We start from the raw sequence: 521,864 nt of genomic DNA on the forward strand, positions 1-521,864 counted from the left end.
AGAAAGGAATACTTTTTTCTAGAGATGAGCGGGGGTGGTTTTCTGAGGACCAAACCCACCCGAACATAGGAGATCCCAGTTGGATCCGAGTCCGGCTCGCTGTTTCCCGCTTAATTCGGAATCCAAAACGAGGCAAAATGTCATCATCCCACTGTTGGATTCACGGGATTTGGATTGTGTAAAGGTCCCATCGGCGCCATTTTCACTCCTTCTGTGGAGAGTGTACAGAGCAGACATGCTCTGTTCTTCTAGTGCAGTCAGTGTCGTTGTCAGTGACTTGTCACTATTTGTTCAAGGGTGCAGTGTTGTCAGGCTGGGGCTGCAGTACATAAAGTGGGGGATGTGCTGCGGTGTCACTCACTGTAGTCCTGTCAATCAAGGGGCAGGGGCTGCAGTACATAAAGGGCTGCTGCTGTGTTGTCCATAATGGGGCTTGGACTGCAGTTCATAAAGGGGTTCTGTGTCGTCCAGGGGTGCTTTTCCCCAGTGTATAAAAATAAAAGTTAAAATTAAAATCTTATTTTTTTACTCATTTTTTTTCTGTGTGTGCTAGCCAGGTAGTTACTAGTTAGTAACTAGTTACGCTATTATCGTTTGGTGACACTGACAGCCAGACCTCAGTTTATCATCCATGTATTTGTGACTCTGCAGATGGTCTGTCCGCACTCCGCTGCTCCGCAGGGGTGCTTTGTTGTCCATAAAAGGGTGCTGTGTTGATCATCAAGGGGCTGCTGCCTCATCCAGGGGTGCCTTTCCCCAGTGTAAAAAAAATAAGAGTAAAATATAAAATTAGCATTCCTCAAAAAATAAAAAATAAAGATTTCTTTTTTTGTGTGTGTGTGTTAGCAAATTAGCTGTGCTGTTCTTGTTCGGTGACACTGCTGGCTAGACCGCAGTTTATCAGCCACATATTGTGGCACTATAAGTCAAAGCACAGTGTGTTATTCTTATTCATAAAAATCTTGTGACACGGTAAGTGGCAGTGTAATATTCAACTTCATCAATCATGAATAAATTATTAGTCTACACAGCCGACTACAAGACCACAACAAAGTGCTAAATAACATGCGTAACATAGTGACATCACTGAAAGTGGCAGCGCAGTGTGTTATTTTCTTATTCATAAAAAATCTTGTGACACGGTAAGTGGTAGCGCAGTGTAATATTCAACTTTTCACTTCTTTCCTCAATCATGAATAAATTATTAGTCTACACGCTGACCACAAGACCACAACAAAGTGCTAAATAACCTGCGTAACATGTAAAACATAATAACATCACTGAAAGTGGCAGCGCAGTGTGTTATTTTCTTATTCATAAAAAATCTTGTGACATTGTAAGTGGCAGCGCAGTGTGTTATTCTTTTCTTATTCATAAAAAATATGACACTAAGTGGTAGCGCAGTGTTTTACTCTTGAAAAATCTTGTGAAACTGTGAGTGGTAGTGCAGTGTGTTATTCTTTTGTTATTCATAAAATATATTGTGACACTGTAGGTCATTGATACTGCTGTAATATTTAAAATTGGTACAAATTGAAGTGTAAGCTGTAACTCACTTCATTAATGTTGGGCATTTTTGCCATTCAGCAGGTGCATGTAGAAGATTGCAGCACCTGCAAAAAAAATTTAATTTGCCTTGTCACCAGCTGAAGCAAGAGGTAGTTATGAGGTGGAACTCCACCCTTTATATGCTTCAACAGATGGAGGAACAGTAAAACGCCATCCAATGCTATACAACGAAGTATGACATAGGAAGAGGAGGGGGAATATACCTTACTCAAGCTCAGTGGAAAATACTTTCCATTGTGTGCAGAGTGCTGAAACCCTGCAAAGTAGCCACCTGTGAAGTGAGTCTAAACACTGCCAGCTTGAGTCAGGTAATTCCCCTCATTAGACTGTTGGAAAAGCAGCTTGAGAAACTGAAGAAGGAGCTGAAATGAAGCAATTCTGCTAAGTATGTCAGACTTGTAGATCAAGTCCTTTATTCGCTTCGCCAGGATCCAAGTGTTGTCAGGATCTTCCAATCAGAGCAATACATTTTGGCGACTGTGCTGGATCCTAGGTTTAAGTCATTTTAAGGCTACTCTATGTAAACCTCCTAGAACCCAGGCTAGCAAAGCCACTAACAGCCACCCATTGTTCCCTTTGAACTAGGAACGCTCACTGGTATTTAGATGACCGTCTGGTCTTAAATCTTGGGGTAGTAGCAGTTTACAGGAATGCCCAAAGGGAACCAGAGGTAACGTAAGGAATAGGATCAGGAAAAATCAGTGGGACGGCTAGGGAGCTGATGATGTGGCTTGAGCCGGTATACAAGTTTGGAGAATTTGAAGGTTCGGCTTTGAGAGCCGATGGTGCGGCTAGAGAGATGATGGTGCGGCTTTGGTTTGAGAACTGGTGGTGCGTCTTAGAGCCGGTAGTAGAAGTTGGTAAGCTGACGGTGTGGAGTTGTGAGCCGATTATGCAGCTTAGGTGACAATGGTGCAGCTTTGAGCCGGTAGTAGAAGTTGGTGAACTGATGGTGCATCTTAGGTGCTAATTTGGAAGCCAATGGAGTGGCTTGGGAGCTGGTGGCAGTACGGGAACTGCTGGAGTGGCTGGGAAGCCGATGGAATGTCTTCGGAGCTGGTGGAAGCACGGGAACTGCTGGAGCAGCTGGGAAGCCAATGGAATGGCTTGGGAGCTGGTAACCAGTGACAAGATAATTCTGCTGGAGATACAGGAAACAATATCATGAGAGGATACAAATATGGCGACCATGCTGCAGAGCCAAGAGAACCAAAAAGAACTATATATTCGATGAGGCAGCAAAGGGCCAGCATGCAGAAATAGGTTAGGAAAGCTATCAAGCCGTTCTGTGGAAAACATGTGATGTCTGGCGGCATCCAGATAGCCTAGCAACCAATGGAACTAGAACAACAACTCCAGAAGGAGGTAAATTGCTAGAAGTTGTGACTGCAACTTGTAACAGTACCCTCTCCCGACGCAGGATTAAAGAACCCCCAGAACCTGGTATATCATGAAAATCCCGGAAGAAAAGTCTCCTCAGCCTAGGAGCATGTAAGGCAGTCTCAGGGACCCAGGAGCGTTCCTCCGGAACATAGCCCTTCGAATGAACCAAGAAGTGTAAATGACCCCTGGAAATCTTAGAGGCCAAGATTTTCTCAACAATACATTCACGTTGACCATGGATTACAATCGAAGCAGGTCTGGATGGAACTTTGGGCTTGAATTTGACAGAACTGAAGACCGGTTTGAATAAGGATCAGTGGAAGGTGTTGATGCGGAGAGACTTAGGTAATTGAAGTTTCAAAGCTACCGGATTCACCTGAGCAATGATGCAAAACGGTCCAATAAACCTAGGGCCTAATTTCTGAGTAGGTTGGAGAAGCTTAATGTGTTTCGCAGAGAGCCACACCAAATCGCCCTTCTTTTTTTTTTTCTTAATTTTATTTATTTGTGGAAGCAAAAGCACCATACATAAAATTCGTCACATCATCATTACCAATCATATTCGTAACAATTATCATACAGAAAAATATTAATACAATAAATTTTTCTATCACGGCTTATAGCTAAGAAAAAAAAGAAATCAATATTACTATAATCATATTGATTTCAAAATGTTATCAGAATTATAAACACTTGTTCAACAATGAAATAAAATATATTTCACAAATAAAATATTGTCTGACGCTCACCCATTAGGCAACATTATAGGAGGGTCTCCCGAAAGAACCGAGTCTCATACCACTGATTCAATCGCATACTATAATGGATCTGGGATTGTGATGAGACTCTCCCATGTATCGAAAAAAGAGGCAGCTTTCTTTTCTTTATCGAACAGGGGGCCTGATTCAGACCCACAGCTATGTGAGCGGCCAGGAGGCCGCTCCAAAAAGGAGAAGGGACGGCCCTGATTCAGAGCGAGCGCTCTGTCAGAGCGTCCGGCTCTGAATCAGGGCCAGGGTTTCCACCCAATCCATCCGAAAAATACATTTCAACTTTTCCTTATATAAAGGAAAATTAATCGGGGTTGGGTGTATCCATTCTTGCAATATGGCCTTCTTTGCGGCTGCACTTATTGTGAGTAATAATTTCTTACTACCCTGAGTTAGTCTTTGTCCCCTTGGAAATATGCCCATTCAGGGGTAAAAGGCACGTAATTGACTAAACGAGTCTCAGCATCCTGTTTTACTCGTCTCCAAAAACCCTGGACAACTGGACATTCCCAAAGGCAGTGATAGAGGTCCGCCTCCTCACCCGCACATCTAGGGCATATGTGAGAATCTGACAGACCCATTCTATATCGCCTGTGAGGGGACAAACAGGTCCTATGATACACATTCAAAAAGAGTTCATTATATGTACTGGCAGTCAGTAATGATCGTGATCTCGTCAATCCACGTATTAAGTCTGTAATAGTGAGTGATGGGAATTGCGTTAGCCATTGGTGCATTCCCTGACTGACTGAGTTGTGATCTAAATCTTCACTGATAAGTTTATAGTAGATAGATATGGCCTTATGAATAGGTGTTGAACTTAAAAGACAATGGTCTAGCGGGTTTTGCCAATGAGCCATGGAAAACGTCCTTATCACGGAGGCAATATAATGCTATGCTTGGAAATAAGCCAAAGGATAAGCCCGCAGGGTCTCAAATTTGTCGGTTGCCTCGTGGAATGTCAGGGATCGTCTCAATTCTGAACACAATAGATGATTTATAGTGTGAACACCCCCCACTCTCCATATTGTAAAAGGGTAAGCTGCCTCACCCTCTTGAAACTCTAGATTGTGCAACAATGGGAGGTGGATTGATTTATAAGCATTTATTTTGAGCTTATTTCGTAGTATATGCCAAAGGTGTCTAGTAGTCTTTAATAAAGGGTTATCACGAACCTCTGATGGAACCTCCTGGTCGTGAATATGTAAAAATTATTTTAAGGACATTGTGGGAAAGAATTGTGATTCAAGGGTTGTGTTGGCGTAGATCTCCTGATTGTTTAGCCAATCAGCCAAAAACCTCAACAAAGAAGAATGATTGTATACCAGAATATTGAGAAAGTTTATTCCACCATTAGATTTGGGTTGACATCATTTTCGGAGACTAATACGGGCCCTACCACCCTGCCATCAGGGCCAGATTAACAATGGGGCGGATGGAGCTCCAGCTCCAGGCCTCCACATAAAAATAGGCCCATTGTCATGAAAACATGATGTTGACTGGCCATCTGCTCTCCACACGGTCAGCCATAAATCATAAGTAGTAAAATTGTATTTCTATTTACCTCACAAAATGAAGCATTTGTTTTTCTTTTACATATATAGGGAAACATTGGGGCTGAGAGTATAGGGGGGTACACACCCACATGGCACTGGCCACACCCTCACAGCACTGGTCACACCGCCTCTGCTTCTCATAATAGGCCCATGGTCATTTTCAGCTCCAGGCCCATGTGACCCTCAATCCGGCCCTGCCTGCCATATGAATGACCTGAAGAGCTTGTTAATTAATTGAATATCTTTTGTGTTAAGCAGAATGGGTAATGTGTGTAGCATATATAAAAGCAGAGGGAAGGTCATCATTTTGATGAGAGCAGCTCTTCCTAAGTATGAGAGGGTCAGATGTCCCCAACCCCTGAGCTCCTCAGTAATACTCTGAATCAGCCGTGACACATTTTTATCCTATAGTTGAGCAGGGTTTTTAGGCAAAATAATTCCCAGATAATTTAAATGTGAGGAGGCCCAGGAGAAGGAAAAAGCCGAGCCCCACGAGGGAGTAGAAATGGTGGACTGAAGAAACATTGTGCGTGTCTTATCCTCGTTTATTCCCAAACCAGAGACGTCGCCAAACTGCTCAAACTTGCGCATAATCAAAGGCAGAGTGTGTTGAGGGTCTGTGATGTATAGAAGAATATCATCCGCATATACCGTCAATTTAACGCTACGTGTACCAACCCGGACTCCTCGGAATTCAGACCACTGCTGTAGAATGCGAAGGAGAGGATCTATGGCAAGGTTGAAGAGAAGGGGGAAAGAGGGCATCCCTGGCATGTTCCTCGTCCCAGTTCCATAGAAGTACCATGTAACCCGTTAATCAGCAATGACGTAGAGGGGGAGTGATAGAAAAAACTTAATAATTTAATGAAATATGGAGCAAATCCCCTACGGGTCAAAATTTCAAATAAATGCGGCCAGAGAATCGTATCGAACGCCTTGTGTGTGTCAAGACTAAGGACCATATTCTGAACTTGAGAGTCTCCACTAGAAGCGATTATAGCAGCCAATGCGGTGCGAATACCCTTAACCGAGTGCCTACCGGACACAAACCCTAATTGATGGTCAGTTAAAAGTGACGGTAAAATTTGTTGCAGGTGCGTAATCATAATTTTGGCGAGAAGTTTAAAGTCCCAATTCAGTAGCTTTATGGGGCGATATGAACTAAGTAAAATAGGATCTTTCTCTGGCTTGGGTAGAAGGATTGTGTGTGAGGAGTTAAAATAGGGAAGTGAAGGAGATTGGCGATGGATATGTCGAAATAGGTCTAAAAGAAGTGGAGAAATGTCCTCTTGAAGGATTTTATAATAGTCGCCAGAGTAACCATTTGGTCTGGGTGCTTTATGAGCAGGCAAGGCTTTTATAGTATCTCGAAGTTCCTGATCGGTAATATCTGAGTCTAGAATATCACATTGGTCTTGCATAAGTGTAGGAAGACGGGCTTCATCCAGTAGTAGCCTTTGTCGTTCCACGTCGACTGGCTGGGGGTAATATAGGGTGGTGTAATAATTAGTAAAAAAAAAAGTGACAAGATATCTTTTTAGTGAGTAATTGTAGATCTAGTGGTAGGGTGAAGTACTGCTTTGATGTGATTCCTAGGTTTCCGGGATTTGGCTATATTTGCTAAAAGACAACCTGTCTTATTGCCCCAACGGTAATATTTATGTTTAGAGACTTCTAAACTATGTTTCGCCTGTGAAAGAAGGAAGTCCTTTAATAATTGGCGGGCTAATTTGTATTGTTGCAGTTTATCAGTTGATGGGTCTATTGTATAGGCCGTAAAGGTTTGGGTAACCGCGGCACGTAATGAGGAGCAGGTGGCTGACACTTTGCATTTACGCTTCGCCATATAATTAATTATATGGCCTCGTAATACTACCTTTGAGGTTTCCCACATAAGACCAGGATTGTCCCAGTGTTCTAGATTATCGTCGACAAAGTCCGACCATTTTGACTTAAGGAAGGATCGAAAATCAACTGAGGAAGCCAGGTGCGTGGGAAATCGCCATATATTGTTACGATAAGGGTCTGAGGGGAATGTAATTATCATAGTGAGAGGCGCGTGGTCGGAGATAGTGATATCATGCATTCGAATGCTATGGAGACGGGACATTAAAATATCAGATTATAAAAGATAGTCTATGCGCGACAAAGATCCATGTGCTGCCGAGAGATGTGTGTAGGAACGGTCAGTCAGATTTAGGCCCTCATTCAGAGCCGCTCGTTAGCAGCAGTACGCTCATTGCGTTCCAATGTTGAGAAACCGAGCATGCGTCGGTGTAACACTGCGCATGTGCGTACGGCAGTTTGCGAGCTTTTTTTCACTCGTTCGACAAATTGCGAGCAGGAAGTGATATGTGAACTGTGATTGACAGAACAGGCCGTTTTTGGGCGTTGACGGGGGTGGAGATGGGAAAACGCAGGCGTGGCGAGGCGTTTTTGGGGCGTACATAAATTAGCTCATGCGAACGTCAAATGTGTTCGTACCAAGTCATACGTCACTGGCTGATCCTCTTTCCGTTCAAACTCCTCGCACAGCTTGGGGTCTGGATTCCTCGACCACAATGGCGATGGCCTTGTCCTCTGGTCCGGGCCTCCTCGATGTATCACGGCTTGTCAGAAAAACAATCAACTTTGGATTGAAAACCAGCTTGTAATGGGGTTTTTTTTATTTTCTTTGGGATAGCACAAAACGCAGCTGAAAATCTCAGCTGCTAATTTCAGGATTACACAAGCAATTAGCGTTTTTTTGAAGGAATGTTTTTTCCAATTTTGTTATTGTTTTGTTATATTGTAACAATATTGTCATCATGTTTGTGTGTATTGTAACCTTTTGCAGTGGGCTGTAGTTTTTGGGTTTTTTTGAAACAAAGTGTCCCTTAAAGAAACATTTTTTTTTAACCTTTTTTTTTTTTTTTTTTTAAAGCTAAGATTTTGTTTTTTCCTTGTGGTACAGGATTAACTAGAAACCATTTTTCAAATAATGTCACAATACAGTTGAGAACAATTTTTTTATTTTATTGTCAACACACATTTTTGTACAAATCATGTGCATTTTGCCGTAAAAGTTTGGGGTCATTGTTACCCACTAATATTTGGTACATTTGTGTTTTACAAATAATACATTTGTGACCAAAAAAACAACAACAAAAAAAAAATCACAAGAAAGGAGAGGGAAGTTTTGGCCCATAAGGAATATGGGGCAAGCACAGAAGGAGTGTGGGAAAAGTAGCCAGTGCTGTCATCGTTTCTTTCCCCGTTTGGCTGGGGTAGGGTGGGCGCCAGACCGGGTCCGGGATGTCCTCTGGCTGGCCTGTCCAGAGGCAGATGTTGTGGCCTCTGGACTAGGCACAGGGCTAGGCACATTTGGAGGAATGGCTGTTGTTGTGCCAGAGGTGGAGGATCCAGATGTTCCGGCAGGAAGGGAGGTCGGCTCCACCATGTGCTGGCGAATGAGCTGCTCCAGGGCATTGGCGATTCGGATGTTGGCCCTGGTATTTTCAGCCAGGGCCTGACCAATGGTAACGTTGGCCACAGCATTTTGCTCCAGAGCCTCAGCCACCCATAGCAGACTGGCGTCCATCCTCTGCAGAATCTCCGTATGGGAATCCGATTTAAAATTGAGTTCTGTGAGGAGTGCCACTGCCTGCGAGGGGGATTGCCCAGGACTGGCTTCTGCAGGGTCCTCAGCCGGATGTACTGGTTCCTCCCCTGCAGAGCCAGCAGAAATTCTGCGGCCAAGGCTCCCCTCTGGAGCAGACTCATCCGCCTGTGTCTCTGTGAGAAAAAAGAGAAAAGAGGAACATTACAATCTACATATTGTCACAATAACATTTCAGAGTTGGTTACATCACAACATTTACCTGGGACAACATGAGGAGCCGCAAAGTCTGGCATGTCCGTATCCATGTTGGACACGCCAAACACCTCCTCTACCTGCACACACCCCTGTGCCAGCTCTTCCAAATCATTCAACTCCAATGACACAGGGGTGGGACCCCCACCTGTCCCCCTTGCATGCCTAGCCCTGTCAGCCATTTTTTGCTTCAGGCGATATTTGAAGTCTTGCCATCTGTGGGTGAAAAAGTAGGCATTATTCCTGCATTATTTGACCCTTTTTATTTGTGTTGGTCAAGTTTTTACTTACCGCCGTTTGACATCCCGGGCTAAACGGACATAATCACCCACCCTATTGACAGCACTGGCTATCTCCTCCCACATTCTCCACTTCTGGCTTACTCCCATATTCCTGTCTGCCTGTGGCAGGATGTCGACACACTTCTGAACCAAAACCTTTTTCCCAGCTTTTGGCGGAATACTGGGCCCAGCAGCCTCTTCCATGTCATCCTCAACACCTATTTACATTAAATTATTGTTAAGTTTGATGTCAATCTTTCACTATATTCTGCTTCAAAATAAGCCTTGATTTGAAATTTGTGAAATACTTACCAGCCGCCTCTTGGCCATTTTTTTGCTGGTCTGTAGCCATTTTTCGAGCCAAAACAAGAACTACACCAGACCGTTTGTTTTTTGTCGTGACGTATTTATACATGTGTCCTTATTCTTCGGCCGCATCATTGATTGTGCGTTCCTATGATCCGTCCTTAATTTGAGCGGGAAAAGAAACACTATTTATGGCTTTTGGCGACTCGAGTCGAGGTGGCGGGTGTTGTTTGTTGGAGGTTACGTTGGTCGGAGTGGATTGTTGGCGGGAGTTGTATTTGGCGGTGTTTTGGAATTTGTTAGAGGCGGTTTTTTTGGGTATAACTTTACGTTCGCATTTTTTGTTGTGGTTATTTTAGTTGTGGTGTATTTTTTGGGTAAGTTTTTTCCCGTCATCCTTTTGTAAAATATGGCTCTCCTTTTTGTTTGGTTTTGGTCCCAAAATTTTATTTTTATTTTTTTTGCATTTTGAAGGTTTATTTTGGCTCTGCCCCAACGACCTTTTTGTTCTGTGACTTCTATATCGTGTATTGGTAAGTTTGGCTCTTCACTTGTTTGTTAAATGTTCTGGGCTTTTTTTTGGCTTCTTTTGGGGTCATTACTGATTTCTTCTGTGTTTTTGGGGTTCAAAATTTGGAGAACTATTTAGCGCACTTTTGTAGGCTTGATTTCTCTTGTTAAATTGCGAACTATTTAGCGCACTTTTGTAGGCTTGATTTCGCTTGTTAAATTGTGAACTATTTAGCGCACTTTTGTAGGCTTGATTTCTCTTGTTAAATTGCGAACTATTTAGCGCACTTTTGTAGGCTTGATTTCTCTTGTTAAATTGCGAACTATTGAGCGCACTTTTGTAGGCTTGATTTCTCTTGTTAAATTGCGAACTATTTAGCGTTCACAATCTGGGTTGTTTTTTGGGGGCCAAATTGTGGAAGGCGTCGCAATGTCGGTTTGCTCTTTGTAGAAATGTGTGTTTAGCCCCTTTATTTTTGTGCCTTTTCAAAAATCAAGCTTACAAAATGGACACCCCAAATTCTGTCCTTTTTATGGTCTGTTGAATTGTAGGTTTTGGAAATCATGACAATACCCCGGCATGTAAGCATCTTTGGATTGTATCGTAAAGATAAGTATTTTTAAGTTTTTTTGGGGGGCAACATACCTTAACTTCAATTCTTACCATTTCAGGTTGATGTTGGTCGTATCATTGTGGCCATGCTACCGGAAGTCGACCAACCTCAATCTCGTCCCAGGCGTAGGCATCGTAGGCGTGCAAGGCCCCAGATATATAGAACACGTGTCACCCTTATTGGAATGCCCAATGATGAGGTGTTAAGGCGATACCGTCTTCCGCACCAAATCATCATAGACACTCTCTCATTAATAGAGAGTGATCTGGAGCGGCAAATTGACAGTCCTACAGCAATACCACCACTTATGCAATTTATGGCGGTGTTACATTTCTGTGCCTCAGGATCCTTTCAAACCACGGTGGCAATAGTTGCCGGAATCTCCCAATCCTCATGTTCAAGGATCCTGAGGGCAGTGATGGAGGCCCTTTTCAAGCACCTCCATCATTTTATTAAAATGCCTTTGGATATGGGTTCCCTTAGTGTGGCCAAGGCCAATTTTTACCAAATAGCTGGCTTCCCACACATCATAGGGGTTGTGGATGGTACCCACATACCACTTCAGCCTCCAGCAAGGCTGGAGGCCATTTTTAGGAGCCGAAAACACTATCACTCACTGAATGTAATGGTGGTATGTGATGCCTCCCTCCAGATCCTGTCCCTGAATGCAAGATTACCCGGGAGTGCACATGACTCATTCGTCATCCGTCAATCAGGGATTTGGCATAAATTAAACAACCTACAAGCTGGTGATGCGTGGCTTCTGGGTAAGTAGAGACCTTTAGTAGATCCCAATGCAAAGCTTGATCCACAGTGATCCTGATGTTGTCACTTTTTTTTCACAGGAGACAGTGGCTACCCTTGCACGCCCTGGCTGCTCACTCCTTATTTGGCTCCCACACCAGGCCCACAAAGTGAGTTTAATTCCGCACTTACAGCCACCAGGCAAGTGGTGGAGTGCTGTATCGGCCTTTTAAAAGGCCGATTCAGATGCCTCCACCGCTCTGGTGGCGAGCTCATGTATTTGCCGGATATGGTTTCGAAAATTGTGGTCCTGTGTGGGATATTTCACAACATCGCCATAAGGAGTGGTGTCCCAATGCAGCCAGAGGATGTCTTGTCTGAGGATGGCCCCCCCGAGGTTGGTCGGAGGTCAGTATGTGGGGGGGCCATACGCGATGATGTGGTGGCCAGATTCTTTAGGTAATTATTGACACAAAATAAGTTATTTGACACAATGTCAAAAGGTTATTATTGTGAAATCAAATTAATCGGTTTTTATTTTCCCTTTTTTTTTTTTTATATTTTGGAATGAAACGATGACTACTTCCTGCTCCCAACAAATGACTTCATGTGGCCACATTGGATATATCTTCTGGACCCAATTTGGAAACGCCACATTTGTGGAATCATGTTGGCATGCTCATTCGTCAAACAGTTCTTGATTGTTTATTGTTTTTTTATTATGGTGTAGGCTGGATTTTTGAGTTTGTTATCACTGTGTGTATTGATTGTGACCCAACACTTTGTGTTTATTTGTAATAAATTTTTGGTTATTTAAAAAACATAATTTCTTTTCGACATTACAATCAAGTGTAAGCAGGTTCACCCAAGGAAAATTTGCTTAATGGCTAATCCTGTAATGTGTCAATGTGCTCATTATTTTACTATGCTTTGTGGGTTAAAACCAACACCAAAAGGTATTATGTAGAATCAGTATGTTTTAGAATCTCGGCCTAAGCAGGTTTACAACAAAATTTACAAATACCAAAAAAAATGATGGTAACTCTCCAAACCTATTGTTAGTGTTAGGTGTTTCATGTGCCTGCTTAAAAAAATCAGCTTTACACAATCTTAGTTACATTAGTCGAAAATACTTGCTGCAATAGTCTACTTATGTAAGTTTAAACAATCTAAGATTTTCAGACAAGGAATGAGACTGTATTCAAAATTTAAATGTTTATTTTTGAAAAATATTTCTTAAAAAAAAAAAAAAAAAATTAGTGGCGCAGGATCCCTGACATTCTATCCAGGACCACCAGCAGGCCGATCACATGCCCCCTCAACATTTGAACACACCCGGCTAGCTCCGCCAAACGCCTCTGGTCCTCTGTGGGTTATAAAATTGTGGGGCTTACTAAAATGAATCCATAATTTATGAATCTAAAAAACTTCTACAGCAAAATCGACTTAGCAAAAAGTGACAATTGTGTTACAAAATCCCAAAAAACACCAATTCATTTTACAAAACAAAAACTTAAAAAAAAAAACCCCCAAACCCCCCCCCCCCAAAAAAAAAGGATAAAAGGGAAACATACCGTTGAGAATGACGGCTGGACCAGGAACCACACCATCGTCCTCCTTGGAGGTGGGCAAATTTCCTAAGGAGGTCGGCGGGGTGATTACAGACTCTGGAGATGGGGTGGTCAAGAGAGGGGTGGGTTGAGGGGAGGGGGAATTTGGATGGAGGGGAAATCTCCAAGAGGGAGGGGCGACAGGGTCTGGGCAGGCTGGGGTGGAGGGGGAATTTTGGGGAGATGAGGTTTGGCTCGGGGTTGGGGAGAGGGGACGAGGGTGACGTCTGCGCAGGCGATGACGCCATAGTCTTCGCTCGGCCCCTAAATGATGGCAAACAAATTGAGGTTAGTTTAGAACATTGGTTAACAAACAAAAAGGAAAACATGCACACGCAGATATGTGTGAAAAAAAGAAACAGGCCAAACAAGAAAACATGCACACGCAGATATGTGTGCAAAAAAGAAACAGGCCAAACAAGAAAACATGCACATGCAGATATGTGTGAAAAAAAGAAACAGGCCAAACAAGAAAACATGCACACGCAGATATGTGTGAAAAAAAGAAACAGGCCAAACAAGAAAACATGCACACGCAGATATGTGTGCAAAAAAGAAACAGGCCAAACAAGAAAACATGCACACGCAGATATGTGTGAAAAAAAGAAACAGGCCAAGCCAGAAAACATGCACACGCAGATAGGGCCGCAAATATAAACATGAAAACCAAACAAAACATAACTTACTTTCCGCTATACGCTGGCGAAAACATGCCAGCAAGCGGGGCGTCCACCGTTGAAGGTCGGACCACCTGCACTCCAGCTGGCCGATCTGTCGGTGTGAGCCGAAGGAACGCAGGCTGCCGCGAACCTCCGCATAGGCGGCACGCTTCTCCCGATTGCTGATGGGGGGAGGCTGGCTGGTGATACGCCGGTCCATCACCTCTGTCAGAACAATAAGCTCCCGCTTGGTGAATGCAGAGGCTCTCATGATGGCAATGGTGTATTTTTAATAAAACAGTTTTAATAAAGACCCGAAAATAATTTTGATTGGCTAATGTAGTTGGGAAATTAACAGGAACCATTCTATTGGTTAGTGTATGAGTCATGTGTTCTACAGGCCAAAAAATCTAATGTGAGTTATGATAGGCTTGATGCAGTGACATGCGTAAACTAATTTAAATAAATAAATGAAACCAGTAAAATATGCGTGGGTAAAAACACGGAAAACAATTTGATAATTGGATCAAACATGTATTTTGGTTAAAGAAAACCATTGTTTAAACCGTACATATTCTGAGGGTAAACAAAAACACGGACAAGAGTAAAGTTTATTGAAAAACAAAAAAAAAGTTTGGAAAACATGTGAAGAGCAATTAAGCTAATTGATATATTGTTTGGCATGATACGATTGAAGTAGGTAGGCTGAATGAACGAGCAGGTAATCGAAATCTGACAGGCCCACTTCCGGTTTGTACTTGTGCGCGCGTTCCCTGCAAGCCACATTGGGGATGTACGCTCGCTATTTGGCTCGCTCGTTAGCTAGAGGAGGGGTCGGGAGACTTTGGGGAGGAAGTTTAGCTGCGTACGAAATTACGAGCGAGCGCTTAAATTAACATATTTCGGCACGTACGCCGAACGTACGTTCGGCCACTTGCGTCCGGGTCTGACTCAGGGCCTTAGTACCCGCCAGGGATCTGACAGATGTAATGTGGTCAATAAAGATGGGAGTGCCTGCCATATGCTAGAATTTGGTCTGGCTGGTAGGGGAGCTTTGTCAATTTGGGAATCTAACGCTGTGTTGAAGTCTCCCCCTATGATTAAGGGGTAATTATCTCTTTGGTTCAGTAAATTTGGTTAGTTGAGAAAAGAAAGATGAGGAGTCCATGTTTGGGGCATAGATGTTAACTAGTGTGAAACGCGAGTGTAAAATTTCCACATCAAGGACAATAAATATACCATGTTTATCCACAATTTGATTTAGAATAGTAAATTGTAGACCCCGTTTGAACAGAATGGCGACCCCCCTAGATTTTGTGTGGAATGAAGCTGCGATGCATGAATCTAGCCAAGGGGCGTGAAGAGTGGCTTCGTCTCCTACGCGCCAATGAGTCTCCTGCAAAAACATAATATCAGGATGTAGCCTTTTGAGATGAGTAGTCACCCGTCTGCGTTTTATAGGCGAGTTTAGACCCCAGACATTCCACGAGACCAAGTTTTTTTTTAGTTTTTTTTTTTATGTAATCTGTTTTTATTGAAAACGAAAACAGCACAGTACATATATGGCCTACAACGGCCTACAGAAACATCAAATAAGTTCAAATAACAATATGAATTCAATGGACAAATATAATCATAAAGCATGAAATAAAAGAGCAAGAAAGAATAAGTCTCAGATCGCTTAGTTTCGAACGTGCTTTCAAATATTACTAACTAAAATAAAATAAAATATAAAAGCAGAAATCAAAATAACTAATAAAATAAGATACATAAAAATTAAGAAAGAAAATAATATATAAAGATAGCAAAATAATGGGGAAAAGTAAAAGAGGATGTCGCCATATCCTAAGAGGCATTTAAGTATTTATTTTGTACTCAGTAGTCTCTTTAAAATTCAGCCAGCAATGCCAAATGTCTGTAAAATCTAGGGGAGATGATTTAGACAATGAGAGGTCTTCCATACACATATACTGATCTATTCTCTGGAACCATCGAGATATGGGAGGACAAGTCGAAGACCTCCAATAACATGGTACAGTAGCCCTCGCAGCATTCACCAGATGACGCAACACGGATTTTTTATATATGGATATTGGAAGGTCAGATAAATTTAGCAACCAAAATTCAGGTTTATCAGATAAAGGAAGACCAGTGATCAATTCCAATAATTGGCGAACTTTCCTCCAGAAGTCAGCTATCACTGGGCATTGCCATCAAATATGGAAAGGAGTGCCCACCGCCTGTTGACAACGCCAGCATAAATCATATAAATTTGGAAACATCCGGTGGATGTGAACAGGGCACCTATACCACCTAGCCAAAATCTTATATTGGGTTTCTAGAACTTGGAGTGAAGAGGAACTAGCAAAAGTAAAATCAAATATTTGTGACCACTGATACTATGCCAAGCAGAGACATAAGAAGGTAAAGATGGGTTAGAGCACTCAAGACATATTTGATATATGGAAGAAATAAGGTGTCTTGGTGGGTCTACTGCCATACATAAAACTTCAAACTTAGTTGGAGTCCAGCGAGGATCACTAGCCTTAAGAGAATTAACATAGTGTCTTAATTGGAGATATACCCAAAATGAACGAGGTGGGAGATTATATATTTGCTATAGATCTGTAAAACCAGATAAATTAGATGCCATAAGACCTGGGGGAAAATCCGGGTTATCTACCAGCGGAGTAGACAATGAAGCGCATGGGCTAAACGAGGGGGAGTTTCTAAATTCGTTCCAACAGCGGACAGTGGGACCTAGTGTCGGGTGAGATAAAGACGGACATTTAACAATCCAAGGAAGGACATGGGGTGGTTTACCTTCTGTGTGACCTACTACACATGTCCATTGTTTGATTGCAGATAGACGAGACATTTCAACAATCCTAGACAAGTGGACTGCATAGTAATAAGTAAGGAAGTGGGGTAATTGCAAACCACCTTTCAAACAACTTTGCGTTAATACAGCCTGTGATAGTCTGGATCTTCCTGAGCCCAAACAAAATGATCCACTAAGCTTTGTAATTCGCTAAAAAAGGAGACTGGTATGGTAATAGGCAACACTTGCATCAGATATAAGACCTTAGGTATAATAGACATCTTAACCGTATTCATTTTACCCAACCAGGATAGCTTCAGTAGAGACCATCTCTGAAAATCTGTCTTAAATTGTTGAATAAGAGGGGGAAAATTTAGTTGGTACAAATTATTATTTGAAGGGGATAGAAGAACACCCAAATATTTAAGACTAGAAGAAGTCCAAACAAAGGGAAAAGCACCTCTAAGACTTGTCAAAGTGCTGTCAGGGGCTGATACAGTCATGGCAACAGATTTGGAATAATTGATTTTAAAATTAGAGATCCTACTGAATCTATCAAACTCATGCATGAGGGCAGGGAGAGAGGTCACCGGCAAAGAGATGGTAGCAAGGAGATCATCAGCAAATAGTGCCAATTTGTACTCATGGTCTCCAATCTGCACACCTTTAATATCCCCGTTACACCGGGAAGCCCTCGCCAATGCCTCCATGCAAAGTACAAATATAAGAGGAGACAGTGGGCATCCTTGATGTGTACCATTATTGATCGGGAAAGGCTCTGAAGGGCCCCGTTGACCCGTACTCTGGCCGTGGGAAATTTATAAAGGGCTAAAATACGATGAAGACAGTGAGAGCCTAACCCCATATATCGAAGAAGGCCTTCCATGAACTGCCAATCAATCCTGTCGAAGGCCTTCTCTGCATCTGTTGAGAGAAGGATAACAGGGGACTGATTCAGAGACGGACGCAAGTGGACGTTCGCTCGTTCGGCGTACGAGCGAGAAAATGTAAATTCAAGCTCTCGCTCGTAAGTTCGCTCGTAGCTAATCTTCCGCCCAAAGTCTCACAAGCCCTCCTCTAGCTAACGAACGATCAAAATAGCGACCGTCCAAATCCTATTTTGGTTGCAGGGAACGCTCGCCCAAGTCCAAACCGGAAGTGGGCCTGTCATTTATCGTTTGCTTGCTATTTCATTTTGGCCACATACTGGAATCGATTCCTAGCAATCAGTATATTAATTAGCTTAATTGTTATTCACATCTTTGCAATCCGTTTTTTCTTACAATGTCAATAAACTTTATTATTGTTCGTGTGTGTCATTCCTTCCGCAGAATACGTTTGTTTGTACCAAGGGGTTTGTTGTTCAAAATTCAAAGTTGCTTTGAATGCTACTATTGTTTTGCGTAAGTTGATATGCAGATTTTGCATCTTTATTAATAATATTTAAATTAGCTAACGCATGTCACTGCCTCAAGCCTATAATAATTCACATTATATTTGTGAGGGTGTAGGTCACATGTCTCATACAATAACCAATCCAATGCGTTCTGTTATAATTCAAAGTACATTAGCCAATCATATTTTTTCTGGGCCCTTTATTAAAACTATTTTTTTCCAAAAAAATCATTGCCATCATGAGAGCCGCAGCCTTTACAAGATGAGAACTCCTGGTCCTCACAGATGTGATGGACCGGAGGATCACAGTTCTTCCGGCCCCCATCACAAACCAACGCAAGCGGCTCGCCTATGCGGAGGTGATGCGCCGCCTGCGATCTTTGGGCTACCGCCGCAGTATCGGGCAGCTGGAAAGGCGGTGGTCTGATCTCCACCGCAGGTCCCCCCACCTTTTGGCGAATTTGCGTGGGGAAATTCGCGACCGTAAGTTTTATTTGTTTTGGTTTTTAAATGTAAACCTCCCTCCGTGTGCATGTTTTCCATCTATCCCTGTTTGTTTATTTTGTACATCCCTCCGTGTGCATGTTTTCCATCTATCCCTGTTTGTTTATTTTGTACATTCCTGCGTGTGCATGTTTTCCATCTAGCCCTGTTTGTTTATTTTGGACATCCCTGCGTGTGCATGTTTTCCATCTATCCCTGTTTTATTTGGGGGAACATCCCTGCGTGTGCATGTTTTCCATCTATCCCTGTGTTTTTTAGGGGAACATACCTGCGTGGGCATGTTTTTTTTTTTTTGCTATTAAAATTTTGGTCTGTGTCAATTGCTAAAAAAACACAAATTTAAAAAAAACAAACAGTTTTTATCCATCATTTAGGGGCTGAGCGCAGACTACGATGGCGATTCAGACCACGTCACCGCCCTCGTCCCCTATCCCCCACTCCCACCCAATCCTCCTCTCCCCAACCTTCACCAAATTCCCCCTCCACCCCAGACCACCCAGTGCCTGAGGCCCATCCCTGTCCTATTATTCCCATCCCTCCCAATTCACCCTCCCCTCCCCCCCTCTTTTCATCACCCTCCCCTTCCCACCCTCTCTTTTCATCACCCTCCCCTCCCCCCCTCTCTTTTCCTTCCCCTCCACCCAGAGTCAAATCTCCCCTCCTCAATCGGACCACCACTGGCCCACCTCTGAGGAGGATGATGTGGTGCCTACAGGACCCGGCATCAATCTGACCGGTATGTTTGACTTTTTAACTAAGTGTTTTTTTTGGCTTTTTGGTTGATGTTGTCCTTTTGCCTGTGCATTTCCAATTTGTTAAGTTTTTGGAATGTTTTGGATATATATTTTGGCAAAACAATGTCTAGGATGTTTTCCCCTTACACATATCACACATGTCCAAACACTCATACTTGTGTCTATCTATTTTACGGTACTAACAAATGTCTTGTTTTTGCCTACTTTGGCTTTTTAATTTTTGTTTTTTTATGTCTAATTTTTAAAGTTAGTATTTAAATAATCTTTGTGTTTGCCATTCCTTTTTTGGGGGGGACAAATTTAGATGTTTGTTGAAACTATAGTCTGATTTGTAAGTTGTTTGGTAACATATAAATTAAGGTGTCAGTTTAGTAATCCTTTTTTTTTTTTAAAAACCACAGAGGACCAGAGGCGTTTGCAAACAATGCTTGAGGGTTTACAAACCTTGAGGGCCCATCTCGTCGGGATGCTGGTGGTCGTTGATCACATGGTGGCGGTCCTGCGGCACGAATTTGTTTGTTTTTTGGAACCCCCTTAAAATGTTGGGAACAATAAAATATATTTTGTTTTATTAAAGTCTCATTCCTTGTCTGTAAATATTAGATTCTTTAACCTTACATAAGTCGACTATTGGAGCCTGTTTTTTTAAGTAATGTAAATGTGTTTGTCGAAAGGTCAAGTAAGTATGTAAGCTGGAACATTAAACACCTAACAATACCAATAGGTTTGTCGAATTACCAGATTTTTTTTTTTTTTTGGGGTGGGTAATGTAAATTTTCTCTAAAACCTGCTTAGCCCTAGATTAGAAAACATCCTGATTCACCATAATACCTTTGGTGTTTGTTTTTAGCCACAAAGCATGGTAAAATAATTTACAATTTAACACATTACAGGATTAGCCATTAAGCAAGTTTGCCTTTTTTGGACCAGGTTACACGTGTTTGTAATTTACCAAGGAAAAGTCTTTAAAAGGTTATCCAAAAATTTAATCCACACACAAAAAATAAACAAAGTGAATTTTGTCAAGCAATTAACACAGTGAAAACACAATCCAAAACACAACCAACACCAAAAAGAACAAAACAACAACAACAATCAAGAACTGTTTGAAGAAGTAGCAGGCCAACATGAATCCCCAAATGAGGCAAAGAAATAATTGTTCCAGAAGTTAGAGCCAATGTGGACACATGAAGACATTTTTTGGGATCAGGTAGGAGGCATTGTTTGTTCAGGTAATTTAATGGAATAAAAGACACCCAAAAAAAAAATAAAAAAAAAATCCAATTGGTCATTGAAATCTTACATGTCTACATTGTGTAAATTAACTACATTATTAACAGTAATTACCTAAAATATCTGGCCACCACATCATAGTGTATGGCCCCCCCACATACTGACCTCCGACCAACCTCGGGGGGGCCATCCTCAGGCAAGGCATCCTCTGGCTGCATTGGGACACCACTCCTTATGGCAATGTTGTGAAATATCCCACACAGGACCACAATTTTCGAAACCATATCCGGCAAATACATGAGGTCGCCACCAGAGCGGTGGAGGCATCTGAATCGGCCTTTTAAAAGGCCAATACAGCACTCCACCACCTGCCTGGTGGCTGTAAGTGTGGAATTATACTCACTTTGTGGCCTTGGTGTGGGTGCCAAATAAGGAGTGAGCAGCCAGGGCGTGCAAGGGTAACCACTGTCTCCTGTGAAAAAAAAAAAAAACATCAGGACCATTGTGTAACAAGCTTTGCATTGGTTGCCACAGAAGGTGTCAACTTACCCAGAAGCCATGCATCACCAGCTTGTAGGTTGTCTAATTTGTGCCAAATCCCTGATTGCCGGATGACGAAGGAATCATGTGCACTCCCGGGGAATTTGGCATTCAGGGACAGGATCTGGAGGGAGGCATCACATACCACCATTACATTCAGTGAATGAAAGTGTTTTCGGTTCCTAAAAATAGCCTCCAGCCTTGCTGGAGGCTGAAGTGGTATGTAAGTGCCATCCACAACCCCTATGATGTGTGGGAAGCCAGCTATTTGGTAAAAATTGGCCTTCGCCACACTAATGGAACCCATATCCAATGGCATTGTAATAAAATGATGGAGGTGTTTAAAAAGTGTATCCATCACTGCCCTCAGGATCCTTGAAAAGGAGGATTGGGAGATTCCGGCAACTATTCCCACAGTGGTTTGAAAGGATCCTGAGGCACAGAAATGTAACACCGACATTAATTGCGTAAGTGGTGGTATTGCTGTAGGACTGACAATTTGCCATTGAAGATCACTCTCTATTAATGAGAGAGTGTCTAGGATGATTTGTGGAGGAAGACGGTATTGTCTTAAGACCTCATCATCTGGCATTCCAAAAAGGGTGACACGTGTTCTATATATCTGGGGCCTAGCACGCCTACGAGGCCTACGCCTGGGACGAGGTTGAGGTTGGTCGGGTTCTGGAACCAGGGCCAATATAATTCGACCAACATCAACCTGAAATGGTAAGCCAGGTAGTTATTTTTTTAGACAAATGTGTACAGAAAAATCTACTTATCTTTTCTTAGAATTCCAAAGATGCTTACAGGCCTTGGACGGGTCATGTGCTGAACCACCTACATTTAAAAAGTAGAAATTATATTTAAGATTAATTTAATAAACTATGATTGTAAACACATTTCTGGGGTGAAAAATAGAGAAGGGAGGACACATTATTTGCGAAATAGGTGTCGGAAAAAATGTTGAATTGGTGTTTCGGGGTGCAGGCTTAAAAAAATTAGCCTGCACCCCTGGGACTGACATTTAACCCCAAAATGTGTGCCCAAAAGTTTTACAAACCAAAGAGTGACACCCCTCAAAATGTAGGTATATTTTGGCATGAAAACAATAAAAAAGGGACGAAATTATTACACAATATGGAAGTAGGTTCAGGGCTATTCTGCAAGTATGCTTCGAATTATAGCGGCAGGTGCCCAAATGTTGATGTTTACCCCAATTAATTGAGGGACATCAAAATATGCTACTCGCCATTTTTAGTTTCGCCATATTTGATGGGCCCACTTAAAAAATGAGCAAAAATAACCAAAGTGCTCTTCTGCATCACTTCTTCAATGTTGGTAACAAAACACATGCTGTGGCTCTTTTAAACCCCCTCTTTCAAATAAAGGCTAAAACGGGGGTCACCATTGTGTTCAACCATGTTTTTCCAACTTTAGGGCTGCTCTTACCTTTTTAAATTGGACAAACAAGAAACTTGACGCCAATCCCCAATCCATGTTTCCAGTTTGTGTTATTTTTCTAAGCGGGAGGGTGCACCAGACTTAACGCTGATAAATACTCCGATATTAAATGTTAACTTCGACAGTGAAGTTAACATGTCCTACTGGTTTATTTTTCAGCGTTAAGTCTGGTGCACCCTCCCGCTTTTCCCCGTATTCAATTGTAAAATTTCGAAAAGGGAAACTTGGATTTGGGATTGGCGTAAAGTTTCTCGTTTTTCAAATTTAAAATGGTAAGAGCACCCCTAAAGTTGGAAAAACATGGTTGAACACTATGGGTATCCCCGTTTTAGCCTTTATTTGAAAGTGTGGGTTTAAAAGACTAGCAGCATGTGTTTTGTTACCCACATTGAAGAAGTGATGCAGAAGAGCACTTAGGTTATTTTTGAAAATTTTTGAAGAAACTAAAAATGGGGATTACCCTATTTTGATGTCCCTCAATTAATTTGTGTAAACATCAACATTTGGGCACCTGCCGCTATAATTATATTCTAAAAAACACCTGCCGCATACTTGCAGAATAGCCCTGAACCTATTTCCCTATTGTTAAGAAATTGTATTTCAAAAATATTTTTGGATCACCCTTTTTTTAAAATAAATTTAGCCTGTCCATTTTTGCTGAACCAAAAAAAAGAGGGACCCAGTTCTTTTTACACTGACATTCTCAGGGGCGAAGGCTATTTTATAAAAGCCTGCACCCCTAAACCCCAATTCTGCTATTTTTTTGTGCACCTTTTCAATGGAAGCAACTTATCACCGTATTGGATGAAAGACTTGATAAAAATGCGGTGTCTTTGAGATTGAAGAGGGAGTAAAAGTAAAACCTGCGAAAATGATGTCAGAATTCTAAATTAACGCCAAAACTAAGTTAAGGCACCCATATTGAATAGCCATGTTAGTGTTAAGACAAGATTTTACACTACAAAAAAAATATATATATCGCAAAATAGTACGCTCCTTTTACAGTTCAAACAAGACACATTAGTTCGCAAAATAGTACGCTCCTTTTACAGTTCAAACAAGACACATTAGTTCGCAAAATAGTACGCTCCTTTTACAGTTCAAACAAGACACATTAGTTCGCAAAATAGTACGCTCCTTTTACAGTTCAAACAAGACACATTAGTTCGCAAAATAGTACGCTCCTTTTACAGTTCAAACAAGACACATTAGTTCGCAAAATAGTACGCTACTTTTACAGTTCAAACAAGACACATTAGTTCGCAAAATAGTACGCTCCTTTTACAGTTCAAACAAGACACATTAGTTCGCAAAATAGTACGCTCCTTTTACAGTTCAAACAAGACACATTAGTTCGCAAAATAGTATGCTACTTTTATTGGTTACACATGATTGGCCAAAGAAAAAAAACAACATTACTTTGGGAAACAGATGCAAAGATAAACACATCGATTTTGAGAAATAAATAATCAAACACTTTCCAAAAAAAGACAAATTAATAAAAGTACGAAAATGTCACTGGGGCAAGGCCAAATAAACTGTAAAAAAAAATAAAATAAATTAATACACATTTTAAAAACTTAACTACGAATTTTTAAGGGGGGATTTTAAAATACTTACAGAAAAATGCAAAAGCCAAAAAATAGAAACCAAAAACGACCAGAAAAAAAATAAGTAAGCAAAATACCAAAAAATATCACAACCCAAAAATATGCCTTCTACTACCAAACCAGCCAACAAATCACGACAATGCCAAACCTCCAACAATCAACATGCCACCTCGACTGGAGTCACACCAAGCCATAAATAGTCTTTATTTTCCAGCACAAATTAAGGATGGACAATAGGAGCGCACAATCAATGATGCGTCCGAATAAGGAGAATAGGAGCGCACAATCAATGATGCGGACAAATAATGCTGAAGCATGTATAAAAACGTCACTGAAATCCCAAATCGGTCTGCTGTAGTTGAGTCCAAAATGACTACCGAGCAGCAAGGTACTGGCCAAGAGGCGCCAGGTAAGTATGATTGTTTTTCTAATGAAAATGATGGTTTATCAATAATTGAAATAAAAAAAAAAAATATCCCTAAAAATCTCTGTTTTCCAAAAGGTGTGGAGGATGATATGGAAGAGGCTACTGGGCCTAGTAGGCCTACAAAACCTGGGGGGAAAAAAGGCAGCCACAATTCACAAGGAAGGTGATGGAGGTTTTGATACAAATGTGCACTGACACCCTGCCCCAGGCCCCAAGGAATATGGGTGCAAGCCAGAAGTGGAAAATGTGGGACGACATAGCCAGTGCTGTTAATGGGGTGAGTGAGTTGGAACGTGCAACCAGGGATGTTAAACGCCGGTAAGTACAAACTACATTTGATTAAAAAGTGTTTACAGGAAAAAATACTGGAGTAATAATGCCAACTTTTTATACAATAGATGGACCGACTTCAAATATCGTCTGAAACAAAAACTTCCAGATAGGGCTAGGCATGCAAAGGGGACAGGTGGGGGTCCCACCCCTGTGTCACTTGAGCTCACTGATTTGGAGGAGCTGGCACAGGGGTGTGTGCAGGATGAGGAGGTGTTTGGCGTGTCGAACATAGATACCGACATGCCAGACTTTGCGGCTCCTCATGTTGACCCTGGTAAATGTTGGAATGTTACCAACTCTGAAATGTTTCTGGGAACATATCTAGATTCTAATTTGACTCTTTTCTCTATTTTCTCACAGAGACACAGGCGGATGAGTCTGCTCCAGAGGTGAGCGTTGGCCTCATAATTTCTTCTGGCTCTGCAGGGGAGGAAGCAGTAGATCCGGCTGGGGACCCTGTGGAAGACAGTCCAAGGCCTTGCCCCTCGCAGGCAGTAGTCCTCCTCACTGATCTCAATTTCAAAACGGATCAACAGACCGAGATTATGCTGAGAAAGGACGCCAATCTGTTACGGGTGGCGGATGCCCTGGAGGCAAATTCTGCGGCCAACGTGTGAATTGCTAATGCCCTGGAGCAGCTTGTTCGACCACCACATGTTGGAGCCGGCCTCCCTTCCTGCCAGAACATCAGGACCCTCCACCTCTGGCACAACAACAGCCATCCCTCCAAATGTGCCTAGCCCTATGCCTAGTCCAGAGGCCACAACATCTGCCTCTGGACAGGCCAGGCGAAGGACATCCCGGACCCGTACCAGCTCACTCCCCACCCTGCCCAAACGCCCTAAAAGGCGATGACAGCACTGGCTAATTGCCCCACAATCCATTTCTGTGTTTGCCCCATATTCCTTAATGGCCAAAACCTCCCTCTCCTTTCTTGTGAATTGTTTTTAATAATTTTATTGGTTTGTGTATGAAATGCCACTTTGTTTATTTTTGTTGGCAAAAAAATAATTTGTTTTTTTAAATTTTTTACATTATTTCTGTGAGTAAAAATAATTAAAATAAAAATACAAACTGATCAATTCTCTTGTTTATTTCTTTCAAAGCTGATTTAAAGGTAATCCAGACAACAAAATAACAAACAAGACAACGGAAAGAAAAACATTTTTTAAATTCTAAACAATCAAGGGTTTTTTAAAAAAAAAAGAGTTTTAAAAAAACAAAACAAATTACGAAACCAAAAATTGGTTTCTTTGGCCATAAAATATTCGCCTCTCAAAAAAACATGCGTACAATATTGTTGAACTACAAACCCCTACAAAAATAAATAAAACAAACAAAAAAAGTCTGCTAATTGATTGTATTAGGCCGCAATTAGCAGCTGAGTAGTTCACCTGCGTTCGGATTTTAGAAACTAAAATAGGCTATTAACGAAACACGTTACAAGCAGATTAACAATTACAAGATGATTGCTTATGTGGCTGCAAATGATACATCGCCACACCATCGATGAGCCCGGAGAAGGCCCAAGAGACCATCGTCATTGCGGTAGACTATACCAGACCACAAGCTGAGCGAGCAGTCTTACTGAAAATTGGATCAGCCAGTGACGTATGACTTGTTCCGTTCACATTGGCCGCTCGCATCAGATAATTTATGTACGCCCAAAAAACGCCTCGACACGCCTGCGTTTTCCCATGTCCACCCCCGTCACTGCCCCCAAAATGGACAGTTCTGTCAATCACATTTGACATGTCACTTCCTGTTCGCTGTTCGACGAACGACTGAAAAATGATCGCAATCAGCCATACGCACGTGCGCACTGTTACACCGACGCATGCGTGGTTGTACAACATCGGAGCGCTACGAGCGAACGTCCGCTTACGAGCAGCTCTGAATGAGCACCTTAGTACCTTTAACAAAATGGATTATATCAATAATTTTAGAAGTATTGTCCTTAGCCTCTCTTCCTCGAACAAATCCCACTTGGTCTTCGTGTATCAAGCCAGGGAGAAGAGAACTCAACCTATTTGCCAGCATTTTAGCATATAATTTTAAATCATTATTTAATAAAGAAATAGGCCTATAGCTTGCACATTGGGCAGGATCTTTCCCCTCATTAGGGATTATTGAAATATGGGCTTCAAGTGTCTGAGGGGAAAAACCTACCCTATCGGAAACTTCATTACAGGCTTTCAAAAAAAGTGGCAACAGCATAGATCGAAACATCTTATAGTAACTTACAGGAAAACCATCGGGGCCAGGGCTTTTCCCAAGTGGGGTATTTGACAGAGCAAGATCTAGTTCCTCGTAAGTAAAGGGGCGATCGAGAGATGTCAGATCACTCTCATCGAGTTGTGGGAAATCAACCGAGGAGAGGTAATTTCTGATCGCTTCCTGATGCATTAATGAATGGGTAGGTGATTGTTCCTTGCGTAAATTATAAAGTTTCATATAATAATTTTGAAAGGCAGCTGCAATCTGAGGAAAGGTGTGGACAACATTCCCTCCTGAATCCCGAACATTAGAAACATAAGATTTTAGCCTCTGAGTTTTTAGAGCTCTAGCAAGCATTTTGCCAGGCTTGTTTCCCATTGATAAAATTTATGCCTGCATTTCTGTAAATCCAATTTAATTTTATCTTGAAGAAGCTTATTAAGAGCCTGTCTTTCTTCAGTAAGTTCTCTCAATGTAGTTTCATCTAAAGAAGATTTATAGGATGTCTCCAGGGACTTAATACGGGCTAGAAGTTGTTGCCGTTGAGCCATCCTCTCCCTTTTTAATCTAGAACCTAACTGGATACAGTGTCCTCTAATCACACATTTGTGTGCCTCCCACACCATTATCTTAGACACATCTGGAGTGTCATTAATATTGATATATTCAGTAATGGTTTTGAGAAGGTAATTTTTTGTACGAGGGTCACTAAGTAAGATCTCATTAAAGCGCCATGTCCACGGTCTGGGTGTCGAGTTAGGAAAACATATATTTGCAAAGATTGGGGCATGGTCAGACCAAGTAATATGACCTATTTGACTATGGGGAAAATATTGAAGGTTTCTATGATCTACAAGAAAGTAATCAATACGTGAATATACAGAGTGCGGGTTACAGTAAAACGTATAATCTCTAACCGTTGGATGTTGAGTCCTCCATAAATCTATCAATTGGTATTCAGAAAAGAGTTGACGTACTCTACGATGGTCACGCAAGAAGACTCGGGGCGATCCCAAAGAACAGTCTAGCACAGGGTCTAAGGACCAATTAAAGTCCCCACCTATTATTACACACCCCTCTCTCAATGGCTCCAAGAGTTTTAAGACCTTGTTAAAGAATTGCCTCTGTTTCTGATTAGGAGAATAAACATTTACAATAGTGTATACTTGATTATATATCTTACATTTCAATATCTGACATCTGCCTTCCACTTGAATATGATGAGATATATCTGTAACGGCGAGCCTACGAGAAAGGAGTACAGCCACTCCCAGGGACTTACTCTGAGAGTTATTACTGCAAAACACATGAGGATAATAATAATTCCCAAGCTTAGGAGCAACTAGTTGCTTAAAGTGTGTTTCTTGCACAAAAGCCACATCTACTCTCTCTAGGTGAAGTTCTCATAGTAAGGTGGAATGTTTCTCAGGAATATTAAGACCTTTAACATTAAAGGAAAATAATTTTATATTTTCTGGCTTAAGGGGCTGTGGGAAAGGTTAATCATATATAGAGAGTAAGGCATTATATGAATCTTATAAAAGTGTACATGGGCAGTAGAGATATAGTGACTAGAAAGGAAAAAATAAAAACAAAAAAATTAAAATAAAAACAAGAATAATAAAAAAAAAGAAATAAAATAGTAAAAAAAAAAATAAAAAAAAATAATAATCTTATTAGAATAAACAGAAAAATATATCCATGAGAAAAAATTTCTGCTGTTGGAGCAGGCAGGAGACGATAGTCGGCCCATGCTCCAAGGTCAAAAATACGGAACGACCCAACTGGGATAAGGCAGCTATAACCACCCCCCGGGAATAAAGAACTAACATATATCCTGTAAACGCCAATATCAAAAAATCATCTACATAATAAGAATAACAGTACCATCTACATTAGTGTCGTAAAATGTATGAGGCATATCTATATAGCAATTCTAGAAGAATTTCGTAAAAAAAAAAAGGAAAACTTACTAAAACATACACAACCTTACAAAATCTGCTGTGTGGTGAGAACAAAAAGCATAAATAAATTCTTTCCTTTCGTATAAATGACAAATATAAAGCATTAAACTGTTAGGCAAGAGCCAAGACAATTATAAGAATCTATAATCATCAAATGATCAGTGAGCAAACTGACCCCCAACAATATCAAAAGGATACAATTCCGGACATGCATCCTGTCTAAGCTCAACAAAGAAGCAAAAAATCACATTTAAATATCGCAGGTGATCAGGTGCCAGAGGCTGTCCTTTCAACTCGTGGAGAAGTCGAATTATGCCTCTGCCCCCTCACTGTTGTCCAAGGAGCTTTTGCAACAGGTGAGACGGGTGGATCTAGACGTGAGAACAGGTGGAACCAATCTTGGAGAGGAGGTATTGAAATAGAGAGTGCGTCACAAAAATTATCCAGGTCTTCCGGTGTCTGTAAGACGAGTTGGCGACCATCATGCATGACTTGGATACTCAGAGGAAATCCACAATGAAAACGGACACCTTTCTGTTTAAGAATGTCAGTAAGAGGCTTAAGAAGGCGCCTTTGATGGAGTCTATTCCAGGAGAGATCAGGGAAATTTTAACTTTACTGCCGTTAAATTCAATACCATCCAGTTTGCGTGCTTTGCTGAGAATCTCTTCCTTAAGATGATGGTAGTGGAGTCGACAGATAATGTCTCTGGGAGCCTCAGATTGGAGACCCTTTGGTCGTAGGGCTGGTGAGCACGATCAAAAAGAATTGTATTATCTGGTTCTGCATCCGTGAGTTCATTGAACATTTTGGTTAGCGCATCAACGATACCAGGACCTTGGACGTCTTCCGGGATTCCCCGGATACGTAAATTATTGCGGCGACCTCTATTATCGAGATCGTCTAATCTCCGCTGCATCATTCTCATCTCTTGTGCATGCGTAGAGACAATGTCCCGAACTTTTTGTTGAAAAGAACTAACTTCCTCCATGTGTGTCTCCATGTCAGACACCCGGTGGGCAACATGAAAAATTTATTTTTGAAGAGTAGCAATTTCCGCTTTGACTGTGGCCCCAATTTTCTTATCAAGGTCTAGAAAGTCTTGTTTCGTGGGGAGAGAGTGTAAGTGTGCTAGAACCTCAGTCATAGTGGTATCTGATATATCTCCGGAACCAGTATGAATTGGTGACGCCATAAGTCCAGTATTATCAGACGACGTAGATGGGTTAGAATCAGAACGTGCGTTATCTTCAAAAGCACCACCATCAGGGGTAAGATAGCGGAATAGATTGGGTTGCAATGATGTATCCGCAGTCTTCTTTGCACTAGGTGTCCGCACTGTCCTCTTAGTTTTTCCCATCAGAGAGATAGAGACAGGAGAGACAAAAAAGAAAACACACACATGCAGTCAGTAGTCCCAATGACCAAACGTAGGATTATTAGACTCCTGCAGGAGCTTCAGTGGTCAGAGTCAGGGAACATATGCGTAGAGAGGGTGTCACAGAGAACCGTCTCCTATATGGAAGCAGTGCAGTACCTCCCAGGACAGTAGCCTCACCTTCCGGCAATAGGCTGGGGGAGATAGGAAAGGGAGCCAGAGCACCAGTAGCGGGATTGTAAAAGGGCAGCCTCCACCCGGTCACCGCTGAGCCCCGCGGCGTCCCGCGATATAGTTACGGGTTCGGAGCACCCGCTACAAGTGCGCCGCTAGGAACTTCCGGAGCACCGCCTGTCTCCAACCAGGGCGCGGTATGAATCGGTAAGTACTTGGGGTCTTCCAGGGGCTATTAGGTAGAGGGGAGGCTGTACCTCGATGCGTATAACGCAGGCTCCATCGGGCGGCTCACCAACTCCGGGTCCCGGCTTCTTGGCGCGAACCAGGGCTCAAACCATCGGGAGCCCGCAGACTGCTTCCAGGGACAGCAACTACCCCACGGGCAACACAGCAGGGTCCTGAGATCAGGGATAGGTGCCTAATAGATAAATAGAGCCCGATGATACCTCCAGTGAGGGCTTTTAGGGCTGATTTTGCAGGAGCTCTCTGGAGATGCGACTGCTCAGCTCCAAGCACGAGACCAAGTTTAGTCTAATTGGGCTATGGGAGAAGGATGGATTCATTACTGATGTGAGTGTGCTATCCCTCAGTGCCATTTAGAAAATTGTTGAGCCGTAAGCCCACAGGTGAGCGCCAGACACATAACATAACAAATGGTGATATATGAATTAGAAAAAAGAGAAAACAGTAAAATGGTATAGTAACAATAATATATAGTGCTCCGCTTCACAAAACTCCAATTTTCAATTTTCCTTCCAACAAATAAAAAAGGCGGGTGTCACCTGGGATAGGCGGCACATAGCCAAAAAAACAACCAAAAAAACCAATGCAATAACATTTGAATACTCTACGAAATAGGGGTATCGTGATTATAACTAAATATTACAATATAACCCAAATTCTATTACTGAGAGAAAAAACAAACATAACTCTATATTGAGAAAAACTATATGGAGTATGTCCACCCCAACCAACTTAAAATTAAATAAAATAGAAAAAATAAAAAGAATAATTGTGTTAGTAAGGAGTGCTCACTCCAGCGTATATTTAGCTCCCAGATCAAAATAGCTATAAACAAGATCATCCCAGTTTAACTCAGATATAAATAGTCATATTTAAGTTAAATGCTACATTTTATCAATTTGTAAATTGAAACGTAGTTGGAGGGTTCCTGCGTTATTCAAGGTGCTGAGAGTGACCGAGGAGGTGAATGAGGTGGGAGGAGATGGCGTTTCGCCTGTGCAGGGTCATCAAAAAATAGTGGACGACCCTCTTCAAATACTCTTAGTTTTGCCGGGTATAGCAGAGCAAATCTACGATTATGAGAGTGAAGGTAATTACAAATTTCAGAAAAAGCTTTGCGTTTTTGGGCTACCAACACAGAAAAATCAAGGAAAATCAATATTTTGTGGGAGTGTACTATTAAAGAATTGGACTTTATGGTAAGCAATTAAAATTTGTTCCTTAGCCCGATAGTCTAGGAATTTTACTATAACCGGACGCTGTCTGTCATTATCTCCCTGTCGTTCTGGGCTTAGACGATGGGCTCTCTCGATCTGAGGGGTACCCAGTGTATCCGCTATGTCTAAGGCTAGGGGTAAATCCTTGGCCAATAAGTCGAGAAGCTGTGGACCCTTGTAAGACTCTGGGATGCCAATAAACCGCAGATTATTTCTACGGTGACGATTTTCCAAATCGTCTATTTTCTCCTTCAGATATTGAATAGTGGAGGAATGGGAAGATGTATCGTTTTGACTTGTTTGGACTCTGTCTTCTGTGTCACTAACATTAGTCTCCAATGTGGTTACGCGAGCAGCGTGTGCATCAATTCTAGTTAGAGCTGCCTCTATCTTCATTTCAGTGCTCTCCAACCTTTTATCAAACTGGGGCATTAGTACTTTGGAAATGGTCTCAGCCATTTCAAGCATGGGTAAAGAGGAGACAGGAATGGTGCCGGAGTCTGAAGGGTCAGGGGGTCCACAACATCCTGGGGCTCGAGAGAAGATGGGGAAGGAGTATTCTTGTTTGAAGATTTGTTTGATTTTCCCATGGTAACTGTGGGCCTGATTCAGAGCCGGACGCAAGTGGCCGTTCGTTCGGCGTATGAGCGAAAAAATGTAAATTCAAGTGCTCGCTCGTATGTTCGCTCGCAGCTAATCTTCCGCCCCATAGTCTCCCAACCCCTCCTCTAGCTAGCGAACGTTCAAAATAGCGACCGTCTGTCTCCTCTTTGGTTGCAGGGAATGCTCGCACAAGTCAATTCCGGAAGTGGGCCTGTCAGTTTTCGATTGCCTGCTTTCATTCAGCAAACATACTTGAATCAATTAATAGCAATCAGTATATTCAAAAGCTTAATTGTTATTCTCATGTTTGCAATCCGTTTTTTTTTACAATGTCAATAAACTTTATTATTGTTCGTGTGTGTCATTCCTTCCGCAGAATATGTATGTTTGTACCAAGGGGATGGTTTTTCAAATTTAAAAGTTGGTTTGAATGCTACTATTGCTGTGCGTTTTTTTTAATGGCCGATTTTTCCTCTTTTATTAATATTTAAATTAGCTAACGCATGTCACTGTATAAAGCCTAACTCACATTATATTTGTGAGTGTGTAGGTCACATGACTCATACATTAACCAATAGAATGGTTTCTGTTAATTTACAAAGTACATTATCCAATCAAATTTTTTCTAGGACCTTTATTAAAACTGTTTTTTGTTAAAAAAAGCATAGCCCTCATGAGAGCCGCCGCTTTTTGTCGCCGTGAACTTCTGGTCCTCAAAGATGTGATGGACCGGAGAATAACGGACCATCCAGCCCCCATCACTAACCTCCGCAAGCGGCTTGCCTATGTGGAGGTGCAGCGCCGCCTGCGTACGATTGACTACCGCAGGAATATCGGCCAACTCGAGAAAAGGTGGTCCGATCTGTGGCGCCGATCCCCACGTTTGTTGGCGAATTTGCATCAGCAAATCCAAGAAAGTAAGTTTTTTTTGTATTTTATTTCAAGTGTAAGCATACCTGCGTGTGCATGTTTCCCGTATAGCCTTGTTTCTTTCTTTTGGACATACCTGCGTGTGCATGTATCCCGTATAGCCCTGTTTCTTTCTTTTTGACATACCTGCGTGTGCATGTTTCCCGTATAGCCCTGTTTCTTTCTTTTTTACATACCTGCATGTGCATGTTTCCCGTATAGCCCTGTTTCTTTCTTTTTGACATACCTGCGTGTGCATGTTTACCGTATAGCCCTGTTTTTTTTTTTTTGGTTTTTTTTTTGGTGTTTACATTTTGTATTAAATATGTACTAATATAAATTTATCAACATCATTTAGGGGCTGAGCGCAGACTACAGCGTCTACACCATCTCCGATGGCGTGCTTGTCCCCTATCCCCCACTCCCACCCAATCATCCTATCCCCACTCTTCCCCAAATTCCCCCTCCGCCCCAGACCTTGCAGACCGTGAGGCCCCTCCCTCTCCTCACATTCCCATCCCACCAACTTCACCCTCCCCTCCACCCCCCCTCTCTTTTCCTCACCCTCCCCTCCACCCCCCCCTCTCTTTTCCTCACCCTCTACTTCCTCACAAATCACCCCTCCTCCATCTGTGCAGCACTGGCCCACCTCTGAGGAGGACGATTTTGGGGCTCCAGGCCCAGTCATCATTATGCCCGGTATGTTTCCCTTTAAACTATGGTTGCTTTTGCATTATTTTGTTTTTTGTTGATGTTGTCCTTTTGCCTGTGCAGTTCAAATTTGTAAAGTATTTCTAATGTTTTGGATATATATCTTTGTGAAACAATGTCTAGGATGTTTTCCACTTACACATATGACACATGTCCAAACACTCATACTTGTGTCTTTCTTGTTTACGATACCAACTAATGTAGTATTTTGGCGTAGTTGTCCCTATTTTTTGTTGACATTTGATTTCAATTTTTGTTATTTTTTTTTTTCTTCAATCTTAGCGTTTAGCATTACTTTTTTTTTGTATATACTTGTTTTTTTGGATAGTCTGATTTTTAAGTTGTTTGTTAACATATAAATGAAGGTGTCATTTTAGTAATCCCCACATTTTTTAAACCCACAGAGGACCAGAGGCGGAACGCACAAATGTATGCAGGCTTGCAGAGCTTTAGGGGCCATGTAGTAGGCATGCTCGTGGTCTTGGACCATCTGTTGGCACTCCTGCGCCACTAATTTTTTTTTTCCCACCCCAAAAACTGTTTTCAAAAATAAAATATATTTTGATTCATTTAAGTCTCATTCCTTGTCTGTAAATCTTAGATTGTTGATCCTTACATAAGTCGACTATTTTAGCCTGAGTTTTTAAGTAATGTAAATTAGATTGTAGAAAGCTCAAGTAAGTATGTAAGCTGGCACATTTAACACCTAACATTACCAATAGGTTTGTAGAATTATCTGCAAAAATATTTTTGTGTTTTGTGTGGGTAATGTAAAAATTAAAACAAACCTGCTTAGGCCTAAATTGTAAAACAAACTGAATCACCATAATACCTTTGGTGTTTGTTTTTAGCCACAAAGCAGGGTAAAATACTTTACAATTTAACACATTACAGGATTAGCCATTAAGCAAGTTTGCCTTTTTTGGACCAGGTTACACTTGCTTGTAATTTACCAAGGAAATGTTTGTTTAACGTTAAAACAAAATTTCATGCACACAAATAATAAACACAAAGTGAATTGTCACAATCAATTCACACAGTGAAAACACACACAAAAATCCAAACAATACCAAAAAGCCCAAAATAACAACAATCAAGAACTGTTTGAAGAAGTAGCATGCCAACATGAATCCACAAATGAGGCGAAGAAATCATTGTTCCAGAAGTTATATCCAATGTGTCCACATGATGTCATTTTTTGGGATCAGGTAGTATGCATCGTTTTTGAAGGTAATTTTATAGAATAAAAGAAAAAAAAAAGAAAAAAATTGTACATTAAAATATTACATGTCTACATTGTGTCAATGAAATACATTTTTGGAAATAATTACCTAAAAAATCTGGCCACAATGTCATCGCGTATGGCGCCCCCACATACTGACCGCCAACCAACCTCGGGGGGGCCGTCCTCAGGCAAGGCATCCTCTGGCTGCATTGGGACACCACTCCTTATGACGATGTTGTGAAATATCCCACACAGGACCACAATTTTCGAAACCATATCCGGCAAATACATGAGGTCGCCACCAGAGCGGTGGAGGCATCTGAATCGGCCTTTTAAAAGGCCAATACAGCGCTCCACCACCTGCCTGGTGGCTGTAAGTGTGGAATTATACTGACTTTGTGGCCCTGGTGTGGGAACCAAATAAGGAGTGAGCAGCCAGGGCGTGCAAGGGTATCCACTGTCTCCTGTGAAAATATAAAATGTTACATCAGGACCATTGGGTACCAAGCTTTGCATTGTTTTCAACAAAAGGTGTCAACTTACCCAGAAGCCATGCATCACCAGCTTGTAGGTTGTTTAATTTGTGCCAAAGCCCTGATTGCCGGATGACGAAGGAATCATGTGCACTGCCGGGGAATTTGGCATTCAGGGACAGGATCTGGAGGGAGGCATCACATACCACCATTACATTCAGTGAATGAAAGTGCTTTCGGTTCCAACATATTGCCGCCAGACTTGCTGGAGGCTGAAGTGGTATGTGAGTACCATCCACAACCCCTATGATGTGTGGAAAGGCAGCAATTTGATAAAAATTAGCCTTCACCAAACTAAGGGAACCCATATCCAATGGCATTTTAAGAAAATGATGGAGGTGTTTAAAAAGTGTATCCATCACTGCCCTCAGGATCCTTGAAAAGGAGGATTGGGAAATTCCTGCCACTATTCCCACGGTGGTTTCAAAGGATCCTGAGGCACAAAAATGTAACACCGACATTAATTGCGTAATTGGGTGGTATTGCTGTAGGACTGTCAATTTGCCGTTCAAGATCACTCTCTATTAATGAGAGAGTGTCTATGATGATTTGTGGTGGAAGATGGTATCGCCTTAACACCTCATCATCTGGCATTCCAAAAAGGGTGACATGTGTTCTATATATCTGGGGCCTTGCACGCCTACGAGGCCTACGCCTGGGATGAAGTTGAGGTTGGTCGGGTTCTGGAACTATGGCCAATATAATACGCCCAACATCAACCTGAAATGGTAAGCCAGGTAGTTATTGTTTTAGACAAATGTGTAAAGAAAAATATACTTATCTTATCAAAGAAATCCAAAGATGCTTACAGGCCTGGGACGTGTCATGTGCTGAACAACCTACATTTCAAAAGTAGAAAATATATTTAAGATTAATTTATTAAACTATGATTGTAAACAAATTTCTTGGGGGAAAAATAGAGAATGGAGGACACATTAGTTCTGAAAATATTACGCAACATTTAGTGGTAAGACATGATTTTACAATGAGAAATTCAAAACACATTAGTTGGCTAAATAGTACGCTACTTTTACCGTTAAATTAAGACACATTAGTTCGAAAAATAGTACGCTACTTTTACCATTAAATCAAGACACATTCGTTCGCAAAATAGTACGCTACTTTTACCGTTAAATTAAGACACATTAGTTTGAAAAATAGTACGCTACTTTTACAGTTAAATCAAGACACATTAGTTGGCTAAATAGTATGCTACTTTTACAGTTAAATCAAGACACATTAGTTCGCAAAATATTACGCTACTTTTACAGTTAAATCAAGACACATTAGTTGGCTAAATAGTATGCTACTTTTACCGTTAAATAAGGACACATTAGTTGGCTAAATAGTACGCTACTTTTACCGTTAAATCAGGACACATTAGTTCGCAAAATAGTACGCTACTTTTACAGTTAAAAGCACTCAAACATTAGTTCGCAAAATAGTATGCTACATTTAGTGGGAAGACATGATTGTTCCACGAAAATAAACAACAGTACTTTGCGAAACATATGCTAAGACCAACACATCGAATTTGTAAATTCATGAAACTAAAAACACTTACCAAAAACAGACAAATATCCCAATGTTCAAAAATGTCACTGGGGCAATGCCTAAATAACTGTAAAAAAAAAAAAATATATAAAAAAATTGGAAAACTATTTACTATTATTTTTTACGGTGGTTTTTTAAAATACTTACTCAAAAAAACCAAAAAAAAAAAGCCAAACAATAAAAAAAAAAGCAAACGGAAAAGAAAGAAGTAAGAAAAAAAACAAAAAGATCACACCAAAAAATTCCTCCTTCTAATCCACAATCAGCCAACAATCCACTCCAACGCAAAACCTACAACAATCATAACATGCCACCTCGACTCGAGTCACACCAAGCCATAAATAGTCTTTATTTTCCCGCTCAAATTAAGGATGGAGAATAGGAGCGCACAATCAATGATGCGTCCGAATAAGGAGAATAGGAGCGCACAATCAATGATGCGGCCGAATAATGCTGACGCAGGTATAAAAACGTCACAGAAATCCCAAATCGGTCTGCTGTAGTTGAATCAAAAATGACTACAGAGCAGCAAGGTATTGGCCAAGAGGCACCAGGTAAGTATTTTTTTTGTGTTGGAAAATTATTGATTAACAATATTTTTGAATACATTTTACATTATAATTTTTTATTTCATTTTAAAAAAAGGTGTTGAGGATGACATGGAAGAGGCTGCTGGGCCTAGTAGGCCAAGTAAACAAGCCAAAAAAAAAAGGCAGCCACAATTCACAAGGAAGGAGATGGAGGTTTTGGTCCAAATGTGCAATGACACCTTGCCCCAGGCAGCAAGGAATATGGGTGCAAGCCAGAAGTGGAAAATGTGGGACGACATAGCCAGTGCTGTCAATGGGGTGAGTGAGTTGGAACATTCAACCCGAGAGGTCAAACGCCGGTACGTACAAACTACATTTGACTAAAAAGTGTTTACAGGTCAAAATACTGGAGTAATAATGCCAAATTTTTATACAACAGATGGTGCGACTTCAAATATCGCCTGAAACAAAAACTTGCTGATAGGGCTAGGCATGCAAGGGGGACAGGTGAGGGTCCCACCCCTGTGTCACTTGAGCTCACTGATTTGGAGGAGCTGACACAGGGGTGTGTGCAGGATGAGGAGGTGTTTGGCGTGTTGAACATGGATACCGACATGCCAGACTTTGCGGCTCCTCATGTTGACCCAGGTAAATGTTGTAATGTTAACAATTCTGAAATGTTTTTGGGAAAATATCTAGATTCTAATTTGACTCTTTTCTCTTTTTTATCACAGAGACACAGGCGGATGAGTCTGCTCCAGAGGTGAGCGTTGGCCGCAGAATTTCTTCTGGATCTGCAGGGGAGGAAGCAGCAGATCCGGCTGGGGACCCTGTGGAAGACAGTCCAGGGCCTTCCCCCTCGCAGGCAGTGGCCCTCCTCAGTGATCTCAATATTAAAACAGATCAACAGACCGAGATTCTGCTGAGGCTGGACGCCAGTCTGCTACGGGTGGCGGATGCCCTGGAGGCAAATTCTGTGGCCAACGTGCGAATTGCTAATGCCCTGGAGCAGCTCGTTCACCACCACATGTTGGAGCCGGCCTCCCTTCCTGCCGGAACATCAGGACCCTCCACCTCGGGCACAACAACAGCCATCCCTCCAAATGTGCCTAGCCCTATGCCTAGTCCAGAGGCCCCGACATCTGCCTCTGGACAGGCCAGGCGAAGGACATCCCGGACCCGTTGTGGCTCACTCCCAACCCCGCCCAAACGCCCTAAAAGGCGATGACAGCACTGGCTAATTGCCCCACAATCCATTTCTGTGTTTGCCCCATATTCCTTAATGGCCAAAACCTCCCTCTCCTTTCTTGTGAATTGTTTTTAAAATTTAAATTTGTTTGTGTCTGAAATGCCACTTATTTTATGTGTGTGGCCAAACAAGCAATTTATGTTTATTTATGTGTTTTTTATTTTTTGTCTGAAAAAAAAAAAATTAGAATAAAAATCAGTTTAAAATCTGCTCAATTCTATTGTTTATTTCTTACAAAACTGGTTAAAAGGTAATCCATCCAACAAAATTACAAACAATACAACGGAAAGAGAAACATTTTTGAATTTGCAACAAATCAAGGGTTAAAAAAAATAAATAAATTAAAAAACACTGTTAAAAAAAAAAAAAGGTTTCTTTGGCCATAAAATATTCGCACAAAAATAAAACATGCGTACAATATTGTTTAACTACAAAAAAACACTTACAAATATTTCAAAATACACCCCAAAAAAAACAAACATGTCTGCTAATTGATTGTATTAGGCCGAAATTAGCAGCTGAGTAGTTCACCTGCGTTCGGATTTAAACTACTAAAAAAAGGCTATTAGCGAAACACCTTACAAGCAGATTAACAATTAAAAGATGATTGTTTCTGTGGCCTCAATTGATAAATCGACAATCCATCGATGAGCCCAGGGAAGGACGAAGAGACCATCGTCATTGCGGTAGACTATACCAGACCACAAGCTGAGCAAGCAGTCTTACTGAAAATTGGATCAGACTGTGACGTATGACTTTTTCCGTTCACATTGGCCGCTCGCATCAGATAATTTATGTACGCCCAAAAAACACCTCGACACGCCTGCGTTTTTCCATCTCCACCCCCGTCACCGCCCCAAAACGGACAGTTCTGTCAATCACATTTGACATGTCACTTCCTGCTCGCTGTTTGAAGACCGACTGAAAAAATTATCGCAATCAGCCGTACGCACATGCGCACTGTTACACCGACGCATGCGTGGTTGTACAACATCGGATGACTACGAGCGGACGTCCGCTTACGAGCGGCTCTGAATGAGGGCCAGTGTGAGGTGTATTTGAGAATGAAGAGGCTTTGGGAAAATATCTATCCATACCCTGTTGGCCAGATGGCCAACACAGAGAAAAATACTTTGTTAAACTATAAGGTCACCAACTATTCACCAGGTTTAAAAGTATATAGAGTACAAAATATGTGGGTTACAAGTTAAGATTATTACGATACCCCTAATAAAAACAGCATTATATTACATTTTAATCAATCTACTAGCATAAGGCATAATAATTAATTCAAGTGACCTCTGAGTATTACCGATTCAACAACAAACCCAAAAGGATTGCTAATGAGAGTATATTTTCCCTATCAGTTCTCAATAGCAAATTACTCTAGTAAAAAGGTTTCTTTCAGTAACCAATTTTATCCTCAGTATCCACTAGGTGGGAGTGTTGTATAAAAGATGATACAAATTTTACTCTTAAGTGTAAGCGTTCCCTTATTATCAGATGCTCAGGTTATTTTATTATCATTCAAACAAACATCAGAGTAAATTGAAACAGGTATCAGATATATATTGGGCAGAAGACTTGGGGTGGATAAAAGGAGTAGGAGGGTAATGGGTAACACACAAGGAGGGTAAGGGACCAAGCAAGGAAGAGAGAAGAGAGTATTAGGGGGTATTGATAGAAAAAGAAGTTAAGAAAATGCTTTGATACCAGTAAGAATGTCGTGAGACATTAAGCAGCAGGACTCTTCATGAGCAAAGAAAATCAACAGGCATTCAGTCCCGAATATCAAGCGAAGGAGACAGCAGGGGTATTTCTGGGCAGCCGCCTACAGGATTCAGGACCAGTGAGGATATTGGACGGCCACTTTCAAAGCCCCACAATATCAGGAGTATGAAGCACCGTCCAGTATTGTTAGTCCCCAACAATAAGTGTCACAGGAAAGGATTGAGAGGTCTGTCAGGGACACTAAACCGCGTACTTTACCAATCGGTGTCAGAGCCCCTCCAGCACAGCAGAAACAGCAGGTCCACCAGTATTCAGCGCACATGTAGATATCTTTTCCCGTTGTAATAGGCAGCCGGCGTGTTACAGCAGCAGGCTAGATCCAGGATCTAGAGCGCCTGCTTCTGAGCTTCAGAGAAGGAACCGGCCCCCAGCTACAGTATACATGCAGAGTCACACCCAGCAGGATCAGATGAGAGGACCAGTACGTCGGCTGCAGCTTCAGGCGTGGAGCGGACCAGCGGCACCCAAGATCCGGTAGGTAATCAGCAGACTGACCAGGCAGGGCATTCGCAGCAGTTTAATTGGCTGATGTGCTTCTGTTAACCGGAGGTTAGTGTGTGACAGCCTGTGTTATACACCAGAGTTGGCATCAGACAGGACTCCCCCTGATGCAGATCTCTTCAGCGCGCTGACGCACCACAATGACCCGCTTCCTTTGCAAGGGCTGCGCAGGTTGAAAATAAGGCAGACAAAGCGGGCTGGTCAGCGATGGATGCGGGGGTAGTTTTCTACAACCGGAGCTGTACACCGGAGTCAGCAGTAGTCCGGGCCGCCACTGAAACAGGGGTCTCCGATGCGCCGTCGTTCCACAAAGTCTCATCAGCTCTGTAAGGGCTGTGCTGGCCAGAGACAGGACAGTCAAAGCAGGCGAGTTAGTGAGGGGCGTGGGGGTAGTTTTTCACAACCGTAGTTGCACACTGGAGTCAACAGCCGACCGGGTCTCCACTGAAGCGGAAGTCCCCAACGCAGCACCACACCATGAGGCCCTGTCCATGCCGAAGTCACTCAGATACCACCACCCCGAACCGAGGCCAGACGTCCGGATCTGCTGATTAACAACAGGTGAGTGGTTCATCAGGAACAGGTGTGGTAGATAAATACAGGGAAAGCTGTCAGCTGTCAGGATAGTTTCGCGCCCAACAAACTGTCAGGCGGTCATGCAGGCCATCAAATTTCTAATAATCCTGACAGGTCTATATGTTTAAAAGATCTGCAGGATGGCTCAAGATTCACTGCTCGTTGCAAGGAGCTGAGTTAAAAAGCGGCCATACTTGATGCCCCACCCACCGGAAGTCGAAATCGCCCTTCTTAAACCCACATGACCTCCAATGTTTATCTGCAGACTCCTTGGAGGAGAGAGAGACCTTCCGAAGGCTTTGATGAACCTTGCTCCAAATGCGACGGAGCCGAGAGACAGAAGGCGAACCAGGCAAATTGGAGTCAAAAGAATTCACTCTGAGATGCTGACCAGTGACACAAAAGAAAGGAGACACTGAAGATGCGGAATGACACGAATTGTTAAAAGCAAATTCAGCAAGCAGCAGATGAGAAACACAGTCGTTATGACATTTGGAGACATAACAATCTAAATATTGCTCCAGAGACTGGATAACACGCTCAGTTTGCCCATTGGATTGTGGATGGTACCCTGAAGAAAGGCTGAGGCAAATGCCCAAGGAAGCACAGAAAGCTCTCCAGAACTGTGCCACAAACTATGTTCCTCGATCCGAGACAATATCCATTGGTAAACCATGCAGGCGGAAGATATGCTGGAGGAACAAGCCAGAGAGTTTGTTGACAGACGGTAGCTTAGGCAAAGGATTGAAGTGCACCATCTTACTAAATTGGTCCAGCGTAAAGATGGTTCTCGAGCAACTTCTGCAGAACTAAGCGAACATGCTGATGGTGTTGATCCACTGACTAAGAAAATAAGAATGTCGTCTAGGTACACGACTACAAAACTTCCAGGAATTCTCGAAGGACATTGGTAATGAGATCCTGAAAGACCGCCGAACGGCATGACCAAGTACCCATAGTTTCCTGAGTGAGTACTGAAAGCCTTCTTCCATTCATCGCCACTGCTAATTCGGATCAGGTTGTAAGTACCTCGAAGGCCAATCTTGGAAAAGATGTTGGCTTGATGCAGCTGATTGAAAAGGACCGAGATGAGAGGCAGTGGGTAGGAGTTTTTAACGGTGATGTTGTTTAGTACCCTATAGTCGATGCAAGGACGGAGGGATCCGTCCTTCTTCTCAACAAAGAAGAAACCAGCCCCAACCGGAGACTTAGAGGGGCAGATAAATCCTTTCGCCAATGCCTCCTCGATGTATTCCTTCATCGCCTTATCTTCTGGAACAGATAAAGAATACAACTGGCCATTAGGTAGCTTGGCACCAGGAACTAAATTGATAGCACAGTCGTATGTGGTTAGGACAGAGGAAGGATATCTGCCAACTGTTTAGAGAAGACATCAGAGTATTTTTGGTACTGGACTGGAATGACAGGAGAAATTTCGACAACAGCAGGCTGGACTGCCCGAATAGGTACAGCAAGACGAGATTGGCAAGCACGACTCCATTTCATGATTTCCCCAGATGACCAGTCAATGACGGGATTATGATCCCTAAACCAAGGGAGACCAAAAACGATGGGTGCTAAAGGACACTGGAGAAGAAAAAATGAAATAATCTCTGAATGTAAAACTCCAACTGACAAACGAAGAGGAGGTCTTTTTAAATCTAATGCGACCATTGGAAACCAATCCTCCATCCAGTCCGCAGATAGAAATTTCCTGATCCAAAGGAATTGTGGCACACCCAGAGACTCAAAGAAAAGAAATCCATGAAATTGCCAACTGCACCGCTATCCAGAAATGCAGAAGTAGTCAAGGTGGAATTAATGAGATGGATAGCTGCAGGAACCAGTACAGAGTTTTCAGAGGAAATGGGAGCCAGGCATAAATCCAATTCCTCCCTAACACTTAGGCCTTGCCTTTTACTGAGTGGACAATTATTCACGGAATGCCCCTTGTCCCCACAATACATACAGAGTCCCTGGTAAAGTCTCCTGCGTCTCTCTTCAGGCGCTAACCGAAAGGCACCAATCTGCATTGGCTTCTCCGGATCCGAAGACGGAGGAACCCAGACTGGAGACCGAGGTGATTTTGTGGGAAGATTCTGCTCCTGCCTACATTCCCGAAGATGTTGGTCGATTCTGATGGCCTTATGCATGAAGTCACCATCAGCTGATGGTGAGCTGATGGTGCTGCATTGAGAGCCGATGATGCAGCTTAGGTGCCAATGGTGCGGCTTTGAGCCGGTAGTAGAAGTTGGTGAATTGATGGTACGACTTTGGGAGTCGATGGTGCGGCTTTGGGAGCCGATGATGCGGCCTTGAGCCGGTAGAAGAAGTTGGTAAACTTGTGGTGCCGGGAACCGTTGTCAGCGATCGATTTAGGAGGCTACTTCCTCAAAATGTGGAAAAGATGTTGTTCATCAAAGTGCACTACATTCACCACAAGGAAGACTGTTACCGCCAATTACGTCCAAAAATAACAGAGGCACCTGAGGCTGTAATGGTGGATTCCAGCGGCCACAAATGAATATTGTGTGAAGATGATGTACACATTGATGAAGGTGAGGAATCGGATGATGATGCCAACAACAACTTGCCTCTGTAAAACCAGTTTGTGTGCGGAGAGATCATTGCCAGCAATGTCAGCTGCCTGTTGGTAGCTTTTTTTGTGGGTGCCCAAACAAACCAATCACTTCAGCCACAATTGGCAGTCCCTGTTGCTGAAGTGATTGGTTTGTTAAACTGTGCATGTCCTGTTTAATATACAGTATACAACATAAGGGTGGGTGGAAGGGCCCAAGGACAATTCCATCTTGCACCTCTTTTCTTTGCATTATGTGCTGTTTGGGGCATTGCTGCCTTACATTTTTAATTTTATAGTTTATTAAACTGCCATCCTGTCTGCCACTGCAAATGTTTCTTAGATGTCCTATATTTTTTTAAACTTCCGTGCTTTTGCGCCGCTGCTCTTACGCTTACTTTTTTTAAAAGTTTCATACTGTCTACATTTAAACTAAAATAACAAATAGACATACTTGCAAAATATTCTTATGCCTTTTTTTCAACCTTGATTTGTAGATACCAACCTGGCGGGCTTGGCTCTCCTCGATCATAACAGCCATGTTTGGTCAGATGCAGCTCAAACACCATATAGAGAGGCTATTTTGTGATGCTATCTGGAGATGTTCTCCCTCCTCCCCTCCCAACCTTCCCATACATAGTCCCAGAAGCACAATGATAAGAGATGTTTAGTACCAGACTTTAAAATTCATCTGCCCCCTTCCTATTCAGAGCTTCTGTTATGTGTACTACCACATTACTAGTTCACCCACCCATTCAAGAATCGAAATGGACAGGTTCGAAACCGACGTTACTCCCGTCGGTGGGAGTGCCAATGGACAATTTCATCTTGCACCTCTTTTCTTTGCATTAAGCGCTGTTTGGGGCATTGTGAACTGTCTTTTTGTGTGGATGACAAACATTATTGTTATAGTTTATTAAACTGCCATCCTGTCTGCCACTGCAAATGTTTCTTAGATGTCCTATATTTTTTTAAACTTCCGTGCTTTTGCGCCGCTGCTCTTACGCTTACTTTTTTTAAAAGTTTCATACTGTCTACATTTAAACTAAAATAACAAATAGACATACTTGCAAAATATTCTTATGCCTTTTTTTCAACCTTGATTTGTAGATACCAACCTGGCGGGCTTGGCTCTCCTCGATCATAACAGCCATGTTTGGTCAGATGCAGCTCAAACACCATATAGAGAGGCTATTTTGTGATGCTATCTGGAGATGTTCTCCCTCCTCCCCTCCCAACCTTCCCATACATAGTCCCAGAAGCACAATGATAAGAGATGTTTAGTACCAGACTTTAAAATTCATCTGCCCCCTTCCTATTCAGAGCTTCTGTTATGTGTACTACCACATTACTAGTTCACCCACCCATTCAAGAATCGAAATGGACAGGTGCGAAACCGACGTTACTCCCGTCGGTGGGAGTGCCAATGGACAATTTCATCTTGCACCTCTTTTCTTTGCATTAAGCGCTGTTTGGGGCATTGTGAACTGTCTTTTTGTGTGGATGACAAACATTATTGTTATAGTTTATTAAACTGCCATCCTGTCTGCCACTGCAGCGCCATTCTCTATCCTAGATGTGCCATTTTGGTAATTTAAGTGCCACAGCTGCTGAAGTCTTCAACATGTGGTTGCTGAATACCGAAAATGTCCAGAAATTTTTATGCCCACAGTAAGCATTTCCCACATACCCCTTTCATTTAAAAAAAAAAAAAACATGTGAAACCACCAAATGTGTAAGTGTTCTTTGTAAATGCCTCCCCCTCCTCCCTCATAAATTTTTGCTTCGGAATCCAAAACTTAATTTAAATTTACTACGAATCAACCCTTCCTTTTCCTGCCTTCAACTACACACATGCTCCAACTCCCTCAGGCCTCAGTCTTTATTAATAAAAAAACATTTGTTTCCTGATGTGCCATGATAGAAGATGAGCTGCCACATGTTAGTGCTGCCCAGTGCTGATGCTTAGCCAGCCAGTTAGCTCGATGCAGCCTTTTGGCCTAAACTGGATTAAATCAATATTGTTAGCTGTGAGGTGGCCAAAATTGACTGGAAATGACTGGAAATAAATGTTATTGAGGTTATTAATACTGTAGTAACAAATAGAGGCCCAACATATATGATTTCAGCTGTTTTTATGATTTTTTTTAGAAAAAATACAGATCCAAAACATGCAAGGGTGGTTTTGTAAAAGGAATCCGGATCAAAACCTTGAAGGAGATACAGATCCAAAACCAAAACACCTGGGTCGGCAACATCCCTACTTTTTTTTAACATTAGACTGTCCATTCAATTTGGCAATTAACTGCCAGGCAACTGGATCAATCGGGGGCTGCATGTACAAAACTTATGTAGCAGTCTGCACGATTTACAATCTATCTGTTATCAAACAGAAGTGATAAATAATCTCCACCAAATTTACTGTAAAGAACCCCAAAGAGGTTCCAATATTCCCAGCAGTGCCAAAGCAGGGCCGCAATTAGGGGGGGCTAGAGGTGCACGTGCACCGGGTGCCAGATTGCAGAGGGTGAAAAAAGCTGACTCAAGGTGGCTTGGGGGCTGCAGACAGAAAATGGCCATCCAAAAATGGCCACCGCCAAAGTGGAGACAAATGCTAGAGGTCCTTACTGGCCAGGGGGGTTTATTCTCATTGCCAGGGGGTTTATGCCAGCCATCCGCATGGACGAGCAAGGACAAACTTCAGGTACAGGAAGGGAGGGGGCACAAAATTGCTGCCTTGCACCGGGTGACAGATATCCTAGTTTCGGCCCTGGCCAAAGGGATAAACAACACAAACAACAAAATATTTTAGATAGAGGACAGACAAGCACAGCAGGCATGCAAATTCCCAAACATAGATGGGGACACCCCTTTTTTACAGCATAGTATTATGGCACCAAGACAAGCCGCTCTCAGCTAGAGCAGCAATAGCGGCCCACATTCTGCTGTATGAAGTAATCTGGTCATGAATCAGTCAGCTGCATTACTACCAGACACTACAGTCAAAGCTTCTACAACAAATCCAGAGAGACCACTAGGTGGGACCTTCATACAATCTACAGATGTCATCTCAACTTTAACCACTTAACTGACATGATCGTATGGGATGTGAAAGCAGCCAGCTGTGCTTCAACTGACAGAGTGCAACCACACCGCCTCGCTGTGTTTTTGAAGAGGAAATCTGTTGTACACATATGCAGAACTGATCTCTTCTGACTCCCCAGACTCTCCTGCGGACCCGGCAATTGCTAGAAAAATCGTCAGTTAAGTGGTTAATTAAGGTGGGAGCTACTTCAGAAGAATGAGACGTCTTGAAGAGCCACATTTTATTTTTGAAAATTAAATCTGGCTAATAACCACATTTTTCATAGAAAAACAACAATGCATGTATTACATATACATATCACTGTATTAATAAATGCATTGTTGTTTTTCTATGAAAAATTTGGTTTTAGCCAGATTTTAGTATTCAAAAATAAAATGTGGGGAGCTGTCAGCGGGCAGCAGGGGGCTGCTGGATGGTTTGTGCAGGCGGGACAGTGGATAAACAGACCCCGTTTCAAAGTGCCCAACCTATATGTTGGGGCAGTTTAAATGGCCTTGTTTGTAGAATAATTTTATATGGGATTCAGTAACATACATATGTCCTCAGTCATTTCAGAAGCAATTCATAGCAGAAGTAATTAAGGAATGTGCTCTTGTACATAGTATATATACTGTATATGAACCGGATTAGAAAAATATTACACCAAGCAAAAATATGATTTCATAATTTGCACATCACTCTCCTAATGGATACAGCCATTTTGCAGATCAATCAGCTACAATCAAAGTGGCTAAAGTTTCATGAATGTTGGTCCAGCCCACAAAATCGCTGTTTCTGTTTCTAAAAACAACAGGGAAATTAAAAACGTATTTTGGGCCTGATTCAGACCCGGTCGCAAGTGCTGAGCACTCGCAACCGGGTCGATGTTTGCCCATTGGGCATGTGCACGATGGAGCCGGCTCCGCCGTGCGCATGCGCAGGACCTGGCTAGCGACGGGTGCTCCGTCGCTCCGGGTCTCGCACCAAATGGGGCAAGCTGTCGATGGTTATTGACAACTTGCCCCGTTTGGTAGGCGTGTCCGGGGGGTGGCTTCACAAATGGAGGCGTTCCCAAGCGAACGCCTACCGTTTGTGGGCGGCCCCACTGACATCACCAGTGATGTCAGTGGGAGAGCTTCCGGCTCTATCAGAGCCGGAAGCTCTCTGGGGCTTGCGGCCACGAGACCCTACCACAAGAGTCTCGTCGCAAGCCCGATGGTCGCGTCTGTCTCTGAATCAGGCCCTCTGTCCATATCAAATGTGACTGGGGCTGGGGAAAAAATTTATTGTCAAAATGGCAGTCTTTGCCTCTAATAATCCTATCCTATCCAAATGTTACCCTTTTCACTATTTTTGGATAGGTAACTGCTACTGTATTCACTAGTCACCATAGTCATTGGCATGCGCCTTTTGTATAGTGTCGTCCTGAGGAAAAACGAATGGTCATAAAACTTGAAAATACTACAGAAAAAAAAAGATTAAATCGAGTTTCCATGTCCGGCAACACATGTGAAACCCCCTGCATGTAGAGGGCGCTCTTTACATTAGTAACAATGTCAGCTAACTCTGTAATGTTTCAAAGATCTGACTTTTTCACTATTTGAATATCCAATGCCATGTCAGGTTATTGCGGCCTGATGTCAATAAGCCGTAAGTAGATCCTTTCCCCACCGTGCCTTTACCAAGATGCAGGTTTAAAGCCTGTATATATATATATATATATATATATAATATCCAGATATCCCAGGTTTGGCAGAGCAAAGGCATTAGGAATGTGCAATGTCCACTTCAGGTGATGCCTCAATCAGAATCTGGAAGGCAGCTGATTACAGACACCTGTGTGAGGCTGGTTTAAGAACTGCAGAGACACTGGGGAAGCTGAGCCTGATGGTGAGATAGTCGCCCAGCTTATAGGCCTGGGGGTGATTAGTGTTAGGGGTCCTGGACCTGCGAGTCCACAGAAGAAATATTGCTGTTTGGAAGACTGTGTAACATCTTGCCTGTGAAACTGCCATATCCTGTGTACCTGCCTGTGATGAGCAATAAAGCTACTGATGGATTTTACCTGGTCTATGTGATTCTTGTCACAATATATACACAGCTTCTTTTCAGACGGCACTCCCACATATACGAAAATGATCTTGCCTGGTACCTTCCGTAGGTGTCCTCGGGGGATCCCACAATACAAAGATTCTATTCCTGGCTAGAGATCTCACTCTGGGCTTTTCTCTAAAGCTGGCCACACACTAGACCAACTTACATCCAACCAGCCAACTAGTTGCTTGGTTGAAATGAAAATCTGGTAAGGAATGGGAGTAACTGATGATCAGCAATTTGCTCCTAAATGCCAGAAAACAGATGAAAATGGTCGTTCAGACAAGTTTGTTAAATGTTTGATCTAAACTACCGTATATACTCGAGTATATGCCGACCCGAATATAAGCCGAGGTACCTACTTTTACCCCAAAAAACTGGGAAAACTTATTGACTCGAGTATAAGCCTAGTGTGGGAAATGGCAGGAGCTGGTAGTGCCCCCAGTAGTAATTCCCCCTGGTTGTGCCCCCAGTAGTAATCCCTCCTGGTAGTGCCCCCAGTGGTAATCCCCCCTTTCAGTGTCTCCAGTAGTAATCCCCCACTGGTAGTGCCCCCTGTAGTAATCCTCCCCTGGTAGTTCCCCCTGTAGTAATCCCCCCCTGGTAGTTCCCCCAGTGGTAATCCCCCCTTTTAGTGCCCCCTGTAGTAATTCCCCCCTGGTAGTGCCCCCAGTGGTAATACCCCTTTTAGTGCCCCCTGCAGTAATCACCCCCTGGTAGTGCCCCCTGTAGTCCCCACCCCCCAGTAGAGAGAGACGTGACAAGAATAAATAAAAAAAATCACTTACCTGAAACTCCCGCTCCTGGTCCCCCCGCTGTCCGCTCTTCCGGCCGCTTTGCATGGGAGAGACGTCGTCATGATGACGTATCTCCCATCACCCACTGCGGGAGCCGGAAGATGGCTCCCGCAGTGGGAGCAGCAGCAGCCGCTGAGAGTCTGACAGACTCTCAGCGGCTGCTGATTACACCAAACACGCAGCTGCCGGCTCCGGCGGCTGTGTGTTTGGCAGTGTGTAGCGCTGACCGAACTCCGTCCGGTCAGCGCTACACTTGACTCGAGTATAAGCCGAGGGGGTACTTTTTCAGCACATTTTTTGTGCTGAAAAACTCGGCTTATACTCGAGTATATACGGTATTTGTTCAAACAACAGTTTTGGTCCATTTTGCAGCGCTTGGGAGCAAATTGCTGATTGTCATTTGCTTTCATACCTTACCAGATTTTCATTCCAACCAATGAACTAGTTGGCTGGTTGGATGTAAGTTGGTCTAGTGTGTGGCCAGCTTTAGTCTTCTAGTTGTGTCCAAAACAGGACAGTGATTCAGAGACATACAGTATTCACTATGGGTGCAGGTTGTGTAGTGCACATATACCAATGAGTCAGGGGGATCCCACAATGGCCCCTTAACTTATGGACCCTCTGCCACAGTTTAACCATAATGAGTGGAGGGGACATTAATATGGCAGGCCTGGGCTATTAGGTGTATGGCTTTGGTGCCCTTCCTTGTGTCTGACAAGTCACTTGGAACCAGCCAGCTGCTAATAGTGAGGATCTGCCTCATGCCCTAATTAGCCCAGCTTTATTTCTCTCAACCTAGTGCAGAACCAACAAATACAGAGCCAGGTCATTAAATCAGAACACCTCTATTTATTTTGACAGACCAGGGGGGCAAACCTGAATACATAATTAGCTTATTCTTTGAAACAACATGGTTAGTGTTTTTGAAGAGTTTCTGTTTTCCCACCAGAGTCTCCACAGGATCTCATCATGTATTGTGATGTACATCTGAGAGCTTCTTGCTTTCTTCCAAACAACAACCTAATAGCAGGGCGCATAATATCAGCTTGATGGTTCACCAGCTCTTTACATATTGTCTTCCGTAAATTAACCTCTAGTGATTCGTCTCGCTTGCATGGAAGACCTTGTTTGTTCGACGATAACATTTTAAAATGCTGTAGGACCACACCAATATCATGCGTTTCTGATGTAACAGGGTCACATATTTGGTCCTGGCTGGAAATGGTGCTTCCAATGCAGATTGAAGGAGCTGGAGAATGTTCATATTAGGGCTATTTGAAATCTTCAGAGTCTATTTCAATTTTACACAGTTTTTCCACAGTGTTATCCTTCCCTATTGACATAAGAGCGGAAGAGACAGACAATAAATCATAAAAGGTCTTGTTGCAATATGGAGATGCACTTTTCAAAGTGTGGGTTGTCACTGGCCTTGTCCTATAATATGGAACCAAGGCAGCCATTGGTGTCATCCGGTGTTAATGGCTCTACACAATCATAATTGTTTTTAAGGCATTAGTTATTTGTTGCAGATGGTGTGTATAGTATAGGAATTAATAGAGATGTAGTGTAAAGTCAGGTTGACACATGTAATTTATGTTGGAGCCACTAGATGGCAGCAGAAACAAGCCTGTGAACAGCCATATATTGTAAAATGCAGGCACTAGACAGAGGGCATAAATCAGACCTATACGCTTATGTAGCCACTGCTGCATCTCATTATACAGTGGATGTGCAAGAATATGCAAAGGTCGCATAACTCTAGATTTGTATTGCAACGCCCAACAGCGCTACGCAAATCCAAGCATCTGCGTACAAAAGACACAGCATTGGTTGCACATCCTTCGATAATCGGTCATCTGAGTAACGCAGTGGCTGCTCATAATGGTCGCAGGAACTGAGATGCCAAAGCTAATTTCACTGCTTACGGGTTCACAGTCGCAGGCTGTGACTCGCTCCTATAATGGTCACGACATGCCTCTGTCTTTAGAAATAAACCAGCATGAAAATAAAACATCGCTGTTTCTCCTGTTCAGTTTTTTCTTTGTTATAGGAAAATACTTATATCCAAAGGGAGAATATATAAAAAATATACAGGTAAGCAAAATTTATGAAAAACTTTCTATATCCAAGTTAAAGCCAATGGGGTTTGTATCAGGAACCGGCTGTTCTACTAAATACTGGAAAAAAAAACCTGTCATATCCATATAAAAATATACAGAGTTCAATGTAGAAAAAAATGTATGAAAAACCTTCAATATGCAAATCAAAAACAATAGGGTTTATTATATGAAGAACCAACTGTTCTGCTCAATACTGTGACTTATACTCCAAAGACAAACAATCCAAAAAGCCAGATTTGTATTTATTAAAATATCCATAAAAACTTGTCACAGAAAGGTGCATATAGCCTTCATATCGGTCAGTGGTATGTTAGTCAGACAAGATAACTTCAAGGGCTCACCGGACCTCTCAGGAAGCCTGATGTTCCATGCGGTAACATATCAGCCTGTGAGTAGACATTAAGCCGGGACCTTCGTGCAGCTGAAACCATGATCACATACCAGCCCCTAAGTGTATGTTATTCCGGGACCTCCATACGTCTGAGGGCCTTATTCAGAGCCGGACACTCTGACAAGAGCGCTTGCTCTGAATCAGGGCCCTCCTACCTAATATTGGAGCGGCCTCCTGGCCGCTCACATAGCTGTGGGTGGCCACCCACAGCTCATGCAAGCGGCCAAAAAGATGGTCGCGATGGTCAAGACCATCGCGACCATCGGGCTTGCGACGAGACCCTGTGGTAGGGTCTCGCTGCCGCAAGCCCAGGAGTGCTTTTGGCTCTATCAGAGCCAAAAGCACTCCCACTGAAATCACTAGTGATGTCAGTGGGGCCGGCCCCAGACGGTAGGCGTTCCCATGGGTATGCCTCCGTCTGGGCAGCAACGCCCCCGGCACGCTCACCAAAGGGGGCATGCTGTCAATCAACATCGACAGCACGCCCCCTTTGATGCGAGACCCATAGCGACGGCTTGGCCGTCGCTATTCGGGTCTTGCGCATGCGCACGACGGAGCTCCCTCCGTTGTGCGCATGCGCACTAGGGCACCATCGACCCGCTTGCGAGCGCTCAGCACTCACGAGCGGGTCAGAATCAGGCCCTGAGATCGCTGGCCTTCCTATATATTCCGTGGCTCCTGGCGTGTACACACCGCTGACTTGTACCGCTGACTGGTCAGATACGAGCAGTGGCGGTTCTAGGGGTGGGCTAACAGGGCAGTCGCCCGGGGCGCCGGCCCCTAGAGGGCGCCACTGAGTCCCCAGAAGGTAAAGAAAAATAAAAAATCCCATAATAAAAAAAAAACATGGGGGCATTCCAACTTTGGGCACTACTATAGTGGGCATTCCTACTGTGGGCACTACTATAGTGGGCATTATTACTGGGGCACTACTACTGTGGGCATTGTATTAGGGGCACTACTACTCAGTACTGTGGGCCTTGTGTATAAGGGGCACTAATTTGGGCATTGTGTAAAAGGGGCACCACTGTGTGTCCAATTGTAAAGCGCAACGGAATATGATGCGCTATATAAGAAACTGTTAATAAAATAAAAATGAATAAGGGACTAATGTGTGGCGTAATTTGAATTGGGGATACTGTATTATAAAGGGAATTATTGCATGTGGCATAATGTGCTATACAGGGCATTACTGCATGTGGCATAATGTGTTCTACAGGGCATTACAGCATGTGGCATAATGTGTTATAAAAGCCATTACTGCATGTGGCATAATGTGTTATACAGGGCATTACTGCGTGTGCCATAATGTGTTATAAAGGCCATTACTGCGTGTGGCATAATGTGTTATACAGGGCATTACTGCATGTGGCATAATTGTTATACAGGGCATTACTGCATGTGGCATAATGTGTTATAAAGGTCATTACTGCGTGTGGCATAATGTGCTATACAGGACATTACTGTGTGTGGCATAATGTGTTATACAGGGCATTACTGCGTGTGGCATGTGTTTATAAAGGGCATTACTGCGTGTGGCATAATGTGTTATACAGGGCATTACAGAGTGTGGCATAATGTGTTATAAAGGCCATCACTGCATGTGGCATAATGTGTTATACAGGGCATTACTGCATGTAGCACAATTTGTTTATAAAGGGCATTACTGCATGTGACATAATGTATTTATAAAGGGCATTACTGTGTAAGGCGCATTACTGCACATGGCAATTATTCGCCACGAGGGGAGAGCTTGGGGGAAGCCCAGCACCTTCATAAGTGCTGGGCACGCCCCACAGTTTGATGAATTGGGGGTGTTCCGCAAGGACGCGCCCCCTTTCAGGAAGCGCGTGTGCTTTCAGCGCGTGCAGAGGAACGTCATCTACAAAAAGTTTTTTTTTTTGGTGGGGGGGAGGGCGCAAGTGTGAACTTTCGCCCTTAGCTCCACAATGTCTAGAACCGGCCCTGGATACGAGGCACTCCTTCCGATTACTAAAAGACCTGCTGCCGATGTGTTTCAACCCTAATAAGGGTCTTTGTTAAGGCACCTGTGTCTTTGCTGCAATTACCCCATTACCTCCCCCAAACACTCCCACACTGCTAGTAAAAAGTCACTGCAAGCCACTATGTAATGGACCTTGATGTATTTGTAGTGCAGCTCAGACACATGCACAGACTATCGATAATCGGCCAGCTGCGTAGATATCGGCATTGCGTACATCTCTGAATCAGGCCCAAAGTATGTGTATAGTTTGGGGGAACAATATCTCAAATATTGGTTATGTTTGGAAAAATGTATGGGCTAAGCTGAGTGAAAACATATAGATGTAATTGCAGAATATGCTGAATTGTGCACACACAGAGATAAGTCTAATTTCAGAACGTAACTAGGGTTTATGGTGCCCAGAGCAAATTAAAAAAATAGCACCGCCCAAAAATTACTATACAAGCATGATAGTAATGTACATGGCAGACCGGGGGCAGGGCAGGGCAGTGATGTGCAGGTATGGCTTCCCCTTCCACACTCCTAAAAAGGGGGCATGGTCGGCCGGGGACTGGGCGTGTCTTTGTGACAGCAATAGGTGACAGCAGTGGGTGACAGAGAGAGGGTGATGACAGGGAAAGGGTGACAGCAGTGGGTGACGGAGAGAGGGTGACAACAGGGAGAGGGTGACAGCTAGTGGATGACAAAAATTAAGTATTTTCAATTTTCTTACCTGGAACCAGAACTGCAGGGTGGCACCTCCTCCTTGGACTCAACTCCGGTGACGGTCACAAGACTATAAGTCATATAAATCTATGTCTCCTTACCCTTCCTGGATCTGAAAGCTCCATAAACTTATGTCTGGCATTCCCTGCCCTTCTGTGGGACTTGTAGTTCCCCAAGTGCTAGGGAGCCACAGACTGACTAAACCTCAAGACACTGGGATGTGATTTGTTCCAGAGATGAAATAGTATAAACTTTACTTTAGTGCTACATAGGGTAATGTAATGTAAGTGAGGAATATGGAGGCTAGTAAACAGGTAACAGTGACACGCTACAGACTGGTCACACAGCAGCCAACTGTTCACAGATTCAGTCGCATGCAGAACGCGGCAGGACTTATATATGAACCTCATTATGTGCAGGCCAGGGGTGAAAAAGGGCTGATAGTGGAGAGAGGAGGAGAAGAGAGAGAGGCCCTTCCGGCCGCCGGCCTCTGTAGGAACCACCCTTTCCTCTACTGGACTGCCACAGCAACCAGGGCACGTGGCCCACTTGCCACATGCTAAAAATGCCCCTATTTCAGGTGCTCTTGTACAGTACTTGCAAACATATATATAACAGTGCAAAATGAGCGGCGCTCAGACACTTGGTAAAAGAATGACACGGAGAGACCTGGCGGTCTAAGTCAACGTTTCAATTCCCTTAAAGAATTTTCATCAGGACGGGAATTGAAACTTTGACTTAGACCGCCAGGTCTCCGTGTCATTCTTTTGGTTGGTCTAGTGCCGAGTATTTAGACATATATATATGTAACACCCCACAAAGCGTGTTCTATTCTACTAGTGGTGTGTTAGGGTGCTTCCTACCAAATACTCTGTCTCTGGATCACCTTGGGCTCTTCCGGAATGTTACCCAATAGACACAGGCAATAATGGCAATAGGATGTTGTATGTATTCAACAAGATCAAATCAATACAGTGACAACTTCTACATTAGCAATACAAAACAACAATGCACAATGCGATGTATCTCTTATACTTTAAGACAGAAAAGTACACTGGTATCCGAGAATTTTATTATAAATGGAACTCGGGAACCATAGGTCCATCTGCCGAAAGAAGGGTTAAGCAATAGATATGCAAACAGGAAAAATATAAATATGCAAGATCAATAATAGATAAAACATATTCCTCTATTAATTTGTGCACAAAACCAAGAATAGTTTCTCACTACCTCTGCATGCAAGAGAGTGTCTGCTTATTGTAGTGTTTGCAAACGGTGCCCGGGATGTTTTCGGACATCACAATAATATAAATCCTAGCAGTACTGTACTGCAGACTGTATTTAAGTCTATTTTAAAATGAAGAACAAGGGTATTGTACCCTGTTTCCTTATGCTGGCAACTGACAGACGATATCTCTAGCAGATTAACAGAATCTAGTCAGGTAAGTACGTAAAAACAATTCCTCCTTGTTAGTTGTTATCTATCCTGGCTCTCTTGCTTTAGTGTTCTATACTGTCGCCACTTTGTTAAATGAACAGCGTTAACGTGGGAGCGCACGCAGTAGATAAGGAAATTTACTGCTATTTTCACTTTTGTCCTCTGCAGATTTTAGCTCTAACACTGAGTCAGTACGTTCTTTAGCAGTGGTGCACTTGCTGGGATTGTGCTCTTAGCTTCCAAAAGGGCTGTAGAATGGATAAAGTAAATGTGCATTAACTGTCTGGCAACTAATAACAGGGGCTACTGCGAAATGTTTAAGTCCAATAGCACTAGTCTCCTCTCCCTACCAGTCACTAAGCACAGGCACAGGGTAGGAGTGATTCTGTTGTAATGAGATTTTAAGAAGAATCCTCAAACTTATTAGGGAGTTTAGATGCAGGCAGGGGAAGGTGATTGTATGGAAGCTGACTGACAGAGATTGGAACAAGTCTGCGTATCTATCCAGTAATTGACTTCACTGTAACACTCTCAATGGGGATCCCTGCATGACTGAAGCCTTCTTACCACATACCTGTAGAGACAGCCATCAGATTGCACCTTACTACTGCCGAGGAATATGCAATGAATGCTGGCTTTAGTTTTCCTTGTTCCTCCCCCGGTCCACCCTCAGCTCTACCTGGGGAGCCGCGCTTATATATATATTATATTATATATATATAATCCAAACTTAGAGGGCACTCACCATATCAAGGAAGATGGGAGACCTGCGCTTCCGATATGGGTTATATAAAGGGTTTGGTGCTTGCTGCTGACCTCTATATGGGTTCCCAGCCCAATCATAAGCATAAATATTGTTGTAGGAGGTGAGCGCTACACACTTGAAATGATATGCAGAAATGAATGGGGAATAAGTATTTTTATTGGATAAAAGGCACAGGGCCTCTTCTGCCAGTGTACATGCCACAATGTCACCACAACAGTAAAAAAATGTTCTTTATTATTACATACCACCAGTGTAACAGTATAATGTCATTGTCAGACGTTTCGGTCCAATATTAGACCTTTGTCAAGGTAGAAAAATTCCACAAGACGCTCAAGCCAATTTTTGCAACCTGCGCTTACGTAAAAGACGCAGTGCGCATGCGTGAAGCAGTCGTTGCGATTGGGAAGAGAAAGCAGCGAGTACACAAATGACTCAAAAGATTGAGTGACAGAATGTGCCATTTCTAGGTCGATGGAAATGGGGGTGTGGTGGTGCGAATGCGGGAGTGCCAGAGCATCAAAACGCCATTTTGAAGGCGTGCATAATTAAGATGCAGCATCATATTACACTAGTACACATCACATGGCTGTTTAAAACACTGCAGCACTCGCAGTGCTTGCGGTAGGGTATGGTCCACCACAAGCCCTGCGTATGTTCCGATGGTACTCGATGTTAGGGATTGTTGCATATACTTCCGAGAGATGACGTGTTTTATGAAGGAAAAGTGGGCGTCTTAAGACAGGCCGGTGGGTGTCTAAATACACAACGCGATAGGACGCTAAGACATAGTGGGCGTCTAATGTCTTGCCGTGTGATCGCGGAATTTGCATACTTTAGCAGTTGACGGCTGTGTGCGAACCGGGAAGCCCTCAGTTCCTGAAGCTCCCAATAACTATGACATAATGTCCTAGGCCAAACTGTATTTTCCATAAGTTAAGTTTTAATTTTTAAAGTCCTTTTTGAGTGACCTCTTTTCTAAATAATATATATATATATATATATATATATATATAATGTTTATATGTACTGTATGTATAATATATATTAGAGATGTGCGCCGAACCCTGTGTTTTTGGTTTTGGATCTGGATTTGGTTTTGCCAAAACCGCCCTTGCGTGTTTTGGATCTGTATTATTTTTTTTTAATTGATAAAATATGCTAAACTCATATCATTTGATTTTTTTTGATACTACAGTATTACTAACCTTAATAACATTAATTTCCACTCGTTTCCAGTCAAGTTTTTGACCACCTCACAATATTGTTTTCATCCAGTCTAGGCCCAAAATTTACACCAAGCTAGCTGGCTAAGCTAAGCAGTAGCAGTGGGTGGCACAAACATGTGGCAGTTCAACTTCCAACATGGCACATCAGGAAACAAATGTTTTTATTATTCAAGAGGCCTGAGGGATTTGGAGTATGTATGTAGTTGAATGCAGGGTTGATTGGTAGTAAATTTAATTTAATTTTTTATTCTGAAGTATATTTATGAGGGAGAAAGGGAGGCATTTACAAAAAAATATTTTACTCATTCACATCAGTCCTTGCCCCAGAAGAATCTTTGAGCGCTATGCCTGCTGCCACTGGGAGTGGATTTTCATCCCAGAAGGGGACCAGGAATACTACAAATAGTGCTTTCAAAAACAATTGACTGTTAAACAATCCTTTGCAAAGAATCCACTTCACTAGAAAAGCATTTCCCAACCTGTACAGGGACATTAAAAAGCTTAATTAGTGGCCTCCAAAATGCAGTTGTTACCACTGTCCACTTAACCACAGATGTGTGGACAAGCCAAACAGAGCAAATGCAAGATTTAAGGTTTAAGTCTTACGTTGTGTCTTTCTTGAGAATCTTTGAGCGCTATGCCTGCTGCTGCTGCTGGGAGTGGATTTTTATTTCAGAACTGGACTGGGAAGACTACTAGTAGTGCTTTCTAAAACAATTGACTGTTAAACAATCCTTTGCAAAGATTCCACTTCACTAGAAAAGCATTTCCCAACCTGTACAGGGACATTAAAAAAAACGTAATTAGTGGCCTCCAAAATGCCATTGTACTCACTGTCCACTTAATCACAGCTATATGGACAAGCCAAACAGAGCAAATGCAAGATTTAAGATTTAAGGTTTAAGTCTTACATTGTGTCTTTCTTGAGAATCTTTGAGCGCTATGCCTGCTGCTGCTGGGAGTGGATTTTCCTCCCAGAAGGGATGAAGATATTGTTTCTTTCTTCCCAATGCACATAGATCTGAAGAGATGCAAAGAGCTGTTGGTAAGCAAATTGTCAGCTCAAGTGACACGTGAAGCAGCGATGGATTCTCCTTCAGTTTCTCCAGCAAGTGCATCTACCAAGAAAAAACAAAACTTTTCCAAAACACCCACTGGTGATGCAGATGAGTCAACACAACCAAGTTTTGACAAAAAGAATTGCCTACAATTAATGACACCTCTACCGTGACTCCATCTGATACGGTCCCCATTCAAAGAATGGTTGAGGACTATTTAAAATATTTTAATGATAGCATCCAAACAGGCATGTCAGACAGTCTGTTTGACTACTGGCAGGAAAAAAAAGGTAATTTGGAGGCCCTTGCACAATCTGGCTTTGCTTTACTTGAGCTGGCAACAGTTTATATAGTTACTCCAGCCTATACCATCACCCCAGATTATACCAGCACTCAAGCCTATATGTTGTGTATAAATCACAACTGCGCTCCCTGTTAGATTGGGGATTCATTGTTCACTTTAGTGATTGTGAGCTCCATTTTAGTCCATATCACCACACCCCCTACTCATCTTCTATCCTGGGCTACAGAAGGAGCAGCTGTACCCTGGAATATGGTCGAATGGAGTTGCCCCTTTGACTCGCTGAAATTCAGGTAGAGAGGCCATGAGTAGGTAGTAGGGACACTATAGCAGAGAATGCAGTAGGTAATAGGGACACTATATCAGAGAATGTAGTTTAAGCTGCTTTATTCCATTTTTTAAGCCATAGACTCTAATTTCACCTTTTGAGAATGTTATGTGAATCTCAGCTGAGGCTCTTGTGATGTCATTATTTTTAATATATTATGCATGTTATTTAGCACTTTGTTGTGGTCTTGTAGTCGGCGTGTAGACTAATCATCTATTCATGATTGAGGAAAGAAGTGAATAGTTGCATTTTTTTATTGCTAACTTTGTGTTATTGTAAAATTGCGAAGTTTCCACCTACAGTGTCACAAATTAATTTAATACGTGTTGAATATTACACTGTGGTTCCACTTACAGTGTCACAAGATTTTTTTTATGAATAAGAAAAGAATAACGCACTGCGCTACCACTTACAGAGTCAGAAGATTTTTTGTCAATAAGAAAAGAATAACACTGCGCTACCACTTAGGGTCACAATACATGGGCGATAAACTGCGGTCTGGCCGGCAGTGTCGCCATACAATAATAGCACAGCTAAGCTGCTAACGCACACACACAAAAAAAAAGCACTTTTCCCTTTTTTTTACACTGGGGAAGAGCTCCCCTGAATGATGCAGCAGCCCCTTGATGAACAACACAGACAGCACCCCTTCTTGATGGACAACAAAGCACCCCTGTCAAGTGCGGACAGACCACCTGCAGAGTCACCAACACATGGACAATAAACTGCAGTCTGGCCAGCAGTGTCACCAAACAATAATAGCGCAGCTAAGTTGCTAACGCACACACACAAAAAAATATAATTTTTTTTTTTTAGTGGATTGATATTGATATTATTAATTTCACTTTCATTTTTTTCACACTGGGGATTAGCACCCCTGAATGAGGCAGCAGTCCCTTGATGAACAACACAGACAGCACCCCTTTTTGATGGACAACATAGCACCCCTGAAGAGTGCGGACAGAGCACCTGCAGAGTCACCAATACATGGACAATAAACTGCAGTGTGGCCGGCAGTGTCACCAAACAATAATAGCGCAGCTAAGTTGCTAACGCACATAAAAAAAAGCACTTTTATTTATTTTTTGACACTGGGGAAGAGAACCCCTGCCAACACAGCACCCCTTTATGGACTGCAGCCGTACAGGACAACAACAGCAGCCCTTATGTATAATAATACAGCAGCAGTCCCTTGATTGACAGGACAAGTGACAGCAGCTACAGGACACACTGAAGCCCCCCTTTATATACTGTAGCCCCAGCCCCTTTATGGACAACACAGCAGTAGCCTTCAGCCCAGACCCCGACAGGACAAGTTGGTCAACACACTGACACAGACAGTGACAGCAACAAGTCTGTTCAGTTCACCATCCACACTCGGAGTGAAAATGGCGCAGATCACCGGAACCTTTACAGAACCCAAAACCTGGGAGAATCCGACAGCGGGAGGATGACGTTTTGCCTCGTTTTGAGATCAGAGTCATGCAGGAAAATCCAAGTCTATATTATATGCTCATATTCAGTCAAATGCTTCAGAACTCATTGGAGGGCGCTTCACAGTGCAGATGGACAATGACCCGAAGCATACTGCAAAAGCAACCAAAGAGTTTTTTAAGGCTAAAAAGTGGAATGTTATGCAATGGCCAAGTCAATCCCCTGACCTGAATCCGATTGAGCATGCATTTCACTTGATGAAGACAAAACTGAAGGGAAAATGCCCCAAGAACAAGCAGGAACTGAAGACATTTGCAGTAGAGGCCTGGCAGAGCATCACCAGGGATGAAACCCAGCGTCTGGTGATGTCTATGCATTCCAGACTTCAGGCTGTAATTGCCTGCAAAGGATTTGCAACAAAGTATTAAAAAGTGAAAGTTAGATTTAGGATTGTTTAGTTTGTCCCATTACTTTCGGCCCATTAAAAAGTGGGAGGCACATATAGAAACCGTTGTAATTTCTACACCGTTCACCTGATTTGGATGTAATTACCCTCAAATTAAATCTGAAAGTCTGCAGTTAAAGCACATCCTGTTTGTTTAATTTCAAAGCCATTGTGGTGGTGAATAGAGGACAAAATATGAAAATTCTGTCAATGTCCCAATATTTATGCACCTGACTGTATATATATACATTAAAATTAGGAATGAGCGGGTTCTGGTTCCTGGAAACTGAACGGCCGAATTGACCTAATCCAAGTGGCTCGGATCCCATACACTGTTCTCCATTTGCAGGAAGCAACTTTCCACAGCACAACGGTGTTAAACTTAAATACTTAAGGACTTGTTTGTCTGTAGTATAAGACAGTTCAGGTGTTCTCCAAAAAAGTAATTTCTTTTACAATGGATCAGGATCACTTTTGAATATATGTACCCCGGAATATGAACTACTTGTTGTGTTAAAATAAGTGGTATCTTGCTTTGATCAACGCATTTCGTCCCTCCTCTAGGGCCTTTTTCAAGATAAATATGTGGCCCAAGGTAACTGTATTTATAGTGATTCTGATTGTTTAATTAGATAGTCCTGGTTTCAATTAATTCACATGAATTGTTCACATAGGTCTTTCAATCTGTGTCTCTCAGCTCATTAGATTGTAGCAGTTTCAAATAGTGAGATCTCTTTTCATAAACCCAGTGCATATAAATTGTTATTCTCGCTATTTTATAACAACATGAGTCATTTATATATAACAATACAATTGATACGAATAAATTTATAGTGAAAATAAGAATAAAAAAAATAAAAATAAATATGAAAGGCCATTCTCAAAGTATATATATTTTTTTTAAAATGTATCAAGTTCTTTTGAGAAGTCTATGGGCCAAATGTAATAGGGTGAGAGTTTAGAAAATGTGAGTTTAATGTAATAGAGTCCGAGAACAAAGCAACAGAGCATACTCACATGTTTTTCAGACTCAAAAAAACTCTCATGATTTAAAATCTCATCCACGTTTTCCCATTTTGAAGATAAAACTGGACCAATTTGAGAGTTTACTGCTAAATCTCACATTTTCTAAACTCTCACCCTATTACATATGGCCCTATACTATATGATGATTCATTAGCCTTGTAAAATTCATGCTCCAAATAGGTATAATACAGATGTCCAGATAGTCTCTCTTTTTTATTATTTATGATACTATATATAGTTTTTAATCTTCTCCAACTGTCACTGAGGCATCTTCTGCCTCTCATGAAGATGCAAGACCTTTTCATTCTGAGTCTAGAAAAGGTATAAAAAAAATAAAAACCACTAAGGCAGTAGAACAAACTATTCATAAACAGAAATTTCACAAATCCCTGAGGAGAGCCTAAGTGTGTCCACGAGTGCTGTGTGTAAGCCTGACCTTTCTCAACTCATAGAGAAGCCTCCTTCCTCCATTTCTGCACCCTCTGCCAAAGTGGGAATGAGCAGCAGAATCCAAGAAGTTGCTGACCTAGACATTGAGGATGTTACGGTAGTAGTACAACAGGATGAGGGGCAAATTTGTGTAGCTGATGAAGGTTTTAATGAGATTTTGATGATGAAAATGTTGATGAGGTTGTAAGTGAGACACCAGTGGGAGCAGTTCTTGCCCAAAATAAGAAGAAAGCAATTGTCATGCCTGGGTATAAGACAAAAAAAATCCACCTCTTATGTGTGGAATTATTTTTTGGACAACAATTGTCTTGCCATCTGTAGCGTTTGTAAAGCCACAGTAAGTAGAGGTAGGGACTTTAACCATCTAGGAACCTCCTCCCTGTTACATCATTTGCTGCATATGCATGAAAAGGTTTTGGGAAAAAAAGAAACTTTTGCTAAAAAAGTAACAAATAGAACTACAGCTAAAGCTGGCTCCCATCTCTATGCTAGATGCAAGCACCTGCAATCTCCACCACCAACACTTTCATCTTCATCATCAATATCCTCAATCGTGATTGGAAATAGTCCTTTATCCAATTTGATATAGCTAGGTGAATCCTCCCCTATCCAGGATTCCACCGAAGAATCCTTGAATGCTAGGGCTGCTGCTGCTGCTAGGAGTGGATCTTCATCCCAGACGGGGACCAGAAATACTAATACTAGTAGTAGTTTAAAATACAATTGACTGTAAAGCAATGCTTTGATACAGGAAGCAAGTATGAAAGCGGTGACCCAGTTGTACAGCGGATCACTGACGCCATATCAGCTATTCTAGTATTAGATCTGCATCCAATATCCGCCACTAATACCGTGGGTTTTAAATAGTTAATTAAGGTCCTGTGTCCCCACTACCAAATTCCATCTAAATTCCATCTAGAAAAGCAATTCTGTCCTCCAAAATGCCATTGTACCCACTGTCCACTTAACCACAGAAATGTGGCCAAGCGAAACAGGGCAACTAAAGATTACATGACTGTGACAGCCCACTGGTGTATTGCCTTTAGCAGCAGCAGCAGCAGCATCTAACAAACACCAGCTCATTCAGAGGCAGGCTATTCTGTTAAAAGAAAAATTGGATATAAAGGGCACTGATATGGGTACTCTACAAATTAGTATATAGAATCTGCAGGTTTGAACACACAATATTATTGAGGGTATATAGAAAATGTACAATTTAAAAATATAGAATACTTATTAGCAGCCTCTAAAAAAAACAGATAGTCTACTGGCTACTTTCTAGTTTTTCAAGACAATTGTTTATTCCAATATAATTGTGCAGAGATACACTTATAGCGCCAACTTCTGTTATTATTTAGCAAGCTACTCTATGTATCACCGGCTTCACTAATAGTCATACTGGTGTTAACCTCTTAGAAAAACTCAGAGAAGCCATTGCAAAATGGCTTACCACCCTTGGACTTTCCTGAGGATTTGTGAATTCTGATGCAACAAATATTGTGAGAGCATTACAGTTGGATTATTTTGAACACGTCCCATGTTTTTCTCACAAAATTAATTTGGTGGTGCAGAATATTTTTTAAAAGTGAGGAGATGCTATCTGTGGCCCGGAAAATTTTGGATAATTTTTTTTGCATTCAGCAGGTGCATGTAGAAGATTGCAGCACCTGCAAGAACAGTTTAATTTTCACTGCCACCAGTTGAAGCAAGAACAAGTAACACAGTGGAATTTCACCCTTTATATGCTGTAGCGAATGGCGAAACAGCAAAAAGCCATCCAAAGCTACACAACGAGCCATGACATAGGGAAAATGTACTTTACTGCAGCGCAGTGGAGAATACTTTTTGTGTTGTGGAAGGTGCTGAGACCCTTTGAAGTTGTCCTCTGTGAAGTGAGTTCAGACACTGCCACCTTGAGTCAGGTCATCCCCCTAATTAGACTTTTGGAAAAGAAGCTGGAGAAACTGAAGAAGTTGAAACAAAGCGATTCTGCTAAGTATGTCAGACTTGTAGATCAAGTTCTTTATTCGCTTTACCAGGATTCAAGGGTTGTCAGCATCTTAAAATCGGATCAACACATTTTGGCGACCGTGCTTGATCCTAGGTTTAAGTCGTACATCGTGTCTTTCTTTCCAACGGACACAGATCTGAAGAGATGCAAAGAGCTGTTGGCAAGCAAAATTTCAGCTCATGCGGAACATGACATGGCGACGTCTCCTCCTTAAGTTTCTTCGGCAACTGTGACTGCCAGGAAAAACGCAGATTTCCTAAGAGAGCCACTGCTGACACAGGTGAGTCAACAACACAACAGGACTGGAAGTGCTTACTCTGCTGCAAGATGCTGTAAGATATGATAGGAAGCTTCAGTGACCTTGGTCCCTTGGCAGCTGTGAGGTGTCTTCTATAAGGGCACAGATTTTTATTTAGGTGAGGTGATACTCACAGTATGAAGAGGGGTCTCCTGACAGATTCCATCTATTCAGGGGTGGATTATCCACAAGGGCCCATTTGCTTACCACCACAGTATGTAATGACCAGGCTTCTGTAGCCTCATGGGTTAATGGGGCCTGACAGCTACACACAGAGGATCAGGGCACAGTGCAGTGCACTACTGGGTAAAACCCATGAGAAGGGTCAAGGAAGCATGAGCTCTGATTAGAGGAGCCCATCACATGCTCCTCTGACCCATGGAGATCAGCAGCAGCTACATAGGAGTGATTCATTGTGAGGCTGTGTCTGCTGACTGAGGCTTTGGATGCAATTCAATTGTCAGCGAAGGGAGCGAATTGCCATTGCCGCAACGTTTAAATGCCAGCAACTAAAGCCTGTCTCACACCCTTCGCTCAGCCGGCTGAATGCCTGATTCACACAAAAGTGCTCGCTATCCTATGGGGTAGGTAGTGAACACTTTTGTGCGAGATCCCAATGCCTTGAAGTGAGGCGCCTGCCACGCAGATTTGGCCATGTGAATAGATTTGCCCTTAATTAAATTCCCCCCTGTGCCTTCTTGTGAGTACAGTGTATACAACTACAGTCTTCTATTCATGTGTAGGGGTGAATAATACAAAATCCAAATGCGGCGCTTATCAAGACCTTATGGACTGTATCAATGTTCTGCATATAGCCCAATGTCCTAGGATGCCATAATTCCGGAAAACATATAAATGTAAATATAAAAATAAATAAACAATTCCTCACAAATTCCCATTTTGTCTCTCCACACTCAGTCGTGTAGAGTGTCTTTATATCAAATATAGTCTTACAAAAGTCTTTTATGATCTCAGTCCTGAAAAAAAGGAATGGAATTACTGTCATTCAAGTTAAACCAATCTTGCAGTATGTCACAAAGATAGTTCCTTTTGGTATTTGATCACAGGGTCCACCTTAAAATACTCCTCCAGAAATCCACTCCATACACCAGCACCTTTAGTCATAAGGATAAGGACAGTATCACTTGCTTATCAGACACTATGTATGCAAAGCAGTGATTGGAATTTACTCACCAATTAACGCCTTCTCTGCTGGTCTCCTTCTCTGTCCAGTTCTGCTGTAGAGTGAGTGGGAGTGATTGGCCCTTTTATGTGTATGTTACCCTGTTTAGCAATTAGTCCTTACACATGCTGTGTACTTTCATATCGATTTATTGTCAAACTATAAAGGAAACCGTGATATACAAATAAAACAATTAACAAAAGGTATTAGTTACAGGTATTGATACCCAACGCGTTTCATCCCATCTGCAGGACTTTTTCAAGGGTGTGTAGGGGTGACCATCGATGGTTAACAACCATTGATGATTAACCACCGATGGTCAATGGTTTTGCCATCATTGGGGGAGAACCAATAGTTTTCCCCCATAGATGGCACAGATCCCGGCGATGTTTTTTTTGTCCCCAGCACTGGGACACAGAGCATAGCTACACCCCTGATGCAAACTGTTAAGCCCTGCCCCCCACTGTGATTGGTCTGCTGCCCCTTGAGTCCGAGAGCAGGGATGACCATTGAGGGGAAAATAATTGATGGTACCATGTTGATGGTTTCATTCCATCGTGGTTAGCCACAAATGGTACCATTGATGGTTAACCTACTGATGGCCATCCCTATTCATGTGACCACTGATACCAACAACATGTATGATCCTAACTCTCATTCTTCATCCGTCAGAGACATTAACCCCATTTTAAAGCTACACATATGTAAACATGATGTAAACTGTGTTTGTGTAATCTAAAACTTTCAAATTAGTTTTCCAAGAAAAAACTAAATAAATAAAAATTACATCTCTCTAGGATTAAGGCAGAGTACCATAAATTACAGAAGGTGCCAATGTACAGTTGGACACATTGTGCAAAAAATAAACATACTGTAAAATGTTCTAGAAAAAAAATCCCAGTTTGCAAAGCTATATTTTGCCCCACTCCCAAGATGCTTCAGATGCTTTCGGTCTCTCACCAAAGGGTGGAGATGCCATATGCAGGAAAGAACACACTGCCTTCAAAAACCTGCTACCACTTGATGCTGAAAGACCGCTATCTGTTATTGTGTGAGTTCAAGGAGCGCTGATTAGAATCCAGGGACAAGGAAGGAAAAAGTTTGTTTTCCTTCGTTGATAAAGGTTCGCGTTAAAAAGGGAAGTCGCACAATAGCGTACGCATATTTCCTGTATTGCTGCCACGTGTTCAAACGGTCATTGTATATATAGCATGACTGCTTGTTAAACCTCTGAATTATACTGCTATATTAAGGGAAAAAGGGTTTTTTTTTTCTGCGCAGAAAAGGAGTGTATAATTGAAACGTGTGATTGTAAGTGGAGGCTACTGTCTAGTTAAGCCTCGGTGGAGGTTACTGTCTGTTAAACCTCAGCGGAAACTCAGTAGGTGCCTGATGGGGCCGTACAAACTACTGGGCCAGTGTACAAAGCAGGTACATTGTGGTTGTCAAGAAACTAAGGGGTTTCTCGGTCCGGCACCCATTAATCGCAAAGTCCATTGATCAGTTAGGTTCTTTGGGCAATGCATGGTTATATAAACCGTGATTGTGAAGTGGGTTGTTGTGGGAGTGAAACTGCTGGCAAGGTTAGGAGTTATTGGAACTTCTAGATGCTACCAATGGGAGTAAACTTAAAGTAGGAAGCGAATGGTGAAGCTTGGAGTTAATTTCATCACAAGTAAAATAATTTGCTAGGCGGTTATTTTACTCCCCGTTTATGCACACGGACCCTATCGCTTAGCGAGAAAGTGGTGTATAGTGGGAAGGAGCGAGCGGCGGAAGCTTAGTTTAATATCGTCGCAGGTAGAATAATTTACAATAGGTGGTTATTCTGCTCCTCATTGTGCAAGCCGACTGTAATGCCAGGCGTGCCGACTGTGCATAACGGGAGGGAGTGCGTGAACGTAGCTCACTGAAAATCGTTCACCAATCGAGATTCTCTAGAATTGCTAAGTGTTTTCTCTCTGGAAATGGTCGATGATGTGCTGCTGATGGAAGGGGCGGTTGGTTCAGCCAGGTATGTTATGTTTAAAAAAGTATGGTGCGTATGCTACGGCATACTGTGACATATGGGTCAAAATGACCAAGAAATGTAGAACACCTTTTCCTAAGATTGGTAGCTTTGATTCGGAGGTTCTGAATAATGTCAGAGACAGTATATGTTTAGTGAAGTCTCTGCAGAAAAGGGTAAAGCTTAATGATTGCTTAAAGTTGTGGCAGCACGAGGGGAACATGTGGCTTAGTGGTGTGGACGCGATGCAAACTAGAGTCACGTGCACAACGCAAGGGAGCGCAAACGGAAATAGCGTTGTGTGTGCGCCGCAAAGTAGTGCAAATGCACAGCAAGGTAGCGTTGCAGAAGGTAATGTTATTAGCACACTTGCACCACCACCGCCCTATGCGTATGGGGGTGAAGGTACAGTCGATCTCAAAAATCATAAAAATGTGACAAGTAACTTGTACCCTCTCCTAAGTAACTATAAGGAACATGTTTATGATGCAGATGATGAACCTGTTGTGATGTCCTCTCTTTCCCATGTTGCACAAATGTTAAATGTACCACCACAGCAAGCACAGGTAGCTGCCCCACTAGCACCAGAAATGGAGGTAGCCCCACCAGTGCAGGCAGTATTAACACCCGCTGTAACAGTAGCGGAGATTGCTAATATAATAAGTAGTAGCAATAGGCTGAACCCTCAAACAGGTAGTAAGGCCAAAGGTAGCAGTGTGGCAGGCATCCATCCCGTCCAGACAATAACTGATCCTAATGGGAATCCGGATGCACATGGTGTAGTGGCCACAAGGAATGTAGCAATGCATTGTCCATGGACAAGAGCAGAGCTACTTTCCATAATGATAAATTTCCCTGACCCTAGGAAAGAACTAGCAAAGTGCCAGAGATTTGTAAAGGATTTAGGTAATGCTCATGAGCCAACCAATAAAGATTGGCGAGTGGTATTATGGGCTTGTCTTCCACACAATACCGACGTGAAAAAGTTCATCACGTCCTGTGTATTGGATGGAGATAACCCCATGACTGATGAAGGTAATCAGGACAACATAGCCCGCATTGCCACCCAATTGGCGGTATATTTTCCAGTAGTAGTTAACTGGAGTAAGATTTTTACAATCAAACAAAAAGAGAGTGAGTCTGCAGCAGATTATTTTACCAGAGCGCTGCAGACTATTACCCAATACACAGGCATAGAGGATATAAAGGACAACACACATCACAGGGAAATCACAATCACAGTGCTTATGGATGGTCTTAAAGACACTCTAAAGACCAGGGTTCAGACCTCACCTCCTGGTTGGAGAGGAGTTACAGTAGACACACTCAGGAATCTGCAATTGAACATGATAAAAACATCTTTAGGAAGAGAGAAATGCAGAGTGAGAAACTAATGGATGTTAGTATTCAAGCTCTGGAAGGAATGCAAATAACACCGCAGCAGTCTTATCACACACAGCCACACTACACTCATCCCATGCAACTTCCAAACCCTTTTCCCCATACACAACCACAATCTTTTCACACTCCCCAACCCACACAACAACCTTTCAATACACGTCAACCACGTAGTTGTTATAGATGTAACAAGGAGGGCCACATAAGTAGGTTCTGTAAAGCTAGACCGTGGGAAATCCCAAACCAGGGAACACAGAGATACCCACAGAAGGGACTCCCACCACAATCAGGACAATTCCAGCCATCACCTGCTCACGTTGTAGCAGTGAATGCTTTGCTGGAATATAGTCAGCTCTAGGGGTCAGGTCACACCTGTAGTCTACAGCTAGTTAGGTTAACTGGGGGTACTAGGGAAGAACCTGTAATGACGGTTGATGTAGCTGGTACTAAACATTCTTTTCTTGTAGACACAGGGGCGACCAGATCAGTGATAAAATCTCCATCTAATTTACAGATGACCAGCAAGACAGTACCAGCAATGGGTGTAACGGGTAAAGTGCACCATTATCCTTTAACCAAATCTGCAGAGGTTCCTAATGGTCCATTGCATACCAGACATTCCTTTCTCCTGGCAGCAGCGGCCCCTACTAACCTACAGGGAAGGGATTTATGTAAAATGGGATGTCACTTATTGTACACCTGATGGTATATTTTTAGATATCCCAGAGAAAGTTGCGCATGAGGTAAGGGATATACTGGACACTCCCCAAAGGTTAATGTTTCACTCTACCGTTTCAGATAAAAATCCATCTCAAGTAGAACAAATGTTATCTCAGATACCAGGGTCCCTCTGGACCAAAGATGGACAGGACACTGGATTGATGGCAAATGTAGCTCCCGTAATGGTAAATTTAAAAAGTGGCAGGTAAGCTCCAAAAATTCCCCAGTACCTGTTAAAACAGGAGGTAGAGATAGGGGTTTATCCCATAATTGAGCGGTTACTGCAACAGGGAATTTTAGTCCGTACAGCGAGTGTAGCCAACAGTCCCATCTTTCCTGTGAAGAAGAGTGGTGGGAGGGGTTATAGGTTGGTACAGGACCTTAGAGGGGTTAATAAGGTAGTAGAGAGCCAATTTCCCGAAGTGCCGAATCCAGCTGTCATTCTCATGCAGATCCCACCAAATGCAACCCATTTTACTGTCATTGACCTCTGTTCTGCCTTCTTCTCTGTCCCTCTTCATCCTGATGTCAGTACCTATTTGCATTTACATACAGGGGGTACAATACACATGGACTCAATTACCCCAGGGCTTCATAGACAGCCCCAGTATCTTCTCCCAGGCCTTACACCACTGTTTACAATCTTTTCAACCTGCCAATGGATCTGTTCTAATACAATATGTAGATGATTTATTGTTGTGTTCTGATTCATTTATGTCATGTTTAAATGATACTAAACTACTGTTGCTTCATCTCTCACAGACAGGACACAAGGTTGCTAAGGACAAATTACAGCCATGCCAGTCCATGGTTAAATACTTAGGACACTGCCTAAACCAGGGATTACGACATCTGACTACTGACAGAATCCAGGCCATACAGACTATGACACTACCGCAGAACCAACAGCAAATCCGTACCTTCTTGGGAATGTGTGGATACTGCAGAATGTGGATCTCAGGTTTTTCTATTTTGGCTTTACCATTACAGGACTTAGGGCCTTATTCAGATCCGGTCGCAAGCGCTGAGCGCTCACAACCGGGTCGATGTTTGCCCACTGGGCATGCGCACGTCGGAGCCGGCTCCGACGTGCGCATGTGCGAGACCCGGCTAGCGATGGGTGCTCCATCGCTACAGGTCTCGCACCAAAGGGGGCGAGCTGTCGATGGCGATTGACAGCTCGCCCCATTTGGGAGGCGGGCAGGGGGGGCGGCCGGCCAAACGAAAGGCATTCCTGATGGAACGCTTGCCGTTTGGGGGCGGCCCCACTGACATTAGCAATGATGTCAGTGGGGAGCTTCCTGCTCAATCAGAGCAGGAAGCTCCCTGGGGCTTGCGCTTGCTGAGACCCAACCTTAGGGTCTCGTTGCAAGCCCCGATGGTCGTGATGGTCCTGACCATCGCGACCATCAACCTGGTCGCTTGCTAGAGCTGCTACAGCTTAGCTAGCGACCAGGAGGCCGCACTTCACACTACAAGCAGCCGCCCTCATTCAGAGCGACCGCTTGTATCTAGGGATCGACTCTGAATGAGGGCCTTAGTCTCTTCCTCAAAGCCTGATCGTGTCATACACACAGAGGAAACAGAGCAGGCTTTCCTTAACCTTAAGGATAGTCTGACAAGAGCACCTGCATTGGGAATACCAGATTATGAAAAACCTTTTGATTTGTATTGTAGGGTAGCTGAGGGTTGCGCAGCAGGTGTCCTCACACAAAAACATGGTGATGCCAATAGACCCGTAGCATACTACAGTGCACAATTGGATACTGTGGCAAGATCATTCCCAACATGTTTAAGAAGTGTAGCAGCAACTGCTCTATTGGTCAGTAAGAGTGAGGATGTAGTATTAGGCCATGATATGATTGTCTATACATCCCATGCTGTATCTGCTTTGCTGAATTCTGCCCAAACTAGACATGTCTCCTCAGCTAGGTTCACAAAATGGGAACTAGCCCTAATAGCACATGCAAACATCACCATTAAGTGGTGCAGTACATTAATTCCAGCAATGTATTTACCATATGTGCCTCAGGATGCACAAAGGGAGGAGAGAGGTGAGTCACTGGCGTAAGGCGAGTTCTGCAGGTATATTGATGCACATGATTGTATGGAATATTTGAATCAGACCTGTACTGCAAGAGCTGACATACGGGATACACCTTTAGAAAATGTAGATGTGACATTTTACACAGATGGGAGTTGTCATAGACAGACTGACACTGGAGAGTTATGTACAGGTTATGCTGTGGTAAATAACGAAGACATCATAGAAGCCGAACCTCTTGGTCCACCTCACTCGGCCCAAGTGGCGGAGCTGGTGGCACTAAGAAGAGTGTGTGAATTATCAAAAGGTAAATCTGCTAATATCTACACGGACTCTAGGTACGCCTTCGGTGTAGTACATAATTTTGGTGCTCTATGACATCTGAGAAATTTTATGACAGCAGCATGCACACCAGTCGCACTTTCCAAACATATAAAAGGACTATTGACAGCGATCCAACTGCCTAAGGCAGTGGCCATCATTAAGTGTAAAGCCCATACATATGAGGACAATCCAGTGTTACTGGGCAATAACAGGGCATATGAAGCTGCCAAATGGGCAGCAGGGTTAAGAGTGAACATGCCAATTAACCAAATGATGTTTCAAACAATTGATATGCAGAAATTGAGATGCAAAATTTGTGTTCCATTCAGGAAAAGGCAGTCAGGAGGTCCAAGGGATGTGGGCAAGAGTCCTCTGGACTCTGGAGGGATGGACAAGGTAAGCCAGTGGCTCCCAAGGCATATTACCCAAGCCTGGCTGAGGCAGCACACGGTCTGACTCACTTGGGAAAGCAAGGTATGTGAAAGTTGGCGAGAGCGTACTGGTGCGCACTGGGTGTTTCTTCTCAAGCGGAAAAGAGAGCAATGTCCTGTTTGACCTGCTTGAGGAAAAATATTGGGAAAATAATCCCTACAAAGCCATCCCACATTCCCCCGACAGGTAATACAAATTGATTTCATCCAATTACCACCCTGCAGGAATCTCAAGTATGTATTAATGTGCACAGACGTGTTTTCTAATTGGGTTGAGGCATATCCAGCTGCCACTAATACTGCTGCGTTTACTACTAAGAATATTGTTCAGGAGTTTGTATGCAGATACAGTATCCCTAGAATTATTGAAAGTGATAGGGGTACTCATTTCACAGGTGATGTCTTCCAAAACTTGTGTAAGTTGATGGGTATTAATAGTAGACTTCACACCTCTTACCAACCGCAAGCCAGTGCAAAGGTGGAGAGGATGAACGGTACTACTAAAAATAAATTAAGTAAGATCATGGCAGAGACTGGACTGGGGTGGCCAGAGCACTACCACTTGTCCTTCATAGCATCAGGACAACTCCTAGACCCCATCTCAATCTGTCCCCCCTTTGAAATACTGTTTGGTAGACAACCTCATTTGATTATAAGTCTGCAGGAAGATTTGAAAAGTAACAACGAGGTTACTGTAAGGTATCTTATCACAATGAGTAAACAGCTAAAGCAGCAACAGCAGAAACTGAAATTGTTGTCACATAATATGCCAGAAACAAACTGTCATGATGTTGAACCTGGAGAATTTGTTATGATCAGAAATTTCTTGCATTCAGGTTGTTTGCCAGACCGGTGGGAAGGTTCGTTCCAAGTGTTGCTGACGAGTACAACTTCCTTGAAAGTGGCAGAGAGAGATACCTGGGTCCATTCCACTCACTCTAAGAAGGTCAACCAACCGGTGAAGAGACAAGGTGGAGTCGAGGCAGATAATGTACACCTGTCAATTGCGAGCCTGTTCTGGGAGGGTTAAAAGTTGCAGTGAGACACCTGAGCTAAAGAAATTTGTAGATCACTGTTTCTGCAATGGAGTGGTGTGCTGGGGTCATGTTTGTGTCTTCTTCCAGAGTTTTCATCATCCTAGTTTGTTTCAGGATTTCTGGTTTCTTTGACAGAGGACAGATGACGGAGAGGTGAGCTGATGGTGATATCGATGGAGTGGAGTTAGGAGAAGGAGTGCTAAACCAATCGGGGGAGTATCTGATCAAACGCAGTACAGTAATTGCTAAAAGATCTGTTAGCCTGGAAACTCGGAGGCAGTGTGAAGGCTTATCATCTGAGGAATATTGTATTTGTGAGTTTTGTGGGCCCCTAGTTGATGAGAAATGTACCCAACAGTGCCAACCTAAGTATAACCAGTATTGGGGTGGGTATCCTTTAGAAGATTATTATACTATAGTGGGCAAAGTTTTAAACCAAACTGAACTGTTGGCTGTGTTCTCATGTACCTCAGGGACAGCATAATGTAGGGTTAGTGCAATTTCCATTAAATTACTCTGAGGTAACAAGGGAAGACGCTGGATGGAAAATTTCTTATGTCCAAACCACCCCATTTTAAACTCCACCAGTAACAAGTGGATAGATCACTTTTGTGTTTGAACATCACCAACTTCAATAAACCAGGAAGTTGGGAGGTGACTGGGAATAACCAGAAGATGACTTTCTCACTAAGAGCTGATAATGAGCCTATAAATTTTGAACTTTTACGCACAATTAGGTTAAGTGGGAAACACTTCCGGTATCGGTATACACTAAGTGATATCAAAGAAATGGTTGGTAGAATACCAGAAGGGTACTGTGCCAGGGTTATACAACCAGAAACGTGTGTTAGCCAGATGAGAGAACCTGAGATAGGATCATTTGTTAGGAAAATGTGTTGGATGATTATGATGAATTCTATTCCTTATGTACTCCCCGATGATGTATATTTTATATGTGGAAGAAAAGCGTATAAGTGGCTCTCTATGAGTTAAGAAGGTTTGTGTTACCTTGGAAGAGTACTCCCAGAGGTTATGACCCTTACACATGGTGAAATGCTTGGTATTCATAAAAACACACCATCACCATATATTCACACACAGTATGAACACAGAGACAAAAGAAATATTATACCTGGTGATGTACATAAAGCCACACAGTTGATTAATGAAACAACTGGCTTTCAAGTTTTAGTAGCATTGGATCCCACCAGGATTGCTCGGTGTACTCTAAATTTCAGATATATTCAAGATCTTGCTAAATTAATAGATAATATCACCGAGATGTATGATGACACTTTTAGGTACACAGGTAAGGAGTTACAAGCCTACAAGAAAGAACTTGTGCAACACAGATTAGTATTAAATTATTTAACAGTTGTCACTGGAGGGTACTGTGTGACTTTGGCCACCCAATTTGGTGTAAAGTGTTGCACATACATCACAAACGATACTAGTGACCCCAAGGAGGTGATAGACCGAAAGATGGACGAAATTCTGTAGCTAAAATGGGAAGTTCGGAATAACCATAATGCTTCAGTGGCTGAAATAGAGGAAAAGGTAGAATAATGGGTTTCTTGGTTGAACCCAGTGAAATGGTTCTCCGGTCTAGGAGAGTGGGTCCAGGAAATGGTTGTTAGTATAGGTAAACTCCTGATCCTCATATTGGTTGTCATCATAGTAATTGGCTTATGTGTCAAATGTGTTCCTGCTGTGTTGAAATGTGGAAAATTTAAAAATAAGGTAAACCGAAGGAATGAAATTATGATGGTGGTCAGTAGTAACAATATGAATATTGAGGTAAATGAAGAACTGTATTACAACCCTGAACTAGAATGTACCATCAAATGATGTATTGATTTAGTGATGCATGAAATGTATTATTAAATGTTGTTGTAAACATCCTAAATAATGTAAGTCCCTATCCCTTTCAAAACTTCCGTTATATCTTAGATGCATTCCCACATCTTTCCCATGATCTCCCAAGATCCGCGGTGTGCGTATAAGGGTAGTTTTATGTCCCTCTTAGAGACACATTATTGATGGTTTAAGAACCACCTTGTGCCATCCCATAATATAACATTAAATAATATGTCATAGTGTAAGCCTAAATGAACTTTAAGATCAGAGTGTGATAGCGTATTGTTTGCTATCAAAGGGTGGACTGTCAAAGCTGGATAATTGGCTGAGACCTAAATTGTAAAATTAATATCTGCACGACGCCAATATGCATTGTCCACATGACGCTATCTTGAGGCACCTACGATACCTTCGTGTATGGCGCTATACTATGTTATGATTATTAGTGTTGTGCATCTGCCACTGCCCCAGGTTAAAAGTCCTCATTAAATAAATACATACATTTACTAAAACATAATATGAACAACCCCGCAAAGCACGTACCATGGTGTACTCCACAAACACGTAGACGCACAACGCACAGCGTTCAATCTCATTTTGACGGGGTCTGAATCGGACCCTAGGTGCGAAATTGGCTGATTTTATCGCCGATTATAAAATCAGCCGATTTTGCACCTAATTGAATCCAACCCTAATGTGTTTAAACCAAAAAATATTTTCAAAGTTTAGGTACAAAAAATATTAATAAAAATGACACACATTATATATGCAAATAATTTCAGAAAATAAAATGTGGGGCAGCACAGACAGCATAATGGCTAGCATTATTGCCTCACAATATTGAGGTTGTGGGTTTGATTCGGGTTCGAATTTGTATATTCTCCCTGTGTTTACGTGCGTGTGCTCCGATTTAATCTCATAGTCCAATTAACCCTAGTGCAGTGGTTCCCAAACTTTTTTCAATAATGGCACCCTGGAGAATCAGCATGTTTTTCATGGCACCCCTAGGCCAAAATTCTTTAGCAAAAATTATTAAATTAAATAAAATGTTCTTACCTGTCATCCTTAGGTTCAGTTATATGGTGGTGGACAGAGTTGTTCTCTGTTAGTCACATATTTTATGATAGGCAAAAATAGTGCCGGTGGCTTCCAATGACATTTTTGCATATCACATTGATCATAAATAATTTGATTGGTTCTGGACCACCATCCCAAGTGCCCCGAGGCAGCTAAGGGTGCTGCGTACCGAGTTTGGGAACAACTGCCCTAGTGTGTATTTATGTGATAGGGAAGGGAAGAGGGGCATATCTATAATGGGTGCAGGATGTGGAGTGCACACAGGCCCCCAGGTGCATGCGCAGTGAGGAAATCACCGGGAAAATGGCTGCCACGATTTGTGCATGCGCAATAGACTCTGGGCACACTCTAGTGCACAGAGGACCTCATTCATAGCCGCTCACAAAATGCGAGCGCTCGCTCTGAAAGAGGGCGGCCGCTTCCTCTTTAAAATCCAGCCTCCTGGCCGCTCACTAAGCTGTGATAAAGAGATCAGTTTCCAGCACAACCCATTTTTTCTAGTACATTTTTTTCTGCTCCAGAGCTTATATGACAGTGTTGCTGGTACATATACAGTATGTCAGCTCTATGGTACTGTGGGTTCTTGGGCATCCCTAATATTTGTGCTGCTGCAGCCACTAACTAAATCTATATGTGACATATTTTAGTCATGTCTACCCCACCAATGATTTTAAATAGCAATCATAAAAAACCTGCAGACTAACCTCATCCGACCTCATATCTGTTGTGGCATAAACCAGAGTACAAGATCTAGAAATCTCTATGTTGCTAAGACTGTTGGCATATAGTATAAACCAGGTACAGCTTTATAAAAATAATATGTATGATCGTGAGTGTGCAAACTCTTATCGATAGCTGCCCTTGTGACACAAAGAAGCCTTCACCAAACTCCTAAATAACAATAGTGCATAATAAATAGTGTCCCAAAATGGTGCATATATAATCACACCATAAGAATATTGCTTCCAGTGTTCTTACACAGAAAAACTTATTTTTCCTCTCTCCTTGCAGTAGGTTCAAACTCCACTTTAATGTTCATACACTGAATACTGAATATACTTTTATATAAATGTGAGTTCAAAATGTTTAAATAGATCTTTATTGGCTTTAAGACAATATTACACTATTTGTCCTTGTTCTCGTTTCCTTTGAGTTATCATTGGACTCTTTTTCTGGTATTCAGTATATGAAAATTAAAGTGGAGTTTGAACCTACTGCAAGGAGAGAGGAAAAAGAAGTTTTTCTGTGTAAGAATAAGAACACTGGAAGAAATATTCTTATGGGGTGATTATCTATGCACCATTTTAGGTACAGCTGTAGTTGAATAATAAAATAGGCTAAGTAGTGTTCTCACCCCCTCAGGTCTGCACAGGCCATCAATTCCCAGAACTACACAGATACATGATACTTGTATGTAAACTTTCCCTTATAGTATGGTTGTACAAAGTATATAAACAGATAAGCACACAAGAAAACAGGTATTAACAGTACAGAACAATGCAGGACAAGTACATGATTTATAAACATTGCTGCATTAGTGATCATGACACTTACATAAGCAGCAGGGCGTCCACAACCAAATGTTAGGTGTCATTGCTGGGAGTTGGGAGTACATAATAGTATAAGTAAGGGTAGGAGAAGCACATGAGGGATGAGGGCCCTGCTTGTGAGAGCTTACATTCTAAAATACTTACTGTTAGTAAATTATTACTCTAATAGATTTGCCCAAAGTCATTAGGTTATACAATACTATGTTATGCTGTATATTTTCATTTGTTATGATCTTATAATTTAATAGCTGTCCTAAAAGTATTCATATTTTAATATGTTTAAATTACTCAGAATTAAAACCCTATACCATGGCGAGAGATAAAGTGGATACAGAAAAAGTGGTCTATTTACTAAGCCTTACATGGAGATAAAGTGAATGGAAAAAAAGTACCAGCCAATAAGCTCCTGTCACTTTATAGGCTGTAAAGGTCTATTTATTAAGCCTAGGATGGTAATAAAGTCAACAGAGATAATGTACCAGTCAATCAGCTCCTAACTGCCATGTAACAGGCTGTGTTTGAAAAATGACAGTTAGGAGCAGATTGGTTGGTACTCTTTCCACTTTATCTCTCTCTAAGGCTTATGAAGGTTTATAATACATTGGACACAATGCATCTTGTTATGTGCTATTCTACTGAAGTGTAGCTGGAAGGTGCTAGATGTTCCCATTTATCTCATGCAATAATCTCATCCTACAAAATGTAACATTTTCTTTGCATTGCTCCTAAAACCATGATGCAGCTTTGTGTCTACTCCGTACTGTACAAGGAACATCTCTCTCTGGCCAGCTCCCTCTATGGGCCAGTGCTCCTGTTCCTCCACCAATGTGTTCCCTAAACCCATGCACTTCAGTGGAAATAAGTCGCACAGCACATCCAAAGTGGATTTTATCCAGCAACTCAGCTGATTGGTGCTATGTAAATGAGTCCCATTACATTACATTTCTTAATCCACCTATGAAATCGGCCTTGACACAGTAGGAACAATTAGAATGGGAGTTATTGCTAACAAGGAGCATTCCTAATACAATTATTGCTTTTACTTTTCTATAACAACTATTTTTAATTTCAGTGTAAGAAGAATTTCTGAGCGTGTACAATTGTTCTTAAAGTATTTGGGAATATAGCAATGCTGAGACGCAGCATGTCCATGAGTTCCCTGAGGTACTGTATGTAACTATAAGATGGAACTGGAGAGTATTTTTATTTATTAGACCCCTAATTCTTGTTTTTTTTTATTTGCTTTGTTTTTTTACTCCACTATATGGATGATACCTGTATGTACAATTCTATGAATTAAAGGTGGTTTCAACTTTTTTATTTACAAACTTTGCTGTGCGACCAGTTATATAATGTATGAGGACCTGTTGCTTACTTAGAGCCTGGTGTGTTATAGTTTTCTATATGCAGCCTAAAAGTCACTATGTTACATACAGTTGGGCTGATGCAGAGTGAGCACTACACCAGCTCCTCTAGTGTAGCTTATGTGATATGCCCAAAATTATGGGGGAGAGGCATTTACACCTACACAGATGGAGGGACAGGGAAGGGAGGCATTCTAATGTAGGCCAAGCTCAGTAGGGGTTTCCAATTGTGAACACATGCATACCTGGGCAGAAATACATACAGGTCTGAGGAAGCCATGTTATATCGGGTTGGACAGGGGCAGGTGGTTCCCAGCATTAGTGAAGAGCTTATGGTTGGATGGTTACAAATGCATCACTGAAGCTAATAGATGCTTTCTTTGTTGTCCATTCATACATTTAGGTTTTCTGAGTGTATTTTATAGATTATTTTGTACATATGTGTATGAGATGTAGAGTTGTTTCTGCTGTATTAGAGAAGAGTGTAAGTCATACTTGCCTACCCTCCCGATTTGGTCGGGAGCCTCCCGAAAATTGGGTGCCGCTCCCGACCTCCGGGAAGGCAGGCAATCCTCCTATCTGCCACCCACCCCTCCTATTCCCCCGCAATTACCTTTGAAACCCCCGCAGCAAAGGACCAGTGACACGATTCATGCTGAATTGCGTCATTTTGGCCCCACCCCTTGTTTCACAATGTGTGTAGTATTGGCATTGTGTAGCGGGGGCGCCAAAATGATGCGATCACATGGCCCCACCCACAAATAATCATAGTCTGGCCGGCCCCACCTCCTTGTGCTGGCCACGCCCCCTTATCATGCCGATCTGGTTGCTCCTTCCCGGAAGGGGCAGCCAGAAAGTCGGCAAGCCTGGCGTAAGTGTAAGTGATCTATGCCTGGTGCTATGTTACAGGTGCTGCTCCTCATGTGCCTTACAATAGTAGCAGCTGTGAATATATAAATAATTGCAGCTCTTCTACAGATTGTATGTCTGCGATTTGGGATATACTACAGTGTGCTATTTTCTATAATGTATATTTCATTGATTACTAATTGTACTACACAGAGCAATTCCTGCCATTCCTCAAATTAATCTCTCTCTCTCTCTCTCAGTTATGCTAACTCTATTTTCTTTTGTAGCCTTCAGCTTCCGGTTTGGAAACATATTAAGGTAATTGTAATTTAATAATAATTGTAACATAATAAATATAAATTCTGAACTGTGTTGTACATGTTTGTATGTATATAATTGTTTCTCTACTAACATGCTGCTTTGTACTATTACAGGCTGGAGATTCCCTGGAGGCAGGTATGTGTTGGCATTGTAAATAGTCTTTACTACACGACATCCACATTGCATCTCTTTAGCTATTCCCCTTTAAATACCTTTTACCTATCACACCTTTACTCTACCACTGATATTCCTGCCACACTGGTTGGCATCAGGGCCGTAACAGTGCTGTTCTGTGCCCTGTGCTGGCCACTCCCTCTGAGAGCATGATGTCATGCAGAGGGGTGGGGCCAGCAGTCCTAGTAATTACAGCTCTGATGGGAGCATCCTCAGATATCCAGGGTAGGGGGGGCTGTAACAGCTTCAGGATGCTCACATGGCAGTGAAGCAGTGATTCTAGCTGCAGTGTGCCATGCTGCTCACAGTGCTCTGTGTGGTGGCACCGCTCGCACACCCCTAGTTGCAGTACTGGCCTACCCTCCAACATGACCCATTCCATTAGGTACAAAATGCTCTGCTCCTGGACTTCCCAACTAATGTATGATTGCAGTCACCTGTTGTGAGGACATGAGATGTGTGTTACAAATTTACTGGCAGCATCTCAGTCCTTGCAGAGATCAATTTACTTTTTAGTCCTTTTGTGTTCAACTTCCCGTCTCCTAGTGTATGTGTGATCATTCTCAGGACACACATTTTCATTAGCATGTCTATTATGTACTGTAATAATGTAAGTTATTGAAATGTTTAATACTGGATAAGCCTTGATGTTAGCCTGGTCCATATGTCTGTGTTAGAGCAAGGTGACACCTCCCAAAACAAAAGACCCTCTAAGTTAATTCCCACCTCCCCAGGGGACGCTCAGGATTTACTCCTCCTTCCATTTGCCTGTTTTGTGCTTCACGTGAACCTGGTAGACTGAACGGAACCATCCCAGCAGGTGTTCGTCAGGGAAGTAATACCCAGAGGAGGTAGGAGAAAGTGACAGCATAAGGGACGCGCACCAATCAGGAAACGGTGCAACCCCCCCTGGGAGGTCACAATATCGTGGGAAATTGGAAGATTTTAAAACAGGTCACTGAAGGCAACTCCACATGTTAGTCGCTGACTTTGGCTAAGAGGCCTCGCTCTGCCAAGGTGCTAGTGGAACGCATCACCAATTCTGTGGATTTATACTTGGAAATTCTGCAAGGACCTATACGCTATTCATTGCTGTGTGTTCTGTGATTAGCTTCTACTGTATGGGGTCCTGGAAATGCTTGATTGTACCCAGGGACTATCACTGCTGTGTGATCTCTGATAGTTTCTACGTGTGGGGTCCTGGAAGCGATTGAGTGGACATACGCTATGCACTGCTGCGTGATCAGTGATAGTTTCTACTGTGGGGACTGAGGGTCTCTAGCTATTTCGTGGAATTGTTCTGGGACAATATACTCTACTGGGACTGCCTCTGTCTGGACTGCTACCTGTTTATTGCCCGTTCACTGGATTTACTGCTTGTTCTGACATATTATCTATTTCTGTGTGCTGTGGAAAAATAAACCATCACGTTGGTTTCATCTGCTCGGTGTCTGGGTGATTGAGAGAACCCCGTATCCTCACATTTGGCGGCAGCGACAGTGGGATCATTCAGACATCAATCAAGGAGCAGTGAAAGCGTGAAGTCACTCACAATAGAGAAGAGCGGATCAGGCCATATGTAAGGAATTTGCAGTAAAGTGGTCCCAGCAACTGAGTGGTCGTCAGTCCTGTAACAGGTAAAATGGTGCCAAGGAAAGAAAGTCAGTGCCTCAAGTCTCCCAGGGCAGTGAAGCTCGTGGATGGAGGTACGTCGGCAGGCTAGGAAGCCGGATATATTATTTATTATAAGGATGAAGTACATATGGGCGTACTGGAATGATGCTCGGAGGATGATTAGCGGGTGGAGAGTATCCAGCTTAACAGACAAATTGTGTTACCTGGGAGATGCTTTCATGCACTGCAGAAGTGAAGCAGTTGCATGGAATCTGCTGGATGAACCAGAGTTTGAAGAATTCACGGAGGAAGTGAAGGCTACAATGGCCCAAATGATACAAGGAAGCCACTGTACAAATACAGAAGGGCAGGTCCAGGATAAGTTGTCCACCTGGACAGACCCAGAGGAAAGATCCAAGATAGGACTACTGCAACCCGGCCAGACAACCGAGGGGGTTGTCCCAAAATTAACTGTTACCAGTGGAGCAGGGTCGTTGTCAGGGGGGCCCCAAAGCCCTCTGGAAGAACTGTGCATGGAGGAGTTGATAGCAGAATGCCAGCTGCGGGGCATCCCTGGCCAATTCAGCACGCGCAGGGAAATCCTCCAGTGTATACTCCAGGACGAGGGGGACCCCACCAAAGCGTTCACTGATTATCGGACATTTATACTCGATCACAGCCCACCGATGAGTGTGGGGGAACAGCTGGAGTGTCTGGAGTCGTGCTTTGTTGTGGCAGAGGAAGAGGCCTCAAATCGTGGTCTCCTGGATATCCCAGGCTGGCGGGACCAGTGTTGCAGGGTGGATGCGGAAAGGCAGCGCCTGCAACAGCTTCTCCCACTCCCAAAGGACACGGCTGCCCAGTGTACTATACTGGAAGAGGCTAGCGTCCAAGTGAAGGAAGCAGTGCCCATAATACAGGCACCCGAGGTGGAGTCGCATTACACCTTCCCTTTTGCTGAGGTGGAAGATGGAGACCTATTAACCAGCTGCCAGAGGATCTATGAGGACGGTGTCCGAGAGGAGATCACCAAGGTTGGGGGAGTATCATCTCACTTCCCAACCACAAGCATACCAGTCGCAGATGGCATCGTGGTCCAGGCGGTTCAGCATACTCAGCTGGGAGAGGCCCATCATGATGAACTGGCAATGGCAGACTTTTATTTCATCGGGGGAGGCTGAGGAGAAAATGCCCTGTGTATGTCCTGCTATCCTAACTCCCCCTGAAGGATATGAAGGATTGTACCCGATCCCCTATTTGGAAACTGAGGAATTGCAGGCAAAATGTTGGTACGTACCCTGTGATTTAAATGGAACATGGGTAGCAAAGACTGTTAACCTAACATCAGATCATAAATCAGAAGAGGATTTGTTATCACCCTGTAATAACTCGGACAGTGGTGTGGACTGTAACTATGTGCCAGGGGATTTGCCTGCCCTTAGTAAGATTCCAGCAAATACAGACCAGGTGGATGTCAGGAGACAGCGCTTGCAACCCCTTCTCCCACCCCAGGGAGAAGGCACTGCACCACCCGGCCCCCTGCATCTCACAGAACACGAGGCATTTGTGGAGATAATTTTGGAGTGTTCAGCGGTTAAAACCTGGTGTGGTACCCAACCAGTTATCCAGCCGACCGGGCTAGAAGAGAGAGTTACCAAGGAGGAGGACAGTCCAGAAGAAGTTCCAGGTGAGACTCTGGCTTTTGAGGGGGGAGGGCTGGGACAGGACCAGCCTGTCCTGGTGGCTCCCCTGCAGCCACTAACTGCATTGTTCCATATACAAGGTTCATCCTGGGGCCCGAGCCGTGAGGAGCCCACATGTTGCACTGAAAGTTGTCAGCCCCCCAGTTGGTGTTTGGGGGAGGAAGGAATGGACACTGCCACAGAAGTGCCATGTAAAGAGACCCAATATTTGCCTGCCCCTGGGCAACCGTTACTTGTACAAGGTGGTGAGGGGGAAGGTACCCACTGCCCCTGTGTTCCAGAAGTGAGGGTGTTAGGATGCCCGATTAGTATGATTTGGGGAAAGGGGTGTGATAATGTGAAGGGGGAACACCGAACGTCTGACTTGGGGGAATTGCTAAATCCTCTGGTGGAAAAAGGGGACATGTTATATTGTAATTTTGTACTTGCGGATGGTCTAACTAGGCTGCTTCTTACATCCTGGGTCTTATGTTACATTACTCTGTGGGACACTGGTGGCACACTCACCCGCAAGATGCTTTACCCTGCACCCCACCTCGCCCAGTCAGTAGTGGCTCTGGATCCCCCCAGGGAACAAGGCCTAAAAAGTGGAAGAGGAATGTGAGGACATGAGATGTGTGTTACAAATGTACTGGCAGCATCTCAGTCCTTGCAGAGATCAATTTACTTTTTAGTCCTTTTGTGTTCAACTTCCCGTCTCCTAGTGTATGTGTGATCATTCTCAGGACACACATTTTCATTAGCATGTCTATTATGTACTGTAATAATGTAAGTTATTGAAATGTTTAATACTGGATAAGCCTTGATGTTAGCCTGGTCCATATGTCTGTGTTAGAGCAAGGTGACACCTCCCAAAACAAAAGACCCTCTAAGTTAATTCCCACCTCCCCAGGGGACGCTCAGGATTTACTCCTCCTTCCATTTGCCTGTTTTGTGCTTCACGTGAACCTGGTAGACTGAACGGAACCATCCCAGCATGTGTTCGTCAGGGAAGTAATACCCAGAGGAGGTAGGAGAAAGTGACAGCATAAGGGACGCGCACCAATCAGGAAACGGTGCAACCCCCCCCTGGGAGGTCACAATATCGTGGGAAATTGGAAGATGTTAAAACAGGTCACTGAAGGCAACTCCACATGTTAGTCGCTGACTTTGGCTAAGAGGCCTCGCTCTGCCAAGGTGCTAGTGGAACGCATCACCAGTTCTGTGGATTTATACTTGGAAATTCTGCAAGGACCTATACGCTATTCATTGCTGTGTGTTCTGTGATTAGCTTCTACTGTATGGGGTCCTGGAAATGCTTGATTGTACCCAGGGACTATCACTGCTGTGTGATCTCTGATAGTTTCTACGTGTGGGGTCCTGGAAGCGATTGAGTGGACATACGCTATGCACTGCTGCGTGATCAGTGATAGTTTCTACTGTGGGGACTGAGGGTCTCTAGCTATTTCGTGGAATTGTTCTGGGACATTATACTCTACTGGGACTGCCTCTGTCTGGACTGCTACCTGTTTATTGCCCGTTCACTGGATTTACTGCTTGTCCTGACATATTATCTATTTCTGTGTGCTGTGGAAAAATAAACCATCACGTTGGTTTCATCTGCTCGGTGTCTGGGTGATTGAGAGAACCCCATATCCTCACACCTGTGTTGAAAGGTGTTTCTGCACTGGTTGGCATACACTGTTGTACTGTGCTGTATACTATTGTTATGCTACTTTATAACAGCTAACATAACTAATGACATGTATTTTGTTTTTCAGATTCAGATTCTGATCCAGATGATACGTAAATATATTATTCTACTTGTACATTTATCTTTCTCGTGAAAGTCCACCAAATAATCTCATGAAGTTTTTATATACAATTTTTTTCCTTGGAGCATATTTCATTTATTTATTTTATTTTTATGAACTTTTTCAGAAGATCAGTGATAACCATGATACATTACAGTTTATTATACATCTGGCTTAGCTGGATTTGCCTTTGTAGCTCCACATCATATTCCAGAATCAGCAAGAACACTGAACGCCGGTATTAATGGTGGAAACATTGCCGATCAGTTATTGCTTATGGGATTCTCTTTTCTAAATGGAGAATCTACATTTCAGTGCTGGGGGACTGAATAAGGCACAATATGTAAAACTAATATGGACAGGACTTAACCACAAGCTGAACACCCATAATGTTAGTGGTGGATGCCTAAAATATTGGATCAGTTCTGTTTTCAGCTGTCAGTGACACAATGTGACATTACTAGAGGGTTTCTCTGGGTTCTTCCCCCTGTCTATAACTAACTTAAACATACAAGACATTACTATTAAATTCATGTTGACATTTATATAATTATGGCAGGTATTTTAGTTACTAAGATCATATTTTATTTATTTATTTATTATTAACAGTTATTTGTATAATGCACACATATTCCACAACACTTTTCAGAGAATATTTTACCATTCACATCAGTCCCTGCATCAGTGGAGCTTACAATCTATATTCCATACCACATGCACATTCATATATACACTAGGGTTAATTTTTGTTGGGAGCCAATTAACCTACCAGTATATATTTGGATTGTGGAAGCAAACCTGAGTATCCAGAGGACACCCACAAAAGCATGGGAAGAATATATAAACTCCACACAGTTAGCATATGTCCCAGCATTCTATATCCATGAATAGGGACATTGGTGTGGCCATGTCATGATGGGGGGGTGTTACTATATTACAATACCCTAACTCCCTCTGCCCCGAACACTATAGATCAGTGATTCCCAACCTCAGTCCTCAAGGGACACTAACAGTTCTTGTTTTAGTGATATCCATGATTGTGCACAGATGGTTCAATCAAAATAACTGAGGTACTAATTAAGTCACTTGTGCTCAAGTAAGGCTATCCCTAAAACCTGGACTGTTAGCGTGCCTTGAGGATCATGGTTGGGAACCCCTGCTATAGATTAATATGTATTTTGTATTATGCATCACTACTTTATGTATAGGAATACCATACTATAGTTGACCTTGACATTGCCCCTGATTTAAGGGCCATTTGACTAGAGTCAGGTTCACCTGTCCAATAGAAAAATGTATTGCTGAATGTATTTTGCTGGCAAGCATACAATATTAGTCATCTTTTTGTAACTTTTTACATTTCAGATTTACGGAAATAGTGAGAAACCATAAAGTAGAGTTTGGGTATGTATCCATATCACAAACTCACGTTTTTCCTCCAGCTTGATGTAGGTGTAGCCTTGCTTGGTGTGCCAGCTCTTATAATAAGGATCATGCAAAAGTATGGACTAGGGATAGATTTACTAAAGCTTCTAAAAATGAAAAGTGGTGGTGTTACCTATAACTCCCAATCAGATTGTAGCTATCATTTCTCTATTGCATCCTCGAAAATGATAGACAGAATCTGATTGGTTGCTATAGACAAGCACCACTACTTTTCATTTTTAGTAGCTTTAGTAAATCTACCCCTAGGAGTATAAAGTAGACCGTTGGCACATAGTAATTATCTGTACAGTATATTTAATAAATAAACAAGGATGATATATATGTTAGTGGGTTTTGTGTACAACTCTTAGAGCATTAGTGCTAATTGTTCCCTGGAACTCGATGTATATGGAAAGTATAGGTTTATTATGCTTGTCAAGGTGTATGCAACCATTAAAATGTTTAATATTTTTGTCCCAGGACAATGCATGTTGTGATCACATCAAAACTGTGCACCTAAAGGTCTATGCCTTGCTCTTTAGTTGAGCAAATTACCATGATCGCTTTTTTCTTCAAATTGATGTCACTTGTACTAAATGCACCCCTCAAAGTTACCTTAATTATTGTACTACTATGATTAATTTAACTACTTAAATTAAGATTTTGTTTTCTGGCAAAACTGGTCAGAAATTGCTGGGTCCGCAGGAGAGTACGGGGAGTCAGAGGAGATCCGTTCTGCACATGTGTAGAATGGATTTCCTCTTCAAAACACAGCGGGCGTGGTGGTCACACCTTGTCAGCTGAAGCACAGTTGGCTCAGTTTGCATCCCATGCGACCATGTAACTTAAGCGGTTAGTACATAAAAGGTCATACAACAATATTTCATAAGTAATAAAGGAAAATCTTTACTTATTTAATGATATATTTTGCATGTATAGAAGGTAATTGTGACCGGATTACCTCGCTCTGCCAGGCGATCACAGATTTTGATCCCACTTGATCCTGGAGCTGCCCATCTTGTGGAGATGTCAGTCACCGATGGGTCCCTGCATCAAGTGTATGGGTGTACCCACCTTTAGTTTCCTCATTGTCTCTCTCTCTCCTCACAGCTTCATGTGCAGTGAAATACGATTGGGGCCTCACTGCTTATATGCTGGGAACTGAGGGTGGCTTGGAGTAGGTTATGTTGGAGAACATGAGTGACGATGGAAATTTGTCACCTTTGAATAATAATTGGTATTCAGGGCTGGCTCCAGGGGTCAGAGCACCCTGTGCCGGCCCATCATATGGCGCCCTCTCATTGCGCGCGGAATTGGGGGCGTGGCCTAATTACCATAGGCCACACCCCCTATGTGGAACACACTTTAATTTGACATAAAAAGGGATTATATCCTGTTTATTACTCACTTTTGAAATTTAGCTCCCCACCATTTTCTTGAGAATTTCTTTGGTTTTCTGCAAAAAACAAAAAACTATCACTTGGAGAAGAAAGAAGTGAGGAAGAGGAAGGGAGAAAGTTCTGTATATAGACCATGTAGTAAGAAGAGGGTCTGAGGACCCCAGATGTGTGTTATGGATGTAACTCATCCTTAGAGGCCTATACATATATACGTATGGAATGGGTATGATATACCGTCGGCCGCATGGCTGGCGGTTCGATTCCCGTCAGCGGCAGCCCGACAAGAGCAGAGTTAGAAGCAGCGGAAGCCCGACAGCGCTGTAAATCCCGATCGTGGATAGGTGAGTATCTACTAACCTAACCTAACCCCCCTAACCCTCCTTAGGGGTGCCTAACCCTAACTTGCCCCCCAAGTGCCTAACCCTAACCACCCCCTTCCCAGCTGCCTAAACCTAAGTCCCCCGGGGGGGGTGCCTAACCCTAAGTCCCCCCCGGGGGTGCCTAACCCTAACCCTCCCTCCCCCTAGCCTAACCCTAACCCTCCGGGGGGGTTCCTAACCCTAAGTCCCCACCGGAAGCCCTAAACCTAACCCTCCCCCCCGCGGCTGTCCGCTCGCGGCGCCCGGCATCACTACGATCGGGATACCGGGCGCCGGTCTCCCGGCGTCGGGGAAATGCGGGTGTCTACATCTAGACGCCCGGCATTTCACCCTTGCCGGGATATGACAGTCGGGAAGCCGGCTGCCGGTATTTAGGCAGTCGGCTTCCCGATTGCTTCCCTTCAGGTGTATGTCCCATCTCTTTCATGCACTTCATATAGGGGGTCATTCAGACCCACTCGCAAGCGGCAGTACGCTCGCAAGTGGGTCGATGTTCCCCACTGCACATGCGCACGACGGAGGGAGCTCCGTCGTGCGCATGCGCAAGACCCAGACTGCGACAGCCAAGCTGTCGCTCCGGGTCTCGCATCAAAGGGGGCGTGCTGTCGAAGGTGACTGACAGCACGCCCCCTTTGGTGGGCGTGCCGGGGGTGTGCCTGCCAGACGGAGGCGTTCCCATGGGAACGCCTACCATCTGCAGCCGGCCCCACTGACATCACTAGTGATGTCAGTGGGAGTGATTTTGGCTCTGATAGAGCCCAAATCACTCCAGGGCTTGTGGCTGGGAAACCCTACCGCAGGGTTTCCGTCTCAAGTCCGATGGTCGCGATGGTCAAGACCATCGCGACCATCTTTTTGGACGCTCGTATATGCTGTGGGTGGTCCATTTTAATGGAGGAGGGCCCTGATTCAGAGCGAGCGCTCTGGTCAGAGCGTCCGGCTCTGAATCAGGCCCATAGTTCACACATTGCAGAATGGATGTGTTATACCAGCGTGATGCACGTCACTTGCTATTTTAATTGAATTGCACAAGATATTCCTCTTTCTCGAGAAATAACAGTACAAAACTCACAGCTAATTAAACCTGTCTCTATGAATCCCACTGTTTCTTAAGCTGGGTACACACTAGACGACGACGTGTACTCAGCCAGCGGAACAACATATTGTGTAGTCTGTACACACCACACAATCTGGTGTACGACCGCACAATATGCTGATCTCCCGCGGCATAAAATGCATGGGGTCGTCAGTCAGATCTTCAGATTGAGCAGCATGTACGGAAGAGCTGAAGATGCGATGGATGACTTTGCCTGAGCGCGTATAGGACCTGATTCAGAGCTGAACACTGTTCCAATGTTCATGCAGTTGAGCCATTATCAGTGGACTGTGCATGCATCTCAGCCGCATTCCACACGTGCTGCAGATGAATTGCGATTGTGCACGTTGTGAGGATCCACTCGCAATTGATTGACAAGAAGAGACCGTTATGTGAGTAATTATGGGGAGTTCCGTCCAAAACGCAGATGTATCGGGTCCGTTTCCTTGGCGTGTACTAACCAGAGTCTGTGATCGCGCATGCACAGAATGACCCTCCAGCATCTCAATTACCACAGCTATCCTGAGTGACCATAGACTTACTCGAGCTGTCGATGTTTTGAAGATCTGCGTACAATGCTGAGTTTGTGTACACAGTTGCGGGCAACTACGAGGGCTCCAGTGGGCGTCTCATTACAAAATCTGCTGGCTGATGCATTAGCACATTTTAGCTACTGCGATCCGTAAGAGTATGCAGTTGCGTATGCATTACCGTCCACCTCTGAATCAGGCCCATAGTGCGTATACACTGGACGATTTGTCGTTCTGATCCGTCGGAAATCGTCAAATCGTTTAAAAAATCATCTAGTGTGTACCCATATCTACTAGAAGGGATTGGTTGCTATGGGCAACACCACCACTTCTATAAACCCACACTTTAATAAATATATCCCTGGGTCACTGGATTGCATTAGCCCTATATAAAATTCTGACAACATTAACAAAAATAGCTCTGAGTGTAGGGCTCATGGTTTTGACCCATCTGCAAGTTAGAGGAAGGGAGGTACATACTGTAATGTAATTACCAGACTGTTCATCACTGTACACTGCCAACGATACACTCCCTCCTATCTCTCCCACCTGAATACCCCACACAACCAGGTTTATATACCTAAACTCCTCTTAATTGAAGAAAGGGTGTGGTTCTTTCCTGAAGCACAGAAAATGAACCCTTTATTCAAATTTGGGAGATTTCCACCCTGCTACAATGTAACTCAAAATTAAAGCAGGTTGGTATTTCTATTGCAAAGGTGTCCTTTAATGCAGAGGTTCCCAAACTCTGCCATTACAGATCAGGTTTGAAGGATATCCATGCTTGAGCCCAGATGGTTAAATCAAATTGATTGAGGTGCTAATTAAATCACCTGTGCTCAAGCATGAATATCCTTAATTCCCGGACTGTAATGGCACAGTTTGGGAACTTCTGCCTTAATGCATAAGTATTGTGGAGTCCTGGGCTGGGGAAATATCTTGGTTTGCGCTACCTGTGCGTGTCATCCATATACACAATGCCCCTTGTTGATAGGCCAAGCCCTCTATTTCCTCCTGCCCAGAATGAAATGTTGGGAGGTATATAATTGATCTAATTTTTTTCTGCCAGTGACTCAAACTGAATGTTTCTTGGCATAAAAGTGTAAATGTACATTATTATCCATTGCAGATTTGCCAACTCCAACTCCTGCATTAATGGAGGAAAAACATATAATCTATAAAGTAAGTACACAGCCAGGCAGCACCAGATTAAGGCTTGTGGGGGCCCGGGGTAATTAATTTGTGGGTTGCCCATCAATAAAATTGCACAGACTCACACAGTGACTACTACTGTATGTCATACATGCCTACCCTCCCGCTTTTAGCGGGAGCCTCCCGATTTTCACCTCAGGCTCCCGCTGTCCCGCAAACATTGCCACTACTCCCGGTTTTTCTATCGACCCCTTTAAAATTAGCACTGCGCTTGCGCAACGGGCGGAGCCTACAAATGGAGACGTCGCTCACAACGTGTGACGTGAAGGCCGGCCACCGCGGGGTTATGGACAGCGGTGACCGTCTATTTACACAGTACCTCTCTGACGGAGGCTTCAGCAGGAGACGCGACAGTGGTGGCCCCTTCTACCCACATGCAAGGTGGTGCTGGTCCTTTTAGGGTCCTCTTGGTCCTCTTCAGGGGCTGGCCCTTCTTCTGCCTGCGGCTTTCAGGCTGTCCCTCCAGTCTCCTCGGCGGGGCCTTCCTATTTATGGGCGTCAGCAGCAGCATGAAGTCCTCTGCGACGCTGGCTCCTTCCCTCTGGTCCTGGCAGCAGGCTCCTTAGCAGTCTTCTTGTCAGCGGGCACTACTCTGGGCAGCCGGCAGCTGATGGGGTCTTCCTCCGGGTCCTTCTGCTCTCCCAGCAGTTCCCGGCAGCAGCAGCAGCAGGTCAGTCCCTACTCCCTATATCTACTCATGTAAGTGTGTGTGTGTGGTGAGTTCTGGTAATGTGTGTGTGTGTGTGTAGTGAGATCTAGTAATGTGTGTATGTAGTGAGATCTGGTAATTGTGTGTGTGTGTGTGTGTGTGTGTGTGTGTGTGTGTGTGTGTGTGTGTGTGTGTGTGTGTGTGTGTGTGTATGTAGTGAGATCTGGTAATTGTGTGTGTGTATGTAGTGAGATCTGGTAATTGTGTGTGTGTGTGTGTGTAGTGAGATCTGGTAATTGTGTGTGCATGTAGTGAGATCTGGTAGTGTGTGTGTATGTAGTGAGATCTAGTAATGTGTGTGTGTAGTGAGATCTGGTAGTGTGTGTGTATGTAGTGAGATCTAGTAATGTGTGTGTGTGTGTGTGCATGTAATGAGATCTGGTAATGTTTGTGTGTATGTAGTGAGATCTACTAATGTGTGTGTGTGTATGTAGTGAGATCTGGTAGTGTGTGTGTGTGTGTGTGTGTGTGTGTGTGTGTGTGTGTGTGTGTGTGTGTGCGCATGTAATGAGATCTGGTAATGTGTGTGTATGTAGTGAGATCTACTAATGTGTGTGTGTGTGTGTGTGTATATATAGTGAGATCTGGTAGTGTGTGTGTGTGTGTGTGCATGTAATGAGATCTGGTAATGTGTGTGTATGTAGTGAGATCTAGTAATGTGTGTGTGTGTGTGTGTGTGTGTGTGAGACAGATATTAATGTCAGTGGGGGAGCTAGGGTATCAGATTACAGGAAATAGGAAAGTATACACCCATAGGTGGAGTTAGACACGCCCTTTGGGTGGAGCAGACCACGCCCCCAAAACTGCGTGACGTGCTATGCATGTCGCTTTCTACAATCTCCCTCAAAGTGGTTTCCAAAAGTAGGCAAGTATGCTGTATGTCCCTTACCTTGTCTCAGGACTCTCCACTGACCAGCAAGGTTGCAGCATACTACGTCATGTCTGTGACACTGCTGTGAAATAACTCCCAGCAGCATAGCAGACATGATCTAGTGCACTGCCAGGGGCAAACGCAGGATATTGAGTGTGGGGTTATATATATAGAGAGATAGAAGGACAATGATATAGAGAGAGGGAGGAAAAGAGGGAGGAAGAGAGAGAGAAAGAGAGGAAGGGACAGGGAGGGAGAATGAAAGAGGGATTGAGAGAGAGAGGGAGGGAGGAGAGGACTCAGAGAGAGAGAGGGACAGGGGCGGATTGGGATGGATAACCAGCCCGGGAAATTTCTGGAAGCAGCCCTAATGGGGGAGGGGTCTGTTGAGGGGGCGGGGCTTGTCAAGAGGGAGGTCCCCATCAGTCGCACTGTTGACGTAAGTCAATTCATGTCTCTGTACACAACTACTATCAACAACATGCCTGTGTCACTCTAATAACACCCTCACTCACCTACATCTGTATCTGATTAGCCAACCCCCGTAACCACACAGGTACAGTATGCCAAAAGCATTTTTAATACACTTCTTCATGCATGCGCCAGAATCTGTACTGTGACTCTGAGCCTGATACAGAGCCGGACGCTCTGAAAGAGCGCTCGCTGTGAATCAGGGCGTTTTTTTATTTTTTTTGTGCGGCCTCCTGGCCGCTCGCTTAGCTGTGGGTGACCACTCACAGCTATTGCGAGCGGCCAGGTGATGGTCTCGACCATCGGGGCTTGCGACGAGACCCTTGTGGTAGGGTCTCGTGGCTGCAAGCCCCAGTGGACTTCCTGCTCTGATAGAGCAGGAAGTCCACCTACTGACATCTCGAGTGATGTCAGGTGTTCCTTCGGGAACGCCGCCGTTTGTGTAGACACCCCCCCCCCCCGCCCCGACTACAAAACGGGGCGAGCTGTTGATCAACATCGACAGCCGCCCCTTTTGTAGTGAGTCCCGGAGCGAGAGAATTTCTCTATCGCTCCGGGACTCGCGCATGCGCACGCCGGAGTCGGCATGCACAGTGGGGGACCATCGACCCGCTTGCGAGCGCTGTGCGTTCGCGATTTGGTCTGAATCAGGTTCTCTGTACGAACATTATCGGGATGCATGATGGAAAAAAATAAAAAACACATTGGCCCCAATAAGAAAAAACAAACATTGGCCCCCGACAGGAAAAACATAACACATTAGCAATCACAGGAAAAAACAACATACACATTGGCTCCCACATGGGAAAAAAAGCACATTAGCCCCTCAAGAAAAAAAACCCAAATACATTGACCGTCACAAGAAAAAAATAAAACACATTAATACATTTACCCCCAGCACCCAATAAGTTTCCCAGCACCCATTACTACATTCACACATAGCACCTATTATTACATTTACCCACAGCACCCATTCATTTTACCAGCACCCATTACTAAATTCACACATAGCACCTATTATTACATTTACCCACAGCACCCATTCATTCTCCCAGCACCTATTACTAAATAAGCACCCAGCACCTATTACTACATTCACTTTCCTAGCACTAGAGGTGTAACCAGAGTTGATGGCGCCCACACACACACACCTGGTAGTGCCCATACCCCCCCTACACACACACACCTGGTAGTGCCCATACCCCCCCTACACACACACCTGGTAGTGCCCATACCCCCCCTACACACACACCTGGTAGTGCCCATACCCCCCCTACACACACACACCTGGTAGTGCCCATACCCCCCCCTACACACACACCTGGTAGTGCCCATGCCCCCCCCTACACACACACCTGGTAGTGCCCATGCCCCCCCTACACACACCTGGTAGTGCCCATACCCCTCTACACACACACACAGGTAGTGCCCATACTCTGCATTCCCCTCCCCCCACACCCCTACCTACCTGGTGGCAGCCATTTTCTCCTGGGTCTGGAACTCTGATTCTTCATTATTCAGCAACCAGGTCACACCGAGAGCACGCCCCGCCTCCAATACTTGTGGCCACGCCCCCTCCCATGCTGCAGCTGCCCGTACTGTACTGGCTCCGTGCACAGGGGGAGAGGGTCTGATTTTCTTGTGTGTAACAGAAGCCAGGGGTTTGTCAGAGAGCGCATAGGGCAGCTATCAGTACATAATCATGTGCTCCATAGTATTGTTATACTATGAAGCTCATGGTTGTATACTGCCGGCTGCCCTGCCCCCGCCCTATCTGACAAATCCCTAGCTTCTGTTACACACATAATAATGCATCTTACTAGTGCAGCAGTGTGACGGAACACCATGGTGCCCCTCCCCCCGGCTAAGCTACTGACCTGCTGTCATGTTTCTGCTCCTCCCGGCTGCTGCTGCTCTTGCTGTGATGCTGCTGCCTGTTACTACCCGGAGCCTCAGCAGCAACTAACATTCAAAAGTCCGTGCACCCGCCCCAGCGTGATGACAGCTTCCAAGTGCGGCTGCCCGCTGCCGGCACTGGCAATTTATAAAGAGGCCTGGCTGACAGACAGTCTATCATCCACTGTATGTCATTTGGGGTCTGCATAGTATATATATATATGACAATTTTAAGTCATTTAGAATCCCATTTTGAGTCGACATCGATGTTATAGTGCTATCGATTTTTTTACGATGGTTCTGTAAGTTAGATAAATGTATGTGCATCCATAGTATTTGTGCACATTCACATATTTCTTGTGTGGATGTGTATATCTATATTCATACTAGAATTATATTTTATGTAGTTATTCAATTGGTGTTATATCTATGACGTTATCCATTGTAGATAGGGTAGAGGTTAACCAGTACATGTGCACACTTCCTTTAGCGTGTATGTGTATGTATATATTTATTTATGCAAATATACATTTCTACTTCAGGGTCCATAGGGTATCCACAGGATACCTTGGGGTATAGGTGTGACGTCAGTCGCAGGGCACCAAAGAGTTAAGCTTTCAGCCTCCCAGGATGCACTAGGTCCCCCTCCTATACCCCGCCCCCGGGCCAAGGCACCTCAGTTTAGTTTGGTGCCCGGCCGGAGTCGGGTGCACCTGTTGGAGTGGGGGCTAGAAGAGCCCCTGAAGCTTATTCTTCATGCAGCTGTGGCTGCACAACTGGATGTACAGCATGGACAGTCAGTCCTGACGTCCATGCTGTCTTCCCTACACCCCGCCGGTACCAGAACGCCGGTACTGATCCGGGGATGCTGGTGGGCGTCTGGGGTCACAGCTAGCGGTGACCCCAGATGCTCCGGACCATGGCCGGATTCAAGGGGGACAGAGGTAAGCAGCGGGGTCCCGTGGTGGGTCCCCGCTGATCACATGGTCCTAAGTCCCCAGGCAGGGGGCTCCCTGGGGACTGGCTGCAGCGTGGAGCCAGGCGACCAACCTGCGCTTCCACTACCCCCTGGGACAGCGGACCGCAGCAGAGCGGTAGCGCTGCGGCGTCCCAGGGGTTAAATGCATGCCAGGGGAGCGCGCCTTCCCTGTCTCACAGCCGGCGCCTCCCCCGCTGCACACAGCCCTCTCTGCATGCTGCCGACTGGTCCTGTGGCAGCGCTCCTCCCCCAGGCCAGCCTCCTCTCTGCTCCTCGGCGGCCATCTTCTCCAGAACGCATGGTGAACGCTGCTGGAAGCGCTGGACGGAAGCATCGTGGTCTGGGTCCCCCCGCATACCTCTCCTCCGCTGTGGTCAGGTCTGTGTATGCAGCGCTGTGTCCTACCAGGCCCTGTGTCTGTGTAGTTGAGTGATCAGCGCTGTTAGTGCAGGAATTGTTATTTCTCTGCATTGTATGTGACTGTGCTAGCGCTGCTGCCTGTAATCTTTTCTTCATCTAAACTGTCAGCTTTATTACTGTCCCTGTTCTTTCTGCTAAAGCCCTTGCGGTGCGGTGCTGCAGGGTGGTCTCTCGCCTATTTAATACTTAATTGGTGAGAGAGGTCACATACGTGGTGCCATCATGTCTGAAAGTGATTTTCCCCTCCGGCTACAGTGTACCACGTGCAAAGTACCGTTAGCGGAGGGGGAGGGTAGCGCGGAGGGCCTTTGCCGGCAGTGTTTGTCCATGGCGCGGCCTATTACGGTTACAGCACCGGTACAGGAGCCGCCCTGGGCTTGTTTCGCTCAGGCGTTAACAGCTTTAGTGGGCCAGTTAGCTCCGCAGCCCGCATTTACTCTGATGGGTTTGTCCCAGCAGTCTGTGGTGTCGTCACCCATGCAGGGGTTCCCACGACAATTGGTGGTACCCCACAGTCTCCCTATTTCCCCGCTCCCGGGTTCTCAGGAGCCAGCGTGGGTTAACTCCCTGACGAGTTCTGTACAGCACTTGTCGGATGTGTTGCAAGGGGAGTCTGTGATGCGGTCTCATAAAAGGCCGGTGGCGTCTCTGTCCGCTCCTTATGAGGATGACGAAGGGACGTCTGATGATGGGGAGATTCTAGATCCTTACGATCAGGAACCTCTCCATACTAAGGACGCTGATGCTAAGTCCAAAGTATATATTCCTGGGCTTATTCGGGCGGTCCGCACAGCCTTGGTGATTGAGGACGAAGTTCCCCCAGCGGCTAAATCTAAGTATGCCTTTTTCAAAGATGTGAAGGGCGATGCCACAGTCTTTCCTCTTTCGGGTCAGTTGGTGGACCATTTAGAGGAGGCGTGGAAACAACCTGGCAAAAGATACCAGCCGCAGAGACGCCTGGCGGTGGCTTATCCGTTCGCGGATAATTATTTTGCGAAGTGGGAATCCCCTCCACAGGTGGATTCTCACGTGACCCGTCTTGTCCGTAGTGCCACATTGCCGATGCCATCCATGTCCTCCCTTAAGGATGCTACGGACCGCAAGGTAGAAATCTGCCTGAAGTCCGCTTATTCCCTTGCAGGGGGGGCAGCATGGCCGGCTATGGCCATTTGCTGGGTTGCCAGAGCGATGGAGCGCTGGGCGGATTCATTAGAGGCTTCTTTTGAATCCGACTGTCCGGCCGATCAGGCGGAGTTGATTGGCAATCTCCGTGATTCGGCCACCTACATCAACGAGGCGGCTCTAGACATTAGTACTCTGGTGTCTAGAATTTCTTCAGCAGCGGTAGCTGCTCGTCGCACCTTGTGGCTGCGATCCTGGAAGGCGGACGCAGATTCCAAGAAAGGTCTGGAAGCGTTGCCGTTTACCGGAGAAGTTCTCTTCGGTCCGGATCTGGATAAGATTGTGGCCACGCTGGCGGCAGCCAAATCTGCCTGTCTCCCGTCGGCCGCTGCTCCTTCTGGTTCGGGACCATCGTCCTTTCGGTCATCTAGGGCCCAGGGCAGGCCCAAACCACAGTCGTTTCCTCGACAGGCTGGCCCTAAGAAATCGGTCAAGCCCCGGAAGCAGGCATGGAGTACCAGACGTCCGGCCCCCAAGCCAGATGACAAGCATGCGGCCTGACGGTCCGGGCCTCCCTTTGGGGGATCCCAGGGTGGGAGGCCGCCTGCTACAGTTCGCCCAGTGTTGGTCGACCACTACGACAGACACTTGGGTTCTGGAGGTGGTTTCTCACGGATACGCCCTCTCCTTCCGGCACAGACCCCCGGCTCGCTTCTTCACCACGGGTCTCCCATCAGACCGGAACATGGCTACGGAGCTGCGGAAGGTATTGCACACTATGCTCCAGGCTGGAGTTATAGTGGCGGTTCCGTTCTCCCAGAGGGGCCAGGGTTTCTATTCAAATCTATTTTTGGTACAGAAACCCAATGGGTCATATCGTCCGATTCTCAACCTCAAAGCACTCAACAAGTCTTTGCGGGTCCCGAAGTTTCGGATGGAGACCCTACGGTCCATCATTCTGGCGCTGGAACCTGGGGACTACTTGGTGTCATTGGACATACAGGACGCTTACCTGCATGTCCCTATTCTTTGGCGCCATCAACAGTTCCTCAGGTTCGCAATCAGCAGCGACCACTTCCAGTTTCGGGCGTTACCTTTTGGCCTGGCAACAGCACCACGTGTTTTCACCAAGGTGATGGCGGTCATGGCGGCTTCTCTGCGGCTGCAGGGAGTCCGCATGTTGCCGTATTTGGACGACCTGTTATTGGTGGCAGGATCTCCAGAGCTCCTGTTACGCCACTTGGACCTGACCATTGCACTGCTGCAACGGCACGGCTGGCTAATCAACTGGCAGAAGTCCACTCTAATCCCGTCTCGGAGGATTCTGCATCTTGGAGCCTTATTGGACTCGGGACAGCAAAGGATCTTCGTGACGGAGGACAAGACCTCTGCTTTACAGTCAAGGGTGCGCAGTTGTCTGCACAGCCGCCGGGTGTCCTTACACTCGGCGATAAGGTTACTGGGCTCCATGGTGTCGGTGTTCGACATGGTGGAATACGCCCAGTTTCACTCCAGACCTCTGCAGCACCTGATCCTGTCCAAGTGGAACGGGCTGACTCAGTCTCTGAAGTCCCAGACGATTGTGCTCACCCAGGAGGTTCGCCTGTCCCTTACGTGGTGGTTACAGACGACCCACCTCAACAAGGGACGTCCGTTCTGGGTTCCAAATTGGGTCCTGTTGACAACGGACGCCAGTCTTCGGGGCTGGGGAGCAGTTTCGGGTCCACACTTGTTCCAGGGCAGGTGGACGCCGACAGAAGCGGAGCTTCCAATAAATATCTTGGAACTCCGTGCGGTCTTCAATGCTCTCCAGCAGGCACAGCGGTTTCTCCAGGGTCGCCCGGTGCAGGTCCAGTCGGACAACGCTACCACCGTGGCCTACATAAACAGGCAAGGAGGAACTCGCAGTCGGGCGGCTCTCGTAGAGGTCTCTCGGATCCTGGTTTGGGCGGAGCGCAATCTTCCGGCCATATCAGCGGTCTTCATCCCGGGAGTGCTCAATTGGGAGGCGGACTTTCTAAGTCGCCAGGACGTTCATCCGGGGGAATGGTCCCTGCACCCGGACGTTTTTCAACTACTGGTGGACAGGTGGGGTCTTCCAGAAATCGACCTCATGGCGTCCCGGCACAACAACAAGTTGCCGGTGTACGGGTCTCGCACAAGAGACGAAGGGGCGTCTCTGGTGGATGCTCTGTCCGTCCGGTGGACGTTCCGGTTCGCATACCTGTTCCCTCCGGTCTCCCTTCTTCCACGGGTAATCCGGAAATTCAAACAGGAAGGAGGGACGCTCCTGTTGATAGCTCCCGCGTGGCCCAGACGGCACTGGTTCTCAGACCTTCAGGGTCTGTCCGTGGACATTCCTCTGCGGTTGCCGCTACGACCGGACCTTCTGTCTCAGGGTCCTTGCCTTCACCCGGACCTGACTCGGCTGTCTTTGACGGCGTGGCTGTTGAGACGGCCATGCTGAGGTCCCGGGGGTTTTCCAGCTCTGTGGTGCGGACCATGTTACGAGCTCGGAAACCGTCTTCCGCGAGGATATACCATCGCGTGTGGCATACGTTCTTCCAGTGGTGTCGACCGAGAGGTTATGCACCGCGGGAGTTTCGTCTGTCTCGGATTCTCGCCTTCCTGCAAGCGGGACTAGATCATGGGCTTCGCCTTGCTTCTTTGAAGGTACAGGTTTCGGCCCTATCTGTCTGGTTTCACCGTAGGATTGCTACAATCCCGGATGTGCGCACCTTTATGCAGGGTGTTCTCCGCATTCAGCCGCCCTTTGTTCCACCTGTGGCGCCTTGGGATTTGGCTGTGGTCCTGAGGGCTCTCCAAGGACCGCCGTTTGAACCACTGGGCTCAGTGGATCTTAAATGGCTAACAGCTAAGACTGTTTTCCTTCTGGCCATTGCTTCGGCCAGACGTGTTTCTGAGTTAGGGGCTCTTTCTTGTAGACCCCCTTTCTTGGTTTTTTATGGGAACAGGGCAGTGCTCCGCACTCGGCCCGAGTTTCTTCCCAAAGTTGTTTCCCAGTTTCATATTAACGAGGAAATAGTTGTTCCGGCCTTTAACTCACCGGGTCTTTCCGTGGGTGAGGCCTCTTTGGATGTTGTGCGGGCCTTAAGGACTTATGTTGACCGCACTTCTTCGTTTAGGAAGTCGGACGCTTTGTTTGTCCTCTTTGGCTTCCGTAAAAAGGGTTGGCCTGCTTCAAAGCAAACTTTGGCAGCCTGGATCCGTATGGCTATTTCTGAAGCTTATCTTCATGAAGGCCTACCGGTCCCTCCTTCTCTGAAGGCTCATTCCACTAGGTCTGTGGGTCCTTCGTGGGCAGCTCGACGTGGTGCCTCGGCAGTTCAGATCTGCAAGGCTGCTACGTGGTCTTCTGTCCACACCTTCGTGAGGTATTACAGGTTTGACACCTTCGCCTCTCAGGATGCTTCCTTCGGGCGGCGGATTCTCCTTTCTGCACAGGAGCATCCCCACCCTTAAAGGATACTGCTTTGGGACATCCCCAAGGTATCCTGTGGATACCCTATGGACCCTGAAGTAGAAAATGTGAGATATGGTAAGAACTTACCCTTGTTATCTCTATTTCTACGAAGTCCATAGGGTTCCACAGGACTCCCGCCCTGTCGCACCTGTGCTGCAGATGGGCTTTGCTCTGGTCACCGGTTTTCCGTCTCCCTCTGGTGAGAATGTGATTCTTGTATGTGTCCAGATCTTTGTTCTCTCTCTTCCTTCTCCTCCTCCGGCCTATGGCTTGGTAACTAACTGAGGTGCCTTGGCCCGGGGGCGGGGTATAGGAGGGGGACCTAGTGCATCCTGGGAGGCTGAAAGCTTAACTCTTTGGTGCCCTGCGACTGACGTCACACCTATACCCCAAGGTATCCTGTGGAACCCTATGGACTTCGTAGAAATAGAGATAACAAGGGTAAGTTCTTACCATATCTCATATTTTATATATGTTGTTATGTGTATTAACATTTGAGCATCCTGCTTATGAGTTATCCAACCAGAAAATAGAGCGATTTATATTATATTATTATTTTAAAATATTTTTTTTTTTTTCTATTTTATTGATACGTATTTTCTAAGTTTATATATGGGTATAATTTATCATGTTTTATTATTTTTATTATAGGATACTTTTTATCCACTAATATTCTTTAATTGAGTTTTGTGTTTGTTATATATAATATGCTTATGAGCTTTATGAATATTGATCAATGTCTCCATATGTATGAAGGTTTTTAATACCTTATAAATCTTAATTGTAGTCCAACGAGACACAGGTTGATACTAATTAAACTCTAATAGCATGTGTATATATACCGGAGAAACAATCCCCTATTCCATTATGCCTCTGAGGAAACGGCCCCATTGATTGGCTGAGAAACGCGTCAGGTGTTCCCCATCAGGAAGTGTATCATTGAGCAAGGAGACAGGAGACGCTGGGCATCTAATGAATACGAGCACACGTTGACTTACAGTGGTAGCCCAGTGGTAAGCAGACAAGCGGGCCTCTGCAGCAGCGAAACAGCAGACGCCGTCTGTGTCATCACGCCTCGACCAGCTGACTTTGAGGGACCGCGAGTGAGGACGGCTGGACACCCGCAACATAGCCGTGTCCATTCAGGCGGCCACGACCTCCCCAACAGCTTTTCCGGGTAACGGATCCCCATATGCCTAGGCACACGGTCGTGAGCGGCTGGTTCTGATGCTGGTGTCTTTTGGAGTTTCCACTAACATTCTCTCAGCAACAGCAGTAAGGTACCCCAATTGAGGGATTTTATTGGTGAAGCATTGTGTATTAGCTGACCGGGACGCTGGTATCAGCTGATTATAATTACATATTTTTCACCTTAAGAGTATTAATTCTCTAAGCACCCAGGAGTCTGTGGATTGATTCTATGCACTAATAGAGGTGCTTAACATTATATTCTGAGACTACTCGGAGGTTACCATTTTATGCTGCCTGCTACTCTGAACTACTTTATGTTACTAATACCATCTAATCTATACTAACCCATTGCCGGGGTCTGCTATCACACTCACTGGTTACTAACACTTGTGCTAACTATGGAAATTTGCTCATGATCTCTACTTGTCCTATTTTTGTGACCCTAACCATTTTCCATTGGAAGCATGCTATATATTTTTCATTTCATATATATTTTTTAATCATATTGCTGTTTGATCTCATTTAAATATTTATCTGTGTGCACACTAGATTTTTGATGTAGACTCCTTTGAGCTCAATGTCTATCCTGTAGGAGAGATTGTTGTTATTTTCATTTTTGTATTTATATATTGAATATATGTATCTGTTTTAATATTTCTATTTAATAAACATTTGTATCATTGCCGCAGCGCTCCCTGTTTTCCTTGTTTATATAAGTCTATCATCCAGCCCGGCAGAGGAGGGGATGGGACCGGCCCAGCGGGAACTTTCCCGCTGTCCCGGTGGCCCAATCTGCCCCTGGAGAGGGAGAAGGAGTAAGAGAGAGAGGAAGAGAGGAGGGAGAGAGAGGGAGGGAGACAGACGCTGGGTGAATAGAAAAGGAGGGGAGAGAGATAAGGGGGGAGAAATGTAGGGAGAGAGAGAGGGAACAGGTCTGTGATGGGCAGGCACTTGACGGCATTAAATCCCACCCCTACCCATACACCCGCGAATCGAGGCATCATGTCAGCGAGGATTGGGGCTACATCTCTACAGTGGGCCGGGCCACCCACTGTAGAGATGTAGACAAAGCTGTCTCCGTCTCAAAAGTGTCCCGGTTCCAGGCAATGTTTGTGGCAGTGTGGGGACCACCAATGTGTGGGGGTCCCTGGGTGACCTCCCCATCCGCCCCATCTATAATCCAGCCCTTTAAACAGAAACCTCAGAGGTGTGAACAGTTGTCACACTATTAGGTATTTTAATTCCAGCCAGTGGCGTCCCTCCCCACGGTTACACCTGGCGCGGGGAGGGTTGCAGTGTGCGCAGCCTTGCGTGCAGAGGGCATGGCTTCAAAGACAAGGGGCGTTGCCTCACGACCTGAACCCCCATTTTAGTCACTCTGGGGGTCCCGGAGTAGTGGATTGCCCCCGTGGCCCACTCTGTGTGCAGTGCCAGCTCACTCACTGTGTCAAGAGCTGAGGAGGAGTCGGCACTTTGGTGTTACCTCTCGGCGCAGCCTGCACCCCCTGTACCACCTTTGTTACTCCACTGATTCCAGCCCCTTTAAGAATAAGAACTTTAACAACACCAGTGTATGCCAGAGTTAAGCTGGGTAAACACTGGTAGATATATCACCCGTTTCATTGAACGAGCGATATATCTATAGAACATGCCTGGGTGTGTACAGCGGAAATGTCTGTGACTGACGTTGTCCACAGACATATCTGATCTGCTATGCAGCACAGCAGACGGCTGATATATCTGAAAGATATATTGGTCATCTGCTGGTGTATATGGGCGATTCTCCAATTTCCCGTGCACATTCTGCAGGGACCTGGCGGTGATTGATAGTTCAATTGGGCGAACAATTAAAATGCTCACCCAGTTGAGCTGTCAAGCCCGGCACATCGAGCAGACGATTGGTAAGTGTGTATACACTTACCAATCATGAGATAGGTCGGCCGACCCGACGACCTAGAGTGTACCCAGCTTTATACATAACAAAAATATATACACAAATAGTATTTACACATTGTCTATGTTCAACAATAATACTCCCCACCCCTCCCAGATTAGATTTGATTAAAATGTATTTAATAATTATTCTGTTTTGATTTATGCTATCTATATAATAATAACTCCTATATAATAATAACTCCTTTATTTCAGCTAATCACAGATGATGTTGGACTGTGGCCTTCTCCGTACCATCTTGTTGGAGTCTTATAATTTAAGTGTGAATTTATATCATTTTACTACTTAAATTGAATAACATAATTAAAATTGTCTATGAAGTTTTATTTTCTTCTAAGTCACAACTGTATCTGAGTATACAGTAACAAACATTTAAAAGAAATTGATTCCCGCACATGATGTAAGGGTAAGTATTATATTATATTGTGAGCATGGGTTTAATAGCAGAGTTAAAAAAAATTGAGCTAATGCTTCTCAAAATTAATGGCTGGTGATGCTCCTCGTGAGTAAAAGAAATGCAGAATTATATCTTAGAAGCCAAAGTACTCACTTTTTGAGAGCACACTTAGAAATGTTAATTGATTAAAATATAACTTTTATTATTAAGTAACAAAATAAAACAATAATACATTTTCTTATTAATTAACAATAAAAGTAATATTTTAACCAATTAACATTTCTAAATCAAGTGTGCCCTCAATAAGTGAGTACTATGGCACTATTCTATGTAATATAACTGATATGAAGTCAGAATACAAGTTGGTAGAAAGGAATACTATTTTCCCATTAGACTGTCCATTGAATTTGGCATGTGAGTGCCAGGCAACTGGACCAATGGGGGGCTGCATGTACAAAGCTTATGTAGCAGCGCAATTTACATTTCCAAATATATCTGTTATCAAACATAAGTGATAAATAGTCTCCACTAATTTACTGTAAAGTACCCCAAAGAGGTTCAGTATTTTAGATAGAGGACAGACAAGCACAGCAGGCATTCAAATTCCCAAACACAGATGGGGACACCCCTTTTTATAGCATAGTGTTATGGCACCAAGACAAGCCGCTCTCAGCTAGAGCAGCAATAGCGGCCCACATTCCGTTATATTAAGTAATCTGGTCATGAATCAGTCAGCTGCATTACTACCGGACACTACAGCCAAAGCTTCTACTCCAAATCCAGAGAGACCATTAGGTGGGACCTTCATACAATCTACAGTAAAATAGCAGTTTCATACATTATGTTAAGCACCACAAAATATATTGGTCTAGATAGATTGCAATGGAAAAAGGTGCTAAGAGGGACTGTGTGATCAAGTCATACAGCAATGTTGGTCTGGGGGTCAGAGGGTAGTTTCAGTATAGAAGGAGGATAAAAGGTAAATTTGGGTGAATAGTGTAGATGAGTGGTAATAGGGTAGAACAGCCTACGGAGATTAGGAAGAAACTTTCCTAAACAGCCGAGTTTTAAGAGAACGCGTTAAGGTCTGGAGACCAGGGGAAAGTCTTGTCTGATGAAGGAGGGAATTCCATATATTGGTTCTAGCCTGAACACAGTCCTGCAATGGAGGAGGTAATGAGTGCAGATAAGAGATGCAAATATTAGGCAGGGTGGAGCAATGGCGTAACTAGGGCAGGGCGAGCAGGGTGCGTGCCCAGGGCGCCACGGTCCGGCCCGCCCTAGTTAGCCACCAGTGTAGCGCCGACCGCAGTGAGTGCGGTCAGTGCTACACATTTACACAGGACCGGCGCTAGGCTTCCAGCGCCGGTCCTGTGCTGCACACCTGAGCCTGTTCCCTCCCCCTGAGCGCTTGCCCAATAGCACCAGGAGGCGGGCTCAGGCTGTGCATAACACACGCATCGCTGGCGGCGATGCATGTGTTAAACAGCAACCAATGAGAGTCAGATAGACTCTCATTGACTGCTGCAGCACCCACTGCTAGAGCCGGACTTCCTTCCGGCTCCTGCAGTGGGTAATGGGACAGACGTCATGACATCATGACGTCTCTCCCATTATGCTGAGCGCGCCAGCCCGGGAGGACTGGCGGGCGGCGGGAGAGGTGTCGCGGTCCGGAGCAGCAGCGTGGATTCAGGTAAGTATGTTTTTATATATTTTTTTTTTAAAACCTGTCAGCACTACTGGGGGCACAACGGGGGAGGGGGGTGGCTACTACTAGGGGGACCTCTACTGGGGTGGGTGCACAATGGGGGGGGTGGCTACTACTGGGGGCACCATAATTGGGAGGACCTCTACTGGGGGGGGCTATTACTGGGGGCACCATTATTGGGAGGACCTCTACTGGGGGGGGCTATTACAGAGGGCACTTAATCGGGAGGGGGAACCTCAACTGGGGACCACTACTTGGGGGGGGAACTACTACTGGGGGCATTATAAAAGGGGCCTACTACTAGGGGCACTGCACTGGGGGGGACCACAACTGGGGGCAATAACAGGAAGGACCACTACAGGGACCACTGGATAGTGGATGTCACTACTGGGGTCCTGCATCAGGGGGACCACTACTGGGGGCACTGTATGGGAGGGGGGGGGGGGACTACTGCTGGGGGCACTATATAAGGGGCTTACTGCTAGGGGCACTGCGGGGACCACTACAGGGGGCACTAGATAGGGGGGGATCACTACTGGGTGCTTGCATAAGGGGGACCACTACTGGGAAAACTGCATGGGGGGGGGACTACTGCTGGGGGCACTATATAAAGGGCACTGCATAGGTGGGGAGGACTACTACTGGGGGCACTATATAAAGGGCACTGCATAAGGGGATACCACTATTGGGTGCACTGCATTGTGGGGACTGCTACTGGGGGCACTGCATAAGGGGGAACACTACATAGGGCAGTGCATTTGGGGGGACCACTACTGGGGGCACTGAGTAAGGGGAACTAATTGGGGGCTGTATAAGGGGGACCACTACTGGGGATACTGTCTAAGGGGCACTACTATGGGCCTGCATAAGAGGGACCACAACTGCATACTGGGGGTACTGTATAAGGGGTACTACTGGGGTTAAGGTGCATATTGATAGGAATGTTCAGCGTGAAAATAAAGGGGTGTGTCATGTTGACACGCCCCATTTTTAAGTGACCACGCTCATTTTTTTTCACATATCGGGATGTTGGGGGGGGCTCACTTTTCAAATTTGCCCTGGGCTCCAAATACCCTAGTTACGCCACTGGGGTGGAGTGGTCGCATTGGGATATGTTTGGAACAAGTTAAGAGATATATGTTGGGGCAGTTTTTAATTAACTTGTGTTTTCTATTTGATTCAGTAACATACAGTACAGGTTACAAATGGCTAACAGTGTGGATCATCAGTAGGACATCAAGAAAACTATACTACTGCTGTGGGATTGAAAATAGATTGTAGGGGTGGAAATTTGGTTAGTGGAGTACCAGTTAGAAAGTAATAGTCATTGCAATAGTCACAGTGGGAGTTAATGACTGGGAGATAAGAAGTTCATGAGTTAGGTTTTTTTAAGCCGCTGGTACCGATTGCATTCTGCAATGCCACCCATATACTGTACAGTCACCAGCTGGTGACCTGTATACTCTGCTCAAACTCTTCTCCATGCTGACCGTCTGTGTATACACAACTGTGAGTACAGCTGTGCAATGTGCAAATCACATTACTGTTGAATACATCACCCCACTTGTAAAGTACTGTACTGTTCACTGACTCAGGGTACCCACTGGTGTGGGCCACCTTAACGTATGGGCTCACTAGGCACCTGCACAGGGCCCCACGATTCTAGCGGCCTTCGAGCAGGGACGGGATAGGCCAGTGGGCACCTATATGGAGTGTGTGGCTGTTCACTACGTGTATAGAGCAGCGGCTGAGAGGCAGGCAGAGAAAGTTGCTCCCCGGCAGCTCTGATTATGAATTACATGAAATCAGAGTGGTCAGACAGCATTCTCTACCTGACTCCCAGCCTGCAGCCACAGAGCCGAATTATAGGTGGCACAGAAGGCACGTTCCCTGGGATCCCCTCTCTCAGGGGCTCCTATACTTTAATCACAGCTGCAGTGCAGAGGAGGAACTGCACTGCGAGCTGGAGACGAGAAGAAATAGATGGAGTCCATAATCCTCGCTTTACATCATGTTTTTTTAAAACATTGATTTTGTTGAAGGTACCAATAAATCTAAAGGTTTAATTTTCTGTACCATTAGCATTTTTATTCCCGTGAATGGGTAGGTAGGGGCCCCAGTGCATTGCTTTACCCTACAATGCTGTTAAGACAGCCCTGCTGGTATGTACAACTACTCTGCCATACCAGTGCCAACAGTACACACATATTCCAACAGGTTTTTCAGTGTATTGTGTGAGACGCATGCATATTCCTGAAATTATTTTTAGATGTACGTAAAAGCAGGGCCGTAACTAGGGTGGTGCAACCAGTGCCATGCACAGGGCACTGTTCGGGCCTGTCACTTTTATTATCATTCTCACTTGTAGCTTCCTCTTCTTTTATCCCCAGCATCTCTTGGCCTCCCCTATCTCTTCCTGGGCCTTTCCCATGAGGCCATGGCTCTTTTTCAGGTGCACTATCTTATGTCCCTATTTAAAAAATGGGGAGGGGGGGCACCAATGCTCTCTGTGGCACAGGGCACCAAAAAGTCTAGTTACGGCTCTGTGTAAAAGGATTTTAATTCAGATGGCTCTTGGGAAAAAGGGACAGTTTTGGGTCAAAGATGACACTGAGGGTGTTTATGTAATAGCCTGAAAGTTTCTGGCAGCTACAAGATGTCTGTGATTTATCTGCAAGATATAAAGCTGAACCTCTGTAATAGGCAAAATAAGCTGGTTTAAAAAATTGCTGCATTAAATTTAGTGGCTACAGTAAATCCCTGACATCTCGTGGCTGCCAGCAACTCTCAGGCTTATAGACCACCTACTCAGCAAACTTGAGTGGTAGGGTTTATTGACATTTTCAACAGAAATAGCAGCTAAGTAGTTTTGATTACCTGTAGAGATGAACGGTTCGGTTTAACGTAAATCTCAGAACGAGACATCCGTAGTTTTCTCAGAAATGTCAGATCTTGCATGTTCAGGACTGCATATAAGAGTCCCTCCCTCATAAACAGGCGTCATTTCACATAGGAAAGTGTAGGGAGATGGTGTGGGCTGTAGTTGGTCTTAAAAAAAACTCCTTTTAGGACACTATTAGGATGACAGAGAGTTGTAGTAGATAAATGGGGAGTAGGTATAATTGGTGACTGGCTGCAGGTATCTTTGTCACTGTGTATGTGTATACTGTATGTCAGACACACTGGCTAGCAAGCTAACTCATACTTGCCAACTCTCCCTCATTGTCAGGGAGACTCACTGAAACTGTAACAATCTCCCTGTCTCCCTGAAGAGCCTAGCAATCTCCCTGATTCTACCTTACCCCAAATACAGAGATATTTACATTCAAATGGGATCATTAGTATAATTTGCCTGCATTGGTTATAAGGCACAGTGATCCCAATGGCTACATTCATTTTCCGTAATATATACTTAAGTATAAACGCTAAATGGAGCATTGACTTATGGCAGCAGATATCTGAACAGAGACAGTATGCGAAGATAGTATATGCATGCTTAAGAAATAAAATAAAAAGTTATAAAACACAATGCTTACTTGGTAGAGTACAAGAATTTTATATATGGAAACAGTGAAAGTTATCAATAAAATCGGTACGAAATACCAATGGACGGGATGCCGGCTGTCAGTACACTGACAGCAGTATCCCGATGGTTAAAATCCAGACAGGGGAATGGTAAGTAATGTTCCCCTGTCCTATTTACCCCCTAACCCTCCTTTCCTACACCCTTATACTAACCCTCCCTACCCTGCACCCTCCCGGTAAGTGCCTAAACCTAACCATCCCGGTAAGTGCCTAACCCTAATTCTCCCCCCTTAGTGCCTCTAACCGTAACACCCCCCCCCCCCCCCTGGTGGTGTCTGAACCCAACTCCCCCTGCCCGAAGCATAACCCTAGCCTCCCCCCTCCCACATCCTAACGTTAACTCCCCACCGGGCACCTAAACCTAAGTCCCCCCCCCCCCCCGAGGCTGAAACTTACCTGTCCCCATTGTCCTTACGATCGGGATGCCATCTGTCGGGATCCCGAGTCATGTCAGGATTTCGGCGCTGGAGTTGTCTTGGAGATCGGGATTCCGATGCCGGGTTCCAGCAGACGGCATTCCGCTTGTCAGGATTGTAACCGCATCCCTTATCAACATGTAACTTGAAGAGTGCAGACTAAAGAGAAGAGACAAAGGCAATACTGACTTGCATTTAAGTTAAAAATTAGATTAGTTTGCTAATTAGGAGCTGGAGGGCTAGGGCAATGGTGCGACCAATGGGGGTGTCTAAGGAAGCACCGATCGATATTACTGCATGTACGGACACTGCACGTTGGCGTTTCAGGCCTTGCACATTCAGAAACACAGATGTACACTAGGGAAGTAGTTTGCATTTGCATTTGCTTAAAGTCGCAGACAGTCGCCAACAGACGCTTCTGTATCCACCTTTGAACCAGGCCCCGTATCTCTGATGAAAATATTACCATGCAAACCATATGAATGGAAATTGTATCAATTACCAAACGCTCCGAGAATATATTTTATATATTGTATCTATTGTATATAGACCAGTCAAATGCTCTCTATATTGTAAAAAGTCACTAGAATGCTCCCTGTGTTCGCTTCCTGTATTGTTAATTGATCACTAGAATTCTGCTTCTATTATACATTGGTCACTAGAGTGCTTTGTGTATCATATCGAGGTCACTAAAATAGTATCTGCTTTGTCAGATTAGGCTGGTACTGTAAGTATTGTATTTGATTATAGCTCTTTGACATAACAATTTTTAATTTATCACATTTGCTTTATAAATGTCCACATTAAGCAAACCACGCCTGCAGGCTTCTTGTCATGCCTATTTTTCCATTGCCGTCTACGGGTAAAAAGAAACCTGGGTCACTTGCCTTAGTTTACTAACAGGCTAATAGTTGCCAGACAGCCCTTGGGGATATGTCACTTTTCTCTGTTTGAGCATTGTTATTACATGGTTATTTTGTGTATATGAATGAACTGCCTATATCAAATGAGCCATTTCATTGAAAATATTGAATAAATCACTCATTACCAGTACCCCCTAAGCAGCCACTAAAAAGCAGTTACCTACAAGATTGAATAACATATTTCAAAGCATTTCAAATTTTTGCTAAAAAATTGAATACTCTATGAGGGGTGTTCAATATGAAACGTTAACTTCAATGTCGAAGTTAACGTTTCATAATGGAGTTTTTACCTCCGTTAAAGTATCGGGCGCGCTCCCGCTTATACCCGTATTCAATATAAAATTAACAAAAACGGGAAACTCCGAAGTTGGATTTGCGTAAAGTTACGAATTTTTCCTTAAAAAAATTGTAAGACCCCCCCTAAAGTAGTAAAAACATGGGGGAACACTATGGGTACCCCCGTTTTAGCCTTTATTTGAAAGTCGGGGATTTAAATAGCCGCAGCAGGTGTTTTTTTCCGACATTGAAGAAGTGATGCAGAAGAGCACTTAGGTTATTTTTTTCGTTTTTTTAAGTGGTCCCATCAAATTTGGGGTACATGAAAATGGGTACTAGCATATTTTGATGTCCCTAAAGTAAGTTTTTAAAAATTCAGCATTTGTGCATCTGCCGCATACTTGCAGAATAGCCCTGAACCTATTTCCCTATTGTTAAACAATTTTTTCCCATTTTTTTTTTTCACCCCAATTTTTACATTAATTTTTTGGGGTGTCCCTATTTTTTTTTTTAAACGTTTTTTGGCACGGCTCATTTTTAAATGTCATTCCCAGGGGTGCAGGCTATTTTTTTTAAGCCTGCACCCCTAAACCCCAATTCTGCAATTTTTTCGACACCTATTCAATGGTGAAAAGTTATCCCCGTTTTTTATCAAAGACTTTTCAAAACTGCGATAAGTATTTGAAATTGAATATGGTGTAAAAGTCAAACCTGCGATAATGACGTCAAAAGTGCGATATTAACGCAAAAACAATGTTATCGCTCCCATACTGAATACCCCTGTATGTGAAAGAGAGTCATTCTGTCCTATATCTGGTGGGTATGTCCATATTTTAAATATGTATGGAGGGAAATCCCTGCTCTTATCAATAGTATCACTAAAAGTCATATGCCTGCCCTGTTTCCAATACTCCTAATCACACTGGAGCTCATGCGGAGTCTTAATGTCACAGTCCAGGAGCTCCTTTGACATCTATATCAGGTTCCCTGAGTTGCACACTATCCACAGCACAATGATTCATCCTCACGTTGTTTTTCAAAAATGTGCAATTCTTTTCCCTCTCCCAGTACATTGACCACAAGGCCGAGAAGGAAACATGGGATTGTACCATTGTGCCAGTGTGGCACAGTTGGTTTAGCTCACAAGCCCAGCCAGTATAAATGCACAAAACTCTCTAATCATGTATGCTGGAAGCTGCTCCTGCCAGCTGTGACTCTCCAAGTTGCCTCTTTTGCAGAACCCACAGGTAGCTTAGAACAGATAAACCACAGGTGACATCATTTTTGACTGAAAGGGATTAACTGGGGGAGGTTCAGAGGCAGATTTACACTTCATGGGGCCCTAGGCAGGTTACTGGTCTGGGGCCCCACCTCCCACCTGTCTTTAAAAGAAAAAAATAAATAAATAAAAATTCTGCATAAACTAAAAATATTTAGCAAGGAATAAAGCATTTTTAATGAATTTTTATCTACTGAAAGAACAGGTACTGTAGCGATAAAAGTACTGCCAAAAAACCTGTGCTGTTTGGGTTTGGTACAGAATGCCGGCACTCGGAACCTTGGTGGTCAGAAACACGATGCCGGCATCCCGACAGGGTAAGGATACCAACACCTATTGGTCGGTATCATAACCCTCCCCCTCTCCCTACCCCTTCCTCCCCACTGCCTGAACCTAACCTCCTCCCCTAGTGTTTAAATCTAACCTCCCCACACCCTAACCCAACCCCATTAATGCCTAAGGCTGCATACACACCTATAGATATATTTGTCCAATCCGTCTGGTGGGATGAAAAATCTGGGAATGTACGGGAGCAAATAACAATAGAAATTTGCTCCCAAACACTGGAAAATGGACCAGATTTTCCTTCCCACCAGACAGATTGGACAGATATATCTATAGGTGAGTATGCAGCCTTACCCTCCTCCTAGTGCCTAACCCTAATGCCGCATACACACTAGACGGTAAAAGTGAACAATATGAACAATAATGTTCAATGATACGTTATCTTTCATATCGTCCAGTGCACGGTGGAGATCAACGATGCGCGCTCCCAGTCGGCTGTACATGCAGCCCAACCTAGGGATATCGTTAACAAGGCCATGCTGCCGAATGCAGCATGGCCCAGTTCCCTCCTCCCCCACACCGACGATTGCCGCTGATGAGGTTGTTGCGTACACACATCATTAAGTATGTACCTGGCTTAACCCTCCTAACCCCGTTACTTACCTTCAGGATTTCGGTGGTCGGGATGACGTAGCCAGGATTCTGACAGGTTGGGATTCCGGCGTCTGCATTCTGACCGCCGGAATCTCAGCGGTCATTATTTTAACCACATTCTGTGCTGTTTATATTGTGAAGCTTAACTGGTGAATACTGGCATATTGTACTGCCGTAAGGGTTTTCACCAGTGACAGCAGCATTATAGAGAAGAAAAATCATTTAAAAGAGAAGATTGTGCTCACCTGCCATCCTCAGGTTTCTCCTCGCCACTTCTGATCGTCGGCTAGCAGGACTCCATCGCCTTCAGTAGAAAAGGAGGAAAAAGGAAAGTGGTGAAGAAGGGACAAATGAAAGAAGAAGGGGGTGGTGAAATGAGGAACAGGGTAGAGGGGACATGAAGACATATGCTGGCCATACACCTGCGTGACCAGCATAAGATCAGATTTACCATCCGACTCCCCGAAGCACCCTGGCAGTCCTGGCGGCACGATTTGTTATTTTTAATTACGCACGATCTGTAGTACGATCGATCGTGTGCCTCACAGGCTCATCAGGGAAAAGTCACTGAAATTACATGAATGGACGCACGATGCATTGCATGCACAAAATACATGGTGCGATCTGCACACGATACGATGGATCATATGGGCTGCACATGTGATCATACGATCGGTTTTAGGAGCTGCAGGAGCGTGCATCGGATATTATCCTACTCCAAAAATACATGATTCATCGTAAGACTCATAGAAAATCTGGCAATCGGCCCGAAATCGTGCAGGTGTATGGCCAGCAATACACATTGCTGGTCAGGGGAGGGGGATATACACACTGCTGGTGAGGGAGGGGGGAGACATGGAGACATACACACTGCTGGTGGGGGGAGACATGGAGACATACACACTGCTGGTAAGGGGAGACATGGAGACATACACACTGCTGGTGGGGGAGGGGGGAGACATGGAGACATACACACTGCTGGTGGGGGAAGACATGGAGACATACACACTGCTGGTGCCTTACATGGAGACATACACACTGCTGGTGAGGGAGGGGGTAGACATGGAGACATACACACTGCTGGTGGGAGAGGGGGGAGACATGGAGACATACACACTGCTGGTGGGGGAAGACATGGAGACATAAACACTGCTGGTGTGGTACATGGAGACATACACACTGCTGGTGCGGTACATGGAGACATACACACTGTTGGTGGGGGGAGACATGGAGACATACACACTGCTGGTGCGGTACATGGAGACAAACACACTGCTGGTGCGGTACATGGAGACATACACACTGCTGGTGAGGGAGGGGGGAGACATGGAGACATACACACTGCTGGTGAGGGAGAGGGGAGATATGGAGACATACATACTGCTGGTGGGGGGAGACATGGAGACATACACACTGCTGGTGCGGTACATGGAGACATACACACTGCTGGTGAGGGAGGGGGGAGACATGGAGACATACACACTGCTGGTGAGGGAGGGGGGAGATATGGAGACATACACACTGCTGGTGAGGGAGGGGGGAGATATGGAGACATACACACTGCTGATGGGGGGAGACATGGAGACATACACACTGCTGGTGCGGTACATGGAGACATACACACTGCTGGTGGGGGGAGACATGGAGACATACACACTGCTGGTGGAGACAGACAGGCACATAATGGAAGGACAGAGGTGCTGAGACTGACATTAAGCACAGAGGGGAGGAGGGGGAGCACAGGTTACTTACTGTAGTGTGGCCATTTGTAGATGCATGGAGGGGCCCTCATCTATCACTGTCACTCCGTGCTGGGGGAGGGACTAAAGGTGATGGAGTTGGACAGTGACACAATGCATTACTGAACCCACCCCCAACTCACATCAGCACTGGTGGCTCCGCCCAAGCCATGCCCCCGCCTGAAGGCACCAGACTCAAGTGTCAGCTTGGGATTCTTCCCTCTTCTATACAGCAGTGAGTTGGAGGCAGAGCCAGCACCCGGCAGCTGTCAAATCAATGCACTGACAGCCTGCCGGGGCACTCCATTGTACAGCCCTGTTGGCGGGCCCCCTGATACTGGCCTCCGCTGGGCCCTAGGCAACTGCTTGTGTTGCCTAGCGGTAAATCCGCTACTGGGGAGGTTCACTCAAGGAGAAGAATTAGCCCCCTAGGTATCATGATGCATTGGTAACTGTTCTAAAGAGGGATTTCATTAGTTTTACTCTGACACTATATGCACACAGTAGATATGATCCACAGGGGATGCAGTCAGGATGCCAGCGGGTGCTATTCCATTCGCCGATATCCCGACACTGCCAGCCCAACATAGGACTAGAGATAGGCTTCGAAATCGTGATGCCTATCATTAGCCCCACTGTAAAATCCCAACACCCGACATACCAAACGAAGGTAAACCAGGTGTCTTAGCGGGTAGCCGCAGGGGGGAGGGTTAGTTTTAGGGAACCCCAGGGGGACTTAGGGTTAGGCACTGCCCTGGGAGGGTTAGGGTAAGGAATGGGGGATTAGGGTTAGGCACCATTAGAGAGGTTAGGGTTAGGCAACCCACAGGAGGGTTAGGATGCGGGGAGGGGGGTTAGGATTAGGCACTAATGGGGGGAAGTTAGAGTTAGGCAATACTAAGGGAGGGTTAGGTTTAGGGGGGAGAGGGTAGGGTTGTGGTACCCCTAAAGTGTTTAAAGGCTAATTGATGTGTATGCCCTGTTCATTTATTTATATGCCAGTTTATCTATATATGTTAACCCCTCAAAGCAGGGAATTTGAGGTGGTTTGTCCCCATTGGACTGAGAACTTTGGGAGACACGCGGCCAGGGATGGGTCATTGCGGCTGCAGGATGGGGAGGACTGTCCCCATACAAAATTGTGGATAGCCAGGGAGGAGAGGCGGCATGTGCGGCCAGCGGGAAGGAGCCCGCACGCGACCGCTAGCACTTCTTGTTCTGAAGACCCAGATCAGCGTGAGAGCACGCGACCCCGGCGGGAAGGACAGCCAGCTCACGCAAGGGAACCCGGATGGAGGAGTTGGTTGAAGTGGCTCAGCTGACTGGGAGCCAGTCCTGAGACAGCAGAGTAAAGCGCTGGGTGCGCACTCTCACCGGAGAGCCCTGCGGTAGCGGCAACAGGAGACAGACCTGCACTAGGGGCTTACCTGATCTGCTGCTATGTGCTGAATACTCTGGCTGTTGGAGTGGCTGGAGGTCCCGGGACTTCTGCTGCGCATCAGAGGGAGGGACAGTCCGGGAGTGAGGCTGGAGGAGAAGCAGCTGCGGGGACCTGTCTGGCTGAGAGACAAGTTGTGGGTGTCGGCAGTTGATGGAGGCTGGCCAGGAGAGGGAATCGGAGCCATCCCCCACGCAGGTTTCCTGTAGCTGACCCTGCCTCGGAGGCGGAACAGTGAGTACCAAAAACGCCCTCTTCTCTCACAACCCACCCCTCTGATAGAAAGTGCAGACTCCAGTCAGTTTTGAAAGGTCTTACACTGCCCCATTACAGTAGTCAGTGAAGACTCTATATAACTCTGCACCAAGGAGATACAGCTGACCTCTAGTTCAGTCTTAACAGGAAACATTATTCTAATGGTGCGTACACACTGGGCGATTAAAGTGGACGACTGAACGATAACGATATCGTTATCGTTCAGTCGTCCACTTTATCGTCCATTTTTAACACAAAAAAGATGAACGATGACGACGACGCGCGTTCCCGCGGGTCGTTCGTCATCATCGTTCATCGCGCTGACATGCAGGTCAACCTGACGACCTCGTCAGGTTGCTGCATGTCAGGGAATGGGTGAGAGAGCCCGGCGCTGAACGATATTGCTAATAATATCGTTCAGCGGCTGTGCTCAATGTCATGAACGACATTGAGCACAGCCTGCCGGGGACACACTAGACGATATCGCTCAGGGAGCATATCGTCTAGTGTGTATGCACCTTAAGGCAGACTGATCGCTGAGCTTTGCTGTTAACCTACAGTAAAAAGAGAGAGCGATTAAGAAAAGGAACTTCTCCTCAGTCAATTTAGCCAAGCGAGTCCAGAAGTCAGACTTACTCATGCTATAAGACGTTAAATTACAGAGTGCAGGTCCTGTCAATTTGCTTAAGAAAAGGGACAGTGTATTATAACTGCATTCTAGCAATACAATATACTACAGAACTCAGTACTTTATAGTGAAGTCCGGAGTTTAATCAGACACCAGTTTGAGACAAGGATAATAAGCATCAGCCATAGACAATTATAAAAATCCTCAAACCCGGGTTTGCAACATACAACAACAACATTGGCAGATAGTATCCTAATTAGTGAAGTAATATTATCGAGAACATAGTTTTTTCAGTGCTAGGTTACTGTGAGCAACATACTGTACTTAACTTCAAATGTGCACCAGCGAAAGGTTACTGGCCAGAGTTTGAACTGACTTAAGTGTGATAGAAAGACACGAATATTAGTTTAGTTTAATACAAAAACAATAAAGTTGTTGTATTCATTTGCATATATATATGCTAGGAGAAAGTGCTAACCAGCTTCCTTTTCAGCTCAAAGAAAGAAGCGTTCCGGTTTAATAAACCTTCCTTCAGGGACAGAGTGTATTTAATGTATTCCTTGAAATGTTGATGTGAAAATTTCCTTTTACCACATAAAAGAAAATTGTTAAATAAATACTTCTTTTAAGTGGACCCTATTGCCTGTATCTAATACTTGCCATCCGGACTTGTTCAGGACTATTCAGAGCTGGGAAATTGGTAAGAAGATATTATCAACACAACACACTAAGATCAGTATACCCTTAGCGGGGTATGACAGGGTTAGTGTACTTACCAGCCCCAGTTGGGAGAAAGGTCCATCGGGCATCCACTGTCGGTATTTCATCCAGCGGCTATTCAACTGCCAGCAATAAATAACGATTCCCACAGTAACTGTCACTAACAAGCGCTGTTATTAGAGTGGCATGAAGACAGAAATGAGCATTAACATTTGCTCCCACCAGGGGGTGGCACTGCAAGGAGCATAAACTAGCAGAGGACAAAAGGGCAGGACTGAGTATCCATGACTTCTTAAACAATTGTGGAAAAGAGCTGGCAATGTATTTGCAGCTTCTGCCAAATTCAGCTAAATAACCAAAATGTTCACACTTCCAGCAGCAGATATTCACAGAATCCTGCATACATCTTGCTCCATTGGGAGACACCTGTGGTTCGGTGACCTTAGTATACCCATTGGAGTGGGTTGACTGGCAGTCATTCCCAATCACACTGGTAGTGGGCTATTGACCAAGCGGACGGCATCATCAAGATCATACCTTCAAAGACCCTGTATATCCAGCATGATCCAGTAAGGCTTTCTACTCCCAATTGCAAACATTCACGCCCACTTGGCATTAGTAAGAAATGAGAGTTCTACTCACAATATAGTGTGAAGGGGGCATGAGAATGGTCAGGATGTGGAGAATACTTTGGGTGGGACTGACACTGCCTGGCATTGCACTAGTTAAGAAACATAAGGGTTGAGATCTGCATTAGAAAAAAAACAATCTAAGTTGGCCAATCCCAAAAAGTGGTTGGCACTACATACTCAATATGAAATATATTACAGTAGAGTATATTATATAATTATGTGTAAAAGACCAACTTAATAAGATTCAAAGCAATAATGGTTGCTTCCTAATTCTTGGTTGGTGGTGCTCCCCTGAGTTAGAAGGAAGAGAAAAGAAGACTCTTTGTTGGAGGCACTCTTAAAGTAGTATGAATAACTTAAAACAACTTTTATTTTATAAGATTTTAGAATATAAGGGGGAAGAGGTTATTTTTCAACCTCCAATAATATTTAAATACAACCAATAATTACAAACAAACATAGAAATCAATATAGTTCACTGCCAATTTTTGTTAATACAGGCAAAAGGCGATAGTTGTAAGTGGTTAGATTCAACACATTATATTTATCTATTATTGATCATTCAAAAAACATCCCTTGTTATTGAAAAAAATATACCAGAGAAACCTTCCTTCGAACTGTGAAAAAATATCAGATAAACATACAGTCAGGTGCATAAATATTGGGACATTGACAGAATTTTCATATTTTGGCCTCTATTCACCACCACAATGGCTTTGAAATGAAACAAACAAAATGTGCTTTAATTTCAGACTTTCAGATGTAATTTGAGGGTAATTACATCCAAATCAGGTGAACGGTGTAGGAATTGCAACGGTTTCTATATGTGCCTCCCACTTTTTAAGGGGCCAAAAGTAATGGGACTATCAACTCAAAAGCTATTTCATGGACAGGTTTGGGCTATTCCCTCGTTATTTTATTATCAATTAAGCAGGTAAAAGGTCTGGAGTTGATTCTAGGTGTGACATTTGCATTTGGAATCAGTTGCTGTCAACTATCAATATGAGATCCAAAGAGCTGTCATTATCAGTGAAGCAAGCCATCATTAGGCTGAAAAATCAAAACAAACTCATCAGAGAGATAGCAAAAACATTAGGTGTGGCCAAATCAACTGTTTGGAACATTCTTAAAAAGAAAGAACGCACCGTAGAACTCAGCAACACCAAAAGACCCGGAAGACCACGAAAAACAACTGTGGTGGATGACAGAAGAATTATTTCCCTGGTGAAGAAAAACCCCTTCACAACAGTTGGCCAAATCAAGAACACTCTCCAGGAGGTAGGTGTATATGTGTCAAAGTCAACAATCAAGAGAATACTTCACAAGAGTGAATATAGAGGGTTCACCATAAGATGTAAACCATTGGTGAGCTACAAAAACAGGAAGACCAGATTAAAGTTTGCCAAACAACATCTAAAAAAGCCATTACAGTTCTGGAACAACATCCTATGGACAGATGAGACAAAGATCAACTTGTACCAGAGTGATGGGAAGAGAAGAGTATGGAGAAGGAAAGGAACTGCTCATGATCCAAAACATACCACCTCATCAGTGAAGCATGGTGGTGGTAGTGTCATGGTGTGGGAATGTATGGCTGCCAATGGAACTGGTACACTTGTATTTATTGATGATGTGACTGCTGACAAAAGCAGCAGAATGAATTCTGAAGTGTTTCGGGCAATATTATATGCTCATATTCAGTCAAATGCTTCAGAACTCATTGGAGGGCGCTTCACAGTGCAGATGGACAATGACCCGAAGCATACTGCAAAAGCAACCAAAGAGTTTTTAAGGCTAAAAAGTGGAATGTTATGCAATGGCCAAGTCAATCCTCTGACCTGAATCCGATTGAGCATGCATTTCACTTGATGAAGACAAAACTGAAGGGAAAATGCCCCAAGAACAAGCAGGAACTGAAGACATTTGCAGTAGAGGCCTGGCAGAGCATCACCAGGGATGAAACCCAGCATCTGGTGATGTCTATGCATTCCAGACTTCAGGCTGCAATTGCCTGCAAAGGATTTGCAACAAAGTATTAAAAAGTGAAAGTTAGATTTAGGATTGTTTAGCTTATCCCATTACTTTTGGCCCCTTAAAAAGTGGAAGGCACATATAGAAACCATTGTAATTCCTACACCGTTCACCTGATTTGGATATAATTACCCTCAAATTAAATCTGAAAGTCTGCAGTTAAAGCACATCTTGTTTGTTTCATTTCAAAGCCATTGTGGTGGTGAATAGAGGCCAAAATATGAAAATTCTGTCAATGTCCCAATATTTATGCACCTGACTGTATCTACATAAATTCTAGTAAACTTGAAGGAGTATTTTGTCAGATGGTTTATCCTGCATATATACTGTTATAAGATATATCATTGTATCCATTTTGTACCAATATGTTGCAACATGTTGCAGGGCAGTTGCTAGCAGAGAGACATTTAGGGGTAAATTTACTAAAGTGAGAGTTTTTAGAAGTGAGTTTTAAAAGTGATGTTGCCCATTGCAACCAGTTTTACTCGGGACTGCATGAATGATCCTGGGATAAAAACTTATTTCTTGCACAGTAATATTTCTTTATGTCCCTGAACAACTAAAGGGTTCTAATAGCACAAACATATGTGCAAGGAGTATACATTAAGATCTTTATGAGCCAGTTTCTAACTGGCAGGTACAGGGTGAAAAGATCAAATGGTGGACTTACTAATTTCAGACAGCCCCACAGAGTACAATAAATAAATATATTATGCATGGGATATTTCACTATTATAAATACCACATTTATGAGAAGATGTGACAATTTGGAGTCAGACAGGATCATATATATTTAACAATTGAGATATCTTAACCTTTATTACGGAGTCATCATAGACTGGCCAATTTATATAGGCTCCTTATGATAATTTAAAGTGGTTACAATCTGTTATAGTGGTGACTTTTCCCCAATACGTTATTATATGAAAATAAGTTTTGTGAACTTACATCTATTTAATAATATACACTGAGACTAACATCATAAGGTAATTTAAAGCATTAGGTCATAATAATTGACAAAAACACCAGACAAGTCAATAATATTTTTTAATCACTTTATTTCACAAAACGACACACTTTTTTGTTATTTTTACTAATCACAATATTTCGCTGGCTTTCAAATAGATAAAGATTTTTATAAATATCAATAAAAGTAAAATTTTATATTTTTCTAGATGGAGCTCTATATGTTTGGATAAAATTAAGTTACGTATAGTACAATCTATCCAGTGAGTGCTCCTAATGGGAAATCATTTTTCTTCCTTTTTCATGTAGCATTGAAAGTTATAAAGAATAAAAATTCTAATGATCACATTTTATTTAAAACGATTCTTGTCTCTTAGATATTTCAACTGCAATCTGAGGGGTAATTTACTAAAGTGAGAGTTTATAGAAGTGAGCTTTAGAAGTGATGTTGCCCATAGCAACCAATCAGAGTCTACTTAACATTTAACTAGCACCTTCTAGAAGATAATAGCTAGAATCTGATTGGTTGCTAAGGGCAAAATCTCTTCGAAAACTCACTTCTAAAAACTCTCACTTTAGTAAATTTAACCCTGAGAGTCAATATAGGATGTACACAACTTGTGTACATTTAAGAAAACAAAATGACTGCATAAGGCATAGAAATGATCCATACAAACTAAAAATGCATAGAAGCAGAAATAGTAATATCAAATTAATTTAAACTAAATAGATCAGGCCATCACCAGAGAGAAGGTTGCCAGTTTCCCTGCCACAGGACAGATGCCTTGGAACATATTACACAATTGCTCTGTTTTCTTACATTTTTTTTTTAGTTTGCACAGAAGGATTATCTTTGTTAGAAAACTGAACATCTGTAATCTTCACACTACTGCAAAGTGGCCTATTGTTCTCATCTATACATTTGCTCCAATAGTCACCATTTCTCGTCTACTAACTATTGTTATGCCATACATTCCATGGCGTCACTGGGGTTAGTGTCAACCAGTGCACCTATTCTGTCTGACACCCCCGTATGTGTCCTCCATTCTCATCATGCTGGGGGCTTGCCCAATGCTCTGGGAGCTGCTGGGCTGCCCCAAGTTTCTCTGGGGACAGAGGGCCTGATTCAGCATAGATTACAAGTGCTAAGACGCATGCACTCGGACGATTTGCGATCTGCGTATACATATAAGACGCAGTGCATGTGTGTGAACCAGTATCTGCAATCGGCAATATGCAAACCCATCACTCAGTGATTGACAGGAAGTGCCCTTTGTGGGTGGTGACGGGGGGTGGTTGTGAGAATGCAGATGTGTCAGTGCATTAGAACGCCGTTGCAGGGGCGTGCATAAATTAGCCACAGTAAAACCATATGCAGCCTGAGTACTCACTGCGTGCAGGAAGTTTAGTAATTTCCGCGGGAGAGTCAGGTCAACCACAATTCTGCGGTTTGGTCCGATGGTTCTCGATTGTACCGATGTTTTCGCAATCTTGCACATTATTACAAATGTGAGTGAAGGTAAGGGGGCGTCTTTATGAAGTGCTGGGCATCTGCATAATATGGTGTGGTGGCAGTGCGTATGCATTCTTGTGATCCGTGCTGATACCATACAAGGGGGTGACACTAAAATAACATACCGTGTTTCCCCGATAATAAGACCTACTCCGAAAATAAGCCCTACCCTTACTTTTGAAAAACGGTCCAATATAAGCCCTACCCCGAAAATAAGCCCTAACAAAATCCCCATTTTGTCCGGTCCCTGCCTGCGCTACACTAAAATGCCCCCAGCTCCGCCCCCCGCATGAAATGGATGCCGCTGTTAAAGATTTACAGTGGCATCCAATCACAGCTGCAGCGTCTCTCTCACAGTGAGCGCGCGGCAGCTGGCATGCGTGGCAGCGTCATTTACAGCAGCGCTGCTGGGGAGAGGAGTGAAAAAGAGGAAAAAAAATAAAGGTAAGTAAAGAATTGTATTGAATTATTGAAATTGCTGTCAATGTTAATTAAAATAAGCCCTACCCCGAAAATAAGCACTATGGAGTTTTTTGGACCAAAAAGAAAAAAAAAGAAGTCGTCTTATTATCGGGGAAACACAGTAGTTGCTCTGCTATGTTGGTGTCACCCGCTCGGATGGTGTCACCAGGGCCGCAACTAGGGGGGGGCTAGAGGTGCACGTGCACCAGGTGCCGGAATGCGGGGGGTGAAAAAGGACTAACTGCACGGTGACTTGGGGGCTGCAGATTCCATACTGACTAGCCGTCCGCATGGGCTCTGCTGAAAACGGCTATCCAAAAATGGCCGCAGGCAAGGAGGAGGCAGATGCTAGAGGTCCTACTGGACCTCTAGTGTCCGTTAGGCCAGCGCAATGCACATAGCGTTCCCAGAAGTACCGGATTCTTAGCAACTGAGCTATAGGTGAGACTGCCGCTCTCTTTGCAACCTCATCAGTTCTCCTTGTCTTAATAACTGTAATCCCTATATACAGTAAGCAAGTGCTTAGACATTTTATATATGTCTGGATTTATATATGTCTAGATGCAGAAAGCTGCATCTTCTCCCGTGAAACCCCCTGACAATGAGCATAAACCCCCTGGCAATGCGCATAAACCCCCTGGCAATGAGCATGTAACCCCCTAGCAAGGAGCATGAAACCCCCTGGCAATGAGCATGAAACCCCCGATAACAAGCATGGAACCCCTGGTAATGAGCATAAAACCCCTGATAACGAGCAGGTAATTTTAAAGTAACTAGAAGTCTTACTGAGGGGCATAAAATGGTGTCGAAATGAAAAACACACTGTGTTAGAGGAGGCTGTGGTCCTTGGGATTAAAATCAAATACTCTACTAATTCAACCTAATCGGAGGATCCCCCGAGGTCAGTCGCAGGCCATACCAAGTGGTAAATTTCAATGAATCATGGATTCTATGCCTCTGCACTAAGGTCAGAGTATCAATATAGCTCTCCCAGGTTTGGAAATTTTTTTTAGCTCGTTTCTCTTTCTCCAACATAGTCTCAATCCAATCCATATTGAATACATAGAAAAGCTTTTCTTTAAAAAGTCGCAGTGTTGGTGGAGAAGCCACAGCACTAATGATAAGGAGGAGTCGCCCACAACCCCTCGCCACTTGCTGACCCTCCGGAAGTATGCCAAATATAGCCCACACATCAGTAAATGGCACATAATTCACTAGGTGTTCAAGGGCATATTTTCTCACTTTCAACCAAAAGGTTCTCAGAAGGGGACAAGACCAGAAGTAGTGGTACAAATTAGCAATATCAGACTGACAGCGAGGGCAGGAGTCCGAGGAAGACATACCCGCTAAATATTGCCTATGTGGGGAGAAATACGCTTTATGAAAAATATTCATAAACATTTCCTGATATTGGATAGCTGGGAGTACATTACGTGATAAGAGAAGAGATTTTATCAGAATCTCACATGACAAAGAGGGAATCACCTGCGTCCACCTACTCATCCCAGTGTGCACCACCTTATGTTGTATTGGTATTCGTAAAAAGGAATAGTGAATAGATATCGCCTTTTTAGTTGCCGGTTCCGAGAGGAGCAAAGTATTAAATACATTATCCCAATCTAAATCTGAGAAACATCTAATAACTGAAGTCACATAATGTTTAGCCTGCATAAAATTAAGAGGGTGCTTGCGAAAAGTGGGAAATTTTTCCAGTGCCTCCCGATAATTAAGTGTGCATTTTAATGTCAGGTTGAGAAGGGAACCTATAATTTTCAATCCCTCTTTATTCAACCTGGTAAATGGATATGATGCTCTACCCCCCTGAAATTCTGGATTTCCTATAAAAGGTAGAAATACCGACTTATAAGAGTTCATCAGACCACTGTGGTGCAGGATATGCCACACCTTACGAGTGGACCATAAGAGAGGGTTGTCCCGTATATGGTTTGGGATTTCTGCATCCTGCATATGCAAAAAACTTATCAAGTTACTATCTTCCATAAATTGGCCTTCTATTGAGGTATTTGCATAAAGATCTTGGTCATGCATCCAATCTCGAAGATACCTTAAAATTGCTGCATGATTATAGTTTAATATGTGAGGAAAATTGATCCCCCCATTAGCCTTGGTTTGCTGTAGTTTAATTAACCCAATCCTTGGGCGTTTGTGTTTCCAAATAAATTTTCTGAAAAGAGAGTTCAGTAGTCGAAGATCTCTTTGGGTCAATAGAAGGGGGAGAGCTTGGAATAAATAGAGCAGCCTTGGGAAAGTTACCATCTTAATTAGATTGGCTCTACCCATATAGGATAAGCATAAATGCTTCCATCCCTCCAGTTCCCGTGTTATCTGCACGATGGCTTTTGAAAAATTAAGTTTATACAGTTCAGTTGGAAATTTGGGTAGATGAATCCCCAAATAGTCAATGCTATTCTTAGCCCATCTCAACGGTAGATGAGAACCCCAACGTGGAACTTGTATTTTTGGATGAAGATAAAGGCCCACCGATTTCGACAAATTCACCTCATATCCCGATATCTTACTGAAATCTGAAAGTTTAGACAATATCTTCCCCAGGGAAAACTCAGGTTTATCAATATATAATAGCAGGTCATCGGCAAAGGCAGATAGCTTAATTTCTGCCGCCCCCACCCTTATGCCTCGGAATTCTGACCACTTCTGTAGAATGCGAAATAAAGGGTCGATACACAGGTTGAACAACAAGGGGGAAAAGGGGGCATCCCTGGCGGGTTCCCCTATACATTGTAATCGGATCCCCAAGAACCCCGTTAACCAACAGAGTGGTAGTGGGATGAGAATAAAAATTCTGTATTAATTCTATAAATAAATAAAACCTTGTTTTTCTAAAACAGCAAATAAATGCGGCCAGGCCACTGAATCAAAGGCTTTATGCGTGTCAAGGCTGAGCAACATGCCGCTCGTTTTTTTTTACCTGTAGCCGCCAAGACCGCCGCCAAAGCCATACGGATGGCTCTAACAGAATGTTTTCCTTGAACAAATCCTGTTTGGTGTGGGGTTAATAAATTGGGCATCATTGCTTGTAACCTATTGGCCATTATCTTGGCAAGCAGTTTAAAATCTGAATTCAATAGTGATATCAGGCGGTATGATTCCATTAATAATGGGTCTTTGCCTGGTTTTGGAATTAATGTTGTGTACGCATCTGTGAATGAAAGAAAGGCTGGTTTGTCATGTAAAATCTTATTAAATAATTCTACTAATGTGGGTATTAAATTATCTTTCAATATTTTATAATAAGAGCCTGAAAAGCCATCAGGTCCAGGTGATTTGTGTGGGAGAAGTAATGTTATAACGTTTCGCAATTATTCTTCTGAAATGTCCCTAGACAATAGCTCTCGCTGATCCTGACACAATACTGGTAGTTGGGCCTCTGATAATAGCTGTTCCTGTAGTTCCCCCTCCACATCAATCGGCTGGTAGAGATTCGTATAATAAGTGTGAAAATTGGACAAAATCTCTTTGGTTGCCAGGTGTGTAGTATTAGACAAAGGATTTTTGATCGCTGTAATAAAAGACCTCCTTGCCCATGGTTTAGCCATGAGTGCTAGGAGTCTGCCAGGCTTATTGCTTCATTTGTAATACATTTGTTTAGTGTAGTCTAGACGATTCCTAGTCTGTGCAGACAGGAAGGACTCCAACAGTTTTTTATTCTGGAGGTACTCCTCTAGGTTACTTGAGGACTGATGTATTTGATATTGTCGGGACGATGAGGCCACTGTATCATGTAAATATTACATTGTTTTTTGGATTCTCTCCTAATTTTAGACATATACTGGATAACATGGCCTCGCATAACAGCCTTGGAAGCACTCCAAAACAAAACTATATCCTGCCAATGTTCCACATTATCGTCCAAATAATTGGACCATGACATATTAAGGAACCGTCCAAACTCCTCAGATTTAGCCAAATGCTCTGGAAATCGCCATAAGCAATCTTTAGAAGCCAAAGAATCATGCCACAGGTCTAAGGACACCGGGGCATGATCCGAGATTAATATCTCGTGTATCTCTGACCTCCGAGCTCTTGACATTAGAGAGTTCGAGATTAAAAAAAATTCAATCCGAGATAATGATTGATGAGCCCGGGACAGATGAGTGTATGTGCGTTCTGTACCATGGATTAGTCTCCATGGGTCAGAAAGTTGATATATCGTCTTAAGAGACTGTATATAGTGCCATGAGGGTGTGTTCGGTCTATTAACTGATGGAGATTTATCTACACTAGGATCATCTACTGAATTAAAATCGCCCGCAAGTATGAGTTTGTGTACTGTCCTACGTGCCAGTATCTGTGACAATTTAGCCAAAAATTGGTGTGGGGATATGTTTGGAGTGTATAGGTTAACTATCGTGTAATTTCGTCCTTCTACAGACAGGTCCACCAACAGATATCGACCCTCTGGATCTGTTATTTTATTAAGATTTTATACTTTAGGTTTCTATTAAATAATATTGCCACTCCTCTCGATTTGGACGTATATGACGCTGTAATACATTCCCCTATCCACCTAACCCGAAGTGTACCCTCCTCTCCCTGTTTCCAGTGCGTTTCTTGTAATAGTACGATGCCTGGGTGCAGGCGACGCAGGTGAGTCACAACCTTTTTACGTTTGACAGTTGTATTAAGGCCATCCACATTCCAAGATACCAAGTTAAAATGCGGAGATCCCGCCTCTCTATTTAGCTGATCAGACATGGATTAACATCAAAAGGATATATATCCGCAGAGAACTGCTTATACCCAAAACACGCGGGTTGAGCAAAAAAAAGGGAAAAAATGGCAACCTCCCCCGCCTCGTATCCCGTCGCCGCACCCCCCCCGCCCAACGTGGTGCACTCCTGAATATCAGAACATTTTAAACACATTTGAATCCAAATTATAAAACATAAATGTGCAATATACAGTACATTTAAAATTGTGATAAGAGATATCAATTTGACATAAACATTAACATCGTGGTGTTTAACTTTTTTGAAATACCATATGGTGGGTGAAAACCACCAACTTCCACTGAGGATCCCTTCCTAAAGCAGGAGGGATGCTCCGTACTAACATATAACATTGTTTTGAATAATAAAAGGGTTGTGAGCCCTTACAGGTAAAATACAATGAAAGCTAATTGACATAACACAGGTTTACTCATCTATAGGACGTTTCTAAACACCCCAGAGAGATTGAAAAGATATTATCTATCATATGAGCACATAGATTCAGTCATTCGGACGTGGAGGGGATCCAGAAGGATCCCTAGAGAGATGATCTTTAGCCAACTTAGGGTCAGTAAAGAATATAGGGTGTCCATTTTTCATGATCCTCAACTTAGCTGGGTACATCAAAGCGAATCGTTTATTTTGCACACTTCAGAAAATTCTCTCCGCTTCTGTGACACCATTACAGAAAAATCTTGAAAGATCAAGATTTTTGCATTATCAACCATGAGGGGCTGTGTGGTACGATAAGCCGTGAGAAATTTCTCCTTCACCCTGAAATCTAAAAATTTTGCAATGACAGGTCAGGGTCTAGGATCTCTTCCCGTTTGTTCTGGGCCTATTCTATGTGCTCTTTCAATTTGTGGGATTTCAGCCTCGTCAAAAATCCCCAGAGCCTGAGGAATGCGAATGCGGAGGAAGTTCATCAATTGAGGATTTTTCACAGCTTCCGGGACCCCTATAAATCTTAAATTGCTTCTTCTATCCCTATTTTCTACATCATCTAGTTTAGTAGACAAGGACTGGATAGTTTGTGATTGTCGATCTATAGTTGCTTGTAAAGCGTGTACTGTGTCCTCACAATCACTAGTGCGTTGTTCTACTGTTGCAATCCTAGATGTATTCGCATCTATTTTATTGAGAGACACTTCTAATCGTGTATGAAGATCCTCAAATCTTTTATCTAGCAGAGCATTAACATTTTTATTTGTAACTTTTGCATTGTCCTCTGATGATGGGATAGATATGGACTGAATAGAACCTGTTGCTTGGCTCTCTGTCGAACCATCTGTAGAAAACAGTGGGGGTGAAGGGGGAGAAGTAGGTGTAGTGGACTTCTTACGAGTTTTACCCATGGTTGTCTCCACTGAGGAATCTGAATTATGCGGTTGTGGAAGCTTTTCTATGTACCTGTCCATGCCCTGTTCCGGGCAAGCTAAATAAGATAATTTAATTGACTTGCCTGCTAAATACTCCAAGCCAAGTAGAGGAATATATTAAATAAACTTGTCTAGAATGGCTTCACAACCCTATACATAATGGGTGAATTACATTGTCAAGAGCTACGTTGCAATACCGCTGTACCTAGATTGATTGCACCCAAAATCCTATTACCACAATCTTAATACACGTAATATAAGGGTTGCGTTAATAGATTCCAGAGAATAAGTGAAAAAGCAATATGAATTGCAAACATTTTTTTTTAAATATCTCTTTGTATAATAAAATGCTAACCACACAACAATTTCCTGTGAAATATACCTTGGATCCAATTAAGAGATTATAGCAGTCGAGCACTATATCATACAATTATTATTCCACAAATTCTACTTTTGTATTCAGGAATGCAAAACTTTAAGATATCACAGTAATTAAGCCTGTATTACATTAAACATATTAACCTTGTTCAGGAATTACATGTATGAAGCAGGCCATAAATTGTAATGGGCTTGTAATTCGAAAAAAACCCCACTAGATGGGGACAGAACTTCAAAAATATACCCCAATAAGGACTTTATATTCCTTCAGATGAAATATATTAAATTCAATTAAGGAAAGCACAGTTCCGCTGGTGAAAATAGAAGGGGTAGGTGCCCTGTCTTTTCAACTTTTCGTCTTGTATTAAAAGTTCACAGCATTCTTGCAAATCACTAGACAGGGTTGGTTCCGATCACTAATATCCTCCAATGTAATCTTAGGCGTGAAGGTAAATATGGAGGGATTATCAGGGGATACCCTTAAACTAAGAAGGATAAACAAAGAATACAGTGAGGGAAAACATGGAACAGGAGGGGTAGTAGGGATATTAAGGGGGGATAGGGAACACACACTAGGAGGGTAGGTACCAAGTATCAGGGAAAGTAAGGGGATATTATTAAAAGAATATTAGTAAGAAAGGAAATAAAAAAAAAAAAAGACAAAACAACGTTAGTACCTGGGGGATCCGAAAGCCTTCGTCCCCTCCTCTAGGCACGTCTCTCCCCTCTGGATCTTCAATTATCCCAGCGAGGGATCAGAGACAATCAGGACCCGTGAAACAGTTACTCTCAGCACTGGGAAAGCTGAGGGTCAGCAAGGATATCGCGGTTCACCCTTTAAACAAGGGGTACACCACCAGGTACTACCGCAGCCACTTCAAAGGAGTATACCCATAGGAGGAATGGAGGTTAACCGCACCGATCCAACGTGTCTCTGTACTCTAGCAGCCACCACGGAGATGCCCGACAGACAGCTCAGCAGACACCTTAGGATACTCATTCACAGCAGGAGGACAACAACGGGGACATCAGACGTCTAGCAGAGTCAGTGCAGCAACTCTCTCTCCGTCACTGGAGCACTCGTAGATCTCCGGTACAGAAGGGGAAAACAGTCTCCGTCTGCTGTTATCCCCGCGGAGGACAGAAGATCTAGCCCACCTCCACTCTCCCGATCGTGGGCTTCTTACTGCAAGTAGGTGTCGATGGAAGAAGCAAGTTTCCCTCAGCAGCGGTCTCCGCAGCAGACGAAGCGGCACCTCCGACTCTCAGTCACCGAGGCTTGGATCCCGACAGCCCCGACCCAGACGCTATGCAGGTAAGTCCCACCAAGACCGCGTAGGAGCGGCAGTTTATGGATTGGGATAGGTGAGGACAGCTGGCAGCAAGTCCCACTTGTGTCCCAACAGCCGGGACCGAGCTCCCGCAGCAAGACTCCGACAGCACGGAGGTATTTCCGATAGCAAGGCTCCCTTACCTCCTCAGGGGTGCTTTTCCATAAGGAATGGGTTCTCAGCGGGTAAGAGCATAGGAAGGTCAGCCACCAGAAAGGAATCAACCTCACCGGTAGCCTCTGCTCCCCACGCCAAGATTTCGCGCCAGTAATTAGGCGGTCATGCAGGCCAGAAATTCACGTGGCCGGGCTCTGGTGGAAATGAAAAGCCTGCAGAGGCAATATATATTTTAAACTAATCACCCTCACTCACACAATGCGATAAAGTAGATACGGGGATGCCCCGAGTCCACAAAACCGCGGATTATGAGGGATTTTGCGAGCCTTCTGCCGGAGACAAACTAAAAGGCGGCCATGCTGGATGCCCCGCCCACCGGAAGTCTATATTAGGGTTTTAATTGCGTGCTTTAGGTAGAGGACATCTAGAGCCTTTGGAGGGAGGGGCCACTAAATAACAAGATCACAGTGGTATGTACGTTTACATTTCATCTTCTTTAACTTTGCTCTATAAAAAAAACTATATAACAGTCCTCCAGTATCTGTTGGGAATACAAATATTATAAAGAAATACAGTTTAATAAATCTTACATCTCAGGTGTAATTGTAAGATCTGTGTGACTCCTCTATACAGAGGCATTGTGAGTTGTAAGGGGAATCCAGAATCCCCTTGGTGGAACAATGTAAATAAGAAATTAATTATTAGGCACAGAGAAATCTATATTGAACACCAATGTTACTGATATCTCTATCTCTGGCCACAATTCATTCAATGCGATGTTGAATAGCGCCGTGAGGGAGCTCCCTGAGCTGTTCAATTCAGTGCGCTGTTAAGTGGGAGAATGCCAGTTCAGCGGCTTAATCTGGGTGTTTACTCGCGAGAACCAGCATTCTCCGACTAAAGTGCAGGGCGCGTGGCTGTTAGCACCGTGCAAAGCCGGAAAACAGCCGCGCAGCCGGCACTTTTGTTGGATTTCCTCTCGCATCCCCTGGAGGGTGCGATAAGAAATCCTTTAGCCCAACCAAACATCACGTTGAATTGAATGGCTTTGAGAGCTCCCTCCCAAGACTAATCAACATCGTATTGAATTGAATCGCGGCCACGGTGTTAGGACCAATAGTCCAATAGTGGTTGGTCCGACAAAGGTATATATATTGCAAAACTATTTATTCCAAAATGGAGGCATTATGAGCAGGTAACATCCCATAGGCTTATATCAATCTTATTGTAGTTTCCAAAGTATTATGCGTTTCATGGGGCGCTGCCCGCTTCTTCAGATATGGTAACGTGCTGATGAGAAAAGTGACTCATAGCTTGTTGTGTGACAGAATTAGGTAGCCAGCAGTTTTCTATTTGTTGCAGTGAAACAGCAGTTGTTATCTCTGCTCGCAGTTCCATGCGGGTATATCCCATGAAACATGTAATACTGATATTAACAGAAAAGAAAAAAGATGGTGGGCGCTTCAATAATGATCTGATGTCATGGATCTAAAAGCGGCTCACCAGAGCGGGGTGGCTGACCCCTGGGGAACCTGTGCAAAAGTACAAAAAGAACTGGGAGCGCTAAAAATCACTAGTAATGTATTTAATATATCATAGAAAATATACACACACTTGTCTTCCAAGGATACATCTAAAAGAGCATTTTTTTAGTTTCTGAGACATTGAAAAATCATTTTTTATTTCATTGGGACATTGTTAATTTTTTTCCTGTGGCCACAGTGCTTCTTTTTTATATATTGATTTATTATTTTCTGGATATCCCATTCTTATATATTTAGTGTATACCTACTTTTTGTCTTATTTGTATTTACTTCATTTTATTTATGTGTATATTTTCTATGAGATATTAAATACATCACTAGTGATTTTTAGCGCTCCCAGTTCTTTTTGAAACTAACAGAAGCCTGTGAGACGTTATTTGCTCATAATACCTCTATTTTGGTATAAATAAATATTTTTTGGAAGCTATATTCCTTTGTCTGACCATTCACTCTCACTGTTATCACTATTGGTACTGAATATAGATTGATCTAGACAACCTACACCCAAGATTTAATTCCTTTTTTACATCTAAGATGTAATAGTTAGAAACAAAATAACCCAACAATATCAGAAATATGGATATATTTATAGTTATGTATTTGCCTTCCCGTGTACATATCTTCTTTTCCAGAGTGCAGATCACTATTGCGTCACAAGCTCTCCATGTGGGTGTAACATCCTATACATTTAAATATCACCTACTATTTTTCACTATAATACAATAGGACATATCCGTAATTAATACTTGAGTTTTTATATTTATATAGAATACACTTGGCAAAATAATTACCTTCTTTTACTTTCTATCCATCATACAGAGCAAGTCCTTGGCATAGACAAACTAAGCAAATGCCTAGGGGCACCCAAGTCCACCTAGGGTCAGTAGAGCTTTGGGGCAGGCGCGGCCGGATCACCTGCTGCTGGCTGGGCAGAGACTATGACAGCTGCTACTGTCACTGTGCAACGTCCATGATCGGAGCTCAACTGACAGCTCCGTTCGGGCCTGGCAGCAGAAAACAGTGAGCGGGAAGCGGCCGTTTGCGTGGATGGGGCACATGGACTACGGCTAGTGGTTTGTGCGGGTGCTAGGAGAAGAGTGCTGTGCTGGGTGAAGTGTGCTGGGAGTGCAGCACAATGGGGAAAGGGGCCACAGCACAGTGAGATCACATCTCTTTTGTGAGGGCACACGCTTTTTCAGGAACCCATATTGAGGGGGCACCCAAAATCTTGCCTAGGACACTAATTTGGCTAGGGCCAGCTCTGCCATCATAGATCATTAATATTCAAATTAATGAACCAATCAAACTGATAAGATGATTGACAAATAATGGCAAAGAAAACTTTAAAAACAAGTTGAATCATTGTATTGTGTGAAATGTCATGTGCTCTGCTAGAGCCAATCAGGATTCTAAATTGAAAAATGTCAAATTACCTTATATGACTAAGAGGAAAAAAAAAAATGGTCTATTTATTAAGATAATTTCCCTTGACAATCATGTGGAAATTGTGGTTTACGCATGATTTAAGTAACTAGCCTATTTAACAAAGCCTGTTAGAAATATCTCCTGTATTCAGCAAACTAATGCTGAAGACTGTAGTTCCCATTTTTCTTTAATGAGGACTTCGGTTTGGCCCAATTTATCACAAAAAAAAAAAAACCTGTTGCTTTTCTGTGCTTCTTCAGATGCCATTAGCCAGTGTAGCCTATGGGCTACAGTATCACAGGAGAGGGATCTTCAGATTCCTCTCCGGTAGCTGCAGGCACATAGGAAGTGAACTCTTTAGCTGAAAGGCTTTATAATGGGGAAAAAGTGCATAGATAGAACAGTCTCTCTTTGGAAGCGCCTCATTTATCAACGAGTTTTATTATAAGCAACGAGTGATAAAACCCTTTGAGTATAATGGTGCTCAAGCCAATCAGCTTCTGTCATCTGTTTGAAAAATGCCAGTTAGGAGTTGAATGGCTGGAGCACCATTATCATACGTAACAAGATTTATAATTTGCTGTGAGTGATAAAACGCGTTGATAAATGCCAGTCTTAATGTCCCGACTGCAGCCGAAGACATCAGCTGCATTCATAAACACAAAGCTGCTCACACAAGAGGATTTATGCAAGTTTCAATGGTGTATCTGATGGAGCATCTAAAGATGCACCAAGACTGATTTCCATAGGCACACGGCGCTGCAAGTGGGTGCAGTATTGAAGAAACAGGCAGTGGAATTAGCATAAGACGTATATGCGGCTGTGGTGTGCAGCTCAGAATCAGGCCCTTAGGGGTGTCAATGTCAGATACATGCAAACAATATTTTCAGTCTGCGCATGTGTACCGCTGCAGAATGCATTTGACGCAGAGGCACCTTCAGTGGGCTTTTCTGGGTGGTTACATGGGGGTGGCTAGCCAGACGCGTACATGTGGTAATCAGCGACTGCATCTTAAAACAGTTGCACTGACCCTGGCAGCCATGCTTAGATGGAGAAATTGCACCTGTCATAGATACAATCTTCGATGGTGCAGTTTAATTTTGAGTTAGTTTTACTTTCAAAATCTAAAGTTAGTAACTGAAGGGATCCTATATTCTATGGTAAAACATTGATGTTTTTCAGAAATTCAATTTTGAATTAAATTAATTTTTCTGTTTGATTTTGGCTTTAGCAATCTCCTCAAAGAAAATCAAACCAAAAGGCTAATCAAAGTTTCCAAAATCTAACCTTTGTAAATATACCCCATGGACTGTAATGGCAGAGTTTGGATACCTCTACTCAAGTTAGAAAATCCCAAATTTTAAAAAGCTAATGTTAAAATTAAATAGTGTCATATTAATAAAAAATTTTATTTGGTAAATGTTTTGTAATAATGGAATTTATATAAAATACATTTGTTATTAATAATTGATTGACTTTGCATACTGATCTCTCCAGCTTCATTCATTAACATAGCATTTCCCAAACTTGGTCCTCAAGGTGCCCTAACAGTTCAGATTTTAAAGATGCTTCTGCACAGATTGTATAATCAAACTGACTGAGGTACTAAGTAAGTCACTTGTGCTTAAGCTTGGATAAACTTAAGACCTGGACTGTTAAAGTGCCTTAAGGACTGAGTTTGGGAACCACTGCATTATCATGTCTATATATTAAATTGCAGCCATCTATTTAGACTTATTTATATTTTGGCTACAGCAGGGAATAAAATTCCAATTGGATTTTAAAAGTGTAAACATCCAATATAGAAGTGTTTGTATTTCATAACATTTTTATACTGTAGTAAATGCGAGTTTCACATTTAGTAATAGCACTGTCAAGTCACTCTTCTCTCTTGTATATATTAGTTTACAAATTAGATATAGTAGTGCTGTACCTATGTAGCATATATTGTATGTGTTTAGTTGCAGTCATACAACCACAACACATGCAACTAAACCCAGTAAGGTTGGACACCTTTGGTGCAGCAGCTCACAGGCTAATTGTTCTGTAAAGCTGGCCACACATCTAAAGATCTGTCCAACCAGCCAACTAATTGATTGGATGGAATGAAAATTTGGTAACATGGGAGTAACTGATGATCATCAGCAATTTGCTATTACAAGCCAGAAAACAGATGAAACATTTAACAAACTTGTCTGACGACCATTTTCATCTAAACAATTTGTTCAGACAGTTTGTCCATTTTCCAGCGTTTGGGAGCAAATTGCTGATTGTCATTTGCTTTCATACCTTACCAGATTTTAATTCCAACTAAACTAGTTGGCTGGACAGATAATCTTTAGATGTGTGGCCAGCTTTAAGCTATCCACACAGCTAAAGATCATTTTTACAACCATCCAACTAGTTGGCTGGTTAGTTTGAAAATCTGGTAATGTATCGCAGAGAGATCTCTTTAACTACGGGAAAATACTGGCGTTAGCAAATTCATAATCGGCAAAACTTGAGAACCTTTTCACTGGTGAAGATAGGATTCTGGAATTTACCAAGCAGGGTTTCAAAACTCATGAGATGGGCAAAAAAAAATACACCTGCCTGTGATCTGAGTGTTTGGCAGAAACAGACAGATCGCTGTGATCCATGTATGTTTCTGCCTGTAAATATAGAAAATACACTTAATCAGAAAAAAAATTATAGGGTCCCCCTAAAGCTTAGCCAGCCCCAGGCTTGCCAGCCTGTCCTGATTTCTAAGATTACAGGGAACAAAATGTGTAGGTTTCCCATGTAATTTAGAAACCAACACCAGGCTGCAGGGACAGTCCAGATTTTAAATATAGGGGGGGAAATTGTGTAGGGTCCCCCCCTATATTTAAAATAAGGACAGTCTCTGCAGACTGGTGTTTGTTCCGCGTAATCTTAGAAACCAGGACAGGCTGGCAACTGGGGCTGGTTAAGCTTGGGGGGGGGGGGGGGGGCCTATGTAATTTTTTTTTTTCTATAAAAACACTTAACCCATTTCAACAAGTACAACACAAGCAGCTTACACATCTCACCGAGATGTGCAGGCTGCTTGCTTGGGACAGTTTTGCAGAGAGAAGACACTGCAATCTGGAATGAGTCATCTCCTGCAAAACCAGCTGCTCGGGGGAGAAGTCTCCTGCAAACCCTGCTACTTGGCAGAGAAATCTCGTTCTGCTTCATCGGCCATGTCACTCTCAGCTAAACTCCCTTCTTTGTAAATTAGAGTCTCAGGAGCTTCAAATCACCCGAGTTTAGGTGAAGCTAATTGAGTTTATAAAAATGCAAACACTCCCAGACTCTATTCTTAGTAAATTTACCCCTAAATGTTCACAATGCTCACATTTTGGAGAGACTAAAGTTGGCCACACACTAGACCAACTTACATCCAACTAGTTGATTGGTTGGAATGAAAATCTGGTAAGGAATGAAAGCAAATGACAATCAGCAATTTGCTCCCAAATGCTGGAAAATTGACTAAAAACTGTTTGTTAAATGTTTGAACAAAAAATTTGTTCAAACAGTTAACAGACGACCATTTTCATCAGATTTCTGTCATTTAGGAGCAAATTGCTGATCATTTACTCCCATACATTACCCGATTTTCATTCCAATCAACTAGTTGGCTGGTTGGATGAAAGTTGGTCTAGTGTGTGGCCAGCTTAAGAATCTGACACTGCGCATGAGCAGAGTCAGATTCTGGAGCAGGACAGAGGCAATAATTGGGACAGCTGTCTGCAGTGCTAAATTTGCCTATTGCAGGAGTTTTCACAGAAATATTCTGCTTTAGGCTGTTAGTACAAAGTGGGGATAGATAAAGTTATGCTGCAAGTGTAGTTTATAAAAAGTTAAGCTATGGGCCTATTTTTTTTAAACAGAAATTCTGTAGTACATTGAACATGAAATTTCAGTAAAAAAAAAAAAAGTGATGCTTTAGGTAGAAAATATTTTATTAGACGATTTATAATTGCAGGCTGTACAAATTAACCTTTAAAGATCCCAAATTACAATAGGGGGATCCATGCCCACCAGATCTAGGACTTTAAAACAAAGATTAATCTACAGCACCTCTTAAAGTAAAAAAATATCACATCCTCCAGGATAGTAAGATAATTCAGGCAAGGGAACAGATTGGCCTAATTTTATTTCAAGTCAATTATGGTGGCAGTTCCTATAATAGTCTGTATAGTCAAAACAAAGGGAGGCAAGGATGCCAAGCAAGTGGCCATTACAGGCATTTAATACAATTACAGTGGTAATTAGTGTAAGACTAAGAGGGGTCCTCTAGAAATACCATGACAAGACCAGTGTGAAGTAAAACTATTTACAGTTTACACAAAAAAACTTAAGATTCACAGTATGTACAGAACCAGACAGAAAGTGCCAAGTCACATAGAAAAATAGAACAAACATGAGGTGATAAAGTGCTTAGAAATCAAATGTGGTATGAGTGCCACTAGGCACATGGAAGGTGTAGTTCTCTGATGTGGAATCTGGAGCAAGAGACTCCTCCTCTTCCTACAAAAGAAGAAGACACATTAGCATGGCAGAATAGGACACTGCTTTGTCTAATTCAGATAAGAGATTGGTGTCCTGTGTCAGGTTTGGGGCCCAAGTGCCATTAGCTATAGCACACCTTGGGGTAAATTCATAGGGCTGCGTACAAAAATCCACAGGTCTGGTATGAGATCAGGCTGAGGGTTCAGCTGCTGTTACCAGCATTTCCATGACATTGCAATGACAACTCACCCCCTCATTCCCAATTCAATTGACCCTTGTGTCAAACTGCATCTGACTATATAACTAAACTCCAAGTCTGCAGAGACCGGCAACTAGCTCAATTTCTAGTCAGCAACACATTTTTCTGGATAACTGCAAATCCAGTTTACAAGGACTGAACACTTACCCCAGATTTCCTCAAACTCAGTCATCAGTACCCCAAACAGTACATGTTTTCCAGGTCACAAGTGAAATTAGTTCCACTTGTGGAACTTTTAAAATGTGTCAGTGAGTAATGAATACACTTGTGCACCTGCTAGGTGCCCTGGAAAACATGAACTGTGGGTTCCTGAGGACTGAGTTTAAGAACCACTGAATTATCCCAATGTTGCCCCTTTAAAAAGGTTCTGGTACTTCAGTCATTACATGGTGAATGGACCAAGAGTCCGATGTCCCAAATTATGAGTGAGGACTAAATATAAAATGCTGATAGAACCTTATCACTGCAGACAGATTATTTTTCATCACTAACCTCCAGTGAGAAGTATTTCTCAATAAGGGCACCAGAAGTTTTGTAGATCTGCTCATTCTCATGAGATTGCAGTGCCTCTATGCGGTCAAGTCCACCACACTCTTCCACCATCAGGCAGAGTTTCTCAGTTTCACCAAGTTTCTCGGCAGCCTGTGGCGTTATTGTACACGTTAGCATTTAGAGGCACACTGATAGGTAGTTACAAGCAAGATCACAGGATGTCCAGCAAGACCCATGTCAATTAAAGAATGACTTACTGTGAAGATATTTGTGAAGGCATCCAGGATAACCAGAACAGTCTTACTGTCCTTAGCAGAGAGCAGGTTACACAGAGGCTCAATTAATCCTGACTGAACAAGGTAAATTATCTGTTCAATTGTGCCACCACTGGTGTAGTTTGTGACTGCCCACACAGCTTCCTTCTGGGTCTTGTAGTCACCCTATAAATAGGAGGTGTAGATGAATAAAGTATCCTGGTAAACATTTAACTAATTTGAGTTAGTCCTATACATGATCTGCGGCCCACTGGCTATAAAGGACCTGCCCATGTGCTATGAGCCATTTACCTTGATTGAATTAATTTACGCAAGTCTAACATACAGCCACCATATTACTAAAGGTGATCCAGGTATCTATGACTTAGATATTTCAAATACTAATTAAAAAATCTAATAAAAGGTCATTATGCAAGTTCTGATTGTTAAACAATGCACAGAAGATGAGACTTGCTTCAAGATCTATAGGAGACTAGTGGAATTGTTTAGCAGCTGACTAATTTGTGTGCTAAGAGCCCTGTTACACCATCTGATCATACAAGGTACAATGAAACCCTCTGGATCTGAAGGGTATTGATATTAATGCACCCATGTTCTGTACTAGACTAACAGGCTGTGAAAGTTTAATTACTTTTAAGTGATTGACATCAGTATTGAGTCGCTGCAAAAGATTTAGTAGGCATGATACCAATCACATGACCTACCTTTCTCAGGATATCTATGAGGTAAGGCAGAAGCCCATGGTTCACCACCTCCTGGATTTGATCCTGGCGTCCAGCTGTTATATTAGAGAGTGTCCAAGCAGCTTCTTTTTGAATATTATTTTTCGGGTAGGTGAGGAGTTCAGCAAATACAGACAGAGCTCCAGCTTCAAGGACAGCCTGGGTCTGCTCATCTGTGCCAGTCACAATGTTTCCTACTGTTCTAAGGCAAGGGGTCTGCAGAGAAACAAGTCAAACAGGCCATGTAATACAACAGTAGGTATAGAGTGCTCAAATGCAATACTGACCTTCTGCGGTATCACGAAGCAAAGAATTATTTAAAACTCCACATTTCAGTTAACACTTGAATTTGCAGTACATTTTAGAAGGGCTCTGTGTAGTCATTCAGGCAAAATAGTTACCCAAGTAGAGTTTATGCTAAATATACTCCAGAACAGTTGAGATAAGGGCTCATGTCATGAATGCCCGACTAATTATTCAGCCTCTCATACAAACTCACTAAATATAAAGAATACCATTTTAGACTAGTTGGAACATAGAATATGTTGCAGAATTTGTTTTAGTTAGTTTCTTATATAGTACAGCATATTCTGTTGGCTTTACAATTGGAAACATTAATTGAATACTGGGTAGTAACAGAAACTATAAGAGGGCCCTGCTTGCAATCTTACGATCTAAAGACTAAACTCAAGCAACTATAAAACCCAGTTATAGGGTTTTTATTCAATTAAGACCCTCCCTGCGAGAAAATGTGGCTATGTCTCTAGTCATCTGTGCTCCATTCATTGGATCCACTACATCCTCAATGGGCTTGTTACTAGTACTGAACTTACCCCTTTGCCCATTTGAAACAAGGCATGTAATAAGGGTGGAGTGCACTTTTGGACAAATATAATTTATTTATCTTTCATGTAAGTTTCTCTTGACAGTTTTAGTTGAAGCATAATCATGACAGTCTCCAAACAGGGACAGTATTGCAATCAGTTATGGAAACTGATGTTGACCATTTTTCATTCTACCCCACTATGCCAAGTTAAGACAGCATGCATTCACTTAAGAGCAATAATTGTACCAAAGTACATTTTTCAATAATACCCACCACTATGGTCAGCTCTTTACACCCCAGCAGCTGTACAATCCTTGCAACTAGTCCAGTTTGCACAACCATGTCAATACGTTCATTGGGACCATCAGTCAGGTAAGAGACTGCCCAGCAGGTGTCAGCTAGAACCTCCCGGTCATCATGGTGAAGCAGCCTAACCAGTGTGGGCAGGATCTGTTGCACGGCTTCCTTTGGGGGGGCTGGGTTCTTGTTTCGGCAGAGGTTAGACAAGGTCCACGTGACATTACGCAGATAACCAGTCTGGAAGGACAAATGAATGTAAAAAAAAACAAAAACAAATATTTACTTGTTGAGATAGGTGGCAGAATTGAGGATTGCTCAGCCGTGCACCTTAGTTTACTTACAGGGAGTGAAGAAAGCTCAGGAACAGCAAGAAGAGCCAACAGAGGTTCCACAGCACCATGTTTAATAACCAGATCTCTATATGCAGATCCATCACCTAAGAAAAGGCTGGAGGTTAGCAGGGAACATTTCACATTCACTTATAAAAGACAACACTAGTCTTTGAACCATTATAGCCATTATGTAAAAAGTAATCCTGGGAAGACTTAAAGCCCAAATAAAATTGAGGTAGTTCAGTGAGCAAAGCTCTAGACCGTTTCCCCAAACAGTCCTGTTTTGAGCAAGGTGATGTACATTGCAAGTATTTTATCCACTTGTGCTCAAGCATAAATATCCTTAAAACCTGGACTGTGAGGTGCTTGAGAACAATTAATGACCATCTAGGTCTTGTATTAGGTCAGACTGTAAAGCTTTAGTTATAAATAAACTATGACATTATCTATGCCAGTGGTCAGGGGTAAATTACCCCACATGGGGTAAAAATGAAATTCCTGGGGTAATGGACGGACAGCCGGGCATGCATATGAATCATTCTATAATATAGAATGATTCATATGCATGCCCGGCTGTGCCACAGGGAGGCTCTAAACTGGACGCCCACTGAGAAGTTATTAACAGCGAGCGCCCAGCTCCTTCCCTGCAGCGCCATGTTAGCCAGAGGCTGGAGTTCTCTTCTGAACTCCAGCTTCCGGCTCTCTCCATGCACTGTGGGAGAGACGTCATGGCGTCTCTCCCATAGTTCCGAGGAGCAGCCGGGCGGACAGGATGGCGGCGGATGCAGGAGCTGGGATTAAGTGGGATTTTTTTTTGTACAAGCGGCACTACTATATGATTTCCTTCCTTTCAAATCAATGGGGCAACGTCGGCGTATCTAAATATATTTTGAGGTAAAAGGTAAAAAAAAAAAAAAAAAAAAAAAAGTTCCCTGACCCCTGCTCTGCTTTCATTTTCATTCTAAATCAGTTTATTACATTTAGCAGTTACCATGTGCACTAGTTTCAGGGACCAGTAAAGGAAATTAAGAGTTACCTGCAATATTTCCCAAGGCCCAAACAGCCTGCTCACTGATGTGAGGATGGGGAGAAGCCAGCAGGGATATGAAGGCAGGAACAGCACCCCCATCCACTACTGCACGGGTCTGATCAGAGTTACCAGATGCAATGTTTGTGAGAGCCCATGAGGCCTCAAATTGAATGGGACTGCAGTCTGCATGGCTCAAAAAACACACCAGTTTAGGAATCAGGCCAACTTGGATGATACGATCAATGGGAGGCTCCCGCTCTCTTGAAAGAAGCTTTCTGTGTGTACAAGGAGTATGAAGTTACAGCAAACCATGTGTAAAATTGCAATTCAGTTTAAACTTTCACAACTCTGGTTCTCTGAGGGGAGTTCTGCAACTGCATGTCACATTAATGCAAGCAAAGAACACTGATCAGAGGTAGTCACAGGTATCCCTCCCACCAGATTCCACCTTTCCAGTCTTTGAGAGCCCAATCAGAAAGCTCCCAAGATAGAATTGCAGAGCATAGCCAGAGTTGGTTATGTGACAGCATACAGTACTCAGCCAATTGCACCCATTGCTAGGCTAGCAATGGGGTGCTGTAAGCTGACCTCTTTCAATCACATGACTGCAACGCAGGTAATACTCTGCGGGATCTGATTGGTGCAGTCAGTGCAGAGTTGCATGTAGGAGCACCCATGAAATTGATCCTGGAGAGACCACTGCGAATGATTTGAAAGATTGAATGCTTCCCTTACTAAAAGCCATCTACCACAGGAATGTAGTCTTATACCCCTTTTATACCAACCAAAAAACCCAGGATTATTGCCGGGGTCGAGGCCCTGTGTGAACGGCTCCCAGAAAAATAACCCGGGACGATTTACCCGGCAATCTTACTCTGGTTGAGAGCAGGGTTGAAAACTGGTTGTTTCTGGGGGCAGTGTGAACAGGTGCTACCCGGATTATTTGACCCAGCTACATTCAGCTATTTGTTGATTGGAGCTTCTGGGGCGCTGGCAGATGATTTCATTTGTCAGTGCCCTGCAGAGAGATGCACACGCAGCCATCACTTGCCTGCCTAACCTCCTCCATACAGCCTGCCACAAAACACAGGCTGATACATAGCCTGCCAGTCAGAACTGCAGCCTGCACCACAGCCTGACCAGCAGCTACAAATGCAGGCTGATACACAGCCTGACCCACAGCCTGTTCCTACCCCTCCATTTTGTTGCCTTGTGACCTCATCTTTGTCAGCCCAAAAAAAAAAAAAAAAAGACTTTAATGACATCTATAGTCTATAGTGATTACCCAGGTTCAGTGTAAACAGGGCAAACCCAGGAATAACGGGTCGAGTGCAGTGTAAACTGGGTCTGAAGCAAGAGTTCGACCCAGGATTGACCAGTGTTCAAATTCCAGGGTCGGACCTGGGATTTTGGTGTAAAAGAGGTACAAGAGTTACAGCTGTATAGCTTACTCAGGAAGTCTTTAAATGGCTAGGCCAGTGTCCTGAACTCTGCTTTTACAGTATAGGTTTTCAGGCTACCCATGCTTGAGCCCAGATGGTTAAATTGAGGTGCCAATTAAGTCACATGTGCTCAAACATTGATATCCTTAAAACCTGGACTATCAAAGCGGAGTTTGGGAAGGACCGGACTAGGCAGTTAGCAGATTTGCATTAACTGGTAACAATTAGATCAATTGAGGTCTGAAAAGTGGCATAGTTTGCACATCTAACAGAATTGCTTTGCACTGTCAAATTGCTTATAGGATGCACTATAGATACATAGTTTACATGAACCAAGCATACTAGCCATCCATGTAACATTACCAAAATAAAGCCTTTGGAATTAATACAAGTTACTACACTATAATAAAACACCTGCTAGACGGGACAACTTGTCGATGGTGACAGAGCAAGATAATAGCAGACAACTGTCCTAAGAATAAAGGAGGAATTACGGAACGTGAACGACTCCTGACTAGCTGGGTCATTTTAGAATAACAGTACCTACATTCATATCAGTCTTAAGGCTTCATAATAACTGGCATTTCTTTAGGTCATGACCAAATGAGGATAAGCCCAGTTCCATGACATCTGATTTAGCTAGCAACCATCTGGTCCCCTTACCGTGCAGCTTGAGTGGCTTGCAGCTGTATCTCCAGGTTAGTACTAGCCACCCCACGTACGATCTCCTCCACACTCCACTGGGTTGAGGTCTGGAATTAAACAGCCAGTTAGAAACTACTATATTTATGCCAATTTACATGGCCAATCCTATAAATAAGTTAGGTATAGCTCTTCCTAACAAAGTGAATGAAACATTAAGCTTTAGACTTTGAAAGTCACCACTATCTGAAGCGCTCAACATTTACATGGATCCCTTCATTCCTGCAATGATCACTCCATTACCCTCAAATTACAGGTATCTGTATTAAAGTTTAAAATTATTCATTTCCAGACAAGCCATATGTCCAATATTAAGGGATCTTGTTTAAGCTGCCCCAAAGCGGCTTTGATAAATTAAACTAATCGGCACTAGACAAATTAAATGCAGAATTCTCATTTCCTTACACTGGAGTAACCCTTCAAACCCAAATTCAGAACCTGCTTTATTGCATTTGCTAACCCTATGTAAAACAAGTCCTTGAGTGGGTTATTGGCAGTATAGGTGTGACATGGTAGTTGGTCATACAGCATTTGCAATACAAGTTACATTTTATTTTGTATGCAAAAGCAATTTTATTATTACCTGTCCATTCTGGTTCTTTTCCTGTAAAGGAGACGTAGGCTCATCCGGGAAGGAACTGACATTTCTCCTCTTTAATAGCTGGTCATCCTTTTTAGCCTTCCGGAGCTCCACATTCACCTCCACCCTCCTCCTTCTCATCTCCTAGAGAGGCAATAAAAGTTAGGCTTTGCGTGGGAACACTGGTCATAACCCTCCACAGGATAGCTGCTTACACTACCCACCGTGGTATCCTTGCCCTTATTCTTGAAGCGGTTGAGCCGGGCAGAAGCATTCTCGTTGTTAGACATGTTACAGAATGAAATCAGAGAAAGCAGCAAACAGTATCTGCAGGAAGAGAATACCAGATGAGTACCTAGATAAAACATAGCTAAAGCTGGGTACACTGTGCCCACAGTTCTGCCAACAGTAGCCAACCAGGTAAGCTATACAGCTTAGCTATACCACTCAGCTGCTTGATATGTTCCCTTACATCATTTGAATTTGCCCACCCAGTTGAGCTGTCAAGTCAATGGCAGGTCTGACAACTAGTAACTAAGCCAATATCAACTTAATACTTCTGGAAGCCATACTTCTGCTGTATAATGCCTTATCCACCCATCCCTTACAGCTCTCTGGGTGGCTATAAAGCCAGCCCCCATCCTGTTTTGTGCTGCACAGGAATCAAATTTTAAAAATCTTCTAAAAGCTGTAGTAGAAAAGCATGGACACTCGAGGGGACCATCAATGGATAAAATGGAGGGCACCATCAATGGAATAAAACTATACAACGGCGTACCATCAATGGTTGTAGCCATCAAAGATTTGCACATGCACAGAAGGGACTTGGCCAGCACTGATGCAAGGGAACCATTGGGGACAATTCAGATGTTTAAATTAGCTGCACTAATTAATGGATGCCCAATGTAGCAATCCAAGTCATTGTTAGGGTGACCAAGCATGCTTGCTGCACATTTCTGCTTGTCAGCTCAGGAGGCTGAGAGCAGAAATGCCGAATAGAGCAACAATTGAATTTGTTGGGCACCCACTTGTAAGAGCCACTGGCAAAAACTTGAATCTTCACCCTCCATATAAGCAGGGCAAGTTTGGCAGCCACAGCAGGACTCAAGACTTGCAGGTTTCAAGGGTAGTCGTGCCTTAACCAGCACATGTGCATCGACGCTGCAGAACATGGGTGGGCCATTCATCCCAGCACTCACTGCTGAGGCAGGTCTGGACTGCTGAGCTCAGCCAGTGTCAAGACAATGAGATGGATCGGCTCACCCCAATTTGCAGCTCATGTGACATCACACAACACTGGCTGTCTGTTCAACATCTAAACTCAGAGCCAGGCTACAGTCTATAGTTCTATGCTGCAGTGCAAGAGTGAAAAATAAAACCATCAATTGCAGGAAACACTGGACCTCTGCTGTCACTGACAATACCATTTACCATCAATGGTTTCTAGCCATAAATGGTCAATGGCCATCCCTAAGGAACAGTGCAGCAGCCAGCGCACAGAGCTGTCACACCAGAACACCTAGCCTACAGTAGTACAGGTGAGGCCCAACTAGCCCCAAACCCTTATGTACTATAATGTTTGCAGATATCACAGCCATAAACACATCCCACTAACACAAACCTTGACCTGTTAGTAAAGCAGTAGGAACACATCATGAGTTACCATACACAGCAGCCCATTTATTAATGATTGCATTTGCTATGCAATCGAAGCATATTAGCACCCATAAACACATTACAGGATGCAATTTGCGCCAGAATGTAACAAGGGCTCCAAGAAGAGCCCATCTCAGCTGTGATTAGTGTGCTAGAGTAGTGTGACCACCTGCTGCGTCTCCTAAAGATTGGCAGGGTGTGCAGTCAGGTAGCCGGACTGGTGAAATGCAACTGCCAACTTCCCAAATGTGCAATCAGAACAGGGGACTAACGATAGGCGTTGAAATCCTAAAGCCTATTATCCATATGCCGGGAAGCCAACACGAACGAAGGTAAGCCTGGCATGGTAAGCCACGGGGGGGAGGGGGGAACTTAGGCTAAGTCACACCAATGGGAGGGTTAGGCACCCCAAGGGGAGTTTAGGGTGGGTGCGACCCCCCGAGGAGTTAGGTTTAGGCTGCAGGGAAGGGAGGGTTATCCTGTTGGGATCTTCTGTTGCCGGTCTTCCAGTGTCAGGATTTGAACCTGGATTTCATACCGTTCCCGCCAGGGGAGTGTTCCTATGGAGCAATTTTCTGGATAGTATTGCGTTGCCCATAGGGTACAGCAGTTAACACCATCTTGAGATGGCAGTCTGCAGGGACAAAGTCATTCCAGAACTTGGTAAATCTGACAACACTGCATCCCCTATAGAAACCTATGGGGGTTGCAATGCTGGCAGAAATAGAGGTACTGCTGCAATCCCTCTAATACATACACAGGTTCTCATACTCCACCCTCAGGACCCCAAACAGTGCATGTTTTCCAGGTCTCCTCAGAATCACAAGTGAAATAATTATTCCACTTGTGGATCTTTTCAAAGATGTCAGTGAGTAATGAATACACCTGTGCACCTGCTGGGTGACCAGAAAACATGACCTGTCCTGAGGGGTATGCAGTCTAAATGCCAAGCATCAGCATCCCAACCATCTAATCCCGGCAAGGGTCTAATGGACAGGCATCGAAACCCCAACGCCTGTCATTTTGCCTACACCGGGAGCCCAGCATCCCAATCAAAGGTAAGCCAAGCATAGACAGCTGCAGGTAGGGGGGGGAGGTTTAGGGGCTCCCAGGGGTACTTAGGCACCACCCCAGTAGGGTTAGGCTAGGGAAAGGGGGATTAGGCACCCCTAAAAGGAGATTTAAGTTAGTAAAAACTTACCTTAGCTGCTGTTGGGATCTTCACTGGTGTGGATCTTCCGGCGTCGGGTTTTGAACATGCATCCCTCCTGAGGACAGTTTGAGAACCACTGCTCTAATAGATCAGAGAATATTTAATATTTGCAGGTATAAGACGAAGACGGGTGTTTTCGGATAATACGCGGCATATATTAAATGAACCCCAGAGTAATAGTCTGTCAGTATCAGCTGCCGAAGGAGTACCAAGTTTCAGATCATATAGAGGCCGGGCGGCCAGTAACTAGCTATGGTAGTACTAGCCGGGCGTTGCCACCAGGGATCCCCAGGATCAGGACCCCGGTGTGTATATAGCGCCCACACTGACCCACGTCACTACCGCGCGCGAAACCCATGAGTAGCTCTCACCGGTAACAACTGTCACATGGGGCCCCTTGTCAGTTCTGCCGCTGCCCCGACCACACCCGCCCCTAACAGATGTCACAGACCAGGCAGCGGTAATGACGGGTCTACTGCCCGATGACCGCAAACCGGTGATACCCACAGAGAAGCGCCGGTACTAAAGCAGAGGCAGCCACGTGCTACCAGCCCTACGTAACTGCCAGCCCCATGGCAGGAAAGAGCTGCCTTCCACTAATAGCAGCTGGAGAACGTGACCAATCTGTCCAGCATTACTCCCAATCTCTACCCGCACCAACTACAAGACCCCGGGACTATTCCTCACCTCCTTCCTCCAATTCCGAGTCCTCCAGAATGCGGCATGCGCCTGGCAGCTGGGTTTAAATGTCCGGACGAGTTACGCTGTGATTGGCCAGTTCGAGAAATAGCAGAGTCCTCATTGGTTGATTTGAAAGAAGCCGGCTCCAGTCCCGCGAGATTACCGGCGTTATTTTACTTACTCTGTGGCCGGGCACTGGGTGTGGGTGGGGTGTAGCTGCTGGGCAATGGTGGTGGGGGGCAGTGCTGTGCTTACACCGTGTAACAGCTGGTTATATGCTGACGCTATCGCCTGGTTCATCATGTGACAGCCGGTAACCCGGATTGAGTGTATACACTTCACTCACTCCCTTGTATCTTCAGCACACACACATTACACGATATCCCTGTCAGCTCTGGACAGGAGATTTGCATCACTGTATTCCCGACTTGTAGTCTGACCAGTGACAACTATACAATGGCATTGTCAGTGTCTGATCGATATACAAGTAGATTGCCAGCTCCACGGCCAGATCTAATCGCACAGTATTGTCAGGTTCAGTCTTGTAACAGGGTCTGATCACTACGAATAAATGTTCAACTCCTTATGGCCAAGTCTGATCACTGTACAACTAGAATAATTGTAAAAGGTTATGTCTAGACTGTACAGGGCTGATGGCCCTGTGACGTCACACCCACGTGACTCGGCCTGAAAGGGGGAGGGGCGGGGATGGTAACGGGGGACCAAAACTACCCTCGCGGGCTCGCTACGCTCGCCACGCTTCGGGCACGTTGGCTCGCTGCGCTCGCCACAGATATTTATTCCCCCTCTATGCCCTAGTGGATGGTAACGCAGGAGCGGTCCAGCCTCCTGCAGCGGTCACGTGGTGTCTACGTCACAGAGGTCCTTTCTCCAACTTGGAAATAGCAGCGACCAATTGGGTTTAAGGATCTGGCTGCTATATACAGATTGTCAGCTCCTTATGGCTAAGGGGCCCTTTTATCAAGGATCGCTTTTGCGATGTGATCAAGGCATTAGTAACGCCCCTGATCGCATTGCAAAAAGCGATCTCTTCGGCCGGATGTATCATCCGGGACATGCAGAGACACGGGCTCTGAAAGGAGCCCGGCCCTGCGATGTTTCCGGAGAGCTGCCGGCTAGTGTAGGGGGTGGTGCGCATGCGCAGTCCCGAGGACTGCACGTGCACATCCACCATAGCCGGGGAGGGTCCAGCGGATCCCTCTGCCGGTTAATAGTGCGCGGTGTAACCCATAGTGTATCGCATTATGGATGTGATACATCCAGTTACTTCTCTTACTGCATGCATGCTGGCAATAATAACGCAGGTATGCACTACAAATGTGATTAAAATCGCAAAGGACAGCTCTTTAGAAAATGCTGGTTCTTGCGACTAAACACCCAGGTTGTCGCAAGAACCGGAATTCTCCAACTTAATGGTGCGTACACACGGTCAGATAAACTGTCAGATTTTAACGATAACGATCCTATCGTTAAAATCTGACAGTTTCTGGCCCCTGCCACGCGCGGCCACGTATGGTCGTTATCGACCAACTAACGTCTGTGCAAGCAGGCAGACCTGGTCGATATCGACCAGCAGGGCAGCCATCAGAAATTGTGGGGCCCGACTCTGACAAAATAGGCAGGGCCTCCCCCCTGCTATTAAATACACTGTGCACACAGTCTTTTTTTTAATTACCTCAGCCCACACCCGTTATTAAATACCGTATGTGCGCCCCGCCTTTTTTTATCACCTCAACCCCATTATTAAATACAGTATGTGCGCCCCGCCTTTTTTTTACCACCTCAGCCCCCCGTTATTAAATACAGTATGTGCGCCCCGCCTTTTTTTATCACCTCAACCCCCCCGTTATTAAATAGTCTCTGCGCCCAGCCTTTTTTTTTTTAAACACCACAACCCCCCCATTATTAAATCCAGTCTGTGCGCCCAGACTTTTTATTTTTATCACCTCACCTTATTTACGTTGAGAAGGATCCTGCTTCCTCCACGGTCCCCCAGCACTGCAGATGCGGCTGCTCCTCTTCATCCGCGGCTCCGATGTCGACCTCGCCTTCCAGCAGCGCGCCGTGACGTTGTGCGCGCTCACTCCAAAACAAGGAGTCTGACTGCCACCGTAAGCTGGTGGAGAAGCGGGCCCGAGCAGTCCCTGGCTGCCTCCTCCAGCACCCTCCTATGATGATGTTCCATCCAAGTCGGCGGGTGGTAACAGCAGCAGCCGGGCCCCCGTCTCTTCAAGGGGGTAGTTTGAGCTGCAGGCTCTGCAGTGGCGGTAGTAGGCCAGGCCCGGGACGGCAGTCCCCCCCTGATGGCGGCCCTGTCGACCAGGTTAGCCTGCTTACTATAGGGACCCACGTTATAGTCGTTAAGGGGTTACTGCATGTGTTGGATGAACATCCGACACATGCAGGATGATCAGACAACGATCGTCTGATCGTTGCCATCGTACCATGTGTACGCAGCATAACTTGTATTTGTCTGCCTAAACAGAACGCCGAATTGAATCGGCCTTAAGTGTTGTCATAACACTAAACATTTTGCACTTTATGAATCAGATTTTTTCATGCTATTGGATATGCTGGTTCTAATTTTTACATTGCATGCACCTGTATGTACCGTCAGGGCCGGCGCTAGGCTTTGCTGTGCCTAGGGCGGTCCTGTGTTGCCGCCCCTTCCACCTGAAGTTACATAGTAACGATAGCGCCAGGAGGGGGGGTGGGTGTTTCTAGCGCCCGCCGGATACAATGGCTCTCCGGGCGACGGCCCGGCATGCCGGGCCTAGAGCCGCTACTGTGTACCTTGCACTCTTATTTTATATTTCTATGTGTGCAGCCAGTCTCATGCCAGACTATCTATCTATCTTATCTAGATCAGTGGTGTCAAACTTGGGCCCTCCAGCTGCAGTGGAACTACACATCCCAGCATGCAGTGCCACAGTTTTGCTACTAGGGCATGCTAAAACTGTGGCAGGGCATGCTGGGATATTTAGTCCCACAAAAGCTGAAGGGCCCGAGTTTGACACCACTGATCTAGATAAAGACAAATATTTATTTCACAGTACTCTGCACTATGACAAGACATCAGACGTTAAAACACAAAACAGGATTAGTTTTATGACAGAGCATATAACATACACGATTTATACAGCAGGCTGTATAATAGGACAAGATAAGAATTGGGACATGTTGCACGTAAGAAGGAGGGAGCGGAAGATGAGCCGAGGCACAAGATGGAGGCGCCAGCAGTCTCCCGTGTCACTAGCCCTCACTGTGCTACTCCCCCCTACTTCCAGCCTCCTGCACCGAGGATTCTTGTTGCTGAGTGGCTGACAAGTTCCAGACAGGGGCGTGCCTTTCAATCTACACATCGGTTACATCAGACGTAAGAAACGTCTGTAAGGCTGGCAGACATGCGGTGACCCAGTGGCCTAATGGATAAGGCATCAGCCTCCGGAGCTGGGGATTGTGGGTTCGAGTCCCATCTGGGTCGTACCTAAATCACGTTTTGTATCGCAGACTAAATAAATGGAGTGGATTAATATGTACTTTCCATGCGAGTGTGAAGCGTTTGCTAGTTCACTGCAAAACCTGGTTAATCTGTGTTCGCTGCATGCTACCTTCGCTATCGTTTTCCCTTGCTCACATGTCAGTTACACCCCCAATTTATCGTCACAGTGCCCGCCCCCAACATATCGGCAAGACCGTTCACCGGACGGAGTCCTGCTGGGACGTGCCTTAACTCCTTGTTTCCCAGCCGGTATCCGATCCATAACACGCACCAGTACTCTGCAAGATGCAAATGTGCCTTCCAGACAAATCACAGTACAGTTACAGTCCCCTGGTGCTTTGTATAAATAGACTACTGCACCGTACCATTTGTTTTGTAGGATGAATTCAGTTTAGTAACTTTTCGTGTTTTGATTGTTTTAGCACATGTACAGAATAATTTAGATAAAATGTATTGTGGAGGTCAGCAGGATGGTTAGTGTCCAGGCAACATGAATACTACTTAGCCCAATTTCGTACTAAACCAATAATTAGCATCTACATTCCTGTCCCCTGGTTTCTGTCACCCTGATAACTGCAGACTCTTCAATTTTGTGCACTACCACAAACCAATAGGAAGCTGGTAAATTACTGTATACTAAAGCATTGATCGGAATTTAAGAATTGCACAATGTAAATTTGGATTAGTAAATAAGGTCACTGTGTTGGAGATAGTAAGACGGTATGTAGTCAGGAAGACCGATGGCTTCCCGACAATGAAATCCAGGCATGGGACTAATGATAGGCATCTAAATACCAACGCCTATCAGCCCCACGCCAAAATCCCGACGCCCGGCATACCAATCGTAGGTAAGCCAGGCGTCGGGAGCGGATAGCTGCCGGGGTAGAGGGTTAGGTTTAGGGTCTCCTGAGGGGGCTTAGGGTTAGGCACCCCTCTCCAGGAGGGTTAGGGGAAGGGGGGTTTAAGGTCAGGCACAGGGCCGTACGGAGGGTGGTGCGGCCGGTGCCTCCGCACTGGGCGGAAGCCTCCAAGGTCCGGCCGCAGACTGTCCGGCTCTGGAGGTCTGTAAAGAGACCTCCTGCAGTGCTGCTTGGCGCTCGCAGAGCGACACCGAATAAAATCCAGGGGGTGGAGGGGGCTGGGGGGAGTGTGAGGGGCAGCAGTGCAGCACAGGGCGCACTGCCGTCCTGATACGGCGCTGGTGAGGCACCCCCCGGGAGGGTTAGGGGGGGTTAGGCACCCCTGGGGGGAGGTTAAAGTTAGGCACCCCTAAGGGAGGGTTAGGGATAACCTTATACTTTCCCTGCTGGGATCTCCATATGCCAGCTTTCCGGCATCGGTATTTCATCCGCTGGGCTGGCGTCTGGCGGTATAACATACCAATTCCAGTAGGACACATCTACATATAACATACTGCCACCTGTCATGAATTACATGGGCCAGTATTAATATTATCTTGTCATTCCCGGGAAATATTCCAGGCTTTTCATTAACCTTTTTGATTTATTTGTATTGTTTTTATTTTACACTCTACTGCAACCCACTGGAATATTTTCCAGGTGGTGAACTAAGGGAGAGTTAGCTGATTGCACTGCTAGGTGTGCATGAGTCACACCTGCCAGTACAATCTATAGAATCATTCTACAAAGTCTGTCCCAAGACTGACATGCTCTGTAATAGTGATGGTCATCAGCGGCTCTACCATGGATGGTTAATAGTTTTTTTTTACAAACAGCAGTAAACCATAGATGGTTTGAGCTATTGGTGGCTGAATACTGCACATGCAGAGATCTCAGGCATCGGGCCACCGTCACCAACGTTCTTCAACCTCGGGGCACCGCCATAGATAATTTGGCATCACTGGCCCATCATTAATGACAAAACACTTGCCATCATCTATAGACCATCAATGACCTACCCTCCACCATGACCCCTTCCATCAGGTACAAAATGCTCTGTTCCCGGACTTCCCACCTAATTTATGATTGGAATCACCTGTGTTGAGCTAGTTAATTGAAGAGAAAGGTGTTTCACCACAGGTGGCTGCAATGATCAATTAAGAAGGAAGTCCAGGAGCAGAGCATTTTGTACTTAATGGAACGGGTCATGTTGGAGGGTCTGCAATGGTTGCAAATCTATCGTTGGTCGATGGCCAACCCTGCTTAGTAGGTGTCAGAACTATCAGGTAACAATATCACTGACACTGGTGGGAGGGGCCAGAGCTGTAGACCAACTGTCTGTAATGCTGGGTACACACTATACGATGTGTGTACCCAGCGACCGGATGATGCAATGGAGCGATACATTGTGCGTCTGTACACACTGCACAATGCAGTGGAGGACGGCGCAATGTGTCATTCCATGCTACATTTAGCAGCATGGCGTCGATCATTAAATTGTCCCTTCATTTAAAAGGGCAGACTAGATGGGCCAAGTGGTTCTTATCTGCCGTCAAATTCTATCTGCTGTGCAACACTGCAGATGGGATGATGCGATGAACAACCATGGACACACACGATCGGGGGTACACACTATGTGATTCGCACAATATATTGTTCCCATCCGCGTCAGAACGATACATGGTGCAATGGATTGCTTAGTGTGTACCCAGCTTATGTGTAATGTAGCTGTTACTTAGTAACTATAGGTCTGATTCACAGATATACACAAACACGATGGTTTACGTACATCTCCAATGGTGTGAGATCTGCGCATGCACAGATGCCACACTGAGCATTTGCAGATCTTGTTCTGTGAGTTCGCGCATATTGTCCCCAAGCCGCAGCATGACTGACATGCTGTGGCTGTTCGGGGCATTGATGAGGCAGTGATGGCCAGTGTGTCGGCCCTGTTTTTGAGTCGTGCTGAGGCTAGTATCGATGCCTTCAGACGCAGTTTTACTGGCCCCAGCAGCGTGAAAACACTGTCTATACTGAGTAACCTGAGGGTTAAGGCCCCCATACATCTCCAACGGATTGGGGCAATTCCCCGTTCTGCAATATTGAAAGATCTCAACTCACCGATCCTGTCCTGAATCAGAAAAATCTGGGATTTAACTGATTTAATGAGCCATTCGCAGTTTCACTGTACCGGCCGTGTGTAATTACACGTGCATGGCTTAATCTTTGAGACAAGCATATGCTACTGGCAGGATCAACCAGGGAGCTCTCGGTCCACATGCAAATTTGGTTTGTTTTTTAAAAATAAATTTTAATTTCATTACCAGATTTCCAAAGACTGAGACACAATTTGCCCTTCTGCTCCACAGGAGGTTTCCGTCCTCCCTGAGCTCGCCTTAGGACACCTGCGTTACGGTTTGACAGGTGTACCGCCCCAGTCAAACTCCCCACCTGCCACTGTCCCTGGAGCGGGTCCGGCGTCATCCACCATCGCGACCATCGACCACCGATGGTCACAATGGTCGCGATGGTGATCCCATCCTGTCGCAGTGCTGGGATTGCAAATGGGGTGTCATACACCTCCTGCTGCATTTGCATTATTGCAAGAATCGCAATTGCAAAGCTGCCTGCGTGCAGTTTTGCAGTTGCGATCCTTGCTGAATCAGGCCCAGTGTCTGAACTATTGTCATTCCAGATGGTCGCTGTTCTTCGACCACTTCATTGTGGTAATCACCTATTGGCCCGGCAGCAAAAACATCAAAGCTACTGAACTGTACCGGGCATTCAGTTCCGCTGGGAAGGATGAAGTTCGAGAGGATAAGTCTATCCTGAATCTGGCCTGCTTTGTAGCAGTAACCACCAAGGTTAAAATTCCCCCAGGGAAGACATTAGTAGCATCTGAGCTCTATGCAAAGCACATGGTTCGCGCTTCACCGGTCATGTGGGTGTGAAAGGATCCCTGGAACTAATCCTTAGGAAATATTGGTGTACCACAGTCCATCAAGATGTTAAGGACTTGTGGCAGCCTGTTGTACCTGTGCTCAACACAAGGTTCCATCTCACTCTCCCTCGGGTCCCCTGCATCCATTACGAGTGCCTGATCATTGGACCCATATTGCCATGGACTTTGTCACCGATCAGCTGTCTTGTCAAGGCTTCAATATCATCTGGGTGGTAGTGGACAGGTTTTCCAAGGTGGCTCACTTCGTCCAATTTAAAGGCCTACCCACAGCTCCAAAGCTAGCAGGGGCTTTCATAAGGGAGATCTTCAGGCTGCACAGGTTCCCCAAGAACATTGTTTTGTATTGTGGGGTGCAATTTACCTCTAAGTTCTAGAGCACATTTTGTAAGTGCTTTGGAGTTAACCTGAGCTTCTCATCAGCCTCTCATCCTCAGAGTAATGGTCAGACGCAGAGGGTGATCCAAGATTTGGAGAAATTCATCCAAATGTACATGTCGGCCAGTCAAGTTGATTGGGTCTCCTTGCTGCCATGCGCTGAATTTGCTCATAACAATCTGTTCCATGAGACATTAGGCCACTCTCCATTCTTTATCTAGTATGGTCTGCACCCTGTTACCGGAATTGCCATCCCTTAGGTCGATATCACTCCCAGTCGTCAGCGATATGGTTAAGTGGTTCCTCAATACCTGGAGAGAGGTAAAGGAGAAGATGTCCACAAAAAAAATAGTATATACTGCAGCTAATCATTTGACCTGGAGCTTTTTAAAGAGAGGCTTTTTCAAAAAGCTCCATGGTGTGAGCGAAACACGTTAATTGGGATATCTAATGTGCCTTTGCTACCTTGGAATTGATCTATTTGTCCATCACAATCAGTGACCTGTTATTTTCCCCAGCGGCAGTGTAAAGATAAAAACTGACTGTGCATTTGCGGCTCAAGGTGGAGGTGGAAGCGGCAATTGCAGGATTTTTACAGCCAGGACTGAACACATTCTGGGAGATAACAGCTGACCACGGCCTCCTTATTATACAGCAAGCCGGGATATAACGCTGCTGCACTCACAAACAAGGTGAGCTGACCACTACTATTACTTTAGGAGATCACTGCAAGCCGGGTTAATTCCAGCCGGAAATTAACAGCTAATTGGGGCCGCTATAATAAAAAAAGTACTGACCCCTAAAACTGCCGTATTTACATAAAGGGGAATTAACTACTGACTCTACCATACTATCGCTGTCACCCACAGATGTGATAGCAATTTACAGATATGGAGACTTTTGTGAAAGTGCAAAACCGGCGCACTACAGATACAGATAGTTCCTGTCAATATAGTGCTGTATACTTTGTAGTGAGTTTTATTTTACAAAGGTGGACATTAGGAGAAGAATATTTCTGTCAGGATTGTGGTGAACATTAGATATAATATCTGATATTTCAGAATTGCACACTGGACAGAGACATTTGTTACATATTTCTTATTATCTATTAATCTTGGGTGTCTACTGAATATAGTGTCTTATGTTAGAAATATTTATAGGTAGCTATGTGCAAGATACATTATTATTAATTGTATTAGATACATTTTATCCACATTTTATCTATGAATTGTCTATGTGAATAAATTAATGATTCAGAGAATAATATTTTTTGTGATCACTCCAGTATACCATTTAATTGTTGGTTTACAACAGTAGCGCGGTCTATGGGCCTGATTCAGCAAGGATCGCTATTCTGAATATACGCACGCAATGCAGTTGCTAATATCAGCTGTGATATGAAAATATTTGAATTCGCATTGTGATCGCAGCCTAACATAGCCAGAAATTGGACTGTACCTCGAAACTCTGGAGTCCAAAATTTGTTTCACCTCATACTCCTCCTGGAATAGCTGAAGGAGGGTCACAGGGTCACAAACTGATTCAGAACCAGCAGTTTCAGGAGGAAGATGTGGAAGACATACAGTATCCTAAGCATGCCACGAAGTTTCAGGCGATACGCTACCGGATTGATCGCTTGGAGAATATGGCCATATGAACCTGGGAGCAAACTTCATCATGGGCACTTTCAGTCGCAGATGTTTGCTTGACAACCAAACTCTGTCACCAGTACTCCGTAAAGGAAACTTTTTCATTCTCCTGTCCGTAAACACCTTTTACTTGAAGAAGCTCTGCACAAATTCTCCTTTTGCAAATATAAGGCCTGATTCAGCAAGGATCGCAGTTGCTTATATGCACGCAATTGGCCGATTTTTTCGTACTGCACATGCGTATGCATCGCAGTGTGCATGCGCGAACTAGCTATTGGGATGGGGACTGCGATTGCAGAGGCTATACAGACCCATCGCAGAGTGATTGACAGGAAGTGCCATTTGTTGGTGGTTATCGGGTGAACGCAGGCATGCCAGTGTGGTTCAGTGCCTTTGCAGGGGCATGCAGAAATTATCCACTGCGATGGCATACGCAGTCTGAGGTCTCATAGCGTGCGTAGTTGTTAGCAATTTCTGAGTAAGGTCAGAGCTTGTGCAAGTGTGCGTGAGGCTGCGATGGTACTCAATGTTACTGATGTTTTTGGAGTCTTGCCAAACATTACGGATGCGTGGTAAGTAAAGTACTTATGTTATGCTGCGAGGGCATTGCGATTGCAATTGATATGCAACTATCGCAGTTGAACTGCGTGCGTAATCGCAGCTGGGATTGCAATAGCGATCCTTGCTGAATCAGGCCCTATGTACTTCAGTAATATAGACATAGTGAAAAGCAATTTTAAAATAATCTGATATTTTCTTATTACAACATAAATAACCATTATTTCAATTCAATCAATCGCAAATAATAACACATAAAGAAACAAAATTCAGCAGCTGAAAGTACTATCTGAAATAGTGGCCTATTCGTGAGAGCGCTTTCTCTTTGCTTGTCGTTTGTACTTCTCTTCTAGAGCATCTTTTCTCACTGTCCAACAGCAGTCAGCAAGAATAGAAGGTTCCACCTACCCTGATAATCTTCCTTCCATTGCTGAAATGACTTTGTGGCATCACTCTCTGTGCTTGCCACCAGGGCCGTTACTAGGGGTGTGCGAGCGGTGCTGGCGCACAGAGCTCTGTGGGCAGCACTGTCACTCACCCACGGCTCCTGTATCTGGCTAGCAAGGTGCCTGGAACGGTACCCTGCAGCCAGAATCTCTGTAGCAGTGCCGCCTGGACTGTCCTTAGGATGCTTTAGACCTCCTGGAGCATCCTGAGGTTGCTCTGGGCATTGCTGTAATATAAGATGGAGGGGGCGTGGCCTGCACTGGGCACCGCAAGCCAGGGCTCTGCTTAATCACTCACTGCACCACAGTTGTTAGGGAAGAGGTCTAGATTAGAATCAAGAAAGTGGATTTTGAGTGACTTGTTGCAGCCTAATTGATGATACTTTTCTAGAATGTAGTTCACAATGTCAACATGGTTTACAGCTCTTTTGTTACCCAAGAAGCCATGCACAACACCTTTAACCACTTGCCTGGCACAGTCGTATCAGATACCACCACACCAGACTGGGCTTTCCCTGACATGGTCGTATCTAATCCGACCAGTCAGAAGTGCCCACTAGGCGGCTGTGGGAAACTAATTTTCCTGCAGCTGCCTATATCAGATGCACCTGCTGGTCCCTCTGCACCCGTGGCTGCCCCTCCTGTGTGGCCCAATCACTGCTGGCCACAGTGATCGGGCTCCTGGCGGCACCCCCTTCCAGCACGGCTGCAGGCTCCATTGTATCCCGATCACTGTGGCCAGTAGTGATCGGGCAGCCTCCATGACACTTCTCACTTACTGCTGTTCATCTCGGGCTGCCTGCCAGTGCCGCAGTATTCACTCCCGATGCGGGTCCCAGCTTCTGTGCCCCCTGTCCACCCCCTCCACCTGGTGCGGCGGCTGCGTCCCCGGGCCGGCCCACCATTCAAACCTTCCTCCTGGGAAGGCTACACAGCTACTTTGCGCCTGCCCTGAAGCACAAGCCACCTCCCGACAGCTGCTAGTTTTTGCGGGGACCACCTCACAGCGCAGCTCCTCCCGGCGCGGCTTCTCCACCCGGGCCACCTGCTCCCAGCACGGCTTCTCCTCCTGGGCCACCATCTCCCAGCGTGGCTTCTCTCAAGGCTTGTGTGAATACTGCAGCCGGCGGCATCCATAAACCCTCCATCCTATTGACGCTCCGCCTCTGTCCCGATCACTGCTGGTCACAGTGATCGGGTAGTATAGTTTGCAATATGTGTGTGTATGTATATATATATATATATATATATATATATACACACACATAGGCAGCTTTGAAATTTTGTCAATGCAGGTTGGACACAGGTTGGGAACACCATCGGTGGTCAATGGTCGCGATGGTGGTTGGCTTGCGAGGCCGGGAACGTCAGCCACCACACAAAACCGCCACTAAAATGCCTTTGTCTGTCAATCAGGCAGAGGCAAAAAGGGGCTGCGTGCGACTACGCAGAACCCATTCTGCACACTCGCAGGATGGGTCGTGCGCACGCACAGATTCCCGATAATCGGGAATCTGCATTTGCTAAAATCAGTGCCTCAATACAGTGCTTCCGATTAGGGATGGTGGCCCTGATTCAGAGCCAGACGCTCTGACAGAGCGCTCGCTCTGAATCAGGGCCGTCCCTCCTCCTTTTTGGAGCGGCCTCCTGGCCGCTTGCATAACTGTGGGTGACCACCCACAGCTATAGCGAGCGGCCACAATGATGGTCGCGATGGTCAAGACCATCGCAACCATCGGGCTTGCGACGAGACCCTTGCGGTAGGGTCTCGCTGCCGCAAGCCCTGGAGTGCTTTTGGCTCTATCAGAGCCAAAAGCACTGACACTGACATCACCGATGTTAAGGAAACATCAGTGTCTGCAGCCTCAAACAATCGATTGTTCTATCGAGTGTTGAACCCATGGGCTATTGATAGTACAGCTTACAATGGTCAACACTAGAATATACCATAAAAATTGCTATTTGTATTGTATATGTCGGGGGCGTGGCTGCCCAGACGGAGGCGTTCCCATGGGAACGCCTACCGTCTGGGTCCGGCCCCACTGACATCACTAGAGCCAAAAGCACTGATAGAGCCAAAAGCACTCCTGGGCTTGCGGCAGCGAGACCCTACCGCAGGGTCTCGTCGCAAGCCTGATGGTCGCGATGGTCTTGACCATCGCGACCATCTTTTTGGCCGCTCGCATAAGCTGTGGGTGGTCACCCACAGCTATGCGAGCAGCCAGGAGGCCGCTCCATTTTAAGCTAGACCGGCCCTGATTCAGAGCGAGCGCTCTGGTCAGAGCGTCCAGCTCTGAATCAGGCCCAGTGATCATGACCTAAATTGACTACATGGCCTACAATGACTCAGCGTTCCTGTATTCAGGTTTCCCAACCGATTTATTCACTAGACGCCAAATTTCTTTAGTATTTAACAAAATACCCCTACATCATTATAAATGGGCTATATCTCGGAAACGAGGGCTACCTAACAGTTTTACATGTCATATTTGTTCTTTGCATACTGCAATCAATTAGAAGTAACTATATGCACGTCGGAAACATTTTCACTGTTGCGCAGTGTTATTTGCATGCAAACTTTGCTTTTTGGACAGTTTTCCCCAGGCAGTGACGTAAGTGTCTGCATGTCCGCGCCGGGCCACATGCCCACATTCAAAATATGCATACATTTTTGCATACTCGCAATCTGGCAAATGATGGGTCCAAAACACTAGTTAGAAATGAATTCAAGTGCGACAGAGAGCACTACTGGGGAGGAAGATCCATTGTCTGCTTGCTGCTTGAGAACTGAAGAATGTAGACACACACGATGGCGGAGTAGACTGCAGCAGAAGGGGGAGAGCGCACATTGCTGCTTCTATTGGGCATTATTACCACTGAAAATATTTTCTAGTGGCCTAAAACAGCACAATCTATGAATACCTGGAATGGGATTGAAATGCCGGCGGCTCAAATCCCGACAGCAGATGCCCGACAGGATCAAGATCCTGACAGGGGCAGGTAAGTACCCTAACCTCCCCTGTCCCACCCCTATCCCTAAACCTCCCTTAGTGGTGACTAACCCTAACCTCCCCCCTTAGTGCCTAACCAATGCGCGTGGGTGCCTAACCCCCCTTACCGCTCACTAAACCTAACCTCTCCCAGGGGGTGCCTAACCCTAATTCCCCCCCCAAAACCTAACCCTACCTGCGCTAGATTCCCTAATCTTAACCCTTCCCCCCCCCGTGGCTAACGCTAAGGGCGCTCCAGACTTACCTTAATTCGGGATGGCGTCCTCGGCATTCCGGCGTCGGTATTATGATAGGTATAGGTATTTTGATGCCTAGCAGAAATCCCTAGCCGGCATTCCGCTCTCGGGGATTGTATTAAAAGTATTATTGAAAGGTTATGTGTAAAAAATATTTGTAGCCACACCTACTAATTTACATAGCCACAACTACTTAATTATAACACCGATCAACATCTAGACCTTTTCTACACCAGATGTGTTCCTACAAACAAATATGAAGCTACTATAGGTGCTATGAGGCCCCCAGCTTTGGGGTAGGGGAGTCTGCGTTGCATGTTAAAGCCCCCATTTTTACATGTGAGTTTTTCATAATTGAACACAACATTTGGACTTAGCAAAAAAGTTGCTTTGGGGCCCACAAATATTTAACTACACAATGGCCTTGAAACTGTACTAGGACAATTAAGAGCAGATAGGAGTCATCTGTGTTGGTAGGTGCAGGATTTTTCTTCATAGACACATTAATAAAAAGCATTCTATAGAAGTTAGAGGTAGGCCATCGGTTCCCAAACTGGGTGCCGTGGCACCCTGGGGTGCCTCAGAGCACTGCAGGGGTGCCACAGTTTGGTGATCCAGTACCAAATAGAATGATTTTTAGTCAGTGTGATAGGCAAAACCAGTGCTAATGGCTGCCAATCAAAAAATATGTGGACAAAAAGATGCACAGTCCTGTCAACCACCACATAACTGAATCTAAAGGGGCCTATCCATTAGACAAATTTTTGAACGATCTGACCAAGCTGTGATTGGAAAAAGTTTGGGAAAAACTGAGGTAGGCCAAGCCTCCGTCTGGGCAGCCACGCCCCCGACATATACAATAAAAATAGCAATTTTTATGGTATATTCTAGTGTTGACCATTGTAAGCTGTACTATCAATAGCCCATGGGTTCAACACTCGATAGAACAATCGATTGTTTGAGGCTGCAGACACTGATGTTTCCTTAACATCGGTTGGGGCTGCCATCGATGGTGCAGCAACGCTGACCATCAGCAATGACCAAAACCAGGATGTTTTGGACAGATTGTTCAGAAAGTCGTCTAATGGATAGCCAACGCCAACTATCTATGGAACATGATCATCAAGCTGACGACGATCGTCAGGTTGCACATGTTCGCAGATAGGAGGTCGGTCTCCTGCACTGAATGACGTTCAGTGAACGCCGTTCAGTGCGGGCATCGCACCTAGGTAACCTGAAGAACTAAACGCTAGTTGTTCAGTTTTTCAGGTTGCCTAATGTATAGGCCCCTTTAGGATGACAGATGAACACAATTTACTTCATTACATTTTTGCTGAATTTCTCAATAAGGAACTTTAAGCCCAGGGGTGCCATGGAAAAATTGCTGATACGCTAGGGCGCTGTGATTGGAAAAAGTTTGGGAAACACTGAGGTAGGCCAAGCATCTGCCACTAGATGGCGACATAGCTATTTCGAACAATCTAATAACCTTCATGTAGCTCTGTGCCGTTGGATGCTGCGTTTACCAGTTTAACTCAACAACCTTTTTTTTTTTAAATCACATGTATTTTATTGGTTTTCAATAAAACAAAAAACACCAGTCAAAAAAAAAAAAAACTGCAGAAAATGAAGAAAAAGTGGCAGCATGTAACAATACAATAGCAACTACTGGCAGCCTCTCCAAATCAACCAGTGTTAGCCAGTGAGAAGGTGCTACCCCTTTGACCATATGTAGATGTGTACCATGGTGACCATAATTTGTGAAATTTGGGCAAAGTTCCTCTAACTGTATACAGAAATGTCTTATGGTTAACTGTATCATTGAGTAAGGAGACCCAGCTGTGAATAAAAGGAGGATCAACCCCGAGCCATGCCCGTGCTATAATAACCTTGGCCAGGGATAACAACTTAAAAACATACATATAGGTTATGACATTAAACAATTTTTCAAGGGAGAAACCAAAAAGACATATAAGTGGGTCAAGGAGGGGGCTAGATAGAGTAGTATGCACACCTGGTTCCAAAAAAGGTGCACAGCCTGGCACTCCCAAAGTAGGTGCCAGAACGTCACCTCAGTTGACCCACATCTACAACATTTGGAATCTGCCCAACCCAGCAACTGTTTACTGATTTATTAACACAAAATAATCATACAATTCACATTACTTTCAAAGGAACAAGAACACCAATTTCCTTGCAGTCATTTATAATGCGCATTGATATGTGGAGGCAGTCATAATGACATCTGATGTGTGCATTACGGTGATGGGCATAGTCGAGCCAAAGATGCAATGATGATTATGGGGCAAATCCAATTACCCGCTGGGTTTAATTGTCAGCGCTGACCGATTCAATTCGCTGATGATTCCCTGTGAGTTGAGCCCCAGAGGGTGCAGTATCCCTCGCAGCCTCAGGGACTGTGTGGAAAAGTTTGCAATAAGATGCATCCTCTTCATTTAACGTGCAGGTAACCTATAGATTCCAGCATACCACGCACCACCCCAGGGTGTACCACACAGAGCAAAGTACAGGATAATTGAATAGCTCCCGAAGTCAAACCTGGAGCTTTTCCCCGTGCGGTAAACCTTGCGCCTGATTGGATATGCCCCTATAACTGCAATCCTCTTACCCAGCTAAATTGCAACTACAATTTTTATTAATGAAATTATACTGCCTACTTTTCTTCCAGAAGATGAAGTGAGATATGAAAAGAAGGCGTGGGGTATAACCGGTGCTTTTTACTATGGAAAAGATACCAGCACTAACCTAAAGTTACAAATTGATACATGAATTATAGTTGCTTATTTTATTCATTTCAGAAATTATTTCACTGATATATTTATGTTTCTGGAACAAGTTATAAGAATGAAAGGTTACACCAAGAGAAAAGGTACCTGCACTGGGAACTGTTGAGTATCTCCACAATAAAAGAACTAGACATGACCTATTAGACACAGTGGACAACTGTCCCAAATTTCCAGTGACAGATTTTAAAGATTTGTCAATAAATCTGGCCTTGAAAAGTTGCACCCAGCAGCTAGCTTTGTTCCTAACTTGTACCCAGCAGCTAGCTTTGTTCCTAACTTGTACCCAGCAGCTAGCTTTGTTCCTAACTTGTACCCAGCAGCTAGCTTTGTTCCTAACTTGTACCCAGCAGCTAGCTTTGTTCCTAACTTGTACCCAGCAGCTAGCTTTGTTCCTAACTTGTACCCAGCAGCTAGCTTTGGCCCTCATTCAGAGCCGGGCGCTCTGAGCAGAGCGCTCGCTCTGAATGAGGGCCGTCCTCCATAAAAATGGAGCGTCCTCCGTGACGCTCGTATAGCTGTGGGTCACCACCCACAGCACATACGAGCATGCAGGATGATGGTCGCGATGGTCTTGACCATCGCGACCATCGCCAGTGCGACCAGCAGCCTGTGGTCGGGTTTTTCGACCACAAGCCCTGGAGTGATTTTGGCTCTATCAGAGCCAAAATCACTCCCACTGACATCACTAGTGATGTCAGTGGGCCGGCTTCTGATGGTAGGCGTTCCCTTGGGAACGCCCCCGTCTGGGAGGCACGCCCCCGGCACGCCCACCAAAGGGGGCGTGCCGTCAAGCAATATCGACAGCACGCCCCCTTTGATCAGACACAACGAGCGAAGGAAAGTCCTTCGCTCGTCGCGTCTCGCGCATGCGCACGACGGAGCTCCCTCCATCGTGCGCATGCTCAGTGCACACCATCGACCCACTTGCGAGCGGACAGCCGCTCGCGAGTGGGTCTGAATCAGGCCCTTTGTTCCTAACTTGTACCCAGCAGCTAGCTTTGTTCCTAACTTGTACCCAGCAGCTAGCTTTGTTCCTAACTGTAACTCAGATTCTTGGGCTGATTCAGAGTCACAGACTATACCGATATGATCGCGGCTGGCCAATGTTTTAAGCACTGAGCAAGCGTCTGAGTTTCACTGCACACGTGTTCCAATTGTTACTGCATGGAGACGCAGAACAAATTTGGAAGCAGGGAGTGTGGATTTTAGTGGGCGTACTTGGGAGATGATGGGGATAGCTAGGCAGACGCGGGCGTGTTGCTGTACGCACAACCACTCACATAGTACACCAGACTTAGATGGAGAAACTACACCTTCCTTAGGGTTGGTGCAAGGTTTAATGGTGCATTTGATGGTGTGTCTAAAGACAGACTGAGACAGATTCCACAGACACAAGCTGCAAGTGGGCATCTCAGTTGTGAAGAAATCTGCATTAGCATAAAGACGCGTCTGCACAAAAGACACAGCCGTGGCCGTGTCTGCATGCGACTCAGAATTAGACTATCCATCTCTTATTCTCTGAGCCATAAGTTCTTATTTACTGAACAGGAGAATATACAAGTTAAGAAATCACATTATAGTCAGCTTCAATGAACCATAAACAGTTAATTATTTCATAAAAAGCTCAAAAAGTTATTAAAGGAAATAATACAGATATATCTTTATGGGGAAGGAGTGCAATTGCAAAATGAGAAGGGGGGGTGCCGAGTGGGTGGTTTTGTGGGTCATTAAAAGAGGTTAAGAAGAATTGGTGCCCTTGCTACCTCCCCTCTCTTCTCCATTCATGACTCCCCCCATGGATGCCCCTCATTAGCATGAGGCTGGGAAGGACAGCAGACAGGCTCTCTCACAGCTCTCCAGCTCATCTGTACTAGAATGATATCAGGGGCTGTGTGCACCCTCGTTCTCTCCATCGCTGTTGCCAGAATTACTGCTGCAAAAAAAAGTGAGTGCCGGCTGTTTACAAAATGTTATTTTTTTTTACTTTTAATCCATCAATTCCACTGTGTTGGGCAATCAAAGGAGCATTTCTATGAATGCATACAGAAGAACACCAAATGATGGTGTATGAGAGGCTTGTACGACAGGTGTAGTGGAATTAATAGTGGCATCCAGACATCTACTCCAGTGGTTGTCACTCCAGTCCTCAAGTACCCCCAACAGCTCATGTTTTGTGGATGTCATTAATCATATTCAGGTGAGTTGATCTATTTTGGGTCAGTAATTATCTCCCACCTGTTTCCATAGACAGAAATCCAGAAAACATGACCTGTTGGGGCTACTTGAGGGCTGGAGTTGAGAACCACTGCTTTACTTGTTGGGAAACTTCAAGTACCAGAATGCACTACCAATCTGTAAGCTAACCAAATAGTAGCAGATAAAGCAAATTCATTATTCTGCAAAAATCTGATGTTATTAGCACACTAATTACCCAATCTCTCCCTTACATTATCTATACGTATTATGGTAAGTTGGGGGATTTCTTAGAAGTTAAAATGTTATTAGGTAAATAACAAGTAGATCATCAGCATCATATAATTAAAAGATCACAATATATTGCATTAAGGTGGCAAGTAAGGGGGCACCAGGTTTATTAGCTCTAATATGTATTCAGAGGTTGATGTGCCACATAAAGGTTTTAAACAATACTATTCACAGGAGTCTGTACGTATATTAAACTCACTTATGTACTATAAACAAATTGTTCAAATATATGGATTCATATATAGCATTATACCCTCCAGCTATTATACCCTCCAGCTACAGCATTATACCCTCCAGCTACAGCATTATACTCTCCAGCTACAGCATTATACCCTCCAGCTACTACATTATACCCTCCAGCTACAGCATTATACCCTCCAGCTACAGCATTATACCCTCCAGCTATTACATTATACCCTCAAGCTACTACATTATACCCTCCAGCTACTACATTATATCCTCCAGCTACAGCATTATACCCTCAAGCTACAGCATTATACTCTCCAGCTACAGCATTATACCCTCCAGCTACTACATTATACCCTCCAGCTACTACATTATATCCTCCAGCTACAGCATTATACCCTCAAGCTACAGCATTATACCCTCCAGCTACTACATTATACCCTCCAGGTATTATACCCTCCAGCTACTACATTATACCCTCCAGCTATTATACCCTCCAGCTACAGCATTATACCCTCCAGCTACTACATTATACCCTTCAGCTATTATACCCTCCAGCTATTACATTATACCCTCCAGCTATTATACCCTCCAGCTACAGCATTATACCCTCCAGCTACAGCATTATACTCTCCAGCTACAGCATTATACCCTCCAGCTACTACATTATACCCTCCAGCTACAGCATTATACCCTCCAGCTACAGCATTATACCCTCCAGCTATTATATTATACCCTCAAGCTACTACATTATACCCTCCAGCTACTACATTATATCCTCCAGCTACAGCATTATACCCTCAAGCTACAGCATTATACTCTCCAGCTACAGCATTATACCCTCCAGCTACTACATTATACCCTCCAGCTACTACATTATATCCTCCAGCTACAGCATTATACCCTCAAGCTACAGCATTATACCCTCCAGCTACTACATTATACCCTCCAGGTATTATACCCTCCAGCTACTACATTATACCCTCCAGCTATTATACCCTCCAGCTACAGCATTATACCCTCCAGCTACTACATTATACCCTTCAGCTATTATACCCTCCAGCTATTACATTATACCCTCCAGCTATTATACCCTCCAGCTATAGCATTATACCCTCCAGCTACTACATTATACCCTCCAGCTATTATACCCTCCAGCTACAGCATTATACCCTCCAGCTACTACATTATACCCTCCAACTACAGCATTATATCCTCAGCTATTATACCCTCCAGCTACAGCATTATACCCTCCAGCTACAGCATTATACCCTTCAGCTATTATACCCTCCAGCTACAACATTATACCCTCCAGCTACAGCATTATATGCTCCAGCTATTATACTCTCCAGCTACTACATTATACCCTCCAGTTACAACATTATACCCTCCAGCTCCAGCATTAAACCCTCCAGCTACAGCATTATATCCTCCAGCTATTATACCCTCCAGCTACAGTATTATACCCTCCAGCTACAGCATTATATGCTCCAGCTTTTATACTCTCCAGCTACAGCATTATACCCTCCAACTACAACATTATACCCTCCAGCTACAGCATTATACCCTCCAGCTACAGCATTATATCCTCCAGCTATTATACCCTCCAGCTACAGCAGTATACCCTCCAGCTACTACATTATACCCTCCAACTACTACATTATACCCTCCAGCTATTATACCCTCCAGCTACTACATTATACCCTGCAGCTATTATACCCTCCAGCTACAGCATTATATCCTCCAGCTATTATATCCTCCAGCTACAGCATTATACCCTACAGCTATTATACTCTCCAGTTACTACATTATACCCTGCAGCTATTATACTCTCCAGCTACTACATTATACCCTCCAGCTATTATACTCTCCAGCTACTACATTATACCCTCCAGCTATTATACTCTCCAGCTACTACATTATATCCTCCAGCTATTATACTCTCCAGCTATTACATTATACCCTCCAGCTACATTATACCCTCCAGCTACAGCATTATATCCTCCAGCTATTATATCCTCCAGCTACAGCATTATACCCTCCAGCTACTACATTATACCCTCCAGCTACAGCATTATACCCTCCAGCTACTACATTATACCCTCCAGCTACAGCATTATACCTTCCAGCTACTACATTAAACCCTCCAGCTAGTATACCCTCCAGCTACAGCATTATACCCTCCAGCTACTACATTATAATCTCCAGCTATTCTACCCTCCAGCTACTACATTATACCCTCCAGCTATAATACCCTCCAGCTATTATACCCTCCAGCTACTACATTATACCCTCCAGCTACAGCATTATACCCTCCAGCTACTACATTATACCCTCCATCTAGTATACCCTCCAGCTACAGCATTATACCCTCCAGCTACAGCATTATACCCTTCAGCTATTATACCCTCCAGCTACAACATTATACCCTCCATCTATAGCATTATATGCTCCAGCCATTATACTCTCCAGCTACTACATTATACCCTCCAGCTACAGCATTAAACCCTCCAACTACTACATTATACACTCCAGCTATTATACCCTCCAGCTACAGCAGTATACCCTCCAGCTACAGCATTATACCCTCCAGCTACTGCATTATATCCTCCACCTATTATATCCTCCAGCTACAGCATTATACCCTCCAGCTACAGCATTATACTCTCCAGCTACAGCATTATACCCTCCAGCTACTACATTATACCCTCCAGCTACAGCATTATACCCTCCAGCTACAGCATTATACCCTCCAGCTACTACATTATACCCTCAAGCTACTACATTATACCCTCCAGCTACTACATTATATCCTCCAGCTACAGCATTATACCCTCAAACTACAGCATTATACTCTCCAGCTACAGCATTATACCCTCCAGCTACTACATTATGCCCTCCAGCTATTATACCCTCCAGCTACAGCATTATACCCTCCAGCTACTACATTATACCCTCCAGCTATTATACCCTCCAACTACTACATTATATCCTCCAGCTATTATACTCTCCAGCTACAGCATTATACCCTCCAGCTACAGCATTATACCCTCCAGCTACAGCATTATACTCTCCAGCTACAGCATTATACCCTCCAGCTACTACATTATACCCTCCAGCTACAGCATTATACCCTCCAGCTACTACATTATACCCTCAAGCTACTACATTATACCCTCCAGCTACTACATTATATCCTCCAGCTACAGCATTATACCCTCCAGCTACAGCATTATACTCTCCAGCTACTACATTATACCCTCCAGCTACTACATTATATCCTCCAGCTACAGCATTATACCCTCAAGCTACAGCATTATACCCTCCAGCTACTACATTATACCCTCCAGGTATTATACCCTCCAGCTACTACATTATACCCTCCAGCTATTATACCCCCCAGCTACAGCATTATACCCTCCAGCTACTACATTATACCCTCCAGCTATTATACCCTCCAGCTACTACATTATACCCTCCAGCTACAGCATTATATCCTCCAGCTACAGCATTATATCCTCCAGCTATACTACCCTCCAGCTACAGCAGTATACCCTCCAGCTATTACATTATACCCTCCAGCTACTACATTATACCCTGCAGCTATTATACCCTCCAGCTACAGCATTAAACCCTCCAGCTACTACATTATACCCTCCAGCTATTATACCCTCCAGCTACAGCATTATACCCTCCAGCTACAGCATTATACCTTCAGCTATTATACCCTCCAGCTACAACATTATACCCTCCATCTACAGCATTATATGCTCCAGCTATTATACTCTCCAGCTACTACATTATACCCTCCAGCTACAGCATTAAACCCTCCAACTACAACATTATACCCTCCAGCTACAGCATTAAACCTTCCAACTACTACATTATACCCTCCAGCTATTATACCCTCCAGCTACAGCAGTATACCCTCCAGCTTATACCCTCCAGCTACAGCATTATACCCTCCAGCTACAGCTTTATATCCTCCAGCTATTATATCCTCCAGCTACTGCATTATACCCTCCAGCTACTACATTATACCCTCCAGCTATTATACCCTCCAGCTACCGCATTATACCCTCCAGCTACTACATTATACCCTCCAGCTATTATACCCTCCAGCTACAGCATTATACCCTCCAGCTATTATATCCTCCAGCTACTACATTATACCCTCCAGCTATTATACCCTCCAGCTACTACATTATACCCTCCAGCTATTATACTCTCCAGCTACTACATTATACCCTCCAGCTATTATACTCTCCAGCTACTACATTATACCCTCCAGCTATTATACTCTCCAGCTACTACATTATATCCTCCAGCTATTATACTCTCCAGCTACTACATTATACCCTCCAGCTACATTATACCCTCCAGCTACAGCATTATATCCTCCAGCTATTATATCCTCCAGCTACAGCATTATACCCTTCAGCTACTACATTATACCCTCCAGCTACAGCATTATACCCTCCAGCTACTACATTATACCCTCCAGCTACAGCATTATACCTTCCAGCTACTACATTATACCCTCCAGCTAGTATACCCTCCAGCTACAGCATTATACCCTCCAGCTACTACATTATAATCTCCAGCTATTCTACCCTCCAGCTACTACATTATACCCTCCAGCTATTATACCCTCCAGCTACTACATTATACCCTCCAGCTACAGCATTATACCCTCCAGCTACTACATTATACCCTCCATCTAGTATACCCTCCAGCTACAGCATTATACCCTCCAGCTACAGCATTATACCCTTCAGCTATTATACCCTCCAGCTACAACATTATACCCTCCATCTATAGCATTATATGCTCCAGCCATTATACTCTCCAGCTACTACATTATACACTCCAGCTGCAGCATTAAACCCTCCAACTACAACATTATACCCTCCAGCTACAGCATTAAACCCTCCAACTACTACATTATACACTCCAGCTATTATACCCTCCAGCTACAGCAGTATACCCTCCAGCTACAGCATTATACCCTCCAGCTACAGCATTATATCCTCCACCTATTATATCCTCCAGCTACAGCATTATACCCTCCAGCTACAGCATTATACTCTCCAGCTACAGCATTATACCCTCCAGCTACTACATTATACCCTCCAGCTACAGCATTATACCCTCCAGCTACAGCATTATACCCTCCAGCTACTACATTATATCCTCCAGCTACAGCATTATACCCTCAAGCTACAGCATTATACTCTCCAGCTACAGCATTATACCCTCCAGCTACTACATTATGCCCTCCAGCTATTATACCCTCCAGCTACAGCATTATACCCTCCAGCTACTACATTATACCCTCCAGCTATTATACCCTCCAGCTACTACATTATATCCTCCAGCTATTATACTCTCCAGCTACAGCATTATACCCTCCAGCTACAGCATTATACTCTCCAGCTACAGCATTATACCCTCCAGCTACTACATTATACCCTCCAGCTACAGCATTATACCCTCCAGCTACAGCATTATACCCTCCAGCTACAGCATTATACCCTCCAGCTACTACATTATACCCTCAAGCTACTACATTATACCCTCCAGCTACTACATTATATCCTCCAGCTACAGCATTATACCCTCAAGCTACAGCATTATACTCTCCAGCTACAGCATTATACTCTCCAGCTACTACATTATACCCTCCAGCTACTACATTATATCCTCCAGCTACAGCATTATACCCTCAAGCTACAGCATTATACCCTCCAGCTACTACATTATACCCTCCAGGTATTATACCCTCCAGCTACTACATTATACCCTCCAGCTATTATACCCCCCAGCTACAGCATTATACCCTCCAGCTACTACATTATACCCTCCAGCTATTATACCCTCCAGCTACTACATTATACCCTCCAGCTACAGCATTATATCCTCCAGCTACAGCATTATATCCTCCAGCTATACTACCCTCCAGCTACAGCAGTATACCCTCCAGCTATTACATTATACCCTCCAGCTACTACATTATACCCTGCAGCTATTATACCCTCCAGCTACAGCATTAAACCCTCCAGCTACTACATTATACCCTCCAGCTATTATACCCTCCAGCTACAGCATTATACCCTCCAGCTACAGCATTATACCTTCAGCTATTATACCCTCCAGCTACAACATTATACCCTCCATCTACAGCATTATATGCTCCAGCTATTATACTCTCCAGCTACTACATTATACCCTCCAGCTACAGCATTAAACCCTCCAACTACAACATTATACCCTCCAGCTACAGCATTAAACCTTCCAACTACTACATTATACCCTCCAGCTATTATACCCTCCAGCTACAGCAGTATACCCTCCAGCTTATACCCTCCAGCTACAGCATTATACCCTCCAGCTACAGCTTTATATCCTCCAGCTATTATATCCTCCAGCTACTGCATTATACCCTCCAGCTACTACATTATACCCTCCAGCTATTATACCCTCCAGCTACAGCATTATACCCTCCAGCTATTATATCCTCCAGCTACTACATTATACCCTCCAGCTATTATACCCTCCAGCTACAGCATTATACCCTCCAGCTACTACATTATACCCTCCAGCTATTATACCCTCCAGCTACAGCATTATACCCTCCAGCTTTATGTATAGAATTACTTTAGATCATTTTAAAACTTAATGAAAACGATAATAAGAAACCTTATTCTAACTTATCAGGACCAGCGCATAAGGCATTAAAGGAGTTGATAGAGGACAAATCCTTAGTCACAAAGGAGGCGGACAAATGAGGGCGTTGTGGTTGTCCAGAATATTATTGACTACATGGGGGTAGTCATATATCAGCTTTCTGATACCAGATTCTATAATGTTTTAAAGAATGATCCTATATCTATTTATCAAGCTGAACTAATAAAAACTACTACTTCAGGCAGTATCCGATGAAGTTATTTCCAAGTCAGAATTGAATTTTCTTTTTCTGTCACACCCTATCACACTGGAATACTATCACCTCCCCAAAATACACAAAATTCTTCACATGCCACTGGGGACCTATTAATTTGAGTACTGGGGACCTTAATTTATCCACTTACTGTATGTTGATCACTTTTTGCAACCGTATGATGTTTCTCTGAGGTCGCCCATAAAAGACTCCACTCGATTTATACATTTGGTTGAAGGTTTTAGTTGGTAACCCTCTTATCTTTTTGTGACCTGTGACGTGCAGGCTCTATACATTAAAATACCTCATGAGAGTGGTCTTGAGGCAGTCGAATACAAACTTTTACTTGATAATGCGATCTCAAAGAAACAGCTTGGGTTTCTTTTATTCAATTTATTTTAATACACAATTCATTTTCATTTGATCGTGTGTCTGGGTACAGCGATGTTGACTACACCAAGTTTTGCTTACATGTATATGGACCACCTCTGGGATGGGATGCAAATCTGGTCCTCTACGGTCGCTATATTGATGGCCTGTTCTTCATTTGGGATGTGGTTTCTACTTCCGTCACTCAGTTTGTTACTTATTGAAATCACAATACTTCTGAATTGACCTTCACATGCACTCACCACCCATCATATATTCATTTTCTGGATATTTCTTTAGAAGTCATCTATGTTACTATCCACACTTCAACTTATTATAAACTGATTAATACTAATTATTTATACTATTCCAGTAATAACCTTAAATAAAAGGTTGAATAACATCCCATAAGGATAACTAAATCACCTCTGCCGCAACTGTACCTCCCAAGAAAAATTCTGCCAACTTGCTGATGAACTCTTGATTTAGGGAAAAAGACTATCCTCATCTCCTTTTAGATTAAACTCTTTCCTATGCTCAGTCCTTGGACAGAAAATCGTTGTTGGAGAAAAATAATTAAAAAGAGTTCAGAGACAAAAGTTTATTTTATTTATAAACAAATGTTTGAATTAAATTAATAAAATAATTAAAAAAATAACTATTCTCGCTTATTACTTGATCCAATTCTATGCATGCACTTGGAACCTACTCCTTCAATTATTTTGAAAAGGGTGAATAACCTAAAGCATTTTCTTTCACCCAGTTTCTTTTCAATAGGGCCATCAACCCCTATACAGTGCTGGTACTATTACTGGAAAGAAAATGATTGGGCTTCTGTAAAAGTAACCATAAAAAAATGCACTACCTACTCTTTTGTAAAGGACAAAACCAAAAAAGTAATCTCTACCATATCAAAACTGTCTTATATTATTGAAGCCTATATCAATTTTACTAACTAGCTAACCACAAGAGCATCACAAGAGCACTGGACATCTTCTCCAGTGCTCTTGAATTGAGCAAGAGAGCACCTAAGATTCTATTTTTAGAACATAAAAGAAATGTAGTAAACAAGAACTCAGTATACAATATTCATTATTTGGAAAGGCATAATAATGATCAAATGTTTGTCAGTTACTGGAGTGGAACATTTTATAATTACTGCAAGGGGAGGTGATCGCTTCAAAAGCCTATGCAGACAAGAAACTTTTTGGATTTCAAGAATGAAAACTTTATACCCAGATGGCCTCAACGATCATATTGATTTAGAATTGTTATAAATATGATATTTTCACACAGGACACTAATTAAAATGCATTTTAATCTTGGTCATATATTGCTTTATATATTTCTCTTCTCTTACTTTTTAATTAACAGTATTGCATTCTACATATATAGATAAAGGATAGGGCATATTCATCCTATAGCAGGACTAGCAACAGAAATCTCGGGGCCTAGGTCACTAATAATTTTGGGGCCCCCATCCCTCCCTGGAAGGTACAGGACAGTTGCCCATGCAAGACGGTCGCCCATCCGCTCATCCCCCATGTCTCTCTAGACTCATCCCAATGTTTTCAGCATCATCCCCATTGTCTCTCCAGCCTCATCCCACTCTCTCTCTCCAGCCTTATCCCCCTATTTGTGCCACGATGCACCAGCCCCCCACCCACCACCACTGTGTCTCTACAGCACCCCTCCTCACCCCATCGCTAGGGCCGGTTCTACATCTACGCTGGTTACGTAGCCGAATAGGGTGCCACATAGAGAAGGGTGCCCTGGCCCAGCCAGCGATATCCATATTTCCAAATACTTAGTGGCTGTTGGGGCAGCTGTGTCATTTTGACACAGCTGCCTGCGTAGCACCGCAGCATTCTGTGAGGCTGCTGCAGCCTCTCATATGGACCAAATAGCCCCCACAACACCCAATAGAAAATGTCCCAGAGCCAAGTCCACTCTCACCCAGTCACTAGAGGCCCTCCTCCTATAGACAAATCCAGGGCCGCCACCAGGGGGGAACTGGAGTCCCAAGCCCTGACAGATAGGAGGGCCCACTTGCAATCCTGCTGCCAGCCCACTTCCCTGTCCACTCCTTGCTGCCCTCCCGTCACTGTGCAATAAAGTTTTGTTTTTTTTTGAGACCCGGCACATGAAATCATGTCACACCGCGCCGCAGAAAAAGGGAAGCCACACCGCATGGGGAGTAGGACCCGGAGCACCAAGAAGAAGGTAAGTGTGGGTGCTGGCTGTGGCTGGAGACACAGCAGGTTGTCTGGAGGCACAGAATGAGGGCTAGGCTGGAGACATATAAGGGGGACTGGGCTGGAGACACAGGAGGGGGCTGGACTTGAGACACAGGAGGGGGCTGGACTGGAGACACAGAAGGGGGTCTGGGCTGGAGACACAGAAGGGGGGCTGGCTGACACTTCAGTACGTGCAAAAGTATCACAGCTAGAGACAACAAAATATTTGTTTACCAAAAAATTGGGCTCGGGCCGACCCTACCCAACACTGTATCTTTCTGTCATCGGTAAAACACCCGCAAACCATGTCTCTTTGGACTAGCACTAGCACCCCCCCTTACCCCTCCCCCTATTGCTGTGTCTCTACACACACCACACCAGCACACATCTCCACCAGCATTGTTTCTCCAGTTCCAATACAACTCTCGTGTGTCTCTCCAGTCCAGGCACCACATTTATCTTGTCTGTCTTCTGCTTCTCCTCTTCCTATTTGCGGCGTGACGTGACATCATGACGTCACGTCTTCAACGTCAGTTTCTATGTTTTCGCGCATAGTTGAGTCACTTGGTCTTGTTTCCGCGTGGCTTTTTGGCAGCAATTCTTCCATGAAGACCACTTCTGACTTCAGACTTCTCCAAACAGTAGATGGGTATACCTGGTCCCACTGGTGTCTGCCAGTTCGGCACTGCTGGACATCTTCCGATTTCGAAGGCAAGTAAGCATGATGTGTATTTCATCTGATGCACCAAGTTTCCTTGGCCAACCACTACGTCTACGGTATTCAATGTTGGCCATTTCTTTGAGCTCCTTCAAAAGAGCTTGAGCAGTATATCTTGAAACCCCAGTCTGCTTTGAAATCTTTGCCTGGGAGAGACCTTGTTGATGCAGTATAACTACCTCTTGATGCTGTGCTCAGTCCTCCATGGTGTATGACCTGTGACATGAAACTGTCTTGCACAATCTCACCTTTGTAGCAGAGTTTGGCTGTTCCTCACCCAGTTTTAAGCCTCATACACAGCTGTTTGTGTTTAAGTTATGGACTGTGTTTCAACCTACATATGAAAATGACGATCATTATCACCTGTTTGGTAGAACTGGTTAATCATACACCTGACTATAATCCTACAAAATCCCTGACTGTGTGCAAGTGTACCTAGAAGAATTGATGCTGTTTTGAAGGCAAATGGTGATCACACCAAAAATTGATTTGATTTAGATTTCTCTTCTGTTCATACACTTTGCGTTTTGTCAATTGATAAAAAATAAACTATTTACACTTCTATTTTTGAAAGCATTCTTACTTTGCGGCATTTTTTCCACACCTGCCTAAAACTTTTGTACAGTATTGTATATAAAATTGTTTTTTTTTCTAGAGCTCCAACCCCAGGAGCTCCACCCACAGTTCCTGAACCTATTTTTTTGTTTACATACATAAAATTCATCTATGTTTCATATACACCTTGTACACACAGCCTTAAGGTAATTTTATACAATATTTGTAATAATTTGTGCCTTAGACAAAGTTTGTGTACATTGAACCATCAAAAATCAAAGGTTTCATTATCTCAGTCATTCCCAAAAAAAATCCGTATTTTGGAATATTCCGTATTTCTGAATATTTGGATATGGGAGACTCAACCTGTAGTGGTATTCTTGTTATCACTCATTACTAATCTTAAATGGTGCTCCAACCAATCAGCTCCTAACTTTCATGTGTTTGAAAAATGACAGTTAGGAGCTGATTGGTTGGAGCACCAATTGCTCCAACCAGCCACCTGAGTGGCTAGAAAAATGCAGACGTGTTGGGACTGTTTTCTATGAGCCTCTGCGAATTTATACGCAGCTGGAGAGGCCCCGGCATCTTAAGTGAGATGCTCATTCTGAGACAGCATAGGCCTGCTCAGAGGTTCAACGTATGACCGTTGTTTTAAGCTTTTGTACATAATATGCGGATGTGAGACGCCAGATGTGGGTGTCCCTATGCACAAGACGGCGACTGAGTCATTAGCATATTTTAGCAAGTCTGCTGCGTACTAGATCCCAGCAGTGATGGACATTGCATGCATCTCTGAATCAGGCCCAATGTGCTTGAATGTTGTGACTATGAATGGTGCAATTTCCTGTGCAATTGGTCCTGATATAATTGGTAAAAAATGTTTCCAGCAGCACCAGGTAACTGGAGATACTTTAATAATCTCTGATCAATTAATTGTCCCATAAATCCTGAATCAATTAGTGCTGAAACAGATACAGGATAACCAGGGTGCAAGACAAGACAAATATAGCATGGCAGGATTTCATACAATAAGAGGATTTAATTCATACTCCACCTCTTTACCGATTCAAGGCTCTGGAGATTCCCAAATTCCTGGAGCTAGATTTCTATAGTGGACACTGGACCTGATTCAGCTTGGATTGCAATTGCATCTCCGAAACCTGACGGAACGCAGCTGCTGATATATGCAGATGCAGCCACAACCTTATCTGTGCATAGAGACGCCCACTGCTGCCTTCTCTTCTGCGAGCACACACGCAGACCAGCGTACACATCAGTAACATTGGCCACCATTGACCACTTGTGGCTAGTCTGACCTGTCTCTAATTCCGCCAGTCTCTGCACATGCAGAGAGCTCTTGTGCTGCGGAGGTGATGGCACTGGCTAAATGGAAGCCCATTAAATGTGTCCAAACGGTAGGACATACCTGCATTTTTAAGACTACCCGCCGTCACCTCCCCCAAACGCTTGCTGTCATTCATACCTGTGTGTTCGCTGGCTTGTGAGTGCCATTGCAGTGCAATCACACGTATGCGCTATGCTGCATACACGCATGTGCACAGGATAAAAATTGCTTGGCTGCGTTGATGAATCAGACCCACATTGCCAAGACATGAGTGGCATCTCCACTGTAATGGCACCTATTTTCTCGCGCTTTGTTTCTACTGAGCAGACAATTGGCCCCAAACACCTTTAACCTGCATGGGTTCAGTTTCGTCCATTTCAGATTTGTTGTGGCAAACCTGAAGAAACTATACGCTGGCCTCATCTTCTTTCCATTCGAAGCTCAGTTAATAGAGTTGAGTATCAATAGTGATGCAGCAAGCAAACAACTCCCCCAATCCCTGATCAGTATACATCCTGGCTAATTCATCATTGATCTCATCATTTAATTCGCATCTAAATTGATGACTCTAGCGGCTGCACTCCACTCAGGATCATTCATCCAATTTTGAAATTCTCCAGTACAGACTGGTATCCTTGGTGGAGACTGACTAAATAGATATCCTGTAAGGTGATCAAAGTTTGTGATCACCTTACAGGATTAATGTATAATAATCAATATAGGACTTGCAAAATATTGTGTGGTCAATGTTATAACTCCTCCTTTCAATAAAGTGAGAATCAATTCAAACCCCCTTTTATAGAATCAATGGAGAAAGTCCCTAGACCACATTTATAACACCCAACAACACTGTGCAATAAATTATTTATAAAGAGAGTATCCCCAAATCTCTCAGCAGCACACTGACGCAGCGATCAGCGAAACATCCGTCTGCAGTGCCACAGGGAACCACATAGCACCATTTAACTGAGTGGAGCCAGGACATCGCTGTCATACCCAGGCATTTAAGGCTTTATACACCTAATTGAAACATAAACAGGTACACTTTTTCTTTCTCTCAGTGGACTCAGTGTTTTCCAAATAAGTTGAGGTGGGTGAGATCTTTGCATTGTCTGTGGACATCAGAGCCACTACCTTAGGATACGCTCATTTCCACGTTACTATACTATATATATATATATATATATATATATATATATATATATACACTATACTATATTCTAGTGTCACCACCAACATTGCACCGCTCACTCTCCACTAAATGTTATTTAACATAGGGGGAAGCAGCAGCTTGGAATGCTGTGATTAGGTGTACCATTTATTTCTTGTTAAATTGCTTACTATCATAGTTTCTACATTCTTTCCCATACATTTGGGGTACTCTCATTGCACTACATACACTGGAGGTCCTTGCTCTGATTCAACAAGGTCCACCATGTACTAAATGCAACAACAGATGTTCTTTCATGTTTCCACGTCCCAAAGCATACTATGGGGCAGGCTCACTCCCTGTATTAAATGCCTAGCACACAGGCAGCAGCTACACCGGAGTGTGCCAGAAAGGGATCTGTGTTTTCCTATCTTCTACTTCTCTTACACTAATCCTATATCAATTATATGAGTTTCTGTTACACTCATTTACTGCTTGCTAACTATAATTAAAATGCATATCCTTGATTTATGTTGATAGCACACATTGTGGTTTTTGAGCAATGCTGGCTCTATTGTATAAAGTCCCTATATAATGATACTCACCAGATCACAACAGAGATTACTTTGCAGATCAATTAGTACAAAGGATCTGTTATTCCCCATTACATTGAATTTGCATGATCTGTGTGGGCCTATTTACATGTGCTCACTGGGTAAATCTGTGAAATTACATATGTTTTAGATTCTTATTGGGAAACCGTCCACTGTGGTTTGATTTAATACTTGATTTACTGTACAATACTTTTACACAAGAGAAAGTTATATTAGTGTTCAGTAATGTATGACACAGAACGGAAGTATCTGTACTTCTAATATTATGATATATTGCCAATAATACTTGGTTGCTTCTCATTATATCAAATTAAGAGCATCATTTTGCTAAAACACATTGTTGTTGCTTCTTACTAAGCACAAAACAGTGCTTAATTTATATATTTTATTCCTGTATGTCTACATATTGGTATAAATATAAATATATCTTAACTGACATGCTGGGAGGCGGGTTTTTGAAAGCTGAGGTCTGAGGCTGCGGGAGGAGGCAAAGGCGAGGGGCCTGGACGTATGATCTCCGCATCCACAAGTCTTGGTCGTTGGCTAGACCTAGTCAATGGTGCGGAGTCTAATTCACAAGGAGGTGTTCGCCAGTGACCCCTCCAAGCGGGATATGGGCTTGTGCGGCTCCCTGTAAGCAGGTCACGGTCCTTTGACTTGGTGACCAAGGCTTGCAGGGAAAAGAGAATCAAAAACACCCATGGCCCAAGGGTAATGCCTGGAATAGGCACGTTGGGAGTGGGATAGAACTCCTGGCTGGAGAAAGGCACTTGAGGTGCTGGCTAGAGAGGTGTGGAGATTTATTGGTAGGCTGAGGTAACAGCTGGATATCCCACGAAGTATATACCGGATTGCCGGCCGGAGATCATGCACTAGGGTGCAATGAGATGAAGGGTTAACCTGCACACAGGCTGTGATGGTGAAAGCACTGTGATGAGATGAAGGGTTAACTTGCAAACAGGCTGTGATGGTAAAGGCTCTGCGATGAGATGAAGGGTTAACTTGCACACAGGCTGTGATGGTAAAAGCACTGCGGTGAGATGAAGGGTTAACTTGCACACAGGCTGTGATGGTAAAAGCACTGTGGTGAGATGGAGGGTTAACTTGCACACAGGCTGTTGAAAAGTAAACGCACTGTGGTGAGACGGAGGTTAAACTTGCACACAGGCTGTTGATTAGTAAAGGCACTGTGGTGAGATGGAGGTTAAACTTGCACACAGGCTGTTGATAGTAAAGGCACTGTGGAGAGATGGAGATTAGCTTTCACACAGGCTGCTGATAGTAAAGGCACTGTGATGAGATAGCTCAGAAGCTCTGGAAGAAACACACTGGAAGCACGGGAACCTGGAACGAGACTCCTCTAGTTACACTAGCGGCGACAATGATTGTTCAGGCAACTACCTGGAGCACAGGAGCCGGATATATACCCCTGGAAGCCTGCTGATAGGCCCATAGCGTCAGCTGACCAGCCGGCCACTCAGGGAAGGAAGTACTGACATAGGGAAAGTGTCATGGCGGCGCCCATGATGGAAACTGCGATCCCCGCTCACTGGGTCGCCTGACACCACAGCTACAGGGTGAATGCTCAGCTCCTCCCACGTCGCCGCGCCAGCCGCCCGACTGCCCGGGAAGTCAGAGGAAGCCGGCAGGACGGTAAGGGATGGCCGATCCCCGGCTGAACTCTGACAGTACCCCCCCTTTCAGGGTGGACACCGGACACCCACCAGGCTTACCAGGAAATTTGATGTGGAAGGCTCGAATTAATTGAGGTGCATGAACATCTGTGGCTCTGATCCAGGCCCTCTCCTCAGGACCATAACCCTTCCAATCAATGAGGTATTGGAGAATGTTGGATCTGAACCGAGAATCCAGAATCTTCCCAACTTCGAATTCTGTACCTTGAGAAGTTTGTACTTGAGGTAATTTAGGAGAGGTGATTTGGAACCGATTTAACACCAAAGGTCGCAATAGAGAAATATGAAAGGTATTAGATACCTTCAATTGAGGTGGGAGTTCCAATTTATACGCAACAGGGTTGATCACTCTGTGAATGCGGTACGGACCAATGAAGCATGGGGCCAGCTTCATACTGGGAACTTTCAGTCGGATGTTCCTAGTAGATACCCAGACTTTATCTCCAACTCTCAGCAGAGGAACCGCGAACTGTCGTCTGTCAGCGAATCTTTTATAATTCTTGGATGATTGTTTCAACGAGGCATGTGTCTTCTTCCAAATGGCTGAAAAAGATTCTACAACGTCAGTAACTGCAGGGACCTCCACCGAAGGTAAATGTTGGAAATCTGGAATCCGGGGATGTTTACCAAACACAGTATAAAAAGGTGTAGAATTGGAGGAAGTGTGGTACTTGAAGTTATGTGAAAACTCGGCCCAAGGTAGTAAGTCCACCCAATCATCCGGCGAAGAGGACACAAAAAGTCTTATAAAGGTCTCCAGTTCCTGATTAACCCTCTCGGTTTGCCCGTTAGTTTGTGGGTGGTAAGCTGATGAGAATTTTAATTTGGTTCCACAAGCGCTGCATAAGGCCCTCCAAAACCTGGCTACGAATTGGATTCCTTGGTCGGAAACAATCTCTCTAGGAAGACCATGTAACCTAAAAATCTCTTTAACAAAAATTTTTGCCAAATGGGGAGCAGATGGCAGGTCTACTAATGGTATAAAATGCGCCATTTTTGAAAAATGATCCACCACTACCCATATGGTGTTATGTCCTTTGGAGCGTGGAAGCTCAGAGATAAAATCCATGGATATATGGGTCCAAGAAATAGTAGGAACGGGTAACGGGCGTAGAAGACCTGCACTTTTTTTGCGAGAAACTTTATGCTGTGAGCATTTTACACATGACAAAATAAATTCTTGAAAATCTTTTCTCATCGAGGGCCACCAATAAGAACGCTGAAGAAACTTGTATGTTTTGAAAATACCAGAATGCCCAGCAAATAGAGAACTATGAGCCCAGGTTAACAACTTTTTCCGTAATTCAGGAGTCACAAAAATTTTCCCCGGAGGCGGAGTCAATATTTGAGTTGAAGCGAAGACCACAGGATCCAGGATTGGGCAAGATCTTAGATGATCTTCTTCCTGTGTGTCGAGTAGAAAAGACCGGGAGAGAGCATCTCCTTTTTTTTTCAAATTCCTGGGGCGAAATTGAAGCTTAATGTTAAACCTTGAAAAGAACAAGGACCAGCGGGCCTGCCTGGCGTTTAAGCGATGAGCCGTCTGAAGATAAATTAAGTTTTTATGGTCAGTAATAATGGTAACTGGAAACTTGGCCCCTTCCAGAAGATGACGCCACTCCATTAACGCCAGATGCATAGCTAGGAGTTCTTGATCTCCAATCACATAGTTTTTCTCTGCAGAGGAAAATTTACATGGATGATTCTTCCCGTCACTGGAAATTTGGGATAATACCGCCCCTACACCCACCGAAGAGGCATCCACTTCCACAAAAAATGGTTTATCCAGTTGGGGATGGCAAAGGATAGAGGCAGTAGAGAATGCCTCTTTCAATCTCTGGAAGGCCTGTATGGCTGAGTCCGGCCACTGGGCTGGGTTAGCGCCCTTCCGTGTGAGACTAGTAATGGGAGACACCACAGTGGAAAAATTCGGTATGAATCGCCTATAATAGTTTGAAAATCCCCAAAAACGTTGGGTAGCTTTTAAAGATTTTGGTAATGGCCATTCAGAGATCGCTTTCAGTTTCTCTGGATCCATCTGAATGGTTTCCCCAGAAATTATATGTCCTAGGAAAGGAACTGTTCAAAGAGGCACTTGGATAACTTTCCATAAAGGTGGTGTTTTCGAAGGTGAGCTAGAACTTCTCGAACATGTTGGCGGTGAGTTTGGAGATCCTTAGAAAAGATCAGAATATCATCTAAATAGACGATGACAAAGCTGTAGAGAATGTCCCGAAAGATCTCATTTACATAGCCTTGGAATATAGCCGGCGCATTGCAGAGTCCAAAAGGCATCACCAGATATTCAAAATGACCATCTCTGGTATTGAGGGCGGTCTTCCACTCATCCCCAGCTTTGATTCATATCAAATTGTATGCCCCACGAAGATCTAGTTTAGAGAACACTTTAGCTCCACGGACCTTGTCGAAAAGCTCAGGAATTAAAGGTAAAGGATACCGATTTTTTACAGTAATTTGGTTGAGGCCACGGTAGTCTATACAGGGCCGGAGGCCTCCATCCTTCTTGCTCACAAAAGAGAACCCTGCCCCTGCAGGGGAGGTGGAAGGCCGTATGAACCCTTTGGCTAGATTTTCCTTAATGTAAATTGCCATGGTGGCTGTTTCTGGATCTGACAAAGGATAGGTCCAGCCCCGAGGGGGAATCTTCCCCGGGAGAAGTTCTATTCCACAATCCCACGACCGATGAGGAGCGAGTTGATCAGCAGCCTGCTCGCAGAAGACATCGGCAAAATCTTGATATGCTTGTGGTAGACTGGAGACAGAAGGATCTTTTGGCTTGTCGGTTGGGGGGAACTTTGCACCTGTACTGGGGTGCACAGAGTGGGTACGTACAGGAAGTACTTGGGTTAGGCACTGATGGAAACAGTTTGGTCCCCATGATACAATTTGCATATTGGACCAATCAAAGGTAGGATTATGCTTCCTTAACCAAGGTAAACCCAGAACTAGCTCGTAAGCAGAGTTAGGAAGTATGAGGAATTCAATGGTCTCTTGGTGCAGGCAACCAACCCTGAGAGTCACGGGCTGGGATTTCAAGGATATGGATTCACCTAGCACGGTTTTACCATCTACACCGGAGAGCAGTAATTTGTCAGGTAAAGGTACCACCGAAATACCAAGGGACTGGATTAAAGATTTGGAAATAAAATTTCCCGCAGCACCGGAATCTATAAGGGCTTTAACATCCCTTGTCCTGAACTGGTGGGAAAGAGATACAGGCAATAAACTGTCAGTTAATTGGGAGTGCTTAAAAATGACCCCTAATTGAATGCTCCCGACATCAACTAGGGTCTCGCATTTCCCGCCAGCAGGGGACAATTCTTTAACATGTGCTCAGGGGCAGCGCAATAAAGACACAATTTATTTTGAAAGCGCCGATTGCGTTCGGCCGTGGTTAACCTGGTTCTGTTGATCTGCATAGGTTCCTCACCCCTGGAGGTGGGGGAATGGGATTGACTTCCTGAGGCCGGACGATCTCGAGGGCGATCCCCATGACCTCTATTACCCCACCGCTCCCTATGGCGTAAATCAATCCTTATGCAGAGGGAAATAGTCTCAGAAAAAGACGTAGGTAAATCCCTGGATGCTAATTCGTCTTTCATCCTTTCGGACAACCCATGGAGGAAGGCTGCTTTGAGTGCTTCTTCATTCCATCTAAGTTCCGATGCAATGGTCTGAAACTGCACCATGTACTGTCCCACTGAGCGAGTACCTTGGCGGACACGGAGCAAGTCGGAGGAAGCAGAAACCGATCTGCCGGGCTCATCAAAAATCCGTTTGAAGGCTGTCACAAAGTCTTCGTATCTAGAAACTAACGGATCAGCCCGTTCCCAAAGAGGGGAAACCCAGTCCAATGCAGCCCCAGTCAGTAATGAAATTACATAGGCAACCTTGGACCGGGAGGTAGAGAAATTCTGGGGGAGGCACTCAAACTGGATTTCACATTGGTTTATGAAACCACGACAATGTTGTGGAGTACCGTCAAACCTTTCAGGGGTGGCCAAGTGGAGACGAGACTTCTGTGGCGTAGCCCCTTGAGGTAACCCTGGAGAACCAGCAGGAACGACAGGTGGCGAGGCCGTGGACATAGATGCCAGTGTATTTTGTATGGTCATTAACTGTCCGGACAATTCTTGCAGGTACTGAGCCACATGTCGCTGTGCCGTCTCTTGGTTATCCATACGGCTTGTTAACTCTTGAAGAGTCCCAGTACCTTGGGCACCTGTGGCTTCCATTTGGCCTGAACAAAATGTCAAGCTTGGAGGCGAGTTTTAGAAAGCCTAGGTCTTAGGCTGCGGAATGAGGTGAAGGTGAGGGGCCTGGACGTATGATCTCCGCATCCACAAGTCTTGGTCGTTGGCTAGACCTAGTCAATGGTGCGGAGTCTAACTCACAAGGAGGTGTTCGCCAATGACCCCTCCAAGCGGGATATGGGCTTGTGCGGCTCCCTGTAAGCAGGTCGCGGTCCTTTGACTTGGTGACCAAGGCCTGCAGGCAAAAGAGAATCAAAAACACCCGTGGCCCAAGGGTAATGCCTGGAATAGGCATGTTGTGAGTGGGATAGAACTCCTGGCTGGAGAAAGGCACTTGAGGTGCTGACTAGAGAGGTGTGGAGATTTATTGGTAGGCTGAGGTAACAGCTGGATATCCCATGAAGTATATACCAGATTGCCGGCCGGAGATCATGCACTAGGGTGCAATGAGACGAAGGGTTAACCTGCACACAGGCTGTGATGGTGAAAGCACTGCGATGAGATGAAGGGTTAACTTGCAAACAGGCTGTGATGGTAAAGGCTCTCCGATGAGATGAAGGGTTAACTTGCACACAGGCTGTGATGGTAAAAGCACTGCGGTGAGATGAAGGGTTAACTTGCACACAGGCTGTGATGGTAAAAGCACTGTGGTGAGATGGAGGGTTAACTTGCACACAGGCTGTTGATTAGTAAAGGCACTGTGGTGAGACGGAGGTTAAACTTGCACACAACCTGTTGATTAGTAAAGGCACTGTGGTGAGATGGAGGTTAAACTTGCACACAGGCTGTTGATTAGTAAAGGCACTGTGGAGAGATGGAGATTAGCTTTCACACAGGCTGCTGATAGTAAAGGCACTGTGATGAGATAGCTCAGAAGCTCTGGAAGAAACACACTGGAAGCACGGGAACCTGGAACGAGACTCCTCTAGTTACACTAGCGGCGACAATGATTGTTCAGGCAACTACCTGGAGCACAGGAGCCGGATATATACCCCTGGAAGCCTGCTGATAGGCCCACAGCGTCAGCTGACCAGCCGGGCCACTCAGGGAAGGAAGTACTGACATAGGGAAAGTGTCATGGCGGCGCCCATGATGGAAACTGCGATCCCCACTCACCGGGTCGCCTGACACCACAGCTACAGGGTGAATGCTCAGCTCCTCCCACGTCGCCGCGCCAGCCGCCCAACTGCCCGGGAAGTCAGAGGAAGCCGGCGGGACGGTAAGGGACGGCCGATCCCCGGCTGAACTCTGACATTAACAAGTTTATTAAAAGTTAAGATAATATATACAACGAGTGCCCCCAAACAAAGAGAGTCCTTTTCTTCCCCTGTTTCTTGTCATATGTTTTACTCTCAGGGGTGTACGCCCACGAATGTGATTCCTGGTAAGACAATGTATCAGTAGAATTTACTTTAATTAGTGGGCTACAGATTGAATTTTTTATATAATTATTGTGTTATTCATTTTGACTTACCTGTGCTTAGGTTTTCCTCCCCAGTTGCCCCTTTCCCCCTTGTGATTACAGTAACCCCAAAGCTCTCAGGTAATTTACTGAAGGTTCTGGCTCCAGGTGTGGAACACTGGAAGCAGGCACCAGGCAGTGGTTGAACTAAATAAGCAGAAGGAGTAGAACTTAAGCTGGGCATACACGTCCAGATAAAATGCTTGTCAGACCGACAGACATTTTATCTGGTAGCCTGCCAGCCGCAGATGTCCGCGGCATACACTGTGAGATATCTCACAGTGTATTAGCCCAGACATCTGCGCTCTGCCCCCGGGTAGGAGACATTTCCCTGTTCCTTCCATGGGAAATGTCTGTCTGTCGGCCACGGCTGGGTATACACTGCCCAATGCTGCCGACGGTTTACCTCATAAATATCACATCGGACGGGCATGCTGGACAATCCGGCATGCCCAACCGAGCGATATTTAACCCTAGGTCACCCGCACACACACTACGATTACCGGGGTGATCCACGGATATCGGGTGGATTGCCCCGATAATTGTAGAGTGTATGGCCAGCTTAAGGAATATTGTACCTGCATTTCAGTCATTTACACCTGACAGAATAGAACTGCTTGGACTGTGGGCCTGATACACTATGGATCGCCTGTCTGCTTATACGCATGCAACACAGTTGCTAATATCAGCGGTGATATTTAAATGTTTGCATTCACATTGCGATCGCAGCCTGACATAAAGACGCCCACTTCCCCTTACTCACATCTGTATACTTGGCCAACATAGAGAAACAATCAGCAACATTGAACAGTTTCTGAAGCCCAGACTTTACTCAGGAAATGCTTACTTCTGCGCATGCAATGAGGCCTCAGATGGCCTCTGGTATCGCAGTGGCTAATTTATGCACGTCCCTGCAATGCCGTTGAAACGCACTGGCACACCTGCGTTCACCCGACCACCTCTCCGTCACCACCCACAAACGGCACTTCCTGTCAATCACTCTGTCATGGGTCTGCATAGCCTGCGTGCGTATAAGCAACTGCGTTCCTTGCTCAATGAGGCCCTGTGTTTGGTGTATGTGGTCAGTATTCACTATGTCTACATTCATCTTGGCTTGAGAATATTAACATGGTCAACATTTTGACTGTCGACATTTAGCATGTTGACACTGATGAAATGTCAACTTGGTGACTTATCACTTACGGTAACCATAATGCTAATGTTGCCATTTTCACTATGTTGACATATCATATAATTACATTTTCTCCATGTCGAAATCATAACATTCAACATTCTTATGTCAACATTAGGAATATTGACAATCTGACAGCATGAAGCTTGGACTAATGCAGCATTTGCAGACTGAGAACCTGCACAAACAAAATCATTATTTTAAGCTTGGTTATTCTGGGACTTATTCATTATTACGCTAGTTTCCGCATATTTAAGTTACCATCATTATGGCTCTGACTAGAACTACCTGATATTCAGAAAACTTATAATTAAATCTTCAGATGGCGCTTGTTCTCAGAAGCCCAATAGTTCTTGGTATGTGAAAAGGGATCCGAGCGGATCTCTCTGCCGCCTCCCCCCTACCTCGGCGGCGGCTTTGCGCATGCCTGACCTCAGGCCACACATGTGCAGAAACCGGCCACAAGGGGAGGTAAGTAATGCTGCTACTTCTGTAGCAGGGTTACAAATTGCGGGAACAGCTGCTTTTCAAAGCAGCCTCCCCTGCACGGGAGCAATGATGAATTGCTTAGGTGTTTAGTATCCCCAGCGGGGAGGTGGATACTTAAGTATCCCCTGCAGCGAGATGAATACTTACTCATCGGGGGCCATATGCAGGGTCATTTTAAGAGAGGAGGGGGCCTGTGTGCAATCTCCATTAGGGCCTCCTCCTCTCTGTCGGCGGCTCAGCGCGGCACTAAGTGCTGTAGATTCTGGCTTCACGCGTGGGTCTTCGGGAAAATGGTGCCCATACCTACTTTACCAGGGACATCTTTTCTGTGCATTCGCAGATCACTGGGAAAATGGCCGCCGATCCGGCGCTATGGAGCACTGCAGCACTTTGGGAATCTGCGGGGGGTAAGTATAATTACCTATGGGTGCAGGGTGTGCGGTGCGGGCTCCCCTGGACCCAGGGGCCCGTGTGCACCGCACACCTTGCACCCATTATAAAGACGCCTGTGGCCATATAGGCCCCTGAGTCACAATTCAGTCACAATATACCTTTGTCCTTGTGATATGGAAGTAGACGCCGAAGGCTGGCAGTAGGTGGCACTGTTGAGAACCGCAGAGCAGTGATGCCTAAACTGGCGCAGTATTCAAACAGACCAGGGGAGAAGCAGCACAAGTGAAACTGATGTGGGTTATGACACCATCGGGCAGCATAAATAATTGACTGTAACAGCATACCCTTAGCTTCAGCATTAGTAGTGGTTGCACCAAGTGCCCCTTAGATTATTTAATATTGATTCCTGTATACTACATGGCCACAACAATCCACCCATTATTGTGGATCCACCTAGATGGGTTTCCTACAAGTTATAATTAATTGAAAGATGCTTCACCTCAGAGGTTCTTAAGTGATAAATAACAAGATATAAATCAAAACGTAGGATGCAAATAATCTATTATTATAAGGTCAAACTCCATTAAAGGCTGATTGAAGGATGATGTTTAGTGTGTCCATTTGGGTAACTTAGTATCCTCCAAGAGTCTGAGTCATCCAGGGACATGAAATAGGTGTAAGCTCTGTACCTGTAATATGTAAGGCTAGAGCCAACAATGAATGCTTTCTAGTAGTAAGAAAGAGATCAGGGCATCTGCTTAAAGCCGAGAGGCAGGCTCAGAAGGTGATTATGTACTGGAATATTTGTGAAGAATACAATTATGATCAACATTATTGGCACCCTTTAATTTTAAGTACATCATGTACAATACCTGCACAAAAGTTATGTAGTGAAACATCTTTTGTCTATAGAGCAATAGGAGGAAAAACTATGAAAAGATTGTCATGACAATTATTGGCACCCTTTTGAGCAATTCAAATCAGTTTCAAAAATAAAGAGCTAGGTTAGACTGAAGTGTGATAAATTAGAAATTACAGTTACCTGTGATAAGTTGTCAGTGTTCACATGACTTGAATTAACCAATGAATGATTGCTTTAATTATGTACCAACTTCGTTTTATCAGAATATTTTAATAGGACATCTATTCAAGTTATGAATTAAAAAAAATATTTTCAACTTACAGTAAGCTTTTTTTTATTTATAACTTAGATGTCCTATAAAAATATTCTGATAAAACGAAGTTGGTACATAATTCTGAAGAGGTTGTACTTAAAATCTAAGGTTGCCTATATTATTGACTAGAACTGTAGGTCTAGAAAGAATAATACTTTGAACAAGATGAAGGTATACTTTATTCTTCATTAATTTAGGAATGATCAGATGTTGACAAGATGTTGTTCATATCTCAACAATTGACTGCCGGCACCCCGCACATCGGGATACTGAACGTATCCCATTGTAACTGGATGCGGGCATAACTAGAGTTGTTCCTATTTGTGATTATGAGATGTATCCTATTCACAGTTGAGTGTATTATGTACGAGGTGCAAATATCATGTCTTAATGATACTCTCTAGGTTCACAACTTAAGGTGGTTATATTAACCTCTGACATGTACATCTAGAATGGGGCAGCTCTATGAAAATGACATTGAGTCACACATACATTGAGGTACTGCCCCTCTCCTGGTTGAATCATAATAACCATTAGAGCCTACTCTTGTCTTGAGTGTTCAAATGGTCCTGCACACAATCCGTTTGCCACACAGACTTTGTAATAGGTAAACCAGTGGTTCCCAAACTGTGTGCCGTGGTACCCTGGGGTGCCTTGGGACCCTTGCAGGGGTGCCTCAGGATCGTGGTCAAGGATCAAATAAAATAATTTATGGTCAATGTAATGTAAATATGTGGACAAACAAAAGCATACACCTGTCCACCACCACCACATCTCTGGCCCTAAGGATGACAGGTAGCACAATTTACTTCACTTTACTAGTTTACTTTCTTTTTTCTGAATTTCTCAATAACAAACCTTTGGCTTAGGGGTGCCTTGAAAATAATGTTGATACTCTAGGGCGCCGTGGTTCAAAAAAGTTTGGGAACCACTGAGGTAAACAACTCCTTTGCTATCAAAAGTAGTTAATTCTTATATTTTGCATGCCTGCTCTGTTGCTGTGGATGTGAATTCTTGGATGGGTTTGTTTTGTTTGTAGAAGAGAATCCTGCAGTTGCCTCATCTTCTGTACTTATTGAAAACTCGATTTCTTGTCTTGGGGTTATCTATGATTGTAAGGATATATGTAATGAAATGTGATTTTTTTTGACTGGTTTAGGTTTCAGATCTGAGGCTTTTTTTGTAGACCACGGGGTATATTTACTAAAGATCGATTTTCCCACCACATCTGGACAGGCACAGCCAACATTCTCTTTACCCTTAGGAGCCCCTAGACTGCTTACCTCTTGCACAGCTCTAGGATCAGAGCACCATGTCCTAGACTGCATAGGGCCCACAAGGATCATTTGCATGTAATACACCCAATTTTGAATAGGATACATCTCGTAATCACAATTAGGAACCACTCTAGTTATGCCCACATCCATTTAAAACTAGAGATGAGCTGGTCCACCCACCCGAACATAGGGGATCCGAGTCCGGCTCGGATTTTCCTGCCTAACTCGGAATCCAAAATGATGCAAAACGTCATTATCCCGCTGTCAGATTCTCACGGGTTTTGGATCCGCGCCATTTTCACTCCAGGTGTGGAAAGAGTACAGAACAGATGTGCTCTGTCTGTGCACGTGTTCTCAACTTCTCAAGGGTGCAGTGTTGTCAGGCTGGGGCTGCTGTCACTGTAGTCCTGTCAATCAAGGGGCTGGGGCTGCAGCACATAAAGGGGTGCTCTGTCAATCCAGGGGTGCTCTTCCCCAGTGTAAAAAAAATATAAGTTAAAATTAATAATTATCATTCCACAAATAAAATAAAAAGATCTTTTTTTTTCATTTGTCTTTGTTTTGTGTGTGCTAGCTATGCTATTATTGTTCAGTGACACTACCAGCCAGACTGCAGTTCATCATCCACGTATTTGTAACTCTGCAGCTGGTCCGTCCACACTCCACAGGGGTGCTTTGTTGTCTATAAAGGGGTGCTGTGTTGTTCATCAAGGGCCTGCTGCCTCGTCCAGGGGTGCTGTTGCCCAGTGTAAAAAAATAAAAGTTAAATAAAATTAGCATTCCACAAAAAAATAAAAAATAAAGATCTTTTATTCAGCATTTTTTTGTGTGCGCTAGCTAGGCTATTATTGTTCGGTGACACTGCCGGCTCGACCGCAGATTATCATCCATGTATTGTGACACTATAAGTCGTAGCGCAGTGTATTATTCTTATTCATAAAAAATCTTGTGACACTGTAAGTGGTAGTGAAGTGTGTTATTCTTTTCTTATTCATAAAAAATCTTGTGACACTAAGTGGTCGTGCAGCATTTTACTTGAGGACTGGTATGCACATGGCTGGTTGCAACCTTGAGGGCTGCTATGCACTTGGCTGGTTGCAGCCTTGAGGGCTGGTATGCACTTGGCTGGTTGCAGCCTTGAGGGCTGGTATGCACTTGGCTGGTTGCAGCCTTGAGGGCTGGTATGCACTTGGCTGGTTGCAGCCTTGAGGGCTGGTATGCACTTGGCTGATTGCAGCCTTGAGGGCTGGTATGCACTTGGCTGGTTGCAGCCTTGAGAGCTGGTATGCACTGAGATATATCAGATACTGCTGTAAATGTCAATTGCTGCTAGTATACACAGATGTAGAATTGCTACTGAGAGTGATGAGTTGTAAATAGCAGATGGTGTACACAAACATAGAATACTAGTGAAGGCAGCTGAGTGTTAATTAGCTGAGTAACCACACAAGCACAGAGGAGCGACTGAGCCTGCTGAAATTAATAAACAAATAGTTCACACAGTACTGAGGTGCGGCAGACACAGCTAAGATGTACATGCGGGGAATCCACACAGACACGGGGAAATGGCAGCCACTGCTAGAAGTACTTGCAGGGAGTTAGACATTGAGGTATGGCAGGCACTGCTCTTGGTGTTACTTGCTGGGAATCCACACAGACGCTGGGAAGCGGCAGCCACTGCTAGATATTACCTGCAGGGAGTGACACATGCGCTGGACACAAAGACCTGAAGCACACAGGAGGATTACTTCTCACTAGAACCGGAAGCACTTAGGAAAATGCTATAGTGGGCATCAGAACAGAGAACCAGCGGGGGTAATAAAGGAAGGAGATCCAATCAGTGCAGGGAGGCAGAGACAGAACAGTTAGGTAGGAAGCCCTCGTGGAGCAGCAGCCCAGCATTCTTGTCTCCTAGTATTGGGCCCTGAAAAGATCACCCGGAGCACCATTGTCAGACAAGATGCAGCGGCGGCTTGTGACAGGCATAAAACAAAAAAAACACTTCTTATGTGTGGAATCATTTCTACCCAAATTCAGACAACAATTGTCAAGCCATCTCTTCCCATTGTCATGCCAGAGTAAGTAGAGGTAGGGACCCTAACCATCTAGGAACCTACTCCCTGTTACGTCATCTATAGCGTAATCATCAAAAAAAAGTAATAAGCAGTCCAGTGTCAGCTAGCTCCCTTCTCTCTGCTAGATCCAAGCACCCAATATCTTCACCACCAACACCTTCATCAACAATATCCTCAATCATGATCAGAAGTAGTCCTGCATCCAATTTGAAAAGGCTAACTCAATCCTTGAGCCCTTCACCTGCTGCTGGGAGTGGTTCATCCCAGAAGGTGACCAGGAAGACTACTAATAGTAGTGTTTCTAAAAAATTATTGACTGTTAAACAATCCTTTGCAAGGGGGGGGGGAAGTATGACAGCAGTCACCCAGTTGCACAGCGGATCACTGACGCCATAACATCTATGCTGGTATTAGATGTGCATCCGATATCTGCCATTAGTGCAGTGGGTTTCAGACAGTTAATTGAGGTCCTATGTCCCCGCTACCAAATCCCATCTAGGTTCCACTTCACTAGAAAAGCAATTCCCAGCCTGTACAGGGACTTTAAAAAAACTTAATTAGTTTCCTCCAAATGCTGTTGTACCCACTGTCCACTTAACCACAGATATGTGGACAAGTGGAACAGGATAAATGCAAGATTACATCACTGTAACAGCCCACTGGACTGGGTGTATTGCCTTCAGAGGCACCAACAGCAGCAGCATCTAAGAAACTGCAGCTCATTCAAACGCAGGCTACCCTGTGTATCACCGGTTTCACTAAGAGGCATACCGCTGACAACCTCTTAGAAAAACTCAGGGAAGTCACCAATATTGTGAGAGCATTACAGCAAGGTGAATTCCAACATGTCCCATGTTTTGCTCACACAATCAACTTGGTGGTGCAACATTTTTTTAAAAATGACAGGGCCGTGCAGGAGATGCTCTCTAAGGCCCGCAAAATTTCTGGACATTTTTCACCATTCAGCAGGTGCATGTAGAGGATTGCAGCACCTGCAATAAATGTTGAATTTGCCCTGTCACCAGCTGAAGCAAGAGGCAGTTACAAGGTGGAACTCCACCCTTTATATGCTTCAGCGGATGGAGGAATAGCAAAAAGCCATCCAAAGCTACACAATGAACTATGACATAGGAAGAGGTGGGGGAATTTACCTTACTCAAGCTCAGTGGAAAATACTTTCCATGTTGTGCAACTGCTGAAACCCTTCGAAATAGTCACCTGTGAAGTGAGTTCAGACACTGCCAGCTTGAGTCAGGTAATTCCCCTAATTAGACTGTTGGAAAAGCAGCTTCAGAAACTGAAGCAGGAGCTGAAACAAAGCAATTCCGCTAAGCATGTTGGGCTTGTAGATAAAGTCCTTTATTCGCTACACCAGGATCCAAGGGTTGTTAGGATCTTACAATCGGATCAATACATTTTGGCGACCGTGCTGGATCCTAGGTTTAAGTCATATGTTGTGTCTTTCTTCCCAGTGGACACAGATCTGAAGAGATGCAAAGAGCTGTCGTTAAGGAAATTGTCAACCTCAAGTGGCACGTGATGCAGCTATGGCTCCTCCTTCAGTTTCTCCAGCAAAAAACTAAACATTCTCAAAAAAAGACCCACTGGTGATGCAGATGAGTCAACACAACCAAGTTTTGACATCTGGTCGGGTCTAAAAGAATTGCCTACAATTAATGAGACCTCTACCGTGACTCCATCTGATATGGTCACCATTCAAAGATAATGATAGCATCCAAATAGGCATGTCAGACAGTCCGTTTCACTACTGGCAGGAAAAAAGGCAATTTGGAGGCCCTTGCTTAAACTGGCTTTGCTTTACTTGAGCTGCCCACCCTCCCGTGTGTACTCAGAAAAAGTTTTCAGCACAGTCGGGAACCTTGTCAGCGAATGGTGTAGGAGGCTACTTTCTCAAAAAATGAACTACAAATATCATGAGGAAGACCCTTACCACCAATTACATCCAAAAATTACAGAAGCACCTGAGGCTGTAATGGTGGATTCCAGCGGGGACTAATTAATATTGTGTGAAGATGATGTACACACTGATGAGGGTAAGGAATTGGATGATGATGGCGACAACATCTTGCCTCTGTAAAGCCAGTTTGAGCACAGAGAGATCATTGTCAGCTCCCCTTTGGTAGCTTGTTTTGTGGGGGCCCAAACAAACCAATCACTTCAGTCACAATCCATCTTGTGCCCCTTTTCTTTGCATTATGTACTGTTTGGGGCATTGCTGCCTGACATTTTTAATGTTCTAGTTTATTAAACTGCCATCCTCTCTGCCACTGCAGTACCACTCTGTGCCATGTTGAAAGCTGAACTGTCGCTTAGCTTATTCAGCCAGCTAGCTCGATGCAACCTTTTGGCCTAAACTGGATGAAATCAATATTGCGAGTTGTGAGGTGGTCAAAATCGACTGGAAATTACTGGAAATAAATGTTATTGAGGTTAATAATACTGTAGGAACAAAAACAGGCCTTAATTATGTGATTTCAACTGTTTTTATGGTTTTTTTAGAAAAAAAATAGAGATCCAAAATCAAAACACGCAAGCGTGGTTTTAGCAAAACCAAATCCAGATCCAAAACCTTGAAAGAGATACAGATCCAAAACCAAAACCAAAACACGGGGGTTGGCTCACATGCCTAGTTAAAGCACAACTCATGTATAATAAGTACATTGGCAGAAACAAGTTATCTTATGCAATGATAATAACCAGAATTTGTCACTCTACTTCTATTGGTTGAGACTACACAATCATTCATACTGAACATAGAAAACTTTTTTAACAGTCCTAATGGGTTGGGTATGATATGCTGGCGGAAGCCCGATGGAGTGAAATCCCGACAGGGGCGGTAAGTACCCTAACCCTCCCTTGGTGCTGCCTAACCCTAACCTCCCAGGGTGTGCCTAACTGTAACCTTCCCCTGGTGGTGCCTAACCATAACCCCCCTTCCCGCACCCTAAACCTAACCCTCCCTGGGGAGTGCCTAATCCTAACCTCCCCCAGATGGTGCCTGACCCTAACCCCTCCTCCCCGCAGCCTAACCCTAATCTCCCCACAGGGGTACCTAAACCTAACCCACCATCCCCGGGCTAAGTATCATACATAGCCGTCTTCTTACCTTCAGGATGGTGGGGGTCGGAATTCTAAGCATCAGGATGCCGCTGTCGGTGTTTTGACGGCCGGCATACCGACTGTCGGCCTCCCATACCCAACCCTGTGGAAAGCCACCAAATTTAGTATGAATATAATTCAAGGCATGGGGTGAAGGATTATGTGAAAAAAAAAAGTACTTCTAAAATTCGCCGATAGGGGAAAATATGGAGCCGTGCAAGGTAACTGTATTTATTAACAACAAAAATATCAATCAGGTAAGGCAGAGTGAGAGCCATTTTTAGCAGTAAACTTACAGAATACACATTCGATATTTACATTTTGGGCCTGATTCTTAGGTGGATGCAGACGCGACTGGTAATGCTGCGTCCAATTTTTATATAACTGAGTTGCGCACTTGCAGCGTCTTAGAACAGTGGATTTCTGTCACTGTGCATATTTACACCAACTTGGACCAGCTCTATGGCAGGTGTAGTTTCTCCATCTGATTCTGGCCTCCTGTGTGAGCCTGACTCAGATATGGACACAATGCCAACATTTACGCAGATGAACAATTATCGGTAATCTGCGCATGTGTCTGAGTTGCACTGCGCATGTGTCAAATTTCATTATCGCCATTGCTCACAGTGAGGCTTTATTCGCAAAGTGATTGACAGACAGGGACTGTTTGTGTGTTTGTGGGCGGCAATGGGGTGGGGCAGTAACTCAAACGTAGGTGTATCGCAACCAATTTTCGGGGCGTCTCAGGCTGTGACTGCGATCCCGTACGTAGTTAAAATGGTTTCTGCGTCTCAGTTCAGGCGGCCATTTTGCACGATTATAGTTATTCAGAAGTCCAATAATCGGCTGATCTGCGACCAATGCTGCATTTTTGTACGCAATCACTTGGATTTGGGAAGTTGCCAGTGGGCGTCTCAATACAAATCCTGGTGGCTGCGTCATTTACGTTATTTTAGCACAGCCGCTGCATCAGGGGCGTTTTTAGAGAGGAGGGACCCGTGTGCAGTCTCTGTCCGGGGCCCCCTCCTCTCTCTCTGGTGGCTGAATGTACCCTGAGTCTGCAACGCATGCGCAGGTCACCGGGAAAATGGCGCCGTGACCATTTTCCCAGTGTTTTCCCTACTGCGCATGCGCAAAATGCTGGGAAAATGGCATAGGCGGACATTTTCCGGATGATTTTGACAGCGCTGATACCGGTGCCAACGTGGGACTCTGGAGGCGGAGAGGTAAGTATTAAACATACAGGTGCAGGGTTTGCGGTGTGGGCCCAGCACACCCTGCACCCATTATAGATACTCCCCTGCGCTGCGTACAAATTTGCAGCAGTGGCAACATTAATGAACCTCTCTGAATCAGGCACTGTGTGGCTCGGACGTATGAGCAGACTTAAAACATCTTCCATTTCCGTTCAACATCGACACTGCGTCCATCTCTATATCATCTATAGCTCTCTGCTGATGGGAAAAAAGCCAAACTTTACATTTATGCACATTTTCTGCTCTCAAATGGCACGCACACTTTTTTTTAATTTTGGAATTAAAATTTTAGGTTAGTTTAGTTTATTTTTTCAGGAAAAATATAAAAATTTTATTTAGTTTTAGGTTTCTAGTTGTTATTCATCTGTTGGTACCTCTTCATGCATGTTACCATATTTGCAATATTTTCCCTACAGGCAGATTTTTTATCTATTTTTTTTTCGCAGAATCCTTCTCCCCATGCCTTAAATAGCATTTACGAGAGCGCTTCACAACTGACCCAGCTGAAGGTATTTCTCTGCTCAGTGTTAGCAAATCAAAAGTGTACACACCGAACAAAAACGTAATTTACAATGTGTGCCTTCCACGGCGTCTCTATTCACATTGCTGAATGTGACATTTGTTTCCAAGGGCCATTCAAACAGTAATGAAACATCTTAAACACGACCACATAATACCACACACTCAAATATGGAGATTCTTGTATATAGGAAATAATTGCAGTGTTTGCCTGGTAACAGAGAGCGACACATTACCTCTTGAAAGACCGGGCAGAATATTTTGGCTAAATTAATCTGAGTGCTGCTATGCGGTGAAGAGAATATTCAGGGATAAAATGGAATAGTTCTTGTTTATAGAGAGTTCTTTCAGTGCTTGCTAATGTTGCAGTCTTTAGCAAATTCTATATTGTGGCATGAATCAGACAGCCTTCTTCGTCCCCATAGTCCCATTGTTAGTATAAGGAAGTAGAACCACTCCTGTAAACTAGAATTTATTGGGAGTTTAATTCTGGTGACCCTCTGCCCAGATACACACTGCAGTACGCCAGGGGAGGGGTTGTGGCCATCATGTGGGTGCAAGTTGAATTAGAAAATACAATAGAAAAAAAGACATACACTGCGCATGAGCATAGCAAAAACTTTACAAAGAGTGAGGGGAGGAGATAATGCTTACAGGGGAGGGAGATGGCTGATGCCATTTTTAGATGGTGTTCCATATTGGGAAATCCTGGCCTGAGTGGGATCCTCTCCGGCTAGGATTTCCCAATAGGGAATGCCATCTTAACATGGCATCAGCTGTCAGAGATTATTATATAGCCACTTGTCTATTGGCAGATCCTATAGGTGCCAGTGGTGTGTGATGGAGGTCAGTCTACATGATTAATAATTTAACCAGGTTGTGGTTTATTAACCAGGTATTATGAGTTACATGGTTAACACAGTAGGCACACAATACAGCAGAAGCTGAAGATACAGTCATAAGCATGTGGGAGTTAATGCACAAGGTGTGCATATATAGGAGCACACATCGGTATATATACAAGCAGGGATGCCATCAGAAATCGTGGGGCCCGGTACTGACAAAGAAGGCAGGGCCCCCCTGGGCGATGGCGCAGAGTTGGGTAGAGCTGTGTATAATGTGGGTAGAGCTACACAGGGGGTGTTGGACGTCAATTAGTGCATAACCCAGTTTAAAAATTCTCAAAGTTTGGGTTGGGGAAGGCAGGATGGGCATGGGGGGCACAGGACAGGAAAGGCTGGCTGGACTGTGGAAGCACGGGGCAGGGAAGGCTGGCTGGACTAGAGGGTTAGGGCAGGGAAGACTTGCTGCACTAGGTGGAGGGGCACAGGGCAGGGTCTCCTGCCTTGTTTCTTCAGCGGGCCCGGGAGACAGCAGTGCAGATATACAACGGCAGCCGGGGAAACACAGCGACGCCGGCGGTATATGAAATATGACGCTGCTCACGAGCCAATCACAGCTCACAGACCGGCAGCCAATCAGGAGCGGCCGCAATGGCTGCTCCTGATTCGCTGCCGGTCCGCGAGCTGTAATGTCTTGCGACCAGCGCCATATTTCAAATACCGCCGGTGGAGCTGTGTCTCCCTGGCTGCTGATTCATATATTCTGTACTGCTGTCACCCAGGCCCCTGCTCTCTCCGGGCCTGGCAGTCCCCCCTTGATGGCGGCCCTGCATACAAGTAGTGGAGTATTTACCCAGTTACATATTTCGTCATAGTAGCCTATAGGCTTCTATAGGTTAATGCCACCTGGCATCCTATTGGGAACAAACTCCAGAATGCCAAGCATTTCGGAGCTTGGTTAATCTGACATTTTTGCAGCCCCCATAGAAATAGATGGGGCTTCGGCTGCTGTCGGAAATGGAGGGACATAGATAGTACATTCAGGGGATCCTTATTATTTGTGGGCAACTGAAAAACGTTGTTTTCGAGGAATATCCTGTAAATATTACTTGATAAATAGCCACCTGAGTCTTATGTGACTTGTTTTACAGAAAAATTAAATAGACAAAGTTACTAGATCTAAATAAAAATTATCTGCCTTAGTTTATATTTTCCATGATAACTTTTTTGCTTTGTTATCAGCTCTGTATTTTCTACAACATAATTTTGTGTGTTTTTTTCAATCAGTTATAGAATAGTTGGGTCTAGACTGCACCTGCTACTGACTAAATACACCTTCCTTTTGCTGTGTCCAAAATACATCAACATTTATTCAAGCACATTATTTAATCAGATAAATTCAAAAATCTAACTTACTAGATTTTCCTTTAGAGAGGACTATTGTAACTAATTATTATCCATTGGCTTGTCCCTTGAGAACTGAGATATTTGTCTGCCTCTTTAGAGAACCACGCTGGTTATGCATTTCTTAAAACCTGACCATAGAAGACTAAGGAGAGCAAGGACAACATTCTAAATTGCAGAGAAAGTTAAGTAGTAGAGCTGGTACTGCCACTACATTTACCTGGCATCCAAAATGGGATGCGGTCAATATCTTGCAAAGGGGATGCCGGCGCTTAGAATACCGGTGCTGGAAGCCTGACACCTGTCACAATTCCAACTGCTGGCATCCCGAAGGTAAGTGGCAGAGTTAGTGGGAGGGTTAGGGTTAGGCACTAGGTGTCGGTATACTAACCCTGTCAGGATTTTGACTGCCAGGATCCCGAGAGCAGGCATCCCGTACCAAACCCTCTAAAATAACACTAAGTAAAGTACAGTGCCTTACGGTATGGTAATACCATTTGTTGGTATTTTTTTCTTGCAGATGTTTGGGAGAATTCAACATTCAGCTTTCAAATTAGCCCAGCTAGAGGTACATTTAGAGAAGTGGGGGATCTTCCCTGGAGCGTGTTCCTGAACAGAAATCCCAGCCATGGACTCCTGGCCGCAACTCGTCCACTGAAATTGGGTGATGGAAAGACCATGGTGTCGCTGGATAAAAAGATAAAGTCTAAAGTCACATTGGACAATACTTCTGGGCTGAGAAAGACCAATGTCCACCATGGCAATAGACTTCCAACAAATATCCTGGTGGAACACACTTCTACAAATGAATATAGTAACTCGCAAAAGCTTCTTCAGGACAGAAACCATCTTCAATCTGCTTTAGTGTCCTCTCATTTTCATTCTACCAAAACCAGCTCCATACAAGAACATAGAGACACCAAAACCATCATTTATGGCTTATTGGACCATGAGAGTAACAGACCTGGTAAGATCAGCAAACGAAAAAACCTAGATCTTTCACATAACTCAAGCAAAGCAGCCTGGAACATCAACCGGCATCCATCCAGCATCCTCTATCAATTTAATGCCTTCAGGAAAGGTACTTTTATATCATTACCCCTAGTTATATGCTATTTTTTATCTAGTAGCTATTGAAGAAAAGACATCTTGGAAGCATTGATGTAATGTGTTGGATGTATCGGCTCATCTTTCTTTATAGAATCTGATAGCAAAGAGAGGATTTGTTTGTCTGAATGCCACAAAGAAAGGGATGAAAGAGAGGCCTACTGTAACAGTGACTTTGGTGAGTAGTATATTATACATTATGTAGTACCTCAAGCAGTTAGAAACAGGTATTTGTCAAAGAGAAAATGTTACATGTTCGGCTTTAGTAGGACATGCTAAGTAGATATTATACAGACTGGGGATTCTGCATTGGAGGGAGGATAGAAACAAGTGGTATTTTGAAAGAAGAGTTCATATAAAGAGTACACATGTGGAGGAGGGAGATGATGGAGAATGGACATGTGGGGATGAGAGATGATGGAGAGAGGACATGTAGAGGGGAGATATGATAGATAGAAGGGATGCAGAGGGGAGAGATGGCATTCAGAGGACATGTAGAGGGGAAAGATGATGGAGAGATGACATGTAGAGGGGAGAGATGACAGAAAGACTACATGCAGAGGGGAGAGATGACAGAAAGAGGACATGCAGAGGGGAGAGATGATGAAGAGAGGACATTTAAAGGGAAGAGATGTCGAAGAGATGACATGCAGAGGAGAGAGGTTGACGAACAGAGGACATGTAAAGAGTAGAGATGACAAAGAGGACATATAGAGCAGAGAGATGACATGTAGAGGAGAGAGAGGATGATGAGAGGACATGTAGATAGGAGATGGTGAAGAGATGACATGCAGAGGGGAGAGATGACGAAGAGAGCATATGTAGAGGAGAGATAACAAAGAGGACATGTAGAGGGGAGAGAGGACGGAAAGAGGACATATAGAGGAGAGAGATGATGAAGAGATTACATGCAGAGGAGAGGACATGCAGAGGGGAGAGATGACGGAGAGAGGACATGTAGAGGGTAGATATGACATGTAAAGGGGAGAGATGACATGTAGAGTGGAGATGACAAAGAGAGGACATGTAGTGGGAAGAGAGGATATGTAGTGCAGAGAGATGATAAAGAGAGGACATGTAGAGGGAGAGATGATGGAGAGAGGATATGTAGAGAGGGGAGATGACACAGACAGAACATGTAGTGGTGAGAGATGACATGCAGAGTGGAGAGATGAATAGAGGACATGTAGAGAAAAGAGATGTCGAAGAGATGGCATGCAGAGGGAAGAAGTGATGAACAGAGGACATGTAGAGAGGAGAGATGACAACAAGGACATGTAGAGCAGAGAAATGACATGTAGAGGGAGAGATGATGAAGAAAGGACATGTAGAGAGGAGAGATGACAAAGAGGACATGTGGAGGGGAGAGAGGACATATAGAGGAGAGAGGACATGCATAGGGGAGAGATGATGAAGAGACTACATGCAGAGGAGAGGACATGCAGAGGGGAGAGATGAGGAAGAGAGGACATGTAGAGATGACATGTAGAGGTGAGAGCTGATGGAGAGAGGACATGTAGAAGGGAGAAATGAAATGAAGAGGTGAGAGAGGACATGTAGAGAGGAGAGATGACAAAGAGAGGATATGTAGTGGGGAGAAATGATGGAGAGAGGAAATGTAGAGAGGAGAGATGACAAAAAAAAGCTACATGTAGAGGGGAGAGAGGACAGTGAGAGGACATGTAGAGGGGAGAGATGACAGAGAGAGGACATGTAGAGGGAAGAGATGACAGAGAGAATACATGTAGAGGGAAGAGATGACAGAGAGAGGACATGTAGAGGGGAGAGGGTTCCAGACTGTAGATAGACAGTATTTAGTTAGATAATGTCTAGATAGATCCCAGGTGTTAGACAGTCAATAGGTCGACAGGTACAAAAGGTCGACACACTAAAGTTCAAAACGTAAGAAGGCCAACAGGTACAAATGGTCGACATGATCAAAAGGTCGACATGAAAATGGTCGACAATGAATGATCGACACATGATTTTTTATTTTTTGTTAGGGTTAGGCACCAGGAGAGAGGGTTAGGCACTTACTGGAGGGTTAGGCACTAGAAGGGACGGTTAGGGTCAGGCACCAACCCTGATGGTTAGGCACTAGAAGGGACGGTTAGGTTTAGGCACCAGGAGGGAGGGTTAGGCACCAAGGGGAGGGTTAGGGATTAGACATATGGAAGGGAGAGATGATTGACAGTATGTGGATGGGATAGATAGATGAAGAAGGATATGTGAAGTGGAGATATGATTAAGAGAGTAAAATGGAGGGGGAAATGTGAAGGGAGAGACGACAGAGACTATGGTCCTTATTTAATAACCTGTGAGTTGCAGGCATGGGCACGATTCTGGCAAATTACTCATATTTTTATAGTGACCATAATTTAAAAGGCAAATACAAGCTGGTTTTGCCCTTTACATTTTTTTTAATTAAATGTAATTGGACCTGTGCCTGGAACTTGCAGGCTAATAAATAAGGGCTTATATGTGGAGGTGAGAGATGACAGAGAAAGGATATATGGATGGGCAGATGATACAGTGGGCATGTAAAGGGAAGAGATGATAGAGAGCCAACAGTTGGAGGGGATAGATGAAAAAGTCCATGTGGATGGGATGTGTGGAGAGGGAGTAAATATGGAAGTGGACATGTGCAGGGAGGGAGTGATGATAGAGAGTACATATGGATGTGAGAGATGATAAAGTACATGTGACAAAGGGCCTGATTCAGCACGAACTGCTATTGCGATTGCGGCTGCGATTACACACGCAGTCTGCAAAGATATGCTAATCCTCTGCGATCGCTATGCCATCGCAGCCTAACATAAGGATGCCCACCTTACCTTACACACCTCCGTAATACCTTACAATCTGTAAAACCATCTGTAACATAGAAGCCTCATGCACACGTGCACAAGGCCAGACCTTACTCATAAATTGCTAAACTTCTGGTACGCAGTGAGAGCTCAAGCTGCATATGCAATCGCATTGGCTAATTTATGCACGCCCCTGCAACGGTGTTCAAATGCACTGGCACCCCTGCGCTTCGCTGACCACTCCCAAACGGTACTTCCTGTCAATCACTCTGTGATGGGTCTGCGTACTCACTGCGATCACAGTGGAGTATTCGAGCATGCGCACTGCGATGCATACACATGTGCAGAACACATCAATCAGCCGTCTGCATGCGTAACCGCACTTGCGATCCTTGCTGAATCAGGTCCCAAGTGAGAACCTCCATTAAAGCCCAGTTACAGTCATAAGTGTAGATGTGCTGGAAATGCATACGACTCTTCATTATCAGGAGGTTAAAATCACACAAGATACGCACTGCAAGCAGGCATATGTTTAGCTGTGTATCAGGCCCAAAGGTATATTTACTAAAGTGAAAGTTTTTAGAAGTAGAAATGTTGTGAATAGCTACAAATCAGATTTTACTTAACATTTATCTAGCACCTTCTAGAAGATAATAGCTAGAATCTGATTGGTTGCTATGGGCAACAACTTCACTTCTAAAAACTCTCACTTTAGTAAATATACCCCCCAGAGTATTACACCAGTATCCATACAAATTGTATTTCTCTTTCTCATAGCTGTTAATGGGATCATTCATGACGTGGACATGCTCTGTAAAGGCACACAGCTCTTGACTATACTGGTAAATAGCGGTGGCCTATACAAGATGAATCGCCTATATATAACGCCAGATGGCTTTTTCTTCAGAGTGAAGATTTTAGCAGTGGACAATTTAAACTGCCACAAATCCTGCTTGGACTTCAAACTTGGTGAGAAAATATTACATATACCAATTTTGACTATTAATTTCCACGTCACTGTAGTGAGCGATACCCATAGTTGCCGACTTTCTGGCTGCTCCTTCCGGGAGGGAGCAGCCAGACCGGCAGGGCAGGAGGCGTGGCCGGCAAAAGAAGGCATGGCCGGGAGGGTTCCTGATGTTTGTAGGCATGACGGGGGTGCGGTCACACGATCACGTCATTTTTGCCCCGCCCCGCTACACAATGATAATACAGGCAGGGGGCGGGGCCAAAATGACACGATTCAGCGTGAATCGTGTCACTGCCTGCCCCCGCTGTGGGGGTTTAACAGTTAATTGCGGGGGGGGGGGTTTGGAGGTGGAGGCTGACAGGGGGCCAGGTGCTGCACCCGCTCCGGGGACAGTGGCAGGTGGGGAGCTTGACTGGGGCGGTACACCTGTCAAACCGTAACGCAGGTGTCCTAAGGCGAGCTCAGGGAGGACAGAAACCTCCCGTGGAGCAGACAGGCATATCTCTCAATAGTCCATTAAAAGTTCCTACGAGTGCAAACAAATACTCATGTGACCACATTTTATAAAAATATTGGAGGACTTTTAGTTACGTTCCTGCAATGTTAAACAGGTACAAAAACTGCTGCACACATGACATATTTATAACAGAAGTCGTATGGATGACAAGTGCCAGACTTATCTTAATATATAAAAACAAATGTCCTGATTCATCAACGGCCAACCCCAACCCCTGGACCTAGAAGCATGAAATTTTGGGAGTATATTCCTTCCATGACCTAAGCACCCAAGCAAGGATTTTTCAAAATTCAAATCCTAAGGGGCAAAATGACTTCTGGCAGACTATACCAGTAGTACCGAGGGGAACTGGAGCTGGCGAAGTTAAGACATGTCAAAGGCTTTGTATCTGTGGCGCTCTCTCAGGAAGAACATGAGGGTCCACTTGAGGGGCGATATCTCCCCTGGGCAATTTTCCAAACTCCTACTCAAAATAGGGGACAGAGAGTATCCTGAGTCCGAGGGAAAGGTGACCAACCCTGCACTCCTAGGCACAGTAGTGAAGACCCTAGCAGAACTACACTGATATTGCTGACATCCCCCCCCCCCCCCAAAAAAAAAAAAGTCCATGCACTGGCTGTGAGAGCATGCCATTCTGATCCCCAAGAACGACGCAGCTACAATCATGAATTACACTTTGTTTCAGTTGTTCAAAGGGACAGAAATGGAGTAGAGGTCTGTGGACTCGGCAGTGCAAATGGATGACGTGGCCCACTACCTAGTGCAGTTCCTCAACCCTCTTGTCCTCCCAGCCCACAAGCTTCTCAAATATATACTGGAGCGCTGCTAGTAGGTGACAAAAGTTCAGTGGGTGAGGGAGTAAACTGGACTGGGCCAACCAATCAGCAGTAGATTTGACTGAGCCAATGGTCAAGGGCTTTTGGTTCACATGAAGCCCATTTCTCCTTTCTGCTGTGGTTAATCTTCTTGCAGACAGGATTGTTTTCAGTGCAGCGATATTACATATTCATGGTTGACATCACAGTGTAGTTGTAGGCACAGGGAACAAAAGGGTATCCACATTGGATTTAAATACAATTTACAATATTCCGTGGTTCTCAAAATTCTCGATATACCTACGTAGGTTTGGTGTTCCCCTGGAATTATTTCCATTGCTAGCCACTTCTTCCAAATGAAAACTAGCACCTGTCCACCCCCGCAGCACCTAATCACCCTGCTACTTTCACCACCAACACCGAGCCCAGACACACCCCTCCTCATTCACTGCTAACACCGCTGCAGCACTCACCCTCATACACTACCAACTGCCCTGCTGCACTCAGACAATCCCCCTTCATTCAACACCAACCCCAATTACCACACACTACCAATACCTCTGCAGCACCCAGGATGACCCATTTATACACTATTAACACCCCAGCAGCACCCAGACCCCACTCTTTCACGATCAACACCGCAGCAGCACACAGACACCCCATTCATTCACTATCATCTCCGCGTTCAATGTAAGAGCCCCTATGTACCACCCAAAGGTTAAAAAATGTATACAACACAAGTAACTTTGACAAGGCATATATCTCCCCCCCCAAGCTCTGGGCCCCATAGCAGCTGCACCCCTTGCACCTATGGTAGTTACACCCATAGCAGAAGAACCCCAGGGTTAGTTGCCGTGGTAGGGTATATGGAGTAGATGAGGGTATAAGTAATAAAAGGAAAAGCACATGAGGGAAGAGGGCCCTGCTTGTGCGAGCTTACATTCTTTAATATATATTTTAAAGTAATCAATTTAACCATTTTATTTTTGTTTTGTGCAGGGAGCCGATACATTATAATGGGGCAGATTTACCACAAGAGGATGGAATTACCGTTGTCCATGCAGCAAATTATCAGTGGACGTCTAAGAGCTGGAGATGGACTTGTAATAAGTGGCAGCAATTTTGTGAAACGATTTAACCACAAGAAAGAACGCAAGGTGCTTGCAGCCATGCACTCAAAGTGTAAATGATTCTGATTCAAACTTATTGGAGATATTTGCGTCAGATATAAATTTGCATACTGCGCATGCACAATTTTTTTTAAATTTACATATTCATATATATCTAGCTTTGAATGTCCCCCAACATCTGGATAGGTGCAGTGGTGGTGGGCAAGCAATGCAACATAGTTGAATGCAGACAGGTCTACAGATACACCTATTAGGACGTGTAGCTCTTCTGGGTACTGCAACAATATGCAAAAATATGATGAGTAGCAGCTTCTGATTGGCTAATAACTTACTAAGACAATATTTTCTCTTGTGTGATACACTTCATTACATTATTATATTAAAAATAGTGTAATGTGACATTAGCATTTACTACTAATACGTCAATCCACATCTTTACATTATCCTTAGGAGCAGTTATACACTACTTCTAACACGATTACTGTTTATAAGATGGACTCATCATATTACCATAATGAAATGCTTTTTTGGTATACAATCAGGTGCAAATGCACCCAACTGTACATGAGCCCCATAAGGAATACAGGACAGCATAGCGTCTCTTGTGGGCTTTTAAGCTGGGTACACACCTATACAATCGTCAGGCCATTCTTTTGATTCCCAACCCGTTTATGCAATATCTAAAGAGTGTGTACGCACCTTCCATCATGTTTTCTCCGAAGAAAACAGGCTGCATCCAAAGATCAGGTTTCAGGCGCAGTTTAATTTTCATCTGATTGGATGGTACAATATCGGACAAGAGTGTAATGTGTACTGATGCTTCTGCTCATACCCCTCCAGCTGCAGCAGAGTTGTCTCAGCAGATACTCAGACAAGAGTGGTGTGTGCACATGAATTGGCACTTTGAACGGGACTTCCAAAAGTAAATATAACCGAAAGAAAAATCTCATGGAAAGTATGATTGTACAAATGTGTTTAACCAATCAGCATTTATGAAATTAAAAAACAACTCTCCCACACCCCTTTGTTTTTAGGGTTTTCAGGTCGATTAAAAACATGATAATCCAATTGCTCAGAAAAATCATTCATATATTATAAACTAGCTGGGATAGCCGGCGTTGCCCGAGTTGAAGACTGGACCCTGAAGTACACCTGCAGCCTTCATTTATTTACATTGTCCTCACCTATAACCTGGATAACTATGCACATTAGGAGTAAATGACAGTGCAGACAGGTGTATTCTCATACTGTTTGGAATGGGTATATCAGGAGCAGACTGACTTACAGAACAGAAATCAGTATAGCTTCCAAACTCGCTTGTTTCAGAAATCACTGCAGGCAGGGGGGGTGATATATTGCAGCTGCTAACATGCTAGCAGCTACGATAGCTGTACGATGGCAATGCAGCAGCAGGCATCACGCCTCCCGCATGTATTACTGATCCCAGCTGCATCGGATCATCTGCGATCCCTTCGGCCGGCTGAGTGACCCATGGGGGGTCACATAAACAGGCCAGGGATTAAATTTACTAAACTTCTATTTGATATTCAATTTTATGAATCTATAAAATCGAATTTAAATCGAACTGCAAAATCCCTTAACAAATCCCTCATTTATTAATATTTGATTTTTAAATCAAATTCGGGTGAGATTTTGTGTTCAGTTTATCAAATCCCCGTTAAAATCAAATGCAACGTCCTCATTACTTCCTATTGGGCCAAATGTATCACACACACACTAATTAACAGGGGGAAAATTAAACACTTGTGCACACTCAAGAAAAGTGAATTATAATTTCTTCATAAATATAATATGCTCATCCTAAATATATATATATATATATATATATAATGTTTATATGGATATATTTTCTATGTTTTCCTGACTATGTTAGCTGAACCCCATCATGGGGGGGGGGGATGGACCTATGTGCACCTTTGCTATGGGGCCCTCAAAGAGCTAGTTATGCCCCTGATACCGCAGGTGGGTGCACAGCATAGCATAGCCTTGAGCAGCCATTATTCCTACAGCCAGACTGCCCCGCATGCTTTTAACTATTAAAAGGTATCACAATCAATTTCCATCCAAAAGAATGGTGTTTAGAAGCTCAAATCGACTGTCTCTCATTATTTCTATTCATTTGGGGATTTGAAATTCAATTTTGAGTTCCTTTTACGTTCGATTTGCAAATCGAATGTTAGTAAATGAAGGGATCCTATATTTGACTATGAGAAAACATTGATGTTTCCCCATATATTCGATTTTGAGTGAAATTCCGTTTTCTGTTTGATATGACATTCGATTTTGGCTTTAGTAAATCTCCAAATTCAAAATCAAACAAAATCCAAAAACGATCTTTAGTAAATATACCTCCAGGAAATATCTGTCGGCCGACAGAGATCCTGGCTTCTCCACTACTCCCCAGCGGTGGTGCTACACCTCTGTTTTGGGAAATGGAGGCAGACGCTGCCTGCTCCCTGCCCAGAAATGACAGCAGACTGTCAATCACTGTGTGTCAACACCGGCAGAACAATCATCCATCAGTGACAGCTACAATACTTCCCAATGTCTCCACTATTCTTCTTAAGAACTTCATATACTTAACATTTGAGCCCTAGGGAAGACCTGTTGTTGGGGAAGGAGATTGTAAGTACTTACCAGTCCTATTCACTATCATCCTACTAGTGTCTGCCTCATCGCATTGCAGCCTTGTGAATGTCCCTAGCACTGGTCCTCAAGATACATGTTGGCTATCCTCTATGACTCCCATGGTGTAGCCCCCGGACAGAAGTCTAGGTTTTTGCCATAGCTTGTCATTAAGAAGTTGATGGGTACTATACTGCCTAGAATAGATCATTTACCAGTTGTATAGAGTTTTGGTGTTAGTACCTACTTGTCATTCAGAAGATGGGGGTTCAAGGTAAGCATTATGTGGTAGTAAGTGGTCAGACTACCCAAGATCCACACTAGCTGTGGATCTTTTAGCCTGTCACAACTGCATCTGGCCTAACCAATAGAGGGGAGCCTAGAGACCACACCCCCTCCATTCAACCCCCTGAAGTGTGAGGTGAAGGTGATTGTCTAAGTGAAGATTGTCATTTGTGCGAAACAGTGACTGCCACAAAATATGGAGGTCATCTGCAACAACTACAACCTGATCAGACAAAAGTCTCTCCCATGGTCCAAAACAACATGGTGCGCCTCTAGCCTGTTAATTGTGCTATGATACTGTAAATTCACACTTTCACAGTCTCAGAGTTAGATGGACTCCCAGCAAGAAATTACCATAATTATGGTATTTCATGACTGAGTTAATAAACGGGTCAGGAATGTGAACACAATAAATGCATCTCATCAGTTCTTAGTTGGATTTCTTCTCACACCTCAGGAGGGTGCAAGCAGAAATCCTCTAGTCAGCGCAGTCAATTGAATAGCTCCGGGAATTCATCGCACTGAATTGAATTGCCCCTTTTATGTCTAGAGAAACAATATGCCAAAGCAAGTCCTGTGGTGTTACCCGGTGATGTGCCAGTTATTCTAACCTCAGCTGTTACCTGTAAAAGAGTGATTGTACCATAACAAATCTTGGTAGCGTAAAAGAAACAGCTGACCCTCGGTAGAATGTACATAGTGGGCCAAATCTGCTCTATTTCTGGATGGCATGAGGCACAAAGCTGGCAGCAGTCTTTCAGGGATGGAGAGGTGTAGTGTGAATTGGCATAAAGGATTAATGTACAAGCTACTGCAGTAGATAGACCATTTGGAGAAACATTCAACTAGTGACTGAAGATTAATTCCTCTGCATGGACACCAGAGGAGAAACCAAACTGTTCCTTGCACAGTATCAGATGTCTGTAACCCCTGCAAATCCTCTAGAACTCCAATGCTCGCCCTCCCTTCTTGTTCTCAGGGAACCTTTTCAGCAGCTTAAATAGGTACCTTATGAATTCAAGAAAAACGTACATCCACACTGTTATATTATGCCACTTCGTATCAGGTGGCTTTGTCTGCTGTCACTGCAGAAGTAGTAGGATTCCACAGGGATCCAAAATGACCAGAGTACATAATTGACGCGAGAACTGGTTTGATATTTTGTGCCACAGGGAAGCAGCTCAATAGGAATCTGAAGTAAAAGCTATGGGATTTTGTTATTTCAGAAAGGGCTAGAGACACCATCTTCCACAAACCAATATTTGCTTATCTGGAAGACAACTTCTTCTCCATGAAATTACTCTATGGTTGCACATTCTGTGGTATCTAATGACCTCTTTTGAAAGTTTGCCAACAAAGGATATTTTCATGGTCCATGGAGCAAGTAGTGCCCAGCATGAGCTCATGAAATTTGTATAAATTGACCATCCCATATCACAGCCCAAGCAGGAATAGCCAAAGATGCCAATTCTGATGCCCACATATCAGAACAAGGTCCTCGTTACTAGAGCTGTGCCGTACACAGTTTCAAAACACTTTATGCAATTGCTGTGATTTCATAGTCCCTAAACAAATTGAAGGGAAAGGTGATAGTATGTGGCTGTATACATGCAACTTTACAAATCATTTTTCATAGTAAAAATACTAATACTGGTGGAGGATCAGAAGGCCATGGGTGAAGTAGACTGCAACACTCCTCTCAAGTGTGGAAAAAATAAAAGTAGGCATTGTCAAAGGAGTGCACACTAACCTAGCAATGGCAGAACATGGTAGTGTTTTGACACCAGCACTCCAATTCCACAGGCAAGGATTGCTGTGTAGAAGCAAATGATCTTTGGGTAGTGCTGGCTGGAGAACGAAGGCGTACCACTACTGATCCCTGGGCTCCAATATTGGCAAGGACAGTATATGCATGATCTTGAATTAAGTCTCTTGGAGACTAATTTGGCATTGTGGAGTAATGGAGGGCAGTCTATATGGAAAATTTAAAGTTGGAATCCCACACAACAGACTTAAGCGACACCAGAACAAAAAGGTGACAAATACTGTCCTGGTTCTGGCTGTTCATAGAGTAGCCAGGAGACCACCACTACCCACCTCTAATGTCATTGTATAATGTAGGAAAATTATCTATGTTGATCCTCCATATTAGACAGACTGCATAAATGAGGCTTTACACTCCCCCACCGCTCTTCTCCAGCACTGTTTAAATAAGAGTATCTCACATCCCACGTAGTTTTTTGTTAGCGTTATCAAGCAATCATCATCACGAAAATCCTGGCATGTTCCTGGGACCAATAGAGAGAGAACTCTCATTACTCTTCAGACTATTGTGCATTGATCTCAGTCCTGCCTCAGCATACCTGCCCCACAACCAGGGTCACAAACTGTCCAAGCAGTGGCAATAGGTTGCGGACTGACCACAAAAACCCATGCTGCTGCTAAACAATTGGGGTGGTAGAATAAGCCCATCACACCATGCAGTACTTTTATTTTTCCCTTACAAAAAAGGACTTTCCAAACTAAGAGTGTATCACAGCAAAGACGCCTACTGTCTGGATCAGGTGATACCCATTATGGTGTCTCTCAAGAGAACTTATTTAAACTGTGCTGATATATCTTCCATTCAACTTGTCAATGACAGTCTGAGACCACCACAGTTCTAACATTTGGGAGAAGAGGGGATTAAAAGGAATAAACTGTTGCACAAGTTGCCCTTTAAGGTGTTTAAATAAATCACATCTGAGTCTTAAATGAACATTACACTGGAAAACACTTAGATTAAAATGTTTTGTTCAAGAAAAAAGTAGAAAGTACATTTATACATGTTAAGTGTCCAAAAAAACCACACAAAATAACACTTTAAAATGGTCTCACAATGTAACAAAATCCCAAGACAAGTTTTAAATAAGGTGCAGCCCCACAGTTTTAACACTGAGGGCAAATCAGGAAATATAAAAGGTTGTACAGTATTAAACATGGTGCAAAAGATAAAAGAAAATCAAGTATGAGACTAAAGCGGTCCATATACGGTGCGATATGCACTATGTATGACGACGGCCGATCCGATGCCCGACATATCGGGCGGTCCTCACACACGGAGCGAAGTGGTGGCCGACCGACCGATATGCCGGCACCTCCATCCCTCACCCGCATAGCGCAACATGAAGTCGTACATCGCATCCCCTGATCGAGTGAATTTCCGTAAGATCTGGGGATGCGATGTGTGACCCCACGGGACGATATCATGCCCATACACGGTACGATATAGCAGCTGTATCGTGCCAATCCGTCGGATCGGCTACTATATCGCACAGTGTATGGCCGGCTTTAGACAAATGTTTCTCATTTGGTGGAGACGAGAAAACATCCCATCGTTCTTCCTGTTTAAAGAGGTGAGTGGATGAATGTGTTCTGTAACAATCTTCTGAAAAATTACTTTTTTTTAATGGATCAAGGTGTTATGACCTAGGGATCATAGTAACAATGTTATTTTAAATGCTGGTAATATTTAGAATTAATGATAAATTATTTATTTCTTCTAAATTTAACCGAAAACCTTCATCCACTCGCCTCTTCGTTTGTTTTCTAGTTGCAGGTATCTGAGCCAGGTTTATGCTAGATATCAGCACGTGTGTAATGCAGACTTACTGTTACTAGTACAGGGATATCATGACATCAGTTCCAGGAAGCTTTACCTTCTAAATCAGAACATGTCCTGGACGCACCTTGGGCCTGCAGATCCTACAGAGGTAAAAATAATGTACCTGTGTGTAATGTTGTGCACTTAGGAACACTATTTGCTTCAAATCGTTATTTTAGGTCTGTTATTCGCTGGACAGTAAAGTGCCAGCAAAGTATGGAAATTATTTATTGTAGACTAATAGCTAAGGCATTTAAGGGTTTGTATATATAGACAGCAGTTATATAGTATAGAAACTAGAGATGAGCAGTTTGTTTTTCTCTCTGTTCTTTTCGCCAAATTAGCAAGTAAGTTCGTATTTATCTTATTGGCTATCCACAACATTTGAGATCCGGACAAAAACAAGTTAAACCAAACCACTCATCTCTAATGGAAACTAGAAAATACCTGTATGGCAGTGCGTGTACCAAATGTTTCTGTTACCTAGGAGTCAGGATGTTGCTTAGCCACATGGAAGTTCAGGCTCCTATGCACACTCTTCTCTTTACCAATCATATTTCAGAGGCAAGGCCTTACTTGCACTTTAATGAGAACAAACCCTAGCGTTAACACTGTCAGACATTATTAAAGACGACATCAGAGATTGTGGAAGATGTTAAAGCCAATAAGTTTCCAAGTCCCCTTATGGAGAATGTCTGGCTCAGGAAAAAGCAGAAAGCCCCTCAGCTTTCTATAGATTATCCCATACTTTTTCCCTCTGCCTCATAACACTGTAATCAAAGTCTCTCCCATGCATATTTAAAACAGAAAACAGTTGTCTGTATAAAATGTGTCGAGAGGCAGGAAATGAAAACTGCAGTCAGTAGATGTATAAAGTAAACATTTCTGTTATAGTAAACATAATATATTGATCATTTTAAAATTGTGAGTGTACCTTAAAAACGATCAATTACTGGCACATACCTCAAGTCTCTAGAAGAATCTCACCTCCATTTATTATTTCATATACATCCATATTTTGAGTTTTACATACAAAAGAAAAAAAATTCAACCTGACAAATGTTTACAAAGAAGATATCTTGAAAGAGAATCCGGCCTGGCGCCTTCAGCGCAGGGCAGTCTGGTTTCTTCATTCGAAAACAGTCTGTAGTCATCGGCCTTTTTGTTTTGCGATTTCTTTTTCTTCGCAAGAGTTATTTTTTTTCCCCCATCAACATGAACAAAAGATTCAGATCTGAGTGTGCACAAATATACAGGTAGCATCTCCTTTCATAGAAAGAAAAGACTTGTACTTCTTAGTTTCATTTTTTAATTATAGGAATTGTGTTAAAATACAGGACAAATTAAATGGATACGGTCCAATTTGCCTTTTTTTTTCCACTCTTTCATTTTAGAAAATTTTTTTCTTTTTTAATAAGAAAAAATAATTAGTCGACAAATGAAGGTAGCAATAAAAAAGTGTCTCTGAACAATAAATAAATACAGTCAAAAAAGTTATCTGTGTGAACGTTAAACCAGCTTCTTCATTGAAGAACATGCGACCTGACACATGGAGCAGAGTCCACTGCATCGCTTTAGCTACTGCCCCCACTTCAGAACATCTCTTCCTGCTTTGTCGCAAGGATACATTTATTTAATTTGGAGCAAAAAAGGAGATGAGTGCCGCCCGCTTACCCCTTTTTCTTTATCTCCTTTGTCCTTTGGACAAATTAAGCCAAGAATCCTATTTGACTGAAGTGCAGAATATAAAGTTTGTTGAGCTCTGTTGGCTGACATGCCAAGTTCACAAGAGTGAGTGAGCGGGTCCGTTGCTCGTTCCATTTAACAGGCTGACTGCAGCTTGTTGTTATGAGACCTGTACGGTACACAAAACGTCAGGATTTACACAGAGAACAACTGTCTGATCATTCACTTTCAGTGAGCAAAACCAATGTCTATTTCATAAAAGAATGTCGGGGACACTATGGTTGGATGAAACATGTGATGATCTGCAACTGGAGACCTGCCATAATTATCCAACAATTGTAAACAGTCCAACCCAGCCACCCACAAGTCGACATGAGGTGATCAACTAAGATTTGGCGATCAGGTTATTTGGAAAACAGGGAAGGAAACAAACAAGAAACATACATACATGATGAAAATAGTCTACACGTCATCAACTTGAGTGGCTTATGGGATATTCACAAATGATGTCAGAAAAATTATACAATATATGTACAAAATATATACTATGTTACAATGATTGGTGCATGTCTGCAGTCAGGAAACCACAGTGGGTTCATACAATTAAATACAGATCCAGGCACTTTTCCCCATGTCCTCAGCACAGTATACAAAGTTACATGGTAATTGTTGTAAATGAAGTGTCCAGTGGTGCAGTGTTGATGGCAGGGGTAAGACGACGGATTTGTATTGTCTTTCAAACAATAGAGAAAAATAAAAACAAATTGATGGAGACAATATCCAACATCCAGCTGTACTGGCTACAAGAATCACAATCTGCAAGAGAAGAGAGACAGAGCATGCGATGAGATGAGCACACCGACAGTGACTGCTCTACGTACAGGGGACAGTGGCTACACAGCAGGCACTTTTGGAAGCTGCTTATGGACATATGAGGACGAAAATGACAGGTGAAGGGGCTAAGCTTTCATGTCTCCTCTCCAGACTGAAGAACCTTAACTAATGGTACAGACAATATGATTGATAAGAGGGACACCAATGCAGGAGAAAATATGAACATATACCCATTTGATATTTTTAAGGTTACTTCCCCCCCCCCCTCAACTGTGAATAATATAGCGTACGGGCCTGTAGTTACATAAACAAAATCACTTCCACAGTAGTCTCATTTGATAATCTCTTCTATTTACTCAATTATCTTGCCGAAAACTACCTAGTTCAGAGGGTTTTTAATTACAAACCTAAAGTACCCAAATAGGTCATGTATTGAGGATTTCTTTAATCATGCACAGGTGAGTTAATATTAATTGCTGGGTCAGTAATTATTCCACGCGCTTTCATGGACAGAAATAGTGAGAACATGTCCTATAAAAATACCTGAAAATTGGAGATGAAAACCCCTGCACTAGTGTAATGGGGTTGGTATGGGATGCCGACGATCAGAACAGTGACAGCGGCATACCAACAGTCAGAATCCAGATAGATTTCTGTAAGTATTATAACCCTTACCCTAAAGATGGCTACACACTGACAGATATACTGGGTGATCAATTGATCAGCCAATATATCTGGTGCCTGTCGGCCAGTCTGTGCCAGCGATATGTTTATGAACGACGTCGTTCACAGACACATCGCGTCGGCTCTGCTGCACAGCCAATGGCAGATGTATCTGCAGATATATCTGTCCAGCTGCCTGGAAGATGATGGTCGTTCAGTGTATATGAACGACCATCATCTACAGATATATCTGCAGATCACTCAATCTGCAGATATATCTGCTAAGTATGTACCCACCTTAACTCTCCCCCCTAACCCTAATAATTACCTCCGCAATCTGTTGGTATTCTGATAGTCGGGATGCCGCTGTCAGTATTGTGACTGTCGGGTTGCGGACTACATCCCGTGTACGGTCATCACTGTTAGCTAATTAGTGGTTGTATGTCCACCCGGTTTACATGGGTTTTCTTCAGGTGCGTACTGGTGTGAGAGTCTTAAAATAAAGCTTTCAATCTGCATTCTATTTAAGTACTGCATATGTTGGTGCTATATAAATATTTTTTTTTATTTATATTGACACCTGTTGACTTTCTTTGAGCCACTATAAAAGCCTTTTACAGCAGTCAATCTCACCCAATAACATTCTATTTACTTAAATAGTTCTGCTACAGGTGAAAGGTAACACAAATTAAATGCAAATTACCAACATTTATTAATTCTGTTCCCATATAAAGTATCTAATGGAGAAATCTAGTTACAGAAAAGTATACATACAGGCTTTCCTTATGTTGACTGACTGCTACAAAAAGCATTTAAAAGCCTATTTGAAGTTCCACTAATTACAAGTTGTCTTATCAGGAAAGTGTGTTTCCTATCAGCCATTTGTTTGGAAGGAAGAAAGGAGGGAACAGAAAGACCCAAAGGTTACTCCCCCTTTCTACAGCCCCCGCCCCAGACTAATGTAGGTAGAAGTTTAGCCATTTCTTATCAGGGTAATGAGCTAAAGGAATCACTGAGGACAACCATGGCTGCAACAGAAAAATCTTTATTTAAAGATAGAACATAAAAAACCCAGAAAAATTATTTACTTTTAATTTGTACACACGACACATATGGAGAAGATTTCAAGAGCATAGTATATATTTGTATGTACAGCCATGGCCAAAGGTTTTGAGAATGACACAAGTATTGGTTATCACAAAGTTTGCTGCTTCAGTGTTTTTAGACCTTTTTGTCAGATGTTACTATGGTATACTGAGGTAAAATTACAAGCATTTCATAAGTGTCAAAGGCTTTTATTGACAACTACATTAAGTTTATGCAAAGAGTCAATATTTGCAGTGTTGACCCTTCTTTTTCAAGACCTCTATAATTCGCCCTGGCATGCTGTCAATCAACTTCTGGGCCACATACTGACTGATGGCCGCCCATTCTTGCCTAATCAATGCTTGGAGTTTGTCAGAATTTGTGGGTTTTTGTTTGTCCACCCGCCTCTTGAGGATTGACCACAAGTTCTCAATGGGATTAAGGTCTGGGGAGCTTCCTGGCCATGGACTCAAAATTTCAATGTTTTGTTCCCCGAGCCACTTAGTTATTACTTTTGCCTTATGGCAAGGTGCTCCATCATGCTGGAAAAGGCATTGTTCATCACCATACTGTTCTTGGATGGTTGGGAGAAGTTGCTCTTGGAGGATGTTTTGATACTATTCTTTATTCATGGCTGTGTTCTTAGGCAAAATTGTGACTGAGCCCTCTCCCTTGGCTGAGAAGCAACCCCACACATGAATGGTCTCAGGATGCTTTACTGTTGGCATGACACAGGACGAAGACTTTTGGAGGATGGCCTGGTGTCAAGCAGGGCAGCAAAGAAGCCACTTCTCTCCAGGAAAAACATCATCGGGGACAGACTAATATTCTGAAAAAAATACAGGGATTGGACTGCTGAGCACTGGGGTAAAGTTATTTTCTCTGATGAATCCACTTTCAGATTGTTTGGGGCATCTGGAAAAATGCTTGTCCGGAGAAGGAAAGGTGAGCACTACCATCAGTCCTGTGTCATGCCAGCAGTAAAGCATCCGGAGACCATTCATGTGTGGGATTGCTTCTCAGCCAAGGGAGTGGGCTCACTCACAATTTTGCCTAAGAACACAGCTATGAATAAAGAGTGGTACCAAAACATTCTCCAAGAGCAACTTCTCCCAACCATCCAAGAACAGTATGGTGATGAACAATGCCTTTTCCAACATGATGGAGCACCTTGCCATAAAGCAAAAGTGATAACTAAGTGGCTCAGGGAACAAAACATCGAAATTTTGGGTCCATGGCCAGGAAACTCCCCAGACCTTAATCCCATTGAGAACTTGTGGTCAATCCTCAAGAGGCGGGTGGACAAACAAAAACCCACAAATTCTGACAAACTCCAAGCATTGATTAGACAAGAATGGGCGCCCATCAGTCAATATGTGGCCCAGAAGTTGATTGACAGCATGCCAGGGCAAATTGCAGAGGTCTTGAAAAAGAAGGGTTAACACTGCAAATATTGACTCTTTACATAAACTTAATGTAATTGTCAATAAAAGCCTTTGACACTTATGAAATGCTTGTAATTTTACTTCAGTATACCATAGTAACATCTGACAAAAAGGTCTAAAAACACTGAAGCAGCAAATTTTGTGAAAAAAAATACTTGTGTCACTCTCAAAACTTTTGGCCATGGCTGTACTCTAAAATCTTAAATGGACCACACTAAAATTCTGTACAGCAGTGGTTCACAAACTGGATGCTGCGGGGCACTTGCAGTGTTGGTTGTCCAGGAACAAATCAAATTATTTATGGTCCATGAGATAGGCAAAACCAGTGCATGTGGCTGCCAAACATAAAATATGTGGACAAACGGAGTAACAACCCTGTCCAAAACCACATAAATTACAGGTAATAACAATTTACTTAATTTAATAATTTTTGCAGAATTTCTCAAAAAACTTTTGTGCCTAAGGGTGTCGTGAAAAAAAATGCTGATACACTAGGACGCTGTGATTCAAAAAAGTTTGGGAACCACTGCTGTACAAACAGAGAAGTGTATGACTATAAAGTCACAGTTACCAGGAAAGACTGTCACTCACCTGCTGGCCTTGAATGCTTTCAATTTCTGTACAAAAAAGGACTCTAGAACCTCAGCACTCTGATAAAAAGTGGACTCACTGGGATTGTAATAACGACAATTATCAAATATTTTGGTCATGTCAGCAACAAACTCAGTCAGCTTTTTGTAGTATCGGGTGCGTATTCTCTCCTCCATGGTGGACAGGTCTGCGAAAAGGAACAATCATTAACAGCATTAGTATACAGTGCTGTCACATTTCAAAAGTAAATCTGGAGACCCAGCCATGCCACAGAGGGGCTAAGGATTTACCTACTTTGTATCTACAATTGCAGGATCAGTAAAACTAAAAAGCATCTGAAAAATCACCTCTCAATGTGTATCTCATGACAGACAACTAAATGTCCAGTCAGCAGGTGGCCAGCATTAACAGATTACAAAACTGCAGCACAAAGTAATGCAAGCGAACATTTGCAAGGTGACTATACAGAGGTGGATTACAATTATGATGGCAGGAAGAAGATGAGTAAAGAAACATCCTGCAAGCACTAGAGAAATCCATTATGTAGTTAATTTAAGTTTTAAATTGAACAAGTCTATTAACCAACAACAGAGAAACTTGGGAGTAAGTCAGTGCATCTCCCATTATGTTCCCACACTAAGAGAGCAAGGGTCTGGAGTCCAGCAGTCAAGTCTACGTGACAAGGTTAATAAACCCCATAACAAGCCCAACCAAGCAAACTTTAATTGACACTGCTGTTCAGGAGCATTCCAGTCTTGTGTTTGTCCTTCCTGTTAACCCACTGAGGGTCATAAAATGTCAGTGCACAGAGTGAGACCCTGTGATGTGAGCTACTGGACTGTGACAAACTGTCTCCACCTCCATCAGAAAGCCAAGACAGACAACAAACAAACAGTGTCTGAATTTACTGCACTGTAAATGTTTTATTATTACTATTTTCCAAACCTCTGAGAAAAACAGGTTTTTCCGAAACACTCTCCACAAATTGACATCTAAACACAGTACTTGGCTCAAATCCTGCTCTATTCCAACATATTTATAGCATATACTCTACAGTAATACTATTGTATGGAGTAGGCTATGCATGCCCAGAAAAAGGAGTCACCTCAACAAAAAGGAGAGAAGGGCAACCAGTGTCAAGAGGGGACTAAGTGTCAATAACATTGCCCCAATATGTTCAGAGTTCAAAGCAATCATTGAAATGATCAATGGTACCAGTAGTAGTAGTAATAATCATCATCAGAAATGAGGGGCTCAGAGGCAATTATTAAAGTGCTTTCCTCAGACAGGATTCTATTATGTCATACATAAATTGAGCTAGAAAACAGAAAGGTGACATAAAAATGAATTCCTAAAAAGCTATGTAAACATTCTATTGGCTATTCATATACTTTGGAACTGGATAACGTCACATCATGGGAGTTTACTTCTAGATAATCTTATTTACAGACTAACCCATTGGTTCCTTGATAACAATATAATAATCTGGTGCATCTTCCGGATCCACAGCCTCCAGGAATGGCCAGGCCATTTTGTGTGTCTACAGGAAGATAGAAATGAATAAATAACTAACTAAATACTCGATTACATTTTCCCCTTTGTAATTTTAATGGCCTGCAGAATGCAGGCATTGGCAAGTTCCGTGTCAGCGTGCCTGGTGTTTTAAAGTAGCAGTCATTTAAAAGGCAAAATCAACCTGGTTTTGTCTCTTAAATGAATGCTACTTTAATATTTTGGGAAGTCTCATACAGAACTCGCCAATGCCTGCAGTCCGCAGGCTATTATATTTACCCCTAAGCCTTGAAACTCCTCCCTATATAACCGCACTGCTGATAGGAAACCAGTTATTTTGTGTCTCACATAACAAAAGAGAAGGAACAACAAATGGGAAAACTATTTTCCAGATTTCTCTCATGGAGCACTTAGTGTGGCATGTTCTAATTAGATCTTCATGGCCATTCAACATTTTATTGCAAGGTTTACAGCTTTTTTTTGTAGGGGGATGTGTGCTTAGCTGAGGGAACTCCCCTATGAACCGGGCCAAAGGCCTAGCACCAGCACAATCGATGGCAGGACAGTTCCCCTGACAATAGACCCCCTTCCCCACTAGAGCAGGCTATTACAGTGTTGGGGGGTCCTGCACCTATTGCCAATGTGTACTCCCTGGAAAGGAGCTGACCAATTCTTCAGACACCCTTATCTTTCATGCCAGTGGGGAGAGAGCAGTATAGTTACCCTACCCTGCACCTCTGGTGCATGTCCTGTGCTCTTCTCACTCCACCAAGTAGTAAATGGCACCAGATCACTACCTGCAGCAGTAGTGACCGGCTTCCTGGAGAGCATCCCATATAATTAATGACAGAGGCAACTAAAGGGGGTACTGCAAGTACACCTCCTTACTATGCATCAGGCATCTCAGAGCCGCCACCACTGTGCATGTGCAGCTAAACTGCAATGGCAATGAAATGGTTTAAATTTAGAAATTAAAAAATATGCTGTCATAGGAAGCAGTGTGCAAAGAACCACCCACTCCTCTGTTCACTTTAAAAGAATGGCAAAGGTGTAGAGGGAGGAGCGTTTAAAGCCATAAGCTGGGTACACACTGGAGTGGTGTGCACCCGGACAATATGGGGGCCGATATCTCTTATCCGTGGTACACATCAGAACGATGTAATGAAAGATTCCGTCCTTCATTACCTTACATGTCGCCGCATGAGATACTGTCCATTTGGCCGTGCAGTACGGCCGACCAGAAGATATCTCTAACAACCGGAGGAGCGCGCAGATTGGCCGTATGCACTGAACGATCCGGCCGATATAGTGTTCAGATTCGGCCAGAAATTACATATCAGGCCGCTATTGCTCCAGTGTGTACCCAGCTTTCCCTCGTAGCTGATCCTCTGCCTACCATGGTCTCGTCTCCCGTGCCACCAAGTTAGGCAAAATAGAAAAAAAATCTAGTTGTCATGCTTCAACCGAAGGGATTAAGGGACTGGTCTGAAATACGATGAAATAGACTAATTTGAGGACCATCTGTTTTGAGCTTCTCTGGTATTCAAAGAGGCTGTTTCCTCACATTAAAACGGTGTTGTTAGTATAGCCAGTATGAAAGGAAATATTCAAGGGGTGAAACTACCCCTCAACTACAAAGTTTTGTTTAGTTTTCAGGTGGAAATAACTTGCTATGCAACCTGCATAAATGGCTTTTATTCACAAAACATTAGGTAACATTTTACTCACTTATATGCTCCTAGAAAAAAAGGGAAGGTAACATTTTCTAATTCAGGGTTATTTCCACTTAACTTTACATCAAAGTTGAGAAGAACACAGCGCTTTGCCTCCATAGAGGATTATTTCCATTGTGACCAATTAATCCTAATTGTATTATACATGTAAGCATATATAGTAATTCATTGGCAGCATTTTAGCTGATTTAACTATCTTGTTTTCTGTATAACATTTTGTCAGGGACTCTTTGAAGGCTCAATATTCATTTACTCAACCTGTAATGATCTCAGGACCCTCTTCAAACCCTCATAATCTTTGTCGGTCAGAGGGCTGAGCACAGTCATGGCATCTTCTGTGGACTGACATTCTGGACACACATATTCATCTATGTACTCTGCTTCGCTTTGTAAAATTCCAACACAGCGTCCGTGAAACCAGTTCTGACAGCGATCACAGCCAATGTAAAATCTGTGCACACCAACATAAAACACAAGTGTTTAAAATATCAATGGCAGTCGCAATTGAAAAATACTTTAAAAAGAAAATAACTATATAATATAAGCAGTATAAGGACGTGCGCCACACAACCACAACATATAAATCTTAACTTTGTCTAAAGAATTGTTACAGCCAATGCCCCTAAGCAAAGTTGAGTGTATGTGGCCTGTGTTTTCATAGCTGCAGTACACAGTGCCAGACTAGTAGAGTGCAGAAGAGGTTGTCAAATGCTTTAGAACAAAGAAATCCTTTAAAAGCGAATCAAATTCCAGATGAGACAAAAAAGGTATGATGCTCAGCTGTCATTGGTCCAGAAAACATGCATCAAGTATTATGTATGAGAAAGATCGTTCTTGTGAGAAATTCCCTTCCCTTGGGGTCTGCAGGAGAGCAAGTATGTCCCCAATAGCAGCAAGAGGATCAAAGCATGCTCTAGTCAGGTTAAGAAGGGTACTGAGCTAAGGAAAGTGTAAGAGATAAGCATCTGATGTACATATCCAACGAGCGCTGTCTAGTTAGTGCAAAAAAGTTCACCAGAACTCACTGTGAATCATCATAAGGCGTTCTGCAGATACAATACAACTCCTCACTGTTGCCCTCTTGTGACCGTTTACAATCATTACAGATGTACACATCCACTTTCTTTGCTTCTGTCTCTGTGATGCCAACACATTCTCCGTGATACCAGTTAGCACAAAGCTCACAGCCAATATAGAACCTAGAACATATTCACAATACAATGACCCAATGACAATAATGCTATTTCAGAGAAAACATCCAGGATAGCACAGGATTTCAAACATTTGTAGAGTCCGCAGCTTCCTTGGTGGATAGACAGTCACTCAGAGCAATTACTCCATATAGCAAACAGATAGTCAAATCATCTATGCGTTTCTAGCTTTGCAATGAATGGAAGCAAACATTCTATACAGAGGTGATACAACTCCAGTCTGTACTTATGATGTGTATTTCACTAACAACCCAAAATGTGAAAAGCTCAGAAACTCTTAGTTAGCTGTGCCTCCAGCAATACTACAGTTTTGCATTAACACTTAATTTTTTTTTTTATAAGAGCTCCTGCCTGAAATTAAGAATTTCTACTATGTACTTCCCAAAATACATTATCATCATTATCTTTTATGTATTGGAATGGACTAAAAAATTTGTATCTGCCTGAAACTCCTGGGATAGGACAAACCGATCAGATGTTTCATTTTTATATTAGGGCAGCTGTGTTGTGGTATCTTGTCATTCGGGTGGGGGATAACAGAAATGAAGTGGCATAATTTGCACAGCATCGCTTTATACAGGATACTCCATCACTTTATAGATTATCCCTCAGTTAGGGAAACTAATATGCCAATCCCCATGTTGGTAAGAAATGTCCCGCTCCTGACAGTAAAGTGTGGATGCTACCATTCCATACCTATGATATAACATAGTTTAGCTGTGAGAAACTTTGGTGTCCTATGTAGAGTTGTTCCACCTCTGCACAGAAACAGACACCACTAGATGAGGCTGGTAACGTGGGTATAAAGGCACCATCACATGCAGGAAACACAATGACACATATTGAAATATGTTTCAGGGTTCAGCGAAGCCTGGAATTTCCCTCATCTACTCTCCTCTCACACAAGGGGATTAGTGGGCAGACATGTCCAGCACCACCCTAGTAAGCACTGTACACATTGAGAAATTCTGCTAATCCAGGTTTATCTGACACTACTTTATGACACTGCGCTCTTAAACATTAATCGGCTAACATGACATGAGTTTGACCACCTGTGTACATTGGACTCGTCACAGAAATACATCAGCCAAGCAAAATCTGGATAAACTAAGACCAAGGGAGAGCACAAATGGCTCAGGAGTGATAACTGCATTATTTCACAGCACTGTCTCAGGAGGCACCATGCACAACACAAAACACAAATGAACCAAACCACAAGAATGATCATGACACAGGTATTGCAGATGTTATGTAACATATAACATAAGCATGGCATGGTAAGACAGGATGACTGGTGGGCCTGTCCAAATAGGTCTCTATAACTTACCTTTCGCCTGCCCTGAAACTCTTGGCTTTTTTTAATACAATAAGCAGCTGTAGTTATAAGGTTGAGCCAGTGTGTAAAGACATAATTAATGGTAGAGTTGTAAGTATACTAATGAAAATAAAAATACATTCGATCTTGTGCCACCACTTAAGCTAAGTACTAGGTTGGAGACTAGGACACAAATTATCTGGGTAAACTGTGACCGTATAAAAGTACTCATTTAACTATCAGAAGGAATAGCATGAAGTACAAGCCAAAGGTTAGAAGAGCAGGCTGGGACATCCGATCCAACAGAATCAGGACAGCTACAGGTTACCTAAGCCTGATCTAAAGTAACACGGGCTAGATGATATTACCTATGATCAACGAACTTTGCAATTGAAACTTATTTTAAGTGATGACATCTTTGGTCACCAATTATACAGACATTATATATAGTTGTTTATATGGAAAGTAATGTTATTACATTATATGACTTAGACAAGAGGCTATATTAAAGTCATAGTATGTCATTGAATCAGCAACACTGACTTATCTTTTCTGGTGAGTATTTAAAAAAATGTTTTCTAAGAAGAATATAACAACCCCCCCCCCCCAAATGTACAGTTATGTGTGGCAGTCCTCTTTCCGACACAAAGTTCCATTTGAAACATTACCCACTTCCAGAAAACACCAGTTAATTTTACCTGTCTCCCTAACCCCTTCCTCCTATTCCATGTAGCTGGAGTGAGGACTTCATCAGCTCAACTGCAAAGTACTGGACATGTTCACCTTTCCCTGGTAGAATACAGCACTATGGGGCCCTTGTTACAGGTAACATATATACATATTTGTTACATGGTGGGGATGGGCTGGGAGAAGGTTAGGAAAGTTGTGCAAAAGTTGCCAAAAGCGGCTTTATTGATGGTGACAGTTTTATAACTAATTATACTGGTTCAAATATATTAATACATAATTTGTTAGCAATGGACACTGTTTTGCAAGTTTAGCAAACCAAAACAGAAAAATACATTATTCGGGCCCCAAGCTTGGAACACTGGTATGATATCACTTGGTTCCATATTATCCATTATTATACAGTCAGTTTGAAGAATTTTGCACTTTGAATCTGAGATGTCCATGATAAGTGTACATATCTTATGGCAGTAAATAGGCCACCAAAATAACTAAGCTAACTGCAGTAAAGCAATTAACTGAATAACTGCAAAATTGAACACAACTTTAGCTGTGGCGCAACTCTATCCTTACATAGCCATTCTACCAACTAGATAATTGTTTTAAACCATGTGGGCATTTTTCAAATAAGAAACCAACACTAAAAATGGTATAGGCTTATGAAGTGGCATGGATTAAATTATAGGTTTTTGAGGAGTAAATACATATTTGACAATCCACAAAGGAAGCTGGGTCCACACTAGTCAAATAAACTGAACGCATTTGAAAATAAAATTATAAATCAAACCTGACAGATATCTGTAGTATGGCTGACTGGAAAGTATTTCTACAGATGAGAGTGAGTGCTAGGCCCGCAGTAAAGTTATGTATTCACATTTAACATTTTCTTTGGAAATATATATTAGGAATAATGCAGGATACAGCCAACTGTCAACATTAGCCTTGTTCACCTGACTCACATCTCAGCAGTAAAGGTCTATTTAGAACATCTGTAACATGCAGCACTTAAGATAGAAAATAATCTGTAAGAGAAAAGCTGGCAATGACTGGGCATCACACAATATCTACTACAGTAAATATCTATCAAATATTTGTAGCCTAACACCATGACTCTGGGGGACTTCCACACATCGGTCGGTGAAGGATGGTGGGGATGAGCCCAAAGTAGAGTAACAGACTATTACCAAAGTAATGCACCCTATTAATACAAATACTCACTTTGATTCATCATATGGTGTCTTGCAAATGCAGTAGATCTTGTTGTCTTTCTTGGTGTCTTTTGAGGTAGTGGAAATCATTTTCTTCTTTTTTGACTTACAAGGGGCAGACTCTTTGTCTTCCTCTCTCTTCCTTTTGTGGGAAGACACAGTGGAGGAAACAGATGTGGGGGAGGTGGGTGTTGTTCGGTGTACAGCTGGTGGAGTTGGTAAGGGCACAGGTGGTAGGGGTGGTGGTGGCACAGCCGCAGCTGCAAGGGCTCTCTCTTTTTCCTTTTTAATCTTACTCAGGTCTCTTTTCAATTCCTCCTGTAAGCAGTTAGTGGTCAGAGTTGGCTGAGCTGTAATTCCCCAGCCTTTAATACTAATAGCACAATACCATACCTGGACCTCGATCTGCAGCTCTTTGTCTAGAAGCGCCCTCTTCTTTAGAATCTCCGCCTTCAGTTGCTCCTTGTGTTTAAATAGCAGTGCGGACAGCTTGCTGGCGTTCTGTTTGCTCTTCTTCTGTTCCACACTCTCCTCCCTCTTCCGCTTCTTAGCAGCCTGTTTCTCTTCTTTGTCTATCTTATCCAGAATGTACTTCATCACCTGGTTGCAAACAATCATTCTAAAAGGCAATGTGACCAAAATATTAAAGGCTAGTCCAGTAATGTTCATTGAGTAGAGCATTTCAAGCTTTCACCAACGTGTCCTACCTCTGATTTTCCTCTCTTTCCACTGGAGTCATGGTCTTCTTCTGCTTCAAGTGCTCAATGACTGCATTCTGCTTCATCACAATCTGAGGAGAAGACATATTACATGCTGAGCAAGGTGTGGGGAAAAATAAGGAGAAAAAAAAGATGATATTATAGGAGTTTATATATATATATATATATATATATTTTTTTTTTCCATATATACTAATTATTATGATCTAGAAGGAAAGTGTACAAAACCCACACGGTGACAGCTGCCAATCTACTCACAAAAAGGAGGTGAGTAAGGAGGGATACACATGACAATCCAATACATTTCCTGGATCAATCTTCATAGGATTTCCACAGTTTAACCATCCTTACAGTACATGTAATTTATGACCTCATGTGCAATGCATGCACGGTTTTAGGTGCAAAAAGTTCAACAAACATCCAGTGGGAGACATTGTAACAATGGGGGAATAAAGGTGTGTGCAGGAGTTCAGGCATGTAGACCCTCTGGCTGGATCCCCCATGACCTATGTAGCAAGGAAGGCAGCCACAGTGCCTGAGAGGTTAATGTCCCGCATTGCTATGACACATGCAGTTGGAAAGTGGTGTAAAAGTGTAAATGTAGTGTGTTAAAAAAAAAAAAAAAAAATGTGCATGGTACTGCAATGCTGGAAATAGGACTAGCAGCCAAAGTGCTGAAACCATGCTTGGAAATGGGGCATTTAGTCCCAGATTGCAGTAAAATGTGTTTATATATTCCACGGGAACCAGAACGCAGGTGTTATTGAAGAGGGTGTTCCATCATTGATAATCAGGGATGCTATACATTGCGGATTTCCTGAGATCACACCGGTTTTAAGTCTTCCTTCCCGGCATCCCATTAATGGATTACTGGTCTTCGGGATGCATAAATGCCCCGGTTACTGGAGGGCAGAGGAGTCAGAAGCCTGTGGAGGGCACTGGAGGGTGGAAGAGAAGCCGCGCAGAAGCATTGAGTCTAGTTTCCATGGTTACTATAATTATGTTGAGATTGTGGCAGTCACTTAACTTTATTTATACCAGAATTCCGGCAGCTAGGTTACAATGCAGGCACTTGCTATGACCCTTGCGTTTTAGCAACGTCAGCTAGAGCGACTATGTTGCATTTCCGGTTCCAATAAGCAGGAGAAAAAAAGACTTTACATTATCTCACCCACTTCCACTACCTAATTAGTTGAAACACTTTGGAAAAGTGGGTTGAAGGGCTACACTTATCGTGGATATCACTACATCATAGATAGAATTGCATCACAGTTCTATATGAAGGCCATATTCAGCAGCGGACGCAAATCCAATCGCAACTGCAATCGCTTACAGATTGCAGATACTAATGCCTGCCAAAGCACAGATGACAAAGACACCCACTGCGGTCTTCTGATATCCGTCCAATGTCGCACTCCTGCATATAAACATCGGTAACATCGAGGCACATCAAACAGGCACGCATTATCTACGGCAGGTCTGACCAGCCGCAAACACTGCAGCTCTCTTCACGCGCAGAGAGGTCTCATGCAATCGCTATGGCTAATTTATGCACGCGCATGAAATGGCGTTGAAACGGTCAGACACGCTTGCGTTTACTTAAACACTTCCCGTTACCTCCCCCAAACGCTGACCACAACACTTTGTGAATGGATCCTCTGTGCATACGTAATCACAATTAAATTGTGATGCATGCACAGTGCAACTTACACGCATGCGCAATGTTAAATAATCGCTCGGAACATCGGCATTGCTTCCGCTGCTGAATCAGGCCCTGAGTCCAATGTGACTGTCGCGACAGGCACTATTGACATCTCTTGTCCGGTAAGAAGTGAATCCTTCTGAAAAGTTATTTCTTAATTGTACATTTTTAGGTGTTGGACCAACGTTGGTCTACTAATGTTTTTACCTACTACCCTATGTATGAGTTTATTTGTTTTTTAAGAGGATATATATATATCAGGCTTCTGGAAGATCTACAAAGAACCTGCTTTGAGTTTAATGCAAGTGTGTTATCAGTAAGCAGAACATCTAAGTGGCCCCATTTAGTTGTATCTATCTCTTCACCATTGGTACCTCTGAAGAACCAGTTGCAAGCAAGTTTGCATGAAGTAAACAATTCTCCATTTCCATCTTCTACACACCTGCTTTTGGATTCTTTATCACCAGAGGCGGATTTACCTAGAGGTTGCTGGACTGCAGTTCCCCCCAATAAAAATCCACCACTGCGCTGTCCCCAATGAGCTCCAGTACGGCACTTGGCCCTGCCCCGGGCACATGGAGCAGGGGACAGCGATGGCTCTGGAGTGACTTCTGATTGGAAGCTCTTCCTGCTCATCATCTCACACGGGGCTGGCAGTCTCAGAGGGTGAAAACTCCTCCCCCTGTGGGACTGCCAGTCCTAAATGCAATTAGCAATAAGAGCTTCCAGCAGAAAGCCCACACTGTGCTGACTAAATTCGCACAGCGCATATGTCCTACGGTGTGTACACACAAAGGTGCAGTAGCGATTGAGACGCACAGTCTCAGAAATATACTGGACATGTATTAGGTGATGGCTATTCAGATGCACTGTCTTATAGAGGTGTTGCTGTATGCCAGTGTTTCAGGTGATTTAATGTAATTATCTATGGTGGTGTACCATGTGCAACCAGCAGTAGCTAGAAAACTGCAGCCCCCCCTGAAGTCTAAAGGTAGGAACCGCCACTGTTTATCACCGTATTTTTCCAGTGCACCTTGAGGGTGATTGTTATATATACAGGCTACAGTATGTTATTTCTACTTCAGGGTCCATAGGGGGTCCACAGGGTTGACCTTGGGGTATAGGTTGGGAACCAAATCCGGGCACCACGCAGTTAAAGCTTTTAGCTCCCAGGATGCACTGGGTCCACTCTCCCTATAACCCCACCCCCAAGCCAGAGGCACCTCAGTTTAAGTTGGTGCCCGGCCGGAGTCGGGTCACCGTTAGCGCAGGGGGAGCTGATTAGCAGCCCCTAAGCTTATTTTATTTTTATAGGGACAAAGTTTTTTCATGGACTTTGGACTCTTCAGAGCGGCAGCGTCGGACTGTCCATAGGACGTCTAAGCTGCCGCTCCGTCACCCCGCTGGCGCTGAGACGCCAGTACAGATCTGGGGATCTCAGCGGGACCCCAGAGTCTGTACTAGCCGGACTCTGCGGGCGCCCAGGACTGCTGCCGGATCCACGGGGAGCAGGTAAGGTCGCGGATCACCGCTTGCGGTGATCCGCGCATTTCAAATGCAGTCCTGTGCCTCCGGTCTCAGGGGACAGACCGGAGGCGCCGGCAGTGGCGGCGGGCCCCCCATACCCCGTGTGTCCACTAGACCACCAGGGACTTAACGATCGGTGCAGGGAGCCGGCGTCCCGGGAGGTTAATAGCCGGCCAGGGGAGGCAGCCTTCCCTGTTACAGCGGCTCCTCCCCTCAGCTCAGCGCGCCTTTCAGTATCCATAGTCTGGCGTCGCTGAGCTGCTTCCTCCGCGGGCCACGCTTCCTCTGAGGTCTCCAGCGGCCATTTTATCTCTGTGGTGCAGCAGAAATCTCTCAGGATGGCAGTGAGTCCAGTCCCCCTGCTTACCTCACCATCAGGTCAGTGTACACAGCGCTGTAGCCTTCCCAGACACTGAATCTGGGCAGTTGAATGCAGTGTAATAGTGCAGTATATTATATGACATGTTTATGTATATATGTATATATCTGCATTGTATGTGACTTATGCTAGTGCTGACTGTACTTTATTCTCTCACCTGTCAGTGTATATCTATCCCTTTTCTTTATCTGCCCTAATACAGCTGTACTTAGGGTGGTTCTGAGACCTCACATTTATATACTTGTTAATATTTGTGTGGTTTGTCACATACTGTTGCGTGGTGCACGTTGCCATATTTTAGATGGAACTGTGTGTTGCATACGCTGAAAATGGGTCCCTGCAGCTAATTTTTGGCATCAGTCAGGACCAGTATAGTGCTGCTTAATATTTCCGCCAAGATTGGTCAGATATGTCTGACCAGGAGATAGAGCGTTATACTGCACCCATTTTTACTATCCTGCAAGCCATGTGCTGCAGGTGTTAGTGCGGAGGATTTGACTCATAAAGGGTTCTGTATGTGGCGTCATCTGGTGCCGGCCTCTTTCACGACCCCCTTGGGCGGTTTGTTTTCTCGGGATCCTCTCAATTGCGGATCGCCGGGCGGGCCCCATTGTTGTACCTCACTTGGGGTTACTTCACCATACTGCCCTTTTCATCTCAGGGTATCTCGCAGCTTCTTGCACTCTTCCCCTGTTACACAGACTACCGCTCCCTGCAGGGGTTTTTCGCAGTATATGAATTCCCCCTGGTGCCACAATAGTCTGTCATTCCCCTTGCAGGGATTACCACAACAGCCACCCTGGGTGGATGTCGTTTTCTACGAAACGCTAATTGGCGTGGTTGACGCCCTGTGGTTACTTCCCAGTTGGCTCTGCCGTGAACTGGGTACTGTTCGGGGCTCTTTCCCTCTTACACGGGGGGAAGCCTATTTCAGGTATTATTATCCCTGCTTTAGGGCTGGTAGCAGGTCCATTCTGGTTAGAGTGAATGTTGACCTGCACCTGTATCATACACCCTCAGTATTGCGTGCCTTCGGGTTACCTGTTGCTGACTAGCGGGTGGATCGCATAGCGGGACTCTGGCTGTTGCCAGATAGGAGGTGTTACAACAGTGTTTGGCCTCCTGTCCCAAATTCCCTGAGGGTCATCACGAGCCCCTCCTGGGGGGGATGGGCGTGTTACTCGTCTGATTACAGACGTTACTACGCCTCCCATTCCTGCGTGGTCGGATTCTTCGGATCCGTAGGTGGTAACTCTGCCTGAAATCAGTATACTTGCTTTCAGGAGTTGTTACCCATCCTACCATGGCTATAGCATGGTTGGTTAATACTATTGCATATTGGGTTGATGCATTTGTAACGTTTTTTCCCCTCCAACACGTCGGGGGTTCAAATGTATTTGGTCGCTCAGGTAATATATGCAGTTGTCATAGGTGGACATGCCTATATTGGATACCAGTCTCCTAACTTTCAGAGTTCCGGCTGCGACTGTATCCTCCGTAATACCCTATGGCTGCGCTCTGAGAATGCAGAGGTGCAGATACCATCTTTAGGGTTGATATTGTTTGGTCCTGACCTTGACAAGATTGTAGTAACATTGGCAGTATTACTAACGACAAGTTTACCGTTTTCAGCTATGCACACTACAAGGCCTCAGACTAAGTCTGTTAAGTCTTTTTTGTCCTCTGGGTCAGCCTAAAGGTCTGTTTCTTCGTAGACTGTCGGCATCTACAAGGGCCGACATATCCAGTACCGAGCAGGCCTGGACTGCCAGCCGATCCTGCTTCTGAACCTACGGATATCTCTTCAGTCTGACGGGACAGGCCTACAACTGGGAGATACCGATTTTCTCAGTTCGCCCGGTATTAGTGTCAAGTTGCCGCGGCTACGTGGGTAGGAGGGTACGCCCTCTTTACAAGGGCCTTACAGATCCAGAAAGCTATGCAGTTGCGGTAAGCGGAGCTAATTGGGCCATCCCCACTATCTCAGTGAGGGACTGGTTGTTCTGTTTTCTTTCTGGTGCGGTGGCTGAATGGTCCTCTTTGGCCTGTTCTCTGTCTCAATTCCCTGAACCAGTTCCTAAAGCTACCAGGGCTCAGGAGGAAATCCCTATGCTCCATCATACGATGTTTGGAACCTGGGGACTTTAGGGTATCAATGGATATACAGGACGCGTGCCTACGGGTACTTACAGAGACCTTTCCTCAGCATGGGCTGAGGTTTGCTGTATCACAGCAACACTTACAATTTTTCGGGCTCTGCCTGTTGGGACTGTCCTCAGCCCCACAGGGGTTTACCAGCGTTTTGGATTTTCTGTCAGTTCTTCTGTTCAGTATATCCCAATGCTCCTGTACCTGGACGGCCTCCTGCTCTTAGCGGGATCACCGGGGTACTTTACGGCCAGGTCAGGATGACTGTGGCTTCTTCAGGGTGCAGACGTTTAATCAACGGGGAAAAAGTCCTCCCTGCATCCCTCTCTGGGTATTCTTCATCTAGGATCCCTGCTGGATTCTCAGAATCTGAGAATTCTTCTGGCGTAAGACGGAATCTCCTCTCTTCCATTAGGAGTACATGGTTGTCTGCGCAGTCGACAGATGTCTTTACACTCTGGGATGCATGGTGGAATGGGCTCAGTTCCATTCCAGGCCTTTCCATAATTGGCTCATCTCCAGATGGAATGAGTTTTTTCTGTCGGATAACTGTTCAAACGATGATGCTCTCTCCGGAGGCAAGTCGGTCCCTGTCCGGGTGGCTATGGCCATCTCGTCCAGGGTTTTCTTTGCTAGGGACAGTGTCTGGACCGAATCCTTTTCAGTGCAGTTGGACGTCTGTCGATTCCACCCTGTCAATTAACTTACTCTGGCATAACTCTTGTTTCCCGGTGAACCTGAAAAGGTTCAGTCCGACAGGGTCAGGACAGTGGCTTCCTTTTTAGCAACACTGTTCGTTGGGTGGCAATGACAGGTATGTCACATATTCGGACATAGTCCGAGGGTCTCCTCCCGACCATCTCGGCAGCGTTCATTTCAGGAGCTCTCCATTGGGAAGCGGGAGTCCTCAGCCGTCACGACGTGCATCCCGGGGACTAGTCTCTTCCCCAAGAGAGGTTTCATCTCCTGGTGAGCAGGGGGGGCCCCCCTGAGGTGACCCTCATGGCCTTCTGACTTTATCACACTATGGTGTTACAGTTCAGCTCTGGGGATTCTGAAGCAAACTTCAGCGACTCTTTGTCGGTGAAGTGGTCCTTCCACTTTGTGTACCTGTGTTCTCCGGTCTCCCTTCTTCCTCGAGGTCTTTGGAAGTGTTTTCAATCGAGACGGAGATGCTTTCCTGCTGGTGGCTCCTGATTGCCCCAGATGTCAGGGGTACTTGGATCTTCGGAGTCTCTACATCGATACTCCATCCCTGATGCTTCACTGCCCGGACCTGTTGTCTCAGGGTCCTTGGTTTTGCCTTGGACCTGGGTCGTTTGTCTTTGACTGTGTCCTTACAGTGGTCTTACGGCTTCCCTGGCTTTGTCATCGTTGGAATGATTAGAGCACATGGATCAGCTTTTGCTGGGACCTACCACAAACTGTGGCAGCCATAAATCTTATGGTATTGTACCTGTCGATACAATCCTCCGGTGTCCAGGATTTCCAGATATTCTGGCATTCCTTCCGGCTGGCTTGGGTTTCACACTTGGCCTGGTCTTCCTGACAGTGCGGATCTCTACACTGTCAGTATGGTTAAGATATGGAATTGCTTCACTCTGGTATCCAGTTCATCCTTTGGAGTGTTTTCTTGATTATGCCTCCATTTGTCCTCCCTAGGGACTCCTTGGGAGTAAGTAGTGGTTCTTCGTTACCTCCGGGGACAGTCAATGGAACCGCTGGTTGTGATAGCCATTACATGGTCTATTGCTTAGGCTCTCTCTTTCTCTCAGGGTGTTTATATCAACCAGGAGAGTGTCTGAATTGGGAGCGTTCTCATGTGGCTCCCTCTTCTGGAGGGCATCATGTCAGGGTGGGAGTTGCTCTCGCCCTGTATTTCTTCTTAGTGGTTTTCAGGTTCCATATTATTCTGGAACTTATGGTGAGGCCATTCAGTCCCCAGTCCTCTCGGCTGGTGTGGCCTCATTGACTGTGGTCCGGCCTCTGTGGATTTATGTGATCCGTTCAGGTTCCTGACGGAAATCGGACTCCTTATTGGTGGTCTGAAATTTCTGGTTTTAACAGGAAAGGATGGCCGGCCTATAACCAAATGTTGACTTGGATGGCCTCGTAGGTCTTCCTCAGGGGCCTACCCATGGGTAGGCCTTCCTGTTGTTGATGCTTGTTTTTTCTCGGGCCATGTGACCCTCGTGTGCGGCTCGCTGTGGCGCCTCGGCTGTTTTGCCTTACTAGGTGGCCACGTGGTCTTCTGTCCACACCTTTTTAAGGTTCTAGGCATTGGTTTCCTTTGCCTCTCAGGATGCTTCCTTTTTGGCGACGGATTCTCCTCTCAGCACAGGAGCGTCCCCACCCTTGGTTGAACTGCTTTGGGACATCCCCAAGGTCAACCCTGTGGACCCCCTATGGACCCTGAAGTAGAAAACAAGAGATATGGTAAGAACTTACCTTTGTTATCTCTGTTTCTACGAAGTCCATAGGGTCCACAGGGCGCCCGCCCTGACGCACCTGGCTTCATATGGGCTGTGTGGCTGGTCACCGGTTTTCCGTCTCCCATTTCGGTGAGTATGGTTATTGAGTGTTCCAGTTTTCTCTCTCTTTTTCTCTCCTCCTCCGGCCTTTGGCTACTTACAAACTGAGGTGCCTCTGGCTTGGGGGTGGGGTTATAGGGAGAGTGGACCCAGTGCATCCTGGGAGCTAAAAGCTTTAACTGCGTGGTGCCCGGATTTGGTTCCCAACCTATACCCCAAGGTCAACCCTGTGGACCCTATGGACTTCGTAGAAACAGAGATAACAAAGGTAAGTTCTTACCATATCTCTTGTTTTTTCTTTTTTATGCGAACACCGCTACTCCACTGAAAATTTGAAATTGAACAGGAAGAGAGTAAGTCCATTTAATCCATAGCGGAAAATTTGGACATTAGTCAGAAACAATTTGAATAACCTAATCCATCTAGAACACCGCTGAGCGCCCTTTTCTTGTATTTGTTTGTATATTCACCGTTTATTGTGAGGGTTTAGTGGTCCTTAGTGTATAGAAGTGGCTGCTTGGTTATTTGTGCCTTGGGTTTAATCCCATTTACATTTTGTTTTTTAAATTGACAATTAAACTGTGTTATGCTCAATGAGCAGTGTTGTGTTTTCATTTGACCATGGTGGGAGGTCTGACATTATGGTCAATATTAAATCAAAGAAACACAAACTTGCATCTTAGGCTTCTTTAATTTCCAGGAAGATGACCAGTTTTTTTTATACCTGTCAAAGCATTGAATAAGTCTACTGCTCTCAACACAACAATGAAAGCAAGGGGACATCATCAGGACAAACGTTTGTGGGCGGCCCTACTGACAGTACTCGTATTGTCAGTAGTGAGCTTCCTGCTCTATTAGAGCAGGAAGCTCACTGGGGCTTGCGGCAGACAAGACCCTACCACAAGGGTCTCGTCGCAAGCCCGATGGTCGCAACCATCACCTGGCCGCTCGCTAAAGTTGTCGGTGGTCACCCACAGCTTAGCGAGCGGCCAGGAATGAGGTCCTGGGTGCCCACTCCTAACCATCTCATAGTAATACAAAATAAACAATCTTAAAGAGGCTGAAATAGCTACTGATAGAGAGGGAGAGGAGAAGAACCTTCACTTCTTTTTTTACTGCACTGGCAACACCTGCTATTAAATTCACACATTATGCTGGTAGAGAAAAACCTCTAATGGTCTACTAATTTCTTTAAGCACTAATAAGTTCCTCTCCATTTAAAACATTAATCTCTTGAATCCTGATTCCAATTTCTCACATTCCAATCACAAAGGTCTGTCAGAGTTATAAGACGGCCTATCCGAAACTGGACAAGAGTCAAGGATTGGGCTAACCTGGGCTGCAGATATATATGAGTTACAAGTTACAGAATTAATCACTTTAAAATTAGTTTTGGATGGAACATTGGTCGTGAAATATGTACAGAAGAGGTAGCACTCTTTTGTACATATAATAGTTATGTAACTTAATTGTAAAAGAGGTTTTAAACATGAAAGGCCGCTGCTTGTTACTTCCTCACTGGATTCCTAAATCCCAGAAAATATAAACACAGCTTCCGTAATTTGCCCAGATTAATCATTGCATTTTAAAACTAGAGACAAAAACTTTAATTAAAATATCACTGCTATAGGAAAGCCAAACTCAACAAGCTGAAAAGACCATTGCTGGTTCCTCACCTGCTTCTGAATGATCTCACTCTGATTTGTGCCCTGGAGAGCCTGTTCTCGCTTCACTTCTTGTTGTTTCTTTTTCTGTTCCTGCATCTGCTTTACCAGCTGCAGGTGCTCCTGGACACTAGATGCTTGCACTGTAACCACATTCTGGATCTGGTGTGTCTGTGTTGTTCCTGCCGGTTGGATCTGGAATGGTATCTGTAGTTTTATTTGCTGGGGAATGCCACCTTGCTGAATTTGAGCCACAACTTGTGACGGGAGATGAGAAAGGACCTGCACCTGCTGGTGAAGCTGGGGCATCGTGATGACCTGTGCCTGAGTGGCCTGAATCTGGAGTTGGGCACGGGGTGGGGATTGCACCATCACTTGGTTAGCTGGCTGGATGTGGGGCTGAGACTTTGGCTGGGTAGCTGAATGAAGTGGCTGTTGCAATGGTGACTGAATATGGAAGGCAGGCAGTGCCACCTGAAGCGAAGGTTGTGTTTGGCTTGGGGCGGATGACAAGGTTTGAACCTGGGGTCGGCTTATAAGCCGTGGTTGAACTTGTACAGAAGACTGTGATGGCACCTGGACAGTGACTTCGGGTACGTGGGTCTGGACAGTAACTTGAGAAGTCGAAGTCTTTGTATCAGATGACACTAGGGTTTGGACAGGTAATGTCGCTTGACAATGTTGCAGTGTGTCCGGTTTCAGCTGGTCTGTGCTGGACGGTGCCTTTAGATGCTGTTTCTGCTGGCTGTCATCGGATGGCACAGCAGATTGTGACTGAGATGTCTGTAACTGTTGCGGTTGATCATGAGATGCGGATTGAAGCTGATCAGAAGCCTGGGGTGGTAAAGCAGGAGGAGCTGTGACCTGGTCTGTGGACAGAGACTGGGCTGATATCGGCAGCTGAGAAGATGGAGCAAGTGGAGGAGGTGTTGACTGACTATTCTGAACATGACTCTGAGATGCAGACCTCTGATCAGATGCTGCAGACACTGTATGTGTATGGATACAGAATGAGTAATCATTTCAGAAAAAGGAATTTATAAATACAGCATGATTGACCATTTAAAAAAAAAAGTTTTATTCTGTCTCCAAGTAGTGAAGGGGCACACATTCATCTGCACTGAGATAAGCAGGTATAAAGTAAACATACCTGGGGTGGGTGTGGAAGGCGTGGAAGTCACAGCTGAAGCACCTGATGTGGACCCCGGGGGCAGTGGCGTAAACAGGAACCTCTGAATGGTGCCATTTGGCATTGCAGCCTGCATTAATTGCTGGCCAGGACTGGGTATTACAGTCACTCCTTGTGGAATTAGCTGTAACTGCCCAGTGGTCTGACCCTGACCTTGGACCACAACAGTGAGGCTCTGGTTGCCACCCTAGAAGAAAACAAAGACAAAGTTACATGCTTATCCTGAAAGAATCAGTATTGATATTGGGTTACTCTTTGCAGTCTCCATGAGCTGGATGGCTAAGTAGCCTATATCTTACCTGCTGCTGTGTTAGCTGTGTGAGTTGAGCCATAGTTAGTTTAACCTGCCCCTGCTGAGGTGGTCTATTAGCTTGTGCAGTAGTCGCTTGGGGCTGAGCGTGCTGCACCGATGTGCCCATCTTATGCGCTCCACTGGAAACTGTAGTACCAATGGGAATAGTAGTGGTGACAGGCTGACCCCTGATAATCTGAGTTACGACCTGCTGAGGCTGACCTATAAAGGGAAGCAGGAAATTATTGAACTTCACACATCAAATTCTGATGTAGGCAACAAAGTAACAAGGCAAAAACAACATACAGTGCATCCGGAAAGTATTCACAGCGCTTCACTTTTTCCATATTTTGTAATGTTACAGCCTTATTCCAAAATTGAATAAATTCATTTTTGTCCTCAAAATTCTACACACAACACCCCATAATGACAACGTGTAAAACGTTTTTTTGAGATTATTGCAAATTTAATAAAAAAAAAAACCCAAAGAAATCACATGTACATAAGTATTCATCTACCCCATCTGTGTCAAACCTGTTTGTCTTCCCCTCCCTTTTAGAATGTAAGCTCTTACAAGCAGGGCCCTCTACCCTCTTGTGCTTCTCCCTACTTTAGTTTCATCTGCTTCTTACTCACCACTAGGACACCTAACACTTGGTTGCTTTGCTCTGTTAATTATCTGGGTGCTATGGTCACTAATGTAGCAATATATATTATCCATGTCCTGGTCCCGTATTGTATTGTTCTGTAAGTCGCTTTTCTACAATTTGTTTATGTACTTTGTAAGGCGCTGCGGAACACTTGTGGCGTCATATAAATACATAATAATAATAATTCACATCCTTTGCCATGAAGCTCAAAATTGAACTCAGGTGCATCATGTTTCCACTGATCATCCTTGAGATGTTCCTACAGCTTAATTGGAGTCTACCTGTGGTAAATTCAGTTGTTTGGACATGATTTTGAAAGGCATACACCTGTCTATATAATGTCCCACACTTGACTGTGCATATCAGAGCACAAACCAATCATGAAGTCCAAGGAATTGTCTGCAGACCTCCGAGACAGGATTGTCTCGAGGCACAAATCTGGGGAAGGGTACAGAAAAATATCTACTGCTTTGAAGGTCCCAATGAGCACAGTGGCCTCCATCATCCGTAAATGGGGGAAGTTCGGAACCATCAGGACTCTTCCTAGAGTTGGCCGGCCGTCTAAACTGAGCGATCGTGGGAGAAGGGCCAGAGTCAGGGAGGTGACCAAGAACCCGATGGTCACTCTGTCAGAGCTACAGCATTCCTCTGTGGAGAGAGGAGAACCTTCCAGAAGGACAACCATCTCTGCAGCAATCCACCAATCAGGCCTGTATGGTAGAGTGGCCAGACAAAAGCCACTCCTTAGTAAAAAGCACATGGCAGCCCACCTGGAGTTTGCCAAAATTCACCTGAAGGACTCTCAGACCATGAGAAACAAAAGATTGAACTCTTTGGCGTCAATGCCAGGTGTTATGTTTGGAGGAAACCAGACACCGCTCATCACCAGGCCAATACCATCCCTACAGTGAAGCATGGTGGTGGCAGCATCATGCTGTAGGGATATTTTTCAGCGGCAGGAACTGGGAGACTAGTCAGGATAGAGAACAAGATGAATGCAGCAAGATGAATGAGACATCCTGGATGAAAACCTGATCCAGAGCGCTCTTGACCTCAGACTGGGGCGACGGTTCATCTTTCAGCAGGATAACGACCCTAAGCACACAGCCAAAATATCAAAGGAGTGGCTTCAGGACAACTCTGTGAATGTCCATGAGTTGCCTAGCCAGAGCCCAGAATTGAATCCGATTGAACATCTCTGGAGAGATCTGAAAACGGCTGTGAACCGACGCTTCCCATCCAACTTGATGTTGAGAGGTGCTGCACAGAGGAATGGGCGAAACTGCCCAAAGATAGGTGTGCCAAGCTTGTGGTATCATATTCAAAAAGACTTGAGGCTGTAATTGCTACCAAAGGTGCATCAACAAAATATTGAGCAAAGGTTTTGAATACTTATGTACATGTGATTTCTTAGTTGTTTTTTTTTATTAAATTTGCAAAAATCTAAAAAAAAAACACCTTTTTACACATTGTCATTATGGGGTATTGTGTGTAGAATTTTGAGGACAAAAATGAATTTTATTCAATTTTGGAATAAGGCTGTAACATAACAAAATGTGGAAAAAGTGAAGTGCTGTGAATACTTTCCGGATGCACTGTATAAACACAGATAACTGAACCAGAATTTCTGAACACTCAGTTACAAAACTGTACAATGGAGATGGAAATAAAAAATAGCCTATTATAAAGCATAAAATGATTAGAGAAAAGTGAAATAAAAATACCTGACTGGAGAATTCCTTGTTGTACCACAAGTGGGGTCCGCATGATGGGCTTTCCTAGAGGGGACTGCTGGAGGGATGGGGTCCTGATGACAGTCATTCCGGGTCTAATCTGTGCTCCTGCAGTGATTACCTACAGAATGACAAGACTGTGTATGGTTAGTCTGTTAAGAGATACTGCAATCCAACCTCATTTCATGCTGCAAACTAAATCTCACATCAACCCTTTTCTTTCCTATCTTTTTGTTAACTTTTTACTTTTGTCTTTATATGGTAATTAATGAAAATGCAATCTATTTAGCCATGTTCTAAATAAAAGGGTTTAATAGTGTCCTATGGGAAATATTCTTAACAGCTCAGGGGCAACAGGATGAAAAAAAGAAAAATCAATTGTGAAAAGACAGCTATTCAAACAAACATCTGTATTGACATATGGGTGAAACAAAACGTGCACCTGTCATTACATTGGGTACAGGCAGCCATATTGCAGGCTGGACCCAAATTTATTAACACACAGCTTATCAACTCACAAGTAACCCCTGCCAACACTGAGGCACTTCATCATCAGTTAATATAATAGGTACAGTGCTATATGGCTTTTTTATGAATATTGGTTCACTCCACAACATGGCTGCCTCCATTCTGTAGCTGACTGGTTCTCTAACAATAGGCAGTCGCTGGGTATATAACTCACTATAAATTTCTGTATCTTTCTGTGTTTAGTTATAGGGCAGCAGGACATACCTGCTGGGTGGTGCCCGTGGTACCCGTAGTTCCTAGATTGGGCCGGATGGAGACCGTTGCTGTACGAGGCTGGAACGTTGTAAAGGTTTGTTGAACTCCCGTGCTGGATGGGATTATTCCCAGCACTTTCTGCTGCATCTGGACAACACCTTAGTGGACAGAGAAAACGTCTCAGGACAAGACGGACACAAAGAATGGTCAACCACCACTACAGACTCAATCCCTACCTCCCTGTGTTGATGGCACGTTCAGAGTTACTATTTTGCTATTGGCCGGCAGAGGCAGCGTGGTGAGGACTTTCCCTGACACAGACACTGGATTTCCGCTTATCTGGAAGGTTGGACCTGAGGTGCATGAGATATCTGTACTCGAAGCTACAAAACAATGCATCCAATCTAGTTAACTGCCTCATTGTACAATTAGTACATAACAAACCAATACATTCTCCAGCTAAACTGTATTTAAACTAGGGATGTGCAGGCTCGGATAGGTTCGAGTTTGCACGTTGAGTTCGGATTTTTCCCTCCAAAAAAACGGAACTCAGAAAGAGGCAAAACGTCATCTTACATGGACGAACATCATCATTCCTGGACTTTTGTCCAGGAATGATGATGTTCGTCCATGTAAGATGACGTTTTGCCTCTTTCTGAGTTCCGTTTTTTTGGAGGGAAAAATCCGAACTCAACGTGCAAACTCGAACCTATCCGAGCCTGCACATCCCTAATTTAAACTGTTCTCTCAAGCTTTAAATTTTTTGAATTGATAGCAGAACACATAGCTGTTATTAGAGTCCTGATCAGTCTCTCCTTCTGCACTATCATGTGTTATAGTTTCAGCACCAGTCCATTCAGAGCATGAATACCTCGTATCAAATTAATCCCATTTACCTGTTGTAGTTTGTCCTTGCTTCACCCACGTAGCAAAAGTCTGGTGGAAGTTCTTGTTCTGCTGGAATGATACTGTGGCAGGAGAAGCGACCTTTGTTGCAAGAACTACCTTTGCTCCAGAAGTAACCGGGTTGGATAAGGATCCCATCATCACTTTGTGCGGAGTGGAAAGTTGGGTCAAAGTGCTGTTAGTTGGGGCTGTGCTTGCAGTACTGCATATCAATGGCAGTTTTTGCTGTTCCAATCGTTTCTAAGATCACAGATCATTGTAAATTAGATAACAGCTAGGGATTTGTAGGACATAAATACAAACACCACAAATCACATGTATGCATATTTAGAAAATGTCAATATTTTCACATTGTAATGCAGCAACCCCGACCTGGGCACTGGAGTGTGGTAGAGCTGAATATTTTCTCTCCTAGTGGTTTACGGGGAGAGTACAGTGACGTTTTACTAATATGCTTGTGGATCCCAGGTAAAGGTACGAGAACTTGAGTAGCACCTGATGGGCTCTGATAAAACGGGAAGGCACACGGCCTCCTGAAAGCTCCAGAAGGCAAAACGCCACAGCAGTTCAGAGAGCACTATTAGCTAGTGCTGCATTACTACACCAAACCTCCAAATCCCTGACTCTTATTCAGCTTGGATGAGGCAATAGTTGCTGGAGACAAAGCCTTGGACGTCAGAAGGGATTCCCCCGCTCAGACTCAGTGGTACCAGCCCTCTGGAAATGTAAGGGCATGGGGCGAACACATACAGTTGCTACCACAGTCAACTAGAGTAAATAAACAGGCTGATCTCCATTATCTCCATAAGTTGGAGAGATAAAGTAGCAGCCAATCAGCTCTTAACTGCCAAGATACAGGCTGTGTTTGAAAGATGACAGTTAGGAGCTGATTGGTTGGCAGTTTATCGCTCTCTCCACTTTATCACTGTTCAAGGCTTAGTACATCTGCCCCTGAATGAGTTACTTCTTCAAGGCTTAGTACATCTGCCCCTGAATGTGTTACTTAAGATCATAAACTACATTACTAATATGACCCTGCTATGTCCAATTGACAAGCAAGTTCAATTAAAAAGATATTAATACATTCCCCAACAGTCATCAAATGTCCTGTCAGCTACTATACAAAAATAAGCTGTAAGGAGGCATTCAGCCAAAGTAATCAACAATGTGGTGCTACAGTTAACTACACATTTCCCCAAAAAACACCAGTGGAGGAAACTATAACACCCAATGGTGTGCAATTGGAAGATATTAGATTATTATGTTGTTCTCTATAAAAGGGTAAGCTACCAAAATAGCGCTCAACACCCTAAGGATATCATAATAGATCAAGTGAATCGGAATAGATGGAGCACTTCCATGAAACAGAGATGGTCCCACTCACCTAAGAATATGGGGAATCCATGTACAGAGTAGGTTAAACCTATCAAGGTAGTATTAAAAAAATAAAAATAAAAAAAAAAATAAACTTGTGCCACTGTTAAATGTTCATGCCAATTAGCCATCCATTCCCCTGGCACTGTGGTGTCTGCGGGCAGATCAGCTGCAGCAGTAAAAATTCCCTCCTAACCCCAAGCAGCCAGAGTTCACATTACCCATAATGGAGGACATACGTGGAGGCCAACAGGATCCCATACTGGGAGCAGTTGACGGAGATAGCCGGAGCTATCTACCAGGATTGTGCCAGCAATGCACCACAGACGTCAGCGGAAGGAAGCGCAACATTAAAAAGACAAGAGGGAAAAAAATTAACTAGGGTGCAAAGCCCTGATTTCACCTCCTATACAAGGACCTGAAAAAACGAACTGAAGATCAGCACCGGGAGGTTATAGTGGAGAGGAGGTAAACGTTTAATTTCACAGGAAAATACATCACCGACTAACTTCCCCTCCTCCCCCCAAAAAACAATCTAAAAAAATTTAGATTTTAAGTACATATTGTGTGCTGGAAAATTATGACAATTAATGCTTTCACCCACCTGCTGAGCTGTTAGACGCTGCTGCTTCAACTGAGCCTCCACCTGAGACTTCCCATCTTCTCCCTTCTTCAGGTCACTACCCTTAGCATGCTGCTCCCCAGCTTGGACCTTCTCTTTCTCCACCCTAGAAAAAGGAGGAAAGAAAAACAGTGAAACTAGGTGGAATGATGCCAGAAAAGAAGAGAGAAGTCTGGAGGATAGTGAAAAAGAAATGGCAGAACTAGGTCAGTAAATATATCACAGATCAGCAGGACAACATAAGAATAATTTATAGTGAAACAGAACCAATACAAGGTAGGGTTTTTAAAAATAAATAAAATACCTTTCTGAAAAACACTTGATCTCCCACAGATCCAACTCTTCCTCTGCAACCCAGGTCTCAAGAATAATTGGACCAGTCTGTTTGGGGGTTTCTGGTCTTTTGGGACGAAGAGCACTTGATCGAAGACCCTTCCTCTGAGGTGTTGGAGTTTCTACAAGAGGAAAATTTAGCTTGAAAGTAGTTATGCAACAGCAAAGGGTCTAAAACTACACGTTTCATAAATGGGTTGTACAACACTGTTGTCTTACCCTTCGGTGCTTCTGGTACGCCTATAGGGCAAATTATTTTCCTTATACAATACTCTGAGCGGATTCCATATGGGCCAACATCTCTTCTCTTTATTATTTCAGTAGTAGTGATCTCTGTTTCAGAGGATTCTGCCAAATAAAAAGTGTCCACTCATGTTAAAAAAAAAAAAATGAAAAAACAAAAACAGGTCTATAACCTTTTTCATGGTGGAAAAACTACTGTGTTTAAAAATAAAAAAAGGGGGGGGGGGGTGGATTTTTGTCCGTACATACTGAGAATAGGTGGTGAAGTGGAGTCTGGGCAAAAAACAGTTAACTTCTCTTTCCCAGCAGTACAGGCTCCCTCTCCCCTATACCTCTCCCCCAGCACTAGAGGCCACGTTAACTTAACAATCCCAAGAAATGGAGGACACACACCTCAACACACAACTGAGGCGAGAAGAGGAACCGGTAACAATATAGGAAAATCCTGCAAGCAAACCTTGCAAGCCAGGTGCATTCAGGGAGGGTGTCCTGTGTCCCCCATGGAGTCAGAAAAAAGGATTTTACAGGTAAGAACAAAAATCCACTTCTCTCTTTCCTCCATAGGGGACACAGGCATTATACCAGGACATTCCAAATCTGCCCCTCTAAGGGCTGGGGCGCTCCTGTGCTGCGCCAAAAACCCTACTCCCAAAACATGTATCCGCAGAAGTGAAGGTATCAAAACCATTGAACTTAATGAAAGTATGGGCAGAAAACCACTTGGCCGCCTTACAAAGTAGTTCAGCAGAGGCGCCATGCTGAGCTGCCCAAGAAGTACCGACAGCCCTGGTGGAATGTGCACCTTCTGAAGTTGGGGCAGGAAGACCCACCGAAGTGTAAGCCTGGCGGATAGTCAAACAAAGCCAACGAGAAAAAGTCTGTTTGATAGCTGGCCAGCCCTACTTGTTAAGTCATACATGACAAAGGGGGAATCTGTACAATGCAAATCCCTCGTCCCGTTGACATAAATACGGTGGGCCCTCACTATATCTAATGAGGCCTGCTCTGTAGAAGAACCCAGTAGGCGCAAATCAGGAACCACAATTTCCCGCTTGATGTAAAACGACCTATGGAAGGCAGCTACGAAGGACAGCCCAGTCAGAATCAGGAAGGGGGGGGGGGGGGGTTGCAGGACAAAGCACCCAAGTCTGAAACTTGATGGGCCGACGCAATGGCTAGAAAGAAAACTGTCAGCCACGTAAGCAAACAACGATCCACCGCATCAAAGGGCTCAAAAGGAGGGCTGGGAGAATGTCCTGGCGGCTGAGAAAATCTGCTTCCCAATTTTGGACTTCTGGATTGTGTACTGCCGACAGAGCTGGAAGGTAATGGTCTGCCCACGGCAGAATCTGTCGCACCTCCTTCATGGCACATCGACTGCGTGTGCCGCCTAGATTGTCTATGTAGCTGCCGGATTGCACATTGACCGGCCTCATTTCAAGTGACCGCCCCCCACCCCCAAAGACTGGTGCCGGTGGTGAGTTTGACCCAATCCTGAATCCAGAAAGGTCGGTCCTTATCCAAATGAGAGCAGTGGAGCTACTGCATTAAGTAGTGATGTCATTCTCTTGACTGAATTATTGTCTTGAGACTTGAGGTGTACATGGGATTTCTGGACCAGAAACAGGTTGGCATAAAATCCGACACCTCTCTGAGATGGGGGGAACAGGTATAATAACCTGGGAGGCCAGAAGAGAGCTGATGGAGTTCCGTAGTGCTTCTGCATTCTTAGGATCCACCGGAAGACCTGTGGTGAAAAACTGGGCAGGAGGATGTTCCCTGAAGGTTTGGGCATGACCCTGGGATATATGTAGTTGGCATCTCGGTGGTTGTGATGCAGGCGCCGGAATCCCGACACCAGTCAGAATCCCGACCTCTCCCCCCGGGACATTGCCGGGAATCAACCAGGAATTGGAGAAAAGCAAAAGTTGGGTACTCCCAGGTGGAGGCCCGCATTGTCATGTAGCAGGTTTATCTGCTTGCTTGGGAGGGGGACGGCGATTACATCAGGCCTTATTACCTCTAGTCTTAGAGCTCTTTGAGGAAGATCTGTGAGATTTGGCGAAGGACTGACCCTTGGCCTTACCTTGTTGATGAAAGGAACGAAAATTTGAGGGTCGTGACAGGTGTGCCGCAGAGGGAAGGAAAGCAGATATGGAAGCCGCTACCGTAACCACAATCTTGTCGAGCTCTGGCCTAAACAGAACCTCACAGAGCTTTTTTGGAGCCTGCATCAGCTTGCCAATTACGGAGCCAGATAGCTTTTCTGGACGCGAAAGCTGATGCAGATACAGTACCTTAGAAACGAGGATACCTAAGTCAATGACAGCCTCATGTCCAGTGAACCCCAGACCAAAGACCTTCCTTCAAAGAATCAGCCAAGCTCCCCAAGGCCTTGGCGACCCAAGCAAAGGCACAGGCCAGTCGGACAATTGCCCCCGCACTGGAGAAAATAGATTTAAGTAAATCTTCCAGCTTTCTATCTGTAGTATCTTTTAGGGAGGCTGTTATCGGGATGGGAAGGGTAGAGGATCTAACCAACCTTGCCACATATGCATCAGTCGGAGGTGGTGACACCCATTTAGCTCTGTTGGCAGCTGGAAGGGGATAAATGTGGAAATGAGCTTAGAAATCAAGATACGATTACTGGTGTGCGACCACGCCTCCGCCAGGCGGTCCACTTGCTGAGCAAAATAAGGAAACTCAACTGCTGATATCTTTTGGTGCTTAAATACAAGGGCATCTGACTTAGAGGTTTGGTCCGTGATCTTAATTGAAAGTGCGGATTTCACTGCCTTGAATCTGGAATGCTTGCGCTTGGACAGGTGATCTTTGTCTACCATCTGTTGGACAGAAGTAGACACCTGCGTCAGACCCTGAACCGACTGAAAAAACGTTTGAACCCAAGGCGGTTCTGTATCAGCTGGCTGCAAGTTCCCCTGAGCGGGCAGAATATTAGCAACCTGACCCACTCATGTAGCGAGACTAGCAGGGAGTGTAGGCCTAGGGGTTGAAAGTTGGATTACTAGCACAATATCAAGGGGTAGAGCACTGAATGACATTGTACCACAGAAACTAATAAGCGGTGCCATAGAGTCAGTACTAAGGTAGAGTGGACACAATATAAACAAATAAGTGTTCACCAGGATACAGACAAGGTGTTTCAAACAGAAAATACAGTGTAAAAAAAAGCAAAAAGCCAGTATAGAAAATCCCTATAAAGAAATCAATGAAAAAAAGAGAGGGACAGAAGTGTAAGAGAGTTATGTAAATAAAGTAATCCTATACACTTTTTAAACAAACATGCAAAGAGAAAACATTCAATGCATAAGAGAATGGGCAATTGTTGCTCAACAACCAAGCCCCAACAGGGAAGGAAGGAGCTTAATTATAACCTAACTGGCTGAACTGAGGTATACAGGGAGGCAGAAGCCCTGGTGTCCCGTCTCTTTGTAGCAGAGGCAGGCAATGTGTTAAAATGGCCGCCCAGAGTTGTTGGGAGGTAGGAGAGAGGAGGAGGAGAATACACAATACCGGGTATCCTGTATGAGGGGACGCACCAATGGTTGGGGGAGGAGCCAAGAGGGATGGCTATCCTCGCCCCGTCTGGCTTAAACCCCAAGGACATAGCCACCACTAATTAATAGTGTCCCATTGCCAGTATCTGACCTGGTGGCCTAGTGGGGGTGTGGAGACAACCTGGCCCCACACGGACTCACTATCTGCTCTGAAAGTAAAATAATAGCAACCCCTACAAACCGTGCCAACTCCTTGGGCAGCAAACGAGAAACTGGTTCTCTAGTGCTGGGCGCGGGGTATAGAAGAGAGGATGCCTGCATTGCTGGGAAAAAGAAGTTATACCCAGCATGATCCCTGTGTCCACCATGGAGGAAAGAGACATAGAGAATACTTTTTTAAAGTATAAAAATCCGGAGACCAGTGGGGGACACGAATACTGGGGAATATAGATGCTATACTGGAGATTATACTGGAGATTGGGCACTTTAAACAAAATCTCCCTTTAAATTTTAAGCTCATCAGCACTTCTATAACCCCATAAACTGCCAAAGTTTCAGTATTTTTTCAAGAAATCCCCACGGACAGAACGAGAGAGAGAAAAAACAAAACATTACCCAACAATAGGAACGAAAACTGTAGCAAGAAGAACAATAAAGACCAAAGAACAAAATTTAAAGGTGGGCTCCCGGTGTTCCCACTGGAACCAGAGAAAAGGATTTAACAAATATAAAAATCACATTTTCTTTATCATCAATAGAGAGAACTTGATAATATGGGGTATATCATTTGGAGTGCAGTGACTGGAAAATGTGCACTTCAAAATTAACTTTTTTTTTATTGTCAGCCTATGGTTTGTATTACTTTGGATGACATCCCTCAGCCACATAGGCATGCCTGGTACTGGTTGTGAAGGCGGCACGATTAGCAACCTCTTCTGCTGGCAGCCCACTCCCACAAAGCGATTGCCTCCACGGGGGGAACCAGTCACTGATTTATTATTCATAGACTGGAAACGTTGTGCCTTCAAGCCTCCATGGGGGCAGAGACCGATGCTGGACTGTGCACCAGAAGCAAAGCCATAAGCTAAGTTGGCCTTACATCAGATACTGAAGATTGGTGCAGGGTGTCACCAGGTAGTGGCTGCCTGTGGCTGTGCCATTCCTCTATTCCACTCAAGGGAGTCACAATAGGTCATGGGATCTCCAACCAGATCCAGTCCTACCTCAACACCATATAACAACCCTATATGGTCTCAATAGTTCTTTGGGATCTCAACCTGGTGCTTAAAGATTTGCCACATCCTCCTTTTTGGATGGATTTGAAATGTATTTCCTACAAAACTGCTTTCCAGGGGTCTCTGTCTTATAAGCCTGCATTCCTGATGATTCTTAAAACCAAATCTTTCTTTCAACCAAAAGTAATCTCTAGTTTCTATCTGAATCAGGACATGTGATTCTGGCCTAAGACTGGGAGAAGTATTCATAAGAGAACTCTTTGTTCTCTGCACGTTCATTGAGAATCTATGTCCACAGACCCTAGGACCTCAGCAGGACAGATGACCATCTAATTCTTTTGGATTACTTTGTTAATTCACCAGGCTTACCTTTGGGCAGGATCACATGCTCCTGAAAATATGATGCAACATAGATTGATGGGCACAACACAAGGTGTCTGCTGAGCAATTGTGCCAAGCAGCCACCTGGTCTTTAATATGCAAGGTAACAAAATTCTAAATATACTGCAGCGTTCATATATGCCAATTGAAAACGTAAGGTGCAAAGCAACCTCTAAGCTTTGGGATGTTCCTAGTGTTTGATGACCATGCCTAGAAAGCTGAGAGAACTCTTCTTCCAGAAACTTAGAGAATTCTAAAGCTGATAATGCAATGTACTGTTTGAAATGCAACTTAGAGACCACCTTTGGATGAAACGAGGCTTAGTCAGCAGAGAAGCCCAGTCTTCATATAACAGGAGAAATGATTATCTACAATATTTCCAGCTGTGGAGATGGGCAAAAGAAAGTACTGCAGGAAAGGGACTTTGACTACATTAAATGTAGTGGTTAGAATGGAAGTTGCCATTAGGCTGCCAGCACAAGTTGATATTTTTATGCACCAATTGGGGGGGGCACGCAGAATTTGAGAAAGCAAGCTTGCGCTCCTCCCCTGAGGGAAAGAAAAGTAAATGGACCAAATAAAAAGTATAGGGTAAGAAGACCAATCCTAACAGGGTATAATGATGACCCCTGTCATCATTTCTGGCCTGGATCACGTTATCTGGGAAGCCTTTATGTTATGTATTCAAGAGCATTGCTATTAAAATCAAACAAGGTAAATGGTGCTAATAAAAATATTCCTGATGGTCATAGAGGAAAACGTCCCTTTGCTAAGCTAAGAATGTCTGTCTAAAACACTACCTGCCAGGCCAGTGCAGTGCCACTAGACTCCCGTGAACAGATTCATTTTATATTATATTTTAAACCTTTCAAAAACAATTGTTACTGCAAATACAGGTAAAGAAGACAAAGCTCCCAAAGTACTGATCTATCTATCTATCTATCTATCTATCTATCTATCTATCTATCTATCTATCTATCAATGATGCCCTAGGATCTCTTGTCCTGGAGTTAACTCAATCCACTTTGCCATCATGCTGGCATCTGGATAACGCCACCTGTCCACATTGCACTAAAAGACTACCATGTGTTGGGACCAATCTGCCAGTATTAAGTGCCTAGCTGCTTAGAAAGTCTGTTTAGACACTGGTGACAATTGTTACATTTCAAAATAAGTTTGATCTGGACCTCTTAACTAACTGGATAAATTGTACCATCAACTATTATAAATGTAACCCAAGGTCTGGATCAGACCACCTTTATAAGATTAAATAAGAGGACTTATAAAAAAAAAAAAAAAGTCTGCCACTTAAATCGGCAGCCAACTCTGGTGCGCACGTTAGAGAAACTGGTCTTGACATTTTATGGGAGCCTGGAGACTATTGAGCTTTTGGAGCAAAATTTACTAAAGTGCCCCAAATACTGTACCCCAGAGATCCAGTGTACCCAATGGACTAAAGAGAAAATCAACAAAAGTCTCTGAAATATTAATAAAAAGGTAACAGTCAAGATCTATTAAGATAAAGTGACTAAACTGGTCTCCATGCCCTAGCAGCTGCTAAGTCTACTGCTGGGTACACACTAGGTTGATGGTTTGGCTGACCTGCCAACCTGACGAATTGGTATGTGCATAGACACTCACCAAATGCCAAACCGATGTGTAGGGCACGGCATCGCAAATGTACAGGCATTCAAATTTGCCCACCCAGTTGAGCTGTCACTCACTGTCGGGTCATTGCAGCATATGTATGGGTGATTGGCAGGACGCCCGTACACACCTGCAGATGCACAGAAGAATCTGCAAATCGGGACCTATCGGGGGTACACACCTGCTGACACATTCGCGATAATCGGCCAGTGTGTACCCAGCTTATGACCGAGTCCCACTGGAAGCAGACAGATAGACCTCCTCTCTCAATGGTCAAAATTGCTTCTGGCATGTCACATGAATAGTAAAAGACTAAGTATTACCTTTATAACAAACAGAACTTCTTTCACCAGGTATGGGCACCCAGGCTCTTTAGAGAATCTAGACGCCATCCTTTTAACTGCAGACACTCTACCCCCCACAAACTTTAGCCTTACCTCTATTAACCTGACGGCCTCTATTGATCTAATAATAATAGGATTAACTACTATTGCCTTGCACATGCTTCACTCTGCTTTTGGGATCCCGTTCTGTGACCCAACCCCCCTCCCCCATCATTCAACATCTTGCTCATTTGCTTGAATTGTTTTCTCAGGCCTATGTTATCTGGTTTTCTTTCTTTTTCAAAGAAATACGTGGAGCTTATATACACTGTTTTTACCTGCTTTGCATATGACCTATATATTACTTATGTCCTTGCAAATAAAAAGTTTTCAAAAACAAATGTTAACGGATGGAAGGGTACAAGGAACAGCACTGTCCAGTGTAAAAAAACAATGCAGGGTACACACATCTTACAGTAGAATCTCAGATGCACACATACATGAAAACAGAGTCAGGCTCTGTTTGATTGTGAAGCAATATGGAAACCAAGAGTTCATGAATTTAGCCTGATAGTTAGGGGGGTATCCAATTATGTGCAAAAACTGGGATTTTTTTTTTTGCCAATTATCCCCTTTTTCACTAATGTTTTTTTCACCCTATCCTATTATTTCGGATTATTTCTCCCAAACACACATAGGATCCGCGATAATCTCACGGACCTATGCAACGGCGGCTCCAACCCTCTTAGATGAGGGGGGCTGCTGGCGCAGAAAAACACTTACCCGGCTTCTTCTGGCCGGGTCTTAGAGCCTGCGCAACCTATCTGACAGGCGCCAGGACCGGCGCATGTGCACTAGCGGCGGGGCACCGTGCATGCGCATATCACCAGCGTCCAAAGGGCTGCAAAGTCTGCAGCCCCAAAAAGGCAAAGGTGCGCCTTCCTACTGGAAGCCGCTCTCTGCTAATAGCAGCCCGGACTGGCAATCCCAGGGGGAGGAGTCACTGCAAATCACAGTGTAGCCATGGACTGCACTGACTACACTGAGGTGGTGGATTTTACTGGGGGGCAGCCCCTAGGCAAAATCCGCCACTGGGTGAAAAAACGGCACTTATCATGGATTATTTTCGGGACACATCAGGTCCTGAATAAAAGTCTGGTTAAGTGCAGCATCTGGCGGACTTCTGGGCTAATTGGACTGCCCCAGGGGATCCATTAGCGCCCGAACAATGTTCGAGGCTGATTGGATAACCCCCCTTAGAGGTAATACTTGAGACATGCTCAATACCATAAGCAGATACAATTCTATATATTATTGAAGACGGATCGGGGGTTGATACCCTAATTAAAAAAAAAGCAATATGGCATCTGACAATTAGTATGTACTAGATTAGTCTCGGTATATTTTGGTGTGGCTAGTATTGGTCATAACAGGGAATATGAGAGGACAGCATGTGTATGTTCATGACATATAGTACATATTACATATAGTGAAGAGCATTGTTTTAAAATATACCTGTACGTGTTATTCCACCACCAGGAGGAGGCTTCGCTGCCATATCATCCCACCTTAAACTTGCCCATAGAAGGCGCAGCATTAGACTCACGCCAGCTAACGAATTCACTGTTTGAAGCCGATACCTTTAATGACACCATGGATAAAATTTAGTTTGCATAATCCAAATATAGTGATCCTACTTTAGAAAAAAAAATATTAAGAGTTATGTTAAGAACATACCTTTGTTAACTCTCTTTCTTCGAAGTCCATATGGTCCACAGGGAGACCTTCGGGTGTAGGTGATGGATCTGGAATCCGGGCACCACGCAGTTAAAAGCTTTCAGCTCCCAGGATGCACTTGGTCCACTCTCCCTATACCCAGCCCCCAAGCCACCTCAGTTCGCAATAAGCCAAAGGCTGGAGGAGGATAAGAGAGAAGGAAGACTGGTACACTCAAGAATCACATTCTCACAAAGGAGACGGAAAACCGGTGACTAGCAACATAGCCCATATGGAGCCAGGTGCGTCAGCGCGGGTGCCCTGTGGAGCCTATGGACTTCGAAGGGTGGGGACGCTCCTGTGCTGAGAGGAGAACCCGGCACCCAGAGGAAGCATCCTGAGAGGCAAAGGTATCAAAGGCATAGAACTTCAGAAAGGTCTGGACAGAAGACCACGTGGCCGCCTTACACAGCTAAACAGTCGAGGCACCACGGCGAGCTGCCCATGAGGGACCCACAGACCAAGTAGAATGAGCATTAACAGGAAGGCCTGCCTGCGTGGAGGCCTCTGAGATAGTCATACGAAGCCATCCAGCCAATGTTTGTTTATTGGCTGGCCATCCTTTCTTGTGAAATCCATAGAGCACAAATAAGGAGTCCGATTTTCGGAAGGAACTGGTAAGGTCCACATAAATCTTGAGGGCGCGGACCACATCCAAAGCGACCTCGCCTGCCGAGAAGTCCAGTGATTGAAAGGCCGAGACTATAATTTCCTCATTAATATGTAAACTAGAAACAACTTTAGGAAGGAACCCACGGCGAGTCCGAAGCACGGCCCTGTCCTGGTGAAATATCAGAAAAGGGGAGCGATAGGAGAGCGCCCCCAACTCTGGCACTCTCCTGGCGGATGCGATCGCCAGAAGAAAAAGAGTATTAGCTGTTAACCACTTGAGTTCCACCGAATCTAGTGGTTAAAATGGAGGACACTAGAGGGCCCAAAGAACTACTGCCAAATCCCAAGGAGCCACTGTGGGGACAAAGGGTGGTTGAATCCGGAGAACACCCTGGAGGAAGGTGTAGATATCCGGTAGCAGAGCAAATGTACATTGGTCATCATACTGACAGAGCAGAGACATGCACTTTCAATGAGGCCAGTCTGAGACCGAGGTCTAATCCAGCTTGAAGGAAGGCCAGGACTCTGGAAATCCGAAACACCCGAGGGTCGTAATTTCTAGGACGACACCATTGGAAATATGTATACCACACTCTGTGGTAGTTCCTAGCAGAAACTGGCTTACGCGCTCTAAGCATCGTGTTGATGACAGAGCAAGAGAATCCATTGGACCTTAGGTGGGATGTCTCAAGAGCCATGTTGTCAAAGACAGACGCTCCAGGTCCGGGTAAAGGCAAGGACCCTGATACAACAGGTCCGGACGTTGAGTAAACAGGAACAGAGTGTCGATGGACAGACTCCGAAGATCTGAGTACCAATGACGTCTGGGCCAAGCTGGAGCCACCAGCAAGACTGTGCCTCCGTCTTGTTTGAACTTCCGAAGAACTTGAGGAAGAAGGGATCCTGGAGGAAACAGGTACGCAAACTGGAAGGTCCACTTCACTGACAGTGTGTCCACCAAGGTTGCCTCAGCATCTCTTGTTCTGGACCCGTACACTGGTAATTTGTGATTGTGTTGGGAGGCCATGAGGACCACCTCTGGGAGGCCCCATTTGTCCACTTGGAGTTGAAACAACTCTGGGTGAAGAGACCACTCCCTGGGATGCACGTCGTGATGGCAGAGGAAGTCCGCTTCCCAATTGAGAACTCCCGGAATGAACACTGCCGAAATGGCCGGGAGGTGACACTCTGCCCATGTCAGAATGCGTGACACTTCTGTCATTGCTGCCCGAATTTGAGTGCCTCCTTGATGGTTGATGTAAGCCACTGTGGTGGCATTGTCGGACTGAACTTGCACAAGTTTCCGTGAAATATGTGCTTGGCCAACTGGAGGGCCCTGTACACAGCCCGAAGTTCCAATATGTCGATTGGAAGGGTTGCTTCGACCGCTGTACAACGGCCCTGAAAAGAGTGTGGACTGGTCACTGCACCTCAGCCCCAGAGACTGGCGTCCGTTGTTAGAAGTACCCAGTCCAAGATCCAAAAGGTTGGTTAGATGAGAAGTCAGTAGCCACCAAGACAGAGACAGACGTACCTCCGGAGAAAGTACCATTGCCTGAGCTTTGATCCGATGGGGTAATCCGTTCCACCTGGAGAGGATCAGCCACTGCAGAGGCCTGGAATGAAACTGAGCATATTCCACCATGTCGAAGTTGGACACCATGGATCCCAGAACTTGCATCGCTGAGTGGACTGACACCTGGCGACTGTGGAGGCATCTGCGAACTCGTAGCTGTAACGTGGAGATATTTTCTGAAGTCAGAAAGGTTCTCTGCTATTGAGAATCCAGAAGGGCTCCCAGATGAACCATCCTCTGTGAGGGATTCAAGGATGACTTTTTCCGATTGATTAACCACCCGTATACATCCTGAATATCCAGCAATACCATAATATCTCCAGTTTCCGTAGCCAGTATGATGGAGCGTAGGGTTTCCATCCTGAACCTGGGCACCCTGAGGAATTTGAAGTTGAGGAAAGGCCAATGAGATCCGTTCGGCTTCTGAACCAGAAAGAGAGTAGAATAATAACCAGCCCCTCGCTGAGATAGCAGGACTGGCACAATTGCCCTTGCTTGCAGCAAGGACTGTATGGCTTTCTGGATCTGTAAGGCCTTGTTCTTGTCTGAAGGAGGGCCTGTGCAGAAAAACTGGTGGGGAGGTCTCCGAAAGAATGAGAGGGCATACCCGTGAGAGACCACTTCTCTTACCCAAGCATCCGTGGTGGTTTGACACCAGCACTGGGTGAAATGAAGAAGTCGGCCTCCGTCAGGCTGAAGGTTTATCCTCTGGTTTAGAAACAGACCGTCTTGCGCTCAAGGCCTGTTTCCTGGGTTTGCCGGCCTTCTTCGCAGCCGACTCTCTAGGAAAGGATTGTCCTTTGGGCTTTCCTTGAGGACAAAAGGACCTAAAGGAAGAGGTTGGCGATTTAGAAGAAATAGATGCTTAAGGTAAATAAGCAGACTTCAATTTTGCCAATGTATCAACAATATTGTCTAGATCTGGGCAAAACAAGATCTCCCCATTGTAAGGTAAGCATTAAAGGCCATTTTTAGAATGAGCATCCTCCCTCCAAGAGTGCAGCCATAGGGAACGTCGAAAAGACACTGCCGCAGCCTAGACTCTGGAGCTTAGAAGACTGGTATCCAGTGTAGCTTCTCCAATATATGCAGCCACATCTCAAATATAACCAACCAACGACAATCAGTTGTGGGTATCCCCGAGAGGGAATAACAGTCTGCTGTGGTAACCCCATAGGGGGAAAACAGCCGGAACTGATAACCAGCCTGCAATGAAGGCTAGGACCTGAGAAAAGGCAGCCCAAGGTGGTTCCTGTACAGGTGCTGGGGGGTTAGATGTACCTGGTAAAATAAGACATCTAATGCATAAACCATCCTGTAACAAATCCTCCTCACTAAAACCTGCATGATAACAGAATGGGTACAGTTTGCTCATTATCTTTGCCTCTGTCAGCCATAACTGCAGAGCAATGTAACACAATCTGGTACTGGGTATAATGCAACCACTGAGTATATAAGATACCCGTAGATTGTAATATATTGGCCCTGTCTGATGCTTGTTGCAAGCTGCAGGAACAAACAGCCAGATATGGCAGAGAGCACAGCACAACTGTATGTGACCAACCTCACAAATATGAAGTTCTATAGTTATGAGGTACAAGAACACCCTGACTACACCTGTATGTTAGGGTAGAATGAAAAAAAGGGGTACAGATATATGCCGACAGTAGAAAATATAGACCGCGCTAGCATAAGTCACATACAATGCAGAAATTCTACTGCAAATTGGCACTGTACTCAACTACACAGACTCAGTGTCTGGTAGGCTATAGTGCTACATACGCTTGCTCCGGGGAGAGGTATGTAGGGGACTGGACCACGTGCTGTCCTGAAAGCTGCGACTGAACTACTGAAGAAAATGGCCGCCGGAGACCTCAGAGGGGGCATGGCCGATGTAGTAGTAACAGCTCAGAGAAGCCAGACCTCAGAGGAAAGGCACCCTGAGCTGAGGAAAGTAACCGCTTTAATGGGGAAGCAGTCTCCCCTTGTTGTTTTTTTTTAACCCCCAGGATGCTGGTTCCCGCACCAATTGTCCCTGGTGGTCTAGTGGATCGCAGTGGTTAGAGCCTGCGTCCACACTCACCATCTCCTGTCTGTCCACCTTACCTGTCCCCTTTGCGTCTGGGTCCTCCTACGGGGTCTTGGCTAGCACTGACCCCGGGATTCCCCGCCGAGGTCCCCAGCTCTGTACTGGCGTTGCGGCACTGGAGGGGTGACTGATCGGCAGCGCAGACGTCCCGCGGACAGTCTGCTGCTGCGCATTTTAAGCAGAAAAAAAAGAAATAAAAATAAAAATCCTTTAATGGTGACTCTACTCCGGCCGGGGACCAATGAAACTGAGGTGCCTCTGGCTCGGGGAGAGTGGATCAAGTGCAACCTGGGAGCTGAAAGCTTTTAACTGCGTGGTGCCCGAATTCCAGATCCATCACCTACACCCCAAGGTTTCCCTGTGTAGCCTACGAACCCTGAAGAAGAAATTATATTCATAGATATGTAAATACATCCCTTTGCTATATATCCAACAGTGAACTTATCTTATCCTATAATCAATTGTGCGCTGGTATGAGAATATATGTAACTGTATATTCCCCTAGCTAATGTAGATTGGAACGTTAAAACACAACAATAAAAATTATATATGGCAGACCCACTAGTAGTTCTAACAGAACAGTTACACAGGACAAAAAAAAAAATAGTTTAAAGGGCCAGTAAAATAGAGACATATATGAAATATAAAGGCCCATCTTGTAACCATCACAAATTCTTTCAAGGTATTGTATACTTTTACACATTTACCTATAAATACAGGGGATGGAGATGCACAGAAAAAATTCCTCCACAAACAAGTATTATTTGAGGAGAAATTATTTTTTTTTACTTCTGTTATATAATTTTCTATGAACTCAATGGAGCACACTGGAACCATTGGGTATTGAGGATCAGCCAGGAGTTTGGACACATATCTATCCTGCCTGGAATTAGTTATTTTATTAACCAAGCCCCACAGTACAAGAGAAAGACAGACATTCTCTGACAACAATCAACATGAACATAAACCCAATTTTCTCTTTCATCCTCTTGGCAATAACTGAAAACATGGGAATGTCCCAAAGCTTCCTGTAAGCGAAAGTACATTCTGACGTTGTAGTGCACGAAACCTTACATCCAACAGTAGCACTTTTGAATGCAAAAATATTGTATCAATAAAACGTTGTAATAGACAGTGGACCATGTGGCTGACTGCAGGACTGCTCATAAGAATTATGGGCCACCTGACAAATTTTGATCCCCCCAAATGACATACCCCACTGTAGCATTTCACACACACTATAGACTTGATGACCATGTAGCATTATCCCTCCTCACCTTTGTGTTCATAGGTCTCCACTGTAGCCTTACTTCATATCGCCCAAGGTTATATGTTCCCATTGTTGCATTACTCCCCAAACACCCAATGGTAATATACTCCCCAGTGGCATTACTCCCCCAGTATCCATCATTTCCTATTATTGTATAACCCCCCTCTAATGGCAAAAGCTTTCCATCACCTCCAGTTGCATTACCCCCTGTTCATCACAGAGAGAATAGTAGTGCATGTTTTAGAGGGAATGTCTATACTTTGCTCTTTCACATTTAACACATGCGCTCCAGAATGCTGGTTCAGGGACATAAATGGGCATGCAATCACAGAAGACCAAAATGTCATCCCATTTGCAAAATCTTAGAGCCCTGATAGCATCCTTACTTTGCCACCCGTATGAAATAAGGACTATATTCTTACCCTAAGCAAACACACTGACCCCTCCTACACAGACACTGGAACCGCTAATATCTAGGTCTGTTTTTGGATACGCTGTTGCACTTCTGCTTTGGTAACTAGCAAAGAGCTGTTGCACTTCTGCTTTGGTAACTAGCAAAGAGTTAGAGCGTAGACACTAGGTTCAAACTCAGGACAGCCAAGGGACATTAAAGCATTTGCGCTTATCTGATGGTCACAGGATACAATGCAGATGCAGGAGTCGTAAGGTGCATACACACGGGACGATTCGCTCCATGAAGACATCGTCCCATGTGCCCCCGGCAGGGGTGTGCTCAGTGTCGTTAAAGACACTGAGCAAAAACACTGAACGAAATCAATAACAATTTTTTTTCAGTGTCGGCCACCCTCCCTCATCCCCGAACATGTTCAACCTGACAATATCGTAAGGTTGGATGGGAAATTCGGGCGATGAATGATAACTACCAACTACAAACGGGAGCGCGCATTTGTCGTTATAGTTCATCGTTTTGGGGCTGAAACTGAACGATTTTTTGAACGACTGAACGATATAGTCGTCCTAAAAATGTGTGTACGCAGCATTAGAAGCCAGTAGATGTTTTGTAACTCCAATAAAATGTCCTGAAAAGGGCAATACAGAGCATACATACAGATGTTCTCTGTAGATATTCACACATGATGGACGGTCACGTGATGACCTTACTTGTTCCATTTAAATATTAACTTGCTGTAGAACACCTTAAAATGGAACTGTGCAAATTATGCCATCTCAAAGGTTGAATTAATCTCTACTAAAACCCTCATGCAAAACATAACAGACCTATGTCTGGTAGCCAATGAGACTGTTAGTCTCTGTAATGAGAGGATCTTCTCTTCCTGTAGGAATATCCTCTGCTGTCAAAGAGCAGTTCTAGAAAAATCATTAGCTGGGCAGAAATGAGGTTGGAATTTTGATAGTTGATGAACCACCAATGGGAATACAATTTTATTTCTAAAACCTGGTCCTTATGAAGCCATTACAGTGCATGTGTTCCAGATAATGAAGCTGGAGCACTCATGGTGCGAACACAAGGCCGAAAGGTAGCACCTGAAAGGGATAATTATAAGACTGGACTGTATTTATGACCTTCCCAGTTTGGGACATGAAAGTAAACTTCCCCGATTTCCATGGAGACCATGAACTCATTACGTTCCATACAAGAGACTTTATCTTCACCCTTTCCATCCAAAATTATCGGTTTAATAATTTCAAGTTCAAAATGGACCAAGAAGATTAGTATGGCTTTTTGAACAAGAATATATTTCAATGGAATCCCAAACCCTTCTGATCTTTTGGGAATGAAAATGATCAAATGGCCTTCCTCAGGCAAGACCATTAGTGAAATTTATCTTGGCCGACCTCAGGAGATCAATGATGCAACCCTGGATCTATGATTCTTCTTACCAAGCCATCTGATTGGTAATGGATTACCTGCTGCTGAAGAGAAGTATACATGCTCTCACTACAAGTGCTCTTTGGAGGGCAGATTGCCTATTATGCTGAATGTATTACTGTAGGTAAGCCACTTTCTGGTCGTCCACATGATGCCATGGGTTAGATTCTGGAATTAGGTCCTTTAGTTGTTTCTGAGGAAGGCAGAATGCCAAAATGTATAGACTTAAGAACATTAATGGGCAGAAAAAAAATAAATTATGCCCTCATGTAGACTGAAATTTATTAATTTCAGATCTGAACACAATATTACCCACAAGTTAAGGACTACTTAAGCATAAAGAGTCGTTACCACCTAGGCTACAAAACTATCTCCAGTGAGTCCCCCATCAAGAGGTTGCATGCTCAGATAGATACTCTGACGCCTCCAAGATACGGTCAACCAATACCAACAATTCAGACACTGGCTTACGAGACTTCTCACCATCCAAAACAGTACTGCCTATTTTATCGCCTTGTTAACATAAGCCGATGCAATAATGTATTAACAATGGCTCTATTAACACGTACTTTAAAGTGGCTACATATTTCCTATCTGTGCCATCTTGATGCCAGCTGTCGTCTCTGAAGCACACCATGGGGGAAAGCACCTTGAGGGAAACTCACATTTCTCAATATCCTCACTAGGGAGATAATAAATAGTATTCTACATAAGCTGCAATTTATTTTAGGTTTGGCCTCTTCCTCAAAAAGTAAATCGGAGATGAAGAAAAACAAATGCTATTTTTCCTTTTGAACAAAAAGAGAAGTCCTGAGTATCAGACTACTCACTAACCTAAATTAAAAGCCCCTGCCTTATTATTAGCACCAAGCCATCCACACTCTGCCTTCTAGAGGAATCATCGTCTAAAGACGCGGTATCAAAGTCCGAATTATCAGTCACTACACTTTCCTCCGGAAATAAAAAATCAGACAAGCACAAGATTTTGTCCCTCCCAGCACCAGACGACTGTAGGTCTCTGGCACTTGTGAGGCCAAGCTGTAAAAGGTAGATTCTGATATCCTCTAGAATGACAAGAAAACTGATCTGGTCATGCTTTAAGCCCAAGTCATGCTCCTCAATGGAAGCAGGAAGAGGGGAAAAAAGGCCCCTGCCTTTACACCCTCATGTGAAATGGCTCCACACGTGAAGTAGTAATGTGGTTCAAACCGTTTAAATGACTGTTTCTGTAATGCCAAAAAGACCAAGATGAGGTCCATTGGGAAAACTGGCAAGTTGGTTGGATATGTAAAATCCTCTGTAGAAAGGTCTGAAACTCAGGAAACTGAACCAATTTCCTCTAGAGAAACATAAATAGGACTAAAACTTGGACTGCAAGAGAGGCCAATTTCAAGCTACTTCCAAGGCAAACATATGACAAAAGCATTGCGAAAAGAAAGGTGAAATATAGGGCCTGATTCAGACCCACTCGCGAGCGGCTGTCCGCTCGCAAGTGGGTCGATGTTATGCACTGAGCATGCGCACGACGGAGGGAGCTCCGTCGTGCGAATGCGCCAGACGCGACGAGCGAAGGAAAGTCCTTCGCTCGTTGTGTCTGATCAAAGGGGGCGTGCTGTCGATGTTGATTGACAGCACACCCCCTTTGGTGGGCGTGCCGGGGGCGTTCCCACGGGAACGCCTCCCGTCAGAAGCCGGCCCACAGACATCACTAGTGATGTCAGTGGGAGTGATTTTGGCTCTGATAGAGCCAAAATCACTCCGGAGCTTGCGGTTGAAAACCTCAACCGCAGGCTCCGGCTCGCAGTTTCGATGGTCGCGATGGTCACGACCATCGCGGCCATCACAATGCACGCTCGTATAGGCTGTGGGTGGTGACCCACAGCTATACGAGCGTCCAGGAGGACACTCCATTTTCATGGAGGGCGACCCTCATTCAGAGCGTGCGCTCTGCTCAGAGCGTACGGCTCTGAATGAGGGCCATAGTCTGTTCTTTCACACAAATGTAGGTTTTTTTCACCCTACAGTAAAGTGGACTCTGTAGCGAATTGTTTAGCGCCACTCTGAGCTTGAGAAAGTTTCTAGGTAGTTTTAGGGACCAAAGATACAAAGTGAACGGTGAAAATTCTGCAACAGGGCTCCCCAATCCTGCAGACTGGCATCTGTGATGGCAATGATCCAATCCCTATATGAAAAGGGGGTGAAGACACTGAAGAGTTGCCATTGATAGTTTGAAATTCCAACACCAAAATAAGTTTGAACAGCTTTAGTTTTGGTCCGAAACTTGAAGCGGGCAAACTACACCACACCAAACCAGGATACTATTTCTCCCATTAGCTTCCAGCGATGGAAGATTGATAAAAGTCTGCAGGATAAAACAACTTTTCACCTGTTTCTGAAAGGTCAAAATCTACCCTTCTGCAAAACACAATGCTGGACTTTTGGTTACATATGACTCAAACATGAGTTTCCAGTGTTTCGGCTGTCAGCTGCAAATAAGTCAGGAGCAGAGAGGCGGAGTTTGCTTGTGACAGAAGAACATCCAGGTATGGGTAATAATCACCACCTCAAAAGTGCCACCATGACTGAAAATTTGGTGATTCAGATCGAGATGTGGAGATGGGTCTTATGTTTATGGATGCGAAAATGATTTCCAACTCCAGGGCATTGATGGCTGGAAATAAAGATTCCATCTGGAATCTGCCCACCCACAGATGTAAATTCAGGGTTTTCAGATTCAGCATAGGCAGAAATGTCATGTCCAGATTTGAAAAAGGAACAGCTTGGCAAAAAAATAAACTGCTGTTTTCGGACTGGATCACTCAGTGAAATTGGGAAATAAACGGTGAAAGATGGGCTGGTTTACTAGTTTCATCTTTAGTAAGAATGGAAAAAAAGCAGCCATGATGTAGGCCCTAAGAATGTATGATCTGATCCACTGGTCACAAAAAAAAACAACAACCAAAGAAAAACAAACAGGTGAGCTCCTACCACAGCTTAGATTGGGTAAGGAATCTGTCAGACCTAGGCATTTTTCCGGCCCACACTGCTTACCCCTATAACCCTGCGTGAGCAAATTAACAGCCCTTTGAAGGAGTTTGTTTGGTTTGCCCTGAACACGAAAGGACTCAAGTCTCTGTACATTTGGATTTGAAACATTGGGCCAAAGAAGAAAGACCCAAAATAGGTAATATTTCCAGAGCCCTATTGGACTCCATAGGACCTAAACCATAGAGTGCGTTTGACTGCAATTGACAGGGCTGAAATTCCAGACATATTAAGAGCAGTGTCAATTATAGCTTTCCTCAAATACTGTAAAACTTCCTTTGCAGGATCCGCAAAAGGCAAGAATTGAGATCAAGGTGATTCTGAATGTAAGCCCTTGTCAAATGGTTCAGTTAATTTCCCTACATTTTTACTTACCCAAGAGGATTCAAGAATGGAATGGACAGATAGGCTGCAGTAAAAAAGATCCAGTTACCAATCACTTCAAAACAGACCAACATCCCACAGAAACATCAGCTGTTGTGGGTCTCTCAATGTCTGACTGCTTAAGCAGCCTTTCCTTTGTGGAGATAAACCTGCCAAAGGAGAAGACATTCCTCTACAGTCTCAGTATTAACTTGGTTACCAGTCGGGTACAGAATGCCGGCGCTCGGGATCCCAGCAGTCACAATACCGACACCGGCATCCCGACAGGGTCACAATCCGACAGAAGGAGGCAAGTATAATCTCCTTCTCATACCCCTCCCTCCCCACAGCCTACATATAACCCTCCGCCACTAGTGCCTAAACCTACCTCTCCCCATAGTGCCTAACTCTAATACTTACTGTTGGGGTGACGGCGCCGGGATTCTGTCTGGTGTATGGATACCGGCTCCGGCATCCTGACAGCCGGGATAATAACTACATCCCTAAGGAACAGCCACTATGTGCAAAGCCGTAATTGAATGCTGCTATGCCGTACAGCTTCCCACCAGACCTCTTCCAACCACAGGAGGTTCTGTACTACTTTATCTTTGCAAGCACCAGTTGCTGGCTTGTGAATTAAAACTCCTTTCTGGGAGAGTGGAGTCACTTATTCTAGCTGCTCCAATGGTGTAAGGTTCAAATGTCTGAAGTCTGCCTAACAGTAGGGGCAGCACACGGCCTATGTACACAACCAGTGTTGGAAGTGACCGGTTCTCCCTCCTGAAGGGAATACCATTAAGAAGAGGTTCCCAAACTCTGCATTACAGGTTTTAAGGATATCCATGCTTGAGCAGAGATAACTTAATTAGTACATCAGTCAATTTGATTTAACCATTTGGGCTCAAGAATGTATATCCTTAAAACCTGGACTGTAATGGCGAAGTTTGTGAATCTCTGCCATAGAGAATCTTGGTGAGCAGAAGAAAGTGCCTCAGCCAGAGACTTGTAACACACAGCAGCAAACTGTAAGATAGCCATTGCAGAAAAACACAGTTCTTGTAGAAATAATTAACCTATAAAAGAAATTTAGTTCCTAAGCAATAAATTGCCAACATTCCCTGCTCCTATGGTCACTAAGAAAAAAACAGATTCCAGACAGAATAGGTAATATAGAGGGGGAAAAGTTCAAACTTTTTGACATATTTCTTAGAATATCCAAACTCTTGGCTGCGTCCCACCCAATGATTCAAATGTCCTTCGAAAGGATAAAATAAATATATATATATATATATATATATATATATACACATATATACATACATACATACATATATATTCAGTACCAACCAGATACAAATATTTCAGGAATTCACAAGTATGGCAAAAGCAGTCAACCTTGAACAGTTATTATATTACAAATTTCCACATTCATAACTAGGTTATGTTTGCAATTTTGAAAGCAATGCACACATCTTGGAACACCTAGAAAATAGTTTAGTAGGGGGAAAAAATTTAAGGAAAATAAAAATTTCTTTAAAAAAAAAATATATACTTTTTTTGTTACAAGTATCGAAATTGGTACAGCTAGTTTATGGCTTAGGAATCTTCATTTTTTTTAATATCTTCAGTTAAGAAACATTGTTTTCATCCATTTTTGTAGGGCACAGCAATAGAAGTGAGATCAGATAAAGAAACCATTTATCTTGAATTGAAAAGAACTAAAAAAGTAGCAGAAAACTGACATACCTCCACGTTATTCCAAATGTTGGCCTAGGGGATGGGTATGGCCAAATATCATGAGCGGGCTTTGCATTATAATTGAATGCAGGCACTTCTCGTATTCCACCTTTTCTTGAGAGTTTTTTGAGATCATCATTTGGAAGGACAAATATGCTCTTTTTATTGCTCTTCGTAACAAATTTCCTATACGAAGGGAGAGCTGTTCCAGACCTTGACTTCTTTGATTTTGTGAATTTCATCAACCGCACTCTGTCTTTGGTGGAATATTCTTTGCTCACAGTCATTACAGATGAAATCGTCCCAAAAGGGGTTGTCAATGAGTCAGTCACAGTTGTGGTCACCATTGTTTTACATTGCTCTTTTATAGACAAAACACCATCGTTGTTTGGGCATGACATGACTTTTGTCACAGTAGTTCTAGTCGTAGTTGTGACTTCGGTAACGATAGTTTGGATTTTGCTGTTCCCATTCAGCCGGTCCATAGGCAAACCATTTTGCTCAGTGGAATCATTACTTAGACTGGATTCCTCACCAGAGTTTACAGGAGATAAATCTTTACGCGTTGCTTCAGTCTCCATTACATCTTCACCACAAATGGAATTATTCCTCTTGAGTAAGGACTGAGTGACCGTCTCACTAGAACCATCAAGTTTTTTATCAGTGGAGCAAGGCTCATTCACACATTTTGGGGAACTTATCGATTTTTCCATTTCCTTCGTTGTCTCTAAATCTGTAGGCTGACTTGCCGATAAAGTCGTAGAGATGCTTTTTTTTTCTTCTATATCCTCTATGTTGATGTCTCCATTCATGAAGGGTCTCATTGTAGACCTTTCTCCATTTTCAGAGACAATTCTCGAGATGTTGTTTACCTTTGGATTAATTTCTTGGACAGATCGGTTTTCACATAGGTTATGGGGTAAACAACGGCATTTTTTACAAAAAACATCTTTACCATTGACCTGAGGTTTAATGTCTACCTCTGCCGTTTCAGAGAGAATATCTTTATTGCATTTAATTTTGTCACAATCTAAACACTTCGTTACAACACTAGTCCTTTCACCCTGTCCTTCTTGGTCTCCATTAGACACTTGATTTGTACAGTCCATTTGGACATCACATAAGTCACTTTGAACTATTTTTACAGGGATTCGGCTGTTTTCTGCTTCAGGTTCAGACTTTGTTAACTCTTCATTTTTGCTGCCTTGGTTGCGATTAATCTCTGATCCACCAAGGATGGAATTTTTACTTTCTTCAGTCAATTTTGTATTTAGACCATCTTTATCCTGATTTACCACATTTGGATCAGGTATACTGTTTTTATGACCACCCTGGTATTTTGCATGGTCAAAACACAGCATTGTTGCAGGGTGTTCTGTCTGGATATTGGAATAGCTATTCTCATCAAGTTTTTCTTCATTGTTGTGGCTTTCCTCTTTGGTTTCTACAGTCTTGGTGGGCACATCATTGCCCAAAGAAGAAATGCTCTGATCTCTATCTTGTTTTTCACATTCTGCCACAATGCATTTGTTTTGTACACCCTCAGTACCAACTCTCAGTGGATCAAGACACTGTTCAGAACTAGAGTTCGTGGACTTGTCAATGGCCTGGGATTGCAAATTTGGGTTTTTCTCTGTGCAAAGTACTGCAGGTTGTGTAATGCCAGCATCAGCACTGTGCATAATCAGTTTTCCTCCTAGAGGATCGGCAGCAGTGTCTAACTCGTTATCAGTCTTCGGTTTGATTCTGGTGTCCTCAGGTACATTTTTTTTCTGGTCTGGAGCAACAACCCCAATCTGTTTTGCAGCACTGCCCAATTTCAGCTTCTCCAGTCTTTGTTTTTCTTCAAGTGTAAACTGCTTGACCCTTCGTTCTAGCAACCCATCCAACCGAGACGTTTTAACAATTTTCTTATACCAAGTCCTCATTTGAAAACCAAGGCTCACATTAATTAGATCTGCATCAGGAAAAGTTTGCTCTTCTTTTGCACAAAGTGCATTAATTTCCATTGGCTCCTCCTTGACTGGTTCAGACTTTTCATGCTCTGGAAGCACAAAAGCATATTTAGCGAGACTAGAACAATGGACATTTAGAAATCTTATTCATACATGTTGGGGACTAAATATAATATAGAACAGTGTAAACCTATGAATATTGAATTCTATGTTGCAGTAAAAGCAGATTGTCAGTTTGGCTACTTCATAATTAAACATACCTGGAGCTACAAATAGAAATATACAAGAACCTTGTCTCAAATTCTCAAAATCAGATTCCAAAATATTTCCTTAAAGAACTAGTGGACTCATTTATACCTGTCGCCTCTCCACTACTCTGCTCCCTGGCTATTCCGATTCCCCAGTTTGTCTGCAGATGATTTGTTTCGCTCACATGCCTGTACATTGTTTCCCTTACACTGCAATGTTTTTAAATATCCTACACAGAACCCATCTATCTCCACATTGCAGGTTTGTAATAGGTAACTCACTTGATTCTCATTGTTACAAATGCGGGAAACACTGGCAGACCTATATCACTGATAGATATATAGCGCTACCTATGGTATGAAAAATAATTGATAAAAGAAAAAACAAACTCCCCATTTTAGAATGACGGTTTTTCACTCACCAGCGTCACGTGGCTATGTAAAAGAAAGGAGATAATCAGCAAATATAGATAACTAGACCTTTACCTATATAACAGAAGTAGTTACCTCGAAGGGCTATTAAATAAATGCTAAGAGTGTGTCTGTATATGATTATATATGTATTAAAATTTATTTATATATATATATATATATATATATATATATATATATATATATATATATATATCTATATATATCTCCATATATGTGACCCCAAAATAGTCACGGCGTAAAACATAAGGCAATGGTAAAACATCTGCTGTTATAAAGGTAAAGGTCTATATTTATATTTGCTGATGACAGTCATTATAAAAAGGGAAGTTTACATTTTTTTATTATTTCTGCATACCATAGGTAGCTCTATATCCATCAGTCCAATTATTTATATTGTTTTATGTGCTTTCGTTATTTTGGGTTTTTGAGATTAGTCACTGATAACCTTCTTGATAGGCACTAGTGTCAGATTACCTATCCTTATTGCCAGACCTATATCACTATCTTTGAGCATGTCCTCTGTTTCAGGGTTTCGGTTTCAAAAGTTTGTACCTACTCCATAGATAACTTGGTCAACTACATTCCATTCACACATGAATGAGCCATTTTTGATACACTTACTGGGTACGGGATCCCGGCGGTCAGAAACTCGACGCGCTATCCCGACAGGGTTAGCATACCGACACTCGTTGGTTGGTATGCTAACCCTCTCCCTACCCTAACACTCCCTCCCTGGTGCCTGACCCTAACTTCCCCCTCTAGTGCCTAAACCTAACCCTCCCCTTAGTGCCCAAGCCTAACCCTCACCCTAGTGCCTAACCTTAACCATCCCCTCAACCCCGCTACTTACCTTTGGAATCCCGACGGTCGGGTTTCCGGCGCCGGTAGTGTAAGCATCAACAGCCTTCCTCCTCATACCCGTATAACCGCTGGTGGAAGAGTCTTATTGACTATAAGGGCGACAGCCTTTAAAACTAATCACAGACCTGGATACAGCCCCCTACCTTCTTCATTACCACTTTTCAAAGCTAAATTGCATAATTTATTTAAAATTAACTGGGTGGAGGTCACATTGGAGAATGAAAATAAAACAGCAATGTTCTTTGCCATGTGGGAAAACTATATTGCCACGCTTTCTACAGCCAAGAAAATGCAAATTTAGCAGGGTTTAGGAAACGTGTCCTGGTATCTTTAATGTCTTAAAGGCAATGGCACTCCAATTCAACTCTAATTGTATTCTATTTTTTGTAACATCCCCGATTTTTGTGGTTCCCCCCTGGGCCCTGTGAGGGGGGGGGATGAGAGAGATGGCAAGACACCTTCCTTTGTTGCTTTTGTAAGTCTCTTGTGTTATCCTGCCTCTCATTAACGCTGATCTCTGTGACACGGAGCCATTTGGATCCGTATTTCTTTTTGTTATGACTTCTATTATCATTATACATTGTTTATAAATGTTTGTTATCATATCCATATTAACTATGGTTGTTATAGTGTTGTTTACTTATGTGACATTTGGTGCTTCATTAAAACTTGGCAAATACTGGCATTGCCATTATTCTATACCACCAGTGATATGGCAGGACTTAAAAATAAAATAAAAACACAAAGCACTAGAGATGGAATTGTATAATGACATATATTAAAATTAAATTATAAAAAACGCATGTTTCATCTTACACAAAGCTATAATAAAACATGAGCAAATTTTAACTATTGACAAAAATCTGTACATAAAAAACAAAAACAATCATGACATATGCATGGAATAAATAGAATTAGAAGTAGACATCAAAGTTGTCATTAGATTAGGGTATGCGGCATGACCATTAGAAGACAAAATACACAAACAAGTAAAAAACAGCAAACATATTAAAGCTCAATTTTATAAAGTTTTTGTAGAGGTTAAATATGTAAAATGGATTTAAGGACCCAATATGGTAATGTTATAATGCTATCAAGACTATACTTAGATCACAAGGAGAAAAATAAGGATAGCTCTTAACTGTAATTTTTTTCAGACACAGCCTGTTAAATGACAGTTAAAGCTGATTGGTTGGTACTTTATCTCTAACCACTTTATCTATCCCCAAGCTTTGATAGATCTCCTCCTCTGTCTTAAGCTGGGTACACACTGGAGCGATGTCGGGCCGATATACTGTTTCGTAACGACATATCGCCTACATCGCTCAGTGTGTACACGTCTGCTCTCTCCCTAGCGACGGTCGCCAGGTTTAATGTGCCGCACATCAAACCCCTAGCGACCAGTGATATCCCTAGCGACCAGTGCATTGCTAATGAATGACATAACGATCGTTACGTTGTTCATTAAAGACGTCCAGTGTGGATGCACAATCACTGTTGACAGGCACTTGTTCCGATGTCGGAACGAATGCCCATTGCTCCAGTGTGTACCTAGCTTTATTGGAAAGAGGTTAAGATGGAACGCATGCCATGGTTACAATTTCAGTGTACCACAATCTTTTCGGACAATCTGGCAAAGAAAAGTCATCCATACAACTTCCAAAACCCTTGGAAACATAAGAACGGAGGAAATTGTTAAACAAGAATAAAGTTCAAAGAACGGCCATGCATCTATTAGAGCAGTGTGGGCGGAGACCCGTCTCACGTGGCTAAGATGACCCCCGTGGCACAAACGAGGTAAGACGTCATTTTAAAACGGACCAATCATCGCTACGCTCCATTTACAAATTACCATCGCCATGTGTTTCGAAAAAAAAATAATTTTTTTTTTAATGTGTTATGGGCCACTGCTTCAGGTGGCTGAACACAAAGAGAAGCTGCAGTCAGAACATAGTCCCCGGCTGCAGAGCAGAGTGCCTCCCTCCTTGTGACCCAGCACTAAGAGTTAAATCATGTGGCCATTTGGTGTGTTACCGTGTGCTTGAGACCGACAGATTCGCTCCCTAACAGCCAGTACAGAACTGGTTAAAGTCCTAGCATTAGGGCTAGTATTTAACAAACTTGTGAAAAAAATGTATAAATATAATTTATAACAAAATGTATAATTTGGTTTAAAATGTACGTGCAGCACTGAGCCCGGGAAAGCAGATCCCGAGCTGCAGTGTGTAAAGCCTGGTACTGTGCATCAGACGCAGTGTGTATAAATATTTTAACATGTTTAAATGTATTTATATTTAAAGCAATATGCTGAAACCATTTAAAGTAAAATTGCACTTACCTCTTCCCTGGTGGTCTACTTTAGGAGGATCTGGAGCCCACTGTGGGCTGCTGGTTCTCCCAGTCCCCCACATGACTCAAAGAGAGATCAAGAGGTGCAGAGAGAGCTGGCCAGTAAAGCCAGCTATTTGTTTTCCTGGAGCTCCAAAGAGCTCACAATCTGTGGCCAGGAGACTGCTGCCTGGACATGGAGTCTCCCGGCTTCTGGAGTCCAAAGTTGGCCAGACGGTGATCATGTCCCCCAATAGAATCCTGGAAATTTTGGACGGAAACAACCCCACCCCCTCCAGAACTGCTGCAACCTGGAGTGTAGTTATCTGTCCAGGTGGTCTCAAGCACAGCAGTGACCACTGCCCATTAGTAACAATGCCCAGGCACGACACAAGCACTTAGCTTGACTGGTTAAGGGAACCAGGGAGGGCTTAACCCCTATGGTATTACGTCTTTAAGAGCGAATAAAGAGAGCCTGTGAGCCCTCAATGTGCTCTGAACTTCAGGAAGGAATATACCTCTGAAATCTGTATGCTATGATTGTCCAAAGCACCTGTAGCAAGGGACTTGTCTTTTTAAAGATGTTGAGCAACAAACACCTTGCCTTAAGACGCATCTGCTTGTATCCTGCAAGCAGAGTAGCGCAAAATGCACTGGTGCAGGTGGCAAGAGTGTGTGAAACAAGCGGCTCCAAATATCGAAGTAGAAGCCTTGTGGTGGAAGTTACCCATCCACTACATAGTTGGAGGAGTCAGTAACCAGCGATTACTAGCGGTGATAGGGAATCCCTAGGAGTGGTGAAGTAAGCCCACACAGGGACAAGTAACCACCCCCTATTCTATCAGTGTCAAAAATCTGTGATCGCCTGGTATACCAAGGTTATCTGGTCACACGCTGCCTTTTCAGTGGTGGGGAGACAAGTGGTTCTCCAGACCTTAACTTGTAGGACACAGCTTCCTCCTGCTTTGTTGTCATATCTGTTTGTTATAGATTGCAGCACTTCTTTAAAGGCCATCTCATATGTTCTTACATAAAGTTGCCTCTTTCATTGATGAAATGTATTTTAATTTACTACTTAAAAGTGTATCATATTGCCTATCACTGAGCCTTTGGATCTCTTGTTAATTGCATAATAGCAGTTTACCTTGTGATTAAACAGAGCAGGTGAAGAGACCGTTGTCTAGGATGGAGCTTTCCTAGATGAGAAGTCGACTTCCCAGTTTTCTATCACAGTATATGAACTGGAGAAATTGTCCCCAACACATAACTCCTTTGATTTCTTTCATCGCTTGAGAACTCTTGGTTACTCCCTTATGATTGATACTGTTGTGGCATTGTCTGATTTCCTTTTGCTGGCCTTCCACTTAGAAGAGGTTAAGCTTTTACCGGAGCATTTAAGGCCGTTGAGTAACCGGACACTTGTTGGTGACAGAGTTGTATCAAAAAGTGTAGAGGGAGAAGTGGAAAAATAGCAAATAGCAACAAATCAGCATTGAGGTAGCATTTAGCAAGTACATTCTACAAAATAATTTGAAGAAGTCAATTGGCTGCTATGGGCAACTTCTCCACTGTTTACACTGTTTGATGCATCTCCCCCTTTGACACTTGTAATGACTAAAGCCACTGATGGCCATATGCCACTCTCCATCGCTGAAAACGGACATCTGTTGTTGCAATAGTCAAGTTCCAGCGTATGGACAACTTCAGTTGACATTGGGGCAAATGTAATACATACGGTATGACTAAGAGTTATCTGCCAAATCCTATATAGACAGTGAAAAATGACATACAGATGAGTCCTCATACATCTAGCCTCAATGCGCCATGCAGCGCCACTTGCCTGACGTGAGTAAACCACCAAGTCCCGTGCTACTCTGCTAGCTCTGGCATTTTTTTTTTTTGCGAAAATGCATCTAAGTCGAAATGTGATGTGACTAGGATGCACCAGCAGACTGTGCTGAGTAATTTGATATGCGACACTTGTATATCTGTGTGCACCCGATTCCTTATATGAACCACTGCGTCTGCTACATTGTAGCACTTCGTATTCGGAGTCAGAGACTCAGTCGCTTATCAAAGTAATCAACACAGTATACTTACTGATCGCCCTAACCGCATTGCAATGTAAAAAATGCATTTTTGACAAAAAATTTTTTTTACCAAAAAATGCCCGGCAAAAGAAAAGCCTCATGGAACCAAGCATGCCAAGAGCGCGACTGCAGCAAAGATGTATAAAGACACATCTGTACATATCGTTTCACAATATGTACTAATAAAGTCAATGAGCAGTGAAATATCTCATCTCTAATGAAGCACACTCATATCTGCTCTGCTATAGGCAAAAGCAGAATAAGCACGGCATTACCTGCACTATTAGTCCATGTACCCCATTGCCTCTTTTTATGGCATACAAGTCACTTGAGATAACCTTTTTTGTAAGTAGACTAGAAAGACTAGGAAAGTTTGTCTCTTATTGATGCACAAATCTAAAAATTAACTTTTATTATAATCATTAAAAATGGGTTACAGTCTGAAATATTTAAAAAAAAAAAAAGGGAAAGATAAAGATATATCGAACGTATGATTAAAGTTTAGAAAATGTGTTAAAAAATTCTATGCCAAAACGAGTCCGTATAATCACTGTTTAGATATGGAAATCTGAGTTCTTATATCACTTCATGTTATTATGTATTGTAATCAATAAATACTATTTTTTCAATCTGTATGCTTCGGATCAGGGTTTTTATTATTTATATGTTGTTAATACGTATGTATCCCTCAATTTATGTCAGGGATGGAGAACCTCAGGCCCGGGGGTCGTATAAGGGCCGCGGAATCAATTGGTCTGGCCCATTGAGCTTTTTTCTGCTAGTCTCATCTGGCTAGCAGGGTACCTAGAATGGCATCCTGCAGCCAGAACCTATGCAGCAGTGCCGCCAGGAGCATCCTTAGGATGCTTCAGGCCGTCACACCGCTGCCCTTACAGCTCCCCGGATTGTGTAATCACTAGTGATTGTGGCCCTGCCCGTGTGACATCACATGGAGGGGACGTGGTCAGCACCAGGTCCGCAAATAAGGTTATATATAACAAATTGGCACTCAGCAGAAAAAAAGGTTCCCCACCCCTGATTTAGGTGTACATTCATAAGTTCCCAGTTAGACATCTGTCCTAGAATGATACAAATAAACAGTTTTTTACTGGATGCGATTTAGCTAAATTGCAACATGTTAGGTGTTACTTTCTCCTAATAGAATCTATATCTAAACATTGTTACAATGTCACAGTTCACACACTTCTCAGGGAGTCTGACAAGTCGGTGCAAGCCGACGTACGTTTCACATGACTGCTTTGTCAAGGCAAAAAAAAGGGATACACTGACAATCAGTGATAAAATTATCCTGTTCCCCTTGTAATGTTACAATATATAAATATATTGGATAATAGCCTTAACTAATGAGGAATAAACCACACAGATATATGGAATTTTGACATAAAATCTGCATACCCCATATGTATTAATTATATGTTGTAGAGATTTTAGTGTTAATTACACTTATCTGCTACCAGAAACCTGTGAGGGGTAAGAGGCACTGCTAATGAGAAAGCGGCATACAGTATTTATGTAACATATCCTGAATGTATTCACAATAAGTGACTTAGCAATCCTACCTCCCATTTCATTGGTGGAGGGCAGGGTTAACATGTAAAAGTCTGCCATTCTCCGCAATTAATACGCTACAACTACTATAAGACCACGAGTGTCTGTTCATTTAACAATGATCAATTGGTATATTTCGTTCACTCAATGATTAGTGAACGAATAAATATATAAGATAACACAACTGTTTGGAAGTACAAACTAAAGAACGTAAGAATCTATATATATTCTAGTATAACAATTTGCAGATCCAGACAGACAGGAGAGCTGTCAGACTACCTGAGAAGTGTGTGAACTGCGACACTAACAACGTTTAGATATAGATTCTATTAGGAGAAAGTAAAGGAGCACATCCACTACCAGACTGTGAAACGACTGCACGATTACGACATTGTAATCGTGCAGTCGTTTCACAGTCTGTGCTGTGCCTACACTGAACGATCATCGTTCAGTGTAGGCACCCTCCCTCATCCCCGAACATGGCCAATCTGCGGTTGTCGTCAGATTGACCAGCACGTTCGGGCAATAATAGATGTCAAAAACGACCAGCGGGAGCGTGCATCGCTGGTTGTTTTTGACATTAAGCTTGCCAGATTAACAAACTGTTAAATGATAACGATTTCGTAATCGTTCAATCGCTCTGTTTAATTGGGTAGTGGATTTGCGCCTTAACACCTCATGGTGCAATTTAGATAAATCACATCCAGTACAAACTGTTTATTTGTATCATTCTGGGCACAGATGTCTAACTGGGAACTTATGGATGTACACATAAATTGAGGGATACATACAGTCAGGTCCATAATTATTGGGACATTGACAGAATTTTCATATTTTGGCCTCTATTCACCACCACAATGGCTTTGAAATGAAACAAACAAGATGTGCTTTAACTGCAGACTTTCAGATTTAATTTGAGAGTAATTACATCCAAATCAGGTGAACGGTGTAGGAATTACAACGGTTTCTATATGTGCCTCCCACTTTTTAAGGGGCCAAAAGTAATGGGACAAACTAAACAATCCTAAATCTTTCACTTTTTAATACTTTGTTGCAAATCCTTTGCAGGCAATTACAGCCTGAAGTCTGGAACGCATAGACATCACCAGACGCTGGGTTTCATCCCTGGTGATGCTCTGCCAGGCCTCTACTGCAAATGTCTTCAGTTCCTGCTTGTTCTTGGGGCATTTTCCCTTCAGTTTTGTCTTCATCAAGTGAAATGCATGCTCAATCGGATTCAGGTCAGGGGATTGACTTGGCCATTGCATAACATTCCACTTTTTAGCCTTAAAAAACTCTTTGGTTGCTTTTGCAGTATGCTTCGGGTCATTGTCCATCTGCACTGTGAAGCGCCGTCCAATGAGTTCTGAAGCATTTGACTGAATATGAGCATATAATATTGCCCGAAACACTTCAGAATTCATTCTGCTACTTTTGTCAGCAGTCACATCATCAATAAATACAAGGGAACCAGTTCCATTGGCGGCCATACATGCCCACGCCATGACACTACCACCACCATGCTTCAATGATGAGGTGGTATGTTTTGGATCATGAGCAGTTCCTTTCCTTCTCCAGACTCTTCTCTTCCCATCACTCTGGTACAAGTTGATCTTTGTCTCATCTGTCCATAGGATGTTGTTCCAGAACTGTAATGACTTTTTTAGATGTTGTTTGGCAAATTCTAATCTGGTCTTCCTGTTTTTGTGGCTCACCAATGGTTTGCATATTGTGGTGAACCCTCTATATTCACTCTTGTGAAGTCTTCTCTTGATTGTTGACTTTGACACATATACACCTACCTCCTGGAGAGTGTTCTTGATTTGGCCAACTGTTGTGAAGGGGTTTTTCTTCACCAGGGAAATAATGCTTTTGTCATCCACCACAGTTGTTTTCCGTGGTCTTCCGGGTCTTTTGGTGTTGCTGAGCTCTCCGGTGTTTTTTCTTTTTAAGAATGTTCCAAACAGTTGATTTGGCCACACCTAATGTTTTTGCTATCTCTCAGATCGTTTTTTTTTTTTATTTTTCAGCCTAATGATGGCTTGCTTCACTGATAGTGACAGCTCTTTGGATCTCATATTGAGAGTTGACAGCAACTGATTCCAAATGGAAATGTCACACCTAGAATCAACTCCAAACCTTTTACCTGCTTAATTGATAATGAGGGAATAGCCCACACCTGTCCATGAAATAGCTTTTGAGTTGATAGTCCCATTACTTTTGGCCCCTTAAAAAGTGGGAGGCCCATATTGAAACTGTTGTAATTCCTACACCGTTCACCCGATTTGGATGTAATTACCCTCAAATTAAATCTGAAAGTCTGCAGTTAAAGCACATCTTGTTTGTTTCATTTCAAAACCATTGTGGTGGTGAATAGAGGCAAAAATCTTAAAATTCTGTCAATGTCCCAATATTTATGGACCTGACTGTACATATTAACACCACATAAATTATAAAAGCACTGATCTGAAGCATACAGGTTGAAAAAAAATATATTGATTGATTACACTACATAATAACATTTAGAAAGTGACATAAGAACTCAGAGATTTCCATATCTAAACAGTGATTATACGGACCCGTATTGGCATAGATATTTTTTAACACTAATTCTAAACTTTAATCATACTTTCTATATATCTATATCTCCTTCCCTTTCACAGACCAACCCATTTTTAATGATTATAATAAAAGTTATGTGTTAGATTTGTGCATCAATAAGAGACAACCTTTCCTAATCTTCCTACAAAAAGTTATCGTAACTGTATAGTCCGTGATAGCACCTCCAGTAAATGATATGGTATAGGGGTTTGCAATAACATATCTATTCTCTACACTGTACTTGTGTGCATTATTCCATCCCCTTTTTTTTGCCGAAAACTGAAGAACTAACTGGGCAGGGTCTGATGACACTAGTTTAAATTAAAAATTCCATCTGAAATTGCTTTCAGTGGAAATGTGCAAACTAAACTGACCTGAAAGTCGACACTATCATTAACAGGACTCTCCATGGCTAAACAGACAGAAATCCATTTGCAAACAACAATAAATGTGAGTCTCTAAGTGCGCAAGTGACTGTCTATTGCAATTTCTTTACTACCAGACAGTAATTGCTTACATTTCTGCTACTATTACTGACACTCCTGCACTTAAGTGTCCATGTGCAGACTTTTACAAGTTTCTTTTTAATCTGTTTATTTGTATGTTGAATAATTGTGTTTTATTTATTACTCATTTATATCCACTGATGTTTGATACTACAAGTATTACACTATACATGCCTCGTTTTCTCTATTTTGGGTTCTGATATCCTATTTACGAGTTGCCTAATGGCATTGCTGACTACAAGGTGTGCAGGGAAATAGTGATTTTCCTCAAGGAAAGCGGAATTGCACAGGTTACCGATCGAAGGTAAGCCGGGCGCGGACAGCTGCGCAGGATGGGGGAGGATTAGATGCTCCCGGGGGTACTTGGGGTTAGGCACCCCCCCCCCCCCCCCGGAGGTTAGGCACCCCCCCGGGAGATCAAGGGTTAGGCACCCCTAAGGGAGGGTTAGGGTTAGATGGGGAGGTTAGGTTAGTCAATAGGAAAAATACTTACCTGTCGGGATCTTCACTGCCGGGCTTCTGCTGTCGGGATTTGAACCGCCGGCCATGCGGTAAATCATACTGGTTCCGAAAAATACTTTTGTGCAGTAGAGCGGACAAGTTTTTACGAGGCCAGAATCTTGTGGTTTTTTTTTTATTGTTTAGTCAAATAAAAAGTACCAAGAAAATGATCTGCTGAGTGATTGCCAGCCAGGACATTTTGTAACTGCCGAGCCATCCAATAGGCTACAATTTATGTAGTTATCTGGTTGTGACCCTGGAGACTGAGAATAGAGTCTGCGTTGATTAAAATGTAATTTAGGGGGGGATTCATAAAAGCTTGGATAGAGATAGAATTGCGAGAGATAAACTAACAAACAATCTGCTCCTGTCATTGTTCAGGCTTTGTTTAAAAAAATGACAGGAGCTGATTGGTTGGTACTTTATCTCTTACAGTTTTCTCTCTCTCCAAGCTTTCATGAACATCCCCCTTAGACACACAAAAAAAAACGGTCATTTCTCATGCCCTCAAATGGGCCACCATTGGGGCAATGAGCTATGTAAAGAGAAAGTTGTCACAGCTGCAAATCGGAAGTGAAGAACATAAAAAAGAAAATGCTGCAAATGGAAAACAATTATGCTCTTCACAAACAGAAGTGTGTAAATGTGTCCCCTTAATGTCTATGGACAACAGGAACTTTTTCTTAGGTATTTCTCTCAGTAAGGCATTAAAACTAAGTTAGACAAGAAAAGAAAATGTACCTTTTTTCTTTTAATTAGAGAAATTTCAGGAGACACTGGTTCTTTGGTGGGTGGCTCTAAAATAGAATCAGAATCTTCCTCTAGCTCTTGATAGAAGATGGCAGAACTTAAATTATGGGCCAAGGCAGAGCTATGTTTGCCTGGTCTAAAACAATGATTATAAAAAGGCTTTTGTACAGCCTTAGCTTAAATGTTAGTTACAGCTTAGTCCAAGGTGGCCCACATAGAAGTGCCAGATAGTGGGCAGGAAATAGGAGGCAGGATCTGCCAGGTCAGGACTACTATCCGCGGGTGAAATTGGTGGATGAGCCTCAGAATTGCTGGTAATAGGGAACCTGCCCCAGTCTGTCCAAAAGACAATGTAGTGATGTTTATGGTGGTTTTGCTTTCAGGATTTAAATAATCAATAATATTGAATGCAACACCACTGCATTTAATATTATTGCCGTTTTCCATTCTGTGTGAAAAATCACCAAAAATCATATCTTCATAAATATATCCCAAACACAATCCATTACTTCAAGAAATCAATTCTGCAACTTTAGTTTCCTGTCAGGGAGATTCAACCTCTGACGAGAATATTCTCACCCATAGTCACTGTTGATCTAGTGCCAAATTAAAACTTGAAATGTACCTAACATAGCTAACAAAATAGCTCTTCACAAGACACCAATAACCGATGATCGGGGATCTGCTTATATTTAAAGCGCTCACACAGCTTCATCAGGTACAGGCATCTGCAGGGGTTTGTGGTCACTCCCTGCAGTTGTAGTAAACTGATTCCCCTCCGCAACAATGCTTTCAGAGGGAAGCTAGTGCCTAAACTCTAATCCTCCCCCTAGTGCTTAACCCTAAAACCCCCCGATACTTACCTTCGGTATCCCAGCGGTCGGGATGCGGGCTTCTGACCGGCGTCAGGATTTTTGTGCCGGTAGTAGGAGCTTCGGCATCCAGACCACCGAGATGCCGAACGCATACCTTTCAGAGTAGTGCTAGAGAAATAGTTACACAATACTCCGGTGCAACATGATATCCTTATACAAAATAACGGCTGCTTGTGAAAAAGACAACTGCTGCCCCAATAATGAAACGGAAATTAAAAAAATAAAATACACAGAGAGTTTACAAGTATTAGTTTTAGAAGTGTTTGTTCTTAATTAAATTCTATAAAAACATACATTTTGCTAGTCTGACCAGATTTATTTTATATGCATTGTATCAGAATTCATAGTTATTTTGATATCATTCTCTGTGATTTATTAGAACACTTATAATACAAATAATGAGAGTTATGGTAAAACTTACCTTTGTTAACGCTCTTTCTTTGAAGTCCATAGGGTCCACAGGGAGACCTTGGGGGTGTAGGTGGTGGATGAGGAATCTGGGCACCAGGCAGTAAAAGCTTTCAGCTCCCAGGATGCACTGGTTCACTCACCCTATACCCCGCACCCGAGCCAATTCAGTTTGTGTGACAAGCCAAAGGCCGGAGCAGGATAAGAGAGAAGGAAGACTGGTATACACAAGAATCACACGCTCACAGAGAAGGAGACAGGAAACTGGTGGCCAGAAACATAGCCCATATGAAGCCAGGTGTGTCAGGGCGGGTGCCCTGTGGACCCTATGGACTTCGAAGAAAGCGTTAAAGGTAAGTTCTTACCATAACTCATTTTCTTCTTCAGGGTCCATAGGGCTCCACAGGGAGACCTTGGGGATGTCCCAAAGCAGTCCTTTAAGGGTGGGGATGCTCCTGCACTGAGAGTAGAATCCGGCACCCAAAGGAAGCATCCTGAGACACGAAGGTATTAAAAGCATAAAACCTCAGAAAGGTCTGAACAGCGTGGCCGCCTTACAAAGCTGAACAGCCGAGGCGCCATGGCAAGCTGCCCACGAGGGACCCACAGACCGAATGAGTAGTAACAGAAGCCGGAACAAGAAGGCCCTCCTGCGTGTAAGCCTGTGGGATAGTCATACAAAGCCATTTAGCCAATGTTTGTTTATTGGCTGGCCATCCCTTCTTGTGAAATCCATAGAGCACAAACAAGGAGTCTAATTTCCAAAGGGAACTGGTACGGTCCACATCAATCCTGAGGGCGTGGACCACATCCAGAAATGCCTCACCTGCCGAGAGGTCCAGTGATTGAAAGGCCGGGACTATAATTTCCTCCTTAATGTGGAAACTAGAAACAACTTTAGGAAGGAACCCAGGGCGAGTCCGAAGCACAGCCCTGTCCTGGTGAAATATCAGAAAAGGGGAGCGTCCGGAGAGCTCCCCTAACTCTGACACCCTTCTGGCGGAGGCAATAGCCAGAACAAAAAGTCTTTGCTGTTAACCACATGAGTTCCACCGAATCTAGGGGTTCAAATGCAGGACCTTGGAGGGCCAAAAGAACTACTGCCAAATCCCAAGGAGCCACTGGGGGGACAAAGGAAGGTTGAATCCAGAGGACACCCTGGAGGAAGGTGTGGATATCCGGTAGCGGAACAAGTTTACGTTAGAGCCATACTGACAGAGCAGAGACATGCACTTTCAGTGAGGCCAGGCTAAGGCCAAGGTGAAATCCAGCTTGAAGGAAGGCCAGGACTCTGGAAATCCGAAACATCTGGGGGTCGTAACCTCTGGGACGACACCAATGGAAATATGTATGCCACACTCTGTGGTAGATCCAAGCAGAAGCCGGCTTACGTGTTCTAAGCATCGTGATGATGACAGATCTTCGGACCTTAGGAGGGATGTCTCAAGAGCCATGCCGTCAAAGACAGACAACCCAGGTCCGGGTAAAGGCACGAACCTGAGACAACAGGTCCATTCGTTGAGGCAGCAGGAACGGAGTGTCGATGAAGAGACTCCGAAGATCTGAGGACCGATGACGTCTGGGCCAAGCTGGAGCCACGAGCCGGTCAGTGCCTCCATCATGGAAAAATGGTGAGTCAGGTGCAGCCTCTAGATATGCGGGGTGGGGATTTGTGTGTACTGTGTGGTGCTTGTGTGGAAAATAATGTACAAACAAACTTGTATGGGGCCAAACCTTTTAATGAGAAGGCACAGTGCTGCTCGGAAATGGTCCCAGGGGTGGGGCTGGCTCGGGGGAAGCTGGTTGGACTCTTTCAGGGGCTCCTTACCGTGCGGTTCTAGACCGGCAGATCTTCCCTGCTGAACCTTTGGTCTACAGTCTTGGTAGCCGTCAGGAGGATGGAGTGATAGTTTGGGCGTGTGTGCTGCTGTGACGGCGTCCCAAACGGTGTAGCATGCATGCATGCAACTTACCTACCGGTAGGTTGCCTTCGTGTGGCGTTGCAGATGAGGTATGGCAGCGTGGGGGCGATGGAAGAGTTATCCTAGTAGAGACAGACGGTGCTGGGTGGGCAGTGCTGGGGTCTGCGACACGCCTGGGATATGTGGTTACCCCTTGTTGTGGGTGATGCCAAGTAGCAGTCTGTGGGTGGCCGCTGGCGTTGCCCTGGCGGATGGCGGTTCCTGGTGCCGAGATGCGGTCTGTAGGGCTGGTCTCTGTGCGCCGCCGTGTGCTGGGCGGGAGACCGCAGGTATATGCAGAGTGCTGGGCCGGGGGATGGGAGTGTGTCGCAGTCCAGGACAAGGTGTTTTTGCTGATGGTGCTCGCAGCTGCTTGGACCAGCGGAATGCCTGTACAGCAAGTGCGGGGACCATGGATGAGGCAGTCGCAATGCATGCTGCAGCTGTGGAGGCGCGTGTCTGGCCGCAAGGGAGTGACTCCGGTCACTAGTCGAGGGTGGGTTGCTGGATCAGGCTGAGTCCTTGTGGAGAGGTGGCGGGGGGTAGCAAGGTGTGGTAGAAATGTCTACAACGCGTTTTGGCTTCCTTCTTCAAGGAGGTTACTGAGGTGCTTGGCAAGATGGGGTTTTATACTGTGCTTCCTGTTTGTCATTGGGTGTGGTTGGCCAATGCAGGGGCTGTGCTGTGATGATGCGTGGGGGAAGGTGTGTGTGTGTGTGGAGTGTGCCTGGTTTGGAGGCCGGGTGGGGATGTGTGGTCAAGTTGATGATCGGCCAATCAAGGAGTGGGGATTGGTTATGTAAACAGAGACTAGGATTTTGACAGAGAGATGGGAATGGGAGCGAAAATAACTCAGGTGGGGGGGGGGGTCTGTGGACATGGTGGGAGAGTGAGGCAATGTTCTGGTAGTGGGGGGGCTGACAATGTGTGTGCGTTGCGGTGTATGGGTGGACGATGTGGTGTGTGGGTAAGCTGGGAGTGAGTTGTTGGAGTCAAGGAGATACGGGGTGTATGCGCGTGTGTGAGTATGCCAATGTGGGAGGTGGGCGGAGTAGCGGGGATGCTAAGTGTGTGGACGGCCGTTCTGGGGGCAGCCGGGCGTGGCGTCACCAGAGGGCAGTGGGGACGGAGGGGTATGGAAGTGTGTGAGGTGAGTGGCGAGGTAAGCGAGGGGGGTTGTGTTGGGGCTGGGGAGGGGTAAGAGAGCTGGTGTGTTGTAATGGTAGTGGATGAGTGGTGTCGAGGGATCATGGTGGTGTGTGAGTAGGAGGGGCGGGTCGAGTTGACGGAAGGGTGGTAGTCCGTGTTGGGATTGGGGATATGATGTGGGTATTCGGGATGTGATGTGGTGTAGAATGCAGTGTGTGTGGGTTGGGGGTGTAGTGTGACGGTGAATGGGATGTACGGGATGCTGGACAGAGTGGGGGGGGAGCAGTCTGATCTCTTGACGACAAAAATAAGCCACTATAACCTTGGTAAAGACTCGGGGGGGGGGGGGGGGGGACAGAGCCTGAAATTGGTAATGTTGCTGTAATAAAGCAAACCGGAGATATTGTTGATAAGAAGGCACTATAGGTACATGTAGGTGAGCGTCCTAAATGTCTAGAGATACCATAAAATCCCCAGTCTACATAGCTAGGATAATGGAACGGAGGGTTCCCATCCGAAACCTGGGCACCCTGATAAACTTGTTCAGAGATCTGAGGTTGAGGATAGGCCGATGAGACCCATTGGGCTTCTGAACTAAGAAAATGGTATAATAATAGTCCTTGCCCCGTTGTGAGGAGGGGACCCGAATTATTACTCCTGAATTTAGTAAGGACCGAATGTTTTTTTTGGAGCAGCAGGGCCTTTGTTGGGTCCGATGGGGGTCCTGTGCAAAAGAACTGCTGGGGGGGGTCACCTCAGGAATGAGAAAGCGTATTCGTGGGAGACCACTTCCCTTACCCAGGCATCTGACATGGTTTGATGCCACAGTTGGGCAAATTGAAGAAGTCGGCCTCCCACCCTGGGAGCCCCCAGGGAGAGGCCCGCCCCGTCAAGCTGTAGGCATGTCCTCAGACATGGCAGGTGGACATCTAGTAGCCCAGGCTTGTTTGGCCTTAGGCTTGGTAGCCTTGGCTGATGCCTGCTGCCGTGGAAAGGACTGACTTTTAGCTTTTTCTTGAGGGCGAAAGGACCGAAAGGATGACGTCCGAGGCTTTGTATCATATGCAGAGGGCAGGAACGCCGTCTTGGAATTTGCGAAAGTAGTCACAATTTTATCTAATTCTGGACCAATTAGGATGTCTCCAGAATAAGGCAGACACTCCAGAGCCCGTTTTGAGCCCGAAACTGCTTTCCAGGGACGGAGCCAAACAATACGGTGGGCCACTACCATAGCTGTATCCATAGCTGCTTCACCCAAATAGTAGGCTGCACCTCTAATGCGAGATACGTAGGATAGTTGTTCCCTTGAAGCATCAGGGGGAAATGTCTCTTCTAGGGCCTCTGCCCAAGTCTCAATGGCTATTGCCACCCAAGCCGTAGCCCTAGCAGGACAAGTAATAGCTCCTGTAAGAGAGCATATGGATTTATGACAAGCTTCTATACATCTATCTGTAGTCTCCTTTAAGGAGGTTGTAGTAGGAATGCGTAAGGTGGCATTTTTAACCAGACGTGTTACATGAGAATCCACTGCTGGGGGAACTTCCCATTTAGTGCAATCAGTAGCTGGAAGAGGTTAAAAGGAACTGAACCCTTTTTGGAATTTGAAACCTTTTACCGGGCATACTCCATGCTTTACTCATGTGATCAGATAGCTAGTCAGAGTGAGGGAACTCTAGTAAAACTACCTTGATGTGTAAAAAGTGCGTGTTTATTCTTAGGAGCAGGTTCATCCCCTTCTATTTGTAAAATAGATTTTACAGCTCTAAGCGTTCCCGCTAGGCTGTTTTAGCGGGGCGCTGCGCCCTGCCCTCCTTCTGGAGGGCAAAAAGCGCCCTGCCCTCATTGCACCACTAAGACAGCCTGTGGGTGCAGTCTTCACCCGCGGGTCGCAGTGTTCAGCGGGTGGGGAATTGTGCGGTGACCCGGTCACCGCTGGTGAATAGACACTGGGCTGTCAGCAGCGCTTGGGGGCTGCCCGGCGTGTCCGTAAGTGCCGGTCACGCCCCCAAGAGTAACGAAAAAAGTGACGCGTCTTATAGACACGCCCCCTTTTCAATGGCCACGCCTCCTTTTCGGCACGTGCCCTCTCTAGCTCTGGCACCCTGCCTGCCGCCGGAGCTAGAGTGAAAACTAAGCTCTCACAAGAGCAGGTATATTTAGTTTAGGGGGTGGCTCGTCTACTCCTGAGAGTCTGAGTATTCTGCCTCCCCAGACGATATATCAGAATCAGATTATTGGGTGGACTGGGAAGAGAACACAGCACGTTAGTAGGCTCTAGTTGCATACACACACAACGATTTTGTTACCAACGATTTTATGAACGATTTTCTGTCAGATTATCTTTCAGATTTTTTAAAGTGTAATGAACGATTTTTATGAACTACAAACGATTTTTGCATATTCCCTTAATGAAAATCGTTCAGTTGTCAAGTCTGACTGAACTACAAACGTGAACGCGCATGAACGATAATCGTTCATCATTTGACTCAGAAAGTGAACGATTATTTTCAAACGATTATCGTTAAACGATATCGTTTAACGATAATCATTAAAAAAATCGTTGTGTGTGTATGCAGCTTTAGGGCTGGATTCAATTAGAGGCGAAAGTGCCGTTTGGAAAAAAGTTTCCGCGGATTCGGACTTTCCGCCTGTTTTCAAAGTATCTCCATATTCCAGGACGATTTCGCCTAAGCGGAAAGTCAATGCAATGTAATAGACTGAAAAGTATCTCCTATGAATAGCAGCTGAAAAAAAAGTGCAAAATCGTTATTTTGGAGTGCAAACGTGGGGAAACTACTCAGAATCCTTGGGACAGACCCCCCAAAGGATAAATCAGCAACAACAAAAAAAAAAAATGACCACAGAACACCCCAAAAGAGTACTTTCGTTTTGTGGGCGAAAAAGTAAAAAGTGGGGGGACAACTATAAAATCTAGCGAAATAGACTTCTTGGAGTGCTGTAAAGAGGGGCCAAGTGTTTTGGGGATTGCAGGTGCATGTATGAGGGTGGTTTTTCACGTTTTAAAAAAGTTCACTTTATAAAAATATGCTAGCACCCATTTTCAAGTACCCCAAATTTGACTGGACTACTTATTTTCACCAAAAAATACTGCATTATGCCATTCACCACCACTTTTCCAAAGACGCTAATAGAAAGCAATTTAAACTACTCAAGTACCCCAGACACTTTTATTAGGGCTGTTAGTGCACATCTACATTGATTCCCTATATTAGTGCATCTTTTTTTGGGGTACAGACTGATTTCCCCACTTCTGACAGTACTTTCCCGCCTGTTCCACATGCGCCGCTTTCCATTTTCGCCTGTTTAGGAATTGAATATGGAGAAAAGAGGAGAAGCGCATGCAAAGTTTCCGCCTTTGAAACAGGCAAAGAAGGCAGAAAGTCGGACAGGCACAACTTTTCCGACTTTTCATCCCTAAGGGCCTTAGTAGATAAAGGATTTTTCTTTTGCAGCATTTGCTGAAAAACCGTAGAGGTATTAGCCAAACTCTGTACTGAAGTAGACAGCACGTCTACCCATGGGGGAGGCAAAGGATTTGCAGGGAGTACCTGCTGTGGCCATCCCACAGGGGGAGCTACCACGGGGACTGCTATGTGGTCTGCAAGTTTTGCCAGCATCTGTTAAAAGTCAGCCCAGGGTGGATCCTGAGGGAGAGACACCGTGGCTGAGGGGCCTGGTCCTGTGAAACAGTTAGTATTAAGACCATCCTGAATGAGGTCCTCTGAGGCTAAGCCCGCTGTGCAGGACTTACAAGAGTAGGAGCAGTAGCCTCAAGCTGCTTGTTACTCTTGCCTCTGTCAGACATAACTACAAGAATAATAAAATACACAGTATGATTCAGTGCAGTGAACACCCAGCAGTATGAGTAATATGGCACAGTGTAGTGTGCAACCACGCTATATATAGTATGTGATAGTTCTAACAATTATACCTTAGTATGTCAGGGTATAGTAGAATAAAGGGAAAGGTATAAGCCGACAGTATAGAAAGCAGAGATTAGTGCTAGCACAAGTCACATACAAACGCAGAAAAACATTACATGTCTGCAATGTGCACTAAAATCAACTACACAGACCGCAGTCGCTGGTAGAATATAGCGCTGTATAACCTGGCCCGTAGGAGAGGTACACAGAGAGACTGGACCCACCGATCCCGGAGACTTGCTTGCATAGAATGGCTGCCTCACGTCTCTGAGGGGTTGGAGGGTGAGGGAGTAGCTCAGGAAAGATCAGGACCGTAGTGGAATAGAGCCCTGGACTGGGGGAGGGGCTACAGGGAGAGCACCATCTCCCCTTGCTAACATTAACTACCGGGTCCCCTGGCCTCTACATATGCCCTGCGCCAGTATATTATATGCCCCAGTGGTCTAGTGGAGTTGAGCGCGCACAAGTGTTCAGATGGAGATGAGATGAAGGCAAGACTGCGCAACGAAAACGGAAGTGCCCTCAGGCTGTGGGTGGGGTATAGGGGGATGGACCAGAGCATCCTGGGATTGAATAGCTTTGCTATTGGTGTCCGGTTCTCCAGGTCCCACCTACACCCCAATGTCTCCCTGTGGAGCCCTATGGACCCTGAAGAAGAAAGTGTGCTTCTCTTTTAACCACTTAACTGACATTTTTTTCATCAAAACTGCACAGAAATTCATTTTTTTTAATGAAAATTTTAAAAATATATATTTTTCATAAAATATACTTAAATGTTTTATTTAAAAAATATACCTAGGGGATGTATTGACCCCCTCAACCACCATTTCCATAAGCCCTCATTGTAATTCCACTTCCCACACCCCCATCAAAAGATCCCCAGCAATATCAACCCCAAACCCCCTAATGGTAATAGAGCCCCCACCCTCAGGGACAATGGGTTGCGAGAGTTGCCCCCTCCCCATGTGCCACTATATATGTCACAGACCGCCGCATCGTTGCAGGGAAGTCTGGAAAGTCAGAGGAGATCCTCTGCAGAAGCCGGGGGACAGAGTGGCTACTGTGGTCGCATGTGATGTGACCTTACCAGATGAAGCACTTCTGGCTCCAGTCGCATCACATGCGACCATGCCAGGTAAGTGGTTAAAAGCACTCATTTTAACAATGTCATGATGAAAAAAAAGATTTAACGACGTCTCCTGATTTCTTCCAAAATCAAAATATTAAGTGATGACATTTTGAATACACACAGGAATGTGCTGCTGCTTAGCTCCTAATCATCCTAATACTGCAATAGAAAACACAGTAGTAGTGGCAAGTAATGCAGGCTAAAGAATTTAACATACATAGGATTGTGGGATCCTACCTTTCTCTGTAGATGTGGCATCATTGTCTGTCATATGTTCCCTCTCACTGGCCTCAATCTGATTTTTAATTTGGTCCCTTCGATCCTCCTCCTCCTCCTCTTTCATTTTGATTTTCACAGCATTTGCTTCTAATTTTATCTCACTTTCTTTCTTTTGATGGTTTTTTTCCTCAATTGCACTTCCAGGTTTTTCACTTTCTGGAACAAAAATAAAAATTGCTTCTAAAGGGGCAGAACTGACTAGAAATACATAAAAACAACAAGTATGTGGACAGTAACTGTTCCTATAAAAACTATAGATAAATCCCTGAGGTTACTAACCAAATGATTTTCTGTAGTTTACATTTGTGTTTCCAGGGAACCGAGGCATAGACCGATGTACATGCGTTTTACTGATCCAGCTCCACCCACCGTATCCAGTCACTCTGTATTCTTCCCCCTTCTGTTTCCAAACCTGAAAACAAAGTCGATGTCATGTTTGTACAGTGATAGCTGTTAACTGACCAGCAGAGTATGAACAGTCAGTAAGATGTACCTGATGTTTCACAGGAAAAGTGTACTTGACCCAAGTGGCCTGCTGCATGCTCTCCTCCTCCTCCTGTTTCCTCTCCTTCTTCTTCACTTTGTCTTTTTCTTCTCTTTCCATGGATGTCATTCTCCGCAGCCTGGACATAAATACTTTTTAGCAACATGTGTGTTTAACTAAACTATTAGAGAAAATCAAAACATTAATTTGACATGTTGTGTAAAAATAGGACTTGTTCTACTCACTATAAAATAAATTCCTTTGGGTCCACCTGGGGGACACTGCGACTGTGGGTTAAGAAGGGAGGCTGAGGAGTAGGCACTAATTGTTAAAAGTATTGGAGCTGAACCCCCCTCCCCCCCACTTCCAACCCCTCCTACCTGCTGCAGCAACTCATTTATGTAACAAAGCCGGAAGGAGAACGCAGCAAGCAAACAGTACAACCAACGACAAACAACCCGGAATCAAACGCTTTGTCCCCCTGATGGACTCGGAGGAATTGATTTTACGGTGAGTACAAAAATTACTCTTTCCTCTTCTGTCCTATCTGGGGGACACTGCGACTGTGGGACTTCCCAAAGCAAGCCTTAAAAGTGGGGGTGGGCAATTTGGTCACGCACCAGCTAAGCCGTGCACACAACTGAACTCCCAATATTGGCATCAGTAGACAAGTGAGGAACCTGGAAAATATGGAAATTTGATTTTGGTTATTACCTGTAAAGTCCTTTTCTCTGAGTCCATGGGGGACTATGGAAACAAGGGGATAGTGGAGTTATAGGAGTCTGGGCATCAATTAGTTAAAGTTTGGAGCCAACCCATGCTCCTCCTCCCCTATACCCCATCCGCTGCCTACAGCAGCCAGTTAACCTTAACAAATCCAAAAATAGGAATTAAGATGAGGAGAAAAGAACCAGACACACACGCTGAGACTGACACGTGTGCCAGACTAAACACCCTCCACCAGCCAGGGAGTAAGGGCAGGCGTCCAGTGTCCCCCAAGTACTCAGAGAAAAGAATTTTACAGTTAAGAACCAAAATCCAATTTTCTTTTACATCCATGGGGGGACACTGGAACAATGGGACGTCCCAAAACTGTTCTCCTAAAAGAAACGCTTCTGTGCTGAGGACCTGAGGCCTTAAACTAGCATCTCTAGGAGGGAAAGGTGTCAAACCTGTAGAACTTGATGAAAGACTTTGCAGCTGCCCGACAGAGCTGCTTTACAGAGGCAGCGTGCCAAGCCGCTAAGGAACGGATTCTAAGTTCAGGACCGGCTGTTAGAGAGTAAAGGAGCGTACACACTAGACTATATGTTCCCTAAGCGATATAGTCTAGTGTGTCCCCGGCAGGCTGTGCTCAATGTCGTTCATGACATTGAGCACACCCGCTCAACGATATCATTAACGATATTGTTCAGCGCCGGGTTCTCTCCCCCATTCCATAACATGCAGCAACCTGACGACATCCCAAGGTTGGCCTGAATGTTAACCCGATGAACGATAATGACGATCGACCCATGGGAACGTGCGTCGTCGTTCATCGTTTTTGTGTTAAAAATGGACGATAAAGTGGACGACTGAACGATAACGATATAGTTATCGTTCAGACATCCACTTTAATTGCCCAGTGTGTACGCACCTTAAGTCTGCTAAATTACTATCCTTATGCAACGAAAAGCAGTAAAGAAAAAAAGGGGGACTAAGCGCTCTATTTACTCCTCAATAATTAACCCCTCAGAGAGAAACAACTTTAAAGCTTAAAAAAAGTATATATTCGCATCCACAGCTGCGATCACAGATAGCACAACAAGTACAAAAATGTATGGACAGCGATTATAGACAAGAAAAATATTTAAATATTATATACCCATGTAAAAATGTCAGTATTATATACTTCTATAGAATTATGTTAAATAAAATATACAAGAAAAAAATAAACACATTTACCGGCCGGTATAACTACTTTACAAGCAGTATTAAGATTTATTAAAAAGTAAAAAATCAAGGACTGTTGTCTGCTTTCTCCTAATCTCAAAACACATAAAAGTGTTTGATAGATCACTCACTTATATTACTTTGTAGCTTCTCAGGTTTGGACAATGATCGTGCTGAGCCAAAAAAAAAAGTGGGTCCCACCTAATTTTAAAAAACTGGTGTCCTACCTGACCTTTTCTGGGTCCCATTTAAATGAAGGTTTTCTGTAAATCTAACAATTTAGCAGACCATGAAGCATGTAGCAGATGGCATTGCCCCGGTAGGAGAAAAAAAAAATGAACAAATTGGCCCCCACATGAAGAAAAACATGCACATTGGCCCTGGCAGTAAAAAAAAACAAACACATTAATCACCACATGAAAAAACACACACACATTGGCCCAGATTAAAAAACAAAAAAAAACAATGGCCCCCTACAGGAAAAAAATAAAACACAATGTCCCCCACAGGCAAAAAAAAAACACAATAGCCCCGATAGGAAAAAAACAAACACTGGCCCCCACAGGAAAAAAAAAAAAAAAAACACATTTGCTCCCACTGGAAAACTAAAAAATTAAACACAATGATTCAAATTCATTTGCACTGTGCTGCTGTGTCACTGCATAACTGTGGCATGCGGGCTGCGTCTGAGCCACCTGGAAAAGTCCAGCGCTTATATATAAAAACACTAACCATTAACAGACATATTTGTACCTGGTGGAGATGACGGGGGTGGGGTAGTGTCAAAGAACTGCAGATAAATGTTATTTTATACACAACCAGCAAAAGGGGGGGGGGATAGTGTGCCTGGCAGCAGTAACATCAGACTGGCTACCTGTCATTACAGTGCGTAAGCATGCGGGGAGCTCTCAGTCGGCTCTGCAATACTTTGTACATCGATGTGGTGAGCTGTCCCGGGACCTTCCCTGCTCACCACACTGCGCTCTGCACGGCCGCCACACTGTAATGACAGACAGCCAACCTGATTTTCTGCTAGGCTGCCTGTCACACCTCACTCAATGCTGCCGGGCTGGCAAGTATACACAGCCGTCCGGCAGGCATCGGGCAACTCCCCCTCCCCTGATGCAGACATAACCAGGCAACCCAAACACTCCAGGCCCCTTACACAAGTACTCCGGGCCCTGGGCGCAGGTCCAGGCGGTAGCCAAACAATGGCCACTATGTGATGTCACCCTTGTGCAGCCGCTGAGCTTGGACATGCCCCGAGCCAGCCCTGAGCACCAGTCACCCCGCTCACCACCAAGCCCCCAACCGCTACCCGTTTATGCTTACTGGAGGCTGTCTTCAATCTAGGAGCAGGGGAGGTCGTCACGGAGCCACATGTCATTGCAGCGCCGCTACATGGTCCGGTAAAGGTGCCAATGAAGTCTGCCCTGACTCCACCCGTGCTTTTTATAGCCTTTAGCCAGGCCAGATTATCAGGGAGCCAGGGATTGGCTGCAGCAAAGCACGTCCCTGGGGACCCACCCATTTTGAAAAAATTGAGTCCTCAGTCCCGGGTAAAATACACGCTATAGCGCCAAGATCCAAGAGCTGTCTCAATCGACACCATCAAAGCTAGCCGAAGTGCAGAGGATTCGAGGCAGCATTGGGTCGGGCGGAAGAGGTAAAGGAGTGAAAACATCCACAGGAGAGGGCATCTATGAGGAGGTAGCCTGGATATCTGGTACGAGAGCTGTACAGAGGAAGCTGGTGGTTGTGTCAAGAGGTCATCACCAAGGAGTGGGGGGAAGTCATCAGGACTAAGGCTAGTCTCCTATGGCTGACCACCAGGGACTTGTCGCCATTTTTACAGTGCACCTGTTCCACTTAATGTCCCAATGTCCCAGTTGGTGCAGTGACTGTGCGGGGAAAACCATGCCCCACTTAAGACAGTTCTTCCAATGATCTCCCCCGCCAGAGAACAGCCGTGGTGATCCAACTCCCCTTAGAGTAGGGAGCCATTTATCTGCTGCCCCATGCTGTGTCCCTGCTTTGTGTGTGTCCACGGACCAGCCAATGTCACTGACCCAGTTAACATTGCGGCAGCTGTCGGGGTGTATGTGCAGCTGCAAAGCTGACCACTCAGTATAAAAGTAAAAAAATAAATAAATAGAAAGGCTGCCTAAGGGCAGCGAGTGAAAACCATGCCCAGGTTTTTGGGCACCACAAAAAAAATAACTGTCTGCTGTAGGCAGGGAGTGGAGTATAGGGGAGGAGGAGCCTGTGCTCGCTCCAAACTAACTATTTGGTGCCCAGACTCCTCCAGCTTCACTACAACTAAATCTGAAGCAAAACCCAAAAGAAGCCACATGCTGGAAGATACAGTCACTACCATAACAAACAGGCCCAGACACCCCGACTACTCTACTGCAATGTGTAACCTAGAACCCCTTATAGGAGGGAAGTCACCGAAAGGAATATGGAATCAACCACAATCCTGAGCAGTACTCCAGAGCTTCAGAAGAAACTGGAGAAGAGAGTCGGTGAAATGGACACTCACAATGGCAGATAGGCAGTCAACATTGCAAGTGTGATGTCAACAATAAACGGATGCATCTCCACAGAAACGTGCAGCCCAGGCTGCATCTTCCCGAAAAATCAAAACTGAATAGAAGGGATTGTGCCACATAGGCAAATCCAAGGGAGTGCCCTGCAGCTGCAATTCTGTCTAAGAATACTGGCCAGCAGTACAAACAGACAAAAAAATGCAATCTCAAAGTGGTACCTAGAGTTCCCGAAGAGGACAAGAACACTCCAGGGTGCACAAGACAGAAAATCTACACAAAATAGATAAAGACATTGCTGAACTGGTCAGCCAGGGACCATCTTGTGTACTCAAGGTCAAGAGAACTTAGCCCTCAGGAAGCGTACAGGGATATGGGTAGGAGCCCTGTACCCACCAGTTGAAATTAAGGCAAGTCACTCTTCCCAGATAGAACAGCAAACCCCTTTGCAGGCTCCTTAAGTTCAAAACTTGGGGTGGGTACTGTGAGTCTTGAGCCACAGTTCCAGGACACTGAACAATGGAGGGCAGGGATAGCACTGCAAGCAAACTGCTGTCCAGGGATGCTACAAGCCAGTCTCGAGACCGACTTTGCAGGAGGTGTAAGACTGGTCAAGAAAAACAAAAGTGGGAAACCACCTTGGCAGGTGTCCAACATAGATATGTCAAAATGACCAGACCTATGGTGGTAGTCAACAAATAGCCCTAGCTCCCCCCCCCCCCTCAAAGATACTAAAGTCTGATAAGGACAATGAGAGGCGTGAAAAGGGGACCCATCATACTGGTTAACTTGTCCTGAAACTCTATCCCCTAGTATGGGAGAGTACACAAAGTGAGCCACAGAAGTGGCTGAACTATGGGGAACCCCACCAAATCACCCTCTACCATAGGGGAGGAAACATTTTGTTAAAAATACTGCCAGGGACGAGGGATAAACAACCCATAGACTGCCTGTGTGATGTCCCCTCTTGGACTGACCATTAATGTTGCAAGCCTAGAAGGCCCTGCGACCAGATGACAAAGTACATGCGGTCTTGTCTTACATCTGGCAACATCACTACATTCTTACGGATTATAAATATAACCCCAACAGACATTCTTGCCGATTATAAAGGTAGCCCCCTCTGGCACAGAACGAAGTGGTTAAGTTGTAGTAACCTTCCCCATCTCTGGGCAAGTTTTACAAGATGGCAGCCGCCATAACAAAACAGAGACAAATTTAAAAACTTGCTTAAAATTTTAATTTAAAATTTTTTTTGGCCAATTTAATCTAAGCAAACTGGGAGCTAGCAGAAGGCTGTGCTCTCCGTAACTATCCCTCCAGAGCTTACCTGCTCTGCCAGAACAGGAAAAGTTGAAGGCAATGTTACCAGTAAGCGCTCAAACAATAATATAAAAAATAGTGGAAATAATGAATGAATAGACAAATATATAAGTAAAAAAAACCTCACAAATTACACTTATTCAGCATTAAAAAAATACTCATTACAATTAAAAACGTATATACAATATTTAATTTGTTGCAAACTCAATGCTGATAAGATTAGCTCATATACTCTTATGTAAAAAAGTAATGTAACAATTATATGGATAAAGTGGTTTATTTAGTCCAGCTACCGCAGCTTACTGCTGTAATTTTGGGAAAATTTAGTACAGTCCCAGTTTCATATTAAAACTTAAACATTTCTAGTTGTTTGTGCCTTATAGTTCTCTCAGAACTTTCCAGGCGCCGGCCTGGGTCACTAATAGGAGCTGGGTGAGTGAGCTTCCAGCACCAGTTCAATTCACTCATGTTTCACAGACCTCTCTGTGATAGTAGCAGTGGCAGGGCAGAACACCGGCCGAGAGCCTTTAGTAGGAGCTGGGTGAATCAATTTCCAGCACCAGTTCAATTTACTCACGCTCCAGAGACCTCTCTGTAATAGTCGCAGCGGCTGGTAGCAACTGACAGTTTCCATACTGTGTCAAACAAATAATGAGAGTTATGGTAAAACTTACCTTTGTTAACTCCCTTTCTTCGAAGTCCATAGGGTCCAAAGAGAGACCTTGAGGTGTAAGTGGTGGTGTAGGTGGTGGTTGAGGACCGGGCACCACGCAGTTAAAGCTTTCAGCTCCCAGGATGCATCGGTCCTTCCCCCTATACCCCGCCCTTGAGCCAGAGGCATCTCAGTTTGTGATAAGCCAAAGGCCGGAGGAGGAGAAGAGAGAAGGAAGACTGGCACACACAAGAATCACAACTCATGTAGGAGGAGATGAGAAACCAGTGACCAGAAACATAGCACATGTGAAGCCAGGTGCGTAAGGGAGGGTGCCCTGTGAACCCTATGGACTTTGAAGAAAGAGTTAACAAAAGTTAAGCTTTTGCCATAACTTTCATTTTCTTCTTCAGGGTCCATAGGGCTCCACAGGGAGATATGTCCCAAAACAGTTATTCAAGGGTGGGGACGCTCCTGTGCTGAGAGGAGAATCGGCGTCCAAATGAAGCATCCTGAGAGGCAAATGTATCGAAGACACAGAACCTCAGAAAGGTATGGACAGAGGACCACGTGGTCGCCTTACAATGCTGTTCAGCTGAGGTGCAACGGCGAGCTGCCCACGAGGAACCCACAGAGCGAGTAGAATGAACAGTAACAGTAGCTGGTACAGGAAGGCCTGCCTGCGTGTAAGCCTGTGAAATAGTCATGCAAAGCCATCTACCTAATGTCTGTCTGTGGGCTGGCCATCTCTTCTTGTGAAATCCAGAGAGAGTCTGATTTGGGCACGAACCACATCCAGGGAAGCCTCATCTGCCGATAGGTCTGGTGATTCAAAGGTCAGGACTACAATTTCTTCATTAATGTGGAAATGAGTAACAACTTTAGGAAAGAAACAGAGTCCGAAGAACAGCCCTGTTCTGATGGAATATCTTCGAGGCCCATAGGGTCCACAGGGATACCATGGGGGAAAATTATGGTTGGAAGACCAGGCACCAAACAGTTAAAGCTTTGGCTCCAAGAATGCCCTTGCTCCTCCTCCATATATACCCCGCCCCTAGCCATAGGACTTCAGTTTAGTTAACAAGCCTAACGGCAGGAGAAGGAAAGATGAGATTGAAGAACAATCTTACACCAGAAACACTCTTGCAGAAGATGAGGGAATCTGTGACCGAAAGAAAATCACCCAATGAAGTCAGGTGCGTCAGGGTGGGCGCCCTGTGGACCCTATGGACTTTGAAGAAAAGGACTTATCTAGATAAGTCTACCATAACTCTAAATTTTCTTCTTCAGGACCCATAGGGATACCATGGGGACATCCTAAAGCAGTTGCCCTAGGGTGGGGGACGCTCCTGAGCAGAAAGGAGGACTCATCGCCCAAAGGAAGCATCCTGAGAGGTAAAAGTATCAAAGGCATAGAACCTAAGAAAAGTGTTGACAGAAGACCATGTGGCAGCCTTGCATAATTGTTCAGCAGAGGCACCACAACTGAATGTCTAGGATGGCCCTGCAGACCGAGTAGAATGCGCTGTCACCATGCTTGGGAAAGGAAGAACAGTCTGTGTATACACCTGGGAGATAGTCATGCCTAGCCATCTCGCCAGAGTGCGTTTACTAGCTGGCCATCATCATTTGTGAAAACCATAGAAAATCAGATTCTCTTTTGTAATATAAGAATTCGTACGCTCCACATAAATACGGAGAGCACAAACTACATCCAGGGAGGCTTCACCTACAGAAAGGTCTGGAGTCTGAAAGCTGGAACCACAATTTCTTAATTTACATGAAAACCGTCACACAACCTTAAGGAAGGTAACCCTCCCTTGTATGAAAAACAGCTTTATCCTGGTGAAAAATCAAAAATGGGTAGCTACAAGAGAACGCTGGCAAATATGAGACTCTGCGAGCAGAATAGATAACAAGAAGAAAAATTGTCTTTGCTGTCAACCCCTCTATAGAGTCTAAAGGTTCAAATGGGGACGCTTGTAACCCCTTAAGAACCAAAAATAAATCTCACGGTGCTACCAGTGGAACAAAAGGAGGCTGAACCTGCAGAACTTCTTGGAAAATAATTCTAACATCTGATAATGAAGCAATCTTCTTCTGGAACCAGACTGAAAGTGCAGGAACCTGCACTCTTAAAGTAGCCAGGCAGAGACTATTGTCTAATCCTGCATGCAGAAAAGCCAGAATCCTGGAAATTCTTAATTCCTTAGGATCATATTCCCTATGGGAACACCACTGACCAAAGTAATGCTAAACTCTAATAGACGCAGGCAGAAGCAGGCTTCCTTGCCCTAAGCATCATCTGAATAACCAAACTGATAAATCCCTTTACTTTTAGGATGGTAGTTTCAAGAGCTACACCGTCAAAGCCAGACGGGGCAAGTCCAGATTTCAGCAGAGACTCTGCTTTAGCAGATCCTGCCACAGACAAAGAGGATACGGACTGTCTACTGACAGATTCTGTATGTCGGTAAACCAATGACGTCTGGGCCAAGCCGAAGCCACCAGTATTTTACTGTTCCGCCTTCCTGCTTGAATTTCCTGAGAACTCTTGGGAGCAGGAAAATTGGAGGAAAGAAATACATCAGTTTGAAGCCCCATCCCATTGCTTCCACGATTGCCGCAGATGGGTCTCTAAACCTGGACCCGCACATAGGGACCTTGTGGTTGTGGCGTGATGCCATGAGATCTCTCTGGTAGACCCCATTTGTTTTCAAAAAAGTTTTTAGCAAGAGCCAAAGAAAACAGTAATTCCTTTTTTGGGAGCACTCTTTAGTAATTATTAGTTAATTGACAGTGATGTATGAAAAGGTGAATTTTTTTTTTAAAACATAGCTTTTATTAAAGATTCATATAAAATTAAAGGGTATATTGACTCTAAACATAGTGAGTCCATCCCAAAATCAACATATAAATTGTTTAATTTTTCTCAGTAATTTTGGTATATCTCAGAAAAATTGAAAATTTAGTAGTTCATATATAAAATAATAATAACCGATATATATGATCTATTATATCTGTATTGATCAGCGAAATAAACATCAGTGTAATAAATACTTGGTCACAATGGGAAAAGATTTTTTTCTTTCAAAAGACAGATAGTTCAGAAAACATGGCATAATGATGTTCAAAAAGTGTATATAGAAAACAAATCTGTATTGAAACACTCTTTAGTCTCTGTAGTCATATCAAAATTACTAGTTTCCTTCATATAGACATAAAGTAATATCAGACTACAAGAAAATAAATTGTCATGAGACACCGTATCCAGTTTCCTGAACATGTAGCAAGCTATTAACAATAACCAAGAGTATATCTGGATCAAAGTGGATGCTCAAATAGATGTATTCTTGTTTGTGTAACTTAAATACTCATAATATTGATATAAATACATATGTACCAATCAAAATATTCAAGGAGAAAAAATGTGCAGGGAGAAAAAATGATGACTGCCCTTGATTCAATATCTTAATTTCCAGAGCGGATGATTCACATTAAATCTCCTGTATAAATTACAGGCAATCTTACATATGTACAATAATCATCACAAACAAAAGGAGCGTCCTCTGCTTTCCAGTGTCTTACAATGAGAGGACACAGGATGAGAGAGGTGCCAGTAGCTATGCTGATGGAAACAACAGTAAAGTGCAGACAGTCAAAACTCACATGCCAGGTGTTAGATGGTCCATGATATCACAGGTGATCAAGCCTGCCCGGCGAAATGCGCGTCCTGCTGTTTCCTCCCCGCTACACACGGGAACAGCGTCCATTAGGAGGAATAGGAAACTTCACCAAGCCGCTGTTTCCTTCACTCTGCCTATGCTCTGCAAGTGGGGACAGCGTTCTTCTGGGAGCTATTGGGAAACTTATCAAGCACAAACTGTCAGGTATTCTGTTTCTGTGCAGATAGTCCTCACATGGCGAATTTTGCCACTGCAATGTCTATGTGATATCAGTGACCATCTAACACCTGGCATGTGAGCTTTGACTGTCTGCACTTTACTGTTGTTTCCATCAGCATAGCTACTGGCACCTCTCTCATCCCGTGTCCTCTCATTGTAAGACACTGGAAAGCAGAGGGTATCAGAACATCTGTATGCTGTACTATTCACAAATTCTGACTACTAATCTCTATTACGCACCTTTTGTTTGTGATGATTATTGTACATATGTAAGATTGCCTGTAATTTATACAGGAGATTTAATGTGAATCATCCGCTCTGGAAATTAAGATATTGAATCAAGGGCAGTCATCATTTTTTCTCCTTGAATATTTTGATTGGTACATATGTATTTATATCAATATTATGAGTATTTAAGTTACACAAACAAGAATACATCTATCTGAGGGTCCACTTTGATACAGATATACTCTTGGTTATTGTTAATAGCTTGCTACATGTTCAGGAAACTGGATACGGTGTCTCATGACAATTTATTTTCTTGTAGTCTGACATTACTTTATGTCTATATGAAGGAAACTAATAACTTTATGATATGACTACAGAGACTAAAGAGTGTTTCAATACAGATTTGTTTCCTATATACACTTTTTGAACATCATTATGCCATGTTTTCTGAACTTTCTGTCTTTTGAAAGAAAAAAAAAGAAAAAAGAAAAAACTCTTTTCCCATTGCGACCAAGTATTTACATGACTAATTATTACACTGAACTTTAGTTCGCCGATCAATACAGATATAATAGATCATGTATATCGGTTATTATTTTATATATGAATTACTCAATTTTCCTTTATTCTGAGATAAATTGTTTAATTTTTCTCAGTAATTTTGATATATGTTGATTTTGGGATGGACTCACTATATTTAGAGTCAATATACCCTTTAATTTTATATGAAACTTTAATAAAAGCTACGTTTAAATTTTTTTTTCACATATTCATACATCGCTGTCAATTAATTAACTAATAATTACTAAAGAGTGCTCCCAAAAAAGGAATTATTGTTTTGTTTGGCTCTTGCTAAAAACTTTTTTTGAGTACATTTACTTATTCTTGGGAGCACCGCCAAAGAAATAAGCATGTAATATAGACTACTGTCTTCTACAAGCATTTATTTGGTATTACATACTATAATATCATTACTTAGATATTTGTTAAAGTCCAGTGCCGGATCACATCATTTGTTTGACAGACCCCATTTGTTTACCAGGAGCTGAAACACTCTCCGGCGTGTATGTCCTGGCGACTTAGAGAATCTGCTTCCCAATTTAGCACTCCTGGTATGAATATTGCCGGGATGGCTCGAAGATGACGTTCTGCCCAAATCAGAAACCTTGTCACTTCCTTCATATTTGCATAACCTCTTGTGTCTCCGTGATGATTGAGGTAGGCCACTGTTGTCGCATTGTCGGACTGGATCTGGACCGGCGTGCCCTGGAGCAGGTCCTGTACCCATGTCAGTGCACTATATACTGCTTGCAGTTCCAGAATATTTATTGGCAAATGACCTGTCACTGCCCTCCATCCACTGAGGCTGGCATCCGTGGTGAGATCCAATTTGGAGTCCAGAACAGGCGCCCTTTATTTAGATCAGGAGTCTTCAACCTTGGCCCTCCAGCTGCTGTGGAACTACACATCCCAGCATGCACTGCCACCTTTTTGATATAACAGCATGCTAAAACTATAGCAGTGCATGCTGGGATGTGTAGTTCCACAGCAGCTGGAGGGCCACGGTTGAAGACCCCTGGTTTAGATGATCCTTTCTCAACCACCACAAGAGGGAATGATGAGCCTCTGGAGTGAGAAGGATCCCCAGAGACCTTATAATATAATGCTATCCGTTCCACCTGGAGAGAATCAATCTTTGTCGAGGTCTGAAATGGTACTGGGTATATTCCACCATGTTGAAGGTGGATACCATGGACCCCAGGACCTGCATTGCTGAGTGAATGGGTACCCTCTGATTTCAGAGCAATTGTAGCACCAAAAACCTGTCCACTGGTAGAAAGATCCTTTGCCAGAGAATCCAGTAGCGCCTCCAGATGTACCATCTTGTTGGAGAAAGAGAATACTATCTTCAATTGATTATCCAGCCCTGCCCCTGTAGGACAGGCAGTGGTCAGCGAGAGATGATGTAAAAACTCTGTAGACTGTCAATATCAGGAGGCCATCCAAGTATGGCAGTATCCTGACTCCTTCCAGACCAAATGGTAATGTTGCTGATGAACAGCCAAAACTCAGAAACCCTTAGTGAATAGTGCAATAGGTGCATTCACATGCAGATATGATCCTGTATGTTCATGGAACCATGAAATCCCCATTGTTCCATTGCCAGCATAATTGACCGAAGGGTATTCATATGGAACTTGGGCACATGTATGAAACTGTAGATATATTTCAGATTCAGAATAGAGCAATACTCATCTATCTTCTGAATCCCTTCCTTGTTAGTTAAAGGAACCAGGATTATCACCCCTAGATTTAGCAGAGCATAAATGGCCTTGATAGGATCTGGGAGTTGTGCAAACAACTATCTTCGGTGTAACCCTTTATGGAAGTTATGTAAACATAAGAATCCCCAAGTAGGGATGGAGTTTGTAAAAAGATAATAACCTTTTTTGGAATCTGGAACAGTCTACCTGGAGTGTTCCATGCTTCCCCTATAAGCTCAGTGAGCTGTTCAGAATCAGGGAATCCAGCCTAAATCACCTTCTGGTGTCTGAACACCAGGTTTATTAGGTTTTAGGAGCCAGTACTTAATCTTCTATAATGAGGATTGAATTAACCGCCCCTGTTAAAGAGGAACATCCACTCATGAATGATGCTCCTCCTCTGAGATAGTCCCAGAGGGACTGTGTATCCATGCCCCCTCAAATGATATATCAGAATCTGAAAACAGGATGGACTGAAAGGATGGTGCAGTCCATCTAAATGCTTAGACAGCTGTTGCCTTATCCACCTGTAACATTTGCAGATATGTAGATGCTAAAAACCAGATTCTGAACTGAGTGTACATAACCCTTCATCCTGGAAGGATATATGGTAATAAGGAAACATAGGAGGCTGTAACCACTGTGGGTAGTCTAAAAGTGGGAGGCAGTGTGGAGGCTGACCCCTGAACAGGTGCTGGCGTGGTGGATTGTTGTGGTGTATAACAATCAAACCATAGTCCATCCTGAGAGGCAACCATGTATCCTCTGCAACTGCACAGGATTTACATGAAACCAGCACAGAGACAACAGGTCTCTTGTTTACGTTTGTCCTGAGACATGGGAAATAATTCCAAGCAACCCACACCAGTGTAGGGTTAACAATGCAATGTGACCCCTTTCACAGATAAAATTAAATATGAAGTACTCACTAACCCCTATATATCAGGTAGGGGGTTAAGAACACAACAGGAAACAAAAAAAACTCTTCTTACCAGCAGAGTTAGCATAAGTCACATAAAATGCATATAATATATTTGGAAAAGGGCATAAAAATCAACTACCTAAACACATAAGTTTGTCAGGATCTACATGCATATAAATATTCTGTCTCCTCTACTTATAAGTCGGCACCGTATACCTTGGTCCTAGGAGAAAGGTATACTCAGAAAGACAAAATTTCCCCTTAGCAAACATTTCCATGATCAATTGCAGCTGAGTGTCTCCAATTAATTAGGAGAGAGGGGGATGGCAGCTTAAAGTACCCATATATCTGCGACGGATTGTCGCGATCCTGCTATCATTTGGGAAACGCCGATCGGCACCATCGGTGTTAAGGATCGCTGAAATTTCACATGTTAAATTTCACCGATTTGACAATCACGATAATTTTTGGATCGTGATGGCCATATCGGTGAAATCCAACATGTTCGATGTCTGCGATCCTGCGATGCCGGGTTGCAGGATCGCAGCAATCCGTCGTAGATGTATGGGGCCCAATAGCAGTAATAGTTATAACTGTCTGAACTCATGTTTCCTTTTACGCTTAGCATATACACGTATAGAGGTAACAATGCAATGTGACCACCTTCACCAATACCTTTATGTCCTGTGAAGACACATATGCCGTACATGATTTTCATGAGCATAGTCAGTCAGCAGCTAGCAAACCGTCACATACCATGCATATGTAATATAATTACAATGGTCTCAATATCAACTACAGCAACGCACAGTATTAGTGGGATATAGAGCATGGTATACCTTAACCAACGGAGAGGTATACAGGGAGACTGACCAAGACCCTCCTGAGACCAACAGCTACCAAGCGCACTCCGTGGACAGTGAGTGTCTCATGGAGGGTAGGCGGAGCAACCGAGACGCGCAAAGCCTATTCATCAGGACTGCGTCTGGGTCAGGGGAGGAGCTACCGGGTGAGCGCCTACTTCCCCTAAGCTGCATTAACCAACCGGGTACGCTGGCCTCGTGTCAGCAGATAAGAGTCTGCTGCTGATCCCCGGCATTAGACGATAAGGCCCCGGCTGGTGTAGTAAGGACGCGGACAATCCCTGGTACTTACAGCAGCGGCTTCTGGTGCATCTCTACACCAGAAACAAGGACTGCCGCGCGCGATTACCCACAAGTGAGGAATCGCCAGAGCATCTGGTGCAATCCAGGTCGCAGCATTGCTGCTAACTAAATCACCAGCACAATTACTGATGTGGCGGCAACAATCGCAAAGTTTATGTGACAGTCGTCACAAATCTAATGAATGTGAAGCACTCAGAAAGATATAACATCGATAGTTATAATTGACAGTAGAAATTTGCAATAAGCACTAAATCACAATCACATTGGAATAAGTGCAATGCAATCAGTAGCTAGCAAACAGTCACATACAAAGAATATGTAATATAATTACAATGGGCTCAAAAAATCTACTACAGAAACGCAAAGTAATAGTAGGATATAGAGCACCGTATACCTTAACCAAAGGAGAGGTATACAGGTAGACTGCTAGACCCTCCTGAGACCACAGCTAACAGGTGTACTAAGCGTGGACAGTGAGCGTCTCTCATACACGTGGGCTGCAGGCGGACCAACCCAGACGGCGAAACCAATTCATCAGGACTGCGTCTGGGTTGGGAGAGGAACTGCCAGGGAAGCACCTACCTCCCCTAAACTGCATTAACCAACCGGGTACGCTGACCTCGTGGCAGCAGACTGCATCTCCTGCCGATCCCTGGCATCAGACGATAAGACCTCGGCTGGTGAAGCAAGGACACGGACAATCCCTGGAACTTACAGCAGCGGATTCTGGTGCGTCTCTAAACCAGAAGGACTGCCACACGCGATTCCCCACAACCGAGGAATCACCTTACCTGACATCTCCGAGCATCCGGTGCAGTCCAGGTCGCAGCATTGCTGCTAGCTCAGCCACGACCCGCCGAAATCACCAGCACAATTACTGATGTTGCGGCCTGGCGGAGGTAGATGGAGTCGAAGCCTGTGCGTCCTAATACGGACGCTCAGTACTGCCAACTCAAGAAAAAACAAAGTAAAATAAATCATAAAATGAAAGCTTAAGACTGCCTAAGCAGTCTCCTGTACAAAGGTGTGTCTGAATCCTGTCGCACCAAACAAACAAACTGAAGTCCTATGGTTAGGGACGCGGTATATATGGAGGAGGAACCAGGGCATTCTGGGAGCCGAAGCTTTAACTGTTTGGTGCCTGGTATTCCAACCATAATATTCCCCCATGGTATCCCTGTGGATCCCTATGAACCCTGAAGGAGAAATGTGGAGCGACAGGAGGGCGCCCCTAAATCTGACACCTTTCTGGCGGATGCCATAGCCAGAAGAAAAAGTCTTCGCTGTGAGCCACTTAAGTTCCATAGATTCCAGGGGTTTAAACGGAGGACCCTGGAGGGCAGGGAGAACTACTGACAAATTCCATGGAGCCACTGGAGGGACAAAGGGAGGTTGTATACTGAGGACACCATGGAGGAACGAAACCCTGTGGACATCCGGTAGTGGAGCAAGTCTACGTTGGAACCAAATGGATAGAGCAGAGACATGCACTTTCAGCGAGGCAAGGCGGAGTCCAAGGTCTAATCCAGCTTGAAGGAAGGCCAAAACTCTGGAAATCCTAAACACTTGAGGGCCGTAGCTTCTGGTACGATACCAATGGGAATATTTAGGCCACACTCTTTGCTTACGCGCTCTGAGCATAGTCTGGACTACAGAGCTAAAGAATCCTTTGGACCTCAAGAGGGATGTCTCAAGAGCCATGCCATCAAAGACAGACAACCCAGGACCTGGTAAAGGCAAGGACCCTGAGACAACAGGTCCAGACGTTAAAGCAGCAGGAACAGAGTGTCGATGGAGAGACTCCGAAGATCTGAGTACCAATGACGTCTGGGCCAAGCTGGAGCCACCAGCAGGACAGTGCCTCCGTCTTGTTGGAACTTCCGAAGAACTTGAGGAAGAAGGAAGACTGGAAGGAATAGGTGTACGCTAACTGGAAAGTCCACTTCACTGACAATGCGTCTACGAACTTTGCCTCGGTAGCCCTGTTTCTGGACCTGTACACCGGCAATTTGTAAATGTGTTGGGAGGCCATGAGGTCCACCTATGGTATGCCCCCCCATCTATTCACTAGGAGCTGAAAAACCTCTGGGTGAAGAGACCATTCCCCAGTATGCACGTCGCGACGGCTGAGGAAGTCTGTTTCCCAATTCAGAATTCCCGGAATGAACACCGCAGAGATTTATTTATCATTTATTTATATGGCGCCACAAAAGTTCCACAGCGCCTTACAAAGCACATAAGCAAGTTGTAGACAAGCGACTTACAGAACAATACAATACAGGACATGGATAATACATATTGCTACATTAGTGATCATAACACCAAGATAAGCAACAGAGCATAAGCAGCCAAGTGTTAGGTGCCCTAGTGGTGAGTAAGAAGTAGATAAAACTAAAGTAGGGAGAAGTACAAGAGGTAAGAGGGCCCTGCTCATAAGAGCTTACATTCTAAAAGGGGAGGGGAAGACAAACAGGGGTGACACAGATGGGGAGGAAGGTGTATGTATCAGGGAGTTAGAATGACAGCTGGAAGGCTTTGATGAAATAATGGGTCTTGAGTGCCCGTTTGAAGGATTGCAAAGAGGTGGAGAGTCTGATGGGGAGTGGGAGAGAGTTCCAGAGGTGGGGAGCAGTGCGGGCAAAATCTTGGAGGCAGGAGTGGGAGAAAGTAATCAGCTGGCATGAAAGGCGGCGTGCATTAGTTGAACGAAGAGAGCGGAGAGGAGAATGAAGGGAGATGAGATCAGAGATGTATATGGGGGAAGATTGGGTGAGGGCTTTGTAAGTGAGCGTGAGAACCTTAAATTGGGTTCTAAAAGGGAAGGGGAGCCAGTGGAGGGCTTGTATGAGAGGGGAGGCAGATGTAGAGCGTTTGGAGAGGAAAATAAGCCGTGCAGCAGCATTGAGGACAGACTGGAGAGGAGAGAGATGGGATTTGGGGAGGCCAGATAGGAGGAAGTTACAGTAGTCCAATCTGGAGATGACCAGTGAGTGTATTAGGGTTTTTGTAGCATCCTGGGTGAGATAGGGTCTGATCTTAGAAATATTTTTGAGATGGAAGCGACAGGACTGTGAAAGTTTCTGGATATGTGGTTTGAAGGAGAGGGATGAGTCCAAGATGACTCCAAGACAGCGCACTTTGGGGCTAGATGAGATAGTTATACCATCAATTGATAAAGAAATAGTGGGAAGTGAGGTTATGTGGGAGGGTGGGAAGACGATCAGCTCTGTCTTAGACATATTAAGTTTAAGAAATCGCTGGGACATCCAGGAAGAGATGGCAGAGAGACAGTTGGGAGATACGAGTCAGAAGAGAGGGGGAGAGATCAGGGGAGGAAATGTAGATTTCAGTATCATCAGCATAGAGATGATAATGGAGGTCAAAAGAGCTGATGAGTTCACCTAGTGAGGAAGTATAGAGGGAGAATAGAAGAGGTCCAAGAACAGAACCTTGAGGAACACCTACTGTAAGAGGCTGTGGGGGGGAAGAGGAGTCATGAGAGGAAACTGAGAAAGATCGGTCAGAGAGGTAGGATGACAGTCAGGAGAGGGCAGTGTCACGTAGACCAAGGGAGTGAAGGATATGCAGCAGGAGAGGGTGGTCCACAGTGTCAAAAGCAGCAGAGAGATCAAGAAGAATGAGAAGAGAGTAGTGGCCCTTGGGATTTGGCAGCAAGGAGGTCGTTGCTGACTTTTGTGAGGGCAGTTTCAGTGGAGCGGAGAGAACAGAAGCCGGACTGAAAAGGATCAAGGAGGGAGTGGGAGGAAAGAAAAGTGGTAAGGCGTTTGTAGACAATCCGCTCAAGGAGTTTGGAGGCAAAAGGGAGGAGATGGGTCGGTAGTTAGAAAGAAGGTTAGGATCAAGGGCAGGTTTTTTTAAGAATGGGGGAGACAAGGGCATGCTTGAATGCAGAAGGAACAGTGCCTGATGAGAGGGAGAGTTTAAAGAGGTGGGCAAGATGGGAGCAGGCAGAAAGAGAGAGGAAGCGGGGGAGGGGATAAGATCAAGGGGGGGGGGACCGGATAAGGGCCATGACTTCCTCTCCAGATACAGGGGAGAAGGATGCTAGAGTTGGTAAAGTTGATTGGGAGGGGTGATCTGGGAAAGGAGGAGGTGGAGAGCTGGGGGACTGGTTGGATATGATGTCCTGACGTATGGAATCAATTTTAGATGTAAAGTAGGTATCAAAGTCAAGGGCAGAGAGCAAGGAGGGAAGACGAGGAGAGGGTGGGCAAAGGAGAGAGTTGAAAGTGGTGAAGAGACGAGGGGGATTAGAGGACCGAGAGGAGATGATCTTGAAATATGACTGTTTAGAGAGGGAGAGAGCAGCACTATAGGATGAGAGCATAAATTTGAAATGGAGAAAATCTGCCATAGAGCGTGATCTTCTCCACTGTCGCTCGGCGGTTCGTGAACACTTTTGTAGGTATCTGGTGCATTTGGAATGCCAGGGTTGAGGAGTAGATCTGCGAGTGTGAGTAGTGATCGCCGGAGCAACAGAGTCCATAGCAGAAGTAAGGGAGGCGTTGTATAGGGAAGTGGCTTGGACAGGAGAGAGAGAGGATAGGGGAGAGAAGAGAGTCAAGCAGGGAAGAAAAGGAAACTGTGTCGATAGTGTCAATGTTACGCTTAGTGATGGTGGCTTTTGGAGGTAGAGAAGGGGAAGGAGAGAGGGACAGGTTAAAAGAGAGATGGCCGGGAGGTAACCCTCGGCCCATGTCAGAATGCGTGACACTTCTGTCATTGCTGCCCGACTTTGAGTGCCTCCTTGATGGTTGATGTAAGCCACTGTTGTGGCATTGTCGTACTGTACCTGTACAAGTTTTCCTTGAAGTATGTCCTGGGCCAGTATGAGGGCCCTGTAGACAGCTCAAAGTTCCAATATGTTGATTGGCAGTGTTGATTCGACCGATGTCCAACCGCCCTGGAAAGAGTGTTGACCGGTCACTGCGCCCCAGCTCCGGAGACTGTCGTCCATTGTTAGGAGTACCCAGTCCGGTTGTCTGATGACAGAAAGATTCTCTAATCCTGAGAATCTAGCAGGGCTCCCAGATGAACCATTCTTTGTGAAGAAGTCAGGGAGGACTTTTTCCAGTTGATTAACCATCCGTGCTTTTGAAGGAAAGCGATGGTTTGCTGCAGATGGCATTGAAGTACCTCTGGTGATCCTGCTAAGAGCAGGTGGTCGTCCAAATATGGTAGCACTCGGAGACCCGGGCCACGCAGGAGGACTGCCTTGATAGCCATAATTTTGGTAAATACCAGTGGAGCTGTGGATAGTCCAAAGGGTAGAGCCTGAAATTGGATGTATTGCTGTAGTATAGCAAGCCGGAGATATCGCTGATGAGAAGGCGCTATAGGTACAGTAAGCGTCCTGAATATCCAGAAATACCATAAAGTCCCCAGGTTCCGTAGCTAGGATGATAGAGTGTAGGGTTTCCATCCTGTACCTGGGTACCTTGAATTTGTTCAGGGATTTGAGGTTAGGCCGATGAGACCCATTCGGTTTCTGATCCAGAAAGAGTAGAATAATAACCGGTCCCTCGCTGAGAGAGTGGGACTGGCACAATTACCCCTGCTTGCAGCAAGGACTTTATGGATTTATGGATTTACAGGGCCTTGTTTGGGTCTGAAAGAGGGCCTGTGTAGAAAAATTGGTGAGGTGGCCGTCTTAGAAATGAGAGGGCGTACCTGTGAGAGACCACTTCTCTTACACAAGCGTCCGTGGTTGTTTGACACCAGCACTGGGCAAACTGAAGTCGGCCTCCTACTCTGGGGTCCCCCAGGGGGAGGCCCGTCCCATCAGGTTGAGGGCTTGTCCACGGATTTTGAAGAAGCGCGTGTGATGTTCCAGGCCTGCTTGGTCCTGGGCTTGGCAGCCCTAGTTGAAGCCGACTGCCTAGAAAGGACTGACCTTTAGGCTTTCCTTGAGGACGAAAGGACCTAAAAGATGTAGACCGAGGCTTTGTAGTAGTAGTAGTAGACGCTGAAGGCAGACCTGCAGTGTTTGATGCCGCCAATGTGGTTACAATCTTGTCAAGGTCTGGGCCAAACAAGATCTCCCCGCTGTAGGGCAATACTTCCAAGCCCTTCTTAGAATCCGCATCGGCCTTTCATGAGCGTAGCCACAGGGTACGGCGGGCAGACACCGCCGTGGCTGAGACTTTAGAAGTTAGGAGACTGGCATCCAATGTCGCTTCTCCAATATAGGAAGCTGCATCTCGTATGTGAGCTATGGAAGACACCTGATCCCTAGATGCTTCTGAGGGAAAAGAGTCTTCAAGTGTGTCAGCCCAGCTCTCTATTGCTTTAGCCTGCCATGCAATAGCCATGGTCGGACAAGCAACAGCCCCTGAAAGAGAATACATCGATTTAAGGCAAGATTCAAACCATGCTACACTGTCTTGACACCTGCTCCAACAAAGTCTTATCCTATAATCGGATTCAAGCACCTATAATAGGAAGAAAACTTGAGCTAGAATTAAAATAAGTAGCACTATCTCCAACTGTTCTTACCTCTCCTGCAGGCACTAAATAAAAAACTGGGTTGCTACAGCTGATGGAAGGGGTTGGGGATATCCGGGTTTCAATTCTAATAGTTTAAACACCTTCCCTCTTAAGCCACAGTCGCAGTGTCCCCCAAACAGTACGAAATAGGAATAAAAATGGAATTTTGGTACCTACCGGTAAATCCTTTTCTCTGATTCCACAAGGGACACTGGAGGTGCTTACGCTGGGGTATAGAGGCGTGGATAGCTGGAGCTGGCACTTTAAAATGTAGAAGTGTGAAGCTCCTCCCCCTCTATGTCCCACCAGCCCTCAGTTTAGAAAATGAAGACCGAGAGGAGGTGGAGAACAAGCGGAGTGAAAGGAGAGAAGAACACACAATAATTAAATCATACAACATACAGAACAAAACCGAACAAGGCAGGCATAGAGCGCAGAGGTGGGCGTCCAGTGTCCCCTGTGGAATCAGAGAAAAGGATTTACCGGTAGGTACCAAAATCCCATTTTCTCTTTCATCCACTAGGGGACACTGGAGGTGCTTACGCTGGGGACGTCCCAAAGTTATCCCCACGGGCGGGAGTGCTCTGTGGCGCCTGCAGAACAAGGCGGCCAAAACGGGACGCCGAAGAGGCAAACGTATCAAATTTGTAAAACTTGACAAACGTGTGAACTGAAGACCAAGTGGCCGCACGACACAATTGTGACATAGATGCTCCTCTACCGGCCACCCATGACGCACCCACAGAACGTGTGGAATGAGCCGAAATTGACGAAGGAGGCCGACGGTTAGCACTAACATAAGCTTGATGAATAGTCAGCCGGATCCAACGTGCTAAAGTCTGCTTAGACGCTGGCCAACCCCTCCGAACCGCATCATAGAGGACAAAAAGCGACTCCGACTTACGAAGGGAAGCAGTCCTGTCAACAGATGCGGAGAGCCCTAACCACATCCAAGGTAGAAGAACCAGAGTCCTCCACCAAAGCTGGTATCACAATAGGCTGATTGATATGAAAAGCCAACACGACCTTAGGAAGGAAGGCGGCTATCATCCGGAGTTCCGCTCTATCCACATGAAACACTAGGTAAGGAGGTTTATAGGAAAGAGCCCCCAATTCCGAAACCCTACGAGCCGAAGCGAGAGCCAGGAGGATTACCGTCTTCCAAGATAGGTACTTAAGATCAACCTCCTCCAAAGGTTCAAACATGTGCGACTGAAGGAACAGAAGAACTAGATCAAGATCCCAGGGATCAATTGGATGTACAAAAGGAGGTTGCACGCGCAAGACCCCTTGAAGAAACGTCTGCACCTCAGGAATGAGAGCCAATTTCCTTTGAAAGAAAATGGAAAGGGCAGAAACTTGCACCTTTAAGGTTCCCAGACGAAGGCCAGAATCCAGACCCGTCTGAAGGAAAAGCAGAAACCGGGATAAGCGAAAAGTCCTAGACGGAAGATCCCGACTGGAACACCATGAGATATAAGCACGCCAGATGCGATGATAATGCGCAGCCGAAACTGGCTTCCTGGCGCGTAGCATGGTGGGAATAAGCGCGTCTGGGATACCTCTACGTCTTAGGATATCGGTTTCAAGAGCCACCCTGTTAAACGTAGTTGCGCTAAGTTGGGGTGTATGAAAGGGCCCTGCTGTAAAGATCCGGGCGCAGAGGAAGGGGCCACGGATCGTCTAATAATAGGGACCGAAGGTCCGAGAACCAACTTCTCCGATGCCAGTTCGGGGCCACAAGAATTACCGAGGCTGACTCCTGTTTTATTCTTTTTAGAAGACGAGGAAGAAGTGGAATCGGAGGGAAAAGGTTAACGAAGTTGTAGGTCCACGGACTTGTCAGAGCGTCTACTGCTTCCGCCTGTGGATCTCGAGTTCTTGACACGTATACTGGAAGCTGACGATTCAATCGTGACGCCATGAGATCCACCTGAGGACATCCCCATCGACGTATCAGCGCGTTGAACACGTCTGGATGAAGCTTCCATTCCCCGGGATGGACATCCTGTCAACTTAGGTTATCTGCTTCCCAGTTGTCCACACCCGGAATGAATACCGCTGACAGGATTATTGACTGATACTCGGCCCATCGGAGGATCCGAGTTACTTCTCGCATAGCTATGCGACTCCGAGTCCCTCCTTGGCGGTTGATGTAAGCGACAGCCGTCGCCTTGTCGGACTGAACTCTTACCGGACGAGCCTTTAGCAACTCTGTTGCCTCTATCAGAGCATTGTAAATCGCTCTGAGTGAGTTCCAACGCATTTATGGGCCACTTCTGTTCTAGAGGGGACCATCGACCTTGAAAGTGATAATCGAGGACCACTGCGCCCCATCCTCGAAGGCTGGCATCAGTGGTTATGATGATCCAGTCCCACATTCCGAACCATTTTCCCGCTAACAGATTTCTGGATTGTGTTCACCAAAGAAGGGCTACTCTGGTAACCGGGCTCAGACGGATCTGTCAATGTAGGAACAGATGAGACCCTGACCCCTGTGCTAACAGGTCCAACTGAAACACCCTGGAGTGGAACCAGCCGAACTGTAATGCCTCGAAAGCAGCTACCATTTTCCCCAAGAGACGCAGACAAAGCAGCATTGACACAGTCTTTGTTTTGAGGACAAGCTGAAGTAACATTCGGATATCCTTGGCCTTGTCTGTTGGAAGAAAAATCCTCTGAGATTTCGTATCCAATATCATGCCCATAAATAAAAGTTTCTGGGATGGATTGAGATTCAACTTCCTGAAGTTGATTATCCAACCATGTTGGATTAGAATGTGATATGTCAGTAAGGCATGATCTGATAGAAGCGGCACCGATGGAGCCTTGAGTAACAGATCGTCCAAATAAGGTATTATGTTCACTCCTGATGACCGAAGGAGAGCGATCATGACTGACATGAGCTTGGTGAAGATGCGGGGAGCCGAGGATAACCCGAACGGCAATGCCCGAAATTGATAGTGATCCTTCAAAATGGCGAAACGCAGAAAAGCCTGGTGTGGTTCCCAAATGGGAACATGGAGATATGCGTCCTTGATATCCAGGGATAATAGGAACTCCCCTGGTTCCAAGCTCGCTATTACTGACCTTAGAGACTCCATCTTGAAACGATACATCTTCAGATACCGGTTCAAAGACTTTAGGTTTAAGATGGGCCTGACCGAGCAATCTGGCTTGGGTACAACAAACAGGTTTGAGTAAAACCCCATACCTCGTTGAAGTTCCGGAACTGGAACTATCACAGAAGATACTACTAGAGACTGGATAGCCTCCTGTAGAACCTTGGCTCTTTCTGCCTGTATTGGCAGACTTGTAGTGAAGAACCGATGTGGAGGGGAGGTCTCGAAATCTATTCGGTACCCCAGGGTAATTAGTCTTCGGATCCATGGTTCTGTAGAAGTCTGGTTCCAAACTTGTTGAAATCTTTGCAGGCGGCCTCCCACTGCAGATGGTCCCAGATGGGACGGAAGACCGTCATACCACTTGTTTTTCAGCTGGTTTAGGCTCTGGTCTACGAGCAAACGTGTGTGGACGACCTCTACCTCTGCCACCTCTTGGTTGCGAGGGCGCACCTCTGGTCCTACCACGAAAGGAATGTGGCGCCCGAAAGGAATTAAACGAAGGTCCAGAGTAAATTCTTCTGGGAGCCGATGCAGCTGACGGGAGGAAGGAAGACTTACCCCCTGTGGCTTGGGATATCCATCTGTCTAATTCCGGGCCGAACAGCATGTCGCCAGTGAATGGTAGACTTTCCACCGCATGCTTGGAATCTGCGTCAGCTTGCCAAGCGCGTAGCCAGAGGGCTCTGCGGGCCAAATCGCTGAAGCAGATATGCGAGCACTAATCTGACTGATATCCTTTGAAGCTTCTCCCATGTAAACTGCAGATCACGGATGTATTCTGCTAGTAGACGTAACTCTGCTCTGCAATTACCCGAGTCCAATCCTGTAATCAATTGATCGGCCCAGGAAACCACCGCCTTGTTAACCCAAGCGGTAACAAGTGTGGGCCTGAGTTGAGCACCCGCTGCTGTATAAACAGATCTTAGCGTTGTCTCCAACTTAAGATCCGAAGGATCTTTTAGAACTGTAGCTCCCGGTACTGGGAGTGCTGTTTTCTTTGAGAGCCGGGAGACATACGCATCTACTGGAGGAGGGGTCTCCCACTTCTCCATCATGGATGAAGGAAAAGGGTAACTAGATGAAAACCGGCGCGGAATCTGGAACCTCTTATCCGGCTGTTTCCAAATTACCGAGAGCTGTTGCTGAAGCTGCTGCGAGAACGGAAAAACTGCAGAGCTCTTCGGTTGTTCGTTAAATAATTCAAACTCCTGTGATAGAGGAATTATATCCTCAGGTAAATTCAGGGTCTTTCTGACCGCCAAAATTAAAGATTCCACCCCGGGAGAGGTGGACTCTAACTCCTGATGTGTGTCGTCCTGTAACGCAACCTCCAATTCCCCTTCTTTGGTATCCTCCATAGTAAGGAATTCTTCCTCCGACTCCTCTGACTGGAGAACAGTCGTCATAGTATGCTTCAGTCTCTGGTAGGAAGTGGAGGGTGCGGATGTTGCTGCGCCCATAACCTGTACCAAGGTGTCTAGAGACTTAGTTAGCTCCGCCACCCAGGGAGGTTGAGACTTTCGTGCCTCAGCTAACTCTGACGTTAAGTCTGACATAACTCCTAACATGTCAGCGGCCCATGGTGGAGCAACTGAGTCAGGAATAGCCATCGGTGGATCAATTGTTATACAAGCATCATATAACGTGGACCCAGTGGCATGCGGCTTAGATAGTTTGTGGTTACATTTAGAACAGACAAACATCTTTTGAGCCGCTTTTGTTTTGTTTGACATGGATAAACAACAGTCACCCAGACACAATAGACACAGCAGAGATTTGAAATAAAACAGAAGGCTGGTTGGGACACAGAGGAAGAGGTACCCCCTCCCACAGATAAGATTCCCTGCACTGACACCCCAGTGTTACTCACAGCCTTGCCAGGGATGTAGACAGGAGAATCAGCCTTCAGCATGTGCCTGCACACTACCTGTAGTGGAGAGATGCAGGCAAACACGTTAAACGCAGCCCCCACGCTGCTCTAACAGCCACTGCCGCGTTAATTAGACCACGGAGCCCGCGCTATTAGGCTCCGCCCCCTTTCTCCTCAAGTCCGAGGAACTGTAAAATGGCCACCACGCTGTTATCTCCCCCCCTGTGCTAGCCCCGCTGAGAAGGAGCCGCTAGTCACGCTCATCAGCGGGGAGAGGGGAGAAGCATATCATTGAGCAGCACTTCTAGCGCTCTCTGAAACCAGCGCTGGCAGCGGGACAGGAATCGGGGAAAGTGCATGTGATCATACTCACTGTGCTCCCCTCAGGACGGCTCCTCTGTATTAACAGCACTCTCCTCACAGCTTCTTCCTGGAGGCAGTCTGTGCTGTGTGAGTGGCGTTATAGGAGCTGTCAGTAGCTTTTAGTTTAAGCACTGCACACTCCTTCCATATTAACCCAGGAGGTTAACAGGTCGAGAGGTACCCGGACCCCACCTTTAGAGAGGTGGCGAAGGGTACCTCAAAAACAATGTAAAAGATGTTATAAATAATAAAACAAAAATAAATAAATATGTTAAATAAAATAAGTGACTTGCTGGAGCACAGCATAATGTGACCAGCTCCATAGGCACATTTTCTAAACTGAGGGCTGGTGGGGCATAGAGGGGGAGGAGCTTCACACTTCTACATTTTAAAGTGCCAGCTCCAGCTATCCACACCTCGATACCCTAGTGTAAGCACCTCCAGTGTCCCCTAGTGGATGAAAGAGAAATAGGAACATATTACTTTCTTAATGAAAGTCATATTATAGAACCAATCTTTAACTAGCAAGTGTTAGGGAAGATGTATTATTGAATGTGCTATAAAAGCCACCACACATTAATTACCTTGTGTGTCCCAAGGATTCCCTCCAAATGGGTAACATGACAACAGGTTTAATGGCGCATTCCAGTATTGCTAAAGCCAGTGCAAATTCGCGGGGCTTGCTGCACATCTGAACAGCTTTGATCCAGTTGGACCTGCAAATGAAAAGTCAGACAGAATACTCTCCATATATTTTTACTACACGTAACAGCACTCATAGCATAATCTACAGTACCTGTGCGAGGCCCAGTTGGGATGGAGAAAGGGTGCAGGGATATTGTTCTCAAGTTGAACGATGCTGAGCCTCAGAGTGGATATGGTCAATACCTTAGAGCCGTGAACAGACCCATTCCACTTGAACTCGCCCATGGGTGACATGCAGAATTTGTGGGAGAGATGCCTCCGCTTATCATGGTCCTCTCTGTGCTGGTGCTTATTCAGTGCAAAAGAGTTTGTGGTGTATTGGTTGTGGTACACACGGTATTTCCCCTCCTGTCCAAGCTTGAAGTAATTGCTCAAGATTCCCCTCATAACCACTTCCTTTCTGGTACTAAGCCGGGAGATCTCACCTTGAGAATTAACAACTAGGACCTGTAACAGCAAAGCAATGGCAAGTTAATAAAGTAAAAGATGTTTACTGACCACCAGACCCCTTACAGTTTGGAGTCCTGGTTCTGGAGTGGTACAACTTATCTTAGGGATACCAATACAACACTATATAAAATAAAAAATGTCAACTAAGGTTTCTAAACAGTCTATTTAGAGGTTTGCAATGTATCCTTACAGCACTCAGACATAACAGGGACACCTTTAAAAGCTGAAATTAAAAAGGTTAAGCAAAGACACATTTCTCAAAATAATGGTCCACATAGCCATGTGCAACACAGAACACTGACGCCAAGGGTAATGTACTGAAATAAAAGCCTGCTCCAGTAACTGGCGCAAGGGATAACCTCCATATTCAAGGAATCCTTCACCAGCTATGGCAGATTCTCAGGAGATTTTGGGAAGGTCTATAGATACCAGAAACCAGGTGGTGAATATTCAATAGCACAGAAAGGTTCTAAGCCCATAAACTCAGCTGAAAATAGAAGAGAACCAAAGGGTAGGTTAGGTGTCCCACTGAGTGCAGTTGGTCCATATGTGGCCGACGCAAAACACAAACCTCTCTGCCTTCCTTATAAATCTTATTTGCTTCATGGACTGCGTCAAAGTACTGGTGATTCTTCAACAGACTTAACTTGCTGTCGGGGTTCCGTAACCTTGTCACCATCCTCAAGGGTCCCTTCACCGTACATGTAGGCTCAGCTGCATCCCCAGGACCCTTTTCCAACTTCACATCCCCAGAGGCTGAAGAACAAAAAAATGAAATAGACTTAGTAAAAAAACAAGTATGCATTGTGTAATATCATATTTCAGGGAGTGCCTAGTCCATCCTCACCTGTATCATCTTGCTTGGAAGCAGGTTGCTGGGATACTTTATTAAAGTTATCCCCCTGTTGGTCAGGTGCAGTACTGCTGGTTGGACTATCATCACTGACAGAGTTGTGTGCAGAAGGAACATTGGTACCCAAGGCAGCATCAGCAGCTTCTGTTAATAGGGAAAACATAACATTTACTTGAGGGCTGGACAAAACGCACATCACCTCACCTTTCCTGTCTCCCGTTAAGGTGATATGTAAAAATACTATTGACGGAATCCATTACACCTGCTTCCAGGTAATAAAGCTTTTATAGCAATAGATACAGTGAGTAACAACAAGTCAGAGCCATAGTTCTGAACTTATTTATTTATTAACAGTTTCTTATATAGCGCAGCATATTCCGCTGCGCTTTACAATTGGAAACATTGATAGAACAAAACAGGGTAATAACAGACAGACATAGAGGTAAGAGGGCCCTGCTTGCAAGCTTACAATCTATAGGGAAATAGGCATTGATACACAAGGATAGGTGCTATATATTGCAATTTGGTCCGGCCAGAATGCAGAGTTTCTTGGTGGGCTGCATGATCCAGTCACACAGGAATGTCGGCAAAATTTCAGGAGTATGTGAAAGAAAGACAATATGTGAGGTTATGTGTGGACTGTGAGAGGGGATGTGATAAGACACGGAAGCTATGAAGGTTATGTGGTCGGTTCTGGAATCTGATAAGCTTGTCTGAAGAGGTGAGTTTTCAGGGAACGCTTGAAGGATTGAAGAGTAGAGGTAAGTCTTATTGTGTGTGGTAAGGCATTCCATAGAGTGGGTGCAGCCCGAAGAAAGTCCTGTAACCGTAAATGGGAGCAAGTAATGCGCGGGGATGAGAGACGCAGATCTTGTGCTGTGCGGAGAGGTTCGGGTTGGGAGATATTTTGAGATGAGTGAAGAGATGTATGTTGGGTGTAATTCGGTTAATGGCCTTATGTGTAAGTAACAGTATTTTGTATTGAATACGGTAGAAAACCGGCAACCAATGGAGGGACTGACAGAGCGGGGCAGCAGACGATGAACGTTTGGCAAGGAAGATAAGCCTTGCAGCTGCATTCATAATGGATTGTAATGGCGATAGCCTGTTTTTGGGAAGACCAGTAAGAAGACTATTGCAATAGTCAATGCGGGAAATAATGAGTGCATGGATTAGAGTTTTTGCAGTGTCTTGTGTGAGATATGGTCGAATTTTGTATATGTTTTTTAGATGTATGTAACATGATTTTGAGACAGATTGAATGTGGGGAACAAAGGACAGTTCAGAATCAAGGATGACACCAAGGCAGCGAGCTTGTGGGGTGGGGTGGATTGTTGAGTTATCAACAGTGATAAAGAGATCAGATTGGTAACTGTTATTGGCCGGTGGAAATATAATTAATTCTGTTTTAGAAATATTAAGTTTCAGGTAGCGAGATGACATCCAAGATGAAATGGCAGAAATACATTCAGTGACACAGACCAATACAGATGGTGATAAATCTGGAGAGGATAGGTAGATTTGAGTATCATCCGCATACAGATGGTACTGAAATCCAAAAGAGCGGATTAGTTTGCCAAGAGAGGTGGTATAGATTGAGAATAGCAAAGGACCTAAGACAGAGCCTTGCGGTACTCCAACTGATAGAGGTAGCGAAGAGGAGGCAGAATCAGAAAAATAAACAGAAAAAGAGCGATCAGATAGGTAGGAAGAGAACCAAGAAAGAGCTGTGTCCTTAAGACCTAGGGATTGTAATGTTTGTACGAGAAGAGAGTGGTCAACAGTGTCAAAAGCAGCAGAGAGATCTAGAAGAATTAGGAGTGAGTAATGGCCTTTAGCCTTGGCAGTGACCAAATCATTTACTACCTTAGTCAGTGCTGTCTCTGTGGAGTGCTGGGAACAGAAGCAAGACTGAAGTGGGTCCAATAAGTTGTGGGTGTTAAGAAAGTGTGTGAGGCGGGTGTTAAGAAAGTGTGTGAGGCGGGTGTAGACAAGTCTCTCCAGTAGCTTGGAGGGACATGGGAGCTGGGAGATGGGACGGTAATTAGAGAGAGTGTTAGGGTCAGAATTTTGTTTTTTCAGAATGGGAGTAATCACTGCATGCTTGAACAGTGATGGAAAGATGCCAGTAGAAAGAGAGAGATTACAGATTTTAGTTAGGGTTGGAATGAGCACAGGAGACAGAGCTTTACTAATTTGTGAGGGTATAGGATCTAGAGGAGAGGTAATAGAGTAGGAGGATGAGAAGAGTGTAGATACTTCATCTTCATTTGTGGGGTCAAATGAAGAGAATGTGCCAGAGGGTTCAGGTAAAGGAATTGAGTAGGTCACTAGCTGAGGAAGAGAATAACATTTAATTTGCAGGCAAACCCGAGTACATCATGCACTGTACAAGAGAGCAGCTCTGATTGCTTAAATAGTACAGTGCATGAAAGCTGTGGAGGTCAGGTATATGGCTAAGTAGTCTCAAAGACTTATTGCAGGCATGGGAGGAGATAAAAATACATTTAGGACCACAGTTTGGTATGAAATTCTGATCAATTAAGCAAAATAATAACTAAATTACTGTTCACTAGAATATAGCTGGTTCCAATATTTTAGATGGAATGGGTGATTTTTTTTTTTTATAAATAAACAGTTCGCTTCTCTTTATGCATGGAACCTGAATCAATGAGGTGGGACATTTTATAACCAAATGTAAGTGATAGTGGAAATATTCAGGGTGGGATATGGGTGAGAGCACTAATTAAGACAAATCAAAAAAGTGCTGCAGAGGGAACTCCTACACTCAGATACAGTACCTGGTGCAGAAGACGAGGATGATGCAAGATCTGTACTCTTGGCAACATGTGTCTCTTTACTGCTCTCCAAAGATGGTACCTTCTCAGGTTCTTTTGCTTGGGGGTCAGTAGATGAAGGCTCTTCCATGCTGCTTTTAGCATCCTCTGTTTCTACATTAAAGTACACATTAGTCTACATGAGAAAATTAGATTGAATATATTGTTATTAACTACCCATCAATGCACAAAATGACAAGCAAAGCCTAAGGAGATATCTCACCTCGTGTCTGCCCTTTCTCAGTCACCTCTTGAGCCCCATCCTTCTCCAGTTTTGAGTTGGAATTCTGCTCCTTGTTACTCTCACTCTCACCTGCATTGATACCTTCTTCCAACTTCTCGCCTTCAGACAACACCTTGCTCAGCTCCACTTCCTCTTGTTTGGCTTTCAGCCGCTCCATTATTTCTTCTATGTATATATAGAGATTTCATTTTTTTTATATACCAAACCAAATAGAAAGCTCCACCTTGTAAAAATAGAACCGTGATAAAGGCAACATATGGGGCCAAATGTAATAGGGTGAGAGTTTAGAAAATGTGAGAGTTTAGCAGTAAACTCTCACATTGGTTGAGTTTTATCTTCAAAATGGGAAAACATCGGAATGAGATTTTAAATCGTGAGTGTTTTTTAAATCTAAAAAAACATGCAAGTTCGCTCTGTTACTTTGTTTTTGGACTCTATTACATTAGCAAAGTTTAAAAAGTGTCAGAAACTCTCACTTTTCTAAACTCTCACCCTATTACATTTGGCCCATGGTGACTAATCCTGTTAACCTTATATACCTACACTCAGGATATTGTAATGCTAACAAACAACTAAAGATCAAACATATTGCCATACATAACCATAGTTACGTGATAATAGGAAAAATGGAGAAAAAAAATGTAAATCCCTAGAATATACTATAGTGACAGCTCTATATCAGCCATATAATAAATGTTGTATACAAAATCACAGCAAGCTCATACCGTTGACTACCGATAAGTAGGATCGATTGTTCCCCTTTGCTTTATTTGTCAGCTCTTCAGTTATGTCCATATGTCGATGGATTTCTTCTTGTAGGTCCTCTAGAGTTTTATAGAGGTCAGCTTCATAGCAGGTCTTGTCCAGGCAATCCATTAACTCTTCAAGCTGCGGTTTTGTACTGTAGTACCAGATCTTCTTGGCCTTCTCCTTTTCAATGTCTTCTTCTCTACAAAGAAAATAGTTGCATCAGAAGATGAGCAAATAATCACATTGTAACCAGTGGTGAGCATTCGCAGCGCTTTCATATGTCTTAACGGACTGTAGTGTTCCCGCTAGGCTGTTTTAGCAGGATGCAATACCAATATGTGCCCTGCCCTTATGGCGGTGCCCAGCTAAATCTCAGTGTCCCGCAGGAGTGGGGAGTTGCAGGGAAACCATCACCGCCGGGTGAACTGATGACGTGCGCATACTCACAGCATCTGTTCACCCTGCAGGGAGCGCTTGGAGGCAGTCCAGCATCTCCGTGAGTGGTGGGCACGACCCACAGTGATGTAAAGGGGGAGCGTCTTAAGGACACACCTCCTTTCCAAGTGGCCACACCCCCTTTTCAGCATATGCTAAAGTCCCCTTTTCTTAGCCAGGCAACTCATGCTGAGTTGGGCATATATGTTTAGTGCATTATACACATACTTGGTACTTGCACCACCTTATGTTTGCAGAGATAGAGAAGTGCAAACCCAAACTAAGAAGAGTAAAGCATGTATGTAGTTGCGAACAGAGACAGACTTGCACAGAGGTGCATATTAACGCCTGTCAACAGGTGTTTCACTTGCATCTGCATGACAGCTGGTGTAAATACAATACTAATCATGCAACATTTTTGATTGGCGCATTGCAGATTAACTTCTGAAGTTTCTCTCTCATTCATACACAAGTAGGTTATGTTTTTATATGATGTAATTCACACTTAATGGCAAATTTGATTATCGCACTTAAGACAAATATTAAAAAATGTTTCTTGTGCTTATGACTCGGGTTAGGTATTAAGTGCATTTTATATAATCCTGGTGCACATGCTACTGGTGTGGAGTGGGAAGCATCTTTAGAGGTCTCATCATATAAGCATAAATACAGCTTTAATAGTTTTTTTATGCACATGTATTAAGCTCTGCATAATCCTCTTAAAGTTTAAATAATACAGAGTCGATAATTTAAGTTGCTTTAAAAAGCTTAAAAAACAGCAACAATGATTTGTATAGCATCTTTAAAATAAATAGAATTTATAAATTTTTGGCAAAATTAATCCTATATTTGTGTTATTAAACATGTATAAACATATTGTAACTGGTATTGAGATAAATAGTAAGGAAACATGATACATTTCTTGAAACTCCATTCTATGCACAGCTCTCACCACTGGCTAATGCGGGCAATACATCAGAGCCGCAATTCCCCGATTCCTCAACACTTATCAAAGGCCATCGATGATTGGCGATTCATTGGGGAATCGGGGAAATTCTGCATGTTTAAGTTCCCAGATTTGCCAATCCCTATCATTTTTAGGTCAGGATCGGCAACAAACGTGTTGGATTTCCCAGGTGCCCAGGCGTCGGAGGATCAGGGAATTGCGGTTCATTCTTCCTATTGTATAAAAGGTGCTTCTTGACTCCCCATGGTCAAAATGGCATTGCTGTAATTACTGCACAGGAGCCCTTTCATAGTATCACTATATATAGTCATCTCTGACATGACGACATTTTATCTGCTATAAAAAGAAACATAAGGCCCCATACATCAGCAATTGATTGCAGCAATTCTATAATTTGCAATCGATTGAAAAAGGTAAAGATTTTTATACACAATTGATTGAAAAAGGTAAAGATTTTTATACACAATCGATTGTGTATAAAAATCTTTGCAGATTTGCCACAATCGATTGCAAATTGGAGAATTGCTGCAATCAATTGTTGATGTATGGGGGCCTATACACTATAATGGACAAAAGTATTTGGCCACACCTGTTAATTATTGAATTGAGGTGTTTCAATCAGACCTGTTGCCACAGGTGTATAAAATCAAGCACCTAGCCATGCAGTCTCCATTTGCAAACATTTGTGATACAAAATAGGTTGTTCTGAAGAGCTCAGTGACTTCAAGCATGGTACTGTGATAGGATGCCATCTTTGCAATAAGATGATTTGTGAAATTTCGTCCCTGCTGGATATTCCATGGTTGAATGTAAGTGATATTATTAGAAAGTGGAAGCGTTTAGTAACAGCAGCAACTCAGCCACGAAGCTGAAAACCTGAAAACCATGTAAAATCACAGAGCAGGGTCAACGACTGCTAATGCACCTGGTGCGTAAAAGTCACCCACACACTGTTGATTCCATAGCTGAAGAGTTCTAAACTTCCACTGGCATTAATGTAATCACAAAAAGTGAGCGGCGGGAGCTTAGAGGAATGGGAAAACGTGTTCTGTGGAGTGACTAATCACACTTCTCTGTTTGGCAGTCAGATGGGCGAGTCTGGGTTTGGCGGATGCCGGGAGAACGTTACCAGCCTGACTGCATTGTGCCAACTGTGAAGTTTGGTGGAGGAGGGATAATGGTATGGGACTGTTTTTCAGGTTTTGGGCTAGGCACCTCATCTCCAGTGAAGAGCAATCTTAATGCTTCCGCATACCAAGACATTTTGGACAATGCTATGCTTCCAATTTTGTGGCAACAGTTTGGAGAACGCCCTTTTCTATTCCATGACTGTGCCCCAGTACACAAAGCAAGGACTATAAAGACATGGTTTGAGGAGTTCGGTGTGGAGGAACTTGACTGGCCTGCACAGAGCCCTGACCTCAACCCCATCGAGCACCTTTGGAGTGAACTGGAACTGAGATTGCGAGCCAGGCCTTCTCGTCCAACATCAGTATCTGACATTATAAATGCTCTACAGAATGAACGAGAACAAATTCACACAGAAATACTCTAAAATCTTGTAGAAAACCTTCCAAGAGGAGTGGAAGCTGTTATAGCTGCAAAAGGGGGACTAATTCCATATTAAAGTATATATATTTGAATACAATCTCATTACAGTCCCTGTTGGAGTAATGGTTAAACGTCCGAATCCTTTTGGCCATTTAGTGTCAACTGAGCTTCATTTTGGTGTTTGCCAATCATGTTAGTGAGAAGGAAATGGTAAGGAGCTGAACAAACGGTCACCGAAGAGGAAAATATAAATAAGTAAACAAAATTTTATATAATATATATGTGGCAAAGAGGGTAGTTTGCCACATCCTGATGTCCAGAACAGAACTCGCTCTTTAGGACAAGGAGCAGACAAGGTTAAGGATCCTGTTGTCTCCTTCAGGAAGGGTTTTAACACACAGCTGCATTACATGAGTATGATTGCTCAGGAGTGCGTGATGGATAAAAGGATTGTGGGATACGGTGGGCGGATCTTCCGGCGTTGACTAGCAGTCAGATGATAGTTAGGGCTGGTGGGGTATAGCTAGTGTCAGGAATCCATCTCATGTATGCAAGTGTGCTGTAACAATATTTGTAATAAGTAAAGAAGCCATCTGACATAACCGACAAGTGTGAAGAGTCGTTTGTTCGCACTCCGGTTTCTACATGTGGTGTCATTCGTTGGATTCTTCTGCCAGCTACGTTCCGCGTGGCAGAGACTAGACGCTGCTGGGTCAGTGAATGGGGTTAACCAGCCTGTAAAAATTGGTTTATTTGCACATGTAGAAAAGTTATGCAACGTTCAAATGTGTAACATCTATGCTGTGTCCTTAGAGAAATAAGTGAATATTTGCAAGCAAAAGCAGCTGTTTGTTAATTTGTTGCAGTAATAAGGGTTATTAAAAAAAAAAAAAAAAAAAAAATTTCTTCCTCTCTCTTCTCTGCCTTGTTAAGCCTGGGTATGGTGCAGTTAACCAAGCACAGGACAACTAGGGAGAAGTTGTTCCTGTGTGCAGTCTGTATAAACCGAAGCTTGTTTTTTGTGTATTGTTTCTTCTCAGGAGGTAATATGCAGAAGCTGTTGGCAGCTATAATTATATGAATGTCAGAAACATTGGCTTGTTTATGTATGTTAAGGGAGGCTCAATTTCTCTACTCCGTCGGCTCAGACAGCAAGATGGAGGAAATTCTCTGGGTCTTAACTAATGTAACCACTGCGCAACAGGCTCAGAAGGGCCAAATGCTAGCCGTCGCTGAGGCCCAGTTGTAGAGCAACAAATTGTTGCGAGCAGAGCTCAGTCAGCTCCAACTGGGTAAACAAGGGTCTGCCGTGATGCAGAGGATGACACCCTCAGACGACGTTGGAGGCCTTTCTGGTGAATAATGTAAATACCAGCAGTTCAGACCTTTCTCCAGAGGTAAGAGAGCAATTTTGCAGAAAGGGCAGAGACTTCAGGCGAAGGCCTAAGTCTAATCCAGTCTGTAAAACAAGATAAAACTCGGGAGAGTCAGAAGATGGTCGGATCTATTTTTCTGCTGGAGCACCAGTGAAAATAGGCTTGCCACACCCAATAATAGACCTTTGCCGAAACCGGCTTTCGAGTACAAATAATAAGCCATGATTTAGAGATTTACACAATGCCAATATTTACGCAGAGCGAGCAATTGTTAGCTATTGCACAAGTGCGAAAACCACACTGCACATGTGCAGCGATTGCATTGCGATTACTCTTGCAAAGAGGCTTCACTCGCAAGCTGAATGAAAAGTAGTTTGCATTTGAGGAAGTAATGTTAGGGGTGGTTACAAAAATACAGGCGTGTCTGACAGTTTACACACCGTTTCAGCGGGCATAAATTAGTCATTGCGATCTCCTTTGCAGCATGCGAGCTCTGCGTGTCAGGAGAGCTGCAGTCTTTTGAGGCAGGTCAGACTTGACTTACAAACTGCATGGCTGCACAATCTGCGTTGATGTTATCGATGTTTATGCTGTTGTACGTCACCAGGCGGAAATGAGAAGGCAGCAGTGGGTGTATCTATGCTCGACTAAGCATTGGAAGACATTAGCATATGTTAGCAAATGCGATCTATAACAGATTATAGTATGATTGCATTAGCGTAAATCTCGGAATCAGGCCCATAGAACGTACTATCGCAACAGAAAAACCACTAGACTACAAGAGGACTATTTCAATAGTCACCTCATCGAAGCTAGTCAAGTGAGATCCAGGTATAGACAAAGGCTTCGAGACAGAAGATACTGACAATTGTCCAAGATCCGCGTACCAAGCTTGGCATGGCCAGTCTGGAGCAACCAGGATGGCTGAGCCGCCCTCAGTGTTAACTTTGTCGACGAAAATTTTGACAGAACGTAATCGTCGACTACATATTGATGACTGAAATGTATTAAATTTTAAATAAGTGACTAAGGCTAAATTCAAAATCCTTGTTAATATCAACACTGGTTCTAACAAACTTAAGGCACTAATTTGTATAACACATTCTCACTACTGAGCCTAGATTACTAGAAACTAGCGTTCCCGCTAGGCTGTTTTAGCGGGGCACGGCGCCCTGCCCTCCAGAAGGAGGGCAAAAAGCGCCCTGCCCTCACAGCCTGCGGGTGCCGTCTTCACCCGCGGGTCGCAGTGTCCCGTGGGTGGAGAATTGTGCAGTGACCCGGTCACCGCCGGAGAATAGACGCCGGGCGCATGCGCCCAGCATCTATTCTCACTGTCCACAGCGCTTGGGGGCTGCCCGGCGTGTTCGTAAGTGCTGGGCACGCCCCCAAGTATGACGAAAAGGGGACGCGTCTTATAGACACGCCCCCTTTTCATGGCCACACCCCATTTTCAGGCGCGCGCGCATAAAGTTGCCCTCTCTAGCTCCGGCGCCCTGCCTGCCGCCGGAGCTAGAGTGAACACTAGAAACATATCTATGGAGGCCAGAAATTCCTCTTCCTTAATGGAACAAATGGTTGAACTTGAATTTTTCCAAGTGGAGATAAGTATTTAACCCACTGAGGTTGAGAATGGGACGAAATGACCCGTCTGGTTTGTCTACCAAGAAAAGACTGGAGAGAACCCCAGGCCTTGCTGTAGTACAGGAACCAGTATAATTACTCCGGAATCAGAAAGCGTAGAAAATGCCGCCATTCTGCAAACATCTACAGGTAGAGGAGTGGAAAAGAATCTTTATGGAAGGACCCTAAAAATCTAAAAAAGTGTAACCTCTGGTTACTAATTAACATATCCAAAAATCCGGGTTGGATTGAAACCAAGGTTCCCGGAATTTAAGTAAGCGGCCTCCCACCAGGCTGGGCTTTCCCTGACATGGCCGCATCTGATGCGTCAGAAACACCCACTAGACGGCTGCAGGAAGCGAATATCAGAGGGATATTCCGAATCCTCTGCACACGCAGCTCCCCCACCTGTGTGTCCTGATCACTGCTGGTCACAATGATTGGGACCCAGCGGCGTCACCCCCCTCCCAGCGCTGCTGCAATGGCAGCAGTGAACTCCATATAAGAAGCAGCCGCGCCTGCTCGGTGTCTTGATCACTTTGGCCAGCAGTGATCGGGAAGCCAGCATCTTCCCGCCCAGCGCGGCTGCAGGGCAGCCGTCACCTACATGTAAAGCAGCCGCTGCAGTGACTGTCCACCCGCCAACCACCTCCACCTCCTCCGTTGGGCTGCTGTCTCGCAAGTCGCAGCCAACTATCGCCGACTCCTCGTGGCTGTGGGCAAAGCCCACATCCTCCTGATTCCTCCCAGCCAGCAGCTCCGCATCTTCTGCCTCCCTTGTACCCGATCTGCTGGCCAGTGATCGGGCAGTACAGACAACATTGTATGTATTTATGTATGTATGTATGTATGTATGTACACACACACACACACTAGGGATGGCCAGTGACCATCAATGGTTTGCAAACCATCGATGGTGTATGACCAAAAACAAGTGGTTTGGCCATCTGACGTGCACCGATGCTGCACATCGTTGGCAGCCCCTAATCAATGTTAAGGAAACATCAATAGCTGCAGTCTCAAATAATCAATGAAGTTTTTATCGATGGTTGCCCAATTGACCATCGGTGGTACACCTGTCAATAGCTATCATTACAGTATACCATCAAAATTGCAGTTGGCTTTCCTAAAACCCAAACTGATTTAGCATACAGTATACCCCCTATATAACCCCTCCCAGTTTGAGGTGTCTTTCAGGTCATAATCCAATTCTCCTTCTTCCTGTGAAGAGGTATCTGAAGCATCTTCTTCCGGAAAATCCACTGAGTAATGGCTTGAACGTCTCTTAGCGGCTTTGGCCCCTGCTCACGTTACCATATTATTTAGGGAAGTTGCCAGCTGAGCAAGACATCGTCCCATATCCCGGTCCCAAATGGGCTCTACCGAGAGATCAGACAAAGTAGGATCTTCAGCACAGGGTAACATATAATTTGCCTGAGAGTGCCGTAATTCACCTATGGCCTAAGCCATAGACCTGGCCCAATCAGGCATAACTGACTGTTCAGCCGAACATCATGGTAATGAATCCCTGTGAACATCCAGCACAGAGCGACCCTGGGTCTGTACCTTTTGGTAATTTTTTCTCACATTTCGTACAAGTATAAACAGTTAGTGATCCCAGTTTTTTTGAACCTTTGTCTGGATTCTCCATACTGAGAGAGAAAGACAAATCTAACCAATAGAGATAGCTACCTAAATTCCTCTAGAAAAAGTAGCACTGCTTGACTAGAAAAAAAACCAAAGGAGGGTTTTTTATTTTGTTTTTTCAACAATCACTGCTTGTGAATAATAGAAAAAAATAAGAGACTAAATAAGACTCTAAATCACCTAACTGTTTAAATGCAAAAAACCACGGACTCCTTGAAGTTCACATTTACTTGCAAAAAACCAAAGGCAAACAAACAAATAATCTTTAGTATAACCATGTAGGTTACTGCCTAGATACCTGAGAAACAGTGCAGTAAGTGTAGTTTGGTGACTATCCCAAAAGACATCTTTAGAGTGGGATACAGGGTTACACACAAACCTCTATTCTATTTAACTCCCTCTCTGCTTGTGCTTGTCACCTGTTGCCAGGAACTAAGCACCCAATCGAAATAGCAAAATAAAGAAATTAAACTAAAAACTAGGTCCTTAGCTAGTGCCTTACTCCAAGGCACTAAAAACAAGACCGAGGTCCTAATGAAAGGGGAGGGGTTATGTAGGGGGTGGGAGACAGTTTTAATTAGTTAGTGCCCAACTCCACGCCTCAGTATGTATAATCCAGAACTAATGGCATCCCACAGATGGATGAAAAAGGAAAGTCAGTATAGAAAATCTCTATAAAGTGCAAAGTACTCCTATACACTTTACAAACAAACATGCATAAAAGTATGGGCAAATGCTGCTCAACAACCAAGCCTTGACAGGGCAGGTAGGACCTTAAATATAAAGTGACTGGTTGGAATGAGGTATACAGGGAGGCAGCCCTGGTGCTCCCCTGTGTAGCTGAGGCAGGCAATAATGTAAAATGGCTGCCCAGTGTTGCAGAGAGGGAGGAGAGAAAGGAGATTACATAATGGTGGATATCCTGCATGAGGAGATGCACCAAGGGTTGGGGAAGAAGCCAATAGAGGCTATACGCCCCGTATAACTTAAACCCCCAAAGACATTGCCAACACTAATTTATGGAGCCCCATTGCCATTATATATGCCCTGGTGGTCTAGCAGGGGTGCAAAGACAACCTGGCCCCCACTGTCAGTAGCGCCGGTGGCCTCCCTCACTGGCAGTAACAGCTGCTCAGGACGCGGCTGTGGCCAGATGACCTCGCCTAGCCAGGCAATCACGGATTGATTTTGATTGCACTGGATCCCTCTTACTGTCAGTAACCGCCTGTTACTGACTCCGCCCACTGCGTCGTGGACTTATAACACGCTACATTAACAAAACTCCTACACCGCTGATTGGAATCACTTCTTCCAGGCTCCTACTTTGGCACCTGGAACCACTTACTGCTGGGTATGCGTGGACACGCCGCTGCCACACCTCCTGATGGGTGTCTGCTGAGTGCCACTGATCCCTTAAAATGGACCAGGCCCTGCACAATAGCTGGCAGAGGGCTTCAGTTTGGAGACACTAGGCACAATTCCAGAACAGCCGGAGAACGGAATAGCGTTTGGGGCAATTCTGTTGTCACAGGATACAGATGCAGTCATCTTAGAGGCAAAATGTTTATTGCTCCAAACGTCTTCAAAAAGACTCTTCCCCTTTGCAAGTATTAGTTGGTGGTACAGCATAAAGATGTTGACAGCAGTACAACTCTTTTTGATGTCACTGAAGATATATATTGCATCCGGAAAGTATTCACATCGCTTCTCTTTTTCCACATTTTTTTATGTTACAGCCTTATTGCAAAATGGAATAAATTCATTTTTGTCCGCAAAACTCTACACACAATACCCCATAATGACAACGTGTAAAAAGTTTTTTTGAGATAATAATAAAAAAAAAAACCTAAGAAATCACATGTACATAAGTATTCACAACCTTACCGTGCTCAATACTTTGTTGATGCACCTTTGGCAGTAATTACAGCCTCAAGTCTTTTTGAATATGATGCCACGAGCTTGGCACACCTATCTTTGGTCAGTTTTGCCCATTACTCTTTGCAGCACCTCTCAAGCTCCATCAGGTTGGATGGGAAGCGTCGGTACACAGCCATTTTCAGATGATATCTCCAGAGATGTTCAATTGGATTCAAGTCTGGGCTCTGGCTGGGCCACTCAAAGACATTCACAGAGTTGTCCTGAAGCCACTCCTTTGATATCAGGGCTGTGTGTTTAGGGTCGTTGTCCTGCTGAAAGATGAACCGTCGCCCCAGTCTGAGGTCAAGAGCACTCTGGAGCAGGTTTTCATCCAGGATGTCTCTGTACATTGCTGCTTTCCCTCTATCCCGAAAAGTCTCCCAGGTCCTGCCACTGAAAAACATCTCTACAGCATGATGCTGCCACCACGCTTCACTGTAGGGATGGTATTGGCCTGGTGATGACGGGTGCCTGGTTTCCTCCAAACATAACGCCTGGTATTCACGCCAAAGTGTTCAATCTTTGTCTCTCATGGTCTGAGTGCCTTTCAGGTGCATTTTGGCAAACTCCAGGTGGGCTGCCATGTCCTTTTTACTAAGAAGTGGCTTCCATCTGGCCACTCTACCATACAGGCCTGATTGGTGGATTGCTGCAGAGATGGTTGTCCTTCTGGAAGGTTCTCCTCTCTCCACAGAGGAATGCTGTAGCTCTGACAGATTGACCATCGGGTTCTTGGTCACCTCCTTGACTAGGGCCCTTCTCCCCCGATCGCTCAGTTTAGACGGCTGACCAACTCTAGGTGGTTCCGAACTTCTTCCATTTACGGATGATGGAGGCCACTGTGCTCATTGGGACCTTCAAAGCAGCAGATATTTTTCTGTACCCTTCCCCAGATTTGTGCCTCGAGACAATCCTGTCTCGGAGGTCTACAGACAATTCCTTTGACTTCATCCTTGGTTTGTGCTCTGACATGCACTATCAAGTGTGGGACTTTATATAGACAGGTGTATGCCTTTCAAAATCATGTCCAATCAACTGAATTTACCACAGGTGGACTCCAATTAAGCTGTAGGAACATCTCAAGGATGATCAGTGGAAACAGGATGCACCCGAGCTTCATGGTAAAGGCCGTGAATACTTATGTACATGTGATTTCTTAGCGGTTTTTTTTTCCCCTTATTAAATTTGCAAAAATCTCAAAAAAACTTTTTACACGTTGTCATTATGGGATATTGTGTGTAGAATTTTGAAGACAAAAATTAATTTATTCAATTTTGGAATAAGGCTGTAACATAACAAAATGTGGAGAAAGTGAAGCATTGTGAATACGTTCCGGATGCACTGTACATCAAACAGTGCTCGCATGCCTCCTTTTATCCTGATCCAAATCACAATACCGCAGGGGGTAAGTCCGCCCTGTGGTTTTTACCCAATCAAGTTAAGTGCATGTGCCTGGCATGCACAAGGTATGCTCACCTTTAACAATGTCCCTAAAAGGAAAGGGATAGCGGTCACTCCTATGTGCCTGAGCCTACCTGCAGTGACCATCGACGCCCTGGAGCCGTCACATCTGGAATGGGGGAAAGTTCCCTCCAAAATGTACTAGGATTCTGTTAGGGGCACTTAGCTACCTCCTCTACCCAAATCTGGGCTCCAGGACAAGGCAGACAGGACCCCCAGCCAGCAGTTACCTGGACACCAAGGGGACTTAGGGTTAGGCACCCTACCCAGGGAATCGGTATGAAATACCGCCGGCCGCATGGCCGGTGGTAAGATTCCCGGCAGCGCCTGTCCGACAAAAGCAGAGTTCCCGGAAGCGGAAGCCCGACAGCGCTGGAAATCCCGATCGTCGATAGGTAAGTACTTACTAACATAACCCCTAACCCTACTTAGGGGTGCCTAACCCTAAATCCCCCTCTAAGTGCCTAACCCTAACCCCCCCCCTTCCCCGCTGCCTAAACTTAAGTCCCCCGCGGGGGTGCCTAACCCTAAGTCCCCCCCGGGTGCCCTAAACCTAACCTCCCCCCCCCCCCCCCCGCGGCTGTCCACTCACGGCGTCCGGCATCCCTTCGATCGGGATGCCAGGCGATTGTCTCCCGGCGTCGGGAAAGTGTCAGGCATCTCCATCTAGACGCCCGGGATATGATAGTCGGGAACCCTAAGGGAGGGCAAGGGTTAGGGGGGGAGGAGAAGGTTATGGATGTCTTACTTACCTGCCCTGTCGGGATCTGCGCTGTTCGGGCTGCCAGTGTCGAGATTTGAAACGCCGGGCTCACGTCCGGCGGTCATTCATACCGATCCCCTCTGAGAGTCAGAGGACAGAGACATTATATTATAAATATATATATATATATATATATATATATATAGCGTTCCCGCTAGGCTGTTTTAGCGGGGCGCGGCACCCTGCCCTCCCTCTGGAGGGCAAAAATCACCCTGCCCTCCAGGAGGAGGGCAAAAAGCGCCCTGCCCTCACAGCCTGCGGGAGCCGTTCTCACCCGCGGGACGCAGTGTCCCGCGGGTGGAGAAACATGCGGTGACCCGGTCACCGCCGGAGAATAGACGCCAGGCGCATGCGCCCGGCATATATTCTCCCTGTCTGCAGGGCTTGGGGGCTGCCCGGCGTGTCCGTAAGTGCCGGGCACGCCCCCAAGAGTGACGAAAAGGGGACACGTCTTATAGACACGCCCCCTTTTCCGATGACCACGTCCCCTTCGGCGCGCGCACGGGCATGCCCTCTCTAGCTCCGGCGCCCTGCCTCCCGCCGGAGCTAGAGGGAACACTATATATATATATATATATATATATATATATATATATATACATACATACACACACACATATATACCAGTCCTCCAAGTACAGAAGGAGGCGGCACTCATCCGGACTTATTCAAGAAATAAGGTGCATGTTTCGTTTCAGAGCCGGAACGGCTTTGTCATCAGGGTGCAGAAGTGTAACCTGATGACAAAGCCGTTCCGACTTTGAAACGTTGGCTGATTACAACATACACCTTATATCTTGAATAAGTCCTGATGAGTGCCGCCTCCTTCTGCACTTGGAAGACTGGTCTGTTGCAAACTGCACATAGAAAGACACCTCGGCATTTAATTCTGTGTCTGGATTGCCCGTCTACATGCAATTTATAATATATATATATACACATACACATACATATATACATACATATATACATACATACATACATACATACACACATACAGGGTTCATAGCATTCACGCTATGCTTTTTTTAGCGGGGCGCAGCGACCGTTTTCGAAACGCCAAAATGCACCCTGTCCTTATGGCGGCGCCCTGCTGAAACAGCCTGCCGGGGGTGCCGGCCTCACCCGTGGGCTACAGTGGGGGGAATGGGGAGATTGTGGTGCATGCGCACGGCGTCTATCAACAGTGAAGGGAGAGCTTGGGGGTAGCCCAGCATGTCAGTAAATGCTGGGCATACCCACAAGAATTATGAAAAGGGGGCATCTTAAGGAAACGCCCCCTATGTCTTGGCCACAGAGCCTTTTTGGGCACGTATGAGAATGCCCTTTTTACAGTCTGACGTCATGTCCCGCGCTGGACTTAGAAGGAACACTAGGTTCATAAGCCAAATTAATATACCATTCTTAAACATAATAACCAAGTTTCGCCCTTCTTTGCAATATATCTACCACCCAAAAACCAGTTGGCTTTCCTAAAACACAAAATGATTTAGCATACAGTATAACAGTCCCTTAAAATGTGACTACAGGTTGAGTCTCCCATATCCAAATATTCCGAAATATTGAATTTTTTTTGGCATGGCTGAGATAATGAAACTTTTGATTTTTGATGGTTCAATGTACACGAACTTTGTCTAAGGCACAAATTATTTAAAATATTGTATACAATTACCGTTAGGCTGTGTGTATAAGGTGTATATGAAACATAAATTAATTTAATTTCTGTAAACAAACTTTGTTTGAGCCACAAAATTATTGAATATATTGTATAAAATTACCTGCAGGCTGTGTGTATATTTGGGTCCTATTCCCAAGATATTTCATTTTGGTATGCAATTATTCCAAAATACGGAATATTCAATTATCAAAAATACCCCTGGTCCCAAGCATTTTGGATATGGGAGACTCAACCTGTAGCACTTATTTCACAGGAACTGGTAAACTGCATTCATCATTCAAACCAGTTTGGCTTTCCCAATCTTAACACCTTCAGTTCTTAGGAAGTTCCACAATAAGGAAATTCTTAAAAACAAACCACTTTTTCCCCCAAACCTGCTGGATAATTTAAATAGAGACACACAGCAGACTCACTAGCATGCATTTCAAAGAAAAGGCTTGTTCAGTCAGTACCAAACCCCAACTGCTAGGCTAGGGCAATTACCAAAGGTCTTCCTACATTACAAATGTCCTATGAACAATGCCTTATAAAACAAGATAGTTTTGAAACCTTCCTGTAACTATTATGTAGTAGTCTATATATTTAAAAATGCATTTCCGCAACTGCACACAGTGCATTAAATATAACATGTTAAGACACATTATTACATATACGTGTACAGTACATGGTGCCCAGCGCCAGTAAAACATTTGAAATTGGTGCTCTGCACCTATACAGCCATGGCCAAAAATGTTGAGAATGACACAAGTATTGGTTTTCAAAGTTCGCTGCTTCAGTTTTTATGATGGCAATGATTGATCAGATGAATTGCAATTAATTGCAAAGTCCCTCTTTGCCATGACAATGAACTTAATAACAAAAACAACATTTCCACTGCATTTCAGCCCTGCCACAAAAGGACCAGCTGACATCATGTCAGTGATTCTCTCGTTAACACAGGTGAGTGTTGACGAGGACAAGGCTGGAGATCACTCTGTCATGCTGATTGAGTAAAGGTGCGTATCCACTACCCAATTATACAGTGCGATTGAACAATAAGGAGAGATAGAGGAGATCACCCCAGGCAAGTAGTTAAGGTAATGAAGTGGAATATTCTGCAAAGGCCGAGTCAATCATCTGATCTCAACCCGATTGAGCATGCATTTCACTTGCTGAAGACAGAACTAAAGGTGCCCACACACATACCGACTTTTCATCCAATTTGGCCGATTTCGTGTCGTGACGACAGATCATGTAAAAAAATGGCCAAATCATTAGTTTCTACTCTTGATCAGGATGCCGATGCTCGTCCCCGCTCGTCGTACCTCGCATCTTCAGATCTGCCGTGCTGTAGGGCAGATTAGCCAATCTGGGATACAATGCACTGGCTGCAAGATATATCTTGAGTCGGATTGGACATTTTTAAGTCCAAATCGTGACCACGACTGCCTGGGGAGAGTTCAGGGGAAATAGTGTACATCGGCTGATTGGGAGCAAGTCGGTATGTGTGTGGGCACCTTAAAGGCAGAAAGACCCATGAACAAACAACAACTGAAGACAGCTGCAATAAAGGCCTGATAAAGCATAACAAAATGATGATACTCCTGTGCTGTGCTCAATACTCTAAGCCTGAACCCAGCATCTGAAGTGATGAAGGAATCAAAGCAATGTGGGCTGAAGACCACATGGCTGCACTGCAAAGCTGTTCAGCTGATGTGCCAAGCCTAGTTGCACAAGTCCCGACCAATCTGGTGGAATGAGCACACTCCGAGGCCAGGCCAGTTGGTCCGCCAAAATATAGGCATGGCGGATAGTGTAGAGGGCTTAAGTCTTTTGGGGGCAAGACAGCCCTATTTGTTGAAGTCGTACAGAACAAATAGGAATCAGATTTTCAGATATCCTGTGTCCGATTTACATAAACATGGAGGGCCCAAATTACATCCAGGGAGGCCAACTCCGGAGAACAGTCACGAACGGAAAAGGAGGGTGCCACAACTTCCTGATTAATGTGGAAATGGGCCATGACCTTCAGAAGGCATGTCCTGAGAACCGCCCGATCCGGGTGAAAGATAAGGGAGAGCAATGGGGTTACGCACTCAAAAAAAAGAGAGACTGACCGGGCCAAGGTAAAAGCGAGTAGGAAGACCATTTTCAGGGTAAGCCAACCGAGAGTCCACCGTTTCCAAAGGTTCAAAGGGGGAAGTCAAAATGGGAGTCAACACAAAAGGAAGATCTCACGGGAACAACGGAGTAACGAACGGTGGTTGAAGGTGAAGCACACCTTGTAGAAAAGTCTGGACATTCGGTTAAGGGGCAATCTTCCTTTGAAAGAGAACAAAGTGTGGAGACCTGAACCTTAAGGGAGGAAAGCAAAGGCTTTCCAAGCTTGCCTGCAAAAAGGACAGGAACCGAGATAAGTGAAAAACCGAGGCTTAAGAAGGCGGACCGCACACCAATCATAAAAGGTCTGCCAGACTCTGTGATAGACCCAAGCCGCGGACGATTTCCTAGCAATCTGCAGGGGATGGATAACAGAGGCGAAGAAACCTTTTTCCCTCCTGATGGATGTCTCAAGAGCCACCCTGTCAAGACAAGGCAGCTGATGTTCGGGGTGCAGACATGGGCCTAGAGACAGAATGTATGGCCAGAGAGGGAGATTCCACGGGGTGTCTACGGAAAGGCAAAGAAGGTCGGCATCACCAAGCTCAACATGGCCAATTGGGAGCAACGAGAATGGTCATGGCACTCTCCAACTTCAGTTTGCGGAGAACCCGTGGGATTAAAGAGATCGGAGGAAAGACGTAGAGGAACGGGACTGCTAGGGCGTCCACCAGAAAGCTTCCAGATACCAGAAAGCTTCCATAGACCTGGTGCAGGAGCAAGTCAGAGGAAGCTTGTTGTTATGATGAGAAGCCATCATTGTCAATGTCCGGACACCCCCAGTGACTCATCAACATCTGGAGCACTTCTGGGTGAAGAGACTATTTGCTCGTGTGCATGTCCCAGCGGCTTAGGAAGTCAGCTTCCCAATTATGGATCCCTGGGATGTGGACCGCCAACAGCTTGGTCCTATAAAGAATGCGGGTCACCTCCCTCATGGCCCCTTTGCTACAGGCTCTGCCTTGAAGGTTTATATAAGCGACAGCCGTCACATTGTCACACTGAACAGTGACTGGTTTGTGCTGGAGAAACAATTTGGCCTGATATAAAGCTTTGCAAACTGGCCAAAGCTCCAAGATGTTGATCGTAAGTAAAGCTTCCCAAGTCGACCATCGACCTTGACAGGTGTGATGGGAAGTTATTGCCTCAACCTCGAAAACTTGCATCGGTTGTGAGCAGGAACCAGTCCTGGATCCAGAAGGGACAACCCTTGTCCAAGTGGGAGAGATGGAGTGACGCAATTCCCGAGATAAGAGAATCCATTGCGATTGAAGATGAAGGTGGGTCCATCGGGAGAGAAGCTCCAACTGAAAATTCCAGGGAACTTATGTAATAGGTTGCACTCTGCAGTCACTTCGTGGATTCATGCAAGTCTTCAAGTGTTTTTAAAGTAGCAATCATTTTAAAGGCGCCTTTAAAATGATTGCCACTTTAAAAATACGTGAAGACTCACATGAATTCCCGCAGCGGCTGCAGCTCCAACCTATTATGTAAACTCCCTGGAGTGAAATTAGGCATATTCTAATATGTCGAATGTGGATACCAAGATGCCCAATATCTATATAGAGGCGTGGATGGGCACCCTGCGATGACTAAGGAAAGTTTGAATCCTGTCCTGTAATGCAATCAACTTGTCTCTGGGGAGAAATACCCTCTGAAACTTCGAGTCAAGCGTGGCTCCAAAGTGAAAATCACGTGTGATGGAGAAATTGTGGATTTTTTTCCAGTTGATCATCCATCCGTGAGACTGCAGGAGGGTCACCGTTAGACGAAGATTGTCCTGAAGGACCTCCGATGACTGTGCCAGAATAAAGATGTCATCAGTTACGGAAGAGTATGAACCCCCTTACGTCTGAGATCCAATGCTATTACTTTCGTAAACACACAAGGAGCCGTAGAAAGCCCAAATGTTAATGCTCAGAATTGGTAGTGATCTCCATGCACAGCAAACCTGAGAAAACGCTGGTGATCCCAACGTATGGGAATGTGCAAATTGGCATCTTGAATATAAATGGAAGCCATTCAGGCTCCTGGTTCCATCATCAGAATGATAGATCGAAGAGATTCCATCCGGAATCGCGGAACACGGAGGTGCTTGATCAATTTCAGGTTGAGGATTGGGCGGCAGGAGCCTTCCAGCTTCTGAACAAGAAACAGGTTAGAATAGAAACCTGTTCCTTTTTGACAAGGAGGAAATGGGACGATGACATGGAAGGCCCCCAGCAACCGAATGGAGTTCCTCAAAGCCACAGCCTTCCCAGTTTCTGACCTGTGGCGGAGGGGTATCCCGGATGGTGAGACTGTAACTCCGGGAAATGACACTTCTTACTCAAGCGTCTTAAGCACTCAATAGCCAGGTCGCTGCAAAAAGTAGAAGACAGCCCCACACTGGTCCCAGGAGGGGGCCTGTCCCCTCCTGGCCCCCGTTTGAGAGCTGGACGTGGGGTCGACCAGGGCTGGCGGCCTCTGGACTTGGAAACTTTATAGGAGGGGCCCTGTGATCTTGAGTAGGAATGTCCCCTGGCTTTGCCTTGAGGATGAAAGGAGAAAAAAGAAAAACAAAAAACCTTTTGACTTAGGTGCCACTGATGGAAGGAATGCGGTCTTAGGAGCTGCTGCTGTAGCAACATATTTATCCAGTTAGGGCCCGAACAAGATATTACCTGAGAAAGGTAAGGCTTCCAGAACCTTTTTGGAATCAAAGTCCGCCCTCTAAGTACGCAACCAGAGCGCTCGTCTAGCCAAATTCTCCTTTTTCCTGTTTAAAAAGGGGTGCCTCCAGCCTAGGCATGGCATCAGAATCCTTAAGGAATAGAGCAGACTTGACTGCCTTGGCCAAGGCATCTATATCTACTTTCCACTGAGTCCTGACCTCTGAAAGACATAATGTGTACCAGGAAATACGCCTACACACTTTGGAATAATAATAATAATATTATTATCAACAACAAAAGAACCACAGTTTATAACCGTTAAGCAGTAAAAAACTGACGTAATGGGCACCTTATAAACAAATAAGTGTGTAACCCAAATTTAACTAACCACTAATGCTGGCCATACACGCTGCAATTATCGGGACGATCCGCCCGATATCGGCGGATCGCCGCGATAATTGTAGCGTGGGGGAGGGGGGGGGGCGACCGAGGGTTAAATATTGTTCGGTCGGGCATGCTGGATTGTCCAGCATGGCCGTCCGATGCGATATTTACCCGGTAACTGTCGACCGCATCGGGCAGTGTATGCCCAGCGCGGCCGACAGACATTTCCTGTGTTCCTTCCTACGGAAGGAACAGGGAAATGTCTCCACCCCCGGGGGCGGAGTGCAGATGTCGGGCTATACACAGTCAGATTTCTCTCACAGTGTATGCCGCGGACATCTGCGGCTGGCAGCCGGCCAGATAAAATGTCTGTCGGTCTGACAGACATTTTATCTTGCCGTGTATGCCCAGCATAACAGAGGTTAAGTAGACATATGCAAGAAGCAATGAGAAAGAATAGTCAAAAGTGTTCATAGAGAAACACAGTACTATCTAAATACAAACACACAGATAAAACATCCAATGCTGGATAATGCAATAACACAAATAATGGGCAAGAACTGCTCATCAATCAAACCCAAACAGGGGAGAAAGGACTCCGATGCTATAACCTGGCACCCGGTTGTGAGGTATAGGGGAGGCAGGAGCCCCTCTCTCTATCAAGGTAGGCAATGTGAAAACAGCTGCCTGGTGTCTGCAGAGGGAAGGAGAGAGGAGGAGCAGCCCTGTGGCGGGTATCCAAGAGCAGGGGACATGCCAAGGGATGGGTAGGAGCTAACAGGACAAGTTGGCCGACCCGAGCTAATGTGCTTCGCTCAGAAATAGCGCCTCCTGTTACAGCCCGCTTCCCTGGTGGTCTAGTGGGGGTGTAGTGACGACCAAGAAACCACTGTAGCGCCGCCAGTTGCCTCCCTGACCAGTGGCGGTTAACCACTAAGACACGGCTCTCTACAAGCAGAGGTCCGCCTTACCGGTCCCCCAGTGCTCCGGGTCTGTGTGAGACGGAGTCGGCTGGGATCACTGACCCTGTTGCCAGTGCTCCAGACACCAGAACAGGGGAAGCAGTGGAGCGGCAGCAGGGGGGGTCAATGACACTGACCCGCTGCCCGCTCAGTATTTAATAAAATAAAAGTAAATAAAACTAACTAGTAGAGTTTGCAGTAGCAGCAGAAAGGAATGTTATCAAACAATAACAGACGGGCACTGCTTAAGTATGGCTGTTCCAATTAATAAAAAGCTGCTGTTTAAAGATGTGAGATAGTCAGTCTCACTAAACCAAGATACCATGAATATACATTTAAAAAAAAACAGCGGTATATATATACACACACACACATCAGAATACTCAAATAAAAGATTTAATAACGACATACACAGTATGCAATGTGACAGCTTAATATTACATATATATTAAAATTTTTGCAATAGGTTAGATATTCACAATAGGCAATGTGTCAGCCCATCATCATATAAAAAAGCTACAGTCAGCTATGAAAATAGACCTCAGGTATAGGTAAAAATTGTGGACAAAGAGCTCAGATGTCCACAAATAAAGAGACACTGTCCAGTTAAGAGACGTGTTACCTGTAGTATGAGGCGATTAAACGGAGTCCACTAATTAGCGGAGGTCCAAATTATAATGAATCCCAACACAGATGTACAGGCTCCTAGTCCTCGGTCTTGAAAGTTCTAGACTGGTGGTCCTAAATGTGAACAATGGCAAAGTCCATAAGGAGAAGCTTCTCTAATTAAAAAAACAATACCTGGGTCACAGCATCTAACACGTTTCACTGCTATATGGCAGCTTTTTCAAAGGTCATTATAATTTGGACCTCCGCTGATTAAAGGACTCCGTTTAATCGTCTCATACTAGCGGTAACAAGTCTCTTAACTGGACAGTGTATCTTTATTTGTGGACATAAGAGCACTTTGTGCACAATTTTTTACCTATATCTGTGGTCTATTATAGCTGACTGTAGCTTTTTTATGTGATGATGGGCTGACACATTGCTCATTGTGAATATCTAACCTATTGCAATAATTTTAATATATATGTAATATTAAGCTGTCACATTGCATATTTGCAGTAGCAGCCCCTGAAAATATACCCACCAAACAAACTGGCTTTCTGGCTTGTGGGGGCGGGGAAAAGGGAGTCTGTGTTGCTGGGTAAAAAAAGATTAACTAGATGGTGCCCAGGCTCCCCCTGCTCCACTATATAGGCTCCCAGTGTCCCCATGGCCAGTAGAGAAATGTGCTTTTATCCACATAAATCACAGTACCAAACAATTATTTCCTGTGTCATAGAATAAAGGGTGCAATTCACTTACATAATGATGCGTCTGTTCAGAAACCAATACTTCCGTCGCTGGCGGTCATATCCAATTGGCTCGTGCCTTATGTAAGGTTTGTTTTTTTGGATTTCAGCAACGCAGTCATTAACACCAGACACTTTATGAGCCACGCACACTTCACACTGCCACTCGTCCTCAGGAACCTCCTCCAGGGGTGGTTTGACACACTCCAAGTGGTAAACAGCAGAACATGTCTCACAGCAAAGCAAGTCTCCCAGTTTGTGGCACACACGACAGTGGTCGTCATATTGGATTACGCCTTCTGACATTAACTCCTCACGGGCCATGTTTGTGGTTAAAAACTGATCAACGAGAAAGAGCAGAACCTGCACTTTGCTCTCTATGGGACCATACGGGTAATCGTCCACCTCCTGGAAGGGAAGCACATGGTGGTATTCCTTGTCACTTTGACAATACACTCGCAAGACCTCTGGCCACGTCATACCATCTATGAAGTACAGGGTGGAATTGACACTGTCTTTTAGGTCAGCGGGTCCAAAGGTAGTATTTGAGGTGTCCTCTTCTCGGAGGACAGCTTTCAGAAGAGCCACGTGTGTTTCAGCCATTAGTGTGCACTGTTCTTGACTTACAAGAGCAGCACAGAAGTCCTCAAAGCGGAATGGAGAGAGCCGCAGAACTGTGCCAAAGTTCCTCAGAACCTCATAGATTGCTATAACGTTCATTAAGTGCTCACTAGGCAACAGCAAGTCTTCTGAGGACTTGGGAAACTCCAGAGGGGGGACATCTTTCTCTTCAAATATTGGGGAACGTGGCCGATGAACTCTGGGTTTTCGCCTCCCTGTTAACACATGAAAAGATTGGTTTAAATACTGTAGCAGAAAGAAATATAAACACTAGAGATGAATAAGCCTACGTAACATGATTGGGCTAAATAATATATGTGGAAAATACAGAAATGTTTTTGTTTTTAATCTAGCTTTACAGTAAAAATAAGGCTTTCCTGTACTAAAATAGAACACCTATAAAAAGGTTTTGAGAGGGTGCACCATATCTGCCTGTATCACTATGGAGAAGCCCAGTCTAAGAAAGTGATTCAATTAAGTTGATAGCGTCGGGAGGGTGATCCTGGAGCTATTCAATTCAGCTTGCTATTAGGGCGACTAAAGGATTTTTCCTTGCATCCCCAGAGGGTGTGAGGAAAAATCTGAGTAAAGTGCTCGCCGCAAGGCTGTTTTCCGGCTTAGCCCGGCGTTAACAGCCTCGCAGCTGGCAAATTAGTCGGAAAATGACGGTTCTTGTGACTGAACACCCGGCTTTAGACGCGAGAACCAGCATTCTCTGACTTAAGTTATTAGAATCGGACTAGAATTTAATAGCTCCGGAACCAACATCCCGGCGCTATTAACATCCCGGCCAAGTGAATAACCCCCTAAATAACTTGTATGCAGCCTCCAAATGATCAGAAATGCTGGACTCACACATAGGAATTGACTAAGTGGGGTTTTTATAAATGTGTTTAATTTTTATCTCATTATCCATTGGGGATACACTAGGATTCCCATAGGGTATAGAGTACAGTGAAGGGACCTTAGGCAATTTAAATTTACCATGAAAAGTGCCTGACACTCAAATTACCTGTCTCAAAGCTGGCCAGATTATATTGTTTATATATATATATATATATATATATATATATATAGTGTTCCCGCTAGGCTGTTTTAGCGGGGCGCGGCGCGGCGCCCTGCCCTAACAGCCTGCGGGAGCCGTTCTCACCCGCGGGATGCAGTGTCCCGCGGGTGGACAAACATGCGGTGACCCGGCGTCTATTCTCCCTTTCTGCAGCGCTTGGGGGCTGCCCGCCATGTCCGTAAGCGCCGGGCACGGCCCCAAGTATGACGAAAAGGGGGACGCGTCTTATAGACACGCCCCCTTTTCGTAACCACGCCCCTTTTCGGACGCACGCGCGCACAACATTGCCCTCTCTAGCTCCGGCGCCCTGCCTGCCGCCGGAGCTAGAGGGAATACTATATATATATATATATATATATATATATATATATACATATATACACACACACACACACATAGTGATCGCGGTGATTGACAAAATATGTGGGTCCCAGGGACCCTGCACTTTAAACCAAAAAATGGGGTCCTCCTTAACTATTTCTGGGTCCCGTCATAATTTATGCTTTAGAGCTCCCCATATGCCTCTCAGACCTCCCCTAACCCCTTACAAATGATGCCACAGAGCCATGCCCACCCTTTACACATTATGCCACACAGCAGTGTCTGGTCTTTACACATTTTGCCACACAGCCATGCCCGGTTTTTAAACATTATGTCGCACATTAATGCCCGGGTCTTTACACATTATGCCATGCAGTAATAGCCCTTACAAATGATGCCACAGTCATGCCCGGCCTTTACATGTTATGCCGCACATTAATGCCCTTTAGTCCCTCTATGCATTGCCCCCAGTAGTAGTCCCCCTATGCATTGCCCCCAGTAGTAGTCCCCCCTATGCATTGCCCCCAGTAGTAGTCCCCCATATGCATTGCCCCCAGTAGTAGTCCCCCCTATGCATTGCCCCCAGTAGTAGTCCCCCCTATGCATTGCCCCCAGTAGTAGTCCCCCATATGCATTGCCCGCAGTAGTAGTCCCCCATATGCATTGCCCCCAGTATTGGCCTACCTATGTGACCTGGGCCTAATGACCAGGTCACACACACCTTCAATTGGGCCTAATGCTTCCTATGTAGCCCGGGTCTTGTGCCCACCTATATACCCACAGGCCTATTGCCTGAATTTATCCCACGGGCCTAGTGCCAGACAACCCTGGTGGTCTAGGGAGGGGTTAAAGAACGGTGTCCCAAGGCAGCCTACCCGTATGGTGGAAGAGGCTGCGGTGGGAGCTTAGCTCTTTTTCTTTCCACTCCCGCAGTCCTCTTTGGTACTCAGCTTCATTCTTCTGTCACTGGCCCGCCCTGGCCAGCGGCGCCGCCTCTTCCTATCTTCCTCCTGATCGCGCCGTGTTCTGGCCTCTTGCGCAGCCGCCAGAACTGTTGCCGCGCAGCTCTTCTCTTGTCTTCGGGAGGTCTTCACTCCTCCCCCCGCCGCCGGTACTGAAGTTTCCCGCTCAGCGGCGTCTAATTCAAGACTCCTCAAGTGGGCGGGGCTATGACGCGGCGAGCCGCGATTGGCTTGTCGTGTCTGCCTCCTTTTGGCTGCTAGACCGCGAGCAGTGTTTGGCTCGCGGCCAGTGCCAAAAAACCGCCGCCGCTTGGCTTCCGGGCAGCGAGCTCTGCTCATCTTGTGCCCGGAGCCAAGCTCATCCCGCCGTCACTTTACCACCGTCACTGGTGGAAGGGACCAGGCAGTCCCTTCACCAGGAACCCGCCGCGGTAGCTTACCCGGCGCTGGGAACAAACACACTGTCCCAGCGCCGGGCACGGATGCTGTGCCGATGCATTGGATTGTATGCATTTGGGTTTTTACCCCATGAGGAAGGCACCAGAGCCAGTTGGGCTACTGGCTCTTAGATAACAGAGTGCCGAAGGAACATATGTGTGTTTATATATTTTACACACACACACAGAGTAATAATGCTTTGACCACATACAGAAAACAAAAAGTCCTACCCTGGTCTGGAGATCACAATGTCCTGATTAGATAGACCTTGGGGCGATTCAATTCTTGGGGGGCAATTTAATTGTTTTGGTAACCTATAGCTCCCAACTAACGTTATTGGCGGCAATTCAATTGTTTGCGACGTCCACTTTCGCGTAATGTGGCTTCTCCTTTGCTAAAGTGCCAGTTAAGGTGCCCAAAAGCTAGCGCGCTGTAGTTAAGGCACCCAAAAGCCCTACTTTGTGCAAATTTCTGCTAGCACCTCAGGAGAGTGCAAGCAGAAATCCGCGATAAGTGATTGGCGCCCAAACGAACTGAACACCTCAGGGTCAGTATAGATGGGAGCTACGGACGCGTAGCCCTACTCAAAAGCAGATTTCACCTTGCCTCTCAGGAGGATGCAGGCAGAAATCCGCAATAAGTGCAGCCACGCGGCTAGTCACGACAAGCATTGAATAGCTCCCGGGCATTTTATTTCCCGTGCAAAAATTGAAACTCCGCCCCCCCAAAGTCACTACTTGTTGCTGAAAAACAAGGGCTTTTATCTAATAACAGCCCTATCTTCATGGAAAATGAGCAAAGTCATCATAAAAGAGCACCAAGCTCCAAAACTACTCTAGCTGAGGAGATTGCAAATAGGATGCAACATTCCAGGTAAGGAACTTCAACTCCAAAGGGAAAGAGGGTGCTGCAAAGTTATCAGCACCAGATTGCGATACCAAGGATCTGCTGGGCAGGATATATGGAGGTTGACTTCCTTCCCTGTAACTTCTGCGCTTCAAGAAAAAAAAAATCCAGTTTTAACTGAAAGAATAAAACTGGCTGAAACCTGAACCTTCAAAAAGCCAAGTTCTAACCATCTTCCAGATAGTCCTCTAGAATGAGTAGCTAATGGTCCAAGCAAAATCTTCACGCAAACCCTGTGGATATCTCAGGATGTAACAGGTTTTTGAACTTTTAGCATGCTCCGAACAATATGGTCAGAAAAACCCTTAGCTTTAACGATTATGTCCCATTCCAAAAAAAACTATGGCAACGAATGGGGCCCGGACTTAAAAGATCAGATCTTATAGGCAGATGCCACTCTGGGCCTTATGCAAGTGTACCAAGACTGCGTGGGCCAGCTGGGTGCTACTAGAAACACCATAGTGCCCTCTCTATTTAACTTTATCAGCAACCTCCAAAGCATAGCTACTGGATGGAAGAAGTAGATCAGACATAATCTCTAAGAAACTCTACCATAAACATCTACTAATCCCTCATGTTAGAATAGAAGCTTCCCACCTTTTGGTCCAACAAAGATATCATTAACACATGGTTCTCTCCACAAGTTCGCCAACTGTAAAAAGACATCTGAATGCAAGGTTTGTCTGCAGAGGACGTTGGCTACCCACTTTTCCACCCCAGGGATTAAACCCCACTGCAATGGCTGGAATATATTGCCCCACCCAAATCATTATCCTGCTTGGCTCCCTCATGGTAAAAGCACCCTTTGTAATCTAGGCAAGCCACAACTGTGGTGTTGTCTTTAAGGACCTTTCTTGCAAGAAATTGCAATTGCTGACCAGAGCGTTGAAAACTCCACTGGAGTCTTTAGATCATATAACGAGTATCAAAGAGTAATGCCCACTAGCCTTAAAGGCTGGCACTATCGTATATTCCATGATGGGAGAATGGTTGCTGAGAGGCAACAGACACCTCTGGGGATAGTCTTAAGTGGAGACAGGTCAACTGCATGGTAGACTTGTTCCATTTCTAAATTAATTTCATTCATGACGGTCTCTACAAGGAAACCATCTTGAACCTGTTCACCATCAACAGAACCTTTAGGGTTTTCTGGTTCAGAATAGGTAGGTAAAGAACCATTCGGTTTCTGAACTAGAAAAAGATTTACGTAGAACACAGCCTTTCTGCTGTTCCTGGAAAGGAGTCAAAATGGTCTTAGAGACACCACCATTTCGGGAGCAAATACCTTAAGTGGGGATTCCAGTTTTGCAGTAACCAAGCTTAAGAAAGGATAGAGTTACTGCAAGTTACAGGATATCTGAAATCTTCAAATCAATCTAATGCTGGGTACACACTGTCAGATATATTGTATATTGGCTGGTCAACTAATCGGTCAAAATAACAGGTGCCCGTCGGCCAGTGTGTTCCAGCGTTATGTCTGTGTACGACGTCGTTCACAGACATATCACGTATGCTGTGCTGCACAGCTCATGCCCAATATATCTGCAGATATATTGGGGCATCGTGCTGTGTGTACGGGCGGTCAGCCGAACGCCTGTACGCTTGCAGCAGCAGCCACGGGGAAGGGAGTGTGACAAGCCCCCGGTCAGAGGGACCCGCCCCTCTCCAAAACACAACACCTATGATGGTTGTTCAGTGTGTGTGAACAACCATCATCTGCAGATATATCTGTTTAATGTGTACCCAGCATTAGTCTGCATGCCAGCAAGCATGTCCTCCAGCAGAAGATGGGAAAGAACCTTATTCTGTTTAAACAGTGAAATGCCCCAAATCTCCATATTCTTTGCTGTTCTTGATTTCTAGAGTCTGCTTGACAGAACACACTATATCATCCACTGTCAGCTTCCCAATGTAATCAGGACATGACAAAACCTCAAAACCTGTTACCTCACCATCCTCTTGGAAAGAAAAAAAAATCATTCTGACTCATCTTCCAGGATTTACAAGAGGTGGTGGCAATCATAACTCTTTCTAAAAAAAAAGAAGACAGCTGCACTGACAGAACCAGACCCTGAGACCACACCCTGTTGTCAAGTTTTATGAAGGTGGAGGCGAAAAGGGAACAGGTCAGAGACCACAGATGAACAATGTCACTCCCTTGGGTTCCCTGCTTGGTTCCAAAAGGCATTTAGTGAGCTGCACCAGGTTCGGAATATCCTGGACAAAAGATTTAGCCTAAGCTAGCTCCACCACCTCAGGAGAAGTACTCAATTGGCAAGCACGGTTGCTGGTCCTCTGCCATACATGCTGCATACAGGATAACTATCCCAGAAATGGCAAGGCAAGTTGAAGCGAGCCCTAGAACAACCCCCTTTCTCAGACCTAGAAAAAGGAGGGGAAAATAAATGAATAGGGCCCGGTGCGGGGGCTCTGCAGCTAGAATCTGGCTCCTTGTTTACCTTACTGCTACACCTAAGGTCCCAGTATGATTGTTGGAAGCATGCATTTTGCTTGTAATTATAAGGACAGGAAATACTCTATCACACCCAATGTTTTCAAAGCAGCAATCCACTATGTGTGTGATGATCCCTGTAAGTTAGTACTCAGAAACCACCATTACTTTACTTTTATTTACCTTCATATGAAGATGGCAGCCATTTTTGTATCTTGACATTTTTTCACTGTTATGGACGTTTAGGGTAAATGCAATCTCTCAGTTTAGAAGAGTCATAGAAAGCTGCGATAAAAACCATTATTTTCAGCACATTTCAAGCTACATGTTTTGTCATATAACTATTTCCCTTCCTTATGACTAAAACTTGTCAGATTTAAAAAAAAAAAAAAAGTCTATTCTTTGGATTGTATTTCAGTGGGAAGGAATAAAATTTCAGAGATGTGATTTTTCTGGGAATAGCTATATACTCAAAGATTTTCCAAACAAATTTTGAGTTATCTATCTGGTCTACTTTTTTTATTAGAGCACTTTGAAATTACTTGTTTTTCCACCTAAATTGACCTCTAATATCTCTGGTGGGGGACCTAATAAAAATTTTAAATTCACAGTACTCTATGAGGTGTAACTGTAAAAAAATATATGTGGAGTTTGATATTCCACATGGAACAAAGTTACACCAAGCTGAAAACGAATAGCCTACTTATTCTTTTTTTAGTCAGAATGTAAAATAGTGATTAACAAAGGCAGAAATGTTGTTGTTATCCATTTCTGCCTTTTTTAATCACTATTTTACATTGACTAAAAAGAAATATATATAAATGTAGGCTATTTTAACTAAAATTTACCTACAGAGGAACTACATGTAATATTTGGTAATATTTTGCGCATGGCATATCAAACTCCAAAAAAATTTTTACAGTTACCCCTCAGAGTACTGTGATTGCTGTGAATTTGAATTTTATCAGGTCCCCTATCAGAGGTATTAAGAGGTCAATTTGGGTGGAAAACAAAAAAAACTAGCAATTTCAAAGTGCTCTAGTAAAAAAAAGTAGATAAAATAGATAACTCAATTTGTTTGGTAAATCTTTGAGTATGTAGCTATTCTAAAAAAAAAATTGCAGTTCTGAAATGTTATTCCTTCCCACTGAAATACAATCCAAAAAATAGACTTTTTTTAAAATCTGACAATTAACTTTGGGCTTAAATTTCAGTAATAAGGAAGTGAGGTAGGGAAACAGTTATAGTACAAAAAAGTAGCTTGAAATGTGCTGAAAATAATGGTTTTTATCCCAGCTTTCTATGACTTTTCGGAGCTGAGATATTGCATTTACTCCAAAAGTCCGCAACATTGAAAAATGTCATACGCCATGATACAAAAATGTCGGCCATCTTCATTTGAAGGTAAATAAAATATAAAGTATTGGTGGTTTCTGACTACTAACTTACAGGGCTCATCACACGCAAAAGAAAGAAAAAATGGTCAAGCAACCAATTAATTTAATTCTGGATCATTTGATATGGATGGACTGACCTGAAAAGGAAATAATGATATGCAGGTAGATTGCTTTAAAAAAAAAATTATATATATATATATATATATATATATATATATTTTCATATTCACTGTAGGTCCGGCAGCAGGCAGGGCGCCAGACCTAGAGCTAGGGCACTTGTGCGTGCGCGACCGAATAGGGGGTGTGGCAAAAGAAAAGGGGGCGTTGCTTTATGACGCGTCCCCTTTTCGTCACTCTTGGGGGCGTGCCCGGCACTTACGGACACGCCGGGCAGCCCCCAAGTGCTGCCGACAGGGAGAATAGAGGAGGAAGAGGAATTTCTGGCCTCCATAGATATGTTTCTAGTGTTCACTCTAGCTCCGGCGGCAGGCATAGCGCCGGAGCTAGAGAGGGCAACTTTATGCGCGCGCGCCCGAAAATGGGGCGTGGGTATGAAATGGGGGCAAGTCTATAAGACGCGTTTTCTTTTCGTCATACTTGGGGGCGTGCCCGGCACAGGACGCACCCACAGAACGTGTGGAATGAGCCGAAATGGACGAAGGAGGCCGGCGTCCGGCACCAACATAAGCCTGATGAATAGTCAGTCGGATCCAATGTGCCAAAGTCTGCTTAGACGCTGGCCAGCCCCTCCAAACCGCATCATAGAGGACAAAAAGTGACTCAGACTTACGGAGGGAAGCAGTCCTGTCAACATAGATGCGGAGAGCTCTAACCACATCCAAGGTAGAAGAACCACTAGAGTCCTCCACCAAAGACGGTACCACAATAGGCTGATTAATATGAAAAGCCGACACTACCTTGGGAAGGAAGGCGGCTACCGTCCGGAGTTCCGCCCTATCAGCATGAAACACAAGGTAAGGTGGCTTATAGGACAGAGCACCCAATTCCGAAACTCTACGAGCCGAAGCTAGAGCCAAGAGAAGGACCGTCTTCCAAGATAAGTACTTAATATCAACCTCTTCCAAAGGTTCAAACATGGACGACTGAAGAAACAAAAGCACTAAGTTCAAGTCCCAGGGAGCAATTGGAGGTACAAAAGGAGGCTGCATCAGCAAGACCCCCTGAAGAAACGTCTGCACCTCAGGAATGAGGGCCAATTTCCGGTGAAAGAAAATGGAAAGGGCAGAAACCTGCACTTTTAAAGTTCCAAGCCGAAGGCCAGAATCCAGACCCATCTGAAGAAAAAGCAGAAACCGGGACAACCGAAAAGTCCTAGATGGAAGATCCCGACTGGAACACCACGAGATATAAGAACGCCAGATGCGGTGATAATGCGCAGCAGAAACTGGTTTCCTGGCGCGTAGCTTTGTGGGAATGAGAGAGTCTGGGATTCCTCTGCGTCTTAGGATATCGGTTTCAAGAGCCACCCCGTTAAACACAGTTGCGCTAGGTTGGGGTGTACTAAAGGACCTTGCTGTAGCAGATCCGGGTGCAGAGGAAGGGACCACGGATCGTCTGACAATAGGGACCGAAGGTCCGTGAACAAACTCCTCCGAGGCCAGTTCGGAGCCACGAGAATGACAGAGGCTGACTCGTGTTTTATCCTTTTTAGCAGTCGAGGAAGAAGTGGAATCGGAGGAAAGAGGTAAACCAAGTCGTAGTTCCATGGAACTGTCAGAGCGTCTACTGCCACTGTCTGCGGATCTCGAGTTCTTGACACGTATACCGGGAGCTGACGATTCAATCGTGACGCCATGAGGTCCACCGGAGGACATCCCTATCGACGTATCAGCGCGTTGAACACGTCTGGATGAAGCATCCATTCCCCGGGGTGGATATCCTGTCGGCTTAGGTAATCTGCTTCCCAGTTGTCCACACCCGGGATGAATACCGCCGACAGGATTACTGACTGGCTCTCGGCCCACCTGAGAATCTGAGTTACTTCTCGCATGGCCATGCGACTCTGAGTCCCTCCTTGGCGGTTGATGTACGCGACGGCCGTCGCGTTGTCGGACTGAACTCTTACCGGACGAGTTCTTAGAAACTCTGTTGCTTCTATCAGAGCATTGTAGATCGCTCTGAGTTCCAACACATTTATGGGCCACTTTTGTTGTAGAGGGGACCATCGACCCTTTAAATGATAATCGAGGACTACAGCACCCCATCCTCGAAGGCTGGCATCCGTTGTTACGATGATCCAGTCCCACACTCCGAATCTCCGGCCCGCAAGAAGATTGTTGGATTGTGTCCACCAGAGAAGGGCCACTCTGGTAGCTGGGCTCAGACAGATCTGGCGATGTAGGAGCAGATGAGACCCTGACCCCTGTGTTAGTAGGTCCAGCTGGAACACCCTGGAGTGGAACCACCCGAACTGTATTGCCTCGGAGGCCGCTACCATCTTCCCCAGGAGACGCAGACAAAGAAGGAGGGATACCCTCTTTGGTCGGAGGACCAGCTGAACTAACAACCGGATATCCCGGGCCTTGTCTACTGGAAGGAAGATCCTCTCTGATGCCGTATCTAAGATCATGCCCAGAAACAGAAGCTTCTGGGACGGATTGAGATTGGATTTCTTGAAGTTTATTATCCAACCGTGTTGGATTAGAGTCTGATATGTCAATAAGGCATGACTTATAAGAAGAGATACCGACTGCGCCTTGAGTAACAGGTCGTCCAAATAAGGGATTATGTTCACTCCCGATGACCGAAGGAGAGCAATCATGACTGACATGAGTTTGGTAAAGATGTGGGGAGCCGAGGATAAACCGAACGGCAATGCCCGAAACTGATAATGATCCTTCAATATGGCGAAACGCAGAAAGGCTTGGTGTGGTTCCCAAATGGGAATGTGGAGATAAGCATCCTTGATATCTATGGATAATAGGAACTCTCCTGGTTCCAAGCTCGCAATAACAGACTGCGGAGACTCCATTTTGAAACGATACATCTTCAGATACAGGTTCAATGACTTGAGGTTCAAGATGGGCCTGACCGATCCATCCGGTTTGGGTACTACAAACAGGTTTGAGTAAAACCCCATACCTCGTTGATGTTCTGGAACTGGGACTAGCACAGATGATACTACTAGAGACTGGATAGCCTCCTGTAGAACCCTGGCCTTGTCTGCAGGTATGGGCAGACTTGTAGTGAAGAACCGAGGTGGAGGGGGGACCTCGAACTCTATTCGGTACCCCAGGGAAATTAGTCTGCGGATCCACGGCTCTGGAGATGTCTGGTTACAAACTTGTTGAAATCTTTGCAGGCGGCCTCCCACTGTAGGTGGTCCCAGGTGGGACCGTGACACCACCTGTTTTTCAGCTGGCTTAGGCTCCTGTCTATGTGCAACCGAGTGTGGGCGACCTCTACCTCTGCCGCCTCTTGCTTGGGAGGGAGCACCTCTGGCTCTACCACGAAAGGAATGTGGCGCACAAAAGGAAGGTCCAGTATAAGATCGTCTGGGAGCCGGTGCAGTTGACGGGATGAAGGAAGACTTACCCCCCGTGGCCTGGGATATCCATTTGTCTAATTCCGGGCCAAACAGCATGTCGCCATTGAATGGTAAACCCTCCACCGCACGCTTGGATTCTACGTCTGCATGCCAGGCGTGCAACCAAAGGGCTCTGCGTCCGGAAATAGCAGAAGCAGATATGCGAACACAAATCTTAGTGTTCCCTCTAGCTCTGGCGGCAGGCAAGGCGCCGGAACTAGAGAGGGCAATCTTGTGCGCGCGCCGAAGGCGCGAGCGCCCGAAAGGGGGGCGTGGTTATGAAAAGGGGGCGTGTCTATAAGACGCATCCCCTTTTCGGCATACTTGGGGGCGTGCCCGGCGCTTACGGACATGCCGGGCAGCCCCCAAGCGCTGCAGAAAGGGAGAATAGATGCCGGGCGCATGCGCCCGGCGTCTATTCTCCGGTGGTGACCGGGTCACCGCATATTTGTCCACCCGCGGGACACTGCGTCCCGCGGGTGAGAACGGCTCCAGCAGGCTGTTAGGGCAGGGCGCTTTTTGCCCTCCTCCTGGAGGGGAGGGTGCTTTTGCCCTCCAGAAGGAGGGCAGGGCGCCGCGCCCCGCTAAAACAGCCTAGCGGGAACGCTAAATCTGACTGATATCTTTTGACGCTTCTCCCAGGAAAACTGCAGACTCGCGGATGTGTTCAGCTAGTAAGCGTAACTTTGCTCTAGAAGTACCAGAGTCCAAACCTGTAATCAACTGGTCAGCCCAGCAAACCACCGCTTTGTTAACCCAAGCAGTAACAAGGGTGGGCCTAAGTTGAGCACCCGCTGCGGTATAAATAGATCTTAGCGTTGTCTCCAATTTACGATCTTTTAGTACTGTAGCTCCCGGTACTGGGAGTGCTGTTTTTTTAGAAAGACGGGAGACGGACGCATCTACTGGAGGGGGTGTTTCCCACTTCTCCATCATGGATGATGGAAAAGGGTAGCTAGGAGGAAACCGGCGTGGAATTTGGAACCGTTTATCCGGTTGCTTCCAGGCCACTGAGAGCTGCTGTTGAAGATGCAGTGAGAACGGAAAAACCGCCGAATTCTTTGGTTGTTCATGAAATAATTCACACTCCTGGGATGCAGGAATAATATCCTCAGGTAAGTTAAGGATTTTTCAGACCGCCAAAATTAAAGATTCCACCCCGGGAGAGGTGGACTCTAACTCTAGAGGGGTATCGTCCTGTAATGCTTCCTCCAATTCCCCTTCCTCAGTATCCTCCGTAGCGAGGAATTCCTCGTCAGACTCTTCTGACTGGAGAATAGCCGATAATGGACGCTTTTGTGTCGGTCCTTGTAAGGAAGTGGAGGGTGCGGACACAGCTGTACCCATTACCTGTACCAGGGTATCTAGAGACTTGGTTAGCCCAGCAACCCAGGGAGGCTGAGACTTGCGTGCCTCAGCTAACTCGGACGTTAAGTCCGTCATTACTCCTACCATGTCAGCGGCCCATGTAGGCGCAGGCGAGGCAGTATTAGCCACAGGTGGATCAATTGCTATACAAGCATCACATAACGTGGACCCAGCAGCATGCGGCTTGGATAGTTTGTTGTTACACCTAGAACAAAACAAACATCTTTTGAGACGCTTTTGTTCTGTTTGACATGGATACACACAGTCACCAACACAGAGGGACAGAGTATATACAGAAGTAAAGAAAAAACAGAAGGCTGGCTTGGGACACAGAGGAGCACACCCCACTCCCTTCCCACAGATCAGATTCCCTGCACCCCCAGTGTATTATGCACAGCCTCTGCTTAACTTGTAGCTGCTGTAGCCAGGAATGGGGAGCCAAAGAATCCAGCCTTCAGTTCTGCTGCACTTCTCCTGTATAAAGGAGAGATGCAGACAGTTAAGAGTTAATAAACGGCAGCCACGCTGTTATCTACAGCCGCTTGCCGAATATAGAGAGTCCGCGTTAATTAGGCCCCGCCCCCTTCTTCATGCCCTAAGGGCTCCAATATGGCTGTGTCAGCGCGGGGCAGGAGCCGGGGGATGCGCAGCTTGTTACTCACTGCGTGTCCCCGGAGGCTTCTCTCAGCAGGGTCTTCTCTTCTTGTGTGAAGACCTGCTGTGGCGGTAAGGAGCTGTCAGGAGCTCTTGTAATGAGCCCTGCGCACTCCTTCCTGGTGTTTGCTAAAACACCAGGGCGCCAGGTACCCGGACCCCACCTTTTAAATAGGTGGCGAAGGGTACCTATAGGTGTGTAAAAGATGTTTAAAATAAAATAAAATTAAATAAAATAAATGTATTTGCTGGAGCACAGCATAATGTGACCAGCTCCATGAGGCACATTTTCTAAACTGAGGGCTGATGGGGCATAGAGGGGGAGGAGCTTCACACTTCTAAATTATTTAAAGTGCCGGCTCCAGTTATCCACGCCTCTATAACCCAGCGTAAGCACCTCCAGTGTCCCCTAGTGGATGAAAGAGAAAAAGCTATCGTTATACACCAACAATAAAATTTAACAGGCTCATGTCAACTAATGGTGCATGCACACGGTCAGATATGTCAGGAACGATTTTTCCAACGATTTGAACGATTTTACAAACGATTTGAATGACTGAATGATTTCAGACAGTATTAAAATAAATGAAATTGACCAAATCTGACTGCACACACATCAGATGTCAGATATCATTATCTGACAAACGGGAACGTGCATCGTTCATCGTTGCAGGCACACGTCAGATTTTCTTTCAGATATGAACGATTTTTAAAATCGTTATCGTTCAAATCTGAAAGAAAATCTGACCGTGTGTATGCACCATAAGTTATACACATGTACAATTAGGAGTAACACATAGCAGTCACATGACAAGATTGTTCAAAACAGGATATAACAGAAGACCAATATACATATATAAAAATGATACAGTCAACTATATGAAACGTTTGGGTGGCAGGATACTAGGGTCAAGAAGTATCATCAAAGACGTTATATTACGGATAAATCAATATGCAGGGTATATGCTCCAATATTCTATTACAAAAATAGCCTATTGGGGACGTCTATGGAATGTGACTGTGTAGCAGGTTTTTATTACAGACTGAGCAAAAAATCTGCACCTTCAAACAACAAGTTTCAACAGGTTGTTTTTTTCAGTAACCACAAATTTAACTATCAGCAAAGGCCTGAAAGTAACCCCTGTCCAGAGCTTATTTGCACTTCACATCTTGTACAGCTGCATCCTGTAGATATCTCTTATAGTGCAGGGAATTTGTGTTCCACCACACTGGGTAATTAACATTCAGAAGAAATATTCGGAACCAACAAAAAAGAAAACTTGATGGGCCCCCCCTGTACTTGTTAGTTGTAGAGGCTGTCAACTACACAATAAAGATACAGTCATTGTAAAACTTCTTGCAAGTGGAACACTAAACCTGGTCATATACACGCTGTGACTGAAGCACTTAACTTGATACTGCAGCGCATGCAGAAATAGACCCACTTTAGATGGATTATTAATCAAACATGTTGGTCAATGAATCAATAAAATGTGTCACTGACTGAATGCCTAATAATAAAACAGAGGGGGCGATTCAATTCAAAGTGAATTGAATAGTGCGCTGTGTGGTCGGAGAATGCTGGTCATCACGCCTTAACAAGGGTGTTAAGGCGCGGTAACCGGCATTCTCTGACCAAAGTGCCGGGCGCGCGGCTGTTAGCACCGCGCTATGCAGAAAAACAGCCGCGCACCCGGCACTTTGGTCGGATTTCTCTTCGCATCCCCTGGGGGGTGCAAGAAGAAATCCTTAGCGCGCCCAAACAGCTCGGTGTATTGAATAGCTTCTGGAGTCCCTCCCATCGCTATTCAATAGCGCATTGAATTGAATTCTCCCCAGAGAGTCTGCACTTATTGTACATAGCACTAAGCAGGGAATACAGCACAAATCATTAAAACTTATTTTACACTTAAAATAACTACATATACTTTCATAAAAATGTGCATAATGTGAAAACAATAAACAAAGTGGTATACGCTGTACGGCAAAGCATAATGAAAACATCAGTGCCCCTGTTAATTGACCTCCTCCCATCCTTCAGTCATTGCTATAGAAACAAAGCGGATAGAATTTACATAATGAGATAACATCCCACAGCTTAAACAGGGAGGAAAAACAGTGTCTGACAATATAAACAGATAACCGTCAGCTGTGTGTCCAGGACTGGATAATACATTATATATTTATTACCAGTTATTTATAAAGCACACACATTCCGCAGCGCTTTACAGAGAATATTTGGCCATTCACATCAGTCCCCATCGCAGTGCAGCTTACAATTTATATTCACTCCTACAATACGCACACATTACAGTGAATTTTTCTCTGGAGCCAATTAAGCAACCAGTATAGTTTTGAGTTGTGGGAGGAAACCCACGCAAGCACAGGAAGAATATACAAATTTCACACAGTTAAGGCGCGTATGATTAAAATGGACAATATGAACGATATCGATCATATAGTTATTGTTCATTTTTCAGTGCCCAACGACCTGCGATTCGCGGGCACGTATGGACGATATCGATATTGTCCATCGACCATGCATGCAGGCCAACCTGGTCGATATCGACCAGGTTACTATAGGGACCCGCGATCATTGATCACGGACCGCTACAGTCGTTGGTGAATTGGTGGTGTGCTGGATGATCGATATCGATCGTCCAGCACACCCGGGAGATCATGCAAATGATATCGTTATTGTTCATCCCGTGTGTACGCACTACTAGGGCCGTGGTGGGAATTGAACCCGTGACCTCACTGCTGTGTGGCTGTAATGCTAAGAAACACTGCTTCTTGGCTGTAATTTAGGAACCAGCCATTTTCTACTTTGCAGGAGGCCATCAGCGTATTAAGGAACTAGAATTGAATTTGTGATTAAGGAACAAACTGGATAGTTATAGCAAAATCTGACTTCAACTCAATTGTCTGTGCATAGCTAATATACTTATACCCCTTTCAGACTTAAAATCTCGGCTTCAAACCGAGAAACTGAGCACGAGTTGAAGCCGGGGTTACTCCTTTTACACATGGATGACGACCAGGGTTATTTCTGGGTCATCAACCTACACTCCGGACCTCGGTCTTCCAGTGACCGGGTCTTTCGGCATTCAGTGTGTCTGTCAACCCGGGTCGGACCTTTCAGACATACGCCAGACACGTGTCAATGCGCGTTGCCGTGCTAAAACTCGGGTTTTTGGCTTATGTCTGAAAAGGGTATAATTCACTTTTTACTCAAGAGGCACTTCTACAGTTGCACTATTAATAACTACTATACACAAAAACCATGGACCAGACACAACACAAAGACCTACAGACAATGTTGACAAATCAACAGGAGATCGATTGTTTGAATAATTGTGTGTCATTTTGACTGAAGAGTGAGAAACTACACAAACATGTACTGGAAACTCTGTTGTGACTTCCCTCCTACACCACAAAGTTAATTTTTGTGGGTGCATTTAGAACTCTCAGGAAGCACAAAGCAGTCTCTACTGTGTGTGTCTCTATGCAGAACTGACAGTCTTTGACTGATGCATAAAAAACCCAGAAAAGATTTTCGAACCATGAACCTGAAGAAGCCACGCTTAAAAGCTAGTCATCAAAATGATATTTCTTTAATATACCATCAGATTAAACTAGGGCAGCGATGCTGGTTTCCAGCTTTCTGCACTAAGCATCGCGGACGAAACTTAACTCTGAGAATGCCGATTACCGCAATTAAACACCCGGCTTAAGGCGCTGTAACCGGCATCTCCCAACTAAGTGCAGGGCACAGCATGGTCAATTGAATATAACTCCCTCCCGACTCTGTTCAAATCACACCGAACTGAATCGCCCCCAGTATGATAGAATCCTACTTTTCATCTAGTTCACAACTAACACATTTCACAGCTCTGAAAGAGATTCAGTTTAGCACAATGGCCACGGTGTGCCGATACTAGACAGCACTTTATCAGCCATCAACATAGCAAGTTTTGCCTTGCATCCTATGGAGGCGCACAGGAAAACTTAATGTACAGCTTTTCATAAATAGCCGATTACAGTGACGCTCGGGGAGCTGAATTACTCACATCAGGTGAGAGCATACAATACATTTTGAAGAACTATAGCATGTCAGTAATCTGCCTTCCACTTAACAATGACCTCTTTTTTCAGACTTCTGCACATATCGCTCCGTGTATGGGCTGCTTTAGTCTACAGCTTCTACACTGATCTAGAGTGATTCAGAAGAGAAACCCCATCAGCTTTAAAAAAAAAAAAAGAAGTTACAGAAATGCAATAACAAAAATTGTTAATATAAAATGTAATTCAGTAAAAATGTTTTGGTTATTTCAAGTGCATTAGTAAGCTTGCAAACTTTTGCATAAGATAATAATGGAATGTTATTTATGCAAATATCTTTAAAAATAAAGATGAAATCTGAAAACTATGCTACATTAAATGATGAATATGTGCAACTTCTAATCAAATAACCATTAAAGCTACACAATGTAAAATGTTACTGATATGCTCATCACCCCAGCCAGAACTCCAGGGGCGGCTGCATACAACTATTTTTCATGTTGTTATTCTGTTCCAAATCTGGCAGATATATTGGCCAATCAATTGATCGGCCAATATATCGTGTGCGCGCCGGCCAGCATGTATCAGTGATATATGTCTGAACGATGTCAGTTGATCTGCAGATATATCTGTAAGGTGTGCACCGAGCTCAGTGTTTCTCCTGCTCACACCTCTCACTCTGTTGCCAATGTAAACTGGAGACAGAATTGATCTGCTAGCTCCGTATTAAAAGGACGTGTTTAAACTTATAATGAGCAACATCAAGATCATCATCCCAATCCTACATGAATGTATTACTCAACAGCAATTTCTGATTGAATAGCCACTGCTTGGCATCTAAACACTTAAGGGGCGATTCAAATGTTTATCGCTCCCATAACCCTAATCTAAATTAACCAGGAGCTATGCAATTGTTTGCACGACCTGCCCCGTGCTGGTCGCAATGACCGCTTTCTTGCACCTTAATGCACAAGATTAGCTACATTAAGCGGCTTCTTCCATGCTAAGTGCCAAACTCGCGACCATTTGCATGTCAACCGTTTGAATCGGTCGACCATTTGTCCCTGTCGACCTTCTTACATGTCAACATTTAGTGTGTCGACATTTTGTCCCTGTCGACCTATTGCCTGTCTAACATCTGGTGTCTATCTAGACATTGTCTACCTTTTTACTGTAGATCTTTAGACCGGATACCGTGCTCACACCAATTCTCGCAACTGCAGTGGTGAGAATAAGCAAATGATAATCTTATGCGGGTCATACACGGTGTGATAGGCACTGTGCGATGCAACGGGGTATCAGACGTCCTCACACACATATGCCAGCTCCCCCATACCCGCATAGCGCTGCATGGGATTGCACATCGCATCCCCTGATCGACTGAACCTGCAGTAAGATCTGGAGGTGCGCTGTACGACCCCACGGCTGCGCGTCGGTCTGACATCAGGCCCATACTAGGTGCGATATAGCAGCCAAATCGCACCAATCCGTTGGATCGGCTGCTTTGTCGCACCATGTATGGGCTGCTTTAGCCTTCCTTTTCTGCTCCATGGTATGCTGGAGTGTACGAGCAGTTAGACGTCCACTTTCAGGCTGTGTGGTCTGTGCATTTGCTATGGAGATTGTAAACACACCATCATCAACATTTGCAAAAGGCTAGGGTCTACTTTAGCTACTCTCCTCTAATCTAACTAAACATGGCCTCTGAAGCATTGTATTTGCGATTTCGAATGCAGAAGCATTCCCAGTCACGACCACGACACTCCCATAACACGCCAATGAAACTGCCCCTTTTTGCGATTACTTCAGGTCACCTCCCTGTCTCCTCCCTGATATGCCCAGAGATTGCAAAACCCTTCAAGTGGTAATCGACACTGTACGCATAGGTTCACAGTAAGAATTTTCGCACACTAGCAAACATTGCTCAATTTCTTAATGTGGGTACACTGCAAAGGTATATCTGCAGATCGATTGATCTGCAGATATATCTGTAGATGATAGTCGTTCATATACACTGAACGACCATCTTCCAGGCAGCCATGTCTCCCGTGTTCCGCCCCCCTCCCCGCGGCTGACGCTGCATGTGTACGGGCGATCGGCTAATGGCCTGTACACACTTGCCGATGGACATATATATCTGTCCGTCGGCTGTGCAGGACAACGGAAGCGATATTTCTGTGAACGACGTCGTTCACAGACATATCGCTGGTACACACTGGCCGACGGGGGTACCAGATATATTGGCCGATCAATAGACCGGCCAATATATCGGCCAGTGTGTACCCAGTTTAAAGTATCAGCACTGTGTTCATCTATGAATCGGGCACATAGACTTTTCAAAACTGTCCACAATAAGACTGCCTTAACTCTCTGCTTCATGCATTCTGCTGTGCAACAGTTAATGTTGGGTACACACTAGGTCGACCTGCTGACATATCTAATAATTCGTAAGTGCATATACACTTACCAATAGTCCGCACGATGCGTCAGGCCTAACATCACAACTGGATGGACATTAAAATATGCCTGCCCAGTTGAGCTGTCACTCACCGCCGGGTCCCTGCAGCATATATACGGGCGATCGGCAGGTCGACCGTACGCAACAGCAGATGCACAGATATATTTGCATATATATTGGCCATCTGCTGTGTCGCACAGCCGATGCAATAGGTTTGTGAATGACGTCGTTCACAAACATATCAGGGGTACAGACACACGCAGACGCTCTCGCAATATATATTGGCCGTTCGATTAAACGGCCGATATATAGCCCAATGTGTAGCCAGCTTAAGTGTGAAGTTAAATATAACTGAATACTGATTTTGATAGGGAGGGAGTGAAATACTCATTCTATTTTGTATGCTGCTAACGGGAAGAGTCAATTGTTGTCTGGGCACCCATTAGTGATGGGTGCCAAACATAGCTATCCAATTGTTGCTTCGACAAGTAGAGTGTGCCACACAGATTTCTGCTCGCACCCTCCTTAGGTAGCATGCAAAAATACGCAAAATGTTGAGTTTTTGGCGCCCAAACGGCAGTACCCAGGACTTTACAAGGATTTAATCCTTTTACAGTGCATGTTTTACAGGTCTCTTCAGAGAATCCCAAGTGAAATAATTAGGACCATCTGTGGATCTTTCAAAATGCGTCAGCCAGTAATGAATACACCTGTTCGTCAATTAGGAAATCTGTAAATCATGCAAACCCTATTTCCTAAGGACTAGAGTGGGGAAACCCTGACTTTTGAATTAGATTGCAGAGGAAAATTAAATATAATTGTTCAAAATATAAAAAAAATTCAAAGTCCATTATATTTGTCATGTAATAACTTGGTTCAGTTTAAAAACAAAAATTCATGCTAAAAATATCACCAAATGGTTGAAAAACAATAACAAACTCAGCCCTATTTTCCCAGGAATACGGGAAAGTACATTTCCTGCACACACGTCAAACAAAATAACCATACTACTAGGACATAAAAGGATCCTTGAAATAACAACTCTGTGGTAAATCCAGTGGTTCCCCAACTCAATCCTCTCGGCACCCTAGCAGTCCAGGTTTTAAGGAAATCCATGGTTGAGCAGATGGTTAAATCAAATTAATTGGGCTTGACTCAATTCAATGCAAAATGAATACCCCCGGGAAGGAGCTCCAGCAGCTATTCAATTCAGTGCGTTGCTTTGTCTGAGAATGCCGGTTCTCGAGCCTTAAATAATGTGTTCAGTCGAGTGAACCGGCATTCACCGACTAAACTGCCCGGCACGATGTTCTTTCCGAAGCGCTAAGGACAGAAAACAGCACTGCGCCTGTAGTCTTGTCGGATTTCTGCTCGCACCCCAGGAAGGATGCGAGAAGAAAATCTTAAGTTGTCTACACACTAGACAATTCGCAAAAGATGCGATGTCAACGATTTCCCTTGAACTCCCCTGCACTCCTAGACAAACGATATCTTGCATAAACTGTTTAATCTGACAAACGATCTGACCAACGACCTGAATCTTGTTAACGAGATTGGCAGACCTTGTCTGCTGTAGGCAAGATCTGAAGATGCGATGTATGACCTGCGGGGACGCGCATCTTGAGTGGACACTCACGATTTGGACATATTTTACACGATTTGTTGTTCCCATGCGTCAAAATCGCGTCAAATATCATCTAGTGTGTATGCACCTTAAAGTCTGTCTTAACAGCGCACTGAATTTAATTGCTCCGGGAGCTCGTTCCCGGCGCTATTCAATTCACGTCAAATTGAATCAGTCCCATTGAGGTAATAAGTCACCTGTGCTCAAGCACGGATATCCACTTATAGACATACAAACGAGAGCACGATTACAACATTGCAATTGTGCCGTCGTTTGCATGTCTAGTGATGTGCCTAGACTGAACGTTCACTTGTTCAGTCCAGGCACATCCATCATCCCCATACATGCTGAACTTGACCAGCATGTACGGGAGATAATAATGGCAAAAACGACCAGCGGGCACGAGCATCGCTGGTCTTTTTGTCATTTACATGCCGTATTTGCGGCCGACTGCACAATAACGACGTCGTTATCGTGCAATCGCCTGTCAAAATCACCCAGTGGGTACCCGCCTTTAAAACCTGGACTGTTAGGGTACCTTGAGGCCAGAGTATGGGAACCTCTGGCTAAACCCATTGCACCAATACAATAACCAGCACAGCACCCTGCCTTACCAAAACCACCTTCTTCTTAGAGGGCAGGAGTTGCAGTAATGGAAATATATATTAAATAACTACCCTAATACAGCTTTAGTATTTAGAAAGTATTAAAACTGTATACATATAAATATCATGCTATAATATCCAATCTACTAATCTCCATTAAGAGACCTGTGACAAACTCTCACAAAATATTCTACCAATTATGTAAAACATCAACAAAATATAAAAATGGAAACTGTCAATTACAAAAAAAGAACTATTGTTCCAAGACATTTTCATGTAATATTATGTAAAAAAAAAAATCCTAAAGGCCAAATTTGCTGGCAGAAAGACAAGTGAAAAACAAACCAAAAAAAAAAAAAAGTTATAGGTAAATAAAACACGTTACATATCTTTCTGAAAACAATAACAATACATGATTAATTGTGATTTCTGCAATCATTCATTTAGAATAATAGAGAGTAACAGCTGAATCTCTGGTGTTGGCCTGGGAAGTATGGGGGAAGTAGGGATGAAGTAGCTGACTGGCCACAGGTGGAGAGACCACGGGGCAGTGTTGATACCCCCTGAGGGGGCACTATTCCTCCCTCGGGGTGACAGGGCCCCTGCTAGAGGTATCAACCAGGCCTCCATTTTGCACAATGGCCGTCTCTCTCACCCCCCACCCCCCCTCAGGGCCCCCGTCCGGCAGGGGGCGCTCCTGCTCACCCGGGGTGCTGCTGTACGTGCTGTGGCTCCTGAAGCTGCTCTCGGTGCAGTAACTGGCGTCGTCCTCGTCCTCCTCCTCCATGTCGTGCTGGTAGTCCTCGTCATCCATGTCCTCCGGCTCCTCTTCCGGCTCCTCCTCGCTGTCCCGGCGCTCCTCCGGCTCCTCGTCCTGGCCGCTCTCCTCTTCGCTCTCATGGTCGTCGTACACAACCTTGCTGGGGTTCCGGCCTGTGCCGGGCCTGCATCCTCGGCCTCTCCCCCGCTGCCCGCCGCCTCCGACCACCCCCGGCCCGCCCCTCCTCTTGCGTCGGCCTCCCCTGGGTGAACCTTGCCTGCGGCCTTCATTGTCTGGCGCCCAGCGGCCCCGGCTGCTGCCCCGCTGCCTGGAGCGCAGGCCGGCTGTGGGCCCCGGGGAGGCGTCCGGCGGCAACGCGGGGGTCTTGGGCGGCCTGCCCCGCCGCCCCCTCATGCTGGGGCCTGGAGCGGGGGGAGAGCGCAGTGTTGGGCTCGCAGGGGGCGCACGGGGGGTGACTGGTGGTCCCGAAGAGCAGGGATGGTGCCCGGGGGAACGAGGAGAAAGGACTCAATCCGAATTGGCGGTGCCTCGCTCAGGATCCACCGCGGCCGCCATCTTTCCCTCTCCCTCGACTGGAAGAGCCAGGCCTGCGTCACGTGTCCCGGGGAAGAGAAGGCGACGGGCTCCCCCTGGAGGCCACCACTTGAGAACTGCACCGAGTTTCGGCTACTTTGCCCTGTACCAGTCTCTTGTGCCCAGAGCACCCCAATACTTCTTATTAATACTATTATATACACCCCTAGTTATTACATCTGCACTGTCATATATTCTCAATTTTACTTGCACTAATTATTGTAAACTACAGTGTGCTACTTTGCCCTTTGTCAGAAGCCTACCATGTACACAGAGCTCCCCTATATTTCCCTCTATATACAACCCTAGTTATTACATCTACTGTACTGCACTATCATCTATCCCCAATGTAATTTACAGCCGTAATTATTGTTGCCTATACTGTGCTACATTGCCCTGTATCAACCTTTTACCATGTTCACAGAACTGCCCTAATTCCTGTTATTATATGCACCCCTAGTTATTACATGTACTGACCTGTCGTGTATCCCTAATTGTCGTTAAGTATACTGTGCTACATTGCCCTGGATTCAAGTCTTAAATGCACAATGATCCCCAATAAGTGTCATGTACATCCCCTAATTATTTTAATATGTGCTGTGCTATAATGCCCTGTATCTATCTTCTCATCATATACACAGTGATCCCCAGTAATTCTTCTATACAGTCTCCAATTCTTAATTCATTATACTTTACTCCACAGTCCTGTATCCATCATAAATACTATTTATGCCCCTAATTATTATTTTATACTCTTGCCCTTTATTTCTCTATACTTATCATAAGCACAGCATTTCTCAATAACTATTCTATACACCCCCTGTTTATTACATATACAGTACTACAATGTCCTATATCCTAATAAATATTATTTACACCCATAATTATTATTACATGCACTGTTACATTTCATCCTTATTGTTAGTACAGTGATTCTCAATATCCAACTTTCCTTATATTTTACATATTGATTCATAATAATTATTATATACACTCCATACAGTATTACATATTCAGTACTACATTATACTTTTTCAAAACTATATTGTTTGCACACTAATTATTATTGCATACACTGTGCTACATTCCCATGTCCTTTTCCCTTATCACAAGCACAGTGATCCTCAATAATTTTATATACCCTCCCAATTATTATATTCTGTGCTACACTCTCCTGTATCCCTAATACATATTATTTACAGCCTTCATTATTATTATTTGAATTATATATACATCCATTTCTCCTTATATAACAATTCCCAATAATTGTATCTTAACATTCTCTTTTTATTAGATATACTGTACCACAAAATCCAATATCCTATTTTTGTACTTGCTATACTAAATTCTCATGTATTCAACTACTCCTATCATATACACAGTGATCAATGATAATTGCTAAATACACCCCTAATTATCATATAAATACTGTGTCATTCTGTCCAGTATACATTTCTCCTTATCAGGTACACAATGTATTTTAATGCATTTTAGCTTTATTATATATAATGTTACCAGGAAATAATATAATTACAAGGATAATCATATCTTTTTAAATCTTTTTATATTTTTGATATCCACAACAGTTCAACAGCCACAGTATATCTAATGGCTCAGGCAATCTCAGATGATCTATGATGCCATGTAGTGTATATATCCTAAGTAAGTAGACTTAATACAGATATAAAGCATTCCTAGACAGTATCATGTATAATACATATATTATTAAATATTGTACACAGACAGTATCGAGTTATCATGTAACAACAGTATAATATAACTCATTAAACTTGGTAAAAAAAAAAAAATGAAGGCTGTATGCAATGAAGGCTGTATGCTGCCCCTTCTTTCACGTAAAAGAGAAGTAAAAAACGAAGCTCTATGCTGCCACCGCTCTATTTTAAGCACTGTAGTCGTGGCCGAGTGGTTAAGGCGATGGACTAGAAATCCATTGGGGTCTCCCCGCGCAGGTTCGAATCCTGCCGACTACGAGTTACTTTTACTGTAAATAAGTTTTTATAGACACATGACATAAATGATCGTGACGTCATCACAGCGTACAAAACAAAAAAAAACATTTTCAGAATATAACTCGTTATTTGTTAAAAAGACTGCAAACTGAAACTCATCTATATAGGTTATTTTACATGTAGACATATGCATCACCATTTCTCTCTCCCTGCTGATTATCACCTTGGGTGCATGCAACGATCAACATGAGAAACTGCATGACTGAGTACACGTAATGTACTTTTCTGTTCAGTTACATGTGATCGGGAGTCCTAGTCTATCTGTGAAGTATTGGCACACCAGGTAAAGGGTTGACCTGATGCTGGCACAGCAGACAAGAGCCTCCTACTATATATCAGTCTGATGGTGGCACAGGACAGGAGCCTCCTACTATAGATCAGTGTGATTCTGATGACACATCATCAGTGATGCAGGCACGGTAAAGGAGTCTCCTACTAGAGATCAGCGTGATGGTAGCACAGGAGCCTCCTACTATATCAGTGTGATGCTGGCACAGGAGCCAGATCAGTCGGTGTAATGCTGGCACAGGAGCCTCCTACTATAGATCAATGCGATGGTGGCACAACAGATACAGGTGCATCTCATTAGATCAGTGTAATGCTGACACATAGGGTAATGGGACATTGGGACATCCTGTTAATTCATTACCAGAACAAATAAGGGGTGTTCTGATATATCAGTGTTATGCTGCCAAATATGGTAAAGGTGTGTCCCATTATATTATTGTAATGCTGGCACAACAGGATAAAAATGGTTCCGGTTATATCAGTACAATGCTGCCACACAGGGTAAATGGGCATCCTATTATATTTGTATAATGCTGGGCATCCTATGGAAAACTGAAAAATTGTGTATTTAGTATGGATATGTTTTTCTGTGTATCCATCTTTTTCTGTGTATTAAGTATGGATCAAGCCTTTCCAATGTATTTATTATGGATCAGATTCGTTTTTCTGTTGTATATTTAGTATGGATCCATTTTTTCTGTGTGCTTATGTTGGATCCAGCTTTTAGTGTGACCTGTCTTTTTTTTATATTTAGATTTATCTATACTCAGCTTTCACACACACCTGAATCCTATTTTATTGGTGCAATGCTGGCACATTGGGCAAAGGGCATATATTATATAGGGGGAGATGTATCAAACCTTGGAGAGATAAAGTATCAACCAATCAGCTCCTCTTTCATTTATTTTATTTTTTAATCACAGCCCATGAAAAAGTAGATGCTGATTGTTTGGTACTTTCTCTCTCTCCAAGGTTAGATACATCTCCCCCATAATGAGCTAAGGATGTGTCTAGCACAGACTCGGTAGAGATCTGAAGGGAGGCCCTATCCGCTCTCTCCCCTTACCTGCTCTCCCTAGCTGGCCAGACACCCAAACCCTCTCCTGTCAACCTCCCCAGTGAACCAGCAGCCCCCGCCATCCAGAAACCTCAACAACTGCGCACCCCCTACAAAACGTCACGTCAACCAGTGGCTCCATCAAGAACCACCTCCTTCCCGCGCAAATCCAATACATCAATATCACATCACGCATGGGCCGATATATTAGACCAAACACAAAGGGCGGGATGCATCAATGCTGATAATGTATTTGGATGTTTGGCCGCCTACCCCATATGCACCAAACTCCGGAATGCGATACATTCTGGGGCTTGGATGCGGTGGGCAACACTATCTTTAGGTGGCGTTTCCCAATAAAAGCCAATAGACTTCTATTCTCAATTCCAAGAGACCCTACTCCCTACCCTAACCCCCCCTTCCCCACAGCCTAAACTTAAGTCTCCGGGGGGGGGGGGGGGGGTGCCTAACCCCCCCCTTTCCCCTAGCCTAACCCTAAGTCCCCCTGGGAGCCCTAAAACCTAACCCCCCCCTCCCCCTACGGCTGTCCTTGCACGGCTCACCTTCGTACGGTATGCCAGGCATTGGTCTAATGACAGGCGTTGGGATTTCGACGCCTGTCATTAGTACCTTGCTGGTATTAGACAGACGGGAAGTCGGCGGTCGGCATTTAGACCGTCAGCAACCTAGTGTTAGGTGCCCTTGTGGGGAGTTTGGAGTAGACGATTGTATGAGTAAGAGGAGAAGCACATGAGGGAAGAGGGCCTTGCTCGTGAGAGCTTACATTCTAAAGGGGAGGGGCAACACAGATGAGATAGACAGTGAGGAAGAAGCATGGAGCAACAGGTTTGGATGAGAGCTGGAAGGCTTTGATGAAGTAGTGGGTCTTGAGAGCCATAAATGCTGTTATGCTTGCAATGAGTGGCGGGTTGTATAGTGTTCAAAATGTGATGAGTCATGCATCCCGCCCAAAATGTTTTAAAGATCGCATTTATAATGCGATCATTAACAGACATCATTGCCTACTTCCAATACCTCTCTGGAGAAAATTGCATGAAGTAGACCATAGACTAATATAGCCACAGACACCTAATGATGGCATTCGCTATTACGCACAACCTCCAGAAAATTCCTCACGGCCATATCACAGCCCAAAGTAACCTATGGGGACTGCAGCAGATATATTCTATATCTGCTGCAGACCCTGTTAATACATATGGGGATCCATTAGTGATTATTTAATTTAAAGCATTTAACCTTTGATATATCTCTCCCAAAATCATAAAGCACAGCAGGGAAGAGAGAAGTGGGTCAGGAGAGAGGTGATCGAGAGACTAGGCAAGAGGGAGAAAGATAGATGGGGGTACAGAGGTAAAGGGGCATATGTATCCATTATCGGGTTTAAACCCGAGAATTGTAATTTCTTACCATCGCTATTTCTGGCAATAAGATATTAGTATTCGGGGGAATGTTTAATTAAAAAAAAAAAAAAAAGACAGGGATTCCAAAAAGAGCCCGTTCCTGCGATGTTAGAAGAGAAGCGATCGCATTAACCAGATCTGGAACTATCAAGTTATCCTTCTACTATAAACGCTCTCATCCAGGGTCACGTTACAGATGACCTGAGCTGCCCTTGTGACATCAGGATTTTCTATAACATAACACCTTGGAAACCAAAAACGTTTCTACTTCTCTAGTCACACACGCCAGTACTGGCCTCCCTGCCCTCTCATCTACCATCCTCTGCCCAGGTTCGAGGCAGGAGAAAAAGTGACAATACTGGTCTAATAATCCCTACTGGCAGATAACCTGTATTATTAATTTTGCAAATTTGAAATGTGTTAATACACAATGGTTTATATATTTTACCAACAAGGTGATGGTACATGTGCAGAACAGATGTGAGAAATGCTAACAGCAGCCATCACCACTGGCATAATTTTGTTTCTATCTCTGGGCTCGATTCTATTCAATGCGCTGTAAATAGCTCCAGGAGTGAGCTCCCGGAGCTATTCAATACACCGCGCTGCCAAGTCCGACTAATGATTTCTTCTCTCATCCCTCCGGGGATGAGAGAAGAAATCCGACAAAAGTCCCGGCACGAGGCTGTTTTCTGCCCTTCGCACCTGGAAAATAGCCTCGCGCCGGGAAGTTAGGTCGGGGAATGCCCATTATCGCGCCTAAAAACCCTGTTTAAGCCGCGAGACTGAGACTTCCCCGACCTAACATCGCGATGAATTGAATAGCTCCGGAAGCTATCTCCCGGCACTATTTACATCGCGTTGAATAGAATCGTGCCCATTGTGGTCATTATATGGGTTCCCATCGTGGCAGTTACACCATTCTTTGTGATCAGATATTGAATTCCAAGTTTCTGGGTATATTAGACAACACTGTATGAGTGTATTTACGTTATTCTTAACCCACTCACTTGGCTTATCCAGACCAGCGTAATTATATTGTGTAAACAATGTACAGCCATGGCCAATCCTCAAGAGGTGGTTGTGACAAACAAAAAACCCACAAATTCTGGCAAACTCCAAGCATTGATTAGGTAAGAATGGGCAGCCATCAGTCAGTATGTGGCCCAGAAGTTGATTGACAGCATGCCAGGGCGAATTGCAGAGGTCTTGAAAAAGGGTCAACACTGCAAATATTGACTCTCTGCATAAACTTAATGTAATTGTCATTAAAAGCCTGACACTTATGAAATGCTTGTACTTTTACTTCAGTATACCATAGTAACATCTGACAAAAAGGTCTAAAAACACTGAAGCTGCAAACTTTGTGATAACCAATACTTGTGTCATTCTCAAAACTTTTGGCCATGGTTGTATTGGTCTTATTTCTGAATTATAGGTTTACCTCTATATGAATGCAGCCATTTTGCTGGTTGGATAACATACTTGTCTCTAGTCTTACACTTTGGACAACCTCTCATTGAAAATTAAACTTTATTTATGATTAAAAGTAAAATGTCTATTCATGCTCCATATGTAGTTCTTTCTCTGTCCCTTTTTCCTGTTACAAACTCTAGTAAACAGTACACCTGCAGAATGGTAAAGGCCATCATAGTTAGGACATACATTTGGGGCCTATTTATAATTGGTGGCAGTGAGGACTGCGAAAAGTATCATTACTTATTGCCACATATCGTGGAAATGAGGAATGATTTTTCTTTATAAGGAGAATCCCAGCTAGCACAGCGACTCCCATAAGAGGCTGTCCTAGCAAAGAGGTTGCCACTAAAGTGCATGTGCCAGTATCTTTTTGCAATAGCCAGTCAGGCCGGTGCATAGGGATTGCCTCGGAGGTATAAGAAGATACCACTCTGTCAATTCCTTCATAGGCAAAAAGTAACTAGCACCATCTGCTCCAGACTGCAGGCTCCATTTGTGAATAATTGGGACTGCAATATTCTGCATTATTTACAGTAGCTGAATGAATAAGATAACAGTCTCCCGTGTTCAACCTTTAGTAATTTGCAGGGGTACTTAAATTATGCAGAAACTACTGTTGCTACGTGATTTAAGCAGCTACGGTTTATGTATAAGCCCCTTAGAGTTTTATAGTTTGTATGTATTAGAAATTTGTTACAGGCTTTTGTCAACTGTCCAATATACAATTCAGGAATATCCATGTTTGTCTATAGCCATCTGTGAGAAATTGGTCCGTCCCAAGATCAGTTACATATGCTGCTGTAGGAGTTGATATTACCAGGCAAATCAGAAGTTGTACAGAAATGAAAAAATAAATAAATAAATATATATATATATATATATATATACACACACACACACATATATATATATACACATACATACATATATATATATATACACACTCCTACAGGAGTGTGTTTATTCCACAAAAATCAGACCTTTTAAAGTAAATGTAATTCAGGTACATGTGTTCACCAGGATACATTCTATGCTTTATGAATGTGTTGCATATGACTTCATATAACCTTAAAAATGTTCCCTAAAATTATAGCTTAGCTATCAGCTCCTATAGTTACTGCTCTTAGAATGTACATGTGGCAAGTAGCATATGCATTATATACACACACATATAGATATATATATTACATTATTATATTATATACATATACATTGAGAGTAGTATAGGTAACACTAATCTTCTTAACAAAGAGGTTGGCTAACAAACGGTTTCTTCCCCGGTAAATAGAATAAAACACCATACATCTAAAGAACAGCACTAGAAAAGTAAAGAGAAGGAATACGGTGGGAGCTCTCATTATCCCCCCTCAAGAGGGCAGCTCTATAAACCAGGATAAGTCCCTGTAATGCCAATCTGTTGTCTCCTGGACCAAACACTTTAACATGTTGTTTTTCTCTCTACCCTTCTTTCCCAGCTATTGAACAACCCAAAGAATCAGTGCTGAATATTGCCAGCTATTCCTCAAGTGTGCTGTACTCTCATTATTAAATATTACATCAATTATGGTCAAGCACAACTTATGGATAAAGCTTCAAGACTTATGGAGCATACACACGGTCAGATTTTTCTTCAGATATGAACGATAACGATTTGAAAAAATCATTCACATCTGAAGGAAAATCTGACATATCTGTCAGATGAACGATTTGAACGATGCGCGTTCCCAATGGTCAGATAACGATATCTGACATCTGATGTGTTTGCAGTCAGACTTGGACGATTCCATGCATTTTAATGCAGTCAAAAATCGTTCAAATCTTTGGTCAAATCGTTCATCTGACAGATCTGACAAATCTGACCGTGTGTATGCTCCATAACAGTAACCAAGACTTTCCAGACCAATTTCAGTTACAATTTATTCCAAGTGTGTCTCATGCAGTCCCTCTTCAAATGGTCACAAACTTACATGACTAATACTCCCCCAGTGACATCTCCCAGCATGGTTTCTTTTACTTCACTCACATGCTTTATGCAGATTGACAATAGGTAGGCACTCGATAACCCATTGTGAAGTGTTGGTTAAGTGTATGATTAATTAGTTTTAGTTCAACCCCCACAGACCACCTACTGTACTTAAAGCCCATAGATACAAAATTGAGAACTTATTCAATTATCTATTTTTTCCCCTTTAAATTTATGACTTTTGTTTGAAAAGCTGTTAAGATCCCACAAACTCCAATGGAAGATTAAATGTCTCAGAAATCCAAAGTCTCAATTAACAGAATATCCTGACCGTTACTCACCCCGCTTTCGCCAAGACCCTCTGTAACAGCCCACGCAACCTGCATAAGAATTCTAAAGTATTTTCTCTATTGTATATTATTAATTATAAAACAGGACAGTCAGTCCCACTTCATACTGTAGAGACTATACAGGGTAATGATCTTTGGTCGTGCTCAGATAAAGACGCTAGTAGTTTGGACAGTGACTGGACAGAGCAGGCATGTCTTCTGCAAAACAGCAGCTTTAACTAAAGGCAGCAGAAACATTATGACCCACAGTTTTTACATGATATGTATTATGAGACAATGGACCACAATGTGTCCAGATTAGCGATCAGATAACTATAAATTGCAGTTTATAAGGACCACTCACTTTACTAGATATGATACTTTACTGGCTTTCTCCCTGGTTTTTCATCAAAACCTTTGTATCAGCAATTTTTTTCCTCATGAGACAACTATCTTTTCTCCCCCCAAAAAAACACACAGCATGGCAAATAAATTAAGAAATTAGATTTTTTAACAATTACAAAGATTTGTTGATACATTGTACATTTCTCTATTCTGATAGGATAACAGGAGGCTGAGGAGCAGTGCGAATGTTCTCGTATGCCAACAAATAGAGCGGTTGAGAAAATACAAAATACAGCAATGTCCATTAAATTAATATAGTTCCAGAACTTCAATGGAGTATCTGCCAATGCTCTTTGATGGTTTTTGTAATCTCTGTAATTCTGATAAGCTTCCTTCAATCTTGTTGAGCTCAGAGTAAAACTTCATCTGGGGAAAAAAAACAACAACAGTGAGCAGGACCCTGTGACAACAGTACAGCCTAGGCAAGGCTACATTAACAAGAGTACTACCTTGTGTATTTTAAATGATATAAACCTAATATACATCATTTACCATGTTGAAAGTAGTGTCACAGAAGTGGTCATGCTCAGAAAACGCTAAACAGCAGATTAACAATCATTCATGTGTGATTGGAGACTGGATTTAGCATCCGCAAGAACAGACAATCCTGAGTCAAAGCATCTCCACTCGTGGCTGAAAGGACACAACTGAGTGTTGCACGCAGAATACGTTTAGAAAGGTCGCGTCTATGACATTGCAGGCTATGTAGAGTTGCGCATATTCGCGATTATGCCTGTTTTCACATGCATTTATTGCACCAGAAATTGGGCTGTGGCAAGTGGTTGCTACAAAATGAAGCTTGCAGATAGGTGTGAACCGACTACAGAGATGCATATGCACCAGGTTCTACGCATGCAATCTGGGAGCAATTACTGCCAATTAGCGTTCAACTCTGCACCAGGCCTTAAGATACTTGAAAAATAAAATACAGACACAAAATATAATGCAAGTTAACATCGAAGATCTTCAGATGAGTAGTGGTATAGATTCATTCACCTATATCAGTGGTTCACAAACTCGGTCCTCAGGACCCCACCCACACAGGTCATATTTCCCAGGTCACCCAGCAGGTGCACAGGTGTATTCATTACTCACTGACACATTTTAAAAGATCCACGGGTGGAGATAATCATTTCACTTGTGATTCTGTGACGACACCTGGAAAACATGCACTGTTTGGGGTCCTGAGGACAGAGTTTGAGAACCTGTGACCTAGATCCACCGCAGCTCTCTCTTAAGGATTACAAATGTGGCTGCTGTAACAGTTAAACAGCTCCAAGTAGCTGCTCTGGACTTTCGTGTGCAGTTAATGTGGGACAGTCCGTTCCATATTGTGATGTACTGTATTCAATTTATACTTGGTGTAATTCAGTGGTATGTTATACTATTAGTCTATCTTGTCTACTAAGATAGAAATTGTTTCATATATTCATTATTTTATATGTAGGAGTTACAGGTATAGTGTGGATAGTATATGTTCTATTCCTAATGTGATTAATAAATTAGGTAAAAACAATGTCAGTGTTTTATCAAACTTGCAAACGCATGCAATTATATTTTTTGCAGTTTATTTAATGACCTATAGAGCTGGCATTTAAATATATTTTTGGTCCTAAAATAGTAGAATCTAGTCACACTAACTATAATCTTGAGGTTTGTGTGACTGCCCGCACATCTTGTGATGCTACACCAGGACTACACAGGGGTTCTGTGTCATCTTCACAATACATACCTGTGCTCTAACAAATTTTTGAAGGGTACGTAGCAGTGGTTTCGCTTTTGGCAGCATAACTAACACAGTGAAGTTGGCATCCAGCAAGAGACTCATCCAATCTAGCACCTGAAGTCAGAAAACATACATTTTATGTAAAATAAAACAAAAACTGGGATCTGTGAATTGAGGCTTCATTTTCTCTAAAAAAACAAAAACAAAAAAAAAACAGTTCATATACAAGATTGCTCCATTAGAAAATTAGCATGGCATAGAGATACATTGATCTCTATGCCAACTGACTACTGTAAATATGGAAACAAATGTTATACGAGATTGAGAGAAAATTATGTCACCACCACTTTCTAGCCATCTCCTCTGAGCTACTTATATAAACTATCAATTTTTTTTCCCAGTTTTTATAAATTGCAATCTGTAAAGTAGCCGATCCGCTTGTGTGGGCAAACTCTTCTACTATATACTTATACTAGAATGCCTACTGATCCTGCCTCCACCAGTTTATTACTTAGTAGAGCACATTAGGTAGAATGCCATCATAAAAAGAGGGTGGAAACTAAAATAATGGAAAATGTTTTTAACAACGTATTGAACAAGAAATGTTCGAGACTGGTTCGAATTAAAGTCACTCTAAGTTCAAGTGTTATTTGAACAGGCCAGCGAGTGTGAAGTGTAAAATCCATTTCTAGTAATCCATCTTGGGACACTACTACTCTGGTACTGAGGCACTTGGAACAGGCAGTTAAATAGTGCCTTTATATACGACTCAACCTTTGTAACCTCACAACTTCACAGAAGCTCAGTTCACTAACTAACAAAGCAGGACAGAGGACACAAGGTCCCCCAGAAGTATTACAAGAAATGGATTTTATGTTAAGCAAAAAAATCCTCTATTCTTACATCCACTCTGGAGGACACTACGAAAAGTATTCCCAACGCTTCACTTTTTCCACATTTTGTTATGTTACAGCCTTATTCCAAAATGGAACAAATTCATTTTTGTTTTCAAAATTCTACACACAATGGGGGAGATGTATAAAGCCCAGAAGCGGTATCAGCACACGTTATGTGCGCTGATACCGCTTCTCCCCGATGTATGATCGGGGGTCTGGGCGGTAAATGACAGGGGCAATGTGCGCCCCTGTCATTATCGGCGCTGCTATTTACAAAATAGCAGCGTCGATAGCCTGGGCCATGTACAAACGGTCATATTGCCTGACCGTTCGGCCCGCTGTAGCTGCCGTTTAGTGCCGCTATCATACATCTACCCCCTTACCCCATAATGACAATGTGTAAAAGGTTTTGAGATTTTTGCAAAATTTAATTAAAAAAAAAAAAAAATCGAGCTCAGGTGCATCATGTTTCCACAGCTTAATTGGAGTCCACCTGTGGTAAATTCAGTTGATTGGACATGATTTTGAAAGGCATACACCTGTCTATATAAGGTCCCACACACTTGACAGTGCATGTCAGAGCACAAACCAATCATGAAGTCCAAGGAATTGTCTGCAGACCTCCGAGACAGGATTGTCTCGAGGCACAAATCTGGGGAAGGGTACAGAAAAATATCTGCTGCTTTGAAGGTCCCAATGAGTACAGTGGCCTCCATCATCAGTCAATGGAGGAAGTTCGGAACCACCAGGACTCTTCCTAGAGTTGGCCGGCCGTCTAAACTGAGCGATCAGGGGGAGAAGAGCCCTAGTCATGGAGGTGACCATGAACCCGATGGTCACTCTGTCAGAGCTACAGCATTCCTCTGTGGAGAGAGGAGAACCTTCCAGAAGGACAACCATCTCTGCAGCAATCCACCACTCAGGCCTGTATATTAAGAGTTCCCAGACGGAAGCCACTGCTTAGTAAAAAACAAATTGCAGCCCACCTGGAGTTTGCCAAAATCCACCTAAAGGACTCTCTGGTCTGATGAGACAAAGATTGAACTCTTTGGCGTGAATGCCAGGCATTATAATTGGAGCAAACCATGCACTGCTCATCACCAGGACAATACCATCCCTACAGTGAAGCATGGTGGTGGCAGCATCATGCTGTGGGGATGTTTTTCAGCGGCAGGAACTGGGAGACTAGTCAGGATAGAGGGAAAGATGAATGCAGCAATGTACTGATACATTCGGGATGAAAACCTGCTCCAAAGAGCTACAGACCTCAGAGACTGTGGCGACAGTTCACCTTTCAGCAGGACAACGACCCTAAGCACACAGCCAAGATATCAAAGGAGTGGCTTCAGGACAACTCTGTGAATGTCCTTGAGTGGCCCAGCCAGAGCCCAGACTTGAATATCTCTGAAGAGATCTGAAAATGGCTGTGCACCGATGCTTCCCATCCAACCTGAGGGAGCTTGAGAGGTGCTGCAAAGAGGAATGAGCAAAACTGCCCAAAGATAGGTGTGCCAAGCTTGTGGCATCATCTTCAAAAAGACTTGAGGCTATAATTGCTGCCCAAGGTGAATCAACAAAGTATTGAGCAAAGGTTGTGAATACTTTGGTACGTGTGATTTTAGTTTTTTTAAATTAAATTTGCAAAAATCGCAAAAAACTTTTTACACATTGTCATTATGGGGTATTGTGTGTAGAATTTTGAGGACAAAAATTAATTTATTCCATTTTGGAATAAGGCTGTAACATAACAAAATGTGGAAAAAGTGAAGCATTGTGAATACTTTTTGGATGCACTGTACTGTGGGACTTCCCAAAGCAAGCCTAAGATGTGTTGGAATGCGTATGCGAAGCAGTGGGCAAGACTTTATGCTCAAAAGCGGCATCTTTAGCAACAAGTGCAATAGCTGTAAAATTTTGGAAATGTGTAAACCAGTTTGCTGCCAATTACAGCTGTTTGACCAAGGAAAGATGAAATGTGGCTGCAGTAGATTAGATTGGTAAACTTTTGCAATAGCTGGCTTATAGGCCCTAAGCATGGTCTGGGTGACCAATCTAAAGAGACATTTCATTAACCTGGCTTCAAATGCTATGCCATTAAAGCCAAGAATTTAAAAAAACAGGGTGAAAAAACCATGCCTTGGCTTAGAGGTTTTCTTTGAGGAAGATGCCACGGTGGTTTTAACATGGCATGAAGACCCACATACAGCTTCTTAGACCAATCTGGTGCAAAGAGAATCACGTGGACCTACTCCCTCAATCTGCTTGAGCACTCGCAGAAGATTAGGGAACACAAGTATGCCAGGTGAAACCACCATTTGTCCGTCATGTTCACAAAGACATCCTGACGATCCTTGGTTCCTGCTCCGTACCAAGGTAACTTTCTGTGCATCCGACATGCAAGGTCCATATCCAGTATGCCCCAGTGTTCTGATACCATGTCCACAGCAATGTGCACTCCCCTGGATGAACGGTGCACCAAATGAGAAACTTGGCATCCCAAATGTCCACCCTCGGGATAAAGACCGCTGAGAGCATCAGGACAAATTTCTCTGTACACAACATGATTTGAGTGGTCTTAATCATAGCTTCGCATTCTGCATGTTGATGGATGTAAGTCACAGCTGTAGCACTGTCAGACTAACCAAGGCGGTCTGCCCATCAGGACACTGAGCTTGGGTCAGAGCATATAAGACAGTCCACAACTCCAGAACATAGATGGGGAGAGAGAATACCTCCCTGGACCATAGGACTGCAAATGGAGACCCATCATAACTGCACTCCAACCCTGATGTAGGTGTCAGTCAGAATCATTCACTCCTAGACAAAAGGAACAACCTTTGAACAGGTTGGATGAGTGAAGCCACATCAGCGATAGGTGGGCCTGAGCGGATGATCAAAAGATTTGCTTATCTAGGTAAATATAGGACATGGCCACCGATCCAGTATCCCCAATTGGAATAAAGCATGCACCGGAGAATGGACATTTATCTATGGTCCAGAGACCACACCTGATACTGTAGTAACAGAATTTTGGACTCTGGAAGAAACACTTGACTCTTGGTGTTGAGAAAATCATCCTCTGGGCTGAATCAAACAGGAATTTGGGTAATGTATTACGAATCAGTGTTCCTCTAGAGTTAAAATCACTACACTCGAGTGTTACCAGAGCAGTAAACAGTATGGCCTTGATTAGGAGGTCATCCACATAGAGAACAACTGTGAAGCCCTTTTCTCTCAAAGACAACCATGGTAGCCATGATTTTGGTGCATATATGTGGTTCACGGAACTGGATGTACCCTACAGCAAATTGGAGAAATGCGCGATGTGCCTTTCAGATTGGCACATTCAGATATTAGTCTGATATCCAGAGATACAAGAAACTCTCCTCGTTATACGGTGCCTATGACAGACCATATGGACTGTGTCTTCAACTGCTCCATAAATAAATTTATGTTGAACAACTTCAAGTTTAGGATTGGCCGGAAGAAAATATATCTGGTTTATGTACCAGGAAGAGATTTAAGTAGAAACCCAAACCTCACTTTCAGCGCGGTCCTTCTGATTGTTTCTCTTGGGAAGTGGGCCGCACAAAATGAAAAAAAAAAAAAAGCATGACTTGGTCAAAGACCTGGCACACCCAGAATTTCCTGTCTGCACCAAAACCCTCTGATCCGAACAGAATGAAACCACACATCAAGGAGCAGGAGAAGATATGCCCCTACCATGGACAAACCTGGATGGGACCCAGGAAAATCATGGAAACTGCTTGACCCCTGGTTTTGGATCGGGACATCTCCCAGCCGAGGAATGACTATAGTGGTAGTAGCCCAACTCAGAGCGAAGGAATGACCACTAGAAGGAAGTGTTCGCGCCCACCCTACAAACAAAGGACCAATGCCTTGGGAAGTTAAAGTTTGGAAGCGGAGACTGGAAGACAAGGTTGAGGAAAGCTGGCAGTGGAAATGCCTATTTAGAGAGGAAGAACCTTCCCCCTTCTGCTCAGAGCGAAAATGAAGCTCTCCATAGCAAAGCTTCCCTACCACTGACGCACATAATGTGGGGTTTCAGCTGTAGCAGCCCCAAATACCTACAGCTGGAGTACTGCAATACAGACTGGGACCAGAGCAACCGCAAGTAGCAAAGCTCTACCCACTGGTGGTAGACTGACTACACTTAACTCAAGCCACGAATGGCAACATCAATTGCTCCACAGCGCAATATCAGGAGCCTAGCACACACTGTGACCCCTTCAGGAGTACTTGCTACCAGGCTCTGTTCATCCTACTCCAGCAATACTGTGGGAACCGTAGCTGGCAGTACACAGTGCTCAAACATAAGCTCTGTTCAAAATAAAGAATAAAAGCCAGGCTGCACAGGAAAAAAAAACCAACCCTACTCCACAGGGTTGCACGATTTGAATCAAATTATTAAATTATCATTGAAATCATCTGGGCTGCACGATTTAAATCAAATGATGTAATTGTAGCCCTGGATTATGCACAAAAACGCAACTGCACAGTCAGTGAGGTCGTACAAGTGTGGAAGAAGCAGTCAGATGATCTTGAAGAGATTGGACACCACAGCAATATAGTAAAGATGGCTAAGGCAAGAGCTAAAATTGCACTCACAGATGCCCACTTGCTGGCTAATCTACTTAATCCTAGGTACAGGGGGAAATAAAGATTAGTCCTGCTGAAATGGAGACTGCTATAGAGTTTGCTCATGACAATAATCGTCAAATTATGTTGGTCATCATCAACTTTCGTGTATCCATGAAACCATTTGCACCATACATGTTGGAAGTGGACACTTTATGCCAAGTATCTCCTCTAGCTTGGTGGATGTCCTACGCAGCTCACCTTCAGTTAGACACTTCTGTAGTAAATCTTCTAAAGCAGATGTTCACCGCAGTTTTATCAAGAACAGGAATTGAAAGGATTTTTTCAACGTACGGTTTTGTACAATCCAAAACACGCAACAGATTGGGAAATGAAAAAGCAGCTAAGCTGGTTGCATGCTACAGAACCTTTTCTTTTGAAGACAAACATGAGGACGTGGACAAAAACATGTACATGTTTGACTCAGACTGAAACAACTGATTTTAGTGAAATTCAGAGCCTAATTGTACATCTTGATGCAACTGTTTAGTGTTTATTTATTCTATTACGGTGTTCATTTTGTTACTCTTCTCACTTCAAAAATTGTTCATGTATTACTAAAACAAGGTGTAAACATCTAAAATTTAACAGTTTACTTTTTTTTTTCTCTTTTTAAATCCGATTTTTATGCAACCCTGCTGCTCCATACAGCACTTCATATGAACTCAGGTCTAGTGATATATGGAGAGTATAGAGGGGGTATAGTCTTTAGTTTTAGTCATTAACTTTTAAAGTGTTAGCTCTAAGTGCCAAATTCTATGGCCAGAGTAGCAGTGCCTCCAAGCATGTACGTCAGACACGTATTCCTCTCGCTGTATTGTTCAATCATTGTCTCCTCACTAAGGTGGCAGTCATACTTTTCAATCTCAAACTATCAATTCACTCTTCATCAGTTTCTTTGTTTAGAGCAGACACACAAATTGTTTATCAAAATATAAAGACATAGAAGTGCTTAATCTTCACTAAATTGTAAGGAGGATAAAATAAAAATAAAAAAAATAAAAAAAGACTAGGTGGAAAACAGAGGGATTGAGACAAAGATCAAACACAGTAACATGAAAGTCGTCATTAGGTGTGGAAAAATATTACAGTAGGTTAACAAAAATACTATAGATATCTTAAAAAGAATGCTCATAAGTACCTGTGTGACTGACAGGCACTCCTCTCCTGGAAGGTTTAATGCAACATTTTCACTGCACTTTTTATACAGATAGGTAAGATAGCTCAGAAACAGCTGGAGAGAAAAAAGAAAAATAAATTGGTGCCTCACGGTTTATGGATAGAAAACTCAGGATGTATTTTCATCTGGAAGCAATGTGTCATCTTTGCTATCAGTGTAGTCAGTATTGGCATAATACAATTATTTTACCAGGAAGTAATAGTCACCTATTGTACATATCTTCTAGAAATTCTACAGCAGAAGTGCTTTGTCCAGATCATCTATTTTTAAAGGGGAAGTATGTGGAATGAAGAAGAGGTGCTTGTGGGAGAATGCCCATCACTAACACAATGTGTTAACAGAGCTGTTAACTTGTGCAGTAACTTTATCCTCAACAGGATACAAAATCATCATTTGGTGGTTTCATTCCAAGAGAATTCATATTGTTCAAAGCTTTGTCCCAAAGTAAGACAGACATAACTGGCCATTAAGTCATGTCACCAAGCTACTGTATTGTGAGGACGGTGACCTTACATAGATCAGCAGGAGAGCTCTGGAAAGAGACCAGGAAAAGCAATGCAACTGTGCAAAATGGCAAGTTCTAAAACAATTTATTCTATATCCACGCTTCAATATGTACATTCACCAATTACAAATCTAAAATACAACATGCACGGTTAGAAGTCCTTTACATGGAGTGTGTCTCAAAACAAATACTCATACTAGGCAAAACAAAAAAATTCCTAATTTATGGCCATGGCATGGATTATGTCAATGCTGCCATAAATAGAGGTGGAGACTTTGATTTGAGAGCAGCGTGCATATCGGCTAGCATGTACGCACTATTGCGCGCTACCGCAGGTCGTATGTGACGTCCTCTGGTCGGCCGTGCTGCACGGCCAACTGGAAGATTTCGCATGCGATTAGGTGCCAATCGTGTAGTGCGTACGGCCAACCTACACGATATGTCGGTCCGATTTGGCCAATACTGACGTCATATTGCCAGTGATCGTTGTGGTGTGTACGGGAGCATCGTATACGATGCAAAGACACAATATATCTTTCGATCGTATGCGATATTGGACAGTGTACACACTCAATATCGTATGTTCTGGCCTCAATGGAAATTGGATGTAAAATAGGTCCAATTACAAGTCGTTCAGATGTGTACCCTCCCTAAGATGCGCTAAATTCGGCAGCAAGGTCAAGACCTCAAACTCTTGTGGCACTCCGCTAGAAACATTTGAGAGCAATTGGGTGTGCAAAACAGCATCGTCAGTTACATGTATCAGAAAAAAAAAAAAGTTCAGAGACACGTACAATTACTTGGTCAGAGGAGAGATCCTTGAGATGAGGCAGGAGAAAAGTCTCACTGTACAAGGTGGTGATAACTGAATTTCTGTGCACAGACATTAAGGAAACAAGCAAAGCATCAACAAAATTGCATACACATCACAAAAACTTCCTACGAACTGCATAGAACTACACAAGGGAAAAAGTTCCTGAAATGCCAGGATTCCACAATGCAGAGGGCTAAAGAAGATGGTGAAAATGTTAGAATGAGGAAAATTAATTGATTTTGGTACTCACCTTAGAATCCTTTCCTTCTAATCCATCTCGGGGACATTGGCAGTTATGTTGGGGGTAGAGTGGTTGGCTCAGGAGTTCAGGCAATAAAAAGTGCCTGGCTCCACCCCCTTCTATCCCCTCCCATCTCCACCAGACCTCAGTTTTATTTTCTAACAAAGCTGCACAGAGGAACAACAATCTACTGACAAGCAAAACAGGAAACTTGTAATTGAGAATAGTAAGAACATAGAACAACAAAATCAGGAAGTTAGCGCTGTGTCCCCCAGATGGACTAAGAGGAAAGGATTTTACGGTGAGTTCCAAAATCTAATTTCCTATGTCATCCATTCTGGTGGACACTGGCAGTTATGTTGGTACTAACAAAAGGGGTGGCCCCGTCTGGCAGAGCTGCACGTAAAACCTTCCACCCAAAACTGGCATCACCAGAACCAAAGGTATGGAACCTGTAGAATTATGTAAACATATTCAACCTATTCAAGCGGGGCACCACAGTGAACTGCTCAGGAGGCCCCAACAGGCCAAGTGGAATGAGCCCAAAGAGAAAGCAGAACGGCCTTATCCAAAGACGCATAAGCCTTACAAATGGTCGAGGTAATCCTCCTGGCAAAGGAAGCCTTGGATGCTGGCCAACCTCTCTTACGGCCATAAACTAAGACCGAAAGTGAACATGTTTGGCAAATTGGGGACATACAGTCAAATGTAGATCCCCACAGCCTGAACAACATCCAAAAGCCCTAAAGATGCAGAACCAGAAAAAGAGCCCGGCCCGGGGAAAGGCTGGGAGAATATCATCCTGGTTCAGGTGGAACTTGGAAACCAGCTTCAGAAGAAAAGGTTTAGTTTGAAAGACCACCCTGTCAGAATGGAAAATGACCAATGGAGGCTTAGAAGATAATGCCACCAACACCGGGTGGTGCCTAGCAGATGCAATACCACCTTCAACATGAGGTATCTCAGCTGAAGAGTCACCAACACCACATTCAAATCCCCTGGGCAAGGGGGTGGGGGGGGGGAGAAAGACAGGACAGGAGGAACATAAGGAGGCTGAATTTGTAGAAACCCTTGCAGGAAGGTCTGAACTTCCAGAATGGTGGCCAAACGCCTTTGAAAGAGAATGGACAGGGCAGAGACCTGACCTTTGATAGAAGAAAGGGGAAGGCCCTGAGATAAATCAATCCTGAAGGAAAGTCAGGAGACGCAGCACTCTAAAAGTAGCTGTCGAGAGACATTCGCACCAGAAAATGTAGATCTTCCAGACCAGATGGTAAATTCTGGAAGTGACCGGTTTACAAGCCCTCATCATGAGCTGGACAACCGGCCTGGAATACACACGAGCCCTCAAGATTGGGTTCTCAAGAACCATGCCATCAATGCCAGATGAGGTAAAATCTGGGTGAAAACAAGGGCCCCGTCTTTGCTGTCTTCCACTAAGACCATATCTGCTAAGAGCTTCGGCCAGCATAGCCCAAAGAGCAGCATACCACTGCCAAGCTACAAGAATGATCATGTTGTCTGACTGTATCCGAACTGGCTTGTCCTGTGTAGGAACTATTGTGCTTGGAGCAGATTGTACTGAACTGCCTTCAATTCCAGGATGTTGATAGGGAGGCTGGATTCGTCCTCAGACCATAGACCCTGGAGATGCTGTTCCAGAACTACTGCTCCACAACCACAACTAAGAACTGGGACACCTCGACAGATACGGAGTATGATGCCACCACAGTAGAGCCTGGCGTGTCTGGACAGACAACTATTCCTGACAGATGGGATCAAGTCCTGGACCAAAGGCCTAAGATCTGCCACTACAGAGTCCGGGCTTGAAACCTGGAGAATGGAACGGCTTCGAAGGAAGCGACCATCTCTCACACGAGTTGCATACACCAGAGCACTAAGACCTGAAGTAACTGTAGGAGGCACATCACCAGGGATTGGAAATGCTAAATCATCTGAGCTGGAAGACAAACCTTCTGACTGCAGGTGTTGAACCTGCGGCCCAAGAAGATTATATCCCGAGATGGAATGAGATTTCCCTTGGGGTAATTTATAATTTATCCATGATACTTCAGTGTCTCCACCAACACCTGCAGATGCTGACGTAGCACGCCTTCAGAAGGAGCCTTGATGAGAAGATCATTCAAATAAGGAATGATTTTAATTTCCTTTTCTCTTAAAGAAATAACGTGGGCCATGACTTGTGAAAACTCAGGTGGCAGTAGACAAAGGTAGAGCCTGGAATTGAAAATATAGTTCCCCCAATGCAAATCAAAGAAGCAGACGACGTCCCTGCCAAATGGTGATATGTAGATAAGCATCATTAATGTCTATAGATGCGGGAAATTCCCCACCATCCATGACGCTTAAACTTTCCCAGAAACAGATGGGGATTGAGACCATTTCAGATTTAAGATTGGATGGAAGGTCCCATCTGGTGTGCAGATCAAGAAGAGGATTGAGTAGAACACCCCAGTTCTCTCTGGTGAGAAGGAACAGAAAACAGGATTTTGGTTCTTACCGTTAAATCCATTTCTCCGATTCCACAGGGGACACTGGAGCTTCATGACAGTGGGGTATAGACGGTGGGTTGAGTTGAGCCTGGCACTTTAAAAATCTACAAGTGTGACTGGCTCCTCCCCCTCTATGCCCCATCAACCCCAGTTTTAAAGAACTGAGCCCGAGAGGAGACGGAGAACAGACTGAAGAACAGAGAAGGAGAACAGGAAAAGAAACATCCAACATACTGACACACTGCAAGAACACAGCAGGCTGCAGTGATAAACAGTCACACAATAAAACAGACAAAACTGCAACAGAACTAAAGCAGAACAAACAACTGAGAACAGGCAAGAAGCACTGGGTGGGCGTCCAGTGTCCCCTGTGGAATCGGAGAAATGGATTTAACGGTAAGTACCAAAATCCTGTTTTCTCCTTCATCCACTAGGGGACACTGGAGCTTCATGACAGTGGGGACGTCCCAAAGCTACCCTCCTGGGGGGGAGAGTGCTGAACGCCCTGCAAGACACTACGACCAAAATTTGAAGCAGAAGCCGCAAAAGTGTCAAATCTGTAGAAACGTACAAAAGTATGAACCGAAGACCACGTCGCTGCCCTACAAAGCTGTGAAGCCGAGACACCTCTACGTGCCGCCCAAGAAGTACCCACAGAGCGCGTAGAATGCGCAGAAATGGATACCGGCGGTGGTCGAGCAGAAGCAACATATGCCTGACGAATAGTCAGACGAATCCACCTGGCCAAAGTTTGTTTAGACGCCGGCCAGCCACGCCGATTAGCATCATAAAGGACGAATAGAGCCTCTGATTTACGTAGCCCCTCAGTACGGGACACATAAATGCGAAGTGCCCGAACCACATCCAAGGAGTGAGAATCCCCAGAAGAGTCCGACAACGCTGGCACTACAATCGGCTGATTCAGATGAAAACCCGAGACCACCTTGGGCAAAAAGGAAGGCCGGGTACGAAGTTCCGCCCGATCTTCGTGAAAAATCAAGTAAGGGGAACGGCAGGACAAGGCTCCAAGTTCCGACACACGTCTGGCCGAAGCCAGGGCCAATAAAAGGATCATCTTCCAAGTCAAATACTTCAATTCCACCTCCTGCAAAGGCTCAAAGGTGGATGACTGAAGAAAAGATAAAACAAGATTCAGGTCCCAAGGAGCCGTGGGTGGCACAAAGGGGGGCTGAATTCTAAGAACCCCTTGAAAAAAGGTCTGAACCTCCGGAATCAGAGCTAGGCGACGCTGGAAAAAAATAGAAAGAGCAGAAATCTGCACTTTAAGCGATCCCAAGCGTAACCCCGCATCGAGGCCTTTTTGAAGAAAAAGAAGAAGACGTGGTAAATGAAAAGAGGAAGTGGAGGATCCACGACCTTCACACCAGGAGATATAAGCCCTCCAAATGCGATGATAATGCGCTGATGTTACCGGTTTTCTAGCCCTAAGCATGGTAGGAATGACCGACCTAGGAACTCCATGGCTTCTTAGGATGGCGGTCTCAATAGCCACGCCGTTAAACGAAGCCGTCGTAAATCCGGGTACACACATGGACCCTGTTGTAGAAGGTCCGATCGTAGCGGAAGATGCCAAGGTTCGTCTGCCAGAAGGAATAAAAGATCGGAGTACCAAACCCGACGAGGCCAATCCGGAGCCACTAGGATGACGGTGGACGACTCTCGTTTGATCCGCTTGAGAATCCGAGGGAGGAGCGGAAACGGTGGGAACAGGTACACAAGGCTGTACGGCCAAGTGATCAGTAAAGCATCCGCTCCCACCGCTGCCGGATCCATGGTCCTGGAGCAGTAAAGGGGTAGTTGATGATTTATCCGAGATGCCATCAGGTCTATCTGTGGCTTCCCCCATCTGCAAACCAGTTGAAAGACCTCGGGATGAAGGGACCACTCCCCGGGATGAAGATCCTGACGACTGAGGTAGTCCGCTTCCCAGTTGTCGACCCCCGGAATAAACACTGCTGAAATGACCTCTACGTGTCTTTCTGCCCACAGAAGGATGCGACTGGCTTCTCTCATTGCCATCCGACTGCGGGTTCCCCCTTGGCGATTTATGTATGCCACTGCCGTGGCGTTGTCTGATTGTATCCGAACCGGAAGTCCTCGTAACAGAGGAGCAGCCTGTATCAAAGCTCTGTAGACTGCCCGCAGTTCGAGAACATTGATTGGTAAGAGGGACTCCTGCTGCGACCAAAGCCCCTGGAAGTGATTGTCCAGAACCACCGCTCCCCATCCGCGGAGGCTGGCGTCCGTGGTGACCAAGGTCCAATTCCAAATTCCGAAGCGGCGACCAGCTAACAGATGCTCCGTCCGAAGCCACCAGAGCAAGGATATGCGGGTCCGGGGAGACAGACGCACCAGCCGATGCATCTGTAGGTGGGACCCGGACCACTGAGACAGAAGATCCAGTTGAAATATTCTGGAGTGAAATCTGCCGAATTGGATGGCCTCGAAGGAAGCCACCATTTTCCCCAGGAGACGTATGCAAAGATGCACAGATACTTTCCTGGGTCTGAGCACTAGACGAACCAGCTCCTGTATGGCTATGGCCTTGTCCCTTGGCAAGAATATACGAAGCAGAACAGTGTCTAGAATCATTCCTAGGAACTGAAGTCTCTGGGACGGCATCAACTGAGACTTCTGGAAGTTCACAATCCATCCATGTTGAATGAGAATCTGATGTGTAAGGGACACTTGGTGTAAAAGGACTTCTGCCGTCGGAGCCTTGATGAGTAAATCGTCTAGGTACGGAACTATCGTCACCCCCCGAGAGCGCAAGTGAGACACCATGACGGCCATCACTTTGGTGAATACCCTGGGAGCTGACGAGAGACCGAATGGCAGGGCCTGAAACTGGAAATGAGCTTCCCTGATGGCAAATCTGAGGAAAGCCTGGTGAGGAACCCAAATTGGGACATGCAGATAGGCGTCCTTGATATCTATCGACACCAGAAACTCTTCTGCCTCTAGTCCTGCAATGACAGAATGGAGAGATTCCATCTTGAACCTGTGAAATGAAAGATACTGGTTCAATGATTTCAGATTCAAAATGGGTCTGACTGACCCATCTGGTTTCGGAACCACAAAAAGGTTTGAGTAAAACCCTTGTTGCCTTTGTGCAGTGGGAACCGCCACAAGGACCTCGGCCAGCAAAAGTTTCTCGATCGCTTGACGCAAAATTAGTTGCTTCAAGGGATCGACGGGCAAACCTGTTGTAAAATAACGCCGAGGAGGAGTGAAAGCGAACTCGATCTTGTACCCCTGAGATACCAGATTTCGAACCCAAGTGTCTGGAGAAGTCCGTCTCCAAACCTCCGAGAAACGCTGGAGGCGTGCCCCCACCTTCGGATTTCCGAGATGGGATGGGAGCCCGTCATGCCACAGGCTTGTCTGCTGGCTTGGGATCTGGACGGCGGCCAATATTTGCTTGACGTCCTCTAGTACGGCCTCCTCGGCCCGCTGAAGACGAACCTCGCGATCGTCCCTGAAATCTTGCCGATGCTCGAAAGGAACGAAAGGAAGGTCCCCTAAACGAGCGACGCGGAGGAGGTGCTGATGAAGGTAGAAAAGTACTCTTACCTCCAGTGGCCAGCGAAATCCATTTGTCCAGCTCTGGACCAAATAAAATATCGCCTGTGAAAGGAAGAGCTTCCACTGCTCTTTTTGACTCCGCATCCGCTTGCCAGGCACGAAGCCAAAGTGCCCGGCGAGCAGAGACCGCCGAAGCAGAAATCCTAGCGCCTACCTGGCCGATATCTCTGGAGGCGTCTCCTAAGTATACAGCAGACTCCTGAATATGTTCTGCCAAGGTAATCAGATCTGCTCGCGGAGTGCTGGATCTAAGACCCTCAGTCAATTGTTCCGCCCACTTTTCCACAGCCTTGTTGACCCAAGATCCTACCAAGGCCGGGCGGAGAAGTGCACCTGCGGCCGTATAAATGGATTTCAAAGTGGTTTCTAATCTCCGCTCTGAGGTTTCCTTCAATGTAGTAGCTCCTGGAACAGGTAACGTGGTCTTCTTTGACAACCGAGAAACCGAAGAATCCACAGGTGGCGGGGTCTCCCACCTCTTCCTATTTTCCGCAGGAAATGGGTAAAGAGAGAAGAAACGCTTAGGAATCTGGAATTTACGGTCCGGATTCTGCCAGGCTGCCGTCATCTGTTCATCCAACTGGAGAGAAACAGGGAATGTGACGGCCATCTTCTGTGACCTGGCAAATAAGGAGTCTTCTAACGATTCTGGAGCTTCCTGGCCAGAAATCTTAAGAACTTCCCTTACCGCTAGAATGAGTGCGTCAATACCTTGCAATGCCTCAGGTTCTTGTGAGTAAGTCTCAACGTCTGATTCGTCCAGCATCTCCCCTTCCTCCTGAGACGAGTGATCCGCTGCCGAATTCTCATCCGACTGGAGAACCGCCGGAAGAGCCCTCTTTTTAGATGAGCGACTTACCGTAGCTTCAGGAGCTTTAGACGCAGAACCCATCGCTTGAGCAAGGCTATTCACCGAGCGGACTAAATTCTGAGCCCACGCTGGTTCTGCTAGAAAAGAAGGGTGAGATGTGCCAGGTAGATCTCTGGCAGACTCCCATTCCCTACGGGAAGCGGCTAATTCAGAAGAAAGGTCCGCCATGACCCCGGCCAAACTATTTATGAAGGAGGGAGTGACAGACTGCGTGTTAGCACTGTCTGCTTCACATGTCTCGCACAGGGAAGACCCTTCGGAGCGAGCATGGGTAAACTTCTTCCTGCACTAAGTGCAGGCAAACAGCTCTTGTGATGCAGTTTTTTCTGTCCTGGATGTCATCATGTACTCACAGACAAGCACCACATACAATTCAGGAATGCAGAAGAAGTATAGGGAGAAGCAGAATTACAATAATAATGCTACTCAAGTATGGGAGCAGACAGAGCAATAAGGGAGGAGCAGAATTTCAATAATAATGCTACTCAAATTGCATGCAGAGCAGTATAAGAGGAGCAGAATTTCAAGAAAATGCAACTCAGTAACAGGGGCAGACAGGCATATAAGGGAGGAGCAATCAATAGGACCAGAAAGTAGTTAAAAACCACCATCTGTATTTACAGACCCCCTGTAGATGCTCTCATCTGCTCCTCTCCCCCTCCGCTCAGTGCCTGCAGTCTGAGGCGCCACTCCCGTTCAGAGCGCGCCAAACTAGCCCAGGCAGTGAAGGAGGAAGAGGAGGAGGGACCCATAAGCTCCTCCCCTAATGGCCGCCGCTTTGTATGCGCGCGGCATACACTTATACAGTGGGACGTTCTGTCCCCGCACTAACAGCGGGGGCAAGCGGCACGACCGCCCCAGTGATAACCGTGCCGGTGCCTTTTACACAAGCACCGGCACGCAGAGGCAGGACCGCTGTGAGCGCGCCTACCTAACAGCCAGCGCCGGTGTTCTATCACAACACCAGCGTGGCAACTGACAGCGGGGCTGACAGCCGCGCGCTGTTTTCAGACCCAGCAGTTATTTTCACCTCTCCTGCTAGTCAGGAGAGGTGTGCTACTCACCGAGCTGCTGCGGCCAGAGCGCTGGGCAGTGAGGGGAGAGCGGGGACCCGGACACAAGCCAGTGGTAGCTGTGGCGGGCCCCGCTGAGTCTGATGACTCCTAACTGCCTAAAGCAGCCTCCCCTCCATAGGGTGACCGGACACAGGCTGCAGTAGCCGTGTGGTCCCCTCTCTGGCGGCTCCCACGATGCAGGCAGACTGTCACAGCTAACAGTCTGCCTGTCCTCTTGCTTGATTCTTTTACAAATCATATAAAAATTAATTTAAGGGCTGGAGACAGCCCCTGTGCACCGGCTCTACTCGGGCACATTCTAAAAACTGGGGTTGATGGGGCATAGAGGGGGAGGAGCCAGTCACACTTGTAGATTTTTAAAGTGCCAGGCTCAACTCAACCCACCGTCTATACCCCACTGTCATGAAGCTCCAGTGTCCCCTAGTGGATGAAGGAGAAAAAAACGACACTGGAATCGGAAACAGAACGCATCGCCTCCAGAATGGCCATTTGACTCCGTAGATCCAGAGGAAGTGGGGTGGCAAAAAATCATCTGGGTATGGGACCCTCCCAAGTCCAGGATGTAGCCCCTGGATAAATTCCTTTTACCCAGAGATACGGTGCTGACTGGAGCCAGACATCTCGGAATCTCAAAGAATCATGCAGACTGTTTCTCAGTTGGCTTGGGCCCAGGTTGGCGGGTGTCTGAAACCATGTCCCTGAAAGGAACCCCTGCAGGAGAAACCTGATCTGTTCCTGTAAGGCTGAGATCTACCTCAGCCAGAGAAGTAAAAGGAACAATACAATGACCATATCGCCTTAGCAGCAGTGACTGGGGTATATAAGGGTCTGTGGCCTGGGTAATAATCTTGGTAAGTTTGGAGCCGAAAAGAAACACTCCATTAAAAAAAGGACCTTTTCTAAAAAGGTACGCTTTGACGCGGTCTGTCTCCCAAGATTGTAGCCAGGAGGGATCTTCTGGACAAAACTGTGAAAGCAGAAAGACGTGATTGCATAGCTACTGCATCCAGGAAGGTATTACACAGAAACCACCTAGATTTGGTCTACCATGGCAAGGTCATCAGACACATCTCCCTCTACCTGTAAACCCAACACATTGTTCTGTCCAGGACTTTATGGCCTTATTGACCCAGGAGATGGCAAGGATGGGACGAAGACGCGCCTGCAAATGCAAACAGATTTAAGTAGGGCATTGAATTTTCTGTCTGTGTGATCCTTTAGAGTGACCGATTGCACCGTAGCAATCACCATAGTCTTAGTCATTCTGGTTATTGGATCTTCCACCCTGGGTGAAAACTCCCATACCTTGGTGTTCTCATCTTCAAAAGCATGTCTGAACCTTCTGGGTACCTGAAACTTCTTATCTGGTTTTAAGCCAAGCCTCCCTCAAAATTTTAGAGAAGGCCTGAAATGTAGATACTTGCCGCTTCTTCTTAAAATAAAGGAGAAAAAGATGAGTCAGCCTCCACCTCTTGAATATATAATGTCTGGCGAACTGCCTCAATTAAACCCTTGACACTAATGCTGGTAGGTGCATCCTCCCCCCAACCTGATGCATCCTTACAATCCGGGTCCCCTAAGCTCATCCTCCTCCTGCGAGGAATTATGGGAATCTGAATCCCCAGGAAAAACAGCTGCAGACTGGGTCAAGCATTTCTTAGCAGCTGAAGAACCAGAGAGTGCCAAAAACTTATCCATAGATAAATACATCACAGAGAGAGACTTTTCAACGTTACAGACCCATACCAACTTTGCAAAAGGCTCAGATAGAAGCTGAGGGACTGACTGAGTACAAGGGAGAAATGAAATCGCACTAGCCTTAAACCATGCCTAAAGCCATATGCACTAATAAAAAACAAACAAACTGAGGTCTAGTGGACGTGGCAAGGGATAGAAGGGGCAGAGCCAAATATTTAACTTTTTAATGTCTGAACTGCTGAGCCAACCCCTCTTCCCCCAACGTAACTGCCTTTGTCCCCCAGAATGGATGACAGAGGAATGTCAACATTAGAGTTTGTGCTGCTTTACCTGATGCCCGATTAGTCACATGTATCTACAGTCCACAGCTGAGTATTACAAACTGCATAGCCCTCTGCAGTAGGATCTGTGGGCTGTATCTTATACATGGTGTTTTCGTTAGCAAACAACTCTGAACCCCTTCACACAAATTTATCAAGAAAACAGCTTATCTAGTGGTGCCATAATACAAACTGATGTTTGTAAACATGCCATTTGCTTTTAATTCATAATTATACATATATAAGTGAGGGTAGGAGAAGTAAATGAGGGAAGAGTGCACTGTTTGAGAGCTTACAATCTAAATCTCCCTATACATAGCCATCTCTATACGAGGGTGGATAAAAAAAGACTGTGTCCTGACGTATTAGTAGATGTCGCCCCGTATTGATTTTGTATGTATCTAGAGGTCTTAGTAGAACACTGTTGAAATTAACAGCACAATTGTTTTATTTTTGCAGATATTGAATAATAAATGGAACAACAGCACTAAAAGTTGAAAAATGGAGAATACTGAAATTCAGGTCAAGGAATGAATTGGTTGACCATCCCTGCCAATTCACCAGACCTGGCCCCTAGTGACTTCTTCCTCTTTCCAAAGCTCAAGGAACACATTCGTGGGAAGACTTTTGCGTCTGATGACGATGTTAGGACTGCTGTATAGGACTGGTTTGAGGACCAATCAATCACCAGACATTTTCCTGAACAGGATCAAGTCATGACAGACTTTTGGATCCACCCTCATACATTTATACATTCTCTCTCTATATATCTATATGTTACAGTAGACTGTTTACTATTTTAAATAAAACAGAATATGCTCATCTGTGTATTTAAGGATACAGTAGGACTGCTCGCTTAAGGCTGACTGGGGAGCCTTGTGTCTCAGGTCTCTGAATTATCTTGTCCAACATCTGAATGTCATAGCTGTCCTCCTCTACCAGCGTGGGGCTGAATCCATTCTGTACCACAGTGATTTGCTCTGGTTCCTTTGGAACATGAATATACCACGCAGAAGAATGTGTGTCCAGGACCACATCTTGTAGGGTATCTTCATCAACACTGAAATGTCACAGAGTGTTACCCTATGTACATGACAACGTAGAAGAAACCTAAACAGACAGGGACACATCACTCACCTGAGGAATGTTTTTAAACAAGAGCAGACAACAGCTTCAGGGATATCTTTGAATTGTTGCAAGCAAAATTGTAGGAGTCGAACATCTTGCTTTTCCAGGCTAAGCATCATCAAATCTGGGCATAAACTGTAATATGGAGAGATTGCATATACTAGAAACACCAACTGGAAATAGGTTTGTGAAAAATCACTGGATATTTGTTTAGAATTTAAAAAAAAAAAAAAAAGCACAAGGAGAACAGACTAAAACTTCTGGTTGGGAAGGTGCTCCAAGTTGCTCTGCAGCCCAAATCTCATAATATGTTCTAATATATAATGGATTGAGTTGAGGCCCCAACAATTAGCCCACTTATATGGTTGGGCAATCACACAATGGCTGCCACTACACTGTATGCAGGACACTGGTCCATTTAAATGGGTCCTCCAGTGTCTCAAAAGATTCATCTACATATTTAACAAACAGAATAAAGACTGGTTCTATAACACAAAACAAACTACAGTGTGGGTGTCATATGCCTTTATTCACTAGAATGCTCCTTCCTCTCCTTTAAATAACTAACTAAATGTTGGAAACATCTTTCTACTTCTATTGAATGCTGCTGAACCAGTCTCCTCACTGTTATCTACATATGGTGTCAGAAAATCTTTGTTCTTGTACTACTAGAAAGTTTGCTGAACCCATTTCATACCTTAGAATGCCACTGGTATTAGATTATGGAAAATTCTAGAAACCTAAAAGTGGTTATTACTATGATGCTCATTTTTGGAATAAGTGAATAGCAGAACAGTTTTAAAACAATCAATATTCAATAAAGTGCTGGCGTTCGTTGGAGACACCAGAATTGACTGTATATACACTATATAGCTGTTGCTGGTATTTGTAAATCCATAGTCTGTATATACTTCTGCAAGGCTTAAGATGGATCATATAATGGTTGAACAGGCATCTCTTAGGGAATAACATTTCATCCAGATGTGGCTCCCAGAACCAGTCAAATGTACTATTAGCCATCATTCACTAGAGCTGCTCATTACTGTACCTGTATGATAGCAGTTTAGTCTCAATGAGTTTAATGAGCGAAGTCTGGGGGTAGAACTTTGGGTCACTCTTGCAGCGATTTACCAGTCCTTGCATCATTTTACTAGTAGCAATCTGGAAATCTGGCAGCTCTTGGCCTGATACGACTCGCTGAACAAGAGAAGGAATCTGTTTTTCCGGGGTGGTCTGTGACAGATATAATAATAGGTTGATGCATACAAAGTGTGGACTGCATTCTTCGCACTAGTTAAGAAGTAGTTGTGAACCACTGGTCACATACCTGGATATCAGAGAGGAGATCCTGCAGCTGACATCTGCTCTCACTGCAGTCTGGCTTATTTTTTAATCTTGTCTAAAAACCGAGAAAATAAATGTCACTCACAGCTCTTGTATAACATAAGGCAACATAAAAAAAAGCAAAAAATACAATACTGTACATAGAATGAAAATAAACATTAAAGTAAAATTAAAGATTACAACAATACTAGCCCAGAGCCCTGCACCCACCTTTTCTACTTTATTTATGCCTCAGAGGGTGCAGTTCACATACCACCCATCCTAATATTGCACAGAAGTTGAAATATGCACAAGAAATCTCTACAGTGCCATCATACTGGGCAGGTGATCTAACACACGGAGGGGGCAATTCAATTACACCATTTTTTACTGCACAAAAAATGTCCAGTTTTCGGGTGAAAAACATAAGATCCGGAATAAGATCGCGAAAAAAACGGCACCTATTGTGGGTTTCATTTAACCTGCCTGCGCGCAGGTGAAAAATTTTTTAGATGGTGTCCGGCTTCCTGCCTGCAGCCCAGCATACACTGCTGTGTGCTGAGCTGCAGTGAGACTAGGGAGACTGCTGCCACCGAGTAGTAGTCTCCTCTGCGGCCTCCCCAGATCTACCCCTGGCTTAGTGGCTCACCGAGCCCCCCCCCCCCCTTCAGCGCTGCCATGGTTGTTATTTTTTTTACTAAGGGGCCACGCCCCGATAAGGTCAGAGTTTTCGGCGGTAACTGAATTAGCTCGGGAATCAATTAGCTGGCGGCTAATTGAATTCCTCCCTCAATGTCCAATTTTACTGTTTTTACAACCACCAAGAGAAACAAATCACGCCAGTTTCTTTTCTCTGATTTCATCGAGGACACTGGAACACTGGGGTATAGACGGGCCTGACTGTGAGGAATGTTTTAACCAGGTCCCTCTATATCCTCCTATGGGAGGAACAATGGAATTGCTCCAGTGGGCACTCATTATGTTTGGGTGACCAAAAACATTTGAATCACCCCCTAAAGGTTAAAAGTGTACAGTCTGCAAGATCCTAAGGACAAGATTCAGATCCTAAGGGGAGACAATAGGAACAAAAGGTATGTTGTAGTTGAAGAAGCCCCGAAAAAAGTTCTGAATCTCTAGGAGTTGTGCAAAATGACGCTGGAGTGGAATCGACAAGGCTGAGATTTGGACCTTCAAAAGCTCCTAACCATAAACCAGCATCCAAACCCTTTTGGAGTAAAATGGTAAACTAAACTTGCATTCTGCTAACCCTATGATCTTGTCTGCTAGTGAGAAGCTTATGAGGAAGAGAAGAAACTAAGGCTTACAAGCTTTCAACATGCTCTGGAAACCACCAGAGAAAATCTTGGCTTTTATGAGGGCGATTTTAACCAACCAGTCAAAGCCAGACGACTTAAACACAGGTGTTGGAAAGTCCCTCGAGAGAGATTAGGACCAAGTGGAAGGCGGAATGAAGAAACTTCCAGAATATCCGGTAGGTCTGAATACCATGGCCTATCTGGAATCACTAGAATCATCCTGGATCTTTCTATAAATTCTTTTTTGAACCTGCAGGAAGGGAGCAACTTGAGGAAACACAGCCATGGTTTTGAGCATTGAAAAAGAGCCTTGTAAAAGAGCCTGAGAACAAAAGTACATTTTTGGGAAGGGCTGACTCCTAAAGTCCAAAGACCCTATAATGTCCACTGGAGGACCGCCTAACATCCCTTAAAACTGGCATCTGTTGTTATCCGAATCCAATCGGAGTGATCAGACAACACTTGTTCAGATTGTGGGATTACAACCACCAGGCAAGTGAGAGAAAAGTCTTTGGAGTTGCGGAGACAGATTAGACATGTCCCTTTTCTTGAGCAGGTTGATCTGAGGAATCTCATGCAGAGGAGAACAGAAACATGTTGCCAACCTGACCTTGGCCTGTGATAGAAAAACTGACAGAGGGTGTTAAAGATCATACCAAGAACAACTTACTCTGTAACAACATTAGGTTGGACTTCTCCACCCAGGAGACACCAGGATCTCTTCCATAACCTGGACAAGAGCTAGAAGCTTCAACAGAGATGAAGATTTGAGCAAGAGGTCGTTCAGATATGGGATAACTGCTACTCCCTAGTTCTGAGATTAAATGTTCATAAACACGACAGTTTTGGTAAAAAATTTTTGAGAGGTTGCAAATTAAAAAGGTAAAGCTTGAAACTCAAAATGATGATCCAGAGCCGCAAAGCACGAGAGACTGGTGGTTCTTCCTTAAGGAAACATGGAGGTAGGCAACCCTTATAACTATACACAACTAACTCCCCAGCTTCATACTGTTAACCAAAGACCTAAAAGACTGCACATTTAGAGATTTCAGATTGAGAATATGTCGGAAGCAGCATTCTGGCTTTGGACAAGAAAAAGATGTGCGTAAAACTATTTTATGGCCCGACACTTCTGCCGAACAGCAGGTAGATGTTTTGTGAAGAACCAACTGAGATGGAATCCCCAAGTGTCTATTAAGAAACCGGAGGAGAAAAAATCCTGTGTCAAAGCACTAAAAGTGATCTAACCACCTGTCATGAAACAAGTTCTCCACACAGGGTCTGAGGTGGAAGTAGTACCCATCATGCCTGTCTGGCAGCTGGGCAACAGGCTGACCAAAGCTATTTTTCCTCAAACTTAACACTACAAGAGGCTGATGATTGGTCTCTTGATTTGGAAAGCCAAGGAGGCATGCCACAGGTACAATAGGAGCAAAAAGAATAACCTCTCATAAGTAGCAAAGAGAAAAAAATAATACAGGATTATAACCATTTAAGGCCCGTATTCAATTTGAGCCGAGCCACGTTAACTTAACGCGGCTCGGACTTTCCGCCGGCTTCGTCTGTTTTGTAGGTGTTAAAGTATAGAGCGCATGCCCGCCTATCCCCGTATTCAATTTGAAAGTAAGCGAAAACGGCACCCGGCGATACTTGGATCGGCGAAAACAAACGGGAATTTTTGGGAAATAATTGTAGGACCCCCCTAAAGATGTCCAGACCTCGAGGATCACTATGGGTACCCCCGTTTTTGCCTGCAGAAGAAAGTCGGGGTTTTTAAATAACCGCGGCTGGTGTTTTTTTCCCCGACTTTGAAGAAGTGATGCAGAAGAGCATTTAGCTTTTTTTTTTTTTTCGTTTTTAAAAGTGGTCCGATCAAATTTGGGGTACATGAAAATGGGTGCTAGCAAATTTTTAAGTCCCTAAAGGTAATTTTATAAAAATTCTGCAAAAATACACCTGCCGCTACTCTGCGCAAAAAAAAAAAAAAAAAAACACCTGCCACATACTTGGGGACCCAACCAGTATTAATTTTGTTAGTTTGGCTTTTTGTTTGACAATTGTTTTTTTGTCACCCCAAAATTATTATTTTTGGGGGGGGGGGGGGTTCGGTGTCCTGATTTTTTTTTTTTTATACAATTTTTTTTGGAACGTTTCGTTTTAAGGGGGCATTCCCAAAAGTACAGGCTATTTTTTATAAGCCTGCACCCCTAAACCCCAAATCTAAACTTTATTTCACTTGCTATAGTTAATTTAAAAAATATCCCTGTTTTTTAAAAATGACCCTTGACCCCATTTACGAAAAAAACGTCAATTCTCGGGAAATATGCCTGGGACCCCCCTATAGATGTCTAGAAATGGAGGGGTCACTATGGGTACCCCTGTTTTTGCCTGCAAAAGATAGTCTGGTTTTAGGGGGATCCCTGGAATATTTTCCGAAAATTCCCCTTCTGTTTGTACCTGTAAAAAAAACGGAATTAAAGTAAAAAAAAAATAAACTGACATAGGGTTCCACCGTATTTTAGAAACCAACACCAGGCTGCAGGGACTAGTGCTGGTTTTAAATATAGGGGGCAAAAAAGACGTCAGGTACCCGCTATATTTAAAACCAGCAGCAGACCCAACCGACCGGGGTGTAATGTCACAGCCCATAGAGACCCAATCACCGAGGCTCCAGGTCCAAAGCATTACACCCTAAGTCGATCAGCACAAGCCGGTGATCTCGGGGGAGTCGGGGACCCCCCAAAGAAGGGCCCACCCTCTCCCGAGCACCACAGGCTTACGCTGAAGCCTGGGGCTCATCCCCATACCCCTGGAGCGGTGGGTATGGGGGGGCCAAATAATGTAAAACTATTGTACTTTACAGTGGAACTACAAGTGCCAGCAGACATGCGGCACCTGTATCTTCCCTGTAAAATAAATAGTTAAAAAAAGACAACACACACACACAGTGTCCAGTATAACGTTATTAAACACACCTACCCATTCACACATACTTACCTATACCAGATGTTCCGTACCCTTGTCAAGTAGAAATCTGTGATGAGTGGCCCTGCAAGAAAGATTTCATACTCACCTATATCCTGCGTTGGTCTCCGCAGTAATCCACGGCATTGTCAAAAAAAAAAAAAGAGTTGACCTGAACCACGCTTTAACCATCAGTATGTGTGTTGCCACATACTGATAGCTCCTGAATGGCAGCTGCCAGCACTGAACGAGGCTTTGCAGTCCCGTGAGCCAATCAGCGGCCACGCTAAGTGTAGAACGGCCGCTGATTGGCTCCAGCAACTGACAGTTCCCACGTGGGCTGACTCGCCCATGTGGGAACTGTCAGTTGTCGGAGCCAATCAGCGGCCGCTCTACAGTCAGCACGGCCGCTGATTGGCTGATGGGATTGCAAAGCCCCGTTCAGTCCCATCAGATGGCATTCGGGAGCTATCAGTATGTGTGGCAACACACATACTGATAGCTGTTGCGTGGATCGGGTAAACGCGTTTTTTTTTGTGTTTCCAAGTCCCGGGGATGCTGCGGAGACAAGCGCAAGGATATAGGAGTATGAAATCTTCCTTGCAGGGCCATGTTCTACTGGAGAAGGGGACAGATTCATCTGGCATAGGTAAGTATGTGTGAATGGGTAGGTGTGTGTTTTTAACTATTTTACAGTGAAATTACAGGTGCTGCATGTCTGCTGGCACTTGTTCCACAAGTGCAAAATGGCAGGCAGGCATGCTGGCACTTGAAGTTCCACTATAAAACACAATAGTTTTACATTATTTGGCCCCCCCATTACCTCCATACCCACCAAGCCAGGGGTATGGGGAAGAGCCCTGGGCTTCAGCGTAAGCCTGTGGTGCTCGGGAGGGGGGGACCCTTTTTAGGGGGGGTCCCCGACTCCCCCGAGATCTCCGGCTAGCGCTGACCGACTTGGGGTGCTAATGCTTTGGACCTGGAGCCCCGGTGATTGGGTCTCCGGGCTGTGGCATTACACCCCGGTCGGTTGGGTCTGGTCTTAAATATAGGGGGTACACCACGTCCTTTTTGCCCCCTATATTTAAAACCAGCACTAGTCCCTGCAGCCTGGTGTTGGTTTCTAAAATATGGTGGAACCCTACACATTTTGTTCCCCGTATTTTCAGAAACCACCACTGGCTAGCAAGCCTGGGGCTGGTTTGTCTTTTGGGGGGGACCTTATGTAATTTTTTTTTTTGTACATTTTTACTACTTTTTTTTTTTTTACAGGTTAAAAAAAACGGGAATTTTCGGGAAATATTCTAGGGACCCCCTAAAGATGTGTAGACATGGGGGATCACTATAGGAAGAGCATTTAGAAGTTTTTTTAGGGCAAAACAACTATGGCCATCAAATTTGGGGTACTTGAAAATGGGGATCAGCCTATTTAAAAGTTGCTAAAGTGACTTAAAAAAATCATGAAAAACCCACCTGCCGCAAACACCTGCAATCAAAAAAACACTTGGGTGCCCTTAATTAATTTATTTTTTGACACAGATTACCTTTGGGGGACTGTCTGAAGGCTGCACGGGGGTTCCCAAAATGTTGCACCCCAAAACCCCAATTCTGCACTTTTTAACGCCTGCCATTCATACTTTACCGCCTATTACATTGCATTGACTTAACGCCTAGGTGGAAAGTCATTCAAATTGAATATGGAGGAAAACTAAAACAGGCGATAATGACGTCATCGGCGGTAAATTACCGCAAATCCGGACTTAATGCCTCAAATTGAATACGGCCCTAATTTTTCTTACTGCTACAGTTTAAGCAGAAACCAACCCAGCATCTATGGATGCCACATCCAAGTAGATAGCCTAGTCACAGATGCGATCTATCAATATCAATTCTGAGTGCGGTCTCCTTGACTAAAGAGCATCTCCAAGTTGATCGGCCCACCAATCCATTGTCTTGTTAACCCAGGTAGATAAATGTAGGTTAAAGAGAGGAACTGCAAAAACAAGAGATATGGTAAGAACTTACCTTTGTTATCTCTGTTTCTACGAAGTCCATAGGGTCCACAGGGTTGACCTTGGGGTATAGGTTGGGAACCAAAACCGGGCACCACGCAGTTAAAGCTTTTAGCTCCCAGGATGCACTTGGGTCCACTCTCCCTATAACCCCACCCCCAAGCCAGAGGCACCTCAGTTTGTAAGTAGCCAAAGGCCGGAGGAGGAGAGAAAAAGAGAGAGAAAACTGGAACACTCGATAACCATACTCACAGAAATGGGAGACGGAAAACCGGTGACCAGCCACACAGCCCATTCGAAGCCAGGTGCGTCAGGGCGGGCGCCCTGTGGACCCTATGGACTTCGTAGAAACAGAGATAACAAAGGTAAGTTCTTACCATATCTCTTGTTTTCTACTTCAGGGTCCATAGGGGGCCCACAGGGTTGACCTTGGGGATGTCCCAAAGCAGTTCAACCAAGGGAGGGGACGCTCCTGTGCTGAGAGGAGAATCCGCCGCCAAAAAGGAAGCATCCGGAGAGGCAAAGGAAACAAATGCCTAGAACCTTAAAAAGGTGTGGACAGAAGACCATGTGGCCATCTAGCAAGGCAAAACAGCCAAGGCGCCACAGCGAGCCACCCACGAGGGTTACATGGCCCGAGAAAAAACAAGCATCAACAACAGAAAGGCCTACCCATGGGTAGGCCCCTGAAGAAGACATACGAGGCCGTCCAGCCAACATTTGGCCATAGGCCGGCCATCCTTTCCTGTTAAAACCAGAAATTTCAGACCACCAATAAGGAGTCCGATTTCCGTCAGGAACCTGAACGGATCACATAAATCCACAGAGGCCGGACCACAGTCAATGAGGCCACACCAGCCGAGAGGACTGGGGACTGAATGGCCTCACCATAAGTTCCAGAATAATATGGAACCTAAAAATCACTAAGAAGAAACACAGGGTGAGAGCAACTCACACCCTGACAAGATGCCCTCCAGAAGAGGGAGCCACATGAGAACGCTCCCAATTCCGACACTCACCTGGGTGATATAAACTCCCTGAGAGAAAGAGAGAAAGCCAAAGCAATAGACCATGTAATGGCTATCACAACCAGCGGTTCCATTAACTTTCCCCGGAGTTAACGAAGAACCACTACTAACTCCCAAGGAGTACCTAGGGAGGACAAATGGAGGCATAATCCAGAAAACACTCCAAAGGATGAACTGGATATCAGAGCGGAGCAATTCCATATCTTAATCATACTGACAGTGTAGAGATCCGCACTGTCAGGAAGGCCAGGCCGAGGGTGAAACCCAAGCCAGCCGGAAGGAATGCCAGAATATCTGGAAATCCTGGACCCCAGAGGATCATATCGACAGGTATAATACCATAAGAATTATGGCTGCCACAGTTTGTGGTAGGTCCCAGCAAAAGCTGATCCATGTGCTCTAATCATTCCAACGATGACAAAGCCAGGGAAGCCGTAAGACCACTGTAGGGACGCAGTCAAAGACAAACTACCCAGGTCCAAGGCAAACCCCAGGACCCTGAGACAACAGGTCTGGGCAGTGAAGCATCAGGAATGGAGTATCGATGGAGAGACTCCGAAAAACCAAGTACCCCTGACATCTGGGGCAATCAGGAGCCACCAGCAGGAAAGCATCTCCGTCTCGATTGAAACACTTCCCTCGAGGAAGAATGGAGACCGGAGAACACAGGTACGCAAATTGGAAGAACCACTTCACCGACAAAGAGTCACTGAAGGTTGCTTCAGAATCCCCAGAGTTGGACTGTAACACCATAGTGTGATAGAGTCAGAAGGCCATGAGGGTCACCTCAGGAGGACCCCCCCTCCCTGCTCACCAGGAGATGAAACCTCTCTTGGGGTAGAGACTAGTCCCCTGGATGCACGTCGTGATGGCTGAGGACTCCCGCTTCCCAATGGAGAGCACCTGAAATGAACACTGTCGAGATGGTCGGGAGGAGACCCTCAGACAATGTCCGAATGTATGACATACCTGACATTGCCACCCAACGAACAGTATTGCTAAAAAGGAAGCCACTGTTCTGACCCTGTCGGACTGAACTTTTTCAGGTTCACCGGGAAACAAGGGCTATGCCAGAGTGAAGGCCCAAGACAGGCTAAAGTTCCAACAAGTTAATTGACAGGGTGGAATCGACAGACATCCAACTGCACTGAAACGGATGCGAACCAGACACTGTCCTTAGCAAAGAATACCCTGGACGAGATGGCCATAGTCACCCGAAAAGGGACAGACTTGCCTCCGGGGAGAGCATCATCGTTTGAACAGTGATCAGACAGAAAAAACTTGTTCCATCTGGAGATAAGCCAATTATGGAAAGGCCTGGAATGGAACTAAGCCCATTCCACCCTTCCAAAGGCAGACACTGAATAGTGGACCATGCATCCCAGAGTGTAAAGACATATGTCGACTGCGCAGACATCCATGTACTCCTAATGGAAGAGTGGAGATGCCGTCTTACGCCAGAAGAATTCTCAGATTCTGAGAATCCAGCAGGGCTCCTAGGTGAAGAATACCCAGAAAGGGATGCAGGGAGGACTTTTTCCCCATTGATTAAACGTCTGCACCCTGAAGAAGCCACAGTCAACCTGACCCGGCTGTAAAGTACCCCGGTGATCCTGCTAAGAGCAGGAGGCCATCCAGGTACAGGAGCATTGGGATATACTGAACAGAAGAACTGTCAGAAAATCCAAAACGCTGGTAAACCCCTGTGGGGCTGAGAGCAGTCCCAACAGGCAGAGCCCGAAAAATCGTAAGTGCTGTGATACAGCAAACCTCAGTCCATGCTGAGGTAAGGTCTCTGTAAGTACCCGTAGGCACGCGTCCTGTATATCCAGTGATACCATAAAGTCCCCAGGTTCCAAACATAGTATGATGGAGCATAGGGATTGCCTCCTGAGCCCAGGTAGCTTTAGGAACTGGTTCAGGGAAATGAGACAGAGAATAGGCCAAAGAGGACCATTCAGCCACCGCACCAGAAAGAAAGCAGAACAACCAGTCCCTCGCTGAGAAAGTGGGGATGGCCCAATTAGCTCCGCTTACCGCAACAACTGTATAGCTTTCTGGATTTGTAAGGCCCTGTTCCGAATAAGGGCCTGAGTACCATCACATGGAAATAGGCCGCCTGAGCAAAGAGAGTGCGTACCCTCCTACCCACGTAGCCGCGGCAACTAGACACTAGTACCGGGCAAACTGAGAAAATCGCCATCTCCCAGTGGTAGGCCTGTCTCGTCAGGCTGACGATATATCCGTAGGTTCAGAAGCAGGATCGGCTGGCAGTCCAGGCCTGCTCGGAACTAGATATGTCGGCCCTTGTAAAGGCCGACAGTCTATGAAGAAACAGACCTTTAGGCTGACCCAGAGGACAAAAAGACTTAATAGTCTGAGGCCCTATAGTGAGCATAGCTGAAGGCGGGAAATTTGTACTGCCACTGTCAAGGTCAGGACCCAACAAGATATACCCTATAGATGGTATCTGCACCTCTGCATTCCCAGAGCGCAGCCATAGGGTATTACGGAGGATACCGTCGCAGCCGGAACTCTGAAAGTTAGGAGCTGGTATCCAATATAGGCATGTCCACCTATGACAACTGCATATATTACGTGAGCGACCAAATACATTTGAACCCCAGACATGTTGGAGGGGAAAAAACATTACAAATGCATCAGCTCAGTATGCAGTAGTATTAACCAACCATGCTATAGCCATGGTAGGATGGGTAACAACCCCTGAAAGCGAGTATACTGATTTCAGGCAGAGTTACCCCCTACGGATCAGAAGAATCCGACCACGCAGGAATGGGAGGCGTAGTAACGTCTGTAATCATACGAGTAACATGCCCATCCACCCCAGGAGGGGCTCATGATGACCCTCAGGGAATTTGGGACAGGAGACCAAACACTGTTGTAATACCTCATATCTGGCAACAGCCAGAGTCCCGCCATGCGATCCACCCGCTAGTCAGCAACAGGGAACCAGAAGGCACGTAATACTGAGGGTGTATGATACAGGTGCAGGTCAACATTCACTCTAACCAGAATGGACCTGCTACCAGCCCTAAAACAGGGATAATAATACTTGAGATAGGCTTCCCCCCGTGTAAGAGGGAAAGAGCCCAAAACAGTATCCAGTTCATGGTAGAGCCAAGTGGGAAGTAACCACAGGGCGTCAACCACGCCAATTTGCATTTCATAGAAAAACGACATCCACCCAGGGTGGCTGTTGTGGTAATCCCTGCAAGGGGCATGACAGACTATTGTGGCACCAGGGGGAATTCATATACTCGAAAAACCCCTGTAGGGAGCGGTAGTCTGTGTCACAGGGGAAGAGTGCAAGAAACTGCGAGATACCCTGAGATGAAAAAGGGCATTATGGTGAAGTAACCCCAAGTGAGGTACAACAATGGTGCCCGCCCGGCGATCCGCAATTAAGAGGATCCCGAGAAAACAAACCGCCCAAGGGGGTCGTGAAAGGGGCCGGCACCCGATGACGCCACATACAGAACCCTTTAAGAGTTAAATCCTCCGCACTAACACCTGCAGCACATGGCTTGCAGGATAGTAAAAATGGGTGCAGTATAACGCTCTCTCCTGGTCAGACATATCTGACCAAGCCTTGTGATCAAGCAGCGCTATACTGGTCCTGACTGATACTAAAAATTAACTGCAGGGACCCATTTTCAGCGTATGCAACACACAGTTCCACTCAAAATATGGCAACGTGCAGCACGCAACAGTATGTGACAAACCTCACAAATATTAACAAGTATATAAATGTGAGTCTCAGAACCACCCCAAGTACAGCTGTATTAGGGCAGATAAGGAAAGGGATAGATATACACTGACAGGTGAGAGAATAAAGTACAGTCAGCACTAGCATAAGTCACATACAATGCAGATATACACATATATACATAAACATGTCATATAATATACTGCACTATTACACTGCATTCAACTGCCCAGATTCAGTGTCTGGGAAGGCTACAGCGCTGTGTACACTGACCTGATGGTGAGGTACGCAGGGGGACTGGGCTCACTGCCATCTCCGGAGATCTCTGCTGCACCACAGAGAAAATGGCCGCTGGAGACCTCAGAAGAAGCGTGGCCCGCGGAGGAAGCAGCTCAGCGACGCCAGACTATGGATACTGAAAGGCGCGCTGAGCTGAGGGGAGGAGCCGCTGTAACAGGGAAGGCTGTCTCCCCTGGCCGGCTATTAACCCCCGGGACGCCGGCTCCCTGCACCGAACACTAAGTCCCTGGTGGTCTAGTGGACACACGGGGTATGGGGGGCCCGCCGCCACTGCCGGCGCCTCCGGTCTGTCCCCAGAGACCGGAGGCACAGGACTGCATTTCAAATGCGCGGATCACCGCAAGCGGTGACCCGCGCCTTACCTGCTCCCCGTGGATCCGGCAGCAGTCCTGGGCGCCCACAGAGTCCGGCTAGTACAGACTCTGGGGTCCCGCTGAGATCCCCAGATCTGTACTGGCGTCTCAGCGCCAGCGGGGTGACGGAGCGGCAGCTTAGACGTCCTATGGACAGTCTGACGCTGCCGCTCTGAAGAATCCAAAGTAAAAATAAAAAACTCTGTCCTTTAGAAAAAAATAAAGCTTAGGGGCTGCTAATCAGCCCTCCCTGCACTAAACGGTGACCCGATTCCGGCCGGGCACCAACTTAAACTGAGGTGCCTCTGGCTTGGGGGTGGGGTTATAGGGAGAGTGGACCCAAGTGCATCCTGGGAGCTAAAAGCTTTAACTGCGTGGTGCCCGGATTTGGTTCCCAACCTATACCCCAAGGTCAACCCTGTGGACCCTGAAGTAGAAATCCTTAATATAAACCTTAGACGAAATACACCACACTAACAGATTATAGAGTGGATGCACAAATTACTCTCATTTTCAGACACAAATAACAAGAGATATGGTAAGAACTTACCTTTGTTATCTCTGTTTCTACGAAGTCCATAGGGTTGACCTTGGGGTATAGCTGGATCTGGATCCACGGGCACCACGCAGTTAAAGCTTTGCTGCTCCCAGGATGCACTTGGGTCCGTCCTCCTCTATACCCCGCACCCGACCACAGGCACCTCAGTTGGTAAGCAGCTAAGGCCGGAGGAGGAGACTAAACAGAGAGAAGGAAGACTGGAACACACAAGAAACCATACTCACAGAAATGGGAGACGGAAAACCGGTGACCAGTCATATAGCCCATATGAAGCCAGGTGCGTCAGGGCGGGCGCCCTGTGGACCCTATGGACTTCGTAGAAACAGAGATAACAAAGGTAAGTTCTTACCATATCTCTTGTTTTCTACTTCAGGGTCCACAGGGTTGACCTTGGGGATGTCCCAAAGCAGTTCAACTAAGGGCGGGGACGCTCCTGTGCTGAAAGGAGCACCCGGCGCCCGAAGGATGCATCCTGAGAGGCGAAGGTGTCAAACGCATAGAACCTCAAAAACGTTTGAATTGAAGACCAAGAGGCCGCCTTACACAGCTGAACAGCGGAGGCGCCACGTCTAGCAGCCCAAGAGGGACCCACAGAACGAGTGGAATGAGCCTTAACAGAGGCTGGCACAGGTAAACCCTCCTGTGCATAAGTCTCACAAATAACGGAACGAAGCCAACGGGCTAACGTTTGCTTGTTGGCAGGCCAACCCCTCTTGTGAAAACCGAAGAGGACAAACAATGAATCCGACTTCCTAACCGAAGCAGTCCGGTCCACATAAATTCTAAGTGCCCAGACTACATCTAAGGAAGCCTCACCAGCTGAAAGATCAGGTGACTGAAAAGCTGGCACAACAAGTTCCTGATTAATGTGGAACTTTGAGACCACTTTGGGCAAAAACTCAGGACGAGTGCGGAGCACCGCTCTGTCCTAGTGAAAAATCAGAAAGGGAGGGCGACAGGAAAGCGCCCCCAATTCTGACACCCTCCTGGCAGAAGCAATTGCCAGGAGAAAAACGGTCTTAAAAACGTCAGCCACTTGAGTTCCACCGACTCAAGCGGCTCAAAAGGAGGACCCTGCAAGACCCGTAGTACCACCGCCAAGTCCCAAAGAGCCACCGGAGGCACAAAGGGAGGCTGGATCCTGAGAACACCCTGGAAAAAGGTGTGAACATCCGGTAGTGTAGCAATCCGACGTTGAAACCACACGGACAAAGCAGACACATGAACCTTCAGAGAGGCAAGGCGTAAGCCGAGGTCCAAACCTGATCGAAGGAACTCCCAAGATTCTGGAAACCCGGAACACCTGAGGATCATAGCTTCTGGATTCACACCACCGAAAGTAAGTGTGCCACACCCTATGGTAAATCCGTGCGGAAGCAGGCTTGCGTGCCCTAAGCATGGTACCAATGACCGAACTGGAGAAACCCCGAGACCTTAAGATGGCTGTCTCAAGAGCCACGCCGTCAAAGACAGCCGACCCAGATCCGGGTAAAGGCAGGGCCCTTGAGACAATAGGTCCTGACGCTGAGGAAGAAGGTACGGAGCGTCGATGGAGAGGCACCTCAGATCGGAGTACCAAGGACGTCTGGGCCACGCCGGAGCTACCAGCACGAGCGTGCCGCCATCCTGTTTGAATTTCCGCAGAACCCGTGGAAGCAGGGATATCGGAGGAAACAGATACGCCAGGTGAAACGTCCATTTCACCGACAGCGCGTCTACCAGACAGGCGCCTGCGTCTCTTGTCCTTGACCCGTAAACAGGCAACTTGTGATTGTGACGGGAGGCCATCAAGTCCAGCTCCGGCAGCCCCCACCTGTCCACGAGTAGCTGAAACACCTCTGGGTGAAGCAACCATTCCCCGGGATGCACGTCGTGACGGCTGAGGAAGTCCGCCTCCCAATTGAGGACTCTGGGAATGAAGACTGCCGAGATCGCTGGAATGTGACACTCCGCCCAAGCAAGAATGCGAGACACCTCAGACATCGCTGCCCGACTGCGAGTTCCTCCTTGGTGGTTGATGTACGCCACCATGGTGGCGTTGTCGGACTGCACCTGAACCGCCCTTCCGTGAAGAGCGGGGCCGGATGACTGCAGGGCCCTGTATACTGCCCGCAGTTCTAGAATGTTGATGGGAAGAAGAGCTTCTTCCGCGGACCAACGACCCTGAATCGATAATGAGCCGGTCACTGCTCCCCAACCCCGAAGACTGGCATCCGTCGTGAGCAGGACCCAGTCCGGGATCCAAAAGGGGCGCCCCTCGAGCAGATGAGCCGTCTGAAGCAACCAAGCCAAAGACTGCCGAACCTCCGGGGACAACACCAGGAACTGAGAGCGGATCCGGTGTGGTAACCCGTTCCATTCTGATAGAATCAGCCCCTGCAGGGGCCGGGAATGGAACTGGGCAAATTCCACCATGTCGAATGTCGACACCATGGACCCCAGAACTCTCATAGCCGAATGAACCGACAGGCGGCAACTGCTCAGGCAACTGTGTATCTGCAGCTGGAGGGAGGAGACTTTCTCCGGAGTCAGGAAGATCCTTTGCTGACGAGAATCCAGCAGGGCTCCCAAATGAACCATCCGCTGAGATGGAATCAGGGAGGACTTTTTCCAATTTATCAGCCACCCGTGCGCTTGCAGGCAAGCGATCGTCAGGTAGAGATGTTGAAGCAGTACCTCCGGGGAGCTCGCCAGCAACAGGAGGTCGTCCAGATACGGCAGCAGCCGTACATTCTGGTTCCGCAGATGTGCGGCCATGACCGCCATAATCTTCGTGAACACCCGCGGTGCCGTGGAGAGACCAAAGGGTAGCGCCCGGAACTGATAGTGGTGTTGAAGGATAGCGAACCTCAGATACCTCTGGTGCGAAGGTGCTATCGGAACATGGAGGTAGGCGTCCTGGATATCCAGGGACACCATGTAATCCCCCGGTTCCATCGCCAGAATGATGGAACGTAACGTCTCCATCCTGAACTTGGGAACTCTGAGGAATTTGTTCAGAGACTTCAAGTTGAGGATAGGGCGATGAGAACCATTGGGTTTCTGCACCAGAAACAGAGAAGAATAGTACCCCATCCCTCTTTGTAATTGAGGAACGGGAACAATGACCCCTGCTTTCAGCAAGGACTCTACGGCTACTTGAATCTGTAAGGTCTTAGTCGTATCCTGAGAAGGACTGGTGCAGAAAAACTGGCGGGGCGGTCTGTCCCGAAAAGACAGGGCGTACCCCTGGGAGACCACTTCTCGAACCCAGGCATCCGTGGTGGTATCGTGCCAGCACTGGGCAAACAGAAGAAGTCGGCCTCCCACTCTGGGGTCCCCCAGAGGGAGGCCCGTCCCATCAGGCAGAGGGCTTATCCTCCTGCTTGGAAGAAGGGCACCTGGCACTCCAGGCCTGATTCTTTAGAAGCGGCCTTGGTCGCCGACTGCCTCGGGAAGGACTGACCTTTAGCCTTGCCCTGAACCCGAAAGGACCGAAAGGCAGTGCTCCGTACCTTGGTAGGTGCAGAAGCCGAAGGGAGGAAGGCTGACTTAGACTTAGCCAGCGTATCCACAATTTTGTCCAAGTCTGGACCAAAAAGCAACTCCCTATTAAAAGGTAAGGCCTCCAGGCCCTTTTTGGAGTCCGCGTCAGCTCTCAAAGACCTCAGCCACAAGGACCGATGCGCCGACACAGCTGCAGCCGACACCCGAGAGGTCAGCAAGCTCGCGTCTAACGAAGCTTCCCCGATGTAGGAAGCCGCATCCCTCATTTGTCCTATCAACGCTTTCTGGATCTCCGGAGAATCTTCCGGAAAGGTATCCTCCAAGGCGTTGGCCCAGCTCTCGATGGCCTTAGCCACCCAAGAGATGGCCATGGACGGACGGGCCACCGCCCCCGAGAGTGAGTAAATAGACTTTAAACAAATCTCCACTTTCCTGTCCGTGGGATCTTTCAGGGAGGAGATAGACGGCAGAGGCAGCGTAGCGCTTTTAATTAAGCGGGTAACGTGGGAATCCACCGCAGGCGGAGTTTCCCACTTCCTGCAATGAGCCTCAGGAAACGGATAGTTTGAAGCCAACCGTTTCTGCGGTTGGAATCTCTTGCTGGGCAACTGCCAGGCCCCTGCCATATGATCCGTTAACTGGTCTGACAGGGGAAAAACCGTCGAAGTCACCTTGGCCTTTTTAAAGTTAGGGTACTTTGACCTGGGTGCCTGCACATCCTCCTCAATATGAAGGATGGCCCGCACCGCCCTAACCAATGCTGGCACATTAATGGAGGACTTAGCCTCCACCTCCTGGGCCCCGGCATCCGAGTCAAAGTCTTCATGGATCTCTCCGTCATCCGAAGACACATCCGTGTCCGTAAACTGAGCCGCCACTGAAGCCGGAACGGGTCGCTTGGACGCCCGTGGGGGCAAATCACTGTGCAACATAGATTGAAAGGCCGATGACGAAGCCGCCAGGCTCTGAACAGAGCTGGAGAGGACATCCACCCAGGGAGGGGGCACCGTCTGAGGATACCCCTGAAACGGCACCATGGACTGCTGCGGCACCGTGGGAGATTGCACAAATACAAGCAAACCTGCATAAGGACCCACAGTCTGAGACCCGGGCGGAGACTGCACCAGACGCGTCACACCTGGGGAACGGGGGATGGTAGGCTGGGGCAACGCCCTAGAAGGGGCCGCAGTCGGGAGCGCAAGCCGGTCCGCGATCGACGCCAGCACCTGCGTAAACATCACCCACGGAGGATCCTGCGCCACCGGGGGTTTAGAGGGACCAGGCACCAGCTGGCACCGCCCGCACAGACCGTCCTGAGACAAATCCGCCCCGTCGACCCCTGCCGAACAGCGACGGCAGGAAAACAACACAGGAGCCTCGGAGCGCTCATTCTCCTCATCAGACATGACACAAACTTTTTGCAATAAACGTGCATCACCAAAATGAGGTAAGGCGTATAACACCCACGCACACCCAAGTATGCAACACAAACAGCCCACAATCTGGTACTGAGTAGCACACCGCTGTATGTGACGGACCTCACAAATACATAGATCTATATAAGTGAGGTACACAGAAAGAACACCCTCCCCCACGCACCTGCGGGCCGTAGGAGAAGGAAAGGGATAGGTAAAAAGCTGACAGTAAGTAGAAAAAGCACAGACAGCAGCACTAACAATAGTCACATACCATGCAGGAAGTTATACTCACTGCACCTTCAGCTACAATCAACCTCCCAGATTCAGTGTCTGGGAGGGCTATAGCGCTGCGAACACTGTCCTGATCAGGGGAGGGGTACGCAGGGGGACCGGTTCACTGGAAGCCTGCCTGGGAGCTCTGCGTTGCTGCCTGGGAAGATGGCCGCCGGAGAGCTCTGAGGAGGAGTGGCCGAAAGAGCACAGCCCAGCGACGCCAGCACGCTTGAGAGAAGGCGCGCTGGGCTGAGGGGAGGAGCCGCTCAAGCAGGGAAGGCCGCCTCCCCTGCTAGTATGGAACCCCAGGGACGCCGTTCCCTGCCGGCCTTACACCCTGGTGGTCCAGCGGACACGCGGGGTATTCCACAGAGGGGGGAGCCCGCCGCCGCTACTAGCGCCGCCGGTCTGTCCCCAGAGACCGGCGGCATAAAGACTGCATAACTTCCCCCGCGCGCAGCGCTGACAGCGCTGCACGCAGCTTACCTGGCCCCTTGAGTCCAGCAGCAGTCTGTGGGAGGTCCCGGAGCCACGCTAGCACTGACTCCGGGGTCCCGCTGCGATCCCCGGATCAGTACCGGCGTCACGGGGCTTGTTGGAGCGGCAGCATGGACGTCCAGATGGACAGTCTTATGCTGCCGCTCTGAAGATAGTAAAAAAATAAAATAATAAAATCTTCTTTAATAAAAAAAAAATTCAAATAAAGCTTAGGGGCTGCTTATGCAGCCCCACTGCTCCAGGGTGACCCGACTCCGGCCGGGCACCAGCTAAAACTGATGTGCCTGTGGTCGGGGGCGGGGTATAGAGGACGACGGACCCAAGTGCATCCTGGGAGCAGCAAAGCTTTAACTGCGTGGTGCCCGTGGATCCAGATCCAGCTATACCCCAAGGTCAACCCTGTGGACCCCCTATGGACCCTGAAGTAGAAAAAAACATTAAACAATCATTTTACAACAAATTCTTACAGAAAGAAAATATCTTTATGACAATCCACCCTTTAGATCATCCCCCCAACAGTATAGAGAAAGAGAAAAACAGTAGCACCCAAATAACAGCGTAAAGCGACAGGCTACATCAGCCAGCATTCAGTGTGTCCGAGACAGGAAGTTCTGGCATGCTTCACCAGCATGGAAGTGTGCAGTGAGAAAAAAACACCGGGTTAACTCCTCCCCTGTGGTCTGACGTAATATGATAGACCGTTCTCTATACGCCAAGCACAGGTTTCTGAACCAGAGCTGTAGAGTCTCTAAGCTAAACCTTCAACTTTGACTCCTCTATTAGTAAAATGTTCTTGAGTGTTAAAGTGCCAGTCTCTTCATGCCAAATCTATACCCTAGTGTTCCAGCGTCCACCATTAAAAGAACACATTTTCAAGTAAATCTCACATATACATTACCAAAAAAAGAGTTGTACACATACAGTGCATCCAGAAAGTATTCACAGCGCTTCACTTTTTCCACATTTTGTTATGTTACAGCCTTATTCCAAAATGGAATAAATTTATTTTTGTCCTCAAAATTCTACACACAATACCTCATAATGACGGGTAAAGTTTTTTTGAACTATACATGAACCAATGCACAATATTCACACAAAAAGGATTATGGGGACTTACTCCTTTCTTTGATGCTAATTGTCTGGGTTGTGTGGCATTCCCAGTCAATAATTCCCAATTTACAATCGGAACAGGTTCTAGAACTGAGAAAGAATGGACCAAACAAATTATTACATATGGCTTGTAAAGAATACCTAGGACAATCATGTACAGAATTATCATCACAAAAAATACCTCTAATGATCTAGTACAGTAGATTAATACACACAACTGATTTTTACACATTAAGTGGAATTACTACTGGATTACTTTATAAATCGTCCCAAACAGGATGAAAAGAAATAGAGAGCATATCCAATTGATCTACGCTAGGTTTCGGCAAACTGTGCATAGCTTGCACCATTCATGCTTTCTGTTGAAAACCACCCTCTTTTTTTTGGTGTGAGTATAGTATACAGCTAAACCTATCCCCAACAGTGTACATTGGTTGAAGACCTTGAGTTTGAACTTGGATGTCCGATAACATATCAATTTATTCATTTATAAATGAGGGACAGAGCCTGGTGTACAATATGTCAATGCCGCACGCTATCAGCTGGTGCTTTCAGTCTGCGCATGCATCCAAGTCGCACTGCGCTTGCGTCCTGATGGTTACCACTGAAAGCCGCACAACGAATTTAGATGCAGAGTGGGGCAATTTCAGTGGGTATCCTTGGTGGTAACAGAAGGGTGGTTAGTCAGTAGCAGGGATGTTGCGGTCTACTGCATCTATTGCCGCAGTTGCACTGATTTTGACAACCAAGACATATAGTCTGCACCTCCATAGGGCTGATGTAATGTTCGATGGGGCAGCCGATGGTGCTACTTAATACACAAAGTCTAATTACCGCTGCAGCCAGTGGGCGTCTCTGTGAGAATCCTATTGGCTGCGGCATTAGCATAAAGCAGTCACATTGTGGCAAAAGATGCAGACGTGGCTGCATTAGTATGCACTTCTGAATCAGGCCCTCAAGCTCAAACAAATGGTCTTTTAAACGCACTTTATACAATTTTCTTACTCTGCTCCCATTTTAAGTTAAATGACATTAACATTTTAATATCAAATGTCATCTGTATTAGACAAAATTAAATCGAATCCTACCTGATTTCCCGAAAATGCCACCTTTTCCCAATGCAGATGCCAGACACGATGGCTCACAGATGTACCGTATAACTAGCAGAGTGTTCTCATGCGGTATGTACAGTTTATTATCATAACTCCAGAGCTGAGGAAAGCAGTGGGAAAATTCAGGTCATTAAATTGTTAAGAGGACCACAATTACTAATAACCAAGATAGAAGTAGACGCACTCTTTAAAAAGAAAGACTGGAACGCCAAAGTAGTAAACACTGCCTGTGCCCCACCTAAAAGACATTGTGAGGTTATTAAGTGTCTGCAACATCGGTGTATGTAGAAAGGGTTATAACTAGGGATGTGCAGGCTCGGTTCTACTCTGTTCCGTTCGGTTTTTTTTACCGAATCTTATTGGGTTTCAGCTGTCACAAGTTTTGGATAGCCAATAAGATTCGGTAAAAAAAACCGAACGGAACAGAGTAGAACCGAGCCTGCACATCCCTAGTTATAACATTTTTGGAGAACTTTGCAGGTTTGTCTCATAGCTACCAATAAGAAATACAAGTGTGGTTTGACCGGACTCATTTTAATATGGCATCAATCTGGCACTTCCTTGCATTAAACTGTGCAAATTGTACAGTCCTGAAGATCAAAGACTACTTTTCCCAAACCTTGATGCAAAAGCACACCATAACTCATATATTGTCAAACATGCATACTCCTCCCGACATAAGAAATTTAATTACTATAGCACCTTGCACGTCATCCCCTGCATCTATTTTGTCTAGTGAAAAGCACAAGGAACCCTCAACCACTTCGCACTGCATAAGAGGGGCATTTGAATTTCTGATCTCCCACAGGACAGATCTACCACAATGGTCACACTTTTCCAAGGCCAAGTCCAACAAGTGAGTACTAGCTAGTACTAGAGAGGGAGAACCTTAACTAAGCCTGCCACTGATATCACCAGGCTCTGTGCCCAGGTCCATTCATCTGCAGGCGGCACTACAGAAAGGAAGCCCTTAGCCAAGTGCCCTCACTACAGCAGAGTAATTGCCTGTTTGTTTTGAGGATACTATCTCCCAAATTACATGTGGCGAGCTAGACAAGCTCAGCAATAGAGAGGGCCACGCAGGTTTTGCAAAGGCTGCACCACCACCTGCGTCTGTGCTGACATCCATCAAACTGGCACACTGTAAAGCATCCAGGTATAACATCTAGAAGACAATTCCTGGTAAAAAAAAGTATAATGAAAAAATTGTGGCACCACACCTTAATCCTAGTAATACCCCCTTTAGTAGACATGAAGGATAAAACTGGATTTTGTTTTTTACCTGATATATACATTTCTCAGATGCCATGGGAAACAATGGTGCTAGAGGAGTCTGGGAACTAAACTTTCAGTTCAGGCTCCTGCACTCTATACCTCGCCTGGGGCAAGCATTTTACACTAGTAAAGCCCATTGTACAAGAGGAGAAAACCAGCCGCAACCCAAAACCACCACCCAGGAGCATAAGGGAAGACATCCAGTATCCCCTATGGCACCAGAGAAATGGATTTATCAGGTAAGAACCAAAATCATGTTCTCTCTAAGCCATGGGGGACACTGGAGACAAAAATGGGGCATCCCAAAGCTGTTAAAGGTGTGTGACGAGGACCACGTGGCAGCTATACAAAGCCTCTCTGCCAAAAGCGCCACAACAAGCCAACAACGACGTCCCCACAGGCCAGGTCAAGTGAGTCATCACCGATTCTGGAAACGGCAGGTTAGCCGATGCATCAGCCTGACAGATGACTGCCCTAATCCAATGGGCAGGCCAATCCACCTTAACAAAATAAAGCACACACACAGCCTGTGCAAAGAAAATCCTTAGATCTATCAATATAGAAGAGCACACATTACGTTCAAAGACCGTAAAGATGACTGAAGCTCCAAGTGATACTCAACAGCAAATGAAGGGACCACAATCTCCTGATTAATATGACAATGAGAGAACTTTCCAGGTGAAAAATCAGGAATGGATATCGGTGAGATAACACTTAAATCCGAGACCTGACGAGCTGAAGAGCCCACCAGAAGGAAAACCCATCATCCATGTGAGCTGAGGTCCATTGATTGCAAAGGCTCAAAGGGAGACTGTTGGAAGAGCCCAGAGAAACCAAGTTCCAGGGCGCATACGAGTGACAAAGGAGAGCTAAATGTGTAGCACCCAATCTAGAAGATTCTGCACTGCAGGAAGAACAGCTGTCTTTGAAAATAAATGGAGAGGGCAGAAACCTGAACATTCAAGGAAGACAGACAGAATCTTGAAGAAATAGATCCAGCTTCCAAAGAGCCCACCAGGAGAAGTAAGCTTTACACACCCGGTAGTACACTTTAGCAAATACATGTCTCCTGGCATACAGCATAGTGAACCCCTAGACTTCAGGAGGGCTGTCTCAACAGTCACCCTGTCAAAGCCAGGCAAGAAAAAAAAACGGAAAGGACCCTGTGAGAGAAGTTACATCCTGAGACGAAAGCGTGAAGGTGGGGCTATAGACATTCATTGGAGGTCGGGGTACAACGCCATGTGTGGCCAATCTAGAGTGACCAGGATGGGCACCCTTGCCTTCTTGCTTTAGTTTGCAGATGACCCAAGGCAGGAAGGACATTGAGGGAAAGATGTACAGTAGCAGGATGACCACGGGACAGACAACGCATCTACTAGAAAAGTCCCTGGATCCTGGAACAGTAGTGGGTCAGCTTGTGGTTCAGATGAGACATCATCATGTCTACGGAGGGGCGGCCCCAGTGGTCCACGAGTTGTTGAAGACCTTCGGATGAAGAGACTATTCTTATAGTTGGACATTCTGACGGCTGAGGCTGTTGACCCCTGGGACAGACTGACAACAAAGATGGGAGAAACAGTTCCACTACCTGAGGATCCTGCAAGCCTCGCACATGGCTTGGAGGCTCCTTGATTGATGTAGGAAACCGCTGTGGCAGTTTTCTGATCAAACCTTGACTGGATGATCTATGAGAAGGTATCTTGCTAAAGGAGAAGCGATCGTACCATGGTCTGCATGGAGACAATCTTGTCCCGAGGGAGGTAAACACTCTAAGCCTGGGTTTACAAGAGAACTCTCAAGTGTATCATGCGCAAACAAGGCACAAGACTGGATTTGCACCGTTGGACTGCAGGATTTAAATGGTTATTCACATGTGCTCCAATAGAGTATTTGCAGACTGTGACGCAATGAAATGATCGTCCAGAGAAGGATTTATCCTGAAACTACAAAACCACAGAAATTCCGCCAATCAGCCACATCACCTTGGTGAACACCCAAGGAGCAGTCAATAAACCAAAGGGCACAGCCCAAAACTGGTAGTGGTCCAAGATGAACGCGAAGCACAGGAAACACTGATTCTCCTAAATCAGGATATGCAAATAAAAATCCCTGACATCAAGGGACACCACTAAACCCTCCACTCCCAGAGAGTGCATAATGGACCTGAGGGACTCCAGCCTGGAAACCCGGAAATAAATGTTCAGCGACTTCAGTTTCAGAATGGGACGAAACCAACCATACAATTTCCTACGAAGAGGTTGGAATAAAAACACAGTACAGGGGAAACATCCAAGGCCAGATGGGACTTGAGGGAGTTTTGCGGGACCCTGGCAGACTCATGGTGAAGAACCAACTGGAAGGAACCTCGTCTTTAGAACGTAGCCCCATTTTACAATGCCTCGCATCCAAGAATTCAAATTCGTCCGCTATCACTTCGCAAAAAGACTGAAGTCGGCCTTTCCACGGTAGGAGAACCCCCAGGTGAGAGAACAGCCCATCAAGCAGACTGCTTGTCTGAAGGCTTAGAAGCGGGATTGCAACCTGTCCAGGAGCATCTACCTCTAGCTTTACCACCTGTGGAATAGGAACCATGGCCCCAATAGAAGGGTTGGTACCATGGCGGTCATTGTGAATGAAGGAGAAAATGTTTGACTTCAGAGTCATGGGTGGTAGAAAGGCAGACTTAGAGGTTGCTTCGGAAGCAATAACTTTGTCCAGTTCTGGGCCAAAAAGCACCTTGCCACTGAAAGGGACTTTTTGGATTTCGTGTCGGGCTGCCACGTGCACAGCCAGAGTGCCCACCTGGCCGCCACTGACGAAGCTCTGGGCGAAAAGATTGCCTTTCCAGATAAGCCGCTGCTTCCTGGATGTTTTCCACAGTGAGTGGAAGGCATTGTACAGGGAGTTCGCCCACATTTCAAAGGCCTTGGAAACTCATGCTGACGAATAAGCCGGTCACATGGATGCACAAGCCACCGAGAAAATTGCCTTAAGAAAATCTTAAGGCAAGGTGGGTGTGTCTCCCATTTATTCCTGTCAGAAGGTGGGAGTAAATAACAGAATATGCTTGGAGACCTGGAACCGCTTATTTGAGAGAGCCCAAGAAATCCTCAAATTTTGGAGGAAGGAAAGGTTACTGCTTCCTTCTTCTTGCATTTAAATAAGGACAAATCCTGAGGAGGAGTGTTCCCTGAATTCTTAATCAACAGTGTGGATTTAACCGCGTTTATGAAGGCTTCCACTTTCACTGTGATATTAAGATATTCCTTCTGTAGGGAGGAAATTTCTAAAATCAGAATCCTGCTGAAGATCATTCTCAACCCCTGAACAGATACTACAGCGGGGCCTTCCAACGCTCATCCGCAGGAAAGGTTACATTTTTCTAACATGGTCCGGGACAGGGTAGAAGCCCACACTGGCTCCGGCAGAGGGTCTGCTACCTGCCTGGGATCTCTACAACTGCGCGGCTGCAGAGCAGAAATCAGAGTCCTGACAACTAACAATTTTGTCCTGACATTTCTTGCAATAAAAATGGACTTTTGGAAAGAAGCACCACTCTCTAAGAAAACTCTGGAAAAATTCCCAGTAGACATTATACCTGAATGCACCGTAATACCCTCAGAAGGCACTAAAGTGGCTAATTTGGGATACTGATAAGAACTGAAGGTTATTTACAGGTTAAAAATAAAAACTAACTAAATTTACACAGCAAATTATGAAGAAAAAAACCAATCCTGATTGAGAAGATATGATGCAATTTAACGTTTCAGGAAATAAATGTAGCAGGCTTTAAAATATGCAAGCATACATGGAGCAGGGAGACATACCTATTCTAACAAACCCCTTGCTAACACCTGCAGCTGAAGAGGAGAGAACATAACAGAAACCTGCAACACTAGTACAGCACAGCACCATATGGCTAGATAAGGTGGGCTGAGAAAAATCATGACCTGCCCGCGTGAGGTATAGCGTGGGGGAGACCCAGCACTCTACGCAGGCAAGATGAGTGTAAGATTTGAAGATGGCTGCCTAGCATCTAAGGGAAGGAGAATGGGGAGGACTCCTGGCGGGCTGCCAGAGGGGGAGCACGGCGAGAGAATGTGGATGTGAGAACAAGTCTGGTCTGGGGACTGTCTGTGACTTGCCACATTACTAGCCGCGCGGAGAACTGAGCCACTTCTGCCGATAGTGTTTGCAGTGCAAAGGTTCTGGTCACTACTTGATGTGGCAGTGCCTGCTGCCCACCAGGAGATTTTACATGCTGGAAGCAAGTTAGCATCCAGAATAGGTACCAAACAGTACTTCCTCAGCCCGCTTCTGGAAACCTATAGCCGCCCAGGCTATATGTTGCCATAAAAAATCTCCAATAGTAAAAAAAAAATTTAGTAAAAAGGCTGCCAGGCAATGGGAGAAGGCAGCATTGGAAGCTACAAAATCGCTATGTGCAAGGTTCAACTCAAAAGTGCAAGAGTTTAAGATTGAATACTGCTGGTCCTATCTGTTGGAGCGGATACCCCACTTGGTAATGGAGGATTCATATGAATTATACCCCCTCTGATACTAAATACAATATTAAAAAAGCAAGGTCATGGCAGATTCATATGAGATACAGCATAAGGGAATCATCCTGGACGGGCAAGGTCGATAAACCTCCATACGCACATATCATCTACTACATGTGTGACTTGTGGGCTAACAGATCTTAGGAGCTTCAGTATCTTTGACCAATATTATTAAAAATCCTGCTCTGTTCCTGTGACAGACCTAAACCAACTGTATCCAAGTAACCTATAGACAACACCCTAATCCATCCAGTGGCTGTTCTGTGTTAATCCCAGCTTTCTCAATGAACAATTTAGCCACTACCAAGCTGCCCTGAGTAAACTAGAATAACCAGGTTCTGTCAAAGGAGCCTTGAGATAGCAGTGATAACTCTACAACTGGGGGCACCATGTTAGTGAACAGGTGACAATTACTCTTGAATATCTTGTGGCCAAGCTGCACCAAGTATGGAGGCCAGCAAAAGCAGATTACGGATGTTAGAGAAACCCTAAGACAATCTGTAAAACCCCTCCACCAACAGGGCGGCAAAATAAGCACTTTGGGAGAGATGTATTAAGCGACAAAGCAGTAATCACCGCACGTTATGTGCGCTGATACTGCTTCTCCCCAATGTATGATCGGGGGGTTTGGCGGTAAATGACAGGGGCGCCCCTGTCATTATCAGCGCTGCTGTCTACAAGATAGCAGCGCCGATAGCCTGGGCAATGTATGAACGATCAATTCGCCTGACCATTCTGCCCGCTGCAGCTATCGCTATAGACAGCTACAGCCTGGCGATGCCCTATCCCCACAGCAGGGACAACGCTGTCCCTGCTGCAGTGGCTGCCGGCTCCAGGGCTGCACGAGGGATCTCGCGATACTTGCGAGATCCCACGCATGCTCAGTGGAGCCGGCCAGGACTGAGACACAGCGCATCAGCACTAGGCTGATGCGCTGTGTACTCAGGCAGGGATCGCCGAAGGGGGGAGTTAACGCTCCCCCGCTCCAGCCGATGAGATGTTCATACATCTTCCTGTCTCGCCTCGGTAAAGTGGTGAAGCAGGAAGCGTTATAGCTGCACTTAGCGTGCTGCTATAATACATCTTCCCCATTATGCCTTACTTCCCATTTGCAAGTTTAGCATGGATAATAAAGTGGAACCTATCATGGACCCAGGCAATTTGTCAAAATGCCAACGTTCACAATGTTGAAACTTCATGTTAAGGTTAGTCTGCTGTTCGATTTGCATGAAAAACTGTACTTTGACATCCCGACTGTTGACATTCACAATATTAACATTTCACATGTCGACATAACGTCTAGGTCAACAGTCTCCATTTTGTACCACACCTCCCTAGCAGATCCAGCAAAGGCTGTTTCAAATGTTAGTACTCAGTTTTCTTTTATACTAACTCCTTCAAAGCCATCCAAAACAAATCATTAAAAGAGGACCATTTACACTGCATCTAAGGTCTAAAGAACAGTCATTAGATTCCCAATTGTAAGCAAATTACAAATGAAAACATCGATTTCCAATTACACACACTATACAGCACAATATTCCCAGAAAAGACCCAAACAACTATCAACAAAATATCCAGCTGATAGCGAACAAATGAGGAATACAATTGTTGCAGAACAGAACCTCAATGGTTGCTACATTTTAGGATCAGTTACCTGAGCACGCGTTTTCTGCATGAACTCCTTAGAATCCTGCAAAGTCTGCAAAGCTGTGTTCCATATACAAAGGCAATCTGCAAACAAGAGACCAGATCAGAATATCAATTACTAAATAATTAGCATGACTATTGGGCTGCAGATCTTATTCAAATCCCACACACAAATACATATTATATATATATATATATATATATATATATATATATATATATATATGTTTTCTAAGCATTTAATTGAGGGATGGGGAACCTCAGGCCCGAGGGCCGCATAAGGCCCGCGGAATCATTTGGTCTGGCCCTCTGAGCTTTTTTCAGCTAGCCTCATCTGGCTAGCAGGGTGCCTAGGATGACACCCTCCAGTCAGAATCTATGCAGCAGTGTCGCATGAAGCGTCCTTACAACGCTTCAGACGGTCACGCAGCTGCCCTTACAGCTCCCTCAGGATGCTCCAGGCATTGCTGTAATCAACGGTGATTGTGGCCCCACCCCGTGTGTTGTCACACGGAGGGGGCGTGGTCTGCACCAGGCCCGTAAATGCATTCGGTATGGAATGCCGGCTGCCGCATGACCGGCAGTTCGAATCCCGGCTGCAGCAGCCCGACAAAACAGCAGAGCCCGGCAGCGGAAGACCGACAGCGCTGGAAATCACGATCGTCTAAAGGTAAGTATAAACTATTCTAACCCCCTAACCCTCCTTAGGGGGTGCCTAACCCCCCCCCCTTCCCCACTGCCTAAACCTAAATCCCAGGGGGGGTGCCTAACCCTAAGACCCAGGGGGGGTGCCTAACCCTCCCTCCCCCTAGCCTAACCCTAACCCTCCCGGGGGGTGCCTAACCCTAAGTTCCCCCCTGGTGGCCTAAACCTAACCCCCCCCGCGGCTGTCCGCTTGCGGCGCCCGGCATCCCTTCGATCGGGATGCCGGGCGCCGGTGTGGGGAAAATGACAGGCGTCTGGATTATAGATGCCTGTCATTTAACCCTAGCCGGGATTAAGGATTCTAGATGCCGGTGGTCGGGATTGCGACCGCCGGCATCTTAAACGTATCCCCTGTAAATAATGTTATACATATCAAAATGGCCCATCGCAGAAAAAAAAAAAAAAAAAGGTTCCCCACCCCCGATTTAAATGAAGAAACACAAAAATGTAACAAGTAGCGTTCCAAAAAACTGCTTATAATACAGGACACTAGAAAACACAGACAGGCATGAAAATGTCTGAAGTAATGGTTTCTAGATGAAGTCTTATCAAACCTTCTGAAGAGATCAAGTGGAATTAGATTTTACCTATCCTTTATCAAGTAAATTCTATAAAATGACAGCTAGAAGCTGATTGGTTGCTATGGGAAACTTCTCCACCTGTCCCCCTAAGTGTTCAATTCATTTGCATAATTAAAGTCACATGTAAAAATCAGCCATTAACCTTTTGTTTGTTAGATGGTAGAATCTGTAAGCAGGTTTAATGATCGTTATAGAAACTAAAGTCATGCCATGCAATAATTTATTACATATTACCATCACACTAGACGCAAAGAGAAACTTAGATTGGGTTATATGCCTTCAATGAACAGTACAATATAAACAAAAATATACACTAGTCACTCAGCCCATACATCTGCGATTATTTGGGGCAATTTGGCGTTTTGCAGATGATGGTCCTAAAAATAACAGCAATGTATGGGAGTTCACTAATCGCCAATTCTAACCAAAAAATCAGGTTGAACAACATGTTGGACTTTACGACCATTCGGGGCTGTAGATTGCTAGTGTATGGTACAGTCATCAGCCATTTTGCAGACCATTACTAGTAAAATGAAGAGGCTTTCACGCTTGGCAGATCCGCTCTCTGGTGAAAATGATCTGCAAGTCACTGGAAAATATCAACAATGTAAATGTTTTTTTGTGATTGCTGATGTATGGGCCCCATAATACTAGGCATAATGAAAGCAACAAGACCAGTACACATTGTTACCTTTCTGCTTTGCTGGGGAGTGCACCAGAGTGGCTATATAAGAGTTATCAAGAACTACTAAAGCTCCTGCTTCGACGGGTTCTGGGAGCTGCAGTAAAGACGACATCAATAGGACTGGCTCTGTCCTCTGTTCGGACTGACCAAGAGAAACCTGGGAAAGGCACACATGTCCAGAGGAGTCTGGAGGAGCAAAAGTAACTATTACACCATGGAGTGAGAAGATAAATCACATAAAGCAATGGGTTGGCTGTAAAACACTCATTAATTACATTTAACAACACTCTAAAGACTGGTCAACCCATGGTTAGAAAAACCCCTATCCTTCACATTATGTGGTTAATTTACCATCTACCCTGGGTGTGGTATAATAGATCGACAATTGATAGGTCGACAGGGACAAGATGTTGACAAAAAAAAAAAAAAAAAGGTCAACCCAAGATATATATATTTTTTTTTATTTCACCCTAATCCACCCCATAGTGCCTAAAACTAACTTTCATCCCCCAATCCTAGTGCCTAACCGTCACACAAACGCCTAACCCAAACCCCCTCCTAGTACCTAACCCTACTGCTCCCGTACAGCAGCCTAACCCCCTCCCCTCTTAGTGTCTAACCATAACAATCCTCTATGGTAGCCTAACCCTCCCCCAAATGCTTAAACCAAACCCTAATAATGGTGAAATAAAACGTGGACTATTTTTTGGGTCAACCTCCTGACCACGTCGATCTATTGCATGTCGATCCTTCATTCGGACATCGTCTGCCCCAAACGTAGTCATTAAAGGAAGTAGATTTACTCCCAACAGAATGGTTCTGTAGATGTTTTCATTGGCATGGGTAAGAGAAAAATTTCGAACCTAGATAGTAGTATACCAATACTACTTTTGGGGGAGAGGGAAGATTATCCTAAGTGTTTAATCCCAAGTAACAATACAAGTTTTCCATATCGCCTAGTAAGTGTACAGGTGTATTTATTACTGACTTAAAGGATCCACAGGTGGTACTGACTATTTCACTTGCGACACTGAGGAGATCTATTACACATGCACCTTTAGGGTTCCCTGAGGACTGGAGTTGGTAAACACTGCTCTACAGTCACCCCATTTCCAACACTTTGCACATCAAGCATCTACCTCCATGTCGCTTCCTGGCAGCATTCTATAAAGTAGCACACCTGGGCTACACGAGGAATAATTTGGAGTATGTGGAATCACCAAAGTAATCCACGTAGCAATTACCTGTTATGGTATAGATCAACCAGTTCTAAAAGCATTATAAAGACCAAAGGATCATCTGTTTTCCTAAACTCTTGTGAAATGTGGACATAGATTTGGAACGCTTTACCATCCAAGGAATAAAAAGAATGACAAACATCTTCCTCCATAGACTGACACTGACATAGCACTTGAATCACAAAGTACTGAGTCAGAAGAAATGTAGAAACCACTTTAGATTTAATAGATTGTTTTGTCCGAACAGCCCTATCGTCATGAGAGCTCAGAGGAGACATGCATGACAGCACCCACCACCAGCTCAGTCACCCTAGAGGGCATAGAAACAACCAGGAGAAACTATCTTCAATGTAAGAAACTTCAGTCATTGAACCAAGTGGTTCAAACATAGAATGTTGTAAAATTGTCAATATTAAAATGATAGGGCATAGAGTAACTCGGGGACTGGATAGAAATCACAAATGCATCACGCACCTCGAATATAATCACCAGTCTCTTCTGAATGAAGACAGAAAACAGTTTCAAACTGTTATCCAAGGCATCCTGCAAAAACAGATGCAACGAATATAACTGAAAGTATTAGAAAAGATCTCACACCAAGGTACTCTGGGATAAAGGTAATATAGCGGCATACATCGTCCCGCTATAACTCTTCCTGCTTCGCCTCTTTACCGAGGCGAAGCAGTAAGCACTACCAATAAGATGCATACATCTGCCTGAATACACAGAGCATCAGCCTAGTGCTGGATGCGCTGTGTCTCACCTACCGGCCAACTCCACTGGGATATCGCATGAACGGGATACCGCAAGCATCGCGAGATCATGCGTGCAGCCCCCGTAGCCGGCAGCTGCTGCAGCAGGGAAAGTGCTGTGGTGATATAGACAGCTGCAGTTGCTCTATCGATAGCTGCAGCTGCCAGAACGGTCAGTGGCACTGACCATTCATACATAGCCCAGCACATCGACGCTGCCGTCTTGTAGATAGCAACACTGATAATGAAAGGGACGCATAGCGCCCCTATCATTTACAGCCCAGTCCCGCAATAATACATGGGTATGAAGCAGTATCAGCGCCGATACCACTGCTCCCCTTCATACATCTCCACCACTGACTCTTACAGAAACTATGAGAAATTGACGCCATTAGACAGACTCACTAGTCCCCATTGTAAACATATCCAGTCATGGATTAAAATGCCATGGTGGACCTACTGTCATCTTGAATATGTCTGTATAGAGCATTTCAGCCAGTCCAGCGCCTCCAACAGCACCCAGACATCTTCTCCAAGTTCTTTGAGGATGGGCATCACCACCACCTCTGGAGAGAAAACGCCAAAGGAACAATCTGTGTCCACAAGGCACACCTAAAAATGCCTGGTTAAGCAGTATATCCTGAAAGCCATAAAGTCAATGGCTGACCCCACTTATCCACAATCTAAAGAAAGACTACTGAGAATCTGCATTCCAAATTTTCACCCCCAATGGGTATACAGCAGATACTGCCACAACATTCTGCTCCGCCTAGTACACAATCCTGCTTGTTCCATTCATGGCAAGTGCACTATGTGCCTCCCTGATGATTTATGTTTGCCAAGTGGCAACATTATCTAACTAAATCCTTATAGGTTTTTCCCCTCAAGAGAATCAGTCACTGAACTAAGCCACTAAAGCTTGGCTTCCTTTGGGGACCACAGAGGCTAGAAACGACAAGGAAAGGTAAAAGCCCCCCCAAGTTGACATCAGTCTTCACAACTGTAACTCCAAACGCAAACAGATATCAAGTTGCTGTCCCATAGCGACCAAAGGAGTGATAATTGTAGACCTTGTTACATTTCAAGATCAGTTCATGCTGAAAAAAACCTTGTATGAAGCTTAAATTCTAAGGCTTTGAAGGTAGAATCCATCTTCCCCAGGAACTTCATACATAAGTGAACAGATGCCAGTCTGAGAGCCAAAAGACTATTTACTAGTTTATGTAACTAAACTGTACCCTGCTGAGAGTCAAACAGGAAGCATAGGATGAGGCCAGATTAGTTCTCTCATCATTGAGAAGCCCACAAGTCTGCGCCGCAGCCACCGGAAACTGCAAATGAAAGTGCAGGGCCCCAGTCATTAACCGGCTATAGTACTCATGGGTCCCCTCCCAGGAGTGCAATCCCGGGTCAGTAGTGAGTGAAGGGAGGAGGCAGCACAAGGAAGGGCATCACCTCTACCGGTTCCAGTGCTCTAGGATAGACGCATGTTAAACAAAAAAAAAACCTAACTGTAAATACAGGTAGGCTAAAGAATAAATACCCTGTACTGTGGTACTCAAAAAAACAATAATTCTGCAGTATGGGAACAGAGAAGCTGGAGCCACAGTATTGTGAATATACTCTACAATGGCCCAGAGTGCCCAATAGGATAAGACTGTCAGTGTCAATGAGATTTTACATTCACTTTAAATGTAACCTTAAACCTAAATGTCACCCTAAAATCGTCTGTCAACATTCAGGATGTCTACTTTATGACTGCATACCGCTTTATGGGTTAAAATATGTTAATGCAATATCCGTTTTCATATCCGAGGTAGTCTGATATTTGTGTATGTACACTGCCGCCACAAATGCATGAACAGCTGTTAACGCCAACCACCACACAACACTATTCAAAAATTACTTTTTTCAGATATTTGAGGAATTATACTGCACAAGACAACTAGGTTATAACAAAAAGATACTGCCTAGATACGTGTAATATAATATCAACATTGTGTGTACAAAAACAAACTCACGTTGACAAAACTTTTAAACAAGATCTGGGTAAAACTTAAGGTGCGTATCCACTAATAGACGGAGAAACGAGAGCACGATTACGACATTGTAATGGTGCTGTCGTTTCACAGTCTGATGTGCCTACACTGAACGTTCAGTGTAGGCACAGCCATCATCCCCATACATGCTGAACCTGCCGTGATAGTCGGGTTGACCAGCATGTACGGGCAATGATGGATGTAAAAAAACGACCAGCGGGCACGCGCATTGCTGGTCGTTTTTGACATTTAATTGCCTGATTTGAGGCAGATTACTGAGCGATTGCACGATTACGATGTCAATCGTGCAATCGCTCAGTAAGGTCGCGTAGTGGATATGCACCTTTAGAAACATGATTACAGTATAATTACAGCAAATCAACATGTAAATAAAAATAACTAATCAAACAATACCAAAGCTGACTCATCCACATAATAAAAATCAGGTCTTTAATCACAATAGATTTACATTTAAAAGGAAAAAAAAAACAACTTGTGTGCAGAAAGAAATCAGACGACGGGCTTGCATACATTTACTTACATAAAGCCATTAGAGACACCATTTTGTTTGTCAGAGATGCTGAAACATCCAACATTCGGGAGTCCTCTTTGAATGGCTGTAGTCTATACCTCTGGCTGACACTAGGACCAGTTCTCCATATATGCACAAAGTAATCTTGACGCTGCAGAGATATAATAGCTGTAAGCTTACTGCCAACAGGCTCCGCAGAAGGTTTTGGACATGCTTTTTTATGTTACACACATACCTTTTCTGTAATATAGATTAACATAGTCTGCCCATCCTCCACAAACATTTTTGACCACCTAGTAAATAAATAAAAAATCATTCCCATGCAGTGGTGACAAACAGAAAATGAAGCATTAAGTAATGTTAATAAATGGAAAGCACCTAGCAACAGGCAGTCAGCAGTGTCGACTAAAGAACATTATGAACAAAGGGCCCGATTCTGAGAAGCAAGCAAAGTGCTAATGTAGCTATCCACACTACATGTGTGCAACTGCAGCGCCCACTGTTTTTCTGCCAGAAGCCATAACAGTCATCATTAGTATAGACTCTTACACCTACCCCATGCCAGCTGCAAGAGAACAGTCTAAAACTAGGATCCCCTCTGCCATGCACGTCATTGTTCTCTGCTAGCAACTACAAGGTAGCTGCCCAGACGACACTCAGAAACGGACGTTTTACATAATGGCTGAGGTCATAGCCTCCAAGTTGCACATACATGGTACGTTGGACGCACAGTTAAATAATCATTAGACATCTGCTCTTTGGAGGCGATTCAATTATTTTTTGCATGCCACTCAGTAATGGATCAACTCAATTATTGCTCCATTTGGGCACCAACATTTCTGCTCGCAGACGCCTGAGGTAGAGGGCAGAAATGTGCCTAGAATCCATGTTTTGGGAACAAAAACAAGTACTTCAGACGCGATTAGAAGATTTACACAATAATGGTTGCCCAAAACTACTGAATTGGTCCGTCGTGCGCCCATTACTTGTCACCACCAAAAAAAAAAAACTACTGAATCACACACTGACTTCCATGCGACTCAGATAGTTTAGATATACACACACACACTGAAGTGCTAAAAGTCTTGGGATAGATGCCTAGTATTGTGTAGGAACCCCTCTAGCCTGGCGAAGTGCAGCAACCTCTGGAGAGATGTTAACCCATACAGTCTAGATAGCTTCCCACAACTCCGATATTTGTAGGTGCAGGATCCAGGGTGCAAATGAACCTCTCCACCACATCCCATAAATGCTCAATTGGATTTATATCAGGCGAACGTGGTGGCCACATGATCTGTCAGAACGCATTGGAATGCTCGACGAAGCAATTCTGGACAACTTGGGACTGATGACAAGGTGCATTATCCTGCTAGAACATTCCGTCGTTGTGGGGGTACATGATGTCCACGAAGGGCTGCAAATAGTCTTTAAGCAATGTAACGTAGCGGTAGCATCTGATCTAACCCATGCCACGTGAACACACCCCTCGCCATTATGGAACCACCACACCAACCTGCATAGTACCTTGTTGACAACTAGAGTCCACGGCCCTATTGAGTCTGAGCCACATCCTACCATCAGCCCAAAACAACTGGAACCATGACTCATCGGACTACACACGTTGCCAGTCCTCCATGGACCAATTAGCGACGTTACGAGCCAGGTGAGGCGGTGTGTTTGGGGTCAGTGTTAACGGGGGCACTGTGGTGGGTCTTCTGTCCACATATCCCAAGACAGCTAAAGAACTCTGCACTGACCTGCTGAATATACTTCTGGTACCTCCCGCATTGAATGTGGATGTTATTTGAGCCAGTGTCACTTGTCTGTTCCCACAGACAATTCTGGCCAGAACTTGCTGGTCACGATCTTTAAGCACCCATGGTCAACCACTGTGCTCTCCACAGTGAGTGATAATGCCTTCAATGAGGTAATCCAGGTACACACATGACACCGTAGATCGAGCAATGTTTGAATGAAATGGAACGTCCCATCAGTCAGGCACCCACTATCATGCCCGGTTTGAACTCAGTTAATCGCTTTGCAATGAGCAGCCTAGCCAGTGCTCAAACTGATTCACGAGATGCCAGATCACAACTGATGCAAGTATGGGCATTTCCAAGAAGTCACAGTACTGTGACGCCACCTAGCAGTATTGCTTTTGGCACTTCAGTGTGATTTGTGTGTATAGAGAGATATATATATATATATATATATACACATACACACTTTTTTTACATATACACACATTGAATTTCTAATTAACCAATGGGGGGGCAGATTTATGTGTGTGCAATATATATATATATATATATATATATATATATATATACACATATATACATATATACATATACACACACCTTTTTTACTACTTCTAAAATGACAGAAAAACTGTAGCACCTCAAAAAGATCACTAGTAAGAGGGAGTGCTTATTCTTTAACCAAATACAGTGTGGTCCCTATCAGCAAGGAACATACATGATTGCCTCTCCTTCTGTTAGAAAGTATCCAATTTCTTGCTGAGGATCTGCGAGTAAAGCATCCAAGAAATGGACAGCTCCTCCCCGAAACAACACGAGCGGCTCTGTATCTGGGAGACTGTGGACTTGACATACGGCAGCCGAGAGCTGTGGACCAATAAAGAAAACATGATGGGCATCTTCACTTCTGCCTGTAATACTCCACAGAAATCTCTGGGTGCAGAATGTTATCACATGAGAAATATTTTGAGTGCAGTATTCTGCTCAGGGGAGAAGTGAAAAAGGTTTCTGGGAAAAAAAATTACAGTTCAAATTTTTCTGTACTAAACAAGTGCATTCATGTTAGTGCCATGTCTGGTAAAGGATAATACACTTTTTAGCTAGCAATACAGTTTTACAGGACAATATTTACACTAGAAACAATAGGGTCTATTTACTAAGCCTTGGATGGGGATAAAGTGAGCGAAGATAAAATAACAGCCAAACAGCTACTAAAGGTGTGTACACTCTGGGCGATGTTTTGGTTGACTGAACGATATCGTTATCGTTCAGTTGTCCAAAATAATGTTTATTTTTTCCTCAAAAAAAACGATAAGGACCAGCGATGTGCGCTCCCGTTGGTCCTTGTCGTTCATCGCTTTAACATGCATGCCAACCTGACGATATTGTCAGGTGCTGCATGTTCGGGAATGAGGGAGGGTGCCCGGCACTGAAAAATATCGTGCATGATATTGTTCAGTGTTTGTGCTCAGTGTCTCATGGAGCGAATCGTCTAGCGTGTATGCACCTTTACTGTCATTTCTCAAACACAGAATGTGTCATGGCAGTTAGGAGCTAATTGGCTTGTACTTGATCTCCATCCAAGGCTTAGTAAATAGATCCCTCTGTCCATTAGTAAGAACCATATTTCATTTCAGAAAACGAATAACACAGGTGGCACTCTATAAGGAACTCTAGCTAAGCTTATGAACATTTAGAGATAAAGATCACACAACGTACCGTTGCTTTAAACACTTTATCAAAGTTGACATCATCATTCTTCCAAACCCTGAGCACCTGCAGACAAGACAGCATCGATTTAAAAACGAATGCAGATTGAGAAATAGCTACTGTTTGCGACAAACACACGTCAATCCGGCTATTCGTATTGAGCGCTGAGCCACAGGATCATGTATCTTGTTCACTCATGAGGGTAGATTGGAGGAGAGCAGTCATTTAAACTTTGGAACCCACCAACAAGTTCAAACCTTTTGGCTTTCACACAGGTGCAAGTAGATACTTAAATAAGCTAATGACAACCTGTCAGGCCATGTATGCTGGACTGCATTAGTTGTGTATAGCTGCAGGAGAGACCTCAGAGGACTATTAAGTGGGGTCAGTGTGGAGCTGCTTCAGTGACCAACATAGCCCAATGTTCTAATGTGTTATACATGTTCTATTCCCCCATTATACGATGCTGCAGATTTATGTAGAGCCTCACAAAAATATCAAATCTTAAAGTACAAGAGGAATTAACTACATACTCCAGGACCGTAGCTACTTGTGCATTTTTTCCAATGCCAATGTAAAACAGGCCCACACCAGCAGAACAAGGTACTGTAACTTTGAATCTTAAGAAAAGAGAACACCATAGAGTAGGATAGCATAGCAACACACCGAGCAATGCCCAGTGGCAAGTTCTGGAGAACATCAAAATAAGATTACTGAGCAGTGGAGACAGAGGTATGTAATTACCCTCCACCATGTGCTTGGTAAATGAACTAGTGCACAAATTCATTCAGCCTACATCCTTTATTGATTTTTTTGTTTGTTTCTGGGTGAGATCTTTAGGGGTGTGTTATAAGAGATAGACAGTAATTAGATAGACGATGTCTAGATAGACACCAGATGTTAGACAGTCAATAGTTAGACAGGGACAAAAGGTTGACAGGTACAAAAGTCAGACACACTAAAGTTAGACATGTAAAAAAGTCGACAGGCACAAAAGGTTGACAGGGTCAATAATTCGACAATTATTATTTTTTTTAGCCCGAATCTTCACCCTAACCCTTGGTGCCTAACCCTAACTGTCTGGGTAAGTGCCTAAGCCTAAAAATAAAAAAAATATTTCGACCATTTTCATGTTGAACTTTTGTACCTGTTAATCTTTTTACATGTCTAACTTTAGTGTGTCTTGACTTTTGTCCATGTCAAACTATTGACTGTCTAACATCTGGTGTCTATCTAGACATTTATCTAATTACTGTCTATAGTCCAGAACCCGATTTTTAGGCAGAATTTGGGTGAAGACATACCTCTAGAACAGTGGTTCTCAAACTTGATTCTCAGGACCCCAAACAGTTCACATTTTGCAGATCATCCAGCAGGTGCCCAGGTGTAATCATTACTCAATTACACATTTTAAAAGGTCCACAGGTGGAGCTAATTATTTCACTTGATTCAGTGTGGAGACATGGAAAACATGCACTGTTTGGGGTCCTGAGGGCCGAGTTTGAGAACCTGTGTTCTAGAACAGTGGTTCTCAAACTCGGTCTTCAGGCCCCAACACAGGTCATGTTTTCCAGGTCACCCAGCAGGTGCACAGCAACACATTTTAAAAGTTCCACTAGTGGAGCTAATTATTTCACTTGTGATTCTGTGAGGAGACCTGCAAAACATGCACTGTTTGGGGTCCTGAGGACCGAGTTTGAGAACCTGTACTCTAGAAGATAAGGTTAATGCAAATCACTACTTACGTGTTTTTCAATTAGGTGCGAAAAGTCCCGTACTTTTCACATGCCGGACTTTTCGCTGACATCGCTGGTTTTCCATGGGAAAAAGTATCGCGCTCGTCCCCGCTTATCCCCGTATTCAATTAGAAATCGTCGAAAACGGGACCTGGCGAAAAGTGCTGTCAAATTTGGGGAAATCAGCCTGACAACCCCCCAAAAGAAGCACTGACATTGGGGATCACTATAGATACCCCTGAATAGGCCTGCTGAAGGTATTTGGGCTACTTAAATACTCTCAATAGCTGCTAATTAGTGTCTTTGCACAAGTGGTGAAGAATAGCATTTTGCATGTTTTTTTTTTGTGAAAATGAGTAGTCCCAGCAAATTTGGGGTACATGAAAATGGGTGCTAGCATATTTTAAAGTTGCTAAAGTTAAGTTTTCAATGTAAAAAATCCTGGGAGATACTTGGGGGCCCCCCATGAGTCTATTTCGCTAGTTAAGTTTGTACCGCATTACAGTTTCTTTGTTGGCCTGTCCCAAGAGTGCAGGGTGGTTCCCACAAGCTTGCACCCCAAAACCCCAAATTCTGCACTTTTTTTCGACAGCTTTCATAGGCAAATCTTTTTCGCCTATTCCAATGCATTGACTTTCCACATCGGCGAAAAGTCTTTGGAATTTAATACGGGGATAATGTCACGAGCGAAACTTGCGCAGAAACAGGCTTTTCGCACCTAATTGAATACGGCCCTTAATTGTAGCGATGATTTTATGAGCATGACAATTGCGTTATCCATATGCCATTTCCTTCCCAGTCACCATCTCTTTTATGGACAATTCTTCAAGGTTGCATTTAAGAGCAGAGCATTTTTCATCACCATCAGCCAGGTGTCAGTTGTTTGACTTTCTTGTTACAGAATAGTGCCGCATCCCTTCTGCACAGTTCCACACTTAGGTAAAGCTGATGTCACAGCACATACCAGCTGCATGTGGAGGATTAACATCCTAAGCGACTATTTATTGGAATGTCATTTTTTTGGTCCACTATATACTTACAAATGTTAATTATTTTGTATTTTCCTACCACTGCCCTATTATTATGCATCAGTGTCTACTCTACCAATAAGGTCCGGTGCAGCTTTACAGTATACTTTGAAATGTATAGCACAATGTCCACATCTATAAATAGAATGACACATTTTTTTAAGAACAAAGCTACAAAAACCTTGTAAGAAGAACAAAATCAGGACATTAACTTATCCCACCATCATGTGAGTCAAGAGACATAACAATGATGATGGAATGGTACAAGGAAGAACACTAGAGATAATACATTACCTTTTCATCATGTACGACAACATATTCCCCGGTTCTATGGTTAAACACTGCAGGACAAGTGATACGTTGACCTTGTTTAACCGTCCAACTACCCAAGGGCCTCTGATCAGCTACCTAGAGAGAAAAAAAAAATTAAAAAAATATTGTTCTGTCTGATCTACGAAAATGTTCTTCGTTCTCCTTTACACACTCAGGATTCAAACTTCTTTGAGCATTACAATTTTAATTGAGCTTTGTGTGAATTTTCAGCATACATGAAAAACATTTAATTCAAAATGAAAACATATATGACAAAACAACCATATGCTTAGAATGTCTATCGAACCGTGCATAGTGCTTACACACAGTCACACCTGTAAGCCAGGACGCACCATGCCCAGTTCAAGCTACCCTGACAGTCACCCTTGTAGGGCCATGCAGACAGCACCATTCACTACTATAAAGGAAGTTAGGTAGGTAGCACTTCTCTCAGTGCTGGCTCCCCCAGTGGTGCCATCTTTCCAGTGATCTCTGCTGAAAGATGGCATATAAGCAAACGATAGCAAAGACTCACCCAGCCACCCAGTAGAGGCTCCCTTACAAGTCAGAGCAGTAACATACTGACTACCCTCACATTGATTCACATCAGTACACAGTGCCCATGGCTTTCTCGTTACACACAGTACAGTCAGCCAGAGAGCACCTTCCCCAGTGCCGGCTTCAATGCAGAGGAAGCCAGGCAGCACGATGTCCAGTGCCGGCTCCCCTCACACACAACAGTCACCCATGTAGAAGAAGCTAGGCAGCACAGTGGCCAGTACCGCACACACGTGGGTCTCAACCCAGATCTCCACCTTATACAGAGTGACTGTCCTGCCACAGTCCGTCAATAGCACCGTATCCCGCTCGCCGACCTCCTCCACCCCAGGCAATCCGCACTGCTGTCTCCTCTGTCCACCGGGCAACAGCCCACACAACGTGAACTCTTCACAGAACGCCGCCATCTTGGCAGCCCAGATGGTCGTGACGCCACCAAGTGTAGAACGATGATCCTCTGATAAGATGGTCATAACACGTAACAGCGCCATCCAGAGATTGGAGGAGAGCGTGACATCTAGATGGCATCTGGCTTTACTGCTCTCCTTACATATATTATTATTATTATTATTATTATTATTATTATTATTATTATTATTATTATTATTAACGTTTAGGAAATAACTAACAGGTTAGGGGGCACTGCTTGCAAGTGTACAACCTTTAGTTATTGTATAAACTTAAACAATGCAAGTGAAGGTGATAGATTTACTAAGCAGCAGCTTTTGTAAGCAAATACAGGAGAGTTTTGCATTTAATATTATTGCTGATTTAAACTTAGGGGTCATCATGGCAAGAATTGTTTAGTAAATCTGCCCCTTGCAGTTATATAACAGGGCTGACTCAATGTCAGACACAGTGGAGCATTTTTTGTGTTCATGCGTATGTGTCTTTTGCATTGCGCATATGTTTATACATACCTTCCAACATTGGGGAGAAAGAGATCGGGACATTGTGCGCGTGCCGAAGGTGTATGCACAATGCACACCGCATCCTTTCATTGGTGATCTGCTATGCATAGCAGCAGATGAGAGGGAGACCTCCCATACTTGCCTCCCCTCCCTTGGGACACTGCAGCCTGCGGGTAGAATGGCTACTACGTTCCTGAAAACATAGTAACTGCACCTGCCATAGGGCTGGTGCAAGTTTCGATAGTGCTTCTGAATTTCAGTGTAAAGTTGGAGATGAGCAACTGCCAAAAGATGCAGACATGTACACGGCTATGTCCGACTCAGAATCATCCCCAATGTGGGAAATGTTCATACTTGCAAAGATTATTTTTCGTGATCATAGGGCATAGTTGTCAGATGTCCAGAATTTTCAAAGACAGTCCCAAGTTTTAAAGGATTATGCCTCTAGATCAGGGTTGGACTGGCCAACTGGGGTACAGGGAGAATCCCCATTACATTAGGGCCACACCTGCTCCTCCAGGAATAAACTGGAACTAAAAATAGGCCCAGCACTTTTTTGTGTACGTAACATAGGTGTGCCGTGAGTCAAGGGGCGTCGCCTCAGATACCCACGTCTAAACATGTCAGCCAAGGCTTTTGTTATGATTTGCCGGATAGCAAATCATCTTGGTGGCAGTTCCCAGTCATAGTTGTTACTGGGATACTGCATCATGTCCTGCCCTTGTTCTGGCTTTTTGCAGGAAGCTGGAAATCCTGTCTTGCCTGTGTTTAAATCATAGCCTATCTCATTCATGTCTCCCTGTGTGCTTGTATCATGTGCTCACTAATTACTAGCTGTCTGTGTGCAGAGCTCATTTGCACACATGCCTTTGATTAGGAAGTGCTCTCTCCAGGAATTGGTTCCGATTGGACCCTGCTTCCTTTAAGTGTCAGCCAGCCCTGCACTCCATGCTGGTTATACTGTCTGACAACCTGTGTATGCATGTCTCTCTGAAGTCTGAACTTCTGCCGGTCTTCCCGAGTTCTACAGTTCCAGTATCCTGTACCTGTCGGCATTTGTTCAGTGGCATTTCTATACTGCATGTCCTGTCAAGCAGAGTGTCAGTATTCAGCTGTTCAACCTGCTGTACTCTCTATCCAGTTACTTTTACCCTGTGCTCTGGCTGCATCTGTGTTCACCTTCCTGCCGTCTGATTCCTGCATCCCTGCTATCTCAGCCACACCTCAGCCCGCAGGCTGCTTCCTAGCCAAGTACTACCCGGCTCCCAAAGTTGCACCTCAGCCCACAGGCTGCTTCCTAGCCAAGTACTACCCGGCTTCCAAAGCCACATCTCGGTTGTCGCAGCCACACCTCAGTCCGCAGGCTGATTTCAGCTTACTACCCGGCTCCCAAAGCCGCACCTCGGCTGTCTCAGCCACACCTCAGCCCGCAGGCTGATTTCAGCCAAATATTAACCGGCTCTCAAAGCTGTATCTCAGCCCAAAGGCAGTAACTCAGCAAAGTATTACCCGGTTCTCAAAGCCGCATCTCAGCCCAAAGGCTGCAACTCAGCAAAGTATCACCTGGCTCTCAAAGCCACATCCCGGTTGTCTAAGCCGCACCACGGCCTCAAGGCCACATCTAGTACTTTGTATCTATTTTGTTGTGTCCGTTTAGTTCTTGTCTGTTTTTCTGTCAGTCTTGTCATAGTCTATTCTTGTCTTGTCCAGTCTTGTCTGTAATCCTGCTACATCTCAGTCCAGGTCACTCCTGCACAGCAGCAATTAGTATTGTCGTGCCACTCATTGCCTGACTACCCAGGTGTACCACAGTCCCTGGACATTCCTGAGACCCATCATCTGTCGCTGCTGGTGTACCCTGTCCATTACGCCTGTGTTAATACCATTACCTGCAGCCTCACTCCAGTTAGCCAGTTGTGGAAGGACTGCCACATCACCATCATGTCTTGTCCTAGTCAGCAGTCCTGCGGTCTCTCATTGGTTGTGTAAGCCTCCACTGCTGGAGGCATAAATCCAGTACCGGTGTGTAAATAAATCACTAAGGGAACATGGGTGGCTGTTATTGGTGGAAGATCCTCTCCCTGGCTTTAGAGGTCTTACACAACCGTGCGTGAACCAACACATTATAACCGGCCCAAATAACAGACGCTACTGGAGTGTTTAACATGGTGTCTATTTTGTCAAATCCGGTTCAGGTCTTGCCAAATCAGACCTCAATCTTGAACCCTGATTTGGGACTTACGAATAAAATTCTGACCCTGTAGCGTATGCAAACACTGCTGCTACAGGCTTTCCTAGGATTATCATCTCGTGTGGATGTGCTGCAGCAGCAAAAATTCAAGCCTCCCAGAATTCAGTGGGCGCAACTAGACATTGCAAAAGTCCATCTACGGAGGAAAAATTGGACGGCACCCCCAAGTGTAAACTGTTTCAGAACATCTCAGTCTTTTGGAATAATGGATCCTGAGTTGCTACAGGAATTTCTTTGAAAGACTGAACAGTTGCAGAATTTGTTGTATAGTACTAATCTGTTAGTTCAAAAACATTTTGGGAATTTTCCTGACTTTGATATTATTCCACCCATCCCAACAGAAACTAAAGAGGTGACAGACTCCATTTCACCTGCTTCTACTGTGTTATCTACTATGCAGAAAAGAAGTGGTTTTCGAAGCTACGTACGAACCAGGCTCTCTGAAGCCGAATGGCAACAGCCTAAGGAAAATCGCTTCTGTTTATACTGTGGGAATGCTGATAACTGTTCCTTGTGCAAACCCAGGAAAAATGACCAGCCCCAAAGTTCTAGGCCTCAAGTTGTAAAGTTGCCTTGTAAGCCTACTTATGCCGCAGACTCCGTAATTCCCAATAAAGGTGCCAACGTTCCCCAAGAGCAACCAGTTATTTAGAATTGGGGTCCCATTACCAGAGCACCAAATCTCTTGTGTGGGAACCACTTAAATAAAACTGTCATTGTTCTAGCAAAGGTTCAGTCTTTTCTTTTGCAAGAATAACTTCCGATATTAAAATAGATGTTTTGACCTCAACTGTGAGTACAGAAAATTTGACCAATGTTCTCACGTCAGAAGAGGTATCTGATGTACCTACTCCAGAAGGAGTCTCCAATATCTCAGCCGTCCAGACCTCAGGAGGGGACTTCGACATGCCAACCTCAGAAGAGGTGTCTGAAGTACCGACTTCAGTAAAGGAGTCTGATGTGCCAATCTCAAGTGAGGAGTCCAATGTTTCAACTCCTGAGGCGATTCCCAATGTTCCAGTCATCCAGACCCCAGGAGGGGACTTAGAGGTTCCAACTTCAAGTGAGGTGCCAGATGTACTTACTCCTGAAGGGGTTCCTGATGTTTCAGTCATCCAAACCCCAGGAGGGGAGTCAGATGTATTGACTTCAGAAAAGGTGCCTGCTGTACCGCCCTCAGAAGAGGTCTCCGTAGTACTGCTCCCAGGAGAGGAGTTTGATGTACCAACCTCAGAGGAGAGGTGTGAAGTACCGACACCAGCAGGGGAATCTGATGTATCAATCTCAGAAAAGGTGCCTGATGTACCGCCCTCAGAAGAGGTCTCCGTAGTACTGCTCCTAGGAGAGGAGTTTGATGTACCAACCTCAGAGGAGATGTGTGAAGCACCGACACCAAGAAGGGAGTTCGATTTACCGACCCCGAAAGAGAAGTCTGATGTTCCATTTCCAAGAAGAGAGTCCGATGTATCTATTCCAGCTGGGGATCCTCAGTCGGTGAAGCCGGACCGGGACCCTGATTGCCTTATCTTTGTCGAAGCTGGATTAGTGGCTGAGATGGAATCAGCGTAAAAATTACCGTGCGCAACACCATCTTGCGAATGGCAGCTAGACTCCATTTTAGAAACAAGAATCTGCAAGACGCCATTTTGCGACCAGCGCCATTTTAAGTTACAACTCATGAGCTAAGTACAGATGGCAATGTTTTTGATAATCTACCAAGGGCAACTGGAAGAACAGCCTCCTGAGAAAAAGTCAATAGAATAGACAATGCACCAGAATACTGTGAGTGTTTTACATACAAATTGTGAATCCCTGTATGTAGACAAGTATAGTTGTGGCAATTGTAATATAACCCAGACATTGATCTACACAATTGAATTTGCCTGAATCCTAAACAGGTTTTAGTCCCACACCCAGACAGAATGGCCCCGGCTTCACAGCTGGGGGTAACACATATGCATTGCAGTTTGAAACTGTGAGTGAGGAATGAGATGTGTGTGTGTGTATGTATGTATGTGTGTGTATATATATATATATATACAGTCAGGTGCATAAATATTGGGACATTGACAGAATTTTCATATTTTGGCCTCTATTCATCACCACAATGGCTTTGAAATTAAACAAACAAGATGTGCTTTAACTGCAACTTTCAGATTTAATTTGAGGGTAATTACATCCAAATCAGGTGAACGGTGTAGGAATTACAATGGTTTCTATATGTGCCTCCCACTTTTTAAGGGGCCAAAAGTAATGGGACTATCAACTCAAAAGCTATTTCATTGACGGGTGTGGGCTAGTCCCTCGTTATTTCATTATCAATTAAGCAGGTAAAAGGTCTGGAGTTGATTTTAGGTGTGACATTTGCATTTGGAATCAGTTGCTGTCAACTCTCAATATGAGATCCAAAGAGCTGTCACTATCAGTGAAGCAAGCCATCATTAGGCTGAAAAATCAAAACAAACCCATCTGAGAGATAGCAAAAACATTAGGTGTGGCCGAATCAACTGTTTGGAACAGTCTTAAAAAGAAAGAACGCACTGGAGAGCTCAGCAACACCAAAAGATCCGGAAGACCACGAAAACAACTGTGGTGGATGACAGAAGAATTATTTCCCTGGTGAAGAAAAACCCCTTCACAACAGTTGGCCAAATTAAGAACCCTCTCCAGGAGGTAGGTGTATGTGTGTCAAAGTCAACAATCAAGAGAAGACTTCACAATAGTGAATATAGAGGGTTCACCACAAGATGTAACCATTGGTGAGATACAAAAACAGGAAGACCAGATTAGAGTTTGCCAAACAACATCTAAAAAAGCCATTACAGTTCTGGAACAACATCCTATGGACAGATGAGACAAAGATCAACTTGTACCAGAGTGATGGGAAGAGAAGAGTATGGAGAAGGAAAGGAACTGCTCATGATCCAAAACATTACACCTCATCAGTGAAGCATGGTGGTGGTAGTGTCATGGCTTGGGCATGTATGGCTGCCATTGGAACTGGTTCCCTTGTATTTATTGATGATGTGACTGCTGATAAAAGCAGCAGAATGAATTCTGAATTGTTTCTGGCAATATTATATGCTCATATTCAGTCAAATGCTTCAGAACTCATTGGACGGCGCTTCACAGTGCAGATGGACAATGACCCGAAGCATACTGCAAAAGCAACCAGAGAGTTTTTTAAGGCTAAAAAGTGGAATGTTATGCAATGGCCAAGTCAATTCCCTGACCTGAATCCGATTGAGCATGCATTTCACTTGATGAAGTCAAAAGTCGAGCCTGACTCGGATTGACCTCGGATCAGGGGGGTTCGGATTTCAGAAATCCGAACCCGCTCACCCCTAATATATATATATATATATATATATATATATATGTATATGTTAAGCCCATCATAGATGGAATCTCATGCATATACACCGCACAATACGCACAGTTGAGCTGCTAACATGACGCTCAGTAGCGAATGCACAATATCCTGCATGCGAATGCTGTTTATTAGCCTCATGTGCACGCATCTGCCCCAAGTTAACTAGCTTCTTTCTATCAAACCCCACATACTTACACATTACATATTTACATACAAGGTTCCATAAGCTTTAAAGTATAAGATTCAAGTTTGTTCATTTATTATAATTGCTGTGAAATAAAGGTTATTTAGTAGCTCAGGTTTAATACATGATAAGTATGCCGTGCTTGGTATTATACTGATCTGCACCCTCTCCACAGCTTCCTGGTATCGTCAGTGGGAAGATCGCAACATGCACTCGCAACTTATAGGCCGCAGAGACTTCAAGCACCAAAATATACATTATAAAACCAACTGTTAGGATTTGCGTGAGGCGGGAAACAGAGGCAACCAGCTGTCAGAGACTGGACTGTGTCTATTTGAATCAACCTGTTAAATGCTCTGTAACAGATGCGTCCCCCTTGGGAACCAATGGCATCAGCAACAAGCCTTTCTATTCTGTTGTCTATTTCTGGGGGGTATAAATATGTGTGCTCTGACCCTGGGTTTCTAGTCTTCTTGCTGATTGCTGATTGACGGAGGTTATCTTGCTGATGCCGGGATCTGGTCCAGAGCGCTTGCGTATGTATAACTGTACTTGGGTCTGTATAATTTTTTTGCGCTAAATTGTACTTAGATCATAGTGTGTAACTGACTGTACTTTTACTTGAATAATACTTTGTGCTTTGGAACCACAGGTTCAAGGTCTGGAGTCTTTATTTACTGTATGACTGCGTACACAAAATAGCGTCATCCTTAGAGGTTTATAGGAAGGATATTAGAAGGTATAGGCAGGAGCGTATAGAGGCTGAAATCCAGAATCCTTATCTTCAATGGGGAATTGGAGCAATTCTGGGACCTAGTGCTTCCACTCCAGGTGCTTCCTCCAGATCTTTCACAATCTGATAAAATCCTGTTATTGCTCTTAGCAATTAAAGGAGAAGCTAAGAGATGGGCTGAACCCTACATTAGATCAAATGATGCCATTCTCCATGATCTTGATTCATTTGTCTGTGCTGTCCTTACAAGGTTTGGGGGTCCATACATAATTATTGCTGAGCCTTCTAGATGTCCTACTTGTGCTTCAGAAAGACCATCTAAATTAAAACCTGCTAAGACCTTAAAGGACCAGCTTGCCAGCAAATCGCGACCTCCTCAAGATCGTAGTACCTCCTCGTTTCCACAGGAGGCTCTGCCTACATATCTCCACTCTGGATGCTTGTTAACTTACCCAGGGATAAGATCTCCAATGAATTTGGAAATGAGGAAGTCATTAGCTTCTTTATCTGTCAAGCAAGCCATTTCTATTAAAAAAGTATATGGTTCCGCCTGTAGATGATGGCTCTAGTTTTGACTACAATCCAGTACCAGATGAAAGACTCTCAGAGGAACTTTCAGTGGACGATAGTAACATCTTTATGCTCCCCATTGTTAAGCCTAAACAGGTGGGGAAGAAGAAAAGACATCGTAAAAAACATTGATCATATTCTGTTACACCAAGATTATTGCTCCCCTTACTGACATTGGGGTGTCCGGAGTCCACCCTCAAGGGGGGTACTGTTATGATTTGCGGTTAGCAAATCATTTTGGTGGCAGTTCCCAGTCATAGTTGTTACTGGGATACTACATCATGTCCTGTCCTTGTTCTGGCTTTTTGCAGGAATCTGGAAATCCTGTCTTGTCTGTGTTTAAATCATAGCCGATCATTCATGTCTGCCTGTGTGTTTATATCATGTGCTCACTAATTACTAGCTATCTGTGTGCAGAGCTTAGGTGCACACATGCCTTTGATTAGGAAGCACTCTCTCCAGGAATTGGTTCTGATTGGACCCTGCTTCCTTTAAGTTTCAGCCAGCCCTGCACTCCATGCCGGTTATACTGTCTGACAACTTGTGTAGGCATGTCTCTCTGAAGTCTGAACTTCTGCCGGTCTTCCCAAGTTCCACAGTTCCAGTATCCTGTACCTGTCAGCATTTGTTCAGTGGCATTTCTATACTGCATGTCCTGTCAAGCTGAGTGTAAGTATTCAGCTGTTCAACCTGCTGTACTCTCTATCCAGTTACTTTTACCCTGTGTCCTGGCTGCATCTGTGTTCACCTTCATGCTATCTGATTCCTGCATTCCGGCTGTCTCGGCCACACCTCAGCTCGCAGGCTGCTTCCTAGCCAAGTACTACATGGCTCCCAAAATTGCACCTCAGCCCACAGGCTGCTTCCTAGCCAAGTACTACCCGGCTTCCAAAGCCGCACCTCGGTTGTCACAGCCGCACCTCAGTCCGCAGGCTGATTTCAGCTAAGTACTACCCGGCTCCCAAAGCCGCACCTCGGCTGTCTCAGCCGCACCTCAGCCCGCAGGCTGATTTCAGCCAAATATTACCCGGCTCTCAAAGCCGCATCTCAGCCCAAAGGCTGCAACTCAGCAAAGTATCACCTGGCTCTCAAAGCCACATCCCGGTTGTCTAAGCAGCACCACGGCCTCAAGGCCACATCTAGTACTTTGTATCTATTTTGTTGTGTCCGTCTAGTTCTTGTCAGTTTTTTGTCAGTCTTGTCATAGTCTTTTCTTGTCTTGTCCAGTCCAGGCTTGTCTGTAATCCTGCTACATATCAGTCCAGGTCGCTCCTGCCCTGCAGCAATTAGTATTGTCATGCCACTCATTGCCTGACTACCCAGCTGCACCACAGTCCCTGGACATTCTTGAGACCCATCATCTGTCGCTGCTGGTGTACCCTGTCCATTACGCCTGTTTTAATATCACTACCTGCAGACTCACTCCAGTTAGCCAGTTGTGGAAGGACTGCCACATCACCATCCTGTCTTGTCCTAGTCAGCAGTCCTGCGGTCTCTCGCTGCTTGTGTAAGCCTCCACTGCTGGAGGCATAAATCCAGATGGCCACCTAAGTACCGGTGTGTAAATAAATCACTAAGGGAACATGGGTGGCTGTTATTGGTGGAAGATCCTCTCCCTGGCTTTAGAGGTCTTACACAACCGTGCGTGAACCTTAACAGCTTTGCCTTCCTGACAATCAAAATTAGCAGTTGGGATAACAGATCTAATGTTTTTTTGTGTAAAAATAACATTTAAAATATAGCATATTACAAACGATAATGTAGTTGTAAAAAAATAAAAATAAAAGTAACCAACATAGGGCCTGATTCAGAGCCGTTCGCTATTTGCAGTCGTTCGTTCAAAAACAAGGGGTGGCTATTCAAATGATCCGTTCGCAAATTGCAGTCTGTTCACACCTCTAAGTCTGAACGAGCGAGCAAAACATACGCTCGTTTATTTGTTAAAAACGCCCCCTGGCCGCTCGCACCATACGTCATGTCCGCTATTTATTAGATTAATCGAGTACATCGACCAGCGTATGAACTGCTCGCTATTCTTGTGGTTGGTTTTTGCTACCACAATTTTGCGAACAGTTCTGGCTTAAAAAAAACCCAGTGACGTGGTCAATGACGCTGCTGTTTTAAATATGCACACCCATAAAACGCCCGTTTTGACCTTTAAGCACGCCTGCGTTCTGATTTCCACTCCCCGTTTTCAAGCACCTTCCCCTGTTACCACCCACATACGCCTCAATCTGTCACTCAAAATAGCAGGCACTCGCTATATTGCGTACAAATGATTTTCGGCCGCACTGACTGGTTCGCGCATGCGTACTAAAAAACGTACGCATGCGCAGATGTGCGAACATCGCTCGGAACGAGCGTACTGCCGCTAGCGAGTGGCTCTGAAAGAGGGCCATAGGGCCTGATTCAGAGCCGTTCGCTATTTGCGGTCGTTCGTTCAAAAACAAGGGGTGGCTATTCAAATGATCCGTTCGCAAATTGCAGTCTGTTCACACCTCTAAGTCTGAACGAGCGAGCAAAACATACGCTCGTTTATTTGTTAAAAACGCCCCCTGGCCGCTCGCACCATACGTCATGTCCGCTATTTATTAGATTAATCGAGTACATCGACCAGCGTATGAACTGCTCGCTATTCTTGTGGTTGGTTTTTGCTACCACAATTTTGCGAACAGTTCTGGCTTAAAAAAAAAACAGTGACGTGGTCAATGACGCTGCTGTTTTAAATATGCACACCCATAAAACGCCCGTTTTGACCTTTAAGCACGCCTGCGTTCTGATTTCCACTCCCCGTTTTCAAGCACCTTCCCCTGTTACCACCCACATACGCCTCAATCTGTCACTCAAAATAGCAGGCACTCGCTATATTGCGTACAAATGATTTTCGGCCGCACTGACTGGTTCGCGCATGCGTACTAAAAACCGTACGCATGCGCAGATGTGCGAACATCGCTCAGAACGAGCGTACTGCCGCTAGCGAGTGGCTCTGAATGAGGGCCATAGTTCCCAGTCGTAATAATTTAGAAAAGAAAATGTAACCTTTTCTTTTACAATGGCATGTATTTAGCCTTTAGTAGTCCTAATGTAGTTCTCATTGGGTTTTATACAGTGGCTGGTATGTACGGGGTCCGCTTTCATATGTAAAGTGCATTTATAGACAGGGGCACGATCATGCGCTTTATTATTATATATATGTTACATTATATATAATATATATGTTACATTATACTGAGCTCCCAGGAGTATGTTGTATACACTATCAGTATATACTGTATATATTTATAAAGGGGCCCAGACCATGCACTGTAGTCTGCAGACTATGGGCCTGATTCAGTACACAATAGTGATTACGCAAGCAGTTTCACGCACTGCGCGTGTACGAGCCCTGGAGCTATTGAGAAATCACTAGCTCCTGGGCTCGCTACAAGACTGGGCAGCTGTCGATGTTGATCGAAAGCTCGCCCTGTTTTGTAGGCGGGTCTGGGGGGGTGGTGGCTGCACAAACGGAGGCGTTCATGAAGGAACGCCTGCCGTTTGTGGGCGGCCCTACTGATATCACACGTGAAGTCAGTAGTGAACGTCCTGCTCTATTAGAGCAGGAAGTTAACTGGGGATTGCGGTGGATGAGACCCTACCACAAGGGTCTCGTCGCAAGTGTGGTGGTCGCGATAACTGCGACCATCGCCAGGCCACCCGCACAAGCTGTGGGTGGTCACCCACAGCTATGCGAGCGGCCTGGAGGTGGATTTTTTTTTTTTTAAATCCTCCCTGATTCAGAGTGAGACCTCGCAAATAGCTAGCGCCTCTGAATCAGGACCAGAGCCTGTAACATGACAGTTGGGAGCTGATTGGTTGGTCGTTTATCACTCTGCACTTTATCACTTTCCAGAGCTTCATACATCTGCCCCAAGGAACCATGCCAACTTTACCCTCACACTTGCCCTTTGGATCTCCTTTAGAGGATCTCTTCGAGAGCTGGCCCAAAAGGTATGAAAGTATACATTATTTAATTGAATAATCATGTCAATATTTATGGCATAATAGAGATTGTAGAGCTGTGGTTCGGCCCAGTGACGTGCGGTGAGGTCAATGCCTGGGGAGGCACTGAGTAGTATCAGAGTCAGATTTACAGATACATATATGAACATGAGAGTTCATGTGAGCATTATACAAAGGTGCAGCAGTATACAGTGCTGGAGGAAATTTGGTGAGTTTTGACCAGGGATATGCAGAAAAGGTACACAAGGGAGGCAGTGCCTCACCTGCCATACTCTTTTTACTCCAGAGTTTTAACTATAAAAATGATTAGAATAATACAAAGAAGATATTTATAATAATGTATTTAATTTTTTCTTATCATTTTTACAGTGAAAACGATGCAGTATACTGAAGTATAACAGGAAAGGTTCTGCCTCACCTGACCCCACATCACTGGTTCTGCCATAACAGTAATTTGTATGTATGTTCTGGCTGAGCAGCGTGTCCAATGAAGATGTTAGTACATCAGGGGTGCAAACGATTTCATTTTCTCATGGGAGGAGCAGGGGCATTTCTAGAGAGGAGGGGGCCTGTGTGCAGTTTCTGACACTGGCCCCCTCCTCTCTGTCCAGCAGCCGGCAGCGCACTGAGCTGTGCGCGGTCAGTGCCGGAGTTATAGACTCGGGGCACTAGAGTGCGACCAGAGTCTATAGAGTATGCGCAGGCCACTGGGAAAATGGCTGCTGCGGCCATTTTCCCTCTACTGCGCATGCGCAAATGATGGGAAAATGGCTGCGGCGGCCATTTTCCAGTCATTTCTACAGCGCCGGACCCCTGCACTGACGTGGGACTCCGGAGAGGTATGTAATACTATGAGTGCAGGGGTTGCCATGGCGGTGATGTAGTAGGATGCGCTGTCTGTTGGCTCTCCAGCGCAACATCCTAATACTCCTATCCTGTGACCTTAGGACCAGCTCCGGAGTTGTACATTTGTGGGTACCGGCGCAGAGCGTGTGGTGCCCTGAGTCCTGTCAGCTGCGTCTCTGGGAGTATGGCTGCGTGCGTCACCAGTTCAGGCTACTCAGATGCCTTGCCTGGATCCCCAGTCTCACACCTCTTCCTCCACATCTCCAACGTAGGTCCCCCTACAACAGCTTCTGGAGGCTGTCAACTCCAGTGAACAGCGGTTATCTGACAAAATAGGGAAAGTACAGGCCGACTTATCCTTTCTACGTCAAGATCTGCAGCGGGTCCGTGAGAGGGTTGGGGAAACCGAAACTCACATTTGTACACTGGAGGATTCCCATGCTCCTTTGAAAACACAAGTATCCGCATTGACTTCCCAGATATCTATAATGCAGAACAATATTGCTGACATAGAGGGTCGTCTGAGACGAAACAACATTCACTTTGTTGGCTTGCCGGAAAGGGAGGAGGGGTCATCTCCTGAGGCCTTCTGGGAAAAATGGCTTGTGGATAAATATGGCCGCGACTCATTCTCAGCTCACTTTGTGATGGAAAGGGCGCACCGAGTTCCTGCTAGACCGTTGCCTCCTGGGGCCCCTCCGCACACCTTCATAGCAAAATTCTTGCATTATTTTGATTGGGACTCTGTGCTCTGATTGGCTAGGGTGAAGGGCCCACTGGAATGTAATGGTGTGACAGTGTCGGCATTTCCGTATTTCGTTGCTGATGTTCAGAGGGATAGGGCTAAATTCATCCCCATCAAAAGACATCTTCGTGATTTGAATATACAGTATGCCATATTGTTCCCATCTAAATTGAGAGTTTAAGTAGATGGAGAATCCAAATTCTTTGTCTCCCCACGTGAGCCTGCGGCATGGTTGGACCATAGGGTACCTGGCGCAAGACAATTGGTTCCTGACTGATATGTTTATTTGTATTCGCCCATAACCGGGTTATTTCCTTTCTTACATGCATTAATACTCGGTTATTTGTATTGTAGGTATGTAATTTATACCTATTCGAGTAATGATAACTGTTATACTGATATATTTGATCCTTAGCATCTTCCCTATCCTTTATGATTATATTTGAGTATATATCTTAGACAGCTATGTACTGGATTACTGATAATTTATGTCATGTTCTAGTGGTCTTATATATACGCTGGAGAGCCTCATTGCCTTGGTGGCTTCTGCTTCCTGTTTGCTCCGCCACTTAGCTGGGTTCTACGGTATAGTGGGTATAGTGGTATACAGGGGGTGGGGGGGTTGTTGGGGACATGTGAGGATATGTTTTGTATGGCTTTTTTATTGTTTTTTTTTATTTTTCTTCTGGCCTGCACGGCACTGTTCATCATGTGATCATAATATTTTGTCTGGGGGTTCTTGTCTGGGCCTGATCTTATTATTGTTTCATATACTTGATACTTGCGCTAATGCTGAATTTATTGACCTGGAATGTTCGTGGAGCTAATGACAAGATTAAGCGGTCACTAATTCTTAAACTCCTTAAACAATATGGTCCGGATATTGCTTGCCTGACAGAGACCCACTTGGTGGGCAGTACAGTTTTTTCATTAAAACGTCCTTGGGTAGGCTGGGCATATCACGCCTCCCACACTACATCCTACAGGGGGGTAGCCGTACTTATAAATAAAAATGTGCCCTTTTGATGAATAGAGTCCAAACTGATATATATATGGGAGATTTGTATTTCTAGACTGTAAAATCACTCCACCCCGCTTTTCTTTTTGGCAGCTTATATCCCTCCTCCGTTTAGCTACGATGTACTAAAATTAGCAACTGAATTTATTGCTGACTCCCCTAATACTCATGTTATATGCCTGGGGGATTTCAACAACATTATGAATGTACAGATGGCGGCAGACTCCAAGTACTCAGGGGTTAACTAATACTAGCTTTGCTAGGTTTATTGATGGTTTAGGATGGTTTGATGCCTGGCACAAAAAGCATCCTGAAGTGAGCCAGTTTTCGCATTTCTCCTCCTCCTTTAACTCTTTTTCAAGGATTGACATGGCACTGGTCTCATCCGGCCTGGTCTCTGCGATAGTTAAAATTGAGTATATGACTAGAGGGGTATCAGACCACTCTCCGTTGGTATTGGGATTAAATTTAGGAGGACCAAGAGGACAGAAATTCTGGAAGTTGCATCCCTACTGGTTGACGCAGATGGGGGCATGGTCTAAGCTTGAGGCACTTTGGACAGGATATTTTGGAGACAACCCTGGGTCCGCTAAGTCTGATGTGATTTGGGATTAATTTAAGGCTTTCATGAGAGGAACTTTGTTAAAAAGGGTGGCCGAAATTAAAAAATTGTATAGGGATAAGGAGGTTGAGTTGGAATGCACTTGTAGAAATTCTGAACTACAGTTTAAACAAGATGGGCTTGATGCTTCTCGAATTAAATGGTTGGTCACTCAGGAAGCGTGGTCTGACCATTTATTAGACAGAACTAATTGTCAACTTCAATTTCGAGCTAATTCCCAATATGTTTATGCTGATAAACCAGGTAGTTATCTGGCAAGATTGGTCCAGTCCACCCGACCTGCTATTACCATTTCGGTGATTGTTGGTGAAGACGGTTGTGTGGCCACGTCAATCTCTGACATAGCTGGTGTCTTCCTATAATTTTACAAGGAAGTCTATAGATCCCATTTTTCATGCGATTTGGAGGATTGCATACATTACTTAAATTGGGCTGCAACGCCTCTCTCCAGAGGCTAAAACATTTCTTAATGTTCCACTGACTTTAGAGGAGGTGGATGGGGCATTAGATCTTTTCCTGGGGGCAAAGCACCGGGTACAGACAGTATCCCAGTAGAGGTTTATAAAAAGCATGCTTAATGAGCAGCCAGGAGGCCGGTTAAAAAAAAAAAATGCTGCCCTGAATCAGAGCGAGCGCTCTGAAAGAGCGTCCGGCTCTGAATCAGGCCCTGTGTTGAAGCTGATCTTAGCTAAGTATGTCTTAATAAACTTTCTCTGCTTATTATATTATAAACTTGTGCTGTCTTTACTTAATCACGTGTCATTTTCATTAATATACTGTGTCATAAAGGTCCCACAGGGAACACCAAGAACTGGACATGTGCAGCCTATGGCTGGCTATATATTATTAAGTAATGGTGATGGGAAGAGGGGTGTGTACTATGTGTCAATCTTGGATGTTAGAAAGAGGTACTGTCATCATTACCAGCCCTTAACATAGCTGCTCCTTCTGTCGACGGTTCATAGTGCCAACTGAGTGTGGACTTGAAGTGGTGCTTATCCAGGATGGTTGGCTGCACCCCATGCCATGCCTCTACTGTAATTAGTGAATGAGATCACTTATGCCACTGTTGAAAAGGAGTGCCTTGTCATAGTATGGGCACTGAAGAAACTCCAGCCAAAACTATACAGGTGATACTTCTCAGTGGTGGCCAACCATGATTTTATAAACTAGCTACACAAGTGCGCAGAAGACATGGCCCTCATTCAGAGGCGCTCGCAAAATGCGAGCGGTCGCTCTGGATGTGGGCGGCCTCTTGGGTTTTGAAGTGCGGCCTCCTGGTCGATAGCCAAGCTTTGGGTTACCACCCACATCTTTAGCGACCGACCAGGTTGATGGTCACCATGGTCAAGACCATCATGACCATCGGGGCTTGCGACGAGACCCTAAGGTTGGGTCTCGGCAACCGCAAGCCCCAGGGAGCTTCCTGCTCTGACATCACTGCTGATGTCACTGCGGCCGCCCACAAAACGGCAGGCGTGCCTCCGTTTGTGAAACCACCCCCCCCCCCCCCCCGCCACGCTTACAAAACGGGACGAGCTGTCGATCAACATCTACAGCCGCCCCTTTTGTAGTGAGCTCCGGAGAGAGAGAATTTCTCTCTTGCTCCGGGGCTTGCGCACGCGTAGTGCGGCCGCTGCGTGTGCGCAGGGCCTAAACATTGACCCGCTTGCGAGCGCTTAGGAGCTGGTCTGAATGAGGTCCAGTGTACAGTTTTTGCATTTAAGTTGGCATTACAGACAAAGAACTTTGTGATCTCTCATAAAAAGGATTGTATCCATGGGAATGCAGTCAGACTTTCCAGACAAGATGAGACTGATCACACTTGGCCTCGTCATCACCTATGTGTGGTAACAGGTCAACAGGAATATAATCATATTTAAGAAGGGTAAGGAATGTGGTGCCAGGCACGCACCACTAGATTCCCTAACATGTCTTCTACAGTAGTGGCTATTACTGGAGGGCATAGAGGGGCAGATGTATGAAGCTCTGGAAAGTGATAAAGTGGAGAGTGATAAGCTTGTAACATGACAGTTAGGAGCTGAATGGCTGGTCAGTTATCACTCTGCACTTTGGGCCTGATTCAGAGGTGGATGGCAATGCGTACGCAGACGCGCATCCCCACGCTCGCAGCTGTATAAATATGCTAATGTTAGCAAAGATCACCCGAGCATAAATACACCCACTGCTGCCTTTGTACTTGCATGTGCGATCGCAAACACGCATAAGTATCGGTAATATCGAAGGATATCGGCGGCCACTTACTCTTGCAGAAGGTCTGACCTGCCGCAGCCTAGATAGCTCTTCTGCCACGCAGGGCTGTGTATGCACTTGCAGTGGCTAATTTATGCACGCCCATGAAACTGCATTCAAACGCCCAGCCACGCCTGCGTTTCCTTAACCACCCCCCATCAACACCCCCAAATGGTCACATCCTGTCAATCAATCTGCAATGGGCCTCCGTGGTCTGCGGACTCGCACGGCAATCGCTGCGGGATCGCACAGCTGCCTTCGCACATGAGCATTGTGATGCATATGCATGTGCAATGGCAAACAATCTCTCAGTCTGCGTGCAAATTGCAATAGCGTCCACCTCTGAATCAGACCCTTTATCACTTTCAAGAGCTTCATACATCTGCCCTGACACAAAACTGACCAGCAAGACCTCAAGACGTTGCACTGGCTGCTGGCAACAGACTCTACTGGACTACTTTTTCAGATTAACCGTGGCTGTACTAAAATGTAAGGAAAGGTTAGACATTACAGTTTGTGTCCTCAACAACACATTGTAGACAGAGGTGGTTTAAGAAAAGTAGGGGGCCCGTGTGCAGACTACTCCATGTGGGCCCCCTCCTCTCCAGCAGTGCAGTAGACTCTGGTTGTGCCAGAGTCTACTGCTCATGTGCAGGTCTCCGGTAACATGGTCCCTGGGACACCTCAACTGCAGCACCGACGTAGGACTCTGGAGAGGTGAGTATTTAAAATGGATGCAGGGTATGTGCAGTGTAGGCCCCACGATTTAGAATTTCTTCAAACTGGACTGAATGTATTTGTCACACTGGCCTTTTCACATTAGAGATGTTGGGGTAAATTTACTAAAGGTCGGTTCTTTTTTTTTCTTTAACAAAGCCTGCACAGATCATACTGTTGATGAGATCATAAGTTTTGCAGTTTGTGAGCCAGGGTCAGCTCAACCACAACTATGCGTATGGGTCCGATGTTATCGATGTTTTCATTGACTTGCAGATGTATATAATGGGAAGTGGGTGGCTTTATAAAGTGGTGGACATCTTGATATAATGCTGCGGTCGCATTCATTTGCATAATTTTGCAGCGAGGGGGTGCGTCCGATTGCAGACTTGCGATCCGTACTGAATGAGGCCCTAAATTCATCCTCACTTCCCTACACTACAGGTGTTTACTCAGTTGGGCCGGGCTTGATTACATGATACGAGTCATTCTGGCACTTCCCCGCCCACATTGCAGACAGGTAAATACTATTCCTAGACAATTGTCTGCTCACCAGGGAAATCTCACTCTAATGTAGCAGCCTACAATATGTACCTAAAGGTATCAGTTCACATTGTCGACAGTTACCATGTTGACACTAGAATGTCGACAGGCACCATGTCAGAATTCTCATCCACATCTATAATGTATGAAATGTTTCCATTGTCAGAATGCTGATAATTAGGTTTAGGCATTGCTAGGAGGTTAGGGTTAGGCTGCGGGGAGAGAGGGGTTAATAACTATGGCCCTCATTCAGAGCCGCACGCTCTGAATGAGGGCCGCCCTCCATAATTATGGAGCGTCCTCCTGGACGCTCGTATAGCTGTGGGTCACCACCCACAGCCTATACGAGCGTGCAGTTTGATGGCCGCGATGGTCATGACCATCGCGACCATCGAAACTGCGAGCCGGAGCCTGCGGTTGAGGTTTTCAACCGCAAGGCCCGGAATGATTTTGGCTCTATCAGAGCCAAAATCACTCCCACTGACATCACTAGTAATGTCAGTGGGCCGGCTTCTGACGGTAGGCGTTCCCTTGGGAACGCCCCCGGCAGGGAGGCACGCCCCCGGCACGCCCACCAAAGGGGGCGTGCTGTCAATCAACATCGACAGCACGCCCCCTTTGATCAGACACAACGAGCGAAGGACTTTCCTTCGCTCGTCGCGTCATGCGCATGCTCAGTGCAGACCATCGACCCACTTGCGAGCGGACAGCCGCTCGCGAGTGGGTCTGAATCAGGCCCTATGTTTTATATACTGTCAGCTACCTCTGGGGAGGGAACTGCTCCTTAATCTGAGGATTTACATGCTCATTAAGATGTCATTCTCAATATACATGTATAATAATATAGCACATTATATGGTAAATGTCTGTTTCTTGTATTTATAATTATTATACATTTGGAAAGAAAAATGAAAAGATAATTATTTAACAAATGGACATGGTCAGAGATCGATGTCCTATATATAGGGATGAAAGATCTGCTGCACAGGATGGGCCAAATGTAATAGGGTGTCAGTTTTAGTAACAGTACAAACTCGCACCTTCTCGCATTTTTTAAAGGTGCGAGTTTGTGCTGTAACTCACAAATTCAATAGCCTGTGAACTTTTCAGCTCAAGGCTACTACATTTGCCAATTTCGGTGAGTTTAGGACTATGTAAACTGACACCTTGTAATGCGACCAGCATTAAAAGGTGCAAGTTATACAGAAGCCAGCACAGATCAGTGAGATCCGTGATGGCTTCTGTGTGTTTAAAAGAAAAAAGATGTGCAACTGCCGCCCCCCCCCCCCCCAAAAGCATAACCAGCCCCGGGCTTTCGAAAGCCTGTCCTGGTTCTAAAAATACAGGGGAAAAAATGCGTAGGGGCCCCCCTGTATATTAAGAACCAGCACAGGGCTTTGCTGAGCCCACCCTAGTTGTGGAGAAATGGGACAAAATGAGTAGGGGTCCCCTGTATCTCCATAACCAGCACCAGATTCTTTCTAGCAGGGGGTAATGCCACAGCCAGGGAAAACCTTTTACCGGTTTCCCCGGCCAAAGCATTACCCCTGACCACTAGTCAGCCCAGGCCGGGGATCCCTGAGGAGTTTGGGCCCCCCCAATAAATGGGCCCCCTCTCCAGGGCACCGCAGGCCTCGGCTGATAGACCGGGGTTATCCCAGGCACCCGTGGGCGGTGGGTACCAGGTTGATAATGTAAAAGTGTTGTGTAAATTAGATGTTTAAATATTCTCTTTAGCTGTGGTAATACACGTCCCAGCATGCCTCCCCCACATGCTGGTACTAGGAGAACCACAAGTACCAGCATGAGGGTATTACAGGCCCGCTGGTACCTGTAGTTTCACAGCCAAAGAAATACGTAAAAAAACACAACACGCCGTGAATGTAAAAGTTTATTATTACATACATGCACACTCACACTCACTAACACACATACTCACCTAGTATCCCTGAAGCCATCATGTCCCCTTGTCCAGTAGATAGTCCATAGGGGTACCTAGAATAAAAAATCCATACTCGCCTCTCTTATGCGTACTTCAGGTCCTCTTCGTTCCAAGTAGGCATCCAGGGGGTTAAAATAAAAACACGCTAATACCCGAAACCAAGACTGACAGGAGGAAAGGTATGTGCGTGTACGCAGAGTCATAACTAGACTTTTTGGTGCCCTGTGCCAGAAAGAGCATTGGTGCCCCCCCTATTTTTCAAATGGGGACAAAATGCACCCGAAAAAGGGGCATGGCTTCATGGGGAAAGGCCAGGGAAAAGATGGGGAGGCCAGGAGATGCTGGGGATAAAATAAGAGGAAGCTGCAAGTGAGAATGATTATAACAAAAGGCTCGAACAGCGCCCCCCCCCTGCCCTGCAGTGCCCTGTACAGTGGCACAGGTAGCACTACCCTAGTTACGGCCCTGTGTGTACACATACCTTTCCTCTGCACGAATGACTGGAGACCATGTGTGCCCAGTCATTGTAGGAGCCGCCAGCCAATCAGCGGGCGTCTCCGTCGGAGCTGCTTACTGACTCCACACAGCCAATCTCCTCCATAGACTTCAATGGGGAGAAATCTCCATTGAAGTCTATGGTGGGAACCGCGACATTGTATCCAATGATGTAACCTCAAGGTTACATCATTGGATACAATGTCGCGGTTCCCACCATAGACTTCAATGGAGATTTCGGTTACATCATTGGATACAATGTCGCGGTTCCCACCATAGACTTCAATGGAGATTTCTCCCCACTGAAGTCTATGGAGGAGACAGGCTGACCGCACACAGCCAATCAGCAAGCAGCTCCGACGGAGACGCCCGCTGATTGGCTGGCGGCTCCTACAATGACTGGGCACACGTGGGCTCCAGTCATTCGTGCGGAAGAAAGGTATGTGTACACACACATACCTTTCCTCCTGTCCGGCTTGGTTTCGGGTATTATCGAGTTTTTATTTTAACCCCCTGGATGCCTACTTGGTATGAAGAGAGCCTGAACTATGCATAGGAGAGGTGAGTATGGATTTTTCATTATAGGTTCCCCTATGGACTATCTACTGGACAAGGGGACATGATGGCTTCAGGAATACTAGGTAAGGCTTGCTGGGATGTGTATTACCACAGCTAAAGAGAATATTTAAACATCTAATTTACACAACACTTTTACATTATCGACCCGGTACCCACCGCCCACGGGTGCCAGGGATAATGCATTGGCCAGGGAAACCGGTGAAAGGTTTCCCCTGGCTGTGGCATTATCCCCCCACTAGAAAGAGTCAGTTATGTATATACAGGGGACCCCTACTCGTTTTGTCCCGATTTCCACAACTAGGGCCGGCTCAGCAAAGTCCTATGCTAGTTCTTAATATACAGTGGACCCCTACGCATTTTTTCCCCTGTATTTTTAGAACCAGGACAGGCTTTAGACAGCTTATGCTTTGGGGGGGGGGGGGGGGCTGCACATCATTAATTTTTTTTGCGAGTGTCTAACTCTCACCCTATTACATTGGGCGAGTTGATTGTTTTCAATGGGAAAACATCTGGATGCGAGTTTGAGAATGGGGATTTTTAGTAACTCTGAAAAAATGCGAGTTCTAATGAACTGACAGCCTATTACATAGGAGAGTTGTGAAAAATTTGGAGTTTGACACAAAACTCGCAATTTACCAAAACAGGCACCGTATTACATTTGGCCTGATGTGTGTAATTAAGACTTTCTGAGAGCTGGGAGCATCCTTGAGACTGATTTCAGATGCACAGAGAGCATCTTTGTAACAGAAGAAATAGTTACAATGTGTAGTTGCATGACAGTTTAATTCTAGTAACCAGCAGGATGAAGAATATATAAGAGCCACTAGCAGATAGAAGTGCATTTTCAGGTATAGAGGGTTTGGAGAGGTAATCACCAATAAATTGAGATTGATAATTGACCTGGATAATAATACACCTAGCTCAAGGCCCACATTCTAAGGACTGTGGTAAATACCCTATATTTGAGGTGTCCTTTTTCTAACTGACAATATAAACTACATACATGTTACGGAATCGGTATGTAATGCGAGCTGTCGGGATGCCTCCTGTCACGATAACGACAGCGGCATCCCGATATTTGGTATGCCGACAGGGGTCAGGTAAGTATACTTACCCTCCCCCTTCTCCCCCTAACCCTCCCTTCTTGTAGCCTAACCCTCCCCACCCTGCACCCTAACCTAATACCCCTTTTGTGCCTAAGCCTAACTCTCCCCCATAGTGCCTAACCCTAACCCCCCCTGTGGTGCTTAACCATAACCCTCCCCCCTAAGGGTGCCTAACCCTAACCTCCCCCCTCCTAACACTAACCCCACTATGTAACCTAAACCAAACCTGCCCCGTTGCGGCTAACACGAAGGACGCCTCATTTGGGCAGCCGTCCTTCTGTGTTCCGGTATCGGGATTAAGATAGGCGTCTGTATTTCGATGCCTATCTTAAGTCGCTTGTCGGGCTTCAGCCGGTCTGCTAACTACATCCCCATGTTACATATCACTTCACATTTTGTTTTTATAAATGCTTTTAATTAATGTAATAAAGGTTACATTTTAGGAGATACTGCTTATTTGAGTGCCCCACTTTAGAATACTACCCCTTTTTTCTTGTATGTGATATTTATCTTAGGGTGCACCTCCCACGTGAAATTAAATATATATTTATTAGACCATATGTTTGGGCGCACTATATAATAATATTTAAAGAATTTAACTGCTCTTGTGCGGGTACTATGTCACCCTTTTCTGCGTAAAGCATCCTTGTTTGACAATGCAAAACCTATACGACTGTCATACAATTAGCATTTTCTACTCGAATCTTGAAAAAAAGACAACAAAAAAAACACTTGAAAAAAATGGCTTGGAAGTTTATTTTACAATAAAACATTACCCACCCAAAATGAAACAAAACAGAAATCTATAAGAAGGAAACAAGAAAAATATATGGATTATCATGCAGTAGGTTCACAGTCAGCGTATGAACTCCTCTTCACACACCAACACATTCCTTTTACTTGGTCCTTTATTTGTCCAGATGGCAAAACAGATACATCTACAATTCCTGAAATCAAACAACATGTAAACAGGAGGTTTTCTCTGAGGTGGATACTACAGTTGGTCATACACAAAAATAATTGCCATGCCTGATCCGATTGGGTCATAAAACTGATTGTTGGGATCATTATTGGGCATGTTTGTAAATGGAACATGACTTATAAGCCTGTGTGTATAACATCATCTCCCGACCACATTAACAGGTCCCACAGTTACAAAAGTGAATTGGCCCTAGGAGTGTGACCTTGCCCGATTTGACCACCTCTGTGTGTGACCAGATTGGACAGAATCGTCACATCTGTGGCCAGCATTACTGATACAGATGCTTATCAGAGCCCCAGAGAAAATTTACTGTGCACAGCTTCAGCTTCCATTTTTAATTGTTTGTTTTCTTATTTTCTATCAGAAGCTTAGGTATTTTAATTAGTTAAATTGACAGACAGAAGGCATTTTTCTTCATATAATATCTCAAGTTCTACAAGCCCACAAAGGACAACGGTCAAGGCTGTGTAACCTGTAGCAACCCATCAGATATCACATACATCAGTCTGGTGCAAGAGAAAAAGAAAAGTAGCAGTTGTGATCAGATTTTATCATAAATTACAGAATATTTAAAAAAAAATAATTTTCAGGTTAGTTTTTATTATTACATGTGATCATCTTGAAAAGGAAATAATTGATTCTACACATCTTATGGTGGGTACACACTGGGCGATATTACTGAGCGACTGCACGATTACTACATCGTAATCATGCACAGTAATCGTGCACAAGTCATGCCCTTTTATGTCGGAAACGACCAGCGATGCGCACTCCCGCTGGTCGTTTCCGACATTGTCCATCGCCTGAACATGCAGCACAATCTGACGACCTTGTCAGGTTGCTGCATGTTGGGGAATGGGGGAGAGAGCCCGGCGCTGAACGATATCGTTAATGATATCGTTCAGCGGCTGTGCTCAATATCATGAACGACATTGAGGACAGCCTGCCGGGGACACACTACACGATATCGCTCAGGGAGCATATTGTGTAGTGTGTACGCACCTTTAGAGATTGTAACAAATATCATGACAAATCTGTAATGAAAGACTACTACTTGTTTGATACAGACCTAGGCAGTCCTGAAAGCGTGTAATTGAAATTAATGTGATATACAATAAAATGTAACACATTTATTCAATTGGTCCTACTTTATATCATGATACAAACCTACTGCAAAAAATACAATGAAATTGCATGAATAGTAAAAATAACAAGGTTTTAAATACTAAGGTAAAATGATTTATGTGCCAAACTTTCCTGGGAAACAAACTGATATGTGCGCAGCAAGTTTAGGCCTCTACATAAGGCCAACTTATACAAATGAATGAAGCAATTTATTAAAACTTACATTGATTGGTTGTCATGAGTTGTAATGTGTTAAACTAAGCATGTTTGTACCACAATGTTATGACATAAGTCAATAAAGGTAATTTCCAAATCTTAAAACATGCACATGTGCAGCACAAATGCTGTCTTGTGACATCATGGATATATTTCCACAGTTACGGTTTGTTCAGGAAAGTATTGGAAACTTGGAGAGGAAGAAAAGATGTTGTATCATTTAAAATGGTGACAAAAGTGAATTATTGTGAGAATAACACAGTGAATGATGCGTAAACTAAAGAAAATTGTGAAGAATAAAATTGTGCTATATCACTTTATTGTTTTTATTTCTATCCCTAGTTTGTATATGGATGTGAGGTAGTATTCCTCATGTAACAATTCAAATTGGTATATCTTAGGTAACTGTATGCAATTAACTATATAGTCCTGTTTATTTGCCAAATTCCATTATGATATCATATAGATAGACAAACAGACAGACAGATACATAGGGCGCTCGTCCAGAAAATAGGGGTGGCTATTCAAATCAACCGTTCGCTCTTTGCGGTCTGTTCACGCCTCTAGGTCTGAACGAGCGAACAAAACTTGCGGTTGTTTTTTTAAAAAATACGCCCCCTGGCCGCTCGCATCCTACGTCATGTCCGCTATTTATTAGATTAATCGAGTACATCGACCAGCGTATGAACTGCTCGCTATTCTTGGGGTTGGTTTTTGCTACCACAATTTTGCGAGCAGTTCTGGCTATAAAATAACCCAGTGACGTGGTCAATGACGCTGCTGTTTTAATTATGCACACCCATAAAACGCCCGTTTTGACCTTTAAGCACGCCTGCGTTCGGATTTCCACTCCCCGTTTTCAAGCACCTTCCCCTGTTACCACCCACATACGCCTCCTCCTGTCACTCAAATTATCAGGCATTCACTATTTTGCGAGCACATGAATTTCGACCGTACTGACTGGTTCGCACATGCGTATAACGATCCATACGCATGCGCAGTTGGGCAAACATCGCTCGGAGCGAACGAGCGGCCGCTTACGAGCGGCTCTGAATCAGGACCTTAATACTAATGCACAGGAGTGTTTATTCTTCACAATTTTCTTTATTTTGCACTTCATTTACTATTAAATGCTAAATTCTCACAATATTTAACTTTTATTGCCATTTTAAATGATACATTAAAATTTATTATTTTAAAGAAGTGCGCCTTCCAAGTGCATCTTTTCTTCCTCTCCAAGTTTCTGATACTTATTACAGTTGTAGCTGGCAGCACCCCTGCTTTTGAATGTTATAAGCAATCTTAAAGTACTGTATATGGGGTTTTGCTCAGATTTAATTCACAAACTAGTGAAGAGACCCATCCCTTTTTTGTCTATCTTGTACAGGAAAGTATGTGCATAAGTGATTGAACATGGTGGGTATAACCTGCAACCTGGTGAGAGTAGCTTGGTAGATCAGTGCTTCATGCTGGATTCTGGCAGGGTACAGGACTGCACCCACTCTGTGTCCAAATGTAAAAATGAGGTTTGTGCGGCAGGATACAATATTTTAGTAAACGTTAAAGGATTACTTATTTTGGGGATGGTAAAGTGTGAAGATGCAGAGGTCCTCTCTCCCGAAAATTACCTCACTGTTATGTGAATGGCTATCCACTATTACTTTTAGGGTTAGACCTATCAAATCAATTTTGCTGTAAAACCTCAGAAAATTTTGAGGTTGGTGACTTTCCCCTTATGTCTTCCATTCCCATGTAACATTTTCAGAAAAAAGGTACATAACAATTCCTTTCCCACGCCATTTCAGCTGTCATAATCTTACAGCGCAACAGTCTCAGACATTTAAAGTGACATAAATGTTGTTTTCAGTTGGACTGTTGGAGTAAATTAAATTTTTACCTGATATAGAGCTGTTTCAGAGTTGTACACTATGCCGATGTTTACACAGTTGAGCGATTATCGGTAAATTATGCATGGATCTAAGTCGCACAGCGCATGCGTCAAGGTACATTACCTTAGTCGCTCGCAGGGACAATTTACTCACAATGTGACTGACAGGCAGGGAGCATTTGGCCGAGGTAACGGGGAGTGGCGGCAAAGAATGCAGGCGTGTTGCGGCAGTTTCGGAGGTGTGTAATATCTTGCGACTGTGATCCCATATCCCACGGCCATTCTGCAGAACCATATGCTTATTCAGGACCGCAACAATCAAATGATCTGCGACCGATGCTGCGTCTTTGTACACAGATGCTGCAACATTTTACACAGATGTTTGGATTTGCAAAGCCGCAGGTGGCCTATAAATACAGCGCCCGGCGTCTGCGACATTTGCATAGCAGTTGTGTACACATACGCAGCAGCATTCTCGTACAACTCTGAATCAGGCCCATAGTTTTCAACAGTAATATACTTTCTAACAAGTATAACTTATCGCCCGTAAAATAAAAAGAAAAGAAGACTATTTAGTAGAAACTAAGGTGCACCCAAATGAATGTCATGGCATAAGTACATCACTTTCTGTGCCAGCTGGAAAAATTCCTTATTGCATTATAGTAGCATTGTCTCATACACTATATCGACAAAAGTGATTGGACAAACCCACGCAATCGAAGTAGTGTGCTCCTGGGCAGTGGAACAATGGTGGAGAGTGTTATGGCGTGACGAATCACGATTTACACTTTTCAGATCAGATGAACGTGTTTGGCGTTTGCCAGGAGAACGTCTGATGCCAAGGTATACTGTACCTACAGTAAAGCATAGAGGAGGTGGCGTTATGCTGTGGGGCTGTTTCAGCTGGTTTGGCATGGGTCCATTTGTTGTGATGCAAGGTCACATTAACTCTGAGAAGTATAGAGATGGTCCCGACAACGGGTGCGTTCTAGGCCGACTCGACCTTCTTCAGTGTCACAGTATTGAAGGCGGAATGGCAAAACATACCGCCTGCTGTTGTCCAGGAAATTGTGGACAGTTTGCCAAGAAGGGTGTCTGCAGTAATCACTGCACGTGGTGGACCTACAAAGTACTGACATCAATAAAATCTCATTGATCTATTTGCTGTCAGTGTCCAATCACTTTTGTCTACATAATGTATAGTTGAGATTTAGCTAGCCTGTATTGTTCCTCTTTTTCTGTATATTGTGTTCCTCAGAAATAATCATTTGCAGGGAAAGTGCAAAGTGATTATTTACGCCCGCCACATGTCTTCTATCTTGTAAACAGTAATACAGTAACATGGGAAAGCCCAGGCAGGACTACAAAGTATGCAATTTTACATATATACCTTACTGGACCAAATTACATATAAAGCATAAAAGATAGAGATTCGCTTAACCCTGGCCAAAATGGTTTAGTTAACTAAGAGTCCAAACAAAATCAATTTAAAGCTGCTGGCCACATCACAAACAACTCTATCAATTCTTGTATACTTCGTGAATAAACTGGAATTTAAAATTCAGACCTGATGACTGATATGCCTGGTAATGCAGTAATGGAGTTAATTGCAATTACAATGAATATTAGTACACATGATGGAGTGCCATGTTTATGTGGTTCTCTCTGTATATATACTTCTACAATCAGAGGAGTGATATTGGATCACTTATGCTGCCCATACACTACACGACATAGATATGACAGCACGATTAAAATGTTGTAATTGTGCTGTTGTTTCTATGTCTGTGATGTGCCTACACTGAACGTTCAGTCGTTCAGTGTAGGCACATCCATCATCCCAGCACATGCTGAACCTGACGTGATTGATGATAGATGGCAAAAACAACCAGCGGACAAGCGCATCGCTGGTCGTTTTTTACATTAAACTGCCCGAGTTGCGGACGATTACCAAGCGATTGAGCGATAACAACAGTCGTTATCGCTCAATCGCTAGGTTTAATCGCCTAGTGGATGGGCAGCATTAGAGTTTGGGAACTGGGAAATCACCAGATGCTACAAACTGGTCCAAACAGCGATTTATTCCTGTGAATTATCATATAATCATTGCCTTCAGCTAGTTTACATTTGTGATTTATTCGATATTACTCCTGAAGAAGTCCTGGTATATGAACGAAACGCGTAGATTTATTTGGCACGGTATACATGTGCCACTAGCAAGGACCTCGCTAAGTTCACACTGTAAGGGTGTTGGTAGGAAACAGTATCAGCTCTCCTAGTAGCAACATGGGATATTCGGACATCTTTTCTAATGCTGTTAGCAATTTAAAATTTTGTCAAAAAAAATAAATAAAATTTTTGATAACAACTAAGTATTGGCCATTGGGCCTCATGTCTTTTAGGTGATTGGTGAGAGGGTATTATTACAGAACATACCAGACATTCCAGTTGCCACATGAGGTTTTGAAGTTGAAAGGATCATCCAAATAACTCAGGTCAATATTGGATCCACAATTGAAGCTTAATTTCTTGACACATGGACGTATGAACATACTGAGTTTCTATGCAGGAAAAACCCTGTACACCATATAGCGCTTTTGGTTTTCTATGTGTAAATATATATATATTATATATATACACACACACACAAACACACACACACACAAACACGGCACGCCTCACTTAAGGATGCATAAACGAATTAGTTTAACAAAAACTGTTTCAAGTTCATCTGCCCCCTTCTTGAGCAGAGCATCCTAGGTTCTGCTTGAAAAAGGGTCAGATGGACCTTGGGGTGAGTATATATATATATATATATATATATATATATATATATATTCACCAATAAAGCATGAATAAGTGAGAATGGTGGTTTGATTATTTTGTTATTTTACTGCCAAACTAACATTTTAAGTAATGATGGATGTCATGTTTTCACTGCAGACCTCAGCTAATGTAGCTTATTTTATCAACAGGTTACCAGCTCATATAAAATGTTTTGCATCAGTCTAGTGACTACTTTGACCAGCAAAAGTAATACTTACATCAATACTTCATCTTTTAAGAAATCCCTCCCGCTGAGGGACAGTCTGACAAAGTAGCTATAACATGCATAAAAACTGCACCTCATTACACATTCAATTTCAATACACAGTTCCCCTATAACAATTACATATGGAATTGTAAAAACATAAATTTCAAAGACTTATTATTTGATGACATGGTGTGCACAGTAACCTAAAGAAACCAATCAGATAGTTGTTGTTATCATTCTAGTATTAGGTCTAAAAGATTTTTTAAGTTTAAAAAAGTTTACCAAGTGCCAGCTTAAATTTCCCTCTAATATTTTTTCTCTTTAGTGCTACACAATAAACTAGTTTATTTTGAGCTACATTTAGGGCTCAATCCAATTAGGTGCGAATGGCGAGTAGCGAGTTTATTTGAAAGTTGCACACTTCGCAGCGAAGCGCGCTCCCGAAAAATCTCCAATCCAATTAAAAATGTCTATTCACACTACTCGCAACGGAGAGGTGCGAATTGACTGCCAAATGAGGTTTGCGAGAAATGCATGAAAATGTGTGGAGACCATCCTGGAACCCCCAAAATAGATAATTTCGTTAGCAGGACCATATAGATGGCTGTTTGTGACCATTAGGAAGTTACTGTATGTTTTGAAATGGTGTCAAATGGCTGATTTGTGTTTTTTTAAATGCAAGAAAATTATATAAAAAAAAAACTTTTTTTGTTTAATCTCAAACTAATTAAATGAAAAATGCAAAAAAAAAATTGGAAAAAGGGTGATTTTGGGGTACTTTGATGGCACCTTCTAATTAAATTTGGGGTGCCTAAACTAACAAAAAAGTAGATTTTGGGGTGATTTGAGGACTTATTTTTTTTTTAACCAAAAAAATGACATGTAATTATTTGACTAATTAAGCTAATTGGAAACTTCCAATTGCCTAATTGGTCATTAGGGGGGGTGTCGAAGGGGGTTCAGCACAGTGTCCCGACATTTTAACCTTACAATAAAGATTTTCCTTTCCATCTCTCACCCTCAGGGAGGTGCGAGTGGAAAGTTGCGAATTCAGTCTGACTGATTCAGTGCGAGTTGCTAATTGGATTGCAAAATTAATTCGCTATGTGAATTCGAAGTGAAAATAGCAACTCGCTCCTCCCAATTCACACCTAATAGGATTGACCCCTTAAAATGCAGCCTGTACCACACAGAGCAATTTTGTGTCTCTGTGATGTCACTGGCTCATAGTGAAATAATTGGCTGCTTACTTGTAAATATTAATTTAGTCCATAAAATGGCCGCCAATATTCTATACAGCCAGCTGTTAACAGGCTGTGAATCCCCAGTGGCACTCATATAATACATTTCTAAATTGTGGTTTAGTGGAAGTTAGATTGGTTGCTACATGTTTTAGCAGTACATTTATTGCAATTTACACCATGTAATTAAGTAAATGTTATGCATTTAAGGAAGAACACAGAAATATTCCTGTGGTATATATATTTTATTTACTATTGGTCCTGGCAAGTGGGATAGCAGCATTCACTTCCAATTAAATCACCTTAAGTAAAAATTATCTCAGATTGCTTTTCTGGTCTCGAGTCTGAGAACATAACTTTAGTTCATCTACAATAAAATCCATGCACACATGCCGAGCATATACAGTATAGTGAAACTATAACATATACCCCTCTAAAGGTCAGTAGGTGCAGAAAATGAATGTCCCTCAGCTTTCACATTTATCAGAAATATACTCCCTGAGCTCAGTATCAACAAATATACCAAGAATACACCAAAGACAAATGAGTCATGCCTTCTCTTCCTGGATATGTACAATGAAAGGCATCATGACAGCTCAGAAGCGTAAATGCAAGGAGTGTGTACATAGTACTATATATGTATCCTGAAATTATAATTATAAGGGATAGAGGGCCTTATTATGTATCAGTTTAAGATTGTCATCCAATCAGATCATTGCAAACATCTGCTTCCATAACCTCAAAAAGTAATCAGAGATTTCGTATACGCTGACTGCACCCTGCATAGGAGTAAAAGTCAAACACTGCAAAGGCCTAACATAATTTCAGATTTTTACTGATGCTAATCCTAAACCTAAATTCTTACTGGTGCTAATCCTAACCATAAATTCCCACTGCTGCTAATCCTAACCCTAAATTCTTACTGGGGTTAATCCCAACCCTAAATTCTTACAGCTCCTAATCCTAGCCCTAAATTCTTAGCGCTGCTAATCGTAACCCTAAATTCTTACTGGGGCTAATCCCAACTCTAAATTCTTACAGCTCCTAATCCTAGCCCTAAATTCTCAGTGCTGCTAATCCTAACCCTAAATTCTTACTGGGGCTAATCCCAACTCTAAATTCTTACAGCTCCTAATCCTAGCCCTAAATTCTCAGTGCTGCTAATCCTAACCCTAAATTCTTACAGGTCCTAATCCTAACCCTAAATTCTTACAGATCCTAATTCTAACCCCAAATTCTTACAGCTCCTAATCCTAACCCTAAATTCTTACTGGGGCTAATCCCAACCCTAAATTCTTACTGGGACTAAAACCAACCCTAAATTCTTACTGGGGTTAATCCCAACCCTAAATTCTTACAGCTCCTAATCCTAACCCTAAATTCTTACAGCTCCTAATCCTAACCCTAAATTCCCACTGCTGCTAATCCTAACCCTAAATTCTTACATCTGCTAATGCTAGCCCTAAATTCTCACTGGGGCTAATCAAAACCCTAAATTCTTACATCTGCTAATCCTAACCCCAATCCTATAGTACTGCTGACCATAACCCTAAACTCTTACTGCAGCTGGTGCTAACCCTAAACATATACTGCTGCTGACCCTAACAGTAAAGCCCTACTGCGACTGAACTTTTTTCGACAGACCTCACTGTTCAAGTAACAAGGGTGGTCAATAGGCAGCCCTACAACCGCATAATTAATCAAGGTGCATTTATATTAAAGTGACTCAGTGTCACCGAGGACAGACAATTTACACTATTTCTGCTTTTAACAAGATATGAACTGTTTAAAAATTAAAAAAAAAAAAAAACTAAGGACTTAAAGTTATATAACATGCTTGTATATTAAAAACACTTGTTACAGCCTCACGGATCAAGAATTCATTCGTCTTCCAGCCAATAAGACACTCATTGAAGTGTACCAAAATATAATCCTTTATATTGAAAAAGTTTGATCCAAATTCTAGAACAACAAAAAAAAAAAAAAAAAAGTTAGTCCAGATAAATCAGCCAAATAATCAGGAGAGATGTGCAAACTCCCAATACTAAGGTTTGGAGATAGGGGGATTGATGTAGAGTTGTATGTATCTGTATTTTTGGGGTGCAAATTGTGTGTTTTTTTTGTACTGCACAGACACAAAAATTGTTGCGTATCCATACATATGTAGATCCGGCAGTATTTTGCACCTACCACTCCATACGCCTAGAGAGGTGGAACAGGGGAGGGAAGGTGTGTGTTAGTGTTTGCTAGGGTGTGTTAGTGTTGGCTGGGGTGTGTTAGTGTTGACTAGTGTGTGTTAGTGTTGGCTAGGGTGTGTTAGTGTTGGCTGGGGTGTGTTAGTGTTGACTAGTGTGTGTTAGTGTTTGCTAGGGTGTGTTAGTGTTGGCTGGGGTGTGTTAGTGTTGACTAGTGTGTGTTAGTGTTGGCTAGGGTGTGATAGTGTTGGCTAGGGTGTGATAGTGTTGGCTAGGGTGTGTGTTAGTGTTGGCTAGTGTGTGTTAGTGTTGGCTAGTGTGTGTTAGTGTTGGTTGGAGTGTGTGTGAGTGTTGGCTGGGGTGTGTGTGAGTGTTGTCTAGTGTGTGTTAGTGTAAAGGGGCCTATCCATTTAATGACATGAAAGTCTGAACGTCCAGCCTTTCATGTCGCTGAGGTGAGGGCACCGCACTGAAAGATATTCACTGAACGTCTTCAGTGCAGGAGCCCAACCTCCCTATCTATTAACATGCCGAACCTGACGACTGTCATCAGGTTGACCGGCATGTTCGATAGATAGTCGGGGTCGGCAAGGACCCAGCGTGAACGCGCATCGCTGGTCCTTGCCGGCTATCCACTAGCAGACTTTCTGCACGTTCCAACCAAAACCGTCCTGGTTTTGGTCGCATCGTGCAGAAAGTCGGCAAATGGATAGGCCCCTTTCGTTTTCACAAATGCATCTCATAAAGGCCACAACAAAGGCGTATATTTTTGTGGGTGCTCGTCAACGGGATCACACACTGATAATGATGATGACGATCAACTGTCGCTTTGGATTAACTGAATGCATCTTAATCCCTCCTAGTAATACTAATACTATTATTAGTTTGGCTGACGTTATCTATTGAAATTGGCAATCAGTCCATTGCATGAAAGAAAATTCCCAGTTGATTTAGTGTGTACTTTTGTTTTGTCTTTGTACCTGTTTGCCTGTATATAATTGTATTTTACATATTACATGCAAATGAGTATTCCTTAGTAAAACTGTTCACACATGGGTAAACTGTCTTATGTAAATAGTACTTAATAAAGTACTATACGGTGTATGCAATCGGTTCTGAAAATGTAGCATTTACTACTAACACTGTCAAGTCACATCTGGTGTAAACCAGGCACATATATTACCATTTTTGCTTTGCATCAACCTGCAGCATATACCATACCTCCCAATATTTGGGAGTGGGGGGCTCAGAACATAGTGTATGCACCGGAAAAAGGGTGGGAATACGCACCACCCCTTTGTGCATCACGTTGGGAAAAAGAGGCTGAGCATCACGTCCCATGCCCAGTGCTTCCCAAGCTGCTAGGTTGCCCCCAGCCTCCCTCTTCAGTGTTTTGATACTGTGCGTGGTAAAGAGAGTAACCTCTCAAAATAGTGGAAGGCGCAAAAGTTCCCTGAAATACATATACTACTATTTTCTCCGGGCGTAAAACTGACGTCTATGCTTTGCTTGCAGAGCTGGATGTATCTTGGGATTCGGCTAGCTCTGCATGATGCGCGTAATGTATCTTTAGTTAAGCCACATTTTATGCTTTTGGAGAAAAATGTGTCCAACTCTACATCAGCCCCAGTTTTTACAATAAAACATAACTCAAAATATTCCAGTACATTAAATGATGATGTGATTTTCCAACAAATGAGCAGGTTTAGTCAACCTGAAACATGTAATTTTTCCTTCAAAAAGTTATTCAGGGTGAGTGCGTTGGCAATATATCCACAAAAGTCAAATCTGTCTAATGTAAGAGACTTATCTCTAGCCAGTACCTTTACAAACGACAAAGTAGGACATCTATGAGTCAACAGCTGAAGCTTAAACTAAGTTTTGCGGCTTTACCTAACTGCTGAATTCACCAAAATTAAAAGCGAACAGTAGAGTTAAACATAATTAACAACTATACATACGTACGTATGAGTACAACAACATGTCAGTACATCGCACAAATAACACATTACTATATAAGCAACATTGTTATATTTAACTTACATAAAATAAAATAATTAGCAATAAAATTATTTTAAAAAACCATCTAATATGAAATAAAAATAGAAAAAAAAAATATATATTTTCAGGATGATTTTCCTCCTGGCTAAATCCTCGTTGCCAGTCACCAGAAGATACGATACACATCGTTTTTCAATCATATTTTGGTACACATTTTCATTCTGTCTTTTAGCCATGGAAATAACCAAGGCCAAATATCCAATTTGAAGTGGATTTTTAAAATTTAACTTTGCATGATTGAGACTGTATAGTACCCATTTCTAACATTTAACCAAATATATTAGATTTGATTTAAATTTTGTGATAAAAAAAGAAATGGTAATTGTATTCGCCCTATGTTGTAAATAAACCAGAACATGCTACCCAAATCACTAGAGATTATTGTAACATATATTAAATAAAAATGTCACCCTATTATTCATATGCATACTGAGAATATCTGATGCTGTCTTTTTGTGCTAACACCAGCACAGGTTCTTCATGCTACATTTTTCTGGAATATGTGCTTACCCATTAAACTAGAATACTTCTAACATGCATTCCTAGCAGACAGCCCTAACCCCCACAGAGCCAGCATTAACTTACTGCAGAGACTACTGAATCATCTGTTCTCTCATTGGGGACAAAACGCACACACGTGGCAGCCAAAGAGGTTTTAAAAACGTTATCATAGCACATATTAAGAAATGGTGTAAAGTTAAAGAATTGAGAGTGATAAAAACCAAAATGTTAGTAAAATAATTTCACTTTTTGTTACAGCTACAGGACGTTTTAGCTTTAAATAGGACATATAGTGCGCACTATGTTACTTGAATGACGTTCTGCTCCAAGCACTCATATGCATAATGTTATTATCGGTGCTTTTTTCAGCACATTAAGAAAATCTGTCACAGTAAATTCACCACAGTGCAGAATTAATTGTTGAGATTAAAAAGACTGTACAATATGTGCCCGTCAACACACAGGAGCTAAATTTGTAACTAAATTCTAAAAATGGAAGATATTTAAGTAACCAATTGTTATTATATTTATAAGTAAGCACAGCTTCCCTGCAATTGTTCAATTAATGCATTGCTGTGCAAAATGCAACCCAAACATTGGGTTTAAAATATTTCTGTCTTATAAATACACTAAGTTAAAGCTTTAGTTCATAAATGACTTAGTAACGTAAGTAACACTGTCCTTTAACTGTTGTAAAACCAAAACCTTTCTTTACTCTATACCAAATACAGTAAATGATGCAAAGTGGTTAGATTTAAAATACTGTAGCTGTCTGTAATCCTTTTCTTTGCGCACTTCATAACCTTTGTGTTGTTGCTGGCAATTGTCATTCTAACCAGCCAGGAAACAGAAGAGACTATCCGTATGTTGTTTCCGGACTAGATATTAAGGTGGAACAGTAGGTTAGACAGGTCCAGGCCAGAAAGGGTCTACACACATAGCGGTGAAATGCGTTAGAATCCTCTCTGGCTACGATCATGTGTTTATGATTTTTAATGCCTCTGATGCTGGACGGGAAACGGGGGCTCTGCACGCAAATCAGAAACTGAATAGTTATTCAGGCTTTGAAATAGATGGCTTATTACGGGAAAACATGCTTTGTGCGTTAAGGGTGAGATCTGGCAGAGTTAAGGTTTCCGGGGCAGACTTCTTCCGAGGTCGGTCTTTGGGGACAGACAGGAACTCTGGTGCCTCGGTTGTCAGAGGGGTAGATGGAGCACTGGAGGGTCCGCTGCGAGCGCAAGAAGGCAGCGTTATGTCAGTAATTGAAATGGCAGGTGGGAAAATCCCAATTTTCTTGTTAGTGGCTTCCTGAGTGGTCCTTTCAAACTCTCGCACCTCATCCATTGTCATGTCTGCAGGAAGAAAGAAAACCGAGATGGGTTACACAGACATGTGACAGAGAAAAAAAAAAGAACAGCTTATACAAATTGACCCCGAAAAAAATATTAGAAATGCTTTTCTGCTTTAATCTAATAGAACAGTGGTCGGGGAACAGGGGTAAATTACCCCATTTGGGGTAAAACTGAAAATCCTAAGGGTAATGTACGGACAGCTGGGCATGCATATGAATCGTTGCATGCCCGGCTATCCGTCCATTACCCCCAGGAATGGAGGTCAGCGGCGCACCCGCTGCACCCGGCGTCAGTGACCTCCAGCCCGGCGCCACAGGGAGGCTCTAAGCCGGATGCCCGCTGAGATGTTATTACCAGCGGGCGCCCAGCTTCTTCCCTGCAGCGCCACGTTAGCCAGAGGCTGGAGTTCTCTTCTGAACTCCAGCTTCCGGCTCTCCATGCGCACTATGGGAGAGACGTCATGACGTCTCTCCCATAGTTCCGAGGAGCAGCTGGGCGGACAGGACGGCGGCGGATGCAGGAGCAGGGATTAAGGCAAGTTTTTTTTTTGTACAAGTGGCACTACAGGGGCATAACTATGGGGGCACTGCTACAGGGGCATAAGTATGGGGGCACTGCTACAGGGGCATAACTATGGGGGCACTGCTACAGGGGCATAACTATGGGGGCAGTACTACATGGGCATAACTATGAGGGCACTGCTACAGTGGCATAACTATTGGGGCACTGCTACAGGGGCATAACTATTGGGGCACTGCTACAGGGGCATAACTATGAGGGCAGTACTACATGGGCATAACTATGAGGGCACTGCTACAGTGGCATAACTATTGGGGCACTGCTACAGGGGCATAACTATTGGGGCACTGCTACAGGGGCATAACTATTGGGGCACTGCTACAGGGGCATAACTATTGGGGCACTGCTACAGGGGCATAACTATTGGGGCACTGCTACAGGGGCATAACTATTGGGGCACTGCTACAGGGGCATAACTATGGGGGCACTGCTACAGGGGCATAACTATGGGGTCACTACAACAGGGGCATTATATGGGGGCACTACTATAGGATTTCCTTCTTTTCAAATCAAGGGGGTAACGTCGGCGTATCTGAATATATTTTGGGGTAAAAGGTAAAAAGTTCCCTGACCCCTGCAATAGAAGATAGTGTCCCTATGTCTCTTTTACATGCTCCATTGATCCGAGTTTTGTGACCATATAATACCATAAAACAGAATACTAGATCTCCAAATCTCCTTATCAAACACAAGTATTCCTAATGAACACTAAGGGGTCAATTCAAGTAAGCAGAAATATGTTGCGGCAGCGAGCAAGTCTATATACTGTTCTCATGGTACCACCAGGGGGCTGCGTAGGAAACTTCACAAGTCCGGGGCTAGATTAAGTGGTGAGTGGAGCCAGTTCATCTGCTGTTGTCAGCGTTTCTACGCCGTTACAATGGCAACTCGCCCCCTCACTACTAATTGAAATTACCCCTATAAGTGAAGACATTAAAACGGTTTATACAGATATTAAGTACATACATTTATATTTAAAAGGTCCTGTTTCATGTTTGTGTGGATTTCCTCTTGGTGATCCAGTTTATGCCCACAAAAGTCCAAACAAAATGACGTAGGCCCCTCCCCCCCCCCCCAAAAGCCATAACCAGCCCCGGAGTGGTCAGCCAGTCCTAGCTCCAAAAATTACGGGGAATTTCTGCAGTCTGGTGAGTGCAATCCTTTTTCACTTTTTGCGGATACTTACTTGATATATATATACATATACACACACACACAATATATATATATAAGTTATTATCATCATCACTTGTCTATTACAAAGCTGCTAATCTGTAGACTGTTGATTATATCACTAAAGGTAGTAAAAAGCTTCACTCTTCAAATTAATGTTTAGATGTTTCTGAATAGTGCAGTAAAGACATCATTGAATTTTAATTTAAATATCTATTATAATCCTGCATTTTATTTTACTCGTCAGATATAGAAACATTTTTGCAAACTTTAGATTTATAAAAAACAATCAGAAATGAATTACACTGAAAATGGGAATTAATGTGTTTGAGAATTTATGGGTAAAATGTATCAAACCTTCTAAAGTGTAGAGACATGGAAAAGTTGCCCAAAGCAACCATTCAGCTTCTACACTCTAAAGAAGGTTTCATACATTTGCCCCTTAGTGCCAAAAGTCTCCTTTTTTAACACACTTGCTTTTAGGCCATCTTTCAGTAAGGGTGTTCTCTGAGTGTTTGTGTTCTATGAAGGGTTGGTAGGATTACCAGGGCCGTAGCTAGGGTAGTGCGGCCAGTGCCATCGCACAGGGCACCACAGGTCAGGGGGCGCTGTTTGGGCCTGTCAAATTTCTGTTTAGTATCATTCTTGTTTGTAGCTTCCTCTTATTTCATCCCCAGCTTCTCCTGGCCTCTCCATCTATTCCCTGGCCCTTCCCCATGAAGCCCTGGCCCTTTTTTGGGTGCATTATGTCCCTTTGAAAAATGAGGGCGGCACCCATGCTCTTTCTGGCACAGGGCACCAAAAAGTCTAGTTATGGCTCTGAGGATTACTAGCAAGCATCAGGTACAAGGTCTTTATGTAGGCCTCGAAAAACAAGATGGCACATCAACCATAGTCTATTCCACATATTTGAATATACCTCAATATTTTATGATTATGTGGAAACTCTGGCTTGATCTATAGTTATATTATCAGTTACAGATGTGCCCGCATGCATCTATCCTCCGTGCGCTACAAGTAGCGCCACGCATAACGCGGGAGCTCAGTGTGACCTGGTAGCACCAAGCATCTTTTTACATTTAATTGTGTCTTATTCGCACAACAATGCGAATCGATAGCACAGGCAGCTTCTGCTGATTAAAATAATATGCAGCATGCCTATGTCCTCTGAGCGAGTGCGGGTGTACGTGCATGCGTAATGCTACATTACAGTGTTACAGCCGCTGACACTAACGTACAGAATGCAGATACACCCACACTCGCTCAGAGAACATAGACATGCTGCATATAAATTTAATCAGCAGAAGCTGCTTGTGCTATCTATTCACATCGTTGTGCGAATAAAATGCATTTGAAGGTGAAAAGACGCATGAAAAGACGCTCGGCGCTACTGAGTCACGCCATGGCATGGCGTGACTAGAAGGGCTGTTTAACGCGCCAGGAGGCTAGATGTATGTCGACCCATCTGTGTTTATATAGTGCACACATATTCCGCTCCTAAGCGCTTTACAAATATTTAGCTATTCACATTAGTCCCTATGGAGCTTACAATCTATGTCCCTACAACATGTACACATACATATGCACTAGGGTTCACTTTTTGTTAGGAGCCAAGTTACCTACAAGTACATTTTTGTAGTGTGGGACAAAAGCACGGGGAGAATATATAAACTCCAAACAGTTAGGTCCGTGGTGGCAGGGCCGTTTCTAGGGGCAGGCGACCCGTGCAATCGCACAGGGCGCTCCGCCCTCAATGCAAAATATGCCGGGTCCGACTCCTGCATCAGCGCTAGCCTGTCTCCTTCCTCAACCAATCGGGCGGCACTACAGTATCTTTGCGCGCACACTGCGCGCACCCAATAGCCGCCTTCCCTCCTCTCCTCCTGGGTGTCACATGACAGGAAGGGGGCGACGCACACATCAACCGCACTGAAGAACCTGTCCGAACGCTGGCTGAGTGTGACCTCCGCTCCATCCTACTGCTTGCTGCACTCGACTCCTCACTCTCTCTCTCTCTGGGTGGTTGGCGGCTGCGCCCGCACTCCAGACTGGGCGGCACTGACTGGGCATGGGATGGAAGCACGGCAAGCGCACAGCAGCTTCAACAGGTTCCAACGTCCAGGTATCTAAACTGCACCTCTACGGGGGGAGGGGGAGGGAGAGTGCGTTCAGCGTGTAAATAATTTCAGTAGTGCAGGCTGCCTGCAGCTGCATGTTGGGGCCTGGGGGGTGCAGCATGTGTAATATCAATTGGGGGATGCAGCATGATGATGAGTACTGTATATGCTGGGGGGGTGCAGCACAGCATGTGTAATATCAATTGGGGGGGTGCAGCATGATGTGTAATGTATATGCTGGGGGGTGCAGCATGTGTAATATCAATTGGGGGGGTGCAGCATGATGTGTAATGTATATGCGGGGGGTGCAGCATGTGTAATATCAATGGGGAGTGCAGCATGATGTGTAATGTATATGCTGGGGGGATGCAGCACGTGCTATGTCAGTTGGGGGGTGCATCATGTGTTATGTCAGTTGGGGGGGTGCAGCATGTGCTATGTCAGTTGGGGGGGTGCAGCATGTGTTATGTCAGTTGGAGGTGTGTGCAGCATGTGCCATGTCAGTTGGGGGGGTGCAGCATGTGTTATGTCAGTTGGGGAGGGTGCAGCATGTGTTATGTCAGTTGGGGGGGTGCAGCACGTGCTATGTCTCAGTTGGCGGGGTGCAGCACGTGCTATGTCAGTTGGGGGGGTGCAGCATGTGCCATGTCAGTTGGAGGTGTGTGCAGCATGTGCCATGTCAGTTGGAGGTGTGTGCAGCATGTGCTATGTCAGTTGGGGGGGGGGGGGGGTGCAGCATGTGCTATGTCAGTTGGAGGTGTGTGCAGCATGTGTTATGTCAGTTGTGGGGGTGCAGCATGTGCTGTGTCAGTTGGGGGGGGTACAGCATGTGCTGTGTCAGTTGGGGGGGTACAGCATGTGTTATGTCAGTTGGAGGGGGGTACAGCATGTGTTATGTCAGTTGGAGGTGTGTGCAGCATGTGTTATGTCAGTTGGAGGTGTGTGCAGCATGTGTTATGTCAGTTGGAGGTGTGTGCAGCATGTGTTATGTCAGTTGGGGGGGTGCAGCATGTGCTGTGTCAGTTGGGGGGGTGCAGCATGTGTTGTGTCAGTTGGGGGGGTGCAGCACGTGCTATGTCTCAGTTGGCGGGGTGCAGCACGTGCTACGTCAGTTGGGGGGGGGGTGCAGCATGTGTTGTGTCAGTTGGGGGGGTGCAGCATGTGCCATGTCAGTTGGAGGTGTGTGCAGCATGTGCCATGTCAGTTGGAGGTGTGTGCAGCATGTGTTATGTCAGTTGGAGGTGTGTGCAGAATGTGTTATGTCAGTTGGGGGGGTGCAGCATGTGTTATGTCAGTTGGGGGGGGTGCAGCATGTGCTATGTCAGTTGGAGGTGTGCAGCATGTGTTATGTCAGTTGGGGGGGTGCAGCATGTGCTGTGTCAGTTGGGGGGGTGCAGCATGTGCCATGTCAGTTGGAGGTGTGTGCAGCATGTGCCATGTCAGTTGGAGGTGTGTGCAGCATGTGCTATGTCAATTGGGGGGGGGGGGTGCAGCATGTGCTATGTCAGTTGGAGGTGTGTGCAGCATGTGTTCTGTCAGTTGTGGGGGTGCAGCATGTGCAATGTCAGTTGGAGGTGTGTGCAGCATGTGCTATGTCAGTTGGGGGGGTGCAGCATGTGCTGTGTCAGTTGGGAAGGGGGTGCAGCATGTGCTGTGTCAGTTGGGAAGGAGGTGCAGCATGTGCTATGTCAGTTGGGGGGGTGCAGCATGTGCTGTGTCAGTTGAGGGGGGGTGCAGCATGTGCTATGTCAGTTGGGGATGTGCACAGGGCCGTTTCTAGGGGTGGGCGACCTGTGCAATCATTACTCTGGTGGCACTACTACTTGGGGCTTTACTATTTTGGGCACTACTACAGAAGGAGCATTACTATTGGGGGCACTAATACAGGGGCATTAATACTGGGAAATTTATACAGGGGACACTACTACAGGGGGCAATACAACTGGGGACACTACTACTGGGGCACTACTACAGGGACCATTACTATTGGGGGCATTACTACAGGGGCACTACCACAGGGGGCACTACTAATGGGTGCATGGCATAGGGGGCCTACTAATGGGTGCTCTGCATAAAAGGCACCACTACTGTGGGCTCTGCATAAGTTACACTGTGGGCACTGCATAAGCCCCTTATGCAGTGGGCAAATACAGGGGGCACTGCATAAGGGGCACAAATACAGGGGACACTGCATATGGGGACAACTACAGGGGGCACTGCATAATGGGCACTTTTGCCTGAGAGCCAGTGGGGGAGGGGAAGCCTAAGACCTGTCGGCTGGAATTGCAAGGGAGTTGGCTGGAATGAAGTATGTATTATGTGAATCTTGTTTTTTCAATGTGTTTTTATCATGTGGTTCTGGATTTCAAAATGTTATTTATGTGGAAGTGGTTTATTGCAGTGTAATCCTGAAGTGGCTTTTTCAGTGTACTTTATGTGGACCTGGCTTATTTCAATGTATTTTATGTGGATCTGGTTTGTAATTTCAATGTACTGGGTTCGCCCCCAACGTGACTAAAAACGGGTGTGATACAAGGTCATACTCCTGCAAATGTCACACCAAAGACATGCACACACAAATGCGGCGTGGGTTTGTGAAAGCTAGGCCACACCCCATTTTTTGAGCGTGCGCCTCCGGCGTGCGCAAGCTGTCAGTCTTTAATTTAACTACATATATTTTTCAGCGCTTTGACTCTGACAGGTTAGCCACCCCTGGGCTCATTAGTCACAGCGGCTGACATTCTGTGGTACCACACCCCCTCACGATGAGGCCACCCCCACTCCGCAATATTACTGCCTCTGGGGGGGGCGCATTTTGACTGATCGCACTGGGAGCCTCAGACCCTAGAAACTGCCCTGCGTGGTGGGAATCGCACCCAAGACCTCAGTGCTGTGAAGCACTAATGCTAACCACAGTCTCGACTGTTGGAATGTTGAGAGGTATGACTCATTCACTGCTGCTCAGCAGACCAGCATTTAGCAAGTGTAATGCGCACATGCCACTGATGTACGTTACTAATACTATGCATGGGAGTTATAAGACAAGGTGATAGAGGGTGGTTAACTCTTCAGAAGATCTAAACACGTGGTAACAACCCCATTGTGCCATGAGCATGCTCCTTTTTGTGGACACAGCAGTGAACACTCTCTGTCCCAACTGTGTGACAGAAAGCTCAGAGGTATGTTGATGTCTGACAAAGAAATCCTGATGTGTCGCAAATAACATTAAAGTTGTTCATTGCAGAAAGATACAAGCTGCAGTCTGAGTGTATTCCTAACTATTAAGTTATTTTTATAACATTTAGGTCTTGGGGAAATCTTTGATAGACCCAAAGGTAACAAGGCTGCTAAAATGTGTCTGAAGACCCTTGTCCCATAAGGCTCCAAAGCACAACCTGACGTTCTTTATAGAAAAAGCATATAGTTTGAGGGAATGGTTGGTTGAAATGAGAACTTCTGGGCCACAAGCTTAAAAAGTTTTTAGTGTTGATTAGTGCACACTGGCAGGAGAAATCACTGAACATTATTCCTATAACAGACATGGCATACAGAATATATAAGTGAACCCAAAGATCGAACTATGGGTAAAATTTACAAAGCAGCTGGTTTGCTGGAGATCGGGGGGATCCACCGCGAATAGACGGTTGATTCCTGCTCCAAATCACAGTATTCCTTCTGACAATCTAAACTGAACCCACTGACGCTGCCTGACGGTTTCCAAACACTCCTTCATTATGAGTGTCTGCCATGAACTTGAGTTCACAGAACCCACTTGCCAAGTGCTTTGAATATAACAGCCCCCTTTCGCAGAACTACTATCATTCACTAGCACACAGCGGCCACCAGGACTTCAACTCTAAGTAGTATAAGCTCAAGACCACAGACACATAATTTCAAAGGGTACAGTATACAACAGAGAATACTAACACTAGATGTAGAAAACAGTAAGCCAGGTCCTCAATATAGCACTGGCAAATTGCAGTGAAGAGTATGGTCGCTAGTTTCCCTAATAGCACTGATAAATGTTTTGCTGTACAATTCTTTCATATAGCACAGGTTTTATTACAATAGAGAATTGATGGCAAGTATCAGGTTTTCAGAATGCATATGTAAATGCCTTGTAGAGAAATAATGAGAACAGTTCTTTCAAATAGCAAGTATTTTCCACAGTGAAGAATTGATGACAAGTAACAGGTTTTCTGAATGCACAGGTAATTGCCTTGTAGAGAAATACTAATTAGTTCTTTCAACTAGCATGTATTTTCCACAGTAGAGAATTTCCAGCAGATAATGGATTTCCTGAACAACATAAGTACTTTACACAGCAGCAAGCTATTGAATATATCTTCAAAGTACTCCAGATTAGTTGCACTGTAATGAAATGCTAAACAGTTCTTTTCAATAGGCATAAATCATTTGCACTGTAGCAAGATACTTAGCAGATCTTTAGAAGAATCCAGTCAGCTTCACAATAGAGAAATATCAGCAGGTTTCCCAAATTACACAGGCAGATAAACTTCACTGAGCAGCTCAGAGCAGGAATCCATGTATGCATCAGGACAAGACCGAATCAGACTGATTACAACCCACAACAAAGTGTCCAGGGAGAATCCCTATAAAGTCTAAACATCCAATCAACACCAGTCAAAAGAACCAAGCAAGGCTCTAAGCCCAGCTGCAGCAATCAGCAGTCAGAATGAAGCCCAACAGGATGAGACCTAGTCTGCACAAGTGACTGGGTGCCAGGAGACTGATGAGGCTCACAGAACTAACCTGGCTGTGCTGATTCCAGGTTCTAACAGTGCCACATCAAAGCCACCACAAAACATGACAGTTTTTGCAGTTCTGCATGAAAATCTTTGATCCTTGCAGCAATTGTTGCTGTTTTTTTTATTTATTTAAAAATAAATAAAAAAGGGTGGGGTTCCCAAAAAAATAAAATTAGCACTAGTGTTTCAGTCTAGACTGGTATTGCAAATATTTCCATTACCAGCACTAGAAATGACAAGCCAGGGCTGATGCCACTTTGGCAGGGGGATACACAGTATGGAGTCTCCCACATTATGGTTTAGTGGTGATTTGCACCTTAGTAACTCAACTGGATGCAGAACACAGAAATCACAGTAGTTTTGCAAACCCAACATTTAGCTAATTTCCCTCTGACTTATATCACATGATGGTATATCTGTAGAAACTATCTGCCTTTAAGGTATTCATCACTGGAATGAACACAGCCAATATTGTCGGAACAGTTAGTTCCACCAAATGTATTGCGTTGTTGGTTTTATTTAATTGCAATGGAGCTCTTGGTGCCTCCCTGATTGTTTATGTATGCCATTGCAGTGATATTGTCTTATGAGCTTTTCTCATAAAAGAAGACATCCTTGGATCAGAGCATTTAACCCTAGTCTTAATTCTAGCAAATTTATCAGAAGGTTGGCTTTTACCAGACACCAACGACTCAGGATTCAACAACGAACAGTTATAGTCTTGAGCTCCAATGCCGATATCCATTGTTACAATTGTCCAGTGTCATAAGGCAAAGGGAGGCCTTTGTTGAGTTTGTCAATCCTCAGATGCAAGAAGAGTGAATGACACATCCTTGAATACAGTCTGGTAAATTGGTTGGTTAAGTGATTGTGTGACTTGTTCCATTTATATATAAACTATCTGGAACTTCCTCAATTGGAACCTTACAGATGGTAAGACCTCCAAATTTGTGACTATCTTCCGCAAGTCTTTCATGCAAAAAAGAACAAATGTCAGTAGAAAAGCAATTAGAGACATTATTAATCCAGTTAAATAGACTATCTTATCTTGTGGCGAGAACACTTTGTGCTGTTGTGTTTTGAGCAACAGGCTTAAAAATACATGCCTCTATGTAGGACATTTATTGGATTCCTGAAAGATGATGATCCATTCTCGTGATTCTAGAATTTGTTCTGTCTCTTGCACATGTGACTGAAGTAAGGCTGACAAACGTCAGAGTGCAGCAGAAATCTGAAGCACTGACCCATTCATACAAAACACACGCTCACTGTTATTTCCCTGCAAGTCTGTTTGTCTGTCAATTTTGGTAGACTTCCCTGTGTGAGGAAAGCCTACCAAGGAGGAGGTGCTGAGCTGTCAAGAGTTTAGTAGCTCCACCCAAAGGCCCAGGACATCCATGATGACCACCCTCAAGATGGACACTTTAAACTGACAGATTATGCCTAGTGAAGGGTGTGTATATACAGTAGCACCCAGCACTCCTGTCTTCTGAACAGCAGAGGCTACAGCTGGGGGACTAAACTCACTCGCCTGTAGCAGCAAATCTGGTGCACGGTTTTCCACTGTGGCAGTGTTTGGGCCCAACGGTCACACCCTGCAGCTGTGGAGGGCTGTGTGGATGCTTAACATTTTTCAGTAATTTTCTGCATTAATTGTTGTTCTTAGATTGCAATAACAGAACAAGTATGGCAATGCTATTACCGACAATAAACATTAGCTATAGAACAAAGTGATAAAAGCCCTATCACTAGTGAAAATACCCAATTTGGATTGCAATTGGCCCTATGTCCTTTGATATACCTGCACTGCAGTCTTCTAGAGTTTTCAGTTACTATTTGAACCATGTGACTGAGGTATTTTCAGGAGAGGGAGCAAAAACAATGTATTACAGGCACAGCAGTAGCACATCTGTAGCATCTTATACATATTGAAGAGATGATAAAGCTAAACACTAAAATGGACAGCAACATTGTATTACCATACAGGATTATTTAAACTGCTGTAAATATCATGCATAAGCTGTTACACATGACAACCTCTCAGAAATTACTTTGATTGGTCTAATCTGTGAAAGACTGACTAAATGTAATTTCTGATTGCCTTGTCCTACTAGTATTATAATAAATATTAAGACTGAAACAATCATACATGGATTTAATTAAGTATAATTGATCTCATAGTGAAATAAATACAGTTCAACATAATAAAACTTGTATTATGGCTAGGTTCCAAAGAGTCTTGCCAGTAAATTCTGCCTGTAGCCCTTCAGGGTGGAGCTTTTAATAGAGTGAACCTTTAACTTGGCTTTAAATTGAAAGAGGACAATATAATTGCCCATGTAATGACAGATATGGCCCTACGACCAGAGTTTCAAGTAACTGGTTCTATGTCTGATTTGGTCACATACTCTCTGGGAACAGTTACTATATTTGGATGATGACCATAAAGACTGTCAGATGTTTACATTTTCCAGTTGTCCTAACCAAGCTCTAAAACACTCAGGTCAAATGTTAACATCAATGGTCATTTTGGACTCATAATATTTTTATCCCAATAGATAGTAGTTTCCTTTCTGATAACATCACAAGCTAAGTCACTTTTAATGTACCGCTTTAAAGGACCATGATCTTGTGTCCCCAATGACAGCAGCCTGTATATGTATGAATCTATACTAAGGGTGGAGACTGAGGAAGACGAAGACTTTATTATTATTTATTAACAGTTATCTATACAGCGCATACATATTGTGCAGCGATTACAGAGAATATTTGCCCATTCACATCAGTCCCTGCCCCAGTGGATCTTAAATCTATATTCCCAACCAAGTGTACACATATATTAGTGTTAATTTAGTTTGGAGCCAATTAACCTACCAGTATATTTTTGGATTGTGGGAGGAAACCGGAGCACCCGGTGGAAACCCACGCAAACACAAGGAGAACATACAAACTCCACACAGATAAGGCTGTGGTGGGATTCAAAACCAAAACCTCAGTGCTGTGAGGTAGTAATGCTAACCATTACACCAACCGTGTTGCTTTTGTAATACTCCAATCCCATCATCACAGCAAAGGGTATTAAACCCTCCCCCAGCACAGAGTTGAACCCATCCATCCTAATATTTGTATAACAACAGTAAAATGAAACATACACTCTCTTTGACATCACTGCCTATTTCATCTCGTGTTGGTGAATGTTGGTTGCAAACTTTAATATTCGTTTTGTACTGCATGTTTTTCTCGAATTGTCGGACATCATCGATTGTCATATCTGCAAAAATTCAAGATTCACAGACTGAACGAGGCTGCGTCATTAGGTAAGGGGAGAGCAATTGACTTTGTGTAGGATAGAAGAGGGGATGGGGTGGAGGTTGAGAAGTGCAGGGCTGCTAGCTTTATTGAGAGTATTCCTCATAAAGTTAGTCTGAATCAGGCACTAGAAGGGTTAGGCAATGTGAAAGAAGCAGTGGGCAGGCAGTCAGCTACTTTAGGATATAATTGGTGCGTGAAAGGACAGGTAAAGGTAAAGCTATCAGCCAGAGATCTCTTAGAACAGATTTAAGAGATCTCATCGAGAAGAGGGAGAGCTCTAGAAATGCTAAAAATGTCACTTACCTGTGGAAAAAAAACAAACAAAAGAAAAAAAAAAAAACAGATAAAGTTCACCAGTCAACCATCATAAAATCCCACATCCAACACTACCATCATCCACAATTATCTATCGCCTACGTATTACACAGTGTTTCACAGAGAATATTGTTTTGTATATTCAAGGGCAATACACATGCAGATCTCTGCTGCATGTTATCATTATGAATAACATCTGCTTATTACATAATCATTACATGTAAAAAGCATGAAAGTCGGAGTTCTGTCTGTCTTTAATGTGCCAACTTCTGATCCTTTATCCTGTATGAAATACACTAATGTGGATGTGGGGATATCAGGATATCTAGTTAACTAGATACTCTTTATATGTTAAAGTAATCAATGACAGAGTTCACTTACCATACCATTCATCGACCCAGGCAAACGCTTGCCGGTGACCAATCAGCAAGACATCTCTCACCACCTGCAAATATAAAGATTTCTCATTAAAATGGAAATGAAGAATCAGCTGGAGGGGTGCGGTATGAAATGTTGACATTTATTATGTCAACATTCATTATGTTGACATGCTCTGAATAATGATATTCAGGATGTCGACATGTCCAGAATCAGCTGGGGGTGTGATATATAATGTCGGCATTCAGAATGTCAACAAAATAATGTCGACATGTTCACAAAATGTTAAATGTTTTCATTCACTATGTTGGCACTGACATAATGTTGACTTGGTTATTATGTCGACAGTCAGAATGTCAACACTGCTATTTTAGCCTAACCCTAACTGCAAACCTAATCCTAACCATATTTGCAGCCTAACAATGTTGACATTTGGATAATTTCGACATATCAGTGTCGATATGTTAAATGATAATCCTGAATGTTGACATCCAGACCATGTTGATATAACAAATGTCAACATTCTGACTAAATCCCTCATCTGGGTTATTGTCCTTCAAGGCTTGTCCATCAGTCTTATACCTCCCTGTGGTGCCCAGGAATTCTTCAAAGTTAATTTTACCTACACACCAGCCCACTGAATATCCTAAGCCTCTCAGACTGGTCACTCTAACGCTGTGTCCTCCCCGTGTCTAGCTGCAGAGGTTCCATGATGTTGGAGGTGGTATCCATGATAGGAGATAATGAAATATTTTCTTTGAATTTGGGACTTTAGACCTAATATCAGTCCATTTAAAATGAAAACTCACAATCACCAACATATTTCCACTCACCTTGTGCACAAACTGCTCTACCCGGGTCTGCAGCCCCCACACCTCAAATTTCACAGCCACCAATTTATAGGAGCACATGATTGGCTGCTGTGTCTCTCTCCAGCCCTCACTGAGAAGACCCCTTCCTGTTTTCTCTGACTTGAAGTTCTTGGGGTCCTGGAACGAAAGACGACAGGAAACTTTTCATTGATTCTACAGAAGATGGATCTAGTTATTATGTACAACTTTCTATCACATAAAGGCATTTAGATGTTCAAGTTTGATGGAAGACAACATCTGAAAAAAATAAATAAATCTAATCTGTCCAATGACTGCCTGTCTTCGTTATCTTAATGATAATGAGAGGGGGTGCCTCTGCCAGGACTGTCTATATACAAACACTCACACTACAGCCTTGTGCTTTTATACTGGCACAGAATTTACCACTTCTAATATCTACAGATTTTACAGAAGGGACTAGGGAGTAAATAATCTCATGCAGCATACACATCCAATAATAATAATAATGACAATAATAAACACTATTTACAAAGTTTCATTTATTAATACATATGGGAGCTACAAAACTGCTTGCACTCCCAATATAAAACTAAATATGAATCAATATATACAACATGGTCAAGGGCCTTAGTGGGATTATCATATTTTAGGTAAACAGTTGGCAGATGTAGCATACACCAATAACTCAGTCATAGTCCAGCAATTGTTTTGGTTAATCTTTCGTAAGTATATAGTATTTATGTATTAACAATTCCAGCAATTATCCCATTTGTTTAAAACCTTCAAATAGATACAAAATCTCAGCTTCAAAATGGGGAAGCAGACTATGAAAATTGGGAGAAGAGGGTAGGGAGAGCCTCCAGAGCCTGAAATCCCAATTCTGAATGCTTGATAAAAGGCTAAATAGATGACACAGATATCACCCAGTTAGAGCTAATATAGTGTGTGATCCTGTCTACCAAACAGCGCCCTGCATATGCAAATGACTATGGTCTTGCGATCATCATCATGAGCTCTAGAATTAACTACAGTGTATCACAGCTTCCCAGGGCAGATTTAAATTACAACAATGTTAACCCCACAATACCATGAATTTGATGTAATGGTCAATTCCTCACATGGAAAAATCATCCATGCTCATAAAGAAGTCTATAATAGATGACAACTCTTTTATACTTGGGTATTTTCTGATATTGAGGCACCAAGGTGCTTGGTAGATTAAGTATCCAAAAGTCAGACACCTCTGCAATGACACTTTCCAGTATTTTAACTGCACCATAAAGGGGCAATTTTTGACACTCCCATCCAAATCTGATCTAAGCCTCCAACAGTATATTGAAAGACCCGGATTTACAGTATCTTGCACAACTGGCTAGGAATCTGTGCCACATGGAGAACACCCTGAATTGTCCTACCCAAATCCATTCCCTACAATTATGCATAGTTCGCAATGTGTAGTGGAGATTTGTAATTAGCATTTATAATTTGTTGAAATGTATCCAATTCATATTCATCAGGTTGCCTTTGTCCTAGGATGGAAAGCAAAACCAAAGATTATTGATTTGATACACACAGCTAAAGGCCTGACATCCCTCACATTACTATTATCAAGGGATGCAGAAAATACCTATTGGGCCTGGGTCCTGCCTGCATAGAACCCAATGACTATAATCAAAATGAATGGCTCCCTCTCAGAGCACTCTCATATAAAAAATAAAATGAGACAGTATTGCCTAGTGTCCACTCTAATTTTTGTTCTCTGTATAGAGACATTAGCAAGATATATTGGGGCCAATTAAGACATGTGGGATTGAATTGGAGGGAGAGACCACAAAGTGGCATAGTCACACAAGATCGCCAACCTACTGATATTACAGCCCAATTTGATGGAACGATGTCACAAATTCAGCTAGCTATCTAATTTCAAAATACACTTTGGCAAGTCAGTGCCACTGAACCCCTCTGTTCCTCCTTCTACGATAGCATCCAACAAGCTTTTCCCTTTGGTAACCCAGCTACACTAAATGCTTAGATATGTTCATAACAAGCAACCACAATCAGCTAATTTTGATCTTAAGACTTTGCGCTAAACTTCATTGGTAGTGATCTCATGGGTTTTCTTGGCTAGGGAGGATTAACACTATCAAAATGCAGCAAATTACTATACCCATAAAATTATTTTCAGACTTACAAGGAGTAGACCAATACTTTGTTTCAGGATAGTCTATACAGACATAAGCTATATGAAGGCTTAAAACTTCCTATTTCAGGACTGTACATATATAACCTCCTAGATGAAATGGAGGGAGTGGAGATTTTGTTTATTACCTCTGAGATAGTAATAATGTGTCTATAGGCTCATAGAAGGATCAGTCATTTCCATTCTACACAAGACAGACTAATACGATTCTACAGTGCATTGCTTATGTTGTATCCAGTTATATTGTTCATTCAATAGAATACTGTGTATGGTTTTTGTAATCACTATTTCTATGCTCTTTGTTAACACTCTAGTGATAAATCAAACAGCGTCTCATTGTCTGTCTCAACACGCAGAGAGCCATAGACCTGTATTATTTTCAATGGTTAATTCAGTAGGCAGGTAAATTACATATCTATATTGTTAGACGTTCATAGCCTGTATTTCACAGTGAGAACTGGACAAACAGTAAACAGCATTTAATTGATGATTACCGAGTATATTCAGATTCATAAACTGTTCATATTTATAAAGACTGTATGGTCAGACTCAAAAGTACAGTTTTATACTGTATATACAGTATAAGCAAGAGAAATGTCATTAGCATACACTATAAGGCTGAATCTGAATTGGAAACAAAGCAAAAAAGTTAAGCTGCCACATATCTATGCATTATCTTTCCAACTAGCTAATTAGGTTGCTGGTTGGAACGAAAACTTGGTAATGCTCCAAAATAATGGAATATGGGCTGTAATAAGCCCTTTTTATATCGGACTGGGAATATTAACCATGATATTGGTAACAGTATGTGTAGTGTGTAAGTTGTAGCACAACAAGGGTTGTCTGAAAAGCCTGTCTTCTCAGTATGCCAGAGCATGTCCTATTTCACTCTACCCACTGTCATCTCCATTTGCCGGACAGGAACTCGGTTATGAGGACAGGGTCTGGCCATCACATGTGATATCAAAAAGGTAATTAATCTCAGGCTTGCTGTCTCCTCTCCCATGTGCTATGAAGTTCAGAATCCATTTCTGTGAGATAGAATGCATGACAGAATGGGTATAACTGGACAACAGGCATTCATTCTTTTAAGGGAACCACACCTGACTGGGAGGCACCATCTTCGATCAGGAGAGACCTTACTCCGGCATTGTTCAATTCCGAAGGTGATATCTGAACTTTGTTTTACCCTTTTTTATTTTCTTTGAAATTGTTTGTAATCTGTGTGTACTTTTAATAATCATAATAATATGTGTAACTCTTTTTTGTACCTATAAGCTTTAAGCATTCTTGAAATTACAACTTAATTTCTAGTTCTGATATTTTGTGTTCTTAGACCTGTGGCCTAGTGAGGCACATGCTACTGATTTTAAAAGCGTACATACTGTGAGCGGAACCGAAGGACCACTGTGGGATGAGTTTTCTTCCTATATCAATTCCTTGGTGGTGGCAGAAAGGTATATTTTATATTGTGACAGGATCACTGGTATAGTGATGGAAGTCAGGTATATTTACCCCAGATTTCTTACATATGTCTTTTAAAACCCCAGGAGTATTGTTGGTTCTGCTGAGAGCTGTTGGGCTTTTGGTAAGAACCGGATTAGGGTCCTGGGGCTGGATGCGAGAAGAGAGGGTGGGTTCTCCATCCATTTGGCCCAGTTCGGGTCTTTTGGTGATTCCGACAAGTTGGTTAAATTAAACAGATTTAAGAAAACTGTCTAATTCACCCTTTTGATCTGTTTTCTGGTGTTTGGGAGCAAATGTTTGATTGTCATTAGCTCCCAAACACTATCATATATTCATTCCAACCAGCTAAATAGTTGACTGGATGGGAAGATGATCTTTAGGTGAGTGGACAGTGTAACTTTGCACCTTGGTAAAACCATGCTATACTGCAGGTGGGGCAGATTTAAAATGAACAGAAAGATTTAGAATTGGGTTTGCCCAACTCCAAACTGAATTCTATATTGTAGTGTAAAAATAGTGTCCAGCATTTGTGGGTTACATGCAAAAGCAGCCAGTATTACCTTGCATGCAAAAATATAAATTTATTTGTACCCCTAGCATGGAACATGGTTTGTAACTTGCTTTTTAAGCATTGCTCCCAACTCAGCATCAGCCCCTATGTGTCTGATATCATCACTGATATATGCAGGCAATGATTTCACAAATATATTATTAAAGGCTTTCTCCCCTGAACATTAATTGCATGAAGGCTAAAGGTTCCTAAATATTGATATATTGATACTATTTGGTAATATTTGTATACCTGTAAAAACTTCCCTTGTTTTCCAGTTACTATCACACACTGATACTTGCTGGAGTGTTGGAGAACTCAGATGAAGGACTCTAGGCAATGAGTCAGGGCTGAGGGACAAGCAAAGCCTCCCTAGAAAGACTCATCCCACGTCTGATCCCAGCCTCCGCAGCTGGGCTAAACCGAGTCCAGCAATTATAGTGTAGGCAGCTCAGATTTATTTTCAATTTGGCACATTAAAGTTAATCATTCATGTGTTCAGAGAAATAAAAAATATCTTGATGTTCACATTGCATACAGCGACACATTCCATCCGACTGCCAGCTGGCACTGTGAACAGCTACAGAAGATGGTTCTTGCCATTGTAGACCCCCCACAGCTCCCGCTGAGAATCAGGGTACCCAAGGACAATACCAATTGGATTCCTAAGGTTGACCTGCAGTGGCCTTTCACGGAAAATCAGCTTCTGCCGGAGCAATTATTGCTGGATTAATCACCATAGCCAGAATACTTGCATTCACTCACTGGCCAGCTAACCAGGATATCCGTGTTTTTTCAACCAGGAGCTCCTACACGTATTATACATTGTGGATCACTGGTGTGTGTAGCTCATTCCAAGAAGTGTACCTTATCGTGGGATCCTTTTTATTGGACAACTGTTAACTATATCACTATTTGATAATACAAACTACACCTATGGTTTATTATTGTGCTCAAATCTTGCAGACTGTCTTGGTTATCTGATCACATTTTAACTAATGAATTGTTACTTTTAATAAATTGCTATTTTATTGCACAAATGCTTCAGCATTTGTAATTATTTTTGTATTCATACCACACTGCTACCAGCACTGTAAGCTTTCTTATCTATTTATATATGATTCGTAAGAATATTTTTTAGGGGGCTCACATCTCCCTTTACAGCAGCAGGTCAGTATTGGTTTAGCGCCTAAAGAGGATTTATTCAATATATGCTTGATATTCAGCACTTAAAACATTGTTGGTTACAGCCCTGGCTATCAATGAAGAAGTCTTGTACCAATTCTACAAAAGACAATTCCCTTAATACCAAAAAAAACCCAGAAACTCTCTTAAGCACACATTATCAGGCTTCTATAGGGGTCAACTCTCACAGGACACAAGGTTGGAAAACCTGATTAACAGCAGGTATACGCTACATATGTATGCTGTACAGCTGCAGATAATTACTAAAGCGGAAAGACCAAAAAAACACCTGGATTTCTCTAATGAGCAGTGGTCCCTCCCAACTCACCAACTGCTCCCTCCAGGGTACCTTTTATTGTCTAGTTTTACTAAAATTGGCTGAAATGAAAAGGCTCCCTCTCCATGCTATAGCATATGCCATTGAATCTCTAGCCATTACCAGGGCTCTGCAATGACTTGTGCCTCCACCCCAGTCTCTAAACTGTAGAATTTCAGCCTTTGGATGTAAGAAGTCTATAGAAACAGGCCCTGTCTGTAACAATCCTTTAAGGTGCATATCCACTACACGACTGATGACCGATTGAACGATTACGACATCGTAATCGTTCATCATACTGTGCAGTGGATGTTGTGCCCACACTGAATGATATGTGGTTCAGTGCAGGCACCCACCCTTATCCCCGAACATGCACAACCTGACAATATCGTAAGGTTGGCCTGATTGTTCAGGCGATGACAGATGCCGACAACGACCAGCGGGAGCGCGCATCGCTGGTCGTTGCCGGAATATTCACTGCACGATTGATGAACGATTGTACGATAACAATGTCGTAATCGTTAATTTTTATCATGTAGTGGATATGCGCCTTTACTACCGCAATATAACAGTGCCACATAGTGGTCTAATAATCCTAAATATTTTAGTGATAAATCTGCTTCCTTAGGCAATGACCTTTTAGAACAAAAATGTCAGAAGTGAGTATAAGCAATTCACATACAAGTAGATAAAACAATGCCTGGAATTTAATAGGGAATCGCAGTGGCCAGCATTTCAGCTTGGCAGTATTGGTGCTATCGTAATGACGGTCATATCAGGGTTAGTGTTAGGATGTAGGAACAGAGGGTTAGGGGTAGGGGGAGGGTTACTATGCTTACCGGACCCTTGTCGGGATCCTGAGCATCGGGATGCCACTGTCGGTATGTTGACAGCAGGCATCCCTACTGCCAGGATTTCATACCCATTCCGCCTGCACTATATAACTGAAAAGTGATGATGATGATGATAATAATAAACAGTAAGGATCTCTCTGTTTAATAACTATACATACCCACCTCTAAAGTGTGTCCATACAACATCTCTACTACTCCCTGAATACTAATCCTAACATCAGCATATGACGTTTTCTAATACTCTTATTTTCTTCAAAATTGCCTTAATACAGAATAGTTACTCCCATGTGATTTGTTGTGCGATCATTTCGAAGAATAACACATTGTAGTGACAGTGATTGCTTTAGCTCAGGAAAAAAAAAACATCTCATCATTTCTCAGAGACATACAAGGCGTTTTCATTACTGCTTTCATAGCCTAGAAAATGGTCTTCTCTTTTACTCCCTTGTCCAACCTGGGGCCCCGCAGGTCTGGTAGAATGAAAACTTCCCCGTGTTATTCAAAGTAAATCACTCTAAAGGGAATTAATGGTGCATATCACCTGAACCTCAGAGATGATACGAGATGGGCAAAGGTTTTCATGGGTCTTTTCTGTGCAGAATGCATTTAATCAGGGACTGATATGTACTGTACTGCGGGTGAAGTGCTCATTTTTTGCGTCATTTTAACATTTACTGAAATATATAAATCAGTTTTTCCCACTATTAAAGGGAAACAAGACGATTTTTATATTGTATCATGTCATTCTCACTTAGCCCAATTTTCATGGTGGAACAAAGTAATTGCTGACACACAAATGAATGCCCAGTTTATAATATTTATGTAGTGGCAAGCAGCTCCCACATATGCCATCAGAAAAGATATACTTGGGATGTGACAATGGGTCTGATTCAGTAAGGAACGCACAGATGCAGACGCACGCACCCGGCCACTGCGAGAATATGCTAATGAATGCATACACACGGCAATCGCAGCAGAATAAGCAGACGCCCAGCACTACATAATACCACCCACTTCCCTTTACTTGCATCCTCTATACCTGGCAAGACAGCGGAAACATCAGTAACATCGAGAACCATCGGAGCCATACGCAGGGGAGTACAGAGCCCTGCCGGGGCCAGGTGAAGGGGGCGTGGTCTAATCACGGGAGGCGTGGTCATGCCTCCTTGAGCTTAAAACAACAACAAAAAACACTTTGTGCGGCGCTGCACGCTGGGGAGGCGCTGTGGGCCCCTCAGCCCGGCGCAAAGCCAGAGAGCGCAATCATTGTGTTTGCTACCCCCCACAAGTTTAGGAGACTGCTGCGGCTGCTGCTCAGCAGCCGCGAGCAGTCTCCCACTGCAGCCCAGTGGCTGCTGTGTGGGTGGGAGGAGGGCAAGGGGTTAATTATGAACGCCCCTGAAATGCCGGCCAAACGCACAGACAACTCCCCCGTCACAACCAGCAAATGGCACTTCACTTGTCCCTGGGGCTGCGGACTCCCTGAATATGCATACTCCACCGCTCTGGCCGGTTCGCGCATGCGCACTCTGATGCATACGCATGCGCGACCAAAACATTCGACTGATTGCGTGCGTCTGCATCCATGCGTTCCTTGCTGAATCAGGACCAATGTGTCAAAATTGCAGCACAAGTAATCCGTCCACGTAATCTGTTCTATTGATTGTGAACTTGTGAGCAGGGCCCTCTTACCTTTTTGTCTGCCTGTTATTACACAATCTTATTTTATTATTGTTTTGTTCCCAATTGTAAAGCACAACAGAAGCTGGTGCTTTATAAGTAATTGTTAACAAATAAATTGTGTGTTTCGAGGGATGTGGTATGAAATCTGTCAACATTCTGAACATGACAACATCCTGAATGTCGATATTCACAACATGACGACATAATGGTGTTGACATTTTGATTGTCGACATACTGACTGGAACCTGTTCCGTGGTTGTTTCAAACGTTAAAAATCTGGTTCCATCTCATACTATTGGATTGGGATCTGGTGAGTGGTGCAAGGCAACTGCATTAAGTTTGAATTCAGTGGGCGGAATTCAATTCTTTCCAGCCCCTATCGCGCCCGACGGAGCTATTCTATTCTTGCTCCTGTCGGGCGCGATCAGCTACCAAGCGCTACATTTCAGCTCGCAGCCCCTGGGGGATGAGAGCTGAAATGTGCAAAAAGTGACATGTTTGGGCACCCAAACATCACTTTCGCGATCGCGCCCAGCACTTTGGTCGGGTTTAGCTGCTTTACGCGGCTAAACCTGACCTCTATGGGCGCGATCAGCGTGAAAAGCTGGCACAATTGCATAGCGGCCCGCGATCTCCTGTCACTTTAGACGGGAGATGCGGACCGCGAAATCAATTGAATTCCGCCCATTGTCACATTACTGCGATAATTCCAGGACTGTCTCAGCTTTGTGGCACAGAACATTATGTTGCTGAAACACAGATGGGCCCTTGACTGACATGAAGGCTAATGCATATGAGCGGTAACAATGTTCACGCATTCTTTGGTATTCAAACACTGATCTACTCATGTCAATAGACCAAATATGTGCCATGAAAACACACTTTATTAAACTGCCCTCACATGTTATTGGAACAGTATAGAATTAATTTACCAATTTAGTTTTTCTCATAGTGTGGTGATTCCATTACCGTAAAACAGTAGGAAAAATGTTTAATCAGACCAGGTAGTACTAATTTGTGACTTCAATATGACACCTTAGGGCAGAGATGGGGAACCTCAGGCCCGGGGGCCGTATAAGGCCTTCGGAATCATTTGGTATGGCCCGCTGAGCTTTTATCTGCTAGTGTCATCTGGCTAGTCGGGTGCCTAGTATGGCACCCTGCAGCCAGAATCTATGCAGCAGTGCTGCCTGGAGCGTCCTTAGGATGCTTCAGACGATCACAGCGCTGCATTTCTGTAATCACCGGCGATTGTGACCCCCCCGTGTGATGTCACACAGAGGGGTGTGGCCTGCACCAGGCCCGCAAATGTTATATATATCAAAATGGCCCTCGGCGGAAAAAAGGTTGCCCACCCCTGCCTTACGGGCTTAAACTGAGTTTGAATGTATTTTCGTCCAGATTCACATATGTAATACGTAATCACTTAAAAATATTACATGCAAAGTTGTAAAAATTGCAAATATGCATACTGGTGTGCACCATTAGCATAAGCACCAGGTTACGTCAGACCCATATCAGATATACTTATACCCAGACTGTTAATAATTTGTATTGATAGCACAATATGCCTTCACTATTAGGTTTGAATAAATTGTTAAAAAAAAAAAAAATCTCAAGCCCTAAGGCCATCCCAAATGATAAGGCTATGACAGGCATAAATGTCTGTCTGTGCAGGTCTGCATCTGTTTTTTGTTCCACTGTAGATGGCCTATGTTGGACCACCAGAAATATGCTGTTACCCAAATAAATCAGACTTGATCTTTGTGCATTTTAGTGAAAATTAGATAAATAAAAGCTACCGTTAAATTCTTAATTCTTTCATCTCAAAACCCTTAAGATGCATACACAGTCACACACAACGATTTTTTGAATGATTAACGTTTAACAATATCGTTTAACGATAATCATTTGAAAAAAATTGTTCACTTTCTGAGTCAAACGATGAATGATTATTGTTCATGCACATTCACGTTTGTAGTTCAGTCAGACTTATCAACTCAACGATTTTCATTAAGTTAATATGCAAAAATCGTTTGTAGTTCATAAAAATCGTTCATTACATTTAAATGAACACAGTAAATGAACAACTTTAGTAAATGATTTTAGTTCATTTTTTCAAGGTAGAAAATAGTTTACTAAAATCGTTCATTAATTCAATCGTTGTGTGTGTATGCAGCTTTAGAACGACATTGCTTATGACCATCTAACTCAGGGTGAGATGTATGATAGCGGCATGCACCGTCGCTATAACTCTTCCCGCTTCACCTCTTAACTGAGGTGAAGTAGGAAGCAGTACCCATAGGCAAACACATGGGGGATTTCCAGTTTCCTTGAAGCCCCCCTCCCCAGTCCACACCGTGACCACACTAGAAATTCTAACATAATAAAATGTTACTAGTGCTGCATGTTCTTCTCAGGATCACAAATGAAATGATTAGCTCCACCTGTGGATCTTTTAACATGTATCAGCCAGTAATAAATACACCTGTGCACCAACTAGGAGAATGGGAAATATGCACTGTTAGGGGTGCACTGCTATAGATCATCAATAGGTTTAATTATTAATACTGTATAATAATAAACTATCCAGTGCATAAGGAGACCAATATGTACATATATGTCCAGGGCAGTGCTAGGTTCTTCTGCTGCTACGCCAGACTCCTGGACTTGCTCCAATGCTCTGGAATGGTGCCAACATCTAAAATAAAAACAAACATTCAGCTCATGCAGGATGGACCTACTGCTGCATCTAATGGCTTACTGTGATCGCTGGTCCTGTATATACTGGAATTATCACACACAATATACTTTGTATGACACATATTAAAGCTGGATAAGTGCTAATTATGTCCTCTTCATGGACTGGCCACACTCACTTTGAGATCAAGCATTTGGAAACCCCCCTCTAGAAATCCAGCGTTTGCCACTGGTACCGACGAGATATATAAACATCTCGTCTGCCGGAGTGGTGGAGTGAAAACTCCCCCCCTCCGGTGATCCCTGCCAGAGCCTAAAGCACATCAGCACTGTATCTCACCTCCCGGCCGGCTCAACTGGGCATGCGCAAGATCTCGCAAGCATTGCGAAATCTCACGTGCAGCCCAGAGCTCGGCATCCGCGGTGCTGTCCCTGCTGTGGTGATAGGGCAACGACAGCTGCAGCTGATGAAATCGATAGCTGCACCTGTCGGAACGGTCAGTGCCACTGATCTTTCATACATTGCCCAGCATATCGGTGTGCTATCTTGTACATAGCAGCGTTGATAAAGACAGGGGTGCATAGAGCCCCTGTCATTCCGCTTGCTCCCTGCTTTACTACATGCAGGGAAGCAGTAACTGCAGCACTTAACTTGCATCTCATACATCTCCCTCTTAAGCTGGCCACACATCTAAAGATTATCTGTCCAACCAGCCAACCAGTTGGTTGGTTGGAATGAAAATCTGGTAAGGAATGGGAGTAAATGATGATCAGCAATTTGCTCCTAAATGCCAGAAGACAGATGAAAATGGTCGTCAGACAAGTTTGTTAAATGTTTGATCTAAACAATTTGTTCAAACAACAGTTTTTGTCCATTTTCCGGCGTTTGGGAGCAAATTGCTGATTGTTATTTGCTTTCATACCTTACCAGATTTTCATTCCAACCAATCAACTAGTTGGCTGGTTGGACAGATAATCTTTAGATGTGTGGCCAGCTTTAGTTCGCTGAAAACAACCTTCTTCTCCCGACATTCCACTGACAATGCTTTCACTAAACTGGAAAATCCAAATGTAAATATTACTTGTAATACTCCTGAACCATTTAGCAACTTTTGGCATAGCAGACTATCCTGTGCACTTTATTGGCCTCTGTGACCTGGTTTTCTCTCTACCTTGCCACTCAGACATTTAGAAACTAGTTTAGATTTGGACAAAACTTCAACTGCGGCTTGTGCATGTACAGTAAAATGTAGCTGAAGATAAAGTTACTACCCTAAACAGTGGCAGTTCTAGGAGCGGGCAAGCAGGACTATTACCCGGGGTGCTGTGGCCTAAGGGTGTGGCCGCAGTCAGCCCGCTGGTGCCGTCTAATTAGACGAAGCCCGTCCGCTCTTGCCTGCCACGGCGCCACCATGATCTCAAGATCCTTTGTCTTACGCCCTCGTCCCTCCCACCTCCCACTGCCTCAGAATGCTGGGCTTGACGATGTCACAACTTGTGACGTCGTCGCGATGACTCACCGCCAATAGCATTCTGGGACTGGGAGTAAGCAGCCGCAGCGGAGAGAGCAGCGGCCAATCGGCAGATTGGAGCCGGAGCAGCCTGCAGCATCCTCAGCCTGGAGGTAAGCACTGAGTCACTAGAGGGGAGAGGGATAGGGGAAGGGGGGCATTACTGAGTGTGGCAGCACTTTACACAGTAGCTATCAGCAATAGAGCTGCGATGACACCACACTTCTTGCAGCTATCACCTATGCCTGCCTCCAGGGGTCTCTGCAGCACATATTAATGTGTAAAGGGCATTACTGAGTGTGGCCTATTAATGTGTAAAGGGCATTACTGAGTGTGGCCTATTAATGTGTAAAGGGCATTACTGAGTGGCATATTAATGTGTAAAGGGCATTACTGAGTGGCATATTAATGTGTAAAGGGCATTACTGAGTGTGGCCTATTAATGTGTAAAGGGCATTACTGAGTGTGGCCTATTAATGTGTAAAGGGCATTACTGAGTGGCACATTAATGTGTAAAGGGCATTACTGTGTATTGCATAATGTGTAATGGGCATTACCGTATGGCTAATGTGTAAGGGGAATTACTGCGTGGCATAACGTGTAAGTGGCATTACTGCATGGCATAATGTGTTATAAGGGGCACTACTACAGTGTGGCTTAATTTGTATAATGAGTACTACTGTGTGGCAACGTGAAAGGACTGTGCTTCTGTTCCCAATCCCTCCCAGTCTTCCAGAATGCCGGTGGTGGTGGGGCATGGCGTCATCGTGCATGAAATTTGGGGAACAGCCGTGAGAGACAGCAGCGAATCCATTTTCTGCTGGGCATGCCCCCTACACTGATGAAAAGGGTGCGTGTCACGAAGCCACAGCCCCTTTTCAGAACACCATCTTTGATTTCTGCATGGTTTTTTTGGGGGAGGGAGGGGGAGAGGTTGCACCAAAGGGAGCTTTTGCCCTGAACTCCACAAAGTCTAGAACTGGTCCTGACCCTAAACCTGAAGTACAGAACGGCCAAGCACATGTAAGGGAGTTTATCTGTTGTCACTGCTAATGCCAGGTGTAAAAATATGTGCTGATAAGGATTTCTCACATTACAGGCAATCAGACGCAAGTAGGATTCCATATTGACCGCTTCATTTATTTCCATGACAGTTCAACTAACAGTAAGTCTATAGGCTGGTTTGGCCTAAGTGGGAACCCAAATGCTTTTGCAGGCCATAGGGATCCCAGCCCATGGTGACTGGACTCAGTATAACTGGCACTGCTTGATTCTGCTTATGAAAGGAATCCCACACTTGTCCACTTGTTTTTGGCGATAATTACCTCAAAGTATAGCTGAGTACTTATTTTAATCTTGATGTGGCTGTAGTCTGAGTTGCATGTATTGTACGCTACACGCATACAGACGGTTTATGCCTACATTAGGATCACAAAATGCGGCCCACTGTAATGAGTTAAAGTCTCACCTCATGATGAACCCATTGCTCTGTCTCAGACATATGACTTCGGCATTTTTTATGGTAAGTCCTTATCAGGGTCATCTTAACAGCATTCACAGCAATTCACTGGAGCCCCTACCTTCCCATTCACAGGAATAGACATGTAAATGGTCAATAAAATTAAACCTTTAGATTTATTGTTGCGATCAACAAAATCAAGGTTTAAACATAGAATAACATGATGTAAAGCAAGGATTACGGACTCCACTTCCCTCTTCTCTTCTCCAGCTCGCAGTGCAGTACCTTCTCTGCACTGCAGCTGTGATGTATCAGGGGCCCACTGAGAGAAGGGTCCCAGGGGGATGTGCCTCCTGTGTCCCCCCTTAATCTGGCTCTGTGGCTGCGGGCTGGGAGGCAGATACAGAATGTTGCCTGGCTGCTCTGATTGTGTGTAATTCACAATCATAGCGGCTGGGAAGCATCTTTCTCTGCCTGCCTCACAGGTGGCTGCCCTATGCACGGAGTAAAAGGCTGCACACTCAATCTAGATGCCCTTCCCCTGGCCCAGCACATCACTGCTTGAAAGCCCCTTACAATTGGGCCTTGGGCAGCTGCCCAGTGTTGCCATACGTTAAGATGGCCATGGTCCTCGTGCCTGGAATGCTTCACTCTCCAAATATCAGAAGAGATGACAGACAACTCATCTTTGCCTTTTCACAGACCATCCTTCTACTCCCCCACAACCTGTCCCCCTTTATTCTTGTACTGCGAGCTCTAATGACAGGCCCCTCTTCCTCTCTATTGGTTTGTTCTTAGTTCATAAATCCTGCATCAATCTTAGAAATTATACATTGCTCTATAAATTGTTGGAGCTGTATTAATACTGAATACCGTCATTAACCCGAATGTTTGCTAGCATTACAAATGCAGATATTTTCAGTATACTCGTGACCGCCAGTTTGAACACAGGGAATTTGTACAGAGAAATCTTTCCATGCACAGACTGTTTCTTCTGGGGATAGTTATATTCAGTTCACAGCTTTGTACGTGCCGCCTCGGTGCCCATCATATGAGATGACGTTTGCTGTTTGCGCATATGTCATAAGTCTGAGGTGGATTAGACATATGACTTTGCTATAGGAGTGTGTATTTGATTTAGATGAAATTCACTTTACTGTATCTTAACATGTGACAAATAGATCAGGATTTCGGTCATCACACAATGTTTTATTATGTTTCTGCATTGTGATAATTCCCAGATTAACACCCGCAGCACTATCAGAAAGTGGACAGTGGTGCTGTGGCTGTAAGTACTATGTAATAGTCTCTATGTCTCTCTGATTTCACTACCACATAACTTCCAAAGCGCCTTTGCAGCTAATATTCTGTTGTCTGTTTATTGAATTTTGAAGGTTTATTATTCATTCAGTTAAATTTAAGAAAAAATACTTTTAGATAACATGGTCAGTGTCTATAAAAGTCCATAAATGTCAAAATGGTGTGCTGTGAAGATAAAATATTGTTTTAGGACGGCACTTGGCGTCACTACAGAACACTGTGATAATCCCTCATCAAAATGAGGTTGTCACACAGCCGTTCCTCACGTTATTTACAGCTCATGGAAAACATGGTTTGCAGGGTGAATTATAAACAGTTTTATCACCGGCAATTCACCCACGAGTTGTGCACTTGTCTGCACTATGCTTTAAAATATGTATCAAAAACATAGTAGTGGTCATTTTATTTTTGGACAGGATCATGTTTGGTCATACATGTAAAACCCAATAAAATTGTCAAACTAGCGATGTTATTAAAAAGTATAATGTGTAAATACTCCAGGCACCGCCAATGTGTTGAGCACACTGTAGTGCCCCCAGTTCACACTGGGCCTGAATTAGAGGTGGACGCTTTTGCACCCGTGATTGAGAACTTTTGTAGAGTCGCATCAGTGGTAATATGCAGATGGTAGTTTCTGTCTTCCAATTCTGACCTAGCTGCACCGGACAGAGCAAACCCTGAGAAGCGCATTTTCAACACCAATGGACGGGATGTAGTTAATCCCGGCTGTTGGGATGCTGACGCTCAGAATCCCGACTACTGGCATCCCGACGGGTAAGTATTGGGGTTAGGGGGAGGGTTAGGCTGCCAGAGGGGGTTAAGGTTAGGCTGCGAGGGGAATAGTTGGGTTTAGGCTGCGTGCTGATGTAAATACACTAGTGGATTTAAACAATCCACCATCGGTGCATCATCTCATCACTTAAATCAGCCTATGGCAGGTGCAGTGACTCCTTCTCAACTCCAGCTAAACATGGTCCCTGTGGCTGCGGCTCTGCATCTGAAAACACATGCCCGCGACACTCCCATAATATGCCCATGAGACAGTCTTTTTGTGTTCACTTAAGGCCACCTCCCAGTCACTACCCAGGAACACCCATGGCTTTGCCTCACTGTTCCTAATGCCAGCGATCCTGTACACAATGCGTCATTGGGATTTTAGAATTATGTGCGCTCATGTGCAGTATCAAATTATCACTCAAGTCTGCCAACCTTAGCCTTGTGCCCACCTCTAAAACAGGCTCATTATGTGCCCATTATGTGACATGGCACCCCACACCAATGTTGTATCTATGTGTGGGGGCACCAGCCTCGCCCGCCCTGTAGTTAATCCTGCACAACCTGTGGTTTCTCCATTGCTCATTAACGTTTGTGTCCCAGTTTAGCCAGTGCAACTCGCAAGCACCTTTCATGTCCACAACTGGAGATGATCTTACAGGGGCTTTTTGTCCCAAAAGTACAGCAATCACCAATACAGAAACAAATAAATGCAGAAAATTAAGAAAATGCTTGCAGAAAATGATGTACATTACCACACATAATCCACCATCTACAAAGATCACGTCACTATGTCCATATCAGAACTAAGGGCAAAATCTACTAAGCGGTGGGTTCTAAACCCCGATGGTTCGGTGGCGGTTTTGCTATCTGCAGATTTACTAAGGCTTAACTATTGCAAAACCGCCATCAAAACAAATTTTAGAATAGAACAGGGCTGTCATTTAGAAACCGCCGCCAAACCCCTGTGGTTTAGAACCCGCCATCAAACCGCCGGTGTTTAGAACCCGCTGCTTAGTAAATTTTGCCCTAGATATTCAACGCGATCATTCAATGATCAGATGTCTGGCACATCTTCACCACAATGTGAGAGTCAAGAGAATTCCAGCTGACTCTCATTTGTTACTGTGGACATCTGCTTTGTGTTACTTGTGTACAATTATAAAACTAATTTCATGACTTTTAGAAGAGATAAATTGCAATTTATTTACAGAGGGCACATTTACAAGCATGTTGCCCTTTTCTCTGTACAGAACTGCTAGAGTCCTCCCCCACCTCCGAGATTGAGGAAATTGGATATTTTCTCTGGGTTTATAATGGGACATATTTTGTACCTTGGATGTCTGTGGGAAAGAGCATTATTAGGTGCACTTCAACCAATGTAATAAATAGCTTAAAACACTCAAAAGTCATACATGAAAGTTGTGGTCTCATCACAATTAATTTAAGACATGCATGAGAATAAACCAAACAGTAATTAAGGTGAAAACCATAAAAGTTAAAATAAATAAATGCGAGGGAGGCCCTAAAGTATCAGTAAGTTTGACTTAAGTGTTGTTTTATTTCATATGTCTCATTTTTAAAGCTTTTTTTTTAACTGTCAGTGAAAGCAAATATACAGCTAGATGTACAGCCCACCTGATATCAGGAAATGGACTGACCTTTTATACATATCTTTGAATATAACTGATTACATTAACTGATTCTTCACTCAAATTAATACATTTCTCCAGAAGCATATGTAAACATTTGTAGGGCCTATAGGAAATTTCTGTAAGGCCTCCATGCAGCACCCACTTCGTGCCCCATAGCTGTTTATGACCACCAATAATAAATATTACATTTTTACACTTGCCTATACAGCAATTTGGTGCTAACAGTCTCTGGGGGCGATTCAGCAAGGATCGCAATTGCAAGGCTGTACGCAGGCAACTTTGCAATTACGTCCTTTCTATTATGCAAATGCAGCAGGAGGTGTATGACACCTCCTGCTGCATTTGCGATGCCAGCACTGCGACAGAAGTCGCAGGCTGGGATCACCATCACGACCATCGGAGATCAATGGTCGTGATGGTGGACGGCGCCGGGCTGCCAGACAGCTGAGTAAGCCTCAGCTTACTCAGGCTGGCCGGCTTGCGAGCCCAGGGCACTGCGTGGGTTTACACAGTCTTGCCACTCCCTGGAAAACGGGGCAGACACATTTCCGGGCACGCCGGCCAACCCCGCCCCTGCACCGCCCCTTAAATGCCTCTGCCTGTTAATCAGGCAGAGGCACAGAAGGGGCTGTGTGCACACTCGCAGAATGGGTCCTGTGCACGCTAAATCAGGCCCTCTGTACATTGCAGAACACACTGCTCCAGCTTGTGGGGAAGATGTGATGGGTCAGCAGTCCCACATTTCCATGCAGTTCTCTTGTGTCTCTGTTACACTAAGGAATACTAACTCCACACCTTAATTTCGCATATGATTTACATCTAATAGAGTTATAAATAAATTCATTCAATTCAGTTATAATATTGCTTGAATGATCTAATATAGTATATAGCAATGCTAATGGAGTTCCTTGTGGTAACATATTTCTTCCAGGTAAAACAAGGCTGTATTATCTGTGTAGGAAACTAGGAACCAGGGGCAGAACTATGGGAGAGAATGGAGGCGCCTGCCGCCGGGCTCCAGCTCTGAAAGGGCACCTCCTCCATTATCCACAACATATTCACCCCACTTAGGGCTGTAACTATGTACCCGCCCAATACATGGCACCTCTTCCTGGGACTTGAGAAGCCACCACACACTAGTGGAGAGCTCCATGTCAGACCATCATCTGCTGCCTTCATCTATCTTATAGCCTGTCTGCATGCATTAGAGTGTCAGGGGGGCACCAAATTATAACTTGCCTCCCGGCGTCTGGGATGAACTTACGCCACTGGTAGGAACCATTCTGAATGTATGCTTGTGATAGTAGTTACATTGTTACATCAGTTTATTGTGTATACATAATTCTAGTCCAGATAAAGGGTGACAGTCCGAGATCAGAGACTTAAATAATCTTTATGTTTAACTAGTTTAGGTAACTGAAGCAATATATAAAATATTTTCGGCATTATAGCCATTGTCAATAATGCATTAAATTCATTAATTGAGACAAATAAGATGGAATCGGCTATGCCCCAAATATTTTATTAACTTATTACCAATTAGATTGTATCTTTGGATGTTACAAACGGTGAATACACTACTTTCCTCTGTCATACCTTCTCCTCAGAGCACTATTCAGCTCATGGCTGATCCTTGTGTGAGATCTTATTCACAGCTGTACTGTGCTGAATGCCTGCAATGTATGAGGCTGTGTAATGAGCATGGGTACACTGCGGGCACAGCAGATGGAATGCACCTTTACAAACTCAGTCACCGTTTACAATGAAGCTAACAGAATTATTTGTGCACTGCTGGGTAACTACGTTATATAACACATGTTGGACAGTAATGTGCCCTCTGTTTGAACATCTGGGGACACCAATTCTAAAGAGATATTATTAACCATTTCCCGCCTGATTTTGGGCAGTGCCTTCCTCGTTGAAAATACACTATTTTATCTCTTTTGTTTTACAATATTTAGAAAATTTGTGGCATTTATAGATAGAGTTAATACTAAAAAGCAAATAAACCTCCAAAAAAAAGGTCAGTTTATTTTATGTTAAATACATTGTTTTCTGCTATTTTTCTTATACAATGTTCAGAACAAAGTTTCAAAATCACAAAGATGAATCTAAAAATGTTCTGTTTGCATCTGGTTGAGAATGTGCTAGTTGTGTATTTCACTGATGAAGTCCAGTTATGCATGTGTGTATTTTATAACTTTATAAATGCATGTACTTATAACTACACATACATATCACTGCACATACATATCACTGCAGGTACTTATCACTGCACGTACAGTACTTACCACTGCAGGTACTTATCACTGCACATACATATCACTGCAGGTACTTATCACTGCACATACATATCACTGCAGGTACTTATCACTGCACATACATATCACTGCAGGTACTTATCACTGCAGGTACTTATCACTGCAGGTACTTATCACTGCATGGGGCCTATTCATCAACACTAAAATAACGTTTTAAGGACATTTTCCTTAAAAACGTTATTTTGGTATTCATGAACAGACTTAACACAGGAGATATCACAGATATCTCCTTGCTAAGTTCCCCTGCGTTAATTTCCACACTCCCCATACATTAGTATGGGGATGTGGAAATTGTGGTATTCATCAAATTCCGAAAATTATCAATTTTCGGAATTTGATGCAGTTACTATTCGCCACTGTGAGGTGGCGAATAGCAGAATCCACTTACCTGTATCAGCGTGTGCAGGTCCCCCGACGAGTCCCTCCGGCGCTCTGCTCCGTCCTCAGGCTCCGGAGGCTGGTCTGTCATGTGTGCTCCCCAGCAGAGCACAAGAAAGTTTAGAAAAAGAAAAAAATATATATATTTTTTTTCTAATCTGTCATGTGGTCTGCAGGGAAACCACATGACAGACCAGCAGGACGGAGCCGGAGGCTGCTGCGCGGACAGCTAAGGCGGGTGAGGGGAAGTAAGTTGGGGGGGAAGGTGAGCGGAGGGGGGAGAGGGGTGGGGGGGGGGTACGAAACTTAACGCATCTGTAGGCAGTGCTGCGCATGCGCTGGTTTTACAGATGTAACAGCGCATGCGCAGCACTGTTTCCAGACGCGATAAGGTAGTGTAGGCAGGGAAAAGTATCTATTTCCCGAAAAGCTGTCATCGCAAAAATGACAGCTTTTCGGAATAGATACTTATGGAGAGGTGGAATGATGAATTCCACCTATAATTAGCTAGAACTCCATGAGAGTTCTAAAGCTAATTATCTCCATTGAATTTTTACGCTTAATGAATAGGCCCCCATGTACAGTACTTCCCACTGCAGGTACTTATCACTGCACATACATATCACTGCAGGTACTTATCACTGCACATGCATATCACTGC

At 44.3% G+C, this 521,864-nt stretch overlaps 5 protein-coding genes, 1 long non-coding RNA gene and 2 other non-coding genes across 13 annotated transcripts in view; 3 read left to right on the top strand and 5 right to left on the bottom strand.

The window, feature by feature from the left end:
- Positions 1-51,771: 51,771 nt before the first annotated feature.
- Positions 51,772-97,931, bottom strand: LOC148542375 (uncharacterized). Its single transcript, XR_015877727.1, has 3 exons — positions 97,878-97,931; positions 91,149-91,196; positions 51,772-52,199 (listed from the first exon to the last, which is right to left on the bottom strand). It is a non-coding gene; the product is annotated as an uncharacterized LOC148542375 (long non-coding RNA).
- Positions 97,932-142,233: 44,302 nt separating this feature from the next.
- On the bottom strand, positions 142,234-153,420 carry KPNA2 (karyopherin subunit alpha 2). 2 transcript variants are annotated; one of them, XM_088468521.1, is made up of 11 exons: positions 153,318-153,420; positions 149,986-150,088; positions 149,765-149,905; positions 149,143-149,231; positions 147,044-147,312; positions 146,017-146,111; positions 145,649-145,912; positions 144,532-144,765; positions 143,810-143,992; positions 143,553-143,702; positions 142,234-142,819 (listed from the first exon to the last, which is right to left on the bottom strand). In XM_088468521.1, exons 1-11 carry the CDS (start codon positions 153,353-153,355, stop codon positions 142,730-142,732), a joined length of 1,656 nt encoding a protein of 551 aa, XP_088324647.1. In that variant the 5' UTR covers positions 153,356-153,420; the 3' UTR covers positions 142,234-142,729. The 2 variants fall into 2 exon arrangements, with proteins under 2 accessions (XP_088324647.1, XP_088324648.1); XM_088468522.1 differs by lacking the exon at positions 153,318-153,420 and adding an exon at positions 152,619-152,716.
- A 3,323-nt stretch (positions 153,421-156,743) lies between these two features.
- TRNAR-CCG (transfer RNA arginine (anticodon CCG)) lies at positions 156,744-156,816 on the top strand. The gene has a single exon. It is a non-coding gene; the product is annotated as a tRNA-Arg (tRNA).
- Positions 156,817-208,182: 51,366 nt separating this feature from the next.
- CUNH17orf58 (chromosome unknown C17orf58 homolog) lies at positions 208,183-215,907 on the top strand. Its single transcript, XM_088467926.1, has 4 exons — positions 208,183-208,631; positions 208,752-208,835; positions 212,242-212,433; positions 214,766-215,907. Exons 1-4 carry the CDS (start codon positions 208,229-208,231, stop codon positions 214,954-214,956), a joined length of 870 nt encoding a protein of 289 aa, XP_088324052.1. The 5' UTR covers positions 208,183-208,228; the 3' UTR covers positions 214,957-215,907.
- A 6,534-nt stretch (positions 215,908-222,441) lies between these two features.
- Positions 222,442-377,108, bottom strand: BPTF (bromodomain PHD finger transcription factor). 5 transcript variants are annotated; one of them, XM_088468524.1, is made up of 32 exons: positions 376,411-377,108; positions 353,238-354,060; positions 332,291-332,514; positions 331,545-331,730; positions 331,286-331,429; positions 328,479-328,628; positions 328,203-328,387; positions 327,273-327,628; positions 327,061-327,192; positions 299,683-299,812; positions 299,469-299,601; positions 299,148-299,345; positions 275,610-277,644; positions 262,796-262,920; positions 254,153-254,281; positions 253,905-254,055; positions 253,583-253,706; positions 251,595-251,844; positions 250,935-251,081; positions 250,708-250,856; positions 249,967-250,096; positions 247,600-247,814; positions 247,262-247,487; positions 246,124-247,100; positions 236,149-236,231; positions 235,835-236,060; positions 235,452-235,759; positions 232,046-232,219; positions 231,279-231,471; positions 229,231-229,315; positions 227,776-227,962; positions 222,442-223,325 (listed from the first exon to the last, which is right to left on the bottom strand). In XM_088468524.1, the coding sequence occupies exons 1-32, from the start codon at positions 376,877-376,879 to the stop codon at positions 223,292-223,294; spliced, it is 9,078 nt and encodes a 3,025-aa protein (XP_088324650.1). In that variant the 5' UTR covers positions 376,880-377,108; the 3' UTR covers positions 222,442-223,291. The 5 variants fall into 5 exon arrangements, with proteins under 5 accessions (XP_088324650.1, XP_088324652.1, XP_088324649.1 ...); XM_088468526.1 differs by having other exon boundaries at positions 328,278-328,387; positions 331,286-331,435; XM_088468523.1 differs by having other exon boundaries at positions 331,286-331,435.
- Positions 377,109-378,968: 1,860 nt separating this feature from the next.
- Positions 378,969-379,050, top strand: TRNAS-AGA (transfer RNA serine (anticodon AGA)). The gene has a single exon. It is a non-coding gene; the product is annotated as a tRNA-Ser (tRNA).
- Positions 379,051-386,119: 7,069 nt separating this feature from the next.
- Positions 386,120-450,357, bottom strand: NOL11 (nucleolar protein 11). Its single transcript, XM_088468530.1, has 18 exons — positions 450,127-450,357; positions 449,294-449,407; positions 446,245-446,301; positions 445,244-445,392; positions 443,001-443,058; positions 442,775-442,916; positions 438,211-438,390; positions 436,241-436,317; positions 428,720-428,843; positions 427,639-427,721; positions 408,592-408,663; positions 408,313-408,497; positions 407,274-407,399; positions 406,978-407,196; positions 395,792-395,870; positions 394,454-394,546; positions 387,764-387,871; positions 386,120-386,397 (listed from the first exon to the last, which is right to left on the bottom strand). Exons 1-18 carry the CDS (start codon positions 450,340-450,342, stop codon positions 386,281-386,283), a joined length of 2,199 nt encoding a protein of 732 aa, XP_088324656.1. The 5' UTR covers positions 450,343-450,357; the 3' UTR covers positions 386,120-386,280.
- Positions 450,358-481,486: 31,129 nt separating this feature from the next.
- The window catches only part of PITPNC1 (phosphatidylinositol transfer protein cytoplasmic 1), a 285,340-nt gene continuing 244,962 nt past the window's right edge, over positions 481,487-521,864 (bottom strand). Inside the window, exons 8-10 of the mRNA XM_088468531.1 lie at positions 500,831-500,986; positions 500,001-500,064; positions 481,487-487,354 (exon numbers count right to left, since the gene is read on the bottom strand). Coding sequence (XP_088324657.1) covers positions 487,053-487,354; positions 500,001-500,064; positions 500,831-500,986 — 522 coding nt within the window. The 3' untranslated portion in view covers positions 481,487-487,052. The remainder of the gene's footprint in view (positions 487,355-500,000; positions 500,065-500,830; positions 500,987-521,864) is intronic.

This window comes from Taudactylus pleione, unplaced genomic scaffold (genome assembly GCF_031769625.1).
Source record: "Taudactylus pleione unplaced genomic scaffold, aTauple2 ptg000012l, whole genome shotgun sequence".
Lineage (NCBI taxonomy): Eukaryota > Metazoa > Chordata > Amphibia > Anura > Myobatrachidae > Taudactylus > Taudactylus pleione.

Coding starts and splice junctions, on each gene's coding strand:
- KPNA2 (XM_088468521.1), bottom strand. CDS start 153,355: ATGCCGCATTCTGGAGGACTCGGAATTGGAGGAAGGAG. Junction 145,913..146,016: donor CTGAGCTTTCTTCACTCCCT/GTAAGTAAACTA, acceptor TTGTCCTTCCAG/ACTGGTTATCTGCGTAATGT. Junction 142,820..143,552: donor AGAAATACTTCTCACTGGAG/GTTAGTGATGAA, acceptor CTTCTTTTGTAG/GAAGAGGAGGAGTCTCTTGC.
- BPTF (XM_088468523.1), bottom strand. CDS start 376,879: ATGAGGGGGCGGCGGGGCAGGCCGCCCAAGACCCCCGCGTTGCCGCCG. Junction 327,193..327,272: donor CCCAACTGGGCCTCGCACAG/GTACTGTAGATT, acceptor TTTCATTTGCAG/GTCCAACTGGATCAAAGCTG. Junction 262,921..275,609: donor ACATTTGGAATAACGTGGAG/GTATGTCAGTTT, acceptor GTGTCATTAAAG/GTATCGGCTTCAAACAGTGA.
- CUNH17orf58 (XM_088467926.1), top strand. CDS start 208,229: ATGGTGTCGCTGGATAAAAAGATAAAGTCTAAAGTCACATTGGACAAT. Junction 208,632..208,751: donor ATTTAATGCCTTCAGGAAAG/GTACTTTTATAT, acceptor CTTTCTTTATAG/AATCTGATAGCAAAGAGAGG. Junction 212,434..214,765: donor CTGCTTGGACTTCAAACTTG/GTGAGAAAATAT, acceptor TGTTTTGTGCAG/GGAGCCGATACATTATAATG.
- NOL11 (XM_088468530.1), bottom strand. CDS start 450,342: ATGACCATCTTATCAGAGGATCATCGTTCTACACTTGGTGGCGTCACG. Junction 436,318..438,210: donor CTCCCCAGCAAAGCAGAAAG/GTAACAATGTGT, acceptor TCTTGTTTGCAG/ATTGCCTTTGTATATGGAAC. Junction 395,871..406,977: donor CTTAAGCGAGCAGTCCTACT/GTATCCTTAAAT, acceptor GTCTGTGCACAG/AAATTCAGTTATCACCACCT.